This window comes from Caretta caretta, chromosome 3 (assembly GCF_965140235.1).
Source record: "Caretta caretta isolate rCarCar2 chromosome 3, rCarCar1.hap1, whole genome shotgun sequence".
Classification (NCBI taxonomy): Eukaryota; Metazoa; Chordata; order Testudines; family Cheloniidae; genus Caretta; species Caretta caretta.
Window position 1 is genome coordinate 31,346,375 of NC_134208.1, and position 576,716 is coordinate 31,923,090.

At 43.6% G+C, this 576,716-nt stretch overlaps 6 protein-coding genes and 3 long non-coding RNA genes across 25 annotated transcripts; 2 read left to right on the forward strand and 7 right to left on the reverse strand.

Moving 5' to 3' along the window:
• Positions 1-39,429: 39,429 nt before the first annotated feature.
• Positions 39,430-48,328, reverse strand: RRM2 (ribonucleotide reductase regulatory subunit M2). The gene is made up of 10 exons (XM_048845491.2): positions 48,160-48,328; positions 47,992-48,069; positions 46,577-46,732; positions 45,678-45,794; positions 44,763-44,896; positions 42,628-42,722; positions 41,755-41,888; positions 41,225-41,329; positions 40,609-40,722; positions 39,430-40,125 (listed from the first exon to the last, which is right to left on the reverse strand). Exons 1-10 carry the CDS (start codon positions 48,250-48,252, stop codon positions 39,973-39,975), a joined length of 1,179 nt encoding a protein of 392 aa, XP_048701448.1. The 5' UTR covers positions 48,253-48,328; the 3' UTR covers positions 39,430-39,972.
• An 11,934-nt stretch (positions 48,329-60,262) lies between these two features.
• Positions 60,263-97,108, reverse strand: LOC142071389 (uncharacterized). The gene is made up of 3 exons (XR_012667421.1): positions 97,039-97,108; positions 95,382-95,506; positions 60,263-61,545 (listed from the first exon to the last, which is right to left on the reverse strand). It is a non-coding gene; the product is annotated as an uncharacterized LOC142071389 (long non-coding RNA).
• A 7,245-nt stretch (positions 97,109-104,353) lies between these two features.
• On the forward strand, positions 104,354-147,727 carry CYS1 (cystin 1). 9 transcript variants are annotated; one of them, XM_048845498.2, is made up of 6 exons: positions 104,355-105,247; positions 122,607-122,662; positions 137,566-137,644; positions 138,050-138,138; positions 139,065-139,125; positions 142,399-142,532. In XM_048845498.2, exons 1-5 carry the CDS (start codon positions 104,852-104,854, stop codon positions 139,120-139,122), a joined length of 678 nt encoding a protein of 225 aa, XP_048701455.2. In that variant the 5' UTR covers positions 104,355-104,851; the 3' UTR covers positions 139,123-139,125; positions 142,399-142,532. The 9 variants fall into 9 exon arrangements, with proteins under 9 accessions (XP_048701462.2, XP_048701455.2, XP_048701463.2 ...); XM_075126421.1 differs by lacking the exon at positions 137,566-137,644 and having other exon boundaries at positions 104,358-105,247; positions 122,607-122,658; XM_075126420.1 differs by lacking the exon at positions 142,399-142,532 and having other exon boundaries at positions 104,358-105,247; positions 139,065-139,665.
• Positions 147,728-155,067: 7,340 nt separating this feature from the next.
• On the reverse strand, positions 155,068-174,094 carry KLF11 (KLF transcription factor 11). 5 transcript variants are annotated; one of them, XR_012667557.1, is made up of 5 exons: positions 169,064-169,206; positions 165,852-166,112; positions 162,906-163,533; positions 162,537-162,759; positions 159,913-160,052 (listed from the first exon to the last, which is right to left on the reverse strand). XR_012667557.1 is itself a non-coding variant. In XM_075126417.1 (4 exons), the coding sequence occupies exons 2-4, from the start codon at positions 165,993-165,995 to the stop codon at positions 159,757-159,759; spliced, it is 1,437 nt and encodes a 478-aa protein (XP_074982518.1). In that variant the 5' UTR covers positions 165,996-166,112; positions 173,816-174,094; the 3' UTR covers positions 155,068-159,756. The 5 variants fall into 5 exon arrangements, 4 of the variants coding, with proteins under 4 accessions (XP_074982518.1, XP_048701442.1, XP_074982519.1 ...); XM_075126417.1 differs by lacking the exon at positions 169,064-169,206 and adding an exon at positions 173,816-174,094 and having other exon boundaries at positions 155,068-160,052; positions 162,537-163,533; XM_048845485.2 differs by having other exon boundaries at positions 155,068-160,052; positions 162,537-163,533; positions 169,064-169,203.
• Positions 169,287-184,986, forward strand: LOC142068385 (uncharacterized). The gene is made up of 3 exons (XR_012667560.1): positions 169,287-169,441; positions 169,929-170,140; positions 183,860-184,986. It is a non-coding gene; the product is annotated as an uncharacterized LOC142068385 (long non-coding RNA).
• LOC125634571 (uncharacterized) lies at positions 179,829-207,916 on the reverse strand. 3 transcript variants are annotated; one of them, XR_012667558.1, is made up of 6 exons: positions 207,673-207,916; positions 196,475-197,542; positions 191,576-191,667; positions 188,834-188,979; positions 183,773-183,877; positions 179,829-181,282 (listed from the first exon to the last, which is right to left on the reverse strand). It is a non-coding gene; the product is annotated as an uncharacterized LOC125634571 (long non-coding RNA). The 3 variants fall into 3 exon arrangements; XR_012667559.1 differs by lacking the exon at positions 207,673-207,916 and adding an exon at positions 197,787-198,014 and having other exon boundaries at positions 188,837-188,979; XR_007355962.2 differs by lacking the exon at positions 207,673-207,916 and adding an exon at positions 197,787-198,014.
• A 5,698-nt stretch (positions 207,917-213,614) lies between these two features.
• Positions 213,615-295,825, reverse strand: GRHL1 (grainyhead like transcription factor 1). Of its 3 annotated transcripts, none has more exons than XM_075126423.1 (16): positions 295,721-295,825; positions 276,111-276,297; positions 272,105-272,175; positions 268,203-268,587; positions 267,309-267,385; positions 266,288-266,444; positions 265,656-265,767; positions 264,576-264,670; positions 241,291-241,449; positions 228,042-228,129; positions 224,892-225,031; positions 224,385-224,422; positions 223,681-223,769; positions 221,676-221,761; positions 218,723-218,787; positions 213,615-215,925 (listed from the first exon to the last, which is right to left on the reverse strand). In XM_075126423.1, the coding sequence occupies exons 1-16, from the start codon at positions 295,726-295,728 to the stop codon at positions 215,811-215,813; spliced, it is 1,872 nt and encodes a 623-aa protein (XP_074982524.1). In that variant the 5' UTR covers positions 295,729-295,825; the 3' UTR covers positions 213,615-215,810. The 3 variants fall into 3 exon arrangements, with proteins under 3 accessions (XP_074982524.1, XP_048701436.1, XP_048701434.1); XM_048845479.2 differs by lacking the exon at positions 295,721-295,825 and adding an exon at positions 282,622-282,751 and having other exon boundaries at positions 228,078-228,129; XM_048845477.2 differs by lacking the exon at positions 295,721-295,825 and adding an exon at positions 282,622-282,751.
• Positions 295,120-355,175, reverse strand: TAF1B (TATA-box binding protein associated factor, RNA polymerase I subunit B). Its single transcript, XM_048845482.2, has 15 exons — positions 354,896-355,175; positions 352,703-352,801; positions 349,462-349,549; positions 347,321-347,418; positions 346,894-346,989; positions 345,248-345,386; positions 340,133-340,295; positions 335,290-335,389; positions 311,462-311,609; positions 308,114-308,291; positions 307,670-307,716; positions 304,227-304,317; positions 303,668-303,738; positions 302,682-302,907; positions 295,120-295,835 (listed from the first exon to the last, which is right to left on the reverse strand). Exons 1-15 carry the CDS (start codon positions 354,911-354,913, stop codon positions 295,670-295,672), a joined length of 1,728 nt encoding a protein of 575 aa, XP_048701439.2. The 5' UTR covers positions 354,914-355,175; the 3' UTR covers positions 295,120-295,669.
• Positions 355,176-377,589: 22,414 nt separating this feature from the next.
• Positions 377,590-382,706, reverse strand: LOC125635013 (uncharacterized). The gene is made up of 3 exons (XM_048846323.2): positions 382,124-382,706; positions 381,326-381,535; positions 377,590-377,735 (listed from the first exon to the last, which is right to left on the reverse strand). The coding sequence occupies exons 1-3, from the start codon at positions 382,704-382,706 to the stop codon at positions 377,590-377,592; spliced, it is 939 nt and encodes a 312-aa protein (XP_048702280.2).
• Positions 382,707-576,716: the final 194,010 nt, after the last annotated feature.

Consider the following 576,716-nt stretch of genomic DNA (forward strand, 5'->3'; position numbering starts at 1 on the left):
GCTTATTTTTACGAGGAAAGAGAGAAGGGAATTTTAGTCTTTTGGAGAAGCAGGAGTTTGGATGGAGAAAAAGTTATATTAATGTAGGAGACAATCAAATACGTACACACCGAAACACTGGTAAATGGCAGCTGGACTCTTCAACTTGAAATACCCTCAAAGATGACAGAAAGGGATCTCACAATTGTTACTTGTGCTGTGCAACCCTCAGAAGGAGGTTCTGGGTTCATATAGACATCCCAGCTTTCATTTGTTCATTCAGACACAGATATTTTTAGTTGAGTGAAGGGTCTGGAAATCGCCCTAGGTTAGGGTCTCTCAAGATTTCTTGTGGCTGGGAGACAACATCCAAGTTTGAACATTCTCACAGTGATTCCACTTCTGGTTCTACCAAAGTTTGGTAGAGAGTGTGTCAAATACAATAATGTAGAGAGAAAGGGGATATGCTTGTAGAAAGAAAGAGGAAAAAAGATAAAGCCATAGGGAGGAGGAGGACTTGAAAAATGCTGAAAGCAGAGCTGTGAAGAGTGAGACAAAAAGTTGGGTTTTTAAGGCTTGTCAACATGCAGAGTTGCATGAGTTTTGCTTAAGGTGGGATTTTAAAGTGAAGGAATTAAACTGGCACAAAAGGCTGTGTTGGACCAGGCTTGTTCTGGTTTAGCTTAAATCAGTTAGGCAGAAGCATAAAGGCAAATGGAAATAAAAGTGTCCCCACAAGGTACCAGTTTAACTAAACAAGTACAAATTTGCATATAGATAAGGCCTCAGGATATGTCTGGAGAGACTACACCAGCATAGCCATGCCAGCATAGTCCCAGGTTTGGGCATAGACTATGCCAACAGAAGGGTTTTTTCCAGAGGGGTAGGAACACCATCTCCCTGAATGACATTAACTACATCAATGGAGACACTCTTCTGTTGACATAGCTGTGTCTACACTGGGGGTTATGCTGGCATAGCTAGTTCGGTCAGGAGTGTGTTTTTTTTCACACCCTGACCAATGTATTTGTGCTGATATAACTTAGTGTAGACCTAGCCTTAGAAAGAGAGAAAGAGAATTGGTGCCAATGGAAACAGAGACAAAAAAAAGGTAGCACAGAAACTTTGTGAACAGACAGAAAGATATCTGACAGATCCAGAATATGAAGAGCCAAGACAGAGCATCTATAAGACACACCATCTTTGGAAGAACTGTGCTACCAAGGCAGGAGGGAAACATTGCTATTTATTTTTAATAGCACATGATCAACTAACTTCTTTACTTAGAAAATCTTTTCCCCCTTGTCAATTTCTCATTAGTTCCCTTTTCAAAACATCTGATGAAAAATGTTACATTTCAAAAAATGCTTCATGAAAACATCTAGGAGTTTTCAAAATGATCTAAAGATTTTTACATAACCTCAGAGTTGTTTTGGATGCTTCTGGGAACCCAGTTTTCTAGAAATGGTGTGGATTGTGTCCTCGTTGTAGCATAAATGAGGGTTTTGAAAGGAAATTTACATTGCATAAGGCACGCAAGCGGGCTCCTGGGCTGCAGATGAACTTTATGAGGCAGAGGAAATAACATTGTTGGGTATTTTCTTTTGGTTTTTTAAAAGTCACAAGAGTATCAACTTTCAGGAGAACATTCAGATGTTTCAAACTAATCTGTGCTATATTAGGAAAGTTAAACAATTTTTGCGTAGGTGGCTCTGACAGAAGTTGGCACAAGTTTAATTTTCTAAGTAAATAAAGTATTTAGTGGAATAAGCAATAAAAGCATTTTTTAAAAAGTCAAACCGCTGGGATTTGTACATTTCAAACATCACAGAAATTGGGTCATTCTCTCTGTAGACAGAAACTTACTGTCTGTACTGCTATGTTAACTGTTGTTAGTTATGTGCCAAAAACACACTCAGTGCTGCATGAGACAATGTGTAGGCAGTCCCTTCCCCATAGAGCCTAAAATCTAATCGATGGGATGCACTGGAGGCTATCTGGGTTTCTTAGATGTTCAGTTTGGTTAATTTCTTATGGACTGAGCATAATCTGAGCTGCATGAAGGAGTCTTGGACAAGGAGGGGGATTCAAATCCTTAGACCTCCCAGGAAATTTTGCTGTAGCCCAGTCCAGAACTTGCCCTCTACCATGCGAATAGTGGAACTCCTGTGGAGTAGCATCACTGCATGATTTGTGGGACATCACGTTTGGGGCATCCAACATCTGCTCCATGCTCCTGTGCCTGGTGCAGCTGCCTGTGTAGAGGAACTGCCAGAATCTAGCTCCAGCTGTGTGCCATTATGTAAAATGACTTAATGTAATATTGAGACTGAATCATGCAGATCATTAAGTTCAGTTACAATATCCATTCATCCCTGATGAAAATGTCCTATAGAATTTAATAGAAGGTTATGACCACACTCTAGGGTTTTTACCTTCCTTTAGAATTGAAGAAAGAACTATGCACTTTCTATAGATAACCTACAGAAAGGACAAAACTCTGTTAAATTCTATAGTTTTATTTAAATTTCCAAGGAACTCCATTGTTTTCATCTCTATTAAATCCTCTAGGACTTCTTCATAAAAAAATGGAAAGCTTGGAATTTACATACACTGGCAGGAGGGGGCTATATATGAGTATCATGCCATAGTAGTATAGAACCATTAAAGAGATGGATCATTTCATAATATAGCCTTAGTAATCTGTATTATTCCATAGACAGTTTTAAAAGAGAGAGTCAGACATCAGAGTCATTCTGTGGGCCTAATCCTGCAAAATGGCTGATTGCTGTGCTACAAGTGAAATTCAATTAGGAGAGCTTGCAAGATCAGACCCTATTCTTGTTAGTATTCAATATGGATCAAGTATGTGGTTACTACACATTGACTGAGCAACTGAAAACAATTGCTGTATCCGAGTTTTAGTGACTTGGATGTTTAACATACTGAAAGGACATGAGCCACATTATAAATAAATAGGATACAAGTTCTTAAGCAAAACTTTGCCATAGGAAAATTTTCAACCATGACCAGCATAACATTTTGTTTGCCTGCCTCTAATAATAAAAATCAGCTCTACTATCAAGTGTTTTAATAATATATTTTCACACAGGGATATAAACTGTATGCCAACTTCAGTGCCAATGGTTACGACTGACTAAAGAATTCCTGACATGAAAAGTTTTCAGTGAATGAGTGATGACTGGCTAAGACCTGATCCTGCCCCAGTCAAGTCAATGACAAAACTCCCACTGACCTATGGCTATGCCCTAAGTGTGTATGTGTACCTCTGCCTTGTACTTTATGGAACGTTAGACCTGCTCAAGTGACTGTCACTGGCTAGTGGCGGGACTAGAGTGAATAATGCCTTAAGCAAAGGAGAATCTATACTATCTACATGCATATTTTGGCTTATATATGTCACCGCAACTTGTGTGCTGAAGCTTCAGAGTATAGGGTTAGCCTTTGGCCTTATTTACACTGAACGTTTTGGGCAAATTTCCTCAAGATTCACTGCCACCGACACAGCTCCCCCAGTGGTAGCCACAGTGGGAGCGCTAACGCGGGAAAGGCTTTGACCTGATCTGTTTGGACCATGATGTTGTCTAGACCTGATCTGAGCAGTGTTACAGGACACAATGGAAAAATGCCAACGTCCTAGCAGCACTAGCTCTCCAGAAAGGGCTTTTACTGGTGGAGCTGCATCAGTGGAGCACTTCTCAAAAGAAACCTAGCACTGACTCAGCTCAGAGCACTGAATGCCAAGGTTTCCAATAAACTGCAGCGTTCTAATGCTGTAGAATTTCAGAATAAGACTCGGAAACAACACAGTACTGAACTAGTAAGTGATTTATTGTATACCCTTGTCTATGCACTCTCTGGGTCAAAGGGAAGATGGATACAAACTCTCACCTGATATCTGAGGGAAAAGGACTTTAAACTGAAGAATTATAGTGACAAGATTTCCAGGGTTTCTGTGTTTTCTGGGCTATGTGACGCCATTGTGTCCACTGTTCCAGCAGTTCATTTGCGTGCAGGAGCTGAGAAATTAAGATGTAAGTCATTGGAAAAATTTGCCTTGTTGTGTCAAAAGCATTTAGCACTCAGAGGAATTATGTACTCATCTCATTTTTGACAGTCAGAGCTAAATGACAGCAGTTATGTCCAATGAGACCAGAGCCTGGAGAAAATGTAAGGCACAAAGGAGTAATCAACCAAAGATTATCAATATGAGCTACTTGGGCAATACTGACAATGGACAGCAAATGGAAATTATCTTAGCCCTGGTCTACACTAGGACTTTAGGTCGAATTTAGCAGCGTTAAATCGATGTAAACCTGCACCCGTCCACACAATGAAGCCCTTTATTTCGACTTAAAGGGCTCTTAAAATCGATTTCCTTACTCCACCCCTGACAAGTGGATTAGCGCTTAAATCGACGTTGCCGGCTCGAATTTGGGGTACTGTGGACACAATTCGATGGTATTGGCCTCCGGGAGCTATCCCAGAGTGCTCCATTATGACCGCTCTGGACAGCACTCTCAACTCAGATGCACTGGCCAGGTAGACAGGAAAAGAACCGCGAACTTTTGAATCTCATTTCCTGTTTGGCCAGCGTGGCAAGCTGCAGGTGACCATGCAGAGCTCATCAGCACAGGTGACCATGATGGAGTCCCAGAATCGCAAAAGAGCTCCAGCATGGACCAAACAGGAGATACGGGATCTGATCGCTGTTTGGGGAGAGGAATCCGTGCTATCAGAACTCCGTTCCAGTTTTCGAAATGCCAAAACCTTTGTGAAAATCTCCCAGGGCATGAAGGACAGAGGCCATAACAGGGACCCGAAGCAGTGCCGCGTGAAACTGAAGGAGCTGAGGCAAGCCTACCAGAAAACCAGAGAGGCGAACAGCCGCTCTGGGTCAGAGCCCCAAACATACCGCTTCTATGATAAGCTGTATGCCATTTTAGGGGGTTCAGCCACCACTACCCCCGCCGTGTTGTTTGACTCCTTCAATGGAGATAGAGGCAATACGGAAGCAGGTTTTGGGGACGAAGAAGATGATGAGGAGGAGGAGGTTGTAGATAGCTCACAGCAAGCAAGCGGAGAAACCGGTTTTCCCGACAGCCAGGAACTGTTTCTCACCCTAGACCTGGAGCCAGTACCCCCCAAACCCACCCAAGGCTGCCTCCTGGACCCAGCAGGCGGAGAAGGGACCTCTGGTGAGTGTACCTTTTAAAATACTATACATGGTTTAAAAGCAAGCATGTGAAAGGATTACTTTGCCCTGGCATTTGCGGTTCTCCTAGATGTAGTCCTAAAGCCTTTGCAAAAGGTTTCTGGGGAGGGCAGCCTTATTGCGTCCTTCATGGTAGGACACTTTACCACTCCAGGCCAGTAACACGTACTCGGGAATCATTGTAGAACAAAGCATTGCAGTGTATGTTTGCTGGCATTCAAACAACATCCGTTCTTTATCTCTCTGTGTTATCCTCAGGAGAGTGAGATATAATTCATGGTCACCTGGTTGAAATAGGGTGCTTTTCTTAAGGGGACATTCAGAGGTGCCTGTTCCTGCTGGGCTGTTTGCCAGTAGCTGAACAGAAATGTTCCCCGCTGCTAGTCACGGGGAGACGGGAGGGATGAGGGGCTAGCCATGCGGTGAGGGGAGGCAAAATGCGACCTTGTAACAAAAGCACATGTGCTATGTATGTAATGTTAACAGCAAGGTTTACCCTGAAAGAGTGTAGCCACTGTTTTATAAAATGTGTCTTTTTAAATACCGCTGTCCCTTTTTTTTTCTCCACCAGCTGCACGTGTTTCAATGATCACAGGATCTTCTCCTTCCCAGAGGCTAGTGAAGCTTAGAAAGGAAAAAAACGCACTCGCGATGAAATGTTCTCCGAGCTCATGCTGTCCTCCCACACTGACAGAGCACAGACGAATGCGTGGAGGCAAATAATGTCAGAGTGCAGGAAAGCACAAAATGACTGGGAGGAGAGGTGGCGGGCTGAAGAGAGTAAGTGGCGGGCTGAAGAGAGTAAGTGGCGGGCTGAAGACAGGGCTGAAGCTCAAATGTGGCGGCAGCGTGATGAGAGGAGGCAGGATTCAATGCTGAGGCTGCTGCAGGACCAAACCAGTATGCTCCAGTTTATGGTTGAGCTGCAGCAAAGGCAGCTCGAGCACAGACTGCCACTGCTGCCCCTCTGTAACCAACCGCCCTCCTCCCCAAGTTCCATAGCCTCCACACCCAGGCGCCCAAGAACGCGGTGGGGGGGCCTCCGGCCAACCAGCCACTCCACCACAGAGGATTGCCCAAAAAAAAGAAGGCTGTCATTCAATAAATTTTAAAGTTGTAAACTTTTAAAGTGCTGTGCTTAAAGTGCTGTGTGGCATTTTCCTTCCCTCCTCCACCACCCCTCATGGGCTACCTTGGTAGTCATCCCCCTATTTGTGTGATGAATGAATAAAGAATGCATGACTGTGAAGCAACAATGACTTTATTGCCTCTGCAAGCGGTGATTGAAGGGAGGAGGGGCGGGTGGTTAGCTTACAGGGAAGTAGAGTGAACCAAGGGGCGGGGGGTTTCATCAAGGAGAAACAAACAGAACTTTCACACCGTAGCCCGGCCAGTCATGAAACTGGTTTTCAAAGCTTCTCTGATGCGTACCGCGCCCTCCTGTGCTCTTCTAACCGCCCTGGTGTCTGGCTGCGCGTAACCAGCAGCCAGGCGATTTGCCTCAACCTCCCACCCCGCCATAAACGTCTCCCCCTTACTCTCACAGATATTGTGGAGCACACAGCAAGCAGTAATAACAGTGGGAATATTGGTTTCGCTGAGGTCTAAGCGAGTCAGTAAACTGCGCCAGCGCGCCTTTAAACGTCCAAATGCACATTCTACCACCATTCTGCACTTGCTCAGCCTGTAGTTGAACAGCTCCTGACTACTGTCCAGGCTGCCTGTGTACGGCTTCATGAGCCATGGCATTAAGGGGTAGGCTGGGTCCCCAAGGATAACTATAGGCATTTCAACATCCCCAACAGTTATTTTCTGGTCTGGGAATAAAGTCCCTTCCTGCAGCTTTTGAAACAGACCAGAGTTCCTGAAGATGGGAGCATCATGCACCTTTCCCGGCCATCCCACGTTGATGTTGGTGAAACGTCCCTTGTGATCCACCAGAGCTTGCAGCACTATCGAAAAGTACCCCTTGCGGTTTATGTACTCGGCGGCTTGGTGCTCCGGTGCCAAGATAGGGATATGGGTTCCGTCTATAGCCCCACCACAGTTAGGGAATCCCATTGCAGCAAAGCCATCCACTATGACCTGCACATTTCCCAGGGTCACTACCCTTGATATCAGCAGATCTTTGATTGCGTGGGCTACTTGCATCACAGCAGCCCCCACAGTAGATTTGCCCACTCCAAATTGATTCCCAACTGACCGGTAGCTGTCTGGCGTTGCAAGCTTCCACAGGGCTATCGCCACTCGCTTCTCAACTGTGAGGGCTGCTCTCATCTTGGTATTCATGCGCCTCAGGGCAGGGGAAAGCAAGTCACAAAGTTCCATGAAAGTGCCCTTACGCATGCGAAAGTTTCGCAGCCACTGGGAATCGTCCCAGACCTGCAACACTGTGCGGTCCCACCAGTCTGTGCTTGTTTCCCGAGCCCAGAATCGGCGTTCCACAGCATGAACCTGCCCCATTAGCACCATGATGCATGCATTGGCAGGGCCCATGCTTTCAGAGAAATCTAGGTCCATGTCCTGATCACTCACGTGACCGCGCTGACGTCGCCTCCTCGCCCGGTATCGCTTTGCCAGGTTCTGGTGCTGCATATACTGCTGGATAATGCGTGTGGTGTTTAATGTGCTCCTAATTGCCAAAGTGAGCTGAGCGGCCTCCATGCTTGCCTTGGTATGGCGTCCGCACAGAAAAAAGGCGCGGAACGATTGTCTGCCGTTGCTCTGACGGAGGGAGGGGCGACTGATGACACGGCTTACAGGGTTGGCTTCAGGGAGCTAAAATCAACAAAGGGGGTGCCTGTACATCAAGGAGTATTTCAGGCAGGACTTCACGGAGGGTTCCAATAAGAAATGGTGCACCTAAGTTATCGTTCTTATTGGAACAAGGAGGTTAGCCTGGCCTCTGATTGATACATGGCTAGATTTACCTCGCTGCACCTTCTCTGTGAGTGACTGCAGTGTGATCTAGAGGAATGAGTCCCCTAGACAGGGGAGGAGGCAAATGAGTACAAAACAAATCTGGTCTATTTCTTGTTCTGAGCCACTCCATCTATCTTTTACATCTTTGGCTGGCAGCAGACGGTGCAGAAGGACTGCATGCCATCCACATCTCATGGCTGCTCGGCAGAAGATGGTACAGTACGACTGCTAGCCATCTTCATCTCTTGCCTGCCTGGCAGAAGATGGTACAATACGACTGCTAGCAATCCTCATCTCTTGCCTGCCTGGCAGAAGATGGTACAGTACGACTGCTAGCAGTCCGTATCACCTGCCCGCTCACCATAAGACGGTTCAATAGGACTGACTGCAGGACTAAAGAGTATGACCTGGTCAAGTCACTCCAAATTTAGTCCCTGCGCCCATGTCTGCCCAGGCGCTCCCAGCCGACGTGGCCAGGAGCACCTCGGACACGACGAGGACGACTACCAATCGTATTGCACCGTCTGCTGCCAGAAGGCAATGGGTTGCTGCTACTGTGCAGCAAAGCCGTACCGCGTCTGCCAGCACCCAGGAGACATAGGGTGACGGTTACCTGAGCGGGCTCCATGCTTGCCGTGGTATGGCGTCTGCACAGGTAACTCAGGAAAAAAGGCGCGAAATGATTGTCTACCCTTGCTTTCACGGAGGGAGGGAGGGAACGGGGGCCTGACGATATGTACCCAGAACCACCCGCGACAATGTTTTGGCCCCATCAGGCATTGGGATCTCAACCCAGAATTCCAATGGGCAGCGGAGACTGCGGGAACTGTGGGATAGCTACCCACAGTGCAACGCTCCGGAAGTCGACTCTAGCCTCGGTACTGTGGAAGCGCTCCGCCGAGTTAATGCACTTAATGCACTTAGAGCATTTTCTGTGGGGACACACACACTCGAATATATAAAACCGATTTCTAAAAAACCGACTTCTATAAATTCAACCTTATTCCGTAGTGTAGACATACCCTTATGGAAACATTAAAGTGGTGCTGTTCGTGTGTCTGCAAGAGGAATAATCAGACTAAGGCACTAACAAGCAAGTGCTACTAACACTTTATAACAACACACCTTCCAGTTGAGAATCAGAGAGCTTTTCAAATGCTCATTACTTCTCACAGCTTCCCAACAAGGAAGGCAAAGGTTGTCATCTCCATTTTGCTAGAAGGAGAAATTGAGGCAGATCACACAGCTGGTCAGTGGCTGAGCAGCAAATTGGATGTAGAAGTCCCAATCCAGTGAGAGGTCCCTTGTGCTTCTCACACTTCTGACAGAGCTGGTCACATACAAACCATCTAAAGTACCTCTCTGACTAATAAAGTTATTCATTGAATAAATTGTTCTGTGAAAAATTGTATCATATATTCAACCAGATCTACCTCCGAATCTCAAATATCAACAAAACTCTAAGGCCCATTTCATCTCCACCAACTCCAACATAATAAAATTATTAGTTTATTCTTTTAGTAGGGCAGCATAGTGAACTTGAGGCTCATCAAATATGAGGCAACATTTAAAGCATCTTTCCCCCCCTAGGTGGAATAGAACAGTCAGAGAAGGCAAAGTACTTCTGGATTCTGCAAATACCTATCAATATCCACTAAAGCAATCTGCAGAGAATTCCTGACCTCAACTGAACAGCTACAGAAATGATGCATGATCCTGAGTTTTGCAATTTGAACAATTCTATAGTCAACACTGAGCCCAAACAAAAAAATACATCACTAGCAAGTGCATCCAGAATTGGATTTGAACTCAGAGGCAAGAGATTAGGCTTTATTGATCATCTGCTCATCTTGAATTCAGTGACTCACTGGGGAGTCTAGAAATCTGAAATTATGAGGTAGATATAAAATTCTCCTCTTCTATTACAGTATTTCCAGACAGTGTCCCCTGAAAAGCCAAGTCAACTTAACATTTTAAATTGTGGTGTCTGGCTAGCTGGTTTCTTTAGAAACTTTAGATGAATGACTGATAAATATACAATTAAATTTAAAATGTCACTTTCCACTGTTACCACTGTGGGTTATATCTGTACCGCATTAAAAGGTACCTAAATGTCAAGACAGATTATCTTCCTGTGTTTGTTCATTTTACTGTTCCAATTTATTCACAGAGTGGCAGTAAGGAATTTGCAAAATTACAAATGCAATTGTTTAGAGCAGGAAAAAATAAACAGCATAGCTTAGTGAAAGTTGCAATCAATTTGTTCAGCACAGCATCCTGGAAAAAAATAGCACCTTTGTATCAACCGCAAATTGCTTTACAAATTAATGTATAATTAAAACTTTCATTTTTGAGCCTCCTGCTGGTAGTTCCCATTCTGCCGAAGACTCACGTCATCCTAATACTTATCATTTATATAGCGCTTTAATTTTCATTTGGCTTCACAACAGTAATTAAGGCTCTCTATCCTGGGGATGCAATTAGTATGCATTATATATGAGGAAACTGAGGCAGAGGTTAAGTGACTTTCCCAAGGCTGTGGAGAAATCAGATCAGTGCACAGGAGTTCCTAGCTCTCCACCGTATGCTTGGAGCCACTAGATTGCATCTAGACATATTACATTTTTGACTTACATGAGGTCCTAATATCAGAAATACAAGCTGTTTTCGATGCTGGTCTAACAGTCTGAAGAATGTTACTGTTTAACACACACAGTGTTAAAACATTAAGAGACAATTTCTTTCAAAATAAGGAGAGCTTCTTGCATGTACAATTGTATGTCTACATTTCTTTGTGCAGTTACTGTGATTTCACAAACAAATCTGCTTTGCAAATAAACCATATTCCATAAGATTTCAAAACCCCTCTCTCTATATTAGGACATTACTTTTTCAAAGCTTCTGGATGGAGTTGTCATGTCAATAGGCCTCTCCCACCTGGAAAGATGATATGTACAAGCAAAGCCTAGAGAAAGGCTTTGAGTGGTGACGTCCCCGAGAGAAAAAGCAAACCATTAAAAGTGTTGCAACAAGACCCAAGTTCATGAGGTCACAGCTCTAAAAGCATCTCTTCAGCTCATTTGTTCTTCCCTCACCTTGTTTGTGTGTGCAGATATAGGTAAAAATTATGTCTCTTATTGCTTTGTAAATGTTCAGACTATGGCCCCAATTCTATCATATTTACATTGCAAAGGATTTATTATTGGATGTTGTGTTTGGCGAGGCCAAATCACTGCACCAGTAAATGGCTGAACCAAGTGTCCAAAAAGTGTAAAGAGAATCTGTTAGAGCTAGGTGGTCAGTAGGACGGGATGTTTTGGCTCATGCTAATAAATAACTGCTGTGTCACTGAAAGAACAGTTTTTGGTGCATAACCCGGATCCCCATTAGACACGTGTTTATCACTACAGACCATGGCCTGGGAGTCAGTAAAATCCAGGGCTCCACCACCATCATGCTGTATGACCTAAGGCAAATTCACTTAATCTCTGAACCTTAATTTACAAATTTAAGATACGGGTAAATTAACAGTGACTACCTCTCACAGGGTGGGGCTAGAATTAGTGTCTGACTGGTTAGCGTCATTACTTATGTAACCCTTCTGCCCGTCCGAGTTGGCAGCAACAAGGGCCGGGTTCAGTATCTAAGGGTTCCATTCCAATAACACAATGCAAAACCGGCTCGAGCCCCCACCCAGTGACCTGAGACAAATATATACCACCCCCGCTGAGCGCCACTAAGAGGCAATACTTCCCCTCTCACAAGCACAGAGTCTGAGTGTAGCAAAAGCCTTTTAATAACAGACAGAAACAATGTGGCATTATGTTGGGGAAACACCACCAACAGGATTCATAACACAACCCACGAGCAAAAACCCACCCCAAGCAAATTGGGCCGTGTCCTTTCCCTTTGGTTCTTGAGTCCAGCAACCCAAAAGTCACCCAAAGTCCCAAAAGTCCAACAACCCAAAAGTATCTGTCCCCGGTCAGTGCAGCCCCAGAGTTCAAAAGTTTATCTGCAGAGTTTACCTCCCAACCTTGGTGGAAATGGGGGGGAGGAGGGGTTAAGGGGCACCTTACGTGGTCTGAAGCCGACTGCCCCACCTCTCCATGGGGTTCCGCTCTGCTCTGCTCCACCAGCCGTCCCACGAACTGCTCCGCTCTGCCAGCCATTCCATGAGCCACTCCAGCCCTCCTGTGAACTGCTTCGCAATATATCTTCAGGCCCCCCCACTACTTAACACAACACTCAGTGATTTCAGCTCTTAGTAATTTCAGCTTGTGGTGGGGGAGCTTCAGTGCTGGTGCACCATTGCCCCAAAGTGAATTCAGCTCAGCAGCCTGTAACTAGACTCCTAGTAGAATCAAAACTAGCTCTGATATTCCACAGTGGAGAGAGGAGAAGGTGCAATTAGCACGCAGGACCCTCACCAGGGGCCCATACCACCAAGCATTAATACCTATCCCCAACCTCTCACTCACTCTCTCAATTCACTAGGTTTTGGAACCCATGACTCTTGCCTAGCGAGTGCTGTTTAGTTGATGGTGAGTCCCTCCATCATAACAAAAGGCCAAGTACAGTTCCACTGTCCTTGTTTCATATAATCAGGATAATAACAGTTTATTCTTCCTGCCCCAATAACAGAGAAACTGGGACTCCTACAGCAGCCAAAGTGACCATCTAGGCAGGGTGGGTGTGCCTATGGAAATAAGATCAGCCCCTGAAGTTCTTTTCCACAACCCACCACGACTCACCACCAGATGTCAGGGTAGAGCTCATCTTGATTCTGCTTACACTTATATCTACTGCAGTAGCACCACGGGAGGTGGGTACAATTGGCCAGGGAAGGCGCTGCCAGGGGTGAAAGTAACTGAGGCCACTTACCAGTACGGGGCGGGGCGGCTCCGGGTCCGGCCCCCAGAAGGGGCGGGGCCTCAGGTGGAAGGGGTGGAGCTGGCGGGGGTAGCATCCCCCAGCCAGTCCTTCCAGTCCGGCTGACCCGCGCTGCACCCCATATGGGCAGCAGTGTCCGGAGCCCCGGGCCCTTTTAAATCGCTGGCCCCAGGGTAGCTGCTCCTTTTACCCACGTCTGTCCGTCGGCAGCCAGGGGGGCCCAAAAGGGGCAGGAACGTTAAAGTACTGCAGGGTCCTTTGCCGCCGCAGCACTTTAACGTTGCTGCGCCTTCCCCCCGCCGACGGGGGCCCCACCGACAGGGGGGCGCAGCAACATTAAAGCGCCGCCGCGGCAAAGGACCATCCTTAAAGTGCTGCTACGGCAGCACTTTAATGCCCCAGCCCCTTTTGCCTCCCCTGTCGGCGGCCGTGCCGGTACGGACCCTGCTAGCAGAGCCGCCGACACGGGACGCAAAAGGGGCAGGGACATTAAAGCGCTGCTGCAATGTGGGCTGGGTATGGGCTGGTGCGGGTTCTTACCGGTACACAGTACCAGCCCCTACCAGCTCCCTTTAAACCCTGGGCGCTGCCTCCCACAGCACAGCCGTGGCTGCCAGACCACCGGTTGTGGGGTTTGGCAGCGAAGTTTTTGCTTTTATTATGCCCCATTCAGGCTCCAGGGCAGCTGAGGAGGCACATACCATCTCCTCAGCTGCCCCAGAACTGCATGGGGCTTATCAAAAGCATCTTCTACAGATGCTTTCCCCCGGCTGATGGGTGGGCTGGGTATGGGGAGGGGAGGCACAGCGTGGCAGTGGCAAGCCCCAGGCTCCTCCAGGCAGGGGAGCGTTTGGGGCTTTGGCCAGCCTGGCTGGGCTCCTCCGGACAGTTTGGTGTGGTGGCCACTGAAGTTCAATGGGGAAGAAGGTGGAGAGGGTGTGTGTGTCAAGAAGGCTCTGGATAATTGTCTAGTTCTTGGTCCACAAAGCTTTTTGGGTGGATTTTGCTGTTGGTTAGCTCGGAGGACTCTGAGACTCTGCATTTGATATCAACATGAATTGTTCTCCAAGTGACTTACCATTTACAGCAAGGTTATTAAAGCAAACCACGTTGCTCTAATTAGAAATGGAGACCGAAAAGTTACTATCAGAACTTGTAGAATACACATTGTATTTCAGTTTAACTGCCTCTCTTGTCTGTGTCCTGAAGGCCTTGTCTCCACTGGAAACATTTGTAAGAATTTTTCTGCTTCAGTGCACATCCTGTCTACACTATAAGTTTCTACTGTCAGTAGGGGAAGTTTCATGAGAGAAAAAACATTTCCAAAATTTCCCAGTATAGATGGACGCACAGAGGTACTTCCCATCTACTACCATGTGCAGCTGCTACCTCAGGCCTTTACTGACAGGCACTCTAGGCCATTAGTACTGGACCCAATTCTTTGTCACTATCCTTCTCCAAAAGTGGGGTTAGAACATGATCAGCTGAGTGGAAAGTGACAGGCATAGGTAAGGTAAAGTGCTCAAAAAGTTTGGAAACCACACACCTGTAGGTTTCCTCAAATCTTTATCTTATAGCATCAGGTAGGCTTATGCTCAGGCTTTAATTCAAAGCTGTGGTTTACACAAAGAAACTATAACTCTGCAGTTATATGCAATCTTTCATTCAATTCCACCTCCCTCGCTATACACAGCAGTATTGGTCAGATTCTGAATAAATGAGTAAAAGCGTTAAGTTAGACCTGGATGATTATGTCTAGACGCTTGTGAAATCCTGGGAGCAGCAATATCTGTGCAATGATTTCAGGCACTGGTAAATCACCCAAGTATGCTCATTATATTTTAATTAGGTATTGACGTACAATTTACAAGGCTTAATGTAATGTTATAGTTTAACCGTCAGATTTGACATTTCAGAATCACATTATAGTAACTTTTTTTCCCTTAAGTCTGTCAAGTGTGTTCTTGAAATTAAGTGCAAAAGTCCTTTAGCTGGGCTTTAATCATGAGTAGTGGGGTTACGTGTGCATTTTTTTTTTAAAGGAATCTATTCAACAGTGGCAGATGTGGGTGTAGCTGTCTTGCCCCTAGCAGTTTAAATCAGAGTCTTGGCTCTCCTTTAAAAAAAGTTTCCAAGCCCTTAAAGTTTCAAGGAGAACCTTCTGAATGTGCTTCAGCTAGAACTGCCATGTCACAGAACTTTCCAACACACACACACAAAATGGAGTCATTTACATCTGAACCAGGTGTTCTGTACTAGCTGAAGCACAAAAGGTTTGATGCATCCACAAGAAGGATCAGCCTAGCCAAACTAACCAGGAAGAATGATGGGGTAACATAGTAATGACATTTTACATTTCTGTGGCACTTCATTCAAAGATCTCAAGGCATTTAAGAAAAACTAAGTCTACTCCTGGAGTGGAAGCAAAGAGAGAGCATTTTACAGACTGTCACTGCAACCAGAACTGAACACAAAATGGCAGCTGCCTCCAGCTAAGCTATGTACTATACAAAATGGCAGCTATCTTAAGTTGCGTCCTAGAAACATAAAGGTGCAGTGTATGAAAACAAAGCCTTAGTGTAATGAAGCCACTTACAGCATCTATTTAACAGTGCACAGCAAAACATATACACCACAATTTTAGGGCAGGGAGTGAGGAAGAATGACATGTCCATTAGAAACTCCAGTGGAACATAAGTAGAATTGTGATGGATCTGCTCCCTCCCCCTTGTACATCCCTTTCCCCTTCCACTGGCTGGGGAAGGGGAAAGGCCCTGAACCAGGAAGTGGCGGGCTCTGTTTGGGGAGTGGGAGACACGTGGCAGCAGGGAGCGATGGACCGAACTATGTGTCGAACAGGCTGTGACTGCTGGACATCACAACTGGGTACCGTCTGTGTGAGACTTATGGGGGAACAGGGGCAGCTAAGCAGGGACCCAGTGCAAAAGGGCTTAATGAGAGACACTAACTGAGCCTGGCTTGGAAACCCCAAAATGCTTATTTGCTTGATTAGAGACTGGACAAGAGGGGATGTCCCAGGCCTGAAGAGCCCTGACTCTCAAGTGGTTGGCTCCATGGACCCAAACAGGAACAGCTGTTGCTCACTTTGAACTGTCACTGTTTAAGCCGCTGTACCTAGGGTATTTGCAACCCTCCCCTTTTCTGCCAGCTATAGTCAAAACCCACTCCCTAGCCAGGTCTCTGAGTGTATACTGGGACCCACGCATGGCTAGCGCCTACAAGGGCCTAGCTGCTGAAGCACCTGCAGTGCCTACTTCCAAGATGCGGTACACCAGGCATGCTCTTTAAGCATTTGGACTACAGAGTAACCCCGATCATTACAGACTGTAATAACCTAATAGAATGGGCCTGTGAGACAGAGATTATTACCCCTACCTTTACAAGAAGGGTTATGGGTTTCTTTATGATTACAAGTGGTCAGGAGTTTGGCTTTATATTTCATGTAAAAGATGTCACTTCCACCAGCGCATTGCCTCCTTTAGCAAGGAGTGAGACCTGGTTCAGGATGGACTCAAAGGGAGGACTGTTGCGTACCAGAGAGCCAGCACTCTAACTGACACCTTTATCCTGCAAGGTGCTCAGCAAAAGGTGGACCCCTGCACCTGCAGGGGCCCCACTAACATCAATAAAGTTGTGTGTATGTGGAAGACTTTGCAGGATGGGGCTTGAGAGAGCACTTTTTCCTTCAGGTGTTCAGCAGCTTCTTTCAATGGGCAGATTTAAAAGAAAAAATTCTCTACAAAAGGCACTGCTACTAAAACGAAAGCCTTATTGCTACAAACTGTTTTTTAAAATTCTGAGTACATTTGCATATTTATACAAATATTTTCTGCCAGACATGACTTCATCTTACCCATTGTGTCTGAAAACAATTTTTAGTGCTACACTTTAGAATCTCTCTGTGTTCAAAGGTATATTTTGCAAACATTTTTCACAAGGTAATGGTTAAATTTTCTCAGCTTGGCTTTGACCTCATCTACAGAAAGACGACTGGGATAAACTGAATCAAATTAGTCCTGGAATGCAATTTTAAAAAGCATTGGGTGTGGACTGTGAGTGATGGACTACCACTATGCAGTATAGGATATTAAATCATACTTTACTTAGGATTTGGAGCATCCAGAATTTTAGATTCAGAATTCAAGCCTCTGTATTTCAAAGCTTGCCTATCCTTATACTGAATAAAACATGATTTGTGTTTGCTTACATTCTGCATTTTACACTGACTGGAGCTGTATTCCAAGGCAAGTCTCTTTATAAAATGTAGAGAGCGAGCATAGAACATTTGACTTATAGGCTTATTTTACTTTCAACTACACTAGTTAATTGTCCTGTTAAAGCAACTGGGATAGCTGGGAGTTTTTTGTTGTTGTTTGGTTTTATTAATCCGGGTATTACTTTGAATTATTTTATTGCAACACTAAAATTTGTGAACAGTCTCTGATTAGTTTTCTTTAGTTGCTTTATTAGTGTATTACAGAACCATTATCAAATGAATTTATCTAAGAGTTCAATGCTTGGCCAAAAATTTTCACAGTCACCAGACAGATTAATATAACCTTGGCTCACAAAAGCACTTTTATAAGCTCCAAAAGGAAGGCAGTTCATTCACCATACACTGAAATGCTGCCACTGCTAGGGTGGAATGTGTCTGCTGTTTAATATATCACTCAGTACTGCGCAGCTCTAAGCCAAGAAGTGAGCACAAATACTATATCCAATGAAACAGTAGAGGAGTTTTAGAAATACAAAACGGAGTTGCCGAAGCTGGAATTTGGCCAGAATGCTGGAACTAATACACTACTCTTGCTTTAATATAATCCCAAATTTTATGTCTTATCTGAAAGATGGCACTCCCCAAAACAGAGTGCTCCTAAACAGGTTCTGCATGGGTGCAGAGGTCTGCCAGTGTGGATCTGATTGTAGGATTAATGCCTTGGAGACCTTTAAACTCTTCTGGGTGGGGACATAGACATCTCACAGTAGACAAACAGATTTCAGATTTTATACAATAATATATAGTTTTGTTGCATATAGAGCTGAATATAACCAGTTACTACACTGTCAGCCGTGAATGTGCTCTCAAACACGGCACCTCCAAACAAACACTAATAAACAGGGAAATAACAAAACAGTTCCTGATCACAATCAAAGAATGACAAACACCAGAATTAAACTACGAGCAGAAGGATTAGAGTAAACCTCCTATAACAAAACTAGAAGTGTTTCCTCCAAAGTCCTTAGTGGTCTTTATCCCCCACAATAATCAAACAGATAATTTTTCATGTGCTCCCTGTTAGACAGTATGTAGGGATTTGACACAAAACACTAGGTTGTTTTCTTAGTCTTATTTCTTGCAGGTCTGTACAATTATTTTTGATAACAACCAGAACATCAGCCAATTTAAGATGGAGTAAGAATCCTAAATGCTTATCTATAGCTCTTACCTCTCTATATGGAGAAACTTTGAACTTTTTGTGACAGATGAAAACAGGATGAGAAAAAAATCTGTCTTCCTCTGATCTGTCTTCCAATATTCCCTTTACCTATGTGTGAATGTAGATCCTTCAGGTGCTTCAGTTAGTGGTAGCTTGACCTGAATACTTCTCTTACTGCACATACATGGAGTAATACATGTAATACATGGAGTAGACTGGGCCAGTAGGTTATTTTTCCCCACAGCAGGGCATTCTGGGATAGCTGAAGTAACTATAAAAGAACACAGTCTTCTCACAAATGGGAATTTGCTCAGAGAGGGGTTAAGACACCAGTCAGAGTAGTATGCTAATTCTGTAAGAGAAAAGGAATTGGTTTTTTTGCTTTATTATGAATGTGTTAATTGTGTTAAGTTTTTTTCCCCCTAACTACACTCAGAGTGAAACTTGCCTGCTCCTTCTATCAGCATTCCATTCTTAGTTGATTTTCCACTGCTTAAAATAATCAGGATAAATCTCTTTAGCCTGGAAAAAGTTGTTGCAAAAATAATTTGATAATAAGTTTGCTAAGGAAACAGTGCTAAGCTTTCAATTTCAAAGCCACAATATTGCCTTCAATTCTATACTCACTTCCCTCAACTCACATCTCCCAGTTAAATTACTCAGGATAATCAATTTCTTTCTCAGAACATGCCTATCATGTTAAGTGGCAGAAGTCCTCCTACATCTCTCAGCACAAGTCTATGTAGTTACACAACACTGAATTTGCTAATGAATGGCCCCTAATCGTCTTGGATTTAAATCCTATGTGGAAAATACCATAAAGGTAATCCCCAAAGGACCGAAGGCAGTACATTTTCTGAGCAGAGCAGTCGATACAATTAGAAGAGACAGTCTTGACCACATAATTAGCCCTTTCTACTGAATTTAAAGTCACAAATGCATGCGATGAAGTGAGCTGTAGCTCACGAAAGCTTATGCTCAAATAAGTTTGTTAGTCTGTAAGGTACCACAAGTACTCCTTTTCTTTTTGCGAATACAGACTAACACGGCTGCTACTCTGAAACCTGTCATATTTTTTTAAGTTTCTTGCCTCCAACGATCTCAGAAATACACTAACGGCTGATTTTTTTCATTCTTTCACACAGACATGAGAGAGGAATCAGATGTAAACACCAAAATGGGAGACTGATACAATAATGATACACTACATTGTTGTAGGAGAGCACAAAGGAACCCATTTCAGTATATAATGTTGGGTCACACTTCATAAACTACAAACGAATCCTTAATAAAGGGTTAATAAATGAGTGAGTGATGAATTCTTAAGATCAACAATAACCATTATATGTCTGACATAAGCCTTGTCGACAATAGGGAAATTTGGCACCATGGTGCTTCTAACACACCTGTAACACTACATCCATTGTCTAGCACTAAAATGATGGGGAATAGCTCACCCCAGAGGTACAGATAGATTTCCTTCATTGTGGAATTAAGAGACCCATCCCAGGTCTCAAAACAACTCAATTCCACAGTCCGTAAGCATGGTCCAGACCTGAAAGCAGCACACCATTCATTGAACATAATCCTCAACTATCATGTGGAGTGGACTTCTCTGTGGACTGCAAGGCCACAACTGCTGCTACAGAAACTCCATCATCTAGCTGCCTGCAAGGACTGTAAAATATTTTCAACTGCCTCACATCAAATGCCTCATAGCTACTCTTTAAAAGCAATAGCAGAAACCTCTCTTGCTATCCCCAGCTCAAATTTTGAAAAAAGGCGTATCAAATAGTGTCGGCTCCTGGAAACGTAGAGGAGTTTGAGCTCTTCTTCCACTATTCCCATTGGGTCCCAATAAGCCTTTTGAAATTTCCCAGAAGCTATTGCTTCAGGAAGCAGTGCCAAGAACTGTAGGATAGTTACCCAGAAAGCAGCGTAACTGCAAAAGAAGAACGTGGTGTGCACAGGAGGGAAAACCACATGTACAACAACATGGTTAGCACAGACACATTGCAACATTGGTACTTACATCAGAACTAGCCTACAGGTGCAGTTATCGGCAGTTCAGTTCTCTAATGCAGGCACAGCCATAGGAGCCACCAGCAAGACTGAACACTATAGCAACATTTGTTTGTGAAGGCAGCCACACCCCCACAAAGTATGACAAGCTTAATAATACTTCTCTGGGTGTCACTGTTGTAGGTAATACAAGTGATAGAAGGGTAATTCAATTTTATAATTAAACTTCCTCTTGGAGATATCAAGGTACTTCTGATGAGACCAGCAATTGCTTTTCTGACTCATCTTAACTCTAACTACAATTCACACATACACACAACCTATTTCCTAGTCCTTATGAGCCAAGTTATAAATAATTAAAGAAACAATGTATTTTAAAGTGCTTGGCATTTCAAAGCTACTTTGACAAATACAAAATAGAAACTCTTGATTAAACATGAGCCCTTGATTACTGGCCTTTCAGGGAATATGTTTGGTAACAAAAGCCCGTATAGTCAAGAAAAATGTGATATTTTTGTCTGCACGTTTCTTTGTTTAATTTTTATTTTGTCACCTTGATAAAGGCAGCTTAAGGGAACTGAGCTTGCTCCTGATGAAGTTAATGGAAGATTTGTCATTGACTTCTATTAGAGTAAGATCACACATCCCAATCACTTTTTTTTAAAAAAGCCACATACACTAGTGATAACATGGATGGACAATAATATAGATCCCACCGTTTTAGCTTGCTGTGGAGCTTTCATGACAAGATGCTGTACTGTAATGCTGCAGGAGCACATACCTCATTGACTCAGCTAAGTCACAAGGAAATCTGGTCAATCCATGAGATTCTCAGTGCTTCAGAGATGACGAAAAGAACTAGATGATGGAAGCATTTTTCACTATGTCATTGTATTCATTTCAACTATCAATAGCTGTAGGGAGGGATTTTCAAAGCACTCGCTATTGACCTAATGCTGGCCCCATTAAATTCAATAGGAGATTCAATAGGGGAGTGAAGTAAGGCCAAAACTGAGCCCTTTTGACAATCTCACCTTACATAACTAGGTGTCTGATCTTGCCTTCATTGCAGGCAACAGGAGTTGGGCCATTGACTTCAATAGGAGCAAGAGCAGACCATTGCTGTTTCACAGCAGACCAGTTGTCCAGCTTGTCTCTATATGCTGCAGAAATATCCTCCATAGTGAACCTAGATCTTGAGTAATATACAATGGTGAGAAATACTCCTGTCTCCACTTGGGGAGCTGCTTATAAGCTGAAGCAAGAGGCTCTATAGTCCTTGTAAATTTTTCCTTGGTGATGTAATTACAGATTCTGTTCTTCATATCAATGACTTATTTTATTTTAAAACTTTATTAAAAAAGAATTAAGAGCCTGATTTAAAAGATACTAAGAACACATAGCTACCATTGACTTTGAGAAGAAATGTGAACATTCAGCACTTCTGAAGTCAAGCTCAAACCCTTAAAGCAAAGGGTGAAAAGAAATGACCAGTCTGAATTTCATAACTATTTGCACACACATTTTCCACAATTACATGCAAATGTGTCCTGGGTCCATTTCATTCGTTAAGAAAACACTACAACAGCAACAAGCCCAACTACTGCATTAGTACTATTGCAAGTTGAATGGCTTTGGATTGGTCCAGTAGTACTTTTATTAGGGTTCCACCTGTCAAACACATGTTTTTAGGCCTTGTCAACACCAAAAAGTGTTCCAGGGGTTTTTAACATGAAGGGCTCCTGACCAAGGAGAAAAAGAATCAGTTTAAATTCTAGTTTAAACCAGACTAAACTGATTCCAAGCTGTTACAGCCAGATTTACTTCCAGTAGGTCTGAATCATGTGTGTCTGAACTGATTTTGCAAAACAGTTTTGCCTGCTTTACACTATCACCTAAAACTGTTTTAACACCAGGGGACCCAATGTTACAGACCGTGTTCAACATGGATTATAACACTGCTAGAACAATTTTCAGAAGAAAAATATCAGGGAAATAGGAGCAGAACTCTGCTTGCAACAAACGTGTTTAAAATATGCATATAACTAATGTAGCTCTGATCCCACCATGTACAGGGTCAAAGACTGAAGAATAGTATCATAAAGACAAGAAGGGCCTAGGAATAAATCAACACACCAGGTTGAGAGCTAAAAGAGGAGGAATATTATTTTCAGCTTCATCTGCCCTCTAGTGGGCACTGCTGCTGACACTTCTTGAACGTTAAAGCCAGCTGTCATCTGATTCAAGCTAGATCTTCAAAGCTACTCTTCATCTCAGCTAAAAGTTCTGTTGTAAACAAATTCAAGTTCCTCTTGAGATAGGACAGCTTTAGAGTTTACATTACAGCCTTTCTTGCTTCAAATGGCCTACCAGTCACTCTAGGAAACCTGTTTATATCTGTAAAAATCAAAGGCACCTTTCAGATAAAGGTAGTGCACCATGCCTGTGATAAATGTGTGAGATTTTATATATATAAGCATGTGTGCTCATGAAGTGGGTCTGGCCAATGGGACCAACTTAATTCCAAATTCACTTTTTAAGTGAATGGATCTAGTATAATTTCACTGAAGCCACTGTATTACTCTTGGATTTACACTAGTGTACCTGAGAGCAGAATAAGCCCCTCCAAACCTGCACCCTTTCTACAAGCCCCTATAATATAGAATGAAGAACCATTCTTCCCCAAAGCTCTCTTCAGTCAGGGTGCCCTAAATTCTGTCACTAAGCCTTTCTTCTGAAAATCTGCAAAGTGCAAAAGAGTGAAAGATGGGGAGACGTGATCTTGAGCTACAGGGCAAATCTGAGATCAACAGCAGAGATTATGACCTCTCTTTGCTGCAAAGTAGAAACGTGGCTTTTCCAGATGCATCTATAGGTACACAAGCTACATATGCTCTGACCCTCACCTCCATCTACAGAAGGAATGTAGCATGGCCCAAACAGGCATACCACACTACGGTACAGGCAGGGATTCTGCTGTGTCAGCATTTGTTAAAATATACAGCATCTTAGGTAGAAAAAATATCTCAACCTTTAGTTGGAATCAGTGGTGATGTTGAGAACTCTACCTCTGATGTGGAGAAATTAAGCAGCTCTGATAGACACATGTATCTCTCTCTCTCCTGTACCTGCTAATAAGGTCACAAAGCAAATGCTCACAACACAAAATATGCAGTTGTTCATGAACACTTGTTTCCCAGGAACTCATAGTCAATGGGCATTGTTCAAAAGATAAAATTCTGCTTCCACATCTTGTATAGAACCATAAGAAACCGTTCTCCAAACCCCCGGTCAATCAGCAACTAAACGTGGAAAGCACTGTAATAAACTACTGCTGAATATCATCTGTGAAGGAAATTCACATTTCAGAATGAGACAATTGCATGATACTCTTTCATAAATAATCATACTGTTACTCCTTTTGACCTGAGTATCCAGTGAAAAAATTGGAGTATAATAGGTTGTTCCAGCTGGGAGTAGAAATTAATGATGAAGTCTGGTATTTTCTTTGATGCAATCTTGATTATTTACATGGAATGTATAAAGTCCTCCCTCTCTAAATCCAGAAGGGACCAAAAGCAGGGGATAACTTCTTTGCTTATAGCCTCCAGGCTCTTCAGCCAGCACCAGACCTAGAAGCTCCCTATACTTCTTCCAAGACCACACCAAGCTTACAGGCTGCTGCATGGCTTTCTTGCTTGCTCTCTCTCTCTCTCTCTCTCTCTCTCTCTCTCTCTCTCTCTCTCTCTCTCGCACACACACACACACACATACACAAAACACCCAGTGGAACTGTCTGCTTATATGGTGCTAGTTTCTGGACAGACTCTATTAGGCCTGGTTTTAGGTATGGCCCTTTAGCTGTCTCTTGCAACTATCTTAAGTGAAGGGTGCATTCACACATCACATCAATTTCAGCAAGACTTAACTTAACCCATAATAGGGTTTCCTTAAAAGCCAAACCACAGAACAAATCCCAGCTTGTCAAAGGGTATATCTACACTACGAAATTAGGTCGAATTTATAGAAGTCGGTTTTGTAGAAAGCGTTTTTATACAGTCAATTGTGTGTGTCCCCACACAAATGCTCTAAGTGCATGTAGTCGGCGGATTGTGTCCAGAGTACTGAGGCAACCATCGACTTCCGGAGCGTTGCACTATGGGTAGCTATCCCACAGTTTCCGCAGTCTCTGCCTCCAATTTGAATTCTGGGTAGAAATCCCAGTGCCTGATGGGGCTAAAACATTGTCGCGGGTGGTTCTGGGTACATATCATCAGGCCCCCCCCTTCCCTCCTTCCCTCCGTGAAAGCAAGGGCAGACAATCGTTTTGCGCCTTTTTTCTTGAGTTACCTGTGCAGACGCCGTACCATGGCAAGCATGGAGCCTGCTCAGCTAACCGTCACTGTATGTCTCCTGGGTGCTGGCAGACGCGGTACTGCATTGCTACACAGCAACAGTTTATTGCCTTTTGGCAGCAGACAGAGCAGTATGACTGGTAGCCGTCGTCGATGTAGTCCAGGGTGCTCTTTTAAATGACCTCAATGAGGTCAGGGGCGCCTGGGCAAACATGGGAGTGATTCAGCCAAGTCATTTCCCTTTTAAGTTTCGTTTCATGGCGATTCAGTCCTACCGTCAGAAGACGATAGCCAGCAGTCATACTGCACCGTCTTCTGCTGAGCACCCAGGAGATGACGATGGCTACCAGTCGTACTGCACAGTCTGCTGCCGGCAAGATGTATAAAGATAGATGAAGTGGATCAAAACAAGAAATAGACCAGATTTGTTTTGTATTCATATTCTCCTCCCTCCCTCCATGAAATCAACGACTTGCTAAACCCAGTTTTGAATTCTATCCTTGAGGTTTTGAGTTCTATCCTTGAGGGGGCCATTCTGTTTCTCGCAAAGCCACCCCCTTTGTTGTTTTAATTTCCTGTAAGCCAACCCTGTAAGCCATGTCATCAGTCGCCCCTCCCTCCGTCAGAACAACGGCAGACAATCATTCTGCGCCTTTTTTCTGTGCAGATGCCATACCACGGAAAGCACGGAGCCCACTCAGATCACTTTGGCGATTAGGAGCACATTAAACACCACACGCATTATCCAGCAATAAATGCAGCAACAGAACCTGGCAAAGCGAAACCAGGAGAGTAGGAGACATCAGCGCGGTGACGAGAGTGAGTAGGACATGGACACAGATTTCTCTCAAAGCATGGGCCTTTGCAATGTGGGCATCATGGTGCTAATGGGGCAGGTTCATGCGGTGGAACGCCGATTCTGGGCTCGGGAAACAAGCACAGACTGGTGGGACCACATAGTGTTGCAGGTCTGGGACAATTCCCAGTGACTGCGAAACTTTCGCATGCTTAAGAGCACTTTCATGGAACTTTGTGACTTGCTTTCCCCTGCCCTGAGGCGCAAGAATACCAAGATGAGAGCAGCCCTCACAGTTGAGAAGCGAGTGGCAATAGCCCTGTGGAAGCTTGCAAAGCCAGACAGCTACTGGTCAGTCGGGAATCAATTTGTAGTGGGCAAATCTACTGTAGGGGCTGCTGTGATACAAGTAGCCCACGCAATCAAAGATCTGCTGATATCAAGGGTAGTGACCCTGGGAAATGTACAGGTCATAGGGGATGGCTTTGCTGCAATGGGATTCCCTAACTGTGGTGGGGCCATAGATGGAGGCCATATCCCTATCTTGGCACCGGAGCACCAAGCCGGTGAGTACATAAACCACAAGGGGTACTTTTCAATAGTGCTACAAACACTGGTGTATCACAAGGGACGTTTCACCGACATCAACGTGGGATGGCCAGGAAAGGTACATGATGCTCGCATCTTCAGGAACTCTTGTCTGTTTCAAAAGCTGCAGGAAGGGACTTTATTCCCAGACCAGAAAATAACCTTTGGGGATGTTGAAATGCCTATAGTTATCCTTGGGGACCCAGCCTACCCCTGAATGCCATGGCTCATGAAGCCATACACAGGCAGCCTGGACAGTAGTCAAGAGCTGTTCAACTACAGGCTGAGCAAGTGCAGAATGGTGGTAGAATGTGCATTTGGATGTTTAAAAGCGCGCTGGCGCAATTTACTGACTCGGTTAGACCTCAGCGAAACCAATATTCCCACTGTTATTACTGCTTGCTGTGCGCTCCACAATATCTGTGAGAGTAAGGGGGAGACGTTTATGGAGGGGTGGGAGGTTGAGGCAAATCGCTTGGCCGCTGGTTACGCGCAGCCAGACACCAGGGCGGTTAGAAGAGCACAGGAGGGTGCGGTGCGCATCAGAGAAGTTTTGAAAACCAGTTTCCTGACTGGCCGGGCTACGGTGTCAAAGTTCTGTTTGTTTCTCCTTCATGAAACCCCGCACCCCTTCGTTCACTCTACTTCCCTGTAAGATAACCACCCTCTCCTCCTCCCTTCGATCAGCACTTGCACAGGCAATAAAGTCACTGTTGCTTCACATTCCTGCATTCTTTATTATTTCATCACACAAATAGGGGGATAACTACCAAGGTAGCCCAGGAGGGGTGGTGGAGGAGAGAAGCACCAGGAGGGGTGGTGGAGGAGGGAAGGACAAGGCCACACAGTACTTTAAAAGTTTAAAACTTTAAAACTTACTGAATGCCAGCCTTCTGTTGCTTGGGCAATCCTCTGGGGTGGAGTGGTTGGGTGGCCAGAGGCCCCCCATCGCATTCTTGGGCGTCTGGGTGAGGAAGCTATGGAACTTGGGGAGGAGGGCGGTTGGTTACACAGAGGCTGTAGCGGCAGTCTGTGCTCCAACTGCCTTTCCTGCAGTTCAACCATATGCTGGAGCATATTAGTTTGATCCTCCAGCAGCCTCAGAATTGAATCCTGCCTCCTCTCATCACGCTGCCACCACATTTCTCTTCAGCGCACCACTCACTCTCTTCAGCCCGCCACCTCTCCTCCCGGTCATTTTGTGCTTTCCTGCACTCTGATATTGTCTGCCTCCACGCATTCCTCTGTGCTCTGTCAGTGTGGGAGGACAGCATGAGCTCAGACAACATTTCATCACGAGTGCGTTTTTTTTCACCTTCTAATCTTCGCTAGCCTCTGGGAAGGAGAAGATCCTGTGATCCTTGAAACATATGCAGCTGGTGGAGAAAAAAAAAGGGACAGTGGTATTTAAAGAGACACATTTTATAGAACAATGGGTACACTCTTTCACGGTAAACCTTGCTGTTAACATTACATACATAGCACATGTGCTTTCGTTACAAGGTCGCATTTTGCCTCCCCTCACCGCATGGCTAGCCCCTCATCCCTCCCGTCTCCCCGTGACTAGCAGCGGGGAACATTTCTGTTCAGCTACAGGCAAACAGCCCAGCAGGAACAGGCACCTCTGAATGTCCCCTTAAGAAAAGCACCCTATTTCAATCAGGTGACCATGAATGATATCACTCTCCTGAGGATAATACAGAGAGATAAAGAACGGATGTTGTTTGAACGCCAGCAAACATATACTGCAATGCTTTGTTCTACAATGATTCCCAAGTACGTGCTACTGGCCTGGAGTGGTAAAGTGTCCTACCATGGTGGATGGAATAAGGCTGCCCGCCCCAGAAACCTTTTGCAAAGGCTTTGGGAGTACATCCAGGAGAGCTGCAAATGCCAGGGCAAATTAATCATTAAACTTGCTTCCTTTTAAACCATGTATACTATTTTAAAAGATACACTCACCAGAGGTCCCTTTTCTGCCTGGTGGGTCCGGGAGGCAGCCTTGGGTGGGTTCGGAGGGCACTGGCTCCAGGTCCAGGGTGAGAAACAGTTCCTGGCTGTCGGGAAAACCGGTTTCTCTGCTTGCTTGCTCTGAGCTATCTACAACCACATCATCATCATTTTACTTGTCCCCAAAACTTGCTTCCATGTTGCCTCCATCTCCATTGAAGGAGTCAAACAACACGGCTGGGGTAATGGTGGCTGAACCCCCTAAAATGGCATGCAGGTCATCATAGAAGCGGCATGTTTGGGGCTCTGACCCGGAGCGGCCGTTTGCCTCTCTGGTTTTCTGGTAGGCTTGCTTCAGCTCCTTAAGTTTCACACGGCACTGCTTCGGGTCCCTGTTATGGCCTCTGTCCTTCATGCCCTGGGAGATTTTGGCATTTCGAAAACTGGAACAGAGTTCTGATAGCAAGGATTCCTCTCCCCATACAGCAATCAGATCCCGTACCTCCCGTTCAGTCCATGCTGGAGCTCTTTTGCAATTCTGGGACTCCATCATGGTCATCTCTGCTGATGAGCTCTGCATGGTCACCTGCAGCTTGCCACACTGGCCAAACAGGAAATGAAATTCAAAAGTTTGTGGGCCTTTTCCTGTCTACCTGGCCAGTTCATCTGAGTTGAAAGTGCTGTCCAGAGCGGTCACAATGGAGCACTCTGGGATAGCTCCCAGAGGCCAATACCGTCTAATTGCATCCACATTACTCCAAATTCGACCCAGCAAGGGGTGGAGTAAGGAAATCAATTTTAAGAGCCCTTTAGGTCGAAAAAAGGGCTTCGTTGTGTGGACGGGTGCAGGGTTAAATCGATTTAACGCTGCTAAATTTGACCTAAAGTCCTAGTGTAGACCAGGGCCTAATGTAGACCAAGGGAAAGACAGACAGGGTAACATACTGAACACTGAGGCAGAATGTCTGAATAGATAGAAAGAACATTTTCAGGAACTTCTTACCATCCCATCAGAGCTGCAGCTCCAGGAGGATGCGAAGAGTCCAGTGACCACCGCTCTGTGTGATGTAAAGAATGTGACTATCAAGCAGCCTATGAGCTCAAGAATGACCATGCTGCCAGTATTTGCAGTATAGCTATGAGCTGATCAAGCCCGGCAGGGATTCCATCTTGGAGTGGCTGACTCAAAAGTATGGATTTGTTAGGAATTACTGGACAACTGGCCCTGTGGAATGATTTTGGAAAGGGAAAGGCAAATGCTGTGGGATGTTACAATCACCGCGGCATCACTTTGCTTTCTATTCCAAGCAAGACATTCATACTGATTCTTCTTGAGCATGAAAAGCCCACCATAAGGAATCTGTACCATCTACAGCTAGCCCAACTGATCAACCACAGAGCAGATTTTTCCCATTAGACAAGTTATTGAAAATGCTTGAGAGTTTTGGCACAGGAAGGATGAGGTGCTTATAGCCTTTATTGGTTTAAAAGTTCCCTTTGGCTCTGCCTGCAAGCTGCTGATGTGTGTCTGACAAGCTCCTCAACCTTCTCATAGAAATGCACAGCCAAAGCGGAAGCTGCTTAGATACTATGATGTCCAGCTGGTTTGAGTATAACAGTGGCATCTGTAAAGTGTGCATGGCTGCCCCATGTCTATTCAACACCATTATTGACTTTGAAGCTATCATTATTGAAGCTATCATTAGCCTACTGGTGTACTTTATGACTTTGACATCACAGACCTGGAATATGCCGATGACATCGCAACATTCACTTCCTCACAAACTAATCTTATGAATGCCCTGAAAATATTTATGGAAGAGGCAAGTAAGCTTGGTCTGCAAGTCAATCGGAAGATGAACAGACTGATGGACCTCTATGCCTAACCATCATAATCAATGGACAAGAAGTTGAATTCATCAACTCATTTGAGTACTTTGTCTCTGTTGTCACCAATGAGTGAGGTTGCCTTACAGACATGAAACAGCAAGGCTACATTTGTTATGCACACTTTTTAGAAGCCTCTGTGGTGTCAACACCACATGTCAACTCAGACTAAGATACCTACCTATCAAGCAGCACTGGTGTCTACCCTTTTGTATGGCAGTGAAACTTGGGCCACCAGAGACTTCAGCTGGACACTTTCAACATGAAACAGCAACAAATATTGAAGGTATATGGTGGCTTCCTCATATTATGAATGAGGATGTCAGGTGTCTGGCCAACCAGCCTTCAATGGCTTTCTTAGTGACTCAGTGTCAGCTCAGTTGGCTTGGCCATCTGTTCCATATGCCACAGTTTATACTAGCCCACCAGCTTTATCTGTTTGATCCAGCAACACATGGAGGGATGTTGCATGGATGGAGAAGACCTAACAGATGGCCTCAAACATGCTGGAGGGATTGTGTGGTTTCCATCCGCACCTGCCCCAGCCTGAAAATAGAGCAGGTCACAACACTAGCAGGTGGAAACAGGTGATCCATGAGCAGAAGAATTAATGACTGAATAATAACAAATTTTAACCAGCTCATAACAGTGCTTAGCTCATGCCATGCACTTCACTGCAGAGAAAGGAATGTGACCCACCAGGTGTGTGCCTGTCCCATGCAACCTTGGTATTCCCTTCACAATGGCACAGGTAATTTGTAGTATGGTTCAGTCTGGATGGCAGTTTGTAGTATGGTTTAGCAGGTATATCACTGTCACAGGGTGGCTTGCCCTTTAAGGCTTAGCCCTGAGGCTAGCCAACCCTGACTAGTGAATGAGCCACACCTGAGAGAGATCAGGTGGTTTCACTATAAAGGTGGTTGACTCAAAGCAGGGGAGACAGACCCCTTAGGAAGGAGGAGATGAGCCTGGTTTAAAACTGGTGTAAAGACTGTTTTGGACTCTGAACGATAAAAGTTTTGTCATTCGCTTCCCAGTGTAGACAAAGCCTAAGAGACTGACCTGCAGAGGTCACAGCAAAGAGGCAGGTGGCAGCAGAAAGTGACTGACAGTCGGCCGGTGGGAGTGGCGAGCAGTCATCTGGCAGGAGTGGAACGAGTAGCTGGCAGGGTGGCCAATGGCTGGTGGGGTGGGCAGCCAGAACAAGCGCTCAGATGGCAGAGGAAGCAAGGTGCCTTCTTCCCTGGGTGGGAGGTGAACTCACACAGATGCACTTCTGAACCCTGCGTCCTCACTGACCAAGGACAACCACTGTGAGTGGGGTATCCTGAGGGAGCAGCGAGGAGCACAGAAAAGGAACTTTTGGTTGTAGAACTCACGAACATGAAGCAAAAGATTCTGCCCCTCGCACTCTGGGGTGGGTGTCCTGCTTACAGTTTTATTATTATGAATCCTACTTACTGCATTTTCCCAAATTAATGTCAGGTGACTTCCCTCTTTTCATTAAAAGTTTCTTTTCTACACTCAGACTCTGTGCCTGCAAGTGGGGAAGTATATTACACACCAGGGATGGTGTGTAATTTTCCCAGGTTACTGGGTGGAGGCTCAAGCCAGTTCTGTTATATTGTTGAAAAGGAACCCCTAGATATTGAACCCGGTCCTGGTTGCTGCTGGCTCCACCTGGCAGAAGGGTTACATATGTATTTATTTTCAACCCACTCAGTCTATTATTTTGCACATAATCCTTGAATAGTGTATCTTCCATCAAAAAATATGACCAAAGGTGGAAAGATTTAAAAACTTATCAGAAAGTTAGCCTACTTAGAATGCAAAAAATAGCTTTTAAATTTGATGAGGGATAACCCTTTTATGCAATCTATATCAAAGTGTAATTCTGTTAGGCAGATTCTTGGCTGTTTGCCAGTCTGAGCTCGTATGTGGAAATAAAACTGTTCTAAGCATTGTAGATTACCATTTCTAAAAATCAACCCATGCTTTCACAAGTTACATGACTACTTACAGTGCTATAAAGAATGAATGTGATAGCTATAACATCAACGGAACTGGAGATACAATTTCCAAAAGCAGTAATTGAAAAACAGGAAAGTAATTAAGCCTTGGATAAATCTGCAGAGTATTTTGCTTAAAGCAACTAGCAAATCCAATAGACAATATTTCTGCTCCCTTCAGAAGTGAATTACATCTAGCAGAGGGTGCATTTCAATAGCATAATAGGAACTCATGACTGGAAAAGACATATAGAACAAGGACACTTAGCACTGCTAACATTTGTCCATTGTGAAATGTTCATTTTTAATAAGCTTTTTACTTAAAACACTGCTTACAAAAGCTCATCTGATGATCTACTCCACAGGATCACTATTAATCACCATTTCTTGCTGTTCCTTCTGAATATCATCTTTGCAAACACATACAAATTAGATTTTTTACCCACCTCAGTTTTTTCCCAAAAGATCTTTCTTGCTACACATAGGTCCATTGTACAATCCAACACTGTACCATCTGCAGAACTGGGTTATTATTGGAGCTGGCTGGAAAACATTTCAAAGTTTGTTTTTGGCTAGAATCGGGATAAAAGCCAAAAGTTTAAAATTTTTCAGGAACCAGATATTCTGAAAAATTTGTATACAGAAACATCACATGACCTTATCAAAAAGTCATGTTTTGATAATGTCAAACCTAATATAAAATATTAATTACATATGTTGACTATGTATAATATTAAATATCTTATAATAGACCAAATGAATGAGTTTAAACAATAAACTCCATCTCATTTTCAAATAGTTTTTTAAATGTTTTCATCAAAATAGACATGTTCCCACAAAACATTTCAATTTCAAGAAGATGGTATTTTCCAGCAGAACACGGTGCCATTGAAAATTTGTCGTCCAGCTCTAGTTATAATCTAGTTGACTCCAAACAGTTAAATTCCGCAAACAATATGGGCAGTGGATGGCTGATGGTCATAGCAGGGCTGTAAGTAGATCATAGTCTAAATTCATGCTTAAAGTGTGGCTCTTCCCCCATATCCCTGGGGCTGGGGCACAAAGGCTTGAGTCTACTACTGCCTTTGAGTTAACGGATTGGGGTAAAATTTTCAAAAGTGCCTAAGGGCCATATTGTTAAATATGTATGGGCACCGAAAGATGCAAACTGTAGGGTTTTGAAAATAATGGGAGTTAGGCACCTGAGTGCTTTTGAAAATCTAGCCCCAAGTGACTTTAATGCCTAAGTCCCATTGAAAGTTTAAGGCACAGTTTAAAGTTTCCAGCTTGGTCCTTTAGCTCAAATTGTAGCAGATCATGCTTTTACAGCCAGCGGTCCCAGGGTTCAATCCCTACAGAGGACACATTTACAGTAAGAGAACTGTTCTGGCAGTGAATATGGGACATTTAATGGACTGTGTTTCTTACTCAGCCTATCAGCCTTTCCCAGTGCCAGCTCTGTCCCTCCAGGACTAGCCATACCAGGGGCCAGTGCTGCTTATGTAACTAGGATTTGGCAAATGGTTTCAGTCACCTGATATTTCCTTTTGCTCACACTTCCATGCCCCCTCCTCTGGATAGCTGAATTCATATGCTAGCTACAACTACTTTAGACTGCTTCCCCAAGGTGAAGGATCCACAAATATGAGCATGCTCCAACAAGGAATTCAGGCACCTAACTGGGAAGTATATACAAATAAATCTGGCTTTGGCCAAGTGAGATCATCCAAGTGTACCAGCAATTTATGAGACTGACACTGCCAACCAATGCATGGGGGCATAGGAAGCAGACAGCTCAGTATCACCAGGCAAAAGACCATTTCTAGGAGGTTTGGCAAGCCCAACCTCACCCACCTTTCTGCAAAGAACTAACCAGGTTCCCAGCACTAGACTTATCTCTGTTCTCTGCTATGTGCCCACAACTCCAAAAGGGTGAATGCTTTACACACAAGTTACTGCGAGAATTTGTCTCCAGGTGCTCAGTCCCAGTCTGCTGATAACAAACACCAGTATGTCTTCTACAATAAAAAACAGAGCATGAGCCTTCCCCCTTAGGCATGCAGTGATTTCATATCATTAGTGAAGCAGCTTTGTATTAAGCTGACAGCAATACCTTATTTCACCAAAGACCTCCAAAGTATAAGCATCCCTAAATCAGTAATTCCCAAAGGGAGTCTCTCCCTCTGTTGAAATCTGCTAAAAACCATTTAATGAACAAAGCACTCTTGCTTATGGCATAAGTTACATACTGTAGTATAACCAGAGAAAAAGCAGGATGAAAGATTATTATAAAGAGAATTACAAGACTATTTAACCCAAGGCATTTTTTAGAAGAAATATTTTCTCTTTTAATATTTGAAGAAGCTTCATAAAGGAATGGATAACAATTGCACACACAAAATCAGCATCGCTGGGTAGTGCATTTACTCATCTTTGATGCATCTCAGAGGATTTCCATTAGCAGAAAGTGGATCAAAACATTCCCTGCTATGGTTGTTTAGCATATTATAGTACGTTTATCCGTGATCATATTTTTCTCCCCCATTGAGTACAGAATACTCCCATTAAAATCAGATACTAGTCCATCAGATTTAAAGGCACACTATGAAAGTCAATCACCTTATCATCAGGAGCTATCAAAACCACAACTCCATCAGTCTGCCAATACATTAGAACTAGAATTTCACATATAGTTCCAAATTGCAACCCAGTTTAATATCAACAATGATCAGATTAAAAGAGGGAGTGGGCAAAGGAGAGGGAGAATCGATGCTCTGCCTAAAAACCTCATTTCAGTGTTGCCACATGTTTCTGCTAAAGAGTGAAATAGTTAATATCGACAAGTTTTCCTCATCAGGATTCTGGATATTACCCCCACTGAGATGAATGAAGGCAGTTAATACCTCTTAGAGTTATTGTTTCTGTCCCGCTCCAGACTTGGGAAAAGAATCCATGTCCATTTAATCTTCAGGTGGAGACATTCTGGAACGGGAATGGGAATGGCATCAGTGAGATTATAGGCCTCTTTCTCATCAATACTGGGAATCTGTTTTCTACAGTATGACACACCAATGTGACATATGTAAATTACTATAAAAAGATCAGTTTCCTCTAAGCAGAGTCAGGACATACTGGATATTCACCAACTCTAAAATCACTTCTAACCGAAGCATTTTCCGCTCTAACCCACTAGGGGGAAAGAAAGAAAAAAAAGCAAGATAATTAAATTAATTAAAATGTAAAAAGCCATTGCTGATAGTGAAAAGCAGTTTTTGAATGTGAACCTCATTCATTCAGCTCTTTCAGACAGGCAAAAGATTCAGAACATTTATTGGTGAAAGGAAGTGGTTACCATTAGGGAGTGCATCAGTTTCCTAATATGCCCATAGATTTTCAGGGCTTGTGTGCCCTGCAGAAGTATGAAACAGCAGCTGCTGTTCTTTGACCTCTACAGTGCACAAATTGCCACAATCGCTCCAGGAAATTTGAGGAATCTGGGGATTTCCCCCCGCCATCATTAAATGTTAATGTTACAATTGTTTCCCGAGGACAAAGCTGATGGATATCTGGAGTTACTCGTCCATATCCCCTAAAGTTCAGTGTCTCACTTGAGAAAGATGTGCTCATTAAAAAATTTAGAAATTTTCTTGCATGCACCCTTAAAGCATAATTTATAAATTAAAAATAGGAAATATTACCAAAAAAAGAATGCTTTCTATTATACAAGAAAGTGGGCTTAAAAGTCATTGCTCTTCAATTTTGTGCTACTAGTAAGTTATTAATTTTTGAACTAAGATCAAAGAAATGGAGGATTTGCATATTTTCACTTAAGGATCAATTCTTCAGGATAAATGAATGACTACTTCAAATGTTAGCACCCTGACTAGTGGTTCATATTTTTGAATCTATAAGTATTTCTCCTCCACCATGCTCATCACCTGTCTACTGAAGTGATTACTCTGCCAGAACCCCTACCAGATAGATGTTTCAATTCTCACACCCAAAAAAGAAACTACAGCTTTCATCGCACTCCTTCACATCTCTGCTGTTTCTTTAAACACACTTCCAAACACATACTATGCAGATGCATCAAGAAAAGTGTTAGTCAAGCTAAATTTTTCTAGATATCGTCTGTTTTTTTTTTAAAAAAAGGCATTCAGTTGTCAGACTCATAGACTTCAAGGCCACAGTGGACCATTGTGATTCTAGACATTTATTACGAAGTAATCTCCTTACAGTGGATCGGTGTTTTAAGAAAGCAGGGGGAAGAACAGAACTTGGGCATGGCTCTCTTTGAGCTAAGCAGCAGAAGGAAAATATGTCAGCACTTGTGGAAAGTTAGAAGAATGTAAGGGCTCATCCTCCAGAGGGTAAACATTTAGTATGTACCACCCCAAGATGTACTGATTTGCATTACAGCAAGAAAAAAAAAAAACTGAATCCAATGCTGCCCCAGTAGCAGCAAAACTAACCATATGGATTCTTGCTCACGTTTAGGCAGACAAGAGAAGTGATCAAATTTCTATCTAATCTCTGTAGGCATACCTATACCATCTAAGCACTGGATTAGTAATGAAGAGTAACATTGATCCTTTTCCCGTCAATCATTTTAGATCCATTAAGTGACATTGTTCTTTTTGGTGGTCTTGATGGAAAAAAGAAAAATAGTACTAACCCATTCTGTAGCCATCATTACAGCCATTGAAATGGAGGACTCCTATTTTGGTTCCCTACAGAGATTTGGATTTATCCTATCCTTGGCGGTAGGGAATCCCAAAGCTGAGAGACTTCCACTCAGAATACATTGTTCTCAGGCTTCAATGTTTTCAGCTTGGGGATTTCAAGACACAAATGTCCTAATAAATTCCCACTGCCACAATAACATGGTGGAGGGTTCTCTGAAATCGCAGACCTACCAGAAGGCAAGAAAAGAGAGCTTTGCTTGTCTTTATTCTCATGCAGTCTCCAATTATGGAGCTGGCAACGTAGCATTTCTAGGGGAAGCCTTATTAGAACTAGGTTTGGCATTTAGACCACAACATGGTCACGGTTAGATTCCCATTAGTTCCTGTAGGAGCCTTATCCTGAACAAGCCTACACCAAAGTATTATTGGCTACTGAGTTTAAGTCCACCCTGAATTCCAAAGGAAACTTGCGGTCAGTATTCAGCAAGGACATCTGCACTTTCTGCCTAAAAGAACCACAGCTACACAAATGAGCACAGGGTGGAATAACTACTGCAAGTAATAACTCAAGATGCTGCAACTGATTACTCACCCAACATCTCCTTATTCCTATCTCCAACCATTCTCAGACGACTCCAACTACTGACCTGTTATCAATATTGCTGTGGCAGAGGCTCAGGCTGAAGCCACCTATTAAGAGCCTTGCTGCCTTGGGGTTTTGAATCCCAAACCCTGCTCTATTTATTTATGATTTTTCTCACCAGGATAGCCTCAAAGTGCCCATCTTGCTGGTTTCAGGGTCCCAAAGGGAGAACAGTCACACACTCACTTCAATGTAATCAACAGTGAAGGAGCAAAGATCATTGTGATCATTCACTCAGTTAATTTGCAAGTCTGCAGACCCAATAGGGCACCGAGCTAGATACCCCCGCCAGTTGTTCTTGGGCTCTAAAGTTTCAACATGGGAAGTTCTCTTCCAAGAAAAATGTACTACACAGATTCTTTAGCTGCAAACAGAGGTGCTATCAGCAAGATTTCCTATTAAAAAGCAGGATACGAGAAGCTTCTTTCAAAACAATCCTCCTTAACGAAGTGCTCACATCTCACTTTCCCATGTAGACTTTAGGTGTACAATAGGGGAAACAAAGTTGCTGTTAACTGACCAACCCACCAGTAAACTTCACTTTGCCCACTTCCTCAGTATCATACTGAGAAACTACTCATTTGAAACCCCAGATATGTAGGTAGATTAGGAAACGTCTAGGAAGATGTGATTAGGTTTCTCTTTATGGTTTTGACTCCTCTGTGCTAACCCCAGGTGCTTTTGTTTTGCTTGTAACCTTTAAACTGGACCTCAGGAAAACTATTCTTGATTTTTATCCTTGAAGTTACTCTTAAAATCTAGCGATAGTGAGTTTTGTTTTTATTTAACATTTACCTTTAAGAACAGGATTGGATTTCTGTGTCTTAAGAGGTTTGTGCACATGTTTAATTAGCTGGTTGCAACAGCAGATTTCCTTTTTTCCCCCCCTTTCTCAGCTCTTCCCTGGAGCAGGGGGGTTTGAAAGGGCTTGAGGGTACCCCACAGGAAGGAATTCTCAAGTGCACCTTCCTGGGCTCTCAAAGGGGTTCTGTATTTGGGTGGTGACAGCCTCTACCAATTCAAGGTCAGAGAAAAGTTGTAACCTTGGAAATACAAGCCTAGAGCAGCAAGTATTAATTTTTAGAGTCTTTGAGGGCCCCCACCTTCTGCACGCAAAGTGCCAGAGTGGGGAATCAGCCTTAATGGGCACTCATCTCCACGTAAGAGTCATTTTAAATGACTTACATCAGAGCACTACACCATGCTCTAAGCCAGAGAATAGCTGGAACAGTTTTCTTTAAAGTAATGACTGTTGTAGGCAAGTCCCATTTCATCTGGACAGTTGACCAAACTCTGCCATTGAGTAAATAACTATAAGGACAAAAGCCATATTCCCTCTAGAAACCATGTTTATTTAAGTGCATGTGTCCAATTTCAGCTTTGGCTACTCAGTGAGCTCCAATTTGAATAAGTGGTAACAAATAGATGATTAAACTACTTTGAGATGAATTTAAAGCATCACTGCATCCATTAGGTACCAGATGCCAAAGCTAAGACATAAACAGTGGGTTTGGCATTCTAGCCCCTGCATGGCCACTTATGACCATGCTCCTTTTGTTTTGCAGGCTACCTTGAACAAAGATGTTTTTATGGATTAATGCCATATCGCAAGGAAGCAGTTCACAGCTTTGCCCTTCAGATCAGTGTATCTAGTGAAGTGTTGCCTGTGACTGAACTCTAGAATTTGGTTTTTTGCCTGTTTAGTAACTCACTTATGAAATAGTATTTCCTAAAAGAAAGAAAGCTTCAATTTCAAGCAGAGTCCAGCAGCATAAGTTTTTTCCCCTCTAGTACCTAGAACACTAGACTTTTAATAAGCTTCTCAACTTCCATATAGTTTGTATTTGTACACTGCCAGAAGTTTAACAGATCTGTCAGGATAACCAGCAGGTCTGATTCAAAGCTTTATCATTTTAAGTTACATACAAGTAAATAAGCATAAAAACAAAAAAGGTTATCATGCAATGCGATGTCTAAAAATTTAGTATAAACTCAAGCTTCAATATTAATGTTGCCAAAAACACTACATCAGAGTTCTTTATTTTAATATTAAAGTGCCAGGTTTATGTACAAACTATTACAAATAGTAAAAAGTAAACTTAAAACCTGCTAAGAAGCAGTGAGGTCATGTAGCTTCCCCTACAGTATCTGAGAGCCAAATCTCTCAAATCTAATTTAAGACTGTCATTTCTCAAGCACTTCCAGCACTGAGATAGAAATTCCAGAAACTAGTGATATCTGTGTATAACCTCCCTGTTGCAAGGGATGGCATTTGAGATCACTTCAAGAATTGAGGATTTTTCAGGAAATGATTTTATAACACAAGTTACTCCATCTAAGCATTCTATGAATTAACACCATTGGCAATATCTAATTAAAGAATTTTACTGCTGTAGCTATACTAGCCTCCTCAAAGCAGTACCATACCCCCCACACTGTTCAAGAGTGGGATTTCAGTATAATATCCAGTCACAATGTGAATTCATATTGAAAGCAATGTTTCATTCAAAACAGCACACCCATCGTATCTTAAGTGGTCTCAGTTCATTTAAAAGTCTGCATCCAGAGTGAAAGAGTTATCTGTGGGTTTTGACATTACTCCCATCTTCTGGTATTCTCCTACTCGCTTCTCAAAGAAGTTAGTCTTGCCTTCCAGTGAGATATTCTCCATGAAGTCAAATGGATTCTCCGCTTTGAATATCTGAAAAACAAGACTTCTAATCACAAATGGGTTTTCACATCTGGGAGTAGAATGAAAACAAAGAATCAACTGGGAAGTGAGGACTAGGAGTGGGAAAGGCAGTTTAAGTTTACTTAATGCAAAGTAATTCAGTTTATTATCTGGCATGTGAAACCCCTCCCACTCACAGAAGTACAGCATCCAAGGCATGGATGCCTTTTCATCTGCTGCTCTCCTAAAGAAAGGCAGAAGCACAGTGGTTCTTGCAATTGTCCTCTTTCCATCACGGTTTATTTGTCAATATGTATCACATAGGTCTCCATCCAGGACAGTGAGCATTAAGATCAGTGGAAACAACCAACTGGCTCGAAGGATCTTGGCTTTTAGTCAGGAGCTGAAGACTGTCACAATAAATGGTGGAAGCCATTTTACATATTCAAGATTCATAGGAAATATCAAATGAATGCAACCTTTCCAATGAAAGGCACTGCTTATAAATCTTACCTTGCTAAATCCCAGCTCCAACATAAGTCGGTCTGCTACAAATTCAATGTACTGTTTCATTAAAGTGCAATTCATGCCAATCAGCTTTACAGGTAGCGCCTCTGTCAAGAATTCCTGCAGATATGAAGAGGGGAGGTTAGTACAGAAGGCCTCAGCATACAAACATTTTGTTATCTAGAACAGTGGTTCTCAAACTGTGGTCCACAGACCACTATTCAGGTGGTCCAAAGATAGTTTTCTCATGTGCGACCACACAGGCACACACCTTAGAGGGAACTAAGGACCACCCACCTAATTAGTGGTGCTGTGCAGAGAGGGCACATCCATCACATTAGAAAGGTAAGACTACTGATATTAAAATCACAGTTGTGTGATTTTATTTGTAGAACAACAATTTTTTAAATATAGTGCTTTTATCCAAAGTGCATTACAATAATTAGCTAACAGTACAAACATTTGGAAAGATTAGGTGGTCCACCCTCAGCAATTTTCAAGTGGTCTGTGGGAAAAAAGTTTGAGAACCACTGATCTAGAGCAGTTTCATGGCCTGATAGTTTTCTGTCTTTTAAGCTAAAATGTGAGCATTTACTACCCAAAACAAGGAAGACCTGCTCACCTGCTCTATCCTGACAGCATTGGTAATGACTTCTCTTACTCTTTCCTCAGATGGTTTGTGAATCAAGTGCTTGAACATTAGGCAGGCAAAGTCGCAGTGCAAACCCTGAAAAGGTGAATGCGTAGATATTATTTCAGGAACATTGATTAGAAGTGCCACCTCTTCAAATTTGCCTCTGATTTTAAAAGCCCATGAATCAGACACCATCTTAGTACTCAAACCCCAGGATGATTTTCCCCTAGAGAAAATGGGTCACTTTGTAGTTTCCGCCTTGGCTTTTGAATGGAGAGGCAAAGTGCACAATTAAGTAGGCAGCCTTCTTACTAGACTTTCCCTCCAATCACCACTGTAGTGGAAACAGTTTATACACTCACTGCCTCAATTCAAGTCTTATTTAGCACCAGACAATGTTTATCCATTTAATTTAGCACCAGACAATTCATAAGAATTATAAATAATTGTTTTGAAACATAAGGTCATTTGTACCTTGTGGTGCACTGTAATAAGAGATTGTTACAAGGTTCTCTCACCTCATCTCTGCTGATGAGTTCGTTAGAAAAAGTGAGTCCAGGCATTAACCCTCTCTTCTTCAACCAAAAGATGGATGCAAAGGAGCCAGAGAAGAAGATTCCTTCCACTGCTGCAAAAGCTACTACACGTTCTCCTGTCAGGAAACGTTAGTGTAAGTTTTGCACTGAAGTAAATGTTTACCTAGCCTTAAAATTCAAAGCATACTGAGAGTTTTCCATTCATGAGATTCTCTCTGGAACTGAAACAATGGCTTTTTCTTCACTACAAAAAACAAGTGTTAAATAACCCATGTGCAAGGCTGTAAGAAAATAGTAAGCCAGGATTTCCTCAACACTTCTTTTCTGATGTAGCCATGGCCTGAAATGTTATCATGTTACACTAAAATTCTGATCAATTTTAGTCTGTTTTGACATCCTGCAAGTCAGAACCCAGAGTGGTCTGAGAACATATGAGCAAAGATTTAATACTCAAGGGATAATGGGAATTTCAATTGCCTCCCACCTGCCAAGTGAGGCAATCAAGAATCCATAAAGCAGATGAAATATTTATCCTTCAACAGAAGCATAGTTCCTTAGGAGGAATAACTATACATGCTTCCAAGCAGCTACAGAAAAACATACTGCCAACTAGAGACACTGGTCATAAGGGACCAGTTGGAACTAAAAATGCAATCACAGCAAAGGGGAGCCTCTGAGAATAATTTGCTTTATCTGAGACTACAACCTTCTTCCAGAAGGAAGGCAAATAATCACTTGCCCTTTGGCCACACTATCCTTTGGAATGTGGAGAAGCATGGCTATCGAAAGCTTCACTCTTGCTAGGAAAGGAAACATTTAGCATCCAGTAAATGCACAGTTCAGAAATGCACTCACCAAATGTTGCATGTTTGTCCCCAATCCACTGCATGGCCCAGTCAGCCTTCTTTTTAACACAGGGCAGCGTTTCAATGGCATTGAAAAGGAATTCTCTGGAAAGCATATAGTACATTAGAAGGGGAAGAAGTCAACACACCAGTGCAGTAGGTATTTGCAACTAGCTGTCATAACAGATTTGTCATTGATTAACCTGAATTACCTGCAACTAACCAGCACATTTTGAAACCAGTATTTAAGAACTTGTCTACATTAAGGATTGTCACCTGTGTAGCCACACTGGTGCTAATCCCAGCATAGACATACTGTATATGTGCTATTTATCCCTTATATCAGCCCACCACCACTGTTCCAGAATTCCAGTGCATCAATCCCTGTTGTAGTCTGAAGTGTACTCATGGCCTTTCAAACATTTTGGTGCACAAACTGCAGGTTTCAAAGTCTTCTTGTGATAAGCTTTCTAAAAAACTGTAGAACTAATCCATAAACCTTATTTTCACATACTTAATTCTGAAATCTTTCAGGCTCACTTTGATATGTTTACATCAACCCAAGGTAAGGTTTAGTTTGTTTTTAAAGTTGACAGTTTTAGCACTAGTGTTTTAATAACTCAAAGACAAAGTTTTAAAGCATCCAGCTGTGTGTATCTGTAGCTGTGAGAAATGAGCATGGTTTACTACATTAGAAAAGACTGGTTGAGAAATAGTTATGACTTGCTGACAATGGTAGTACATAATTTCAGTTTAACCACACAGCAGGCATAGACAACCATTACATGGGAAGATGCACCAAGTTTTAAACCTGAGATTTCAGTGTACAAGTCAAAAAGATACAAGCTATAATGGTTCCCATAGAAACTGTTCTAGGTCACTTAACTTATCAAGTAGCCAATGCAAGTGCCTCTCATATTAGAGTGTAGTCCAGTTTTAAGTATCTATATAGATTGACTATGCCACCTGTTACATACTTTGTTTCATCCCCTCATTTATCACTTATTGAAGTTAAATCTGTTTTGCTTTTAATCTCAAAGTCCAGCCTCTGGTACAGTTTGTTGCACCTTACTGTTCTGTAATATATAGGGCCCTACCAAATTCATGGTCCATTCTGGTCAATTTCATGCTTTTAAAATTGGTCAATTTCAGTTGTTCATATCTGAAATTTCAGTGCTGGGTCTGAACCAAAATGGGATCATGGGGTGGGTATGCAAAGTTGTTGTAGTGGGGGTCCCAAGATTGCCACCCTCACTTCTGTGCTGCCTTCTGAAGGCAGCACCCTCTTAGCTTCCTGTAGAGTTAGAGGATGTTCCCAGAGATGGAGGTGGGTAGGATCTTCCCCATGCTGCTGGGAGCACCCCAGTCGGGTGCTCCTATCTGCTAGTCCATGCCAAGGACAGATTAAGGGAGGAGCCCCCAGCCAATTTGGGGCCCCCCAGGACAAATGGGTGCCCCAGCCCCAGAGGAAGAACCCCCCAATCCCCAGCTGAAGCAGTAGGGGGCAAAAGCCCCAATCCTGGGCTGCAGAAGCCCACATGGGAGGAGGAACCCCTAGGCTGGGCACTGGAGTCATAGGGGGGGCACACAGACACCAAGAATGCCCCAGCTGAAGCTGCCAGGAGCAAAAGCCTCCAGCCTGGCAGAAGCTGCTGTGGGAGGAAGCGCCAAGCTCAGCACCAGGACCTGGAGTTGTGGCAGGAGCTGGCCCAGGGTCGGGAGAGAAGACAAAGCCTGGAGTTGAGCTTCTGGGCTGCTGCAAGCGCAGAAGTGAAGGTGCACCAACCTCATTTCTGCACTGCCTCTGGGGGTGGGTCTGATCTCCTCACCAAGAGCAGCCATGCAGGGGATGGACAAATCCTGTCCCACCCCAGCATGGTGGGACTAGCAGCTAGAAGCCCCAGGCTCCCAGCAGGAGGGGAGATCAGATTTCACAGGGGAGGGCCGATTTCATGATCTGACACTTTCTCACAGCCATGAAATTGGTAGGGCCCTATGCCTGCAGAGTTCTCCACGGTATGTTCACCAGTCTAAATTAAATTCTCAATCTTAAAACAATACAGAAGGGACTTAAAACAGAAGTATCACTACTAGATTCCACCAGGACTTTACAGCAACTTGAACATTTCATTATGTGATACTAACCTTTGTTTTGGATCTTTAATGTAAGTATCTATGAGCAGACTGTACATTTCTGAATGTATGTTTTCCATAGCAATCTGGAAGCCATAGAAACAGCGAGCTTCTGTTACCTGTACTTCTTGGCTGAATCGCTCCACCTAGAGGAGAAACCAAACATGACTGTTGCAGAAAGCATTACCCACTTAACATGTTGCAGTTATTTGCTAAACCCCCACAAGTATCTCCAGTTTTGCTCTACACCCTCTATGGTCTGACAAATGTTTTCATGTTCAAAAGCTAAGCCTAGTGTAGTGCATTAGAATAACAGGCTCCTCCTTAGTGCCAGGAATCTTAGGTTCTGGCTTGATCTCATCTTAACTCCTTAAGTATTTGGCCATAAGGTAACATTGCACAGTTTTCCCATCTCTGCTTTATCCAGGGCAGGAAAGTGGAGCATTGATAGAAGTATAGTAATATTTTGCACTCCTGCAGCTAATGAACAAGGATTTTACATCACAGTATAAATGTTATTTCAGTCTCAACTGCCCTATAAGATAAGCAAATACTGCCACCAGTTTAGATGAAGCAAACAAGATTGTGGAAGTGATTCATTCCTCTCCTCCCCCCCAAAAAAAGTGCAGTCACAGAGCCAGGTTACCAGACTCCCAAATCATGTATTCTTACAAAGCCATCCTCTTTCCTCCCAAGAAGGAAAGCTTAGTTTCTGAAAAAGTACACAAGAGTCCTGTTTTACAGAGCAATCCCTGATTTACTGAGTGCAACTTCCCCACCCTCTCCCTCACCAAAAAATGGATTATAGATTTAATAGGTTTTACAGCAGAAGTAGCTCAACAGGTGCTCTCTCATTAATAGGAGTTTTATTTGGACAACTTTGTTAACAGAATGATTTCCATTTTAGGATTGCTCTTGTGTACTTACCAAATTCTCATTTACAATGCCATCACTTGCTGCAAAGAAGGCTAGGACATGTGAAATGAAATATTTCTCCTCAGGCTTCAGGGACTCCCAGTGTTGAATATCTTTGGAAAGGTCAACCTGAAAAACAAAAGCAGACATTTACAATTTTATCATTGTACTAAAGAATGTACTTCTAGATAGATATTTAGAGCAACGTTATACTGTGTATTAAACATCCCATTTTCTCAATGGTCTGTGAACTAAAATACCACTGCAATAAATGAAGTTTAATAGGTTCCTAGAACCACGGAAAGCTGTGCTTGTTTTATGTCACTTTTTTCAAAGCTATTTAATCATACATTTGATATAAATTAATCTTTTGAAGGCAACAGTACACTTAATACACAAGCAGTCACTGCTGGCTCTTACCAAACTTAGGTCATGTCAACACTAGAAAGTTAGATTTGTTTAACTATATTGGTCAGGAGTGCAAAAAACCCACACCCCTGACCAGCATAGGCCAACCTAAGTCCCCATGACAGCACTAAGTCAAGGAAGAATTCTTCCATGGACCTAAATCCACACCTTAGGGAGATGGTTTATGTACACCAACAAGAGAACCCCTCCAATCAGCACAGGTAGTTCTACACAAAAGCACTACATGGGTACAGTTTTAAGGGAAGACGTACCCTTTGACTGTAAGCTCTTTGGGTCATGGACAATCTTTATTGTGTTTGTACAGCACCTAGTACAATAGGGTCCTGATTCATGACTGAGGCTTCTTGACTTTATTGCAATGCAAATAAAGTAACACTACGGGGAAAACATGCTCCCTTATGAGCTGGACTGAACTGCTAATGTCAGGTGGGTTTGTCCACTGAAGCAACCAGAGCAGGGATTGACTAATGGGAGCCCCTCACCTCTTCAGCTGTCCAGAAGGAAGCCTCTGCTTTCTTGTACATCTGCCAGATATCATGGTACTGGATGGGGAACATGACAAACCGGTGGGGATTTTCCCGTAGGAGGGGCTCATCTTCCAGATTGCTAGGAGCTTGTGTCACTGCTTTGGGTTTCAACTAAAGGAGGCACAACAGGAAAACTTGAGTTCAACATTCCCAGTATTGGAGACCTCCCACCCCAAGGATGGGATGAGGGTGGGAAGGAGAGGAGGAGGAAGAAGAGGCAGGAAGCAGCTGAGGAGGGGCAGAAAAAAAAAAAGATGGGGAATTCCAAGGAGGGAGAGCCCAAAGAGGGAGAGTTCATAGAATATCAGGGTTGGAAGGGACCTCAGAAGGTCATCTAGTCCAACCCCCTGCTCGAAGCAGGAGGGATCCCCAATTAAATCATCCCAGCCAGGGCTTTGTCAAGCCTCACCTTAAAAAGGTCTAAGGAAAAAGATTCCACCACCTCCCTAGGTAACCCATTCTAGTGTTTCACCACCCTCCTAGTGAAAAAGTTTTTCTTAATATCCAACCTAAATCTCCCCCACCGCAACTTGAGACCATTACTCCTTGTTCAGTCATCTGCTACCACTGAGAACAGTCTAGAGCCATCGTCTTTGGAACCCCCTTTCAGGTAGTTGAGAGCAGCTATCAAATCCCCCCTCATTCTTCTCTTCTGCAGGCTAAACAATCCCAGCTCCCTCAGCCTCTCCTCATAACTCATGTGTTCCAGTCCCCTAATCATTTTTGTTGCCCTCCACTGGACTCTTTCCAATTTTTCCACATCCTTCTTGTAGTCTGGGGCCCAAAACTGGACACAGTACTCCAGATGAGGCCTCACCAATGCGGAATAGACGGGAACTATCACATCCCTCGATCTGCTGGCAATGCCCCTACTTATACATCCCAAAATGCCATTGGCCTTCTTGGCAACAAGGGCACACTGTTGACTCATATCCAGCTTCTCCTCCACTGTTACCCCTAGGTCCTTTTCTGGAAAACTGCTGCCAAGCCATTCAGTCCCTAGTCTGAGGCGGGCATGGGATACTTCTGACCTAAGGGCGGCGGGGGGGAGGGAGAGCCCAAAGTGGGGCGACTTGGGGTTCCCCCGACTGAGGGCGGGTAGGGAAAGAGGGCGGGGGGGGGGAGGCAGAGCCCAAAGAGGACGGGGGAGGTGGAGGAAGAAAGGGTGGGTGAAGCCGCCCGCGCGCTGGCGGACAGGAGCATTTGGCGCCAAAACAAAAAGCTGCGGGAGGCTCCCCCTGCAGCCCGGCTGGCCGCCCACTCTCCTTCCCGCCATCCCCAGCCCGGCTGGCCGCCCACTCTCCTTCCCGCCATCCCCAGCCCGGCTGGCCGCCCACTCTCCTTCCCGCCATCCCCAGCCCCGGACTCACCGGCTTCGCGTCCGCCTCCTGGAAGATCTTCCGAGCGGCCCTGGTGGCCAGGACCCGCGTGGCGCTGAGCGCGGGGGGCTGTAGAGACACAGACAGCGGCTGGTGAGAGGATCCGGCAGGGGCCGGGCGCCGCGCCCGGAGCTGGGGCGGGGTGACGGGGACACTCACCGTGTTCTCCTTGTCGGTCAGGACCAGGTTCTTCATGGGCGACAGGCGGGGCTGCTCGTTGCGGACGGAGAACGGGGCCCGGGCGGGGATCATGGCGGCGATGGCGGGCAGAGACAGGCGGCGACTCCGGCTCTCACAGGCAAAGGCGACGGTGGGGCTGCGGCGCTCCCGGGGACACTTTATATTCCCTTCGAATTTGGCGCCAGAACGCCAGGCTGCCCAATCACAGCGCCAGGCACTGCGCCAATCCCGAACGGGGCCGTCCCCGCTGCGCTCCCATTGGCCAGGGACCTGGCCGCGCCGCGCTCCCCGTAGTCCCACACGCGGGAGCCGCCAAAAATTCCCACCGCTCCGCCCTTCTATTGGCCAGCGCCTCGCCACCCCGCCCCTCAGTTTTACACAAATTGGCATCAGCCTAAATTCCCTGCCCTCCGCCTGGACGCTTCCATTGGCCAGAGCCTCAGCTGGACACGCCCCTGGATTCCCCCCCAAGATCCCCCCCCCCCCCGTCCCCGCGCGCCTGGGTTCCCTTTTCTTCGTACCCTTTGTTGCGTTGCCCCGCGCCCACCGGGAGCGGGACAGTCTGTTCTTACCCCACTCTCACTTACAGCGCGGGCGGGTGACCGCATGGGGTGTTTGCAGACTCCGGAAAAAGGAAAAATGGATAAGGGGTGGCAGAGGGGCTGGCTGCCTTAGAGTGCTGTCTCCCCAGAGCTGCTGATCCCCATAGAGCAGTGGTTTTTAACCTTTTTTCATTTGCAGACCCCTAAAAAAATTGGAATAGCGGTACAGCCCCCTTTAGAAATCTTAGGCATAGTCTGGGGGCACCCAGAGGTCCGTGACCCACAAGTTGAAAATCAGGGCCTGGTCACAGACCGCCCCCCCTACCACCACCAGGCAGTAGAAGAGCCCAAGAACCACAGAAGAAGCAATTCTACTCCCTTGGTGGAGGGTCCCAAAATCCCAAGTGTCAGCAATTTAGGAACCAGTGAAGATTAAACCTTTCTGCTGTGCTCCCATTGGCTCAAATGCCTCAGGAGGGCATTTTACTCTCTCTTCTTTTACTCCCCCTGAGTTACTGATGTTTTACATCCTGAAACATAATGGTCTTCTGTAAAAATGTAGCCCATCTAATATAATGTTGGATGTTCACATTTTCTATATAAATATATTTCTTGAATCCTCCTAAATTGAATGCCTCAAATATATCTTGTGGCAGTGAGTTCCACCAATTAGTTATGCACTGTGTAAAGTATTTCCTTTTATACATGCTATGTATCTTACCTTCCCATTGAATGTCCTCGTGTTCAGATATAATTCAAAAGGTAAAGTAGGAGAGGCCTATTGACCGTCTCTGTGCAATTTATTATTTTGTATCGCTCTATCACATCTTCTCTCATCTACACCTTCTCTTCTGGTGTAGACAAGGTCAAAAGCCCAGATCCTGCAAAGATTTAAACGTGCATAACTTCATCCATGGGAAGAATTAATATGTGTTATATATGTGCATAAATCTTTGCAGGATCAGGGGCATATGAGAAAAATGTGTACATCTACTGTGAGTTTCATCTCAGATTTTGGTATCACATGGCCAAAATTTGTGTTTAGGATGGAGCTTGGTAGAGTATCACCATTTATTTTCACACACACACACATACACACTTGCTACTTTTGAGGGAGCATTGACTTTCCTGGAAAACAAATTATATATGCCACTTGATTTCATACATTTCTTCTTTTGTCAAATGGTGAGGCACGAGAAAAGTAGAAAACTAACTGAAAGAAATAAAGATTTGAAGGAGGTGATTGAAGAAGGTATTTTCAGGTCAGAGAGAGTGGAAGACTCTTCTAAAGTTAAGTGGGGTAGTTTGAGGAAGAAAAAAGGAGAGCCACAAGTGGGAGGAGAAAACAAAAGAAACAGTCAGTAGAGGAGTAGGTAGAAGATAAATTGTAGGAGGGGAGGAAGACCCAATTGCAGAGCCTTGCAGGAAGGTTGAAGAAAAGGAGTTTGAAATTGACAGTCAATAATTAAGATTAATGATACTGTTTTATTATTAAAAAGAAAAGGAGTACTTGTGGCACCTTAGAGACTAACCAATTTATTTGAGCATGAGCTTTCGTGAGCTACAGCTCACTTCATCTGATGAAGTGAGCTGTAGCTCACGAAAGCTCATGCTCAAATAAATTGGTTAGTCTCTAAGGTGCCACAAGTACTCCTTTTCTTTTTGCGAATACAGACTAACACGGCTGTTCCTCTGAAACCTGTTTTATTATTAAATGAGCTGATAGCCCCTGAGTGTTATGTGATATTTAGTACAGTGTCAACTCATGCAGTAATAACAAGGGAGGAGGTGATTACATATACCTTGTTGGACAAGTTTGAACAGGATGAGCTCTCAGAGCAGTAACTCTCACTTGCTTCCTCATGGGAATAGACTAGATAACAAGACACCTGCTGCAGCTGCTATGTTGCTTGGCATTGGGAAGTGTATTTTTTCAGACAGGTTGTTTTTCTCCCTCTAGAGGAAATTAAAGCAAGTTTTTCAGTCAGTTACACAACTGTGTAAAACAGCCTAGCCCAAAGCTTCTAAACCTCTAGCTGCTGCTGACCTTTTTCCCCTCTTTTCATGACACAATACATGATCACACTCAGCTGTATAAAAAAATGAACAGAAGTGTATGCAGCATTGTTTTGCATTAAATGCAGGTTGCTCTTATTATTTAAACGGCAGCATCACTTTCTTCTCCTTACCCCTCCCCCAACTAGAATGTACTTAGCTCACTATGACTTGCAGAAAATTTAAATAAATAAGTATAGACAGGATGTGGCTTGTCGTGGTTTCCAGATGTCAGTCCTGCAAGAGTTCCGAATTAATGTAAATGCAGCTTGATTCCAAGAAGAGTTAGAATATATGTATATACTTTGGGATTTAGAGTTATTACAAAAACTTATGTTTTTCTCTATTACAATAAAATCATTTAGGTGTGTTTTTGTCACTAAGGTAAAGAATCTCGGGCCGCTATATTACAGTACGCAAAACAGTATATGCAGTATTATGATGATTATTGTTTTACAGAAAGTCATAAAATCTATAGCACTCAAACATCCTCCTGTCAGTGTCAATGGAGTTACAGTAGCGATGAATCTGGCTTATATAATTCAGCAAAGCTCTTAAGCACAGGGTCAACTTTAATTAAACTTTAAATGTAATGAGATTGTGTTTAAAGTGTCTGTGGACCCAGTTCTGGGAGACACAGAGTGTTCTGAAATGCTATTAATGTCACTGGCACCTAAGCACGGGCTTAAGTGCTTGCCTGAACGGGGGCCACAGGTCTAAGGGCCCAATCCTGTGGTGTGCTGTGTGACTACTGTGAGGTGTTCAGGATCTTAAACACCCAATGAAGTTGATGGGAGCTTAGAGCGCTCAGTACCTCGCAGGATTGAGCCCACGACCACTGACCTCTGAACACAATTTCTTTGCTAATATGGGACGTAACACTGCTTTAAAGAGAATGATTCTCAGACTAAGGTCTGTGGGCCAAAGAACACTTTGGTAAATGAGACAAATGTTTTAAGAAACAAGCAAAGGGGACTGCCCATACAGGTGGATCCAGGGCCGTCCTTACCCATACGCCCTGCGCAGCTGCGTGCTGCTCCAGCCCCTGCTCCTCCTCTTCCCCATGGCCTCCGCCCCAGCCCCGCCTCTTCGCACCCCTGCTCCACCCCCACTCCACCCCTTCCCCAAAGCTCCTGCCCTGCTCCGCTCCCACCCCACTCCTTCCTATCCCTGGTCCACTTCTTCCCCATGGCCTCCGCCTCTTCCCACCCCTGCTCCATCCCAGCCTCGCCCCCACTCCACCCCTTCCCCAAAGCCCCTGCCCTGCTTCGCCCCCACCCCGCCCCTTCCCGCCCCTGCTTCACCCCAGCCCTGCCCCCACTCCCCTGAGGAGTGTAGAAAGGCTGGACCTGCACTCACCAGCGGCTGGAAGTGCAGGGGCCCAGCCCCAGCCGTGCCACCGGTGAGTGCTGGGAGGTGGTTCCCCCCGGTCCCCTAAGCCAGCCCCGCCCCACCCCCATGGAGGCCTGGGGCCCCACACCCCCCTCCGCGGGGGGGGACACGCTGTGTTGGGCCCCAGAATAGCTAGGGACGGCCCTGGGTGGATCAATGGAGAGGGGGTCTCTCCCTTACATAGTGGTCTGCTGACTGAGAAAGTTGGGGCTGATGACTTGCTTGTCACAACTCTAACAAAGATTAATGGTGTCACTAGACAGTAAGCAGGGCATCTTGGTACTTAAACATGTCCCACTAGATTTGGGGAGAAACAGAAGAGTCCTCCCTTTCCACCCCTCTCCAACTGCATGATTTGAGTTTTAACTGACGTCAGATATTTCTGTGTTTTTAGCTCTTCCCTGTCCCCAACCCCAGTGATTCCAGAAATCTCCAAACAAGTAACATTATCACACTAGGAACTAGCATAACATATACAGCCCCTCCCCATAATACTATCTACTGCCCGCTCCGTAATGCACAGAAGCTCCAATCCACCCCACCATCTTCTAGGAAGGAGCCTGCAGTAGACCTAGCACCACTGACAATAGCTCAGGAATCATCAGTCTCTGCTGCAACCAAAGTGGTCTGCACTCCTCCCAAACATCCAGGGGCTCAAGCCCAGGGGTTTTAATGAGTCCTGGAAGCCAGCCCTGGCAGCTGTGAGGGTAATAAATGGTTTAAGTGTAGTGATAGTAGTTCAGCAATCAGTTTGCTATACTTTAAAGTCAATGGCGCGTGATCAGGCCTTACATTGTCTCACTACCTCTGCAAGAAAAAAGGTCTTAGAAAATGCTCTACATAGGGAGTTTTATCAGTATAGTTAAACTGCTCTAGTTACACTGTTAGAACTCCCCATGTGGACACACTTTCTGCAAGAAGAGTTTCTTTTTTCAGTTTAGCTTATGAGAAAAAAAAAAAACTTCTTGTAGAATAAGAGTATCTACCCAGGGAGTTATACCAATATAACTAGAGCAGTTTAACTATTTCAGCACATTTTCCCATGTAGACAAGCCCTTACTTAAGAAAGAAATGGCTGAAATTCTCCATTACTTCTGTAGGTCTCTAAGGCCAGGTCTACACTACACACTTCTATATAACTACGTCGCCCTGGGGGTGTGAAAAATCCACGCCCCTGCATGACGTAGTTATACCGACCTTAACCCCCCCTATAGACAGTGCTATGTCCCCGGGAGAGCTTCTCCCACCAACATAGATATCGCCTCTCACAGAGACGGAGTTATTAAGCCGACGGGAGAGCACTCTCCTGTCGGCATAGAGCATTTTTACCAGAAGCACCAACAGCTGCTGCTGCGCTGATGCAAGTTTTTAGGCTACATCTACACTGGAAACTTCAAAGTGCTGCCATGGGAGTGCTCCTGTGGCAGTGCTTTGAAGTGTGAGTGTGGTCACGTGCGAGTGCTGGGAGAGAGCTCTCCCAGCGCTCCTGGTAATCCACCTCCACGAGGGGAATAGCTCCGAGCGCTGGGCGCACAGCTCCCAGTGCTCGGAGCCTGCCCACACTAGCACTTTAAAGCTCTCAAAGTTGCTGCACTCAGGGGGGGTGATTTTTCACACTCCTGAGCCAGCAAGTTAGAGTGCTATAAAATGTCAGTGTAGACAAGCCCCTAGTGTAGACCTACCCTAAGACAAAGGTGACTCAGTAATCCTGGACTTTGTGAGCTTCAAAGTCTCTCTTCCTGCTGCAAGATGCCTTATCTTTACTAGGGAAAAAAGGCATGTTCTTAACTTATGACCTGGCAAATGAACCTTTACTTACAATCCATCTATTGTGTTTTAGTTAATAACAGGTGTCAGTTTTGTTCTGAATCTACCTATGTTGAGGTATTGGACAATGGCTGTCATTCAGAGGGCAAGCAGTTTGAGAAAGCAGATCTTGCTGGGTGGGAGACACAGATGAGAGCAAATCTGACAGATTTGGTTTTTTCTCTGTTTTACTGCAAATTCACTGCGGAATGTATGGGGTCATTGGTTGCATATGTATATTTACAGTTAACAAGTCAAATAGTTAAATTAGGTGTGGCTGCTGTTTTTCAGTCTGATCCTCAGATGATTTATCACTAGCTGATGACTGGCATTTGTTTCAGTTTCTTTTTTGCTTGATTCAGGAAAGGAGATTTGCATACATACCCCCAGCTAGCATAAACCGATAAGTGCCTCAACATAATTAAACATTTTATTAAAGCTAATGTTGAAAAAATGATATAATACATCGGTTGGGAAATGAGTGTCTGTACATCTGTGTATAGTACTAAGATTATCCACAAATATAAAGTTTGTTTTTAAAAGTCATATGATACATAGAGTACATAATCAGCCATAACTCAAATTTAGGTGAATATATTTAACAATACAGTTTAGATATTAGAATCCGAATACTCGGATACATCACTCATGAAAAGTTGTACAGAGATTTGGTTGTGGAAAGCAAAATACATCAATGAGTGGAGATTGTCCCTCAGTAATTGAGAATTAAGTAAGTTGTTCATTTAAAAAATACAATCCATGAGGAAAGTATTTCAGTTACTTTCCTGACTGTTCTTCTCATCAGAACTCCAGCTCATCCCTCCTGGTATTGCCGATGTCCGGTGATGTGTTCTATGTAGATGTCCCTCGACCACCTGAGGGTGTCAGACACCATGAGTTGCCGCATCAGCCGAGTGTAGCATTGACCGATTCTGCATTCTCTCAGCACTTGTTCGTTACTGGGGTCCCATGCACCTAAGGCTCCAACGATCAGTGCGTGTGTCTGGACCTGGTAACACTTAGCTCTCAAGGTTTCGGCCAGAGGGGCATATTTCTCCACCTTTCGAGCTCGGGCATCATGGAAGGCTGGGGTCCTGTTCTCGAATGGCACTGTGATGTCCACCATGATGATCTTCTTCCAGTCCTCGTTGGTGATGATGATGTCCGGTTGCAGTTGGCTGTCGGTTCTGGGGATGGTGGCATTTATGGCAACCTTCTCTACAGGTGGCGGGATGGCTCTGGCCAGGCGATGGCTTTGTGTCAAAGCTGCCAAGCTCTTGAATGGGGCTTGCAGCTATACAGGACGTGGGGTAGCGTCTCATTGGCAAAGCTGCACTTCCTGCATCACTTGTCCCAATTCCTGTGGCTCCATTCAGTGGGATGCAGTTGAGCCGGGCCCTGTGGATGAACCTCCAGTTGGCAAATCAGGTGAAGCTGGCCCCGGGGAGGAAGTGGTTGCTGGCGTCCCACTTGCATGTCACCTCGAACACCTTGCCCTGGTCCGGCTTCCGTCTCAGGTTTTCCATGTATTGGCAGCGGATGGCATCCTTCAGGGTCATTTCCAGCATTGTTCTAGCTCTCGGAGTGATAATAGTGTGATCTGTATTCTTCACCTGTGGCACCAGGACTCCCAGCTCCTGGCGTTTACTACACAAATGTCATTCATGTACTGAAGTTGATGTATATGTTATTCACCATAGGCCATGTGATGTTATTGACATGAACTGTGACCGTATAGATCATTGTTGCAACCAGGGTCCTATGGCTGCACCAGGTCTTGTACAGAAGAGGTCAAGTGGGGTGTCTATGGAAAGGTTGTAGTTTTCTGGTTATGAGTATGCTGTCTGTATGTGTGTTTCATTTTTGTATTTGAAGTTATGAATATTGGCTATGTACTTGTATCTCAATGTGTTTGATTCTAAGTAGCTTCAGTGAAGTATTTGGTCAGCTTCTTGAGAAAGGACTATTCTCAGTAAGTGCCCAGTCAGGAAACACTTAACTGACAATGGACTTTGGGAGACACCAATCCACATCTGAGCCTTCCTGGGTACATTCAAACTAACATGTAAACAATGGCGTTAGCCTGAAAAAGCTGATTCATTCATAGACATGTGACTTGCCCAGGTGGCTACAAACTCCATCTTGTTGCTGTGACTTTGCACAGAAGAACAAAAGGGTTTCCGCCCACAAGAGAGAGAATATAAAAGGCCCTGGAAGCCCCTCCATTTTGTTTTCAGCTGGCTTAAGAGATAGCCTCTCCACCCCCAAGAGATGCCTGAAAGAAACTGGAACAAAGGACAGTAACTACGGGAGTGTGAGTGATTGCTGGACCCAGACTAGGAAGGAGTCCAGTCTATGAAAGAAGCTTATTGGAACATTTCTGGGGATGAGATTTCATCTGTATTCAGTTTCCTACTGTATTAGGCTTAGACTTGCAAGTTTTGTTTAATTTTGCTTGGTAACTTACTTCGTTCTGTCTGTTATTACTTGGAATCACTTAAATCCTACTTTTTATACTTAATAAAATCACTTTTGCTTATTAATTGAACCAGAGTAAGTAATTAACACCTGGGGGAGCAAACAGCTGTGCATATCTCTCTATCAGCGTTATAGGGGGCAAACAATTATGAGTTTATCCTGTATAAGCTTTATACAGAGTAAAACGGATTTATTTGGGGTTTGGACCCCATTGGGAACTGGGTATCTGGGTGCTGGAGACAGGAGTACCTGCTAAGTGGTTTTCAGTTAAAGCCTGCAGCTTTGGGGGACATGGTTCAGACCTGGGTTTGTGATTATGTTGGATCATATTAAAGAAGTTCTGTATTAAAATCACAAATGAGTTTGATTCCCCATAGTTTAAATTCCACGGTATTACTAATTAAGAGGTCTCTTGGTTTTTGGTACTGTTTCTCTCCCTCTATGTGTGAAACTTGCAAGCTGCTAATTGTGTTAGTACATTCTAAGACAGAGTCTGTTCTCAAAGCAATTCTTTGTAACAACAACTACTCACAGAGTGAGACTCAAAGCAATGCTCTGTAACAACAGAAACAGCATCCAGAGACTCCCCGCCCTTTTGTTGTATTCATCTCGCTTTCTTAACAATTGTGATTAAAATAGAGATAGAGGATGTATGTGGATGGATGCTTGGAGTGGATAATAACTGAATTATCAGGAGGTGCCAGCCTAAGAATCCAGTGTCCATCGGCTGAAGAAGGTGTTAAGTGGAAATAACCAGAGGACCCCCGGAGGGCAGACTGGAATCCATCCAACAGCCTCAAGAATGGGAGAACCAAAGAACAAGATAACATCTGGCAGCACGGAGCTGTCAGGAATGTGCTATCTGCTGATTGATTCAGCAACAGCATGATGAAGCAATTCCCATAGACTGGCATAGGAAGAAATTCCTATAAAAATGGACTCTGGAAAGTGAGAACTTTGGGGTCTGATTCTGCAAACCAACTTCCAGGAGCATCAGATGTGCATCTGACAAGGCCCTGCTCCCTCCTCATGTCCAGGCCACCTGGCCAGTGGCTTGGCATGAGCAACTCTAAGGCTGGTAACTATGATAACAACCTTGCAGAACCTGTGTGTGTGTGTGAATGAATGTGTGAATAAATATGAAATTGAATGGAATGTTATAGCTATAACTAATTGATTATTTCTGTATTCACAATAAATGTGGCATTTTGCCTTTTCCCCTTTAATAAGATCCTGCTGGTTTTTATTTTATTGGTATAACATTTGCAGCAGGCTAGTGTGTCTGGCTCAACAAGACAGGGTTCTGAAGTCCCAAGCTGGCATGGAAAATGGGCCCAGAGGTAGTCTCCGCACATCAGGTGGCAGTCCCAAGGGGGTTTCTGTGACCCCACCCATCACAGGCCAAATCCTGCAAATCTCACTTAGAACTGGACCCTAAAGGTGCTGAGCATCCTCAATTCCTATCAACTTCTGTTGAGGTTGAGAGTGCCTCACACCACATGGGAATCGTTCCACACCTTCAGGCCTTATGCAGGCAAAACTTTCATTGATTTTAATGAGAATTTTGCATGTGTAGGAGCTCCAGGATTTGGCTCCCCCTTTTCATTAGTAATTGTTGAGAGATGGAGATCTGTCTGACTTTCACTGCAATGTTTCTTACCTAAGACAGAACTCCATACAAAATAAATTACAAGGCCTCTGTAGTGACTGTTTCGGCAGGAGTGCAGTCATGTTGTTTAAATTAGCAATGATTTGTTTTAATAAACCTCAGCTGAGAAATCTAAGCCAGAAGAAAACATTCTATATTAATTAGATTTGAGGCTGATACTGTGTTTAGAAGTGTGGCCCATTAATACATTAAATCAAATCCTTTCTCATTAGCAATTCTATAACCTGATTACCTGAAGACGAAGTGTGAGACTCTCAGTAGTTAATGAACAGCTACTGAAATAATCTTTTGTCAGCAAACAGACCCTTACAAACACTGCGGGGGGTGGAGTGGGTTTCTTTTGTTTTGTTTTTTTGTTGTGTTGTTTTGGTTTGTTTAAACATGGCTTCCACCTATTTAGCTTCCTTAACGGCCAGCTAAAATTGTTAGTGCAGAGCCTTTTCTGATGGCATAGTGTCAAGTTTTTATCCCTGTTACTCACTGTGAATGTAGTTTCACTCTGCTGCAGTCCGTGGAGCTGCTCAGATAAATTGGGAATTTGGACAATGGGTAGTTCAGGACTGATCCCATACTGAAGACAATGCGAATTTTACTGGTGTGGGATCAGGCCCTTTATGGTAGCAAACTAAAGTTCTTAAATAAAAGTTAAATAGTCATGTGATTTAAAATACAGACTGTTAACAGAGTGATAAGTGAATTATGGCCTGAAGACACTTTAAAACCTGATGATTTTTCTCTCCATAACATAATTTGTTTTGGTTGACTGTTATTTAGTGAGTGCACAATAAGAATTGGTAAGAATCAAACAGAGCCCTTTGGGTCAAATCCAAAGGCGCCCGTTACCCTGCATCCTCTGGTGGCCAGTGAGACTGGTGGAGCTGGAATGTCTCGTAGTTGATTCAGGCAGTTAAAAGGCAGAGCTCATTGTTCTCTCCTCCCTCCCTTCTTTTGGAGGCAGTGAATAAATCAGAAGCTACATGGTATTTGCAAACTGACCAGTTAAGCTTAATGTAAGGACTCTAGGCATCCTGTTGGAAGTGTAGCTCACAGCCTGATTGTGCCTTGGGGTACCAGCTTCTCCTCCACTGGGTTGACAGCAGTCTTTCCCAGTTGGTGTGGATGTATGGGCCTCATCCCCACTCCCACTTCCTCCTTCTGTCACCATAATGGTTTGCTGGCCTCATGTGCTATTGGGCCATTTTTGCCTGAAAAATGTCACTAGCCGTCTCTTGACTTACTAGCTCCATGCTTCCTCCAACTCTAGCATTCCTTATACAACGCTCCCAGTATTCTGCTCCCCCCACCCCCAGCATCTCCTTTTTGATGGCTTCATCTCCTTTCAACAGCCCCCAAACCATTTCAACTTCAAGTTCCCCATAAGATGAGTCCCAGCTCTCTCCCTCCTTTTTGTCCCATGGATAGGGCCCTATTAAATTCACGGACTGGGAAATCTGGCTGTTGTAGTGCTGCCCTTACTTCTGTGCTGCTGCTGGCAGCGGTGCTGCCTTCAGAGTAGGTGCCCGGCCAGCAGCTGCTGCTCTCCAGCTCATCCAAGAGCTGGTTCAGATGTGACTTAACCTTGGAGAGGGGTAGCTCAGTGGTTTGAGCATTGGCCTGCTAAACCCAGGGTTCAGAGTAGCAGCCGTGTTAGTCTGTATTCGCAAAAAGAAAAGGAGGACTTGTGGCACCTGAGAGACTAACCAATTTATTTGAGCATGAGCTTTCGTGAGCTACAGCTCACTTCATCGGATGCATACTGTGGAAACTGCAGAAGACATTATATACACAGAGACCATGAAACAATACCCCCTCCCACCCCACTGTCCTGCTGGTAATAGCTTATCTAAAGTGATCACTCTCCTTACAATGTGTATGATAATCAAGGTGGGCCATTTCCAGCACAAATCCAGGTTTTCTCACCACCACCCCCAAAACACACACACACAAACTCACTCTCCTGCAGCAGTCCTGCACAATGGTCCCCTCTGACCTAAATATCTATGACTCATTCTCACCACTGTCCAACCACTCACTTAGCAGTTGCCCACAGGCCCAAGAGTTCCCACAGAGGGTGTTCAGTTTCTGCCAGCTGTGGCCATTCCTGCCCCATGACAGCCCTAGAAAATAAAAAGCACCAAAAAAAATTGCAAAATAATGTTTTAATTACATTTTGGTTTAAAAAAAAAGGAAACTATTTTTAGTGTCACACAGATTTACATGAAAAAATCAAAGAATAAAAGGCAATCAGCAGACACACAATGTACTTGCTTCATAGGAGATCATCACTGCTGTGGTTTGCTCTTCCAATTTAGAATAACACTTGTCTTTCGAGTCCAGACTGAGGTAGCTAATATTCTTCCAGGTCCAGGCTCCTTTATGCACAGGCATATCCATTAGTCAGAGCTGTCTATCCTGGGTGAAAACGATCCATAAAGCTTTGTGTCATTGGCATATTCCTGATGTAGCTATCTGTGTTGACGCACACTGTCAATACTAATGTTGTTTATGTCTGTACTAACATCTTAGAATAACGCAACTGAAAGAATAATAAAAGCCAATTCTCGTCAGTGCAGTTCACTTTCACTTCTATTTCTAGTCAGTGTCATGGTATTCTTCTGCCCTGGCAGAGTCCTGTTTGCATCTGCAGGGGAAGGTTAGATGAGACCTAAACTGAATTTATTGACAAAAATATAAAAGCAGTTATATTTATATTAGGGTCTGCGAAATCTCTCTCACTACAAAGTCTACATTCTGGGTGTAAAGCTAGTTGCAGAGCATGGATGACCCAAAGCTGAAAAGTTACAATACATCCTGTTCAGGAAACTAGTCCAGTCATGCCCTGCATGCAGCATCCTTGGCTTTTGCAACATTATTTGAACCAATATCACAGGCATGAAAATCAAAATTCTGGCTGAAGGTAACTTAGATGCTATGATAAGCTTCACATGCACATTGTGAGTATGCTTCAGGCATCTATTTTCCCGGGGCTTAATAGTGAAAGTCATATTCATTCTTTGTGTATATGTTCAATTGTCCTCTAGAGCAGAGGTTCTCAAACTGTGGTCCGTGGACCACCAGTGGTCCACGAGCTCCACTCAGGTGGTCCATGGATAGTTCCCTCTAAGGTGCACTCCTGGGCGGCCGCACACAATAAAATGACGGGCCACCCACCTAATTAGTGGAGCCATGCAGTGGAGTTGCTGTGATAGTCTGAGTGGTCGTAGGGTGAAATAGTGGTCATGGTGAAGTTTTTAGGTGGCCTTTAATTTGCTGTAATACTTGAATGCAGTGTATCACCTACATGGTCTTCTGCAACGGTTGCTCTCACCTCAGTTGTCCATTCCTCCTTTCTAACAGATCTGATTTTTCCTCTGTAATGATTCCAACTATCTATTTCTGCCCCTGCAGTGTTGTCACATGAATCTGAAAGAAAACAATAGCTTGGTTCAATTGGCACTTTCTCTTTGTATCCTTCCTCTCTCCTATTGGCCACATCAACCCTAGTACAAGGCATTTGCTCTTTGCATGCCATAAGCAACTTGCTTGACAAGAAAGTCTTCCAGGGTTCAACATTTCCTGAGGCTATGATCAAAAATTATCAGAACTCCCCTCTCTTCAATCATCTGCTCTCAGCTGGGCTCAGTAGAATCCAGTGCAGAACAAGGCTAATGAGCAGAAGCTTTGAGTTCAAAACAGCACAGTGCAAGGGAGAAGGGGGAGACGGAAGCCAGAGAATCTTTGCTGTTTAGGTTTTATAATCCTAGCATCCTTATTAGCATACCTCAGTTTGATCCCTCACAGTGTAATTGAACGCATGTTTACCCAGTCACGTAGATACCATAACACGAACACACACAAATCTAGCACTCCCTCACTCCCCTCCTTCCTGTCAAGGGTTGGAATCAGAAGTCTCATTATCCAAACAACTCGACAGCATATGAGTAAGCAGATGAAAGGAACTGGTCATAATGATCATATATTGTGCACTCTCTTAGGAGACCAGGCAAGCTGAGCAGAAACACTGATCAAATATCTCCAGTGCACCTTATTTACAACTGGCAATTTCCTGGGGTAGCTCTACACAGGTATTCTGGGGTTCTGTGTGTGAAATTATAAATGTCGTTGCATGTTTGTGTCTGTTACTTCCAGGTCAAATTGCTCATTATTCCAAGGAAAAAGCTGGCTTTTCTAAATGTACATTCAAGCTCAGATCATTATTTTTAAAGCCCACAGCCCTGGTTGGAAGAGGGTGCAGAGGTCCAGCCATCAGCAGCAGTGGCAAGAAGCAGATTGTCAGGATGTCTTCTGTGGTACTGGGGGAAAATGTGCTTAACTCCTTCCCCTATTTTTCATCTCGTAACATCCTTACAACACCAGCTAGTAGGAGAGGGGGAGGGCCAGGCAGGGTCTTGTCCTGGTGTTTCTAGTATGCATAATGCCAATCCGTGCTATCACTCCTTGCACCTTGTGCACAAGGAGTGCAAAAACAGGATTCTGGCCTTTTCCTGAGCAAGTGCACCAGGTGGGGGATGGAGAAGGAAAGGGCTCCTACATAGGGGCAGTTAGAACCAAGCCTTCCATTTAGCTTTTAGATTCCTGCTTCAGTGCTTTCTAGCTTGCTCACCAACACCAGTAATTAGAATGTTGCCGGCCAAGATCAGCCCTCGTAGTCGCATTGTCTTTGGGTTCTTCCCTCAGTTGCAGTGGTGTGCAATGCAGATGCATGGGTGTAACCAATGGCAGCATTTGGCCCTGCAGTTGGAAATTGGGGGTCAATGGGAAGACTCCCATTGACTTCTGTGGGCTTTGGACTAGGCCCTTGAGTAATTCCACTGATGATGCACACATTGGAATAGAATCCAGCTCTTCCTCTCTGAGCCCTGGAGAATCAGCGAGAGGAGTGAAGAGCAGTGAAATCTTATTTCTATCAATAAAGTCAGCAGCTATAACTCGACCACATCCAGGAAGTGTCATATCTACAATCACTTCTCTGATAGCAACCTCTCTTTTAAAACAGTTTTGCCACGTACAGTCACCAGAGGGGGCTCTCTGGCTTTAGATCCTGATCAGGCACCATGCATGCCGGGGTTTGGCTGACTTTTACACAGTGCAAATTATTGAGTAGGGGTTTGTAGGGTTTTTAGTAAGGGCCATGCCCAGTCGTGCAGAGCTCTTGCACTGAGCACAAAGAGGAGACAAGGCTGATGCTGACAAACTTGTTGTCGTTCTTTAGGAGGAGAAAAAGCAGTATTGCTATTTTGCTCAGATTCACCAGGGCAGTAATTCAGGAATCCCATTACCTTTCAGCATCAGAAGAGGCAGGTTAAAATTAAAATGGTCCCAGCTAGTTCAGGCAGCTGGGGTGCAGCACTGGCAAAAGACTAGTGAATAAAACCCACCCTCTCCTGATCTTATTTCAATAATTTGCACTGATTTCAAAGCACTTTACAAAGCAGGTCAAATACCATTATTTCCATGGGGGAAACTGAGACAGAGATCAATAACCTTCCCAAGGCCACAGACTAAGTCAGAGTTAGGAATAGAAACCAGGTCTCCTAAGTCCCACACCATGTCCCTACAGTCCTGCCTGGATGGGCAAAAGGGTTCTGAGTTTCTGTTGTGTTAGCTGAATCAAGTTAGCGTAACATGAATGAAAGATTTAAGGCATTGGCTAAACTGCATTTGAAGCCATATTAACTGCTGACATTTACCCTTTATAGACATTAGCTTTGTTCCATTCCTCCGGAACATCTCCAGGTTTCCAAGATTTGTTTAAAATAGCATTCATGCTTCAGAGCTTCTCAGCGAATTCTTTTAACACTCCTGGGTGCAAGTTATCCACTTCTGCTGATTTTAAAAGATTGGTTTTAATACAGCTAGTTGCTATTTAACATCCTCCCTAGTTACTGATGGAATGGGAGCTATTTCATTGTCAGATCTGAATACATTATTCTATGTCTTTCCAAATACAGAACAAAGAAATGCTTATTGAATACTTTTGCCTTTTCTGCATCATGGCTGACCATTTTACCATCCTCTCTTAGTACTGGCCCAGTACCATTGCTAGGATTTGTTTGTTCATTCCTGATATATGTAAAGAATTTTTTCTTATTGTCCTTAACCGTACTAGACATAGATGTTTTTTTCACTGATACCTTTAGCTTCCCTATCAGTCATTGGTATTTCCCAGCTGCTCTTTGTACTCATAGCTGTAAGCTTCCCTGTTTTCTCATTTGTTAGAGAGACAAGGTGGGTGAGGTAATATTTTTTATTGGACCAACTTCTGTTGGTGAGAGAGACAAGCTCTCAAGCCACACAGAGCTCTTCTTCAGGTCTGGGAAAGGTACTGAGGCCTGGCTTACACTAGAAAATTGTCAATTTAACTACGTTACTCCGGGGCGTGTAAAATCCACAACCCTGAGTGGCGTAGTTAAGCCAACCTAACCCCCAGTGTAGACAGTGCTAGGTTGACAAAAGAATTCTTCTGTTAACCTACCTACTGACTCTCAGGGAAGTGGATTACCTACAGCGCCAGGGGGACCCCTTCCATGGGCATAAGTAGTGTCTACACAGAAGTGCTTCAGCCACGGTGCAGCTGTAGCATTTCAAGTGTAGCCCACAGAGTGTCACAGCTAATACAAGGTGGATCTGATTGTTTAGCATAGGTAGTTAACACATAGTGTAAGGGACCATTCAAGGTGAAAGTGACCACCACTGCAGTCATAGGACCTCTGTAGTCACTGGACAAAAACACCTTTGCAGTCATATGGGAGGTTAGTGGGTAACAGATTGTTGTAACAAGCCATAAATGCAGGGTTTTTATTAAGTCGTGAGTTTTAGTGTCTAGCAGAGTTATGAATTTAAGCTCCCAGGCTTGTCTTTTGGAGGTGTTGTGCAGGTTTCAAGGATGGAGACTGAGTGGTCAGATATGGAACAATCTTTGCTCTGTGAAAAGAGCTCACCCATAGGTGTGGTATTTTTGTCTTTTATCGTTTTTCTGTGTGAGTTCATTCAAGAGCATAGTGATTGTCTGGTTTCACACACATAGTTGTTATCGGGGCATTCAGTGCACTGGATGAGGTACACCACACATTGTGATAGGCATGTGTAAGTAACCCTTCTGCCAGGTGGAGTCAGCAGCAACAAGGGGCAGGTTCAATATCTAGGGGCTCCTCTTAACAATACAAAACAGAACCAGCTCGACCCCCAACTCAGTAATCTGGGAAAACTAAACACCAGCCCTGGGCATGGCTAAGAGGCAATACTTCCCCTCTCCCAAGCATTGAGTCTATGAGTAACAAAAGAGAAGGCTTAATAAAAGGGAAAGGGAACCAAGCATTAGTTTGGGAAAACATTCCAAACACATTCAAAATCATGCAACCATAAGCAAAACCCTAACCCCACTGTATGTTAGGCAGTGTCCTTTGCCTCAGTTTCCCACCTTGGAGTGGGAAAGTCCAACAAATGAATGTCCCTCTAGCCCATCACTCCCTCTGCTGCACCCCACTCACAGTTGGCGGTCCTTGGGTAGTGAAGTTCAGAGATGTGTTTGCAGGGGTTCACCACCCACCCCAGAAAAGGGGGAGGGAGCATCAAGCAATGTCTCTGTGCTCACTGGGCACCTCTGCAACTGGATGTTTGCTGCTGCCACTTTGCTGCTGCTGCTGCTTTTCTGTGCCACCGCCGGCTGCATGCTGCCGCCACTGAATGCTCACTGCCACTTCTGCAATGCCGGGTTCTAAGTTTCCACCCCTTCACCCTGGTCTTTAGTGATTACAGCTCTTAGTGAGTTTGCTGGGTAGCAAAGAATCTCACTATCAGAACAACCTCTGCATTGTCTTTCCTTTCACCACAACACCAAGTCAAAGGCATAATCCCCAAACCTGTTTATCAGCGATGGCTTTCAGTTGAATCTAATTACTCTGCCTATACACACTAGAAAGGAAAAGGTCAAATAACATCTAGAACTCTTTTAGTAGCATCCCCACCACCAGCTACAAACATCACATACTCACTGGGATTTGGCATCCCTTCCCCCTGCTTAGCAAGTGAGGTTCAATTTAGGGTGACCTCAATCAGGGCAGATTAAGTATAGTTCTGCTGCCCTTTAACTCGTACAATAAGGATAACAACATGTCATTACCCCTGCACTCAATTTAATAATATTATTAAGATAATGTTGAAATAAAAAACGGTACAGAGTTCAAGCATAGATGTTTCTGGTTGTCAGGGAATAAGGTACAGATTATCAAGGGGTGCGAAATTCGGTTTAGGAGCTGGTGGAGTAAGGATTACATAATAATCTGCAATCTCCCCGACTGGGGGTAAAAGTTTAACCAGTCAGAGTACAGACATTGAGATATGGGGTAAGTTATCCATATAACAGCTATGTTCAGGTACGGAGTATAGTGAGCGGATACGATGGTGGGGATGGGTCTACCCTCATTTGGTGGGATTTAATGTTCAGTGGGTTTATGGTTCCAGTTCATACAGTCCAATGGGGAAAGCCTCTCAGTCCCTTTCCCACAGTGGATGCACAATGTCGTACCGGCTCACTCCTCCTGGTACTGTCGGTGGCCAGTGATGTGCTTGATGTAGATGTCCCAGGACCATCGGATGGTGTCTGAGACCATGAGGCGCTGCATGAGCCGTGCGTAGCGTCTACCGATCCCGCAGCACACGCTCGTTGCAGGGGTCCCAAGCGCCCAGGGCACCGACCATCAGCTACAGTGATTTGTAACCCAACACCAGCCTAAAGTGATCATTTTGGAAAAGCAGCTTCATCATGCTGCATATCTAGGCAGAGTGGGTGTGTCTGTGTAAACAGGTCTGTTTCTGAAGTCTTTTCCCCCAGCTCATCACTAGATGTCAGGAGAGAGCTCATTCAGACCCTGCTTACATCTAGAACCCAGGGACCTTGAAAGGGGTATTGTGGGGGCATTGATCATTGTATCAGTGGAGATATGGCTGCAGGTTTTGCATCTGTTGTTCTGGCAGGGTCTGGTGCCGCATTCATTTGATATGTCCTGGTAGAGTACTTCTTGGGCATTGGGGGAGCGCAGTGAGAGACACTCCGGTAGAACAAAGTAGCTCAGTGTGCAATTGTGTGCAATATGAACATGCTGTAAAAGAAACAGCAATACTCTAACTGGTAGCTCTAGTAAGGCATTACATGCAAGGAGTGCAATGAACTCTAGAACCTAATGGTATGTTTGGTAATACTGCCACCTGGTGGAGAAGAAACAGTTGAATTAAAGTGGATAGAAGCCTGTACTTGCATCATAAATAGTGTAAAAATAAAGTGCTGTGTTTTCACAGTAGCTCCCTTCACTCCCCTTTTCAGTAGTGTACACTGGTGTAGCCATGTCCCTGCACCCTGCCTGGCCAAGGGTAAGAACAACAGATCCAGTTTAAAGTTTCTAATTCTGACAAGCTGTCTCGGGCCATGCAAGATAATAATGATTGTTTTTGGTTAATCCCCATTATCTAGAGAGTCTTATGAGATGCCACACAATTACAAAGTTCGCAGGCAACATCAGTCACCAGATCAGAATTCTTTCCCCTTCCAAAAGAAAATGCACCCTCCCACACTGATTTGTATTTATCCTTGATCCTCCACACCTCTGTAAACTCTCAGCTAGACTGTTAGAACAGGCTTTACCTGAGCACCTAGCAGAAGCCACCCTGAAGTTCTGACTGACCCAGAATGCAGCCACCTACATAAAAACATAAGAACTTAAGATCGGCCATACTGGGTCAGACCAAAGGTCCATCTAGCCCAGTAGCCTGTCTTCCGACAGTGGCCAATGCCTGGTGCCCCAGAGGGAATGAACAGAACAGGTAATCATCAAGTGATCCATCCCTCTTCATATTCTATTCCCAGCTTCTGGAAAATAAAGGCTAGGGACACCATCCCTGCCCATTCTGGCTAATAGCCACTGATGGACCTATCCTCCATGAATTTAATCTAGTTCTTTTTTGAACCCTGTTATAGCCTTGGCCTTCGCAACATCCTCTGGCAAGGAGTTCCACAGGTTGGTAGGGCAAAGTGAACACATCATACCTGTTCTCTGCTCACTGCACTGACTGGCTGGATAAGATTTGTGTTACCTGATACCTTACATGAATCCCTAAAAGGTCCAGATCCAGACAACATTAAGAACCCCCAGATCTGACCCACCCTACGATCTATACTCATTAATTATTCTAGAATGAAAGCCAGCTCCTTAGCTGATATAAGTCTGTATTACACTATAAATGGTAACTCACCGAATTATACCAGCTGAGGATCTGGCCCTTGATTTCCCATAAATGAATCCTATAGAGAGAAGTGGGAAAGCACTCTCAAGAGTGGGCTGGCACCTTCCCAGGCCATGCTCCGGGGGAATTTGACTGAGCACAAACCAAGCCACATTTAGAAATGACTGCAAGACAAACACTTCTTTTCCCAGGCCTTCCCAACTGCTTAAATCCTGGTTTCCTATCTGACAGGTAAAGTTGCAGGCAGCAAGGGATTGTGCTATTTGTTCTCTCCTATCGAGATCTTGAATGCCTCAAGTTAGGCCTGGTAATACACTTGTACCACGATGATGGCCCCCAAAGGGTAGCAGTAATTAAATAGTAATGTTGGCTGTATAGGCTAGTAGTTGCTTTCCTGCTGTTACAATCTATCACATTTTTATATATTACGTCTTCTTCTGTCTCTGTACTTACTCTGTGAGGCCCTGATTCAGCAGGACATATAAGCACGTTTAAATCCCATTGACTTCAATTGACTTCATTGGGATTTAAGCACATGCTTAAAATTAAGAATGTGCTTAAGTGCTTTGCTGAATAGGGTTGGATTTGAGAATATGCTTAAATGCTGTGCTGAATTGGAACTTAAAAAGTCACTATGTGTGTACATTAGTCAAATTTGCTATATTTGTGTAGGGTTTCAATCTTGCCAAAGAGGATTTAGGCCAGGTTATAGAGGGGAAGGCTACATAATTTCTGTTTATAAACCAGTGTTCCCAAACACAGAGCCATGTGATGATTCCCAGTCAGTAAAAAAGGATTCTTGTATGAGTTGCAAGTTGTAAATCTCTTCATATTCTATACAGTGGGGCCCTAAGCCATGACTGGGGCTCCTAAGAGCTACAGTAACAATAAAATAATAATATTAGAAGAAACTCCGGTAGGTAGAAAGGAACAGAAAACAAAAACAGACATGAAGTATTTCAGCCTCAGTGAGCTTCATCCGCAATCATTAACCAGTGCTCTCCAAGTCCATTTCATGTGTTCTCACTAGAGTCTGGAAGTTCAACCCAGTGTCACCAGGGTCACCTCCCAGTGGCAACATCACCACTGCCATTAAGTATCTGTAATTTAACCAGAGACTGAAGAAATTTTCCAGCTTTCAACGGACACAAAAATCACATCTTCCTGATGGGGCTTGGAATGCGGTTCTGTTTGTGAATTTTGTTTCCTGCTGGATTTGGGTCAAGTACTTCTGCAGCCTGATCCTGAGAGACAGCAGATGTATCATAGATGGCTTGGTAGAATTCAACTGTTATTTTTTCACAATTTTGATGGATAATATCAATGTTTATTTTTAAGCATATTTCTCTATTTTTATTTATTTAAATGTTCACAGTTGTGGGATGTTAGTCAATAGATGGGTGAGACAATAATTATTTGATTACAATAGACCTAGAGATTCAAAAAGTTAGAGCTTTATAACCATTAAACAAATTTTCAACATCACATGTCAAAGTATAGAGTGTAAATATCTTTAAATCAAACTCTAATAAGTTCTCAAGCAACAGTTTGCTTACTTTGCCTACCTGTACATTTCGATTGTTATCAATGGAAAAAAAAATTCTTTGGGCTGTGTGTGTGGGATGAAATTGACTTTTACCAACATTTACCATAAAAATCTAATCCTTAGAAACCTAATTGTAGACAAGACAGACAACACACTGTTTACTCACAACTCCCACTGAAGTCAATAAAATTTGAGGGCACTCCACTATCTTTCAGGAAGTCCTTGCAGAATTGATTTCTTAGATTGTGTTTTGGGGACCTTATTTCTCATCTTCAAAAGTCCCATCAAGCGTTTAGTGCCAGCAAACCCTTGCTTTGAGTGCTCCTAACACATCCTCATATTTTTATATAACTTTTTGTGATCCTTGGTAACTTTTGCAGAATGGGTTTTGGTTATCACAGTTCTTTAACTTAGAAACAACTAAAAATGGCTATTTTTGAAAATGGGGAGGAGGGGAAGGGTTTAAAATGTTAGTGTATTGGGCAGCCTAAAAGATTGCACAAAAGTGGGAATTATTTTAATTGTCAATGGTTGAAGGGGCAGGTGAGTTTTCATTTGCCAGGCTGGTAACAGTCTAAATTAGGAGAGGTTTCAGAGTAACAGCCGTGTTAGTCTGTATTCGCAAAAAGAAAAGGAGTACTTGTGGCACCTTAGAGACTAACCAATATATTTGAGCATGAGCTTTCGTGAGCTACAGCTCACTTCATCGGATGCATACCGTGGAAACTGCAGCAGACTTTATATACACACAGAGAATATGAAACAATACCTCCTCCCACCCCACTGTCCTGCTGGTAATAGCTTATCTAAAGTGATCATCAAGTTGGGCCATTTCCAGCACAAATCCAGGTTTTCTCGCCCTCCACCCCCACACACAAATTCACTCTCCTGCTGGTGATAGCCCATCCAAAGTGACAACTCTCCACACAATGTGCATGACAATCACATTGTCTACTACCCAAGATTCATAAACCTGGAAATCCTGGGCGCCCCATCATCTCAGGCATTGGCACCCTGACAGCAGGATTGTCTGGCTATGTAGACTCCCTCCTCAGGCCCTATGCTACCAGCACTCCCAGCTACCTTCGAGACACCACTGACTTCCTGAGGAAACTTCAATCCATCGGTGATCTTCCTGATGACACCATCCTGGCCACTGTGGATATACAAGCCCTCTACACCAACATTCCACACAAAGATGGACTACAAGCCATCAAGAACACTATCCCCGATAATGTCACGGCTAACCTGGTGGCTGAACTTTGTGACTTTGTCCTTACCCATAACTATTTTACATTTGGGGACAATGTATACCTTCAGATCAGCGGCACTGCTATGGGTACCCGCATGGCCCCACAGTATGCCAACATTTTTATGGCTGACTTAGAACAACACTTCCTCAGCTCTCGTCCCCTAAAGCCCCTACTCTACTTGCGCTATATTGATGACATCTTCATCATCTGGACCCATGGAAAAGAAGCGCTTGAGGAATTCCACCATGATTTCAACAATTTCCATCCCACCATCAACCTCAGCCTGGTCCAGTCCACACAAGAGATCCACTTCCTGGACACTACAGTAATAAACAATGGTCACATAAACACCACCCTATACCGGAAACCTACTGACCGCTGTTCCTACCTGCATGCCTCCAGCTTTCACCCTGACCACACCACACGATCCATCGTCTACAGCCAAGCTCTGCGATACAACCGCATTTGCTCCAACCCCTCAGACAGAGACAAACACCTACAAGATCTCTGTCAAGCTTTCTTACAACTACAATACCCACCTGCGGAAGTAAAGAAACAGATTGATAGAGCCAGAAGAGTTCCCAGAAGTTACCTACTACTGGACAGGCCTAACAAAGAAAATAACAGAACACCACTAGCCGTCACCTTCAGCCCCCAACTAAAACCCCTCCAACGCATTATTAAGGATCTACAACCTATCCTAAAGGATGACCCAACACTCTCACAAGTCTTGGGAGACAGGCCAGTCCTTGCCTACAGACAGCCCCCCAACCTGAAGCAAATACTCACCAACAACCACATACCACACAACAGAACCACTAACCCAGGAACTTATCCTTGCAACAAAGCCCGTTGCCAACTGTGCCCACATATCTATTCAGGGGACACCATCACAGGGCCTAATAACATCAGCCACACTATCAGAGGCTCGTTCACCTGCACATCCACCAATGTGATATATGCCATCAAGTGCCAGCAATGCCCCTCTGCCATGTACATTGGTCAAACTGGACAGTCTCTACGTAAAAGAATAAATGGACACAAATCAGATGTCAAGAATTATAACATTCATAAACCAGTCGGAGAACACTTCAATCTCTCTGGTCACGCAATCACAGACATGAAGGTCGCTATCTTAAAACAAAAAAACTTCAAATCCAGACTCCAGCGAGAAACTGCTGAATTGGAATTCATTTGCAAATTGGATACTATTAATTTAGGCTTAAATAGAGACTGGGAGTGGCTAAGTCATTATGCAAGGTAGCCTATTTCCCCTTGTTTTTTCCTCCCCCCCCCCCCCCGGATGTTCTGGTTTAACTTGGATTTAAACTTTGAGAGTGGTCAGTTTGGATGAGCTATTGCCAGCAGGAAAGTGAGTTTGTGTGTCTATGGGGGGGGGGGGGGTAAGAAGGCCTGGATTTGTGCTGGGGGTGGCCCACCTTGATTATCATGCGCATTGTGGGGAGAGTGGTCACTTTGGATGAGCTATTGCCAGCGGGATAGTGAGTTTGTGTGTGTGGTTTTTGGGAGGGGGGTGGGGGGATGAGAGAACCTGGATTTGTGCAGGAAATGGCCCACTTGATTGTCATGCACATTGTGTAAAGAGTTGTCACTTTGGATGGGCTAGCACCAGCAGGAGAGTGAATTTGTGTGGGGGGGTGGAGGGCGAGAAAACCTGGATTTGTGCTGGAAATGGCCCAACTTGATGATCACTTTAGATAAGCTATTACCAGCAGGACAGTGGGGTGGGAGGAGGTATTGTTTCATATTCTCTGTGTGTATATAAAGTCTGCTGCAGTTTCCACGGTATGCATCCGATGAAGTGAGCTGTAGCTCACGAAAGCTCATGCTCAAATAAATTGGTTAGTCTCTAAGGTGCCACAAGTACTCCTTTTCTTTTTAAATTAGGAGAGGGACAGTTGTGTTGTAAGTGTTAGAATGCTCTGGATGTGCTAAGCTTGCACAAAACCTTTGACTCTACCAGTGGCTACTCATTTTCTGCAATAATGACTTAAGGGAGGAGCATATGTTGCTGATGACTATCCACTTGTTGCCTCATTCTTTGGCCTGAACAATTAGCCAATATGCAGGCCCTTACAGGGTTGCTAGGAGGAGAAACTGATGATACAAATCAGGTACATTCTTTGGTGCAATCTTGTTTATAAACAAAGAATGTACTAAAAGTACTGCTTCCCTGAACACATTAGAAACAAACAGCAGCAGTTTCCTTGCTCAGGAATCCCCAAGTCTGCCTCCCCTGCAAGTTCTGTACTCAAAAAGTTCTCTTTGCGTAATATCAGGGTCACTCATTCTGCCTCTACCACCCCCATGCTGCCAACCCAAACTGTTAGCCCTTGTGTTTGCAGTCAAAGCCCTCGGCCCACATGGCTTAACTCTGATCAGACCTCACCATGCAGCCCATCACCCTGGGTGGCGGCCTCTGTTGTTTCCACCTATCTCACTATGTAAATGGTGTTTATCTGGTCCTTCCACTGAGCCTGAAAGAGAGGAGTTGGCACACCCAAAGGATTTAACCAGGTCTGTGATGGTCTTTGGATCAAAGACCCACTTGATGGCAGTCATTAGCACCTTTCACCATAACATAGTGAAATTCCCTGATCAACATCTCCTACGGTATTTAAACCCACAGGGTGAAATCCTGGCTATACTGATGTTAATGGCAAGATTCCCACTGACTTCAAGAGAGCCAAGACTACTTCTATAGTCTTTTGGCCTAGAGACCTGGAGTACTAATAGCTGAATCATAGTGATGGGCTATAAGCATCTGAGAAGGGAGGAGTTTATTTGCAATGGAAGTACTGATACAGCCTTAGGGGCTAATTCTCCCCTTGATGGGCATTAGGAGTAGTTATGTACACTGCAGAGATCCCTGGTGTTTGGGAGGAGAAGATAACTTCAATCTCATGTTCCTCTTTCTGAAAGATTTAGCCCATGTTTAGATTACACAGTTAAGTCAACGTATGTTAGGTCAACTTACAGCCACCGCAGTAATTACTCTGGTTTTTCATGTCCACACAACTCTCCTGCTGGTGGTGCAAGTCCTCACCAGGAGCGCTTGTACCCGGGGAACTAGAACAGGTGGAGTCTGGGGGCCATGGCCCTCCTACTTCTTACTGGCCATAAGGCAGGGTGAGCGACGGGGGTGAAAGGGATGGAGAGGAGCGAGCGGGGGGGAGTCATGGCGGAAGAGGCAACGCGGGGGTGGGGGAAAGGGGTGGTGTGAGGGTGGGGCCTCGGAATGGGAGGCGCAAAGGAGGGGACTGGAGGAGAAGGGGCGGTGCTACAGCAGAGCCTGGAGGGGAATAATCGCTCCTGGCTTGCACTGACTTAAGAGGAGTAGTGTGGGGGCTGAGAGCCCAGGCTCTCGGCTCAGCTACTACCTGGGCTCTCGGCTCCCTGCTCCCTGCAGAGCTCCCTCTGCAGCCTGGCAACCACCCAGGCTCTCAGTTCCCCACTACCCATGGGAGGGACTCGGAGCTCCATGCGAAGCAGCGAGTTGAGACCGGGCGGCAGCCGGGAACTCTGCAGGGAGTCCACAGCCTGAGATCTCAGTGCCAGGCTACGAAGTTCCAGCTGTCAGACAGCTCACAGCTGGAACAAACAACCTCCCCCACCCCCGCTCAATTTCAAAACAGGGACCCTACCAGCAATGGCATTGACATTCTTGTCAATTTCATGACTCCGTCTGTCAGCCACCCTGACAGCCAACAGGTGACACAAGTAACGCAGTGTCTATACAGATACAGCGTCGCCAGAACTATGTCAACCAGAGCCTTACGCCTCTTGTCGAGAGGGATTTACTAGGTCGGCGTCGTAGGCAAGTTACAGCGGCGGGTGGAACACTGTAGTGCGTATGCTTACATGATTAGCTTGACATAAGCTGCCTTACATCAACTTAACTTTGTAGCGTAGAGATGCTCTTAGGGTATGTCTGCACTACGGAATAAGGTCGAATTTATAGAAGTCGGTTTTTTAGAAATCGGTTTAATATATTCCAGTGTGTGTGTCCCCACAGAAAATGCTCTAAGTGCATTAAGTGCATTAACTCGGCGGAGCGCTTCCACAGTACCGAGGCTAGAGTCGACTTCCGGAGCGTTGCACTGTGGGTAGCTATCCCACAGTTCCCGCAGTCTCCGCTGCCCATTGGAATTCTGGGTTGAGATCCCAATGCCTGATGGGGCTAAAACATTGTCGCGGGTGGTTCTGGGTACATATCGTCAGGCCCCCGTTCCCTCCCTCCCTCCGTGAAAGCAAGGGCAGACAATCATTTCGCGCCTTTTTTCCTGAGTTACCTGTGCAGACGCCATACCACTGCAAGCATGGAGCCCGCTCAGGTAACCGTCACCCTATGTCTCCTGGGTGCTGGCAGATGCGGTACGGCATTGCTACACAGTAGCAGCAACCCCTTGCCTTGTGGCAGCAGACAGTACAGTACGACTGGTAGCCGTCATCGTCATGTCCGAGGTGCTCCTGGCCACGTCGGCTGGGAGCGCCTGGGCAGACATGGGTGCAGGGACTAAATTTGGAGTGACTTGACCCGGTCATTCTCTTTAGTCCTGCAGTCAGTCCTATTGAACCGTCTTATGGTGAGCGGGCAGGCGATACGGACTGCTAGCAGTCGTACTGTACCATCTTCTGCCGAGCAGCCATGAGATGTGGATGGCATGCAGTCCTTCTGCACCGTCTGCTGCCAGCCAAAGATGTAAAAGATAGATGGAGTGGATCAAAACAAGAAATAGACCAGATTTGTTTTGTACTCATTTGCTTCCCCCCCTCCCCTGTCTAGGGGACTCATTCTTCTAGATCACACTGCAGTCACTCACAGAGAAGGTGCAGCAAGGTAAATCTAGCCATGTATCAATCAGAGGCCAGGCTAACCTTCTTGTTCCAATAAGGACAATAACTTAGGTGCACCATTTCTTATTGGAACCCTCCGTGAAGTCCTGCCTGAAATACTCCTAAATGTAAAGCCACCCCCTTTGTTGATTTTAGCTCCCTGAAGCCAACCCTGTAAGCGCCCCTCCCGGCGTCAGAGCAACGGCAAACAATTGGGCATCTGAGAGTGCTGTCCAGAGCAGTCACAATGGAGCACTCTGATGGGGCTAAAACATTGTCGCGGGTGGTTCTGGGTATGTATCGTCAGGCCCCCGTTCCCTCCCTCCCTCCGTGAAAGCAAGGGCAGACAATCATTTCGCGCCTTTTTTCCTGAGTTACCTGTGCAGACGCCATACCACGGCAAGCATGGAGCCCGCTCAGGTAACCGTCACCCTATGTCTCCTGGGTACTGGCAGACGCGGTACGGCTTTGCTGCACAGTAGCAGCAACCCATTGCCTTGTGGCAGCAGACGGTGCAATACGACTGGTAGTCGTCCTCGTCGTGTCCAAGGTGCTCCTGGCCACGTCGGCTGGGAGCGCCTGGGCAGACATGGGCGCAGGGACTAAATTTGGAGTGACTTCACCAGGTCATTCTCTTTAGTCCTGCAGTCAGTCCTATTGAACTGTCTTATGGTGAGCGGGCAGGCGATACGGACTGCTAGCAGTCGTACTGTACCATCTTCTGCCAGGCAGGCAAGAGATGAGGATTGCTAGCAGTCGTATTGTACCATCTTCTGCCAGGCAGGCAAGAGATGAAGATGGCTAGCAGTCGTACTGTACCATCTTCTGCCGAGCAGCCATGAGATGTGGATGGCATGCAGTCCTTCTGCACCGTCTGCTGCCAGCCAAAGATGTAAAAGATAGATGGAGTGGCTCAGAACAAGAAATAGACCAGATTTGTTTTGTACTCATTTGCCTCCTCCCCTGTCTAGGGGACTCATTCCTCTAGATCACACTGCAGTCACTCACAGAGAAGGTGCAGCGAGGTAAATCTAGCCATGTATCAATCAGAGGCCAGGCTAACCTCCTTGTTCCAATAAGAACGATAACTTAGGTGCACCATTTCTTATTGGAACCCTCCGTGCAGTCCTGCCTGAAATACTCCTTGATGTACAGGCACCCCCTTTGTTGATTTTAGCTCCCTGAAGCCAACCCTGTAAGCCGTGTTGTCAGTCGCCCCTCCCTCCATCAGAGCAACGGCAGACAATCGTTCCGCGCCTTTTTTCTGTGCGGACGCCATACCAAGGCAAGCATGGAGGCCGCTCAGCTCACTTTGGCAATTAGGAGCACATTAAACACCACACGCATTATCCAGCAGTATATGCAGCACCAGAACCTGGCAAAGCGATACCGGGCGAGGAGGCGACGTCAGCGCGGTCATGTGAGTGATCAGGACATGGACATAGATTTCTCTGAAAGCATGGGCCCTGCCAATGCATGCATCATGGTGCTAATGGGGCAGGTTCATGCTGTGGAACGCCGATTCTGGGCTCGGGAAACAAGCACAGACTGGTGGGACCGCATAGTGTTGCAGGTCTGGGACGATTCCCAGTGGCTGCGAAACTTTCGCATGCGTAAGGGCACTTTCATGGAACTTTGTGACTTGCTTTCCCCTGCACTGAGGCGCATGAATACCAAGATGAGAGCAGCCCTCACAGTTGAGAAGCGAGTGGCGATAGCCCTGTGGAAGCTTGCAACGCCAGACAGCTACCGGTCAGTTGGGAATCAATTTGGAGTGGGCAAATCTACTTTGGGGGCTGCTGTGATGCAAGTAGCCCACGCAATCAAAGATCTGCTGATATCAAGGGTAGTGACCCTGGGAAATGTGCAGGTCATAGTGGATGGCTTTGCTGCAATGGGATTCCCTAACTGTGGTGGGGCCATAGACGGAACCCATATCCCTATCTTGGCACCTGAGCACCAAGCCGCCGAGTACATAAACCGCAAGGGGTACTTTTCGATAGTGCTGCAAGCTCTGGTGGATCACAAGGGACGTTTCACCAACATCAACGTGGGATGGCCGGGAAAGGTGCATGATGCTCGCATCTTCAGGAACTCTGGTCTGTTTCAAAAGCTGCAGGAAGGGACTTTATTCCCAGACCAGAAAATAACTGTTGGGGATGTTGAAATGCCTATATGTATCCTTGGGGACCCAGCCTACCCCTTAATGCCATGGCTCATGAAGCCGTACACAGGCAGCCTGGACAGTAGTCAGGAGCTGTTCAACTACAGGCTGAATGGTGCAGAATGGTGGTAGAATGTACATTTGGATGTTTGCTGGCGCAGTTTACTGACTCGCTTAGACCTCAGCGAAACCAATATTCCCACTGTTATTACTGCTTGCTGTGTGCTCCACAATATCTGTGAGAGTAAGGGGGAGACGTTTATGGCGGGGTGGGAGGTTGAGGCAAATCGCCTGGCTGCTGGTTACGCGCAGCCAGACACCAGGGCGGTTAGAAGAGCACAGGAGGGCGCGGTACGCATCAGAGAAGCTTTGAAAACCAGTTTCATGACTGGCCAGGCTACGGTTTGAAAGTTCTGTTTGTTTCTCCTTGATGAAACCCCCCGCCCCTTGGTTCACTCTACTTCCCTGTAAGCTAACCACCCGCCCCTCCTCCCTTCAATCACCGCTTGCAGAGGCAATAAAGTCATTGTTGCTTCACAGTCATGCATTCTTTATTCATTCATCACACAAATAGGGGGATGACTACCAAGGTAGCCCAGGAGGGGTGGTGGAGGAGGGAAGGAAAATGCCACACAGCACTTTAAGCACAGCACTTTAAAAGTTTACAACTTTAAAATTTATTGAATGACAGCCTTCTTTTTTTTGGGCAATCCTCTGTGGTGGAGTGGCTGGTTGGCCGGAGGCCCCCCCACCGCGTTCTTGGGCGTCTGGGTGTGGAGGCTATGGAACTTGGGGAGGAGGGCGGTTGGTTACAGAGGGGCAGCAGTGGCAGTCTGTGCTCCAGCTGCCTTTGCTGCAGCTCAACCATACACTGGAGCATACTGGTTTGGTCCTGCAGCAGCCTCAGCATTGAATCCTGCCTCCTCTCATCACGCTGCCGCCACATTTGAGCTTCAGCCCTGTCTTCAGCCCGCCACTTACTCTCTTCAGCCCACCACTTACTCTCTTCAGCCCGCCACCTCTCCTCCCGGTCATTTTGTGCTTTCCTGCACTCTGACATTATTTGCCTCCACGCATTCGTCTGTGCTCTCTCAGTGTGGGAGGACAGCATGAGCTCGGAGAACATTTCATCGCGAGTGCATTTTTTTTTCTTTCTAAGCTTCACTAGCCTCTGGGAAGGAGAAGATCCTGTGATCATTGAAACACATGCAGCTGGTGGAGAAAAAAAAAGGGACAGTGGTATTTAAAAAGACACATTTTATAAAACAGTGGCTACACTCTTTCAGGGTAAACCTTGCTGTTAACATTACATACATAGCACATGTGCTTTTGTTACAAGGTCGCATTTTGCCTCCTCCCACCGCGTGACTACCCCCTCAACCTTCCCCCCTCCCTGTGGCTAACAGCGGGGAACATTTCTGTTTAGCCACAGGCAAACAGCCCAGCAGGAATGGGCTCCTCTGAGTGTCCCCTGAAGAAAAGCACTCTATTTCAACCAGGTGACCATGAATTATATCTCACTCTCCTGAGGATAACACAGAGAGATAAAGAACGGATGTTGTTTGAATGCCAGCAAACATACACTGCAATGCTTTGTTCTACAATGATTCCCGAGTACGTGTTACTGGCCTCAAGTGGTAAAGTGTCCTACCATGAAGGACGCAATAAGGCTGCCCTCCCCAGAAACCTTTTGCAAAGGCTTTAGGACTACATCTAGGAGAACCGCAAATGCCAGGGCAAAGTAATCCTTTCACATGCTTGCTTTTAAACCATGTATAGTATTTTAAAAGGTACACTCACCAGAGGTCCCTTCTCCGCCTGCTGGGTCCAGGAGGCAGCCTTGGGTGGGTTCGGGGGGTACTGGCTCCAGGTCCAGGGTGAGAAACAGTTCCTGGCTGTCGGGAAAACCGGTTTCTCCGCTTGCTTGCTGTGAGCTATCTACAACCTCCTCCTCATCATCATCTTCTTCGTCCCCAAAACCTGCTTCCGTATTGCCTCCATTTCCATTGAAGGAGTCAAACAACACGGCTGGGGTAGTGGTGGCTGAACCCCCTAAAATGGCATGCAGCTCATCATAGAAGCGGCATGTTTGGGGCTCTGACCCAGAGCGGCTGTTCGCCTCTCTGGTTTTCTGGTAGGCTTGCCTCAGCTCCTTCAGTTTCACGCGGCACTGCTTCGGGTCCCTGTTATGGCCTCTGTCCTTCATGCCCTGGGAGATTTTCACAAAGGTTTTGGCATTTCGAAAACTGGAACGGAGTTCTGATAGCACGGATTCCTCTCCCCAAACAGCGATCAGATCCCGTACCTCCTGTTCGGTCCATGCTGGAGCTCTTTTGCGATTCTGGGACTCCATCATGGTCACCTGTGCTGATGAGCTCTGCATGGTCACCTGCAGCTTGCCACGCTGGCCAAACAGGAAATGAGATTCAAAAGTTCGCGGTTCTTTTCCTGTCTACCTGGCCAGTGCATCTGAGTTGAGAGTGCTGTCCAGAGCGGTCATAATGGAGCACTCTGGGATAGCTCCCGGAGGCCAATACCATCGAATTGTGTCCACAGTACCCCAAATTCGAGCCGGCAACGTCGATTTAAGCGCTAATCCACTTGTCAGGGGTGGAGTAAGGAAATCGATTTTAAGAGCCCTTTAAGTCGAAATAAAGGGCTTCATTGTGTGGACGGGTGCAGGTTTACATCGATTTAACGCTGCTAAATTCGACCTAAAGTCCTAGTGTAGACCAGGGCTTAGTGATTGGGAAAATGAAGAAGTGTCTTAAGGCTGAACAATATTTCCTGTTATCACCACCAACCACCATGCTGGGAGGAGAACATGCCTTTTAGTAACTTGTTTGTGCTGCTATCATATGGCAGTGCTAATAAAAAAGATTTAAACCCAATAAATCCTTTATTGCACTAACAACATTTTCAAAACATTAGAGAGAATCAGTTTGTCTAGTCTGTGTATTTCCAGCTGTCTTCACTGTGTCCCTAAAAGCCAAGATGAATGAATTTCCGCTCTGGTTTTTAGCCTGTAGCAGCGGTTCAATAATGATTTACATCTGCATTACAGAATTCCACAAATGGGCTTCAGACATTTGCTAAGGAGCATGGGATCAACAGGAGTCTATTACTGAGTTTTTAACATCACTGTCAGTAACTGATCAGGCATAACGTGTTTCCTGATCCTTTCACAATACAGCAATATAATTTGGTTCCTTATAGTAAAGTTCTTCACTTTCACTGTGTCATTGTCCATTGGCTCAGTAAAAGATGCTGAATGTTCAACAATCAAAAATGCACTGGGCCAAATTCCTCATTGTGAATAAATTCCAAGGAAGTCAATGAACATTAGGGTTATATTAGGCCCATAGCCTGTAAGTGACCCAAACAGCTTAGTTTTTCAAGCCAATCAACTGGTGTCCAGCTGACCACTCCAATGGATTGTGCAGATTATTTTATCTACCAGAAAAACAGTTTATTTAACTCAGACAACTGGCTGCAGCAAGGGGCAGCAGCTACTCAGAAGTATGGTGTTCTCTGTTGATTCCTTCATTCCATTTTCATTTTTGTCTGGAAACACACAGGATTTGTATTCCCCTATTTACTAAGAGTACAAAATAACAGCTCATATGTAGGTTCTGAAGAGATAGAACAAAAATAAAGCCACTCTAACAGTCCAGACATTGACATGTAAGATTATGATGACATGAAGAATAACAACATACACGTGATATCTGATACAGAATTCAGCTGCCCGCCTTCTCCGTGGCTTAGGCTGCCATGAGCACATCAGGCTCATGATCAAATCCCTCCACTAACTCCCAGTCAGTTTCCAATGCCAAACTGAGGCTTTGGTCCTCATTTTCTGAGCATTTAATGAATCAAGCCCCAGCTATATTAGTGAACAAATTTCAATATATGAACAATTATTGACAGCTGTAATCCGCAAGGCAAACTACAAAGTATCTGCTTTGTTGAAGTGAGACCATGTATCCAAGAGCTTCAAGGAGTCGTATAGCAAAACCAGAGAGGACAAGACTTGACATTCCTGGTTTTTCTACGGTAAAAAAAAGAGAGTCCTTTCTCCCTCTTTTTTTAAAAAAGTGACACTTCCTTTTATATCATAAAGCATACAAAAAGATAAAAGCCCATTCTTCAATAAATCCTTTGTGAGTCACTTTAAAACAGGTAATATAACTTATTAGGAAGATGTAACATTTTATATGATTACTCATCAGTGCACTTAGCAGTTCTTCGCATGCTTTTACAACATAATGTTTTAGAGAGTGGACTGCTTATAACTCAAAAGTGAACTTTTCCCGCTGGATCAAGAGCAATATACATTTCTGAAACATTTCTCTTGAATGAAGCTGGGAAAAATCTCACTTCCAATAAAACCAGACTCAATAAATCTGTAGACTACACAAACCCTTTTACCCTATTACAGTTACTCCACGTGCACTGCTCCTCCCAGGACAAATGGTTCAAGTGCAAAGCAAAGCATTATAGAATTCCATACCAAGAAAGTAAATATCTCATAAGAGCCTACTGATTTACATTTGCATGTAGTTTAAGCACCAGGTATAACAACGACACTCTCCATCCAAGAATCTCAAAGGGCTTTACAGAAAATTCGTTCGTAACATTTTGAGTTTGGAAAAAAAAGCTAGTTTTTGGTGAAACATTTTTACTATAATTACTACTACAGATAGAAAAATTGGTGTTTGTTTCAATGTCAAGATTCCACAATATATGTGGCATCTTCTCTCTTTACACATAGCTCTTATACTGTATAGCTGCTAATCCCTATGTCTATATTATGACCTTTCACAGCAGAATATGGAACACAGGTGCAGGAGCTGAAATGCCAGCTGTGTGCTAATACCTCCAGGTACCATAGAAGTGTAAATGACAGCTCCAAGTGATTTGTTTTTATTCTATATAGCAAGACATTGAGCCACCACTGCACTTTTCACAAACACAGTTTCTCACTTGCCCAGCAGCAGATAGCATGAATTTAAGGCTTGCTGGCAAGAAATTTACTTTCCATGTGCATCTTGTCTGATGAGCTGATTGGATTCTCATTTTAAACTTAAACAACTTTTTGAGGGAAGTCTTGCTGGAACAGATGCAGAACAAAAACAAAACAAAAATCTATTTCCTTCTTTCAGCGGTAATGCTGCTGTTGCTATGGCAACATTCTGAGTTGCTGCAAAGAGACCTTGGGCTCTCTCCTGCTTTGGGCGTGTGCAAATCATTGGCTTGAATCCATTTATTAGTATGTGAATTTCACAGGATCAGGTTTCACTGGCAAGGGTTAAAAGGCTAATTCATTAGTAATATAACAAAAACTAAGCAGAATTAGAGCCCATCAGAGCAATGAGTTTCATGGTGTTGCCAACTCCAAGCATTCAGAACTCATGAATGAGGCCCCAAAATCATGAGATTGGCTTCAACAGCATGAGATTTTTTTAAATATATATATATATATATGTTGGTTATTTTTTATTTGGCTTCTGGTATTTCAGCCCTTAGGATGCACTGTTTCAAACCCGTCTCCATAACCATGGGGGCTAGACACTTTTATTTTTAAATGAAAGCTGAGATTCTCACAGAATCACATGACTCAAGGAGCTGGGGCTTTTAAAAAAACACCAAGTATCATGAGGCTTGTGATAACATTGCAAGAGATGGTAGCGGTGGATCTACCAGCAGGAGTCCATTGTATTGGCAGGTCCTTACTCTTCAGGGTAGAGACTGTGGGTATGTCTACGCTTTGAGATGAAGGGATAATTTCCAGTTCAAGGAAACATACCCGCACTAACAATCATTGAGCTAGCACTCTAAAAATAGAGTGTAGCCATGGCTACACAAGGGGCAGGCCACCCAGTTATATGTCTAGTGTCTCCAATGGGGATGTGATCCGGGCAGCTAGCCTCTCCTGCTGCCACAGCTATACGCTATTTTTAGTGCATGAGCGCAGGTATGTCTCCTCAAGATGGGAATTACACCTTGTTACACGGTAGCTCACCCTACCCTGATTACTGAATGAGTCCCACTGCAGAGGAATCAGGTGTTTCCAGTATAAAAGCAGCAGAAAGCTGCAGGATGGGGGAGTCTAGGAAACTGTGGCTATGCCTGCAGAGAGTAAGATGGGGTTGGGGCTTGGAGGGCCAGTAGGCCTGAGAACTGAATCAATTGGATCCTAGATAGAGAAGGTTTAATTTCCTTTGGATTGTGTGGAGTTTGTTTAAGAAGCCCTGATGACGGGGAAAAGAGAGGCAGAGCACTGCAGGGGCACCTCTAGCCATGAGGGGGTGCTCTAGAGACAGAAGGTGACAGTTGTCTCTGTTACACACTCCCAGCTTGAAATGTAGCTATACCCTGTTTCTTTCAACATGTTTGTATAGCAGGTCCCGCATCCTGACTGAGGACTCTGGACACTACCTCAGTACTTCTGTTAATAATAAATGAAGCATGGAATAAGAGAGCTACCCAGTGAGATTGCTTTGCTATTTACATGTAAGAAACTGATGTCTATGTACAAGAGATATTTTGGTCCTTTATGTGGAGTAAATGTAGCTTCCCTGTAGCTGTTAAAAATGTATTAGTCTTTTACTTACAAAAATTTAAATTCCTATTGTATGTAAAGGTGACATTAGCAGCATGCATACCTAATAAAAGCACACTGAGCAAAAATTATTACATTATTCTTTCACCTAAAATAAGGAATTAAAATGACCTATTAAAAAGTCATTAATAATGACAAGTAACCGTTTTTTTAAGACATTATTTATTACGCATTGTGTGAAGAAGGCCAGATGCCCGTTTTAATTCAGATCTGTGGACAAGGGTATGCATTTAGAGCTATACACAACCCTCAGACTTCAAGTGGCATGCTCTTTGATGTCTTCTGGAGACTGATTATTGTTATCTACCCAAATCACTTTGCAGTTTGGTTCTGTCTTCCAGTGTGTTTATTTCTCTTCTAACTCCAGCCACAACAGCAAAATTGATCACCCTTTATTTACGTGAAAGAAACACCTCACAAAAGAAGACTAGTTAGCAGAGTTTGTTGTATATTGTTGTATATTGTTTGTTGTTGTATACCAGTGGCAGTATATTGTAGCCACATCCAATGGAGCCGTTCTTGAAGACTTACACCTGCTCAAGTGAAACTTTTTAGGAAGGGGGGGGCATCCATCTCTTGTTTCAATTGTGTGTATCTCTCCATTGCAATGGAGGTAGCTCCATGGACCTGCTTGGTCACAGTATATGTTCTATGTACTTTGGCCTCCACTTGAGAAGAGTGCTGTGTACACGCTATAGTAAGTACTAAGTAACAACAATTGCTATTACTGAAATCTGGGGGGGCAGCAGACAGTTTAAAGATATTGTTAAACACAGAATTCATACAGCCACTTGTTTCTTGTGAGACATCTGACTGGGACTTTGTCTATCTAGAGCCAGATCTTCAGCAGGTGTAAAATGGTGTAGCTTCATTGACTTCAATGGAGCTATGCCCGTTTACACCAGCTGTGGTTCTGTCCCCTGGATATTTATATCACATTCAGCACCCAGCTATCCATGTGAGAAAAGGAACTCAGATCAAAACCTTTTTACTCAGCTACACACCCATTAGACTGTTAGCAGCATAATTTTGATTTACAGCAAAGTATGAACATTCTTTAATGCACATTCTTCAAATATTGAACATTCTGAACAGTATGAACATTCTTCAGCATATGAACATTCCTCAAAGTCAGTGCATGGAACTGGTATCACAAAACCCATAAATATCCCTGCTCCAAAGAACTTACAAACAAAACAGATAAGAGATGGGGAAAAGAAATAGAGGTAAAGTAATTTGTCCAAGGTCACACACCAGGTCAGTGGCAGAGTAAGGAATAGAATCCAGGTCCAACTCCCACTCCACTGGCTTATCCATTAGATCATATTTCTTCTCAAATACCAATGACTATTCAGAAAAGTTTTCTTTTAATGTATCTAACTAGCCTATTCAGTTTAAAGCTGCCTGGGCATTAAATTGATTTATATTTATTACTTCATGTGTACAGGAGTACAAAATTACAACAACTTTTTACCTCAGTTATTATAATTAGGTATCATAAACAAGATCATAAAGATTTAACAACAATTATACTATTATCTTTACTAGTCTTCAGCTCCGCATCCTAATCTGCAAAATTCTAATCACTCATCTAACCTGAGAGAACTAGATTTCTGTCCCAGTTTTAGCACTTCTTAATTAAATCACTGACTTTTTGTCTCTTGCTAGATCCTCTGGAACTAAGGAGCTGCTGCACTTTTTGCACACATTTCCATCCTGTCCCTCTTTCTTAGTTTTACTCCATAACCATGGAATAAACACACTTGGTTGTTGAGGATCAACATACTGTGAAACCGTTCCTTGTTCTATCGTAGGTTATATTGTAGACACATGCACATCTCCCATTAGCATTAAAGTGTTACATGTGTGCATTGAGACGTTACCTCAATATCTATGAACCAAACCCTGTAAAAGGAGACAGTAATACTAGGACAATAATAATATTAGGCATTTCTATAGGGTTTTTCATCTAAAGATCTCAAAGTGCTTTACAGACAATCACTAATGAAGGCCTCACATGACCCTAGGATGATCAGATAGAAAGTGTGAAAAATTGGGACAGGGAATGGGGGGTAATAGGCACCTATATAAGACAAAGACCCAAATATCGGGACTGTCCCTATAAAATCAGGCTATCTGGTCACCCTACATCACCTCTATGAAGTGGTAAGACAAGAAGCTAAGTTCCCTTTATTCCTACTGGCCCACCTACCAGGAGCCATCCAGTAATACTACACATTGCTACGCCCAACATGAGGAGAGACAGTCTCTCCCACACTGCCTTTGTGGCTATGGGAGTAAGACAAAGCCATTTCTGTGAAGTGTAGGCTTGTTTGATAAGAACAAGCTACAGGATTTCAGTTACTGTAAGCTCTTGGGGACAGACCCTGTGCTTACAAAGTACCTAGTAGCTTGTGGATGGGACCAGAAGTTTAATAATCTAAGCATCATGAATGAGCAAAAATGAATTTTGGGCCAAAACCAAATGTTTTCAGATAAAATGATACATTTGTTACAAAGAAGTGGAAATACTGCCTCTCACCCTGTATATTCAGTCTATGGAATTCACAGCCACAGGAGGTCATATCAAATACTGTGTATGGAATTTAGAAAGGACATGATCGTTTTAGGCCCATTATTCACAATTGCAGTCAAGTGTGCAGGCAGTCTGATTACTGTATTGCATGGTTCAAACTACATGTTGATCACCTGGAAAGGGTGGAAAGGAATTCTTCCACACAACGGAGCTATGATCATTTACAGCAACTGAGGATCTGCCCCAGGTCACACTGCAAGACAGCGTCTCCTATATTACACCTAGTCAATTGTGCAATCATGTACATAGGGTGACATCAATGGCGCCATCACAATTTACACCACCTGACGATCTACCCCTAAACGCTGTCTCTCGCCACCTGTAAAATAGAGAGAACAACTCACCTCCTGGGGTGTTGTGTGGATTAATTAGCTAATGATTGAACAATGTTATTAATGAGTAAAGTGCCTTTAATGTTTGTAGTTTATTTTTGTAATTGATCAGAATGTCAAGTACCAAGCTACAGAATGCTGTTGTCTCAGTTTGATAATATGTAAGCTGTAAATGGCACATCCCAGAGCTCATCAGATGAACCAATGAGAAGGTTATGCCAATCTAATACTTGCACACTGTGTTCCTACAGATGAGTGTGCGTATACAACTCTTAGGAAAGGTTGCTGCGAAGTAACCATTTGACACACACACACTGATCAGCTGGTATCTTGCTGGCTTTTATCTGACTGTCTTTGTTTCAGGTGAGTGCTGTTTGACAAATAAATGAACTACTATAATTCAAGAGATCAGTGGTCTGAATACAGGATTGGGAGCCAAGAACTACTACTTGTGTTTGAGGACAAATGATTAGCTGCCTTCTGAAGCGGAAGTGTTTGTACAAGGATTGATCAACATGGTCAATGTTTCTACTATGTCATTTTAAATTACTTCTGTGATTCTCTCAGGGCCTGAACCAAAGACCACTGAAGTCAAGGGAAAGACTTCCCTTCACTTCAGAGGGTTTTAGACCAGGCCTTCTATCTCCACTTGGTCATGGTAAATAAGTCAAAATGTCAGACCCGACCTAGGATCTCCTGAATGGCTTCCTGATATAAAGACCTCTCCACCATTTTAAAGCCTCGTCAAAATAAATTTTAATCTAAGCTGTTTTATAGTGGATAGAAGGGAGAGGATGTTGGTTCTAAAGAATCTTTAATGGATTGTGTTTGAAAGGGCCAAATTCTTCCCAAATTCCAACCTATACTTTCTTCAAGTTACACCAGGAATAAATTTTAGTTTGTCAGAGGGCCAGCTGCCACCTGAGCACTGACTCATGGCCTGGGGTGGCTCTGTGGCACCTTGCCCCAGTTTCCCTCCTTTAACGCCTCAATGACTCACCGAAAGTCTTCTCTCCATGCAGTAACAACCCTTCTTAGGATCTGGTTTTATTAGCAAGGAGTTAAAAATAAACACAAAATAGCTTCCCCCTGAGCCTTAAATTGGGCAGAGACCCTTCTCCCTGAGGTACTGTCCCCAAACTCCCTAATGTCTTCCCTGCAGGAGCCTTTCTCACTCTCCACCACAGCTTCCTCTTAAAGGGTCCAGTCCACTCTGTGACATAGCCCAATGTTATTATAGGTGAAGCATTAACCTCACCTGAGATGTTAAGGCACATTAGATAAAAAACATAAGAACGGCCCTACTGGGTCAGACCAAGGGTCCACCTAGCCCAGTATCCTGTCTTCCGACAGTGGCCAGTGCCCGGTGCCCCAGAGGGAATGAACAGAACAGGTAATCATCAAGTGATCCATCCGCTGTCTCTCATTCTCAGTTTCTGGCAAACAGAAATCTTCAGAACAAAAATTTGCTTTCCGTTGACTAGTGACTGACAGTTTGTTCAAGTGCCAGCCTCTAGAAAGACTTAATATTCATGTCCCACTTTCCTGGAATTTGTTCCCAAATGTTAGGAGGGTTTATTCTGCAGACAACTCTTTAATTCAAAAGGTTGCAAGGGACTGATCCTTGGAGGCCCTGTCCACATTATGGTTGAAACCATGCTAGCATCAGCTAAAGAATTACCAGGGTCCATGGTGAGAAGAGAAATGGGCATGGATGAGGATTTTTGCAGAGCTGGAGTTGAGGCAGTGTTGTCCATGGACAATGTTGCAGGGTTGGTAAGAGGCAGATTTATACACATGGGACTTTGGGAGGAGAAAAGGCTTCAAAGTCAAGGATGACACCACAGTTCTGGAGAGTGAGGATCCCTGGAAGATGAGGGTCAAGGAGAGAGAGAGAAGAGAAGGAGCTGTATCTGAGCATGAAGATAAAGTAAAAGGAAATCTGGCACATTTCTTTTGCCACTACATTTTCAGGAGTGGGGGCATCTTTTCTCCCTCTGATTCAGTCCCGGTAGTAGTGCCTTACACCTTCTTTCCAGGGCTTTGCAACTGCATCTTTATTTGAAGGTAGCTGGATACTCCAACATTAAAGTCCATTCTTTGTATGCATCTCCTCCCCCAGATTTCAGGCACTATGTGCCACTGATCCCAAGACAGTTCGTTCTGTGCAGTTGACCCCCCTGGCAGCTGGAATTCTATCTGTATGAAGGCACCACATTCTTCCACACTCAGGTTGCTATTTTCAGCATGGCCAGCTCTGACCTGCCCAATCAGTCTAGATCTCCTGCCAGACGTGAAACATCTTAATGATTATTCTTTGGGCTGGGACTCTTGCATCTGTCCTTATTAATTTATGACAACAGCAGAACATGGAGCCCAGTGATTGCATGCCCAGCTAGTTCTGTGCTAGAGATGTAGCTGTTGTGTGGATGGCTGCCCATTTGAAATTTGGCCAATGTTATAATGCATGCTAGGAGTGCTGGAAGGCTGGACTTCAACCTCCCCTGTAAATAAACATTACTTACAGTATGACGTTTTGTGATTCCTTCGTACATTCCTTTCAGGTTCCAGGATTTACAACCTGATTTGGAAAGTGGGTTCTGCAAATTTTTTCTGTAATATTGTATTATTAACTAGCAATGGAGCTGAACCAGAATACAGGATTAAACTCCTTTGGACTTGTAGGAAATTCAGGCTCATCGCTATTATTCATATAAGAAAAACAACTTACAATTGTTACTCCTCCATCCTGCCCACACGCTGATTGCAACCATGCTGTCAATAAGTGAGATGAATCCCCATTGATGCTAGCTGGGCTTCCCGGAATGGAGTGGGTAGGGTTTTTAGCTTGCATAACTAGACAGAGGCTCAGTCTGAGGTGTTCGGATCCAGATCTGAACTTCCCCAAGGCTTGAGGAGGTTTGGGTAGGCTGCCCTGGAGCTGGCTTCAGCCAAGAAGTTTAGAGCTGCAACTGAAGTTCCCTGGAGCTTGGGCCTGGTTTAGGTCTAGCGTGTAGATGATGGGCCTGAGAAAAGTCACATCCTGTCTGACACACGGGGCAGGGACACTTTATTATTATTAAAAATACAGTGGTGCCTTACAGCCCAACCAAGATTGGGGACCCATTGTGCTAGACACCATACACATACAGAGTGAAAGACAGTCCCTGCCTTGAAGAGCTTACAATCTGAATAGGCAGAAGGGAAACAGAGACACAGAATTGCCCAAAGCCAAATAGCTGGTCAGTGACAGACCTGGGAATAAAATGTAGGTCTTCTGACTCCCAGTCCAGTGCCCTATCCACTGGAGCACCCAGCTTCCCCTGTCTTCTCTGTTATGTTTCCATACAGTGCCTGACCTTTGATCAGGGGTGCTAGAATAGGTGGGGCCAGGGGGCCATGGCCCTCCCACTTTTTACCAGCCATAAGGGTGATTGATGGAGGGGTGGAGGCAGAGAGGAGTGAGGAGGGGTGGGGTCTTGGGGGGAAGAGGCAGTGCAGGGGTGGGGCAGAGAGGGGAAGGGGAGGCGCTAGGGCGGGGCCTTGGGAGAAGGTGGTGGGAATGGGCCTGTGGGGGGCCCCCCCCCATTTTTAGAGAGCTTCTGCCGCTCCTGCCTTTGATTGGCGTTGCTAAGTGTCACTGCGATTAAAAATACAAATAATAGTAATAATACAGATGTGAACATTCCCAGACTTGGAGGAGGCTCAAATTCTGTGCGCCAGTTCAGGCTCATCTCTGTCTATGCTTTCGTAGCACACTCATGCCCACAGTATCCGCGTGCCACAGTGAGTGGACAGGGAAAACGTGCTGTTCCCCTATTGGCCAAAACCAGGCTTAAAAATGTGCACAATTTCTTCTGTAAGGCAGAAAGGACCTTCCAGTCTGTAGAACCAAGACGTTGTAAAGCAAATACATTCCTTTCCCTTAAATCTTTGTCTAATAAAACTATTTGACCAACTATTTGTTTTTTTCACATCTGAAGACCAGCCTGGACAACAACAGCTTGCCTGTTAGCATTTAGAGAAAATCACTCCTAGAGTTGTGTGCTACTAATCCAAAGGGCCAAACAGATTACTTCAATCAAATAGCTCGAGTCCATTACTGAGCTGAATAATGCATTGTAGTTTGCCTGCAAGAAGATGCCAGTGATCCATTTGACAAGCCTCCTGGGAGAGATCTTACCCAAATGTTGTTAGTTAAACACATTGGGTTTTAAAGTGAATAATTACCCAATTGCTATGGTGACAATCGTTTGCTTATTTAGCCACAGCGATTTGGCAGCAACTGCAAGGACGTGAAATGATTTTTATTTAAACTCACACACAGTGGGTAATACTTCTTAAAGAGATACATGTAAAAGACATCTTGTGTGGCAAATGGTGAAATCCAATGAACATGTGAAATAGAGTAATTGATGGATTGCTGACATAATGATATTTTTATTAATACCTGACAATTAAGAGAAACAATGACTATTGCAGAAACATCTACCAGTGTATGCAGTTAGTCTAGGTAACAGCATGTTCCTATCATTCTTACCCTTGTCCCTTCTCCATTTTTTTATTACACCTGCCTATTTTGTCTTGTCTTAAAAGAGGCCCACATCAGATTCCCCCTCAAGGACATCTTTGGGGCAAGGACCCAAAGAGTTTGTACTGAGCCCAGCACAATGGGGTTAGAATTCTGAGCGGAGCCTTTGAACACTATGGGAATACAAATAGATAAGTGATCATTAAAACTGAAATATTTGGAATAATTCTGGGGGGGAAATCCCCTCTGTGTTCAGCACCCGAACGGTAGAAAAGCAAATATGTGCCCTTCAATATTAGGTTCAGCTGTGTTTCCAGTGGGCCAATACCTGTGGTGCTTGCTGTCTCTGTTGTTATTCAGGCAAACTCCCAGTTAGTCATATCTACACTGGCCAAAATGAGACCCCACAATTCACTAATGCTGCTGCTCCAAAAGTGGAAACTGTCACGTAGACAGGGCTTGGGCATTTTTACCACCATGTCATCTAAGCCTGCGCTGAATAGCATTAGATAATGTGGAGGTAGAAACACACAACAACCCATTGAGTTGTCTGCAATACAATACAGCTTCCACCATTTCTGCCACTGGTAGAGGTATAGCAGGGTCAATTCCAGTTTCTGTTTTTGTCAGTGCAGATGCATCCATTGACTTCAAAGGGGGATGCTTGAGTCAGGTCTGAGTATATATTAAAACCTAAGTAAGGACCTCAGAATCTGACCCATATTTAGGACATCAGCAGAGGAACAACCCATCTACCCCCAACTTTTGGATCCAGTATTATGACGAGAGCTGCATTACACGAGTGAGGTATTTTAACCCTGCCACTGTCAGCACGGAAATGAATGCGGTGCAGGTCTCCATGCTCTGAAATCTCAAACTGTTCAGGAACAATTGGTGGATTGCTAAATACATGCTGAAAGGCCCATTTTCCATTATAGTTTGTACACTGTGTAGCTCAGACTTTACAACAAAGTATTTCCTCGACACTTCTCTGTTCTTAGTCTGTACAGCGAGAGTTAATTCAGCCGGAAAAATGTGAAGCATTTCCCCTCAAGGGAAAGCAGGTGATTGCATGCTAAAAAGATTAATTAGATGCAACAGCTTCCCACTGCACCTGTTACTACAGATATGTAGTTCATTTCCCCCACGCCCACCTCTTCCTTTGCAGTTACCAACATGTAGTTCCTCCTTTGCCCCAGTTTGAGCTATTATTGGCTTATTGGACTGCCCCCAGCCACCCAGCTCCTTCACATCCATTCCACCCAGGCATTTGCCTCCATCACAGAAGCTTCCTTTGCTTGTGCTTGAGGCCAGCTTAGCTCAGTTTAGAACAAGACCATACCTCTAAGCCTGCCATGGTCTGACTATGGACCAAAGACACAGGACTTGTTTATACCAGAGAAGTGCACTGGTTTATTTACATTGATTAAAAAGCCTATTGGTAAGGTACTATCACAAGTTAAACGTATCTAAGCAAGGGGTAAGTGCCTCCATATAAGGGGTTTTAACGAGATCCATTTCCCTAATATATACAAGGCCTGATACTGCTTCTATAGAAGTGGCAGGACACCCATTTACTTTAATTGGAGCAGGCCCAAAATAAGGGACAAAAGAAAACCTAAGATCCCAGGAAGCTTAAAGCTATTGTTAATTGTTAACATATTTACATTTCCCTCTAACCTCAGCTTCAGGAGTCCATGGTAATGAGATAAATAATTTATAAGAATCAATTTATAAGAACACCAGGTTTGTGATGAAGGTAAATGTATGTATGAAACAAGAGGCATCTCTCATAATGAAGAGACAATTGAGAAATGGGCTCAGCTTGCTTATGCTGTGACCTATAACAATCATTCATGTGACCACTTGACCTTTGGTCTCCTGCTAAACACAGCATCACAGAATCAACGGGGTCTGTCTAAATCAAGCTGGCAGAATGTGTGAGCTCATTTGTTTAAGCAAGGTGGACTTGAGGTGATCAACAGGGATGTGGCATGCAAGTCTGAACTAACAAATGTGTACATAACTTCAGTCCAGTTCAAGAGATGGGAAATGAATTAGTACAGCTATTGCATGCAAAATTAGTGCTTCTGAAATTACCCTTAAAAACCAAACTCTGTCTAGCTACTTACACATTATCTAGCTAGCTAACCTCCTCAGCAAAATATCGGCATTCTTCCCAATCATTAATGGATGTTAAAATCACAACACTCCTGTGAGGTAGGGAAGTATTATCCCCATTTTACAGATTAGGAACCACAACACAGGGTAGATTAAGTGATTTACTCAGGGTTGCACAATGAATCTATCATAGAGCTAGGAACTGAACCCAAGTCTCTAGAGTCATAGCTCAGGGCCCGATCCACTAGACCATGCTATGTAGCTGCCAGTAAAAGAGATGAGATGGGAAGAGATGAGAAAGTTGTATTCAAATCCAGTTAGGTTTAGAGATTTAGGTTTATTCAAATCCAGATTTTACAGTGCTAAAATCTGTCTAAAGTGTTCGATCCTAAATACCTGAGATCTCAGGAGATAATCTAATCCGATGACATTCTGGCCATCTTGAATAGTAAAAGTTTCATGAGATCAGTTGTTCTTGAGAGCTTTCAACCACTTCCAGCCTGGACCTGGGAAACAAACACCTTCCTCTCGGACTCCAAACTAGAGTGGGGGCTTGAATGGGGGGGATTTGGGTTCAAAGCTGCAGCTTTAGCCCATCTCTAAGTCCTGTTGATGTAAAATATGCTTGTATACAAGTCAGGCACCTAGAGTGCTGTACAGTTTGTCTGCATTTCTCCCACTGTTTCTGAATTGTGCAGCACTGACAGCTGTATGCTGGCAAGAGAGTCCAGCTTCTCAGCAAATGTGCAGTCTAAAGACCTCGCACATAGAAGTGGCAATGAAAAGCCTTTATCTTACATTAGGAAAGGCCCATCATGTACCGTGCACCGCATCAGGGCTTTGTGCAGGGCCTTATTCACCATTTGGATATAATTTGTCAGACTTAAAAGGGAGACTCCATGGAAAGCGTAGTCCAACAGGACTAGATCAACTGCACAGTCTGTTAGCATACAGTCTGATCATATGAGACATACCATATTCCACCTACTTGAAAGCTGCCCGCCCAGTGTACTGCAAAGCTTGCAAGGAGCCAGATGCTATTGCTGGCGGAAATACTTTCACAACTCGAGTCTTTGCATCTTTCACAGCTCTCCCTCCCCTAGGAAGAAGGGAGAAAGAGATTGTGTTGAAGTGCATGAAATGTAAAACTCCACCTGGTTTGATTTTAGATCCCATCTTTTTAAACAAAACAAATCTCCTATTTTAAAGAGCTGAGCTAGGGAAAAAATAAATGTTTAAAATAACATTGTGGTGCAGTAATATCCAACACATGCTGAATGATACTGTAAAGACGATGGCTCAGCTGAATATCTGAAACTTCTCTGTACTAATTTATAAAGCAGTTTCTGTTGGAGTATTAAACCCCAGCACTAGGTCAAATTCTAGCTCAAGTAATTACATGCTTAATCCCAGCTGTAGTTTTCCTTCACTTCCTGTCCTAAACCCTTTTGTAGGATTGCTTTTCAGTAAGAAAGACCTGATCTTGCAAACTGCCAAGTGCCCTCAATTCCCATTAATGTCAATAAAAGATGGGAATGCTCAGCACCTTGCAGGATCAGACTCTAAAATGGCAGCACAAAAATATCCAAAGAAGTGCCTTAAATGGAATAATGATACTAATTCAAGAGTTCCTGGCTCCCAGTCTTGTGTAAGGTCTAATGGGGTGAGCACATCTCTCTCTCTCTCCCCTCAACAGTTGTTTTTCTTGATTTAGCTTGTAGCAGTGAAGCCAACTCCTTTCCCTTTTTGTAGCAGAATGATACTTGCTTTGCACTCAGGAACAGCTTTTTCTATGCCTTGTATGTTATAACACATCAGGTTGGGACAATGTTCAGAATCACAGGAAGTGAGAGATCTCTGCATTCAGAGCAACATTCTAAAGTGCTTTGGAAATTACTGGCTTAATTGAAAGGCAAAGTTGAATCTGATTTTCAGAAAGACTATGCACTCACAACTTCAGCTGAAATCAACCAGATCTGAAAACCAGGCCCAAATGCCAAACCTCCTCCTTTTCTCATACAATCACTCTCTTATTTGAATGATGGTGAAGTTAGGGGCTGCCTTATGTACATACAAGTTAATACTAGAAAGGCAGATTAATAAATAAACCTTGCGCACTGAAGGATGACTGTAGTCGAGGCAGCTTGCAATAGGAAAGCTGAAGATTTTTCCCGCTTACTCTGTGAGGTCCAAATCTTTTATTAAAGAAAAGGGTGAGTGTTCGAGCTAAAAATGCCCCTTTTAAAAAATGACAATGTAAACTTTTTAACCTCTTATGCCATTCAGCTGGCTATTTTCTATACTCATCTTTTAGTCTATGACAGCTAAACATTCTGGGTCAAATGACTCAGAAACTTGAAGAGAGGGGCATTTCAAGAAGAGAGTCTTAGTGAGCAACAAGAAGAGATTTCTTCTGAATCCTCTAACATCAAGGACATTTCCATTGTTTCCCAATGTTGTTGATAAGAAAACCCCTTAACATTCCAGAGTTCCTGTACTTTGATGGGCACCCAGCACTCATAAACCAAGCGTGCACAGTCTTTACTGGCATTCTGTTCAAAATACTGTAAGTAGCACAGAAGGAGAAGAATTTTACACTCACAAGATGGCATTTCAGACTGAACTAGTTACCTGAGCACTGTCATGAGATAAGCCTCTTCCATGGACTGTCTGACTTAAAACATTCACCCTAGAAATCTTCTGGTGGAAACAAGTTCCTGAAAAAAACCCAGAATGGTGAATATTAACTTCCTTCCTAGCCTCTGACCTTGGCTATGCAGAAGAGATCACACTTTACTGACAGACCCATTATCCTACGAAACAAGCAACCCTTGTGACATTGTTCTGTGTTCGTTCAGCACCTAGCAAAATGGGGTCCGGGTCCAGGACTGGGGCCCCTAGGCGCTATGGTAATACGAATGATAATAGCACAGCCCTGAGTGACATCTCATTTTGGTGCCACAAACAGGTTGTGCTTTTTCCATCTCCATGCTGCCGAAAGGCCAGCAGAACTCAAAAGGTGCACCTGAGTCATGCAGTCTGGGGCTCCTCAGATGATGCCTGCCTCTGAAAGCCCATACCTGTCTTGCATGCTCCCACCTGGCTTCCTTTTCTCCCCACACACACACAGGGAGAAGCTGCAGGGTCTGAGTGAAGTGCAGTGCTGCTGCAGACATAGCTGACCCTCATCCCTGCTTTCTGCCTGGCCAGAGCCAGATCTGTGCACAGAGGAGTCCCTCCAGGCATAGAGCCAAAGGGCATGATCTGTCAGAGTTAGAACTCCCAAATATGGCTCACAGGAAAGAGATGTGAGGCCAGATTCTGCTCCCCATAAAAGCCTATGGGAATTTGACCACTGACTTCAATGGGGAGCAGGATCAAGCCCAACAGATATCAATTTTATAATCATCTTTTACTGCAACGGCACTTTATGCTTGGAATAGGGGATCTGATGCAGTCTGGACATCATTGGCCTAAGCAATTGCCTTTTCTCTCTGCACTCCCCACACCTGTCTATAGGGAAACACTGGAAGCAGGGAGCTGAGGAGAGAGGAGGAGCAGCCAATCTGAGGGGAGCTGGTTATTATTTTAAAATACAAGCCCCCAGTCAGTGTTTTCCAATATGGACGACTCCTGTAACAGAGAGGGTAGATGAGAGTTCTGCTGGCAGTCACAGTTCTCTGCTGTTCTGATGGGTGAAGTCTGGGGTACATCCACCCTGTTTGACCCTCAAACCCTCTTACCAAAAAATCCTGGCAATAAGATGGCACGGTAGCCATCTGTCCATCCACTCGTGTATTCCCCTTCATCATCTTGTTCTTCATTCCTGTAAGTCCAAAAGAGCCTATTTGGCAAGTGCCACTTTGACCATATAGTGACATTAGTGGTTTTGAGGACTCAGAGAAAAATAAAACAGTCACTCCCAGGCTGATAGAAACTAGCGAGGTGCTTTGGGCAAAAGGGAGTTAAGCGCACACAGGTATGGATATTGGGGTATAAGTGATTGTACTAGAAGAAACAAACATCAGATTTCAAGTGTTGCCTATAAGGTCAATCAATATATTAGCAATGGAACATAGGGAGAGATTTACAAAGGTGACTTAGATCAGTGGCTCTCAACCTTTCCAGACTCCTGTACCCCTTTCAGGAGTCTGATTTGTCTTGTATACCCCAAGTTTCACCTCACTTCAAAACTACCTGCTTACAACATCAGACATAAAAATACAGAAGTGTCACAGCACACTATTACTGAAAATTGCTTCATTCTCATTTTTACCATATAACTATAAAATAAATCAACAGGAATATAAATATTGTACTTACATTTCAGTGTATAGTATATAGAGCAGTATAAACAAGTCATTGTCTGTATGAAATTTTAGTTTGTACTGACTTCGCTAGTGCTTTTTATGTAGCCTGTTGTAAAACTCGGCAAATATCTAGATGAGTTGATGTACCCCCAGAAGACCTCTGTGTATTCCTAGGGGTACACATACCCCTGTATGAGAACCATTGACTTAGATGGTCAATTCTCATTGACTTTCACTGGCAGCTGGGTGCCCACCTGCCCTTTGTGCCTTTGAAAATCTACCCCTTAATTTTCAAGTCTTGGTGGAAAGAAAAAGAAAGGGTCTTTATGGAAAGGAAATGTCACACTATTCAGCAGTTGCATGCAGCACTGCATCGAATCATTACTGTAGAATACTGAAATACTTTTTTGGCTGGAGTATTGTCATTTGCAACATAATAAGCAGCAAATGGCTTTAAACTGCGATATATTTTAATCCCTTTTTACACGTAGTTTACCTGCATAGGCATCCCATCCAAATGAATCTGAAAGCCCTGCCCTAGAGTAAAGAGTAGCCTGTTTCCATAAGGATAGCTAGGACATGATCCGGGAGTTTTCAGTCTTTCAGAAAGCTGAGAAGATCTACGAATTAATAACTGCTGTGAATTAGAAGATGCCTCACATGAGTTTTACGAATGGTCGGAGCCTGAACACAACGCCATTGCCAGCCTCTGAAGAGGGAGTTTAGCAGTGATCCCCCTTTTTGTGTGCCTGTGTGTACATTCCAGCTGGAGAGAAAGAGAGAGAGTCAACAAACAGCAGCCCCAGCTTGGCGCAGCACTCACCCTGGCTGAAAAGATGGAGCAAAAGGAGGAATTTGCTCACTTCTTCTCGTTAAAAGATTGAAAGACAGGTTTTGTCCCTGATCTCTGGGATGCCCTTCCACTCAGGGAGGAATGCACCCCGTTAGCACCACACAAAAAGAATTTCAAGCTGCAGCCCTCAGGAGCCGGAGCAACAATTACATTTGGAAAGGGACAGAAATGCTTCTTTACAGCATGTCAATAAAATGGAGCAAGAGAACACAGCTGAGCACAACATCCCAGCGCGTACACAGGGCAGGGGATCCTTGCAGTGTGTTTACACAAGGTAAAAGAACCAAGCAATGTCATTTACGGTATGTGTGGGCCCTGTCCTCTGGGGGCAGGGCATCCAAAACTCCCATGAGGCCAAATACTGAGGTGCTTCCTCTGTTTTTAATGACTATTTACGCGGGTATAGGTGTCTTCCCTGAGAAAGGACTAAGTGAAAGTGGAGAGATGGATCCACAGCTAGCGTAAGTTGTCATAGTTCCACTGAAGTCAGTGAAGCTATGACAACGTCCATCAGACATCAGCTAGGGATCTGGCCCTGAGTAAGGACCTCAGAATTTGGCCCACTGACATTAGTGGGAGGCCAGGTTGTTCAGTACCTCCGAGGATCAGAACCCTTGTGACTACAAACAAACGCACATGGTATAAAGCTATGAATTCACAATAACAGAGGAACAGGCCAATTGTATTATTTATTCATTCATTCATTCACATTTGTGCTCGACCGTAATGAAAAAGCGCCCATCCATTGTGCTGGGTGCCCTTGAAAATCTTTTTAAAATACACCAGTAAACAAACAGCCTAGATCAAACCAAGCGACAACATAAATTAATCATCCTCCCTGCCGCAACAATGCTCAGCAGAGTCCCACACTACTGTTATCTAGCCCACCTAATTGCTAGCTCCCCGTAGGCAAGGAGGGAAGGGAACCTGAATTTGGCTCCTGTAAAGCTGTTCTATGGAAAATCATGAATGTCCACAGAGAGTTCATACACACCTGCTTATACTATTATAAAAGAAGGCTGTATTTACTATTTTCTGATGAAGTGCAGTAGCAGATCTGCTCTGCTCAGTGACTTCAGATCATCTGTAGACCTTTTTCATCAACAGGAAGTTATATTCTTGAAGGACAGTTTAACTAGGAGTCCAATTCTTTAAAGCACAGCACAGATCTATTTATGTTACCTAGGATACTAAAAATTCTAAGCTTGACCTCGATCTGCCTGACTTGTAAGAGCTGGTGTGTAGTGGCAACAACAACCTCAGCCCACAAAGAGACTGACTGCCTTCTGGCCAACTGTGATAACAGAATCCAGCAAGAACTACATCCAGGCCTCCTTGCCAAAAGGAAGGTCTCCACAAACCAGGGGATTTCAAGGAAAGGCAAAATGATGAGAATGCTCGGAATCAATCTTTGTACCATTTTATACTGTGTTTTGTTTTGAAATTATGTATTCCTGTCTCCCCAGCTGGTGACAACACCACCATCTTTCCCAGCACTCAGATCCTTTCCCTGTTGCTGTCTCCCTTTTCCCAACAACTACCTCTGCTTTATCTAGGTCTTCATACACTCTAAAAGTACCAGGACTTAAAGGGACACACCACGGAACAGCTGCTGACTGACCGCTCGTTCTTACTACCCTTAAGGGGCAATCACCCTGTTACAAAGGGGAAGTAGCAGCCTCACAGAGGCTGTTCTCCCTCCTACCCCTACTCTGCTCCTTGCAATATAGTAGACCATGTTGGGAAATAAGGGACCCTCCTTACACCCTCTTACTTCCCTACCTGGGGAGAGTGAAAATTTTGCCCTTGAAAGATATTTTAATTTGAATGATATCTAGTGATTTGTCAATCAAACAAACATTCCATTCCCAGCAACAAAGAATGAAATGAGAACTTGAGGAAATCCGTGACTAGCGGGACCACAGATACATATTTCAGTTTTTCCTGGCCCTCATTCTCAAATGGGTGTGTGTCAAATGGGCCTTTATGCAAATATATTTTCAGTCTCCTTTTGTGCAAGAATACCACCACTCAGCTCCATATCAAGGATTAGCTGCATTTCACAACAGTTCATCTTCATAGTACAGAACTTGGGAAACTCCAGTGTGTTTACCAGGCTGTGGAGGACATGGGGTGGTAGTAAGCCCTCAGGTGGCAAGTTCTGGATATGCCTTTTGGTGCAAATTACTTGGGAACACGTATCCAACTGTGTTCTCCTTTGAACTGTGGCATTCCAGAGGCACTGCTCTTTATGTTGTTTGGTCACAATGTAGAAAGTGTACACATACCTTTGTTCCTCTGAGGAACCTTCTACATTGTTTCTGAACAAATATACTATAGCCCTGCAGTGGAAAACAAAGGGTCTGTTGGTTTCTGAGCGCTAGTAGTACACCTCAGAAGACACAAGGAAGAAATGTTTATTCAGATCTGATCTGGTTTGCTCACACATGCCATTTTGCATACACCTTGGGACCCATTGCCAGTGAAATCACTTTTTTCCCCCATAGACCTTGGCTATGGGCTACATTCTTCAGTCCTTACTTTGAGCGACTGCCAGGAGCAAAAATCCCCAACAGATGGAGACGGGACACTAGATGGGGAAGACTCTGAGTTACTCTAGAGAATTCTTTCCCAGGTATCTGCCTGATTGGTCCTGCCCACATGCTCGGGGTCGAACCGATCGCCATATTTGGGGTCGGGAAGGAATTTTTCACCCAGTCAGATTGGCAGGCTTTTTGCCTTCCTCTGCAGCATGGGGCATGGGTCACTTGCAGGTTTAAACTATGTAAATGGTGAATTCTCTGTAACTTGAAGTCATTAAACCATGATTTGAGGACTTCAGTAACTCAGCCAGAGGTTAGGGGTCTATTTCAGAAGTGGGGTGAGGTTCTGTGCAATGTGCAGGTCAGATTCACTAGATGATAATGATGATCCTTCTTACCTTAAAGTCTATGAGTCTATGAGCAACACTCTCATGTGAGTCAATGGGTGTTTGGACAGAGAGAGAGAGCTATAGGATTTGGCCACATAAATAGAGGTCCACTTTCTACCCTTATAATTTATACATTGACACAAGTTAGATCTTTCATTCTACTTCTATACTCTAAATAGAGATTTTATCAATAGCGACTTTCTATATCATTATGTTTGATCTCATATAAGATCAGACTAAGGAGAGAGAAGGTAGGAAGGGCTGCCTAGCCTAAAGAAACTGACCCAACCCAGGCCTCTTGTGTCAGAACAGACTAAGCAGAGTGAGTTCTGGATTTTGTTGTTTTTCAAAGATTCTGTAACTCTCTCATGTGTTTTATTAAGGCTATGTCTACACTAGCACGTTTGTTGGTAAACCTTTTTTCGATCAGGAGTGTGTGAAAAAAATACACCCTGACCGACATAAGTTTCACCAAGAGAAGCGCAGGTGTGGACAGTGCCATGTCGGTGGGAGACGCTCTCCTGCTGACATTGTGACCACCACTCACTGGGGGTGGTTTAATTATGCCGACATTAGAGCTCTCTTCCGCCAGCATAGAGCATCTGCGTGGGAGAACTTACAGTGGGGCAGCTGCAGCGGTACAGCTGTGCCGCTGTAAGGTCTGCAGTGTACACATAGCCTAAGAGTAAAGTGTCTGTGGTTAAGAAATTCCTTTGCTAGGCCTGTGTTCCCTTGCTTTCCTGCCATGTTGGCCCTGAAGGGTTTAACGAGAAATCAGAGTTCCCAGAGCCAGGTGATCAATGGAAGGGAACATATCTAAATAATTGGGGACTCAGGAGAGCTGGGTCATTGGCCTGGAGGACAGAGGTAGCTGAACTGTGGGATCCCACTGCTCTAAAAGGGTGTCAAACATGGGGTGTGCTCCTGGGAGTATGCCTGACAGACCCATAACTGGGAACCATACCAGTCACTACTCAGACTCAGAGGGGCTTAGAAGCACCTAGGGCAGGATTTGGGTCTGTTTATTATGGACTGGTGTCTATCCAAAAGTGAGGAGGGGGCCAGGTTGTAAAAGGAATAGACATTGTTTTGTGTAGTGTAAGCCCATTTTTTATACCAGTTCAGAGGAGCTGCTACTGAAAACCATTTTTCGTAATGGTCAATTTGCTAGGGCAGATCAGGCTTAAGAAGAATTTGTATGAGTAGCCTGTACACTATCCATCTGGAGATCTATAACAGCCATATGAAGCCAAAGTATGAGGTTTTGGCTAGATCTTATGCATCTGGGGTGTGAAACACAGCACATATTTAAAAGGAGATAATATGAAACAATTTATTGTCCCCTTGAGAAATGTGAACCAAGAATCAATGCATATTTTGATTTGTAATTTATACCACACTCTTTTTATGAGTTACTGTGTGATCTTATTTTCTCAGTCTGTTTGGCTTTTTAGTAATTATCTGATTCACATTTTAGAAAGGGCAATTTCGAAAGAGCTCCTTTCTTACAGTCTAAAATCCATAATTATTCTGCAATTAATCTGACCAGTGTCCTGGTTATGTTCAAGAGTCCAAATATGTTGTATAGACAGCTTGATTTTTGTCCTGCCCTTAAAGTAACTGAAATTGAAAGCATCAGAGAATATGAAAACATTGTGCTGGGGGAAGAGTGAAGAGGAAAGGGCCATATTTCTCTGGACTAAGTTTAAGTTCGAATCTAAAGTTTTTGCTTTGAGTTCCTCTCTCCTTTCACTTTATAGTCCAGGCTCTCTCTCTCTCTCTCTCTCTCTCTCTCTCTCTCTCACACACACACACACACAAATAAAAAAAAATCCATGTTTATTTGTCATGGTTTCCACAGACTAAGCTCAACAGCAGATTGAAGTTGTGAGCACTGCTTTGTGGTATTTCCTTTTTTGAGATTTTTTTTCCAGGATGTTTTTGAACTGGCTCCATGTTCACACACACACACACATTCACAGCGAGGTTACACCCAGTTGGTTCCTTCTTGAGGGTAAATTCTTGGGATTCGCAGCTTCCAAACAGCCGATTTCCTTTCCTCGCAGCTGGGAGGGCAGGTTCCCAGGCTGCTGCTCCTGTGCTCACTGACTGCCACTGCTGGACCGTCCCCAGGAGGAGTTAGTCGCTTCACTTCTAAGGTCCCTCAAAGCAAACAAGGGGGAGGCGGGGAGGGGAAAGAGGGGATCCGGGATCAGCCTCTCCTGCCCCAGCAGCAGCCAGGATGCTCCGAGGCAGCGGCAGCTGCTGGCTTCTGGAATCCCGGCCAGGCGAGTCACCCCGTTAGGAGGCCCCGCCAGCACCCCCGGCCCGGAGGGCAGCGGCGGCAGCATGGGCAGCGGCAGCAGCAGGAGGAAGCGGAGCTGCAGCCCCGCCGCGGATCGTCCTGGCAGGCGGGGCAGAAGCAGCAGCGCCCCCAGCGGGCAGGGCGAGGAGGCCAGGGGCAGCCAGGCGCCCGCCCCCACGGAGCTGCCCAGCACCAGCCTGCGGCGGCCGCAGCTGGGCGAACCGGCGGAGGACTCGGACTGGGAGCTGCTGGAGGAGGTGCTGGCTGAGTGCGAGGAGCCGGGCGCGCTGCCCCCCACGGCCCGGGGCCCGGCTGCCCCCATCCCGGGCCCGCCCCGCCGGGGTCCCGCCGGGGACTCCGGGGCCGACCACGACCGGCACCCAGGGGCGGCGGCAGCAGGGAGCGGCCGGGGCAGCGGGGCCGCCGGAGGGGACCAGCCGGTAAGTGACACCCCCATCCCGACAGGGAGGCGGGAGCGGAGCGGAGCCCAGGCAGCAAGATGGAGGCGAGGCAGGGCCCGGCCCGGGGCCCAAGTAACCCGTCCCCCCCGCTCAGCGCCTTGCTCCCCGGCCAGCCCGTCCCCCCCCGGGGGCCCATCGCCCTGGGATCCAGCCAGCCCGTCCCCCCGGGGCCCATCGCCCTGGGATCCAGCCAGCCCGTCCCCCCTGGGGCCCATCGCCCTGGGATCCAGCCAGCCCGTACCCCCTTTCAGGTAGTTGAAAGCAGCTATCACATCCCCCCTCATTCTTCTCTTCTGCAGACTAAGTAATTCCAGTTCCCTCAGCCTCTCCTCATAAGTCATGTGCTCCAGTCCCCTAATCATTTTTGTTGCCCTCCGCTGGACTTTTTCCAATTTTTCCACATCCTTCTTGTAGTGTGGGGCCCAAAACTGGACACAGTACTCCAGATGAGGCCTCACCAATGTCGAATAGAGGGGAATGATCACATCCCTCGATCTGCTGGCAATGCTCCTACTTATACAGCCCAAAATGCTGTTAGCCTTCTTGGCAACAAGGGCATACTGTTGACTCATATCCAGCTTCTTGTCCACTGTAACCCCTAGGTCCTTTTCTGCAGAACTGCTGCCTAGCCACTGTGTCCCTAGTCTGTAGCAGTGCCTGGGATTCTTCCATCCTAAGTGCAGGACTCTGCACTTGTCCTTGTTGAACCTCATCAGATTTCTTTTGGCCCAATCCTCCAATTTGTCTAAGTCCCTCTGTATCCTATCCCTATCCTCCAGCGTATCTACCACTCCCCCAGTTTTGCGTCATCTGCAAACTTGCTGAGGGTGCAATCCACGCCATCCTCCAGATCATTAATGAAGATATTGAACAAAACTGGCCCCAGGACCGACCCTTGGGGCACTCTGCTTGATACCGGCTGCCAACTAGACATGGAGCCATTGATCACTACCCGCTGAGCCCAACAATCTAGCCAGCTTTCTATCCACCTTACAGTCCATTCATCCAGCCCATACTTCTTTAACTTGCTGGCAAGAATACTGTGGGAGACCGTATCAAAAGCTTTGCTAAAGTCAAGGAATAACATGTCCACTACTTTCCCCTCATCTACAGAGCCAGTTATCTCATAGTAGAAGGCAATTAGGTTAGTCAGGTATGATTTGCCCTTGGTGAATCCATGCTGACTGTTCCCAATCACTTTCTTCTCCTCTAAGTGCTTGAGAATTGGTTCCTTGAGAACCTGCTTCATGATTTTTCCAGGGACTGAGGTGAGGCTGACTGGCCTGTAGTTCCTCAGATCTTCCTTCTTCCCTTTTTTAAAGATGGGCACTACATTAGCCTTTTTCCAGTCATCTGGGACCTCCCCCGATCACCATGAGTTTTCAAAGATAATGGCCGCTGGCTCTGCAATCACATCAGCCACCTCCTTTAGCACCCTCGGATGCAGCGCATCCGGCCCCATGGACTTGTGCACGTCCAGCTTTTCTAAATAGTCATGAACCACTTTTTTCTCCACAGAGGGCTGGTCACCTCCTCCCCATACTGTGCTGCCCAGTGCAGTGAAGGTTCCAGACAGCTCATCCCACCCCTGGTGTCCCCTCTGGCCCACACCCTAGGGCCCAATGCCCTTGGGATCCAGTGAGCCCCATCCCTCCAGGATCCCATCTAGCCCATTGCCCTGAGGATCTACCTAGCCCCATCCGTCACTTGGACTCCCATTCTAACCCAATGCCCAGGGATCCAGCCAGCCTGATCCCCTTAGGACTTCCCCTATAACCTATCACCCAGCTAACCCATTTCCCTTGCAGGTCCCTTTCTATTTAATCCCTTCTGGGAGTCCCAGCTAGCCTGCCTCCTTGGGAGGGGTGTCCCAGCCCGCCCAGTTCTTTGAGTTCAATACAGAACTGGTTCCTATAACGTTTACAGATCAGCATCCCAACCTATAGAGCTCTCCCTTTTCTGTGGAGACAGTTGCATAGCTTAATTCGTCCTTTCTTTTAATTTTATCCTTTTACTCCTAGCTGTAGCCCCTTCAGCTAAAGTTGTGGGGTAAGCCCTTGGATAGTTCTCTTTCCTTTGCCGGTTCTCGACCTAGGCCCTGTGTACGTTAGAAAAGTCTATCACTGTAATATCAATCTACGTAGCCAGTGGTTGCCAAGCTATAGCATAGTCAGTTCTTTTTATCTTTCCTGACAAATCATTCCCTGCAGCCCTTTTATCATTTCTGTTGCTCTTCCCCGAATTCCTTATCTCTTTTAGGGGAAATATAATCATGAAAGGGTCATGCCAGTCTCAGTTTTCTGTGCTCCATTAAAGGTTTTTTCCTCCTTCGATTAATTCCTTGTAAAAGTATCCCAGTGTCATTAAATAAAGCATCTGGCACAGCTCAAATTTTTTCCTTTGTTTAGTCATGTAAGCAATAGTTTGAAACCTGACCATATATATAGATACAGGACCTTTTAATGTTTGCCAGTTCACTGCAGTAACAATGGTGCCATCTGAAAAAAAAACAACCAACACCTCAGTTTTATTCTATACAGCAACTAATGACTTTTCCTGTGACTAGAACTGTAATTAGCAGGGCTTTCTTCCTATCCAACGAAGACAACATTAACTTCAACTTCTGTTTCACCTTAGTAGGATACCAAGGGCACCAACAACAGTGATCTGTCTGTTAGATGCTGCTGCAGGAGGGACTACAAAAATTGTGGGAATACACTGATAGATTAAAAAATAGTAACAAATATTTAGAATTCAGAGGACTTTCCCCATCAGATGCCTAACAACTTTTAGGTTAGGTTAAATGGAAGCTTAAAGCCCTGACAGTCTCACTTTAAGATTATATTCGTATTTCCATTGTAAAACTCTGTTTTTGCAAGGGATAATGATAACTTTGATATAATTTCTTAACAGAGTAATTATTTTGTCAACGATCAGCATGGGCACATATAAAAAAACAAACCTCAAAGCGAAGTCGTATTTAGACATCATGAAAAAATAGAGGTTTAATATCTTTTCTTTGCTCTTATAACTCAAACACACTCACTTGATCCTAGAACTTTTACTCACCTAAGTAATTCTCACTCTTGAGCAATCCCACTGACTTCACTAGTTAATCTTTACTTATGTAAGGGCTAGAGGATACGACTCCACATTTTTGTTCCAACGTGCACTCAAATATTGATTGTGGTGTTTTTAAAAATAAGACAGCTCAGTTGAAATTTGGCTGCTATGTGTAGGGTTATTTTTAAGTAACTAAATTTTTAATATTCTGTATATTCTTATTGATAACATAAATTGGCAAACTACAGTAAGTCATGACAGGTGACGAACAGGGTTACTTTTTTAATAAAGATAAACCAGAGAAAGTTAATCCATAAGAGTAGATATTAAGAAAATGCTGAACTGACAAATCAATAAAGGTCCAAGAATTGAAGAATTAAGGTTGTAGCAGACATGTCTGAATTCATCTAACTAGGTCTAAGTGGATACAGCACATACTGATATGTGATACCATGCACTATTTTTAGCCTTTTACAAGATGCTGCTGAAACTCCTTGCAGGATTTATCTATCAAACCCAGTAGCTTTCTGCCCTCTCCAACCCACTTTTGCCAGTACACCTCTCCTTCACAGATATGTTCAAGTAAGGTGTATTCTAAAGGTATTAGCCTTTTTCATATCTTTTCTAGAATTTCTGATATCCAGCCCTAGTGGCTATTCATATCAATTGGATATTTCACTTAAATATTAGTGAAGAATGTTGACATCTACACTATCATCATTAGGCTTCAGGGTTAGCACCACACTGAGATAAATCAGGGTCAGTTCACATCTCTCAAAGCAATAGTTTCAGGCTAACTCTCTACAGACTCACAATAGGCAAGATTCTGATCCTCTGACTTATGATGAGACCTGCATGATGACAACACCTTGGAGAGTAAGGTGGTACTCAGGGTAGGAGAGGAGGGCACAGTCTAGCCCTAAGACAGATCTGCATTGGTTCAAACAGAACCAATTAAATCACAGCATACATTCTGCAGGAAGTGAGGAGCCACAAGAAACACCCCAGTCGGCTGGAGGCACCCATGAACAGAGGCTTGTGCACCATTGGCTTAGACTAGTCGGGAGGCTAGGATACAATATGATCAGCTACCAGGACTTCAAAGATGTCAGCTTGTATCTACACAGGTGGAAAGAAGGGTTTTCAATTATGTTAACCTAACTCAATTGAGCTAACACAATTGACAAAAGCACTCTCATCCCCTCCCAAGTCATTTGAAGAGAAACAAAATTACAGGGGCTTTGCAAAGAGAATTAACTCACAGGTTAGGTCAGGGTTTTTTTCCTTTGGAACCTGGAGCACGAAGCATTTTCATCTGAAATTTCAAAGCAGTTCTCATACATGGACTGGTATTATTCTGATTATACAGATGGAGAAACTGAGGCTAGCAGCAGAGTTAGGAATAGAACCCAAATCTCCTGAGTCTTATTCTTTTGGGACCCCTGGATCGCTCTGACAGCAGTCACCTTTCCTTTTGAAACTTCCATTTAATTTCAGCCACCCACTCACCCATCTAGAGCCTCAGCAATCACTCTTGTTTTTCTGTCTCACTTTTCTTTGCTCAGCTCAAAAAGAATATTTGTGGTTTTACAAAAGATGCCATAGTACAGTACATGGTGGCCGCTCTCTATGGAAACCAGGAAGGACTGTGTTGCCGTGGCCTCATTCATCACGCTCCTGGCTTCCTAACATGGAAAAATGTGCAAGCAATCTGGTTTTTTAAATAGCTTTCAGCAGAGTTGTAGGAGCACCTACTTAGTAGAGACATAAAGTGATTACATTATAGCACTGTATATGGGGTGGTATAGTTAATAGTAGTATACAATACTTAGTAGTCATAGTCCAATGGATTGTAATGTACTTTTAAAAATCTGATTTAGTCAGAAAGGTAGTGTATACTTTTTACATCCAGATAAGTGCCCTTTCTGTAAATTTGTGTGAAACAGTGTCACCTTGTGGCTGGTTAGCTGAATCTTATTTATGCTCCGTATTTCATATGGATAGTCCAAAGAGACATTTTTCATTGCACATGTACACACACACACTTTTTATAGATACTTTTACATTGGCACTAAATAGTGTTCTTTTTCTTGTTGAAATACTTTTTAAAGTGGAAATAAACAATGTCTTTTATTCAGGTTTCAGAGTAACAGCCGTGTTAGTCTGTCTTTGCAAAAAGAAAAGGAGTACTTGTGGCACCTTAGAGACTAACCAATTTATTTGAGCATGAGCTTTCGTGAGCTACAGCTCACTTCATCGGATGCATACCGTGGAAACTGCAGTAGACATTATATACACACAGAGACCATGAAACAATACCCCCTCCCACCCCACTGTCCTGCTGGTAATAGCTGCTGGTAATAGCTTATCTAAAGTGATCATCAAGTTGGGCCATTTCCAGCACAAATCCAGGTTTTCTCACCCTCCGCCCCCCCCCCCCCCCAAACTCACTCTCCTGCTGGTAATAGCCCATCCAAAGTGACCACTCTCTTCACAATGTGTATGATAATCAAGGTGGGTCATTTCCAGCACAAATCCAGGTTCTCTCACTCCCTCACCCCCATACACACACAAACTCACTCTCCTGCTGGTAATAGCTTATCCAAAGTGACCACTCTCCCTCCAATGTGCATGATAATCAAGGTGGGCCATTTCCAGCATAAATCCAGGTTTTCTCACCCTCCCACCCCCATACACACACAAACCCCCTCTCTCTCTGGTCACGCAATCACCGACATGAAGGTCACTATCTTACAACAAAAAAACTTCAAATCCAGACTCCAGCGAGAAACTGCTGAATTGGAATTCATTTGCAAATTGGATACTATTAATTTAGGCTTAAATAGAGACTGGGAGTGGCTAAGTCATTATGCAAGGTAGCCTATTTCCCCTTGCTTTTTCCTACCCCCCCCCCCCCCCGACATTCTGCTTAAACTTGGATTTAAACTTGGAGAGTGGTCAATTTGGATGAGCTATTGCCAGCAGGAGAGTGAGTTTGTGTGTGTGTGTGTGTGTGTGTGTGTGTGTGTGTGTGTGTGTGTGTGTGTTCGTTCCCGGGGGTGGGGTGGGGTGAGAGAGCCTGGATCTGTGCTGGAAATGACCCACCTTGATTACCATGCACATTGTAGGGAGAGTGGTCACTTTGGATGAGCTATTACCAGCAGGAGAGTGAGTTTGTGTGTGTATGGGGGTGGGGGGGTGAGAAAACCTGGATTTGTGCTGGAAATGGCCCACCTTGATTATCATGCACATTGTAGGGAGAGTGGTCACTTTGGATAAGCTATTACCAGCAGGAGATTGAGTTTGTGTGTGTGGTTTTTGGAGGGGGGTGAGGGGGTGAGAGAGAGAACCTGGATTTGTGCAGGAAATGGCCCACCTTGATTATCATACACATTGTGAAGAGAGTGGTCACTTTGGATGGGCTATTACCAGCAGGAGAGTGAGTTTGGGGGGGGGGGGGGGCGGAGGGTGAGAAAACCTGGATTTGTGCTGGAAATGGCCCAACTTGATGATCACTTTAGATAAGCTATTACCAGCAGGACAGTGGGGTGGGAGGGGGTATTGTTTCATGGTCTCTGTGTGTATATAATGTCTACTGCAGTTTCCACGGTATGCATCCGATGAAGTGAGCTGTAGCTCACGAAAGCTCATGCTCAAATAAATTGGTTAGTCTCTAAGGTGCCACAAGTACTCCTTTTCTTTTTGTCTTTTATTCAACACTATTAAATATTATTTTCAACATTTAAAAATGATTGTTAATGGTCAAAAGTGCCCTCACGTCAAGTCCATTGTTGACCAAAAGACTAGAAAACATACTGAAGGGAGCAATCCTGCGATGGCAGGGAAATGGACTAGATGACCTAATAAATAGATCTTTTCCAGCTCTAACATCTGTGAATCTATCAACTCCTAGCTACAGCTGGGGGAATGATTGGATGGAAAATCCAAACAAATTGAGATTTTGTCAAACTGCGCAACTCCCTTCATTAATTTCCAGAGTTGGATCTTGATGATCCCAAGCTGAACATTTCACTTTTTTTGTGTGTGGATCACAAGCCACTAATTTTAACACAAGTTTGCAGTTTGGCCAGTGGACGAACAAACCGGTAGTCGTGTTGTAATCTTAACTAAAAAGAATGACAAAGAGTTTATGTAATCACAGCACAGCTGTGCTGCACTCAAACTGACAACTGAACAGAATGGCCACCAGGACGCAGAGGAGTGTTTTCTACCAACATCACTTTCTGATCTTTACAGAGAGTTTGGTTCACTTTGCTGCTTCTGTACTGTAAATGATTGCTGATCTAAAGCAAAAAAATGGAGCGTGGGGAGGAGGATGTTTACCAGAAAAAATTCTAGATCTCAAACATTTTAGAAGAAGGATTCTCTGGGAGCTCCCCATAGTCTTCTTCATTTCCTGAGCGACACTCCTGTCAGCATCTGTCATAACACTCCTGGGTTGGCCACAGGATGCTGCTGCAGATTGGTGAGACATGCCCCTCTCCAGGCCTTGAGTGCCTTACTTATTGCCTAGGATTCCATTCCACAATGTCACATCTGGTTACATACTAGGCCAAATTCGCCCCTGCAGTAAGTATGCTGACTTTAGTGGAGTTTCACTGCAGGGATGGATCTGATCTGCTGAGTTCTAATGATTTGTATCCCCGCCAAACTCAGCACCATGTGCCAAAACCTTCTTCCCAACCTGGAAATAGGATGGAAAGAAAACAAGGAGGAGGCTCTGCAGTCTGGCTGAGAACTAGAAAGAGGCTGAAAGCTGCATCATAAGATGCTGACATGATTTAATTTTTCACTTCGTTGTAATAGAAGAGGTGCCAAACAACCCAGTGATTATTCATTTAGCTCCAGGACAGGGACCCACTGATATTCAAGCCTTGTGCATCACATTAACCCACATAAAACATTAATGTAAGTTACCTGCTGCATGTGCACCATACAAATTACAACTAACATGAGCACACCAGGGTGGAGTTAGATTTCATTCTAAGTCTCTTCCATGCCATACTCAATGAGACATCTCATGCCATATGACCTGAACTGCTGCTAAGATCGTATCCTTCTCCTGGTCACTCTGACCATGTCATCTTGCCCGTCTGGGATGAATTGAGAGCAGACAGAAGTGTGGGCAGAGACCTGAAGGTGTAGACTATACCTTCCTCTCTTTTCAGTTTCCCAGAGCTTTTCTTGAGGCAGTAGATTACAGAGTAGTAGATACCTACATATACTAATACGCATTTCTCTTCGGAAACAAGTGTTGCTGCTGAAAGAGGTCCTTACAGAAGGTAGCATAGGTGCTTGAACTAGCGGTGCTGGGGGTGCTGTAGTACCCTCTGGCTTGAAGTGGTTTCCATCATATAAAGGGTTTACAGTTTGGTTCAGTGGCTCTCAGCACCCCCATTATACAAATTGTTCCAGCACCCCTGGAAGGCAGCAGCTAATTTTGCTTTGTGAAGCAGGTTTTACTAACCAGAGACAGTCCTGATGACTAATTAATTCTCTCTTCCGCCCACATAACATGTACAGCTCACAGTGTGGAGGAGTTAGCCACAGGGGGAAAAATCTGTTGTATAAGTTAAACACACCCTTAAAACATCCAGCATCCTCCTGCCTAGAAAAGTGTTGGAAACTGGGAATGTTGGCTACATTCTCCCAGAGCTAAGAGCAGAGTCAAATGCCCCTAGAAGTGTATATTCCCATTCAGTGCTCATGATTAAGGCTATCCCTACACTGCAAACCTTACAGTGGCACAGCTGTTCCACTACGGCAGGGCCGCTGTAAGGTACTTGGTGTAACTGCTCTTTGCTGGCAAAAAAGAGCTCTCCTGCCGACAAAATAAAACCACCCCCCAACAAGGTGGGTGGTAGCTTTGTCAGCGGGAGAGCATCCCCCGCGGACAAAGTGCTGTCCAGACTGGCACTTTTCATCAGTAAAAGAAGTTATTTTTTTCACACCCAAGTGACAAAAGTTTTACCAATGAAAGTGCAGTGTAGACATGGCCTAATACTGTTGTTGGAATAAAGTGCTCATTGCAGCTTTACCACTGGGGGCGAGATTCATACCTGCTTGTGCAAGGAGCTGCACCCTCTCTGTCCACCAAGGGAGGGATTCAGCCTGAGGGAGAGCAGCCTGTGTTTTCAGTACTGCCTTCTCACAGGCATTACTGCAGGGGATGCCAGCTTTGTGCTATTGTGGGGCAAGTCACAGGGCCCTTCTGCTCCCCATCCCTGAACAGTGCCATCTATTCTTTGGGTGCTATTCTGGTCCTCTGTAGTGGAAGGGATGATGTGATGTGAGACTGTCTTCCTTCCGCGGCCCTGCACCAGGAGTTCAGCGGGGATGGCTATGGCCCTTTGTGTCTAATGAGAACCTCCTGCATGCTAAGATGGTATGTTCCACAGCAGCAGAGATAGGAAGGGTTACTCTGGTTCTCCACTCTGAGATACAGCTTCCTGTCAGACCATGGGTGCCGACTCCGTGGGTGCTCCGGGCTCAAACACGCACTGAAAAAAAAAAGAAGGTTCTCAGCACCCGCAGGGCCAGATTAATCTTTTGTGGGCCCCGGTGCCTGGACTGTGGCCCCATCCCCAGCTCCGCCCATGCTCTGCCCTGAGCCCTGCTTCCGTTTGCCCTCTTCCTTCCCCCCCCCAGCCCAGAGGCCTTGTCTGTGCTCTGCCTGAGGCCACACCCCTGCTCGGCCTCTTCCACCCAAGGCACCGCCCACCGCTCAAACCAGCGGGGGGGAGGGGGAGGCAGAGAGGAGAACCCACCGGCAAAACCAAAAGTCAGCACCTGGGTGTCAGACTGCTCCTTACACCATTCCCACCAATACGTCGTCCCTTTGGAGAGTCAGGGGGGAGCAGGTTTCTCTTTTCTTCAATAAATTGTGTAGATGGTGCCAAAGTACCAGAGCAAATTTTCAATTTCTCCACACAACCCTGCAGATGGGCCTCTCGCTGACTCATGCGACTGCTTCGTATTAGTCTAGGAAGTCTTCTCAGTCATAGAATCATAGAATATGAGTGTTGGAAGGAGGCCATCTAGGCCATCAGGAGGCCATCTAGTCCAACCCCCTGCTCAAAGCAGGACTAATCCCCAACTAAATCATCCCAGCCAGGGCTTTGTCAAACCTGACCTTAAAAACTTCTAAGGAAGGAGATTCTACCACCTCCCAAGGTAACACATTTCAGTGTTTCACCACCCTCCTAGTGAAAAAGTTTTTCCTAATATCCAACCTAAACCTAAACCTCCCCCACTGCAACTTGAGACCATTACTCCTTGTGCTGTCATCTTCTACCACTGAGAATAGTCTAGAACCATCCTCTTTGGAACCCCCTCTCAGGTAGTTGAAAGCAGCTATCAAATCCCCCCTCATTCTTCTCTTCTGCAGACTAAACAATCCCAGTTCTCTCAGCCTCTCCTCATAAGTCATATGTTCCAGACCCTTGGGGCACTCCACTTGATACCAGCTGCCATCTAGACATGGAGCCATTGATCACTATCCGTTCAGCCCGATAATCTAGCCAACTTTCTACCCACCTTATAGTGCATTCATCCAGCCCATACTTCTTTAACTTGCTGACAAGAATACTGTGGGAGACCGTGTCAAAAGCTTTGCTAAAGTCAAGAAACAATACATCCACTGCTTTCCCTTCATCCACAGAACCAGTAATCTCATCATAGAAGGCGATTAGATTAGTCAGGCATGACCTTCCCTTGGTGAATCCATGCTGACTGTTCCTGATCACTTTCCTCTCGTGTAAGTGCTTCAGGATTGATTCCTTGAGGACCTGCTCCATGATTTTTCCAGGGACTGAGGTGAGGCTGACTGGCCTGTAGTTCCCAGGATCCTCCTTCTTCCCTTTTTTAAAGATGGGCACTACATTAGCCTTTTTCCAGTTGTCCGGGACTTCCCCCGATCGCCATGAGTTTTCAAAGATAATGGCCAATGGTTCTGCAATCACATCCACCAACTCCTTTAGCACTCTCGGATGCAACGCATCCGGCCCCATGGGACTTGTGCACGTCCAGCTTTTCCAAATAGTCCCTAACCACTTCTTTTTCCACAGAGGGCTGGCCACCTACTCCCCATGCTGTGTTGCCCAGCGCAGCAGTCTGGGAGCTGACCTTGTTAGTGAAGACAGAGGCAAAAAAAGCATTGAGTACATTAGCTTTTTCCACATCCTCTGTCACTAGGTTGCCTCCCTCATTCAGTAAGGGGCCCACACTTTCCTTGGCTTTCTTCTTGTTGCCAACATACCTGAAGAAACCCTTCTTGTTACTTTTAACATCTCTTGCTAGCTGCAGCTCCAGGTGCGATTTGGCCCTCCTGATTTCATTCCTACATGCCCGAGCAACATTTTTATACTCTTCCCTGGTCATTTGTCCAATCTTCCACTTCTTGTAAGCTTCTTTTTTATGTGTAAGATCTGCAAGGATTTCACTGTTAAGCCAAGCTGGTCGCCTGCCATATTTACTATTCTTTCGACACATCGGGATGGTTTGTCCCTGTAACCTCAATAGGGATTCTTTGAAATACAGCCAGCTCTCCTGGACTCCTTTCCCCCTCATGTTATTGCCCCAGGGGATCCTACCCAACAGTTCCCTGAGGGAGTCGAAGTGTGCTTTCCTGAAGTCCAGGGTACGTATTCTGCTGCTTACCTTTCTTCCCTGTGTCAGGATCCTGAACTCGACCAACTCATGGTCACTGCCTCCCAGATTCCCATCCACTTTTGCTTCCCCTACTAATTCTTCCCGGTTTGTGAGCAGCAGGTCAAGAAAAGCTCTCCCCCTAGTTGGCTCCTCCAGCACTTGCACCAGGAAATTGTCCCCTACATTTTCCAAAAACTTCCTGGATTGTCTGTGCACCGCTGTAGTGCTCTCTCAGTAGATATCAGGATGATTAAAGTCGCCCATGAGAACCAGGGCGTGTGATCTAGTAGCTTCTGCGAGTTGCCAGAAGAAAGCCTCATCCACCTCATCCCCCTGGTCCGGTGGTCTATAGCAGACTCCTTCCACTACATCACTCTTGTTGCTCACACTTCTAAACTTAATCCAGAGACACTCAGGTTTTTCTGCAGTTTCATACTGGAGCTCTGAGCAGTCATACTGCTCCCTTACATACAGTGCTACTCCCCCACCTTTTCTGCCCTGCCTGTCCTTCCTGAACAGTTTATAACCATCCATGACAGAACTGCAGTCATGTGAGTTATCCCACCACGTCTCTGTTATTCTAATCACGTCATAATTCCTTGCCTTCACCAGGACCTCCAGTTCTCCCTGCTTGTTTCCAAGGCTTTGTGCATTTGTATATAGGCACTTGAGATAACCTGCTGATCGCCCCTCATTCTCAGTATGAGGTAGGAGCCCTCCCCTCATAGACGTTCCTGCCTGTGCTTCCTCCCGGTATCCTGCTTGCCCACTTACCTCAGGGCTTTGGTCTCCTTCCCCCGGTGAACCTAGTTTAAACCCCTCCTCACTAGGTTACCCAGCCTGCTCGCAAAGGTGCTCTTCCCTCTCTTCGTTAGGTGGAGCCCGTCTCTGCCCAGCACTCCTCCTTCATGGAACACTATCCCATGGTCAAAGAATCCAAAGCCTTCTCTCCGACACCACCTGCGTAGCCATTCGTTGACTTCCACAATTCGACGGTCCCTACCCCGGCCTTTTCCTTCCATGGGGAGGATGGACGAGAACACCACTTGCACCTCAAACTCCTTTATCCTTCTTCCCAGAGCCACGTAGTCCGCAGTGATCCGCTCAAGGTCATTCTTGGCAGTATCATTGGTGCCCACGTGGAGAAGCAGGAAGGGGTAGCGATCCGAGGGCTTGATGAGTCTTGGCAGTCTCTCTGTCACATCACGAATCTTAGCCCCTGGCAAGCAGCAGACTTCTCTGTTTTCCCGGTCAGGGCGGCAGATAGATGACTGAGTCCCCCTGAGGAGAGAGTCCCCGACCACCACCACCTGCCTCCTTCTCTTGGGAGTGGTGGTTGTGGAACCCCCAACCTCAGGACATCGCATCTCATGCCTTCCAACCAGCCGAGTCTCCTTCTGCTTTCTCCCCCCAGACGTATCATCTGGTCCGCTCTCCGCAATAGTACCTGTGGAGAGAACATGAAAACGTTTACTTACCTGTGTCTGCGTTGCTGGTACCCGGACATTCCCCCTTCTTCTTCTGGAGGTCACATGGTGCCAAGCTTCTTCACTGGCCTCTTGGCTCTGCTGTGCAACCTGCTCTAAATCTTTAGAGCTTTGTGCCCGTAGAAGCATATCCTGACTTTTGTCCAGGAAATTCTCAGATTCTCGTATGCAACGCAAGGTCGATATCTGTTGCTCCAGACCTTCAATCTTCTCTTCCAATATGGATACTAGCTTGCACTTTGTACAGACAAAGTCGCGTCTGTCCTGTGGAAGAAAGACAAACATGGCACATCCAGTGCAGGTCACAATAACTGAACACCCCCCCTCCATATCATCTTCCTACTATGAGCTTCCTCAGAGAAGCTGGCAAGATGTAAGCCTCACTGGGCTCACCCCAGGCGAACTCCCAGGCAAACTCCTGCTGTGTGCTGCTCTGCTGTTCCCCGCTGCTCAGCTGGTCCGCCGCCGCTCAGCTGGTTGCCAGAGCTCTGGCTATTTTTAAACAGCCAGGCTTCCCTGAAACAAACAAACAGACATCCCCAATACCCACCACCCGGAGGCTACCACCCAATCAGGCTCTCGCTCAGGCTTTCAAACTGCCCTCCCAGCAAACACACACTCGGATACTCAGCAAACACACACTCGGATACTCACCAATCCCAGGCAAACTCCAAACAGAGCATTGCAAAACAAACAAAAAAACAAAACAAAAAACTTTAACTTTCCGGTGGCCTGTGTGAAAGAAGCTGGGGCCGGATTTGTAAAGATCTTTAGACACCTAAAGATCTTTACAGGTCTGGCCCTTGGTTGCTAATGGACTAGTGCCACCATCGCCAAAGCCACCATCACCCAACTGCCTACCTTGTAAACAGCTATAACAGAGAGGCCAAGGATTTGCAAAGTCACAGGTACCACACATCCGTCCCAGCCTCGAGGCAGCCATTACTCACAACTTATCTGCACACACTTTTTTCACTGGTGTAACTAAATCAGTATAAAAAACAGCTGTAGTGAAGTCAGTGTAACCCTCTCGCATGGACTCAGCTATATCCACATGGAACTGCCTTCAGGCTAGCGGGTTGCACAGATCTAACTGATTGGGGTTGAGCTCAATTTAGTTAACTTGGTGGAAACCAGTATGTAGAGCAGCCCTTACTGGACTGGAATTAAACAGGTGGCTAAGGGTATGTATGATTATACTATCAGGGTAGCCGTGTTAGTCTGTATCCACAAAAATAACAGGGAGTCCGGTGGTACCTTAAAGACTAACAGATTTATTTGGGCATAAGCTTTCGTGGGTAAAAAAACCCACTTCTTCAGATGCATTGGAGTAAAAATTACAGAAGCAGGTATTATACTGACACATGAAGAGAAGGGAGTTACCTCACAAGTGGAGAACCAGTGTTGACATTCCTGGACATTCTATAACAAATTTAAAAATAGATTCCTGGACATTCTGTAACAGATTTAAAAGTAGCTATATTTGAACAAAAAAACTTTCAGAAACAGACTTCAAAGAGAAACTGCGGAACTAAAATTCATTTGCAAATTTAACACCATTAATTTGGGCTTGAATAGGGACTGGGAGTGGCTGGCTCACTACAAAAGCAGCTTTGCCTTTCCTGGAATTGACACCTCCTCATCTATTGTTGGGAGTGGACTACATCCCTCCTGATCGAATTGGCCCTGTCAACACTGGTTCTCCACTTGTGAGGTAACTCCCTTCTCTTCATGTGTCAATATAATAATACCTGCTTCTGTAATTTTCACTCCATGCACCTGAAGAAGTGGGTTTTTTTACCCACGAAAGCTCATGCCCAAATAAATCTGTTAGTCCTTAAGGTGCTACTGGACTCCCTGTTGTTTTTATGATTACACTGCAATCACGGCGTGTGAGTGTAGCTCAAATGGCCATAATGCTAGCTGGGCTAATCTAGCTAGCTTGGGCACCAGAACAGTTGTGCAGTGCCCGCTTCAGCGTGGGTTAGTCCTGTGAGTAAACTACCCACGCTTCTGGGCAGGTTTGTACAGCCCGTGCTTCCGTAGCTTCACTGTTCAGGTACCCAGGCTAGCTAGATTAAAGGTACAAGTGCTGCAGTGGCACAGTGTAGACACCTACTGCAGCGACAGAAAGGGTGGTTCCATTGCTGTAGGAGTGGAGGGGTGGGCTCCCCTCGATCTAGCGGCATCTACAGAGGGGGTGAGTTGCCCTGTGCAGCACAGGGCATGACATTTCTCACAGTCCTAGGTCAAGCTAACGTTTTAGCTGTAGACCAGGCCTAAAGGTAGCTCAGGTTTGTCTCCCTGAGCTGCAGTCCCACCCACTGTAGGCATACCCTCATGTAAGGTGCTGCACCCCATTGAGTAATCTCTCAAGCTATCTCGGCCTGAAAAAGCCAAGCAAAGCTGAATCACAGACTGTAAGCTGGGCAGGAGGCTTTAATGTTATGCTATATATTTTTTTTCCCCTTTGCAGTCTCATTTTTCCAAGGAAGGCCTTTTCTCTTTCTTTCTCTGGAGACAAAGCTACTTTTTCATTTTCCTGCAAAGAAAATAAAAGCCAAGGCCAAAGTCTGCTCACCTTATGCAGGTTTGTCCATTTCATGTCAGCTGGACCCTTCCCCTGAATCAGGGTAACTCCTGGGAAACAGGGTTGGCCGATTCAGGACCAATATTTAAAAAAAATAAATTAAAAATTCAAATTAGCCTGGCTGGGTGTGATTGTTATTGGAAGCCACCCTCCTGTGAGAGCAAAAAGACAGAAGGAATTGGGGTGAGGATCCCTCAAGGAGCAGCTGCTAGTTCTGGAAGCCCTGTGCATTGATTGAAGTGACAACAGGGCATGTGGGGAGGAATCACTAGAAACACAGGCAGCTCAGAGAGACAGGGCCTCTGCTTCAATGGTATTGATTCTCCCAGAATCCATTTAGATTCCTGGGGACCCCAGGATTTAGGCACTGGCCCTACAGCCTGTTCCATAGGGGAGCAAACCCTGGCCCCCCACAGAACAAGTGGGAACCTTGCAGAGATTTCCTTCCCTTTGTCCTTCCTTGTAGGTTTCCTGTGGAGGATGGGGCTCCAGTCTCTCTCTAATTAAAGAAAAGATGAACTGAGAATGGGAAACACTACCACCCCCATTTCGTTTCTTGTCTCACTGAAAACATGAACAGTCAGCGTAGCCTTCTTCCTGCAATCACTGTGCGATGAACACTCTGTAACAGCAAATCTGCATAGTCAGTAACACGGAAGGAAGTGCTTCCATTTAAAAAAAAAATAAATGGAAATGCACTGTGAGACTGCAGCATTGCAGAGGGTGTTCTGTACTACTCCTGCATTCCTTGGTTCCACCCTACTCTCCACTTGCTCTTTGCAGTAACATCCCCAAAGCGTATATTAACCAAAGCAGGAAAACAAGGAGAAAAAATATTTGTAAGTGGGATTTCCCCTCACTTGCATCCAGTGTCCTTTTAAATTGCTTTAATTTAAAAATTAAAGCTTTTCATGAAGATTTCTGTAAGCCAAGTTTCATGCTTTGACAGAAAATGAATGTTGGGCCTGGGCCAAGATTTCTAAGGGTCCCAGATAAAAGTCAGCTCTCACCAAGACAGTCGGTGCCAGCAAGGGGCACAGCGATACCAACTGTAACTACAAGTGCCAGTTGTAGGAGCAATTCCTGGTTTGTACGTGGTGGGAAGTGCTTCTCCTCAGGGATATGTTCAGACTAGTCAGATGAGAAGAATCAGGGCAGCTTTCTTTTAACTTCTCTTTAATACATCACCACTCTAGGCCTCAATTTACTCATCTTTGAACTAGGCATTATAATGTTCACCTGCCTCACAGGGAAATTAGGAGGCTTAATTAGTTAATGTTTAATGATTTCAGATCTGCAGATCAAAGACAGCCAGGCTCCTTAGATGCTGAAGGTGACCTAGCGAGGCTTTTATAACTAAAAAACAACAGGCCTGTTTCTTACATCTTGGGCACCTCGATTGCCTTCATTGAGGTTGCATAGAATGCTAAGGCAGAGCCAACGTGGCTCTGCACATGCAAAGGTAGCTATATATTTGCAAATGTTTTATTTCAAATATGACAGCACTGCTCCGTTTATTCTTTTCTAGGCCTCCTTAACAAGAAGTACACAGGACCCAGAGAACAACAACAACTCCGCGAGTGAGTAAGTAGCATTCAGTGTGACATTTGACAGAAAGGTACATCTTCCTTTCACATTACATCTTTAGCATCAGGGTGTGACAGTAGCAAATCATTTTATCACATATTGTGTGTCTCAGGGTAGAGAAGGCCCCTTCCTCTTCTGTACCCCACCACACGTCCCTTTGGAGCCCCCACACCCTCACTGCTGCTTCCCAAGTACCTCAGGTTAAAGCCCTAACTGAAGAAGGAAGGGGACAGTCTTGGTAAGTGATGAATTGTTGGCTAGTAAAGTTTGTGAAAATAAGCCTGAAAAAGGTAGAAATGATTTGTTTAAAGCAGCTCAGTGTAGGTTGCAAACTTAACACCATCAAATTAGGCCTGAATAAAGACTGGGAGTGGCTGGGTCACTACAAAAAGTAATTTTCCCTTTGTTGATACTCACCCCTTCTTGTCAACTGTTGAGAATGGGCCACATCCACCCTAATTTAATTGGCCTCGTTAGCATTGACCCCCCACTTGGTAAGGCAACTCCCTTTTTTTCATGTGCTGTGTATTTATACCTGCCTACTGTATTTTCCACTCCATGCATCTGATGAAGTGGGTTCTAGCCCACGAAAGCTTATGCTCAAATAAATTGGTTAGTCTCTAAGGTGCCACAAGTACTCCTTTTCTTTTTGCGGATACAGTCTAACACGGCTGCTACTCTGAAAGATCTCAGAGAATTTAAGGCCAGAAGGATACCAGATCATCTAGTCTGACCTCCTGTATGTCACAGGCCACCAACACCAGACAGCACCTGCACACTAGATCCAACAAATGAAATGAGGTCGAAGTATCACAGCCCACCAGAGACTAGACTGTTGTGTGCCACAGGCAGAGAATAGGATGGACTGAGGTGCACCAGTGCACAAGGCCCTGCAATGGGAACCTCTGCAGGGAGGGCATGAGATGGGAGTAGAGGTTGTAATGGATGCATGTGGAAGGGAGCAGAGATCAGCAGGAAGAGAAGACTATCCCTGCACACCTCCTAGGTACACATGAGGAGGGTTCCTGTGCTGTGAATATCTGGAGGTCTGCAGGAAAGGGGAGTGGAGTCAGAAGAAATTCCACACACACACTCCCCTGCACCCCACAGGACATGTTCCCTTAGGAGAGCCAAGTTTCAGCTGGAGCACAGCACTGAGTTTCAGTCCTGGACACTCTGGGGTGCAGAAGAAGGGAGATGGGTCATGTGGCCCTCGGAAGGTCCTCATCCTTAGGACAGCAATCCATTGGACCTTCCAGCGTCTGGACAGGGCCCTGGGGAGGAAGCGTGATCTAGGGAGTAGTGCACTAGACCAGGGCACAGGAGACGTGATCAATTCCTGGCTCACTCACAGGCTTCCCGGGTAATCAGAAAAACCTCCAGTCTGTAAATGGGCTGATAACCTTTCCTCTGTAAAGCGGTGATAAAGCTTTGAGAACAGAGGCTGCTAATAAGGAGTTTTGAGAGGGAGTATGGAAGGGGAGTGGAAAGGGTACGAGGTACACTTGCCATTCTTTAAAACCTTTAAACTAAACTATAATCAAAACTTCTTGATTTAAACAAAAAACCCTATCATTAACCTAGGTAGCTGTAGGAAAGAATGCAGGCAGAAGCCCAGCAGCAGAGTGGGGGCTATCCTGTTTATTGCACTCAGTGTAGCATGTATGATTACCTGCCCTGTGGGCGGGTGGTGTATGTGTGCATTTGGTGCAAGGAGCTCCTGGCCCTCAGAGACTGTGTACGGGTTTTGGAGGCCAGGGTGGTGGAACTGGTGGAGCTAAGGGAGGCAGAGAAGTATGCTGATGAGGCTTTCCGGGACACTGTAGATTTGTCCCACCTCTGGTCAGACAGCCCCTGAGCTGTTAAGGAGGATGAAAGGCCCAGAGAAGGAGAGCAGTCAACTGGAACAGAGGGAAACCTTCCCATAGTTGGGACCCTCCTTCCAGATGATGTTGGGGTATCCTCTCGCACTGAGGTTACCTCTCCGGGGGAGGGAACTCCAGTCATTAGGAAAAGGCAGGTGTTAGTAATGGGAGATTTGATCATTAGAAACATAGCTGGCTGGGTTTGTGATGACTGGGAGAACCATATGGTGACTTGCCTGCCTGGTTTGAAGGTTGCGGATCTCTCGAGGCATCTAGATAGACTTATGTGTAGTGCTGAAGAGGAGCCGGTGGTCATGGTACATGTAGGTACCAATGACATAGGGAAGGGTAGGAGAGACGTCCTGGAGGCCAAATTTAGGCTGCTAGGAAAGAGACTGAAATCCAGGACCTCTATGGTGGCATTCTCAGAAATGCTTCCAGTTCCAGGCGCAGGGCCAGGTAGGCAGGCAGAGCTTCAGAGACTCAATGCGTGGATGAGACGATGGTGTAGAGAGGAGGGGTTTAGATTTATTAGGAACTGGGGAAACTTTTGGGATAGGGGGAGCCTATACAGGAAGGATGGGCTCCACCTAAACCAAAGTGGATCCAGACTGCTGGCACTTAACGTTAAAAAGGTTGCAGAGCAATTTTTAAACTAAGAGATGGGGGAAAGCCGGTTGCTGTAAAGGCGCACGCGGATCGGACAGAGACTTCTCTTAGAGGAGAGTCTATTGATAGAGATTCGCTAGGTTTTAGTCAGGAGGTGAGGATGGAAGAGGATAAAGTATGGGCCAGATCAGACGAGAAACATTCACATAAAGAATCTTACACCTCAGAAAAGGGCAGACAAATAAACAGTGACAAGTTTTTAAAGTGCTTGTACACAAGTGCTAGAAGTCTAAATAATAAGATGGGTGAACTAGAGTGCCTTGTGTTAAAGGAGGATATTGACATAATAGGCATCACAGAAACCTGGTGCAGTGAGGACAATCAATGGGACACAATCATTCCGGGGTACAAAATATATCAGAAGGACAGAACAGGTCGTGCGGGGGCGGGGGCGGGGGGGGGGGGCGGGAGGAGAGTGGCACTATATGAGAAAGAAAATGTAGAATCAAATGAAATAAAAATCTTAAATGAATCCACATTCTCCATAGAATCTCTATGACTAGTAATTCCATGCTCTAATAAGAATATAACAGTAGGGATCTACTATCGACCACCTGACCAGGACAGTGGTCGTGACGATGAAATGCTAAGGGAGATTAGAGAGGCTATCAAAATAAAAAACTCAATAATAGTGGGGGATTTCAATTATCCCCATATTGACTGTGTACATGTCACCTCAGGACAAAATGCAGAGACAAAATTTCTCGATACTTTAAATGACTGCTTCTTGGAGCAGCTGGTACAGGAACCCACAAGGGGAGAGGCAACTCTCGATCTAGTCCTGAGTGGAGCGCAGGATCTGGTTCAAGAGGTAACTATAACAGGATTGCTTGGAAATAGTGACCATAATATAATAACATTTAATATTCCTGTGATGGGAAGAACATGTCAACAGCCCAACACTGTGGCATTTAATTTCAGAACGGGGAACTATGCAAAAATGAGGAGGTTAGTTAAACAAAAATTAAAAGGTACAGTGACTAGAGTGAAATCCCTGCAAGCTGCATGGACACTTTTCAAAGGCACCATAATAGAGGCTCAACTTAAATGTTTACCCCAATTAAAAAACACAGTAAAAGAACTAAAAAAGAGCTACCGTGGCTTAACAACCATGTAAAAGAAGCAGTGAGAGATAAAAAGGCATCTTTTAAAAAGTGGAAGTCAAATCCTAGTGAGGTAAATAGAAAAGAGCATAAACACTGCCAAATTAAATGTAAAAATGTAATAAGAAAAGCCAAAAAGGAGTTTTAAGAACAGCTAGCCAAAAACTCAAAAGGTAATAACAAAATGTTTTTTAAGTACATCGGAAGCAGGAAGCCTGCTAAACAACCAGTGGGGCCCTGGATGATCGAGATACAAAAGGAGCACTTAAAGTCATTGCAGAGAAACTAAATGAATTCTTTGCTTCAGTCTTCACGGCTGAGGATGTTAGGGAGATTCCCAAACCTGAGCCATCTGTTGTATGTGACAAATCTGAGGAATTGTCACAGATTGAAGTGTCACTAGGGGAGGTTTTGGAATTAATTGAGAAACTTAACAGTAACAAGTCACCGGGACCAGATGGCATTCACTCAAGAGTTCTGAAAGAACTCAAATGTGAAATTGCGGAACTATTAACTGTGGTTTGTAACCTGTCCTTTAAATCAGCTACTATACCCAATGACTGGAAGATAGCTAATGTAACACCAATATTTAAGAAGGGCTCTAGAGGTGATCCTGGCAATTACAGACAAGTAAGTCTAACGTCAGTACTGGGCAAATTAGTTGAAACAATAGTAAAGAATAAAATTGTCAGACACATAGGAGAACATAAATTGTTGCACAAAAGTCAACATGGTTTCTGTAAAGGGAGATCATGTCTTACTAATCTATTAGAGTTCTTTGAGGGGGTCAACAAACATGTGGACATAGTGTACTTAGATTTCCAGAAAGCCTTTGTCAAGGTCCCTCATCAAAGGCTCTTACGTAAATTAAGTTGTCATGGGATAAGAGAATCATAGAATCATAGAATATCAGGGTTGGAAGGGACCTCAGGAGGTCATCTAGTCCAACCCCCTGCTCAAAGCAGGACCGATCCCCAATTAAATCATCCCAGCCAGGGCTTTGTCAAGCCTGACCTTAAAAACCTCTAAGGAAGGAGATTCTACCACCTCCCTAGGTAACGCATTCCAGTGTTTCACCACCCTCCTAGTGAAAAAGTTTTTCCTAATATCCAACCTAAACCTCCCCCACTGCAACTTGAGACCATTATTCCTTGTTCTGTCATCTGCTACCACTGAGAACAGTCTAGAGCCATCCTCTTTGGAACCCCCTTTCAGGTAGTTGAAAGCAGCTGTCAAATCCCCCCTCATTCTTCTCTTCTGTAGACTAAACATCCCCAGTTCCCTCAGCCTCTCCTCCTAACTCATGCGTTCCAGTCCCCTAATAATTTTTGTTGCCCTCCGCTGGACTCTTTCCAATTTTTCCACATCCTGCTTGTAGTGTGGGGCCCAAAACTGGACACAGTACTCCAGATGAGACCTCACCAGTGTCGAATACAGGGGAACGATCATGTCCCTCGATCTGCTGGCAATGCCCCTACTTATACATCCCAAAATGCCATTGGCCTTCTTGGCAACAAGGGCACACTGCTGACTCATATCCAGCTTCTCGTCCATTGTAACCCCTAGGTCCTTTTCTGCAGAACTGCTGCCGAGCCATTCGGTTCCTAGTCTGTAGCGGTGCATTGGATTCTTCCTTCCTAAGTGCAGGACTCTGCACTTGTCCTTGTTGAACCTCATCAGATTTCTTTTGGCCCAATCCTCTAATTTGTCTAGGGCCCTCTGTATCCTATCCCTACCTTCCAGCATATCTACCTCTCCTCCCAGTTTAGTGTCATCTGCAAACTTGCTGAGGGTGCAATCCACACCTTCCTCCAGATCATTTATGAAGATATTGAACAAAACCGGCCCCAGGACCGACCCTTGGGGCACTCCACTTGATACCAGCTGCCAACTAGACATGGAGCCATTGATCACTACCCGTTGAGCCCGACAATCTAGCCAGCTTTCTATCCACCAAGAGGGAAGATTCTTTCATGGATTGAGAACTGGTTAAAAGACAGGGAACAAAGGGTAGGAATAAATGGTTAATTTTCAGAATGGAGAGGGGTAACTAGTGGTGTTCCCCAAAGGTCAGTCCTAGGACCAATCCTATTCAACTTATTCTTAAATGATCTGGAGAAAGGGGTAAAGAGTGATGTGGCAAAGTTTCCAGATGATACTAAACTGCTCAGGATAGTTAAGACCAAAGCAGACTGTGAAGAACTTCAAAAAGATCTCACAAAACTAAGTGATTGGGCAACAAAATGGCAAATGAAATTTAATGTGGATAAATGTAAAGTAATGCACATTGGAAAAAATAACCCCAACTATACATACAATATGATGGGAGCTAATTTAGATATAACTAATCAGGAAAGAGATCTTGGAGTCATCGTGGATAGTTCTCTGAAGACGTCCCTGCAGTGTGCAGCGGCAGTCAAAAAAGCAAACAGAATGTTAGGAATCATTAAAAAAGGGATAGCGAATAAGACAGAGAAGATCTTATTGCCCTTATATAAATTCATGGTACGCCCACATATTGAATACTGCGTACAGATGTGGTCCCCTCTTCTCAAAAAAGATATACTGGCATTGGAAAAGGTTCAGAAAAGGGCAAATAAAATGATTAGGGGGTTGGAATGGGTCCTGTAGGAGGAGAGATTAAAGAGGCTAGGACTTTTCAGCTTGGAAAAGAGGAGACTAAAGGGGGATATGATAGAGGTATATAAAATCATGAGTGGTGTGGAGAAAGTGAATAAGGAAAAGTTATTTACTTGTTCCCATAATATAAGAAGTAGGGGCCACCAAATTAAATGAATGGGTAGCAGGTTTAAAACAAATAAAAGGAAGTTCTTCTTCACTCAGTGCACAGTCAACCTCTGGAACTCCTTGCCTGAGGAGGTTGTGAAGGCTAGGACTATAACAGGGATTAAAAGAGAACTAAATAAATTCATGGAGGTTAAGTCCATTAATGGCTATTAGCCAGGATGGGTAAGGAATGGTGTTGCTAGCTTCTGTTTGTCAGAGGGTGGAGATGGATGGCAGGAGAGATATCACTAGATCATTACCTGTTAGATTCACTCCTTCTGGGGCACCTGGCATTGGCCACTGTTGGTAGACAGGGTACTGGGCTGGATGGACCTTTGGTCTGACCCAGTATGGCCTTATGTTCTTATGTTTGATAATGCTTCCAGACTTCCTGGATAAATTCCACAAATGACTGGTTGTGAGGAGCTCAGATACTGCGATGACAAGACCACACCAGTATCTGGCTAGAACAGACCACAGAGAACTGTGGACTAGATCCCCACAACACAGGTGCAGGAATGCTGGGTGCTGCCGTGCTACTCTGTTGTGCCCAGGGGAGATATGGCTACTTGCACCGGTGCAGTCACACAGGGGCAAACTGCAGTGGCCCAGCTCTCTTGGATTGATAAGGCTTGTGAGATAACTACCCTTTCAACTGCATTCAGGTGAGCCAAGCTGCCCTCCTCTTCTCGCTTCAGGGAGATTCCTTCCCTTTGGTTCACAGTCACACAGAGCAGACACAGGACACTGTGGTCCAATCAGCCTCTTCCGTGGATTCGTGAAGGCTGGTTGGATTAAAATGGTGCGTGTTTGTATAGCAATAAAGGAAAGAAAATCTGAAACAGTATGTCCACTAGCACGAGCAATGGCTCCCAGACTGTTCTCCTATGACTGCCTACAGGAGGAGCACTGGGAGCAGTAAGATAGACGTGTGAATGGGGCACTGATGAAAGATTTTAAATATCACTTTCTTACGCCAAACAGTGACTCTCTTGATTTTAAGCAGCTTTGTCTCTCCAGAAGGAGGTGTAGATCAGTCTGAGTGAAAATTCTGGTTATCAGGCTGTGACCTATTAACCATAGACATCACTGATGGATATGACATAAAAGCACATGTTGGTGGCATAATCCTTGCTCCCTGCCAGCTCACTCCTTTGCTTTTGAGCCAGTAGGGAATTGAAATTGATGAGAATCCCACTTTCTGAGCAAGCTTCTCGTCAGCTCCAGTCCCTTGACAGCTAAGAAGGATGGTGGGCAGTGGTTAGGCAGAGTGGTCATACAGGCAGGCACTCTCAGTAAAAAAATCCACCCTCTTCTGATATTTCCCAGCACCCTCACTGGCCTTTGCACCATGATTACAGTTATTCTGTTTTGTCTGGAAAGGGTTGCTGCAGAGCCTTTTGGTGAATTTGATCATGCCAAAGAGTGAGTCAAAAGATTCCCAAACTGACCATAGCAGCTATAGGCTCTGGCTAAACCGTACCCCATCTTGCGCCTCTATGAGAAACTTGCTTATCTCTGCCACTTTGAAATGCAAAGGAAACAATTGTGATTCTAATATAGAAAGTGGGTCACCGCTGGAAAATTCATACTCTCAAAAGAAAATGTGGAGAATATTTGGAAGGACATCTGGATTAAGGAGAAAGCAAGCTGGAGACAGCTACAGGTCTATGATGAAGAAGCAGAACCTTAATCTCATTTACACTAAGGCCACTTTGCTCTGCCAGTTTTAAGAGGTTTTAAAATGGGAGTAAATATGGACTTACTCCCACTTTACACTGTCTAAAGTGACCTTAGTGTAAATAACAATCAGGACTATAGTCTTTAGCATCAAGAACTCTATGGGAACATCTGTTAAACTAATCATTCTGTCAACAGAATTTCAGTTTTTGGAAAAGTCAAACCAACTAAGTAACGTTTCGTTCCTAGAGTTGTCTCATCTTTCACTGGATCAGATTCTGCTCTGTCACACTGGTATAAATGGACATTTGTGGAGTTACTCTGGTGTGCCTGAGAGCAGAATCAGTCCCAGGTGGACCAAATCAGGTCCATCACTGATAGAGCCAATCACTGAAGAAATAACAAAACCAATAAAACAAAGGAAAAGAATGAAAAGAAGAAACAAGAAAAGTGGAAAAGCTTTAAAAAAAAAAGAAGAAGAAGAAGATGCAGCCTCATTTGCTGTATTTCTTCCTGGAAAGCAGTTCCGCAAAGGCAGTAAATCTACTTTGAATCCTGTCCTGCATCAGTCTGTACCCCATAACCACAACTGTCGGAGATGAGATCCATCCAGATAGTGACACATCCACAAAATAATGAAGCGAGTTCTGAGAACTTTTAGCTCTGGAGGCTTGGTTTGACGTAGGATAATCACAGCTGCTTCTTAGCATTTTGGCGAAGATCCAATCTTAACAGGGCAGACAACACCATAAAGCAGTGGATGTTTCTTCTCCAGAGGTACAGCAATGAACTGGTGTACATCTCACTCAGGCAGGGTGGCACCAACATCCCTCGAATGGGTGATCTATATGACGTTGCGGTAATCACTCATGCCTTCCGACATGCCTGGACGCCTTGGTGAGGAACATCGCAGCGAGTGCTGTGCATGATGTCATCAGGAAGCGAATCGCCAGGACCTCTTCCAACCAAGATGTTGCCACCTACCTGAGCGGACCTCTGGAAAGCGACTTTGGAAGAGATGGGGGAGACTTTGCTTCACTTTGGACTCATGCCCGAAGTGCTACGCAACGCCTGGAGAAGCGTATTGGCTGCCACTGGACATGGTGTGAAGAACGTTAGGAACTGGGAGTCCTGGTGCCACAGGTGAAGAATACAGAGCACACAATCATCACTCTGAGAGCTAGAACTATGCTGGAGAGGATCTTGAAGGATGCCATCCACTGCCAGTATGTGGAAAACCTGAAACAGAAGCCGGACCAGGGCAAGGCCTTCAAAGTGACATGGAAGTGGGATGCCAGCAACCACTTCCTCCCCAGGGACAGGTTCGCCCGATTTGCTGACTGGAGATTCATCCACAGGGCCTGGCTCAACTACCTCCCGCTGAATGGAGCTGTCCGTCCCGGAAATTGGGACAAGCGATGCAGAAAGTATGGCTATGCTAATGAGACGTTACCTCATGTCTTGTGTAGTTGCAAGCCCCATTCCAGAGCCTGGCAGCTGCACTACAATTCCATCCAAGATCGCCTAGTCAGAGCCATCTCACCTCCCATGGGGTAGGTTGCCGTGAACTCCGCTATCCCTGGAACGGACAGCCAATTGCAACCGGATGTCATCATCACTAACGAGAAACAGAAGAAGATTGTCGTGGTGGATGTCCCCAGTTTGAAAGGTGAAGAAATACACCTCTCTGTCTGATGCCTTGAGAATTAGGGGTTATGAAGTTCAAACACATGCATCGATCATTGGAGCCCTAGGCACATGGGATCCCAGTAACGAGCGAGTGGTGCAGGAATGTGGAATCAGTCAGTGCTACGCTCAGCTGATGCAGCAACTCATGGTATCAGATGCCATCAGGAGGTCAAAGGACATCTATTTAGAACACATTACCGGACATTGGCAATACCAGGAGAGATGAGCCAGAGTGCCACCGAGAAGTGAAGTTGGGAAGGTAACCAAAATACTTTTCTGATGGATTGTATTTACTGAGGGACAATCTATCCTAAATTCTCAATTATTAAGGGACACTATACACTCATTGCTGTGTTTGCTTTCCAGAAGCTATTCTTAATATCTTTTTATGAGTGATGTACCCAAATATTTGGATGCTAATATTTTATCTGTATTGTTAAATTTATTAACCTTAATTTGGGATATTGCATAGTATATACAATATGTATTTTATGACTTTTAAACCAAAATCTTTGTACTTTTGGATAATTTAAGCATTATGCCCAGATGTATAGGCACTCTTTCCTTAACCTGTGTATTAGATCATTTTAAAGTTAGCTTTAATAAAAATTTTAAATCAGTTTAGTATTTCAGACACCCTCTGTCAGGGCACTGTGACCTAGCAGCAGGATGGACCAGATGACCCAATATGTCTTTTCCCTTTCTAATTACTGTGATCTTATGACCGCCCCTAAAGCTTGTATTTCTAGTACAGTGTTTAAGCAAGGCATTGATCTGGTCCTGAGTCAATAGTCACATTTGCTTTAAGAAGGAACGTTAACAATTTATTGTTTACTTTCCTATCCTCAGAAAAAGGATAAATCTGTCTTAAAAAATCCGACATTTCAATTCCAGATTTCCTGCTACGTCTTCTCTGCAGTGACCATCAACTACCCCACTGGACTGTGGCAAGGGTCATACAGCAGGCAGTAACCCTAGTAAAAAGGGGTCTCCTTAGTTCTGACAACACAAAGCAGAATCATGGACGTTAAGGAAAAGGCCTTGTGGAGCCTCTAGTCCATCCCTCTGCCAGGGCAGGATTTCCCATGTTGTACGTTGCCAAGTGTAAAAACAACGAGGAGTCCTTTCTCAAGCAAAGGAACTCCCACCATTGTTCCTTGTGGGAGATTAATTCACAGCCTAATGAGTCTTGATGACAGGAAATTTTCCTTGTATTTAGTTTAAATTGTCCCATCTCACATTGTATCCTATTTACTGTATCCTATGGCCTCTCCATAATTGTTTTCCCTCCTTGGCATTAACACCCTTAAAACAGATGTAGGCTCCTCTCCTGTTCCCCTTCCTCAGTTATATTAAATGTTTGCTTCTTTTCAGCTTCTCTTGCTTCGTCAGTCCACTCTGCCCTGTAAGCACTTTTGTTGCTGTTCTGTAAACTCCCTCCAAGCTGTTAATATTTTCCTAGTAATGAGGTGACTAGACATGAGCACAGTATTCCTGGTGGAGTTGCGCCATTTTGTGCTGCTCTGCTCCACTGCAAACTCCTATCTTGTGTGTTGTACACTATTGGCCCTTTTCCTTTCTGCATTATTGCCTTCCAGATTTCTCACTCCCACTGAATAGCTGTGTTTTGAATTATTTTCCCCCAGAAGTGTTGATTTGCTATTTTCTAATTCAGTGGAGCCCACAGCGGTGTGTAAATTATCCACAGTGCATACCATTGGCAGGGGTGCCAATTGGGGAGTGGGGGCACGGCCCCATGGGAGGAGTGGAAAAGGGGCAGTTTGTCCCAGGGTGCCTGTTTGAGAGGGCCCCCAAAGTAAATGTCATTGTGATCTGGCAGGGTTGTGATGGAGAGCTGCAGGGCCAAGTTTCATTGAGCGGCTCCTGCTGCGCCAAAGCTGAGTGGGGCTGCGATCCCATTCGCCAGATCACAATGCCTGGAGTCATGAGCTGTGCCCGGCTCCATGGGACAGGAACCAAACCGTTGCTGAGGGGCAAATGTGGTTGTGCTTACCAGGTGAAAAATTTCTGGGGCTTCCCCGTTCTAAGTCAGGAGGAATATTGGTTATCACTGCAACGGAATAGGCTGAGCTCAGACAGTTACAATTCCTGATCCTCAGCCACCTAGCCCCAGGGTAAATTAGAGCAGCTGGGGACCTACTTTAACTTCTGCACCACCAGTTACAGTGCGGGATCAGCATAGTAGAGCTCTGCTTCAGCAGACCCAGTCCCACCCATGCCCTGCCCCCCGAATTCCCCTGACACACCCCATCTCTTGCTTAACACTGGGACTGGCTGCTGCTAGAGCAGCCAGCTTTCTTACATCCAAGAGTTCTCCTATGCAAGGGGGATTCTCTACCAGCTATCTCTGGCTGTTTTAAGCATTACAAAGTGGCCTTAGGAGACCAGAAAACTCAGACATTTAGAGTCAAGTAATTTCTGAGGAACCATGTTCTGTTTCTCTAGGACAGTATAGGTTTCATCCCTGTTAAATTCTAGAGCATATTTCCATGAGGGTTACAGGAAGAAATGAAAGGCTATGGGGCTGTTTGCTTTTTTCCAGCCATTGTCCTAGCCCATTAGCGTTACGCGCCACCCTGTTCATTCATTCATTCATTCATTATTGTTTAAAAAGAAAAAATTGACAGCTGATGTATTTTGCAGTACGTTGGGTTTTTTATTTAGAGAGCGTCTCTCATCCTAAAGGTCACCATGAAGACTAAGGCCAGGTTACCCTACCACTTATGGCGGCAAAATGTATGTTGCTCAAGGGTGTGAAAAAACACACCCTGAGCAACATACATTTTGCTGGCATAAGTGGAAGCGTGCACAGCACTATGTCAACGAGAGAGCGTCTACCACCAACATAGCTACCGCCACTTGTTGGGAGTCGCTGGGCAAGCTCTCTCCCATTGGCATAGAGCAGCTACGTGAGAGACCTTCCAGCGGCTCAGCCTGCAGCGGTAGAGCTGTGTCACTGTAAGTTGTCTTGTGTCGACATAGCCTCAGCCGTCAGGAATAATTAGAAAAAATGGGTTATGTAAGCGCCAATGGAAACAATTAATGTTTTGTAGATTTCAAAATGGAGTCTTGGAAATTTTGCCACGGGCTGTTTCTTATCCATCATTCAACATTCCTGTAAAACTAGCAGAGGGCTGGTCACATGATGAGCTATAATCAATAACTCACATGTCAGTTGTGAGTTTAAGTCATGTTTCTACATTTCCTTTTCCTATTATGAAGTATTTGGGCCCTACACCCTGCTTTTAAGTGTTACTCCCATCTCTTATTTACTATATGAAGAGAAAAAAATCATTTCCTCTCTGTCAAAAGAAGGAAACTGAATGAAGGAATCAAGTGAAGACTCATTTGCTAGATACCTCTTGGTGCCCACTTGTGGTTGAAGAAATTGTGCAAAGTAAATTAGCTGCCTCTCGGGTAGGAAATTCACATGACATCTGCCATGCCAGTTGGCCGGTTTGAAAAAATAAAGCCATTGTTGACATCTGCAGCTCCTGACATTTACGCAGCCAGAGCAGGATATTTTTTTTCAACTAGACAGATGAGAATGTTTTATATTATAAGGATTGACATACAATCAGTGCAATGCTGTGGGCAAAATTCTTCCAAAACAATTACTGCAGGACTGTGATTGCCATCAGGTGTATGTCCCTTTCAGAGACACCAGGGATGAATTCTTGTACATACGAAGAATATTCACCTGCAGGTATTGTCAGAATTGGGAGCCCTGGAAAATTTTAGTTTAGTTTATTGAGAACAAAGTCTCGTGTGGATTAAACCATTTTACCCTTGTAGTGACATTCCTTTGCAGCACAGCACTAGCGGTAACGTAGGGTCACAGAAATAGTCACTTCAGACAGCATTGTACAAACGTTTATGAACTAACGTCCCCAGCTCTGCTGTGGGCTAGATACATATTATCCCTCATTGACAAATGGGGAAACTGAGGCACAGAAGCAAATGGACTTGCCTGATGCCACAGAGGGAGATAATGCGAGACCAAGGATTAGAATACAGGATTTCTTGATTAATCCAGTATTGTTGACCCGAAGAGTTCAAAATCATGCGATTTTTTTCAGTCTTTTTATTTTACCACATGTGCACCAGCCCCCTGACAGCGTCCCACAGTACCTCCATGCCCCCAGAGCCCTAGCAGGTTCCTGTTTCTGGCTGCAGGGAGGGGGCTCCCTGCGCTCTGGTAGAGGGCTGAGGCCACTACTCAGATAAAGAGGGCGTGGAGGAAGAAGTTGTTTCTGCTGTGCTGTACGTGCTCCTAGGCTCTGCCCCAGACAAACACCTCCCTCCCCCACTAGGGACATAGGCATTGTGCCCCTGAATCACTGGGCTAACGCAGCATGCAATATTTGGGGAGACAGTTACTTCTGTATTTAATGATGTGTGTGCTGTTAACACTATTAGCAAGATGGAGCTAAAGTTGGCCCCATGTCCCCCTATGCTTTCTGGGGGCAAGAGGACACAGGGAGTGCAAGATTGTGAGCACTTAAGCGAACACAAGCCTAGAGACCCAGGGTCTTTGCCCTCCAGCTCTCCACAGCTTCAAAAGAGTGTGTAGATCTGCAGCCTGGAGAGGCTCCAAGCAACCCAACAGGTTGCTGTCTGCTTGGCGGAGTGGTAAAACAGACCTACCTGGTAGAGTTAACTGTTTGTGGTAACATTTGCAAGGTCAAAACCTCTCCGCTGCTCTCCCACCCCTCCTAGCTCAGGCAGGAAAGGGCAGGATTGAATTCTAGGCCCTGGTCTACACTACGAGTTTAGGTCAAATTTAGCAGCGTTAGATCCATTTAACCCTGCACCCGTCCACACGACGAAGCCATTTACTTTGACTTAAAGAGCTCTTAAAATCAATTTCTGTACTCCTCCTCCGACGAGGGGATTAGCGCTGAAATCGACCTTGCCAGGTCGAATCTGGAGTACTGTGGTCGCAATTTGACGGTATTGACCTGCGAGAGCTATCCCAAAGTGCTCCATTGTGACCACTCTGGACAGTTCTCTCAACTCAGATGCACTGGCCAGGTAGACTGGAAAAGGCCTGCGAACTTTTGAATCTCATTTCCTGTTTGGCCAGTATGGTGAGCTCATCAGCAGAGGTGACCATGATGGAATCCCAGAATCGCAAAAGAGCTCCAGCATGGACCGAATGGGAGGTATGGGATCTGATTGCTGCATGGGGATACGAATCTGTGCTATCAGAATTCTGTTCCAAAAGACGAAATGCCCAAATATTTGAAAAAAATCTCCAAGGGCATGAAGGACAGAGGCTATAACAGGGACCCGCAGCAGTGCTGCGTGAAACGTAAGGAGCTCAGGCAAGCCTACCAAAAAACCAGAGAGGCAAACGGCCGCTCTGGGTCAGAGCCCCAGACATGCCAGTTCTATGATGAGCTGCATGCCATTCTAGGGGATGCAGCCACCACTACCCCACCCCTGTGCTTTGACTCCGTCAATGGATTATCACGCAACAGGGATGCGCATTTTGGGGATGAGGGAGATGAGGAGGAGGTTGAAGATAGCGCACAGCAAGTAAGCAGAGAAACCGTTTCCCCCGACAGCCAGGAACTGTTTATCACCCTGGAGCCAATACCCCCCGAACCCACCCAAGGCAGGCTCCCGGACCCACCAGGCGGAGAAGGGACCTCTGGTGAGTGTACCTTTGTAAATATAATACATGGTTTAAAAGCAAGTGTGTTTAATGATTAATTTGCGGCCAGTACCGCTACTGGAAAAGTCTGTTAATGTGTCTGGGGAGGGAGTGGAAATCCTCCAGGGACATCTCCATAAAGCTCTCCTGGATGTACTCCCAAAGCCTTTGCAAAAGGTTTCTGGGGAGGGCAGCCTTATTCCGTCCTCCATGGTAGGACACTTTACCACGCCAGGCCAGTAGCACGTAGTCTGGAATCATGGCATAACAAAGCATGGCAGCGTGTGGTCCCGGTGTTTGCTGGCATTCAAGTGACATCCATTCTTTATCTCTCTGTGTTAGCCTCAGGAGAGTGATATCATCCATGGTCACCTGGTTGAAATAGGGTAATTTTATTAAGGGGACATTCAGAGGTGGCCATTCCTGCTGGGCTGTTTGCCTGTGGCTGAACAGAAACCTTCCCCGCTGTTAGCCACGCGGTGGGTGGAGGGGTGAAGCCATCATCCCAGAGAATTGTGGGGGGGAGCGGTTAGTTGAGTTTGTGCTGCACGTTAACCCGAAAACTGCAGCCCCTCCTTTTAAATTGCCAACCCATTTCAAATGGCCAACCCAATGGGTGCTTGGTATGTGAAATGAGGGCGCTGCTGTTTGAAACCATTCCCACATGTTATGAAGGTTAAAGAAGCCAAAAGACTGTGGCTTACCAGGGCTGCCTGCAAGCCAAATTCTGTTGCCCGCCGGCCCTGCGTGTGTGATCTCTCACACCAAACCTGCAGACCCTCAATATAAGAGGCAAAATGTGACCTTGTACTGAATGCACATGTGCTATGTAGTGTTAGCAGCAAGGTTCACCATGAAAGATGTACCCATTGTTCTCTAAAATGCGTCTTTTTAACTACTACTCTCCCTTTTTTTTCCTCCTGCAGCTGCAAATGTTTCAACGCTTCCCCTATCATCTTCATCCCAGAGGCTAGCAAAGATTAGAAGGTGAAAAAAACGCACTCGCGATGCAATGTTCTCTGAGCTCATGCAGTCCTCCCACACTCAAAGAGCCCAGCAGAATGCGAGGGGGCAGACAACGTTAGAGTCCAGAAAAGCACAATATAAACACCAGGATAGGTGGCAGGTTGAAGATGATAGGTGGCATCAGCTTGCTGACATAAGGCAGGAGTCAATGCTGAGGCTCCTGGAGGATCAAACTGATATGCTCCGGCATATGGTTGAGGTGCAGGAAATGCAGCATGAGCACAGACCCCCACTATAGCCCCTGTGTAACCAACCGCCCTCCTTTCCAAGATCCATAGCCTCCTCACCCAGACACTCAAGAACGCGGTGCGGGGGCCTCCGGCACCCAACTACTCCACCCCAGAGGACTGCCCAAGCAACAGAAATCTGGCATTCAATAAGTTTTAAAGTACAGTGTGGCCTTGTCCTTCCTTCCTCCCCCATCCCTCCCGGGCGACCTTGGCAGTTATCGCCCTATTTGTGTGACGAATTAATAAAGAATGCATGAATTTGAAGCAACAATGACTTTATTGCCTCTGCAAGCGGTGATCGAAGGGGGAAAGGAAGGGTGGTTAGCTTACAGGGAAGTAGAGTGAACCAAGAGGTGGGGGTTTTCATCAATGAGAAACAAACAGAACTTTCACACCGTAGCCTGACCAGTCATGAAACTGGTTTTCAAAGCTTCTCTGATGTGCACCGCGCCCTCCTGTACTCTTCTAACTGCCCTGGTGTCTGGCTGCGCGTAATCAGCAGCCAGGCGATTTGCCTCAACCTCCCACTCCGCCATAAAGGTCTCCCCCTTACTCTCACAGATATTGTGGAGTGCACAGCAAGCAGTAATAACAGTGGGAATACTGGTTTTGCTGAGGTCTAAGCGAGTCAGTAAACTGCGCCAGCGTGCTTGTAAATGTCCAAATGCACATTCTACCACCATTCTGCACTTGCTCAGCCTATAGTTGAACAGCTCCTGACTACTGTCCAGGCTACCTGTATATGGCTTCATGAGCCATGGCATTAAGGGGTAGGCTTGGTCCCTGAGGATAACTATAGGCATTTCAACATCCCGAACGGTTATTTTCTGGTCTGGGAAGAAAGTCCCTTGCTGGAGCTATTGAAACAGACCAGAGTTCCTGAAGATGCGAGCGTCATGTACCTTTCCCGGCCATCCCACGTTGATGTTAGTGAAATGTCTCTTGTGATCCACCGGTGCTTGCAGCACCATTGAAAAGTACCCCTTTCGGTTTATGTACTTGCTGCCTTGGTGCTCCGGTGCCAAGATAGGGATATGGGTTCCGTCTATCAGCCCATCACAGTTAGGGAATCCTATTGCAGCAAAGCCATCCACTATGACCTGCACATTTCCCAGAGTCACTACCCCTGGTAGCAGCAGCTCAGTGATTGCATTGGCTACTTGCATCACAGCAGCCCTCACAGGAGATTTGCCCACTCCAAATTGATTCCCGACTGATCAGTAGCTCTCTGGCGTTGCAAGCTTCCACAGGGCTATTGCCACTTGCTTGTGAACTGTGGGCTGCTCTCATCTTGGTATTCTGGTGCTTCAGGGCAGGGGAAAGCAAGTCACAAAGTTCCATGAAAGTGCCCTTACACATGCGAAAGTTTTGCAGCCATTGGGAATCATCCCAGATCTGCAACACTATGCGGTCCCACCAGTCTGTGCTTGTTTCCCGTGCCCAGAATTGGCGTTCCACAGCATGAGCCTGCCCCATTACCACCATGATGTTCACATTGCCAGGGCCCATACTTTGAGAGAAGTCTGTGTCCATGTCCTCGTCACTCTCCTCACCGTGCTGCCGTTGCCTACTCACCTGCTTTTGCTGGTTCTGGTTCTGCATATACTGCTGGATAATGCGCGTGGTGTTTAGAATGGTCATAACTGTCGCAGTGATCTGAGTGGGCTCCATGCTTGCCGTGGTATGGTGTCTGCAGAAGAGCAGAGTGGCAGCGGAAGCGGAAGCGGCGGGTGGATGACGATGCTGACAGCAATATGGCGCCCGCATGGAAAAAGGCGTGAAACGATTGTTGGCCATTGCTTTCACGGAGGGAGGAGCAAGGGTTAGGCTGGCAGCAGATGGTGCAGTACGACTGCTAGCCGTCATCTTCTCTGGATGCTCGCGGTGCTGCTGGCTGGGAGAGCAGCCTGAGGCAGAATGCCCCCCCCCAAGGATTGAACTCACAACCCTGGATTTAGCAGGTCAATGCTTTAAACCACTGAGCTATCCCTCTGCCAATATTCCAGACAGGACTGAATCTCCATTAGACAAAATTTGAAGAAGAGAATGACCTGAGTCACTCCCCTTTATGTCCAGGCGTCCCTGACAGACCTCACCAAGGTCTGCTAGGAGCACCCATGTCTGCCAAGGCACTCTGACCGACCGACCTCACCGAGGGCGGCCAAGAGCACCCAGGAGATGACGAGGACGGCTACCAGTCATACTGCACCGTCTGCTGCCACAAGGCAATGAGCTGCTGCTGTGTAGCAATGCAGTCCTGTGTCTGCCAGCACCTAGGAGACGTACGGTGATGGTGAGCTGAGCAGGCTCCATGCTTGCCATGGCATGGCGTCTGCATGGGTAACCCAGGAAAAAAGGTGCGACACGATTGTCTGCCATTGCTTTTACGGGGGGTTGGGGGGGGGTGACAACATGTACCCAGACCCACCCGCGACAATGTTTTTTGCCCCATCAGGCATTGGGATCTCAACCCAGAATTCCAATGGGCGGCAGAGACTGCGGGAACTGTGGGATAGCTACCCACAGTGCAACGCTCTGGAAGTTGACGCTAGCCTTGGTACTGTGGATGCACTCCGCTGACTTAATTGTCTTAAGTGGGGACACACACAATCGACTGTATAAAATCGATTTCTAAAAAATCGACTTCTATAAATTCGACCTAATTTCATGCTGTAGACATAGCCTAGGATTGTCAGCATGCGTAACATGAACATTCCACTTCCGATTATACCAGCAAAATCATTCCAGTTTCTTCTCGGTGCTTGCTTCAGAAATCACTGTTACCCAAAGATCACTAATGAGCACCACATGTCTTTTGGGTCAGAAAACTATGAGGCCTGCTATTAAGGAATCCATGATTCAGTAAGATCGGTGGGTTTGTTTTGACTTTTGCACACACAAATAATGCTGTTTCTCATTCCCTGTTGGAGATAAGGGGCTTACTATGTCTCAGAGAGCTTGATTTTCTTTTACAGTAAAGATACTTGGTTGTCTCGTCCTCCAGGTTTCCAGTCAGAAGTAACAAGAAGCCTGAGATGCAATCTCCAATATCGTACGATTACGCTGAAGAAGAGCTCATGGCGAGTATTGAACAAGAGTACTGCCGCTGAGACCCAGTGCTGTATGATCATAGCTGACAGGGGCACATATGAGCAAGGGTTCTGTGAACAAAATAACCCCGCACACAGTGAGATTGTTCTGAAGAAATGAAAAAGACGAGAATGAAATGGGAGAGAATGTTACCACTCAGGAGGCTGTTAGTATTGTAGGACTTCAAAGAACTCCTCTTTGGCAAGTGCTGAGCAAGAGCACTGATTAACGAAGGAACCCTCGCTGAGCAGTGAACAAAAGCAATGCGGTGGAAAAAAATAAGATCTTATTACTTTCCTCTTGTAAATTAATATTTAAAAGCTAGTTTCTAAGTAATACTTGTGTATGAAGACTTAAATATAGTGTAAGGTTGAGATGTGCCATTTTGACAGTGTGATTTCAGTCAGAGAAGTGCAGCAAATCATTTGAATAAATACTTACTTGATAGGAGATATCCAAAATATACCTTTCCTGGCACTTAGTTATGGGTCAAATTCAGACCTATGGTAAGCAGCTTGTAACTCTTTACACCAGGTATGAATTTGCCCCCACATGTTTTTTTTAAATATTCCACAGCACAGAAAGAGGGAGGGAAGGGAGTCAATCATTCCAAACTTAGGCTGCAGGATCTAAGGGTTCCAATCCCAGTTCTCTATCAAACAACAGGTGTGGGATTTGTTCTGATTGTGCACATGGCTCTATTCCTTCTAGCTCCCCTTTTCCAGAGAGGCAGGGGACTGAAATTGTCAAGAGTCCTGCTTCCTTAAAAGGCAAGATTCTTGTCTAGTTTCTTACCTGCTGGCTTACAAAAATGGAAGCTACAGGGAAATCAGAAGGACAGAATGACGTGCACATACCGGTCCAATGCCACATGTACGCGCCTGTTGGGTCACCCACTTTGAGATGGGCTTTAACATCATTGAAAAGCAGTTGTTCACAAATCAGCACTCCAGCACTGGAGTTAGATATAAATTGACCACTTCGGGCTTACACAGGAATTTTCATTAGTGCTTAATTTAAAATTCACCACATTTATCACTAAGGACAGAAAAGTAAAACAAAAAATCCTATAAGCGTAAAGACTCAGAGGTTTTCAGTATGATTGACAGTGAAGCCTTATACTTTTTAATTAAGGTTTCTGTGCGTTTGGTTGGTTGGTTGGTTGGTTGGTTGGTTTGGAGCCTGATATACTTGGAGTAGCTGCTTATCAGAATTAGAAAAAATAACTTCTTTCTGTCCTCTGATGGAACATAACACGTCAGATGAAATCTCAAGGGCAAATCAATGAGGCACATGCTAATGGAAACAGTGGGATACACCTTAAGATGTCAAGGTTTGACTTTCCCTTTGTATTTTGGTGTAGATTTCACAAATGTCTATGTTCCAGATAATTCTCAATAAAAGGCAAAAGTATCAGTTTGAGAGAGACTGGGTGATCAATCTTCTGTCCCTCCAACTGTTATTTTTTCATGGAAATATCCAGTAGGATTTTTAATGTCTCACTGCATATGATTTTTTCTTCCTAATGAGGCATCTAGTTTTAGTTTTTCCTCCAGATTACATAATGAGGAACCTGTGGCTATCTCCAGGTTGTCATGTTCTCGTAGCCAATGTGACTGAGCACAGACGTCTCCATGCTGGTTCATAGTCCTCCCCTACTCAGTGCTTCTTCAGCACACTGATAGCCTTTTAATGAATCTTCCAGGAATATGAAGATAGTAGAGACAAAGTGCATCTGTAAGGGGACGTGCACAATTCTAGAAGGATGGAGAGGATCATGCAGATAGCACAAAAAACCCTACTGACCAGTTTGGATAAGAAGCAGTGTTCCAAAAGATGTCCTGCTTATGTACTCAGATGGTGGGTATCATTGTGGTGTGAACCTTGCATAGAGAAGGACAGAAATGTTCCTGTTGGAGGTCTGGTGTGGTACCCAATGAGATGGAAGTTATACTTAGGGCATGTCTACATGGGGATGTTAGTGCTAATATGCTAAATAAGCTAAAATGTGACTTTAAAGTGTACTAGGTACTCAATTAGCTACTCCACACTAGCTCGCCATGTGGGGACACTGACTGCGCACTAAGAGAGCCTAGCTTGGTATATCCAGAAATATCCTGCTGTCAGTCAAAAGATATATGTGCAGTGGTTGGGGGAGGTAGCTTAACGTATCAGGAGTAGAACCACACACAAAAATAGAAAATATGGTAATAATTGGTTCTTGAGTAGAAACAACACGTTCAATAATATTACCATGTCTGAAAATTATACAAAAGTAATAACATGAATTTATATGGCCAAGGTCAGTATTCTATTACATTGGCCAGAATTAAATTAAACGAAATTAATCTCCAATAACCTGCCATAATAGCAAGCAAACTTATATCAGTGTGAGAAGAATACATAGTGCATTTTTTGTAGAGAACATAAAAAATATCTGAAGATTTCTAAATCTAGTGGCTGTACCTACTCATGATGCTGCATGCATGGTGTGTCCCCTTTTTGTTCAGAAACTAGCCAACTTTTAGATTTCTACGCTATCCAGGTTTCTTCCTTTAGATTGAGCCTGTTCTTGGACACAGAGGGCCAGATTCTAAGGGGTGCCCAGTTTGTGTTAGGCACAGATGAGGGGAAGGAAGCCACAGAGGAACTGCTTGTGGCTCTCTGATTCTGGGGCCAGTTATGTGCTGGGGCCTGCCTACTTTAGGATGACAACCAAGATGCTTTAAAATATGGCAGCTGGCTGTGGCCTCCAGGGTTCATTTTACCAGCCATGAATAGATGGATGAAAGTACCCCTCTGGCCACACCCCAGTGTAACACTAGGGAGGCTGGAGAAGGGTGGCACACATGTCAGTTGAGGACCGCTCAGCTGGAATCCCAGGCTGGAGAAATCTACCAACTTTCCAGACACTTTGAGCTGCCAAACCTTCCTGTTATACTGTGTAGGCAGGGAGATCACAGCCTCCTTCAGTATCTGAGAGCTTCCCCTGCTCCAGGCTCTGCCTTCAGAGCAGTCCCTAGCCATTTTGGTGCCCTATGCAGCCCCCCCAGGCCTCTGTGGTGAGGGCGGGGGACTGCCCCCGGCCCCAGCCCGCTCCACTCCCCTGGCTCCCAGCCTTGGGGGGCAGGGGGGAACCACCCCCCTGCACTCACCAGCGGCGCGGCTGGGAGCCAGAGGAGCGGAGCAGGCTGGGTCCGGGTTGTTCCACTTACCACACGGTGAGTGCACGCCCGACCCCTGTAGCAGTCCTCTGGGGAGTGGGGGCAGGGCAGGGGCAGAGGCTTGGGGAAGGGGTGGAGTGGAGGCGGGGCTGGGGCGGAGCAGGGGCTGGAGCAGCACGCAGCTGCGCAGGGCACCAGGAAATGTGGTGCCCCAAATTTCCTGGTGCCCTCCGCAGCTGCGTGCTTTGCGTATGGGTAAGGACAGCCCTGTCTGCCTTGCTGAGGTCAGAGTTCAGTTTCTCTCTCTACAGCTGTATTCTATAACTGCTCCAGCTAAGAATGCTTTTCAGGTTGTCTTAAAGAAAAGACTGTGTTCTGGGAATTTTATAGAAAGAGAAAATATTAAAATAAAAAGCATGAAGAAATAGTCATCCCTGACTGATTATTAGGAAATGTACCTGGAGGTCGGCACTAGGCCTGAACATTGAAATCTAACCTGCCTGGCAAGATGATTTATTTTCTCCCCATTAGCATTTGGGGTGACATCATACTTTAGTCCTGTCTGTGATGGCCATTTCCCCTGTGTGACAGCCAGTTGTTCATAAGATGACAAAATTCATTCCTATTTTTAAAAAGCATCTCATCTAGCCTGTCCCTAAACATATGGGACTACACTGAGATACACCAGCTGGGTAGCTGGCCTGTCATTTCAGTCATTACCCTTCTACATGACATATACAGCCTAGTGTACTGGAGCAGGGCATGGTATTTAGTGCAAAAAACTTTCAGTCCTCTCCAAGTAAACAATAAAATATTTTCCACAATTTAGCATGGCATCTTCCCTTGTCTAGAAGCAGCACGTAAATACAAAATTATACAAATACAGTATGTTCTGAACTTTGCACAAACTAACTACCTTATGTTTAGTGCCGTGCTGGCTATTAACCATTCTACACACAGCCACTTCTTAAAAAACACCAAACCAAACCACCGTTGGTCAGAGGGTTAAGGAAAGGGTCACATTTTCCATGGTACCACTTAAATAGATTATCAGCTCCAGCCACTTAACTTAGCTTTCACTGAGTGTAGTGTTTAAAACAAAAACAAACAAAAAGTGAGCTTTCAGAGCATGCCATGCAAACTAAAGAAACTAGATCATAAGAGATTTTTATATAAATATTAACCAAAAGGCAAATATCTTGGCTTCTGACTGACCATCTGTCTCGTGAAAAGCAGTCTTGTGCAGAGGACAGCAGGCCAAAAAAACTGAAGACCTGGCTAGCAGCATGACAACTTAGCAGAAGGCAATTTGGCATTCACAAGATTTACTAGTTGGTCTATAAAAAGATTAACACTGAAAGACTCTGTAGTGGTAAGAAATTTAAGAGCCTGAAAAGAATTCTTAGAAGTTAGTTAACTAGGCCAAAATCTTCCAAAAACAGAACAAAAGCCACTTTTGTGCTTACGCCATTTGCATCTACTCAACTTCTGAGTTACATGCAAATTGGGGTTTTGCAAATGCAGAACTGCACCTTTGAAGATATAATACACAGAAGAATTTTTTCTTACCTGCGGATTGCTTTTCATGACATTACTACCATGATAGGCGCATGCCTTGCCACTGAACAAGGAAAAGAAATAAAAAGGGTGTAGTCACTGTTGTAGCATTCTAACCTTTCCTGGAGTATGTACATACCTGTACAGGAAGGAGCACAAAGACAGCAAGACCTTTAGAGAGGAAACCACTGGTTGCTTTGTCTCCTAAAAACAACTAGAAAAAGTGGTTACCTCTAGAGCAGTTTTAAGAAGGGAAATACCCTCTCATAGGCTGGCTATGGGCCAGCAGACCCTTTTACAGGGCTTTAAAAACTGGTCAGGGGACAAACTGAGCTAGAAATTGAAGACTCAAAATGGGAGGAGCTGTGACTTACTGTGTGGGCAGGTGATAGGAAAGATTAACATGGAAATTGCCAAAATCAAGCAATGAGGACTCACTTGCTTGTTATAAGCAGCAATATTTGCTCTGTATTTATCTATATGCTTGGTGTGGTAATAAACAGTCTTTGTTGGCAAACTAAAGTGTGTCTTCTGTACTCTGTTAACCAATACTCACAGCTCTAATAATACAGCCCACTGTACAACCTCGCAGCTTTCACTCCGGTAGGTTACTCAGATGAAGGCTTTTCACAGCCAGTCTCACTCTCTTCCCATCACCTGGATTATAATACCTGAGACGACTTCCTGACTCCTCAGGTGTGCCTGTCTCCGTCAGGGTGGAACTCTGTACTGGTGTTGCTATGTTACAGAAGACAACTAGAAAGTAGGAAAATTTTGTTTTCCACTGAAACCGCTGCCACCAGTGTAGATCCAGCTTGAGTAGTAGTGTCCTGCCCAGGGGTGGGCCCATAGGCGCTGACTGCATGGGTGCTCCAGCCCCACCAGCCACAGCTGTTCGGCAGCTCGCGGAGAGGCTTAGGAAAGGGCAGCGAATGGCGGGCAGGCAGGGGCCTTAGGGAGAGGGCAGAGTGGGAGCGGGCAGAGGCAGAGTGAGGGTGGGGCATTGGGAGAAGGGGGGAAGTGGGGGCAGGGCCTTGGGGCAGAATTGGGGTGAAGCACCCCTGGGAAAAAGTAAAAGTCGGCGCCTATGGTTGGGATCACACATGTATGCTGAAATGTAAAGAGGATGAACAATCCAGCCATGAAGGAAATGGAGTTGGGCTGGGAAAACAGCTCCCTCCTTCTAAAAAGATAGCAGCCCTCAAGCTGCTGAGCACAGTGGATCCTGACCTCTCCATTTGGCTGCTGCTGGGGTTGACTATGGTTCTTGGTACAAGTGGGGCAGCACACCAGCCAGCTAGTATTGACTTAAGCCACTCTCTTTCGGACCAGCAGGTGGCAACTACTTCAATGGAGTTCAACTGGACAGAGACATCCTGCAGAAGAGTCAACAAAACTGGATACAAGAGAAGATCCCACGGGGAGAATAAAATCTAGAGCTTTATCTTCCTTTTGAGGTCCCTCTCTCAAAGAGCAAGACAAGATCAGACTTCCTATTACCATTAGTACAAGCAAGATTCACTGAGAGCCCTTTGAGCACATCAAATGAGTGCTGAGGAACTTCCTCCTAAAGCTTCAGAGTAGCAGCCGCTTTAGTCTGTATTCGCAAAAAGAACAGGAGTTCTTGTGGCACCTTAGAGACTAACCAATTAATTTGAGCATAAGCTTTCGTGAGCTATAGCTCACTTCATCGGATGCATTCAGTGGGAAAAGGCTGCGGATCCAGGCAAAAGTTAGGAAGGGAGATGCCATGGCAGCGAAGGAAACTACATGGAGAAGAAAATTAAGATGAGTTTGGATCACTAGTTCATCTGGGATAGAGAATTGCAGGTAATGGCAATACTCGCTCCTTCTCTTTCCCCACCCAGGTGACTGTCATGAGTAGAGATGTTCAAGATTTTTTAAAATTTTCATTAAAAGATTTTGCTGCTTTTTTGACCCACTTGTAGAGATGATCAGATTTCTCCAAGTACTGACCTTTTTGTGAATTTTCTGTGTGTGTGTGTGCATGCCATTTTTGGACCATACTCTGGCCACAAGTAAGGCTCCCTTCCAGGAGGGAAAGCAAAGGCCAATGAACATTAATGGCCCCAAAGATCAAACCTCAGAAATAAATTGAGGCTCCAGAGAGCAATGGGTGTCTTAACTAGGGGCTCGGGTAAGATGCTGGTTTAGAGTGCAGTTATACTTTGAAGAGTTCATATGTAAAAAGTGACACTTTTACTCAGCAGATCTGCTTCTTGGGAGCCTTTTCATCTCTACTGACTACAGTAACAAAAGTAAGTTCTAACTGTTTTTTATTGCTGCTATTCATAGAATCAACAGACCAGTATAGTGGGAGCTAAATTCTATTCCTTCTTGTGCAGCATCTCTGGAATTGCTGAGTAAACTTCCATCAGCTGCACTCTTATGGAAATCTATTTATGGCACAGGTGTCCTTGAAGGCATAGGTCAAAGACAGTGGCCTAGCATGCTGACCTAACCTGTGTAACAGGTGATTATGTATGAGATAGAAAAAGCTCAATCAGGCTGAGTTTGCAGTTAAGAAAAAATTATCATTCTACTTGTAAATTGAGCACATTTGATAGAGAGAAATTACTGATACACAACAAACATGGAAGGCCTCATGTAAAGAAAAAAAAATGACCTCAGTTCATCTTAAAGAGTAAATTTGCACGTTCAGGAACATATTCCCTGATGGGCACTCCTCAAGTTGCAGCAGAGGGAGCCCGAGTTACTGAGGTCTGAAACCTGGACCGTTAGATAAGGGTCTAGATAAGAAAGTTGCAGATTTAATTAAATGTATGATTTTTAATTATTTAGTCAAACTAATGCAAACCTTTTTTGCTTTAAAAGTCACTTATTCCAGTTTAAACTAATTCATTAACCGACTTAAACTAAACTAAAATAGGCCTGGTTTAAATCAAAGTAAGTGGCTGAGAGGGGTTTGCACCAGTTTAATTAAATCAGGAGGAGGATGACGAGGAGTTCTGTCAGTATAGGAACACCACCTCCCCCGAATCATAGAATCATAGAATATAAGGGTTGGAAGGGACCCCAGAAGGTCATCTAGTCCAACCCCCTGCTCGAAGCAGGACCAAATCCCAGTTAAATCATCCCAGCCAGGGCTTTGTCAAGCCTGACCTTAAAAACCTCTAAGGAAGGAGATTCTACCACCTCCCTAGGTAACGCATTCCAGTGTTTCACCACCCTCTTAGTGAAAAAGTTTTTCCTAATATCCAATCTAAACCTCCCCCACTGCAACTTGAGACCATTACTCCTCGTTCTGTCATCTGCTACCACTGAGAACAGTCTAGAGCCATCCTCTTTGGAACCCCCTTTCAGGTAGTTGAAAGCAGCTATCAAATGCCCCCTCATTCTTCTCTTCTGCAGGCTAAACAATCCCAGCTCCCTCAGCCTCTCCTCATAACTCATGTGTTCCAGACCCCTAATCATTTTTGTTGCCCTTCGCTGGACTCTCTCCAATTTATCCACATCCTTCTTGAAGTGTGGGGCCCAAAACTGGACACAGTAGAATGATGTGCTATACCCAGAAAAGCATTCTGTTGGTGCAGCTGCATTTACACTCGGGGTTTGGTTGGTACAGCTATGGCGTCAGGGGTGTATGTTTTTTCCCCCCACACCCCAAGCAATGTAGCTATGCCGCTATAGGCTTTATTTTTTAAACTTAGTATTTATTGTTTTTATATTAAATATAAACACATAATGAACCAAAATATATAAATACATGAAAAGGGAAATAGCATATAACTAACAAAATTGAAGGTTCATTATGACGCATGGCCAGAACGGGTGAAACATCCTGCAGGATGAATGACTCAAATTCAACTCTTAAAGACATATGGGGAGATGATGTTTGTGTTTCTGTGTATTTACATATATACGGGTAGTGGTCAACAATGTAATCAACAGTCCCCTATGCTGTATTCTGTTAATTCAGAAATCAAAAGAACATCCTAGCATTTAAATGAAGTATAAACACGGGATACCGCTGTATTCATCTCTTTGAAGTGTATAGCAAATCACCTGTAAATGGTGGAAAAACAGGCAATTGCCTTTTGTTAATCTGTGTGAACAATTAATGATGATGCTTAGGAAATGAGAGCCCACTGTTTCCCAAGGAACTCCAACCTGGCAAAGAAGGCTTGAAATTGTATAAAAAGATCCTTGGGTCCCAATCCTTTCTATCTCAGATCTGCTTAAGCTTCATCAGGGGATGTTTGAGTCGCGAGACTGAGGTCCCAGTTAAGCTGGAGACACCCTGAATATGATGTTGGACATTGGACTATAACCTATGGACTAAATTCTAAAAAAACTCATTGTAACTACAAAGCTCACCATCTCTGCTATATATCTGAACCTCAAGAACTGAACTCGTCTGTATATATAGTGATCTTTTAAACCATACTCTCTCTCTTTTCTTTTTTAATAAAATTTAGTTTAGTTAATAAGAATTGGCTGTAAGCGTGTATTTGGGTAAGATCTGGAATATTCATTAACCTGGGAGGTAATAGGTCTGATCCTTTGAGATTGGTAGAAGCTTTTCATTTATATGATGAAAAAGATTTTCAGTATTCTTCATCATTCTTGACTTGGGTATCTGGGGGGAGGCCTGAGGCTGGGTTACTTTAAGGGAACTGTGTTGTTGGCTTCTGGGCAACAAGTGAAGTAATAAAGAAGCTGTTTTGTGCTGGCTTGGTAACTCTAAGTATTGAAAATATCCACCAGCTTTGGGGATTGTCTGCCCCATTCTTCGCAGTTCACCCTAATTGAGTGACCTCAGCTGGCTCCCCCCCAGGAACCCCGGTCACAGTATTTGTAAAACCTGGGAAAAAACAAAAACAAATAATCAAACTAGAAAACCCTGAACCGATAGAGGTCATGCAGGGGGTCAATTAAAGTGACCAAAATGATAAATGAGAACATAACCTGCGAGTATTGGGGACGAATATATACTAAGCTGCAAAAGTTTGCAATGTATGAGCAGACAGTCTCATTTTTTTTTCCCCCCAGTCATTTCTATTAGACAGTCATTTTTTCCATTAATGCAGCAGTAGAGAGCTCTCTAAGCCTATCTGTGTATGAGGGAGGGCTTGCAGATTTCTATTTTCTCAAAATAACTCACTATAGGTTTTAAGTGTAGACTAGGCTTTAGTTAAACTAGAGCAACTTTATGTGAACATTTAAGATCATGAAGTCTGATTCTACACCAACATTGTGAATTACACAAGCCTGTCCCCTTGTTAGTAGGAGCAGGCTTAGGGCAAGCTGTTACAAAGTCTGAGGAAAGAGTGGGCAGGTAGCTTCTTAAGGTCTGACCTGCCATTAAGAGACTCCTGAAAGAGGTGGCACAACATTTGCCCAAGGGGTGGAGGGGTTAAAGTGGCTAGGCAGGCCAATTAACTGCCCAGGCTACACCCGAGGAAGGAAACAGGGCACAGGCCTCAAACTGGAAATGGGTGAAGCTGGGCAGGAACAGGAGGGGGCCTGTATAAAGCCCAGGAGCTGTGAGCAGCAAGAGGCTGCAAGGAAGTAGTCTGCAGCCACTCCCTGCGGGGAGGGAGCTTGTGCTGGCAGAAAGAGGGGGAAGCCAGATAAGTAGGAAGAAGCCCAGGAAAACAGCAGCAAGGGGTAGGACCATGCAGACCTGGGCTGCTTTTATAGGGTTACTGGGCTGGAACCCAGTGTAGAGGGCAGGTCTGGGTTCCCCTACCAGCCACTGGGAAGTGGTGCAGGGCATTGGAGACGCCTGCCGGACAGTTGATCCAGAAGGATTTTGACTTCCCTGTAAGGGGAGGATCTCAGTGACTCAGCCAGAGGGCCAAACCACGAACAAGAAGCTGCAGGTCTGGGAAAGAGAGGGGTCACAGAGTGAAAGAGATGACGGGTAGAGACACCACCAAAGGTGGGCAGCACCTGGCAAGATCTAATCCCCTGAGGTGCCAGGGGGAAGCACCATGTGCAATGGGTGGATCCCGTGACAGAAAGACTGAGAAAGGCATCAGGAAAAGCAGAAGAGTTCACGCACACAAGATGCTGAATTAATTACAGAGATGGAGCCCTTAATGCAGGAACCTCCTCCTCTCCTCTTCCATCGAGAAGACAGAGTTCTTGGGAGGGAACCCTATTTTCATGGATCTTTTCTTCTTCATGGTCTTCCTCCTCCAATGGCTTGTGAGGAAAATCTGCTTTTTGTTGTGGGGAGGGGTTGCTGTCAGGTGGTGCACATACGTAAGAACAGCCATACTGGGTCAGACAAATGGTCCATCTAGCCCAGTATCCCATCTTCCAACAGTGGGAGGTGCTAAATGCTTCAGAGGGAATGATCCAGCCCCTGTTGTCCAGTCCCAGCTTCTGGCAGTCAAAGGCTAATTGCCATTGATGGACCTATTCTCCATTAACTTATCTAATTCTTTTTTAAACCCAGGTTATATTTTTGGCCTTCACAATAACCCCTGCTGACAAGTTCCACACGTTGACTGTATGTTGTGTGAGGAAGTACTTCCTTATGTTTGTTTCAAACCAACTGCCTATTAATTTCATTGGGTGACCCCGGGTTCTTGTTATGTGGGGGAAATAACACTTCCTTATTCACTTTCTCCACTTTATAGACTCATATTCCACCTCACCACCTCATACTTGTTCCTTTTCTAAGATGAAGTCTTTTTTAATCTCTTTTCATATAAAAGCTGTTCCATATGCCTAAATCATTTTTCTTGCCCTTCTCTGTACTTCTTTCAGGTTTTTTGGGGTTTTTTTTGTTTGTTTGTTTGTTTGGAGATGGGGCAAGCAAAACAACACACAGTATTCAAGGTGAAGGCGTATCATGGATTTATATAGGGGCATGATATTTGCTGTCTTATCTACCCACCCACCAGTACAGCTTTGCTCGTCTTCCCAAATTCAGGGCCTGCTGCCAGCTATAAGGGGCTAGGACGATGAGTACAGCCAGGTGTCACAGCAGAAGGCTGCAGTGAAGAGCTGAAGAACACTGCCTCTATTTTCTTGCTTTAAACTTATTTTGTTTGTTTCTACACTATTGTTCTCTAGTCCAAGAAAAACCCAGACTTTTTAAAGTGACTCAGCTAGAAATAAGTGTTGCTGCAATTTGGTTGGTGGGAAGGGCACAGTAAAGAAATAGCAGAAATATTCTTCCATGTTATTGGACAACTCTTGCCTGACGGACCACTAAAGACGATATGCCCAGATTCTGTTCAAGTAGCATCCACATCACAGAATAAGTGCATAGGGGAAGGAGAAACCAGTGACACTTCTGTACAGTCTTGGGATACTGGTTTCTTCCACTGCTAGAGAAAATGGCACTGAAGTCCTTCTATTGGTTTAAATAGAAGAGCAACCTGCATCTGAATCTTTTGGACCAAATTTGGATATTTGCACCTAACAGCAGTGACCTCATGTGGAATTACGGAGGTGCACATTTTTTGTATCATTACAGATTATCAGCATGACCCACACAAAGAGAATTTATTTATAAAAATCTAAGGGCTCCTGTCAAAAGGTTGCAGAGGGTCTTTCAAAACCCAGACACAATGACTGATTATGAACTGCACACCACTATACCAAGTGCACGAGAATGGTTAACAAATGGATGAAGCGCTGGAAAAATCTAGAATAGGAAAAAATAATCCTGCATTTCCAGAGAAATGCACTAGATGAACCAACACATCATCTGTCTAAATGTCTGCCAGATACCATTTTATTTTTACACATTCTTGAACAAACTAAATGCTTTAAATACTTGTAAATCCCAAATATGTGTGATTTAAAAATAAAGCCACATTACAGTTTTATTAAATAAGTTAAGAACAGTTACAAAAATGTGAAAATTTTAAAATTTATTTTGAAATATACTTATAGGCTCACAGTAAAAAGACTGAACAAAACTGGGCAGGCATTAAAGTGCACTAGGACAGTTTACCTGGTCATGCTTAATCCACTAATAAGACTTCATTTTTCTGTTTCTACTCCCTTATACTGTGCAAGACAAAAAGTTTCAAATTTTGGCTTAGTTATTCATGCACCTTTACAAAAGTACTTTGCTTCCTTTGGGCCCAATGGTATGAGCACCCTCAAAACACTTCACAGGATACGTTCAGCCCTAGCATTGGGTGAAAATTTTCAGCTAATAGAAATGTCACCAAAAAATGCCTTTTTCAGATCATCAAAAACTATTCCCGAATTTGGGTAAAATCTAACAGTTTCAGCCAAAACAACTTGAAATTTGTGTGTGGAAAAAGTCAAAACATTTAATTTCAACCATTTAGAAACATTTCTTTCTGACATTTTTCTTCAAAATGGCATTTCATTATCAAATTTGGCCAATTTAAAAAAAAACAAAAGAACATCACTACAAAAGAGGGTGAAAAATACCACAAAACTGCCAAATCAAAACAAAAACACTCATAATGAATATAAACACGAAAAGACTATTTTGACTCTATCTGAAATGTTTCAGTCAACTGGAAATGAAAGTTTTCCAAGTTTCTTGGTTTGATTAAAAATTTTTAAAAATTGGTTTTTTACAAATTTTTTTTTTTTAACTTTTCGGTTCAGCACCCAAACCAAAAAATCCATTATTTGCTCAGTTCTATTCGGCTCTTTGCAGGCTCAGGTTCTAAATAATCATGGGTCTAATGCTCACACACAGCTCCTGCTGACTTGTAAGTGCCCCTAACTTCTAAGTAAATAGGAGATAGAGGTATTGCAAATAGGACGTGGGGACCAATGACAACTATGCTTGCACATTTATGAGCAGAATTTTATCCCATACTCTCCTGTGCATCTTCTTCTCCCTCTGACAACCAAAAGAACAAGATCATCTACAAAATTACTTACAGGGCATTTCCAAAACTGTTTTGCTACTGGGAAATATCAAAATATTTTGCCAAATTAAAAACAATTAGTTTCCCAAAATAGGTTTTGAAGTGGATATGTCACATCTGGATCAAGAAAAAAACCCACCCAGTCGCACTACAGTCCATAGGCAGATTTTTTTGCTCTTCTCTTCCCTAGAGTATGAAGACCAGGGCTAATCTTTTTGTGCAATGGAATTAAGCTTGCATCCTAACAGTCAGTACTCAAACACCACAAGAGTAACAGTCCAAGTATCCACTTTACCAAAGAGGGGAATTACAATATAGCCCTTTGAAAAATACAAACCTTTGCATACATATAGCGATACACACAATTACTCCTGGGGGAATTCTGCAAAATTCTGCGTATTTTATTTGTCAAAATAACACAATATAATCATGCCAGTTTCAATTATTTTGGTAATTTATTTCAAAATAAATGTCAGCAACTATGTCTGTAACAATACAGACAACAAAAAAGATTCAGGAAATGTTTTTTTGACAAATAGATTCCTTACTAGGCACGTTACTACAGAACTCTGAGTAATAATTCATTTAAACTACAATACAGAAACGTATTTCCCACACCCCTCAGAAGCAGTGCAAAGGCCTGGGGGAATCAGGGGTGACTGAGGAGCTGAGGGAGGGGAAAGTAATTGCTGGGAAGGAGCCTAGGTGTGAACTTGGAGCATGTTGGGTGTGGATGGGAGAAGTACGAAACTGCATCTTTTTTGGGCAGGGAGGGATCGTTAGGGAGCCTCCACCATGCAGACGCTGACTGACCCCTAGCCCCTCTCAGTCAGGCAGGCACATCTGCCCCCATCCCCATGTGGCCCTGCACCCCCACTCAGCCACCCCACTACCCCATGTGGCCCTGCACCCCCACTCAGTCCTCGACCCAGTCTGTGCCCCACTAGCCCTTCTGAACCCCAGTCTGTGACCCTTTCCCCAGCAGCCCATGCTGTCCGTCCTCCCATATCACGTGCCTCCTGACCTGGCCCCACGGAGGGGAGGGAGCCTCCCCTTCCCTATCCGCAGCTGGGGCTGCTCCCACCTAGGAGCAGCTGCTCTCTGTTCTGGCAACACAACAGCCCCTGGTGGGCAAAAGGAGTAACTGCAGCACCTTCCCAGCAGAATGTATTTTCTGCTGAAAAAAAATTCTGCAAAGCACATAAAGTCTGTGCACGCGTAGTTGGGCAGAATTCCCCCAGGAGTATACATGATCTGCTGTGTCATAATAAATGTCAAATGAACAAGAATTGGACATTTTAAAGGATATGCACAAAAATTTAGCACACTGAGCACAATGTTTCAGTTTAGCATAATCTTAAAATTACCAATAACTGTAACCAGAGGCATAAAAACCTAAATTTAGGAGCATATTCTGCTGTTACACATGCGCTTCACTGACTGCAGATGAACTATAAACTGATTTCAGCATGTTTGCATCAGTCCATATGAGCGCAGAATCAGACCACATACTGCACAACAAAACAAAGTTTTTATACTAATGAAGCAGTGCAACATGCAGCACATTCCCAATTATTGATGTTTTATTCATCTGGAAATTTAGATATCTTCTCAAAAGTTGAATATTACTAACAGTTTCAATGTATTATTTGCTGGTAGTAGGAAAGTCCAATCATTTTACTTCAAATAACTGAAATACTGTTCCATATGGACACCAATGGATTTCAAAAAGTGTAATAGACCAAACTTTGTAAACCATTTTTTGCAAAAAGGAAGAGAATCCAGCTCATGCTGCGTTAGTTGTGTTGACTGTGTCAGGCTCATAAGAGCAAAGAGTAGTAAAAACATACTTTGTCAGTAAAGAGGCAGATGCAACTGAATGCACACAAAAGAAGCAGATGACCTGGAGTATGAAAATGCCATTTTTATATTGTTACTTTTCAGATTAGAACCACACTTTAAAGAGAAGGCTTTTCATGATAGAAAATTTAGACTCAAATTAAATAAATAAATAAGCTTAAGGCAAAGTCTGTATATGAAGTTGTTAATGTTAAAAGATGTTTGCAACAGAAGCAGCAAAGTTGCACAAGGAATCAACCTACAGAACAGAAATATCTGGATTAAGGAAGGTACCATGCTAGTCAAAAAGCTATTTTTAATCTGTTCTAGAACCAATGATTCTGGGTGCTAATGAAATGTCAGATGTTACACCAAGTCTGATCTCAGCACTACAGCAAACATCTTTGCTTGTTAATATGTGTGTGTTCTCTTCTTGACACAGAAGCTGAGTGATCTAGTTGTGCTACACACGTTTAATGTTGTTAATCATACTATGCTACTAAAGAAAGTTAGCACAGAGTAGTCCTGCAGTTGGCAATTCTGTAATTCATCTTAGTCATAATGTACTTTGATGGAAAAGAAAGTCCATTCAACAGGAAGAGTGTTTCATTTAATGGAGAAGAGTGGTTCTGCACGCAAAATAGCATGGAGCATAAGGCCGTAAGAAGAGGCTCATCAGTTTAACAAAGTGGCTGTGTTTTGAATTAGACTTTGGGTGTGCGCTTTTGATACACAAACTGAAGTCCTGAATAGTTCATTACTAGGTGTACAAGAGTCTATCCTAAACACTATAAAAAAAACGCTATAATTTTAAAAACAAAGGAAATACAAATCAGAGATCCAGTTTACTACACGTGACATCTGTTTTGGGTTTACAGTAGTAGCATCAACAGGACTTAAGTAAAAATCCCTTAATAGTGGCAAAATTCTTCAGAAGTAGCTGCCCTTGTGCATCCACTTGAACAGTCTTGGCTCTCCAAAGTTTGCTCAGTTAGAACAAAATCTAATCAGGAGTGCACTGTCTTTCAAGCTTCCACCTGAAGTCACAAGGACTTCCCACAGCAAATTTTATGAAACATGCTCAGTGCAATTTTTTCCTTCAAGGAACCAATTTCAATTAATTGTTGTGGATTTCAAGAAGCAAATTTTATTCCTGGAGATTTTTTGTTTTGTAAATGGCAACAGGCTTTTAAGCCCCACTCCTACAATCTCATTTGAATGAAGGCTCGACTGTGCAAACTGATTGCTGGATCAGGGTCTAAATGTGTAAAGTTCCAAAACATTCTGAGCTACAGTGTTATATGTTTATAAAATGTTTTAATTAAGTTTCTTGAGGCTTAGTGAAAAGCAGTTTCCAAACAAAGGGTCTGATTTTGCACACTTTTACTTATGCAAGTAGTTTCAATGACTGCAGGCCAAGCCCTAGCTGAACAAATATAAAATATATTTTGTATAGAAAATACTAGTATATAAAACATTAAAAATCACCTTGTTTCACTTTGTATCAAATATGAACAGCAACTGTTACTCAAGTGAGTTTTGCTTTTAATACTCTAGTACCCAAATTGTTTCCAAAGAGTTCTGCTTTCCTGAAGTGCCAGTAACTGGGGATGCCCAAATTTTGAGGAAAAGAGGGGGGGAAAAAAGAGACACAATCGAGTTCTCATATGATATCATCAGAACAGAGCCTAAGCTGAAGAAAATAATTACATACCTTTTTTCCACCCTATTAAAGAGGCAAATATGAACAGAAATTAAGAAAACATTGTCAATTCGGTTTTAACCATTGTAGCTCTTTCCTGACTTTTAAAAAGTTCTGAGAGCAGATTTTTTGTCCAACTAGCCCACTTAGGCAGAGGTTGGCATGGGTACGAGCATGTTCAATGTACCACCACTTTTAGGTTTCTCTGCTGTAGCAATTCTGTTCAGTTTGTCAACCTGTGTCTGCCAACTGGGTATTTTCTTTGTAGTCATATGACGACGGGCGTGTTTTGTCAAGTGATCACTGCGCATGAAACGACGGTCACACACAGGACAAGCAAACTTTTTCTCTCCAGTATGAGTTCTTCGGTGGCGAGAAAGTTCATCTGAGCGGGCAAACTTTTTGTCACAGCCTTCCCAGTTACAGCTGAAAGGTTTTTCTCCTGAATGGATATGAGGGAAAACAAAACAAGGTTATTTTTACGATAAAAAAGAAAATGGCTTTAAGAACTAATAATTTAGACTCCAGCCTTTCAGACTCTTAAGCACATATATAAATTTATGCACACAAGTCCCATAAGATTAAGCATGTGCTTAAGTGGCTGCTATATCAGGGTCTTAGACAATAGTACATTTATTGCTTTTGTTAATTTTCTGATTTAACATTTTAAAAAAATGTTGCCAAACAATTCAGAGTTTAGGGGAGAATATTTTTGCATAAAGCTACAGTATCTTTTGACTGTGAACTTTGAGAAATGAACCCCTCTAGTAGGCTGTACTAGAAGTCAGAGGCTGTACCAGAAGTCAGAGGCTGTACCATGTCATTAGAAAGTACTGTAATCTCAAATAAAGTCTTGGATTTGATCTCAATGTCATAATAAAATGCTCAATTCTTCAAAAGAACACAGCAACTCAACTGCTAATAACAATTAAGGACATAATTACTAAGATTTTGGATCATTTACTGAGCTATGTTTATCATTAGATTTGGGCAGTTCATCAATTCCACCAAAAAGAAGTTAAATTTTATTACTCATGTGGTGTGAAACAGAAGTAATATAAGGGATCATCCTGCATTCCTTTCACAAACTAAAACTTCCATTGGCTTCATGAGCATTTTGGATGCTCAAGGAACATAAGTGTGAGCTCAGAGCTTTAACATCACCTTTACTAGTTTCTGATTACTATATGTGTGTAATACACAGTTGTGCAATTTTAGAGCTATTCTAATAGCAAGTGATCTAATACCCACTTTTACCCAGCGATAAACATTGACTATCCAAAATATACTTACAGATAAATCTGAAAACATGTGCTCCATTCCACAAGGAAGCACTAGAAAGAATTCTTACGTATTAAGAGCTAAGTCCTTCCTCTATTGCACAAGATAATCTTCCTCTCTCTCAAAGCAGGAGTAACAGAGGGAAGGGTAGGTCAGCTATTGTTCCTCCTGGCCTTCTGCAAGCTCTGTTTGCTAGTTAAGAATCATAGTTAGGCCAGTGTGCTCCAGTTCCCCTGTATACATGCTGCAGTCTTCATGTTAGAAGGGATGCACACAGCTTCTTTTCAAACCAGAGGAAAGATGTTCTGTAAGGCACACTGCCCTTATCCCTGGGCCATCCTGCACCAGGATAACTCAGGAACCCACTATGCCAGCCATAAAGGCTCTTCCACTCGCCCACACACCCTAAAGGGCAACAAGGAAGGGGAATATTCTACCTCTGAGTCAGAGATCCCCAATCTGTGGGGCTCATTCCCCTAGGGGGCACCAAGAAACGTTTGGGGGAGCCACGGCTGGGGCCAGGGTCAGCCCTGATGGGGGGGAAGAGCACAACCCAGCTCCACTCTTGGGCCTGACCCCGGCTGCCAGCCCCATGCCTGGGGCTCCACTCCCAGCCCCAGCTCCACAGACAGAGGTAAGGGCGGGTACGCGAGGTAAAAAGTTTGGGGACCAATGCTCAATTTTCTTGTTTAGGGGAATATCGACTCCCTGAATTTAAAAAGATAAATTGTCAGATTAAGTGGAAATTAAAACAAGATTATGTGCTGAATGTCCATAGAGTTAGACCAAACTCAGGGGAAAACCAGGGAAGAAATACATCTTAAAATAATCTCCCCTGCCCCCTCCCTCCAAAATAAACAAATATAGCACTCTGGCACCCTTTTAATGAGAACCCAGCATGCATGACTTGCAACAGACCAGGATTTCAGAAGGGAGAGAGGAATTATTAAAACATACTTGGTAAAAATATATTTCTGCTCTGACTGCTCCCCAAAAAACAGTCCACAGGTATTTGTTATGTTCAATTTTCATTTCAGTTTAACAATTCTGTGCACACAGTGGTCACAAACTAAAGCTGATCAGTTTTATTTAACCAACAGTTCTATTACCCAGCACAGTGGAATTCACTACAGCTCAGGATCTGGTGCTCATTCTTTTAGTGAAGTCAGAATGCTAAAAAACTGGAAAAAAATACATAATTCCCTATTATCTTAAACAGGTGTAGAGAGTGGATTCTGTTACGTATAGCCTGATGAACCATAAAAAGACAGACACAAAAACTACCTGTAGGATGATGTGTCACAACACCCCCTCTCCAAGAAAAATGGTTTATGTAATTCCTTCAGATCATATTAAATATAACACAACTCAAGTTTAAAAAAAAAAAAACATTTTGGACCAAGTTTTGCTTTAATTTACACTCTGAAATTCTACTGATGTCAGTGGAGTTAATCTGGGATTAAATTACAGAAAAAAATTGTCCCTTTTTTGTCTGTCCTTGAAGAATGTCCTCTACTCTCCCACAATATATGGGAAGGTTTCTATGCCACCCACTTACCCCTCTCAGAATCAAAATGCAGAATAACATTCTTCCAACAATACAAGTGAATATTCTTGTAACAAAGGACTTGCCCGCCATACGCACCAGTGTGAGTACGAAGATGGGCTTTGAGGTGGGAACTTTTGAAGTAAGTTTTCCTACAGCCTGGGAAGTTGCAAACGTAATTTCTCCTCCTTGAGAAGTCCATTTGAGATGCACAGCTTTGACCAGAAGCAATAAAAACTGGTGCAGGAGCAAGAGGCAATAACTTGGTGTTTCCAACAGTCATTAGAGTTTGTTGGCACTGAGGTGTCTGTGCAACAGCAGTCTGTGGAAGAACCAACATAACAGTCCCCTGAGGCACAGAAGATCCCATGAGAACAGGCTGAGAAACTGGGGCTGTTTGGGGTAAAATAGGTTGGACAGTAGTTGCGACTGTCTGTGTAGGGGGTTTTATAAAGGCAGAAATCATACCTCTTTGCCTGTTAAAAGGGATCATTTGGCAGATGACTTGGGGGTTTGAAACAGGGGTAGGTAGCAGCTGGGTGGCTTTTTTCTGTAGGTAGTTGTCACAATTCTTTGGTAAACAAGTCCGCGGTGAAACAGGCCTTATTGGCTGTTGCCCTTTATTGGTAGTGTTACAACTGGAATTGTGCAAATAAGGCTGATGTACTGATGAAGTATCACTAATTAAACCATCAGCAGTATCCATGTCCTGTGAAACTCTGGAATGTCTTCGGTCTTGTGCTTCAGACCAGTCTGTGGAAGTGCTGCAATTGCCTGAAGTTACCTTTGTTTTAACTTGCACAGCAGGAATGTGTGGGTAAGCAGAACTATCGCCTGTATGACGTATAACACTGGTTGCCATGGCCCTGCAAGGCTGAGGGGCAGGTGGCTCAGATATTGCTGACTTCTGACTGGACTGCCTCTCCACGTTTATGACAGATGGTTTGGCTATGGCAGATGCACAGTTTGTAGCGGTGACTACGCAAACAGATGTATTTGCCATGACTGTCCTTGGTTTGGAATAAGTGACTTGTGAAGAAAGGAGCATTGTAGTCGATGGCTCAACAAAATCAGGGCTGTGGGGTGGGGTCATACACTAGAAAAATAAAACAAAAGTATACAAACATAAAAACAGTCATGTGTTTTCATAGTGGTTATCAACCTTACTTTAAAAATAAAGAACACACAATGAAGATCTAGAGCATAATGAAGAGTCTAAAGACCCATATTTTAGGAAGCTATGACTAAAACATTAACTTCTTATAGAGTGGCTCTTCTGGAAAGTTCAAAAGCCTGCTAGTATCAAGTAAACAGTGATGCAGCCACAATACTGCAGGCATCAGCTCTTTAGGCTCCAACACCCATTTTCACCCCTCAGATAATGGATGCATCTATTTAAATACTGTTCACTGTGCGCTGTTCTTAGAAAACAGGATAGCAATTCATAGTGACATTATACCTGTTTAATTGCAGGTTTGCAATGACCTAAATCTTTTATTAATTATTATTCTGTCAGTTGGAAGCTCATCTTGGAATAGATATGTTTGGAACTGCTCTCCCCTCTCTTCTTGAGCCACTTCTCCCTCTTCCCTCCACTGCTGCTGAGAATATATGCCTCTTCCCAACACTGCTGCAGAAGAGACCAGCCACTGTTAGGAGATGAGAATGTGACCTATGAGGTCTATCAGCCAGTCATCACCTCCTCTCAATCTTCCTCCTCCTTTTTCCTAGACTTTTATTATGCAAATGAACTATCAGGTAAAATGAATTTCTTAACATTCTGAAAGATTAAAACGAATTAGCTTTTTTTCCAAGTTCTTCTTGGATATCACCTACAACAATACCTACATAAAAAACACAAGAGAAGCTATACTGGGTCAGACCAAAGGTTCATCTAGCCCAGTATCCTGTCTTCTGACTGCGGCCAATGCCAGGTGCTTCAGAGAGAACGAACAGAACAGGTAATCATCAAGTGATCCATCCCCTGTTGCCCATTCCTAGCGATCTGAGAATCAACTGTCATCTGAAGTGGACCAGAACTTTGGAGAAATAATCAGGTGCATGTACAAACGCACAGGCTATGGAAGTATCATGATGAAGTGGCAAGTTTAATTTCAACTTGCTTTCATGCTTTATCATAGTGTTTAACAACATTTCTCCTGCATTCCAAGGATTCTTTTTTGTATTATCTTTGCAGGTAAATCCATACAGAGTCTACTCCTGGGGGAATTCTACAACATTGTGCAATGCAGAATTTTGCAGAAATTAATGCTCTGTGCACAGAATTTCCTTTCCCCACCACAGAAATGGGCTGTAATGCTGCTGCCTGCCACTAGGGGCCACTGGACCCGGCAGAGCCCACCTCAGGTACAGAAAACACTGCCAGGGGAAGGGACCAAGGAAGCTACAGGGTTGGGGGGGGGGGGGGGGGGGGGGGCGGCGCCAGGAGGGGGAGGAGAGAGAGAGTGTGAGAGAGGGAGAGAAGAAACTCCACACAAGCTGGGGACTGAGCATCAGGCTCTTTCTCCCTCTGGATCCCTGGGCTCTGATGGGTAGTGGGGTGGCTGTCTGGGCTGGGGGAAGCCCGCAGCTGAGGTCTGTGGGGGAAAGGGATGGGTTTCTGGGCAAGGGGAGGCCCCGCAGTTGGTCTCTGGGGGGTAGGGGATTTGGGTGTATTGGCTGTGGGGGGCCCAGAGCGGGGCTCCGAGTGGGAGGGGTTGTGGGTGTCTTCTGGCCCCCTGGCGGGGGGGGGGGGGGGGGAAGAGGGGGCAGAGAAACAGGAAATGGTTTTGTCACAGGGGTTTCTTTTAACTCTCTACTGCTGGGGGAATTGTGTGTGTTTCTCTGTCTGTATTGTTGCAGACATACTTGCTGACAGGTAATTTGAAATAAATTACAAAAGTACCTGCAACTGGTGTGATTATGTGGTGTTATTTTTGCCAAAATTGGAAGAATTCTGAAGAATTTTAAAATATTGTGTGCAGAATTTTTATATTTTTGGTGCAGAATTCCCCCAGTGTCCTCTTACTCAAAGTACTAAAGAGAAACCTACAATAAACTATCCAAATAAGCTTGCCCAGGACATCAGATAAAATGAACACTTGATCAACGTTTTTCTACTTGGCTTTAAACAGGAGCTCAAAACATTTTGTTTGTATCATCACATCTATTACTGAAGAGATGACGGAATTATCCAAACTGAGAAATGTATACTTTACATGAAAATAGTAATTACATATACAGACAAGTTAGGGGGTAAACATCACTTTTGACAATAATCAGCATTTAAAAAACAAAGATACGGCTCTCTCCCCAAAGACAACAAAATTATTCAGTATAATGGGGATATAATAATAATAATATAAATGTTATCTGTGGTCATGCATATTCATTTTGAATTTGTTTTTTTCTTACCAGTGTAGACAAAAAGTGATAATCCTTTGGTAATTCAGAGGCTGCTTCAGCATGCATTGTGAAGTCACCTGAATCTGAGATGGGCGTAAGTGGCCTTATCTTTAATAGGTCACCTTTCTGTGATCTTTGACCCCAGGAGCTCATACAAACAAGCGCCTCGACTGCTTCTATGTCATTCTGCTCTAAGGTGCTGCACGTAGACCTTTCACTGTCATGACGCTGTCTTTCACGTATAGATTCATATATGTCCACAATGTCAACCTAAAGGCAATCAGATCATTAGTTGTTAGGACAAGTCAGAAAAAAAAAGTTACCACCACCCACATATTGTTTGCTTATAATGAAGGTCACTTGAAACTCATTGTATGCCCAATGCAAGATTTTTTTTTAAAACCAACTCAGTTATTCAATATGCAAACCTTTCCCCTCCCCCTCCTACCAGAGTACATCTTATCTCCCCACTCCCACCCCAACTAGCCTTGCAGAAGAATGACTCACTAGAAAGGAATTGACCCACGTAGCTCAAATTTCCAGACTAACGTTCTTGGATTATTGTTGCTCTGAGTAAACATGTTCTGCACACGCACACACATACACAAAGTGACTCCATCCCCTGCTTTGTGTAGGGAGGGCCATTTTCTGACTTGTCATGAGGGTTTTATTTAGCATCAGTCTAATATTTACTGCTGTTTAGAAGAATGAGATAAGGACAGAGAGTCAAGGGCTCCCAAGTTCCAAGCACAGGTCTGCTGCTTACTCAAGCTACGTCTACACTACAGCATATGTAGGCATAATTTATGAAGCTCAGGGGTGTGAATGAATCACCCACCTGAGCGACATAAGCTACACCAACGTAAGCACCAGTGTGGAGTTTCTCCCACTGACATAGCTTCTGCTGCTCGCAGGAGGGCTGGAGTAGTTAAGCCAAGTGCAGAGTTCTTTCATGTTGGCTTAGAGCTATACCTGCCTGCGCCGTTCTAAACTCTCTAGTGTAGCCGTGCCCTCTCAGTGTATAAATTTGGCAAGTCATTTATCCCCCATATTATAGATGGAGGAAATTGAGGCAGAAAGATGCACACATAGGAGGGCACTATGATAACTGGATGTGCGTATGGTGCTCTATGGTAAAGCACTATGTAAGAGGTAGATATTATTATTAGGGCATTTGGGGATGGGAGAGGAACCCAAACATCAATTTGTTTACATAAGCAAATACTGCATTAGTGTACTTTTTGGGGGGTTAAAAATCCTGATCTTTCCTTCAGTGAAAACATATACAAGTTTTGCAAATGCTCACTGTGTGTGCTGTAATGACTCAAGTAGCCACATGTTGTTGCTCTAACACTTATAGTCACTTTTCCCCACATAAAATGAGTGATAACAAAAGGGTCCACTCCACCACTTCTTGCATACCCAAAACTCTAAACAAAATCAACTATAATTCTGAGTGTGTGAGGACAGCAGAATCAGGCCTTTCTTTAGATTATAAACTAATCTAGGGATTAGTTAGGGACAATGCTTAGATACTGCAATGATAGGTCCTGCTTGAAAAAAAAACTAAAGCAGATTAGATGGCATTGGGTGAAATTATGCCCCCACTGAAGGTCAATGAAACCGTGCCATTGACTTCACTAGATCCATAGTGCCATGCAGATACACATGTGTAATAAATACTATGTATTATGTACACAGTTGTGTGGCAGATACATTCAGCGCAATGGATCTAAAAAGCAGGCATTTATCAAATCCATAGAGTACTCATCCACCTGACAAATCATCCCAGATTTAAAGGAAGCCTCAAGGTTCAAAAAACAAAAAATTCCAATTTAAAGAGTCCTTAAACAGACTAACTGCTCTGAAAATTTTAGAAAAATTTCCCACAGCTCTTGAAAAATCATCTAATTACTTTATATAATTCTTTGATTACAACATGAACAGTAGAAACCACCAATCAGGACCAGGTCTCCACTGTGCTGGGCACTAGGCAAACTCATGAAGACACAGGAGCTGTCATTCTTTTCAAGTCTCCGCACTCCAGGCAAGAAATAGCTTTCCAAAGCCCTCCATCCACACCACAAAGAGGTTACGCTCCACGCGGGGGATTTCCTTTAGACGGGCTGCGTTCGTGAAATAAAGGCGGTAACTAAACTCACAGCCGGCGCCGAGAGGAGCCCGACAGCTTGTCCCGAACTCACCCCGCGCGCAGGCACTGTCTGCAGGGGAAGTCGGCGCCTGCAAACAGCGGGCGAGCTGGCAGCGGCCCCAGCTGCTGGGCGTCTGCCGGAGCAGCAGCAGCGCCACGGGCCGGGAGATTCCCCAGGGCCAGACCCTGAATGTTTGTTTTCAGAGGGGGCCGATCCTCACCGGTCTCGTTTGCCCGCTCAAGAGGCCAAGAGGGGGAGGCCGGGCTCACAGGCAAACCTGACGGAGCCCCGCAGCCGAGCCCAGCGGGCTGGAAGGAGGGAAAGCCCCACCCCCAGAGGGGAGGGGACGGCGGGGTTTCTCCCCACCCCGCGGGGCCCGCGGCCGCCGCCCACTCCGAATATAACTCCGGGGCAACGTGATGCAACAAAATACCCTGCGGACGGCGCGCGGGCTCCGGCTAGCGAGCGCCAAGCTGCAGCGGAGCCCGGGCTGGGCGGGTGCCCGGGGAGGAGGAGGCTGAGGGGGTGCAGCGCGGCGCGGCACCACCCGCAGCTGGGACAGCGACGGAGCTGTGCTGCCCGCCCCGCCCTGGGCAGCTGCAGCGCGCCCCCCCCCCCCCCCGGTGCACGTACCGCGCCGGGGGTCAGCCTCGCCCTCTGCCCCACGCCGACGGCAGCGGTGCGACCACGGGGGGCGGCCCCCGCCCGGCCAGGGCGCTGGGAGGGGAGGCCGGGCTCACAGGCAAACCACGCGGGCGTTCGCCCCCGTGTTCCTCCCGGGGCCAGCGGCGCGGGCCACAGACGCCCCCACCCCAGGGCATGCCCGGGGCCGGGGCAGGGCCACGGGGAGCGGGCTTAGCAGCGCCCCTGGCAGTAGGTGGCCGGCTTGCTGCCTCCGGCGCCCCACGAGGAGCCCCGCATCTCGGGCGAGCGCGACGCGCCCATCACCCTGGCATCTGGGCACGGGCGAGCCCTGGGGGAGAGCGAACCCGCAAGGGAGAGCGGCTGGGCAGCCGTTCCCCCAGTGCCCCCCTCCAGCCCAGGGCAGCGCCGGCCGCGGGTACTCACAGCGGGGGCTTCTCCCATCTCCGAGCCGGGCATGGCGAGGCTCCTGCAGGCAGCAGCGATGTGACAAAGGCAGCAGCCAGCGCCGCCTCCGCTTTCACCTCCCCCGCCCGCGGGGCCGGCCGCGCAGCAGCCCAGGCTGGGGTGGGGGTGGGGGTGGGGGGGGCATACTAGCTACTCCGTGCACTAGGCGTGAAGGGGGAGGAAGGAGCGGGCAGCCCCCGCACCAATCGCAGCCTGGCCTGGCCCGCGCCGGACCAATAGGCAGCCTCGGCCGGCGTGATCGGGGCGTGCAGCCCGCCTGATAGCAGGAAGGACTCAGCGTGGGCATGTTCGCGGCGGCGGCTCACTCTGAGCCACCCGCTGGAAACTAGGGGAAAGGTCAGCACGGGGAAAGGGGGGCGGGGCTGTTTGTGGCTGAGCGGCGGCCAGCCCGGGAATGCCTGCGCGCGCGCGCGGGGTGGCGGAGAGCTGCTGCGAGCTGCAAATCCCTCCGGTCCCCGCGAGGGAGCCCGGCTCCAGCCCCAGCCCGTGAACGTGAAAGGGGCTACGCCTCCCCCAGCCAGCACAGAACGCACCCCCCCCCCCACGTACACAACTCTTGTTTTTAGAAACAAGAGCTCTGTCTGTGTAAGCTCCAAAGCTTGTCGCTCACCAACAGAAGTTGGTCCAATAACAGATATTACCTCACCCACTTTGCGTCTCTAACATTCTTGGATCAGCTACAACAAGAGTGCATACAAACGGTAGTATTAACTCTTTCGCAGCTGAGCAAAGCATGTAAGAAAGGAGAGGGCGGGTCCTTTTCAGAACTGCCCTGTCTGCACCGGCGCCAGGGACAGCACTACTAATTTGTAACCCTTCTCAGTGGGGGCTGGATGGCAACCACCGTGTCTCGCAGCCCCTTGTTCCTGGAGGACAGCCAGGGCTCCCACTTTCCCCGGCACCCCAGAGGAAGTAGCAGTGCTGGCCTGGCAAGGGACCACCCCGTGGAGCTGGAAAGCTTTCTTCCCCCTGGACTGATGGCAGAGGGTCCAGCGTTTCTACTGTGGGGTTTGGGACACCTAGCTCCAAGGTCAGGTACGAGTTTGACTCAGCCACATCGATATCACTCCGGTATTGCCAACCCCAAATGTTCAAAAATCGGGAGTCAGGCTCCACAAAAATCATGACATTAGCTCAGAAATCATGAGATTAGTACAGCGAGGGGTTTTCTTGACCTTCAGATTTTTGAGCCCTTAGGATAGGTCTACTCTGCAATTACACAGCCGCAGCTGGCCCATGCCAGCTGAGTCTGGCTAAGGGGCTTGAGCTAAGGAGTTGTTTAATTGTGGTATAGATGCTCCCTCTTGGGCTGCAGCCCAGGCTCTGGGGCTCTCACACCTCACACGGTTCTTGAGCCCAAGGCCCCAGCCTGAGCCCAAACATATACACTGCAATTGTCCCCACAGCCCGAGCCACCCGAGCCCAAGTCAGCTGGATGTCTAATTGCTGTGTAGGTGTACACACGGGGTACATTTAGGTCACATTTTCAATCTTTTCTTCACCGCCAAAAGGGCTAGAAACTTCACTTTTTTTAACCTGATTTTTCTATCATAACCTTTCAGAAATCCGGCCTTTTTTCTCCAAATGGTTTAAATGCTTGTCCACACCTTGGCCTCCAGTCTTGATTACTGCAACCTCCTTCTCTCAAGCTTACTTGATATCAATATCTCTTCCTTCCAATCCAGCCAAAATACAAGTTAAAAAGATTTTCCTAACCAGTCTATGAGACACACTACTTTCCTCTTTGAATCTCTCCCCACTGCCTGCTACATCAAATGCTCCTCATTCTCATCTGGAGAATCTGTACAACTTTGCCCCAGCCTACACCTCAGATCTGATTACAGGTTATATGTTTCCCCTTGTTTCCTTCTCTCTACCAATGATTTCAGCTCTGTCATCCTTTCATTTCCTTCCCATCTCCATATCTTCTTCTCTGCCACTTCATATGTAAGGAACAACCTCCTAGTCCCTGTGCATCAGCCTCTACATTTGCATTCATATGCCTCATGTCTTGGTTACAGGGCTAATTGTACCTCTGACCCCTTCTCTGATCTTCCTGAGGTATCCCCTCAGGTGTCAGGGCAAGTAAGTCTTTACCTCTCCTGGGGAGGAATCCTGCAATTCTCCCACTCTCAGACTGGATCCTGAGCCACAGTACCTTGTGGATCAACCCTGATTACCAAGTCCTGCTGAGTTTGGCACCTGCAGTTTTTCCCCTCAGGAGCTTGTAACCAACAGTAAATAGTGACCAGCGTGCCTTCTCAGACCACTTATTGTTTAATCATAACAGTAAGAACAAAGCATAACATGGATGAAAAAGGGTTTTAAAATAACCAGAGGTCTATATACACATGTATGTTGCCTGGGGAAGTTCTATGGCCTGTGTTATACAGGAGGTCAGAAAGGGCGTCTCGCACTCCCCGGTCCCTACCCATACGCAAAGTACGCAGCTGCATAGGGTACCAGGAAACTTGGGGCTGTGTGCTGCTCCAGCCCCTGCTCCACCTCTTCCCCATGGCCCCCTCTCCTGCTCCACCCCAGCCCCGCCCCCACTCCAGGCCTTCCTCTGAGGACTGCAGCAGGGATTGGGCCCACCCTGCACTCACTGGTGGCGGTAAGTGGAGTGACCCACCCACAGCCTGCTCCACGCCGCTGGCTCCCAGTGGTGCTGCTGGTAAGTGCTGTGGGGCGGTTCCTCCTGTCCCCCAAGCCCCAAGGCTGGGAGCCGGGGGAACAGAGAAGAACGGGCTGGGGCCGGGTCACTCTACTTCTCACCGCCCCGTGAGTGCAGGGTCGGGCCTGCCCTGCACTCACCGGGTGGCAGGAAGTGGAGCAACCCAGCCCCAGCCCGCTCTGATAGTTGTCATACATTTTAATAGAGCAGCTCCACATCCTTCACACCTCAAAAAGACTTGTTTCTTCTGTGAAGCCCACCTTTGCTAACTCATGTCAGCCATCTCCACCAGTTAAAAAAATGATTGTCAGAGACCAAGATAAAACTAAATAATAATAATAATAATAAAATTATAATAATTTAAAAAAAATTGCCACCTTCCTCTGAGTTTCCCAATGCACTGAGTCTTACTTGTACCTCTTGAACTAAAAATGCCTTTGGTCAAGAACTGTCTTTTTATTTATATTTTGTACAGGGCCAAATACATCAACCATGCTTAAAAATAATAAGAACATCAGAACGACCCTACTGGGTCAGACCAAGGGTTCATCTAGCCCAGTATCATGTCTTCCAGCAGTGGTTAGTGCCAGGTGCCCTAGAGGGAATGAACAGAACAGGTAATCATCAAGTGATCTATTCGCTGTCGCTCATTCCCAGCTTCTGGCAAACAGAGGCTAGGGACACCATTCCTGCCTATCCTGGCTAATAGCCATTGATGGACCTATCCTCCATGAATTTATCTAGTTCTTTTTTGAACCCTGCTATGGTCTTGGCCTTCACAACATCCTCTGGCAAGGAGTTCCACAGGTTGACTGTGCATTATGTGAAGAAATACTTCCTTTTATTTGCTTTAAACCTGCTGCCTATTAATTTCATTTAGTGACCCCTCGTTGTATTATGAGAAGTAGTAAACCACACTTCCTTATCTACTTTCTCTATACAAGTCATGATTTTATAGACCTCAATCATATCTCCTCTTAGCCATCTTTTTTCCAAGCTGAAAAGTCCCAGTCTTATTAATCTCTCCTCATACGGAAGCCGTTCCGTACCCCTAATCATTTTTGTTGCCCTTTTCTGAACCTTTTCCAATTCCAATATATCATTTTTTGAGATGGGGCAACCACATCTGCACACAGTATTCAAGATATGGGTATACCATGGATTTATATAGAGGCAACATGATATTTTCTGTCCTATTATCTATCTCCTTCTTAATTATTCCCATCATTCTGTTCACTTTTTTGACTGCCGCTGCACATTGAGTGGATGTTTTCAGAGAACTATCCACAATGACTCCAAGATCTCTTTCTTGAGTGGTAATAGCTAATTTAGACCCCATCTTTTTATATGTATAGTTGGGATTATGCTTTCCAATGTGCATTACTTTGAATTTATCAACATTAAATTTCATCTGCCATTTTGTTGCCCAGTCAGCCAGTTTTGAGAGATCCCTTTGTAGCTCTTCGCTGTCTGCCTGGGTCTTAACTATCTTTAGTAATTTTGTATCATCTGCAAATTTTGCCACTCCTTTTTCCAGATCATTTATTAACATGTTGAATAGGACTGGTTCCAGAACAGACCCCTGGGGGACACCACTATTTACCTCTCCACTCTGAAAACTGACCATTTATACCTACCTTTTGTTTCCTATCTTTTAACCAGTTACCAATCCCATAATAGTATTATAATAATTATATAATAAAAATAATAATAACACTAATATTAATAAACAATAACATTAATACACACAAAAACTAAATTAAAAGACCATTATTAAGATTTCAAAGTCAAGCACTCGAAAGTTAGGACATGCCAAAATTAAAGCTGACTGTACAATCTTAATTTAGCTCTCTGTGAAATTTTCCAAAAAAAAAAAAAAGACAGTCTGAGGCAGATAGCTGGCATGGATAATTTCAGCCCAAATTGTTAAAGTTTGGCAAAGTTATAAGCAACTGAAAATAGAGTCTTATAATGGGCAGTGTTAGGCAATCTTAATAATAGTGTCTCTACCAGTCCCACCTATTATAAATACTCACCCGATGAGATTTTGCAGGTGAAGTAGATTGGCAAAGTGTATCAAATGTCCTAAGAAAGACAGCAGAGGGAAGAATTTTGAGGCCAACAGACCATTAGGAAACAATACACAGGTACAGAGCTGAATCTGTTTTTATGCCCTCTGGGCAATAAGCAACACAGTATCCACCAGCCAGTATCCACACAGTAACTCCGTTTTCACGACTGCCATTAACTGCTGACTCTTCTAATGCACAGCCCAAGGAGAAACAAGTGAGAAATATTGGGAAAGTAAACCAAAAAGGAGTCTTTTAAAAAAAAGAGAAAGAGAACAATCTGCTGCACTTTTGGATAAGTGTGGGTGGAACGCAATTAGAACTTATTTGGGGCTCTGATAACGCAATCACTAGTTTTAAAGCCATTGCGGGGGTGGGGGGAGGGAGTTAGCTATTAGGATATTTTACCTGGAATTTTGTACATTTTATAATGTTTTATCTTCAGTGGTTCATCACCACCATTTGGATGTGTTCACCCTGGTATAAGCACAGCTGTACGGTGTAATAGTACACCGTACAGCTGTGCTTATACCTGCAGATTCTGGGACTTCTGAAGCATCTATTCCATAATGCTCAGCATTGTTGCTGGAAGCAGGGTCTTTCGGGTAATTTTTAACTGCAAAGTATTGCATTTTGAGTGATGGAATTAGGAACCAGGATAGCTGGTCTGTGTCTTTCTACACTGTGGAGAAATTGTTGATTGCACTGGCTGTGCTAGAGATGATCTAAAGATGTTGGCTGAGATTTTCAAAGCTGCCTAAAGAATTGCTATTAAAACTGATGGGAATTTCATGTCCAAATCCTTTAGGTGGCTTTGTTATAACCAGCTGAGCCAACAAATGCTGAAAAACACCTGACCGGCTGTTTTGTGTGGATACTAGGAATGCATGTTGTGTTCTCAGCAATGCTTTGTTGCAACACCTCTTCACCTAGAACAAACATATCCAGAGATCTATAAGTGCAGTGGCAAAGACATATATAATAAATGTACCTTAAAGGAACTCCTTGAACTTGAAATCTAGTCATTTAAAAAAAATAGTTAAAAGTCATTTCAGGAACACTTGGTTCTGAGCCCTCCCCTGCCCCTGGCCAATTTTTGTGGGTTTAAATTTCAACATACCCATTTTTAAAAGAACATTTATGTATCCCCTGGTGTTGTCTGAAAAATCCACACAAACAAAAAGGGGGAAATAACTGAATAACTACATAGAGGATTGAGTGAAAAGTCCATAATGCAAAAAATAAACTGGAAAAATAAAGAAAATAATTTCTCTAATGACTTTCATTTATAGTGAAATAGATTCAAACAGCAGTAGAGAAACATTTCAGATAAAAGTCTGATTAAGTTGACAGCGTCATTTAAATATGTTTTTGTGGTTTAATCATTAAGTCTTTTATTCTATTTGGCCAATATCTTTACTTTTTACTCAATAGCTTTTACCTAAATACATTTTAGGCATTTTACATGGGAGGGATCATTCAAGTAACATCTTATCAAAGGTTTGACTCAAAGATACTAGTTGAGAATCAGCTAGTGGTGGCTTAAATGACATTAATGTGAGCCTTGGAGGGAGAGGGAAATGGGGAGTTGGCAGCAGTTGTTGAGCAGCATCATTTCTTCCAACATCTGTTATTGTAAGGGCTGGCGAAGGGAATTGGCAAAATGGTTAGATATGACTGGAACAAAGATAATTACATTGATTTTGAGCTGAATACAAGATGTGTTTCTCAAAGGTAAACCTAATAGTATCTGTATATTGAACAGAGCTTGAGGGAATCCCCAAATGTTCATGGAGACTTTTGACACTTGGGGTGAAATCCTGGCCCCACTGAAGTGTGGCTGGGGTTTCACTCTTAGATTTCAAATGAAAAAGTGTTAAGACCCACTGAGAGTGACACCAGCCCTGTGGGAGTAACCTGGGTGCAGTGGTCCACTGTCAGAAATTCCACTCCGGGAGGCAGGGGCAATGCCAGCCTCTTCATAGTGGGTGGCTGAGGTGAGCTAGACAGAAAATTGGGGGGTCTGCAGCCCCTTCAGCATGAGGCCCCACCCCCTCAATGGCCCTGGCCCCTGCTCCTCCTCAGGTAAGTTCCAGCCCCATCTCCTTCCCCCCCACCCCGAGGCTCCACCCCAGGCTTGGCTGGCTGCTCCTCAGCTCCTCCCCACCTTCTGATTGCTCATAGCCGGTACAGCCAACAGGGTGGGGGGACCCACCTGCGGGGCTGGCAGAGCCCTTGGGGAGCAGCGACCATGGGCGTAGGGCCCAGAAGCCCGGGCAGGAGCAGGTCAGTTCAGGCTGCTATGGGGAGCCCCTGGACAGGGAGGGGACGGAGGTGGGGCAGGGACTTTGGGGAAGGGGTTTGAATGGGGGCGGGGTGGGGGGAGGAGGCGGGACCGGGTTGGAGTCAGGGCGGGGCCGGGGGCAGACGGAGAGTTGAGCACCTGCCGGCGCCCGCAGAAGTTGGCGCCTATGGCTCTTGAACCCTCCGCCTGGGCTTACTCCTGTGCTGCTGCTGGCAGCAGGACTGCCACCTTCAGAGCTGGATACCCCGCCAGCAGCCACCACTTTCTCTGCTCTGCCTTCACAGCTGGGTGGCCGGAGCATGGTGGCTGCTACCAGGTGGCTACGGGCAGGCTAAGGTAATTTTTGGGGTGGCTATAGCCCCCGCAAGCCCCCTCCAGTGCCGTCCCTGAAGGTAGGAGACTGAGGTGGAGCTAAGTGGCTGCAATCCCCCCTCTACTGGAGGAATGTAGCTGGGTACATGACTACCTAACACAATTTGAAACCACATCTATAGTCAGTGCTGTGTGTAGCTGCAGAACATGCCAACTAACCTCATTGAAAAATAAAGCATCACTTTTTTCCTAGACTGGACAAGGCCTTAGAGGGGCGTGGAACCCACTACTCTGCGGATGATACTAAACTGGGAGGAGTGGTAGATACGCTGGAGGGCAGGGATAGGATACAGAGGGACCTAGACAAATTGGAGGATTGGGCCAAAAGAAATCTGATGAGGTTCAATAAGGATAAGTGCAGGGTCCTGCACTTAGGACGGAAGAACCCAATGCACAGCTACAGACTAGGGACCGAATGGCTAGGCAGCAGTTCTGCGGAAAAGGACCTAGGGGTGACAGTGGACGAGAAGCTGGATATGAGTCAGCAGTGTGCCCTTGTTGCCAAGAAGGCCAATGGCATTTTGGGATGTATAAGTAGGGGCATTGCCAGAAGATCGAGGGACGTGATCGTTCCCCTCTATTCGACATTGGTGAGGCCTCATCTGGAGTACTGTGTCCAGTTTTGGGCCCCACACTACAAGAAGGATGTGGATAAATTGGAGAGAGTCCAGCGAAGGGCAACAAAAATGATTAGGGGTCTGGAACACATGACTTATGAGGAGAGGCTGAGGGAACTGGGATTGTTTAGTCTGCGGAAGAGAAGAATGAGGGGGGATTTGATAGCTGCTTTCAACTACCTGAGAGGTGGTTCCAGAGAGGATGGTTCTAGACTATTCTCAGTGGTAGAAGAGGACAGGACAAGGAGTAATGGTCTCAAGTTGCAGTGGGGGAGGTTTAGGTTGGATATTAGGAAAAACTTTTTCACTAGGAGGGTGGTGAAACACTGGAATGCGTTACCTAGGGAGGTGGTAGAATCTCCTTCCTTAGAAGGTTTTAAGGTCAGGCTTGAAAAAGCCCTGTCTGGGATGATTTAATTGGGGATTGGTCCTGCTTTGAGCAGGGGGTTGGACTAGATGACCTCCTGAGGTCCCTTCCAACCCTGATTTTCTATGATTCTATGTAGCTGGAGTGGCTAAGGGACTGCTGATACTGTGTAGCCCCTCATCAGCCACTACCAGTGGGACAGCCTGTGAAGCCCCTGAATGTTGAGTGGCAAACAGGGGATAGTCTTATTCATACATGAACTGCCTTTTTCGCACAGATTTTTGGAAGAAAACAGCCATTCTTCAAGTTTTGTGTGAACCTAAGCCCTGGTCTACACTAGGACTTTAGGTCGAATTTAGCAGCGTTAAATCGATTTAAACCTGCACCCGTCCACACAATGAAGCCCTTTATTTCGACTTAAAGGGCTCTTAAAATCGATTTCCTTACTCCACCCCTGACAAGTGGATTAGCGCTTAAATCGACGTTGCCGGCTCGAATTTGGGGTACTGAGGACACAATTTGATGGTATTGGCCTCCGGGAGCTATCCCAGAGTGCTCCATTGTGACCGCTCTGGACAGCACTCTCAACTCAGATGCACTGGCCAGGTAGACAGGAAAAGAACCGCGAACTTTTGAATCTCATTTCCTGTTTGGCCAGCGTGGCAAGCTGCAGGTGACCATGCAGAGCTCATCAGCACAGGTGACCATGATGGAGTCCCAGAATCGCAAAAGAGCTCCAGCATGGACCTAACGGGAGGTACGGGATCTGATCGCTGTTTGGGGAGAGGAATCCGTGCTATCAGAACTCCGTTCCAGTTTTCGAAATGCCAAAACCTTTGTGAAAATCTCCCAGGGCATGAAGGACAGAGGCCATAACAGGGACCCGAAGCAGTGCCGCGTGAAACTGAAGGAGCTGAGGCAAGCCTACCAGAAAACCAGAGAGGCGAACAGCCGCTCTGGGTCAGAGCCCCAAACATGCCGCTTCTATGATGAGCTGCATGCCATTTTAGGGGGTTCAGCCACCACTACCCCAGCCGTGTTGTTTGACTCCTTCAATGGAGATGGAGGCAATACGGAAGTAGGTTTTGGGGACGAAGAAGATGATGAGGAGGAGGAGGTTGTAGATAGCTCACAGCAAGCAAGCGGAGAAACCAGTTTTCCCGACAGCCAGGAACTGTTTCTCACCCTAGACCTGGAGCCAGTACCCCCCGAACCCACCCAAGGCTGCCTCCTGGACCCAGCAGGCGGAGAAGGGACCTCTGGTGAGTGTACCTTTTAAAATGCTATACATGGTTTAAAAGCAAGCATGTGAAAGGATTACTTTGCCCTGGCATTTGCGGTTCTCCTAGATGTAGTCCTAAAGCCTTTGCAAAAGGTTTCTGGGGAGGGCAGCCTTATTTCGTCCTTCATGGTAGGACACTTTACCACTCCAGGCCAGTAACACGTACTCGGGAATCACTGTAGAACAAAGCATTGCAGTGTATGTTTGCTGGCATTCAACCAAAATCCGTTCACGCGGTGGGAGGAGGCAAAATGCGACCTTGTAACGAAAGCACATGTGCTATGTATGTAATGTTAACAGCAAGGTTTACCCTGAAAGAGTGTAGCGACTGTTTTATAAAATGTGTCTTTTTAAATACCGCTGTCCCTTTTTTTTCTCCACCAGCTGCATGTGTTTCAATGATCACAGGATCTTCTCCTTCCCAGAGGCTAGTGAAGCTTAGAAAGAAAAAAAAACGCACTCGCGATGAAATGTTCTCCGAGCTCATGCTGTCCTCCCACACTGACAGAGCACAGACGAATGCGTGGAGGCAAATAATGTCAGAGTGCAGGAAAGCACAAAATGACCAGGAGGAGAGGTGGAGGGCTGAAGAGAGTAAGTGGCGGGCTGAAGACAGGGCTGAAGCTCAAATGTGGCGGCAGCGTGATGAGAGGAGGCAGGATTCAATGTTGAGGCTGCTGCAGGACCAAACCAGTATGCTCCAGTGTATGGTTGAGCTGCAGCAAAGGCAGCTGGAGCACAGACTGCCACTGCTGCCCCTCTGTAACCAACCGCCCTCCTCCCCAAGTTCCATAGTCTCCACACCCAGACGCCCAAGAACGCGGTGGGGGGGCCTCCGGCCAACCAGCCACTCCACCACAGAGGATTGCCCAAAAAAAAAGAAGGCTGTCATTCAATAAATTTTAAAGTTGTAAACTTTTAAAGTGCTGTGCTTAAAGTGCTGTGTGGCATTTTCCTTCCCTCCTCCACCACCCCTCCTGGGATACCTTGGTAGTCATCTCCCTATTTGTGTGATGAATGAATAACGAATGCATGACTGTGAAGCAGCAATGACTTTATTGCCTCTGCAAGCAATGATTAAAGGGAGGAGGGGCGGGTGGTTAGCTTACAGGGAAGTAGAGTGAACCAAGGGGCGGGGGGGGGTTCATCAAGGAGAAACAAACAGAACTTTCACACCATAGCCTGGCCAGTCATGAAACTGGTTTTCAAAGCTTCTCTGATGCGTACCGCGCCCTCCTGTGCTCTTCTAACCGCCCTGGTGTCTGGCTGCGTGTAACCAGCAGCCAGGCGATTTGCCTCAACCTCCCACCCCGCCATAAACGTCTCCCCCTTACTCTCACAGATATTGTGGAGCACACAGCAAGCAGTAATAACAGTGGGAATATTGGTTTCGCTGAGGTCTAAGCGAGTCAGTAAACTGCGCCAGCGCGCCTTTAAACGTCCAAATGCACATTCTACCACCATTCTGCACTTGCTCAGCCTGTAGTTGAACAGCTCCTGACTACTGTCCAGGCTGCCTATGTACGGCTTCATGAGCCATGGCATTAAGGGGTAGGCTGGGTCCCCAAGGATACATATGGGCATTTCAACATCCCCAACAGTTATTTTCTGGTCTGGGAATAAAGTCCCTTCCTGCAGCTTTTGAAACAGACCAGAGTTCCTGAAGATGCGAGCATCATGGACCTTTCCCGGCCATCCCACGTTGATGTTGGTGAAACGTCCCTTGTGATCCACCAGAGCTTGCAGCACTATCGAAAAGTACCCCTTGCGGTTTATGTACTCGGCGGCTTGGTGCTCCGGTGCCAAGATAGGGATATGGGTTCCGTCTATAGCCCCACCACAGTTAGGGAATCCCATTGCAGCAAAGCCATCCACTATGACCTGCACATTTCCCAGGGTCACTACCCTTGATATCAGCAGATCTTTGATTGTGTGGGCTACTTGCATCACAGCAGCCCCCACAGTAGATTTGCCCACTCCAAATTGATTCCCAACTGACCGGTAGCTGTCTGGCGTTGCAAGCTTCCACAGGGCTATCGCCACTCACTTCTCAACTGTGAGGGCTGCTCTCATCTTGGTATTCATGCGCTTCAGGGCAGGGGAAAGCAAGTCACAAAGTTCCATGAAAGTGCCCCTACGCATGCGAAAGTTTCGCAGCCACTGGGAATCGTCCCAGACCTGCAACACTATGGGGTCCCACCAGTCTGTGCTTGTTTCCCGAGCCCAGAATCGGCATTCCACAGCATGAACCTGCCCCATTAGCACCATGATGCATGCATTGTCAGGGCCCATGCTTTCAGAGAAATCTGTGTCCATGTCCTGATCACTCACGGGACCGCGCTGACGTCGCCTCCTCGCCCGGTATCGCGTTGCCATGTTCTGGTGCTGCATATACTGCTGGATAATGCGTGTGGTGGTTAATGTGCTCCTAATTGCCAAAGTGAGCTGAGCGGGCTCCATGCTTGCCATGGTATGGCGTCTGCACAGGTAACTGAGGAAAAAAGGCACGAAATGATTGTCTGCCCTTGCTTTCATGGGGGGGGGGAGGGAGGGAACGGGGGCCTGACGATATGTACCCAGAACCACCCGCGACAATGTTTTAGCCCCATCAGGCATTGGGATCTCAACCCAGAATTCCAATGGGCAGCGGAGACTGCGGGAACTGTGGGATAGCTACCCACAGTGCAACACTCCGGAAGTTGACGCTTGCCTCGGTACTGTGGAAGCACTCCGCCGAGTTAATGCACTTAATGCACTTAGAGCATTTTCCGTGGGGACACACACACTCGAATATATAAAACCGATTTCTAAAAAACCGACTTCGATAAATTCGACCTAATTTCATAGTGTAGACATACCCTAAGCCCCATTGCTCAAATGTTCATGCATGGTCTGGGTACTGTGAGCCTCATTTTCAACCCTATAGTGCAGAAAAGGCAGATATGTTCAATAAATGTCTCCATTCTGTATTTGGGGGGAAAAAACAGATGGTGTAGTCTCATCATATGGGCATGAGAGCACTCTTTCCATTCCACTAGTACCTCTAGATGATGTTAAACAGAAGTTACAGAAGTTGTCATGGGATAAGAGGGAAGATCCTTTCATGGATTGAGAACTGGTTAAAAGACAGGGAATAAAGGGTAGGATTAAATGGTAAATTTTCAGAATGGAGAGGGCTAACGTGGTGTTCCCCAAGGATCAATCTTAGGACCTGCGCACCATAGAGGCTGCCACACCATAAAATGACAGGGAAAAAAAGAAGGACAAAAGAAGGGGCCTGGAGGGGAAGTCTGTAGTCACTTCCTGGGAGATGGGAGGTGTCTGGCAAGAAGACAAAGAAAGGAGTAATCTATGTTTACTCCCTGGGAAGAGAGAGTTTGGGTTGTTAAACCCAGAGAAGGGGGCCAGAGAATAGAGCAGGGGAATAGGAAGGAGTCCAGGGAAATAGCAGCAGGGTCTGTGAGCAAGCAGAACACAGTTCCTAGACAAAGTCCCTGGACTGGAACCCAGAGTAGTGGGTGCGCCCGGGTTCTCCTATCAGTTGCTTGGGATGTGGCATAGAACCTGGCCTTGGTGCAGAAGACTGTCTGGAACTGCATGTGGACAGCTGACCCAGTGGGACTTTGATACCCCAGAAAGAGAGGACTGTACAGTGACGTGGCTGGAGGTCTGAGGAGAAACGTGGTGTGAGCAACCACCAGTAGGGGGTATCAGACTTGAATGGAGCTACTCCCCACACATGGTCACAAGGAGACGCCACAGTGGTGACTGGACCCCATTACACATCCTTTTCAGAAAGCAAAGGTTGAGATCTCTTTGGAAACCTTCCAATAAACTTCACCCTTGCTAGAGGGAGGGAGTCATAGAAACTGCAAGTTTCAGAGTAGCAGCCATGTCAGTCTGTATCCGCAAAAAGAAAAGGAGTACTTGTGGCACCTTAGAGACTAACAAATTTAGATTCTAAGATGCCACAAGTACTCCTTTTCTTTTTATAGAAACTGCAAGAAAGTGAGTGGTGGAGCGAAGATGGCTTTTAGGACACGGCAGCATCAGAGTAGAAAGGGAAGCTGGTTGTCGAAAAGAGTGAGAGGTGCAGGCGTTAGGGCTGCAGAATGGGCTGGGCATGGTGAGAAGGCTAAGGAAGCAGCTCAGAGAATCCATGAGAAATATCAGAGAAGATCATGGGAGTAGTTGGGAAGGGATTGGGGGAGCATCCCAGCTCTCCAGGGAATATCCAGCGTCAGAGAAGTCTCTGAATTTAAAACCAGAGCACAAGCCACAGAGTTCTGGTCTAACTTGAAGGTAAGGCCCTGTGTGGGCACAGCTCTGAGGGTTAATAAAGATAGATCCCAAAGGACCACTTTGCCTTCCCCTGTTCCTTAAATGTTCCTCTGTTTATATATACTATTCTACCCAGCAACATCCCAGAGAGGGAAATGCCATAGAAGTGCTGAAAGAGAGAAATGGAGCAGCTGAAAATAAATAAGAGGGAAAAGGAATTCAAACAATGTACACTCCACCCTCATTGTCATGTCATCTTTCAGAGCCCAGCTGAAAGGGAGCCCTTATTTATTATTTGGGGACATCAAATAACATAGTGGATGTTTCTGAATCCCAAGTCTGGCCTCCAGACTACTAACCTCCCCACCTTTGTGAGACATATGTATGTCAGTTCCTTAGGAGGAGAGTAGGGGTGGACAGTGATGAATTAATCCTTTCTGATGCCCTAAGACAAGAATGCTGTCCTTTCATCCCACCCCTCCTAAAATTAGAAAGTAAAAAAATTGCCCCTCTTTTCCCTTCGCTATGGCCTCTGTCGGGCGGAAGCATTGAATTCAACAAACCAGCAAAATGGCAAAATGGCAAGAACAAATGAATTGGACACAGTGTCCAAGTGATCAGAATACAACCGATGTGTCATTGTGAAATATATGTCCAAGTCTCATAAAAATTCAAAGAGAAAAATGTTTTTAAAAGTCACCTGTATACCCCTGCTCCAGTTTATTTTGACCACTGGATTCTAGCAAAATAAACCTGTGCCACCATTTTTTTTCTTTTGTCCCCGCAGACATGTTTCTTCTAACACCTGGAAAAGAAAGAGTGATGTAATTCAAAACCTTTCTGAGAAGTAGGAATATCCAATGGCATCATTGCTCTTTACATGCGCCAATGAGTCTTTGATGGCTGCTGAGTCTGATCCGTGAGTGACAGTCCCGTCCTGCAGGTAGGGCACACCCACAAACTAGCAATGCTCCATGTGACACCCTGGCACCCCAATATTCACCACTGTCATGTAATTAGGATATGTTTTGTAGAAAGTATGTTGTGTGAGGTATCATAGAATCATAGAATATCAGGGTTGGAAGGGACTAAGGAGGTCATCTAGTCCAACCCCCTGCTCAAAGCAGGACCAATCCCCAATTTTTGTCCCAGATCCCTAAATGGCCCCCCTAAGGATTGAACTCACAATCCTGGGTTTAGCAGGCCAATACTCAAACCACTGAGCTATCCCTCCCCCCTTTCTAAAAGTCTTGATCTGCTAGACATTAATATCTCGTTGGACTGTGTGTTATCATCATATGTGAAGTGATGAAGTTTGGTTATGTATGTGTTACTGAAACATGTTGTGAGGTTGAAAACACCCACAAGCAGCCTTTCAGGTACAACAGTAAAAAGGCCAAACAATGTTAATTGCTTAATGAGGAAATGCACACAAGCACAAGGATTACCCCAGGAACTGTATACAATAGTATACTGGATACAATACTCAGAGATAGCACTACACAATGGGAATTGTTTGACCCAGGTCACAGAAAAAGAGCTTTCCAGCAAGTGGGAAGAAGATTTAAAAGGGGGACAATGACATCATGAGGATACCTCTCTTTCCCTGCAAAAACACACCTGGAAACACCTGAGGGGCAAGGACTGAACTGTGGGAAGTGATGGTCCCAGGGTAGAAGGATCTTTAGCCTGTGTATGAAAACCTGGGAAAGCCAAGGCAGCTTGTGCCTTAAGAGTCTGCCAGCCTGTTTATCACTCAAGGTGTGAATTGCTAATTTATATCTTACCTCTCTAGTGTGTTAAGCTCAGTTTGCGGTTTTTGTTTATTTACTAAGATAATCTGCTTTGATCTGTTTCCTATCACTTAAAATCTATCTTTTGTAATTAATAAACTTGTTTTTGTTTTCTCTAAAACCAGTTTGTGGAATTCATAACTGGGAGGCATAAAGCTGTGCATATCTTCCTCCACATTGAGAGAGAGGGCGGATTTCATGAGCTTACGCTGTATAGTTCTCTGTGCAGCGCAAGATGACACAATTTGGGGTTTACACTCCAGACAGGTGTGCACTTGGGTGCTGGGCAACTCTCTAGCTGAAGCCTTCCCATGTGGTGCTGATTTCAGTGTCTGTGTCTTTCTGCAGCTGGGTGTGTCCCTACCTGTGTGTATGCTACAGGAGGCTTGAGGGCCTGGCTCAGCAAGACAGTGTAAGGGAGCCCAGGCTGGTGGAACAGGCAGGCTCACTGGTACCTCAGTACGTCAGGTGGCACCCGTGGGGGGGGGGGGGGCGGGGAGGTAATCTGTCACACTCTGAATCCAAACAGCAGATTCTTTCCTCCTCTGACGCCGGACATAACAAAGCTTGATCTAGTCCACCATACAATGCCTCAGTCCATCTACAAGTCTGCTCCTCTGGTTGGAGGAGTATTCTGCACTCCTTTCCCAATCACCCACAGAGATTCCAAAGGATGCTAAATCATCTTTGCAAACATCCTGAAATCTGCACAGCAGTCTGCCTCTCTTTCTAGACCCTTCACGAGCTTCAGAGTACAGCACACTTTTTGGGATCCTGTAGTCCAGCATTCGATTGACATGTTCAAGCCACCTTTTCTTCCCATGAACGTTCCCATGAATGACATACCAGCACAATTTAACACTTCCACATTTGTCACCCTGTCTTGCCATATTATTCAAAGAATTTTATGCAAGCATCTGATATGAAAAGTATTTAGTCTTTTGGTATGTTTGGCATAAGTCATCCATGTTTCTGAGCCATATAGAAGAGTGGATAAAACACTTCTCATAAATATGGATTTTCACTTTAGTTGACAATTTGTTATTGTTCCAGGCTCTGTCTTGCAAAAGACCAAAGTTCCTGGTTGCTTTGCCAATTCTACTAGTAAGCTCAGCATCAAGAGCTATATCGCTGGTAACAGTAGAGCTAAGGTAGCAAAATTAGTCGACAACATCTAGATGAATACCATATAAGGTGATATCTGGAACTGGTTCTGAAGAGTCTTGGTGCATGATAATAGACTTCTTCAAGCATATTGCTAGCCCAAATATTTTGCATGAATCAGAGAACTTGGTAATAAGATGTTGTAGGGCATCAACACTAAGAGCCACAAGGGCTACATCATCTGCAAACAAGAGGTCCCTCATGATGATCTCCTTCACCTTCGTCTTAGCTCTGAACCTTCCAATGTTAAGCAAAACTCCAGCATGTCTAGTGCTAAAATAGACACCATTTCGAACATCACAGAACGCATATTTAAGCAGGAATGAGAAATAAATATTAAACAATGTAGAAGACAGTCCACAACCCTGCTTCACTCCATTCTTGATGTTAAATGAGTCAGACTCTTGGTTTTCATACATTACAGTTGCCTTCATGCTATCGTGTAAGCATTTCACAAGCCTCTTCAGAACAATGTAAAGCCCTGACTGACGAACCACGTCAAAGGCTTTTGTTAAATCTATAAAAGCCATCTACAGTGGAATACGCTTCTCTCTGCACTTTTCCTGCAATTGTCTTACAGAGAAGACCATGTCTATGGTGGACTTTCCCGAGCAGAAGCCACACTGACTCTTGGGATATATTCTCTCAGCTAAAGTTTGAAGTCTAGCTAAAGATTTTTCCCACTATGTGAAGAAGAGATATACCTCTGTGGTTATTACAATAATTTCTGTCTCCTTTGTTTTAATAGAGTAGGATGAAACAAGCATCCTTAAAATCTTGCAGAACAGTTTTTTCCTTCCAACAGAGTAGCAACACTTCATGCAGTCTTTGCACATTTGTAGATTTCAGCAGGTAAACAGTCAGTCCTAAAGCTTTGTTGTTGGGAATCTTTTTGATGCTTTGTTCAAGTTCCTCCAGTGTAGGTTTGGCGTCCAGCGAAGTCATAACTTCAAACCCAGGCAATTTGTCTAACACTCAGTCTACTACAGGCTCCCTTGAGTATATCATTCCATAGTGCTCAATCCACCTCTCCAGTTGCTTCCCTTTATCAGTTATAATATTGCCATCCAGATCTTTCAGTGGAGCTGTTTTGTTCTTTATCAGCCCAATGGCTGTTCTAATGCCCTCACACAACCGTCTACTGTCACCTGCATCAGCCGCCTGTTGCATGCTGTCATAGAGACACAACCAAAATTCTTGAGCACACCTCCTGGAAGCTATTTGAACAAACAAACAAACAAACTATAGACTTTGATTTCTTGATCAGAAAGCATGTGCATCTCATTGCTCAAAGAAGGATCAGAAAACTCTAAAAATATTGATTCATCAAGGTAAGAATCTATAGATGGGACCACTGTTAGAATAGGCCAGTTAGCCACAATTAACCCATAACCTCCAAATGTTCGAAGATGGTTGTCTCTAAAAAGCAACACCTGAATATAAAGTACTTCTGTCTTGTTTTACCTGTTTGCCTCGCTCATTACACTTTAATTGTCCTTAATGTTGACAATATAAACAGAAATCCATTCATTAGTGCAACCATCTGTTAAATTGTTTCTCTCAAGGCAGAATTTATTATTCAGTTTCTCAGCCCAAAATGAATTTCTCTTGAAAAGTTTCCCCCACACATAAAAATTAAACTTGTATGTAGATATATGTTGTAAGTGAATACTAGTGCGTATGAAAAGCACAGTAATGAGACTTCTGAAGGCTGAAGTTACTGTTGGCTGAACCAGAGAAGTAACAATGTAATCTTCCACCTGCTGTCCTAACAATAGGTCTCAACCTCATTCTGACCAGATGGTATTTCATTCTCCAAACAAATTCAGTTCTTGGCCTTTCAGGTTCCACTGCCAAAGCGGTTGTGATGCCAAAAGTCATCGGGTGGGTGTTTTTAAATGCGGACTTGTTTTCTAGGACTTGATCTGAAGCCACCAATTAATTTCACGTAGCCCACCTAACAGCCACAATTATGGCAACTAGCTTCTTGGGTTGTATTCAAACCAGTGATCTCGGAGTGAAAAACCCTGAAATCCAGTATCAATTCCTTGCGTCATCCAAGAAACTAACATTACATTTTCATATGGATGTGGACATCATACAAATATTATGTTGTTATTTTTCATTTGTTGCATATTATGTGTTTATATGGTCCCTAGCACAATGGGGTTATGATCTTTGGTTGGCATTCCAGGTGCTGCCACAATACAAATAAATAATAAATAAAATAATAATAATTAATAATGAGACAAGGTGGGTGAGGTAGTATCTTCTATTTGACCAACTTCTGTTGTTGAAAGACGAGTTTTCGAGCTACACAGAGTTCTTCTTCCGTTATCACCTTGTCTCTTTAATATCTTGGGACTGACATGGCTACAACCACACTGAATACAATAATAAAATAATAATAATAATAACAATCATACTAATAATAATGATCACTTGTCTGCTCCTGCTACTTTCCCCACAGTTACTCCTTCTCTTATCTCCTGATTTAGTGACAATGGAACATGGATGCCAATACAAACATCTTAAAGTTTAACAAGAATAAAAAAGAATATTTACTGTCCTGCTCAAATGCAGCTGTCTTCATCTTTTTCAGTTTCTCTGGATGGTACTGATATTACTTTTGTTTATCCTAGCTAAAACCTGAGCATATTTTACCCCATATGCTGTATTAAATCTTAAACAAACAACACTGACAGATTTCCTCTCTCTTTTTGGCTATCTCAGGACTTGCTCGGGCACGTTTCAGGCTACATACAAAGACGCTGATTCATCCCAATTTGTCCTTCACTGCTTACTACCAATTTTTGATGTACACTTTATGCAGTTCTCCTTTAGGTAGGGTCAGAATTGTGTCCTGTGTCGCTGCAGCTGAGGCCTGGTACAAGGGTTGTCCATTAAAACTTTACATCTGAAGGGATTCTGGTAACACAGAAGCTTTTATCTGAAACATAAGAAGATACCAGGATTACTGAAGACTGCTGAGGCAGTGAAGGTTGAGTTTTAAATGTTCCTGCTGCCCCACTACCCCTAAGTCTACCACTGTCTTTTATATCAACATTGAACCCAGTAGTTTGGACAACTTGTTGTCACTCATGGAGCCCAATACATGCTCAGGAAAATCTAAGAATATCCCTAGCTCACAGTGTACTGGAATTAGTGCTCTGCTCTGAACTCCTACCTGAAGAGAGACTAAAAGCGTAACGCTCTGCCCCTTCCATTCTGATGTGTGGCAAATGCTCTAGGATTGATATGATGCCACTTGCATGGTCTCTTGTAGGCTGGCTGACAGGAAATGCATTCCCAACTCCCATTTTACAGCTGCCTGGTGAGGACTTGGTTGCAGTTTGAGAAACAGGGCTAAAATGAGTTTGAGCTGGGTTGTTCAGTAAGGTAGCTGCTACAGTGTAGATGGGACTTCAGCACTAGAGTTCAAACCATATTAGTCAAAGCCATATTGAAAAATGGTTCTTGCTTGAAAGGCACTAGCACTATTTCAAACCCTAGGGTAAGATTGTGTCTACACAAAGACATTTTATCAAATTGAGTTGTATTGGTTCTACACTCCTAGCATTTGTTGCATATTATCTCACAGTAGATTGAAAGCTATTTTAGGGCACAGACTGTGTCCTCCTGTATGTTGGTACAGCACCTAGCGCAACGAGGTCCCAAACCTCTGGGTGTTAATAGAATACAATTAATAAGTAAAATACTAATAGAAGTATATGGAAACAATCATATGTCCATGGAAATGGCTGGTGGGGGTAGGCTCCATTGTTGGCCATGAGATACTGTCGACAGCCATCCCATCCCATCCCATCCCTTCCTTCAACAGGAGGGCGTCAGATTTATTTTAAGGAGCCCAGGATTAAATCAGTGACTCTCAACCGCTTTCATGAAGTAAATTTACGCTACAACAAAAACAAATTCCTTCCCTATCTACTTCTCTTCCCCAACTGAAATCAACACAAACAAAGGGAGTCTGTGAGAAATCATGGATCAGGTCACCTCCCCTTTTCACACAATCCAAGTTGCAGCCGTTACCCTCCCTCAATGTATGTTCTCCCTTTGAACAGAACTTCCATTCTCCACTGAGCCAGCACAACTTAAAGTAGGAATAGCTAATGAGACATTTAGGTGTGCGCCAGGGGAGAATGGATGTACGGGTCACAACCCAGGCTGATAGCACGTCATCAATAAAAGTGTTGTCATAGAGACAGAATGGCTCAGAGCATTGATATACCTTGCATGGTGGCTCAGAGCCCCCACCTAGATCAGCAGTGGTTGTAAAGAGTAATCCTCTGGTAACTGTTTGGTGGCAGCTGTGAAATGAATTTGGAGAGCTCAGTTCTCAGGGAATCAGCCACTTCCCAAAAGCCACCACCAAAGCCATTGTTACTAATTGGCAATTGTGTTATCAGAGAGAATGTGGATGGCGCTGTAGGCTAACCCACGCCAGCTCCTGCGGGGAGGGGCAGGGGCTCTCCAGCTCAATGTTGAGTCACCCTGATGGGGTAGGGTTGCTCCTGCCAGTTGTACACAGGCAAGGATTTAAATAGATGCTAAGGATATACCTTGCTGCTTCTGCAACAGGCTCCAGGTTACTTTCTCTGTGATTCAATTTTAGTGACTGTTGTGGGATGCCAATTCAAACACCACAGGGCCAAAATCATCCTTGGTGTAAAGGGTGCAACTCTGCCGAGGACAGTTGCTTATTGGAGGGCTGAATTTGGTCCCTCATCTTGTTTGGTCTGTTTGGCTGTCACTGAGCTCATGGCTCTCTAAAACGTGGGTGTGTTTGATCCCAGGCTCTTATCTGCTTTTTGTTTAGTTGTTGTTGGCCTGTTTCTTGATCAAGGTTCATATGTACTCAAATAGCTGGGCAATTCATCCTTCCCACATGAGTTATTGCAAGGAAACTTACCCAGGCCATTTGTTTTGACACCCTGTTTAGTTTGTTCCAAATGCCAAGTCCTGCTCTCTCACATTACACAGAATACCTGTGGATCACTGCATGGTGGGGTCAGCACCCAGACTCTGTGCACAGGTAAAAACACACAGCATTCTCCCCACTTCCCAGTTTTTCCCACAGCATTAAACAACCTCAGACAATGGTAGTAAGCGCACTCAGGGAGGCCCCCCTCCTTAGAAAGGGGCTCTTCTTGGCTGAACAAGGAGGTTGCTCAACCTGTTCCAAGAACCACAATGGAAAATTGCCCTTCTTGTTCTTTTGGGTCAGTTCTAGGACACCCAGACCTCTTTAAGCCTTGTGTCCCTCTTTCCATCTCTCGCATCCTGTTGGGTGATGCTTGGCTACCTACTACCTCACTGGTATTCTGATCCTGTTGTCTGCCCCTGCCACCTCACTAATGACTCCTTCCCCCTTCTCCTCCTGTCCATGTGTGACCCAGGTCCCAGTGAGGGCCAGCTGTGGTCACTCAATTAGGGTGAACTGCAAAGAATGGAGCCATCCCCAAAAAGCTGGTCGCTATTCCAAAACTTAGATTTACCAAGCCAGCATAAAACAGCTTCTTTATTACCTTACTGATTACTCAGAAGTCCAAACAACACAGTTCCCTTAAAGTGATCCAGCCTCAGGACTCCATCCAGGTACCTGTAGTAAGATGAGGCCCTGAAACATAAACCCTTGGTATCAGAGGCCTGGTATGAGACCTAAGGCCTGAGTTAAAGTAATGGTCAAGACTTTGCTAACATAAAGCAAAGTTAAGCTGAGAGCCAGAGGCAGGCCCTGCTCACAGAAGCTGGCAAGGAAAGGGCTGATGTTGCATAAATATATGCTGTTGCACAAACATATATCTAAAGTGTATTGGATATCACAGAGCCATACACAAATAAGAACATTCTTATACCGTCCACATAGATAACAAGGACAGGGGTAAAAGGCTAGTATGATGGATAGAGATGTTTTGTTCGAACCCACATGTACAATGTGAGAGGCGGCACCTTACTGCATAGAAGGGTGGTGCATTGTTACGTAAAGGGGTTGCACCTCAAGATGTCAGGAGTGTTATGTAACTTGTTTGTACCTGTGTATAAGAATACATCCCTAGGGCGGTGTCTCTGTCCAGCCTAGGGGGCAGTGGAAAGTCCTGCCACTGACTGAGCTGTATCCATTGTCAGGGAGCACATAGGGACTAGCAACAAACCGTAGATATATAATCCGGGGAGCTAGAGATTGTGTTTCTCTTCAACAATAAACCAGGCCGACGTGCCTTCGTACCTTACTGGAGTCTGGGGTCATTGGGGGTTCTCTAGGGGTCTGCTGTGCCAGCAATCTGCAAGGCCGGGGCAGCACAGAGAGGGGACACACGCACGCACACAGCCGACTTATATCAACATAGAGCAAGAGCAGAGCACCACACCCGTGGCATCTGACAACAGTGCCCATGTCAAATATGATGATTTCTGAAAATCTTATTTCATCATATAAAATAAAAGGTTCTACCAGTCTCAAAGGATCGGACACATTACCTCCCAGGTTATTGAATATTCCAGATCTTACCCAAATACATGCTATAGCCAATTCTTATTAACTAAACTAAATTTTATTAAAAAACAAAAGAGAAAGTATGGTTAAAAGATCAATGTACATACAGACATGAGTGCAAATTCTTAAGATTCAGATTCATAGCAGAGATGGTGACCTTTGTAGTAGCAAAGAGTTCTTTCAGAAATAGTCCACAGGTTATAGTCCAATGTTTATGTTTCAGGGCAATCCAATTAGAACTGGGATCTCAGTCCTTATGGCTTAGGCTTCACATGCATGAAACCTTAAGCAGATCTAAGATGAAAAGGATCAGGACTGAAGGATCTTTTATACAAGTTCAGGTCCTCTTTGACAAGCTGGAATTCCTCTGGGAACTAAAGGTAATTAGGATGACTTTGAAGGAGGTCCATCACCCATACTTAGCTATATGAATTAACATAAGGCAATTGGCTTGTTCCTCCACCATTCACAGATGCAAAAAGAAAAGGAGTACTTGTGGCACCTTAGAGACTAACCAATTTATTTGAGCATGAGCTTTCGTGAGCTACAACTGAAGTGAGCTGTAGCTCACGAAAGCTCATGCTCAAATAAATTGGTTAGTCTCTAAGGTGCCACAAGTACTCCTTTTCTTTTTGCAAAGACAGACTAACACAGCTGTTACTCTGAAACCATTCACAGATGATTTGCTATACATTTCAAAGAGAGATGAATACAAAGATAGCCCGTGTTTACAATTCATTTAAATGCTAGGATGTTATTTTGATCTCTGAATTATCAGAATACAGCATAGACAGGGACGGTTGATTATATCATTTACCATTACCCATATACACGTGTAAATATGCAAAAACACAAACATTATCTCCCCACAGGTATTTAAGGGTTGAATTTGAGCCATTTATTTTGCAGGATGTTTAACACTTTCTAGCCATGCGTCACACCGTGAATGCCCCAGCCTCTGTCCTGTGTCCCTTTTTCTCCCTACAAAATCCGAGTTGTCTTGCTTTCCCCTGCTCCACTTTCCCTAGCCTTCAAGCTTCCCATTATTCTCTCTCTTCTGCTCTCCTCGTTCTTTGGGGGTAGAGAAATTAACATCACTTTGCTCTTCCATTTCTCCCCCAGCCCTAGGAATGTTTCCCCCTCCATCTCAGCTTTCTTGTAGCAGAAATTTAAAGCTAAGAAGGAGCCACACCAAAAATAATCATCTTCCACTGCAGCTGAAAGGGACAATGGCAAGCATGAAGGGAGCTGAAAACCCCCAAGGAGGCACTATGCCAGGGAAGTCCCTTTGGAGAATGCCAGAGCAAAGAGCCTATGCTGAGGACAGCGGGGACAGGACAGAAAGTCTGAGAAAAACTCTGTCCTTGGAACCCCATGGTAAACGTCAACTCCAACATGTGTCCTCCTCCTTCATGGAGATCTCCCTTCCATTGAGATGAGAACACGACTGTAAGATCTACAACTGTAGGGAGAGCACACTGTTGACACTAAGATCTACCATGTGACTCTAAAGCAGAATTATGCTTAGTGTTTATTAAAAAGGCCTTGAGTCCATTTGAGCTTGTGTTTCTTAAGTCACCCTTGCAGTGCACAAGACAGTGGTGATTATAAGGTGATCTGGTCCCTTCCACACAGACAATACCACAAACTGTTCATTGACCGGGTGAATTTTGGCCCTTAACATTCTATGAGCATTAACTAATTTTCAGTTCCTTGTTTTAGTGACAACCAAACCTGCTTGCTAAGACTGATGTGTTACAGTTTAAAAATAATAAACTCTGTGAATATTTACCACTTCTGGTGCACGGCTGCATTAATTTTGGAGTCCCTTTGGATAGCATTGAGACTACTCCTGCCTGTACAACCTGCCCCCTGGGCACATTTACTTCATTGTTACATCTCCAATAAACAACTCTGTCAGATTTTTCTTAGGACTGCTTGTGGGGCAAAATCCAGATGTGCTCAAAAACATGCTGATTTATCCCAATTCAAACTTCACATCTACTACATCACAGTAGTGCAGTGCAAGCTTGCTGTGGCCATATTTCACCTCTCCCCCCACCCACTAACAGAGGTTTCACCTGGCTTGTTCAAAACACGGGGGTTGAGATTGTAATGCTGGGGAGGAAGGTGGGGGAAATCACACTGCCTCATTGAAGCTGTTGGGAATGATAGCCTGAATGGAAGGTGCCTAAAATGAGGGAATAATTAAGTGCCCCTTTGTTTAGGGAAAGCTAACACAATGGAAAACCACCACCTAATGACTAGAGCACAAGCAAGCCTGGGTAATGGCATTTCCCAGGCATCTGATAAAAAACATAGATGCAGGGGATTTGATTTGATTGCGGGGGTGTGTGACAGGGAGAGCGAGAGAGAGCAGAAACACCACAGAAGCACACACAGGAGGCAGCAAGGAAGCCTGACACACAGCCAGAGAAGCACTTGTAATGTGACTGCGAGAAAGCTACGAGAGAGAGCTTTTGGGAAGAGTGCTGACTGGAAAGAGACATGGAACTGTGAGCAAAGAAACTGTCTCTTGTTTGAGTCCTACTGTGTTCAGGTGAACAAGACTTTGATGCAATCCTGTTTATTTACATAGAATTTACATAAAAACATACCTTAACTCCATTATCATTTTTCTCCTCTTAAAAGATATAACCCACAAGACCCCAAATTTTTGCTAACTACATGGGTCAAAAGGGGTAACAATTTCTTTATACGAACCAAAAGATCCACTTTAGCTTGGTTCTCAGAAACCTTAGTGAAGAGATGGCAAAATTCTTCTTATTGCCTGAAAGCACTGGGCCTGGATCATTTGTAGAGGGGGTCAGTACATACCGTAAAACCATAAGTGGTGCTTTTGCACTACCTTCCTGTACAACGCTATTTTTAATATGCACTAACTCATGATAGACAGAGATTCTGACAGATTTCCCAGCTTCTGATTCCACACCAGCACCCTGGCAACTGTTGGTTACATGAAAACATGATACAAGGACAATATTACAAAAGGACACATTTTAAAAAAAAAACAAACAATACAGTTTAATACGATGGGTTACATCCACCTCACTTCATAGCTGTGCAGTTCATTTCCTCTCCCCGGGTACAGGACTTGACATAGGTAAGCACTGTGTCTCCCTTTGTTGCATGTAGTTCCCTCCACCCTAATGCCTCAGGGTGGAGGGAATTCTATCTTTTTGGGTGTTTGTGGGTCCTACCCGCACCCAATTTTAAAGTGAGAAATGTAATCATGGTTGAATTTACATCAAACCACTTAACATATAGCCAAATGAGATGGGCAGCAACCAAGCAGGATGGTCAGATTTTGATATTCTTACTCATAAGTTCCTTACTTTACTAGTGTCCTGTCAAGGTTCCTTCCCCACTCTGAACTCTAGGGTACAGGTGTGGGGACCTGCATGAAAACCTCCTAAGCTTATTTTTACCAGCTTAGGTTAAAACTTCCCCAAGGTACAAACTATTTTCCTTTTTCCCTTGGACTTTATTGCTCCCACCACCAAGCGTCTAACAGATATATAACCGGGAAAGAGTCCGCTTGGAAACGTCTTTCCCCCCAAAAATCCTCCCAAACCATACACCCCCTTTCCTGGGGAAGGTTTGATAAAAATCCTCACCTGTTTGCATAGGTGAACACAGACCCAAACCCTTGGATCTTAAGAACAATGAAAAAGCAATCAGGTTCTTAAAAGAAGAATTTTAATAGAAGAAAAAGTAAAAGAATCACCTCTGTAAAATCTGGTAAATACCTTACAGGGTAATTAGATTCAAAACATAGAGAATCCCTCTAGGCAAAACCTTAAGTTACAAAAAGACACAAAAACAGGAATATCCATTCCATTCAGCACAGCTATTTTATCAACCATTTAAACAAAACAGAATCTAACGCATATCTAGCTAGATTACTTACTAAGTTCTAAGACTCCATTCCTGTTCTGTTCCCGGCAAATGCATCACACAGACAGAGAGAGCCTTTGTTTCTCCCCCCCTTCAGCTTTTGAAAGTATCTTGTCTCCTCATTGGTCATTTTGGTCAGGTGCCAGCGAGGTTATCCTAGCTTCTTAACCCTTTACAGGTGAAAGGGTTTTTCCTCTGGCCAGGAGGGATTTTAAAGGTGTTCACCCTTCCCTTTATATTTATGACATGTCCCCTTATCAATGAGATCACTTGTGGAGTAAAGGGTTTCTGAATGTGAGTGACATTATCGGAAGCAGGCTCTCAGAGCTTTGGACTAGGCTACAGCTAGTACAAAGAGTCACTTTGAAGAATAAGAACTGTGACAGAGACAACTCTGCGTACCACATGGGAGTGCTCTGTGGAATATAGTTTGAGAATCCCTGCTGCAGGCCACACAATGTCTTTCTACTGATCTCAGTGAGAACAAGATGTAGGAACCACTGAGCGAAATCTATGGCTTTATGCAGTTGGTCGGCCCCCATAATAAGAATGGCCCCTTCTGGCCTTCACATCCATGAAGACTGCACAGAGCAAAAGCGGTATGTGGCCTCCGAGTCACAAGATGGGCTACTATTTGACAGCCCAAAACAGCTTGCAAAATAGTCCAGAAGAAATAATAAAACATAACGAGCTGGGTGGAGCTCCCCTGGGGATCACGGGCAGGACTCAACATGGTAGTGATACGCCTCACACCTAGTTTGCACTGTTGGATTTTCTATGCCCTTTGCTTTTTCCTCCACCTTGAAGTGGTTAACATTTTCTCCAGGATCCTCCCCTTCTCCTTGTAACCAGGGGGCATAGTAAAAGTTGTGGGGAAACATGTTCGGGAAACATGGCTTCCCCTTAGTGCAGCACTGTTAGCTCCATTACGTCACACACTTGCAAGGTGCTGGGCATCAGGATGGGATTGTTCATGACATCATCCATTCACTGACCACACAACCTGATGCCATCAAATGTGGATTTTTTGCATGGTGCCTCCAGCTCCAACATGAGGTGTATGTGGGGTTTCACATCATTTCTGAAAATAAAGCACAGAAATTAATCAAGGTGGGAAGAGGTGGGGCCGTGGCAGAAGGGGTGGATGGGGGCAGGACAGTGCCTGGGGCTGAGTGGAGGTTGAGTACCCCCGAGGAAAATTAGAAGCCGGCTTGGGGGGTCCACAAAAACTTTTAAATCAAAATGGGGGTCCTTGGGTTGCTAGGGTTTGAGAACCGCTGCTGTAATCCATTATTCTGAACAGCAACCAGTGCGATATTTATTACCTTGGCTCGACTTTGCATTTTGCTTGGTGACTTCAAGTTATGTCCCAAAACCAATGAGCAGCATATTCAAGAATGATCCTACTATTTTCATAACATAGTTACAGGAAATATGGAGTGAATTACTCTGCAGGCTGAAATAGGAAAACTATCCTGGGTGGCAGATCTGTTGGATAGCTCAGGCACTCCAAGCTAAGCTTTCCAGATGCAGAGACATGAGTTACAACAGATGTGACATGTGACTCCTGTAAATGCTACCAAAGCAAACGTTCAGAGTCTACAGCTTGAAAGTAGGGGAAAGGTCAAAGCAAAGAGCGGGGCGGCCATGCTGTCTCAATAGCTGCCAAGTAGAAATGAACCTGAGAACAGGGCAGGCTGTCTCTTCACAAAGGGGAGGTGGTTTTGAAGGATAACTGGCAGGCTTTGGAAGTGAAGACAGCAGCTCGGTGTTCTCAGGCTCAGCACTGCAAATACGTGCTGTACGTTTTATATGGGGTTGTCCTGAAAAACGGGTCAAGCGTACAGCCCAGCATGTGGATACTTAATGTAAACATAAAAGGGGATACATTCCGCCTCTGCTGGGGCGTGAGTAAATTTATCCCCTGCAGCACTGGGACTCCAGTGACATGAACAAAACAGGAATTTAATTTTTCCACCACCACCACTTAAAAAGGGGGTTTGGTTTCAAAAGGCCTGTTTGTTCTATCAGATTGCAGGAGTATTATTTCTGATGCAGTGTAAGCATTATACGCCTACCTGATGTCACCCAGGGATGTGTGCCAGAGCAGAGATTTCCTGCTGTTTAGAAACTGGAACTGCAGGCTTTTGTGGTTGATTCACTAGGCCAGGGGTGGCCAACCTGTGGCTCCGGAGCCATGTGCAGCTCTTCAGAAGTTAATATGCGGCTCCTTGTATAGGCACCGACTCCGGGGCTGGAGCTACAGGCGCCAACTTTCCAACGTGCTGGGGGGTGCTCACTGCTCCACCCCTGGCTCTGCCACAGGCCCTGCCCCCACTTCACCCCTTCCCATCCCCTCCTCTGAGCCTGTAGTGCCCTTGCTCCTCCCCCTTTCCCCCCAGAGCCTCCTGCACACCACAAAACAGCTGATTGGGAGATGCGGGGAGCGAGGGGGAGGCGCTGATCAGTGAGGCTGCCACTGGGCGGGAGGTGCTGGGAGCATGGGTGCAGGAGCTGGTCGGGGGATGCTGATGTATTACTGTGGCTCTTTGGCAACGTACATTGGTAAATTCTGGCTCCTTCTCAGGCTGAGGTTGGCCACCCCTGCACTAGGCAGTTTCTCTCCCCTACCAAAATGGTGAGTCTTGGCCTGGGCCCTTGTGCCCCACCACTGCATGCCTCCCATTCAGTGAACGATCTAATTCACAGCAGAGCACAAACCGATCCCAGGCTGAGGTTTGGAATAGCTCATACGCCACTGATAGGAACTGAATGGTGGGCACTGGCTGGTACCTCTTACAAATTGGGCTGGATCATCAACTGATTTCAGTGGAGCTATGCTGAGGAACAGCCCCATTGACTTCAGTATCACTGTGCCAATGTACACCAGCTTGGAATCTGCCCCATTTAATTCAGAGGAGCAATGCCAATTTCTGCCGGTTTGGGATCTGGCCAGTGGATTCAGCAGAGAGGCAGCACATACAATTGGATTGTGCATGGGACTAGGTACCTCAAGCCCCTGCCCTGGTCACCGACTCACCGCTGGCCTAGAACGAGTCACCTAAGCCAAAATTTTCAAGCACAGGGGCCTAAAGATAGTCCCCTAAATCCATATTGAAGCCTTGAGCACCCAAAGTCAACAGCAGCTGTGGGTGCTCAGCATGTCAAAATCAGGCAATTTAGGACCCCACATTGGAAAAGTTTAGCCTTCTTCCCACAGGGGAAATACATCTTACTTCCATCTCACATAGGGCTGTTGTGAAGGCTTGCTTAGTTGATGCTTTTACAGGGCTTTGAAGATCTAGAAGTGAACTGTCTTCTCAGTTACACCCCTTCAGTACCATGGAAGTGAACATAATTGCATTGGTGTGGCCAGACTGTACAGTGGTATGTAAATGATAAGAGATTCTCATGGCTACCCCCTAAAGGCTGGGAACCACCGTGCTAGAAGAGATAAGGGAAAGAAGGTCTATGTTATAATGACAGGTTTCAGAGTAGCAGCCGTGTTAGTTTGCACTCGATTAGAGACCTAAAAGTGACAATTCTTCAACAAAAAAACTTCAAAAACAGACTCCAACGAGAGACTGCTGAATTGGAATTAATTTGCAAACTGGATACAATTAACTTCGGCTTGAATAAAGACTGGGAGTGGATGGGTCATTACACAACATAAAACTATTTCCCCATGTTCATTTCCCCCCTCCCACTATTCCTCAGACGTTCTTGTCAACTGCTGGAAATGGCCCACCTTGATTATCACTACAAAAGGTTTTCTCCCCCCCCCCCCCCACTCTCCTGCTGGTATTGGCTCATCTTAAGTGATCACTCTCCTTACAGCATGTATGGTAACACCCATTGTTTCATGTTCTGTGTGTATATAAATCTCCTCACTGTATTTTCCACTGAATGCATCCGATGAAGTGAGCTGTAGCTCACGAAAGCTTATGCTCAAATAAATTGGTTAGTCTCTAAGGTGTCACAAGTACTCCTTTTCTTTATGTTATAATGCTGCCTTCTGTGATACGCCCACTCCCCAGACTAACGAGTAACTGGAGTGTGGGATTCTCAGGGAAGGTTGAGTTTGGTCTGGGATGTGGTTTATGTTAAATTAAGTTGGTTTGATTTTACAGGTGCTACAATAAAACCCCTTGGGAGCATGTTGAATCTTCCTGCAGCTTTTGGCAGTTATTTGTTTGTTGGGGAGGGGAGTGGAAATTGTGAGCATTTGGGATTTTTTTTGACAGCCTGGGGCACCTACCTTACAAAGTGCCTGGCATAGGAAGAGCCTCACTGGTGCCAGTGGGGCTCAGTACATACATAGGAGTCTATTTGTATGTGCACATTGCACGGTTGGGGTCTAGGCCAAGTACAAAAACTCAGCAATAGTTAAGAATATAGAATTTCTCTTAAAGCCCAATTTTCTGCCATTTTGGCTTTCTTGTGGGCTGTGTTCTTCATAGCAAAATGTGACTCTCTGTTCTCATTACAGAAAAAACCTCTCAAGCCCAGCAATATGTCCAAAATCCTCCTTACTATATGTTGCATGAGATGCTAATTACTTTGGTATGCAGCCAGGAGAAAAGTGCAATAGCTTGAAAGAGTTCCCAGGAGTAAAAGAAGCTGTTTTCCACCAGATGGCTTACCCTAGTCACATACCGTTACTTGAGCTGCTTCTCACTCCCTGGTTGTTTTCTTTTCCCTCATTGGTTTGGTTTGGTTTTAATCAAATCTGTACGTAAAACTAGTTGATAGATAAAAAACTCACTTTCGTTCCTGGCACTTTGTGTTTCTACCTAATACATAGAAATTTGGAAGGGGGGAAAAAGAAAGGAACAACAGAGATGAGCCTAAATTAAAACCCTGGATCCAAACTCTCTTGGACTTTGGAATCAGACTTTGTGGCTTGGACCCATTTCTAATTAATATCCTGGGTGGTAGGAGCTGGGAATTCTTCCAAGTTCTTGGGGAAATGGCTCTGCCCTGAAAGCAAGGGAGGAAATGTGTCATATTCTCCAACAGTGAATCCTCTGGCAGAGTAAAGCCATGTTGATGGGCTCAAAAGAGAGCCTTAGGCAGTCCTCTTAGGCTGCCTGGAAACTGGGACGTGTGTTTGGATGCATCTTTATGGCTCAGCCATGCCACCAGTTTAATATCTGTGCATTAAAACATAATATCAATAACTCTATAATTTCAGTGCTCTGATTTAAATCTACAAATTCAAGTAAATTCAGAGGTAAACCAAGACCACCGCCCTTCCTCCAAGTCTTTTCACGGTCTCTTTTTCTGCATCATGTTCAAGCTCACCAGTCTCATCTTCCTGGCACCACCCCTACCCCTGTTTCTTCCTTCATCCCATTTCCACCCACTCTTACTCCTTATGCTCAGACTCTCTCCTGACTGCTCTGTTTGTCTCTTTCTTTGACTCCCAGCCTTTCATCTTCTTTAGTACCCTGCACCATGTTTGGAACAACCTCCCAACCACCCCCACCCCCTATCAAATACTGCCTTAAAACCACATTTGGCCGAGCTGCGCTCTCTCTCTCTCTCTCGTGCATGTTGGGTCTTGGTTTTGGTTTTTCTGCACCCACGTAGCTGCACTGGTGCAAGGGTCTTGCATAGTGCTGATGAGCTGCACCGGTATAAAAAATGCCTTATGCCAGTGTAATGCATCTACTAAAAGTTTGCACCAAGTCAGCTGCATCCATGTAGCTGAAAAAGCCCCAATGTAGACAAGGGGTAACATTTCAAAAGCAGCCAACCTTAATTCTGCCATTGCCTAATTTTTGAGTGCTTGATGTCGCAACCTTAATAGGGCACTTGTAACATAATTGTTTGTGTATCGAGCTATGGCCACATAACATTCTGCAGTTGTAGTGTATTGTACTGTACTGTACTTCCTCTGCCCCCTAGAGCTTCCTATCTAGAGGCACAACTAGGTCCAATACAAATACAGAGATCGGTTGTGCTCATTGTAGGAGGAAGACGTCATGAAAGAGTTGAGCTAGCTCTGTTCAGATCGAGACTCAGGAATCTTGGGTTCCCTTCCAGGCTCTGGAGGGATGTGTGCTCTAATGGCTCAGACTCTTCTGCCTGCTTCCACCCAAGTTTGACTTCTTTGGCCCCATCCCTTCCAACCTGTCCCCATTCCCGTCCTGTCTCTTCCTAATCCCTGGTTCCTCATGCCAGCTACATTCTCCTTGCTTATTGATCCTAATCTCCACTCCTCAAGCTTTGCATCCCAGTCCCACTGTCCTGGCCCAGCCACTCCCAACTGCTCCCTCCCAGCTCCACATCTGATTGCTCTCTCCCCTTCCCAGGTTACTAAGGAGTGACCACATCCTGAGAAACAACGGTTTTACCCATCCCCTCGGAGTGGGGTGTAGTTTTCGGCGCAGTGGAAAGTTACCAAACATAGAATAAAGAAAGCAGCCAGTTGACCAGGAGGGGTTTAACTAAGGAAACACTGGAACAGAGGATTGTAGCTAGAGGGCGTGGTCTCCCTCCGTGGCGGTCGGAGGTGGGACCGCGAGCGTCCCATGGATATCTGCAGCTACCATGCCTGAAGCAGAAGGGTGAGACAGGAACCGGATCTATAAAAGGCTGGCCTTGTAGCTCAGTTGGAGTAGAGCTGCCATAGGAGCAGGGCATCTCTTCCCCCTGCCCCATTGCTGACAGAGGCCGCAATACTGCCAGAGAACTGGAGAGACTGCCAGAGCTGCCAGACACCAAGAAGCTGTTGGGGCTGCCATGCACCGTTTATCCCAGCCAGACCGATGCCAACACCAAAACCCAGATACTCCTGGACTGGGAGCATAGGAAGGAGCCCAGGGAAGCTGAATAGTGCTTTGCTGTGTTACTCACTGCAAGCTGGCCAGCGTGTTGCAGACAGATTTCCCTGCTGACCTAGTGGCGGACCACTCTGCCACTGTTAGGGCCCTTAGCTGGTCTGTGTCCCCCTACCCCCTCTTGCCACCCCACCACCAGGAGTGGCAGCCTCCCCATCTTTAGGCCAAGAGGCCTGCATTGCTCTGATGGCCGCCTGAGCTAGGATACCAGATGGTTTAGCTGGCTCTCTCGCCAGAGAGCTAATCCCCACCCCCCCGTAGACTGCTGTGTTGCTCTGCCTGACTGTAGGCTGGAGCCATTACATGAACCAATTGCTGCTCCAGGCAGACAACAGACTCCCTACTGTTCTGCCTGTCTACAGGCCAGAGCCCTTAACTGATTGCTGCCTGTCCTGATTAAGGGACTGGCGCCTATAGACTTCTTGCTACCCTGCCCGACTGTGGGCCAGAAGCATTAACAGTGTGCTGTCTTGCCAGGGCTCTCAGACCCAGTTGTTGCCTGGCCTGGACTGCAGGCTTGGACCTATTGATCACTAACAGTCAGCTAATTCCCCCCATGAAGAGAGTCACTCTAGGAGCATTGCAGTGAGAGGGTGTGGCCTCCCTCTCTGATGGACAGGGAGGGGACCGCGACTCTTTTACAAGGACCGTGAGCAGAGCTTGAGCTAGCGGTTGTATGTCTAACCGGGCTGGGAACCCCCCCCCCGGTTGCAGCATGGACACTCTGGGAGAGGGTGTGTTTAAGGAGCAGGGAGTCTGAAGGGTCCAACTAAGCAGCTGGATAGTGAGCTCAAGTGCTCAGGGTGGAGTGCGCAACAAAGTGTCTGCCCCCTGAGAGTCTACCGAGGAACCTCCAAGACTGAGGCAGTGGCTGGACTCCATTCAGGCTCTGACGACTTACAACATCCAGGGACCAAGGTTTGGGTCCCCCTCACAGCAGTCTGCAGGAGGCACCCAGCCATATCTCCGACATGGGTCAGTGGAAGAATCTGGCTCACAGCTGAACACAGGGTCACGATAAGGCACCTGCACTGTAACTCCCATGAGGCACTGCAGCTGTTCAGGTGAATGCAGATGAGCGTCAAACTGAGCCAAAATAAAGCATCGCAACAGCTCAGCAACGTCTCCACTCGAAACGTTCCACGGCACAAGAGTCACTGCTTGAACTTTTTGCCCTGATTGAGGATGAAAACAAATGTTGAAATTCCAGTTTTCAGCCATCTCTTGTAATAAACTGTTGCATTTGGCTTTGGTACATTGCCCTATTGTAAATGTATTTCAATAGTGCCAAGATTTCACCAGACCCAGAATACCCTTTGTGGCATGCACTCACATGCACCCTACACCTTTCACGCATATAATTAAACTGGTTCTCATTTGGCACCCTCTCTGCCTGCCTCTCAATAGGTTCTTTTATATGGGATACTGATGCTGCCTTGTACCGATCACGTCACTGGCATCCACTGATACAAGCAGTATGCATGCCAGGTTTGGGGCTCTCCCAAGATCAGAAGTCCATGAGAACAAGCCCTAACTTCTGCTTTTGGAAGCTGTTCCACCTACTCCGTGCTGTGACCTCACCTACCATGCCCCACTGACCATGCTCTCCCCTGACCCATTCCCTCACCATTAGGCCTTTATCTTCTTCCTCTGGGTCTTCTTGGGACTAGCTCCTGCAATATTTCCCCTCCCCTAGCACCAGGGAGCAGAGACCCTTGCAAAGGTTTCCGGGATTCATTGCGTAGAAGGCAGCAGGAGAGGCTAAAGAACGGGAATGGCACATTTCACTCGTGGGGCCGGGTGCTTGTGGGACTCTTGCAGCTTCCTCCCCCCCCACCAAAAATCTCCTTAGGGAAAGAGAAGCCTTACCTAGCAACCCCAAGAAGATGGCCACAGGGGAAATGGCCAGTGAAAAGCCTAGGACAAAGGGGAGATGTTGGAGATCTTAATGCATACCCTGAAGAAATGTAGGGCCAAGTGAGTGGTGGGGCCAGGTCCTAACAGTCCTGACCATTATTTGTATTGCAGGACTATGCTGGGCCTGAAGTACCAGGTCTCTTAGCTCCTCACAGTCTCTGTGCCAGTCTCTGAAACACTTGCTCCTGCCTGTTCTGAAAAGCTTTATCTATACAGCCAGTTCTCCAAGCAGTAGCATCTCATCCATCCGCCATCCCCCTCCTCCTTCTCATTTGCATTTGCAAATACAGGTTGCACATTTCTCCTAACAACCTATCTAAATATAGTGCGCATGGGCTGGGCTTAGCACAACTAGACACCTACGTCCAAGTCAGGGACTCCCAAAAGGCGCACTGCGCTGCAGATAAGAGGTTTGCCTGCTTGACCCTCTCTGACGTGCCTGTGGATTAGCAATCATGTGCAAGAGACACCCTGGTCAGCCAGCACCGAGACCTCTGCAGCTAAAGGCACAACCTGCTTGAGGTTAAGCTAAAGAACCGGGCTCTGCAGCTAGGGGCTCTAACTGACTCATCCCCTCTGTGCATCAGGCACGGTGGGTCCCACAGACTTAAGCATGATCCAATATGCCCTTTGGAACATGGCATCTATACAGAATCACTGGGTAAGGCAACTCCCATCTTTTCATAAGGGTGTATTTATACCTCCCTACTTTATGTTCCACTCCATGCATCTGATGAAGTGGGTTTTAGCCCACGAAAGCTTATGTCCAAATAAATTTGTTAGTCTCTAAAGTGCCACAGGAACTGCTCGTTGTTTTTATAGAATCATAGATGGTTAGGGTTGGAAGGGACCTCAGAAGGTCATCTAGTCCAATCCCCTGCTCAAAGTAGGACCCCAAACTAAATCATCCCATACAGCTCATCTGTGCCTTCCCTTGCATGAACGCTCCCATATCTTCTGGCAGTGCCTAGGACCAGCCTTTGAAAAAGCTGGCCAGAACTAAGTGACATTGCAAGAGAGGGCTGAGGGATAAACAACCCTTCGCCTCAGAAAGGAGCGGAGAAAACAAAAAAACAGCAACAGAGAACATTATTGTGTATGGCAACTGCAAGCCCCACTCCAGAGCCTGGCAGCTGCGCCACAATGCCATCCAGAACCACTTAGTGAAAGCCATTGCACCGCGCCTGGGGGAGGTCGCCGTGAACTGCGCCATCCCCGGTACTGACAGCCAGTTGCGACCTGACGTGGTAGTCACCGACGAGACCCAGAAAAAGATCATCCTTGTCGACATCACGGTCTCCTTCGAGAACAGGACCCCGGCCTTCCACGAAGCCCGAGCTCGTAAGCTGGAAAAATACGCCCTTCTGGCCGACACCCTGCGAGCGAAGGGCTATGAGGTGCAGATGGATGCCCTGATCGTCAGAGCCCTGGGCACTTGGGACCCCTGCAACGAGCGTGTGCTGCCGACCTGTGGGATCGGTCAATGCCACACAAGGCTCATGCGGTGCCTCGTGGTCTCGGACACCATCCCATGGTCCAGGGACATCTACATCAAACACATCACCGGCCACCGACAGTACCAGGAGGTGTGAGCCGGTACAACATCGTGCATCAATTATGGGAAAGGGACCGAGAGACTTTTTCCATTGGACCGTATGAACTGGAACCATACGCTCACTGAACATTAAATCCCACCAAATAAGGGTAGATCCATCCCCATCATTGTATCCACTCATTATACTCCACACCTGAACATAGCCATTATATGGACAACATACCCCCACATCTCAATGTCTGTACTTTGACCGGTTAAACTTTTACCCCCAATCGGAGAGATTGCAGGTTATGTATTCCTTACGCCACCAGTTCCTAAACCAAATTTTGCACCCCTTGATAATCTGTACCTTATTCCCTGATAACCAGAAACTTCTATGCTTAAACTCTGTACCGTTCTCCTTTTTACTTCAACATTATCTTAATAAAATTTATCCACAGCTGGGCGCTCTGCAGTGCCAAAGAGACACATTCCCTGCCCTAAAGAGTTTGGAGTCTGGGTTTAGACATAACCTGGTAAGTGACAACTGACAAAGGGAGAGCAGAGGGAAGGGAGAGCAAAGGCTGCAGTTAAGATCATGGGATTGCTTGTTTATTTATGTGCTTGTCTTGCTGGCAAAAGCAGGGTTGAGGGAGTGACCTTTGCAGTGAGCACTGAAGTTGATCCAGGGCAGGAAATCAAATGGGTAGGTTTGTGAGAGAAAGAAAGATGCAAGTGCGCGCATCAGCATAGAAGTCAAAGTCCCCAAGGATGAGGGGGGCGGGGAGGAGAGCCATCAGTGAAGGGGGGGGGGGAAGCTGGGTAGTGGCAGACAACAGTAATGCTAGGAGACAGGAGCAGTGACAGCAGGTAGCTCTAAGGAGGAATTAAATACACACAAGAAACTCTTCATACCTGGTTATTAGATCACTTGAGTTTTTCTTTTCATCAGATCAAAGAGTCTGATCTCTGCGGTCAAAGCAGCAGAATAAGGGGAACAAAGAGCCTGCATGAGGATTTAAAAAGAGGGAAGAAAACCACATTGCCGCTATGTCACACAGCCTCTCACCTCTCACCCCAACTTGTGGCCAAACACTGAATCATCAGCTTTCAACCCTAACAACAGGCAACCAGCCAATCCATTCATGCCATCCCTCCAACCCACAGGAGAACATGCACCTGCTGCATGATCAGGCAGGGTGGCAATCAACAGCCAACTGGGCCACCTGACCCTCCCCGCAAAGCACAACAGGTACAGCCGAATGCTGGGAAAGCAGAAACAGCTCAAGCCAGGAGCCAGCTCTGAATTTGAATAGCTCAGAAGTGTTTGGCTAAAACCACAATACATGAAACACATACAGCTCTTTAAATCACTACGAACAAGGAGCCATGCTAGAGGGCGTTTCATCCCTTGGAGCTCCCCTCGGAGAAAGCATGTTGACTCAGGCCCCTGTTCGCACATTGCCGCTAAGCAGCTGGCTGTTGACAAAGCTGAACAGCAGGAACACAGATGGAGCTGTCCCACAGGGGGGAAATAAACCAAGCACCTGATAAATCTGATGTTACCAGGGCTAAGGTAAAAGGCAATAGCTTTTCAGCATTTGTTCTCATTGCTGTTTTAATGATTTACTTTTGGTCTTGGGACACTGACCTTACCTTGGTCCTGGCAGGGGCTTTTGGAACAGCATGTCTAAATCAGTCCTCCTTCCCCGTGGCAGATATGTACATTTCCTGTTACTTGTACGGAATGTGAACAACAGTGGAAGTGGGGTCAAATAGTCTGAGAAAGGGGCTGGGGCTTTGTCACTTGCTTGCTGTCACGTCTATCACCTGCAAAATGGGGATAATGATCCAGTCCTTTGTAAAGAGCTTTGAGACAGTGGCGTAGCTAGGAGAGGAAATTTGGGTGGGCCCAGACTGTTGGGTGGACAGGCAGTGACAGACTCTGCTAGCTCAGCTACTCCCCCGTCGTCATGCCCTCTGCCTAGCCCTGGTGCCTGCAGACACAGGGCTTCACCTGCCAAGCTGGGCACACGCACTGGGCGGTGCAGAAAATGGCATAATAGAGCTGCCGGAGCATAGCTTTCTGAAGGGCGGGTGCATAGCTCCCTCCTGGATTTCTGCTGCCTGAGTGATGTTCTGAGCCACTGTGGCAACAGTACACCCCTGCTCACCTTTCGGGGGGCCTGGATGCTAAGCTGATGCTAAGCTGCTGTCCACCCTGGCCCACCCGTAGCTACGTCCCTGCTTTGAGAAGTTTGGAGTTAAGACATCACCACACCTGTTAGCACAAAGAATTATTACAGTGTCATTGAAGGAAAGTTAAGCCATGAAGAGCCTAGAGACCTGCCTGGCCCCAGAAGTGATCTACAGGACTATTTATTATTGTTTGCAAAGTCTATGCCTTTTTTTAAAAAAGAATAAAGAGTAAAATTAAAGGTGGCATCTTGCTGGGAAAATCCCAACAGTATCCTTGTCTGGCCTTTTGAGCCAGAGCCCAAGGTAGTACTCCTAGCTCTGTGGTGACAAATAGGTGAGCCACCCAATTCTTGGGCACTTAAACACCCCCCCCCCCGCTGCACCCCCAGAGGTGACCACAATCCAAGGGCTCAGGTAACTCTCTTGGGTGGCTGTGGCTGGAGATATGTATGGGCTTTGTCAGTGTCTCTCTTTGAGCGCTCCCTTTGTCTCCATCCATTCCACTTGCACCTTCTTTCCCGCCACCCCACCTACTTGGAACAACCTCCCCGGGAATGTACACGCAGTCCCACTACTCTCCTCACTCAGATGCCTGAACCCCTACCGTTTCCATGGAGCGTTCGAGCTGCAGGGACTGGGAACTCCCTGTACTTCCTGGGGTAGCACTCCGGTTTGCATGGAGTTCTCTTGCCTTTATACATCTGGGGCTAGAATTACTACTGGCACAAGTGGATGCAACCCTGCTGAAATGTCTGGAGTCAGATCCCCCAGCCAACTTGGCTCATTGTGCCAGACTGGCAGCTCTCGGGGCAGCTAACCGTTGGGCACACAGGGTTGCACCCTCCACCCCCAGCTGTGCTGACAGTGCTATGGAGTTAGTCTTAAACCATGCATGACACCTGCTATTCAAAGCCAGCACTGGCTTCCAGGTGCAAATCAAGATGCCTAAACCCCATATGATTTGGGTCCTGGATTCCTTTCAGATTGCCTTTCCCTTCCATCATGGCAGTGGAGAACTTCACTTCAAGCTCAGTGCAGGACCCTCTACTCTATAGTAGTAGGTTTTTTTTCTCCACGTTGGTCGCACAAAAGGCTAAGTTCATTGACCTACATGGCAGAGCACAGTTCATCTGTTGATTCAGGCTATTGCCCGAAAAGACTGATGATAGAGGTGGTGTATTAGAGTTCAGTACAGTTGACATTAGGCACTGGATTGTTTTCTTTGGTATATTTGTACGTGCACCCAGAGACTGTGTGATGGGCATATTTTACATATTGCAAAATAAATCAAGCTTAATCTACTGAGCGTGCCATCAATTCCCAAACTGTGTGCACAGGCAATCGGACAATGGAAATATAGCTTTGTACAAATAAGAAACCACAAAAAACACTGACAAATATTTAAATTACCCAAAATAAATTATAAAAGACCTGAAATACCTTTCACTGCACCATAAGTGATGCATCTAACGACAAGGCCAGGGAAAGAGCTGTCACTGTGACCTTTCTGAAAAGAGGCTGACAGCCTCTGGCGCAGATTTAGAATTCAGATTTCACATTAAAAAAAAAAAAAGATTGAAGTCAAAGCAGCAACCAACCCTCTGTTATAAAGCTCAAGCTCACCTCTCTGAGAGGTAACTTGGATCCTGCTGTAGGGTGGCTGGTTTAAAAGTACACGTTCTGAAACTCTAGGAGTTGATTTACCTTCAGCTCCATCATGCCTCTCCTTTGCAGATAAGAGGATTACCCCCCCAACCAAACTCCCCCCTCCTCCTCCCCCCCCGCCCCCCCAGAGAGAGAGAGAGAGAGAGAGAGAGAGAGAGTCAGTGAGTAAACTCTGGAGAATGCTATGACACACAAAGAGCACAGGCAAGAGCAGTGCCAGCTTTTCCATAACAATCTCACAAGAACTGGCTTGTTAACAGCTCCAACTGTGCTTTGGGCCCTGAGATCAAACCAATTTCATGAAGGCCAAAAAGCCATTAGGTTGTAAGTTTTGGACACCACCACCACAGACTGAATTTGATCTAGCCACCTTAGATGAAAGGCTCTGCATCCATTAGCAATCCACTGAACTGCTCAGTTCCCCCACCCATAGCAGTTGTCGTTTCAGTCTTTGCAACTGGGCAAATCACAGCCGGCAAGCCTGTCCTTCTGCCACCGGGGACTGCTTGCAATGGAACCAGTGCAAGTCGGCTCAAAGGTGCGTGCAGGGCTTCATGATTCTGCACCCCCCAACATGCTTGTACACACACACTAGGGTCTTACTATGCCCCAGAATGCAGTAGGTCAGGGCCAGGGATGCTGATCCACTGGCCCTTGAGGGGACAGGGATACAAGTGCTACAGACACCGCTGTGGCTGAGCCATTCTGCCAGCTATGCTGCTCCTCCCCAAGGGGAGCCTTGTGTGCCCAGGAGCCTCCTTTCCACTAGGAGAAAGTGCTGAGCTCCAGTTCTGCTAAGGCTGTACTTAACCTAGTAGCCATGGGGAAGAGGGGCCCTGGCTGTAAAAAAGTAAAATGTCTTCCAAACAAACCCGGTACCAGAGAAAAGTCAGCGGCCTCCCCAAGAGCTACAGAAGCACCAGCAGCATTCCAGCTTCTCTCAAAGCTGCTGTTTGTTTCTTTTAAAAATTAGTAATTTCACAAGGCCCACCCAATGCTACACAGAGAAACAGGAGCGTTCTTCACAAATAGCCTTCACTGCAGCAGCCCGGGGCGGAAACACACAGCAAGGTAATTCTGAGTCCACAGTTGCAGACAAGAGCCGGAGACACTGCAAGAGTCTAATAGGAGAGACTGGGGGAGTGGCAGCGGGTTATAGAGCCTTTTGCCTGTACGCTCACCTTGTCTGAAACCAGCACTGAGCAGGTTTGTATTGACCACAGCAGCTTGTGATAGGAACTTGGTGCTCACCAGGGACAGGTCAGGTGCTCATGTCACAAAAACCAAATGCCCCCCACCTACCGGCACCCTCATGAGTAGAATCAGCAGTCACTATCGGCCAGTGGTTCCCAAACTTTAACAGCCTGTGAACCCCTTTCACTAAAATGTCAAGTCTCACGAACCCTCTCCTAAAAATGAATATTTCCAGGGATTTTCTCCTTTACCTGAGTAGAAATTATAAAAGCAGTGATCTTGGAAATATTAAATTTGTTTTTACGACATTACACATTATTATTAATTATTTATTATAGTATTTTTATTACATTACGAAAACAGCAAACACTCTTCCCAGATCTCACTTTTGTAGCTTGTATCACTTTGAATAAGCCTGTTATAAGAAAAGGCTCCTATATTTCATCAAGGAGTATCAAATGTGAAACAGCATGAAGGTATTCAAGAAGCCAACTCAGAGTTCCTCCTACATAGCATTCAGGTCTGGAGCAGTCCAGGCAAACAACACGTTACAATAAAGCTTAAACTTGTTCACAATTTTAAAAACACTAGCTGCCTACTTAATTTTAAAAACAGCAAAAAATATCCACCTCCCTTTCCATTTCTTATAAGGAGTCTTGAAATTTCAATCTCCTCAGTGTGATAGATATGCTTGCTTTGATCTGCATAGCTCTTGGAAGTCCAGGGGCTCCGGGCTGCTGGCCCCATGTTGCCTGGGGTCCCTAGAGACAGCTCTGTCTACCATTAGGAAATCCCCCCCCCCCCCAAGAACCCCCTGTAACATTTCACAAACCCCGTTTGAGAACCACTGCTATAGGCTGAGACATGCAGCAGGTCAAGGTATGGGAGCTTGTGTCGCCATCCCCTCTACTGTACCTATTCTGTGGCTAAACAGAGATCTTCACGCTCCAGCCCATAGTCTGGCACTTCTCATCCCGGACAAGATAAGGAAGGATCCATTCATTCAGCTACTTAACTGTAGTTCTACACAGGCTTCTGTCAGCTCCCCTAGGAAAGCCAATGGTACCCAGTTGCAGCTAAAAGCAGGGAGAGGCTGATCCCTTGAGAAATGGCATGACTGGTAATGTCCAGTGTTCCATTCAGGGCTACTGGGCTGTAAAGTCTCCAGCTGGACAGAATTACGTTTGCAGAGGTACCAAACTGTAAACAATGGGCCAATTGCGCTTACCAAAGTGCAATCAGGCGCTGCAAATTGGTGCTTATGATGCAGCAGCTCTCCACTTTTTTTTCTTTTTTTTGCCTTCGAGGACAGGCTGAGAGTTTAGAAAACGCTTCCTATATGACAAGAGGCTATACGGAAAGAAACATCTTCTGATCTTTTATTTTAAACCTCTCAGTTAAATTAAAGAACTATATTAGTGACAGCAGAACTCCACAGTCATTAGAACAACAATGGGTGAAATCCTGACTCTACTGAAACCAATGGGAATTTTGTCATTCATTTCAATGGAGCCACCCAATAATCCTTTACCTTAATAACTGTCAAAATATGCATGCGTACGCACATGCACACACTCTCTCTCAAGTGATCTATTTGGCCTGAAACCGATAAATATTAAACACAGTTTTGGTGTTCGCTATGAGGAGATAAAAACAAAGCAAGGGGCGCCTCTGTTGGCTGATATCTGTAAGAGAAATTAGAAGGCAAGGTTGGGGTTTTTTTTGTTTTGTTTTAAAATTGCATGTTAGTCACAGCAGAAGGGAGGCTAAAATTTGTTAATTACATGAGAGTCTCGTAATTAGAAATGGACATATAAAATTTAATAGCTTTGGTTTAAAATATATCTTCAATTATACAATTAAAAAAAAGCAAAACAGTAGGCAAGACCAAAAACTCCAGTTTGATCAAACATACAACATTGCTATTATAATAAGACCCGTTTCCCAGAGTATTTTATAGTGGAAAACAATCCCTAATTTAAGTCACATACTTCGTTAAGGTAACAGTACAAGAAAATCATATCAAGTCTACATCTACAAATGATCTAAATCTACTTCCCTAGCCCTAGACTGATTCTGTAATAAAACTTCCACTTCCAATAAAAATGAATTTGTATGTCTACATGAGTGTATAAGAATTCCCTCGCCACAGTAACATTTCCCCCCGAATATATAAATGGAAGCCCAAATTGCAGTAAATTCAGAGAAACTTGAGTACAACAGAGTTCTGTTTTTTTCTTAAAACCAGGACATGCTTAGGAGAGATTACATGCTGGTGCAGTCTCATCAATATGCCCACAGCATTACAGACATGTTTCTTTTTTAGGTTTGAGTCCTACAAGCTGTCTGCAGTCTGCAAAAGCACTGAGCACTCAACGTTTGCTGAAAACTTGTACAGAGAGATTTTCACACAGCATGGAGAATATGGAGTGCTCAGTAGGTCAGCAAAACTCTGTCCCTGCACCAAATTGATCACTGAGGAATAATGGAGGGGTAGCAGGCCTGGTGCTGGAAGACGGGGGAATAGTCAGAGTAAAGGCTATGATACAATGCATAGCAGCAATTTTAAATATTTTTAATATTAAATATTTTAATATTTAACAGTGTTTTGGTCACAGGCAGCCACTGCTCAGTTTCTCTTCCCACAGCTGCAGGCTTGATGCTTCACGATGAACACGGAGCATGGTGAGCTTGCCAGCCTGCAGGGCCCACTCCCCAGACACCTACTTGGATTGTGAGCATTGTGCTACATGGCCATACTGGTGGCTTGGGCCTTAATCTCTCAATCCTTATCTATTCACCTGCAGGATCAAGTTCTCAGGATCACAGGGTCTGCCAGACTGGATCAGCGTACTGGCTCATCTAGTCCAATATCTTGTCTCTGACAGTAGCCAGCACTGGATTCAGAAGATGGTGTGAGAAATCCTGGAGCAGGCAGTTACGGAATAGCTGGCCGTAGGGAAAACTTCTTCATAAACCCAAGAGGTTGGCTTATTCCCTGGAAGCACAAGCACACAGCTCCTCTCAGGTTCAAGACTGAGAATACACAATCTTACTACAGGTACAGAATATGAGTAACACAGCCATTGTAGAACTTTATTTGGTAGTGTACAACACAAACCTAACCCACCACACCTCACGGTGTACAGAGTGGTCTGCTGTACGGTAAGCATCATTCCTTCTGCTTGGGAAAATCCTCTTTAAACAAGTCATCTCTGTGCGTTCTATGAATATAGAATGTGTGCTCAGGTTTGGCGCATACTAGGCTTTTAAATAGCTGGTTGCCTGTATATAGTATCCTTTTAGGGAGGGTTCATTGCATATATTCACTGTATATACATGAACACCATATTTTTTGTATATATTATATATGACTCCTATGTACACATTTACAAACCTTCAAAAATATATTGCACTTATATACAATACAGCTTCATGTCAAATGAGTTCACACAGCAACTTAGGTAAGTTCTTCATGAGCAAGGCAGTTTTACATTCCCGCAAAAATTAAACAAGTGATTTCAGCAACATGCCCTGTTCAGCAGTAAACATTATTGAGTCTAGTCTCCCATAAGCATCAATGAGAGTTGTGCAGCTGCATCTACAAGAGAGCAGTCCAATAAGACACTATCAGCTGATAGGCTCACATGAATATTTAATAGATAAATAGAAGTTAGAATATCACCACTATTTCAAGGCTTCTCTCCCCATCCCCATTTGCTAATGTTTTGTACATAAATATTATTTAATTCCTGATATCTTTGTTCACTCATTTCAAGTGCACTGAGTTATGAGCATTGTTTTGTCCTTTGGGAAGAACAAAAACATGACTGTATCAACTTTGCTAAACACACAGTGCTCCGATCCCTGGAAGAACTGAACTCATTGGGTTTCTTCTAGAGAAAGCGATTAGTGTTACCCGGAAGACTAAATTACAGAAAAATGTTCATCTGAGACCTTCATTTAAAATCCACAGAGGTTCGATGGCTTTGGTCTTAGATCTCAGTGAGAGTGAGCTTGTAAGATCCTCCAGTCTCTTCAATCTGTAGCTGGAAGGTGTCTTCATTCGAATAGTGCTTCACAATATTGTCGTCCATGTTGATCAGGATTCTAGAAAGTAAGGCTGGTAAGTATTATAGTTTAAAGTGAAGAAGTTACCAGAAATGCATTAAGTGTTTCTGATTTAAAGCTAAGAGAACACTTCTGGACTGCCCAGAAATAACTCGGGATCTCTGCTACCCCTCTTTGACCCTTCATCTCCTATCATGGTTTAACTCAGTGCTTCTCAACCAGAGGTATGTGTACCCCTGGGCGTATGCAGAGGTCTTCCAAGGGGTACATCAACTCATCTAGATATTTGCCCAGTTTTACAACAGGCTACAGAAAAAGCACTAGCGAAGTCAGTACAAACTAAAATTTCATACAGACAATGAAATATTTATACTGCTCGACATATTACACTGAAATGCAAGTACAATATTTATATTCTTATTGATTTATTTTCTAATTATATGGTAAAAATGAGAATGTGAGCAATTTTTCAGTAATAGTGTGCTGTGACACTTTTGTATTTTTATGTATGATTTTCTAAGCAAGTAGCTTTTAAGTGAGTTGTAACTTGGGGGTATGCAAGTCAAACCAGACTCCTGGATGGGATACAGTAGTCTGGAAAGGTTGAGAACCACTGGTTTAACTGATCTAATCTGCTTCAAAAGTTACTGTTGTGGCTTGAAGCCACACTTACAAACCACTGTCACAATTTGAAAGAGCTGCAAGACCAGCGTGTGGGAAATGGAGGGAGAATGATCTCAAAAATGATAAATAGAGCTGGGAGAGAGTCACACACACAAAATCGCCTGGTTGCGACACTCACCTGAATGCAAAACACATGGGAGAACCAGGTCCAAGACCATACTCTGTCTGATTCCACTTTGTATAAATAATTAAATATTCACTGGTGCAGGGACTTGGACAGGGGTCTCACATCCCAGGTGAATGCCCTAAGCACTGGACTAGAGAGTCAGTCTCTCGCTTTCTGTCCCAATGAATATTTATTTATTTATGCAAAAAGTAGAACAACTCCAACAGGAGAGATGGAGACAGACTCCATCCCAGAATAGCCTGGGGGATAAGGCACTCACCTGGGATGCAGGAGACGCAGGTACAAGTCTCTGCTCTGAATCAGGATGCTGGAGGCATCCCAGGCAAGTGCCAAAACCACTGGGCTTTGGTTATTCTCGGGTGCGGCCTCTATATTTTTGCAGAAAATATCAAAAGGTCTCAGGTTTGTCCCACAGCAGAACAAGAAATTTTTTGAGATCTTGAAGGTTTTCATTGGATGGGAAAACCTTTTCCAACACAGCACTCCTGACCCACAATCTTTATGATGCTAACTCAGTTTCAAGACACATGGATAGTTCACAAAGCTCTGAACTGGTTCAGCTGGACACCTAACAAATATAGGAACAAGGTGGGTGAGGCAGTATCTTTTATTGGATCAACTTCTGTGTGTGTGGCTCAAAAGCTTGTCTGCCTCACTGAGATCCTCCTCATGTCTGGGAAAGGTACTCAGAGGGTACACAGCAACTAGACACCCACAGCTGGCCCATGCCAGCCAACTCAGACTTATGGGGCTGTTTCACTTCTAGTAGACATCTGGGCTTGGGCTGGAGCACAGACTCTAGGACCCTGTGGGGTGGGAGGGTCCCAGAGCTCAGGCTCCTGCCCGAGCCCAAAAGTCTAGACAGCAGTAAAACAGCCCTAAGCCCACGAGGTCACGTCAGCTGGCACAAGCCAGCCATGGGTTTTTCTTTGCTGTGTAGACATACCCAGAGTTTCACAGCTAAATACCAGGAGGAACAGGCTGTTTAGCATAAGTAGTGAACACACATTTCAAGGGACCATTCAAGGTGAAGTGGCCATTTAAACACAGCTACAACACTGCACACAACCTAACAATTATGGATGTAACAACAAAACACAATGGGGATGGCAATTCAATTGCTGCAATCTGGACACGTCACACCACTTCCTCTTTTCCTGAAATGGTCTTTATGGATACAGATGCCTGCCTAAATTGAATTGCCTTTGGTTAGCACACTTTCAATTCACACCTTTCCCAGGCAGTCCTGCTTTAGTATTTTGACTCATATGAGGACAGCTCTTTACAGCACATTCCAAAGGCATGGAAAATTAAAGGATTGAATACTGTGTCTAGTTCTGGTGTCCACAGTTCAAAATAGATGATAAATAATTGGAGATGGTTCAGAGAAGAGCCATGTGAACGATTAAAGGGTTGGAAAACATGCCTTAACCTTACAGTGAAAGACTCAAGGAGCTCAATATATTTACCTAACGAAGAGAAAGATAAGGAGTGAGTTGATTATAGTCTGTAAATACCTACATGGGGAACAGAAATTTGATAATAGAGGGCTCTTCAATCTAGCTGACAGAGGTATAAACAAGATCCAATGGCTGGAAGCTGAAACTATACAAATTCAGACTAGAAATAAAGTGCAGGGTTTTTGTGTTTTGTTTTAAACAGTGAGGGAATTAAAGACTGTGGTGGATTCGCAATCAACAACAATGTTAAATCAAGACTGGTGTTTTCCTTAAAAAAAAAAAAAAAAGATTTGTTCTAGTTCAAACAGGAATTAATTCAGGGAAGTCTGGGGTCTGTGTTATGCATGAGGTCAGACTAGATAATCAAAATGGTCCCTACTAGCCTTGTAACCAATCTGTGCATTTTGGAACAGATTTAGCATCTGTGTTGTGTATGAAGGGAGCACGTGTACATGCAGGGGGTTTATAATGTGTATTTTATTTTTTTTAAAACAGCTGGACAACATCACAAGATATCACCCTTTCTTTGGAAAGCTGTGGTAGATGTTAATTGAGACATACTCACCCTTTTTTACATTTCTTGAAGATTTTTCCAATTTTATCAAAAGGAACATCATACTTGTCAGATATCTAGAACATAAAAAGAAAACAGAGTCCCTAAATGAGAGAGACTGTAGGCCACTTTGTTTGATTTACATCATTGTATCGTGCACCTGAGTAAAAGTGAAATACAAAAACCCTGCCTTGCAAGATTGACATTGACATTCCTAAAAAGTAGCCCAATCAATCAACAGGACATGCCAATTTTTAATCATTATGATTTCCAGTTTACCAGTGGATTAATTACTAGGACAGGAATGCAATCAATCAGTTTCAATGCTTAAATTTTCTTATTTTCACTTTGAAGTTTCTGGTCAAATTTTTCAAACATCCATATTTAAACAACTAAATAAAAGTGCTCTCATGACTGAGCCCTGAGCGAACCCTCCGATTTCAACAAACTACTGAATCATGTTTTAACCACAACTGCCTCTATCAGGTGGTAACTGGGTTCCACACCATGGTGGCTTTATGTATGGCAGAACAGGCCTTGAAGAAAACTGGCACTGGTCACCAGGGATCTTAGTTTTCCATGATAAAAAATAAAAATAAAATTCTCTGATAAAAACCCTAATTTTTCTGCAATTAAAACAAAATGCTAAACTTTAGTTTCCCTAGCCACTGGGGAGAGGGAAGGATATGCTGCCCCCACATCCCAGAAGCAATGAGGTGAGGAATGTGCATGCTCTGCTAAGGAAAGAAGACAGCTGCAAATATCCTACAATAATTGGCAAAATGAGGTCAGTATAAAAAACAGCAGTCACCTCATTAAGTATTTTATTACATAAACCACATAAACCCGTAAAACCCACAACAAAGTGGTTGTTATTGTTCTACAACCAATTTTCTTTGGCAAGTTGCTTTATCTACAGTTTTGTTTTTGTTCTAATCTCACACTGATAGCAAATACTCATCTTGCATTACGTAGTAACAGGTGGGGATTTCCTGATTTAGATCTGTTCTAGTACATACATTCTGCTTGCTCCTACATCAGGGTCTGAGTAGAATTGGGTCGATGCTACAATTGGGTCAATAAACTCTTCTTCCCCCTGTACCCCCAAAGATTAGGTGCAAATGCTTTGTAACACATCGTAAATGCAAGTCACAAAAGCCATGATGGAATCTCAGATTAGGGAATGGATTTTGGATCCCAGGACTAAGGCTAATGAGTGCTTTCACTTATACCACCTTAAACCCTTCAGCCGTCAAACCTTAACAAGACACTGGTTGGACAAAGACAAGCAAGCAAAATCAAATGACCAAGAGTTTCAATGTTTGTTGTAAATTCAACAGGTACTCCCCAAAGTAACCTCTACACTTTCCCTGTACCCCAGCAGGCAATTGGAGGAGTGGGTGATATTTTGCAATTTAAGGGCTTGTCGACACTGCACCACAGTGCAGACTATGGGGGTGTGAATTGCAGAGCGCACCAAAATTTCATGCACTAACTGCTCTGCATGGATGCTGCTGGTGTAAAGAAGGTACCTAGCTGGTGTGAACATAGTCCTGTTTGAAACCACAGACCTTTTTAGTTTGTACCAGCAGCCTCCACACAGAGCAGCTGGAGCACATTTTGGTGTGCTCTGCAATTCACGCCCTTGTAATCCACATTGTGGCGCAGCATAGACGTAGCTTAAAAATCACACTATTGTAGCCAGTAGCAAGAGCTACAGTTAAGGGTGCACAGCAGTTTCCATTCCAACCTCTCCGTTTTCACATGCTCACAACTTCCTGAAATATTCACTTTTTTAATTTACATTTTCCAGGCTTGGTCTCAGACTAAAGAAGAATTTTATTTGTGAGTGCATGTGGGCATGTCTGTATAAAGTTAAAACAAAATCCCTTCAGCCATTTTTTATTATGGATAATAAAAAAACAACAACCAGTTTTCCCATTGCAAAAATAGATATTTTGCTGTAACCCTTGTTCAAACACACCTTGAAATTTGGCATTAACATAGTCCCTTGGAATGAGGATACAATTCGCTAGGCTTGGAGGGAAAACAAAAAGTAATGAGAGACTGATAAAAATATAAGCCATTTGGACATGCTCCAGAAACTGTTCCAGCAACTAATTAAAATGTTACCCCCAAACTATGAAAAACAGTCACAAAGTAGGACCCTGCAGATTAGTTTTGATACCAATGGAAAAATCTGAAAAAGCTTCTTCTGCAGCTCGGTGGAGAGGATCTGGATGAAAAATGAACCTAGGAGTGTATATTTTCCAATATGACTAGTGATTTGGGTGCCTCAAGGTTTTTGGACATCCAGTCTGAGACATCTAAAAGGTACCTGATGTTCACAGAGTGCTGAGCAGCACCCATTCTTCAAAAATCAAGCCCCTTTAAGATGTCTCAAAGTTGGACACACAAAAATGGAGGCTCCTAAAATCACCAGTTACTTGAAAATTTAAGCCATGAGCTTCATCTGCTCTCTTATGCGCAGATTATTCAAACTCTGAATTCTTAAGTATGGAAAAATAGATCCCAGGCAAATATGTTTAATATTTCTAGAATCCAGCTATTCTTGACTGAGAGATCACTACTTCGAATGTATCTGGAACTACCACTAAACTCGCTAGAGCCCACTGCAGACTTAGCTGCTCCCCTGATGAGCTAAGCCCACCACAGCACCGGTGAAGGATGCCGGTAAGGAACGGTCTTTGCTTGCTCTATTTTTCAAAGTCAGCTTTAAATAGAAGCTGAGGAGTTAACTGCAGTGTTCTCCCCCTTACTCAAAGGTCACTTAGGCGGAGAACCAGCACCTACTTTTTAACTGGAAGCAACAGAAATATTTAGATGACTCAAACTGCAGCTATGATTCAAGCTCCGCCATACTTTAAGTATGTAGGGAACCAGATGTCATGCTCATGGTTTCACAGACAGGACGCAAGGTTTTATGAACTGCCCTGATACTTACAGCTTCCATTAGACCTTTCAGAGACGGTGTCTTTAGCATAAGTGCATCAAAGACTTCTTCCGACTCCTTTCGGACATACAGCAACACTGAATGCAAACCAGAGAGAGTGCTTTAATATATATTTGTTCCTTGAGGACAAGGCATAAGTGAGTGTTGTGAAAGCACAGAGTAACATACATTAAGATAATGCAGAGAAGATATACACACAAACTTAGTTAAATCAAAAATGTACCTTTTATATGCTTGTTGAAAGAGTGACAAGCAACAAGACATGCAGAAGTGTCCCAAGCTCAGGTGCTAAACACCTTTGCCTTTGAAACTATCCTGCATTTGTCTCCATTTGTTAATGAGATAAAAGGCTACACTGGAAATGCTTTTAGAGAAGGCAGAGTAGTTGAACAAGTGGAACACACATCCTTCAGAGTCTCTTGGCTATGGGATGGCTTGGCCCATGCTATCTGGCTGTCTGGAGAAACTGTTAAATAAAATAATGCAGCAGATACCAGTTCAGTTACTCATGCTGAACTTGCTATTCCTTCTCTTTAGTTTCTTGCAACGGTCTATACTTTCCCCCCCATTTTAATCTTGTCTCTCCCCCTCTTTGCTTCCCCATTTCACTTCCTTGCTATTGTTCAGCAATATTTATTAGCAATCATGTTGCTCCATTTAGTAGGATAGGGATCTGATTCCCCGCTCCAAAGACTGGACTGAAAGAATGAGAAGCCAGACAACCAGAGTGTCCTCCAGCTCATGGAGACGGAGCCATTACACAGAAAAACAGCCCCATTAAAAACTACATTAAGGCTGTGCAATAAGCAAATAAGAGCAGGGAAATGTGGACATGTAACAGCTTCAAAGTCCTTAATTCACCCTCTAATTACTAGGTATTGTGGCACATATTGTTTACTATGTTTGATAGCTCACTGCTCTGATGCACCTGTGATTTGGAAAAATATACTGTAACATCTAGGTCAAACGGGGTGAATTAAGCTTGGATGCTTGGAGATTTTTAATTTGGTGGAGGAGGGTTTAAAAATGAAGGCAGAAGGAGGGGGGCGCATTTAAAAGCGAACAGAGCAATAACCATCTATACAAGGGAAGCAGTGTGGCTTAGTGTACAGAGCACTGACAGACTCTGGACTTCTACTTCTGGTTCTTGCACTGGCCTGCTGGGTGACTTTGGGCAAGTCACTTCACCCCTGTGCCTCAGTTTCCCCATCTGTACAATGGAGATAATACTGGCCTCCTTTGTCAAGTGCTTTGAGGTCCACTGATGAAAAGTGCTATATAAAAGCTAGGTATTATTATAGAGCATAAATATGATGCTAAGGCAGCTACCCACAGAATAAGGTCCCCATTTTATGATTTACTAAAGCTCTCATTAATTCTCATTTTCCCTTAGCAAACATCTTCATTTGTTTATTGCAGCCAGAGGGGAAGGACAGCCATATGGTTAAGGTTGTAACTGGGACTCCAGAGACATTGGTTCAGTTCCTCATCTGCCACAGACAAGTCCTTTAACCTTCTGTGCTTCACTTTCTCCATCTACGAAACGGGGATGATAGCACTTCCCTACTCAACAGGGTGCTGAGAGGTTAAAAACCATGAAAAAAAAAAAAAAGCCCCGGAGAAAGTGGTACGATTCTAGCTGCAGGAAACAGACACAGGGAAGTTAAGTGTCTTGCCAAAGTTTACTCAGCAAGTCAATGTCTGAGCTGTGAATAGAACCAGAAGTCCTGATCACGAGACAAAAACTCCCACTGTTCTTAAAACCAAAAATTATGTATTTGCAAGTTTAGCTGGCTCCCCTGCTGAGGCACAAAAGGGAATATTTTCTTCCCAAAATAAGTGCTAGCAGGAAATGCACAGATGAGAATCAGATGGGCACATCAAAAGAGAGCAGACACTACCCTCCCTGACCCACCCAAAGAAAAGCATTCCTACCCCTTACCTGGCTTTCTTTCATGGCAATGCAACAAATGTGTCAAAAAAAAAAAAAAGTTACCTCGTTTTGGTTCCTCTGTTCTGGTCAACTTATTGGGAGGTGCAATAAAATCATCTTCAGTTATATAAGGCCCCCTCTTCATATTAGAGCTGCAATAGGGAAATTAAAAAAAAGCAACATCAGCAGGAGCAGCCTTCTTGCTTGGAAGCAGGGAAATGGCCACGTCATGGATCTTATGATGTACATAATTTGAGAACCTGGGTAACTATTACCCTAATTACAATGGGCATTACTTTCTACACAAGTCAATACACATTATTTACAACTGCCCAGGTGCTTTGATTCTGCTGCTGCTGTTCTCTCTCTCCAACAACAGAGTCCCCTTGTGCTGCTTAAGCACAACACCAAATCAGCTATTTACCTGGAGATTCTGGGCAAGGCCCTTTGGAATGTGAATATTTTTTGGCACACACTGGAAAGCCCAGAGCAGCAAACCTGAGGGTCAAGCTGGCTGCATAGTGATGGAGAGTGCCTGCTATGCAAGATTTTCCATTTTGGAGAAGACGGCATCACCGACAGCCTGGGGCCTGTGCTGCTTATAGGTCTGACTATGGTCTGGGGCTTACATAAGGGGAGGAGTAAAACACCGAATATTAGAGTACACGGCAAGCTCTTTGGGGCAGGGACCTCACCTTCCTAGTTGATTTTACAGCACCATGCAATTCAATAGTGTTATAGAATGGATGAAATAGCGAGTCTCTTACCCTTCACCCTCCAGTTCTTCTGGTGCAACCGGAAGGACCTTTAAAACAAAACAAGAAAAAATTTTGAGTATACAGAGAAAGGTGCTCTATATTCAACTATTGGATAGTAAATGACATGGGACCATTAACTGGAACCTACCACAGTGTGTGTAGCTAGCTAGCTAAAGATAGATAGATAGATAGATAAAAAGTGGACCTGAGAAGCCAACAATAGGAACATAGAGATCAGACCAGAGCTCCTAGACCAGTATCCTGTCAGTGGCCAGCATCAAACACTTTACAGGAAGGTGAAGAATTACCTGCCCACAAAGCAAGTTTTCTTCCTAACTCCCATTTGTTAGGCTTATGCCATGAAGCATAAAGGTTTATATGATCACACTTAATACTAACTTTTTGCTCCCAATTGTTATACATTTAAGAACCAGCCCAGTGGCTATGTACAGTATCATTACATAGGCAGACAATGCCCCTAATTTTATATTAAGGGCACACAATGGCATCACATACATGAGTCCCACGCTGAAGACTGGAATGGTGAAGGTCAGGGATAAAAAGAACTGGCTGAGTGTCAAGATCTTGGGATGGCTTGAAGACAGTGACGTCTGTCCGCTTGTGGGAAGGAAGCATTGGCACTTTGACATCAGGAACTGTAAAGAGATATCAAAGATCATAATATATGGATATTTGTAATATATGGATATTTAAGACAATGACATGGTTGTAGCCTTACTCGTTAAGAGCAATGTATTGCTGTTAAGCAGTGATGTGCTGGGGTGGGTGTGAAGGGGAGGGTCTTCGGATCCCATTGTTAATTTCTCAGCCTAGGTTTTTTTTTTTGGGGGGGGGGGGGTGGAGAGTAGGGGAAAGTGTGAGGTTTTCCCTTCTCTGATGGAGTCACCTATTCTGGGGACCACTAAATCACCCTGGCCAAAGATGCTTATTCCTTTTGGAATGGGTCACATGTCAGGTATTTTCAGTAAAATCTTCCCAAAGGATAGCTAAAAATCCTCACGGTTCCTCCCACACACCCCAATTTCAAATGACAGAGTTTAAACACTACTCCACTTTCAGTGCACTCCTATTTTTTCAGGAATCTACCACAAGCCTTTCCAGTGAGTGGCAGGAAGTGTTTGCCAAGTGGCATTGTTTCCCTCCTTGGCTGGGGTTAGGAGAAAGAGCTTTTGTCTAAACGGGTAAACAAATGAATTAATAGATTTCCCCCAGTAGCTCACTCCTTCTCTGTGAGCTCATGCACTCTGGTATATGGGCATGCCTTGTTTCAATATTGGTAGCATATCACTTCTTAAAAGCGCACAGAGCTGATCAATATTTGTTTCACTGAAGAACATTTATGAAGGATGGTCTTATGGGCACAGGACTGGGAGAGTCACATCTAGGTTCTAGTCCCGCCTCTGCCACAGACTTCCTGCGTAACTCACTGTACCTTTCTGCACAGTGCGGGGGATATTTCAACCTCACAGGGGCTTTGAAGCTTCAGTCACAGAGTATTGAAAAGCATTTTTGGAGATCCTCAAATGGAAAGCACTACAGAAGCATTGTTACTACTGTGGAGTAGAGTTCGGCAAGATGCCGACATTTTGCAGAGTGGAAAGTTGTGTGAAAAATTTTGATTCACCATTGTGAATTGAAACAAAACATTTCAGTCTAGTTCAATATTAATCTGTTCCCTTGTTAGCCACTATGTGCCTCCTGGCAATGTCGTTTGGGTGCTTCTAGGATGGACCACATGTACTACAGAGCACTGTGGTCACAAGACTCCAATGATGCAGCACATCAGTTCAACCAGCGGGAAGAAACCACAGTGCATCATGGGAGATGTAGTTCATATAGGAAGCCTAGCCTACAGAAAATGGAGTATGAGGTATCTAAACTACAGCTCCCATGAGGCACTCTAGCAGCTCTGATGAACAGAGATTAATGTCAAACTGACCCAAAATGAAATATTTTAATTTGGGTTGGCAAACTGAAGTGTTTTGATTTGGGTTAAGCCTGCCCAAAATGAAATATTTCATTCTGAATTTCCCATGGAAAAAAAGTTGAAAAAAATTTCAAAACAATTAGTCAAAAATTTAAATTCTGTGGGAAAACTGATTTTCTAAAACTTCAACCAAAATTTACCAACCAGCTCTATTATGGAGCAATCCATATAGATACAGCAATTGTGTCTCTGGAAGCCACTGTAATGCTTATAGCTCAAAAATAGCCAAACAATATGTATTCAACCTTAATGGGGAAATAAACAGTACATCTGGGCTCAGCCCAAGCATAGGAAGTTTAGCTCCATAAGCAGCATTTATGAAGATAGATACGAACTTCTACAAATGGGGGGTTTAGCATGCAATTACCCTTTCTCAGCCATTAGCTCTAGTACTGTACACAGTCGTCTCTGGATCCTGCTTGGGCTACTGTACTTGGGATAGGAGACACCCCTCCCACACACACATACACACTTGTTAAATGCTAGCAAAGCGTTGAGCCTTCTTTTTATGATATATTTAAAAACTCTGCCCTCCCTGTAACTGCCCTTGAACAACTGAGTTTCCCTGTGTGATTGTGTTCTTCTGCGGCCGCAAGGCCTGCATTTGCTGGGTCAGGAAACCCTGTTTAAACAAACTGTGAGGTTAATGCTTTATTGAACCAAATCAGACTGTTAAAAGCAGAGCTTCTGACAAGCACATCAAGTGGATGTAACATCTTCAAACAGCCCAGAGGAGAGACAAGGAATACACACTTTTCCTTGCTGCACAACGTGAAGGAGAAACAGGGATACAAACTTTACACCAAACAAACTCTGTTAATGTATAACTGATCATCAAAACATTGGCTCCGTAGGAGCCAACATAAAAGTATGATCTGCAGGAGAGAATTAAGAATGAAAAGTAAACAAATTTGGAAGGATATAGCTAGAAAACCTTTTGCTCATTCCAGCATCAAGCCCCTCGGGCTTACTTTTACATGCGTAGAAACAATGTCTAACTAGAGTATTAACTAAAAAGGGGCAGCTCAGCTCTAATGGGTCAAGTACAAGGCTGGGAATCAGGAGATCTGGGTTTGTATTGCAGACTCTGCCAGTGACTTGCTGCATAGCCTTGGGTAAATCCCTTAAGCCTGATTTGCAGAGGTTCTGGGTATCTCCAGCTCCTACTGACTTCAGTTGGAGTTGCAGGTGCTCCACCAGTTCTCAAAACTAAGCCCTTAACATTCAGTTTCCCATCTGTAGAAACAGGGATAATAATGTTTACCCAACTTTGTAAAGTGCCTTGCACAACACTTTTCATCTTTGATTGCAAGTGCCAAGTGTGATTTCATGCTGGTCCAAATAGCACTGCCTTCTCCCTCTACTCTCTGGCTCCTAAAAGCCATAAAGTGATTGGATGTACAGTGGAGCCCACTCAGTGGGCATATAATTTGTTTTTGAGCGAAGAAGAATTGAAGTTCCTAACTTATCCTGTGCATTGCAAAAATACAGTTCACAATCCCATATACAGTGGATTCAAGTGAAGCTATTTTATGGGAGGAAAAAAAGGCAAGCAATGACTCCTTTCTAGGAAAATTCCATTGTACTGAAAACAAAACTAGTCTGTAAGTGACATGAGGCCTACGATTTAAACACTTGGCGGAATAATTTCTACTTACAGGCATTCAATTGGGAGCTGGGGTCAGTGCACTTGCCTTTTCTTTTGCTTTGTTTTCGTTCTTCATCCCTGATCTTCCTTTCTGCTCCCTGTCAGATGACAGATTGGGGAAGAAGGGAGAAAGAAAAAAATAGTCTCTCAGTTGTTTGTTTGTAATACCCTCAGTTCAAGGACATTGATCTTTACAGAGTAGAACACGTGGCGGTCAGTCTCACACTAACCACTTCATCAGGTCAGCCAGAAAATACCTCTTTTGAAATCTGTCCAGTACTTATTCCGAAGCACTGTCATCAAATCAAAATTTAATGGAAGTATGACAATCACTTGAATTTGTTTTAAGTTTGGGACTGTGGTAAAATGGCAAGTTACCACACAGTTACTTCAGCTTTTCCATACACTTAAGAGAATAGCAGTGTCTAAGATATAAAACAGCGATCATTGAATTTTTCTCTGATCAAAAATATTCCTGATGCTATAATCAAGCTAAATTCAGAACCCCTAGAGTTTTACAAGGATGGAACAAGACATACTAGCATGTTGAAGAGTCTTGGTCAGCAGCAACTGTGCCATCTTTCACAGCACTAAAATAATACAAGCATCACTTTTCATCCCTCAGAACAGTGCTAGCTTCTATGGGATCAACAAACACCTAATACAGAATAGATGGAAGCAGAACCTACCTCACATTTACAGAATTCCCTGTCCCTCCAAAAAGAATGTGACCAAAAAAAACCTCAACAGCTAGTCAAGTTTTCTATGACGTATAAGCATGTAGATACCTCAGGAAGTAGGGATGGTCTAAGGCTCTGCCAGGACCCAATGAGATTTGAATTTGTTTCCAAACTCTGCCAGAAAATTCCTGTGTGATCTTGGGGTAAGTCACTTAGTCTGTCTCAGTTCTGTGAAACGGGGATAACAACTCTTCACTTTCTCCCAAATTTCATCTGTCTTGTCTATTTAAACTGTAAGCTCTGTGAGGCAGGAGTTTTTAAATGTATTTTGTACAGGACCTAGCACAACAAGGCCCCAGTCCCAGTGGGGACCTGTCACAGAGTGGGTAGGTGGTGCTGCTACTGGTTCTATTGCATTAATTCAAAGTGAAACAGTGATGGAGTCTCCTTAAATTAGCTAAAACCTAAGAGTAAGCCATATATAGGCCGGACTATTAACTTCGGATTCAGAACAATCATAACCAAATGATTGGCTAGCCAAAGTGGCAGCATCCCTATGCTCATCTGCATGTGCCAAACACCTAAGTCCATTGCCTGCCCAGAACATAGGATGCAGTGGAAAACTGTGAGGTGGGGAGGAAGATTTGGTGATTTGCTTTGTAAAAGGAAAACTCAGATTGGCTTGTAAACAACGCTTGGGGAAAGGACACGTCACACCAAACACAGCAGAAATGTAGTTTCTGCAGTTAAAGTAGTTGCATTTCTGAACCATTTGCCAATTTTCAATACAAAAGTAAAAATGGAGGTCCTTTCACACTGAATTCTCCCCCAACACAATGAAATTTGACAATCTGATCAGGAAAAACCTCTCAAATAAATAATAATAGGCAACTATAAGCTTCACACAGTGTTAAAGCAACTCCGATGACAGCCAGAAGTAGTCACCTAGAATCCTCCTGTTATTCTCACCCACAAAAAATTGTGTAAGAAAACATACAGGCTAAGCAAGAAGAAAATGTACAGGCTAAGCAAGAAGAGTCACTTCCAAATGACTGGATTTCAGGCCAGAATTCAAAGTGTTCAGTGATTCAAAGTCGATTCTCTTGCAGTACTAACAACCAATAGCATAACTTCATCTGCTGGGCTAAGCCACTGTAGCAGAACCAGCAAAGGGTTTTTGGGCTCAACAGCAAGGAATCACTTTAACAAAAAGAAACAAAAAGAAACAAAAAAATCACACTGCTAGACATCTGATAAATTAAGAAACAATTATACATCATAATGTAGGTTAATAACGGCGTTTGGACAACTCAACACATCTATAACGAGGCTGTTACATAAGGCAGTATTGTCTAGTGATTAGAACACAAACGTTCGAGTTCTAATCCTGGCATTGCCACCAGCTCTCTCTGACCTGGGCTAAGTCACCCAACTTCTTTATATCTCAGTATCCCCCGCCCAGCAAATGGAGATATTTACCTACCTCATAGGGGAGATATGGGATTCATTAATGGTTGCATGGCACTTTGAAGATATAAAGCTATACACAGGTACCAAGTATTCTAGTGTCATTCTAAGTAAACTCAAGGGGGTGGTGACATTAAGCCCCAGGATGGAGAACTGGTCAGTAGCCCAGGAAAGATGGTATTTGAGCTGTGGTTTACAAGACTTATCTGTTGTTTAGTGAAGCTTATGATCAACCTTTGTAACTGGTAGTGGGCTTTTTGATTAACAAGCAGTGAGTTCTGCCAAGCTAGAATAAATGTTATTTTATTAAAGCAAGGTCCCCAGATGCCTTAGTGAGTGAGGCCAGTACATGTTCCTTAATAAAGATGGGATGTGGAATCAGAAAGGCAGAATGACTTTTGGCGAGGGTGGCAAGAGCAAAGGTCAACCTCACCAGAGATGATGGGGGCGGGAGGGGAAAGAGGAGGAACTGGCAGAGCCGACACCACAAGGGGAAAGAGGAGGAGACACAAAATTAGAAATAGAGGAGGGGAGGCCAGCCAGCTCCAGAAATAAATCAGTTCAAAGAGGAAAAAGATGACCCAATATTAGACTTGCAGGACTTCAAGGCAGTGACCAACATCTTTGTTCTATAAGGCACCCAATGTTTTGGTGCTGTGAAAGCAAGCAGCATGGATATATTCTATCATGAGTAATTTTTCCTTATGTTAATGGCCTGTCTTTGTCCCCTAAAAAATGGGATGGAATTAAAAAAAATAAAAAATACCAAGGCTGCCACCATTAACACAACCCACTCTAACTTCAAGACTGAAGGGGCACAACAACAGCCTGCAACATTAACAGAGCAGAAGTGTTGGAATGCAACAGCAGTCGAGAGTCAGTGAGGGCCAGATGGGTCAGTTCAAATTTTGCCTCAGCCCTATATTTTCTTGTTCACACAGGGTTAAGTCAAGTACTTACTGTTATTCATATGTAATATTTCAGAATTGCAATTTCTCTGTTGTACATTTTTAAGACATGTACGTGTATATTTCCAATATGTATTTGAGGAAATCCTCTTTTGTTACACACCCACAACCATACAGCTGCATGGAACTTGGTTTTTAAAAAGCGATGCTGGTTCTGAGTCACAGGAGCACATGAACAGCCTCTCAAATTCCATATACAACCAAATTCCACTTATTAAGCTTTGGAACATAGGAATCTCCAGATTGGATCAGACCAGTCGTCCATCCAGTCCATATTCTATCTGTCACTGACAGCCAAGACCAGATGCTTCAGAAAAAGCCTCAGGAAAACCCTGTATGAAGCAAGAGTTAATCAACATGGAGAGCCTCTTCCCAATCCCATCAGTTAGAGGGTGGATTATGTCCTGGAGTTTAAGGGTTCAGTTCCCTATTAAAACTTCTGGTTTGTGGGGTAGCTTTTTGTTTGTTTGTTTTTAAATCCTTAAGATTATAATTTCACTCCTGGGCCAGTTTATATCCATTTGTTCTTGTGTCCACATTGATACTGAGCTTAAATAATTCCTCTCCCTCTCTGGTATTTATCCCTCTGATATATTTATAGAGAGCAATCATATCTTCCCTCAGCCTTCTTTTGGTTAGGCTAAACAAGCCAAGCTCCTTGAGTCTCCTTTCATAAAATAGGTTTTCCATTCCTCGGATCATCCTTGTAGCCCTTCTCTGTACCTGTTCCATGTTTAAGAAGGATAAATTCAAACTGGGAGACCAGAACCAGTTGAGACAATGATAGTCAAATTTCTTTTTGAGAATTGTTACCTCATGAAAAATTGGGTTTATTTGTTAAGCACCAACAATGTGCTTAACCCTGTACAAGCCAGACTCTGTTCTGAAGAGCTCATAATTTAACAAACAGGTAGAGGAAGCGTAACAGGATCCTCAACCCTAGAGCCACTAACAGCACCATTATAAGCAGAGCTGTGCGAGTAACTGATTATTCAGGAAAAAGTAAAGGAATACTTATGGCACCTTAGAGACTAACAAATTTATTTGAGCATAAGCTTTCGTGAGCTACAGCTGAATGCATCCATTGAAGTGAGCTGTAGCTCACGAAAGCTTATGCTCAAATAAATTTGTTAGTCTCTAAGGTGCCACAAGTACTCTTTCTTTTTGCGAATACAGACTAACACAGCTGCTACTCTGAAACCTGATTATTCAGGGTGGTGGCTGCTCTAGAAATAAAATAAAATAAAATAAAAAAAAAAAAGAGTTTAGTTCAGGTTGAACTGCATCTGAAATTGTTCAGAATTTTCAGTGAAATGAAAATTTCAGGTTTGTTCCTGAGCAGAGATTTGAACCTATGCCTACCATATTCCAGGTGCATACTCTAATCACTGGGCCGAAGCTTAAAAACAGAGGGCAGCAGCACCAACACCTCCTCTGGCCATTCTGTGAATGGCTGAAACTGTGTGTGTCAAATCTGCAAATAATTTGGAGTCAAGCAAAAGTGCATTTTTCAGCAAATAATCTATTTGCTCAAAGTGAATTATAAAATCTGCTGTCTCTTTATTATTAGCAATTCTTGTACACAGCCAGCAACTGCCTGGAGTTTTTTTTCTGGCAGTCTGAGTAGAATGATTTTTCTCAATTCAGTGATAATATAACAACCTGGCATGGTGTACATGGCATGTCCTTACTGTGTGAAGTCTCATTAAATATGAATTAAATAATGAGATAAGCGTCTAGCAAGTAAGTAACAAGACAAGAGCATACAGTAATAATGCATATGACATATGCATGTTGCAAGGCCAAAGGCCAGTGCTCCCAGTCCTTCTGAAGTTTATGGACAGCTCACTTCATCTGTACATTGTGCAGTGGGTCACTACTATTCTATAATGCCTGGACTTCCAAACAGATGTTTATTACAGTGGAATATACATATCCAATCTCCATGGAAAAGCTTCCCTCTAGCTGAAATCCCAGTTTGAACATTTGGCAAGGCAATGCAACTGCATGGGGGGGTTCATTTCACAGTGAAGTTTTGCTGCAGGTAAATTCCACTGTAAATATCCTCCTTGAATTGAAGTAAGCTAGGGCTAAAGGATATGTATCGGGACAGAAGGAAAGGGTTCTTCCTTATTCTGTAATATACAGACCTAGTAAGCACCTAACCCCCCCACCCCTGCAGACAGAATTGTAGGCCCTGATCCTGCAACTTGCTGCACACAGGCAGACCTGGGTGCCTATGCAGAGCCCTGGTGATGTCAATGGGGTTCACCCATGTGCAACAAAATACAGGCACATCTTTCATTGGCTGACTCATTAAGCAGATTAAGTGAGGGGATCTGGGAAGCAGGTCTTTAGAGAAGATTTCGCATTTCATGAACATCTCTTCTCGCTCTCTCACCTAGTGGGACTGCTAAACACTGAGGATGGCGTGGAGGTTAAAGAAATTCTAGGCATGGCCCAATATCTAAACAAATACTTTGCCTCAGTCTTTAATGAGGCTAATGAGGATCTTAGGTATAATGGTAGCATGACAAATGAGAATGAGGATATGGAGGTAGATATTACCATATCTGAGGTAGAAGCGAAACTCGAACAGCTTAATGGGACTAAATCAGGGGGCTCAGATAATCTTCATCCAAAAATATTAAAGGAATTGGCACATGAAATTGCAAACCCATTAGCAAGAATTTTTAATGAATCTGTAAACTCGGGGGTTGTACCGTATAACTGGAGAATTGCTAACATAGTTCCTAGTTTTAAGAAAGGAAAAAAAAAAAAAAAGTGATCTGGGTAACAACAGGCCTGTTAGTTTGACATCTGTAGTATGCAAGGTCTCGGAAAAAATATTGAAGGAGAAAGTAGTTAAGGACATTGAGGTCAATGGTAAATGGGACAAAATACAACATGGTTTTACAAAAGGTAGATCGTGCCAAACCAACCTGATCTTCTTTGAGAAAGTAACAGATTTTTTAGACAAAGGAAACGCAGTGGATCTAATTTACCTAGATTTCAGTAAGGCATTTGATACGGTGCCACATGGGGAATTATTAGTTAAATTGGAAAAGATGGGGATCAATATAAAAATTGAAAGGTGTATAAGGAATTGATTAACAGGGAGACTACAGCGGGTCCTACTGAAAGGTGAACTGTCAGGCTGGAGGGATGTTACCAGTGGAGTTCCTCAGGGATCAGTTTTGGGACCAATCTTATTTAATCTTTTTATTACTGACCTCGGCACAAAAAGTGGGAGTATGCTAATAAAGTCTGCGGATGATACAAAGCTGGGAGGTATTGCCAATTTAGAGAAGGACTGGGATATCATACAGGAGGATCTGGATGACCTTGTAAACTGGAGTAATAGTAATAGGATGAAATTTAAATTGTGAGAAGTGTAAGGTCATGCATTTAGGGATTAATAACAAGAATTTTAGTTATAAGCTGGGGACGCATCAATTAGAAGTAGCAGAGGAGAAGGACCTTGGAGTATTGGTTGACCACAGGATGACTATGAGCCGCCAATATGATATTGCCGTGAAAAAAGCTAATGCGGTCTTGGGATGCATCAGGCGAGGTATTTCCAGTAGAGATAAGAAGGTGTTAGTACCATTATACAAGGCACTGGTGAGACCTCACCTGGAATACTGTGTGCAGTTCTGGTCTCCCATGTTTAAGAAGGATGAATTCAAACTGGAACAGGTTCAGAGAAGGGCTACGAGGATGATCCGAGGAATGGAAAACCTGTCTTATGAAAGGAGACTCAAGGAGCTTGTCTTGTTTAGCCTAACCAAAAGAAGGCTGAGGGAAGATATGATTGCTCTCTATAAATATATCAGAGGGATAAATACCAGAGAGGGAGAGGAATTATTTAAGCTCAGTATCAATGTGGACACAAGAACAAATGGATATAAACTGGCCATCAGGAAGTTTAGACTTGAAATTAGACAAAGATTTCTAACCATCAGAGGAGTGAAGTTCTGGAACAGCCTTCCAAGGGAAGCAGCGGGGGCAAAAGACCTGTCTGTCTTCAAGATTAAACTTGATAAGTGTATGGAGGAAAAGGTATGATGGGATAACATGATTTTGGCAATTAATTGATCTTTAACTATTCACGGTAAATAGGCCCAATGGCCTGTGATAGAATGCTAGATGGGGTGGGATCTGAGTTAATACAGAGAATTCTTTCCTGGGTATCTGGCTGGTGAATCTTGCCTGCATGCTCAGGGTTCAGCTGATCGCCATATTTGGGGTCGGGAAGGAATTTTCCTCCAGGGCAGATTGGAAGAGGCTCTGGGGGTTTTTTGCCTTCCTTTGCAGCATGAGGCATGGGTCACTTGCTGGAGGAGTCTCTGCACCTTGAAGTCTTTAAACCATGATTTGAGGACTTCAATAGCTCAGACATAGGTAAGAGGTTTATTGCAGGAGTGGGTTGGTGAGATTCGGTGGCCTGCATTGTGCAGGAGGTCAGACTAGATGATCATAATGGTCCCTTCTGACCTTAATATCTATGAATCCCCTCCGATTCCCCTTCCACCCATGAACCCTCCCAATATTCCAACAGCACCCCTCACTGAATACAAAAATCATGGCCCAGTGTTTAGAACACCACCCTGTGAGACCCAGGTTCAACTTCCTGCTCCACCACAGGCTTTCTTGTATCACTAAGAGTTAGTGTAATGCCGACAGAACCCGGTCATTGGCAGGCAGGATCGAACCGGGGACTTCTGGAGCTTCGTGCATGAGCCTCTACTACATGAGCTAAAAGCCAGCTGCCTCTTAGCTAAGGCTGTAGAGCAGACTCATTTAACTCTCTCTAAGTGGTCTCAATGCCACTTGATGGGACAGAACACTACACCCAGGAGGTGTGGGGGTTACATTAGTTTCCCAGACCTGAAGAGTAACTCTGTGTAGGCTCAGAAACTTGTCTCACCAACAGAAGTTGGTCCAATAAAAGATATTACCTCACTCACATTGTCTCTCACATTAAAGATTGTGAGGCATTCAGTTACTATGGTAATGGTGATCACTTAAGTACCTAAGATAAATAGATGGAACACTTAAGTTTCAAGCCTTGGCCACTGTTGACAAATAGTTCTGAGGAGGAGAGAAGGTGACTAATGAGTCATCCTCTGCAGCCAGATGGAGGCACTGCTGCAGGTTGGGACACACAACTAATAGAGGTGACCGGTCAAGTCTATTTTTATACTATTTAAACAGAGCTTGAGCCAATATTTGAGTGATCTGTATTGACAGAGATGTGTTCCCTATGTAAGTTCACTTCAGAATCTGGGTGAGGGACTGTCTATGTGCAACAATCATGCTAAGAAATTACATCCTCAACTTGACAATATTTTTTGGGTGCAAAGAGATGCCCACAGATTAAATCTGAAATATATATTTTACAATGCAGGTCAAATGTATGAGGTATAGGGGAGGAGTCATGCAAAGAGAGAAGACAAAATCTAAAGTGAAAAATTATATAAACGGGGTAACTAACTAGATCTGCTGAAATTTATGATGCAGACTAAAACATTTTCCTCTGAAGCAATGAGCAGAGTGTGGATTTGCCAAATTAACAACTGGTTTATTAAAAGCGAGGGAGTTTGGAAGTCTGTTATTTTAGCTTGTAACTGACTGAGGAAAGGTAGTTCAGGGGTTAGGGCACTATAGAATCATAGAATATAAGGGTTGGAAGGGACCCCAGAAGGTCATCTAGTCCAACCCCCTGCTCGAAGCAGGACCAATTCCCAGTTAAATCATCCCAGCCAGGGCTTTGTCAAGCCTGACCTTAAAAACCTCTAAGGAAGGAGATTCTACCACCTCCCTAGGTAACGCATTCCAGTGTTTCACCACCCTCTTAGTGAAAAAGGTTTTCCTAATATCCAATCTAAACCTCCCCCACTGCAGCTTGAGACCATTACTCCTCGTTCTGTCATCTGCTACCACTGAGAACAGTCTAGAGCCATCCTCTTTGGAACCCCCTTTCAGGTAGTTGAAAGCACCTATCAAATCCCCCCTCATTCTTCTCTTCTGCAGGCTAAACAATCCCAGCTCCCTCAGCCTCTCCTCATAACTCATGTGTTCCAGACCCCTAATCATTTTTGTTGCCCTTCGCTGGACTCTCTCCAATTTATCCACATCCTTCTTGAAGTGTGGGGCCCAAAACTGGACACAGTACTCCAGATGAGGCCTCACCAATGTCGAATAGAGGGGAACGATCACGTCCCTCGATCTGCTCGCTATGCCCCTACTTATACATCCCAAAATGCCATTGGCCTTCTTGGCAACAAGGGCACACTGCTGACTCATATCCAGCTTCTCGTCCACTGTCACCCCTAGGTCCTTTTCCGCAGAACTGCTGCCTAGCCATTCGGTCCCTACTCTGTAGCTGTGCATTGGGTTCTTCCGTCCTAAGTGCAGGACCCTGCACTTATCCTTATTGAACCTCATCAGATTTCTTTTGGCCCAATCTTCCAATTTGTCTAGGTCCTTCTGTATCCTATCCCTCCCCTCCAGCGTATCTACCACTCCTCCCAGTTTAGTATCATCCGCAAATTTGCTGAGAGTGCAATCCACACCATCCTCCAGATCATTTATGAAGATATTGAACAAAACCGGCCCCAGGACCGACCCTTGGGGCACTCCACTTGATACCGGCTGCCAACTAGACATGGAGCCATTGATAACTACCCGTTGAGCCCGACAATCTAGGCAGCTTTCTACCCACCTTGTAGTGCATTCATCCAGCCCATACTTCCTTAACTTGCTGACAAGAATACTGTGGGAGACTGTGTCAAAAGCTTTGCTAAAGTCAAGAAACAATACATCCACTGCTTTCCCTTCATCCACAGAACCAGTAATCTCATCATAGAAGGCGATTAGATTAGTCAGACATGACCTTCCCTTGGTGAATCCATGCTGACTGTTCCTGATCACTTTCCGCTCATGCAAGTGCTTCAGGATTGATTCTTTGAGGACCTGCTCCATGATTTTTCCGGGGACTGAAGTGAGGCTGACTGGCCTGTAGTTCCCAGGATCCTCCTTCTTCCCTTTTTAAAGATTGGCACTACATTAGCCTTTTTCCAGTCATCCGGGACTTCCCCGGTTCGCCACGAGTTTTCAAAGATAATGGCCAATGGCTCTGCAATCACAGCCGCCAGTTCCTTCAGCACTCTCGGATGCAACTCATCCGGCCCCATGGACTTGTGCACGTCCAGCTTTTCTAAATAGTCCCTAACCACCTCTATCTCCACAGAGGGCTGTCCATCTCTTCCCCATTTTGTGATGCCCAGCGTAGCAGTCTGGGAGCTGACCTTGTTAGTGAAAACAGAGGCAAAAAAAGCATTGAGTACATTAGCTTTTTCCACATCCTCTGTCACTAGTTTGCCTCCCTCATTCAGTAAGGGGCCCACACATTCCTTGGCTTTCTTCTTGTTGCCAACATACCTGAAGAAACCCTTCTTGTTACTCTTGACATCTCTGGCTAGCTGCAGCTCCAGGTGCGATTTGGCCCTCCTGATAACATTCCTACATGCCCGAGCAATATTTTTATACTCTTCCCTGGTCATATGTCCAACCTTCCACTTCTTGTAAGCTTCTTTTTTATGTTTAAGATCCGCTAAGATTTCACCATTAAGCCAAGCTGGTCGCCTGCCATATTTACTATTCTTTCGACTCATCGGGATGGTTTGTCCCTGTAACCTCAACAGGGATTCCTTGAAATACAGCCAGCTCTCCTGGACTCCTTTCCCCTTCAAGTTAGTCCCCCAGGGGATCCTGGCCATCCGTTCCCTGAGGGAGTCGAAGTCTGCTTTCCTGAAGTCCAGGGTCCGTATCCTGCTGCTTACCTTTCTTCCCTGCGTCAGGATCCTGAACTCAACCAACTCATGGTCACTGCCTCCCAGATTCCCATCCACTTTTGCTTCCCCCACTAATTCTACCCGGTTTGTGAGCAGCAGGTCAAGAAAAGCGCCCCCCCTAGTTGACTCCTCTAGCACTTGCGCCAGGAAATTGTCCCCTACGCTTTCCAAAAACTTCCTGGATTGTCTATGCACCGCTGTATTGCTCTCCCAGCAGATATCAGGAAAATTAAAGTCACCCATGAGAATCAGGGCATGCGATCCAGTAGCTTCCGTGAGCTGCCGGAAGAAAGCCTCATCTACCTCATCCCCCTGGTCCGGTGGTCTATAGCAGACTCCCACCACTACATCACTCTTGTTGCACACACTTCTAAACTTAATCCAGAGACACTCAGGTTTTTCTGCAGTTTCGTACCGGAGCTCTGAGCAGTCATACTGCTCCCTTACATACAGTGCTACTCCCCCACCTTTTCTGCCCTGCCTGTCCTTCCTGAACAGTTTATAACCATCCATGACAGTACTCCAGTCATGTGAGTTATCCCACCAAGTCTCTGTTATTCCGATCACGTCATGGTTCTTTGACATCACCAGGACCTCCAGTTCTCCCTGCTTGTTTCCAAGGCTTTGTGCATTTGTATATAAGCACTTGAGATAACCTGCTGATTGCCCCTCATTCCCAGTGTGAGGCAGGAGCCCTCCCCTCACAGACATAGTCTGGGTTCAATTCTCTTCTCCACCACAGACTCTTAGTTTGTGTCACTTAGCCTCCCTAGGTATATCTATACTGCACACTAAGCCCAGGCTCTGACTCAGGTTTGAGCCAAACACTCCCTTCCATTTACACATAAAATAGTTTGGACTTGAGTCCACAAGCACTCAGGACCTGCTATGGGGGTTGGTCAGAGCCCAAGTCCTGCTGTCACTCTGGTCCAAGCCCTGTTCAGTTTGGAAACAGGCCAAACGACAGACCTGAGTCACAAAACCAGGTCCCGCAGTCCCCGGCTTAGTGTGCGGAGCAAAATGAGGATAACAGCACTTCATTTCCTCACAGGGGTGTTGTGGAGGGATAAATACATTAAATTGCGAAGACCTTTTATATACCACTTTTCATCAGAAGAGCTCAAAGAGACAAACCTATTTTTAAAAAATTATTGAGTAAATAGTGAGCAAAAGAAACCCTCAGGAAGAACTAAAGGTAAAATTTTCATAAGTGCCTAATTCCCATTTTCAAATAACTTATGTGTTTAGGAAAAAGTCTGTGGGATTTGGGAGTCAAGTCACTTCGGAGAAAATTTTCACAAGTGCCAAAGACACTATTCTGGCCCTGCTTACAGTATAGCCCCTGTGATGGGGCAGAATAAGGCTGGGTAAGTGTCCATCCATGCATTATAACTGGAGTGATAGTGACAGAAATATTAAGATTAAACATGCAGTGTTAGGCAATTTTTAATGGTAGCCTGCACTTTGGGGTTGAGAGTTCAGAATTTGGTTGGAAGAAACCCTGGGCTCATAGGTGTGCTTTTTGCGGTTCCTGGGAAAGTCTGCCCAGATTTGGATGAGTTGTAAGCCATGAAAAATTGTCATTTGTGAAAATGTGGTCAAGTTTTTAAAACTTCCACCTCCTACAATGCTGCACTCACAGCTTTAGGTGCTCTACACCTGTGGAGAAAAACCAAACCATAAGCGCCAAGCAGAGCGCTCATAACTGGCATTCAAAACTAGTGGAGACTTGAAAATTTTGGCCTCAGTTTCCCCAACTATAAAATGGTATTAGTGATACTTCCCTATCTCACCAGGGCAGTAGGAAAACCACACACATTACTGGTGAGGTTCTCAGATATTTTTATAATGAGCACACTAAGAAAGCACACAAAGAAATAGAAAATTCCATATTTAGCGATTTTGGTAAAAAATAGACTTGTTTGTTCCCTGCCTCAACAGAATTTCAAGTTTGAACTGAAAACCAAGTATATAGAGTTATTTGCCGTTGGCAACTGTGACATTCAGTATCATCTCCCAATGACCATTCCCAAAGTCAACACTGATTGTGCCTAAAAATGTTTTGCAACACTCCAGCATTCTGAAGGCAGCAAATTTGTCTGAGGTCACTTCAGCATCTCTGAACCAGTTTTTTCCCCCTTACAAACGTCAAACACATACGGAGTTTTCAGAGATTATCTAAAATAGCATGTGTTAGAATCATAAAGGAAAAGGTCATTTACACTAAACAGAGCTGGAGGGACAGCCTTCCCCAAGCCCTCATTTGCAAACTGGCCTGAACTTACCTTGTCACAGAAGACTTTAATCTGGCAGTAGGCCCTGTGGATGGGTTTGTTACTCCTGTTATTGTAGCTGTAGGTGTCAATTTGAATGTTCAAGGGCAGCCCTTTAACTCCTTTCTGAGAGGAGAAATCTGTGCTGAGGCAGTTTACAGAAATAAAAACCTGTAAAAGAAGAAAAAAGCTTCCATCAGCAGCAATACATACATTCTTAGTGTTTGCTTCAGCCAGCCATACTGAGTCACAGTGTAACGACTCCACTTGGGTTTACTGTAGGATTTGAATCCAAGACCTTCAGAACTAAAGCGGTGAGTTTCTACCACATAAGCTAAATGACTGCTCGCATGAATCAGTGGATCAGCTACTAATGGGATTACAAAGACCCATCCTCCTAGTGTGGATTACAGCAACAAATCCAGCAGACTCTAGTTAACTTCTGAAGATTTTTATGCCCCAAGAAATATTTTGCCTATTGTAACCCCTTTTTAGGGGAAGAAATCCTTTCAGGCCCCATTTTCACTGGCCAAAAGAACAGTGTTTAAAAACCTTACTTAAAACCGGGGTCAGACATGCTTGCAGCAAGCACAACTGAAATCAGTTTGAATAGTAGCAAAACCATATTAGCTCCATGATCAAATTCTACTCTTGAGACTGATCAGTTTTTAAATAGAGTTATTTAATACGGGTTCCAATCCAGCAAAGACCTAAGGACATACTTAACATACAAGCACTCCCATTGACTGCAGTGAGATTACTTATGGGTCTTAAAGGTAAGCACGAGCCTAAATCTTTATGGGATCAGGGTCTTGAACACTTCCTAGCAGTGTTCACAACATCCTGCTAGCGCTCAGAAAAAGGAAGTGGAATATGAATCCTTTTTCATTATTCAAACTAAATGAAAATGTTAATGGGAAAAGTAATTTTTTTAAAATAATTTCAGTTTCATAATGCAAGGGCATGGGTACAGTTGCAGATGTAGAGTGCTGTGAGTTAAACCCGCCCTCAGAGAGCATAGTAGGGAAAGCACTGCAGTGTGTTCACACTGGCAGCTGCAAGCACACTGGCATGGCCACATTTGCAGCAGCACTGGGAGCGGTGCATTATGGACAGCTAACCCACAGAGCACCTCTTCCCATTCTGTGGCTGGGGCTTGTGGGAAGAGTGTGGGGGGTGAGGGGCATTTTGGGTCCTGTCCCAATGCCCCGTGATGCATCGCTTCGCATTCCAGCAATCCCTGTGCTTCCGTCCACATTTGGTGCCATCTTTCAAAATTTTTTGTACTGTGCGCTCTGTCTTCCCTTTCAGTCTGCGGGAATGGAGCCCGAACTGCTGAGGAATATGCTGATGGGTCTCGCCAGCACGTTACAAATGGCAGTCGAGTTACTTCTTAAGCTACAAACTGACAGTGAGGAGTCCAGTGATGATGTCGACTTGCATAATGCACATGACACGAGATGGCTTGTAGCATTCATGGACATTCACCGCAGTGGATCGCCGCTTTTGGGCTCGGGAAACAAACACTGAGTAGTGGGATCACATCGTCATGCAAGTCTGGGATGATGAGCAGTGGCTGCAGAACTTTCAGATGAGAAAAGCTACTTTCATGGGACGGTGCGCTGAGCTCGCCCCCACCCTGCGGCGGAAGGACACGAGATTGAGAGCTGCCCTACTGGCGGAGAAGCTGGTGGCTATTGCAATCTAGAAGCTGGCAACTCCAGACAGCTACTGATCAGTCACAAACCAGTTTGGAGTGGGAAAGTCGACCGTTGGAATCGTGTTGATGCAAGTTTGCAGGGCCATTAATCGCATCCTGCTCAGAAGAACCATGACTCTGGGTAACATGCACAATATTGTGGCTGGCTTTGCACAAATGGGTTTTCCTAACTGCAGAGAGGCAATAGATGGCACGCACATTCTGGCACCGGACCACCTAGCCTCTGAGTACGTTAATTGGAAGGGGTATCTCTCTATGGTTCTCCAGGCGCTTGTGGATCACCGTGGGCGTTTCATTGACATTAACGCAGGCTGGTCTGGAAAGGTCCATGATACATGCATCTTTCGGAACACAGGCCTGTTCAGAAAGCTGCAAGCCAGGACTTTCTTCCCAGATCAGAAGATCACCATAGAAAAAGTCAAAATACCCATTGTGATCCTTGGAGACCCCACTTACCCTTTAATGCCGTGACTCACGAAACCCTACACAGGAAGCCTTGACAGCAGCAACGAGCGGTTCAACAGGCTGAGTCGGTGCAGAATGACTGTGGAGTGCGCTTTTGGCCATTTAAAGGGCCGCTGGTGCTGTCTGTATGGGAAGCTAGACCTGGCTGATGACAACATCCGCAAGGTTATATCTGCATGCTGTACCCTCCATAACATTTATTAAGGGAAGGGTGGAAAGATTCACTCAGGCATGGACCTCAGAGGTACCAAATCTGGAGGCTGGATTTGAACAGTCAGAGAGCAGGGCAATTAGAGGGTCCCAGCACGTGGCTGCAAGGATTAGAAATGCCTTGAAGGAGTAATCTGAGGCTGAAAGCCACCAGTAATGTTTGCTGCCCTGCATGGGAGTGAAGTGCAATGGTTCCAATGTTAGAAGAAATCTGTTTGCTACACTGACTTGCAGTGCCTGTTGTTTTCCTGGGCTAAGGTATCTTTTACTTAATGCAATAATAAAGAATGTTTTCAAAGCCAAAAAATCCATTTATTAAAAAGAAACAAACGCTTGGGAAACAGAAAGGGCAAGGGGGTGCGGTTGGGTGGGGAACAGTACAATCACAGATTTGCATATGTCCTGTTATCATACTCAGCCTTCCTGCAACGAGTGCTGCACTTCTGGCTGGCTAAATGCATGAGATGGGGGTTGAGTGCAGTGGGTAAGGGTCGTAGTTTGCAGGGCTGGGTGGTGAAGCTACAGGTGTTGGATGCAGCTGGTGGCGATAAGAACCTGGATGTTGGGGAAAGTGGATTGGAGGTGACATGGGGGCACAAGGGAAAGAGTTTTGGGACAAGGGCTGCAGTGGGGGAGGGGAGAAGCATGGAAGTGCTTCGCCTGTAGAGCGTCTGCTTGGCACTCCATAATGCTTAGCAGCCGCTCTGTGGTTTGGTGCCGGCAATCCACATTCTGCTGGCGGACCCTCCTTTCACTCTCCCGCCACTCCTGTGCTTTTTGATTTTCATTAAGGGACTGCTGCATTAGTCATGCAGCATGTCCTCTTTGCTTCTATGTGGCCGCTTCCTAATTCTTTGGAGTCTTTTGGACAGTGATAACACGGACGGCTGAGATCTCAAGGTTGCATCTGTAAAGCCAAAATGCAACACTTAACAGAGGCAGCATTGTTCACACCAGACAGAGCAATGATTCGGTGGTACTTAAAGACAGTCTACACAATAGCAGAAATTGCACGTCCCAAAGCAAGCGCACATAACCCACAGGGGTCCCAAAATGGTGAGTAAGCAGATGGGCAAGTGGGACTGACTGTTTCACGGCTGTGCTGTCCTCTGGGGTTCTGTGCCTTGGAGAGAGCCAACAGCTGCAAGGGGCCCCTATACTGAATACTGTCCCCACATTTTCCACAGGAGTTCATCCTGGAAGATATCTTGCTGCTGAGGGTGACCTGGGAAGCAAGGGAGGGTCTTCTACTACAATGCAGCTTCCGCCATGGCCCATATGCAGCTTGCCCGTGTGCAGCAATGGTCCCCCCGCCCCTCACGGACAGCGGTGTGGACATGTTAGCCTTACTGGGACAAGGAGCACAGTAGCTCTGCCAAGGAACCTGCACAAGCGGATTGCCCAGCTTCTGCATGAGACCTTTGAAGAGATCACTGAGGCAGATTACCACAATGTGAGAGAGAGCACATCAACGCCCTATTCCGCATCTAGGCATGCATGCAGCCCTAACCCTCCTCGCCCCAAGAGCCCGCACCGAACAACTTCCTTCCCAAAATAAAAGCCAATTTCCAGGCACCTCCTCTGGTGTTTGTTCTTTCCCAAGCACCGTCCGCTGCGACTGGCTACCTTCCTTCTGGCTTGAAAACAGCTCCTGGTTGCATGCATCTAGGGATACCAGGCTGTCTCCCTCCTCCGCAGCACCCTCACTCCTGCTTTCCTCCTCCTCCTCCTGCCTTGTTGAACTGGGCTCTGAAGTGTCCATGGTGGTCTTCGGAGTGGAGGTGGGGTCACCCCCAAGTATTGCGTCCAGCTCTTTGTAGAAACAGCAGGTCGCAGGGGCAGCATCAGAGCAGTGGTTTGCCTCACGGGCTTTGTGGTAAGCATTCTGCAGCTCCGTCACTTTAACCCTGCACTGCAGTGCGTCCCGGTCATGGCCCCTTTCCATCATGTCCCTTGATATCTGCCCGAAGGTATCGTAATTCCTACGGCTGCAGCGCAGGTGGGATTGGACAGCTTCCTCCCCCAAACACTGATGAGGTCCAGCACCTCGCCATTGCTCCATACTGGAGATCATCTGGAGCATGGAGGCATGGTCACCTGGAAAGATTCGCTGAGCGTTTCCACGCCTTGCTGACCAAACAGGAAGGGGATTTTCAAAATTCCCAGGGAATTTAAAGGGCGGCTCTGACGGTTGGTCACCTGAGGACAGGGCAGTAGAGTTCAAAGTGATGACCAGAGTGGCTAGAACAGGCATTGTGGGACACTTCTGGAGGCCAATGAGAGCGCATTAATAGACCAGGGCGTCCACACTGGCACAGCAGTGCTCCAGCCGGGGCGCATCAAGCGTTACGCTTCTCGTTGAGGAGCATTACCAGGAGCACTACAGCCGCGGAGTCCAGGCGCTATATGTGCCTTGCAAGTGTGGACGCATCATGAATTAGGGCGCCCAGGGCTACTTTAATGCTCCCTAACTTGCAAGTGTAGCCATGCCCCTAGATCTTAGTAGTAGCAGAGGAATGGAATTTTCTAGTTGTCCTATTTAGGGGCACACTGAATTAGTACTTCCCCAAAAGATGAACCCATTCAAATGCCAGGCTCTTATACAAGGGTAGTCCTCATTATCATGAGGGCTTAGAAGCAGCTGAAACCAATGACAACGAATTATCAGTAAGTTATGGATCAAGATCAGTCAAAGCATTAGAATGGATTCCTCTTTCCTTTCATTCAAGAATAAAAGATAGGAATCCCTTCCCATCCTCTAAAGAAAGCAAGGATTTCAGAGCCAGAGGCCACAGCAAGTACCTTAACCAAGACTTTGAAAAATATTGCTCCAACATCTAACTGCAAGTTTGTTTTGCTTATTATAATAAACTAAAATTCTAAATATCAGTAGTGAGTGAGGGACCCCTGCTGGTATTCAACTGGTATTACAATTTGCAAATTGAAAACAGCTTACCCAGTTTAAAAAATAAAGGTGTTTTTATGCAGCATTGTTGTCATAAGTTGCAACACGTTTTACAAGTATTATAAAAAGGGGGGTAATCTAGTAAGTATTACAGGTGAGAGACAAGTTATTCCTGTTTCCAAGGGATTTTTTATAAGAATACTGTCTGCAGCACTGAGAAGGTAGCTTAATTATTATGAAAGAAGGTGCATATCTGCACTAGATTTGAGGTTCCCTGATAAAATTGTTACTAAAGTTTGATTTTCAAAAATGCACATGCAATTAATATGAACAATGGCATGCACAATTAAGAAACACAGCCAACGTGACTGTCGAGTCAGGAGAGTTTCATGCAAATGGCCAGATATGAAGGTAGCTATTGGCACGCACCCTTACCATAGTATTGCATTATCACTCTAATCGAGCACACAAAACAGTGTAGTTTTAAGAGTCAGTCCCTTAATGTCTCTTTGGTTGCCCACAATCTCTGGGAAAAGATCTAGCGTTAAAAACATATGAACTGTTCACACATTTTTCAATAAATATCTATGAATCACTATGGCAGTAGTATGGCAGCTAGCCCCACTTTTGAGAATTTTATAAGAACGAACTACTGCTACCTGACATTTTAGGCTGTGCACTGAATGGATTTTGCATGGAACCAGCAGCTAAAGCCCTATGATCCTGTCAAATTGATTCTATACACTTTTGTGCAATATTCCAAAGCAACAGTGCTTCAGGTTTTTGATTTGAAGGAGGCAAATATGTAGCTAAATACCATTAGAGCTGGAAAAAGGTTTTAAGAGTTTTAAAAGTAAACCACTTATAGTAAATTCACCAGAATGGTTTGCCAGCTTCTAAGCCACCCACTCCTCCCTGATCCCCCACAAGATGGTGTGGGCATATCAACACAGCCAATATTGAGCTATTTATAAGATGCAGTGCAGATCTAGGTCCTGCTCATGTAGCCTGTACTCGGGTAGAAAGCTCTGACTTCGAACAGATGTTTTGTCTGAGTAAAGACTGAAGGATTGGAACACCTGAGAGCATTTTGCATTGTATAAGGGAGCGAGTGGAGGACTGAGGAGTTTCCTCTGGTTTTGGATTTGTATAATGGATAATGTTGTCTTATAAGCAGAAGTGTTATTTTTAATTAGTACCGACTCCTAATGGTTGCATGTATATAGCTTTGTCTGACCATAATGAATGTTTATTGGTGTACGTCCCTTGTGTCTGTATCACTTTAATGAAGTAGGAATATTTGAGAAAAAGCAAAGACTGTTTTCCTCCAGAACACATGTGCACATACAGCTATTACGACTGGTTTAATAGAGCCTTGGAACTTTCAAAAATATATCATTTAATATTACACCTCTAAGCTCCAAAGCACATGGGGGGAAATCTTTAGACTAGATAGGCATCGATTCCTTAGTGCCATTTTCCTTTGGTTGGGAGGTACTGGCATTCTCAAACTCTAGGTCTCTCTTTTCAGCTTTCTTTGCATTTGCTGGAGGTGGCGGTGGGGAGAGAGGTTTTTGTAAATTCTAATCGACTGACCATGCAGAGCATCCTCAGCACTGTAGTCTGAAGTTAGAAGTTTCTGTCTAGATGCTAGACATGTACAACATTGATGGACTTCAGTATACACATCCCCTATTTAATCCACTAGTTCCATGTGAATTTGCAATTATTCATTTACCAGGTAGCAAGGATTTTTGTTCCATTTGAAAATAGCCTTCATTTGATTAAGTCTGGCTTTAAAGGCTGAATCCATTTCTAGGATAAATATCATTATTCAATCTTCTACATTCTAGAAGAGGAAGAGAGAGAGAGAGAGAGAGAGAGACCTAAATCCTAGTCTTTTCTCTCTACCCCTTTTGGATACAACAGGAACCAGTCTAAACTGGCCATATGCAGAAACTCAGCTTAATTCAACATGATGTGTCCAATCCTAGTGTGGGAGTTTCACCCTTTCCATAGCAATATGCTAGTCGTCTGATGCCAAACAGATTGCTTTAAAATCCCACCTGAATGGAGTCTACAACGGTGTTCTTGGGAACAGTTTTTCTAGTTAAGTGTAAACTTGATTTCACAGATCTTGGGAGACAGACCAGTCCTTGCTTACAGACAGCCCCCCAACCTGAAGCAAATACTCTCCAGCAACCACACAACAAAAACACTAACCCAGGAACAGGAGTACTTGTGGCACCTTAGAGACTAACAAATTTATTAGAAGTTAAGTATCCTCACACCTTCTTGTCAGCTGTCTAAATGGGCTATCTTGATTATCACTACAAAAGTTTTTTTCTCCTGCTGATAATAGCTCATCTTAACTAATTAGCCTCTCACAGTTTGTATGGCAACTTCCAACTTATCTGTGTGTATATATATCTTCTTTCTGCATGTTCCATTCTATGCATCTGATGAAGTGGGCTGTAGCCCACGAAAGCTTATGCTCAAATAAATTTGTTAGTCTCTAAGGTGCCACATGTACTCCTGTTCTTTTTGCGGATAAAGACAAGCACGGCTGCTACTCTGAGACTTGATTTCTTTCAGTCACTTGATTCAAATCTGTCCTGAACAAAGTTCTTAAAAAAACAAAAGTGTGAGTGACTGACCCAGCTACATCCCCACCCCAACATTTTCAGAAGAGAGAAAAATGTAACCACAGAAGTCATTCAGCATCTTTAGCCTGTTCAGCAAGATTCCTCTTCAGCTGTCCAACCTATTTTTCTGAGGGCAGTTCCACATTCTTGGCTAGATTAAGATTTGCTTGTTACTTTTCAAAAACATTTTCATTTTCATCTTACCTCCCAGGATTCAGCTTTAAAAAGAGATGACATTTAAAAAGCACAGGATCGTCAGCCCCAAATGTTCAAAACCCATGGGTCAGGCCCCAGAAAGTAAATAGCTTGGCTTAAAAAGCATGAGATTGTTACTGAAAAAGAGAGACATTTTGGGTTATTTTTGCCTTCTCATTTTGAGATGTTAGGCGATACCCGCATCATATTTTTAAATTTGTTTCTGGACCTCTTGGTGGCAGAGACTTACTTTTATTCTTAAAGGAAAGCTGAAATTCCCCCCTAATCACACAGCTCCTGGAGCTGGGAATTTGAGGGGGGGAAATATTGTGAGTGTTGGCAATACTGCATATACAATTTAGTATCAGGGAAGATGCATGTATGTGTTAACTTTTATTTTACACTTCTATAGTCCTTTCCATCAGAGACTCTCAAAAAACATTACCAACAGTAATTAAGTTAGCTTCCCAATGCCCCTTTGAGGTCTGTAAGTATTATTCCTATTTTACAGAGCGGAAAAGTGAAGCAACAAGATAAAAGCAAATTCTCCAAGGTCACAGAGGAAGCCTATGGCAAAGCAGAGCAGAGAATCCAGATCTCAGGACTCTCAGTCTGTGCTTTAACCACAAGACCATCTCATATTTCAAGAAAAGGAGTACTTGTGGCACCTTAGAGACTAACCAATTTATTTGAGCATGAGCTTTCGTGAGCTACAGCTCACTTCATCAGATGTATACCGTGGAAACTGCAGCAGACTTTATATACACACAGAGAATATAAAACAATACCTCCTCCCACCCCACTGTCCTGCTGGTAATAGCTTATCTAAAGTGATCAACAGGTGGGCCATTTCCAGCACAAATCCAGGTTTTCTCACCCTCCACCCCCCCACACAAATTCACTCTCCTGCTGGTGCTAGCCCATCCAAAGTGACAACTCTTTACATAATCAAGTCAGGCTATTTCCTGCATAGATCCAGGTTTTCTCACATCCCCCCCACCCCCATACACACACAAACTCACTCTCCTGCTGGTAATAGCTCATCTAAACTGACCACTCTCCAAGTTTAAATCCAAGTTAAACCAGAACATCTGGGGGGGAGGAGTAGGAAAAAACAAGAGGAAACAGGCTACCTTGCATAATGACTTAGCCACTCCCAGTCTCTATTTAAGCCTAAATTAATAGTATCCAATTTGCAAATGAATTCCAATTCAGCAGTTTCTCGCTGGAGTCTGGATTTGAAGTTTTTTTGTTTTAAGATAGCGACCTTCATGTCTGTGATTGAGTGACCAGAGAGATTGAAGTGTTCTCCGACTGGTTTATGAATGTTATAATTCTTGACATCTGATTTGTGTCCATTTATTCTTTTACGTAGAGACTGTCCAGTTTGACCAATGTACATGGCAGAGGGGCATCATCTGATGAAGTGAGCTGTAGCTCACGAAAGCTCATGCTCAAATAAATTGGTTAGTCTCTAAGGTGCCACAAGTACTCCTTTTCTTTTTGCGAATACAGACTAACACGGCTGTTCCTCTGAAACCTCTCATATTTCAAGGAAACCTACTGTACCTACCTTAAAATCTACAAGAAACACATCATTAATTTTAACAAACGCAGGGATCTTTAAAAAAAATTGATAAATTAAGTCAGAATATCTGTGATGTGCCCTCAAGGAAGAGCAGCAGATGCAGCCAAGAACTTTTCCACACAGCAGTTTTTACTAACAAGACCTGCCTTTCAAACAAACCAGGAAAAATGAAAAAGTGTAATTAAAGCACAATCAAAGCACTGCAGAAGCTTCCCGGTCACTGAGCTGAAGAATAGCTTCTTAATGAAGTCCTGTGTGCCCAAATCCCTTCTCTTCAGTTTATCTTGGCACCACACAAATGATTCCCACAATTTAATTTAGTCAGAAGCCTAAATAGTGGAGCTTTCAAATGAAGGTAAATGATGTTCACTGTATACATAGTAATAAAAAACAGGAGTCACCGAAAAGCAAGCAAACAAAATGGTTTGGGAGATATTTATACTCCCGGATCAGGGCCCAATCCAGTGTGGCAATTCCTATGCTCCTAATATTCACTGTGGTTTTATTTTTTGAAATACTGCAGGCAAATCAAATCCTATTAATTTCCATTCATGCTACATTATTCTTGTACCCAGAAGAGTAAGATACGGTCCAACAATTCAAAGATACATTAGGTACTGTTTTTATAGTCAACATTCAGATAAAGCTCCAATTCTTTTCTAATATACCTGAAGGCAAAGTGCCTCTAGTTTTTGACAGAAAGTTCTGCAGCCTCATTTGCATCTCTTCAGCTACGTGCAAGTTTAAGCTTTCACAGATTCCAAGCCCAGAAAGGACCACTATGATCATCTAGTCTCACCTTCTGTATAACACAGCCCATAGAACTTCTCTATAATAATTCCTGTAGCGTATCTTTTAGAAAAAAAAAGAAATCATTGATAAAGAATCCACCACAATCCTTAATAAGTTGTTCCAATGGTTAATTACTCTTACTGTTAAAAACATATGCCTTCTTTCCAGTCTGAATGCATCTAGCTTCAGCTTCCGGCCACTGGATTGGGTTATACTTTTCTCCAGTCACATTCTGGAGACCAACCCAGACCTCTACCCTCACTCCCCACCCCCAAAACTCCTGCACAGCCCATCATCAAATATTTGTTCCTCATGTAGGTACTTATATAGACTATAATCAAATCACCACTCAACCTTCTCTTTAGGTTACTGTACCAAAGTCTTCATTAGCTCCACATGCAGAGGGCATGCTCACCAACTTATTCTGCACAGACTTATTTCCCAACAGAATATCCTCACATTTATCAGATGTGAATGGTCTTCACTGAAGACTGGCTCCTTGGCAAGTATGAGGTTTTCAGTTTAGCAGTTCTGACTCAAAGTTCAGAAATAAGTAGTGGAATAATTTCCTTAAGGTAACACTCGCTCCAATAAGTCAGCCAATTTTTTAAGTGTACTTTAGAGCCAACAGACATCTGGAGAATATTTAAGCCCAGTGTGTATTTAATTCATGGAGTCACATACACTGTGAACAGGAACTTGAAGTGTGCAAGGCACCACCAAATTTCCACTTTGGGCTCTATTCACAGATGCTTAAAATACTTGGGTAGGCCTCCCTCGAGCCTTGGCATGCAGAGGCTAAGCAGGTATTCCCCCCCCCCCCCCAAATCTACAATACAGGATACCCTCCTTAGCAACTGACAGTGGTTTATTGTGCTTTGAGTAGGGCTGCTCTTTGGCACTGCAGCAGGGAGCATTGAGCGAAGGGTGGGGCAGCATGTGCTATATGCTGGACCAGCCAGCACACAGGAGCGCACACAGGCAATCGGTCCACTCCCTGGGCTCAGCGGTGCAGTGCCATGCGATGTGGCCTGGCTGCCACTGGCTCACACCACATGTTCTGCTCACCCAAGATGCTTTTAGTTTTTGGTTTGACTCAGACTTCTTGCATCAATCCAGAGTATCTGGAATTCATGTGATCGAGTTTATGCTATTTCTAGCTCATTAGCTAGAGGCAGGTTAAACTGTAACAAGCACCTTCTTAAGGGTTTCATTTGGATACTTTATTCTTGAATTCCAGTCCTAAAATGTTAGGGAATATTCCTGTGTCCTCCTAAATAGGTATAACATTCCATCAGAGAACTGACTGTATATGCTATACCTAGCATCTTGGGATCCTTTGGGTGGATAGTCACTATAACTAGGCTTGGAATTTTAATTGGTAAATGTTGGTTTTGCCATACACATACAAACCACCCCAAAAATATTTCTATCAATAAATCAAAATGTACAGGGCAAAATAGCAAAAACGCTGTTGAGAACCTAGAGTCTAAATCCAGTGATTTAGACTTATGAATTGGGCTGGTTACAAATGGACTAGCAAATGAATAGTAAAAACATGTATGATTGATTGAAAAATATTTACTTTGTATATTTTGACATATGATTTAACAATTTGTGTTTTAACAGTTTATAAAATTTTTACTTTTGAATCTCACTGTCTACTGTCATTAAATAAGTTCGATCCCCATAATTTCCTGCAACTGAAAATTTAAAAAAGCTTAAAACAAACTGATATTATGTCAAAATTATATTTAAAAAATTTGAATTCTGCCAATCCTGTCTATAACAAGCCACCACTGCCTGTTTGGATTGATCTCCAGACCAAATACTGTTCACAGGAACAAATCTTAGCCTCACCAAATGTCTTCGAATAAGGAGAGGCCCATCAGGTCTTAGCTTGCCCTAACTTAGCTTACTTAGGAGGCCTTCACTTGCCTTCTCTGGAGACAGTGCACTAGTTTATATGGTCTCTTTGCTGGGCTGCAGAAAGACTGTCACACTAAAACTATCCCTGCATAAGCACAAATGTAACTAGGATGCCTACAGTACCTTTCTTGCCATGGTCTGGGGGGATGCAAACTCCAGGGCAAGCCCCCGCCTGGACCAAAATTTAAAAGCGTACAGCAAGAGGATGCAGAAAAGAAGATGTGGGAGCTCCTCACCACTTCTTTTAAGTGGGAGCCAATAAAGCCAGTACATTTGTCCAGACTCAATAAAAGGGTTTGAGGACTATTCAGGTAAGGGATAGTCAGGCGAATTTATTATTCTGCCTGCACTAGTTCACTCATAAGATTGCTATGTCTGTGATTGTGTAGCGAGAGCACTCATATACTTCAGAGATGGAAGACATAGATGTGCCTAGACTGACACCACCACAGCTTCATGATACTCTGTCAGCATCCGGACACAAAATGGTATTCTGGGCATGGAAAAGAGATTCTAACAGAGAGCTGCTGGTAGCTTTGCCTTCTGTTCATGGAGTCAACTCAGTCTTGCAAAAAGGGTTATATTACAACTTCTTTTGATGAACGGTTGACTAAGCAGCTTTAGGCCTGGATTCCACCCAAGTCATTCATTGCCCACCCAAAGAAAAGCTGCATTAAAGCAAAGAGATTTTTAATTTAATACGGATGGCCCTAAGCAAGTTGTTTTTCTAAGACCACCTTCAGTAAGTATTGTGAAAACAAAGGGAAAAAATCTCTAAGAGACAAACTGACAACTCTTGCTGGGAACATTTTCGCTTCTAAAAAAGACAGTGCTCATGAAGACCAAACAAGATGTAGCCAATTTTGATGCTGTCACAATATTTATTCCTTTACCTCCCACATGCTTCATGGTTTTTGCATCACAGGGAGGGGAAGCCAGGGGAGCAGACATGGAGATAAAAATTGGGCAACACATGCATGTGTGGGCTTCACACCCAATATATGGATTGTTTGGTAGATGTGCAGTTCTGTTGCATGTGTTATGGCATCACTCTGGGTATCCCAAGAACCAGTCTATCCAGAATCTACAGTGGCAGGACTGGTGAAAATGGAAACAGGAAGAAAATTCCACGAAGGACATTCAGCAAGGGCATGAGACAGAACAATACAGCAACATCCAAAGCTGAAATCTTGCCATGGAATGAGTGCGTTAGTTCAAGTTTGACAACTATGGATGGGGAGGAAAACCTTCAATTTTCCACAGCAAAAATAGATATTTCAAGACATTCAGTTAGCTCTTCCTCTAATGGAACATCCCAAGGCTGTCGGTACCTGTTACCACTGGGCAGCAAAAGGTGATAACTCCACGGAAAAAAAAAAAAAAAGCTTAGATCACCAAGTCCTGTGTTGTATTGCACAGGATCTGTTTTAATGCATCAGAACTTAAATCAAAAATTTGCGTCCAGCTTGCAAGTGGTTAAGAATGAGTGAAACTTGGGTTTGTGCTCCAGAATTCCAGGATAAATTATTTAAAAATCCGTTCCTCAGAAATGTGTACGTTTACTATGACTTCCTCTCCACACTTCATATGCTGCACTCACTTTTGCCCCATGTATTTGTGGTTTTACAGCCTTTGCTTTAACCTAACACCTTTCTTTTATTGGAAATGCAAATAGGCATTTGACTCACCATCCGCCCATTCACATTTCACAGTTTCATTCCCAAACTAACCAAACCTGTACCTTCGTAATGCAACCAAAGATGTCAACACCTTATTTTAATGAGGCATATGACTGATGGTTCATTAGAATGGCATCCATATATATACATGCAATATTCACACAGAAAGTTAAAATTGTTCCTACAGTGAACGCCAAACAAAAATTATGCTAGAATGTATTAAAATAGTATCTCAGACCCACCCAGACAAAAATAAGTCTTCGTCAAATCACAGTGAGTGATCCACCCTCTTCAGAAAAGTCAGTTCAGTGAAACAGACTCCTGCTTATTGCAATACATGGGCAGGTTCCACTGTACAGAGAACACCCATGCTAGGCAGCCTCCTGTTTCAAGAGACCAGCCCAAACTATCTACAAATGGTTTGGGAAAATTCTTCTCCACCTTTAGTAGAGCAATTAAACAGCTGATTGTCTGTCATTTAAGATGTCACTGAAGTCAGGTTTCCCTGCAACTTTTCTTAGGCAGGAAAGAGTGAAAAAAATACTAAAACTATGTCCAATTTCCGGGATCACTCACAATAAAGGTTCTCTGGCACCAAATGCCAGAAGTGCTGTACATATTACTACCTTCTGTACCCTAGCTTTAATGAACACAAGTGAGGGAATGTCTACACTTCAATTAAACACCCACGGTTGGGCTGGGTCAGCTGACTCTGGCTCATGGGGCTTGGACTATGAGACTGTGAAACTGAGATGCAGACATTTGGCTTGGGCTGGAGCCCAAGCTCTGGGACTCAGCCAGAGCCCAATCATCTGCACCTCAGTTTTACAGCCCCACGACCCCAAGTCAACTAATGCCAGCCATGGGTGTTCAACTGCAGTTCAGACATAACCTGGCCTAAGGGACATCTACCTTGGAACTGCAGGAAGCTATGCTGTTGATTTAGAAGGTGGGTCTCTTTAGCCAGCACAAAATTGCATTGGAGCACTGTACTGTTAAAGATGTCATTTGTACCAGATATAAAATCCCGCAGATAAAATCGCTTGTGTTCACTGAAGTATCCCATGGAATCTTTATAAGAGGAGTGTTAATATCTGTATCCTTGTCAAGTTCCAAACTGGGTAAGTCCATTCTGTCTAGCTACATCTCTCCCACAGTTTGAGCTGAGCAGGCTTCCTTGCCCCAAACTACTGGCTAGTACTATTAAACTGCTATTACCTTTCACTCAAGAAGTGGCCATATTTCCACACGTGGGAAACGATCCCTGGATATTGTCAGCCTTGTACAGTAGAACATATGGATAACAGAGGATTTAAAAAAAATCAGGGGAGCCAGTTCAGAGCCATTAGACTCCAGATTCCAAAGTATGATGGCTAATTCGGATTCCTGCATAGCCAGCCAGCCTTGAGGAAGCCTGACTGGCTGCATTAGCCAACTCTCACAGACTTGAAACCAGGCCATGCCCCCAAAATTTAAGGGTCAGGATGTTCTGCACATCTAATGTCACACCAGTAGAGGTGGTGGGACAGTGGCGCTTGTTGTGACTGGAAAAATGGAGAGTGCTGGGGCCAGGCCATAAGATTTTTATATAGAGACCATATTTTTGACAGTGAGGGCACCAGTGATGATATTCATGGTTATTAAAGCAGTACCTAGAGGCTTCACCTGAGAGGAGAGAGCCATAGAGTAAGAGATAGTTCCTAGCCCAAACAGCTTACAGTCTAAGTCAGGGCTGAGCAAACTTTTTGTCCCAAGGACCACATCTGGGAATAGAAATTGTATGGCAGGCCATGAATACTCACAAAGCTGGGGTTGCGGTGCGAGAGGGGGTGAGGACTCTGCCTGGGGTTGCGGGCTCTGGGGTGGAACTGGGGATGAGGAGTTTGGGGTGCAGAAGGGTGCTCCTGAGGGCAGGAGGAAGATCAGGGCTGGGGCAGGGTTTTGGGGTGTGGGAAGGAGTGCAGGCTCCAGCTGGGGGTACGGGCTGCGGGGTGTGCCTGGGGATAAGAGGTTTGCGGTGCAGAAAGGTGCTCTGGTCTGAGATCAAGGAGTTTGGAAGGAGAATCAGGGCTGGGGCAGGGGGTTGAGGCAAGGGGGAGGCTCAGGGATGCAGGCTTGTGGTGGCTCTTACCTCAAGCGGCTCCCAGAAGCAGCAGCATGCCCTTCTCCAGCTCCTACGCAGAAGCATGGCCAGCCAGTCTGCACGCTGCCCTGTCCACAAGCACTGCCCCCACAGGCCACAGTTCCTGGCCAATGGGAGCTGCGGGGTCAGTGCTTGGGGAAGAGGCAGTGTGCAGAGCGGAGCCCCATGGGTGCCCCTACATGTAGGAGCCAGAGGGGGCCATGCCGCTGCTTACAGGAGCCAGGTGGAGCAGCCCTCGACCCTGCTCCCTGGCTGAAGCACCAGAGGGGGGCCATACCACTACTTCTAAGAGCTGTGTGGAGACAGGGCCAACTCTAGGCACCAGCAAAACAAGCAGGTGCTTAGGGCGGCACATTTCTAGGGGCGGCATTCCAGCCCCCGCCACCCCAGCTAGCCTCTGCCTGCTCCCCTGAGCATGCCACCGCCGCTCTGCTTCTCCCTCCTCCCTCCCAGGCTTGCCAGGCGTGAAACAGTATTCCCACAGTATTCTTGCCAGCAAGTTAAAGAAGTATGGGCTGGATGAATGGACTATAAGGTGGATAGAAAGCTGGCTAGATTGTCGGGCTCAACGGGTAGTGATCAATGGCTCCATGTCTAGTTGGCAGCCCATATCAAGTGGAGTGCCCCAGGGGTCGGTCCTGGGGCCGGTTTTGTTCAATATCTTCATAAATGATCTGGAGGATGGTGTGGATTGCACCCTCAGCAAGTTTGCAGATGACACTAAAGTGGGAAGAGTGGTAGATACGCTGGAGGGTAGGGATAGAATACAGAGGGACCTAGACAAATTGGAGGATTGGGCCAAAAGAAATCTGATGAGGTTCAACAAGGACAAGTGCAGAGTCCTGCACTTAGGACGGAAGAATCCAATGCACCGCTACAGACTAGGGACCGAATGGCTCGGCAGCAGTTCTGCAGAAAAGGACCTAGGGGTTACAGTGGACGAGAAGCTGGATATGAGTCAACAGTGTGCCCTTGTTGCCAAGAAGGCCAATGGCATTTTGGGATGTATAAGTAGGGGCATTGCCAGAAGATCGAGGGACGTGATCGTTCCCCTCTATTCGACATTGGTGAGGCCTCATCTGGAGTACTGTATCCAGTTTTGGGCCCCACACTACAAGAAGGATGTCGAAAAATTGGAAAGAGTCCAGCAGAGGGCAACAAAAATGATTAGGGGACTGGAACACATACTTATGAGGAGAGGTTGAGGGAACTGGAGATGTTTAGTCTTCAGAAGAGAAGAATGAGGGGGGATTTGATAGCTGCTTTCAACTATCTGAAAGGGGGTTCCAAAGAGGATGGCTCTAGACTGTTCTCAGTGGTAGCAGATGACAGAACAAGGAGTAATGGTCTCAAGTTGCAGTGGGGGAGATTTAGGTTGGATATTAGGAAAAACTTTTTCACTAGGAGGGTGGTGAAACACTGGAATGCGTTACCTAGGGAGGTGGTGGAATTTCCTTCCCTAGAAGTTTTTAAGGTCAGGCTTGACAAAGCCCTGGCTCGGCTTTGGCACGCCCGGGGGAGGAGGTGGGGCCAGGGATTTGGGGAAGGGGCTAAGACGGGGTGGAGTTAGGGCGGAGGGGGCACGAAAAAAAAAGCGGGGGCGGCAAAAATCCTAGAGCCGGCCCTGTGTGGAGCAGCCCCCGACTCTTCTCCCCAGCTAGAGCGGGACAAGCCCCAGACCCCGCTCTCCAGCAAGAGCTTGAGGGCCAGATTAAAATGGCTGGCAAGCCAAACCTTGCCCATGGGCCATAGTTTGCCCACCCCTGGTCTAAGTAGACAAGGCAGAGGAAAGGTAGGAGCAAGGAAGTGCTATTGTCCTTATTTACAGATAGGGAATGCAGGCAAAGAAAGTAAGTGACTTGTTCAAGGGGACATGCAGTCTGGGGCAGAACAAGGGGCTGAACCCAGATCTGCCAAGTCCTAACCCAGCGGGTGAATCACGCTTCCCATTCTTCCCATGTGATCAATGGCATCAGCCATGTACACCTGATGCCCTCACCAGCACCCTGCCCATTCATCCATCCTCCCGGCTCCAAACTTCTGAGCAGCATCAAGCAGCTTCGCTGGTTAAGCCACCAGCCATAAAACAATCGTTTTTCCCCATGTCACATTCTTCCTCTCACACACCACCTTCCAAATTAAGTAATTCAGAAGTGAAGGTGGGGAAATATTTAGTCAAAGATCTCACATCTATCACTGGCTCATACAAGCTGGCAGGGCCACCTTCAGCATTTCCCAGCCTTCATTTCAGTATTCTCTCCCCCCTTCAGTTCCAATGCATTTTCCATGATATCTTTCAATCTTCCTTCATTCCGCCTCCCACCCACTCCAAAAATGAAACCCCTGTGGAAGGATTCTCCCCTGCCTCTCAGACCAGGCTTCCTCCTGCCCTTCTGGAGCACCCTCAGCTCTTCACCACCCCAGGGGAAGGCAGCACCAGGGTCTCACCCCTTATAGGGTTTAACAGTCCGCTGCTCAGCCCAGTGAATATCCTGACTCACCTACTCCACTATCATTGTGCAGCTTTCTCGAGGCTCTTTGTGCTGTCTCAGAGTAGCCTGCAGGGGGCATTGGGGAGCTGCTGCAGGGATAGTAGTAGAGTACAACAGAACCTGCTTCTCTACACCATTTGATTTTGGAGTTACAAGCTCCTCCCACACGTTTACATACATGAGTGCACAGACAGTGCAAAAACACGGTCAGCTACACTGTCACTGTCTTTGCTCAGAGCATCACTATATCCTGCATCAGGTCTCTGATGCATCACAGTACCAACACACATGCAAAGCTCTGGGGTTGCAGCTGCACAGTTACAGGGCATTCTCCCTGCAGAACACCGCAAAGAACCAGGCAGCACTCAATGCAATGCACACTATCCCTTAAACACCTGTTTCAAGCTACTTCAGTTTCATGAAATAAGCGTTTTCTGTTTCATACACTGAAATGCAGGAATCTGTAGGCTTTTCATGTTTAAAATACAAAGAATATTTTCATGCCATAACAGTGTCATTATATTTTACAAAATCCATGGTGCATACAAACTCCATTAGAAAATGTACATTTCCATGGCCGACTTCTCTTTTCTTTTGACAAAGCATCTCCGCAGCTGTGGATTGTTATTCCCAGAAGCCCCACGTCAAGGATGCGTGCTGGGAAGAAAGGCTATGTACCCACAATGCACTGTATCACAGTTGCTGGAGGCAGTGTCATGGGATATTTTACTTCACGCTTCTAAAAAACACATTTATAGGTGTCAGTCCAGTGCTCAGGTTGCCTATCCCATAAATTACATCATACACATGAACGAAGACCTGAGCTTGGCAAGACAACTGATATCAGGGGCGTGCACGAGGGGAGGTGGGGGAAGAGAGAAGCAGCAACACAAACTCCCCCCAGTAATCGTTGGGGGCACAGAACTCCTCTGGCCTTGGTCCTGCGGGGGAGGGAAGAGCAAGTGCCTGCCAGGGCTGGGGTGGGGGGCATAGAACATGCCCCCCCAAAAGGCATCAAAGTTAAAATTCTGCGCATGCCCCTGGCTGGTATGGATGCACAGCACCCACCACCATTTGCAACTTTCTCTAACACAGGCAAATCTCTAACATTCAGCAACAGCCCAAGCCATTCCCACAGAAGACTAGAAACCAGAATGAGTGGGGGAGGGGGAAAGAAAGCCACACAGTATCCCGGGATGAATCCTTTGGCTATGGGCCTACCATTTCAGATAACGGAGGGGGCTGAGTAAGCACCCACCAGATAATCAAGGCTCCACTGTACATCAGTTTGTTAAGCACTTTATCAGTGTACTATCACTGTCATCATTAAAAATAAAGCATTGTACTTATTGCTTTGAAGGACTTCCCTGTAGCATGGGAAGCTCAACTCTTGCCTCATTCCCCACCCTCTCCATACACTGCACCACACAAGCTTTTGTAAAAAAAGTGAGATAAATGAACCATGCAATAAAAATTGTTGAAATTGGCTCAGTCTTCTCCTGATAAGATCACAGTGTTGGGAAAGAGCTACAGCTCCCTCGATGAGTAAGCTGATCAAGATTCACTGTCAAATGCATTTGCTCAAGGGGAAAAAAAAAAAAAAAACCAACAAGGTTTAAATAGGAGATGTAGAAACCCAGTGTGCTTGTTACAAAGGCAACCCTTTGTGGGTCTGTCTCATGTAAAACCGTAGGGTATGTGGCAGCTGGAAGGGAGCCTCCCAGTCAGGGCAGACAGACTCCAGCCGAGTGCATTACAAATAGCTGCATGGCTGTTGCACTGGATCTGAGCTTGGGGTGGCTGGACACTGCTAGAGCCGTAATCTCCCCACTGCTATTTTTAGAGTGCTACCTTGAGCCCAGCAGCGCAAGTGGCTCCCCAGGCTGGGAGCCTCACCCCTAGGTGCACTGTAGAGACGTCTGTGCTTAGCACTCTAGCGAACACCACGCTCAGGCCCACAGGCTCCCTGCTTGCTTCACTCTCAAAATCTTCCATTAAAACGTCAGTTTTACTTGCTTTTGTAAGTTTCCAGCAGTCAGGACTCATGCTCAAAGGCCTGACAGCACCAATTTGGGGGTCTGTCTAACCTACAGCTCCAGATATTTTTGTGCATGGATTTAATGCCAAACTGACACCCCTGGAAGCTGCCAGTGTCTAGTTATCCACAGAACAAGCAGCACAAGCTTCCCCACACAACTCCTCCAACATGGCACCTCAACCGCACCGGGAGGAGTGGCAGTGGGGGAGGGGAGAGAGAAAAGGTACTTCACTCTCTCCACAATCAGTCCCTGGGCTGACTGCTAGTAAGGGTGCCAATTATCTCAGTGGTAATTTTGATGTGAACACCCATCCACTAGAAAAACGGGCCAAGACCACCTGCTTATTTCACACAGGACATCACAGACCAACGGGACAGAAATGACTTTCGTCTCGACTATCCTGCACTGGATTTGAACCAGTGATTTAGAGGAGAATTGTCCCCCTCTGCCACCCAATCCTCCAAAGGTATTTTCCAGACATTCAGGTCTCAATCCCCCTTTCATAAACCAAAGATGCACATCACTGTCCCAGAAAATACTGTCCCCTCTCCCTGGTCAGGCAGGTGCGCACATTTCACAGGATCTGTAATAAAGTTCACTTATGTATCCAAGATCAACACTGTGCCTTTAGTTCACATCCTTGTCTACTCTCCTGCTTGTGCATTTACCAGCCACAACTGTCTCAAGAACTAAACTAGCCTTTTCATAACAGTGAAACAGATGGTCTCAGTTTCCCAATCTGTAAATAGTTCTTACCTACTTCTGGTTGTTGAAGCTCAGTTAATTCGTGTTTGTAAAGGACTGAGTTCCTTGGATGTAAGTATTATTAAATCTTATCTGCAGCAGTGAGAAAACATGTAGCTCTTTACTCTTGGATCCTGTACAATCTACTGATGGCAGCTATTATTCTATCCAGTTTCCTGAACAGTCCAGCACTTCCATGCCTCAAAACGCATTCAAACCTTTCAGTATGTGTGCATGGGAAAGGCACCCTGCTGCCCAATTCCAGGGTAAAATGGAAAACCATCCCTTTTGGCATGAACAAAGCCAGGACACTAGATTCGAAGTTCAAGGAATTTTAAAGACTGGCATCTGATACCAGACTCACTAGTAATATTTAAGTGAAAACATGCTGCTACAAAACCATTCAGGTTGGAGGTATAAAAGCCACCAGAGCTGGGCAGTGAAGAGTAGATATTATTTACTTTACTTAGCAATAAATACTTAGAACAGCTACCTACTGCCCATCTCCTAAGTGCCTCTACCTCTCCACAATCCACTTTCATTAAGCGGTCAATACGGTTTCCTTCTCCAAGGTCTTCACACCTCCCTCTTGAACGGTTATCCAGTGCATCTCTGAGACTGACAGACTGTGCTGGGCACTGGCCTTGTCTTCTACATGTGCTGTAAAGCACTGACATTTAGAGCTCGACAGACAGACAACCCTGAAATACTTTTCAGTGAGGAGTTCTGCCATTCCCCCATTAGTACTATTTCCAGATGCAGCACTTCAGAGTCCTTCTGGATGACAGATGCTGTATACGTTCTCAGTCATCTTCACTTTGTCTGTTACTAGCTTCAAACATGATGTGTGAGATATGATCAGCTGCTCTCAAACAGGAGGGAAACTCTGTAAACTGGAGACTAAGCCTTATACCACCAGCACAGGGATGAGCCTTAGGAATTACACAATTAACCTGCAAGAGTCAGTAAATTACAGAAAACCCTCTAACACTTTGCAGCAGCAACTACATCAGCTCAACAGTGGTATAATCTGATCGAAACTGGACCCTTTTTGCTCTCTTTAGACAAGAGTTCTAGCACTTTGAAGATGCACAACTCCTCCACACATTTACTTGGGGTATGGCTTCAAACAGCAACAGCCGCAATTAACAAAAACACACCAGCTGTGAGAGTTGCTGACACAGTACATCTACCACCTAACACAGTGGCCCAAAACACTGAGTGAGGATCATATGGTGGCTCAATGAGTTCACCTAGAGGCCACTCAGATTAAAATTTATCCTTGCATGCTAGGATCTGAAGTCTCAGTGGAACATAATTCTATAAGGGCAGCTGCAATCTATTCTGTTTAATGCAATTTAGGTGCAGTGGTCTAGGATCCTGGCAAATTGCCAAACTGGCCCCTCTGTTGGAGCATCCCAAAAAGTTACTGGCAACTATCACGACACCATATATTGGTTCCCAAGTACACTAAACCATATCTCCAGCACCTCTGCAGCACTCTTTAGGAAGAAGTTTGGTGCTTCCATGCGTCAGTATTTGTCCAGCAAGATAGATTTCCCTGCTAAGAAACAAAGTCACTGCAAAGCTTTTAATATTTGCTCACGCAAGCCTTCTTAGCCAGCAAGATTTTGCCTATTTCTTAACACAAGACCGTAAACAAACTCATTACATGCTAATCATCAGGTCACACACACCCCTCTCTTTCCCCATATGCTGGAAGAGCAGGAAACATAAGATGGGTCACATACCTTTGCTTCATCATTAATGTCCCAATTGAAGGATATGGCATTGTATGCAAGCTCTTCAATGTTACTGATTGTGTTGAAGCTCTCCTTATAGTCGGCTGTCGGGAGGGAGAGGAGAGCATCTTAAACCATACTAAGCAGACAAACTGAATAGCAACTGCAGCTCTTCCACAGTACCCTAAGGGTTAAAGGCTCTGAAAGGCTTTCAGAGGCGGATTGTTAATAAAGGTTGAAAGCAGTTCATTATATACAAAAAAAAGAGAAGAATTAAAAACAAAAACTAAAGTGGGAAAGGCAACGACGCCAAGCATGGCATGTATCTGTGCCATACCCTATAGTTACATATGAGAAATGTCACACTGCATGACAAGAGTATAAGCTCTCAAAGCTCCTTCAATAATAAAGCTGACGCGCATGCAAATCTTTAAGTGCCAAGTGCTTAATCCCTGCCTTTATTCACAGAAGGAAAGGGCTAGGAGCACAACCCAGCTTTCAACCAAGGAAATCTGGAAGCCAGCCAGTCGCAGCCTTGTCTGTAGGCAAGTGGAAATTTGCAATGTTTTCTTTTTAACTGAACCGAGGACTCACTGCAAGAGCAGCAGCAGGAAGGAGACCAAGGAGCATATTTCAACAGGGAGTTTGTCCCCTGAAAAAAAAACACTTACTGTTTAGAAAGTTTGCAAAGCCCAGAGAGTGCAGTTTGACTATACTGGCCAAGATTTTTAAATGCAACAAGTGATTTGGGGGCGTCTCCATTTTTGGATGCTCCAACTTGAGACATCTGAAGAGGGCCAGTCTTTCAGATGGTGTGGGGAGCACTTGGTATTTTCTGAAAATCAGGCATTTTCAAGGCATCTAACATTAGCACACCCACCCACCCCCCAAAATTGAGGCTGCCAAAATACCTAGTCCCTTCTGAAAATACCTTGGCCAAAAACTTCCCTTTAGTTTTGCCACAAAGGTATGGACAGTGCTCAGCCTGGTCTGAAGGTTCCCTTTAAAAAGGGAGTACCACTAGAAGGTCAAACCCTGCCAAGGAAATCAGGCTTGGAGCTTGATACCAGTAATTAGAGTGTTTCTTACCAATGTCAATGCATCTTTGTTTGGCTGTATGCTGCCTCGAGTGCCAGTACTTCCAGTGCCTGATTTGATCTTCTCTTGTTTTGTCTTCGGCAAACACGACCAAGATGACGCTCTTCGTGAAGAGGAAGGGGGTAGGGAGAGAGAAAAACTTTAAAGGCCACAGAGAAAATTTGTTTTGGAAGCTTTTACTGGCTATCAGGTTTTCTGCATTTGGCATGCAAAGCTTAGGAAAAGCCAAGTTACGCCTGGCAAAGTAGAAAACCCTCTTTAGAATGGGAACAAACATGCTAATGTTCATCAGGGCCATAAAAGAACAAGGTGGTCAGAAGTTGCCCACCTAAAGAGAGTTGGATGCTCTCCTTCCAGGTGTCCATGTCACATAAACCCATTACCACTACTGACTTGCTTGCTTCGCAGGCTCAGAGACACCAGTGACCGAATAGGCCTGGAGACCAATTTAACCTCTTCTGCTCTTCATTGGCATGGCAGAAGGGGAAAGCTGGGCCTGCTGCTGTTGACTTCAGTCTAGACTTGTGTGACTACGGGACTTCAAGGCAGTCAGCCCAGCACCTCCAATAAACAATAAATACCCACAACACTTCTCCCAAGAAGCTGTAAGAGTTGCCACTCACTCTGACTTTGCTGATTGGGTGGTGGACTCCTTCACTGCTGCTGACTTCTTTAAGAGTGATCGGATAAAACTGACCCTTGTTTAGGTACGTCATTGTGCTGTCCCCTGGCTTCTGACGAAGTGACTTGGAAGCTTCTAAGGTGTATTCAAAGTTATTCCTAGGAGACAAAAAGGACATTGATAGCTTCCTGGCAAACTCTTTAGCAAAGTGTTTTACATTTAATTTGGAGAAATTCCAGACTTATTAGTTGAGACACTAAACCCTCAATAGGGAAGGGAGGGGGAAGCAAGACTAGCTCTTTGTTGATAATCAATTCTCTTCATGAGAAAACATTTAGAAAAGCTCTTTGCAGAGAAAATCAATATGTAGGATTGGAGGCTGCCTATTCAAGCTTACTGCAACATGTTCATTTATGTAACAGAAGAATTTCTACCAGTGACCAAAATGCTGTTAAGAGTCATTCAAAGGCTGCTAGGTCCCCTCCTCCTCCCACCAATGTTTCATTCCCAATTAAAAACAAACAAATCCACCCCACATCACCCATTCCCCATCGTAGGTCTCCATACACAAAATCCACACACAGCAAACCTCCAGTGCCTGCTGTAGGTTCTCAACGTGGAGAGAGCAGGCAAGCATCTCTAGGGATCTATCGAGGTGAGGCACTTGGGAGCCAGCTCCAGGAGGGTTCTGCAGTAATTCTTATTCTCTTAAATGACTAGCTGGATCACACCATACCAAGTTGGTTAGAAATCAATGTAAGACTCCTAGATGGCAGTACAGTGCCATTATCAACCCAACAAAGATAGTTTTCCTAAATATTGCAGACATGACTTTCCAGGTTGTTGAGCACTCAGCTTCAGCTAAAACCAATGGGAGCTGCAGGTGTGCTCAGCACCTCTGAGAATCATGCCTAAAGAAAGGCAACGCAAAAGAGAATTCATAAGCAAGCTGCACCGATTAGTCACAAACAAACTGGCTATAAGATCAAGCGGCTACAGGACAACAAAGCTTGAAGTATTACCCAGCAATGCTGTCAAAAACGTAGTCCTCTGAACTCATGCTGGCCATCCGCAGATTTAGTTCAGCAGGAAAGAAAACCTGAAAATACAGATAATTAATTCAGCAGCAACAGAATCAAGATTTAACAGCTGCCAGGTTACAACCCTGCTTCAGCTGGCTGAAATATCTGATAGCTAGGGATTGTGGCTAGCATATAGAGTAGGCTGTATATGGGCCCCAGTCAAATAATGCTTTATATGCCAATTAAGCACAAGATCTAGCAAGCGCACTCTGGGCCAGCTTTTAAAAATCAAGCCTTCCTGAAGCTTGCTAACTACTGGAAATTATGGACATCACTAATATGGACTTAGAGCTTAAAGGGAAGCATTGGTGAACCCTGTAGATTTCAATAGCTGCAAGAAAACAAATTAAGAACAAAAATCAGATTTTTCTATGAGCTCAGCTCCCATTCAGACACCTAAATAAACTTGCCAGATTTTCACAAGCGCCCAGCACCCAGTAGCTCCCATTGAGGACAATGGAAGCTGAGCACTTGGGAAAATCTGACCAGTTTATTTAGGTGCTTAAATGGGAGCTTCAGGCAGAGCTCTTGTAACCTTGGCCCACTATTTATTTACTGTTGCTGCTAACAGATTATTATTTCCACAAGCTATTTAGCCAAAGCTTCCGTCATTTGTAAGATTAGCCATTTGCTTTTGATAATGATTTTGTGTTTTATAGATTTAATTCACTAAATTATACTTATGGACCTTTCTGGGAAAGTCTTCTATTTCTAATCCACAGGACTGAGATTTCAGGTTTACATAACTATTAGAGGTGCAACATGATACCTATGCACTGATTGGGTTGCGCAAACACACACACACGCACAGAATATGGTGGGTGATCCCTGTACCTCTTGCACTCCTTCTTTGAACGTCTCTGAGAAGGTGGAGTCCGGCGTGCGCCTCTGCGAGTTCTGAGGCTGAGCACTGGAACTAAACTGATCAGGGTTGAGATTCCTGTCGAAAACCACCACCCGTTCTGGGGGCTCGGGGTGGTAGCCAGTGGGAGGGATGCCCACAGTGAAGCCATGCGGTTGCGTTTCTGTTTTAATTGAATGCGTGGGCATTGTTGCAATGGAAACAGTGACAGTGGTGTCGGGGGTCGTCAGGTGGCCTCTCTTGTCCATGGCCATTTGAGTAGCGTGAGGAAGAACAATATTGAAAGGCACATTTTTCAGAACCTGCACTCTGTTTTCTCCAGTAGAAATGAGCGATTGTTCTGTCGGGATGCTGTTCCTTTAAGAGGAAAAAAAAAAGGGTCAAAAAAACCAAACATTGAACAGCAGAACTAGAAACATTTATTGGGCTTTTGGCTAAGGTGAAACAGAATAGCAGCTCCCTGTACTGGTGATGATCAACTATATCTAGGGTTATGGGCTCTAGAATTTATAAAAATCTTTATCCATTTCTGACTCCTAGGACCCTAATTTTGAGCTAGAATAGTATACTTGACCTTAAAATATTAACAGCCCATAAACTGAGTCACCCAAAACACAATACACTAAGGGCCCCGCTGACAAGGTATCAAGCACTGAGGGACTCACTTGGTTAGCTAGTATATAAGTTAACATACTATACCACCACATTGATTTCTGTCTTCCTTAACAGACAGAATCAGCTTATCAGAGCTGGAGCAATATAAACTTGTCTTGGTCAGCTCTCTCTTCAGCTTAGCTGTCATAAACATACAGCTAAGGATAGCATAAAATCCCTCCTTTACCTGTAAGGGGTTAAGAAGCTCAAATAACCTGGTTGGTACCTGACCAAAAGGACCAATAAGGGAAGAAGATCCTTTCAAATCGGGGGGGGGGGGGGGTAGGGGGGTTTGTTTGTGCTCTCTTTGTTGTTCTCTCTCAGACAGACAGAGAGGGACCAGGACAGGAAAAAATATCTCCTAAAACCCTACCTGAAATAAGCATCCAAGATTACAAAAATTGTAAGTAATAGCAAGGAAATGCATTCTGACATGGTGGTAGTGGTAGGATGATAAGGTGTTTGGGGTTTTCCTTGGGATGTAGGTGGGGCCTTGGGCTGCCCCCGGTGGTAAGGTGTTGTTTGGGGTTGTCCCTTCTGATATCCACTCCAACTGCTACTAGCTTTTTTCTGGTTTGGTTCTGATCTCCCCCGCCTCGATTACAGTTCTGGGCTTCCCATCTGGGATGTACCTATCTATTTCCTCAGGAACACCCTCTAAGAACTGCTCCATTTGCATTAGGAAAGACAGATCTTCCAGAGATTTAACACTTGCTCCTGATATCTAGGCATCCCAATTTTTGACGATGTGGTAGGTGTGTTGGGAAAATGCCACGTCTGGTTTCCACCTGAGGGCTCCGACCTGCTGACAGGCATGCTCAGGTGTTAGCCCCATTCTAATTCTGGCCTTTAAAAAAAAAAAAGGGTTCATAGCTGTTCATGTGTTCCTTAAGCATTTCAGCTGCCACCTCTGCTAAGAATCCATTGAGCTGCGGCCTCAGTGCCACCATATACTGGTCTGTAGAGATGCTGTACCCAAGGCAGGCCCTTTCGAAATTTTCTAAGGCCTCTGTATCATCGTCTACCTTGTAGGTGGGGAATTTTTTGGAATGGGGAGCAGCACCTGCAGAAGGATTGTTAGGGTTATCTGGTATACCCAGCTTAGCCCTTTCCAGATTTAAGCGCTTCAGCTCTAACTCCGTATCCAAGCATTTCGCCTCTGCCTCTAAGCATTTCATCTCCATTTCCGTCTCCAAGTGTTTTGCTTGTTTCCTCTCCTCCGCTTCCAACTCCAAGCGCTTTAAGGCCATCCGTCTTTCATGTTCTTTGTCTCTCTTCAGCTTCCAATCTGGCTAACTCTAGTTTCTTTTGGACCTCACTTTCCGTCATCCTAGCCTTCCTGCGCTTAGCCTAGCCTAACCCGAGAGCGAGAAAGAAAAAAAAAAACCCAGCTTGTGAATTCCCTTGCTGTAACTTAACTCCTCTGCCACCAGGCAAAGAAAAAAAAAAAAAAAAAAAACTCCAGCAGCTTTCAGCTTTAAAAAAAAAGTATCCTTTAAAAAACAAAACAAAAACAAAAAACACACCTCCCTGGTTTTCAATCAGCCAAAAGAAAAAATGTTTTTAAAATCCTGAGGTCTGTAATTCTGGTTCAAAATGATCCCACCGCGCTGCCACCATGTCAGGGTTCCTTCCCCACTCTGAACTCTGGGTACAGATGTGGGGAACCACGTGAAAGACTCCCTTAGCTTATTTTTACCAGCTTAGGTTAAAAAATTCCCCAAGGCACAAATTCTTCCTTGTCCTTGGACGGTATTGCTGCTACCACCAAGTGAGTTAGACAAAGATTCAGGAAAAGGACCACTTGGAGTTCCTGTTGCCCCAAAATATCCCCCCCAAGCCCCTTCACCCCCTTTCCTAGGGAGGGTTGAGAATAATATATCAACCAAACAGGTAAACAAGGTGAGCACAGACCAGACCCTTGGGTTTTTAGGACATTAAAAACAAATTAGGTTCTTAAAAGCAGAACTGTATTATAAAGAAAAAAGTAAAAGAAGCATCTCTGTAAAATCAGGATGGAAGGTAATTTTATAGGGTAATAAGTTTTAAAACACAGAGGATTCCCCTCCAGGCAAAACTTTAAAAAGTTACAAAGAACAGGAATAAACCTCCCTCTTAGCATAGGGAAAATTCACAAGCTAAAACAAAAGATAAGCCAACGCATTTCCTTGCTATTACTTAGATTTTTGTAATTTTGGATGTTTATTTCAGGTAGAGTTTTAGGAGATGTTTTTTCCTGTCCTGATCCCTATCTGTCCGAGAGAGAGAGCAAAGAGAGCACAAACAAAACCTCCTCCCACAGATTTGAAAGGATCTTCTTCCCTTATTGGTCCTTTTGGTCAGGTGCCAACCAGGTTATTTGAGCTTCTTAACCCCTTACTGGTAAAGGAGGGATTTTTTGCTACCCTTAGCTGTATGTTTATGACATTAGTGTTATAGGAAGAGGGCAGCAAGGAGTGGGACTTAAAATATCATGAATATAAATTAACCTTATGACCCCATGGTTTGTTGGTACGTTCCGCCCCCACCCAGAATAAAAAGAAAAGCCTGCAAAGTTTATGCAAGTGAAACTAATGCATCAGAACCACAGATTAACAAACCACAAATACATTGCAAAGTTTATGGCACCCCACTCAAATTAATCCTGACTACATATTCCAAATGCATCCAGTCCCATAGTACCTAGTAACTGATGGAGTTTTTGTAAGGACCTGATCTTGAGGGTGGTTGGAAGATCAGGACCGGCCCACTAAGGCTCAGTCATGAGCCACCTTGTGTAAACACTGGGGAGTAAATGCTTATCAGCCACCTCCTTACTCCCCTGAAAGGGGTATTGTCACTAGTTCATGCATGGGGGAAAGAGAGCAGTTCCAGTGCATTACTATTCCCTCTCTTGCACAGGAGGTGGTAGGTGGATGGGCAGGCAGGGATGAGAAGTGGATGGAGCCTTGACTTTGAATCAAAATTCAATCCCTAGTTGCTCCTGGGGCACTTCAAGTACCAGCTGTCCCGGACTCCAAAGCCTGTGGTAACTCCACCATCTAACCCTTGGGTTGTAACAAGAGTTGATGTGCCTAGATGGTGCAGAAGAAAGGATTGCAATCTCCATTACAAATGGCAGGAGAGCTGGTGCAGGTATGGCAGCGAACTTCATTTAAGCAGCCTTAGCGATATATCAGGATGTCGGTTAAAGCAAATGTGCAACAATAGAATCCAGTACCTTTTGCTATGATCTTGGTCAGGGTGATCTACATCTGGTTTTGCTGTTGAAGTCCTTCTTTCTCTGGGAACCTGGAGGTATTATACATGTGAGAGTTGAACTGTTCTTATCCAAACAAGGTTAGCTCATTCTCTCCCCCGCCAGGTTTGGAAAGCTAAGTATCAGTCTGTTATGCATCAATTATTTAAAGTACAGTTAACACCTGTAAAGAACTTTACAATGCCAAAATTTATCACCACGACTGTTGCTTTGGGAAGTCAAGTCTATTCCATATGCTGCTAAAAGGATCCCAAACTAATACAATGGAGCAGTACTTTGGAATTTGGATTCCTGCATAGAAAAAACAAGACAAACTGCTTAAACCTTAGGACAAGGACAAGTTTCCAACCTGGCTGGAAAGATCATCATCTCTTATCAAGTGTCAGCAACTGGAATAATGGAATTGGAGGGAAAATAAAGAGTTGTCACTAGTAACTCTGATAAAGAAAACTAACAGGCTTCAATTTGTCTGGTGACTTTATTACTTAGGAAAGATCATCTCAACAGCTCTGGAGAGCGACATCCTTAGTCTACCCACAGGGGTGGTCTATTTCAGTTTCTCATTGCCCATTCACACCTTTGCCTCTGTGGACACTTTTGGTCGGATATTTTTTGGGCCTGGTCTTGGGACACTTTCCCTAGGAACTAGAATGAGACTACTAAGTTTAATAATGACAATACTTGGTCTTTATAGAGTCTTTTATATTCACAAAGCAATATGCAAACATAAGCTAATTCTCACTGTGCCCCTGTAAGGAAGATGATATCCTCATTCTATACATGGGGAAGCAGAAAGAGAGGCTGATGGCCTGCTCTTCAGTGGATCTGAGCTCCCACAACTCGAACTAAAATCAGTGAGTGTTTAACACCTTTGAAAATCAGGCCCTGAACAATTTGTCCAAGGACACAGAACAAATCAACAGCAGAACTTGGATGAGTTCTTAACACCCAGTCCCATATCCTGTCCAGTCACACTTTATATTAATTATATAAATATTTATATTTATAAATTATGAAGGATTAAACATGATTAATAGATAGCTATAAGCATATCAGCAGAAGGTGACTATAAACCATGGTTATAAGAAACATTGACTTTTAGGACTCTAAAAATGTATTAAAATATCTAAACTTGTGTATTAACCCTTTATGTTAAGGGTATATTTATAAAGGGTGATTCTCGATCAACTAGACTATGATGCCTCTGATGTAAGTCACTGACCAACTCTCAGTAATGGCTTTTGTCATCTACTGACTGGAGCTAGATATGAACCAGTAACCTGGACAAAGAAAAATTCTCCAGATTCCATTATTACCCATCATCTGAGCTATCTAGTTCTCCACTTTTCGACATTTTACTATTTAAAGAGGACTGCTACTTACAGTCCTAACCGGCAAAACCCCAACCAGTATTTTATAAAGCTGTGGGGGAGATATGATGTACATTAGGGATTAAACCGAGATCTTCTAAAGTCAGGATACTGGTGATCAGGATATTTGCATTCAGACTCAGACTTTAAGGTCAGAAGGGACCATCATGATCACCTAGTCTGACCTCCTGCACATTGCAGGCCACAGAACCTCACCCATACACTCTGGTAATAGAGCCAAACCTCTGGCTGAGTTACTGAAGTCCTCAAATCATGACTTAAAGACTTCAAGTTATAGAGAATCCACCATTCACACTAGTTTAAGCCTACAAGTGACCAGTGTCCCACGCTACAGAGGAAAGTGAAATATAAAAATATATCCTCCAAATATAAAAAGGGGCTATTGTCTCAGCACACTGTACCACCTAGTCCTTCAAAATGTAGATCAAAGAGAGTTCATTCAATTTAATAAAAATTGCCAGAGACCACATGCCATGGAGTAGTGTAAGGACACTCACTCTATACTATGGTAACACCCTGTTAAAGAGAGAGATCAGATTATTATATTCTTGTATAATCTCCAAACAAAAGCTCACTGTTGTAATTATTATTATTGTTTTGTCTCCGATAGTTACATGGCAAGGATCTGTAAGCTTGTTAAAAACTTCCTAAATATATTGTTAAAAAAAATACAAATGCAGGTCTCTGATTTATTATTTGGCCATTAAATTTTATTTATCCTGAGGTTCCAGGCTACTCTGATAAAACACAAAAGCTACAAGACACTGATAGTTCTTGTTCATTTAAATGGTATGTGCTAATACATTAGAAGGAATTAACTCCAGACCTTCCAGCACTGAAACATGCTGCATAAGCATGATCAGATACTGCACCTTCACCTGACAAATGCAAGCTATTTAAATTATATTGGAAACGCCTAATTTTTTGTAATAGTAATTACAGGCTGATGACAGAAAACCTTAGTAGAAACAGTATTTTTCTAAATAGCTTCCAATTAAAACCTTTAAAATCCAGTGGCTTTAAGTAGTGTAGAGAATGTAAGAGCATCAGAAAATCTTGACCTACATTCTTCTGGAGTGACTAGGGATTTTGGGAACTTCCATTTTTGGGTGCCTAATTTAAGACATCTTAAAGGGGCCCAATTTTCAGAGGGCATGCGCTCAGCAGTTTCTGAAAATGAATCCCTTTCAAGGTGTCTCAGGTTGGGCACCCAAAAATCACTATTAACTTTTGAAATTGTTGCTGTAAATTTCCAAGTAACACTGTTAGAGTTAGGCTAGTCTTGGCTCAGGAGAAAAAAAATTAATTTTTTTTCTACAAAAACCTTTACAGGTGGCAGCCCCACCAGGCTTTAATTTTCTATTCCAGACCTTGGAAGCTCTCACCTGCTCCTTTAACTTAATCTCAGAAAATGACGGATGAATTCTTCCAAAATTTTATACTTTTTTGGCATGTAAGCTTGCCCTCTCCAAACCTTTCCTACAGTTTATAGATGGCGTGAGTAGGGAAGGAAACCCTGAATAAAATACCAATGCATGGCAAATTCTTTGTGCTTCATTAAAAGCTCTTCACTACAGCCTCCACCAAATTTCTCTTCACAGTTTTTCACATTTAAAAATGGATTTAGCAGATTAAAATCCTCTGACAAAAAGGCTTTTTTAGTGGCATAACAAGCAAGCACAGAGGGGTATGGCTTTTTAAGGCAGAAAAAAAGCTTTCCTACAAGTGTCACAGTTATAACTATCTTTACACCAATTATTTTGTTACACGCATTAAGGACTAAACTGAGCTTTGCAACACAGATTATAAAATACTTATATATACACACCATTCAGTTTTATGTAACTATACTGCTTGAAAAATTGGTTAAACTCTTAATAATAGGCATGTACTTTGTATATAACAAGTGTAGTAGTTCTAAAGGCTGGAAAATATGTTTGTCCATAATTAACAATGTTCTCAGTGCTCTTCCAGACACCAAATGGAGACAGTCCCTGCTCTGATCCTGCAAACAGATCGGTGAAAGTAAATGGGATTCAGGAACCTGGCTGTCTTCGGCTCCTTAGAAAATCCCAGCCTAAATCTTATTTGTCTTATTATTTATTAATATTGTGGTAGCGTCCATGAGGCCCAGTTGAGGTCCAGGATATCACTGTGCTAGGCACTACACAAACAAAGACAGTCCCTTGCCCCGCATTTTTATATTCATATACACACTCTCCAGCATTTCAGCCAGTAACGGTTAAAACCTGTGCCCTGAAAATCCTGAGTCAGTAGGCCACACAAGTACCCTGACCTATTACAAAAAAGATTCCAGAACAACCGATTTCTACTTAGCTTAAAAGAAATCTATTGTCGGAAAATCAAAGTTGTGTTTAATTTTTAATTTTATTTTATTTTTTGGGGGGGAAAAAAAAAAAAAAAAGAGAACCACCAACTTAGAGTCCTCATTACACTATTAATAGCTACTATGCCAAAAGCTACATTACTGTTTCATTCCCTAGCAAATTACTGTTTCATATGCAGGCAAAACAAGTGGAACCTTTGGTTGTTAGGTGTTACTGGTGCCAACTTACTTTGTAATAGTCATATAGTAATCCCAGGGCAGCTGCACTGTCTTCGTCGCCATTGATGCTCATCATGGCTTTGGTGGCTGCTGTAAGGGGATTTTCAAGGAAGGACTTCCAGGCTTCATCTTCACTGGTGTATGGACGCCTCTGGGAGTAGAGAGAGTCATTCTGAAGAACCAACACGGGCCTTTTGCTTTGGTCATAAAAATATGAATCTTTGTTATAATGCATCCAAAAAGTATATAATAAGCATGTTTCACAAACTTTGTAACATTTAAGAATTAGCGGGCAGGTTTTTACTATGTTAATATTATGACTTAATGTGACACAGTGGTTAGTCAACAGAAAGACCAGGGATACAATTCTGATCTCATGTATGTCAGTGGAAATCAGGAGTGACCTCATTGAATTCAATGGTATTACATCAGTGAGATCACAAAACTGCTGAAGATGATAGCTGGCCAGCTAACAAATATTTGGAATCCAACATAGAACAATAAAAATGTTATGAATTTATTAGCCTAAGACACACAGTACTATTAGCATGTTATTAAACAAAAAGATATTGTACAGCAGTAACTTGCTACTAATTCATTCAAGCTCTCTCTATGCACTATAGAGAGTCAATGGTTTCATGCTTTGTCATGCAAGACTAGAGAGAGTTCACATTAACAAATACCACTGTCATGTTATAAAACAGAGTTAACTCTACTTTCCTATGTCTGACAATTCCCTCAGAAGACAACTTATTTAATTATTGGGGTATATTTGAAAGTTTTTGAAAGCTGCTGATATTCCATGTATAGTATACATGGAATGTAGCCAAAGGAGACCATAAATCAACAAGGCAGTGCAATTTTCTGGCAATAGAAGCCAAGCGGTTTATTGTATGTTTACCTTTGAGATAATCTGTAATAATGTCTTGAGAGACAATCCCAGTGGGCTATCAGGAAAGAAAATCTACCTACACACAACTCCCCCCCCACACACACACACAAAAAGTGTGGGTATTACCACTGTGAAAATAATCAGATTTGTTCAAAACATTTTGTTCTTATTGTGAAGGAGAAAACCCCAAGCACTCACACAGGTGGAAGCAGGGAGAGATGCTGTTTGCTGCAAAACAGTTTTACCAACCTAAACAAGTTAATATTTTAAATTCAGCTTTTTTTAAAATATATGCCTCATCCACATTGGCCAGACAAACAAACAATGTTGAAACCATGTTAGCTTGAACTGGTTTTAAACCAGTTCAAACAGTTCCCCCATGCTTATTCCCACCTCCAGTGTGCACAGAGGCCTAGTTGATGTTTACTACACGTTCTTTGTTTTTCAAAAGTCGAAAGTCTCTTAAAAAAAAACAACAAACAAACAACAACCAACCAACCAAACAAAAAAAAAAAAAAACCCAGAAACACCCACCACTCCACACCATACAACCACCATCCATTAAGAAATAGGAACATCTTTTTTGTTGAACTTACTCCCAGGACTATTCAAAGATTGTAACATATTAGAATATTGAAGGAATGAAACACTATCGTCAACTTAATAAATATCCTGCATTTATAACTCCTTTCACCTAGGAAAATTATTAAGTGCTTTGCAAACTATGGATTTGAATCTGTGAACCCTTACTCACCCAAGCGGGCTCAGCGACGTCATGGGGACTACTTGCATGATTTAAGAACAACTCATGTGAGTAAGGGTTTGCAGGTTCTGGATAAAGGGGGATTTATACATACACACAGAGTGGCTGTGTGTCAGTCTGTAAAATGAGCCACCTTTGGTGTAGAGTGTAGCAAATTGGCACACAGCAAATTGTGCAACAATGGGATGAGTTTAAATTTTCTCCAAAGACACAGGGCAAACACCTACTCTTCTGGAAATGAAACAGAATTTTTAGATGTTCACACAGAGCGGACAGGCCCTCGAATTAAGGTCATATAAAAGACTGAGCCACCTGTAGTAGCCTGCATGGAACTCATTTTATCTACCTTCTTAAAGTTGAAGGACTGAGTTAACCTCGCTTGGCATTTAAACTTGCTATTGAGACCATAAAACCATTCCCTTTCAGCAATGTGAAAAGATCCATATGGAAGAAAAATTAATCTAAACGCAAAACCATTCAGAACTGAACAAGCACTAAACTGAAATCCAGTAAACTCAGAAACTACAATATTTTTTGTAAGACTCGTCTCTCGTTGCAACACCCAAATAAAATGCACAATTGCCCTAAAGGTAACCTACCTCCTCTAAAAGGAGTGTAGAAAGAATTATCTTTAGAATTATCAACAAAGTGTAGGGTTTGGCAGTAACTCAATCTCTTAACAGGATTACAGGTTCTTTTAAGAAAATGAGAACATATTTATAAAAGACAGTCAAACATGTGTTTTTCTGACGATTGACCTGTGATGAGTTTTAGACTTCCATATGTATATTTGGCAGTGATCTGTGCATAAAAGTACTGGACGCTATTAGCAAGTTTTAGAAATAAGTCTTCTAGTGTGCATTTAAATACTTGAAAAAAGTTGATTGATTTTCTGCTTGACCAAATTACAAAAAAGTAGGAAAATGTGACAGGAATGTGTGTTCTCTGCATTGTAGCGATATTGTGCCAATGCTGACCTCATGTCACACTTATTCCTGGCAATATTTTCCTACTATTTTTTTTTCTGGGGGTGGGGGGAGGCAATTTGTTCATGTAGTAGAACCTGTTATTTCTGACAAACCCAATAATTCTCTCTCAAAAGAAAAAAAATCCCATTGTCACAATCCATTTACTAGCACACTCAATAATAGAGTGCTTTTTATTGTTATTTGTCTTACACAGAGCGTGTGGTTGGTGCTGTAGCAAACACACAGATAAAGACAGTCTCTGTCCCAATGACTTTACAGTCCAGAAGACAGAGAGAGATTTAGACATGGGGCTGTTAGGCCTCATCTCCATTAGGGAAACGCTCAACAAAATTCCCCATGAGGTCTCCCATTTTTTAAGACTTACCAGTACTTTTACAAAGTAGCATTAGCCCACTTACTAGAATAATGACAACTTATAAAAGACCCAGCCTACAACTGTCCAAGTAAACAAAGCATATTTTGTGATGCATTCAGACTTACAGCTGCCAGTTTATAAAGTTAAAAAAAAAAGTAGTCATTTGTAAGAAGTCTTCAGGTCAAAATTGAGAATTAGTAAGGCTCTCTCTGTACTTATCTGGCACCCATCACCCTATTTGGCCACCTTGAACAATTTTGAATAATTATTCATATTATTATAGCATCAAATAGCCCTCGTCATGGACCACGACCCCATGATGCTATATTTTGTATACACAAACAACAAGTATGCAATACATATATATACACACACACACATCTAGATTGGTAACCTTTATCATTATCTATGTAATTGCAAATCAGTTTGAATTCAACTACTAGAATCCAACACTTTAAGCACAAACATGTTCTAATAGAAACATCTACACTTTGCAGTACTATAATGTATTGTTTATAAAATATACTATAAAAAACCCAGACATCTGAACACTAGTTTTTGCTAAATACCCTCCTATGAAGTGAAATCTTATTCCTGTTTAGTACTTAAATTGTCAAAATCTAGAGCTAGTAGTAACTGAATGACTGATGGATCTCAAACCACTAACAAGGACCTCAGAATATTGCACAAATAAACTTTGTACATATTTGATGATTGGCTGATTAGCATTACCGGAATGTGTAACAAACCGCCATACAGAGATTAAGAATCAAATTAATTTTGGAACATCTGCACATGCACATTTCTCTTTCAGAAAGCAGGAGCATTCCACATGTAATAAGAAAAGGAGGACTTGTAGCACCTTAGAGACTAACCAATTTATTTGAGCATAAGCTTTTCTGAGCTACAGCTCGCTTCATTGGATGCTACTCTGAAACCTGTCATTATGTAAGGCACTGCATTTAGCCGTATGGAGTGGAAATCCATCAACTGCATGAAAATACAGACTAACACGGCTGCTACTCTGACACATGTAATAAGAAGTACTGTTTCAAATATCAAGCATACATTCCAAATTTGAGGGGAGAGATTTAAAGCACACATTCTTATTTTTAAAATTTTATAATATGTTCATAACTTTTACAAACTTGAGATTTTAAAATAGATCTTGGTGGGGAAAAAAGCATTTTAAAAGTCATTTTTAGATATTGCCCTGTATTCCATGTTCTTGAATAGAAAACAGCCTACATTATCCATGCTGGAAATGCTACAAGAAATCACAGAACTGGAAGGGATCTCGAGAGGTCATCTAGTCCAGTCCCTGAACTTGTGGCAGGACTAAGTATTATCTAGATCATCCCTGACAGGTATTTGTCTAACCTGTTCCTAAAAATCTTCAATGATGGAGATTCTACAACTTCCCTAGGCAATTTATTCCAATGCTTAACCACCCTGACAGGAAGTTTTTCCTAATGTCCAACTTAAACCTCCCTTGCTGCAATTTAAGACCATTGCTTCTTGTCCTATCTTCAGAAGTTAAGAAAAATAATTTTTCTTCCTCATTCTTGTAACAATCTTTTACATACTTGAAAACTGTTATGTCCCCTCTCAGTCTCCTCTTTTTCAGACTAAACAAACCAATTAATTATTTGTATTTAATGTGTGTATTACACATACAATAAGGACCAGTCCAAGTGTCTGCCTATACAAGGCTACCATTGCTCCACCACAGCACCTACTTGCACAGAGCAAATAGTGACTACAACTTTATAACATATAGGCACAAAGACAAGGTCTGCTCTCAAAGAGTTCACAATATAATATTTTGGACTTCTGAAAATGGTAAAGATTGTTAGATTTTCCAACTGACACTGCTAAGAACACCAGATTACCTGGGGAAGTCCATTTTTCCAGTAGCGTGGGTTTCATAAAAATCCATCAGATCTTGGTCCTACAGCATATAAGAAGCTTGTATTTTAAAAGACAGTTTTTACAAATCTGTTGCATCAAGGTCTAACACTGCCAAAGGCCAAACCCAGGAAATCTCTTTAAATTAGAGCAACAATGTTCAAGTCATTAAAAAAACCTAGGTGTGCCTCAGATAATGATGTCCCAGTTAACGCTGCTCTCACTTCCCAGCCCTTGTTCTTAAATCTTCAAGAGGAGAAAAAAGCAGCACACCGCGCAATTCGGTAAGATCCTGCATTAGAAAAGCTCTTCGAAACAAGTGCTGTGGGCGGGGTGAATGTCTACAGCCCCCTGTGCACTTCTGAAGGCTGAGAGGCTCCTCCTGACAGACACGGACTGATTATTCGCCGCACTCAGCATTTAAAGAAGAGTGGAGGAGGAGGAGGAGGAAGAAGATGGTGACCAACGCCTCAGTACAGGTGTCGAGTTTCAAAGCCGGACTGTCTTCTCTATAGTTTGATTATAACAGAAAGTGAGCGAGAGAAGAGAGAGCGATTCCAGAACAAAGAACTAAACTAAACTTCAGACACAGGAGGATCCTGAAAGAAAAGGAGTACTTGTGGCACCTTAGAGACTAACCAATTTATTTGAGCATGAGCTTTCCTGAGCTACAGCTCACTTCATCGGACACATTCAGTGGACCCTGATCCTCACAGCTTCCCCCAGCAGCAAGCGGGCCATTGGAGATCCCATTGCTGCACGCAGGGTTGATGGGTCCCAAAGATGCAGGCTAAAGCTCGGAGGCCACTACAGAAACCTATGGGCTAAGTCAGAAGTTTTCCTCCCAGGCGGAAGACGTGAAATTTCCCTCTGCCAGAAATAAATGCCTGACTTTGTGGTTGTTATCCGATCCGCGCCCGGGAGCGCTTTATTTAAACGGGGCAGAACGGGTTCGGAAAATCGACAGAGGGGATCTCGGCGGATTTAACGCAAGAGCTTGTACCATGCAGCGCGGAGCGCCTGACCATCTGCCGGCCCTATGCGGGACAGAGATAAACCCGCACGCCCAGAGGCCCCGCGCTGCACTGGGAAGGGGGGGTCCGTAGAAGGAGAAAGGAGGTCAGGCGCTAGGTCCTGGCTGAAGTTTCTGTACCTCACCCCCGGCAGCCGCAGGTGCTCCAGAATCTGCCAACGTACAAACACACACAGCCCCGCTCGTGGGGGACACCCCGGAGATCTGCTCAGCGCCCCCCTCACCGCCTGTGTCCGGCCGGGCCGCTTGAAAGGAGCAAGACTATTTCACCAAGGCCGAATAGGGTCAGGTAGGTGCCCGGCTACGGGGCACCCGCCCCAAACCCACCAACAGGGAGAGGCCGACGCTAACCCCCAGTCACTCGGGCGGCTGCTGCCACTCCCTCCTAGAGATCCTGCAATGCTACACGGCCAGCCACCTTCATCCGCTACTCCCGAGCTCTCCTCCCCCGGCGCCCGTCCCTCAGGAGCCCACAAGACAGGGCGAGGATCACCAGGTCACCCCCTTTCCCAGCCCGCAGAAAGAGACGGGCAGCAGCGCCGGTCGGACCTGCCCAGACTCCCTCCCGCTCGCTCACTTACTTGTCGTAGTCTTGTGTCATGTCTGGCAGCCAACGGGTGGCAGAACTGGCCCGGCGGGTTGGGACGGTGGCTGGCGGCAGCCCGGGCACTGGGGAGGGGGCTAGAGCCAGAGCAGCGCGCAACCTGCCGCACAAACGGGTTTTGTCAGCTTTTCTGGCTAGCTCAGGTGGCTCTGGGATCCGCAGGTGGATCGCACCTGTGGCCCGCTTCCCATTGGCTCGCAGAGTTCCCTTGGGGGCGGAGCCTCAGTCGCCCAACTCCCCAGGGAGACGCCTAATCAGGTACAGAAGGGCGGGGTTTGGTAACGTTGCGGGTTCTAAATAGAATCTCGGCCGCCAGAGGCTGAGACCGCGCTTGCTGGGCAGGTACCTGTTGAGCTCCAGACGCCTTCTGAACTGCAGCCCCCTGCCACTGCAGCACCCATAGGACCCTAAATCGTGGCCCGCTTCACCACACAGCCCCTAAGAGATCCTCCCTCCCCCTTTGCCCAGACCCTAGCTGGAGAGAAGTGAATGATGCGGGATGTGTTACAACACAACACAGGTGAAAAAGACACCAAAGTATGACAGAAATTGGGAAGCAGAAGAGTCAGCTAGGCCCTGAGCCTGCTAGACAAACACTGGCTGCTGCAGCATGGGCCTAGGCCTTGTTCCAGTCCCAGGTGGGAAGTGGTTATATTAAACTGTAAACTGAGTTATGATTCCTTATTGTCCACCTTTCCCCTGAACATGGGATCACTCTTGTTATAGAGGTGAATTCTCCTGTGGGCAAGTCACTTTTCCCCTGCAAAATACAATCATCTCTTAACTAGAGGCTTGCTTTAGTCCACTTTACTATCTGCATGTTACAAAGCATAGGAAGTGTTCGGGCACATCCCTCTATCTTACTTGAACAATTTCATGAGCTTGTTTCCACAATGTTTTCTGAAATTTTCCCACCACAGCACTAGAATGAAGCCCCTAACACAAAGACAGTCCCTGCCTGGACAAGGTTCCCAGGCACTACTGCAATTTCTAATAAAAACATTTCTCTCATTGCACATTGGTTCCCATTCTTCCCCCTCACTCCACATTAGCCTCAGTCTTTTATTTTTCTGCATTACTTCCATGCTTAAAAAAAGTTAGTCTAGAGAAGATTTAAAGAGACAAGAAATGTGTGTGAACCCTGTACATATTGACGAATTATATTGTAACCAAATGCAATTACACACCCCCATCATAGAAGACTGCTAACAGAACTTTTTTGGCACAAAAGAAGGGAAAGTTTAAGACAGAACTAGAACTGCAGCAGTGATAGCTTCAAAGCCTTCTTGGGTTCCACCATTGCTGCAAACAACCAAATATCTTTATACCCAAAAAGATGCATACAAACATCACCTCTGAGGCTATGTCTACACTGCACACTTTACAGCAGCACACCTGACAAAATAATACCACCCCCCAAATCCCTACACTACTTTAAAGGATGTACTCCAACATAAAACCCATAGAAGGACAATTCCACCAACCAAAGGAAATATGAAACTGAAGGGAACAAATCCTCACTAAGGGCCTGCATATGGAATTTTACCTTCCTCTGCTTCCACTGGCTCTTTTGAAACTAGCATTCTAGCAACCAACATTTTCATGAGCAGCAAACGTCTAATATCATCTGGATAAGTACTGTAATCTAATTTAGACTCCGTCCTATCAAAGTGAATGATAAACTGCTTTAGACGGTCCTTTGTGCCACAAAATGAAAGTCAGTTTTATTTTTAAAAAATACATACAAAATATTCCCCTTTTGCAGCCCAGAATAAACAGAGAATAATTCCTTATGCTCTCTGTATAGCGGATGATAAACTAGAATCCAACTATATAATACAATGCTGGGTATTTCTCTGAAAATCTGGGTTGGTTCGTTTCTAGTATAAATCACAAAAGCAACTAAGTGAGAAGCATAGGGAGAGATTTCCAACTTTCTTAGGTGTTGTATATTTTTGCACTGCTCACTTTTGTTCTGTCTTGAAGTTGCTAGGGATGCACAGATGCAAATTTCATTTGAGTCTATTCTCTGCGGTGCTTATGCATAACCATTATTATTATTTATTATTAACAACAACAACAAAATACCACCACACTTGGCAGACTTTATGTGGGCTCAATTCAGGCATGGTGTCAGAGCCACACCCCTGAAGTCAGGCGTCACCCTATTTACATCAGGTCTGAACTGCTAAAATCCCATTGAAGTGTCATATATGTTCTGCATTTCTTTCCAAATAGAATGTTTATCAGGGTTTGTTTGTTTGTTTTCTAAACTTTAAATAGAAGTTCCTGCCTTTTTAAAGGAACTGTTCTTCTTGCCCGATTGATTCATTGATGACAGTCCACTTTGGCTACATCTACACTTGGAGCCTGGGTCTAATTCCCAACTCAAATAGGCACTGGCACTATTGAGCTAGTGCACTAAAAATAATCGTATAGCTGCGGGAGCATGGCAGCAGTGGCATGGGCACTTGCATCCCAAGTACGTATCAATGAGGTCCAGGCAGGTTATACGCGCAGTGGCTAGCCCTTGCTGCCACTGCTTTTGCTACCGCAGCTACACTAATATTTTTAAGCACGCTTGTTCTGTCAGAGCTAGCACAAGTATGTCTACTGGAGCTGGGAATCACACCACTAGCTCCAAGTGTAGACATAACCTGAGTGATATTGCAATAATTTCAATGCTGAGGAGACACAATGGTACAAATCTGGATTGACACCCCATTGACTGACCTGCCAGTCACACGCTAGACTTTGTAATACCATTGTAAATACCTCTCCGATGTCACTTGCAGGACTGCTTAAGTCACTGAATGCAAGAGGCCCAAGCGGATATTTGCAATGGGGTTACATCGTGGAGACATGGTCCTGACTCTCTACCATCTTGCACCTTGTAGTCATTCACACTTGTGCAAAGTGGTATAGAGTTGTACCAGTCTGACTGGGTAGCATTTTGAAAGGAGACTCCCTGCCATGTGTTGATTGGCTGTTTGCTCCATCGCCCTCCCTCACAGTCCCTGCACCTCAGCCTCATTCCACTCTTGCCCCTTATACCTTCTTTACTTCCTCCCCTCTCTGTTTTCCCCTGTCCTGTCCTTTTCACCCCCCCTTGCTTCACTTTTCCCTCTCTTTTCTCTTCTGTTTAGAAAATCCCCTCCTAACTGAACCCCATCCAAAAGGAAAAACAAAAAAAGAAAAACTGGAATTTACTTGCTATTTACTGCCATCACACTGATCATTCTGCTTGTGCATCACACTGATCACCCGGTGTCTGTCTTGTCTATTTAGATTATAAGATCTTCTGGATAGGGAATGTCTACTACTGTATTTGTACAGTGCCTACCAAAATGTGGCAGTACCCTAATGAACAAAAAATAATAAAATGTTATACTAACTTTGAAAAGGTGTCAATGCCTCCACAAGGTACAAGGCAGTGGAGAATCCAGCCCAAAGTGCTTTATATAAAATCTGTATGACAACAAAGTCCCTGCCCATAGAACAGATTCCGTGTTAGGGGTTAGCAATGTAGGTGGCTACAAAAAGTGCTTAATTTTCCCCACACTGCTTTACAGAAAACAGAAAGGATTTCAGCACTCTGTACAGTCTGTCTTGTTAACTCTTTAGCAAAAGCTTCCTTCCCCTTCCTGCAACAGACTCACAGGGTTTTCTGTGGCTGGAGCATGGATTTGGAAAAGGGAGGAGACCCTGAGTTTGGATCCCAATTCCCTTCACAGCCAACCCCAAGGCAGAGGATTAGAAAGGAGGGAGAAGTGCCCAAGAGCTGAGGTTTCTGCAAACACAGGGAAATAAGAGAGTGCAAAGAGAAAAAGGAGAAGAGTAAAAGTGAATAAGATAAGGAGACTCAGGGAATGTGGAGAGGGCAGTTGGGATGGGAGGGAGAGAGCACCTGGGGTAAGAAAGAGAGAGGAGAAAACAACAAAGAGGGAAGAGATGGACAAATGTGGATAAAAAAAGAAAAAGGGGAAATATATAAAGTATGAAGAAAGAATGGGAAAATAGTATATAAGTTTTATTTTCACTTCATTTATATCCCTCTATGCTAAATTGTGTTTTATAGGAATCCTTTAAGGAGTTGATGTTATTTTAAATACATATTCACACACCCACAGCTGAAATAGTTGCCATTTTTTTCCAGACTGAGTCAGAGGCTAGGAGGTCAGGCTCCACCAGTCTAAATTAGACATGATACCGAAAAGGGGTATAATACAAAGTCATCCAATATTCACTTAGCTCACATTTTATATATTATTTTTTGTTCATTCAACTTAAGGTCTAGAGCAGGGGTGGGCAAACTTTTTGGCGCGAGGGCTACATCGGAGCTGTGAAATTGTATGGAGGGCTGGGTAAGGAAGGCTGTGCCTCCCCAAACAGCCTGGCTCCCACTCCCTATCCGCCCCCCCCATCAGAATTCCCAACCCATCCAACCCCCGCCCCTTGTCCCCTGACCACCTCCTCCCGGGACCCCCCACCCTAACCATCCCCTGGAACCCCCCCCATCCAACCCCCCCTGCTCCCTGTCCCCTGACTGTCCCGACCCCTATCCACACCCCTGCCCCCTGGGACTCCCACGCCTATCCAACTGACCCCTGCTCCCCGTCCCGACTGCCTTGACCCCCAGAACCTCCGCCCCATCCAACCCCCCCGCTCCCTGTCTGCCCCCCAGGACCCCCTGCCCCTTATCCAATCCCCTCCCCGCTCCCTGTCTGCCCCCCAGGACCCCCTGCTCCTTATCCAATCCCCTCTCCCTTGCTCCCTGCCCCTTATCCAATCCCCTCTCCCTTGCTCCCTGCCCCTTACCATGCTGCTCAGAGCGGCAGGACTGGCAGCCGTGCCACCTGGCCGGAACCAACTGCACTCCCCACATGGTGGTGAGGGAAGGGGGATAGAGGGGGAGGGGCCAGGGGCTAGCCTCCCCGGCCGGGAGCTCAAGGGCCAGGCAGGATGGTCCCATGGGCTGTAGTTTGCCCACCTCTGGTCTAGAGTTCCATATACAGGAAAGAATTTGGCACACTAACCACTAGGCAGTCCTATTAGCAGTTCCTTTAAACACTCTTCCCATCCACGCATAAAAGTGCTCCCACCTTTGCATTGGTGTTTCAACTGCACTTAGGATGAGACTTGCTTTGTGCAAATCTAACTACCACGTGGTCCTCCATTGGGTCAGTATGGATGGAGATTGTATTATTGGGACTGCTCCATCAGCTGTCTTTTCACAGCACCCTAGTCACTATTTAGTGTTCCTGCCTAATCATCACACACTGTTGAGTTGGCCAAAGGCCACTTACCTGTACCCACAGACAGCGCTGCACACTTCAGATCTCAGTTGCAAGTCATTTTCACAGTGAACAGTTTCTAAAACAATCTTATATTGGGATGGCTCATCTTATTAGGCTGATGCTCAGGCACTGGTGTCAATCTGGGGAGAGGAGATCCAGAGCCAATTGAACAAAATAATGCTCAGTGCTCTGGAGTGTGACGATTTAGCCAAGCAACAGGCAGAAATGGGCATCAACAGGAGCATCAAGCCATGCTGTAAGAAGACAAAAAGGGTCTGGATTTCATGACCTCAAGGTCCCCTCCAGTTCTAAATTTCTATGATTCTGTGAAAAGGAGCGGAAATCCAGCTCATGACTATAATCATCAATCAGGACTGGAGTGGGAAACTTATCCACTGTTTGAGAAGCTGGATTAAATCCCAGGATCCATCTCTCCATTCAGACAGATAACCTACTATAGTGGTTCTCAGCCAGAGGTCCGGGGTCCCCTAGAGCTGTGGTTCTCAAAGCCGGTCCGCCGCTTGTTCAGGGAAAGCCCCTGGCGGGCCAGGCCGGTTTGTTTACTTGCCGTGTCCGCAGGTTCGGCCGATCGCGGCTCCCACTGGCCACGGTTCGCCACTCCAGGACAATGGAGGCTGCAGAAAGTGCCGCGGGCCGAGCTGGCCACCCTTCCCGCACCCCCCCATTGGTCTGGAGCAGCGAACCGCGGCGAGTGGGAGCCACAATCAGCTGAACCTGCGGACGCGGCAGGTAAACAAGCCGGCCCAGCCCACCAGGGGCTTTTCCTGAACAAGCGGCAGACCAGCTTTGAGAACCACTGCCCTAGAGGGCCACAAACAGGTTTCAGAGGGTCCAACAAGCATTAGACTTACTGGGGCCCTCAGCAAAAAGCTGATGCCCACTACATGGGGCTGCAGCCCAGGGCCCTGACCCCGCCACACAGGGCTGAAGCCAAAGGCTGAGCAATGTAGCGCCATGGGGCCCCACGCAATTGCCGTGTTTACTACCCTCTAACACCGACCCAGACTTATATGCAGAAGAACAGTTATTGTGGCACAGGTAGGCCGTGGAGTTTTTATAGCACACTGGGGGGGAAGGGAAGAGGCTCAGGAAAAAAAAGAAAAAGGTTGAGAACCCCTGTCCGACTAGATGCCATGGAAACACCTTGTGGTCTGATCAGTAAGGATAGGCAGCCTGGGTGGATGACAAGCCAGAACAGGTGATGCCCCTCACACTGTTGCATTCGCAGGATTTCCAGACAGATCCAAAATTCTGAGAGCTGCAAACGGCACAGACCCACAATCCTGCCCATGGTAGCTGAGCTGGTTTAACAGGAGAAAGAACCAGGGGATGAGCGGTTATATAGCTTTTTGATATCTCATATACCGTTGGGAGCTGATTTTTCATATTTTGGGGAAGGGGAAGAGTTTTCTTGGTTCTTATGAATGTTGCCATTACCAACTGTCATGAGGACAGAAGCATTAACCTCACCTCTCCTCTACTCTACTAGCCTCACTCTACCTCTTATTTCTTTCTACCTCTCATTAGTGCAGTGGGAAGAGCTGGTTCCTGCACACCTGTTTCAATTTTCAGAGTCTTGCATCTCCTTCAGCTCTTCTTTCTGGCTGCATGGCCAGTGTTCTGGGTCAGGGCAGAAGTGCTAAATTCAACATACACAGTGGCTGGCTGAGCTATGTCATATGTCCAGACTCAGAAAGCTGGACAAATGAGGGGAGGAAAATCAGAAAATAACATAGCAGCTGAAACAGGAGAAAATAGGAGTTTTCTATTGGAAGAAATTCCCCATGGGGTACTATGGCCAAAGCATAAGTTACATTTTATCTGTTGGCCCACATACCAGCCTACTCACCTAGATAGTACATATGACTCTTACCTACCTGAAAACACATTTCATTCTGTCTTGAAATGAAAGATGCATAAAAAGCAGTCCTAAATAAATTCCTTCTGTCTCACTAATGTTTTTAAAGCAGCACAAGACGTAATCATCAAGCTGATGGGTGGCTCACTCAAGTCAAGAGCGGTAGGAAAAAAGACAACAGACTAAGTGAGATATCTAATGATTCCAGGCCTTAATGTTCCCCAGTTACTCCAGTTAGTCTGTGGATCTCCAAAAGTACTGCCCTTCACCAAATCACCACTACTGCTGGAGATGCCTCACAAGTACCTTTTGGGAGCCTCAGCAGAAACCTTATTTGCCAAGCAAGGAAACAACAGAGTTTATTCAGACTTCCATTTTGAGAATGGGATTTAGGGGACTCTTCCAGGGGATTAAGGGAGTTTGACTTATTTTCAAATTATGCCAGAAGGCTTTCCAAAATCTCCCACAAGTCACTGCTTTAGAAAGCTGTGCTGGGGACTGGGCTACAAACAATGCTACTACAACTGTGAACACCACAGGTGGGTAGACAACAAACCCGAACCAGCCTGGCTTGCCTTCACACTGTACCACTGACACATACACTGGTGCTAACCCACCAGTTAAATGTCCTAGTGTAGACCACATTAGAGGCAGAAGAGAATGGAGTCAATTTTTATGACTATATTTGGAGAATGGTAAAAGCTTTTTTAAAGTTCAGTTAATAAATTGTTTTCAATGGGTTTGTGTAATTAAATGACTATTAGTTTAACATTGTCAAGTGTTTGAATGGAGATAGGCAATTAAGTGGAGGTACAATTCAAATTTTCTCAAATTCCTTTGAGAGTCATAAGGTTTCATTCAAAAAATAAAAGATGTCTTATTATATAATGTTTCCAAGTAAATCTTGATAGAGGCTCAGAAAGGGTAACACTTTGTGTATTCATTTGCCCTTTCTTTCTTTGCTAAGTCAACAGAAGGGCAAGCTGAGTTCTGTGAATTCTTCTTAGTCTTGAGGTTATATTTGCTTTCCTGGAGCTGGAAACATGCATTAATATACAACAATACACAAAGCCAGGGCATACATATGTACCACAGGGGAAGAGGAAATAAGTTTTAAAGAACTCACAATCTCATGCAGATCAATAATTAATAACTTTACAGTGTGAAAGACTTAAAGCTGCTAAATATTTTAATGCATTTTAATCTATGCACTGTAAAATGATAATTCATCTTTTAATGATAAAAGTCAAAAGCAGATATCAATTATTTTCATTTGTATAATTTCCCCTTTTCAAATACCTAAAGTAAAGAGCAAACAAAAAATGTTGACTTTCCTTGAATGTTGTTAGCAAATGATTATAAAAAGAAGATGTAACAAAACCAGAAAGAATAAGGAGTTAAAGCTGCTGGGCTGAAGTGGACACCCTAGCCTCGGGCTATCCAGCCCCAGTTGTCTGCTTAAGAAATGTGGCTCCACCTCAGTGCAGTGTTGACTGGACTCAAAGTAGTTGTGTCCCAAGAGAGCACAACTACACTTGAGTGAAGATAAGTCACCCTGTGGTTCAACAGCTTGTTGCTAACTATCATTACACAAACTAAATGTTGACTGATTAAACTGGATGGGACTGACATCAAGCACATTGGAAGCACACCCTTTACTTTTAAATCCGACTCTTACCCTATGTGTCCAGGAGGCACAAACTGCTTGGTGATGAATTGCAAGCTTTATTTCTGTTTATTAAAGCACAACTTTAATTTATTCCAACATCTAAGGGCGCATTGTTACATTCGCAGATTGAGTATGCACACACTATTTTTACCACTACAGTAGCTTTAAAAGAAAGCTGTGTCTGTAATTACGCATATGTAGTCTTTCAAATGAAGTTAAATACAGCCTTTCGTATTACTTTAAATACTATGTGTCTTTTAGCTAGTGAACCTGAAACAAATGATAAATACTGTAGTAACAGGAATAAGGCATTTTGACTAATAAAAGGATAAGTAGTTTACAATTAAGACAGTGTATAAAAGGAGAAGGTATTTCAAACTTTTTTAAAAAGTGACAAGGAAACTTACATTCTTGTTAAAAAATAATGTAACTGCTGATAAAAATAGCAACTGGGGCTGCCTATCTCATAACCACATCAGAAATTTCTTCCAAAAGGCCTAAAAACTCTAGGAAGGGTCAACATAGATAACAAATCTTAAAATCTAAACAAAAATTGTGGCACTAAAAACACAATGCATGAAATTTATCTCTGAGTCAATTTACATATAAAATTATCAGAATTGGGTCTCTCTCTTCATGCCTGTCTGACGTGCCCAGTACAATTTCTATTTAGATCTTAGATATGCCTAAGGCACCTAAGCACTGTACAAGCGCTATGAATCATTGAGTATGAATGTGACACAAGTCACATCTCAGTCTCCTCCCTCCCACTCAACGCACACTTATTTTTGTTGTTGTTGGCACTATATAATCTCCCTAGTATCAGAGCATGTCACAATCTCAAGCCTACTACTCTGACTCCCTGTTTGTGATAAGACCACCCTAAGTTTCAGATTTTTGTTTCAAGGTAGCAAGATATCACTTTCACTGACCTTCTGCTCAGTTTTGAATGAATCTTCCCCCTTGGTGTGCAAAACTTTCCAGGTGCTTTCTGTGACCTAGCTCTGACTTCTTAACCACCTCTGGGCTCCTTCCCGGTGATCTTCACAGTTTGAGTGTTGCTTTTTCCACTTGGTTCCAGAAGGTTAGGGCAGTACATCTCCATTCCTACAACCTACAAGATCCATTCTCAGTCTTCAGATTTCAACTTTATAATTTTATTTAAACTATGACTGAGGGGACCTGACTATCAGAGAGAGGACCCACTGTACTGGCCACCTTCTGGGATTACCTCACCACTGCAGCCTGGGCTCCTTGCTCATGAGAGAAGTTGGAAGCTCTTTAAGATTATGTCTATACAGTAACTGGATACCTGTGGCTGGCTCAGGCTGCAGGACTGTTTCATTGCTGTGTAGACCTTCTGGGCTCAGGTTGGCTCCCAAGCTCTAGGATCCGGTGGGGTGGGAGGATCCCAGAGCTTGGGGCTCCAGAATACACAGCAATGAAAACAACACTGTAGCCCAAGCCCCACAAGCCCAAGTTGGCTGATATAGGCCAGCTGCAGGCCTATATCAGCCTATATCAGGCCTATATCTTTGTTGTGTAGACTAGTAGTTCTCAAACTTCTGTACTGGTGACCCCTTTCAAATAGCAAGCCTATAAGTGCGACCCGCCTTATAAATTAAAAACACTTTTTAATATATTTAACACCATTATAAATGCTGGACGCAAAGCAGGGTTTGGGGTGGAGACTGACAGCTAGCGACCCCCCATGTAATAACCTCACAACCCCCAGAAGGGTCCTGACCCCCAGTTTGAGAACTCCTGGTGTAGACAAACTCTAAGAGTCTTCGCACACCCCCAGATGGGACATGCTGTCCATGGTAATCATTTTAGATGTTTGCTGACTTTAGTATAATTGAATTTCGTAACATTTGTGCTCCCTATTAGGGGTTGGAGGCACTGGCTTTTATTAATATTAGCTGAGACACCAAAGAATGGTGTTAGGCAACCGTTTATCTGCCACAAAGATTCCAGCCTACATGGTATCTATTCCTTACTCCTGTTCAAACGTATGTAAGCCCATTAGAAAGCACAATTGAGAAAACATGGGCTATGATAAGGGCCCTACCAAATTCATGGCCATGAAAAATACATCACGGACCACAAAAACTGATCTCCCACCGTGAAATCCTGGTCTTTTGTGTGCTTTTACCCTATACTATACAGATTTCACAGAGGAGACCAGCGTTTCTCAAATTGGGGGTCCTGACCCGAAAGGAAGTTGCAGGGGGGGGTCACAAGGTTATTTTAGGGGGGTTGTGGTATTACCACTAGCGATGTAAAAGTTTAACCGGTTAACCGATAAAATTGATGCTTATCAGTTTCTGTGAGCAATTAAACTCTGCCTGGGGTCCCGTCTGCCGGCCCTGCACACCCTCAGGGTCCTGGCTACTCGCCCGGCATCCTGGCGTGCCTGGGGATCTGCTGCTGCCCTGCACAGAGCCCTGGGTGTGGGGCCAGCAGCAGAAACCGGCCTAAAACATGCGGGTGCTGCAGCACCTCCTGCACCCTGTTTAAATGTTTAACCATGTAACAGATAGAATTTTAATCAGTTACACGATTATTGTTTTTACACGTTATTTACATCCCTAATTACCACCCTTATTTCTGCTCTGCCTTCAGAGCTGGGTGGCCAGAGAGCAGCAGCGGGTGGTCACGCCCCCGGCTCTGAAGGTGGCACCCTGCCAGCAGCAGCGCAGAAGTAAGGGTGGCAATACAATACCATGCCATCCTTACTTCTGCGCTGCTGCCTTCAGAGCTGGGCAGCTAAAGAGTGGCGGCTGCTGACTGAGGGCCTAGCTCTGCAGGCAGCAGCGCAGAAGGGTGGCAATACCATACCATACCATACCATCCTTACTTCTGTGCTGCTGCTGGCGGCGGCTCTGCCTTCAGAGCTGGGCTCCCAGCCAGCAGCTGCCGCTCTCCAGCTGCCCAGCTCTGAAGGCAGCACCACTGCCAGCAGCAGCACAGAAGTAAGGGTAGCAGTACTGCAACCCCCCACACCCTACCATAACCTTGCGATCCTCCCACAACTCCTGTTTGTGTCAGGACCCTTACAACACCATGAAATTTATTATTTTAAAAATCCTATGACTGTGACATTGACCAAAATGGACAGCGAATTTGGTAGGGCCCTAGCTATGATGGTGTTGGCATCCAGCTTTCTCTCCACCTTGTCTGTTCTGGCTGATTTAGTTGAGCAACTTACTCAGTGCATGAAGAATAAAGCTAGGACTTGGACAGGTATTAGATGGATGAGGCTCAACACATCTTCAGGTGACAAGTGGAATAATTTAATTATCATGATCACTGTCAGTAAGCCTTGCAGAAGAAAGATCGAGAGAAACCCAGCACGTGGTGTACCAGGAAAGGGAGGGAGGAGTTCCAGGTGTTAAAGGGGAAGCACAGAAGAAACCATGAGGCTGGAGTGGGAGAAGGATATAAAATAATGGCTACGTAAGAAGCTTGGGCATAGCAAAGGGTGAGGAGGAGAGTAGGAAGAGAAGAAATGTAAAGAGGCCAGGAGAGAATATTGCAAGGCTCCTTCCAATCAATCTGATGTTTCAAAATAGTGAGTTGCAACCCAAATGTCAGATCACCCCAATAAAACCCTCTGTTAAACACCTCTTTTCCCACAGTTGTTTTTTAGCAGTTTTTTTATTTCAAATGTAAACAAATAGTTCTTTTTAGAAATAGGTAACATTTGCTCTCATACAAGTTAAAAAACCCCAACAAGATACAGACTATTTTGAAATGCAAACCCTTCAGTAAAATGAACAATTAATATAATCTAGATGATTTGCTGCACTTTGCAATCAAGATACACACAAGTATGTATGTATGCCAAAAAACTACTACTTTAATAAACTTCCCATTGCCTTTAATACAAGTGGATATAAACTTTGGTAAGCAGTTGCTTCAGTAACTTTTCCCTCATGTGGTTTCCCATTGTTCTTTGTAATGTAGATGCATTGAAACCACGAATTGGCAGTGAGACAGGCAGTGGCAGATCCACCCATACAGCATCACGCTGAGAACAGTGGAGCTTCATGCAGGTGTTAGGTCTGTATGCATGGATGCTATTGCAGGACTGGGGCCATAGTTCTTAACTTTTTCATTTACCATCTGTGATCTTTAGGACTTTCCATTTTCTTGGACATGAATGTTTTGTTTTGTGTTACTTTCTGTGGAGTTTTGTTTTAAACAGTTTGTGTTCTATTAAACATACCTCTTCATGGATGAGAGAGGCTGGTACCCTTAGGAGGAAGGAGAACAGGTTTAACACAAACTGGTAGCTCTGTGGAAAGTTTGATTCTTTATAGTGTGTCAGTTGCCCACATATCCTACAAAAAAAAAAAAAAAACACACAAAAAAAAGGGTAAGTATGTTCTAAATCACAAATTTATCTTGTTGACATTCAGACATACTCAAGTTTTCCTCTAATTTGAGTATTTTTTATTATATCATAAGTACCGTTATTGATCTATGGCTCCAATCTATGGACCCACTCAGATTCTCTATGGAATATTTATTTGCAAGACTGGGGCCACATACAGATTAGGCTAGGTCGTTATTCTAGAGACAGGTAAGAAGGGTGTGCTGTACATGTTTCCCAAAACCAGGTACACATTGGTCTTCACTAAAACCCTGTATTTTCCATGATTCCACCACTGCAGATTGAGACAATTTGGCTGTCAAATTTAAGATGTTACTTAAGAAAATTATTCCTCTCCTATTCCCCGCTTATGAGGAGCAAAACCTTTTAAATGTTAACAGAATGTATCAGGTGGAGTCATGTTTTCCAGAGTCTGCAGACAGCCTGGAACAATAGCTCCAACGGGTGTGACTTGTTCTTATTCATCATAACTGATGTAATTCTGAGCCTACTGATGACAATTTAAATGTCAAGCATTATTAACTATTCCGCTACTATTCATTTTTAGCAGAAACATTCAGTTAGTGCACTTATTCCATTGGCCATAGCTGGCGTGGTTACAATAGAGGGTACTGGGCCAAGCTTTCTGCTGTCAAATGTTGCTGGAGTGGAGAACTGTGTGTTTCAGTCTCAAAAAAAAAAAAAAAAAAAAAAGTTAAGCAATCTCTGTCCACACTGATTGGACCTTTATTGTACATTGCAGTTTACCTTTAAATAAAATTTTCCTTAAACACTTCTTCCTGGAATCAATATTTTATAATAGCTTATTACTATATGTATGGTTACTTAAAACAAATCTCCACTGACATTTTTAGCGCTTCTTTTTGTTTTTAGGCAGTATTAGCATCATGTGTTTGAAATAGCAAGATTTTAAAATCAATATTACTTGGCATTTGAATTCTGGGGGCTTGGTACTTTATTACAATTAATTTTATAGTGGTGCACAATTTTATTGTAAAAATATTTGTAAGGGAGCAACATACAAAGGACTAGAAAAGGTTGACAGTGACGATTTAAAAAAAAATCCAAATCTGCATTTAGGAACTTGTAAGAGATCAAAACATCAGGTTTATGCACATCAATGAAGCTGAAAGAAAGATACTCAGGCATTTTTTATGTGGAATGGCCCATGAGGTAACACTTCTTTTCAAAGTGTTCTGCTCTCTCAAAATATATTTTGTCAACCAAAACTAATGATTGATACAAACAGGTTAAAGTGGCATTGCAGGGCACCTATTTGATTTTAATGGGAGTGAGGGTTTTCATACAGACATCAGATACATAGAATTTGCATTTTCTTCCTCAAAGGCATTTTCTCCTTACTATCTACTCCAAGAATAGCTAAAAGGATCTAAGACTTCAGGACCTCGTGCTTTAAAATTCCCAGACAAAAATTACATTAAAATGAAGTGTACATATAAACAAAATTAGAGTAAAATTCATTGAACGGATGTTTAATTAGCTTAAAAACTAAGTGTTAGAAACACAAGAAACTCACAGTTAGGTAAGCTTAAAAAGTCTAAACATTTTAACATATGGAAATTTAAAGCAACCTTAACTGTGCTCTGTAGTGAGGCCATGAAATAGCCATATGCATAAAGCATTTCAGTGGTTCCAGAAAAACTGATTTTTAAAGAAACATTTATGGGGTTTGTTTTTAGCTCTATGGCATCTCTAATGCACAAAATCTCATAGCTGAGGGAATGAATGCTCTTTTCACATTTTCAAAAAATTAAAGAAATGGCCATATTTGTAACTACATTAACTACTTGCACTATAGATGATACAATGGGAAATCTAAAGGATAAGAATTTAAACTCAATTCTTGATTTCTGATGGCTATGACTATTTGCATTTCACATTATGTTCTAATGTACTACATATGTAAATACATGCTTAAATACAAAATTTGCACGGAGAGAGATTGTTCATGCAAACATACATTAAAAAAAATACTTAACCAATCTGTATCAGATTTATGCATATGAATAAAGAGGATTCTTCCCTCACCCTCTGTTAAAAAGTTTCTTGTTCATACAAGAGAATGAACCTAAAGAACAAAAGCTCTTGTAATATGATACTATGTTTACATTATTCCAACCCACTTCTGTCTTGGTGAATGTATAAAAGGCAAAGTGAAAAGGAAAAAAGGTAAATGAATAATAAGCAAGTACACTGAAAAGGCAACAAAGTGTGCACACACTTTAGAATCAGTCATTTTCAAAAACAGAATATTAAATAAACTAAACCTAAAATAATATAGCTGATGTTGTAGTGTTTGTTTTCTTAAATGTGATATTTTATAGTAAATAAAATCTTAAGGCTTGGGTATATAATATATTGGCATGAAATGCAATGAGATTGAATTCAGATTTCCCAATATTCCTTCCCACAAAAGACAGCAGAAACCCATTATTGTAGTGTGAATCCAAGATGATCTTCAATCTCTCAGTATCTTTTCCTCACCCCCACCTAATCCATTGGCTGAACAGGAGCTGGGTTTGCTTTTCATGGCATGACCCAGTGGCAGAACAGTAAACTGGCCTTAGGCCAGGCCACCTTGTTTATTAAAAATAAAAAAAAAAAATCAGGATTTTGGAGGCTAGATAAAAACACCATTTGAGATGTAAATACTTCTTCCTGCCCCACAAGAGATAAATGCTATTGAACTCTTACATTATCCTGAGTGGGTCATGTTAATTTTATATCGTTCTAGTTTTTTAATCAAAATATTTTGTGATACTAAGTCAAATGCCTTACAGAAGTCTAAGTAAAGTGTGGGCCCCTTACTGAATGAGGGAGGCAACCTAGTGACAGAGGATGTGGAAAAAGCTAATGTACTCAATGCTTTTTTTGCCTCTGTCTTCACTAACAAGGTCAGCTCCCAGACTGCTACGTTGGGCATCACAGCATGGGGGGTAGATGGCCAGCCCTCTGTGGAGAAAGAGGTGGTTAGGGACTATTTAGAAAAGCTGGACGTGCACAAGTCCATGGGGCCGGACGAGTTGCATCCGAGAATGCTAAAGGAATTGGCGGCTGTGATGGCAGAGCCATTGGCCATTATCTTTGAAAACTCATGGCAAATGGGGGAAGTCCCAGATGACTGGAAAAAGGCTAATGTAGTGTCCATCTTTAAAAAAGGGAAGAAGGAGGATCCTGGGAACTACAGGCCAGTCAGCCTCACCACAGTCCCCGGAAAAATCATGGAGCAGGTCCTCAAAGAATCAATCCTAAAGCACTTACATGAGAGGAAAGTGATCAGGAACAGTCAGCATGGATTCACCAAGGGAAGGTCATGCCTGACTAATCTAATCGCCTTCTATGATGAGATTACTGGTTCTGTGGATGAAGGGAAAGCAGTGGATGTACTGTTTCTTGACTTTAGCAAAGCTTTTGACATGGTCTCTCACAATATTCTTGTCAGCAAGTTAAAGAAGTATGGGCTGGATGAATGCACTATAAGGTGGGTAGAAAGTTGGCTAGATTGTCGGGCTCAACAGGTAGTGATCAATGGCTCCATGTCTAGTTGGCAGCCGGTGTCAAGTGGAGTGCCCCAGGGGTCGGTCTTGGGGCCGGTTTTGTTCAATATCTTCATAAATGATCTGGAGGATGGTGTGGATTGCACTCTCAGCAAATTTGCGGATGATACTAAACTAGGAGGAGTGGTACATACGCTGGAGGGCAGGGATAGGATACAGAGGGACCTAGACAAATTAGAGGATTGGGCCAAAAGAAATCTGATGAGGTTCAATAAGGGTAAGTGCAGGGTCCTGCACTTAGGACGGAAGAATCCAATGCACCGCTACAGACTAGGGACCGAATAGCTAGGCAGCAGTTCTGTGGAAAAGGACCTAGGGGTGACAGTGGACGAGAAGCTGGATATGAGTCAGCAGTGTGCCCTTGTTGCCAAGAAGGCCAATGGCATTTTGGGATGTATAAGTAGGGGCATTGCCAGCAGATCGAGGGACGTGATCGTTCCCCTCTATTCGACATTGGTGAGGCCTCATCTGGAGTACTGTGTCCAGTTTTGGGCCCCACACTTCAAGAAGGATGTGGATAAATTGGAGAGAGTCCAGCGAAGGGCAACAAAAATGATTAGGGGTCTGAACACATGACTTATGAGGAGAGGCTGAGGGAACTGGGATTGTTTAGTCTGCAGAAGAGAAGAATGAGGGGGGATTTGATAGCTGCTTTCAACTACCTGAGAGGTGGTTCCAGAGAGGATGGTTCTAGACTATTCTCAGTGGTAGAAGAGGACAGGACAAGGAGTAATGGTCTCAAGTTGCAGTGGGGGAGGTTTAGTTGGATATTAGGAAAAATTTTTTTACGAGGAGGGTGGTGAAACACTGGAATGTGTTACCTAGGGAGGTGGTAGAATCTCCTTCCTTAGAAGTTTTTAAGGTCAGGCTTGACAAAGCCCTGGCTGGGATGATTTAATTGGGGATTGGTCCTGCTTTGAGCAGGGGGTTGGACTAGATGACCTCCTGAGGTCCCTTCCAACCCTGATATTCTATGATTCTATATTACATCAACATTATTATCTTTATCAATCAAACTGTAATCCCATAAAAAAAAATCACATTAGTTTAACACCATCTATTGCTTACAACAGTATGACTTTTCCGACCCACGACCAATATATATATGTATTAGGGCTGTCAAGCGATTAAAAAAATTAATCACGATTATTCGCGTTGTTAAACAGTAATGGAATACTGTTTATTTAAATATTTTTGGATATTTTCTACATTTTCAAATATATTGATTTCAATTACAATACAGAATACAAAGTGTAGAGTGCTCACTTTATATTTATTTTTATTACAAATATTTGCACTGTAAAAAACAAAAATAATATTTTTCAATTCACCTCATTAAAGTACTGTAGTGCAATATCTTTATCATGAAAGTTGAACTTACAAATGTAGAATTACGTACAAAAAATAATTGCACTGGAAAATAAAACACTGTAAAACTTTAGAGCCTACAAGTCCACTCAGTCCTACTTCAGCCAATCGCTCAGACAAACCAACGTGGTTACAATTTGCAGGAGATAATGCTGCCCGCTTCACGTTTATGTCACCTGAAAGTGAAAACAGGCGTTTGCATGGCACTGTTGTAGCCAGCATAGCAAGATATTTCGGTGTCAGATGCACTAATGCAGGGATAGGCAACCTATGGCATGAGTGCGAAAGGCAGCACGTGAGCTGATTTTCAGTGGCACTCACACTGCTTGGGTCCCTGCCACTGGTCCGGGGGGCTCTGCATTTCAATTTAATTTTAAATGAAGCTTCTTAAACATTTTAAAAACCTTATTTACTTTACATACAACAATAGTTTAATTATATATTATAGACTTATAGTAAGAGACCTTCTAAAAACATTAAAATGTATTACTGGCACGCGAAACCTTAAATTAGAGTGAATAAATGAAGACTCGGCACACCACTTCTGAAAGGTTGCCGACCCCTGCGCTAAAGATTCATGTCCCTTCAACTTCAACCACCATTCCAGAGGACACGTGTCCATGCTGACGATGGGTTCTGCTCGATAACTATCCAAAGCAGAGCAGATCAACGCATATTCATTTTCATCATCTGAGTCAGATGCCACCAGCAGAAGGCTGATTTTCTTTTTTGGTGGTTGAGATTCTGTAGTTTCTGCATCTGAGTGTTGTTCTTTTAAGACTTCTGAAAGCATGCTCCACACCTCATCCCTCTCAGATTTTGGAAGGCACTTCTGATTCTTAAACCTTGGGTCGAGAGCTGTAGCTGTTTTTTGAAATCTCACATTGGTCTCTTCTTTGAGTTTTGTCAAATCTGCTGTGAAAGTGTTCTTAAAACCAACATGCTGGGTCATCATCCAGGACTGCTATAACATGAAATATATGGCAAAATGCGGGTAAAACAGAGCCGAAGACATACAGTTCTCACCCAATGAGTTCAGTCACAAATTTAATTAACACATTATTTTTTAACAAGCATCATCAGCATGGAAGCATATCCTCTGGAATGGTGGCCAAATCATGAAGGGGCATACAAATGTTTAGCATATCTGGCAGATAAATACCTTGCAACGCCAGCTACAAAAGTGCCATGCGAATGCCTGTTCTCACTTTCAGGTAACATTGTAAATAAGAAGCAAGCAGCAGCATCTCCTGTAAATGTAAACAAACTTGTTTGTCTAAGCAATTGGCTGAACAAGAAGTAAGGACTGAGCGGACTTGCAGGCTCTAAAGCTTTACATTGTTTTCTTTTTGAGAGCAGTTATGTAACAAAACAAAACAAAAATCTACATTTGTAAGTTGAACTTTCATGATAAAAAGACTGCACTACAGCACTTGTATGAGGAGAATTGAAAAATACGATTTCTTTTGTTTATAATTTTTACAGTGCAAATATTTGTAATAAAAATAATATAAAGTGAGCAGTGTACACTTTGCATTTTGTGTTGTAATAGAAATCAATATATTTGAAAATTGAGAAAAACATCCAAAATATTTAATACATTTAAATTGGTATTCTATTGTTTAACAGTGCAATTAATCACGATTAATTTTTTAAATCACGATTAATTTTTTTGAGATTATTTAACAGTTTAGCATAGGTAAGTCACTAGCCAATGCACAGTCTCAGTCCATAGTTCTCACACTAAATATCTTGTTTAATAAAAATAAAATACCTTACAAAAATTTAATGTTGAGAAACTTTTTCATGAATATTCAACACATTTCCAACAAGAGTCAGATACTCACTTCTCATTACATAGTTTAACTGTACACAACCAATACTTGGTGTTCATGGTTGTAAGTGAATTGCCTTTTTCTTGTAAAACTCCCTCTAGGATATGCCCATGAAAGCAATTCCCATCTGTGTTTTCTTCAGCCCAATTTAACTGGAAACTTGAAGGGCTTTGCTTTTCAGCAACTTGCCTTGAACCAGACAGTGCGCCAAACTGTCTTTGTAAGTTCACTACCATTTCTGTACAAAGAGAAACAAAAACCTAAGCCGCAGTGTATCATTACATTTTCCCACAAACAGAGTTTACCTTTCTACACAGAACATTAAAATCCTGTTTTAAAAAGTTAATTTGAATTTGTGCTTTTTTCTACCTCTGCATGATATATAGAAAAAGTGTGAAATGTTTATTTTTCTTCTTCTCTTTTTTACATTTGAAATTCAAGTCAGTCTATTTTAAAAACCTCTATTGTGACTGGAACTATTATTAAAGTTATGACCCCATGTAAGTAAAGAGACAAAGTTATAGAGGACCTGAGAGGAGAAGTAATTTTAAATCAGATTGTTTAGAGATCTTTTTAAAAAACGCATTTAACTCCATTTTCTGATAAACATTTTGAAGAAAGGATGTTTTAAGAATTCAAACACCATTACCCCGCCAGTTATGCTATCAGAGCCCACAATACACATGCTCAGACTCCCAAGAGGTACTCCAGCAAAACAAGTGAAGACCGAAAAGACTTTCCCAATATCTTTACAGTAAAAATCCAGTGAAAAGAAAGCTTAAAAAATACAGGCTGCCTTTATACATAATAAAATATCATAAAAAGGGCAAAAGTTCAATTATGCAAAAATCCATTTCAAGTCTCTTGTAATATAAACAATGTATTCTGGTACTCTCATTCTAAATCCCTTTGATAAACAAAAACTTGAACAGGGAAAAAGACAAGAAAATATTCGTATTGTATTGCTCACATTGTTGGCTAAAGAAAATTATACTCACGTCTTTTCTTAAGAACCACAGATTTTTCCTTGGCTGAGTAGAATAGTGGTTTTTCACATTTCCACAGACACCTATCAGTGAAAGAAATACAACCTGGTGAAAAAATAAAAACCAGCACAACCATATCTAAACAAGAAAAGGCAGTCATTTCTCAGGATTGTTATTACAAGTATCCAATATTTTAGGAATAACCTCAAATTGGTAAGTGCCCAGCACCATTATTCACCACCGTGCATAAGAGAAGTCTCTCTTCAAACTGGTGGAGCAGGGCATGGAAGAAGTGCTCTTCATCAATTTTTCACCATTTATTGTAATCAGTTTTGATAGCTTTAATAATTCAGTCACTGGTCACAGAGAGTTTCCATTTAATTAATATGTCAGGCCAAAGTTCTAAGTGTGATGGGAGAAAGAGCACAAGGATTTATTAATTTGCTTTACTCCTCCAAGCTCGTGCGACAGAAATAAGGGTGAAATCCTGGCCCCACTGAAGTCAGTGAGATCACGATTTCACCCAAGATGTTCAACCTCAAAAAAAGTGAGGTACTGAACAATAGCATACCGGGCTCTTTCTTCATCTAATTTCTTCTGTTCCACGTCCACAGACTTCTTTATAATCTTGTACCACTTTTTGAAATCAAACCACAGGCAGCCTGAAGTTAAATCCAAAATTTAGTTTTAGGAAAAGTGATAGAACAAAATAAAATACAGAATGTTAGAAAGGTAGCAGCAGTTAGACCTTTAGCTTTCTTTTTAAATGGGTGTATTGCATATCTTAGACTCTAGATACCTTAAAAATAAATTATATAAAACAGCAGGCAGTGAAGAAACCTATAGGATACCATCAGGGATGTGGAGGAGCCAAATAAGTGGGAGTGAATTGTGTTTCTTTAACTCAGCTCATATAAACACTTTATACTTCTTTGGTTTTCACTCTTTGGCCCTTACCTTGCTGCTAAGAATAGCAGGAGTTAATAAGGCATTTAATAAGGCATTTTTTCCCCCTAAGCTCCAAGATTCATCCTCAAAGAGGTGATTTGATTTAGATTTAGTCCTCCCTCTCTATAGAATAAACCTTTCACCTTTGCAACATGAATTGGCCTCCATACATATAGAATGTGAACTGTTCAAAGGAATGATGAAGGTTGACTGGTCAAAAATTTTAGCTACTTTTAAAGTATTCTTTTTAATTCTTTTTTAAAGTATTCATGGGATTCTGAAAAGTTTAAATCAGCTCCCAAAACAAAGAAAAATAGCCTTCCCTTCTAGGCATCCTGCAAACAAAATGTCAACCATATTCCTCCAGCCCCTCCAAAATTCCAATGTCATATCATTGTTCCATATTTATGATTAAGAAGTGGAAGGTTGGACATATGACCAGGGAAGAGTATAAAAATATTGCTAGGGCATGTAGGAATGTTATCAGGAGGGCCAAATCGCACCTGGAGCTGCAGCTAGCCAGAGATGTCAAGAGTAACAAGAAGGGTTTCTTCAGGTATGTTGGCAACAAGAAGAAAGCCAAGGAATGTGTGGGCCCCTTACTGAATGAGGGAGGCAAACTAGTGACAGAGGATGTGGAAAAAGCTAATGTACTCAATGCTTTTTTTGCCTCTGTTTTCACTAACAAGGTCAGCTCCCAGACTGCTACGCTGGGCATCACAAAATGGGGAAGAGATGGCCAGCCCTCTGTGGAGATAGAGGTGGTTAGGGACTTTTTAGAAAAGCTGGACGTGCACAAGTCCATGGGGCCGGATGAGTTGCATCCGAGAGTGCTGAAGGAACTGGCGGCTGTGATTGCAGAGCCATTGGCCATTATCTTTGAAAACTCGTGGCGAACCGGGGAAGTCCCGGATGACTGGAAAAAGGCTAATGTAGTGCCAATCTTTAAAAAGGGAAGAAGGAGGATCCTGGGAACTACAGGCCAGTCAGCCTCACTTCAGTCCCTGGAAAAATCATGGAGCAGGTCCTCAAAGAATCAATCCTGAAGCACTTACATGAGAGGAAAGTGATCAGGAACAGCCAGCATGGATTCACCAAGGGAAGGTCATGCCTGACTAATCTAATCGCCTTCTATGATGAGATTACTGGTTCTGTGGATGAAGGGAAAGCAGTGGATGTATTGTTTCTTGACTTTAGCAAAGCTTTTGACACGGTCTCCCACAGTATTCTTGTCAGCAAGTTAAGGAAGTATGGGCTGGATGAATGCACTACAAGGTGGGTAGAAAGCTGGCTAGATTGTCGGGCTCAACGGGTAGTGATCAATGGCTCCATGTCTAGTTGGCAGCCGGTATCAAGTGGTGTGCCCCAAGGGTCGGTCCTGGGGCCGGTTTTGTTCAATATCTTCATAAATGATCTGGAGGATGGTGTGGATTGCACTCTCAGCAAATTTGCGGATGATACTAAACTGGGAGGAGTGGTAGATACGCTGGAGGGGAGGGATAGGATACAGAAGGACCTAGACAAATTGGAGGATTGGGCCAAAAGAAATCTGATGAGGTTCAATAAGGATAAGTGCAGGGTCCTGCACTTAGGACGGAAGAACCCAATGCACAGCTACAGACTAGGGACCGAATGTCTAGGCAGCAGTTCTGCGGAAAAGGACCTAGGGGTGACAGTGGACGAGAAGCTGGATATGAGTCAGCAGTGTGCCCTTGTTGCCAAGAAGGCCAATGGCATTTTGGGATGTATAAGTAGGGGCATAGCGAGCAGATCGAGGGACGTGATCGTTCCCCTCTATTCGACATTGGTGAGGCCTCATCTGGAGTACTGTGTCCAGTTTTGGGCCCCACACTTCAAGAAGGATGTGGATAAATTGGAGAGAGTCCAGCGAAGGGCAACAAAAATGATTAGGGGTCTGGAACATATGAGTTATGAGGAGAGGCTGAGGGAGCTGGGATTGTTTAGCCTGCAGAAGAGAAGAATGAGGGGGGATTTGATAGCTGTTTTCAACTACCTGAAAGGGGGTTCCAAAGAGGATGGCTCTAGACTGTTCTCAATGGTATCAGATGACAGAACGAGGAGTAATGGTCTCAAGTTACAGTGGGGGAGGTTTAGATTGGATATTAGGAAAAACTTTTTCACTAAGAGGGTAGTGAAACACTGGAATGCGTTACCTAGGGAGGTGGTAGAATCTCCTTCCTTAGAGGTTTTTAAGGTCAGGCTTGACAAAGCCCTGGCTGGGATGATTTAACTGGGAATTGGTCCTGCTTTGAGCAGGGGGTTGGACTAGATGACCTTCTGGGGTCCCTTCCAACCCTTATATTCTATGATTCTATGATTAACTAGAGTAATGAAACATAGCACAAAACCCCCTGTTCTGTGATTTGAGAATAAGTACCTCTCAATTTATGCCTGAACTGTACCACATATGCATTTAAGCAACATACCTAGCACCTGCTATCCCATGACAAGAGGCGTAAGTATGATGTTAGTAAACAAGTATTGTACAAGAGTTATAAGAATTCCAAACAGAACCAAGGTGTGGAGTATATTTCAAATAAAACATGCTTAAATAACTAATTTTTGAACATACAAGGTATTGTTTACTCCAAAAAGCAGTGATGTGTATATTCCATGAAGAACAAAATATACATGATATAGCCAAAACTTTTGAGCTGTATTCAAAGAATGCAAGAGCAGAAATAACAGAAGCTATTAAAACTTTAAATATTTTTCAGAAAAAAGTGTATGTTTTGTCTTAAGTGGAAATGTTTTACATTTCTATCTAGTCTAGCCCCACATCACAAATTAACGTTTAAAATTTAGTTAACAGTTAATACTGAAAATGTACATGCTAATGTAGATCCAACAACTCTGCAAATGGGCTTCTAGATTTTTAAATTTACCACAAAGAAGTAATTGATGCACCATAAAAAACTGATGAAAGCCAAAAAAGGAAAAACCAAACACATTCTTAGGGTCAATAAGTCCATGCCCTACCTAGTTTAATTACAAAATTTAATTTTAAAAATTATATTAGATTCTTTCCACTGACATATTAAGTACCTTCTTTGTTCTTTTGATTTCTTTTTCCAGCCAAGTTTGCAAGTAACCTGAAAAAATATATATTTATCAGATGGATTGTTTTTTGGAATCATACTTTCCACTTCTGAAACTTTCAAAAAAAAAATATTTAAAACAAAACCGCTGACACCAAAAATTCCACCCATTTTAGCCTTAATCCTATCTTTAAAACAATCAGATTTGGTTATCAATACAGTCAGCTGAGATGTGAACTACTGCTTACTTTTAAACTAAAATTATTAGTTAGCTAAAGGTACAATAGCGTTAAATAATAATCATGAGTTATAGCAAGAAATTGACATTGGCTATTATTGAATCTGCTTTCCATTCTTTGGGCCTGAGTTAGCGGTTTAAAAAAAGTTTTAGTGAAATATGAGAAAATTTGGGCCCTTCTGATGTGAAAGTTTGCTCATAAAACATACTTACCATTCATACTGATCATCTAATAAAAATAGTAATTTGAGCACCACTATAATGATGGCTGCAGCAAGAACATCATATTTTACTTTCCTTGCTGATTTATTCACAGGATCAAGTGTCAGAAAGTCTGTTTCTCCAGCATTGATCTTTTTTACCACTCTGCAAGTCCAGTTGTGCAATTCATCTCATTAAGAAAAAAGTAAAGTAAAATATTGTTAAATGAGCTGTACAGACATGTTAAATATGCCAGTTTCTAACACCTTATAAATACACAGATTTTTTTAAAATACAACTTTTTACCAATATTAACTAAATTAACCTTCAGAACACTCCTATGAGGTAGGCCAGTATGATTTAAAATATATACTATGAAATAGGGAAGAAAAATTACACTTTGAATAAAATACTCATTGGATCCTTTGGATGGAATAATGATGTTGCTAGGCCACCCTGGTCATACCCTAAGTATGGCAGATCTTAAATACATGTTGTACAACCTTTAACTTGTTTGCAGAATCAGGGTCTAACTTTACTTCAAGTAGTCCTGTAGATTTAAATAGAACTACTCCCAGTAATAAAATTAAACGTGTGTAAGTGATTGCAGAAACAAGGCCTGAAGTGACACAGTTTAAAGTTTATAATGCTAATCTTAACTACTCTCTGTTTAAACCACAAAAGGAAAGAAAGTCAAAGACATCAATATTATTCCAACACCAGTTGTACTGCATCTGAACAGTCCAATATTACTGTATACTTATTTTCACTGGTGCAAAATCCCCACATTTCTTACCTTTCCAGTTTAGCAAGAAACTCAGGAACTGATTACATCATCAGATTCCAAAAAGATTAGCAATATCTTGCTATATTCTGACTGAGTACAACATTAGTTCAGCTATACTTTCTATTTCCACAGCAGCTATTGCTTGTAAGGAGTTAAATTAGTACAAGACCTGATCTTAATTTTCCAGTTGTCACCTTCATACACAACACTAAACACACAGAGACTATGCATCAAACCACTAAAATCCCTGAAAATAAAAATGTTACCAACAATAGCATCACTTACACAAGAAAGTTTCAATATGTTTAAATAGTGAATAATAAAAGAAAAAAATGACTTCTCATAATTCAACACTGTCCCAAGGGGATATTATCAATTCACTGTAGCCTAAATCACATAATATATTCCCACCCAGCTTCCCCTCCCCCCCAAGTTTTTTATTAAGGCAAAGTTACAATAAAACATTAATGTACTACAGCATACATTACTTATTCAGGATCAGATTAATATTTAAAGAACCTGGATAAAGCTTCTGGATTCCAGGTTGGAAAGCCCTCCCTTCTCTGAGAAGGCTAGAAATGGGTAACCAAATTTTTAAATACCTATCCTCTTTTTGGTGATTCTCGTGGTACAAAAGCTTTTCCATTACAAGGACAGTCCATATTTTACTATACCACAATTCCAAAGGAGGAAGGGTCACCACTTTCCAGTAACATGCAACCGAAGTCTAGCTGCTAACAATAAAAATATATTTTGTCATTTTGTTTAAAATGTAGATTTCCCGGAGCAATAAGTAAGCAGGTCAGGAGATCTTTAAGAAGTTGGTATTCTGTCATAGGATTAATTTCTTCAATAATTTTCTCCCAGAACAGTCTAATTCCTGGACACAATAACATGTGCAGTATTTTCCCCTTTCCCTGCAAACCCTCCAACAGAGCACTTCCCTAGGAGCAAAAACAGGATGGATCTTAATTGGAGTCAAAGGCCACCTACACAGTAATTTATAAAAATTTTCTTTATGAGCTATCACAAAATAATGTGATGTTACATATAATGTAAATGCTACACAGGCACAGAATGATTAAAAGATGGAATATCCAGTCTGGAATTCTAGCTCTAAATGTGAGCTTTCTTCTTTTTACACATTCAAATGTGACCGTAAATAAGAACTGCAAGGTCACACAGTGAGAAGAATTATGAGCTACACAAATTGAAGATGTATATCCCCTTTCCCATACAGAGACACAGTCATCCAAATCAATTTCTTTGTCCAAATCCCTCTCCCACCCTGTTATTCCTTTTTCAGATAGTCACTAATTCTTTTTATGTTAAGTTTTATTGTAGATTCCATTTGTTGCTCCTTTGTATACTAGTATTAAGAATTGTTGTATTCTCATAAAATATCTGATACGTATGAAAAATAAATTACCATTTCTAAACTATTCAGTGAAAACAGCCATCTTGACTAACTGGGCCACTTGTGATACCTGCAGCATAGAAGCCCAATATATACATATATGCTATATATATTGGGCTTCTATGCTGCAGGTATCACAAGTGGCCCAGTTAGTCAAGATGGCTGTATACTAGTTTCTATAGTCATGTTAGATAATCTTGAATGTTTACTATTTAAACAAAAAGCATGGAATGTTTACACAGCACTAATTCTGATGTTAACTCAGAAATCAAGCAAGTCAGAAACTGATTTACAGTCCCTGACACTGTGACCCCAGAGAACTAGAATCACAAGGTACTTTTCATTTCAGTTTGTAAATACTGAGAAATCTCCAACTGAGCTTCAGATAGTTGTACAGAGAAAAATGGGATTATTTCTTTTAATTTCTTTGACCAGATTTTATATATTTTAATATAACTTAAATTGAAAACTTACTGAAATTAGTTACAGTTGCACAGAAAATAAGTCTCAAAAGTCACTTTTAAAAATGAATACTAGCGATTCAAATGTATGTCAAAACATGTTTACATTGAGATAAAGCAACAGAAGCAATTGCAATATGAACTCCCTAAAAAACAGAGTTTAAAGTGGAAATCATGAAGCGTCCCCTAACTACAGTGGCACTCAAGAACAACCTTATCAAAATTTATATATACAATGAACATCAGCTCTCATGAAATTAAAAATGAGTACCACACATAGGGCTTGATCCTGCAAAGTGCTCTCCTCCAATCCAGCAAAGGACTTAAACACATGCTTAACTTTAAGAATATGAACAGTCCTAAGGACGATTGGCAGGACTATTTACATGCTTAAAGTAAGCATATTGTTAAGCACTTTGCTGGGTCAGGGTGCTCAGAACCTTGCAGGATCAAGCCCATAATAATTATTTTAAATATTCAGCCAACTTATTAAATTATTTCTGTCGTAATTATCTTTGGAGTTTCATAACTAAATGTTAAGAAACTTAGAAGGAAGAGGGGAAGCACTGTCATATCACTATGATAAGGCTGGTATGTGAATAGTTCATCAGTTCCTTTGCTAGAGAGCCTTAGCAGTTTTAGAGAATACAAAGGCCAAGGTTTAATTAGACGGTAAATTTAAGAGGCGTATTTACCAGGTAAGTTGGCTTCCATCAGATATTTAATGCACAAGATGTTTGGATGAAGAAAGCAGCTATCAGTTATAGCTGGAAAACGAGGCAAATCTAAAAACGCTGCAAGTTCAGACATCTTGTTATGCACATCTTCATACACAGGCCAAGACTGAAAGACAAAATAGGTTTAAAAAGTTTCTTCTGTTTTGTTTTTAGATTTTACCCAGCATCTTTAGCTATCTGTTTTTAATTCAAATTCTACATTATTGTTATACAGAAACATTCATGCCCTTCCTTTAGCACCTCTACAAGCATTGGTATGTATTATGCAGGATACTCTTTGGAGCTGGAACCTTGTTCATAACATGTGTTTGTGAGGCAGCAAGGTTCCCCAAAAAAATAAATAGATCAAAAAAATACCCTAAAGCACTGCAAATTTAGCATGAACTCTCAAAGCTAGATGGATAACAATCTGTAGCTCTGTACCATAACTTCAGACAAAAATCCCTTTCAAATTTCCATACTAATTCATAGAAATAATCTTGCAACTGTCTCCTTTCGAATCTATTAACCACATGAAGAAAGATTTCCAAGCTTCCACTTTAACATTAATTCTAGATAAAAACATTACTTACGATCAGACTCTTACTTGGTCACAATGAGCTCAACAGGATTACCTGAGGAATAAAGAACATAAAGGGCAGCAGAATGTGACCTTATTTCTCAAGAGAAACAAGGTGGGTGAGATATCTTTTATTGGACCAATTTTTGTTGGTGAGAGAGAAGTTTCTGAGCTTATATAGAGCTCTTCTTCAGGTCTGGAAAACTTACTCCAAGTGTCACAGCTAAATGCAAGGTGGAACAGATTGTTTAGTATAAGTAGTTCACATATATTTCAAGGGACCATTCAAGGTAAAGTGGCCCATTACCATCCCTCCAGTCACAGGAACAAAAGGAAGGAGATGTGAAGGGTTGTTAGTGAATTACAGATTTTTGTAATAAGCCATAAATCCAGTGTGTCTATTCAGTGCATGATTTTTATTGTCTAGCAAAGTTATGAATTTAAGCTCCCAGGCTCATCTTTTGAAAGTGTTGTGCAGGTTTCCTTGGGGGATGAGGACTGATAGGTCAGATACTGAACGATCACTTTGCGAAAAGCGTTCACCCACAGATGGGGTATTTTTTGTCTTATCATTTTGCTGTGTGAGTTCATTCATGAGTGTGGCGATTAGGAGTCTAACTACACATAGTTGCTATTGGAGCATTTAGTGCACTGGATAAGATATGCCAATCACAACATGTGGTGTATGTCTTGAAAGGTGTGTCATGAGGGGTGTTTATCATTGTAATAGTGGAGATGTGTTTGCAAGTTTTGCATCTGTTGTTCTGGCAGGGTCCAGCGCCGTTTTGAGTGGACATGTTCTGGTCTGTGGGGACCTTGCTTCTAATGATGAGTATGGAGAGGTTGGGTGTGGGGGGTGTTTGAAGGCCAAAGAGGCGGTTCAGGAAAGATTTCTTTCAGGATGGGGGTCTTCATCGATCACGGATTGAACTTGTTTGATGATACCCTATATGGGTTCCAGTGTGGGGTGACAGGTGACAACTGGAGGTGGGCGATTGGAGAGAGTTTTATTTCTGTGTTGAAGCAGTTCTCTCTGGTATTTGGGTGGCCCATTCCATGATGTGATCTACTTCCCTGATGGAGCATCCTTGTTTGGTGAAGGCAGTTTTGATTGTGTTACGGTGTATATCCTGGACTTCCTCCTCGGAGCATATTCTGTGGATCTGAGTGTCTTGCTGTAGAAAACAGATTTCTTGGTGTGTTTGGGATAGTTAAGAAAATAAGAATGGCCATACAAGGTCAGACCAAAGGTCCATCAAGACCAGTATCCTGCCCTCTGACAGTGGCCAATGGTAGGTGCCCCAAAATGAATGAACAGACAGGTTATCATCAAGTGATCCATGCCCTCTCACCCAATCCCAGCTTCTGGCAAACAGAGGCTAGGGACACCACTCCTGCCCATATAAAGGTAGGTACGGTGATCAATGGGTTTCTTGCATATATTTGTCTCTAGGGTTCCATTGTTGAAGATGCTTATGGTGTCCAGGAAGTTAATGCTGGTGTGGGAGTGTTTCAGAGAGAGTTTAATGGACAGGTGGTAGTTGATAAAGTTGTGGTGAAAATCTAGGAAGGAGCTGAAGTCATCTGTCCAGTGGATGAAAATATCTTTGATGCATCTCAGGTGCACCATTGGCTTCATGGTGCATTTGTCCAGCAATTCTTCCAGGTAGCTCATAAAGAGGTTGGCATTTTGGAGAGCCATTTTAATACCCAGGACTGTTCCCATGGTTTGGGCAAAATGGGTTCTGTTGAATGTAAAATTGTTATGGGCGAGAATGAAATGGATGAATCTGGCGATATGTTTGGGGTGAATATCTGAGGGTTGTCCATTGTCTTGTAAATATTAGTGGCAGGCAGCTACGCCATCCATCATTGGAGGGATGTTCGTGTACAGGGAGGTGACCTCCATGGTAGTGAAGATGGTGTTCCGAGGGAGGTTGTTAATATTATGAAGTTTGTGGAGGAAGTTAGTTGTATCCTGGAAGAAGCTGACCCTTTGAGTGATGAGTGATTTGAGAATGGTTTCTATGAGTCCCAATAGTACTTCAGTAGAAGTGTTGTGGCCAGATATTGGACTATAAGGTGGACAGAAAGCTGGCTAGCTCGTTAGGCTCAAAAGGTAGTGATCAATGGCTCCATGTCTAGCTGGCAGCCAGTATCAAGTGGAGTGCTCCAAGGGTTGGTCCTGGGACCGGTTTTGTTCAATATCTTCATAAATGATCTGGAGGATGGTGTGGATTGCACCCTCAGCAAGTTTGCAGATGACACTAAACTGGGAGGAGAGGTAGATACGCTGGAAGGTAGGGATAGGATACAGTGGGCCCTAGACAAATTAGAGGATTGGGCCAAAAGAAATCTGATGAGGTTCAACAAGGACAAGTGCAGAGTCCTGCACTTAGGACGGAAGAATCCCATGCACCGCTACAGACTAGGGACCGAATGGCTAGGCAGCAGTTCTGCGGAAAAGGACCTAGGGGTGACAGTGGACGAGAAGCTGGATATGAGTCAACAGTGTGCCCTTGTTGCCAAGAAGGCCAATGGCATTTTGGGACGTATATGTAGGGGCATTGCCAGCAGATCGAGGGATGTGATCATTCCCCTCTATTCAACATTGGTGAGGCCTCATCTGGAGTACTGTGTCCAGTTTTGGGCCCCACACTACAAGAAGGATGTGGAAAAATTGGAAAGAGTCCAGCGGAGGGCAACAAAAAAGATTAGGGGGCTGGAGCACATGATTTAAGAGGAGAGGCTGAGGGAACTGGGATTACTTAGTCTGCAGAAGAGAAGAATGAGGGAGGATTTGATAGCTGCTTTCAACTACCTGAAAGGGGGTTCCAAAGAGGATGGATCTAGACTGTTCTCAGTGGTACTAGATGACAAAACAAGAAGTAATGGTCTCAAGTTGCAGTGGGGGAGGTTTAGGTTGGATATTAGGAAAAACTTTTTCACTAGGAGGGTGGTGAAGCACTGGAATGGGTTAATCATAGAATCTCCTTCCTTAGATGTTTTTAAGGTCAAGCTTGACAAAGCCCTGGCTGGGATGATTTAGTTGGGGATTGGTCCTGCTTTGAGCAGGGGGTTGGACTAGATGACCTCCTGAAGTCCCTTCCAACCCCGATATTCTAGGATTCTATGATATTATGGGTTCCCTTGTTTGTGTATCTTGGGAAGCATATACGCGTTCGTGGAGGATGAGTATGTAGAGTCTCTTGGAGTTGTTTGGGGAAGGATTTGATGAGATTCTTAAATTCCTAGGTAAATTGTTGTGTGGGGTCTTCTTTGAATTCTTTATAGTAGGTGGACTGAATAGTGACACTGGATTTATGGCTTATTACAACAATCTATAACCCACTAAAAACCCCTCCCCTCCCTGCAGCTGCTTCTCCTCCCGCTTTCTTTCCTCTGCTACTTTATGTTTCTGGCCCCAATTCAGCAAAGTTGTAAACCATGTGCTTATGTCTATTCATATTTAGCAAAATGTTTAAGTACATACATCACTATAGTGTCAATTTTAAGCACACGCTTAATCCAGTGCAGGCTTTACTGCTCTGCTGAATAAGAATGAACTGCTGAACTGGGGCCTCTATTTTTGAAATCTTAATAACCCAAGCTAAAAAAAAGTTCAATAATTATGCTATCAAGAACAACCGAAATTCAATAATCTCTTTTTGTTACATTACGTGATGTTTAACTCTTTTAATATAGGCAATTCAACTGTCATTCACACTTAACAGTTTTGAATGATTGCGAACAGTATGTCCATTTTTAAAAGGTGCCCCAAGCCTGCAATGAATTAAGAATGTGCTTAACTTTAAGCATGTGAATAGTTCTACTGAAGTCACTTAAAGTTACAGGAGTAACTTTTATTAAAGTGTTTTTTAGTTCCTTATTCTTCTAAACAAACAGTGATGAAAAGTAGTCTCCTCACCTGTTAGGCTTATCTTGAGATAAAAGAAATACATGCGTTACCAGAATACTACAAAATCAAGGTATACAGTCCCCTCCAATCAGTCTAAGAAGCAATTCATCAGCTTTACAACAGAATAATCATGGAAGAAAAAATTTAAACAGTCAGGATTTCAAGTTTGAAATTATACACATTCTTTTATGCATAAATTTCAAAATCAGTGGAATATCAATTTCCTAGTGCCCTGAAAGAGCACACTGGAAAATCAACAGATAATGCAAATAGATACAGTGCAAAAATAATATACTTAATTAGATATAGTGGAGATGGAACTTTCCCATGAGAATAAGAAACACAAATACTGATCTGCCTAAATATCAATCAGGCACCGTGTTAAAGATTAAAAGTGAGGTACATAAGGAACTCATAGCAGCTTAAATGCATCATTTCTCAGTCACTAAAGAACACCACCACTGTTATTTAAGCATTCACGGTACTTCACAAAAAGTTAAAGAGCTTTTGTTCTGTTTTTTCAAACCAAATTCAAGGTTTAATTTTATGATAATATAGTAAAGATCAGCTTTTTAAGTGATGTAAAATACTACTCCCTACGTAATGGTATTTCGTTTGTGGTGTTGTTTTTCATTGCAAATAGTTCAAAAGGATACAAACAACCTAAAATACTCCTGTTTGACCTCTTTTTAAGGATGTTTTTGAGTATAAATAGACAGGAGTGCTCTCCCTTGGGTATGTGTTCACAATGGATTTAATAGAATTGGGACGCATAATACACTTGGAGGAGCACACTAATTCATGACAAGGCCTCCCCAAACAAACCCTTCTCTTGATTCCTCCTTCCTCCTGTGGTTTAAACCCCAACAGCCTGTTTACATTTTTTCCTATTACAAAGGGATAGATAATTACAATGCTAGATTGAGTGACTTATGCATTACCAAAAGCACATAGATTCTGTTTTCTTCATGTCTGTAAATAGCAGGTAGAAGTTGAAATTAAACAACACACAAGATCATTTTCTACCAGGAACCTAGTTAGTTGGGGGTGACAATGGCTGTAGAGAGCTCTATTATTCAGAAAGCACTGAAACATCTTAATAACAAACATTTTACAGTTTAACGTCAAAAGAGCTATTAGCTTTTGCGGTGAAGTTCCCATGTGAAAATTTTCACTCCTACTTCTGCAGTCAACCACACAAAGAATGTATTCATGTTACAGCAGTAAAGGAGGAGGGTTTTTATTTCATTCAGTTTATAAAATATGTTCCCATATCTGGGTGCATATATTCACCGTACACAAAATTTATAGCAAACGTCAAACTGCCCTGCCTCAAAACTCATCATCTTCCACCCATCTACTTATGTGTCCCTCCCCAGAAAAAGCCTGATAGAACAAGTCATCCAGAAAGTCAACCAAGTCAGGCTTTGATTAACCAATAATTGAAGCAAGTTTTGGAGTCACGGCCCTCTCAACTGAGAATGCCCTGCCTCCAGCACCTCATGATTAAATTCAGGGAAGGAGTGGTTTGAGATGTTAGATCATATGCCTCAGATTACCAAAGAATAATTTTTTTTTGTTACCCAATATCAAAGTTTATCTTCACATTGCATATTTTCATCTGTGTTTGTGCTAAATATTTACAAGGGCTCCCCTATCCATCTCTTTCTGGAATTATTGTGCTTTTGTTTACTGTTCCCAGTCCTTGGGAGTCCCCCAAACAGTTTGTAACTCTCAGCTACAACTTCATGATGGCATTTTATAATTCCAAAGATCAAGGACAGAAGAACCATTATAATACGTATGACCATCAGATGATAGTCTTCTCATACTTTTGGCAAACTGGAGTTTCTTGAAGACGGATGTGGGAGATTCAGTTGTCTTGATGTGGATGCAACTGCTATTGGGGAGCAATTTCTTTGCAGCTCTTTTGGTCTTTGAAAGGTCCTTTATCTCTTGTCTCCACATACTATAAAACAAGATACTTTGAATCTAGAAGGTAGAAAGGGAATTTGATACTACATGAGAATATCTACTATACTTTTATCCCTCACTGTTTAATGTAACTCACAAGGCAGACTATTCTGTAGGAATATTAGCACCTGGAATATGGTATCCAGTGTGCTACATGTTGGATTGTTTCAATTAGCTAATTCTTTTATCATTCAGAGCTCTCTGGGAGAATTTTTTTCCTGTAATAGAAGAGGACAAACTAGTTTCCAAAAAGTAGATGATCCAATTTGTTAATATGAATAATCAGGGCATAGAAACAGATAATTGTTTTGGGTGAGCCCAGATTGCATCCTCTCATGCTTGTTATGACAGTATCAGAATGTTGCTAATCAACATGTGAAAAACTCAGAACCTATTGGCTAACTTTTCAGGTGCATTTTCTGGCCGCTTCTTTTAGACTGAGGGTTCACAAACTTTTTATTACTATGGATCACATCTCAATAGAGAAAGCCAATGGACCACTTCTCTCTCTCACACACACGATTGTACGGACCATTTCTCCTCTCATTTGTGATTACATAACATCCCTGTAGCAATTGTTTTGCATGTATTTGTCTTCAACTTTAATATGATAAGGATCTATCCTTCTTGAATTTGCTATGCAGTCTCCTTTGCTGTTGATTTAATTTCCTCTTTTTCTGTTTTATTCATCTCTCCCTGTACATTTTTGAACTGCTTATTCCTTTTCCTTTTGACCATGCTTTGCTTCCACTTGGACCCTTCGTTCCTGGACATGCAGTCTAGATATCAGGATTTCGTCTTCTCATGCTCCTCTGGGTACATTGACTAGTTGCTTTGTTCTCTGCTCCTCTGAACATTCCCCCTACTGATAGTGGTCAGCAGCTGTAGTCGCTGAAAGGGTCTCCTTTTTCCATCTCCTCTTTACAAGTGGACCTGGTAGAGGCCAATCCAGATGTCTCTTTGCAATGAAGAGATTCAATACCTGTGGAACTATCTGAAAAGATTCTGACCTATCTGAAGCAGCCTATGACCAGCCATCTCTCCCCAGACTACAGTTTGGAAAAATGTGCTAGGCTGACAAGGACCAATGACTAGGATATTGATTATTCCAACATGAAGGCTTAGAAGAAGATTAAGCTATGATTTTGGGGTCGGGGGGATTTAAAAAAAATTATAACTACACTGAAAAGTTGGTGCAACATATATTTTTTATAAAGGCAAATATAAACACAAAACACAGTAAGCTATTTATTGTAAAAGAGCTAGTAAATCAAGTTTGTAAACTAGAATAACCTGCATGCATCTAATAATCTGAAATGCAGTGAAGTCAGGAGCCGTAGATGCTGGGTGATGCAGAAGTGCTAATTTAGCCACTAGCTGATTTCATAACAGAGCTGACACTACTTCCAATAACTATGCCACATGTGAAATTTACAACCAAAATGATATTTGAAACTGAATGGGAATGAGATGGTGACTCAGTACTTTGTATTATATAGATGTCCTTGGAGAGATGTCATCTTAAAAATTCCTACATTAAAATGGAATTTCCTTACTTGCTTTGTGTTGCTCTCAGATCAGTCACTCTGTCCCCCTTCTCTACCCATTTGTCAGCCTCTCCATCATCTGAATCTTTTTCCATGCAGCCTCCACTGTGGTTCTATCTCCTTGAGATCATCCACAAGACCCTTACTTTCCTCATTTAATGACAGGTTTCAGAGGAACAGCCGTGTTAGTCTGTATTCGCAAAAAGAAAAGGAGTACTTGTGGCACCTTAGAGACTAACCAATATATTTGAGCATGAGCTTTCGTGAACTACAGCTCACTTCATCAGATGTTTACCGTGGAAACTGCAGCAGACTTTATATACACACAGAGAATATGAAACAATACCTCCTCCCACCCCACTGTCCTGCTGGTAATAGCTTATCTAAAGTGATCAACAGGTGGGCCATTTCCAGCACAAATCCAGGTTTTCTCACCCTCCACCCCCCCACACAAATTCACTCTCCTGCTGGTGCTAGCCCATCCAAAGTGACAACTCTTTACATAATCAAGTCGGGCTATTTCCTGCATAGATCAAGGTTTTCTCACATCCCCCCCACCCCCATACACACACAAACTCACTCTCCTGCTGGTAATAGCTCATCTAAACTGACCACTCTTCAGGTTTAAATCCAAGTTAAACCAGAACATCTGGGGGGGGGGGTAGGAAAAAACAAGAGGAAACAGGCTACCTTGCATAATGACTTAGCCACTCCCAGTCTCTATTTAAGCCTAAATTAATAGTATCCAATTTGCAAATGAATTCCAATTCAGCAGTTTCTCGCTGGAGTCTGGATTTGAAGTTTTTTTGTTTTAAGATAGCGACCTTCATGTCTGTGATTGCGTGACCAGAGAGATTGAAGTGTTCTCCGACTGGTTTATGAATGTTATAATTCTTGACATCTGATTTGTGTCCATTTATTCTTTTACGTAGAGACTGTCCAGTTTGACCAATGTACATGGCAGAGGGGCATTGCTGGCACATGATGGCATATATCACATTGGTGGATGTGCAGGTGAACGAGCCTCTGATAGTGTGGCTGATGTTATTGGGCCCTGTGATGGTGTCCCCTGAATAGATATGTGGGCACAATTGGCAACGGGCTTTGTTGCAAGGATAAGTTCCTGGGTTAGTGGTTCTGTTGTGTGGTATGTGGTTGTTGGTGAGTATTTGCTTCAGGTTGCGGGGCTGTCTGTAGGCAAGGACTGGCCTGTCTCCCAAGACTTGTGAGAGTGTTGGGTCATCCTTTAGGATAGGTTGTAGATCCTTAATAATGCGTTGGAGGGGTTTTAGTTGGGGGCTGAAGGTGACCGCTAGTGGCGTTCTGTTATTTTCTTTGTTAGGCCTGTCCTGTAGTAGGTAACTTCTGGGAACTCTTCTGGCTCTATCAATCTGTTTCTTTACTTCTGCAGGTGGGTATTGTAGTTGTAAGAAAGCTTGACAGAGATCTTGTAGGTGTTTGTCTCGGTCTGAGGGGTTGGAGCAAATGCGGTTGTATCGCAGAGCTTGGCTGTAGACGATGGATCGTGTGGTGAGGTCAGGGTGAAAGCTGGAGGCATGTAGGTAGGAATAGCGGTCAGTAGGTTTCCGGTATAGGGTGGTGTTTATGTGGCCATTGTTAATTAGCACTGTAGTGTCCAGGAAGTGGATCTGTTGTGTGGACTGGACCAGGCTGAGGTTGGTGGTGGGATGGAAATTGTTGAAATCATGGTGGAATTCCTCAAGGGCTTCTTTTCCATGGGTCCAGATGATGAAGATGTCATCAATATAGCGCAAGTAGAGTAGGGGCTTTAGGGGACGAGAGCTGAGGAAGCGTTGCTCTAAATCAGCCATGAAAATGTTGGCATACTGTGGGGCCATGCGGGTACCCATAGCAGTGCCGCTGATCTGAAGGTATACATTGTCCCCAAATGTGAAATAGTTATGGGTAAGGACAAAGTCACAAAGTTCAGTCACCAGGTTAGCCGTGACATTATCGGGGATAGTGTTCTTGACGGCTTGTAGTCCATCTTTGTGTGGAATGTTGGTGTAGAGGGCTTCTACATCCATAGTAGCCAGGATGGTGTTATCAGGAAGATCACCGATGGATTGAAGTTTCCTCAGGAAGTCAGTGGTGTCTCCAAGGTAGCTGGGAGTGCTGGTAGCGTAGGGCCTGAGGAGGGAGTCTACATAGCCAGACAATCCTGCTGTCAGGGTGCCAATGCCTGAGATGATGGGGCGCCCAGGATTTCCAGGTTTATGGATCTTGGGTAGTAGATAGAATATCCCAGGTCGGGGTTCCAGGGGTGTGTCTGTGCGGATTTGATCTTGTGCTTTTTCAGGAAGTTTCTTGAGCAAATGCTGTAGTTGCTTTTGGTAACTCTCAGTGGGATCATAGGGTAATGGCTTGTAGAAACTCGTGTTGGAGAGCTGCCGAGCAGCCTCTTGTTCATATTCCGACCTATTCATGATGACAACAGCACCTCCTTTGTCAGCCTTTTTGATTATGATGTCAGAGTTGTTTCTGAGGCTGTGGATGGCATTGCGTTCCGCATGGCTGAGGTTATGGGGCAAGTGATGCTGCTTTTCCAAAATTTCAGCCCGTGCACGTCGGCGGAAGCACTCTATGTAGAAGTCCAGTCTGCTGTTTCGACCTTCAGGAGGAGTCCATCTAGAATCCCTCTTTCTGTAGTGTTGGCAGGGAGACCTCTGTGGATTAGTATGTTGTTCAGAGGTATTTTGGAAATATTCCTTGAGACGGAGACGTCGAAAATAGGATTCTAGGTCACCACAGAACTGTATCATGTTCGTGGGGGTGGAGGGGCAGAAGGAGAGGCCCCAAGATAGAACAGCTGCTTCTGCTGGGCTGAGAGTATAGTTGGATAGGTTAACAATATTGCTAGGTGGGGTGAGGGAACCATTGCTGTGGCCCCTTGTAGCATGTAGTAGTTTAGAAAGTTTAGTGTCTTTTTTCTTTTGTAGAGAAGCAAAGTGTGCGTTGTAAATGGCTTGTCTAGTTTTAGTAAAATCCAGCCACGAGGCCAGAAGTTACCTACTACAGGACAGGCCTAACAAAGAAAATAACAGAACGCCACTAGCGGTCACCTTCAGCCCCCAACTAAAACCCCTCCAACGCATTATTAAGGATCTACAACCTATCCTAAAGGATGACCCAACACTCTCACAAGTCTTGGGAGACAGGCCAGTCCTTGCCTACAGACAGCCCCGCAACCTGAAGCAAATACTCACCAACAACCACATACCACACAACAGAACCACTAACCCAGGAACTTATCCTTGCAACAAAGCCCGTTGCCAATTGTGCCCACATATCTATTCAGGGGACACCATCACAGGGCCTAATAACATCAGCCACACTATCAGAGGCTCGTTCACCTGCACATCCACCAATGTGATATATGCCATCATGTGCCAGCAATGCCCCTCTGCCATGTACATTGGTCAAACTGGACAGTCTCTACGTAAAAGAATAAATGGACACAAATCAGATGTCAAGAATTATAACATTCATAAACCAGTCGGAGAACACTTCAATCTCTCTGGTCACGCAATCACAGACATGAAGGTCGCTATCTTAAAACAAAAAAACTTCAAATCCAGACTCCAGCAAGAAACTGCTGAATTGGAATTCATTTGCAAATTGGATACTATTAATTTAGGCTTAAATAGAGACTGGGAGTGGCTAAGTCATTATGCAAGGTAGCCTGTTTCCTCTTGTTTTTTCCTACCCCCCCCCCCCAGATGTTCTGGTTTAACTTGGATTTAAACCTGAAGAGTGGTCAGTTTAGATGAGCTATTACCAGCAGGAGAGTGAGTTTGTGTGTGTATGGGGGTGGGGGGGATGTGAGAAAACCTTGATCTATGCAGGAAATAGCCCGACTTGATTATGTAAAGAGTTGTCACTTTGGATGGGCTAGCACCAGCAGGAGAGTGAATTTGTGTGGGGGGGTGGAGGGTGAGAAAACCTGGATTTGTGCTGGAAATGGCCCACCTGTTGATCACTTTAGATAAGCTATTACCAGCAGGACAGTGGGGTGGGAGGAGGTATTGTTTCATATTCTCTGTGTGTATATAAAGTCTGCTGCAGTTTCCACGGTAAACATCTGATGAAGTGAGCTGTAGCTCACGAAAGCTCATGCTCAAATAAATTGGTTAGTCTCTAAGGTGCCACAAGTACTCCTTTTCTTTTTCCTCATTTAAGTACATCTTAAAAACCCACTTCTGCCAATGCTATCTACAGTGATTTTTGTTGATTTGTATACGACATTTTTTTTCCTGTTCCCCTAAACTCTATTCACCTGACAGACTATGAGCTCATTGGGATTATTCCCCAAGGTTGACAAAACACATGTTCAGATCAACCAGATGAAACGTCTCTTTAAAGATATGTAGCGAACTCAGGTACCCATATGGAAAAAGAATTCACCAAAATGCATTGACCAGAAGAACTTTTACAATATTTCCAGGTATTGATGGCTCTAAAATTGTTCTGGAATGTCATCAAAGCAATTACCATATAATGTATTCCTAACACCTTAGATTATTAGAAGTGAAAGATTTTAAAAATCAAGTTTACTTTCCACCAAAAATTTTTTTTTTTTGGCACCACATTCAACTTGGGCAGTGAAAATAGCACAGTTACTTCTGTTTTGTAGTTCGTTTCTAATATGTTGTACTTACATTTTCCACAGCAAAAGACTTTACTAAAAAAGTACTGGATCCGTAAGGAATGTTTAAGAAATATAGAGCAGTGATGTAAAGGATGGACTAGATGATTGCATACATCTCTTCCAATCCTAATATCTATGAATCATATGTTGCTGCTGATGTAATAATGGAGGGGCATGCCTGAGACTACTAAAGGTGAACAAATGGCAGGAAAGAATAAAGGGTGAAATTCTTACTGCTCCATTTAGATAACTGTTCAATATTCCAAAGAAGAGAAAAAAATTGTGAAAAAAAGAAAAGAAATACAGAGATCAATCTCACATTTAAAATAAGTTTTACAAGATTCCACAGGAATGAAGCACTAGGATAATAGTAAGCATTAGACTTGTCCACCTTGTAGAGCCTGGCATGTGTGTTGTTGAGATGGTTTCCTAAACTCTCTAGAATATTAAAAATGCAGCCAAGATCATCCTTATCAAACCATATGAAAAGCAACACTGGCACTGTGTCCATCTCCTATAATAACTGCACCTTTTAAACTCTCAGATAAAGCTACCAGTTTTGCTTCAGAAGCCAAAACTTACTCCAGAGGGCTGTGTTGGGCATCAAAGGAATGTTCTTTATTCAGGAAAAGCTTCATTTAAAAAGGTTCAACATACAGAGAATGATCAATGATCAAGCACTTCTGTGAGCAAATCCGTGGTATGCTAAGGAGAATGACTGCCTAATGGTGAAATCATATCACATATCTATTTGAAGAATGCAGGACTGGTTGCTATCTTGTCCACAAGCGAAAACAACAACAACAGGAATTAGAGGATGAATACTGAATACAGAAGAAGCTTGCTTTGCTAGATAGCCAAATAAATTCCATTTCTTTATTCTATCTGGAAGACTTTTCAACACAGTGCTTCTTGGGGATGCATAACACTACTTTGGTTATTGGGTAATTTTGAATACGAAAGTTCTGGTTGAATGAGTTCTAATATATTATTAAACTGGCAAAGACACATGATTGAGTGTTGCTTTGTACATGCTCACAAGACAAATCTGAGTGATAATGAACACTTAAGCTTAATAAGTTTTAAAAGCCTACCTAGTGTTGTGTTGAATTGTCTAACAAGTATTAAAATTTAAAGCTTGCAAACAAGTTTTATTGAATTTCACAAATATTTTATTAGGTTTGTTTTCCTTCTTTATTAAGCAATGCTTTAAGACAGGTAGAGACAAGCTAGAGTTTCTGTTACACAACGGCAGGCTCCCATGATAAACCTGATTACAATAACCCTGTCAGAAGTGAACTTCCTCCTCAGCGCTTTTAAAAAAGCCTCACCCTTGCTTATTATCATTCTGAAGTAGTTTCAGAAGAGAAAAGGGAAATTGGCAGCTGTTAATTGCATATCTGCAATACATTAGGAAAAAAAAAGGAAACAAAAAATCCCACCAAATAGAAGGGTTAAAATGGACTCCAAAAACAGTAGCAGGACTGAGGAGGGAACTGGTGTTTATGGTTTTGAATGATAAAAATGAAGGCAGCAGAGTTGATTTGCACAACTTATATGCTTCTATTTGTATTTCTTACTAAGCTCTAAAAACTCAACAGAGCCTTAACTGGCTTCTGTGTCAATTCTAACATCTTTGGGAAGGGGAATAGAGATAAGAATTTTATGAAATGACACTCAGAGGATACATCCAAATCTCAGTAGCCAGAAAAATAAGACACAGCCTACTTGCTATCATTCTTAGAAACTACCACCAAGTAACCATCTCTGTTCTGTGCTTACTTTTTATGGTGTAAACCAATTTATTTGGTTCTAAAAATTGTACTTCCAAAAACAATTTTAAGTCTCTTATCCACTGCCCCATCAAGTTTGCTTCTTGTAAACCATAGGTGCTTTAAAAGATGTAATAAGTGCTTTAACCATGATGTAATTCTAATTGTGGCACCTCCACAATACGCATGTCACACTACCCTTCAAAGAAAAACAATGCATTCTTCAATAAAACATTATTTTACCATAATATTACCTTAAACAGTGTAAAAAGAAAAGGAGTAAGTGAGCTGTAGCTCACGAAAGCTTATGCTCAAATAAATTTGTTAGTCTCTATGGTGCCACAAGTACTCCTTTTCTTTTTGCAGATACAGACTAACACGGCTGCTACTCTGAAACCTTAAAAAGTGTGTCTAACACTTTAAATTTGGGCAAACTTGCCAAGCAAAGAAGAGGTTTCCTGCTCCATCAAGTTTATGAACGAAGACCCCGATCCTGATTTCAGTGGAGCTCTCCTTGGATGCAAGAATCTGCCTGCACTGTGTGGATCCAACTGTGCAATAGGGTCTAAAGACTCACAAAGGGACTGATACATGGAAGTAGAGAATGATGTACAGTTGTCACTGGAGTGGGGAAAGTTTTGTGGACATGAACAAACATTTCAACTTAATTCCCAACAGATTGGTTTTAAACAGTTGGTTAACAGATTTATCTACAGTCAAGAAGCTGCCTACAATAAAAATGCAAATGTACAATCCAACAAACTTGGGAGACTGGAATATTTTAAGCGCTGGAAGTTTCCTATAAGGGATACTGAAAACTTTAATTATTTGAAATTGTCTGATTTCAATAGAGTGCCTGTAGCAGGGTGGTCACCCCACTCCTGCCCTGAAGGGGTTAAAACAGCCCTGGGAGAGGGCTTCCCTGGGGAGCCCATAGTAAAAGCAGCCCTGCAGAGGGCTACAGCTGGGAATAGCAAGGCTGACTGGGGGAAGCAGCCACAGATGGGGCCACGCCCCAATCAGGCCACAGCTGGCCCTTATAAGAGGGCTGTGGGCCAGGAGTCTCACTCTAGCCCTGGATTGGGAAGGGCTAGCTGCCTGAGAACGAGGTATCTTAAGCGGAGCAGTGCTGGGGAAGGGCAAAGGGAGCTGAGGAGCCCCAGCCTAGTAAACCCCCAGGCTGCAGGCCTTGGTAAAGGCCCAGAAAGATACTGGGGTTGCAGCGGTGTAGCCTGGGAATAGGCAGAGGCAGCGGGTCCTAACCACTTGCCAATGATGAGTGGCCATTACACTGCAGTCTGCCCCAGTGAGCGGGGGTTAGATGATGATTGGTAGTAGCCACTGAGGTAAGGTGGGTTTAGAGGGTTGGGGGTTCCCCTTGAAAGGGAGACCCAGAGTGTGGGGGTACTAATGGGGCAGAATTCCAGAACCGGGGTCCGGGAGGGCCAGAGGGCCAGCGGGAGACGAGACACCAGCCTGCAGAGGGCGCGCCAAAAGCTGGAAAGAGCTAATTCCTAAGACAACCAGCAGGAGGTGCAGCTTGAGTCTCATGAGTCTCGCTTCGCTCCAGTGCCCTTGTCTAATTTCAATAGATTTCCCTTAAATCGTATGTCTTTAAATGAATTTGAAAAATTAAATAAGAAAAAAGGGGGGAGATTTTCAAAAAGTCAAAGAGATTTAGAAGCACAAGTCCCAATGGAAGGAGGAGGTCATCCTCCATTCCAATCCTGCCTCAGCCACTGATTCATTGTGTAGCCTTGGGCAAGTCACTGTCTGTCGCAGTTTGCCCACCATACAATGTTCATAATACTTTCTTTTCACAGGAAAGATGTAAAGATAAATTCACTAATGACTGAGGCATGCTGATATTATAGTGATGCGTGCCAAAGAGGAGACCACGAGGAACCGAAGCATTCTGTAGTCAGTGCAGGGGTTGGATGGCACGCAGTAAATAAGGGAATGGAGCCACACATTGGAATTATGAAAATAAAAATAAATATTGAACAGCTGCTTCATTTTCCCAAGCACCATCCATCCTATGCACTAAAAATGGGTCCTGGATTAAAAACCACATATGATCATGTAATTAAAAACCGCAGCCTAATGCATACAAACAAGGGGACCAAATTAAGCTTATAAGGAAACCTCAATTCTGGCATTTCCTAATTTTTAAGTGCTTACCTTTGCAAACAAAATAACTTCTAAATGTAGGGTTTTTTTGTATGTAAATTATATAAGTTTAACTTATCCATGAATCAAAGCCCTTACCCATTTTCTGTAAGAGCTGAACAAGACAATGCTCAAAAATCTGATTCAAACGGTCTGGAAATACGCAGATAATCTGTTTAATGTGAAAGTAGAATTGGAACAGAGAGAAATAAAATGAATAATTCATAAAAGGCTGTTTGTCATGTCTTCTATTCCAGGATGGCACCATATGCTCTTTAATCTAAGATTATTAAGCTTCTGCTTTTATTGCATTTTTTCCCCATCAGACTTGTTGTGAATTTTCCTTCCCTTCACTGGTGCTGGGCTGCCAACATTATTCACCAATGTGAAAGACTTGGTAATCAAGATGAAAAGGTGAGCCATGCTGAAGAGATGAACATTCACTAGCAAGCTGTCCTAACAACTCCTCCAAAACAAAAACTGAGAAATATTTAAGCAAAGATTTCATATACATCTATTTAATGGGGCCACTTTTAGCCTACAGTAAAGAAACCTAGGCTTCCCCCCATACACTTTTAAAAAATGTATATCTGAAGAGATGAAACGTTGTCATAACATCCACTTGAAACCCTAGAAGGATGACATTAAGCTATATCTAATTTATACAACTCGCATACTACTTGGAGGGGGGTGGGGGGAAGGCGATTAATGTAACCATTTTGTGGATGTGAGTTTTACATTTAAGTGTTCTCGCTGGTCAGTTTTTTTTAACACTGACAGCAAACAAATTCTGAGTCACCTTTAGTAAAACGGGGCTGCAAACAGCTGTGCTAAAATATTATAGAGGAGCAGCAGCACCTTCCATAGGTAAGGCCGAGCAGAGCTCTTTGTTTAAGATTGATATATTATCATGTGTTCTCGTACAATGCTGTCTTTCAAAGGAAAGCACAAGTCTTAGCTAGAGGCTTGAGAGAGAGAACAATGCTTAAATACACTTTAAATCTGAATTATACAAATTAAATATATAAATGAATAATTCAAGGGTCTCTGAATACTCCTCCCCAGCCTTTCACAGCATAAAATGCCCAAATGAGGTACTATATTTTCAGAGGAGTCCACAGTTCTACTTTCTCAAGCAAAAATACTCAGCATAAAAGGAATAGACTAAAGAGCATGATTATACTAATGTATTGTTTACTACAGTACATTTTTAACTGGACAAATCAAACATTAGTGATACAAAGCCAGCCACTGATTTTACAATGACACTGTCATGACTAGGATCATTCAGTAAACGACCTGCTGACAAATACAACTGGTTAAAAGCCAGAGCAGCAGCAGGCAAGCTGAGCTGGTCAGGAAATTTCCACTATATTTTCCAAACAGCAAATGCCCGTTTCACAAAATTAAAGTTTTCCATAGGAAAACTACAATGTTGCTGAAAAATTGATTTTTTCTGTCAGAAAAATTGAAATGATGGTTCCCAGGTTGCGCACTTGGACAGGTTTTTGCCAAATTTTACTTTCACCCAGAAGCTGAAAATTTTACTTTGGTTCTCCTAAAACAGAAGTTTTCTGGAAATCTTTTCCCACTAAATCTTTGGTGGGAATGAATTTCCATTTTCTGGCCAACTTTACAGATATGATAACAGGGCATGCCAACAGAATAAAACTGAGTAACTAAAAACCAAGGAACATGTAAGCAAACACCATTCAATAGTTTGTGCCTGTTCATCTATCAATATATGGACTTCGGGAATGCACTGCAGCACAAGGCATATAACTAGCAGAAAAAAAAACACACCTCTTTCAATGTTAGAACAATTAGTAGTTTGTTAATGAATCTTCATAAAATGATTTGTTAAAAAATAAACCAAATGAAAACCTTCTACTGTAATACTAATTGCCAAAAAATATTCTATATAGAAAATATAACACTGTTTGTATCTGAGTTTGTTTAAACCCTCTTTCCCCAATCTACTTCAATTCTCCTTTCTTCCTACTCTTCCCTCTAACCCTGAAGCTGTGTCAGCAAGAGCAATCCAACTAGATGTTCAAGACAACTTCAAATCTACTGTTGGGCAGGATCAGAATTTGAAAGGGAAGCTGCTGCCATCCTGCTCCACCCTTCTTAGGTTACTTGCGGAGCTTGGTAGGCCAAGCAGTTTAATGTGAATACAGTGGAGCAAGGAGTTCTGCAAGGGAACTGTGTGATGGGCTTTCAAAATCATTTTCTGCTTACTGGGGCCCAGTAATTGAGCATTTCCACCTGCAAAGGAAAGAAGAATGAAAAGAACAAAAGAAGAGAAGAAGAAGGAAAATAATTTAATTTTAATCTGCCCCTTAATTGTGAGTTGGAAGACATGATGGGTTACAGGTGCCGTATTTTTTAAGTTACCGTTTTACCCGCAAAAGCCACTACGTATTCAGACCTGATTGTGTGTATATACAGTTACATCTGTTCATACTATTTACAAATGCACTTTTTTTTCCCTACGTTTTCTTTTGATTACTTACGCAGAATCACCCCAGCTCAAAAAATTTTCATTCTATTCTTTCTTGTGCAGCAGGCTTGTGTACTAAATTTGATCAATTACACATGTGGAAAGCAATTCAAAGCAAGGGAGTTTATAGGTATCCCTTAATGCCTGTAGAACCTTTATTAGTGAAGATGATGCAAGAACAGTAAAGAACTCAGCTTGCCTCGCAGATCTCAAAAGAAGTCTGCACAGCTGTCAGTCTAAAAAAAATTTTTAAACTTGCAAACTCAATACTTTAGAAATAGAATAACTGAGATGAACAGGTCACCATGACCACAACATTTTTCGCAGTGCTACTTCTCAGAGCAGAACCACACTTTAAAGGACTTGTTTTTACTACTACTTCTGACCTGACAAATCAGGAAATGGAGGAAACTAAATATCATGAATACTTAAATATTTTTACAGAAATTGGATATAACAATGATCTGGTTGTTGATGAAGCTTTATGGTCTCAACAAGTGCATCTCTACCAGTCACCATCTTGGCCCACATTAGGGTTTGAACTGGGGACTTCCATAGCTAAAACGCTTGAGTCTCTACAGCATGAGCTTACTGACTCACACCCCGTCTGAGAACAGAAGGGAATGGACGGTCATGGACACACATGCTCTCTGACCAGTAGATTACAAATTTACTCAGAAAAATGGGAAATTCAGATCTTCAACCCAGGCTATTTTATGCAGTAAAGTAATAGCAAATGACACATACACGTACTAGTAAAATACTCATTGGGTTTACAAGTCAAAATTAAAAATAGGGGAACTTCTTACATATTAAAAACTCCAAAGAGATGAGGAAATGGTTTAGCATGTTCGTGTGTTCATTTTAGGGACATATTTCAAAACCCAGACTACATTTGTGTCACTTAGCTAAATCATTTCAGTCAAGCTGAAGGTAAGAATTTCAACAGAGTGGCCTGATGCAAGATATGGAACACCAGAAATAAAAAGGAATTTTACTCTTCTTTAGTAGGCGGGACAAGGTAGGTAAGTACAGTTCTGAAACGGAGTGATTCATTTCATCAGCCCCTCCTAGAAAAGTACTATAATTAGGAAGAATAAATCCACACCTATAACTAAAGAAATACTGTCTAGTTTATAAATTTGCACAGTTTGCCCAAACAGTGAATGTTAAGCAGCTCCTAACTTTTCTTCTATTAAAGTTGAGGAAATAATACATTTATATAGAATCTTTGATTTCAAAAGATCCCAAATAAACTACATGTACAGAAATAACTTAGTTACTGAAATGCACTTATTTTTTAGGTGAAACAGGTTGGCTGTTTAACATCATGCAGGTGCAAGCATACTGCAAAGACACAGCCAAGTTACTATGGCCTCACTGGTGCTGCACTCACCCAAGTGCATCAATAGGATTTCTGGGGTCACAATCCATGGTTCTGTGTGCTGCACTAAGCTGAGCTGCTCTAGGATTCTTTCCCCCAGTGAATTGTAGGACAATTTGTCTGTCCTTCTGGAACAGGCAGAATTTTGGGAAGGCACTGGAGGATCAACACTCCTCACTGCAAGGTACATTGGTTACCAGCCCGAGGGAAAGTGGCACCTAAGTTCTAGCCTATACCCCCAGACAAGCCAACCAGCCTGGGTTTAAAGTTACACCAAACTTGGGTGAGATGGCTTTATATGTGGACAGCGGGGGGGGGGGGGGGGCAGGGGGGGGGAGAGAGGGCACAGCTAGGTGCAACAGCCAAGTAAGAGCCCAAAATAACTCCGCAGAGAGACATACCCTAAAAGACACAAACTCTAACAAATCAGTGCCAACTGACACCTTGCTAGGGCATTGATTCAGTATCAACTCAGAGGGGAAAAAGTGACACCTTATGAGTCACCAAGAGGAAAGGCAGTGTTCGAGTGGACTGAAGGAAGTAGGAGCTAGGAAATTTAGTCCTCTAATCCACAGAATAGGATTAGCAAACTGCCTCATAGTGCTGTCCCTGTGCCTCAAACCTGACTTGAAGGGATCATCTCAGAGCTTTATTTAATAACAGACTTTAAGGGGCTGAGGCCTGGTCTACACTACAGTTAGAAGAAAAGGAGCAATCAGTTCCACGTATACAAAATGGGAAACGATTGCTTAGGAAGGTATACTGTGGAAAGGGATCTGGAGGTCATAGTGGATCACAAGTTAAACATGAGTCAACTGTGTAACACTGTTGTTAAAAAAAAAAGCAAACATCATTCTGGGATGTATTAGCTGGAGGGTTGTAAGCAAGACAAGAAGTAATTCTTCTGCTCTACTCCACACTGATTAGGCCTCAACTGGAGTATGGTGTCCAGTTCTGGGCACTACATTTCAGGAAAGATGTGGACAAATTGGAGAAGTTCCAAGTCCAGAAGAGCAACAAAAATGATTAAAGGTCTAGAAAACATGACCTATGAGGGAAGATTGAAAAAATTGGGTTTGTTTAGTCTGCAGAAGACTGAGAGGGGACACGATAAGAGTTTTCAAATATTGTACAAAAAAGGTTGTTACAAGGATTAGGGAGAAGAATTGTTCTCCTGAACCTCTGAGGATATGACAAGAAGCAATGGGCTTAAATTACATCAAGGGCGGTTTAGATTGGACATTAGGAAAAAATTCCTAACTGTTAGGGTAATTAAGCACTAGAATAAATTGCCGAGGAAGATTAAAATCTCGAATGACGGAGATTCCACAAAGAGCAGGTTAGACAAACACGTCAGGCATAGTCTAGATCAGGGTTCTCAAACAAAGTTGTTGCCATCTGTACGTTAATCCGTTCGCTACGACACGGTGTGCACATTTAATTGTAAGCACAGACCACAATCGCAGTTTTGCTTTTGCTCTTATTACAATGGATCGTTGGCTCATTCGTGCAACAGAAACAAAAACAACTCAAGCGAAAAACAAAGAAGCCGAAACTGATTCAAGTGAAGCACCGCCACCGCATATATCAGCATATGTACTTGTATACAGGGTGGGTGGGGAGCATAAACTACTACAGACACAAAGAAGGAGGGCATGATCAAATAAGTGTGAGCACCACTGGTCTAGATAAACATTTAGTTTTACCTTGAGTGCAGGGGATTGGCCTAGAAGACCTCTTGACCTCTACCAGTCCTACGAGTCCATGGACTAGAAGTGTGTGATCAGAGGGTTTTTTCCTGAGAGAACCTGCTTCAATACAGAGTATTTGGGTGGTCTGTTCAACGATGCAGTCTACTTCTCTGAAGTGTTCTTGTTTGGTGACAGTGGTTTTAAGTGTGTTAAGATGTGCATCCCAGACTTTTTCCTCAGAGCATAATCTCTGCTCTGACTGCCTGGCTGGCTGTACATAACATTTCTTGAATCAGGCAGAATAGGGACTTGAACCTGGGTCTTCCATGTTCCAGGCAGTGCCTTAGCCAACAGGTTATTGGACATTCTGGGGTATTCTGGTTTCTCTCCCTCCCTCTCTCTTTTTTGGGGGAAAGTCAAAAGATCTGTTTTCTTTCTAGGTGGAATGAAAAATTCTGAATCCTCAAAATTTTTCATGAAACAAAATTCTTGTTTCCAGTCAGCTCTTGTAATGCCTTCCTTAGTAAGGCATCAGTGGTCAGGTACAGGATGTTGTCAAGTTCTCCTTCCCGGGGGAATGGGAGGAGGAAGAGAAACCACACACACAGAAGCCACCAATTTCAGGCAGAAGAGGATCTGACTGTGCAGTGTACTCAAAGAAAGAATCCCATAGCTAGAAGGGGTATGAGGCAGTAAGTGCTGTAGATGTTCTACAAAGTGGGCCAAAGGGAAAGACAGCTAAGTACAAGCAGCAGGGAGACTATTTTCATGTGGACAGAACATATTAACGTGAACTCTTTAGTTTAACAATGTAAATTTTGCTAAATACTAAAAAAAGAAACAAATTCCAATAAATACAGCAAGAACACATCATACTATAAAAAACTGATAGCACTTGCTTCCAAAGAGAGGGAGATTTCAACTGAGTATTCAAAGGAGTATTTTTGTTTTCTCAAAAAGAAAAGGAGTACTTGTGGCACCTTAGAGACTAACCAATTTATTTGAGCTGAAGTGAGCTGTAGCTCACGAAAGCTTATGCTCAAATAAATTGGTTAGTCTCTAAGGTGCCACAAGTACTCCTTTTCTTTTTGTGAATACAGACTAACACAGCTACTACTCTGAAACCTGCCTATGTTTTCTGTATTTCCCAAGAGATAAGCAAACATAATACAAACACACACCTGAGGGTAATTAATCATTGGGACAATTTACCAAGGGTCGTGGTTGACTCTCCATCACTGACAGTTTTTAAATCAAGATCAGACATTTTTCTAAAAAGATATATTCTAGGAATTATTTTTGGGGAAGTTATATGGCCTGTGTTATAGGAGGTCAGACTAGATGATCACAGTGGTCCTTCCTGGCCCTAGAATCTATGAGAAAAACCTGTTTAGTACTTATCAAGTTATCAACCTAATTATTCTAATTTAAATATGAAAGTAATCAGAATAATTTGCTCACTGGCTCCTGCATTACTACCAGGAAGCAAAATAATATAACAAAGGTAGATTCACTCAAATTGTCAGTACCATAACCCAGAAGTACAATATACCATAAGATATGTAGCTTATTAAATAAAAACAAAAGGATAAAAGTCACCTCTACATGAAAGATCTTGAGATCAACTCCATACAATTTCATCTCCTCTGGAAAATACTGAAAAGCATTCAAGTAAGGAATGTGACCATCTATAACAAACCTAAATAAAAAAAAAGTTTAAGCCAAATCAACATTTAGTTTAAAGCATCATGTACTTTTTAAAAAATGGCACTTAAAAAAATCAAGATTGAAATCTTAATTTCAAAGTTAAAATAGCATCACATTTGAAAAGCCCAAATAGCTCCAGCTAACACCGTGTCCTCCAAAATGCTGCTTTAGTACTAAAAAATTGCCTGTTCTTTAACATGAGAGCTAGAATATTAAAATTCAAGCTCAAACGTGACTCACAGATAAAGTTAGGGCACCGAGTTTACTCTAGATATGTTTATATCCAGCTTTCCCTGCACGTTCTCTATATAGCCAATTCTTGCGAACAGAATATTTTAACTGAAATATTTTCAATATTGGGCAATGCTATTAAGGAGATAGTAAGTACACTTTTATGATAACACTGTTATAAGGCTATAGCGTTTTGCTCCCCAAATCCATACTTACTTAACTAAACATGAAAGAGTTGAATCTTTCCACAGTAAGTATGCAGGGTTCCTACAATCAGGGTCATAGAACTGTTAGCTTATATGTAACCAAATCAGAAAACCATACAACTATATATTTTATCAATATATAAAAAACATTTATTTTAGATAAATGTCGAAACACTTCGGATTTTTATTTTTCAAAAAATATGGCGGGGAAGAGGGAGAGAAAAGGAGGGGAAGAGAGAGTGCCCATCTGAATAGTGTCATCTGCTGGCTATTCAATAGCTCACATGAAATAAGTTGTGGTCTCAGTCTAGCTCTTAGTAGGCAGCTGTTTGAATCACAAAGAACACCATAACATTTACCAATATCTGGCATGCAACTGGACATTATCAGCGAACAAGCCAAGTTTTGAATTGAGAGGGAGACTGAATTATCCTCACTCTAAGAGGTTGCCCCTCCAGGTCGGAATTGAAGTACATTAGTGGAAACTTTACACTACCCATGATGAGGCTAAAGCATGCTTCGGCCTAGAAGATCATCAAACCAACATGTTTCATGAACACTAAATTCACTACACTTTTTTAAAACCTCAGGATTTTTAAAATAGGATTCCTGGTAGGAAGTCATACTCTGGTTGGTATGAATGTTGCAAAATGTGTTTATTACAAAGAGAAAAACAACAAAATTAAATTTCCTGCAGGACGTTTAAGACATAGTAAGATACAGCATAGGTTTTGGCTGTGGAGTTAGGGGAGGTCTTTTGGTTTATTTTTAAAATATATCAGTACCAAGTACATAAGTCACACTTGGGCTATTTCTACTCTAGAGACCTTACAGTGACAGCTGTACCGATGCAGCTGTGCCGCTGCAAGACCTCCCATGTAGCTGCTCTGTGCTGACAGGAGAGAGCTCTCCCATCGACATAATTAAACCTCCTCCAAAGAGCAGCGGTAGCTATGTCAGCAGGAGAGCATCTCCTGCCAACATAGCACTGTCCACACCAGCGCTTCTGTCAGTGTAACTTATATTGCTCAGGCAGCCTTTTTTTATTTCACACCCCAAAACAACTTAAGTTTTACCGACAAAAGTGCTAGCCCTAGTCTCTCCAGAGGGGAGTTCAAGCTGTACCAGATATACCTAGATATCTGGGCAGTTACCTTAATTCAATAAGCAAGAACAAAAACAGCAAAGAGAAGTGGTTTAAAAAAAAAAAATGAAAGAAGTCATTGTTGTAACAGAAAATGCAATGTTGATTTTAGAAAAGGGCACCAGGAACTTGGATGGCCCAATATTGAGATGACATATTCCTAAAAAGTCAGTGCCTATCTGCAAAATTTCACTGAACAAACATGCAGTACTCTTCTTTGTTTAGGCCTTGGCAGAAAGGGTCAAGGAATTAAAAGAAACCCCACATACTAGATGGCAGAGACACTTTTATAAGTGAAAACAAAGTTAGAGAAATTACTTAACAGGCATTCCTTAAGAAGATTAAAGCCATAGAAAAGAAGCTACTTGTTGTATATTACTTGCTACTTATCAACATTCCATTTAAGAAGAACTACGGTAAGTGAATATCGATCACTCCCTATGACTGCACTCCATAACCAATTCTTTAAGATCTAGAATTTAAATTCAAAGTATAGTTAGAACTACAGTATGTTATAATTTTATGATGAATTATTCTAGAAATACTAGATTCAAAGTGATTTTAAAAGGAAGATATATTAAATAAAGAATGTATCCCTCTAAATTAAAATTAATGCAACATTTGTAACAGTTTAAACTTGATTTTAGAAAGTTTTCTTGCCTAGTACTTTATATTCTGAAATTCTGTGCACTCTTCCATCAATTTGATATCACTGATTCACAAATAAGGAATTAAATATATAACAAATGTCCTGTCCACATTGGAATCGGAATGATGCGTATGGACAGTAAAATCTCCCCTCCCACCGGAGAAATGTGTTAGATTACTGCACTACAGGACCAGTCTATATTTGCCTGAGGCAAGATGCATTTTGATACAGTTTAAAACACAGTACTCACTAAACATGGTTCTACCAGATCAAATTTTGTTACAACTGTTTTTAAAGAATTCTCATAGCCCTAGTATAAAGGGCCCATTAAAAGGTGGACACATCAACTGAGGCTAAGATTTAGTCATGGGTATTTTTGGTAAAAGTCATGGACAGGTCACGGGCAATAAAAAAAAATTCATGGCCTGTGACCTTTCCATGACTTACCAAAAATACCCATGACTAAATCTCTACTTCTGGGGCCCCTGTTCCAGCCGCCCTGGGACCACTGCTGCTCGAGCGGTCCCCAGGGCACCCCCAGAACCGCTGCTTGGGCACTCCCCGAGCCAGCCACACCAGCTGCTGTTCCGGTGGTCCCCGGAGCCAGCTGCATGGGGCCACCTGAGCAGTGGCCGGTGCAACTGGCTCTTGGGCAGCCCCCCTGGACCACTGCTCAGGCGCTCCTGGGGTCTCCCCCAGGACCACTTCTTGGGCGCTCCTGGGGTCTCCCCCAGGACTTCTGCTTGGGCTGTCCACGGGACCAGCCGCTGCTTGGGCAGCCCCTGAAGCCAGCTGGCCCCGGGCCTCCCGAGCAGTAGCCAGAGCAACTGGCCCCAGGGACCACCAGAGCAGCTGGCCCCAGGTCGCTCCAGCAGCAGCCGATGCAGCTGGCTGTGGGGTGCCTGAGCAGCTGGCCCTGAAGTCAGCCACACCAGGCACTGTGGAAGTCATGGAGGTCACAGAAAGTCACAGAATCCGTGACTTCCATGACCTCCGTGAAAGAATCGCAGCCTTATTTATCACTCACTGCAGTTAACCTAAGTGTCATGTTCTCCATTCTAAATATAGAGAATATCACAAATACTGCAATGAAAGTAAACATTGTGTGGGAAAACATCCAATTTTCATATGACACCTACTCCAAGAGCTCATGTTCGAGAATACTTTTTAAAGCAGTTCTAACGCTTTTTGGCTCATCCACACTCATTTTATGAAGTGTTGTTTAGAATTTAGAATAAACTATGTTTAAACAAGTGTACAAACTGTGTTTAAACTTTCCTATTGCAAAAACAAATGGGGCTTATAGTCTCTGTCCTTTTAAATATGGTAATCCAAGTGTGGATAAACCCTAGATCTTGTGTATAATTTGAAAAAAAATAACATGCCAAGGCCACAAAACAGAAGTGCCACAAACTGGTTACAAATTTGATCTTGCCAACTTAGCTAGATTTAGCCTGGTTTGAACTGCATTACTGTATTATTCTACAGCCACGTGAAGTCTCCCATGTTGAAACTGTAGTCTTACTTGTTGAGAGGAATACAAAAAATAAACAGCACAATGAATGTTAGTTTAATGACACTAAAAAAATATATTGCTATTTGAAACATATGTAGGAACATTTTAAAATGTTATTTTTAACCACAGTGTCCCTTTAATTACAAGGTTAATTACAAGGTTATGTATTGAATGTGCCAAATAGCAATAAGAATATTTTTGGTCCTGTATTTTAAATCCCTTAGAAAATGGCTGGTTGCCTGATGTGGTGCCCAAGCATGTATCACAGGGGAGGAGCAGTAGTCAGCTGACTACCACTTTGGGGGAAAACCAAAAAGAAAAAAGGTGGGTCATTTAGCACAACTAGTATTCTATTGTTTTAAATATTCATGAACTACCTACCTATAAAGAACTAGAATGGCAAGCCTGACTATTAGCACAATTTCTGGGTATATTTTTTTTTCTCAATTTGGTCTGTCATTGAGTCTATACCTATATTTTATTGCATACAAAAATGTGTTAAAAAGACAACTATTTAGGTGAAGCAAATGAAAGCTAGAAAATGCCAGATTTATGGTTTGCATTGCTGCTGATGTTCTGGCAGTAGCACAAGCCTGGATCTTTAGAACATTCATTCAGTTATAAGGCAGGCTATCAACATTCTCCTAAGGAATACAAATGAGAGAAGTGAAACTGCAATATTTATCTATTTACAACTCAACTAAATTGGAAAATAATTTCATCGGACAAAGAAAAGGCACTTCTCTAACACTAATATTTTCTCCCTGACAAATTTCAAACACTTGCTGCAAACAACAGAGCTATTAGAGACTCTCAAAAAATGGTTGCAAGAATCTTCTATCCTGGAACATGTGAGGCAACCTAAATATAGGGTCACTACCAGCCCTACCTATAATTCAACTAGTTAACAAGCAAGCAACCCAAATTAAAAAAAAAACAACACTGATTACTTACAACGGCAGCAAATATTTCACAGAGACTATTCATACCTTAAGAGATCTGATAATGTCACTGGTTCTCTCAGCCAGAGTAATGCAATATAGCAGAATGAAAGCGTCATTGGCATAGACATCCTCAAGTTCCCTTTTTTCCTCTTAAGTACATACGAGCCACCATCTACCGATCCGGAGCAGACAGATGTGGTTTCTCTTGCTGATGATAAAAAAAACATTACATATAAAATAACTCTGTAGATAAAATATGCTACACTGAACATGCAAATGTGCAAAGAACAAGAGAAACTGATCATCCAACAAGCTGCGTTTAGCCATTAGTGGCGGTTTCAAATCAAAGCTTTGGTGTTAGTGTTCTAAATGGCTTAAACTCTCAAAGTACCTCTTACTGCAACACAAGACGACAAGCTGGCTCTCTGAGAACCAGTGCCAATGTAGCTCCACAGACTCGCTAATAAGAAAACAGGGTAAGTAACAAATACTTGAGGAGCTGGGAATGGGTGATGGGATGGATCACTTGACGATTACCTGTTCTGTTCATTCCCTCTGAAGCACCTGGCATTGGCCATTGTCGGAAGACAGGATACTGGGCTAGATAAACCTTTGGTCTGACCCTGTATGGCTGTTCTCTAGGGGCAATTCCCACTGGCACACCAGAAAGTGTGTGCGTCGCCTCAGTCTATACAAAAATGTTAAACCTTGAAAGCACCATTCTAGTGAGACCATGTTTAAACTTGGCTCTCTAGAAAGGTGCTAATACTTAACTCTTACACAGCACATTACCAACATTAACTAATTCCTCAACATCCCATGAGGTAGATATAAGTATTATCCTAATTTTATACATGGGATATCAAGGAAGAAAGGATAAGTGATTTGCCAAAGCTGAATATGTCAGAGTTGGGGATTAGAACTCAGCAGTTTTTGGCTCTCAGAAGTGTCCTCATAACAGAGAATTACATTTTTACCTCAGGCATTAAAGATGCCGCAAAGACATTTAAAATAGACAGGTTTCAGAGTAGCAGCCATGTTAGGCTGTATTCGCAAAAAGAAAAGGAGTACTTGTGGCACCTTAGAAATCTGTTAGTCTCTAAGGTGCCACAAGTACTCCTTTTCTTTTTATTTAAAATAGAGTTAACAAGGAAGTGACTCCCCAGTGCATGCCTAGTAAAAATTGGCAAAGATAACACAAAAGCTACCCTAGAACATCTATTGTGTACATGCGAGCCACAGAACAAAAGCATGAACATCAGATAATCCTTTCAGTCATCAGTTTCACCTTTTATATGTATAAGCTGTGCCTAAAGGAGGCCTTGTGATTGAAACTTCACTGCTAACTTTATATATGGCTTGATTTAAAATAATCCTCTTGTTCTATTTGTAGCTCTCTTGGTGACATAGCAGCTTTCTTTCCTTTCATTTGTTCCAGGTTATAAATGACACATTGGTCAGTCAGCACTAAACCTGACACAACATACAATTAAACATCGTAACAACAACTTAAGAATTTAATAGGCTTCTTAAACAACGACTAGACTACACCAAATGGAATGTTAGCCTATCAGCTTGTTGAATAATGAGCTATTATCCCCAGATAAACATACGATAAAATGTTTATTAATTAGAAAAGCATTTAAAAATGGTACCCAAATCCCCCTCAGCAAGCCATCAATAATTCAATGAAACAGCACAGAAAAAATGTAATTATACACAATTTATGAGTAGCCCAATGCATAGAAAAAAATGCAATACTGCTCATTTGGACCAACTTTCATTATACAAATGACAGGTATTCTGTCCATATGATCTCTTAGACACAGCTATCAAAAATGCACAGGTAATTTTATATTGCTGAATTCAACAGTATTGCCTTTAAAAATACTTTTACGAAAACAGGTGCGATCACTTAAAGAAATCTGGACTCCATTTTTGTAATCCACAGTGTGAAACAATAAGCTAGGAATATTCCTGAGGGCATTCTGCACCAAAAAAATAAAAATTCTGCAAAATTCTGCAAATTTTGTTTGTTAAATAAATGTGGAGGCTCCAGCATGGCACTGGGGAAGAGAGGCCATTGGTTGCACAGAGGTGGGAGATCACTGTGCAGCTTCTCTCCGGGACACAGACTCAGTTGTGAGGCTGCACCCAACCTTGACACAGCACAAGGACCGGGCCTGCCCCAGAAACATCCCAGGGCCCTGCCCTCTGTGCCAGGGGAACCATATGTGGGCAGGCAGTCTCAGCAAGTCAGGATCCAAGTGTGAAGGGGCTTAGCGTGGTGGAATCTAGGTGTGGGTTGAGAGCGTTCTGTGGGGGGCAATCTGGGTGCAGGCGGCTCAGTGTAGGATCCAGGTGTGGGGGGGATCTGGATGCACAGGGACTTGTTGGGGGGGTCTGGGTGCAATGGTAATGGGACTCTGCAGAGTTGTCCAGGTGAAGGTGGTTGGGGCATAGCAGGAGTGGTCTGGGTGTGGGGGTCCCAGATGCAGGGGGAGTGGGGTTCAGTGGGGTGGGGATCCAGGTGCCTTGTTGGGATGGTCCAGGTGCAGGGAGAGTGAGGCTCATCAGGGAGGCAGGGGGGTCCTGAGTCGGTGGACGTGAGGCTTGGCAGGAGGGTCTGGGTATGAGGGGGTCTGGATGCACGAGGGTTGGGTGGATGGGGGAGAAGCTCCCTGTACAGAGATCTCTCCCTCTGCAGATGAGGAGCAATGTGTGCAGGAAGCAGGTGGGGATGGGGGGGGGAAGGTTTGCAGAGCTTCCTGCAGCTGAGGGAGAAATCTGGGGATGAGTCTGATCCAGCCCCTGATGCCGTGCAGGGGAAGAGGAAGTCCCACCCTCTCCAGCCCAGCCAGGAATAGCAGCTGAGCCTGGCACGGGGTAGGAGCCATCAGCCGAGTCTTCCCCAGTCCTGACCTCTACCCCACAGTGATTTACCTCTCTGCCCTGGGTATCCAAAACACACTGCTGGGGAGGGTCGCATGACCACTCTTGTGGCTTCCCTTTGCTTCCCCATCATCATCATCAAGCAAAGAAATCTGCAGGGGACATAAATTCTGTGCATGCGCAGTGGCATAGAATTCCCCCAGGAATATAGAAAGGATCTGGTAATTACCATATATACTTGTTCATTAGCCAGTTCGTTTATAAGCCAACCCCCCAAGATGGATAGGTAAAAACAGTAAAAACTGTATGACCCTTTCATAAGAGGACCCTATATTTCAGGGGCTGGCAAACTTCGGCTCCCGGCCCGTCAGGGTAAGCCACTGGCGGGTCAGGACATTTTGTTTACCTGGAGCGTTCACAGGCAAGGAGCCCCTCAGCTCACAGTGGCTGCAGTTTGCCGTCCCCGACGGCAAACTGCAGCCACTGGGAGCTGAGGGGCTCCACGCCTGCAAACTCTCCAGGTAAACAAAACAACAATGTATTAGATATTCAATTCAATAATTTCATAGAGTTTAAAATCATCAAATTTTGGTGTAGACCCGTTTATAAGCTGACCGCCCCCCTTTGATGTGTCACTTTTTTACCAAAAATATTCAGCTTACGAATGAGTATATACGGCACTTCCCTTCTTCAAAATTATATCCGTTACTCTACAACTGCTATAAAAGGTAAATGTTACTGCAGAAAGGAACCGTCCTAAATGGAAGAAGGAACTAAGGAAGGAAGAAGCTTTACAGACAATGTGAATTGTAACACAACCTGTTGGAACATTTATAACAGGAAAGGTTTTGTAAAAAAACTTTGCCCTACATATTATTTGTATAGTGCCAGTGTCCTATGTGAATATAGACAACAACAAAAATCCCTGCTCTGAAGACCCTGCAACTTAAGTAGAAAATGTAAAGACATAGGATGGAAAATGGGATAAAACACGTATTGTTAATGAATGGGAAAGCTAAGCATGTGTTTACTGTTTCCAATATTTTTGTTTGGATTTTTTCTTTTATAAATTTGTTATTCTTGCTGTTTTTCACTGAAGGGAAAACTAGAGTTTATAGGTTTCAGAAGATCTGCATTGTATGAAAAGACCAGATAGAAGAGCAAAGGAAAGAATGAAGGAGATTCCAGGCATATGACGCTGCATAAAAGGAGACAAAAATGCGAACAGGAGCAAGACAACCGTGGCAGCGTCATCTGACATACAGCAAAACTGAGGTGGCACTGGGGAAGCAAAAGGAGATGCAAGCAAACAGATTCGTGAAAATAGGTTATGGACAAGATTGAAGTTGACATAAAAGTTCAAATCTACTTAGATGCTTTTATGTCCAACATCAGATACTGTAGTATTCCTGGCTTCTATCCAGACAGTGTCCCTGCCCCTCCAATTTTGTATTGAATTTTAGTTGGAAGGGCTCGTACCCTGGCTACTAAGAGTCTAGTAAAATTTCCAAGTCTGTGAGTGGATAGGAGAGATCGATGGGAAGTTAAAAAATGAATTATGGTAGAGAGGAGTTATGGGGGGAGAAGAACATACAGACAGAAGATATAGAAGAGAAACCAGAGAGCATAATGTAGGGAAAAAATGGGAAAGATTAAAAAAACACTGAAGACAACACATTCTTAACCTTTTTCTTTCCTGTACGGAAACTACAGCCAGAAATTGAAAGAAGATATAACAGAATTAAGGCGCACAATAAACTATATTTTTGAAAACTTAATAGAGATATGAGTGACAAGATTGTCACTAACTACACAAATGTTTATTCCTTAAAATTGCAGTGTGTTTGAAGGCATGGTCTTGAGGGGCATGCTGGCTCATTATTTTTCTACCCTGAGTAGCAGTCATCAGGTAAAGTTTAACCCTGTCCATAACCACCACCATCACCCCCCTAAACAAAACCAAACAACTTCACTTCCCCCCCACTCACACCCCCCAAGAAACCATACTGAAAAAATAGAACTTTTTTCAGCAACCCTCATGTTTCATGTGCCTGTCTAGCCTTTAACTCCTTGTAGAGGGACCACGACTATTTATATGACTAGTACAGTGCAGAGTACACTGTTGATAAATAAGAGGGAAATCCTCCATCTACATTTTCTACCTCTACATAAGCAACAAATCCTTCTGATTAGTACTAAATGTACAGTCATTTTTAAAACACATCCTAACAATATAGAACACTGATTTCAAATTATATCTGCTCCTACCTGAGGCTTTGCCAATGGAAGAAACATATCCAAAGCTGCTTTCTGTTTGTAAATCTCCATCACTTTCAGAGAAAGATGACAAGCCACGAATACTTATTCTCTCTGGTTCACTATCCACATCTGTACTGACATCAGATATCTGTTTTTTTAAATAAGTTACAGTTTTTATCCCATGTTAGTTCTAACGCAATAGTTTGACCTGTAAAAGCTCAATAATATCTGTTAGCAAACATGCGATTGACAGTTTAGGTGTACGCTAAAGCAAGTCATACCCAGAATGTTCTTGCTTTTAATCATGTAAATTCACACCACTAGAAACCACCCTTTCAAAAAGTTCTTCCTCATTTTAGCAGTGTGTTTGTCAGAACAAAATAATTCCAATGATTACGTAGCCATCCCAACCTGCCATACTACCCAGGAGGTATCCAATGCACAGAATCATAAATATTCATGAAATATGCAATTTGAGAAGGGGGAAGACTGTTCAGTTTGGAGCTGACTGGAAAATTCGGGGACTAAATAATTTTTTGACTAGCTATATAACCTGTGAGAGATCAGATAACTCCACAGGAGTGGCTCTTCCAAACAGAGGTTCAAAGATAGGTCCAAAAAGAACCACTCTCCACACAAAATACTTGCACCACCACCAGGATTCACATCTGCAAATGGTCTCTCCTATGGATCACAAGCCAAGATAGCCCTTTAGGGTATGTCTACACCACAATGTAAGCCCAGGGATCGAACTCAGGCTCAAGCCTACGCCCCTTCCATCAACACACAAATCGTGCTAACCCAGGGCTTGGACCCATGGTCTCAGGCCCCTACAGGGGTGGAGGGTCTGAGCCTGACTCAAGCCCAGACCCAGGGTTCAAGCCCTATTGCTCTTCAGTGTATACGTAGCACCACTGGACTCGTGCTCAGTGAGTCTGCCAAAATCACCCCACAGGATAACTTTTGTTGTCCTCTAGATAGTCAAGTGTGGTGGACAGTCAAGTTTGCCCAGACTGTACCACGAACAAAGGGTTAGAGCAGCCACTTTGACAGGGCACTAGAAAGTCTGGGATATGGGTAGTTGGACTCAGACCTGCATATTGCAGTATAGACACTAGAGTCCCAGGTGGGGACCCAGGATTCAACAATTCCTAACCTGGGGTTACAAATGAGTGTAGATGCTCAAGCTGTATGTTAACAAACCCAGGGTCTGCTAACTCCCACAAGGGTGCCAGAGCCTGTGCTCCACCCTGAGTCGGAATATCTACACCTCAATTAAGCACCCGTAGCCCAAGCCCAAGTCAGCTGACACGGGCCAGCCTCAGGTGTTGTATTGAAGCGTAGACATTCATAACATACTTGTTTCTATGCCATCATTTGTGGATTATGTAAGTGTCAACACAGCTCTAGAAATATAGTGCATTGTAATTTGTGCTCCATCTGCTGGCTGGCTACACAATAGCAAAGTAAGACATTAAATATGAACAGAGTTTTCCATCAGCACAACAGCAGATATTTTCTTAAAATGGCAAAATATATTTAGGAGACAGTCCTCATTAAAATGAGCAAGTTGTATGCATGGCTTGAACAACAAAAACAACATTTTAAAAGATCAACGCAAAATCATTTGCTTAACAGCTATGAAATTCACTTACAGATAATGTTTTGCTAGTATAACTAACTGGTGTGGTGCAATATGCCTGCTTGCTCTTCTGAAGGTAACGTCTCCAGAAATTGCATAGAATTGCATCCTGATAAGCATAAAAATGAATCATTAGTCTATATCTTATAAAATCATAGGTCTGAAAAAACAAATTGTGACTTTACAATTCAAGAACCTTGAAAAATGTTCTGTGCCTGCTTTCATGAAAACCCTGTTTACAAAATCATAAGTTACTTTTACTGTTCCTTGTAAATATTATTTTCATAGGTTCTCTTCCTTGGCTCCTCATCTATTGGCCCATTTCCTGATGGTTTTTAAGAGGGAATTATTCTGTCTACCTTAAAATAATTATATTCTTGAAGTACAAATCATAAAGACTATATGTTCTAATATAAAGCCTTATGCAAAGGCCAACATACCTTCATCTGTGGACACACTCCTAAAGTTTGCAGAGCTTCAGCTTGCTTCTTGAGTATGTACTGAAAACCTTCACAAACATACCATTCCCAGCCTTTATCTAAAGAGCAACAAATAAAAATTGTTTGGGCTGTTCTGGTTTTACATACCTGCACTTTAATATATTAATCTCTTGGTGCAGGGACTAGGGACTTGTTTTAAATAAGAAAATCCCAAATGCTGGAGCAAAGGGCCAAAAATATACTAAGTGATTAATGTACCTCTATAAAATCAGTGAAGTTTAGAATCTTAAACTAAGAAAAACCAAAAACAGCCAAACTACAACAGTTTCCCCACACATTTCTCAAGAACCAAAACAGTTGTAGCAAAGCGAGAGTTATCAATATGGTGTTTGTAATATATATGTTATGACTGTTAGGTGACCTAAATTTTAAAATAAAAACACAAGATACCAGTCATGAAGGAAAGAATACATGTGCTTATTCCTCTCCCTTTCCCAGCACAAAAAACTGGAACCCACTGCAGTAGTGAATGGGGGAGAAAAAAGTATTCGTTCTTTATAATGTTCTGTATGATTGTCTCCTATGTTATCCCCCTTTGTAAGTTCTACACAGTTTTCTGTGGGGGAGGGATAGCTCAGTGGTTTGAGCATTGGCTTGCTAAACCCAGGGTTGTGAGTTCAATCCTTGAGGGGGCCATTTAGGGATCTGGGGCAAAAATTGGGGATTGGTCCTGCTTTAAGCAGGGGGTTGGACTAGATGACCTCCTGAGGTCCCTTCCAACCCTGATGTTCTATGATTCTCCCTTCATTATCTCCTGAATTCAAGTCTTACGTATTTTAATTGTGCCTTTACTTTTGTGTACACTCATTCCTCCTACGCTGGGTTTTATTCTTCTGAATTTTCTCTGTGTTTATCCTCTCTCTCATTTCCTCTATGCCGTTCACCATTTTTCCCCCCTTCTACTTTGTGCTATGTAAATGTCCTTCTTTCCTCTATATGCCAAGTGTCTGCCTCAGTTTCCTCTTTCCCTCTTCATGATCTACTTCATCTACAAATGCTTCTCCCTTCCAACAGCTTCCCTTCTCCCCACACTTAGGGCTCATCTAAACATAATTTTTATCCTGCTTTAACTATGCCAGTGTTTTACCAGGAGCGTGCCATTAACTATCGTGGTTTCAATATGCTTATAATGGTATGGCTAACTCCTGTAAATGTAGGGGAATAAACTGTATCAGCATAAGGCACCTTTATAATGGTATATAACTGCATCCACATTAGGGGCTATAACTTTTTTTATTTACCATATCCCTAAGAGAACTACTTAAAATCAGTACAAAAAGTGTGTGTCAATCAGGTCATAGGAGCCAGAAAAGGCTGAAGGGAGCAGAGCCACAAGGGTTGTTCCCTTTCCTAATCTTAAACACTTCATTCTGAACACAGCGTTCTACCACCGCTTTCACTATGGGACAGCAGATAGTATAGCAGCACTAAGATTCTTTTTAAAATCAGATAATTTTGTAGGTGTTTCAATGTCAGTGGCCAAGACAACAGAACAAATGGCTGCCACAACCTTCACAGTATGCTTATCTAGTTTCAGCAACAGCATTACAATAGGCATAACAGTATATAATCATAGGACTGGTAGGGCCCTTGAGAGCATGATTTAAAGACACACAATTACTATTTCTACATCTGTTGAAAGCACTTTTCAGCATGAGACTAGAGACTTAACACACAGAAGTTGCACCAGTGTAACTAAGTCAGTTTAACTGGTATAACTTTGTGCATGGAAACTTTTACACTGGCTTAAAGCTGGCTTATATTAGTGCATCACTGTTAAATTACAGACTCAAGAAAATATAATGTAAACCAAATTTTAACCCATATAAGAATGTATAAACACAAAATTGGACCTGTTTAATATCACACCTTTAATTAAACAAGTGCAGCTTGTGTCTAGAGCAGGCCCAGCAAAGAACAAAAGGGTCATTTTCAGCTCAATTCAGTTTGTATGGTCCTGTAGAAAAATCCATTTGCTCACACTAACCAAGTTGGTAAGTAGTACCAGAAAATTAGCACACAACTAGAAAGATATATTACACAAAATGTAGAAGTAATATATAGACAAAAAGTAAACATACCAATTTTTTTTCTCTTTCTAAATCCTCTGGAGATGGACTGGATCTTTGCGTTAGGAACAACATCAGAAGTTAAAACCTCTTTAGTCCTCTGCAGGATAATTGATAAAAGTGTAATGTTAGCAAGAAAAGAGCTAACTTGCATGGGCTGCCTCTACTGTACAACTTAATTGGAGAATTCCTTCTAATCATTACCCACAACTGACAAAAGACAAAAAATTGTGAATCTTAAATTTAAGAATGATAAGCAAACAGAAACATCTGGATGATGCAGTGAAAAAATTAAACAGGCTTCACCGTTAGAAAATATTGGAAATCGAAGTGTCAAAGTTATTGTAAGATAAATACTTAAATTTGACTGTACATTGAAAAAAATTTAGAGACAAAAGATCCAGGCACTAAATCAAGATACTGAAGTAACGACAACTTACGCTTGAAATTTTTTTTAAAGAAGTGTTTATATACTGAAATTATCTACATACAACTAGACATCACACATGTAATCAGATATGTAGTAAACATTTAATTAAGCTTCAACAAAACACTGACATTTTCCATTACCTTTTTTAGATTACCAAAATGTATATGCATTAAAGTTAAAAGTAGACATTTTTAACCAAAGTTTAGGATTGTGAATAAAATATAAATAAAAGTTTATGTTTGACAAACCATAGTAGTATCACTGAACAAAGACACTTATGTTTGGATTTAAACTTTGCTATCACATGAGAACGAGAGCAAAACTGACTAGTCTGTTTTCATTCTCCAAAATAAGTGAAATGCAAAAAGAAAACAAGCATAAATGAAGAAAAGATATAATTCTTTAAATTCATTCAGTTAAAAAACCCTAAAGAATATTTATCAGCACAGTTAAGGAAAGAAGGATTTTTTAAAATTTAAATACAGTGCAACCTCAACTGTCTGAAGGGCAACTGAAACATCTCAATAACTGTCAATGCACTTCTGCAGACCCAGCATGCCTAGTTATTCAAGAGGCTACCTTACCTAATGTTGACCTGTTCAGCAGGCAGGTAGCCAGGAAAGGACATTCTCTGATGCAAGGTTTGAGGGGCCAGAGGGAATAAAAAACATTTTTTGAGGAGATTTTCAAAGGCACAAATGGCAGTAAGGCACTTAACACAAATGACTTTCAGGAGTTAGAGTAACAGCCGTGTTAGTCTGTATTCGCAAAAAGAAAAGGAGTACTTGTGGCACCTTAGAGACTAACCAATTTATTTGAGCATAGGCTTTCATGAGCTACAGCTCACTTCATCGGATGCATACTGTGGAAACTGCAGAAGACATTATATACACAGAGACCCAGTATGCATCCGATGAAGTGAGCTGTAGCTCACGAAAGCTCATGCTCAAATAAATTGGTTAGTCTCTAAGGTGCCACAAGTCCTCCTTTTCTTTTTTCAGGAGTTAGGCATCTAACAGCTATTTGTGCCTTTTAAAATCTGTTCGTGTCTTTAGAGGAATAACTACACAGCTCGTGCTAGAAACCATTACTCTGTTTAAGTAAGCTGTTTCACATAGAGAGGTCTGAGTAATGCAAGTTGCGCTGCACCTTCTGTAACCACCTACTCAACAGTGTGGCTCTATGGAGGAACATTTGAGAAGATTCACTGTCACAGAACCATTTTTATGAAAGCCAGAGTGAGTGACATGCACGGACCCCCTCAAGACTTCCACTGACTTGGGTTAAAAACATAAAGAGACCCACTCCTGCGGTTCCTGACTAGCTCAAGTAGGAATTGTTGGAGGAGTTCAAGAGAAGGGATGCTCAGCATGGCTCCATGGAAGCATCCTTATGTCCCAGATAGGATCTTCAAGAGGTAAAATCAACTTTCTTCTTCCTGGACAGTCTTCTTAGAACCTCACATTGAAGATTAAATAGCACAGAACCTAGTACTCCAACAAGGAGATGGGCCTGCTAGCTAAATAGGAATTGGAATAACTATTCCAAACAGTATCTGCTCAAGGCTAAGTCAACAGACTAGTAAAGGTATGAAGTCAAAGTGCTCAATTACACAGCTCAAGGGTCCGCCTATGCAGAGCTGAATGCAGGATTGGTTCTAGAACCACAGAAATGTAGGGCTGGAAGAGACTTTGAGAGGTCACTTAGTCCAGCCCCCTGCACTGAGGCAGGACCAAGTATACCTAGACCATCCCTGACGTGTTTGTCTAAACTGTTCTTAAAAACCTCCAGTGATTGGGATTCCACAACCTCCCTTGGAATCCTATTCCAGCTCTTTAACTATATCTTTATAGTTAAAAAGTTTTTCCTTATTTTATCTAATCTAAATCTCCCTTGCTGCAGATTAAACTTATCCAGTGGACACGGAGAACAATTGATCATGGTCCTCTTTATAAACAGCCCTTAACATATTTGAGGACTTAGGTCCTACACCCCAAATCCCAGCCTTCTTTTCTCAAGACTAAACATGCCCAATTTTTTTTAAACGCTTCCTCATAGATCAGGTTTTCTAAACCTTTTATCATTTTTGTTGCTCTCCTCTAGACTCTCCACTTCACACTTTTCCTGAAGTATTGGGTCTAGAACTGAATACAGTACTCCAGATGAGGCCTCACCAGTGCCAAGTAGAGAGGGACAATTACATCTTGTGTCTCACATGACACTCCTGTTAATATACCCCAGAATGATATTAGCCTAGTTTCACAACTACATTACACTGTTGACTCATATTTAATTTGTGATCCACTATAACCCTCAAATCTTTTCAGCAGTAGGACTGCCTAGCCAGTTATAACGTTGCTGTTTTTTCTAGAAATACTGAAAAGCAGTTTAGCCTAACACAATGAACAGGGTAAGACCCAAACAGCAGCAATTATATGGATCAAATATTTGAAGGCATAAAATAAGTCATTCTGAAAAACATAAAGAATAATTTACTTAGCACTAATACAGTACTTTTCTTCCATACATATGAAGTGCTTTAGAAACAAGGGTAAATGTCATCTCCTTTTTATGGTCAACTGACATGGAGAGAGGTTAAATGAAGGCAATATCAAGATTACATACATTGGACTTTGAACTCAATTCCTAGCCTTGTTGCCCATCCCCATACCTCATTATTTGAAGATACAGTATTTTTATACAGCGTAAGTGAGATATGATGCACACAGAATACCCACAAAACTGCTTGTACCTTTTAGCAGCAGGATGAAAATTTACCACTTTAAAATGTAAAAGAAAAAAATATTTAAAATACGTACTTACCTCTATGACGTTGTGGCAAGACTTGCAATAAAATCTGCCTTCATCAGTAAGACCCCAGTTTACAACAGAACACTGTACACAAGGTTCACTGTAATCTCTCTAAGTGGAACAAAAGCAAAGGTTGTTTTAGTATTAAATTCATTTGATCTCATTTATTGTGAGTATTTCTTACCAGGCAAACTATTGGGATTGAAATATTTACAGAACAAAATGTGGTTAACAAAACATTTTAGTAGATGGCAGAGTGATCATACCACTTACAGGACCAACAGTTACATAAGATTTAGGACCACTCAATCCCTTCTTCAGTTCATCCATTATAAAGTCTGAAAGGACCACTATAATAATCTAGTCTGATATCCTGTATGACGCAGGCCATGGGCCTCCCCGAATTAATTTTTGTTTGAACTAGTGCACATCTTTTAGAAAAACTTCCAGCCTCGATTTAAAAGTTTCCAATGATGAAGAATCCACCAAAACCTTTGGAAAATTGTTCCAATGGTTAGTTACCCTCACGGATAAAAAAAATTGTACCTCATTTCCAGCCTGCATTTGTCTAGCTTCAAATTCCAGAAATCTTTTTCTATAGCTTTGTCTGCTAGACTGAGGAGCCCATTAACAAATTTTTGCTCCCCCCATAGGCACTTATAAACTGTGATCAAGTCACCCCTTAACCTTCTCTTTGTTAAACTAATTAGATTTGAGATTTTTGGGTCTATCATTGTAATGGATGTTTTCCAATTCTTTACCTGACCTGTGTTAACTTTTGAACATGGCAACACTGATACAGGGGAAAACCCATGTATCCTATGTCTAGAATACATGACACCACAGGGCATTAATGAAAACATTAGGAAGGGAAGAGAATAGTAGAGGACAGTCATAAAAGGAAACAAAGGGAAACTTTGGTAAGCTTTTTGAACACTGGAAAAAGTTAGAGAACACAAGGAATGGAAGAAAGCCTGCAAGAATAAAAGGCGACCAGAGACCCAAGAAAAGAGGAGGTCTCATTAAAGAAGGAATGAGGAGATGGGAGAGAATCAATCCTAAAATTCTGTTTGAAAAATGTTAGTTTACTCAGAGTCATCTGCATGACTTGGAGGGTTTAATGAGAGATTAAAACAGGTTGCGTAGTCCAGCTACTAGAAAAAAAACAAGCTAACCCATGATTTACCAGTCAGTGCAGGATCATGGATCCCCTCACCCCAAAAGTCACTTGCACTGATTTGCCCACAGTGAATCCTAAATCTATGTCAGTGTCCTTTCATCATGCAAAATGCAAAGTTGTTATTTCAATGAACCCTGTGAAGCATGACATTTTCTTAAATCAGAGCTCTTCCGCCAATCCTTAGAAACAGCCGTCTTATGTTTCCAAAACTCTAGCAAACCTGGGACTGAAACTAGTTAATGATCAGTAGATTCCCAGTATTTCTGAATTTCGGTCATGCTCAGGATTATTTTGCACTGGATCTTTCTAATAAGAAGATACAAGCCTGCTACATACAAATAAACTCTGCTACCTCCTGAAAAACCACCATCTCCCCCAAAACAAGCCCCCCAGTCTCTAAGCCCCCCAGCACCAACCCCTCAGACCAACAGGTCCTGAAAAAGACCACAGACCATGCCCATTTTGTACTCTTCCCACAATCTCCCCTTCCTCACCCCCCCACCCATGATCTCAAAAACAGCTCACACCAAACCACGCTATTACCTACAAGCCCCACCCCATCCTCACCACCACCCCACAACTTATGTCCTCCAAAGTGCATTACCCCAAAACAACCACCCCATTACCTACACCCTCACCTCAACCCCAACCCAACCTACTCCAGCCTCACCTCCCAACCCATACCTTCAAAAACTCCTCACCCTAAAACTACCCCCACTACCTGTACCCCACCACCTCAACCCCACCCAATCTACCCCCACGCCGCCCACAACCACCTCCTTGCCTACCCCAGCCCCACCTCAATCCTCACTCCCCACACACACAACCCACGTGCTCGCACTCCTCCCACCACAACCACCCCATTACCTACCCCCACCTCACTCCTCACCCAACCTACCTCCATCCTCACCCCCGCCCACGAGCCCCTCCTGCACCACCCCATGACCTCCCCGCTCCCTGTCCTGCCCCCTCCGCCTCCCCGAGGGGAGTAAACCCGGCACGGGGCGGCTCCGGACACCTCTCACCGTGTCCTCTTCCTCCATGCCTGGGACGCCTCACCCCCCGCGCGGCCTCGGGCCCCGAGCCATGGCAACGGCCTGCGGAGCGCTGGGGAAGCCCAACCGGCCGGGAACCGGGGCCGCGCGCTTGGGTTCCGGCAGCAATGGAGGGGGGCCGCCTGACGCGCGGCACGTGCTGCGGCTGGGGCTGGCGCCCTGGGGCCGCTTCTGGGTTGGCCCCTCAGCTCCGCCGGGACTGCCCGCGTGCGCTGGCTGGCTAGCCCGGTCCCGACCACCTCCCTCCTCCCGCACGGTCCCCGCGATTCCCCGCCGCCGCGCGGAGGTGGAGCCAATTTCCATTCCCTCTGCACAGCCTGGGTGGGAAGGGAGTCTGCCCTGCAGAACCGAGTATCAGCCACACCGCTAAAGGGGCCCGAGGAAGAAGTTACAGTCAATATTTTAGCCCTCATTTAGCCAATTAATGACCGAGCCCGAGACTTGTAGTGCAAAAAGCAGGTGCCCCTTGCTGCATGAGCTACAGGAGGATCACCTTGCAGCTGTCAACCTTTTACAGGACGCACGGAGTGGAACTCAGATCCATTCTTTCCTAACGTGGGTTGCACTTCATTTTTTTGATAGTAAACCATTATTTCTATAAAGAAAAGGAGTACTTGTAGCACCTTAGAGACTAACCAATTTATTTGAGCATGAGCTTTCGTGAGTTACAGCTCATTTCATCAGATGTATACCGTGGAAACTGCAGCAGACTTTATATATACACAGAATATGAAACAATACCTCCTCCCACCCCACTATCCTGCTGGTAATAGCTTATCTAAAGTGATCATCAGGTGGGCCATTTCCAGCACAAATCCAGGTTTTCTCACCCTCCACCCCCCCCACACAAATTCACTCTCCTGCTGGTGCTAGCCCATCCAAAGTGACAACTCTTTACATAATCAAGTCGGGCTATTTCCTGCACAAATCCAGGTTTTCTCACATCCCCCCCACCCCCATACACACACAAACTCACTCTCCTGCTGGTAGTAGCTCATCTAAACTGACCACTCTCCAAGTTTAAATCCAAGTTAAACCAGAACATCTGGGGGGGGGGGGGTAGGAAAAAACAAGAGGTAACAGGCTACCTTGCATAATGACTTAGCCACTCCCAGTCTCTATTTAAGCCTAAATTAATAGTATCCAATTTGCAAATGAATTCCAATTCAGCAGTTTCTCGCTGGAGTCTGGATTTGAAGTTTTTTTGTTTTAAGATAGCGACCTTCATGTCTGTGATTGCGTGACCAGAGAGATTGAAGTGTTCTCCGACTGGTTTATGAATGTTATAATTCTTGACATCTGATTTGTGTCCATTTATTCTTTTACGTAGAGACTGTCCAGTTTGACCAATGTACATGGCAGAGGGGCATTGCTGGCACACGATGGCATATATCACATTGGTGGATGTGCAGGTGAACGAGCCTCTGATAGTGTGGCTGATGTTATTAGGCCCTGTGATGGTGTCCCCTGAATAGATATGTGGGCACAATTGGCAACGGGCTTTGTTGCAAGGATAAGTTCCTGGGTTAGTGGTTCTGTTGTGTGGTATGTGGTTGTTGGTGAGTATTTGCTTCAGGTTGCGGGGCTGTCTGTAGGCAAGGACTGGCCTGTCTCCCAAGACTTGTGAGAGTGTTGGGTCATCCTTTAGGATAGGTTGTAGATCCTTAATAATGCGTTGGAGGGGTTTTAGTTGGGGGCTGAAGGTGACCGCTAGTGGCGTTCTGTTATTTTCTTTGTTAGGCCTGTCCTGTAGTAGGTAACTTCTGGGAACTCTTCTGGCTCTATCAATCTGTTTCTTTACTTCTGCAGGTGGGTATTGTAGTTGTAAGAAAGCTTGACAGAGATCTTGTAGGTGTTTGTCTCTGTCTGAGGGGTTGGAGCAAATGCGGTTGTATCGCAGAGCTTGGCTGTAGACGATGGATCGTGTGGTGTGGTCAGGGTGAAAGCTGGAGGCATGCAGGTAGGAATAGCGGTCAGTAGGTTTCCGGTATAGGGTGGTGTTTATGTGGCCATTGTTTATTAGCACTGTAGTGTCCAGGAAGTGGATCTGTTGTGTGGACTGGACCAGGCTGAGGTTGGTGGTGGGATGGAAATTGTTGAAATCATGGTGGAATTCCTCAAGGGCTTCTTTTCCATGGGTCCAGATGATGAAGATGTCATCAATATAGCGCAAGTAGAGTAGGGGCTTTAGGGGACGAGAGCTGAGGAAGCGTTGTTCTAAATCAGCCATAAAAATGTTGGCATACTGTGGGGCCATGCGGGTACCCATAGCAATGCCGCTGATCTGAAGGTATACATTGTCCCCAAATGTGGGGGGGTGGAGGGTGAGAAAACCTGGATTTGTGCTGGAAATGGCCCACCTGATGATCACTTTAGATAAGCTATTACCAGCAGGATAGTGGGGTGGGAGGAGGTATTGTTTCATATTCTCTGTGTATATATAAAGTCTGCTGCAGTTTCCACGGTATACATCTGATGAAGTGAGCTGTAGCTCACGAAAGCTCATGCTCAAATAAATTGGTTAGTCTCTAAGGTGCTACAAGTACTCCTTTTCTTTTTGTGAATACAGACTAACACGGCTGTTACTCTGAAACCTGTCATTATTTCTATGATATTTCAAACAAGACAATCTTTTAAATGTAAAGAGTTAAGACTGTACCAAATTGGAGACATGGTCTGAAGTAAATAGGATGAAATTTAGTAAGGACAAATGCAAAGTACTCCACTTAGGAAGGAACAATAAGTTGCACACATACAAAATGGGAAATGACTATCTAGGAAGGAGTACTGCGGAAAGAGATCTAGGGGTCATAGTGGACCACAAGCTAAATATGGCTTTGTCTACACCATGCGGCTTTTAGCGACATGGCTGTGCTACTGTTTGTCAGCGGCAGAGACTTCTCCCGCGGACAAAAAACTTCCACCCCCAATGAGCAGCGGTGACTTTGTCAGCGGGAGAGCACTCTTGCCAACAAAGCGCTGTTCGCACTGTCGCTTTTCCTCGACAAAACATTTGCCTTTTGGTGTGTGTCTATGTGTGTGTGTTTTTAGCACCTCTGAACAACAAAAGTTTTGTCATTCACTTGCCAGTGTACTCAGTCAACAGTATGGGTCAACAGTGTAACGCTGTTGTAAAAAAAGCAAACATCATTCTGGGATGTATCAAGGAGTGTTGTAAGCAAGACACAAGAAGTCATTCTTCTGCTCTACTCCACTCTGATTAGGCCTCAACTGGAGTATTGTGTCCAGTTCTGGGTGCCACATTTCAGGAAAGACATGGACAAATTGGAGAAAGTCCAGAGAAGAGCAACAAAAATGATTAACGGTCTAGAAAACATGACCTATAAGGGAAGACTGAAAAAAATGGGTTTGTTTAGCCTGGAAAAGAGAAGACTGAGAAGGGACATGATAACAGTTTTCAAGTACATAAAAGGTTGTTACAAGGAGGAGGGAGAAAAATTGTTCTTCTTAACCTCTGAGGATAGAACAAGAAGCAATGGGCTTAAATTGCAGCAAGGGAGGTTTAGGTTGGACAGTAGGAAAAACTTCCTGTCAGGTTGGTTAAGCACGGGAATAAATTGCCTCAAGACCTTGAGGAATCTCTAGCGCTGGAGATTTTTAAAAGCAGACAAATACATATCAGGGATCGTCTAGATAATACTTAGTCCAGCCATGAGTGCAGGGGACTGGACTAGATGACCTCTCGAGGTCCCTTTCAGTCCTATGATTCTATGAAATACATCAGAAGAAGATGCAAGAAATCACATAATGGACAAATATGATATAACATACCTACCTGAAGGAGAAATTTCTTCCTAATCTTTGTCAGTGGTTAGTTTATACCCTGAACCATTACAGTTTGTAGTCCTTCTTCTATGCAACGTAACTGGGAATGTTGTTCCTATCCATGTAAATGTCTAATGTTTTTAAAAATCCTACTAAGATCTTGGCCTCAGAGACATATTGTGGCAATAAGTCCCATGGGTTAATTATGCATTGTGTAAAAAAGATTTTCCTTTTAAGAGTTTTAAATCTGTTGCTTTTTAATTGTCAAGGGCTCAGTTTTATGTCATGTCCATAAACAGGGCACTGTTCTGAAACATTCTATTAATGTTTGTTTGTTTAATATCTGAGCAATACCATGCTAGACAATGAACTGTTCTACCATAATCACATGTCTTTGCAGGACCATGTGGCGCAAGGCCAAAGGATTGGTGTCTACAGCCACTTGAGAAATGCCTCTGTCATTCTGTTCAACAGTCCATGCCATGGAGTTCCTTTTACAATTATCATAGAACCATATTAGATATGGAAAAGTCTTACTACTCTTACTAATTATTTCACAGCACCCAAAAATGTACTAGGTGCAAGAGAGAAACCAGTAATAGTGGCATAAAGATCTTCTCTCTCATCAGATCACAGAAGGTAGCAGCAGCAACCCAAGCAGGTCCCAGAGTAGGGAGGTCAGAAGTGATGGGGAGTGGGAGGAATTCCTAAGTACTAAAGGGAGAAAGAAAGGGAGATGTTTGGAGAGTGGGGGGGAGGAGTTCCTGGAGACCATGAGTGCAGGGAAATGAACCCAAAATCTGAGCTTTATGGGATGCTCCTGGGGCATAAGAAGTCCTGGAGCTCCCAGAAGCTGACGGTGAAGGGAAGGAGGGAGAGATTTGGGCAAGAGATGTGGTTCTTGAGGGATGTAAATTGCTATTTCATTTGTCCTGGGAAGAAATCCCAGGGCCTCCTCCCTTTTAATTTTGTTCTTCCTGATCCCTGGTTTGGTTTGGTTTTTGTGGTTGCACCTCTGTACAGAGAGTCCAGAAGAAGAAGGGAAGAAGTTACAGTAATAGGATTATGTAGATACTTAGCAAGGCTAACACACAACATGATGATCAATGGAGGTTTGGTTGGGAAGGTCGGGGGTGTCAGGAGATCACAATCCTGACCTGACCTTGAGTTAAAATCCTGTATCTGCCAGTGCTTTGCTGTCTCAGTTTTCTTATTTCTACTTGGGGACAGTAATACAAATGCAATTGGTCTGTGGAGTTAATTAGCACAAAATATCCCTGAGGCCAAATACTTGGCAGAATTAAAATAAATGGGACATTTATACAATGGGGAAAACATCCAGAGTTACAACAGTTAGGATTTAAAAAAACAAAGTTTGGAAGAGCTACAAACCCTTATGCTTTAGGGCATAAACCAGCCTCTAACTACTGGGGGTTATAAAGAAACTCTCTTTATGGACAGGTTATCCAATACATTTCTTCTGCAGAGTTACTTGCGCCTGTCTCTAAAGCTCTGGTACTGGCCACTGTCAAAGACAGGCCACTGTTTCAATCCCCCATGGCAATTAGAGAAATTCCTACAGCGTAAGGGTCTTGCCAGGATTAATTTAGTTAATCTCTATACAATGCTTTGAACATGTATAGTGATATATAAATGCAAAGTATATTTTTTTCAGTTGAGGCAGTTGAACATGGAGATGGTAAAAGCCTGATGTTGTGGCTCACGATGGGTGTTCCATGCATAGAAATGTAGAGCTGGAAGGGTCCTCAACAGGTCATCCCCCTGCTTTGAGGCTGGATTAAGTGCACCTACACTATCCCTGACAGGTGTTGGTCTAACCTAGATTTAAAAACCTCCAATGACACAGATTCCACAGCCTCTCTTGGAAGCCTATTCCTATTATCCTTATAGTTTGAAAGTTTTTCCTAATATCTAATTGTGACATTGCACTCCATATGTTTTATGAAAATATGCTTATGAGTGTGAATATGATATAACTGGAATATGCTTTATGCAAAAGGTCTCTTGTAAGGTATCATAACAAAGGTTATGACCTACTGAATATATTCCTCCTATTTGTATGTATGTATCATTCTTGTGATTAATACCTGAGGGAGCAAACAGCTGCGTATATCTCTCTATCAGTTTTATAGATGGCGGACAATTTATAAGTTTACCCTGTATAAGCTTTATACAGAGTAAAACGGATTTATTTGGGGGTTTGGATCCCATTGGGAACTGGGTGTCTGGGTGCTGGAGATAGGTGACTTGCTGAGCAGTTTTTGGTTAAAGTCTACTGCTTTGGGGCATGGACCAGACCTGGATCTGTGTTGCAGCAGGCTAGCATGTCTGGCTTAACAAGACAGGGGTCTGGAGTCCAGAGCTGACAGGGAAAACAGGTTCAGAGGTAATTCCAGCACGTCAGGTGACAGTCCCAAGGGGGTCTCTGTGACCGAACCCGTCACACTAATCTAAATCTCCCTTGCTGCAGATTAAGCTGATTACTTCTTGTTCTACCAACATGTAGAACAATTGATCGCCATCCTCTTTATAACAGCCCTTAATGTATTTGAAGATTGCTATCAAGTCTCCCCTCAGTCTTCTTTTCTTAAGACTAAACATCCCCAGGTTTTTTAATCTTTCCTCACAGGTCAGGTTTTCTAAATCTTTTACCATTTATCATTTTTGGACTTTCTCCAATTTGTCCACATCTTTCTTAAAGTGTAGCATCCAAATCTGGACACAATACTCCAAATGAGGCCTCACCAGTGCTGAGTAGAGCAGGAGAATTACTTCCCATGTCTTCCACACAACACTCCTATTGATACATCCCAGAATTATGTTAGCCTGAGAATATAGTGAGGATCTATGGGAAGAGAGGGTAAATAGGCCCCAAGGTTGTTATATCCATCACTATAGCCAATGCACAATTGTTCGCTACAGTACATTTTCTAGTATGATGGCCAATCTAGTTTCTTATCCCAAGAGATAAGGTTCCCACCACATCCCTTGATAGACTGTTCCAGTTCAACACCTTGCTGTCAAAGTTTTTCCTCATCATTAGCCTAAATTTCCCTTTTATTAGTTGCTTTCCAATTACTCCTAGTTACATCCATGTGTAATACCCCAGTAATTCCCTGCTCTCCAGGGACTGACCTGCTTTGTAAAGTTTACTTTGAGATGTACTGATGAAAAGTTTTATATAAGAACTAGGCATTATGTTGTTGTTATTATTTATCCAGGTCACCAGTTCATGTAATTTATGCACAAAGCTGCACCGCCCCAACAAGAGCAGTGGGAGACATGCCTCATGGAGGTACAATGCTTCCTTGAGCTCCTAGGCATACACTGGGAGTGCACTTTTGCCATCCTTTAGAATGATGCATTGTGTTCCCCTCTCTGTGCCTCACAAATTCAGCTGGCTGAGTTGGAGGAGGATAGACTCATAGCCCTGCATTCTCCCCAGCCTCTTCAGGGTGATTTACACAGCTGGGGTGCTAAGGAGGGGACTCAAGCAGAGAAAGGAGGCTCCATGTTCCCTTCCTCTTGTGTATGTGTCAGTCATAATCTGGCTCTTGTTGTTTACACTCTAATGATATCCGTAGATTATTATAACCCACTTAGTTGTCACTTAATCAAGCTATACATATATAGCTCTTTTGACCATTCCTCATGAATCAGTCCCTCCAGTTCCTTATCGCCAGTGTTGCTCTTCTCGGAGCTTCCTACACTTTGTCAAGATCTTCCTGGCAATGTGGTGTCCGGGTATGTACACAGTATTCCAGTTAGGTTGTACCAAATTTGTATAGGAGGGCACCATTATTTCCTTTATACAATGTGCTGTGGGACTTCATTCATATATGTGAAGAGCTTTGAGATGAAAAGAGCTATATAAGTATAAAGTATTAATATTACATTGCTTTTAAAATTCACTTTTAATTAAAAAACATTAGGGCCAGATGTTTGAAAATGGTCTCCAATACTGTGTTTATCAATGATAATGTTTGGATGTCTAAATGCTAGGGTCTTTGTTGGTGATTAATTGACCCCACAAAACAGGAAACCTGGTTTAAGTCCCTTTAAAACCATGGCCCATAAAGTGAGAACATGGGAAAAAATGAAAACATTTATGCAGAAACAGGTGAAAGTCACTTGACAGCTGTGATTTCACTGATTTTGGGGGATGGGCCAGGAGCTAGAGGGGAACAATGTATGTTCAAGAAAAAAAAGCTATTACTTGTACCAGCTATCAGGATGTCATCTTTTTCTCAGTGTGTGTGGGATGAACACTTGTAATTCCCACTAATGGGAATTGTAACACCCATAAATTCCTTGCATATTAAAAAGATGATTATCAACCCTGTAGAAGTGTAACAAATACTTTAATGAAATAGATCCCACTTGTTATTTTAATTTCCGTATTTTTAGTATGTGTAAATCCTAGTCTGGGACAGTGAGGCTATATCATTTGCCTGAAAGAGGTGATATTTTTCCAGTGAATTTGTAAGATGAAATACCATCTCAGAAAAATCAGATGGAAATAATGTACAGAAATATGATTAAATGTGAAGACTTCCTAAAATAGAAGCTCGGAGCTTGATCCTGCAAATACTTACACACATGCTTTACTTTGCACACTGTAAATAGTCAATGGGACTGCTCAGTGTACATACAGATAATTAAACATATGTGCTTGATTTTAAGTACCTGCTTAACTCAGGCTCTTGAGTTCTAATTAGAGCTGTCAGATAACTTCCACAAAACATTTTTATATCAGAATTTTCCAAACACATCAAAATAGAAATGTTTCATGGAGACAGCTCAATTTCAGCAAAGTTCTGACAGAACCCAGGCAGGGTTTGCCTTTTTTTCTGGTTGAGCATGTGTGACTTTGGAAGCCATATAAGCTACACCAGGAACAGGAACTTTTATTCCAAAATAAGAGTGTCTACACAGTAAACCCATATGCTAGTAAATGTCTCATATAGACAAGACTTTACTCTGTGACCTATAACAAGTCATTTAACTTTCCAGTGGTTCACTTCCTCTGTCAGCAAAATAGGGATATTAATCCTTACCAAACTTCGGAAAGTGATCTGTGATCTACAGATGAAAAGTTATACATGCCCAATTATTATATTATATAATTATTATAAAGGATGTGTCATAAATATAAAGGGAAGGGTAACCACCTTTCTGTATACAGTGCTATAAAATCCCTCCTGGCCAGAGGCAAAACCGTTTCACCTGTAAAGGGTTAAGAAGCTAAGGTAACCTAGCTGGCACCTGACCCAAAATGACCAATGAGAGGACAAGATACTTTCAAATCTGGAGAGGGGAGGGGAACAAAGGGTCTGTCTGTTTGTGTGATGCTTTTGCCGGGGACAGACCAGGAATGCAGCCTCACAACCCCTGTTAGTTAGTAAGTAATCTAGCTAGAAATGCGTTAGATTTCCTTTTGTTTAATGGCTAGTAAAATAAGCTGTGCTGAATGGAATGTATATTCCTGTTTTTGTGTCTTTTTGTAACTTAAGGTTTTGCCTAGAGGGATTCTCTATGTTTTGAATCTGATTACCCTGTAAGATATTTACCATCCTGATTTTACAGAGGTGATTCTTTTACTTTTTCTTCAATTAAAATTCTTCTTTTAAGAACCTGATTGATTTTTTCATTGTTCTTAAGATCCAAGGGTTTGGGTCTGTGTTCACCTGTACAAATTGGTGAGGATTTTTATCAAGCCTTCCCTAGGAAAGGGGGTGTAGGACTTGGGGTGGATATTTTGGGGGAAGATGTCTGCAAGTGGGCTCTTTCCCTGGTATTTGTGTAAGATGCTTGGTGGTGGCAGCATACGGTTCAAGGACAAGGCAAAGTTTGTATCTTTGGGGAAGCTTTTAACCTAAGCTGGTAAGAATAAGCTTAGGGGGTCTTTCATGCAGGTCCCCACATCTGTACCCTAGAGTTCAGAGTGGGGAAGGAACCGTGACAGGATGCAACTCTTATTATTACTCATTATTTATTAAGCTCATCCACTAATTAGTGCAGCCTGATAGTTGAATTACAAAATTTCAGGCATACTGGGGAAATCAAGTCCTGTAACTTGTCTTTAAATCATTTCAAAATACAGTATGTATAAAACCAGTTATTCAACATGTAAGATTATGTATAACCTTTGTCCCTAATTACAAGTTACCCAAGCATACTGAAATACTGATAGGGGTATGATAATTTCAGAGGTAGGAGACAGACTGTCTTCATGCTTCAGTTCACTTTTCTAATTAAGATCATTATGCAGAGTAGTCAGATTGATGCATGACTCAGATAAATACTATGCCCTGTTGTTTCCATCAGTTTGAATTTTTAATGAACAGGGTTCCATTGCTAGCATCACAATTATGGTTCTTAACTCCAGATATCATGCAGCTGAACAAACAAATATACATGTTTTGAAATTAAGCAAATTTACTTCAGCCTTGCCTTAAGGTACAGATAATGTCATGACACTGTTTTCAGGATGGGAAAAGCTTTCCAGAATTTTTTAACAGAGCTTCTCCCTCAAGTCTAAACTCTTCATGAATATAATTCCATGTCAGGACCTCCTGTGAAGAGTTTGAGCAGATGTTTGACCTCAGTGATTCTACAAAGTATAAAGAGACTGGCCAACCTTTAGAGCTGCCACTGCTTGGTCTCTCAAAACAATGAATTGCTATTATCACTGTTGCTTGTTTTGTTTATGGTAGCGCACATAGATGCTTTTCAGAGATTCAGCAATGGACAGTCCCCATCCAGAACAGCTGACATTCTAAGGGCATAAAGACAAGTAGGCAGAGGTTAAGATCAGGGGAACAAGAAACAGGTATTTTTATCCAGGTCTGCTAGCTTCACTGTAAGCAGCATTGTAGAAGCATAGTGGTCTGGTGGATGAACTCACGGAGCGTGTATCATGCAGATAGGGCTACATGGAAGAAACAACAGAGAGGCATTTGTGCAAGAAATGCCTGCTGCTGCGCTGGGCATCACAACATGGGGAATAGATGGCCAGCCCTCTGTGGAGAAAGAGGTGGTTAGGGACTATTTAGAAAAGCTGGACGGGCACAAGTCCATGGGGCCGGACGAGTTGCATCCGAGAGTGCTAAAGGAACTGGCAGCTGTGATTGCAGAGCCATTGGCCATTATCTTTGAAAACTCGTGGCGAACGGGGGAAGTCCCAGATGACTGGAAAAAGGCTAATGTAGTGCCAATCTTTAAAAAAGGGAAGGAGGATCCTGGGAACTACAGGCCAGTCAGCCTCACTTCAGTCCCCGGAAAAATCATGGAGCAGGTCCTCAAAGAATCAATCCTGAAGCACTTACATGAGAGGAAAGTGATCAGGAACAGCCAGCATGGATTCACCAAGGGAAGGTCATGCCTGACTAATCTAATCGCCTTCTATGATGAGATTACTGGTTCTGTGGATGAAGGGAAAGCAGTGGATGTATTGTTTCTTGACTTTAGCAAAGCTTTTGACACGGTCTCCCACAGTATTCTTGTCAGCAAGTTAAAGAAGTATGGGCTGGATGAATGCACTATAAGGTGGATAGAAAGTTGGTTAGATTGTCGGGCTCAATGGGTAGTGATCAATGGCTCCATGTCTAGTTGGCAGCCGGTGTCAAGTGGAGTGCCCCAGGGGTCGGTCCTGGGGCCGGTTTTGTTCAATATCTTCATAAATGATCTGGAGGATGGTGTGGATTGCCCTCTCAGCAAATTTGCGGATGATACTAAACTGGGAGGAGTGGTAGATACGCTGGAGGGCAGGGATAGGATACAGAGGGACCTAGACAAATTGGAGGATTGGGCCAAAAGAAATCTGATGAGGTTCAATAAAGATAAGTGCAGGGTCCTGCACTTAGGACGGAAGAATCCAATGCACAGCTACAGACTAGGGACCGAATGGCTAGGCAGCAGTTCTGCGGAAAAGGACCTAGGGGTGACAGTGGACGAGAAGCTGGATATGAGTCAGCTGTGTGCCCTTGTTGCCAAGAAGGCCAATGGCATTTTGGGATGTATAAGTAGGGGCATAGCGAGCAGATCGAGGGACGTGATTGTCCCTCTCTATTCGACATTGGTGAGGCCTCATCTGGAGTACTGTGTCCAGTTTTGGGCCCCACACTACAAGAAGGATGTGGATAAATTGGAAAGAGTCCAGCGAAGGGCAACAAAAATGATTAGGGGTCTGGAACACATGACTTATGAGGAGAGGCTGAGGGAATTGGGATTGTTTAGTCTGCGGAAGAGAAGAATGAGGGGGGATTTGATAGCTGCTTTCAACTACCTGAGAGGTGGTTCCAGAGAGGATGGTTCTAGACTATTCTCAGTGGTGGAAGAGGACAGGACAAGGAGTAATGGTCTCAAGTTGCAGTGGGGGAGGTTTAGGTTGGATATTAGGAAAAACTTTTTCACTAGGAGGGTGGTGAAACATTGGAATGCGTTGCCTAGGGAGGTGGTGGAATCTCCTTCCTTAGAAGTTTTTAAGGTCAGGCTTGACAAAGCCCTGGCTGGGATGATTTAATTGGGGATGGGTCCTGCTTTTGAGCAGGGGGTTGGACTAGATGACCTCCTGAGGTCTCTTCCAACCCTGATATTCTATGATTCTATGAAGAAGCTGACAGGTGAGTGGACAAAGGTGGGAACATTATTGAACTTGCTCCCACCCCTTATATTTCACCAATGTGTCAGGAGTAAGGACCTGCAACTAGATTGCTTGTCTGCTAGCTTACCCTGCAGGCAGACTAATGTGCTCAGCTGGGCCCCAACTGAGGTGCCTGATTGGCCAAACCATTTGATTGGCTGATGGGATTAGCAGACCAGCAGCAGCAGGGTACTGCTTGTTTGACGTATTTACCCCTGGCTCCAATAGCTCCTGCTTCATCCTTGTTCAGGCTTTGCCCCTGCCTTGCTGTGCTCCAGGTAACCTGGCTCTGACCCTCAGCACTGATTTTTGACTTCCTATTTTGGCTCTGCCCTCTGAATCCAGGTCTGACCCTTGGCTCCAATTTCTGGCTACCAGCTCCTGCTATAACCACTAGGAACAGTCATGCATGTCCTGGTCACTGACCCAAGGGAGGAGAGGATAAGTAGGGTCGGGGGCAGAGTTGACTAGAGCTTTGAAGGTAGTGACAAAAATCTTGAATTTGATGCAATTATAGCCAGGAATGGATTATGGCAATCCAGGATTTTAGGCACCCCCGGTGTTGCTTTGTGTTCTCCCCCCACACACCCTTCAGGAATTGTGTGATATTTGGTGTTTCTCTTAAGGTCCCAGTATATGACGATCCTAGATTTTTATTAAACAATAAGTAGGTGTGTCAAGGTTCCTTCCCCACTCTGCACTCTAGGGTACAGATGTGGGGACCTGCATGAAAAACCCCCTAAGCTTGTTTTACCAGCTTAGGTTAAAACTTCCCCAAGGCACAAACTATTTTACCTTTTGTCCCTTGACTTTATTGCTGCCACCACCAAGCGTTTAACAAATATAACAGGGAAAGAGCCTGCTTGGAAATGTCTTTCCCCCCCAAAATCCCCCCAAGCCCTACACCCCCTTTCCTGGGGAAGGCTTGATTAAAAATCCTCACCAATTTGCATAGGTGAACACAGACCCAAACCCTTGGATCTTAAGAACAATGAAAAATCAATCAGGTTCTTAAAAGAAGAATTTTAATTGAAGAAAAAGTAAAAGAATAACCTCTGTAAAATCAGGATGGTAAATACCTTACAGGGTAATCAGATTCAAAACATAGAGAATCCCTCTAGACAAAACCTTAAGTTACAAAAAGACACAAAAACAGGAATATACCTTCCATTCAGCACAACTTATTTTATCAGCCATTTAAACAAAACAGAATCTAATGCAAATCCAACTAGATTGCTTATTAACCCTTTACGGGAGTTCTGACCTGCATTCCTGCTCTTGTCCTGGCAAAAGACAACACAGGCAGAGAGAACCCTTTGTCCCCCCATCCCCCTCTCCAGCTTTGAAAGTATCTTGTCTCCTCATTGGTCATTTTGCTCAGGTGCCAGCGAGGTTGTCTTAGCTTCTTAACCCTTTACCGGTGAAAGGGTTTTTCCTCTGGCCAGCAGGGATTTAAAGGTGTTTACCCTTCCCTTTATTTTTATGACAAGGTGTCTGGCTCGTCTGGTATAGAAAAGTTTGAAAACATGAACTCTAATGGCTCAAAGGCAAGTAACAAGCTTCACATTTATTTTTTTAAAAACTCATTTTTTTGCTTAAACTTTTGATGTTTTTGGCAGGGAAGAGAAGACTGATTTCTGAATGCTTGGGCTTGGCAATACTGCATACTACAACATGGAGGTCCTAATGTCCTGGCAGGCCCTTTGCTTGGAGTGGTGGTGATGCCAGAAGGCTACCCCTTACAAAGAGGAAGGGGCAGCTGCTTGGGGACTCATCCCAAGAATGGCAGCAGGGCCCCTTCTGTAGAGAGCAGCGAGCCTTCTTCTCAGCATTAGGCCAGCAACTGAGATGTGTTTTTGTGAGGGTGGGCTGGGAGTACTGCACTCGTCTCTTCCTGGCACACACTCTATTCTCTGCTGGGGTGGCATTGGTGAGGCCTCACTCCACTTCTGTACATAGTCAACACCCCGTTGAATTGGAAAACAGTCTTGGCTTTGTATTCTCTTTTCATATTTGGATGAGCAGTAACACTAAGCATAGCTTCATAACTATAGTTCTAGTTGTGTCAGACTCCGTTTGGCCTTTGGCTTTAGTGTAAGAAAACTGAGTCAAACAAGCTCTACTAAAGAGGAGGATTTTCATTTCAAACACCGCATTATGTTAGTGCACTGTCTTGAAGTCTCCTACAGCTCTGGTTGTCAAACTTTTTGAGCTGAGCCCCCCCCCCCCCCTTTGAGTTACAATTTTTGGTTTCCCCCCCAACCCAGACAAAATTACATATGCAAAAGTATGCTTGATAGCCTACTCATAAACCTAACAGAGACCTTAACAGAACTTTAAGTTACTTACACCTGTAAATTTCAAATACACAGATACTTAACGTGAAGGGTATGCCTCTTTGTCTGTGGACAGTGTATCAATTTGTGGGGAGATTTTTTGAAAGCAGCACTCTGAGGTTGTCCTCCATTTCTAGTCTCGAACAGTATTCTGGCTTTTGTACAGCCAGTGCAGAGAATCCGATCTCTCACAAATAAGATGAACCAAAAGATAAAAGAGCTTTGATCGCATACTTTGACAAAGCTGGATATTCTGAGCCAACTTTTAACCAACATTTCCCCAAAGACTGTTTTTAATTGAATTTCCAGGATCCTATCACCCTGAAGTTCAATCAGCTTCTCCTGAATCCTGTTTGAGAGATGGGACTATTTGAGATGAGGTCACTTCCTCAGCTACAAAAGGTTGGATAATCCAGTCATTTAGTGACGCATTTCCTTCAGAAAAATATTGATCCAGACTGGCTCTGAGAGAAGTCAAGTGTTTCTTGATTGAGTGTTGTTGAACCAATAGTTCAGATTCTGTTTCTTTGAAGGTGTCAGTTAACTACAGGCATGGAACACTTAAACTAGTTTTGATCTTTGTTTTCCAGAGATCTATCTTTCTCTTGAATGCTAATATCTTGTTGTGCAGGTCAAAAATAGTACTTTCTACTCCTTGCAATGAGACATTTAGAGAATTCAGTTTGTCAAAAAGATCAGCAAGGTAAGCCAAAAGCACAAGCCAGCGGGGAGCACACAGTGTGTCTGCGTTTGTTGAAATTCAAAACCACTAGAAAAAGACAAACTTCATTTCTCAGTTCATAAACATGTTGCAATACTTTCCCCCTGGATAGCCACCTGACTTCCGTGTGAAACAACAGAGCATTGTGCTCTACTCCCATTTCTGCACAAGGCATTACAAAGAGACACGCCTTTGTGGGCTGCACCTTGATAAAGTTCATGATTTTAATAACCGTAGCTTTCATTCAAAAAAATCTTTTTTTTTCTACCAAATCCTCATGTTTTGTTTCTAAATGTCTTCTTAGTTTTGTTGGCTTCAGGCTATCATTTGCTAAAGTTACTGGACACACTACACATTGCTGTTAATGGAGAAATTAGACCTTAATGGAAGTGAAACCCAAAATCCAAATATGCTTCATCATATTTTCTTGTTGTTTGCAGATTTTTTTCTCTATCACCTTTAGCCATTTCAACTTCTGGCTTACATTTTGGAACACTACCATCTTTTCTACCATTCCATTTTTCACCACACAATGATAAGAGAAAAATCAAACTCCCCAGCGGAATAAGTGCTGCGCAACTGCTTGCTGTAAGGACACTAAATTGAAAGATGGGAAAGGTAGTAGTTTGGAAATGATTGACTGGGGGGAGGGGCCCTCTGCTAGCCCCACGATGGCAAGTGACCCCCACAGCCCACTAGACTGTTCCTCCATGCCTACCTGGAAAAAAGCGTGCCCCACACATTGAAAACCTGACCTACACTATGCCCTGGTCTACACTAGGACTTTAGGTCGAATTTAGCAGCATTAAATCAATGTAAACCTGCACCCGTCCACACGATGAAGCCCTTTATTTCGACTTAAAGGGCTCTTAAAATCGATTTCCTTACTCCACCCCTGACAAGTGGATTAGCGCTTAAATCGGCCTTCCCGGCTCGAATTTGGGATACTGTGGACACAATTCAACGGTATTGGCCTCCGGGAGCTATCCCAGAGTGCTCCATTGTGACCGCTCTGGACAGCACTCTCAACTCAGATGCACTGGCCAGGTAGACAGGAAAAGAACCGCGAACTTTTGAATCTCATTTCCTGTTTGGCCAGCGTGGCAAGCTGCAGGTGACCATGCAGAGCTCATCAGCACAGGTGACCATGATGGAGTCCCAGAATCGCAAAAGAGCTCCAGCATGGACCGAACGGGAGGTACGGGATCTGATCGCTGTATGGGGAGAGGAATCCGTGCTATCAGAACTCCGTTCCAGTTTTCGAAATTCCAAAACCTTTGTCAAAATCTCCCAGGGCATGAAGGACAGAGGCCATAACAGGGACCTGAAGCAGTGCCGCGTGAAACTGAAGGAGCTGAGGAAAGCCTACCAGAAAACCAGAGAGGCGAACGGCCGCTCCGGGTCAGAGCCCCAAACATGCCGCTTCTATGATGAGCTGCATGCCATTTTAGGGGGTTCAGCCACCACTACCCCAGCCATGTTGTTTGACTCTTTCAATGGAGAGGGAGGCAATATGGAAGCAGGTTTTAGGGACGAAGAAGATGATCATGATGAGGAGGTTGTAGATAGCTCACAGCAAGCAAGCGGAGAAACCGGTTTTCCCGACAGCCAGGAACTGTTTCTCACCCTGGACCTGGAGCCAGTACCCCCAGAACCCACCCAAGTCTGCCTCGTGGACCCAGCAGGCAGAGAAGGGACCTCTGGTGAGCGTAACCTTTTAAAATACTATACATGGTTTAAAAGCAAGCATGTGAAAGGATTACTTTGCCCTGGCATTCACGGCTCTCCTGGATGTACTCCCAAAGCCTTTGCAAAAGGTTTCTGGGGAGGGCAGCCTTATTGCGTCCTTCATGGTAGGACACTTTACCACTCCAGGCCAGTAACACGTACTCGGGAATCATTGTACAACAAAGCATTGCAGTGTATGTTTGCTGGAGTTCAAACAACATCCGTTCTTTATCTCTCTGTGTTATCCTCAGGAGAGTGAGATATAATTCATGGTCACCTGGTTGAAATAGAGTGCTTTTCTTCAGGGGACACTCAGAGGAGCCCATTCCTGCTGGGCTGTTTGCCTGTGGCTAAACAGAAATGTTCCCCGCTGTTAGCCACAGGGAGGGGGGAGGGTTGAGGGGGTAGCCACGCGGTGGGGGGAGGCAAAATGCGACCTTGTAACGAAAGCACATGTGCTATGTATGTAATGTTAACAGCAAGGTTTACCCTGAAAGAGTGTAGCCACTGTTTTATAAAATGTGTCTTTTTAAATACCGCTGTCCCTTTTCTTTTCTCCACCAGCTGCATGTGTTTCAATGATCACAGGATCTTCTCCTTCCCAGAGGCTAGTGAAGCTTAGAAAGAAAAAAAAACGCACTCGCGATGAAATGTTCTCCGAGCTCATGCTGTCCTCCCACACTGACAGAGCACAGACGAATGCGTGGAAGCAAATAATGTCAGAGTGCAGGAAAGCACAAAATGACCAGGAGGAGAGGTGTCGGGCTGAAGAGAGTAAGTGGCGGGCTGAAGACAGGGATGAAGCTCAAATGTGGCGGCAACGTGATGAGAGGAGGCAGGATTCAATGCTGAGGCTGCTGGAGGACCAAACCAGTATGCTCCAGTGTATGGTTGAGCTGCAGCAAAGGCAGCTGGAGCACAGACTGCCACTACAGCCCCTGTGTAACCAACCGCCCTCCTCCCCAAGTTTCATAGCCTCCACACCCAGACGCCCAAGAACGCGGTGGGGGGGGGCCACCGGCCAACCAGCCACTCCACCACAGAGGATTGCCCAAAAAAAAGAAGGCTGGCATTCAATAAATTTTAAAGTGCTGTGTGGCATTTTCCTTCCCTCCTCCACTACCCCTCCTGGGCTACCTTGGTAGTCATCCCCCTATTTGTGTGATGAATGAATAAAGAATGCATGAATGTGAAGCAACAATGACTTTATTGCCTCTGCAAGCGGTGATTGAAGGGAGGAGGGGCGGGTGGTTAGCTTACAGGGAAGTAGAGTGAACCAAGGGGCGGGGGGTTTCATCAAGGAGAAACAAACAGAACTTTCACACCGTAGCCTGGCCAGTCATGAAACTGGTTTTCAAAGCTTCTCTGATGCGTACCGTGCCCTCCTGTGCTCTTCTAACCGCCCTGGTGTCTGGCTGCGCGTAACCAGCAGCCAGGCGATTTGCCTCAACCTCCCACCCCGCCATAAACGTCTCCCCCTTACTCTCACAGATATTGTGGAGCACACAGCAAGCAGTAATAACAGTGGGAATATTGGTTTCGCTGAGGTCTAAGTGAGTTAGTAAACTGCGCCAGCGCGCCTTCAAACGTCCAAATGCACATTCTACCACCATTCTGCACCATTCAGCCTGTAGTTGAACAGCTCCTGACTACTGTCCAGGCTGCCTGTGTACGGCTTCATGAGCCATGGCATTAAGGGGTAGGCTGGGTCCCCAAGGATAACTATAGGCATTTCAACATCCCCAACAGTTATTTTCTGGTCTGGGAATAAAGTCCCTTCCTGCAGCTTTTGAAACAGACCAGAGTTCCTGAAGATGAGAGCGTCATGTACCTTTCCCGGCCATCCCACGTTGATGTTGGTGAAACGTCCCTTGTGATCCACCAGAGCTTGCAGCACTATTGAAAAGTACCCCTTGCGGTTTATGTACTTGGCGGCTTGGTGCTCCGGTGCCAAGATAGGGATATGGGTTCTGTCTATGGCCCCACCACAGTTAGGGAATCCCATTGCAGCAAAGCCATCCACTATGACCTGCACATTTCCCAGGGTCACTACCCTTGATATCAGCAGATCTTTGATTGCGTGGGCTACTTGCATCACAGCAGCCCCAACAGTAGATTTGCCCACTCCAAATTGATTCCCAACTGACCGGTAGCTGTCTGGCATTGCAAGCTTCCACAGGGCTATCGCCACTCGCTTCTCAACTGTGAGGGCTGCTCTCATCTTGGTATTCATGTGCCTCAGGGCAGGGGAAAGCAAGTTACAAAGTTCCATGAAAGTGCCCTTACGCATGCGAAAGTTTCGCAGCCACTGGGAATCGTCCCAGACCTGCAACACTATGGGGTCCCACCAGTCTGTGCTTGTTTCCCGAGCCCAGAATCGGCGTTCCACAGCATGAACCTGCCCCATTAACACCATGATGCATGCATTGGCAGGGCCCATGCTTTCAGAGAAATCTGTGTCCATGTCCTGATCACTCATGTGACCGCACTGACGTCGCCTCCTCGTCCGGTATTGCTTTGCCAGGTTCTGGTGCTGCATATACTGCTGGATAATGCGTGTGGTGTTTAATGTGCTCCTAATTGCCAAAGTGAGCTGAGCGGCCTCCATGCTTGCCTTGGTATGGCATCCGCACAGAAAAAAGGCGCGGAACGATTGTCTGCCGTTGCTCTGACGGAGGGAGGGGCAACTGACGACACGGCTTACAGGGTTGGCTTCAGGGAGCTAAAATCAACAAAGGGGGTGCCTGTACATCAAGGAGTATTTCAGGCAGGACTTCACGGAGGGTTCCAATAAGAAATGGTGCACCTAAGTTATTGTTCTTATTGGAACAAGGAGGTTAGCCTGGCCTCTGATTGATACATGGCTAGATTTACCTCGCTGCACCTTCTCTGTGAGTGACTGCAGTGTGACCTAGAGGAATGAGTCCCTAGACAGGGGAGGGAGAGAAGCAAATGAGTACAAAACAAATCTGGTCTATTTCTTGTTTTGATCCACTCCATCTATCTTTTACATCTTTGGCTGGCAGCAGACGGTGCAGAAGGACTGCATGCCATCCACATCTCATGGCTGCTCGGCAGAAGATGGTACAGTACGACTGCTAGCAGTCCGTATCGCCTGCCCGCTCACCATAAGACGGTTCAATAGGACTGACTGCAGGCAGGACTAAAGAGAATGACCTGGTCAAGTCACTCCAAATTTATTCCCTGCGCCCATGTCTGCCCAGGCGCTCCCAGCCGACATGGCCAGGAGCACCTCGGACATGACAATGACGGCTACCAGTCGTACTGTACCGTCTGCTGCCACAAGGCAAGGGGTTGCTGCTACTGTGTAGCAATGCCGTACCGCATCTGCCAGCACCCAGGAGACATAGGGTGACGGTTACCTGAGCGGGCTCCATGCTTGCAGTGGTATGGCGTCTGCACAGGTAACTCAGGAAAAAAGGCGCAAAATGATTGTCTGCCCTTGCTTTCACGGAGGGAGGGAGGGAACGGGGGCCTGACGATATGTACCCAGAACCACCCGTGACAATGTTTTAGCCCCATCAGGCATTGGGATCTCAACCCAGAATTCCAATGGGCAGCGGAGACTGCGGGAACTGTGGGATAGCTACCCACAGTGCAACGCTCCGGAAGTCGACTCTAGCCTCGGTACTGTGGAAGCGCTCCGCCGAGTTAATGCACTTAATGCACTTAGAGCATTTTCTGAGGGGACACACACACTCGAATACATAAAACCGATTTCTAAAAAAACGACTTCTATAAATTCAACCTTATTCCGTAGTGTAGACATACCAGTGGACAAGGAGTACAGTGCCCTTTTAAAAAAGGGATAGGGAGCCATCTTGTGGAGCAGGGAGTTACTAGATAGTATAACGTATCAGTGGAACACTTAAGCTTTGGTGTGAATTCCTGTCCTAGCTATTCTGTATACAGTTTAACTTGTACATAAGCACATACTTGGATCCATCTCTCACAGCTCTTCCCCTGATTAAAACTAGTCAACAAGGAAATGTATCTGTGATGGTGAGCAGGAGCCTGACAAAGGACCAATGCAGAAAGTAGTGGATCGAGGGAGGGCATGGTAATGACTATATCCTGAAATGTCATTGCAAGTCAGGGTTTTGTGAGACTAGAAACCGTTGCCACTGCATAAATAAATGAAAGTCTTAAATTCAGTGGTGGATTTAATATATAAAATTCATCGTATGTAGACTTCAGTTACATATTGTAACAGCATTTGGTAAGGTCAAGTATGGAAATTCCTAGGGGCTAAATGCTAGGATGCTCTGCAACTGCAGTGAATCCTGAAGCTGTTCCTTGGTGTGAAGGGTCGGTACAGAATTTGTGGAGCTCACACAGCAGGTCTGCATTCTTTGCGTGTTACAGCTCTTCTGCCCTTACCCCAGCACCCTGTGTACCCCAGCACACAGGGATAGCTGCAATGAGATCAGTGCATCCATGACTGTAGGGATCCATCAGTCATTCTGCCCTTTACAAGGAAAGTGAACTAATCACAGGGGCTGATATAATCTTTAGGATACCACAACAGTTCCATAAAGATTCTTCTCCCATCATTCCCCCTGGAGCTCCCCAGCCATTTGAGCTCTGTGATGCTTCCAGGTTTTGGACCTTGGTGTATAGCTAGCTACTGGATATTAAGACTTGCCACTCCATGTGTCAGAATCAAGGTTGGTCAAGAAGTGTTTACTGACCAAGACTACACAATGATGCCGTCTTGCTTGTGGAGAAGTTAGAGAATTTCAGGCCTGCCCTCCCAGGGCTCCAAGATACCACCTGCACTATGGGATTGAATGTCTCATAGCAAACATCAAGGTCCAGAACCTCGGAGCTGGGCCACCAGAATCCCCACTGTAGGTGGGAGTTGAGTATTGTATTGTGGGGAATGTTGACAGGTTCATCTACGTAGGCTGCAAGCAGAGTTCTAATGATCACAGCAAACTGAACATTCTTCAACAAATGTCTCTTGCTTCCTGCATGAAATCAATGTCTCACTTATGCATGCACAAACATGTTTGCGCTGAGAAAAAGTTCAGGATCTATCAAACCTGTGTACTGTCTGCATTGCTAGATGGGTCAGAAACCTCTTAAAGCAGATGTGGAGGGACTAGAGGCATTTCATATGCACTGTAAGTGCCAAATCTTGAGCATAAAGTCATTTGACTTTGTATGAGATGTCACAATCTCACCGAGATCTGGCCGTTCTTCAGTCATTCATTATACTCAAAAGCGGCATTGCAGGCTCTTTGCCATGTTGCCAGAATGGCCAAAAACACTCCTGCACACTATGCTCTTAAACGCTGCATCAATGCAGAAAATGGGTGCACAGCCTGACCCTACCTGGTGCTGCCCCCGGCGCCGCTCCTGAGACTTTTGGATTTGTAGGAGTGAGCCAGATCTAGGAACTTCACTACACGATGTCTAGTATGACTCCATCAACCATGGCTATTCTGACTGCCACAATAGTCCTTAATAGACTGTGTGTTTGATGTATAGCCTCATTGCAAATAGAGTATTTCAGTTTCTTCAGTACCTTTAAAGCAGAATCTACTTTACCTTCAGCACACAAGGTTGTCCTGTTATGTCTTAAAATGAACTTTGCATATAATACTCGTTAAAAAGCCTTTTTTTAAGGGGTGACCCTTTGCCATCAACAGGTACATGGCAAAGCAATGTATAAGTCTGACACAAGCACCCATGTGCAGGCATTATATACACCAATGTTGAGATAAATGGGCCCAGTGTAATTCGGCAGGAAATCAGCCTGCTTACTCACACAAGCCTGTTCTCTATAGCATGATTATTTACACTCAGCTTCCAGTGAGCTAAACTTCAGCTCCAGGAGCTTCCTTAACTAACTATATGTCAGCAGAGTTCTCTATTAAATTTCATTTCAGAAGGCGCACTTGCTGAAGAAAGATCCCACATTCTAAATCGCTGCTAACAAAACAATAATAACTTATATGTCGAGAACTATATATAGTGAAACCTGAATACTAGCTCACACTTATTGAGATTTGGCTTAAGAGCCTACCTCAAAGCATTTCCAACATATTGAGTACAGTGGGTTTTTTGTTTTTGTTTTTTAAAACTCTTAGAAGGCTACCTCATTAAGCAACCACTCTTTGGGTATGTCTACACTACGGAATAAGGTTGAATTTATAGAAGTCGGTTTTTTAGAAATCGGTTTTATATATTCGAGTGTGTGTGTCCCCTCAGAAAATGCTCTAAGTGCATTAAGTGCATTAACTCGGCGGAGCGCTTCCACAGTACCGAGGCTAGAGTCGACTTCCGGAGCGTTGCACTGTGGGTAGCTATCCCACAGTTCCCGCAGTCTCCGCTGCCCATTGGAATTCTGGGTTGAGATCCCAATGCCTGATGGGGCTAAAACATTGTCACGGGTGGTTCTGGGTACATATCGTCAGGCCCCCGTTCCCTCCCTCCCTCCGTGAAAGCAAGGGCAGACAATCATTTTGCGCCTTTTTTCCTGAGTTACCTGTGCAGACGCCATACCACTGCAAGCATGGAGCCCGCTCAGGTAACCGTCACCCTATGTCTCCTGGGTGCTGGCAGATGCGGTACGGCATTGCTACACAGTAGCAGCAACCCCTTGCCTTGTGGCAGCAGACGGTACAGTACGACTGGTAGCCGTCATTGTCATGTCCGAGGTGCTCCTGGCCATGTCGGCTGGGAGCGCCTGGGCAGACATGGGCGCAGGGAATAAATTTGGAGTGACTTGACCAGGTCATTCTCTTTAGTCCTGCCTGCAGTCAGTCCTATTGAACCGTCTTATGGTGAGCGGGCAGGCGATACGGACTGCTAGCAGTCGTACTGTACCATCTTCTGCCGAGCAGCCATGAGATGTGGATGGCATGCAGTCCTTCTGCACCGTCTGCTGCCAGCCAAAGATGTAAAAGATAGATGGAGTGGATCAAAACAAGAAATAGACCAGATTTGTTTTGTACTCATTTGCTTCTCTCCCTCCCCTGTCTAGGGACTCATTCCTCTAGGTCACACTGCAGTCACTCACAGAGAAGGTGCAGCGAGGTAAATCTAGCCATGTATCAATCAGAGGCCAGGCTAACCTCCTTGTTCCAATAAGAACAATAACTTAGGTGCACCATTTCTTATTGGAACCCTCCGTGAAGTCCTGCCTGAAATACTCCTTGATGTACAGGCACCCCCTTTGTTGATTTTAGCTCCCTGAAGCCAACCCTGTAAGCCGTGTCGTCAGTTGCCCCTCCCTCCGTCAGAGCAACGGCAGACAATCGTTCCGCGCCTTTTTTCTGTGCGGATGCCATACCAAGGCAAGCATGGAGGCCGCTCAGCTCACTTTGGCAATTAGGAGCACATTAAACACCACACGCATTATCCAGCAGTATATGCAGCACCAGAACCTGGCAAAGCAATACCGGACGAGGAGGCGACGTCAGTGCGGTCACATGAGTGATCAGGACATGGACACAGATTTCTCTGAAAGCATGGGCCCTGCCAATGCATGCATCATGGTGTTAATGGGGCAGGTTCATGCTGTGGAACGCCGATTCTGGGCTCGGGAAACAAGCACAGACTGGTGGGACCCCATAGTGTTGCAGGTCTGGGACGATTCCCAGTGGCTGCGAAACTTTCGCATGCGTAAGGGCACTTTCATGGAACTTTGTAACTTGCTTTCCCCTGCCCTGAGGTGCATGAATACCAAGATGAGAGCAGCCCTCACAGTTGAGAAGTGAGTGGCGATAGCCCTGTGGAAGCTTGCGACGCCAGACAGCTACCGGTCAGTTGGGAATCAATTTGGAGTGGGCAAATCTACTGTTGGGGCTGCTGTGATGCAAGTAGCCCACGCAATCAAAGATCTGCTGATATCAAGGGTAGTGACCCTGGGAAATGTGCAGGTCATAGTGGATGGCTTTGCTGCAATGGGATTCCCTAACTGTGGTGGGGCTATAGACGGAACCCATATCCCTATCTTGGCACCGGAGCACCAAGCCGCCGAGTACATAAACCGCAAGGGGTACTTTTCAATAGTGCTGCAAGCTCTGGTGGATCACAAGGGACGTTTCACCAACATTAACGTGGGATGGCCGGGAAAGGTGCATGATGCTCGCATCTTCAGGAACTCTGGTCTGTTTCAAAAGCTGCAGGAAGGGACTTTATTCCCAGACCAGAAAATAACTGTTGGGGATGTTGAAATGCCTATATGTATCCTTGGGGACCCAGCCTACCCCTTAATGCCATGGCTCATGAAGCCGTACACAGGCAGCCTGGACAGTAGTCAGGAGCTGTTTAACTACAGGCTGAATGGTGCAGAATGGTGGTAGAATGTGCATTTGGACGTTTGAAGGCGCGCTGGCGCAGTTTACTAACTCACTTAGACCTCAGCGAAACCAATATTCCCACTGTTATTACTGCTTGCTGTGTGCTCCACAATATCTGTGAGAGTAAGGGGGAGACGTTTATGGCGGGGTGGGAGGTTGAGGCAAATCGCCTGGCTGCTGGTTACGCGCAGCCAGACACCAGGGCGGTTAGAAGAGCACAGGAGGGCACGGTACGCATCAGAGAAGCTTTGAAAACCAGTTTCATGACTGGCCAGGCTACGGTGTGAAAGTTCTGTTTGTTTCTCCTTGATGAAACCCCCCGCCCCTTGGTTCACTCTACTTCCCTGTAAGCTAACCACCCGCCCCTCCTCCCTTCAATCACCGCTTGCAGAGGCAATAAAGTCATTGTTGCTTCACATTCATGCATTCTTTATTCATTCATCACACAAATAGGGGGATGACTACCAAGGTAGCCCAGGAGGGGTAGTGGAGGAGGGAAGGAAAATGCCACACAGCACTTTAAAATTTATTGAATGCCAGCCTTCTTTTTTTTGGGCAATCCTCTGTGGCGGAGTGGCTGGTTGGCCGGTGGCCCCCCCCACCGCGTTCTTGGGCGTCTGGGTGTGGAGGCTATGAAACTTGGGGAGGAGGGCGGTTGGTTACACAGGGGCTGTAGTGGCAGTCTGTGCTCCAGCTGCCTTTGCTGCAGCTCAACCATACACTGGAGCATACTGGTTTGGTCCTCCAGCAGCCTCAGCATTGAATCCTGCCTCCTCTCATCACGTTGCCACCACATTTGAGCTTCATCCCTGTCTTCAGCCCGCCACTTACTCTCTTCAGCCCGACACCTCTCCTCCTGGTCATTTTGTGCTTTCCTGCACTCTGACATTATTTGCTTCCACGCATTCGTCTGTGCTCTGTCAGTGTGGGAGGACAGCATGAGCTCGGAGAACATTTCATCGCGAGTGCGTTTTTTTTTCTTTCTAAGCTTCACTAGCCTCTGGGAAGGAGAAGATCCTGTGATCATTGAAACACATGCAGCTGGTGGAGAAAAGAAAAGGGACAGCGGTATTTAAAAAGACACATTTTATAAAACAGTGGCTACACTCTTTCAGGGTAAACCTTGCTGTTAACATTACATACATAGCACATGTGCTTTCGTTACAAGGTCGCATTTTGCCTCCTCCCACCGCGTGACTACCCCCTCAACCTTCCTCCCTCCCTGTGGCTAACAGCGGGGAACATTTCTGTTTAGCCACAGGCAAACAGCCCAGCAGGAATGGGCTCCTCTGAGTGTCCCCTGAAGAAAAGCACTCTATTTCAACCAGGTGACCATGAATTATATCTCACTCTCCTGAGGATAACACAGAGAGATAAAGAACGGATGTTGTTTGAATGCCAGCAAACATACACTGCAATGCTTTGTTCTACAATGATTCCCGAGTACGTGTTACTGGCCTGGAGTGGTAAAGTGTCCTACCATGAAGGACGCAATAAGGCTGCCCTCCCCAGAAACCTTTTGCAAAGGCTTTAGGACTACATCTAGGAGAACCGCAAATGCCAGGGCAAAGTAATCCTTTCACATGCTTGCTTTTAAACCATGTATAGTATTTTAAAAGGTACACTCACCAGAGGTCCCTTCTCCGCCTGCTGGGTCCAGGAGGCAGACTTGGGTGGGTTCTGGGGGTACTGGCTCCAGGTCTAGGGTGAGAAACAGTTCCTGGCTGTCGGGAAAACCGGTTTCTCCGCTTGCTTGCTGTGAGCTATCTACAACCTCCTCCTCATCATCACCTTCTTCGTCCCCAAAACCTGCTTCCGTATTGCCTCCATCTCCATTGAAGGAGTCAAACAACACGGCTGGGGTAGTGGTGGCTGAACCCCCTAAAATGGCATGCAGCTCATCATAGAAGCGGCATGTTTGGGGCTCTGACCCAGAGCGGCTGTTCGCCTCTCTGGTTTTCTGGTAGGCTTGCCTCAGCTCCTTCAGTTTCACGCGGCACTGCTTCGGGTCCCTGTTATGGCCTCTGTCCTTCATGCCCTGGGAGATTTTGACAAAGATTTTGGCATTTCGAAAACTGGAACGGAGTTCTGATAGCACGGATTCCTCTCCCCATACAGTGATCAGATCCCGTACCTCCCGTTCGGTCCATGCTGGAGCTCTTTTGCGATTCTGGGACTCCATCATGGTCACCTGTGCTGATGAGCTCTGCATGGTCACCTGCAGCTTGCCACGCTGGCCAAACAGGAAATGAGATTCAAAAGTTCGTGGTTCTTTTCCTGTCTACCTGGCCAGTGCATCTGAGTTGAGAGTGCTGTCCAGAGCGGTCACAATGGAGCACTCTGGGATAGCTCCCGGAGGCCAATACCATCAAATTGTGTCCTCAGTACCCCAAATTCGAGCCGGCAACGTCGATTTAAGCGCTAATCCACTTGTCAGGGGTGGAGTAAGGAAATCGATTTTAAGAGCCCTTTAAGTCGAAATAAAGGGCTTCATTGTGTGGACGGGTGCAGGTTTACATCGATTTAACGCTGCTAAATTCGACCTAAGGTCCTAGTGTAGACCAGGGCTTTGTCAGTGCCTTGAATGGTCACGTCAGACAGGTTTCATTGTATACAAGAATTGCTTACCACCTCTGAAATTTAGTACCTGTAAGATGGAATGTGGCAACAGTTGAATAGCCTATAGCAGGAGTGGCAAAACTTACTGACCCTCCGAGCCTCATACAATAATCTTCAGAAGTTCGAGAGCCGCAAGACATGCACAACCTGCCCCATGGGGCAGCGCCTGCCAGGGTGTGTGGCTTCTGCCCTGATGCCCACCCACAGGGCTAAAGTCCTTATACTCCTCTCCCTGCAGGGCAGAAGCCCCAAGCTCCCCCTGCCCAGTTTTGTAGGCAGAGAATGGGGGGAAGGGAGTGGGGGGCTCCAGGAGCTGCACTGTAACTTTAAAAGAGCTGCATGCAGCTCACAAGCCACAAGTGTGGCCACGCCTGGAATATAGGAACACTACACAGCAGCTTCTGCCAAGGAAATGAAGGATATACTGTGTCCAGTTGAAATAAAAAGGAGAATTTAGATAAGTAAAATGTACTTAGAAATCAGAATTTAGCAAGGACAGCGGGGACAACTGCTTTAACTAGGTAAGAAAACGATATCCAAATGATGGGACTTCAAAGAGAACAGCACCTTCATACTGTACTGGGGAATCTATTCAGCTCTGATTCTGAGAGGCTATCACCTACACATAGACATTGCACGATGAGCAGGATCTGAACATTAGTTTAAAAAGGCAGATAAATGAGAGTCAAATCCACCAAAAAAAGGGTAGAAAAACATATAATTTCATTTGACACAATAAAAGGGAGGTTTAGAAGATAAGAATCCAATTCCAAAGGAGAAGACTGCAAGGATTACTTTATGAGGGTGCCTTACACCTCAGAATTGTTTCTCCAGCTGTCCTTTGCCCCTATTCCTCACTATGGAATTGTTTCTCCAGCTGTCCTATGCCCCTCTTGGAAGAGATGAGCCCAAAGGTAATTTTAAAAGGTTACCTTGTAAAGAAGCCAGAAAATCAGTCAGCACAGCTGTGAAATAATTTCAAATGGTACATTTAGGTCAGATTTGGAATGTAGTTTGCATTGCAAAGTCAGCCAGTGCAATGAATCCTGCAGCACTGAGTCCAGCTCAGAAAATGAAGCAGCAGTCAAGGAAGGAACAAAACAGCCAGAGTGCAGCTTGCAAGGTGCCACTAGGCAGCAGGTCCATCTTAACCTCATTTCAATTGGTTCAATAGCTAATATCATTATCCTGAGTATCTGGGGACTAGGAATGGGTTTGAAACAAAACCCTGTATCAGAACACCTCCAGGCTTTGGATTCAGATCTGATCTTCATGATTCAGCCCTATCACCAGTGAGACCGCAATAGAATCAGCTTTCACAGGACAGTGACACCCCCCTCCCCTCCCACCCTCCCCCGCAACACAAACACACACACACACTTAAACTATGACTATTCTACAGACCTTATAGAAGTGCAGCTGTACTCCTGTGTAGCTGCTCTAAGCTGGCAGAAGAGAGCTCTCCCGCTGGCATAATTAAACCACCCCCAACGAGCGGCAGTAGCTATGTTGGCAGAAGAGCATCCACACTCGCACTTTTGTCAGTGAAACGTGTGTCGATCAGGGGGGTGTATTTTTTTTCACACCCCTGACTGACAAAAGCTTTACTGACAAAAGTGCTTGTGTAGACATAGCCTAAGGTTTACAAAGTATATGAGCAAACTTTATTCTAAACCAGGAGCATCCTTGGAAAGATAAAAGCAATGAAAAGAAGACAGACTGACTTCCTAGCTGCTAGCTCTGTGATGATAAGTAAATCCAAAATTAGGACATCTTTCTTGCTGCCTTTCAGAAAAGAAAGCAAAGTAACAGACACGCTTTTTCTTGAATTATGCTGTCCACCCACTTCACAATTATTATAGCTTCCCAATTTTCTCATCAGTACTCTTTAGACTCCAAAGTCCTACCAAGAGAAGGAGTTCATATTATTCCTGTTTTAATAACAGGATTCAGAAATGTGAAGACAAATAATTTAGTTTTTAGAAGCCGTGAAGCCCATGGACATTTTTAGAAGGGAGCAATAAAAGGGTTTTTTTAAATTAAAATACAGTGAAATAGAGAACATAGAAATACTTTTATTTAATCACATTTCACTGCTGGTTCATGTCAGAGAAATAATAGAAAGTTCAAGGCTTATGAACTTTCTACTTTTATTTTCATCCTAACCACCTATTTTTCAGGGCCTTCCTGCTGAAAAAATCAAGCATTTTTTATTGCATTATTGACTCCAGACCATCACCAAACCAGACTGTGCCTTACAGGCACAATCACTCCCTGAGCCTATCTATGCATTGGGGTGATGACCAGGTTGAACCAACCTTCAGGATAATGCAGCATAATCATGTTGTCCTGAGGCAGGATTAGGTATACCTTTCCCACCCCTGAATTTAGTCTCACATCACCCATGAAACAAGTATCATTGTCCTCATTTGCAGATGGATCCATTGCATTGCCACACTTGCAGAACAAGAGGCCAGGAGTTGTCTCTTAGCTCAATATAAAATCATGCTGCTGGTGTGTCGCATGTAATAGCTTATTATTGCTCCAGGTATCTCATTTCCCCCAGTTTCTTGCTTCATCTTTTACAATTCTGTGCTATGAAAAACATATCTGTAACAAATGTTACATTTCCCATCTCATGTGCCAGTGGTTGCACAGTATAATTCTGAACAGTTGGAGATGATCACCTTTTGTGAATGTAGATGATGCTGGAAGATGCCATAATTCCTCTTCCCCAGTAGTGATCCTACTTGGATCTCTTTCTCACATGAGCTGCTTCAGAGAAAAGATGTTTGAACCAAATATAGTATATAAATTTGTGGCACATGGTGTACTCTGATGAGCATTCAATTGTAGCCTCAAGGAAAGGGCCAGTATGTGCTTATAAAAAGACATTCTAAGTTCTTGAGCATCTGAGGGTCTAAGACTACTCTGCTTGAACTCAGTGGGTGAAATCATGGCTCCATTGAAGTCAATGGGATGTCTTCTATTGACTCCAGTGCGGCAAGGGTTTCACCCAGAAAATCTTATCATTGATGACTGTGCCCTAAATGTTTCCTACAATGAAAGTCACATGTGGTGAAAGGACACACACAGATATATACACACAACCAAATTATGGCCACTATGGATGTAGAAGCCCTCTACACCAACATTCCACACAAAGATGGACTATAAGCCATCAGGAACAGTATTCCCGATAATGTCACGGCAAACCTGGTGGCTGAACTTTGTGACTTTGTCCTCACCCATAACTATTTCACATTTGGGGACAATGTATACCTTCAAATCAGCGGCACTGCTACGGGTACCCGCATGGCCCCACAGTATGCCAACATTTTTATGGCTGACTTAGAACAACACTTCCTCAGCTCTCGTCCCCTAATGCCCCTACTCTACTTGCGCTATACTGATGACATCTTCATCATCTGGACCCATAGAAAAGAAGCCCTTGAGGAATTCCACCATGATTTCAACAATTTCCATCCCAACATCAACCTCAGCCTGGACCAGTCCACACAAGAGATCCACTTCCTGGACACTACGGTGCTAATAAGCGATGGTCACATAAACACCACCCTATACCGGAAACCGACTGACCGCTATTCCTACCTACATGCCTCTAGCTTTCACCCAGACCACACGATCCATCGTCTACAGCCAAGCTCTACGATACAACCGCATTTGCTCCAACCCGTCAGACAGAGACAAACACCTACAGGATCTCCATCAAGCATTCTTACAACTACAATACCCATCTGCTGAAATGAAGAAACAAATTGACAGAGCCAGAAGAGTACCCAGAAGTCACCTACTACAGGACAGGCCTAACAAAGAAAATAACAGAACACCACTAGCCATCACCTTCTGCCCCCAACTAAAACCTCTCCAACGCATCATCAGGGATCTACAACCTATCCTGAAGGACGACCCATCACTCTCACAAATTTTGGGAGACAGGCCAGTTCTTGCCTACAGACAGCGCCCCAACCTGAAACAAATACTCACCAGCAACCACACACCACACAACAGAGCCACTAACCCAGGAACCTATACTTGCAACAAAGCCCATTGCCAACTGTGTCCACATATCTATTCAGGGGCCCCCATCATAGGGCCTAATCACATCAGCCACACTATCAGAGGTTAGTTCACCTGCACATCTACCAATGTGATAATGCCATCATGTGCCAGCAATGCCCCTCTGCCATGTACATTGGTCAAACTGGACAGTCTCTACGTAAAAGAATAAATGGACACAAATCAGATGTCAAGAATTCTAACATTCATAAACCAGTCGGAGAACACTTCAATCTCTCTGGTCACTCAATTACAGACCTAAAAGTCGCAATATTACAACAAAAAGACTTCAAAAACAGACTCCAACGAGAGACTGCTGAATTGGAATTAATTTGCAAACTGGATACAATTAACTTAGGCTTGAATAGAGACTGGGAGTGGATGGGTCATTACACAAAGTAAAACTATTTCCCTATGTTTATTCCCCCCCACCACCCTCCACTGTTCCTCAGACGTTCTTGTTAACTAACTTGTTAACCCACCTTGATTATCACTACAAAAGGTTTTCTTCCCCCTCCCCCCCCCCCTCCCCCCAGCTCTCCTGCTGGTAATAGCTCATCTTAAGTGATCATTCTCCTTACAGTGTGTATGATAACACCCATTTTTTTATGTTCTGTGTGTATATAAATCTCCTCACTGTATTTTCCACTGAATGCATCCGATGAAGTGAGCTGTAGCTCACGAAAGCTTATGCTCAAATAAATTGGTTAGTCTCTAAGGTGCCACAAGTACTCCTTTTCTTATTATCTACATGTCATTCCTTAGTCCCATGCCAGTATGGCATTGTATGCTCATTCAAAAAGTACCATTTATGCAGGGGAAAGCATAATATTCATTGATTCCATTGACTTTTTTTTTAAATCCCAGTTAACTGTAGTAATCTTTGCCAATCACTAGAGAGAAAAATAAAGAGGGTCTGAAAGTCAGGTAAAAAAATCTCTTCCATGTACATAGGACAAGGGCAAACAAACACAAGCAAAGGCATAAACAGTATATGCCCTATCACCAGAGTAGTTCATGCCATTTAAGCAGTTTAGAACAGTAAACAAAGAGAAGATCATGCACAGAAGCAGCATTAGGTAACCACAAATGAGTACAGCTGTTTTTTCAATCCATTCACACACCCCTGAACAAGTTTGTGTTCTCAGCACTGTTTACTTGTAGGGGTAATGTCTTAAATATTCCATCCTCTTTTCTTCCCCAGATTGTCTGTTCCCAGGTTCTGAAAATTCACTGTTTTCCCAGCCTAGTCATATGCTTCTCCCCACTCATCTATATATTTTACTGTCATGTGCTAACTCTCTTACAACAGGCTGGTTGATGTGTATCACTCAGCAGCTTTGAGACTGTTGTGTGGTTTCTCTGTTATGAATTTCACAAATAAATTGCTAGTTCTCACTTCCCAGTAGTATAAATATGCTGAAGCAGCTGCCTAAATTGTGCCCACAAAACTGTGTCCTCATTACATGCATGTATCCCACATTTCAACATGCTGAAGGGAAATTGCCTGCAGATGCCTGTCTTGAATGAGCATATGGATTATGATGTTATAAATGCCGGGGTCTACACACTAGTGCTTCAAGTGGTCTGAAAAAAATGGTGGTTGTGGTGGTGACGATGGGTCTATCATCACACCCACATCTGCCAGTTCCCTGGGCCCTGCCCAATAACTGATTTTGCTCCCCAACCCTCAGATCAGTCTGATCCCACCCCCCCGTCCCACCAGTTCATCATGACTCCCCCACCCAACCTCATCTCTGCTCCTCCTGCAGCTCCAGGGGTTCTTCACCCCACTCCCTGGCTTGGGGCATTGCTGCAGAGGGGTCCCAACTCCCCCTTCCCAGATCAGGTACTGCAGTGAAGGAGGAGGAGGGACCAGAACAGCTCCAAGCAGCAGGGCTCTTTCTACTCCCTCTTTCCCATTTTCCCCCATCCCCTTTCTGTGAGAATGGTGTTGGTTCCCGAGGGGACACGGGAAAGCTCTGCCTGCTTCCTGCAGCAGCTCTGAATGGGCATGTGGGGAAAGCAGCCAATCAGAGGTTTTTTTCCCCCAGGCCATACTAAAAACCTACACCCCTTGATGACATGGCTAGTTCTTTAGAACTCTTATTTCCAGGGTCTGTGACCTGTTACAGTCCTGCACACATTAAGCACCGCTGAGCACACAAACCATGCGAGTGCATGCAAATATTATAGGCGCTGTCTAGGCAGCCATTTTTTAAAATGTGGCAACAAACACTGTTGTTTGTGCAATACTCTGTAAGTAGCTATATAACAGCAATTGAAGAAAAAACACCATCCAGCATAATTACCCCTACAAATGAAAATGTACCTTCTTCTGTGTAATAATGGTTCCTCCAATCTGGGTAGAGTAATACTGGAATATGAGACCAGTGAAGAGGATCAGTCTGCTGGCTACCCAACAAGATTTTTTTCTTTGAATATTCGTCCTTGCACTCTCATCTCATCTATCTCCAGGACACAACAATCAAGAGCTTAATGTTAATTAAAAAGCTTAATGTTGCTACAAAAAATCAGGTCTATATGATCCTGCTTTTATCCATGGTAGGAGTCCCGCTTCCATTGATTTTAATGGGAGTTGCTTGGGGGAGTTGTCCTTAGGGGTAAATTCTCCAGTCAGATGCACATGGCAGAGCTTGACGGAGTGTATTGCACAACACGCATTGGCATGAATGGAGTGTCCCATGTTAATGTAGTGTCCCATGTTATTATATTTACAACCAAATATGCTAGGTGATTTCCCAACAAATGATATGATGCAATCCTTGCCTCATAAAGTGCATAGTGTAAGACGATAAACAATTTACGAATAGTTCGAGATAGGTAAATAGTAAACTGATTTTATTATTTTAAATGTGTAGCAGCATTCCGCACTGGCCCTCTATTACCCGTTATTAATTGGGAATTTTTTGTAAGTATCACAGTAGAAGCAGGACTTAAGGAGGGACTGATATCCTTACTTAACAGTATTTCCTTTGACTTTTATTGTCAGACAAATGTCCTTGTAGAACGTATTTTTATGAAGATTGGCAAATGCAGAACATTTTTTCTAAGTGTTTAATCTGGGGATAAAAGACATGAAATAGCAATTGTGCTACTTGCTTGTAACTGATTATTCATGAGTGATTGAAAGATCTTGTCAGTGTCTTCATAGAACCCCTGTGAGCCTTTTCTGCAATTCTGAGATGCACAGAGGCCATCGCTAAGGAACGAGGAACTAGCAATCATTCCCATGTACACAGTGTGCCAGAAATGGGGGTCCAGTGTATCCATGGTCCCAAGTGTGTTCTAGGAGGAAATGTATGTTAATATCTCCATCATTTCAAATTTATATGTATCAAACTGACTCCTTCTCTTCTCCTCAGTTTCCCTCTTCTCCTCCCTCCTGCTCCTTCTCCTTCTCCTCTTATCTTTAGTCTCTTCCTCTGCCTTTCTTCTCCTTTCTATGATGGCCTCCTGCTATCAAAGAGACAAAACCATTGAAGGAAATAGAGTTTCCAGTCTCCCAGGCATTCCAATCTAAGAAATTTTTTTTAAGGCAGCTGACCATACATTGAGTGGCTTCCTATTTAGCCCCCTGCTTTTCTTCTTTTCTAGGGTTTTGCTCCCTGGACCTTGGTGGTGGTGTGTGTGTGTGTTTGTTTGTTTATATAATACAGGATTTCACCATGACACCAATTTAACCATAACTTCCTTTATTAAATCCAATGGGCTGAATAATATTTATACAGATGCTCCAAATGTGCCTTAAATGCCTAAGCAATCATCCCACCCTTACAGTTACATGTAGTTATAAGAAAAGGAGTACTTGTGGCACCTTAGAGACTAACCAATTTATTTGAGCATAAGCTTTCGTGAGCTACAGCTCACTTCATCGGATGCATACTGTGGAAAGTACAGAAGACGTTTTTATACACACAAACCATGAAAAAATTATCACTACAAAAGGTTTTCTCTCCCCCCACCCCACTCTCCTGCTGGTAATAGCTTATGTAAAGTGATCACTCTCCTTACAATGTGTATGATAATCAAGGTGGGCCATTTCCAGCACAAATCCAGGTTTTCTCCCCTCCTCACCCTCAACACCCCTCCCCCCAAAAAAACCAAAAAAGAAAAAAACACTCTCCTTTTAGTAATAGCTTATCTAAAGTGATTACTCTCCTTACAATGTGTATGATAATCAAGGTGGGCCATTTATAAGCATTGATCAGGTACTTACAAAAGGACTAGCTCCAAGATGCTCAAACCCATGTTGGCTGGCTCCAGCTGGACAGGCAGGTTCTAGCAACAAACAGTCTTAAGAGTTTACCCTTTTATACCTTATCCATCAGAACGTACATGACTGTAGTCACTGCCTCTTGGATTCCTTTCTTTGCTAAAACTGGTTAGAACCATCCCTGATAATTGGGGCTTTTTGTTCAAAGATAACCCTCCTATCTTATCAGCCACATTCCGAGCCCAGTGTTTCCAATTAAGGATACCATCTTTTAAGGCCCTTCCACATCTGCTAAGCACCTGCACTTTCCACAAACTGCAAAGCGTATATATATGTTAGCCAAGGTAATTTAACCCTTTATGTACCTATCTAATCCTATAGACCTGCTCTTGGAGACCATGTTGGAAAGAATACTTGAGAACACTAGCTATATATTTAGAACTGCTGCCTGCAGGCCTAAGGGAAAGTTGCAGCAGTGGTTTGGGGTGCACTGCCTCCTTGCATTAGCTTGGCAGTGACACGTTGGCACTCTTCAAGGTGGGCAGCAGTGAGTGCCTAGCTTGAGACTGCAGACGCTCTGGTGTGCAGCTGGGGCCTCATTGCCAAGCAAACAAAAACACCCTTGATGTTAAAAGAGCTTTGGAAAAGGAAACAGAGAAAACATTTTCAGATCTAGCTCCTTTTCCATTTTAAAGCATGTTCAGTAATGGCTAAAGGAAAATCTTTTTTCCCTTTCAATACAGAATTTATTTCTCCACCAGCACCCATTCCCCTTTCCCCAGTAGCTCACATCTCCTGCCACACTCAAGCCTTCTCCAGTGGCACCCTTTTCTTTCTTCCTTTACCCCCTGCTATACCCTGCTTTTGTTGCCTCTCCTCTCTTCCACAGAGCATAAAATACTACGCACACAAACAAGAGTGGAGAGTACTGCTCCATGCCACCACTCCTTTACTCTATGCCTCCCAGTCTCTTGCCCCTCTCCATTCCTCTCCCCGGCCTCTATATCCCCTCCTGAACCTCTACTCTCCATAGCCCCCACTGGTCTTCTGTTCCTCCATATGGTCCCTGGCCTCCGCTGATTTATCCACAAGTTGGTCAGTTTTGTTTTTGTCTGAAGATTATTGGCTTTGCAAAACTATCACTTCAAAAGGTTCTTCTTTGTTACCATACGCTATCGTAAAAACTTTAATATACAGAAACCATGAACGTATGAAACCAGTCAGAGTTGTTCAAAGTCTCTCAGGAACAGGCCTTATATGACCACTGCAAGGCTTTGGGAACTTTTTGTACTGCTTACACAGATTTGGTTTAGTTACAGTAATATAGTGAGGTACTTATATGGTACCCAAAGTTCCTTCCAGCAAAAGGTAAATGCACAGTTTGAAATATTAATACGGCTCACTTAGAAACAAATAGATGCCTGTGTGTGCATACACGCACATGCACACACACACACTCACAATGTGAAATGGAACTTTAAAAGGATAGTCTTATCATGCCCTAAGCATCCTGCTCTGCCCCACAGCTTCAGTCATGGTATGGAGCTCTGAGGATAGTGTTTGTTAGCCAGCTGCTGCTTCAGAGCCAGACATGATCCTGTAACTTGTGGTTTCTAGGTCCTATTAAATAGCAGCTATTTGGGTTTTTTGGTTTTGTGATGGTGGGTGACTTTTTTAAAAAGTTTTTTAGAAGTTGAAAGACTTTTTCCTTTGAGAAAACAGAATGTGACTAATTACACATCAGCCAGAGGATCAAGAGGAGTAAGGAAGTATGTGCATGGGTGCATTAATATATACATTAACTTTGGCCTTGTCTACATTGTACACTAGAAAAATAAGTTGTATAATTCATCACTAGTGCAGCTCAACTGGTGATAGTGGTGGAAGCTGCAGCATACAAAGGGCTCAGGCATTTGCATCATGACACGGAATGACCCTGTTTTGACAAAATGCTAAAAGTGATGCCTGAGTCCTGTCTACACTACATCTTCCACAGCTAGTACCCCGGCAGAGCTGCGTCACCTATTGTAGACCAGTCTGTACACTGCCTGAAACTCTCCAGCCTCTTCAGTATCCTGACCAGAGTTTGCAAGATTAATCTGTCAACAGGCATCACTGTGTGTCTAACTATGCAAGGTTCCAGCACTTCAGCTGAAGATGACTGTAGGCCAGTCAGCAGAACCACCAGTTCTTTCCAGCAGTGGCAGAGTTTCAATCTCTTTGTTCAGGGCTTTCTTTTATTGATTCAGAAACAAAGGATTTCAAACAAAAACAAGTCACTCACAACAGTGGGTCCCAGTTGCCAGAGATCTTTCTAGCTTCTTAGCAAGCTGGGAGGGGAAAGGACTCACTCTTCCCCCTAGACTGCAGCCACTTCTGCACTGAGATTGAGAAAATGTCTCTTTGGGGGATGGTGATGCTCTCTGGGGCACCTAGTGTTACTCCTCTACCTCAGCAAGAGAGCTTTGCTGGAGCTTAAATGTGAATCAGCTCCCTACCACAGCAGTCTGTCCACCTCACCAGCAAACCCCTTGAGACTCTGCCAGTCTTAACCTTCCCTTGCAGGTAACATTCAGCGAATCCAAGTTCCCCAGAGACATCTATCCGCAGTGTCCAGTCCCTGTCACTGGACACTCATAGAGATTACCAAGAGACAGAATACTGACCAGTCCATTGGTTCAGCTGAGGATGCACACCTTACTTTAGTACAACAGCACTGAGATAAACTTATTCTTGTTTTCTTATCAATTCATTAATAAAGAACATAGATTTAAGTGATACTAAGAAGAGAAAAGAGATGGGTAACGTGAAAAACAAAATAAAACAGGCTTTCCAGTACCTAATACTTTAGCAAGCTGCAATCATTGCCTCAGCTGCTTTTTCACTTACATCAAGCTAATAGCATCCTCAGACAGAAGGATCCACAGCTCAGAGTCAGAGGCTTCTGAGTCCTTTCTCCCCTAAGTGATGAAAAACAAAGGAGTCCCCTTTTATAGTCCAGAAAAGTTTTGAAATGTATTCTTTGAAAAGTGAACCCAGAAAAGGTTCCTCTCCCCTGCTGCTGCTTTTTTGGAGTGCAGGCCAAGCGCCTTCTTCGTTCTCTGGTCAGTTTGCTTTCTTGATTGGCTTGATCACTTAGTTTACCTTAGAAGCAATTGTACTTTCATTTCCTTGCTTGTAATCAAAGCCAGTGCTAGCCCACTGGGGGCTCTGAGCAGGAATATATTCCCTCCCCCCAATGCTAAACCAGGCAAGTTCTTAAAATAAGCAAATAGGGGGCCCCCTGGAGCTGCTCAGAGCCCTAAGCAATTGTTTAGTCTGCTTATGCCTCACACTGGCTCTGCTTGTAATCAAGACATGCTGTTTTCTCACTCATCTATTAGGCTGATGACAGGTAAATCCACATTTCTTTGTCTAGGGCAGGCTTGTTTATCAACATTTTAAGAACATATTTCCAGCTCGCCTTCCTAACTTTTTATACTACCTGTACATACATCACTTGTAAGGCTAAGATTTTGGCACAGGTATTTTTATTAAAAGACACAGACAGAACGCAGGCAGTATACAATAAATCGCAGTAGCCCCAGCCCTGCTGCCCAGGGCGGAAGCACAGAGCCCCAGCCCCACCGCCCGGGTCTGAATGATTGGAAATTACAGGAAGTCACAGAGGACTCATAAAATCAAGGAATCCGTGACAGATTTGTAGCTTTAATTGCACAATATTCATGATCAATGTGTCACCTATTATCATGTGATACCTTACAACAATGGTTTTCAAACTTTTTTTCTGGCGACCCAGTTGAAGAAAATTGTTGATGCCTGCAACTCAACAGAGCTGGAGATGAGGGGTTTTGGGTGTGGAAGGGGCTTAGGGCTTGGGAAGAGGGTTAGGGCACGGGAGGGGGGTCAGAGCTCTGGGCTGGGGGGTGCAGGCTCTGGGGTGGAGCCAAGGATGAGGGGTTTGGGGTGCAGGAGGGGGCTCTGGGCTTGGGGGGGGACTCTGGTCTGGGGCAGAGGGTTGGGGCGTGGGAGGGGGTCAGGGCTCTGGGGTAGGGGTGCAGGCTCTGGGTAATGAGAGGTTTGGGGTGCAGGAGGGGGCTCCAGCTTTGGGAGGGGCTCAGAGATGGGTCAGGGGGTTGGGGCACAGAGTTGGGGTACGGGCTTACGTTGGGCAGCTCCCTGTCAGCAGTGGTGCTAAGGCAGGCTTCCTGACTGTCCTGGCACCGCGGACCATGCTGCTCCCTGGAAGCGGTCAGCAGCAGGTCCGGCTCCTAGCAGAGGTGTGCAAGTGGCTCCGTGCGGCTTTCGCCCGCAGGCGCCGATCTCCTCCAGATCCCATTGGCTGGCTCCTGCCAATGGGAGTGCGGAGCCAGTGCTCAAGGCAGAGGCAGCGCGGAGCCCTGCGGCCCGCCACCCGCCTAGGAGCCGGACCCGCTGCTGACTGCTTCTGGGGTGCAGCGCGGTGTCGGAACAGGTAGGGACTAGCCTGCCTTAGCTAGACTTTTAACAGCCCGGTCGGCGGTGCTGATCAGAGTCGCCGCGATCCAGTGGCTTACATTGCGCGGCGCAGTACTGGGTCGCGACCCACAGTTTGAAAACCACTGCCTTACAAGACACTATTTGGCTAAATAGTCTGACAATGTGTGTTGGGTGCATCTTTTGCCAGTTGGTATAAAGGGGCTTGTAGGGTCCCAGAGGCTAGTTTAAAAAATAAAATAAAAGTAAGTGCAGTTGCTGGTACTTGAAGCTATGTGCAACTGAGAGGAGAGAATGCCGAGCCAGCCTATTTGCAGGTGTAGGTGACTTCTGGTCAGGAAAGAAGGATAGGTAGATGGCAAGAAAAGGCCTTGGGCTGAGGGAATTGTGGGAAGGCACTGGAAAATTTGCAGCACTCGGCTGTAATGTTGCAGCACTAGCCTGCATCTAGTCTATAGATAGCTTGTGGCTCTCAAAGGAAGCTCAAAGTCTATTCCCCCAGTCAACACAAGATGGGTTTTTGTGCGTGGATGTTAATGGGAACACTCAAGTTATATCTCACGTTAACTTGCTAGTGAAGACAAGAACCTAAAATCTTGATCTGCATGCCCCATCTCTATCTCCCAAGTGAAAGGCAGAGATCTGGTTAACCCCTTGTGCTCTGGGGCTTGTGGAGTGACTTTCTACATTGTCACAGTGGCTCAACAAAACAGTCTTGCATTCCTTTGTTGGGTGCTAGAACCGGCCACCCTGTTACAGTCCCAGACTCGGATCCCTTCATGATAGTATGATGCATCAGGACTGAAATCCCTTATGATATTCCCCAATATACTAAAAATTGCATCTCATCTAAAGAAGAAAGCACAACATCAGTTATTTCCGCACATACACTTTTGCCTTCTTTTACACCCACAAGGTACTAATGTACTCTGCAACTTTTTTATATAACACACCAATTTTTTGAGACTTTGTTAAATGCAAATTAGTAAATAGAGCTCACACTTTCAGTAAATTTATGCATCTGGATGTTGTCTAATAAACTAGTAGGCATCCATGTATTATTTATATATTTACAAACTTCTATGTATTGCCTTGAATACATAATTTAAAAAGATTGTGTTCACATTGTTCAAAACACACTGATGGTCTGCTGATAAATCATGTGTAGTAGCAACAGCTGCTTAAATGTTATTTTTATTAATTGAGCCTTTAAGCAAAAAGCTACAGGTAATAAGTCACTCATTACCTGTCCAAATGATTAAAATTAGGCTGGATTCATCCCTGGTGCAATGTCATTGATTTCGTAGTGTTTATAACAAAGATTAATTTGGCCCACTGTTTTTAATTAAAATAATTCCTCATTAAACTGATGTATACATTTAAAAAACCCACTTGGGGATATATATAGCTTTAGGCCCCATTACTGCAAAAGGGGGCTGGGTGGGCTTAAGGGTCCCTCACACACATCCTTTTGCAGGGTCATGGACTCAAAACGATATGCCTCTGAGGGCTAGTTTATTTCTGTTTTCTGATATGGTAACGGATCAGGAGCTCATTGGAGCTTCAGGGAAATGTCCCAATCATTCATCAATATAATGTGACTATAAGTGGAGATCTCTACTGTAGCTTTACTCTTGTCTTTTTGCTAAATCCCAAGATTACTTTCACAACAGTGGCCCATTACACATATAATTGATTTGCAGTGCAGAGTTTGATACAGGATAAATTATCATAGATGCAAAAGACTATATTTGTGTATCTCTGCTTCAGTGCGCAGCTGTAAGCAGCCACTTCTCTAAATGTATTTTATTTTCCGCAAAGTTTCCATAAATCTGGGGTTTCTACTGCTTCTAATTTTATAATTTTTCTTTTAGATTTTTGAAGTATAGTAATAAAACCTCTGTGGTGATACAGGTCATTTGGCATTCCCTGAAGGGCATGTTCCGATGGTGTCTTTAGGAAGAGGCTCTGCCAAACCAGCCAATTGTTTGGGATATGGAGAATTAATTTCCAGCCAGAGCTCAGAGGCAGCTCAGGTAGGCACTACCTGCTGGGGATGAATTCAACACGATAAAAGAAAGGTGTTATGCTCAGATTTGATCTACACTACAGACTTTTACTTCCTGAACACAGTTGTTAACAATCACATTAGTTGACCCAGGGCTGAATGTGACTTAACAGTCAGTGGAGGGTAGGACAAACAACGTTTAGCATCATGTCTTGTCAGTTAGCCATGCTCAAACACTTGAGGTGGTTTAGCTGACAGTGTTGAACATGGTCTGTCATGATCTACATGGACCACTAAACTATGGTCAGCCCCTGTTGACAGCCATGTTCAGTCACAATGACATTTCTAGGGCCTAGATGGGAGAGTTGTGCTAATCAGAAGCCAGGACAGGGAGATCTAGGGAATCATACAAAGCTGCCATGCATAGTTTGTACATTTGTTTTGGGGTGGTTGTTTTTTTAGTTTACTGCCTGTAAAACTTCATGGAAAGAGTCTAGCTAGGGACTTTTGTTAAATTGGTGTCAATTTGGATAAATGCAGAACCCTGCAATAAAACCGTGCCTGGAGAGGGTGTTCTTGTGTTTAAAGCTGAGCCTTTGGTCAACTTTTCTCCCTCTGTCATTTTGCCTTTTGCCCTGTGACAGTTGGCATCACCCTAAATAACCTGCATGATCGATGGAAAGGGCTCAGTGCTCAGGCTTTCTGTCACAGTAATGTCATTCTCCAGGCTTCCTGTTGGATTGAAATTGTTTATTTATTGATTCGTTATTGCACACATTCCCAGTTATTTTTCATATTTGTCTGCATTTGAAATGTGCTGTGTGGCAAATGTCAGTCTCCAGCTCTGCCTTCTTTGCCAAACAGCAATAATATGAAGTCATCGTAGAGTTTAATATTTGTTTTCTGGCAGCTTTGTAAACTCTGCTATTCCAGTAGCTGCAGGGAGCTGTGCTTGATCTATTACAGGCACTTCTCAGCTTTAAAATTATGGATGTAAAGACACTTTTGGTTCAGGTGAAGTAAATTGCAAATCATGCCTGTTACTGCAGGCGAAAGATATAAATTGTCACAAACTTCTTGATTTTAAAAAAATGGAATTTGTTTTCTTTTACTGAAGGAATTTAATTTCCTGAATATTAGCTGTCTGGGATGAGTCTTGCTTGAGCTTCTTATTGCTTGGAGAGCACTGTGGGGTTTCTCTGTTTTTTTTTAAGCTTATATCTAAGATCTGGGTCACAACAGGGTTTCCTTAGTGAGATTTATCACAGCAGGTTGAATTGTGCAACACAAAGGTGAAGATTCTTTTATAACGATAGAAAATGGTCACATAGAATTTGGATTTATCAAGTTTGCTTTGTGGATTTTTATTTAGAACTGCTGGGAATAAAAAAATCTTCTTCTATTACACATACAGCTGTCTAGATAAGATTTCTGTGATGAATACAATTTTGGACACATATTATGCAAAGAAATAAAGAATTATTTTTATTCCATTGCTGCACCGATTATGTTGATTTAATGTGATATGCAGGATTAGCTTTACATACAATTCAGTGAATTGTACTGTGTTTCATTCTTTGACTATGATTCCTAGTTTCCTGTTAGAAATAACATTTCACCACATATATATGTATGTCAGGATTTAACAGCATAGTGGGTCCTATGTTATATTGTCTGCATCTAATATATTTATTGTCTGCGTATGGTGTCTTGAGACAATGGGATGTGGAAGGTGATTTTATTTGGAGTTTTCAGTGCTCCTGCTCTTGGATGCATTCCGTGCAATTAGCTATTTGTATTCATTATGCTTTAGTGATTTTGTTAAGGCAGCTAGAGGCCTTCAGATTGCCACCCCAGTCAGGAACAGGTTAAAGAACTTCTTTCGACACAACCAGCCTCAACCCAGCACACTTGTAAGGCTTGTCAAGCCTGAAGATTGGAAGGTCCTTAAAAAGGGAGAATCCTAGCTCAGTGCAGAGGGGCACACCTGAAACAGCACAACTGTAACTCAGAGCTCCCTGGAAACAGAGGCTGCAGATTGGGGAAACAGCTTGAGCACCTTAGCTGCCCTGGTCCTCTCAGAAAGGAGACTTTTCCTTTTTTTTCCTCTTTGGATTCCCTAAGGCCTAGGACTCCGCTTTTTGTGGGCTGCAGAAGCATAAAAATTCTTTTGTTTGGACTACCATAATTCACCCTGCAAAGGGGCAGACACCCTGAAGAGCACAGCTGGAGGGCTGTGCCCTGGACTGGACTCTGAGGCAGGAACAGTGCCTAGCTTCTCCCCAAAGGGGTGCTTGAGAGGGATAGCCTACTACAATTGTGTACTGTATTTGTGATGGGTTCCCCCTGGGAGGTCACTCGGAACTGGGGTACCACTGAGCCCCCCTGACCCACCAGCCTGGGCTCTCTCTTACACTGTACTGCTGTGACAAGCTGCCAAGCCCTCCAGGCTTCAGCCTGCACTTTCACCAGCATACATACAGGTAGGGACACACCCAGCTGCATTACGTCCAGACAGGCTTTTTGACCAGTCCCTGACTGGAAAGGCTTCAGCTAGGGCATCTCCCAGTTCCTAAGGCACGCAACCCCTCTGGAGTATAAACTCAAAATTATACTGTTTTGTGCTGCACAGGGAACTGTACAGCATAAGCTCATAAAATTCGCCCCCTCCCTCAATGTGGAGAGGACTATGCGACAGCTTTCTGCCCCGAGTTATGACTCCCACACACTGGTTTTAGATAAAGCAAAAACAGTTTATTAACTACAAAAGATAGATAGCTTTTAAGTGATTATAAGGGATAGCAAACAGATCAAAGCAGATTACCTAGCAAATAAACAAAAAATGCAAACTAAGCTTAATATACTACATGGACTAGATATGAATAGCAGAGCCTCACCCAGCCTAAGTGATGATACAAGCAGGATGCAGATTCTTAAGGGGAAAGCTGCACTTGCTTACAGCTTGGAATCTCCAGGTGTTCTATTCACAGGCTAAAAATCCCTTTAGCCTGGGTCCAGCACTTCCCCCAGTTCAGTCTTTGTTCCACAGGTGTTTCCAGGAATCTTCTTGGGTGTGGGAGTCAGTAAAAGAATCAAGATGATGTCATCCCCCTGCCTTAGATAGCTTTGCATATGGTGGGAACTCTTTGTTTCAAAGTTTGTTTCCCATTCCAGTCAGTGGAAAAATACTGACATCCCAAAATGGAGTCCAGTACCAGCTGACATGGTCACATGCCCTATATTGTCACAGCAACCATTATTCGGAGGCAGTCTGTAGCATCCTCAGGAATGCCCCCCAGGTGGGAGATAAGCTTCTCCTAAGGCAGAGTTGGGCAAACTATGACCCTCAGGCCACATCCAGCCCATGGGACCATCCTGCCCGGCCCTTGAGCTCCTGGCTGGGGAGGCTAGCCCCCGGCCCCTCCCATGCTGTCCCCTCTCCCCCACAGTCACACCGCTGCATGGGCAGCACAGCTGGCTCCATCCAGGCAGGGGGGCTGTGAGCTCCTGCCGCTCTGAGCGGCATGGTTAGGGGGCAGTGGTTGGGGGGTTGGATAAGGGGCAGGGGGTTCCGGGGGCAGCCAGAGGACAGGGAGCAGGGGGCGGTTGGATGGGGCAGAGGTTCAGGGGTGGTGGTCAGGGGATGGGGAACAGGCGTGTGTGGATAGGGGTCGGGGGACAGGGAGCAGGGGGGTTTGGATAGGGGGTGGGGTCCTGAGGGGCCTGTCAGGGGACGGGGTGTGGATAGGGGTTGAGGGGCAGTCAGGGGACAGGGAGCAGGGGAGGTTTGATAGGGGGTGGGGTCCCCAGGGGGGTTGGATGGGTCGTGGGTTCTGAGGGGGGTAGTCAGGGGGCGAGAAGTGGGAGGGGGCCAGGCTGTTTGGGGGGCATAGCCTTCCCTACTCAGCCCTCCATACAGTTCCGCACCCCGATGTGGCCCTCTGGTCAAAAAGTTTGCCCACCCCTGTCCTAAGGCTTATTGTTTTCTCTAATGGCTCATTACATCTATACATCTATACAAATTGGAGAAAGTCCAGAGAAGAGCAACAAAAATTATTAAAGGTCTAGAAAACATGACCTATGAGGGCAGATTGAAAAAATTGGGTTTGTTTAGTCTGGAGAAGAGAAGACTGAGAGGGGACATAACAGTTTTCAAGTACATAAAAGATTGTTAAAGGAGGAGGGAGAAAAATGATTCTTTTTAACCTCTGAGGATAGGACAAGAAGCAATGGGCTTAAATTGCAGCAAGGAAGGTTTAGGTTGGACATTAGGAAAAACTTCCTAACTGTCAGAGTGGTTAAGCACTGGAATAAATTGACTAGGGAGGTTGTGGAATTTCCATAAGTGGGGATTTTTAAGAGCAGGTTGGACAAACACCTGTCAGGGATGGTCTAGATCAGTGGTTCTCAAAGCCGGTCCGCCTCTTGTTCAGGGAAAGCCTCTGGCAGGCCGGGCCGGTTTGTTTACGTGCCGCGTCTGCAGGTTCAGCCAATCGCGGCTCCCACGGGCCATGGTTTGCCGGTCCAGGCCAATGGGGGCTGCAGAAAGTGGCGCAGGCCGAGGGATGTGCTGGTCACCCTTCCCGCAGCCCCATTGGCCTGGAGCGGCAAACCGCGGCCAGTGGGAGCCGCGATCGGCCGAACCTGTGGACATAGCACATAAACAAACCGACCCAGCCCTCCAGGGGCTTTCCCTGAACAAGCGGTGGACCGGCTTTGAGAACCACTGGTCTAGATAATACTTAGTCCTGCCTTGAGGGCAGGGGACTGGACTAGATGACCTCTTGAGGTCCCTTCCAGTTCTATGATTAACTTGAATGGGCCCTTCCTAGCCAGCCATCCAGCTTTTGCCTAGTGGGCATTGCCCAGGAATAGCTACATGTGAAATCAATACATAACTTCAGATACAAAAATGATACATCTATACAAATAGGATAATCATATTCAACAAATCATAACCTTTCCAATGACATCTCACATGTCTTAACCTTCATAAAATACATAACTATGTCATAATCTTATCATAATAAGAATATGGGGTGCAATGTCTCAGTGTTACTGTCCTCTTTCGCCCTATTATTCCAAGTAACTCTTGTCTCATCCTTGCTAGTTCAGTTGGATGGCCGGAGGGCCTAATTCTGTGCTGACCGTTCTCAACTCCCATTCACTTCAGTACTTTGTAAAAGGTACTCAGCACCTTGTTTGATCAGGACATAAGTGTCTAAAGAATCCACTAGTGTCTGTTTCATTCTGTCTCTGTGGGATAGATTCTCAGTAGTGTACAGAAAGTTGGCCAGTGATATCAGTAATATCAATAGGAGTTGTACTGCTAAATCTCTACTAGTACTACATCTAAAAATGCTATATTCAAATAGTTATGAACCGTGCAAAGTTATGAATGCAAATGCCTGTGCAACTTTAAATTGTCCATATTGTGCATATGTTTTATGATTAGTCTTTAATTACATGATCTCATAATATTTGTTCTGCAGGGTCCTGCCTCATTGAATGCACAGAGTATATGGTGCTCAGTACCCTAGTGTCTTAGCCTCACAAATGTTATTTATCTTCTCTGTGCAATAGAGTACTATTATTACCATTTTATAGACAAGGAATTGAGGCATCAGGTCACTAAGAGCAAAATCTCCATTCATTTGGAATACCTCAGTAATTATACCCCAACTTGGGACATCTAGCATCTGATTTTTTAGACTTCCAACTTTTAGAGCAAAGGAGGTGGCAGTCCTGCTCAACCATCTCGCTCACTATGCTCCCCTGATTTTTTTCCCTGAACACTATCCATCCTGTGCACTGAGTGAAGTAGAGGTCCTGAGGAAATAATCGTATGAGATCATAAAATTAAAAATTGTTGCTTCTGCAACCTTAAATCTATTTTTTCATAAATTTGTAGTACCTAATTTGCAACCTAAATATTTTAACATAGTTTTTTAAGGTAGTTTCTAGTTTGGTTATTTGTTAAGAAAAAAGGCAAAATCAAATTCAGTAGTTTGCAGCAGCAATATTTCTCCCTCCACCATCACACATCGTCACTAAATCTTGAACAGTAAATCTTCAGCACAGTACCACTTGAGATGAAGAACTACTTTTGTTACTGGGCAGCAGAGGCAGGCTGTATTATCTATGGATGAGCCACTAGAGAAGGATGCATAACACACTGAATTGGTGCGTTACATATGTAGGAGTAGCTACATTTTGCACACAGCATAACCAAGGATAAACATGAGACCAACTGCTTTTGAGAGAGAGTGTGGTTAAGTCTTCAGTGTTCTGTATTAGAAATCTGGGCTGTACGTTCAGCTTCTGTAACCTGTGAGGCCTTGATTGATGATAAGGGCAGAGGTGAAAGTAAGCCAGTACACCCCGGTACAGCGTACCGGCAAGAGCAAGAGCAGCGGCTGGAGCCCCTGGCCCTTTAAATTGCTGCCAGAGCCCCGCTGCCGGAGCCCTGGAGTAGCAGCGGCGGGGCTGGGGCAGCGATTTAAAGGGCCCAGGGCAGTAGCGGCGGCCGAGCCCTGGGCCCTTTAAATCGTCCCCGGAGCCCCGCCGCCGCTGCTTCTCCAGGGCTCCGGCAGGCTCCGGGGACGATTTAAAGGGCCCGGGGCGGTAGTGGTGGCCGGAGCCCTGGGGAAGCAGTGGCGGCGAGGCTCCGGGGACGATTTAAAGGGCCCAGAGCTCCGTCCGCTGCTACCACCCAGGGCCCTTTAAACCGCTGCCAGAGCCCCCGGCTGCTGCTGTTACCACGGGGAGGGGGAAGGAGACACTTTCTGGTATAGGGTGGGCCGGGGCTGGCTCTGACCTCCCACAGCCCCGTCCCTTCCGCTCGAGGCCCCGCCCCTTCCGGGGGCCAGAGCTCGCCCCAGCCCCGTACCGGTAAGTCCCTAGACTTACTTTCACCCCTGGATAAGGGTTAGTAAGGGCACAGAATTATTAACATCAGCTAGTAGAACTGTGTCTGGAATGCATGGTTTCCTGGTTCCCAGGGCAGTACATTTTACACTATCCTATTTTGATGAGTGGGGCAAAACAGGAGGGGAATCCATTTTGTCTCTCCCATATAGAGCTTCCATGCTGGGTGTGAACTGCTAATGGAATGGTGAGGGATTTTGGCATGTGAAATACAGAAAGGCAATGGTGATTCTCAGTAGTTTATAACTTGGCCAGATATAAAGAGATTTTCTCAAGGCCAACAAAAGGTACCTTCCTGGTTCCAGGACTACCCTTGTGACAAACTTCAAAATCCTGCTGCAAACCATTGAGGTGTTAGAGCTCTTCAGAAAATGTTGCCAAAAATCTTTTATCATGTAAAATATTAGGCAACCTTAATAAAGGGGTTGCGGCTGCTCTCTTTATAATTATCGCCTTTTTGCAAAATGTAATGCAGTAGTTCTGGCTGCTACGAAAAATAAAGGGCTAATCAGACTTCCAAAGACATCGGGATTTTAGTTGTTCTGAGAATAAAGCACTCTGAATAACTTCTTTGATCTTTTACAACACTGGTAAATCATTTATTACTATTCAACTGGACCTTTTAACAAAATCCTTAATAAGCCCCATTAAAAATATTTACCAGAAAATGCTGAAGTTGAGCCATTATAGCTACTTTTTATTTTAACTCTGAGCCTGTATATCCAGTAGGGTTAGATATCACATTGCAAAGTGGAAGTTTACAAAAAAATTACTTAAAAAAGACAATTAATTTACTATAGAAAAGTAAATGCTCATTTAAAGTTGATTGGATAAAATATAAAATAAGATAATTATAGTTATAAATCCATTGGAACAAGAGGACTTGAATAGCACAGGTTGCATAGTGAGCATTTTCCTCCAGCATTTAACCACCCCAACTGATATTTCTTGGCCTGATCAGAGATCAGCGTGTTGAGTTTATTACCTAATCATACAATGTACATGCTATAGCTCTCATAAAAAAAAAATCCCACAATTAAAATCTGAACTCTTTTCAAAGCTTTATTCCCAAGGAGTTTCTCAGCGCCAGAAGGATTTTGACCAGTATGACTTTATTTCCCAGGGAGCTATCTTATGCGTCTAACACTTTCTTAGGCCAGATCTACACTACGGGGATAAGGCAGCCTAACTTATGCAACTCCAGCAACATAGTTTAGGTTGACTTACTGGGGTGTCTACACCACAGTGGGTCGATGGGAGAAACTCTCCCATTCAATGACCTTACACTTCTCATTCCAGTGAAGTACCGGAGTCGATGCGAGAGCGATCTGCAGTGGACTTAGCAGATCTTCATTAGACCCACTAAATCGACCCCCAGTGCATTGATTGCCGCAGCATCGATCCCCGGTAAGTGTAGACATACCCTTAAAGAGACAAGGTGGGGGAGGTAATATCTTTTAATGGACCAATAGAAGTTTAGTGGACAGAAGTTGGTCCACTAAAAGATGTTACCTCACCCACCTTGTCTCTCTAATATCCTGGGACCAATACAACTAAAGCTACACTGCATGTAACAATTTCTTTGTCATCTTCTCAGTCTAGTAATTGTGGACTGATGCTGATTTATAATCCAGTCTTTTACTTTCTATTTCCGTCTTTCTATTTTTATCTGTTTGGTCCTATCAGTTAGGACAGCTGCTAATAAACTGTCTCTCTTTACTGCAATACCAGTACTATCTGTTACTATATCAATCTCGGGACTAATTATCAAGAATTCTTTTAAACCCACAATTACTCTTTTAGTCAAAAAGAACAGGAGTACTTGTGGCACCTTAGAGACTAACAAATTTATTTGAGCATAAGCTTTCGTGAGCTACAGCTCACTTCATCGGAGGCATGCATTCGATGAAGTGAGCTATAGCTCACGAAAGCTTATGCTAAAATAAATTTGTTAGTCTCTAAGGTGCCACAAGTACTCCTGTTCTTTTTGCGGATACAGACTAACATGGCTACTACTCTGAAACCTGTCTTTTAGTCAAGTGATTTAATATACTGACTAGCTCATCTTTATTCCCTGGGCTTCCAATCAGAATTTCTCTGCTAATTTACCATGATTGCACTGCTGCTGACCGTGTTTGCTGTACATAGCAAAACCCTATGACTTTAGACAACAGATATGCCCCAAATGTTAGATAGTGGAAAGAAAATTCAGAGCAAAAATTTCAGTATCATTCAGTTAGAACATGTAAAGTCCTAGCCCCAGAGTGTCATCTCAGCTACAGTGGCATGAAACTAGAGTAACATCTTATACTTTATTGAAATTACTCTGCATTTACACCAGCATACTGAAATGAGAATTTGGCCTCTAGACGTGAGCTAAATTCATCCTTCAAACTCCACCAACTTCTCTTAAGCCACACTAGAAATTAATTTTACTCTGTTAAAATTGCTTTTATATCATTACATATACAGTAAGTTCTTTCTGAAAGCAAGATCTGCCCACCTTAGCAAGTCACTCTGGGGCTGATTGTACATGGTACAGGAATGTAGGGAGTAAAAGGCAGGCCTGTGAGGAGGAAGAGGCAAGAGTGGCATGAAGTCACCATTGCATCCCTCCCTTTCTGGGCTGTCTCAGGGGCCTGTTGAGTCTCCAGTATAAGGTAGAGCAGGGGTTCTCAACCTTTTTCTTTCTGAGGCCCCCCCAACATGCTATAAAAACTCCACAGCCCACCTGTGCCACAAGGTTTTCTGCACATAAAAGCCATGGCCGGTGTTAGGGGGTAGCAAGCAGGACAACTGCCTGGGGCCCCATGCCACAGTGGCCCCTGCCAAGCTACTTTGCTCAGGCTTTGGCTTCAGCCCAGGTGGCAGGAGGCACTGGGAGGGAGGGGCAGAAGTTGATCAGCGGGGCTGGCAGCCCTGGACATGATTCCACCCCCTTTCCCGAGAACGCTCTGTTCCTGCTCCTCCCCCTCCCTCCTAGCGCCCTGCAAGCCGCTGAACAGCTGTTCCCTGGCACGCAGGAGGTGCTGGGAGGGGGAGGAGTTGATCAGTGGGGCCCATGGACACCCTGGATACCCTCGCGGACCCCAGTTTGAGAAACGCTGGCAAAGACTTGGGAGTGCAGAATAGCTAAAGACCACAGCACTGTGGCCACACTACCTCCTTCTCATCCCTGGTGGGCCACTTACATTGAGGGCTCTGGAATAGGAGCCCCTTCCTTCAAGGGGTATTCCCTAGGCAACATTTCTGCTCTCATTTCCTGTCAGAGCACTATGCTTAATGGAGAATCACCCCCTATATAGCCCACTGTGAAATAACGAAACCCATACCATGTGTATGTGTTGTATATTTACACACACTTTTCGCAGACAGATGGCTAGATTCTGTTAATTACTGCAGACACAGTTAAATGATATGTTTTACGTAAACTCTCTAACTAAATAAGGGAAAGACAACCACACAATCAAATACTTGGGCAGCGTTACTGAAATACATTTTGTTTCCTAGCAACAATGCAGGGCTTGAGTTAGAGATACAGTCCTGTTGTGTGTGGTGTAAAAAGATAAAACCAAGAGGAAAGAAAACTGCTTTGATTGTTGCTGGAATTTATGAATTCTGTACACACATCGGAGGGCAAAATTTGACCTATTTTACTTTTTTATTAATAGTTCTAATTCCAGTAGATCCCATACGCCTCAATTCAGAATTGTTTGGGAGTTCGGTCTTAAAATGTTTATTCTCTGCACTGTACTGGTTTTTAAAATGCATGAAAATCATTTTGCCTTTGCAACGGGCTGCTGTCAAGCATCTGCAATTGCTGAAAGAAAATGTTGCATAAACATAAATGCAAATGTGCATGACAAACATCTCTTTTCACAAACTAACATGTTACCCACGTAGAGAGGAAAAAGACCAGTCAAGATCATTACCATCCCTGGATAGCTAAAGAAATAAAACAAGAAATTAGCAATTATCTGCTCTGGTTAATCAGAGGCTAAATACCCTTTTGTGGTATCTAAGTAAGGCCTTGTCTACTGCGTAGCTACACATACTGGTACAGTGAAAAGCAGGCTGCGTCCACACTGCAGTGTGTGTTCACATATGACTGAAAGGCTCTGGTGGGGGGAAGCAGCGGGACACTACACTACTAAAAATAGCAGTGTTGATGTGGGAGGCACTGCGTAGGCATGGAGAGAGCCATGTAGGAGATGTACCGTAAGGTTCTGGCATGTCTTTACTCACCTAAGCAGGGCCTCACCGTCTACACTGCTATTTATACCCAAGCAAGGGGGGCGTGCAGTGTACATACTCTGCACACCACCATTAAGTGCGGAAATAGACTAAAAGAGAAATTCTAGACTCCCTGGGTTATCGAATTCCAAGGGTTCAATAATTGTTATTCTACAGAATTCATTGTGAGCACCTGGGTATCATTATCAATTTAAAAGAAACACGAACAAGTACCCTTATAACTTTATAACTCTTACTGATGATGCTTGTCAGTGGGAGTTTTGACTGAGTGACTAGAGTGGAAGCTTTGGGCACCAAGAACCATATGCTCCATTCTACAGCACAGTATGGAGGAGTCTCCTGGAAAGTGGATTGGCAGGCTGCAGGGAGGGGATGAGCAGTGTGTGCCAGCATTCCTTCACAAAAGTGCCTGCACGCCCTTCTAGGCTCATTGATTGAGCTCACCGCTGTGGTGCTAGACAGAGTCAGGGAACACTTACTCTGTGCACTATGTTCCCCTCTTAGAGCGCCATCGTTTACAAAGCAGTATGATCACAAGTTATTGCTGTGGTGAGCAACTTTCCCTCTGCAGCTTTGATACTCCACAGGAGGATTCTGAGCACAGGCTACTTTCCAGGGCCTGCCATGCTACCAGTGACTGAGCGTGAAGAGGTGCAAAGGAGGCTGAAATCCACAGGGCTTTGTCCTGCTCATCTCCTCGATCCTCAGGCTTCACGTGATCTTCATCCCATGCCCCCTTCCAGATCTACATACATTACCCCAGGCTCTGCATCTCAGGAAGGACAATACAGCAAAATAGAGGGGACCCAGGAGCCTCACATCTCTTATTAATTGCAATACTGTAGTGCCTAGTAGGTCCTTTCTTTTCACCCCTTTTTGCACACAGTGCGGGATATCAGCCTAACTGAATAAATAACCAACACCACATTTAAGATTAAATTTCAACCATCAGTAATAGAGTGCAGTCGCTGTTGCTGAGTTAATACTGCTTGTATTCTTGAGTTTGAACTCACTATAGTATCTTATTTCATTTCAAATCTCACAAATCTCATTTTTTTTAAATGGCTTTTTTTCTTATTCTGTGCAGCAACTTAATCAGGATGATAGGCAGTCTGCAAAGGTGTCCTATCTAAGAGGATTTGACTGTCTCAAATTGTCAGTTTTACATTTCTCCTTGTTGTTACAACTACGATGTATTCTTCTTTTTATAACTGGGCACATTTCCATTTTTTATCATTCCTCTACGAATACTCCTTGAATGTGATCTCACAAGAATGAAATTCAAAATTTAAATGACACTTCTTTACATGAAACTTCCCTTACCCAATAACTGTATTCCCTTAGCACCCTCATAATGGAATGAAATGGACCTCTTCAGTATTTTGTAAACCCCTGAGTTACACACACAGCACTCGCATGACTTGTGGAGAGCTATTCTCCAGCTCAAGTCGATTCTCTGCATGTCTTAGGAGGTACTTGGAAGCTTGGGGGACTGGACTCCAAAAGCTCAGGTCTATCCTCTTTCCACAGTGACTCACTTGTAAAATCAATTTCTACATTTGAATATCCAGCTTCCACAATGGACTAGACTTCTGGTTTGTTGTGAGATTGCATGGATTGCAAGTAAGGGAAAGAGATCCCATTAAGGGGAGTGATGCTCAACTTTTACCTCAACCTCACTTTGCAAAAGAGTAAGTTAAGATAAAAGTAACACTTCAAGGGAAGAAGTCTATGTATTTGCATTTGCATTTCTTCATTTTGATTGTGGATGCTCCACTGTACCATGAAGTCATTGCCATCAGTCTATCAACAGGGGTCACTGACTACATAAGCATACAGTACTCTGGATGTTCAACTGACTTCTAGAATTACATCACCAAAAAGCTGTTTGCATAGTACTAAAAAGTTACTCATGCTGTGAATCAGCACAATAACATTTACCTGGTAGCATTCTTGTGGGAAGGCCCCCACCTACAGCAATAGTTTTCTGTATTTATGTGAGATCACAGTAAACAACTGGGCTACACAGTACATAGATAAAAGTATTTCAAATGCAATGATTGAGGAACCATCCCTTTGAAAATAATTGTAACTTTAGTGGTCTTGAGTGTGGAGTCTCATGTTCCTTTCATGGCTTCCAACAAAAACAAATAGCACTAAATAGACTAGGATACACCTTCATTTGGGGCTTTCCTACAAACTGTATCCCATATACATGCAAAGTAGAAGGTTAAATAAAATAATAGTTGAGGAAGATTAGTGTGCAGGCAAGTGTAAGTCATATCACTTTAATTATACCAGTATAACTACAGCAGTACCATCACCCTAGTGTTGATACAATTATATCGATATGGCTTATTCTTGTATGGAAAGGGGAATAAGCTATAAAAATGCTTATACCGGTGTAACACTGTCTGGAGTGGCTCACGACCATGAGTGCCTAGCTGAGGATAATGTCAAAAACAGGGCAGACACCCCAAAATGGTGGTGTATTCTACAGCTGGATTTCACCAATCCAGTAACAAAGGTGAACTCCTGGATCACTATAGCAGCCTTACCATGGAGTCACAGACAGTCCGCTTAGACTCTCCAGTCTATCTTGCCACCGAAACAAACTGGATTTAATGATAAATTGTCATTTGCACTGAAAATCAAACCACATTCAGGTTGCTTCCAGTCCCAAGAGACCAGTAACTTACCCCCAGATCAACTGGTGCCCTAGATATGACACCAAAGACAATGCCTGTAGCCAATCCTGTAATAAACTATCTATCTAAAGGTTTATTAACTAGGAAAAAGAAATAAGAGTTATTTACAGGTTAAAGCAAGCAAACATATAGACACCAATGAGTTACCATCTAAATCCTAAGGGTGACTGAGTTGTAGTGAAGGAGTTCTTGTGGCACCTTAGAGACTAACCAATTTATTTGAGCATGAGCTTTCGTGAGCTACAGCTCACTTCATCAGATGCAAGCTCACGAAAGCTCATGCTCAAATAAATTGGTTAGTCTCTAAGGTGCCACAAGAACTCCTTTTCTTTTTGCGAATACAGACTAACACGGCTGTTCCTCTGAAACCTGAGTTGTAGTGATCTGTCAATTCAAAGTGTCTTTCAGGGCAGACCCAGGAGGCTGCCCCTGGGGATCTCTGGCCGTTCAGAGTTTGAACAGCCAAAAGATGCAGTTTCTTCTTGTCTCGGATTTTTATTCCCTTGCCCAGGAGTTCAAGATGATGGGATGAGTTCACTTGTAGGTCTCCTCTTCATGGGTGGTGGATGAGCAAACAACTTAAATATTACCATATAACAGAGGGCAGAGATTAATGGGAGATTAATGCATGCAGCAACATACAAGCATTTCATAGAGTCTAAACACAAAATACATTCGTAAAAGACCAATTTCTATTTTGAGCAAAACTAACATACAGGTGCCCTGGTCTGGTCTCCAGCTATGAGTTTGTCAGTTCTTAGCTAATGCCTGCAGCCTGGGCAGGAGCTGGTATCTGGCCTGCCAGCATCACAACTGGTATAACTGGGCCACAATAGGGGTTGTACCAATATTTCAGTAAAATAAAATCACACCTCTAGCCAAAATAGTGATACCAGTACAAAGGAGTTGTACCAGTAGGGCTTGCTTACATGAGACTGCACTCTCAACTATTGGGGTGTGACCTGGAGAGTGCAACACACTGGTGCACTCTAACTCCCCGATGTGGACCCTGCTGGGGCCCACTAAATGTTCCTTAGTGGGCACTGATGTAGTCAAACAATCATAGGCAAGGGAGTCAAGATACATAGTCAAGTGAGTTTTGAGAACAGATGGAGAGGCGATGAAGTAGAAAGATAAAGGAAGATTACAGAGAATCGATCAGGAGAAGGTTCTAGCACCAGCAGTGGTCAGATTGTCTAAAAGGGTAGAAGAAACTGGGTGCAAGAACGGAGATTGAGACAAAAGACCAGATACTGCACTCATTTACACAGAGGGTTGTCTACACAGGGATGCTCTGGAAAATTAATCCAAATTAATTTGTACATTGGATTAGCTAAACCTCATTAAATCCCTGAGTGGGTGCTGATATCCAGAATTAAAGTGGCCTTAATTTGGTTTATCTTAATTCCCTTTGGAAGTGAATTAAACTAAACTGAACTGTGACTACTTTAATTCTGAATGAGGGTGTTCACGCAGGGGTTTAATGCAGTTTAACTAACCCATTTCAAATTCACACCTTTTAGTTAATCCGGATGGATTTTCCTGGATGTCTCAGTGTAGACAAGGCTAGAGATAAATTACTGAACCAGAGACACCACCGTGTATTGTGTGAAATACTGACAGTATAACCCATGGTTTTACAATCCAGATCCATTTGAGCCATTTATAACAAAGCTGGGCAAAAATATTGGTAAATGTAAAAATATTTATGTCTGCAATATAGAAAAACCTTGCATTGGCAGGGAGATGGACTACATAACATAAGACTCTTCCACTATCTCTAACTTCTGTGAGTCTATGTTACATTAAAACATAAAAGAATTAACTTTTATTTTAATTCATCGTATTATATGCCCATGGAGGTCTTCTATATTCCTATGGGTCATTTATCCTGAGCTCTTACACTGTGTTTATATTTTCAGAGTGCTGCTCAAATCTTAACTAATTAATACTCAAAGAATCCCTGTGGGACAGGTAATGATTATCCCAGTTCTACAGGGTGGAAAATAGTCACAGAAAGGTTAAGTAACTTGCTTGAGGCCACACAGACACAGCCAAATCAGCAACCAAGCTGCATTTAAAGTTCAGGAATCCCCCACTCTCAGTCGTTTGTCCATTCTTTCAGAATATATTATTGTGTTGTCAAACACCACCTATCTGGAGTTTATGGTCCCTAAGAGCCTCCTGCATGAGCAGAATGAAGTCATCCTCTTTCTGAGGGTGGAATAGGAAAGAGGCAGGATATGGAGGAGACACCCCCACCCTCCACCCCAAAAAACCTCAGAGGGCCTGATTCTAATTTACACTCTGCTTTGGCAGTGTAAAAGGATCTTAAAATGGGTGTAAATGTAGTTAACACCAAGCGGTGAATAAATGTAAATGAGCATCAGACCCTATATATGTTGTTTTGTTTTCTATCCCATTTTCTAAAGTCCCCACAATTGCCATCCTGTCCTGCTTCACTTTGTGTTGGTAACAGCTGTTAACTGACGTGGTACATCAAGGGAATTGCTCACTTGCACAGTGTGGCAAATGTGACAAATAGAATTCTCTTAAAATATGAAAGATATTAAGCTTATGTTTTCAATGGCTGCTTAAAATGGTAAATGTGCATCATTAAATATATATTTAGAAAAGATGAAGTTGCTTTGAATATTTCTTGTCAAATGTTTGACAGAAGTTTTTACTATATTGATTCTCTTTAGATTTAAATAATAAAAAAAATGAACAGTTTGTTCTATAACTTCTTTAACAAATCTTTCCAAAAGTCAGCATTTAGAGCCTTCTTTGATATGTGCATATTTATGAAATGTGTACACGTTGCCTAAGAACATTAAAAAGTAATTGTTTTATAAAGTGTTTTCATTTGCGTGTTTAATGCAAGTATGGGAATCAGTCAGATATTAATTTAATACAGACATACCCTAGTTGATACTCATTATGTCATATTGTGGCCCATGCAACAGTGCTAGAAAAAAGTAATCTTGGTGGAACAAGAGTTGAGGGAAGGTAGGTCAAATTGACTCATGAATTTAAGCAAGAAGTAGTTAGGTCAAATGTCTGAGGGAGCCAGTATTTTTTTACTATTATATAAAATATATTTTAATATTTATATCAACATTAACATATTCAATACCAATAAAAATCCATAAATATTCATACAATTAATTTCTGTTAAAATTGCCCATTCCATGTCCCATTAGTCATTGTGGGCCCAATCCTGTAGTTCTGATGCAGTTAAAACTCCCAGTGAAGTCAGTATTGCAGGACCTGCGCCTGCACCCATTGAAGGCAATGGGAGTTATGCCATTTGTTTCAGTGGGAGTAGGACTGGGCCCTTTGTGAACTTTCCTTTACTTCTCCTGTAGGAGTTTGACTCAGTAGTTTAGGAAGAGCTGGTTACAGTCCTAAGGGGCTAAATCCTGTCTCCAGCACCAAGCTCAAGTAGCTAGTCTCCCACGGAGGCTGTAGAACACGAATGGAATCATGCCAAGGATGCCACTACAGCTCAGAAACTAAAGTAGCCCTCACCCTCTCCCCATTTGGTTGGGGACAATGGTCAGTGGCTCCAAGTTGAAGCACGTAGAAATCCCTCCCCAAAATCCCGCTGAGTTGGGAAATGCAGGGAGCCCTTGCCAGGCTGGGTGCAGTGGCCTAGAAGTTGGGAATCCAGTTTTTCAAACCTGGTCTCTCTCTGCACAGTGGAACCCCATTTCTGTAGCCTCTGAAGAAGATACAAGATTTGGCCCCAACAGGGCTAAACACTAGAAGAGATTTGCCAGTCCATGTACATTTTCTTTTTATGAAAAAAATCAAGCCCAGCCTATCTTTGCAATATATATCTCCCTCAGGCAAGTAGAGTTTCAGTGGGACTACATTTCAGTGGGACTACGTTTGACCTGTCACAGGGAACATCTTGAATTTTAGCCTAGGTAGGAACACAGGAAACTAGGACATGCCAGCCAAATTTTATAATCCGTGAGCACAACCAAACAGACTGTATGAAAATGCTTATGGGAAAATTATACTTAATGTGGGCATTTAAAGGTTGCATTCCAACCTTAAAATATCTCTCTATTCCCATGGCATATACTTCTGATTTTAAAGTAATTCCAAGCGTGGATGTGCAAGAAATCCTAATTATTCCTTGTAAATGTAACTCATATTAATACTGTATGGGTCTTTGTTCCCTTCTAGTGGCTGGTCCTCATAAGAAGTTATGAGTCTACCGCTTCTAGTTCAGAGTCCGTCCTTTTGCTCAGTCAGTATGGGTGGTGGTTGTAGATTGAGAGGTCCTAGGTTCAATCCTGCTGATGACCCATCCAGGTGGTTGTTATGTTATATATAATTTTCTTCTGTCAGTGGCGAACTGGATGCTCAAGTGATTAGTAAGAACCAAAAAGACATACCTACAGCAACATTTTGAAAAATTAGTCAAAAAATTGAGATATTCTAAATGTGTCTCTTTTCAGGATTTGCAATACTGCCACAAAAAGTCTGCTTCTGTTGAATTTCTTTGCATCTGCTGCTGCTGGATTTGGAAAAGATTATTCCGGTTCCAGTTTACTGGAAATAGATAAATGTGCTACCACAGAGCCCAGGAGTGATAACAAGAGGAAGGAGCGGTACTGATGAGAATTTGGAGTCTTAAGTTAGTGTCCAGGAGGGGGTGCTACAGGAGTAGGGGAACTGCATAGGCAGCCCAGTGTAGTGTCATGTAAATCAGAAACAAAAATAATACCAGTTGAATTAGATGCCCCCAAAAGCACCACCAGGGATGGGGATGGATCACTTGATAAATTGCCCAGGTCATAAGAACATAAAAATGGCCATGCTGGGTCAAACCAATGGCCTGTCTAGCCCAGTATCCTATCTTCCAACAGTAGCCAGTGCCAGAGGCTTCAGAGGGAGTGAACAGAATAGGGCAAATACTGTTAGATATTATTGATAGGAACCAATTGTGAAAGGCCTGGAAAAAGCCTCACTTAAGGGCATAAATAACCCCAAACCCAAGTGCTTTGCAGGACAGGATTACTGCAGAAAAGGATCTGGGTAGTTATAGTGGATCGCAAACAAAATATGAGTCAATACTGTAATACTTTTGGAAAAATAGCAAACATCATTCTGGAATTTATTTGCAGGAGTGTTGTAACCAAGACACAAGAAGTAATTCTTCCTCTCTACTCAGCACTAATAAGGCCTCAGCTGGAGTATTGTGTCCAGTTCTAAGCACCATACTTTGGGAAAGATGTGGACAATTTGGAGAAAGTCCAGAGAACAGCAACACAAATTATTAGAGGTCTAGAAAACATGAACAATGGGGAAAGATTGAAAAAAATTGGGTTTGTTTAATCAGGAGAAGAGAAGACTGAGAGGGGAACATGATAACAGTTTTCAAGTACATAAAAGGTTGTTATAAAGAAGTTGATAAATTGTTCTACTTAACCATTGAGGACAGGACAAGATGCAATGGGTTTAAATTGCAGCAAGGGAGACTTAGGTTGGATATTAGAAAAAACTTCTAATTATAAGGGTAGTTAAGCACTGGAACAAATTATCTAGGGAGGATGGCGAATCTCCGTCACTGGAAGTTTCTGAGAACGGATTAGACAAACACCTGTCAGTGATGGTCTAGATAATATTTAGTCCTGGCTCAGTGCAGGTGACTAGACTAGATGACCTATCAAGGTCCCTTCCAGTCCTATATTTCTATGATCATATCAAAGGATTGCTTTTAATTGCCTTTTGGTGGCTGGTTTCACCCTGATGTACATTTTTTTTAAGGAGGGAGCCCATGAAAATGATGTTCCGTGCATAGCTAATCCTGCCCCAACATCTAATTTAAAAAGACAGCCACCAGTACAATGTTTCTGACAAGCAACACAGTAAAACATCACATTCGGAAAAGGGATTACTGGACAACAAGGGACTAACTGCATATTTTTTAACATTAGTACATTCTTACCAGCCCTTAAAAATCAGAGCACAAAAGAATTCATTATCTTATCATCTTTAACTAAAGCAATTATCGGCAACCTCTGTAATAACTAGCATCAGCATTTTTGCAAAATATATTCCACCAACCAGAGGAAGTGACCAAGACCAACAATGGGAACCATCCATACTCAACAATCAGCCAAGAGATTCAGTTTAGGATTTTGGTGATGATATATAATGCCCTTATATATCCTTGACAGTGGTCCTTGACAGTTCTGTCTGCCTCAATCTTACTCCAAATCTGAGGTTGGCTGGGTTATCCTTGTTTTCTGTCCCGTGGCTTTATCTGGGCCTTTTTGGTTCAGAGATCCTATATATGTAGCTACCTCTCTGACTGTATCTGCTAGAGTACCCCAGTAACTGTCTTGAGAGGCAAGGTGTAAGGTCTCCTGGTTTGGGGCAATTCATCTTCAACTATTTAATCCTCACTTCCCCCACAAGCTCTCTTGCTTCTGGTGCTTTTTTCTTTGTCCGAGCAGATAAGCTACTTCTCTTTGTGACACTGAGCCCAACTTCATTTTCATTTAAGCATTCTGAAAAAGTTTTGTACAGCTGCCAGAACCGTGGGGATGGGATGGCCTAGTTATGTGAACAAACAAATAAATGTTGAGGAAAATGTTAGCACCAGGATTACAAGACCCATTGAATTAAATTACCCCAGTATATTCTTCCAGCTTTTAGTGAGGGTTTGAATAAACTGAGTGTGCATATAACATGATGAAAATGAATGGGGATGTTTATTTGGACATACGCTACTATAAATCTCATGAATATTCATCTCTGTTCCATAAATCCAAAGTGCTAAATCATGTGTTTCACACTCGGACTTCACTGGAAGATTTCTTTAAGTAAGCACTAAAGTTCAGATCATCCCCTATGGGAGGTGTCCCTAGTGGACCCAAAAACTGAGCAAATGCAGGGCAAAAGCAGCTGTTGCATGAGGAATGGTGGGAATGGTGCAGAAGCAGAATTATCCCTTTAAACCTCATGGAAGTACCTATGTGCCCTTATGGAAGTGTCTTATATAATTTATCTCTTTAGGAGTGTATAGAAATTAATCTAAAAATGAGGGAATTTCATAGAGAATTCTAACATTTCTATACGCTTTTTTTAACAAATGAGCATGTAGAATTATATCAAGGATATTATTTTGTATGGTTTCAGAGGAACAGCCGTGTTAGTCTGTATTCGCAAAAAGAAAAGGAGTACTTGTGGCACCTTAGAGACTAACCAATTTATTTGAGCATGAGCTTTCGTGAGCCACAGCTCACTTCATCAGATGTGTACCGTGGAAACTGCAGCAGACTTTATATACACACAGAGAATATGAAACAATACCTCCTCCCACCCCACTGTCCTGCTGGTAATAGCTTATCTAAAGTGATCAACAGGTGGGCCATTTCCAGCACAAATCCAGGTTTTCTCACCCTCCACCCCCCCACACAAATTCACTCTCCTGCTGGTGCTAGCCCATCCAAAGTGACAACTCTTTACATAATCAAGTCGGGCTATTTCCTGCATAGATCCAGGTTTTCTCACTTCCCCCCCACCCCCATACACACACAAACTCACTCTCCTGCTGGTAATAGCTCATCTAAACTGACCACTCTCCAAGTTTAAATCCAAGTTAAACCAGAATATCTGGGGGGGGGGGGGTAGGAAAAAACAAGAGGAAACAGGCTACCTTGCATAATGACTTAGCCACTCCCAGTCTCTATTTAAGCCTAAATTAATAGTATCCAATTTGCAAATGAATTCCAATTCAGCAGTTTCTCGCTGGAGTCTGGATTTGAAGTTTTTTTGTTTTAAGATAGCGACCTTCATGTCTGTGATTGCGTGACCAGAGAGATTGAAGTGTTCTCCGACTGGTTTATGAATGTTAGAATTCTTGACATCTGATTTGTGTCCATTTATTCTTTTACGTAGAGACTGTCCAGTTTGACCAATGTACATGGCAGAGGGGCATTGCTGGCACATGATGGCATATATCACATTGGTGGATGTGCAGGTGAATGAGCCTCTGATAGTGTGGCTGATGTTATTAGGCCCTGTGATGGTGTCCCCTGAATAGATATGTGGGCACAATTGGCAACGGGCTTTGTTGCAAGGATAAGTTCCTGGGTTAGTGGTTGTGTTGTGTGGGGGGGTGGAGGGTGAGAAAACCTGGATTTGTGCTGGAAATGGCCCACCTGTTGATCACTTTAGATAAGCTATTACCAGCAGGACAGTGGGGTGGGAGGAGGTATTGTTTCATATTCTCTGTGTGTATATAAAGTCTGCTGCAGTTTCCACGGTACACATCTGATGAAGTGAGCTGTGGCTCACGAAAGCTCATGCTCAAATAAATTGGTTAGTCTCTAAGGTGCCACAAGTACTCCTTTTCTTTTTGCGATTATTTTGTATTAAATTCTATAAAATGGATCAAAAAACCTACAGTAAAGCTATTATTTTCTATTGAATTCTTTAAGGAAAGGTGTGTCGCTTTGCCATTTCAGGGCCAGAAGGGGCTAATAGGGCTGGTATTATTGATATTACAAGAGCACATACTCTCTAGAATCATAGAATCATAGAATATCAGGGTTGGAAGGGACCCCAGAAGGTCATCTAGTCCAACCCCCTGCTCGAAGCAGGACCAATTCCCAGTTAAATCATCTCAGCCAGGGCTTTGTCAAGCCTGACCTTAAAAACCTCTAAGGAAGGAGATTCTACCACCTCCCTAGGTAACGCATTCCAGTGTTTCACCACCCTCCTAGTGAAAAAGTTTTTCCTAATATCCAATCTAAACCTCCCCCACTGCAACTTGAGACCATTACTCCTCGTTCTGTCATCTGCTACCATTGAGAACAGTCTAGAGCCATCCTCTTTGGAACCCCCTTTCAGGTAGTTGAAATCAGCTATCAAATCCCCCCTCATTCTTCTCTTCCGCAGACTAAACAATCCCAGCTCCCTCAGCCTCTCCTCATAAGTCATGTGTTCTAGACCCCTAATCATTTTTGTTGCCCTTCGCTGGACTCTCTCCAATTTATCCACATCCTTCTTGTAGTGTGGGGCCCAAAACTGGACACAGTACTCCAGATGAGGCCTCACCAATGTCGAATAGAGGGGAACGATCACGTCCCTCGATCTGCTCGCTATGCCCCTACTTATACATCCCAAAATGCCATTGGCCTTCTTGGCAACAAGGGCACACTGTTGACTCATATCCAGCTTCTCATCCACTGTCACCCCTAGGTCCTTTTCCGCAGAACTGCTGCCTAGCCATTCGGCCCCTAGTCTGTAGCTGTGCATTGGATTCTTCCGTCCTAAGTGCAGGACCCTGCACTTATCCTTATTGAACCTCATCAGATTTCTTTTGGCCCAATCCTCCAATTTGTCTAGGTCCTTCTGTATCCTATCCCTCCCCTCCAGCGTATCTACCACTCCTCCCAGTTTAGTATCATCCGCAAATTTGCTGAGAGTGCAATCTACACCATCCTCCAGATCATTTATGAAGATATTGAACAAAACCAGCCCCAAGACCGACCCCTGGGGCACTCCTCTTGACACCGGCTGCCAACTAGACATGGAGCCATTGATCACTACCCGTTGAGCCCGACAATCTAGCCAGCTTTCTACCCACCTTATAGTGCATTCATCCAGCCCATACTTCCTTAACTTGCTGACAAGAATACTGTGGGAGACAGTGTCAAAAGCTTTGCTAAAGTCAAGAAACAATACATCCACTGCTTTCCCTTCATCCACAGAACCAGTAATCTTATCATAAAAGGCGATTAGATTAGTCAGGCATGACCTTCCCTTGGTGAATCCATGCTGGCTGTTCCTGATCACTTTCCTCCCATGCAAGTGCTTCAGGATTGATTCTTTGAGGACCTGCTCCATGATTTTTCCAGGGACTGAGGTGAGGCTGACTGGCCTGTAGTTCCCAGGATCCTCCTTCTTCCCTTTTTTAAAGATTGGCAGTACATTAGCCTTTTTCCAGTCATCCGGGACTTCCCCCGTTCGCCACGGGTTTTCAAAGATAATGGCCAATGGCTCTGCAAACACAGCCGCCAATTCCTTCAGCACTCTCGGATGCAACTCGTCCGGCCCCATAGACTTGTGCACGTCCAGCTTTTCTAAATAGTCCCTAACCACCTCTATCTCCACAGAGGGCTGGCCATCTCTTCCCCATTTTGTGATGCCCAGCGCAGCAGTCTGGGAGCTGACCTTGTTAGTGAAGACAGAGGCAAAAAAAGCATTGAGTACATTAGCTTTTTCCACATCCTCTGTCACTAGGTTGCCTCCCTCATTCAGTAAGGGGCCCACACTTTCCTTGGCCTTCTTCTTGTTGCCAACATACCTGAAGAAACCCTTCTTGTTACTCTTGACATCTCTTGCTAGCTGCAGCTCCAGGTGCGATTTGGCCCTCCTGATATCATTCCTACATGCCCGAGCAATATTTTTATACCCTTCCTTTAGTGATTTTGATTACATTACCCAATAGTCAAATAATTTTGATCAGATTCTCTCTCTGCCGGCAGCAGTCCCTTATAGACCATTTCTGTGGGAAAAGGGCCCATTTTCCCTCAGAACAGCTGTAAAGGCTTCTGGGGACAGAAGCCTAGTGGTGGCAGTAGTCACTCTGCCTGATCCCCTTGGATAATTTAATTACCAAGCTTCCATCCAATGTGACAGCACAGAGTTGCACATACAGTTACATTTATATAACTGGGTTTTATCATTAAACAAAAACTTCCTTCTTGACATCTCACATAAGTATCCAAAGTACCCTCCATTAAAACTTCAGACAAACAAAAGAGTGTGGAAAGGCAGGTTGCACTTTGAAACTTTTTTTTTCCCCCTTCTTTCTCTCCACTCCCCCAGGACCAAGTCCCAGCCCCAGTCTCTAAAGGTCGTCTGTTAACTCTGCTTTTGGCTATAAACTCTTTTGTGCCACGTCATCTTTAACTACCCCTAACTAATTTACAACCCTTCAGCAGCCCTTGCTGAAGCAGCACCAAACTTGAAAGATTACTGGCAGCTTTTCATAATGCTGCCCTTACTTTAAACCTCTCAAAAGCAGCCTGAAGTGCCTCCTTTCCCTGGAAGGCATTCAGTCCCCATGGGCAGGGACCTTCTTCAACTACCCATATACCAAGGAGGGTGGGCTCCTCAGCCACCCCACATCCCTCTGGGTCCCCCCACACTTCCTCCATTTCCTTTTTAATCTCATCCCAGGTTGACCCCAGCACCTGGTATGGGCCCTGGTTCTTCCTTATTCATTTATCCAAAAAATCCTTTACCCTGGCTTGCCAGAACCCGCAACTACCATCACGAGAGTTCGCGATACCCCCTCCAAGCAGCTGCTCGGACTGTTGGGGAAGGGGACTTACAGGCTGCCACTCACCTATCCAATGTGATGCATTCAAGTCAGTCACCGGCACCAAGATGTTAGGGGGCTTATTCCTTCACCCACTTCCTTCCCTGGTCCTTCTCGCATGAACAGAGAGCAACAATACCCGAAGTCCAAAGATGAAAACAATTAGATGTTTATTGGGGTGAACTTCCAGCAAGCATGATTCCAGTTTCCTTCCTTAGTATCCTCCTTCCCAGCTCTGACACCACAGAGCCTTACAGCTGTGTCCCTGTTCCCATTCCTGCCCTTAGCAAAACATGATTCCAATTTCCTTACTCCATTTCCCTGTTCCCATCTCCCTCTTTAGCAAAACATGATTCCAATTTCCTTACCCCCATTCCCTGTTCCCATCTCCCCCGCACACACACCCCAGTCTCCTCTGATTTAATTCCTGGCAGTCCTGCAGAATAATATCATGCAGGTAAACTGAGGCACACATGATATTTTTTAAAATACAGCTGTTTCCCTCATTCTTTACATCATCACTCAAATCTTCTGTCTTTCTCACATTAGGAGTAAGTCAAGCAATAAATTGTACATTCTAGGCAGCAATTATTATATATCAACGAATTTGTGGGTCTGGGATTTAAAAATATCTCAGCCTCATTATAAAAGTAGCCAAAAATGATTGTAATTTCCATACTACCCTATATAGTGCAACTTACCTACCGCTGAGGTTCTGGAATTCTAATAATGGTCCTGTTCCTCTGTACCTTGGACACTCAGATCCTGATCATTACAATGTAGAGGATACAAATATTGAATGATTTATTGCATAAACTTTGCAGTTCCTTCCGTTTCTGGACTGAGTGTACCTGCCAATGAGCAAGGGAGAGCAAAGTAGCTCAGAAGAGAACTGCGGAACTTCTGCTCTCCTGTCTTTTGATACTCTTCAAAAAACACTTCAAACTAATGTAGATATCTGATTGGGTCTTGACAGTTTTGCCTAAGTAAATATTTTTTGTGAAACCACAAAAGTAAAGCAAAAAACCAAACTTTTCCAAAACTAAAAACCATAACTTAAAATATTGCATAACGATATAACTTGGGTATAATTAATGTGAAAGTGCTTGAAATGTAACTCGATTTAAACTGAGAGTTGCAGGTCATATCATTTCACATTGAAAAGGTAAGCATTACCCCAAGATTTACAACATGGTCTCATATTTCACATCAATGCTATCAGGGATTAATGATCTCCATATACAGACAAATGTCTATTTTTTGGCGGGGGAGGGGGAAGGATTTGTATTGTAGATTTTCTAAAACTTTATAAATTTGAAAGAATAAATTCAGTGTAAGAACTAATCAATTTAACATTTTAATTATTTGCAATTAATAGTCTATACCAGTTCTCTGGGTTTCTAGCTCACATTGGTAAAGTGATAACATGATCACATCATGAATGATTATTTATCTATATAGCACACAAGTAATCAGACTGATCACATGACTAATGAGTGAAAGCACCAAAAAAGTGGAGGAATATGAAAAATATAATAACATAATGCTAAAAAGTATAGTTCACTTGATAAATGCTGTCCAGACCATGACCGTAAGACCATATCATGAAATGGCTGCATCTAAACTGTGCTTTTTCCCCTCCAGAAATTAAGACTGAAGCAATGTCTGAATCTGAGAAGTGTTAATTTGTTTCCATGTCAAGACTCAAATATTCAGCATGGGAGACAGAGTTTTTGTAGTAAGCACTGCACTGTACCAGTAACAGATAATTGAGACTCCTGTGGCCCTTGTTTTAGTTTCTGTAGAGGGAGATAGGATTATTAGTTAAAACAGCTGCATAACATAACTGATTATATGCCAAGTCCATTTCAGGCCCTTGACTCAAGGAACAATTTATTGTACAGAACACAGAACTAACAAATAACAAAAAAACAAAGCCATTCTCCTGACCAGCACAGGCTGCAGCCCACAGGGGCTTTCCTCTTGCCTCACACAGCCTGCAGAAAGAGGGGGGAATATCCTTTCCTTACATCCCCCGCTGAGTCATATGACAGGCAGGTTGCCCATCACCCTTTCCTGGCTGTTTTACCCTGTCACAGGGTACAAGGAGCCATTTCTCACATAGACACACACACACTTGTATCCCACACACACTTGTTGGTTCTTACACTCCTAATGCACAAAAGCTGGTGGACTCTATTGTCTGCAGTGACACTAGTCCACAGTCCACGGGATAGGGAGTGGTGGGGTGAGGGCAAGAACTTGCTTCTTCTCTCCTCTGTGCTGGCCAGTGGACTAGGGAGGGGCATTGCACAATGTACTCTACTGCAGGGTGCCACAGATTATCAGTAGGGCCCTACCAAATTCAGGATCCAGGCGTGTAAATTTCACGGTCATAGGATTTTAAAAATCATAAATTTCATGATTTCAGATATTTAAATCTGAATTTCAGGGTGTTGTACTTGTAGGGCTCCTGACCCAAAAAGGAGGTGGGGGGGTCCCAAGGTCATTGTAGGGGGGTTGCAGTACTGCTATCCTTACTGCTGCTTGTGGCGGTGCTGCCTTGAGAGCTGGGCAGCTGGAGAGCGGCGGCTGCTGGCCGGGAGCCCAGCTCTGAAGGCAGAGCCACCGCCAGCAGCAGCGCAGAAGTCAGGATGGCCTGGTACGGTATTGCCACCCTTCTGCGCTGCTGCCTGCAAGCTGGGCCCTCAGTCAGCAGCCGCCACGCTCCGGCCGCGCAGCTCTGAAGGCAGCAGCACAGAAATAAGGGTGGCATGCTAAGTTCCCTCTAAGCCACGCAGCAGCCTATTAAGCACCGCGCAAGTGCTCAGAGCTGCAGCAGGGAGAGATTCCTCTCCCCCAGCCACAGACCCAACCCAGCCCAGCCACACACCTGCCGTGGCCAGGGCAGACGCGCCCCTCCCCCAGCCCTAACTGAGCCCTGGCATGGACCTGCTGTGGCTGGGGGAGACGTGCTCCTCCCCTGGCCCCAACCCAGGGTAGGCCAGACCTACAGCGGCCATGGGAGAGGTGCTCCTTCCCCCGGCCCCAACCCAGCCCTGGCATGGGCCTGCCACGGCTGGGGGAGACGTGCCCTTCCCCCGGTCCCAAGCCAGCCCCGGCCTGGACTTGCCGCAGCAGTGTGAGAGGCGCCTGTGTGAGAGACGCCGCAGCTGTGTGAGAGGCCGCGGCCGCAGCCCCAAAGCTGCCGTGGTGGGGAGAGGTGCCCCTCCGCCCCCCCCAGCCCAGGTGCTGCTTCAGGGAGAGAGCTGGGGGAGTCCTCTCCCTGTTGCAGCTCTGGGGCAGCCTGCACCTCAAACTTCTCGTCTTGGGCCCCACCCCAGAGCCCTCATCCCCACCTCCCACACCCCAACCCTCTGTCCCAGCCCTGAGCTCCTCATCCCCAGCCACATCCCAGAGCCTGCACCCCAAGCCGGAGCCCTCAACCCCTGCCCCCGCACCCCAACCCTCTGTCCCAGCCCTGAGCCCCCCACACACTCCAAACCCCTTGACCCCATCCCCGCCACATGAATTTTGTTATGTGCACCAACCATGTGTGACACATCACCTCCACACTGGTGCACAACAAAATTCATTCCACACACGGGTGGGAAAAATTAGAGGGAACACTGGTGGCATGGTATGGTATTGTCACCCTTACTTCTGTGCTGTGGCGAGCGGGGCGCTGCCTTCAGAGCTGGCACCTGGCCACCAGTTGCTGCTCTTCCGTCACCCAGCTCTGAAGGCAGCACAGAAGTAAGGGTGGCAATACTATGACCCCCCTAAAATAACCTTGTGACCCCCTGCAACTCCCTTTTGGGTCAGAACCCCCAATTTGGGAAATGCTGGTCTCCCCCAGCACAACCCTCGGCCTGCGCCGCTTCCCGCAGCCCCCATTGGCCTGGCACGGCAAACCGCGGCCAGTGGGAGCTGCGATCGGCCGAATCTGCGGACGCTGCAGGTAAACAAACCGGCCCAGCCCGCCAGCGGATTTCCCTGACGGTCCACATGCCAAAGGTTGCCGATCCCTGCTGTATAGTATAGGGTAAAAGCACGCAAAAGACCAGATTTCACTGTCTGTGATGTGTTTTTCATGGCCATGAATTTGGTAGGGCCCTAAGTATCAGACACCATAGAATCATAGAATCATAGAATATAAGGGTTGGAAGGGACCCCAGAAGGTCATCTAGTCCAACCCCCTGCTCAAAGCAGGACCAATTCCCAGTTAAATCATCCCAGCCAGGGCTTTGTCAAGCCTGACCTTAAAAACCTCTAAGGAAGGAGATTCTACCACCTCCCTAGGTAACGCATTCCAGTGTTTCACCACCCTCATAGTGAAAAAGTTTTTCCTAATATCCAATCTAAACCTCCCCCACTGTAACTTGAGACCATTACTCCTCGTTCTGTCATCTGATACCATTGAGAACAGTCTAGAGCCATCCTCTTTGGAACCCCCTTTCAGGTAGTTGAAAACAGCTATCAAATCCCCCCTCATTCTTCTCTTCTGCAGGCTAAACAATCCCAGCTCCCTCAGCCTCTCCTCATAACTCATATGTTCCAGACCCCTAATCATTTTTGTTGCCCTTCGCTGGACTCTCTCCAAATTATCCACATCCTTCTTGAAGTGTGGGGCCCAAAACTGGACACAGTACTCCAGATGAGGCCTCACCAATGTCGAATAGAGGGGAACGATCACGTCCCTCGATCTGCTCGCTATGCCCCTACTTATACATCCCAAAATGCCATTGGCCTTCTTGGCAACAAGGGCACACTGCTGACTCATATCCAGCTTCTCGTCCACTGTCACCCCTAGGTCCTTTTCCGCAGAACTGCTGCCTAGCCATTCGGTCCCTAGTCTGTAGCTGTGCATTGGGTTCTTCCGTCCTAAGTGCAGGACCCTGCACTTATCCTTATTGAACCTCATCAGATTTCTTTTGGCCCAATCCTCCAATTTGTCTAGGTCCTTCTGTATCCTATCCCTCCCCTCCAGTGTATCTACCACTCCTCCCAGTTTAGTATCATCCGCAAATTTGCTGAGAGTGCAATCCACACCATCCTCCAGATCATTTATGAAGATATTGAACAAAACCGGCCCCAGGACCGACCCTTGGGGCACTCCACTTGATACCGGCTGCCAACTAGACATGGAGCCATTGATCACTACCCGTTGAGCCCGACAATCTAGCCAGCTTTCTACCCACCTTGTAGTGCATTCATCCAGCCCATACTTCCTCAACTTGCTGACAAGAATACTGTGGGAGACTGTGTCAAAAGCTTTGCTAAAGTCAAGAAACAATACATCCATTGCTTTCCCTTCATCCACAGAACCAGTAATCTCATCATAGAAGGCGATTAGATTAGTCAGGCATGACCTTCCCTTGGTGAATCCATGCTGGCTGTTCCTGATCACTTTCCTCTCATGCAAGTGCTTCAGGATTGATTCTTTGAGGACCTGCTCCATGATTTTTCCAGGGACTGAAGTGAGGCTGACTGGCCTGTAGTTCCCAGGATCCTCCTTCTTCCCTTTTTTAAAGATTGGCACTACATTAGCCTTTTTCCAGTCATCCGGGACTTCCCCGGTTCGCCACGAGTTTTCAAAGATAATGGCCAATGGCTCTGCAATCACAGCCGCCAGTTCCTTCAGCACTCTCGGATGCAACTCGTCCGGCCCCATGGACTTGTGCACGTCCAGCTTTTCTAAAAAGTCCCTAACCACCTCTATCTCCACAGAGGGCTGGCCATCTCTTCCCCATTTTGTGATGCCCAGCGTAGCAGTCTGGGAGCTGACCTTGTTAGTGAAAACAGAGGCAAAAAAAGCATTGAGTACATTAGCTTTTTCCACTAGTCACTTTTTTTCCACTAGTCACTAGTCACTAGTCACTTTTTCCACTAGTCACTAGTTTGCCTCCCTCATTCAGTAAGGGGCCCACACATTCCTTGGCTTTCTTCTTGTTGCCAACATACCTGAAGAAACCCTTCTTGTTACTCTTGACATCTCTGGCTAGCTGCAGCTCCAGGTGCGATTTGGCCCTCCTGATAACATTCCTACATGCCCTAGCAATATTTTTATACTCTTCCCTGGTCATATGTCCAACCTTCCACTTCTTGTAAGCTTCTTTTTTATGTTTAAGATCCGCTAAGATTTCACCATTAAGCCAAGCTGGTCGCCTGCCGTATTTACTATTCTTTCGACTCATCGGGATGGTTTGTCCCTGTAACCTCAACAGGGATTCCTTGAAATACAGCCAGCTCTCCTGGACTCCTTTCCCCTTCAAGTTAGTCCCCCAGGGGATCCTGGCCATCCGTTCCCTGAGGGAGTCGAAGTCTGCTTTCCTGAAGTCCAGGGTCCGTATCGTGCTGCTTACCTTTCTTCCCTGTGTCAGGATCCTGAACTCAACCAACTCATGGTCACTGCCCCCCAGATTCCCATCCACTTTTGCTTCCCCCACTAATTCTACCCGGTTTGTGAGCAGCAGGTCAAGAAAAGCGCCCCCCCTAGTTGGCTCCTCGAGCACTTGCGCCAGGAAATTGTCCCCTACGCTTTCCAAAAACTTCCTGGATTGTCTATGCACCGCTGTATTGCTCTCCCAGCAGATATCAGGAAAATTAAAGTCACCCATGAGAATCAGGGCATGCGATCCAGTAGCTTCCGTGAGCTGCCGGAAGAAAGCCTCATCTACCTCATCCCCCTGGTCCGGTGGTCTATAGCAGACTCCCACCACTACATCACTCTTGTTGCACACACTTCTAAACTTAATCCAGAGACACTCAGGTTTTTCTGCAGTTTCGTACCGGAGCTCTGAGCAGTCATACTGCTCCCTTACATACAGTGCTACTCCCCCACCTTTTCTGCCCTGCCTGTCCTTCCTGAACAGTTTATAACCATCCATGACAGTACTCCAGTCATGTGAGTTATCCCACCAAGTCTCTGTTATTCCAATCACGTCATAGTTCCTTGACATCACCAGACCTCCAGTTCTCCCTGCTTGTTTCCAAGGCTTTGTACCACTGCTGTGTATGTTCCATAGGTTTGTGCATATCAGACATAAGGCTCCATTTTAGATCTTAAAGTTCAGTGGAACTGTATGTAGTGCTAAGAGACACCCAGGGCTGTATCAGACAACAGTTCAAGAGGCACATTCTATTCGCTAGTCAAATCCCTGTTTCGGCGCGTATAGGAGACAAAGTGGGCCTATGTTTTAAAAGATGGCTTCAGTTTGTGTGTGCATGAGTAGACACATCTGTGTATACAATATTTATGCACTAAAACCTGTATACATTCTGTCATGCGCAATGGGTATTGCATAGGAATAGTCTATCACCTGCATGCCTGTGTTAATACACAGAAAGTACAACTCAAGTGTGTGTGTGTTGCAATCAAACTTGCTCATGAGTATACAAGTAGAAGTCATTTGAGGCCTCACTGAAAACCAGGCCAAATATTGGACCAAATTCGGTTGAGGTAATTTTGGATACAAGGTTCTGTGTTGAGGCATGCCATAAAGGTTATTAGCGCATCAGTAGAGTTTATAGTTATATCCACATGGCCTGAAAGCAGCCAGTACAGCATATATTGTGTATAAAGGATGTTGCCTGAGATAAAAAAGATAAAAGTACACTAACAAATCCAGAACTTAAAGATGAAAACAGAAAGAAACAAGATGAAAATATTCATTCTTACCCTATACTGCTCCCTCAAACACTTTTCAAAATATTTTATTTTCTGCTTCTTGTTGTTGTGAATTGGGTTGGTTTGGGATCTTTTTTTTCAAATTAAGTATCATGAATATTGGGTCCTCACTTTGCTCTTGGTTTTTTCCTAGAAGACTATGGCATGATCCTTGGCGTACTTGAATGGTGATATTGCATAAGGTTATAAGCTGAGCTACAATTCTCCCTCTTCCTAACTGCTGTCAAGAGCTTAGCATCCCATTCTCCTTCAGCTGGGAGGATGGAGAGCAGCAGTTCATGCTCTTTCACTAGTCAGATCAGTCCAAGATGTTGTTGTGGTCTTCCAGCAAAACAGGAAAGTGAGATGTTATATGGATCTCAAATATAAAAAAGAAAAGAAGACTTTGTCCCCCTCCCATAAATAAGAAGGGTAAGACATTTGTGGGAGACTGTCTTTTAGTTCACCATTGGGTGTGGTGTTGTGCAAGGGGAAAACCTTTTCAGTGACATGAGTGGTAGAGGAAAGCTCTTCTGAGTGACTAAGGGTAAAGCACTACAGAGAGGATGGTGCACATTTATTTTTTGTAAACTCTTTTTTATCAGCAAGATGTCCACTCTTCAGTTACTGTGACTGATCTTACCTTATCTGTGCTATTTTTCATTCTGTGTATAGCCATCCACCTTCAACAGTCTGTCACCCCCAGTGCCTCATTACTGCTGTCTGACTGAGATAGTGGGACAAAAATGTAGGCTGAATTTATTATCTGAATACAGAAAACTTTAGATCGGTAGGAGAATTCATAGTAAGTATTTGTTGACCTTTAGGTCCTACTAGCCTTTCATCAGCCTTGCTGAGATGGCAAGAGTATTTGATTATTCATAGTGGATTTCTGTGTGTCTCTCCATTTTAGACATTGTAGAGATGTGTCAAAGGAGTCACTTGCACAAAGATATGCAACAACTTGAAAGTCTGTAAAATATCTTAAGAAAGGCAAATCATTTTCAAGGCACAGCTATTTCCCTCACCAACTCAAACTAAATAACTCTATGCTATGAATAAGATGAGCAGGATCTGGATCTCTATTGAAATATAATTGAAAATGTACAAAGCACTTTATAGATCCCACAGAAATGCAGTGTTCCTTCTCCAAAGAATCCTTAATCTAACTCATGTACCTTGAACAATCGTTTAAGCCCAAGAAGCTACAGTCTGCGGTATCATCTCTGAATAAATATATGTGGGAAAGTTTGGTGAAAGAAGAGGTTTTAAGGCAGGATTTGAAGGAGGAGACTTTGGGCCTGATTCTCAGATCTGGCCAAGCTATGTGTGGCATGGGACCTGAAGAGGTCAGGACCAGGAAGAAGGAAAGGTTGGGGTTTTTTGCCAATTTTGTAAAAAAAACTGAAGCCAGCTGGGAGACAGTTCCGTACTTTGCATAATTTAAAGCACCCTCAGGCTGCTCTAACTTATTCCTACCTGCCTATGGCACCATTCCATCAGCTGAGATTAGAAGTTTCGGCCATGCTTCCTTTCTCCCTGACCACACTTCTTGTGGCTTATGCAAGGAGAATTTCTATTTGGCAAAATCTGCCAGGTTTCTGGACTCTCCATACCAGCAGATCAGATCCACTGAGATAGTCCACTGGCCAAACCCCAATACAGAGGAGGTATATAAGATGGCATCTATCATTCCTTCTCACCCCACCACCATCCCTTTACCCAGAAATCCTAGGCACCAGGTTTGTGGCAGGTACGTGTAGTGTTGCTTTTTATACAACAAACTTAATATGAGTGAACAACATGGACTTGGTGGAGTCCAAATAACTGTGTTTACTAACTACATAAAACATGCAAGACATAGCTACATATACACACTGGTACTCTGGCACGGTTCTGGTGGCTTCTGAAACAGAGAATGCAGTGCGTTCCACTAGAGGGCTTTTAGCCTATTTAAAGGGAAGCTGTAATTTACAATTTCTGTAAGCTATGGTGAGGGCTGAGGATTGTGTTCCTTGTGGCACTCTGAATACGCAGCCTGGTTAATAAGAGGAGAGGGTGGCAGAATAGGAGACAAAGTAGATGGAAGATTAAATCATTTTTACTTGTTTTTATTTTTCCACTGCTGCAGCTGGTGCTGCATTTATGTTCTTATTTTCACTTTGAACAGCGGAGGCCAGGAAGCCCAATTCTCATGTGACTTAACTCAGTCTTTTTTTTAAAAAAGTATGTTTCTTTGTTATTCCCAAGGTAAGAACATTTGACAGTAGGTGTTTGTCTATTTTCAGCCAGGACTGGGGTTTCTATGGTGAAACCTGCCAACATGAGTTTCCTTTGCAAAGCAAAGCATATCCTTTACTGGCAAAAACCTCTTACTGTATTTGCGGTGAGGAAGTGTCATTGTCCCAGATCCGGTATGTTTGGGAAGGGTTTTGTATCCTTAAAGAAATATTTTTAACCAGAAAGGGAGTATTTATACTGTCCAATGAGAATATTTCACCTTTTTTTTTCCAATCACCTTCACTGCTTCTGAGGATTTGATAGATGTTATTCAAGATATTGGGTCAAGTTTATCCCTGGTACAAATTGACTGATTTTCCTGGAGTTACACCAAGGATGGATACATGGTATATTTAATACAGAAGGAATGTTATAGGTACAGTATTTTCTGAAAGTTTTCAGTATCCTTTTATTATACATACAGCATCATAGGACTGGACCAGGAAACTAGTGTCTATTCTGATTGTAGGAACTCTATTACTGGTGATAATGCACACAAATAGAAAAACACAAGCTGTCGTAGACTCATAGACTTCAAGGTCAGAAGGCACCATCGTGATCATCTAGTCAGATGCTAGGTTTGCAGGGCTGGCAATAAGAACAACCATCTTGCTTTAAACTGAATACATTTGATCAGGAATCAATAAGAGACAATAAACACGGAACATGACACACTTACATGTAGTGTATTACTTCACTTAAAAGCCTGATTCTGATCTCACACTGTGGATTAGGAATACATGATTAAAATCAATATAGTTGCACCAGTGTAAAATTGGTGTGGGAGTTCAGAGTCAAACCCAAAATGCAGCAGGTGTTTGTTGATTAGTAACTAAAAAGGTTACAAGGGTTTTTTCCACTGGGCTTGGTTATTTAATCATCTGGCAGTTTGCTGATGCCAAGTTCTATAAGGCTCTGATTCAGCAAGGAATTTAAACACAGGCCTAACTTTAAGCACAGGAATGGTCTCATTGAGGTTAATATGGCTGACATGCTTAAAATTAGGCACATGCTTAAGTACTCTGCTGAACTGTGGCCTAGTACATTATAATAGCTGTTTATCACTTCCTTGGCTTGGTTACCCTGATGCCTCCCTCCAGGACTGAAGTGACTATGGTTGATGTATTTTACGTAGTTAACAGTAGATAATAGCTACTTTTCCCCCCTTCACTGAACAGCTTTGACACTGCCATGAAGGAATGAGAATTTTGTGACTCATCCACTAATTATTAATTTGTTTATACATTTGTGCTTTCATTTTCAAAGTGAGCTGAGTGCCATTGAAGGCAAGGTATTCAGCATCTTTGAAAACCAGACCACTGATACATAAGCACAAACATGACAACATGCCAAAGAAATGAGAGACTGAAATAATCTACACAGGGGAAGAGGCAAGGACTGCCTGTTTCCTGCAAGTGAAGTTACAATACATTCTGTACATACGTGTATAGGATGCATCTGTACCTGGTGCAAAACACATTCTCGCCAAACTTTGGGAAAGTTCAGATTTGAATCTGAACTTCCAAGCTCATGCCTGTCTTTATAATAGACTAAGCCCATAATGCCAGATCCAAACCACCACCTCAGATTCTGATTCACACTTTGAGGCATGCTGCTATTTCCCATATATACAGTATTACGTAAGGATATGGGCTAGTATCATGGTTTCATTGGCATGAGTTTGGCATAACCACATCACTCACAGATGGCCAAAGCATGAGCTATTCAGGTCATTCCAAATGACTGCCAATGAAACTTTTATGCAGCTATCCTCTGTCATGTATTTTATTGTTGCCACATTTCTGAGAGAAGTTACTTTAGCGTTTTTTTATTTCTTAGAGTATTTCTGAAATCTTTTCATTAGTTTCACATACAAGTTTGTATCCCTGGCCTGTGAGAAATGGGCTAGTGGAATAAAAGGCATGGGACTGAAAGTTACTAACTCCTGAGTTCTAAATCCTCCTCCACCACTGACTTTCTGTCTGGCCTAAGGTAAGTTGCTTAACATTTCCTCATCCATGAAATGAGAATAATTATACTTAGCCCACAGAAGTGTTGAACAGATTAATTAGCTAAAGTTTATACAGCGCTTTGAAGATGTAAAGCACTGTAAGTGCTGATTATTATTAATGTATATTAGTTCCCAGTTTCTCTGCAGCGCTAGTGACTAAGGCTGATCTCCTTCAAAACTCATTTGGTGGAACTTTCAGCACTGATCAAGCTTCTTAAGTACACAGAAGATTCTACTTGTTCTGTGACTTCACTGCTGCTTCATTTCAACATTTTCTCTATTGTCCCTTTCCCAAGATGCAACCACATTTATCTTTTTGGCATTTATTACAAGTTCAAGTCAACTACACCTCAGATGAGGAGCTCACCCCCACACAGACCCTGGAAGGGTGAATAAAAGCAAGAGAGGCCAATTAGCCATAGGCTGCACCTGGAGGGTAGCTAGGATTCAATGAGATTTAATTGGGGATGAAGCTCACCTGGGCAGAAACAGGCAGGGCTTCCATAAAGTCAGGGAGCTGGCAACACAGAAGAAGGCTGCAGCGAGGAAGCCTGCAATCTCACTCCCTTATACAAGAGGGGAGAGTAGGAGCCTGTAATAGGAGAGGAGTACTTGTGGCACCTTAGAGACTAACCAATTTATTTGAGCATAAGCTTTCATGAGCTACAGCTCACTTCATTGGATGCATAAAAGTGGAAAATGCAGTGAGGATGCTTTTATACACACAGACCATGAACAAATGGGTGTTTATCACTTCAAAAGGTTTTCTCCCCACACCCCACTCTCCTGCTGATAATAGCTTATCTAAAGTGATCACTCTCCTTACAATGTGTATGATAATCAAGGTGGGCCTGATAATAAATGGACACAAATCAGATGTCAAGAATTATAACATTCATAAACCAGTTGGAGAACACTTCAATCTCTCTGGTCACACGATTACATATATGAAAGTTGCGATATTACAACAGAAAAACTTCAAAACCAGAGTCCAGCGAGAGACTGCTAAATTGGAATTCATTTGGAAATTGGATACAATTAACTTAGGCTTGAATAGAGACTGGGAGTGGCTAAGTCATTATGCAAGGTAACCTATTTCCCCTTGTTTTTTCCTACCCCCTCCCCCCCCCCCCCCAATTCCTCAGACGTTCTTGTTAAACCGTGGATTTGTGCTGGAAATGGCCCACCTTGATTATCATACACATTGTAAGGAGAGTGATCACTTTAGATAAGCTATTACCAGCAGGAGAGTGGGGTGGGGGGAGAGAAAACCTTTTGAAGTGATAAATACCCATTTTTTCATGGTCTGTGTATATAAAAACATCCTCACTGCATTTTCCACTTTTATGCATCCGATGAAGTGAGCTGTAGCTCATGAAAGCTTATGCTCAAATAAATTGGTTAGTCTCTAAGGTGCCACAATTACTCCTTTTCTTTTTGCAAATACAGACTAACACGGCTGCTACTCTGAAACCTGTAATAGGAGAGTAAGCAGCAGTAGTCCAGGGAAGGAGCAGTGAGGGCTGAGAGAATAGACCTGAACTGCTGGTTCAGAGGCCCCTGGGTTGGAACCCAATGTAGAAGGTGGGCCTGGGTTGCCATGGTGGGAGAGGCACCCTCAGCACAGTGGATATGGAGGCTGCCTGAGAGAGGCTCTGGTGAGACCCCAGAAGGGGAGGATGATTGTGACTTGGCTGGAGGGCTAAGCCATGAAGCAGAGACACGGCAGCTCCTGCCAGCAAGAGAGGGGCTGCAGAGCCAGTGACTGAGGCAATGGGCTAAGTGACTGCTGTACAGCGTGTGGATAGTGGCGAGCTAATTCCCCAGATGAGCCACCAGGAGGCATCACTGAGTGATGAGTAGCACATGCCTGTTACAACACCACTTTTCCAAAGTAGCAAAGAGTATCCTCATTAATTCAAAGGTGTCTCCCAGTTGTACAATGTGATCTGCATAATCTAAGGCAGTGTTTCCCAGTGGGAAGCCGCGATTGGCCGAACCTGTGGACACGGCAGGTAAACAAACTGGCCTGGCCCGCCAGGGGCTTTCCCTGAACAAGCGGCATCCTAAGTTTGGGAAACACTGATCTAAGGAGATTAACTCTTGATGGATTAACAACATTATGGAATGAGAAAAACCTTATTTGATACCAAAGTGAAAATGTATCAAACTAGTGTACTAACCATATTACTCTGCCTTCTGGAAGCACCTGCATTATATGACACAGACATCAGAAGGCTGGAGGTAGTAGAGATTAGACTTCTTTGAAAGACTTCCAGTCTAAAGTAGAATGATTTTAAGACAAATGAAGATGTTAAAAGGAAGCTATTATTTCACACCATGTACAGTACACAATGGTGTGCCATTATTTAATATTGTGGGTTTTGGAGAGAAAAGCAAAAGAGGAACATCCCAAAGAAAACTGAGTGTATTTTCAAACATGATTACTCTCCATCCAAATAATTACTGCTTGTAAATGCTCTTCTGAAGGCCCTGACACTTAGCTGTGGAGTTATCAGACATCTAGATACAAACAAATGTCAATATATATTTTAGTAAGTCTGTTAGTTTCTATCTCATTCAATATTATTTGCAAAAAAAAAATTCATAAGTGTAAATAATCAAAGTACAAATTAACCCCAGGCCATCATTAACTGGCTGATTTCCTCTGGGTATTGCAGCGGAGAGGGGACTTGAGGTTGTATGCCACTTATCTTAAATTGTGAGCTCTCTGGGCTGGGACCTGTCTGTGTATGGAGTTGCTCAGTGTCTGGCACAATGGGCTGCCAATCCTATTGCAGTATCAATATTAAATCAGAATCACAAGGCCCTCTCCACCTCCATGCTGTCACACAAGGACCAAAGGCAATGTGGCCCATGTTCTTCCACTGCACTGTTTAGCTCTTCTACCCACCCTTTATTCAGATCCCCCCAAGAGAATCACTTATTCTGTGTGATCAGCAAGTGACTCAAGCAACTAATATAAATTGTATTTTTTTAAAACTTGTTATTCCTTCCCCAGAGTATTCCAGGGTGCCCTGTCTACTGCAATTGTTTTTCCTCCAGGGATTGTGTGGGTTGTTTTTTTTTTTGTGTGTCTCCTTTAGCAGCAAGCCTATTGTCAGCACATAAAACTAACTAAGATTCTGATGTTTATTTGGTTGCATGGTGGCTGATTTATGCCCTGTCTCCCTCCCCTTCCCCTCCCTCCACCCCGCTCTCTTCCCCTTGCCAACTGATTGCTTCAGAATGGGAAGCCTCCCTAGAGAAACTATTTTTTATCACTTCTCCAATGTGTCATATTTTGATCCCCTACATTAGCACCAGTCTTATTTTGATGACAAGCCAGGGTGATGGGACCATTTGATCAGACAAAATGATTAGTCAGGTGCTCAGAATACATAGGAAGGAGAAATGTGCAATTGGCACTTTCTTTTTCCGGAATTTTCTGAAATAATGGGATACAATTAGCAATCAGAATGCATGTAAGTAGCGTGACCTGTTGGTGAAATAGTATATTATGAATAGAATTTGGATTGTGAGAGACGACTTAATCCTGCTGAGGACCCTTCATTTCCATCTACTACACTAAAGACATCAACAGGAGTTGAGGGTTGCTTTGAATCTCATAGGGGGTGCTCATCACCTGGCAGGATCAGTGCCTATACAAGTAATATAGATGCCTCTTTATTTATTAAAACTGAAACAGGGTAGCTAGCTACTCACTAATTAAAGAAAAATAAGAGCATGGAAGTTCACACACCATTAAAGAGGGGTAAAATTTTCTACTTGGCTGAGGATGGTATTCTGTGCATTTTCAATAAGCTTTCTGCTAGATTCAGCTTGTTTCTTCCTCCTGTCTTGCTGTACCAGGTAGTGCACAAGCTTAAGTGGACTGTAACATTCAGCCCATAAAGAGGAAGCAACTCCTGCTCCGACAAGTAAGCTATTATTCACACTAAAACAAGTTAACAAATCTGAAATATTCCAATTTGCTGGCATATTATAAGCCACAAATACGACACAGGAAGATGTTTGTGATCTACAACCTATGAGCCATATCGGGGTGGGGGGGGGCAGAGGAGTAAAAGAATGCATTGTTCTTTAAGATGCAGTTTACTAAAACCTACATTTACTCTTACTGTCACTCTTCAATTAATTTTCATTTTAACTCCCTGGGGGAAAAATGTGTTTTTCCTGAATGTAATTTTACTTATCACAGCCACAAAATTATTCATAAAGTAAAAATATAAATAATTCTAGTATCCCTTTCTTCCTCAATTGTGGATCTCAACCTCTAAGGGAGTCACTTTCATTAGATTCACTTTTTCTGATCATCTCAAGTGGAGGTGGTAAAATGAAATAAATAAATCACCATCAAGATCACAGACATAATAGACGTTAGAGAGAAAAAGACCGAGTACATCATCCAGTCTGGCTCCTTTCCAGTGTAGGATTGTTCCCAAGAGTGTATTTTCTAGTGCTGTCTAGCCCCGTTTTAAATATCCCACGTGCTGGAACTTCTACTCTTTTTCTTGGGAGATTATTATATAATTATAATATAATTATATATTATATATATAATTATATATTATATAATTATTATATAAAAGACGACTCATGTCCCCACTACAGAATTAATCAAGCCCACTGTCCAAAAGTATCTGATTAAAATATTAATATATGATCCTGATGAAAATATTTTTCTTTACTGGAGTCACACAGCTGAATTTAATATCTTGCTTAAAGATATGATTGGTGGGGATGCCCTTCTAAAATATTTTGCTGTTAATTCTCCAGTTTTGGTCAAACCTTAAACAAATTAGTAATGAGTGATCTAAATTCATCCTTAGTCTAACTCCACAGTCTTCAGTACAATTATCCCCAAAGATGTTTTGGCCCAATGAGCTTCCAGCATGTTAAGAGGCTTTTAATAAAGAACATAGCCCCAACTCACTCCTGTGATAGGCCCTGTGCTATGGCAATGGTGTCTGAGGAGGGACGTTCTCTGCTCTAGTATAAAATGTTTCCTACAAGTGGAAACATTTGTTCTTGAAGCCTATTGCTCCTCCCTTTTCTCCAAGCTAAGTAACACTGAGGGGAAAGCACAAGTAGGAGAGCAAGGAATGAAGAACAGGTTTTGGAGGGGAAAGTGAGCAAAGCTCAGAGGGAGCTCTCTGCAGATCTTCACTTTTATCCTATTGGCTCACTAACCATGGGGAGAGAAGAGAAGGCAAACTCTGAGAAGGGTCCCACAGCCCAAGTTGGATGCTTTATGTTGAATCTGATTCATGTTCCAGCAACCCTTCCCCCATGGAACTGAGAACTGGAATAAACAAGCACTAACAATGTAAGATATCATTAGTCACCCTTTAACGTAGGGCTGCAAAAAATGACAACCCTAAATTTTAGTCAGCCGTGCAACACTTGCATTTTTTAATTAACTTTTAATCTTCACTGTTGTATTGCAATCTGCTAAAGAGCTTGTGTTACCTCAGGGTTAGCTCTGAGGGATAATCATAAAACATAGGGCCAACACCTGAAGTCCTTGTTTAGGCAAATCACTTATTGAAGCCAGTGGGAATTTGAACTTAGGAGTTGTCTACACAACAAAGTTATAGCACAAAAATCTGTTTGGACACTTTTATTTCAGTTAAAGAATGGCTTTTTACAGTTTAGCTTAAACCTGTTCCTAATCAACATAAACTAAATGAAAATAAGATGAAATAGGAGTGTCTACACAGCCTTTTGCACTGGTTTAACTAAATCCACTTAAATTCACATTGAATTTAATCAGGTGAAACTTCCCTGTGTAGACCCGCTCTCAGTCAAGATCTCAGTGAATATTAAAACTGTATAATCACTAGAAGTTAAACTGAAAGGGCCCTTTTGACTGACAAACAATTATACAAAAGAATAGAAGCGTGGGAATTCCCAGTTAAGGGAGAAGCCACGATATCAAATCTCCAGCTCTGTTTAAAATTCATCTGAAACATATCTTGTTCTCTTGCCTGTACCTGATTTTTCTCTTGCTCTGCTATACATTTACATAGTTCAATACATCATTCTACCTCTGAATACTGTGTAGGGATACAGAGCCCTCATGTTGCATTCTGTACAAGAGCCAATTTCCCATTGAAATCCAGCCCATCATTTGTATTAAGAAAATATCAAGGGTCCAATCCTGAGAGTTGCTGAGCATTTCTAAGGGACTGAGAAACCTTACTTCAAGGAGAATGATTGACACCTCCCATGTCACCAAATCAGTGCTTCCCTGATGTGTCTATGCATTGAAGAACCCATGTCACTACTAAAATCTTAATTTCAGCATTCAGTAATAATGCTCCATTCTGCCTATCAATGAGAGTTGGGCCCATGTATCTGAAGACAGAATTTGGGCTTATGATGTCTCAGTATTTCCTTTGTAGAAGATGATTAGCATTGACCACTCAAGTCATGTGATATGCGAGAAGGACTCTTTATAAGTTTTACACTTTAAAAAGCAGCCTTTGCTGAGCACATGTGGCTGTGACAGCTCATTTTGATGTCTCGGAGATCTGGGTTTAGAAGCAACTTCAGTCATCCAGGGTAGCAGAGAACAATCTTATTCCTCTGTGTGGGTTAAGGATGCTGGATCTACATACTGCAGATGGAGTGACAGATCCTACGTTAGCAATATATTTGCAAGTCTTCCATTCTGTCCTTCCAATATCTCACCTAATCTAGTGGAAACCTACTTTTTTTTCCTTCCAAAATGCCTCTGTTTATAGCTTCTCACTAAAGAACAGGTCTGGGCCTAGCTCTTTAATCCATGGGACTCAAAGTACAGTCCATAGCATTTAAATTATGGGAATTTTTAATGTAAATTTCTGTTACTAGCAAAAATCACAGGGAAGACCTGTGCAGTGCTGCTATGGTGACCTTAATTTTGTTTCCTTCTGGCATTCCCTTAGCTTATTTGCAGCCCCTGAAGTCTGTATGAACTGAGACAGAATCCCATTTAACTCTCTGATGGAACTATAATTGTTCAATTTCACAGAAATGTGTTGATTCAAAATACAGCAGTGTGCAATCTAATTTTTAGAGTGCTATTTACATTTTTATAGCACATTCCTACAAGTGATGTACATGGAGTCATTTAAAGTGAATAATATATTATTAAGTCTTAGGCGAAAGTCAAAATTTTGTCTAGCTAGTAGATACTACCTATTAGTTTGAAGCTTAATTATATTCTGAGTCAATTCTGATTTACATTTAAATTACAAATTAGATTTTTCTAGCATTAATCGACAATGCTACTTAAAAAATACATATTCTATGTCCATGAATAATAATTCAAAACACATCCTGATAGTGCATGTTTAATATTAATATCTCGAGAAAGTTTTCTCCATTAGAATATCTAATGTCTTATACATTAAGACATACATTTTAATCCATCATGCACTTAACTAAGCACAAAAATAATCCAATGGAAGTGAATGGAACTACTTGTATGCTTAAAGTTAGACATGTAAGTAACTTGTTGAATCAGGACCTGAATGATCTTCTCTTCCTGCAGCCTCTAATTGTTCCTTGAAGAACTCCCAATCAACTATTGATGTGACTAAACCCTACATAACTTGTGAGATTTAACAGGATAAGAAGATAAAGTGACCTAACTGTCATGGTTCATAGAAAGCTCCTTGTCATGACAGTTAGGTCACTTTATCTTCTTATCCTGTTAAATCTCACAAGTTATGTAGGGTTGAGTCACATCAATAGTTGGTTGGGAGTTCTTCAAGGAACAACTAGAGGCTGCAGGAAGAGAAGATCATTCAGGTCCTGATTCAACAAGTTACTTACATGTCTAACTTTAGGCATGCAAGCAGTTCCATTCACTTCCGTTGGATTATTTATGTGCTTAGTTAGGCACAGGCTTAGTAACATTCTGAATCAGGGTTTCAATTGGTGGCACTAATTCTCAGAATCAATTAGTAATTCACATCCCCATGTGTCCTGCAGGAATAAGGTTACCCTAATTTCCACTTTACTGAGTAATTGCTTTCATAAATCAGTAAAACTAATTTTTAAAAGTTGCCTTTATCTCCACCCCAGCATGGTGTAGTGAGCATTATGCGCTTGGAGACATCTTCCTTTGGATGAGAAGAAGAACGAAGTACTTGCCACCGATGGCTCTTGCCACCTAATGATCTCATGGTACTTCCAACAAGAGTAGATATGTTTTTAAGTCAACTGTCATGCTCATACCAAATGCCAGTTCTGGCACTTACAGTCTGCCTACCTAGAATTCTTACTACAGTTTCAGTTGCATATGACATTCTTCGCCTTCTGCTCACTTGGGTGAGATGCAGAGCATCTGAAGTCTATGCAAGTTGAGGGTGGTCACTAGAGCCATGCAACACAACCTGAACACAACGGGACCTGGCTGCAAGCGTTGGGTTTGAGTTGAGTGAGGTCTGAAAACAACCCAGCTGGCTTTGGCTCAGGTCAGGTAGATGCCGATCACCTCCTCCTATCTAAGGGGTTGGCACAGTGGCAGCTGCATGCCCCGCTCCTGCTGGCCACTGCCATCTCACTGCACTGTGTGTGCTGTGGGGTGAGTGTATCAACACATCACAGCACCTTTCACTCTGCCATGCAGCAAGGCAGCGGGGTGTAGCAACAGAGAGGCACGTAGGCCAGCCCCACAGGCAGGAGGCAGACAGAGATGGATTGTGGGGATGGGGCCTGGGCAGCAGGAAGCCCCCACCATGCCAAGCCCTGAGGACAAGGCAGTGGCCACAGCACTTGACACAGGTTCAGGGGGAAGTGTCGGGTTCAAGTCAGGTCTGAAAACAACTTGAGTCGATGCTCTTGGGCTGAGTTATAGTTGGAGGTAAACAGAGGGGAATATGACATTTACTATAAGACTTTATCCACTTCTTATTTGGGGTGGATAGAGTTTAGGTTAGGTTAGTTTTACCTACTTTTTTTTTTTTTTACACTACAGCGCTGTTCAGGTGAGGTTGGGTCAGCTGTGTGGCCAGTCAGGTTCAATATGGGCTTTACAATTAGGCCCACACAGACCTGTACTGATCAGCAATTGTGGGATCAAATTTCATTTTACAATGACTTCAGTCTTGAAACTCAAAAGCAAAGCTGAGATTGTGGAATCCCTATCACTGGTGGTTTTTAAGAATGTTTAGACCAACATCTGTCAGGAATGGTCTAGGTATTTCCTGGTCCTTAATGCAGGGGGCTGGTCTAGATGAGCTCTTGATGTCCCTTCCAACCCTATGTTTCTATGATTCCATGATATGCTAAAAAGAAGAGATACTTTAAATCAATCTGTCTGGATGGCTCATCAAAAGTTCACATGATCTACCACTTAGACCTCCTCTAAGAGAAAGAGAGAAATGGGGCTGTGTTTGTGAAACTAAAAGGCAAAATAAAGGGGAGAGATGCAGTCCCTCTCAATCACTCATAAACATTAGTGGATTGTTGATTCATGAGAATGAGTAAGCTAACAGAGTCTGGCATGGGTATTCAGAAGCTTTAAGTTAACTTTTATTTTTCTCTCGAACAAAAGCTTTCTAATAGCATAAACAATATCTTTTATTTCACATTTTTTTGCAGTGTGGGGTCTCTTTTTTGGGCAGGGGTTTGCTTTATAAATGTTTTAACTAATTCTCTTTGATAGCATCATATTTAAGGTTATAGCCTTTCATTTCACAGAGACACAAGTGTTTGTAAAAAGAATCCTCCGTTATGAACAGAGTTGTCTGTTTTTTTCAAGTGGGCAGACCCCAGGAAATAGCAAAATTCTTTTTTTTTTCACTCCAGTACAAACTAGGGAAAATAATAATTGTTAGCATTTGTATAGCACTTGACAGAGATTAACTTCTTACTCCTTGCAATAACCCGATGAAGTAGTTAACTAAGAAACTGAACTGAAGGAGCAAACTGATCTACCCAAATTTATGGAGGTTTCTGGCAGAGCCAGGATTAGAATTTTGGACAGCCTGACTCCCAACCCTAACCTCCATCCACCCTACAATGCTGCTTCCGTAGAGAGTCAGCCTGTCATATAGGCCAATTCTGAGCTGACACAGTGTCAAACTGCCTGCATCAGAGGTCTCTGATAACCAGGGATCCTAGAAATCCATTTGACATGGAAAAACATGGAATTTATGTTTTTATAGAGAATCTTTAATTTTTATATTTTGTGAAAAAATAAAAACATAAATTAACTCCTTTTTACTGAAATTACCAGTGTCACTTATTCAATGCATACAACCTCCCACATTGTGGATGATTTTTAAAATGCACTTTAAATTTACATAGCTAGCTATACTCCAATACACTGCGTCCAGCGTATAGAGGTTACTCAATGGTGTATAGGGGTTCGTGTTTTAATGCATCTCAAATTTCACTTCAGCCTCCAGACAAGAGTAATTAAAGTTCTGAAAAGAGGCCGAAAACTTTAAAAATCACCGCTAAAGACCATATCACTGAGTTTGGCAAGGACAAATTTCACATTGATGGTGATGTGCTATTCTGTACCAAAGGCAGCAAGGCTGTAGATTACGTTCAAAGGCAGACAATTGCAAAAACAAAGGCAGAACACATGGAAAGTGCTAAACATAAACTGAAAAGAAACAAAAAACAAGAAGCTGAAACAGCAGGGCCATCAATGACAGCAAGGAAACAAAGCACTGTGACTGGATCATTCTATTCATTTTATTTTATTATAATGATGGCAATGGTAGGCGTTGAACTTGCTTAAAAATTGTAGACATATAAACAAAACATTGTGTTCAACTGATACCTATATATATTGTGGCTAGGAAACTAAAGTTCAGCATTTCATTTTAATTGTGGAAAAATACTGATGTTTATGTTTTTTTTATCAGAGAATTTTGTGGGGGGGTTTTATCACAGAAAACTAGAATCCCTGCTGATAACCACATGTGCTATTCAATGAAAAATATCTAGTACAGTATTGGAACAGAGTGATTCAGACTACAAAAGACAAAAGCAATCATTTTTAGAAGAAAACATCTCACCTGAGTTACATCCTTTGGAAAGCTTCCACGATAAAGCTTTTCGTTGTTGTTGTTGTTTACTGATTGCTGTCATTAGTCTGCCTAGTGAACTTAATCCTACGGTGTCCATGGGCCTGGGGACTGCTCATTGGAAAGAGCCAGCACACAAGTTCAATGTGTTTTGTGGGAGTAATATTCCTTTTAATGAAAATAGCATCAGTCAATTTAATTATATAATTCAATAATCAGTGTATCAGACCTCAGCGTGTACAGTGCACTTTGCTGCATGGTTACCAGAGTGCATAAAATCAATTAAAAGAGACAAGGTGATTGAGGTAATTTCTTTTATTGGACCAAGATATTACCTTTGTCCCCGGTCTCTCTAATATTTTGGGACTGACACAGCTATAACTACACTGCACACCATCATTTATGTCAGATATCCACCTTTTTCTTTCTAATAAGCAATCTAGGGAAAAATCATCATTTTTTTTAACTCTCCCAGTTGGTGGAGGCGTTTTGACTTTCAAAAGACCTGATTGTCATTCATATATGCACAGTAACCTGTTTGCAGATGAGGTTCTTTTTGTAGAATCATTTGTTAAGGTCTCTCTTTATTCCCTCTTTTTTTACTAATTTATTCAAATTAAAAACTGTATGAAAGTGAAGATGCATTTTTGAAAGGACTTTACATAAAGCAATATCATGTTGCTCGCAGACTAGCAGTCAATCTGCACTGGACTCATTATGCACGCCTATAATACAGATGTGGATTCCTCTGACTCTTCTTGCTGCCTTTTTAAAACGTAATGAACTAGCTAGGGTGTATGTGCACCACTGTCCTCTATTGGATGGAATCAGGACTGCTCAGTTTTCTGTCTTTAGGCCCTGTAATGCTAACAATTAATGGAAATTTTCCGTTAGCTCCAGTCATGGGGGGGGGCTGTGAATTTGGAGAAGCCCCAGTTCAATTCCTGCTGCCAGTGTGAAGTTCTTCATGGTCCTGGTTTGCAGCATAACAATAATGGGAAGTCTTGGCGGCCACTAGTTAATTGTAACATAGTTGATCAATATAGATGTTTATTGCTTCTGGCCTGGAAATGTTGGGGTGGGGAGTTTCTCTTCTTTTCTCCCCCCTGCAGGATAAATCTAATGGGCAACACTTTAATAAATTCTCTTTCAGGTCTGTACTTGCTCTCCCTTTGATTATGCAGCCTATGGTTTATGCAGAGTTAGTGGAAGGGAGCTCAGAATCTGGCCCTCCACCCCTTCTCGGGGACTGTATGTCAGGCAGTTGGAGACTTATGGAATGTCTACATTGCAATCAGAGGTGTGACTGCAGCTCCGGAAGGTATCCCTTTGCTAGCTTAATGTAGTTAGTACAGCTAGAAATAGCAGTGAACATACAGTGGCACAGGCTTCAGCTCTTGCCCTGCTAGGTATACCAGGTGCTGCAGTTCATTTCTGTACAGTAGCAAATTAACCCTGTCTGCTGCTCTGGCCTGACACAGAGCATTCTAACCCACTGCACCTAAGGGCAGGGAGCAAACCTGTACTCCACAAATCAAAATGAAAATGGAAACGTTTGACGATGACGCTGGAAGTGAGGAACTCCTGAGTTCTAATCCTGGCTTTGCCAAGTTACTTGCTGTGTGTGTGGCCATGGGCAAGTCACCTTCTGCCTCAGTTTCCCTGGTTTGTAAACTGGGAATGATAGTACTTGCTGCTTGTGTTGTAAGGATCAATTAGATGGTGCCTTCTTGGATCTGTATACAGACAGTCATCAACACACGGATCTCCCTGCTTCTGTGTGAAAGTTGGTCTCAGCTACCTCCACAGCACCATTCCCCATCACCAGACCAAGCAGAGCACTTGCTCCATGGGATGAGATCTGAGCTGAGGCAGGAGGCACAGATAGAGTAGGCTGATTTGAAGTGTGGGTGTATGGAGAGAGTCCATTGTTTTCCTTCCTCCACATCCCTATTTTTCAAGTAAAGGGATAGGTCCAGCCTCAGGTAGATGGTTACAGCAGACTCTTTAATACCTTGAGATATTCAGCCAAACCAGGTACCTCCAAATTATTAATTACATTATTTTATACATCATGTATACTTTAAAAATTGCTGCTGGAGTCTTGCTTCTTTAGATGAGGCCCTGGGATGGTGAAATGCTAAGTTAAATACCTGTTTAAATGCTTTGCTGGATGAGGGTCTTTTTTTTGGGGGGGGGGGGGGAAGCAGTAAGTGGATTGACATTAAAACTCTAGCAGAGTCCATCTTAACCCATGACAACCTATCTGACTCTGTTTTTCAAAGTGTGTGAGTCAAGGGCGGAGAATCTGCCTTTGACATGAATTTCCTGACTTTCATCGAGTTATGGTATAAATCTGATTTCAGTTCTGGTGTTTAGCACAGAACAGGATTAAACTACCTTTATAATCACCAAAATACACCACATTTAACATTATCTCATTTGTTATCTATTCCCTAGCTCACTTAAAGTATAGCTCGTATCCAATGATCCTTCAATCTCCGTCTTATATTTTGTATAAGAAGCGCTTTAGTGCGCAGACTGAAAAGTCACCAAAGCAACTAACCACTTTTGCATGGAGCTAAACTGGCTTTCTCTGCCACCTACTCACCATACCTCCCATAACTGCTGCTGTTCATCACCATAGAAACCACCCTCTTTCTGTGGCCTAATCAAGTCTGACCTGATATTTGCTTTATCAGTCTGAACAGTTTATCCTCGGCACCCATGCCACCATCCAAGCATAGAAACATCTGTGTGATACATCTTATGCCAAGACCAACTTACTTTTCTTGTGTGTGTGTGGTGCCGGGGGGAGGTCAGGGATGACTACAGTTCCACTCATTGGAGCAACAAGATGAACCTCTTACTGCCACTTGAACAAAAGAATACTTAAATGTATGCAGAGGCTGAAATATATGATTCACATTCAGTCTTAACAGCTTAATCCCCTAGGTGGAAACAATTAATAGAGATGAGAACTCTCAATGATATTTCTTTTTTCTTATTCTTCTGTAATTTCCTTCAAAGAAAGTTAGTTCCTTGTCCAAGGTAATGTTACCTTTTAAAAATATTTTCTTTTCTTTCCCTTCTAAAGGCCTTTAGGAATCTCGGAATTATCACATTTAGAATTTCCCATCAGTCTCTCTGCCTGAGAGGTGCAAGTTCTTTTAGTCTGCTGGAAATCCAGAACACTATATCACTCTGATGTTAAAGACGGGCCTGAACCAAAACAATAGCTGCTAGTAACCCCCTCCTTGAACTTTTTTGGAACTAAAGCCAGCTATGAACTGCCAGGCCAGATTAGGGACATATTTACATTAGGGTCATATTATGTCCAAGTGGTGTGTAAAGGGGCATTAAATATAAATGGGCGTGTCTCAGACCCATCTAGTTCTAAACTGGAACACCAGACCCTTCAAAACATGAACAGGAGCAGTCCTCTTATTTTGGCTTTTCCATTTGAGCACGTTACAGAGGTTTTGCCCTTTTAAGTGGCACTTATCTAATGTATATTGTATCTAATATTGGCACTTATCTAATGTATCTAATGTATATCTAATCAATTGTATATTTAGCATGTATGAGTCTGGTGACACTCTGAAAATGTAACCCCAGGTGACCCATCTTTTTATTTCACTTACAGTAATTATTTATAGGATGTAAAATAATTTTCTGCAGAGGAGGGATGCTTTTACGGTTACAGCTGGGCCTGAGGAATTGTGGCTTTTCTTCCTGGTTCTGCTGCCCACTTCTAGTGTGATCTCAGGGTGACAGGTCACTTCACATTTCTGCATCGCAGCCTTTGGGTCCGTTGGGATGCTCAGCACATGGTGACACTTGCAGAGGTGTTGCAAGAGGTAATGCTTAGGGCTTGCGCCAAGATAACCTCAGCAACATGTTTTTTCATTTAAATATTATATTTCTGTACCACGCTCTACATGGGACCACAGCTAGCGCAAAACATGGCAGCCTACATACTAATTGCTGATTCATGCAGCAAGTACATTGCATTTGTGCCCCAGAATCTGTACTGGCACCAGCTGATTTCAAGGAGAAGGTTTAGGTAGTGATTTGATCTTTAAGGCCATAAATGGTTTGGGACCTGGCTTCTTGTGATACTGCAGCAGCTGACTCTGAAATCATCCGAGCCACTGGAGTTAACATCCTCTTCCTCATATAAATGGCATGAGGCCAGTGACAGGGCAGTCAGAGATTTCTGAAGCCAGAAAGAAACATTAGATCATGTAGTCTGATCTCATATATAACATAGGCCATAGCTACCTGTTTACTGAGCACAATAACTTGTGTTTGACTAAAGCATATCTTACAAAAAGGCATCCAGTCTTGAGCTGAAGACTTCAAGATAGGGAGAATCCATAATTTCCCTTGGTAGTTTGTTCTCATGGATAACTACCCTCACTGTTAAATATGAGTGCCTTATTTGTCTTTTGAATTTGTCAGGCTTTAACTTCCAGCCAATGGTTCTTGCTGGGCCTTTCACCACTAAGGAAAAAAGAGGGCTCCTAAAAGACCACCTTGCCCCAGGCAAATAGTGAGGATCTTCTTTGTTCCATGTTCTTTTGACGTGGTTTGAATTGACTTGGTGTTTAACTGCATCTAGGCAATTACTCGAGACAGAACAAAAATGTAAATCAATAGGAATAATATGAACCAAACAAGAGGTTTTAGGAACGCTGTTCCATGGTCTGTGGAGCTGTGTTCCATCCCATATAAAATACACCCTTTCCCACGTGAATAGTCACACATGAATTCATATCCACTTTCTGCAAGCATTAGGTCACTTGCTCTAAACATTCATGCAAAATGGGAGGTAGCCTGGCCAAAGTTAAGTCCCTTTTTAATTCCAGCAAATACACAGAGAAATGTTTTGCAGTATTCCTCCAGTATCATTTTAATCAGATGCTTCTCTGATGCTTTATTCTGCTTATATCACTCAGCTTTCCACAGTGACAGGAAAAGCAAGCCAGCAATCTGAACAGTGATCACACCCAGAAGAAACATGACTTTGCTGTGAGAAATGTGAGAAATTGCAGGCATTTGTTAGGGGTAACCCAAACAGAGAGGGCCCATATTTTGTAGCCCTTGTTCAGGCAAATCTCCCATTGATTTCTAACTGATTTAGGCCAGCGCAGTCAACAGCAGCATTATGTGGTGCCGTAAGAGTCAGCTCAGCTAGCCTCCCCTCTCAGATATGTTCAGTTCTGTACCAATCTCTTTAGTCATTCCTGCCAGAAAATGCAGCAGTAACTTGCAGGCACAGTCCCAAGCTTTCCAAATGACTGCAGTAAAAACTTCCTTAAAACTGCTGCAGAAAATTGAACACAAGTGACAATCAATACCCGCAAGGCCCTTTGCAGAATAAACTTGATGTTAAACTGTAGCAATTGCAGAATTAAATTGGGTCAGTACCACAATGGGCATATGCTGCAAAAACACCTTGTAAAAGAGTAGCATCAAATGTCACTTGAATTGTTATCCCAAGTTGTGGTTAATGAAGAAAAGCAATTCTGAACCTCTTGATAAAGACACTTATTTGGTGTTCTTGCTTGTTAACATTTTTATAAATCCTTGGCCTCCTTGAACTCTATGGTTGTCACTGTGCTACAAACCATGGCCACTTGGAACTTCATGGTAATAGTGAAGATAGCACTGTGGTCTTCCTGCTCCAAAGCATAAGGCCCTATTCCATTTACATAAAGCAGAATCCCCATTAGCTTTTGAAAGTATAAGAAGGCCTATGAACGAAATCTGATCAATACTAATTTTAGTCAGTTGAGGGCGTAACACTCACACACACAAACCAATACATTAAAATATTAACTACCAATCCAAATGGGCAAAATTTTCAAGACATATCTATTTTGTTCTAACTCTTATTATCAATGAATAACCACTCCCAGACTGCTATATTCTATAGTAGCCTAAACTTTTAAAGTTAAAACAAGTTTTACTCTTTGGATGGGCATTAATTTTCTATTGCAGTTGTGCTCAAAGTGAGTAGGAGTTGACAAGACCTAACGGCCAGCATCTTTCTTTTCACAGTAAGAGGAAAGTCCCAGTGAGAGTATGCTCCTAAAATCTGTGGATGAACCAAGATGAAAAGAGTTACAAACACTTTGCAGGACAGGATTAGAAGTCAAAATGATCTTGACAAATTGGAGAATGGTCTAAAATCACCAAGGTGAAATTCCATAAAGACAAGCGCAAAGTACTTCTCTTAGGAAGGAAAAATCAAATGCACAACTACAAATTGGGGACTAACTGGCTAGGCAGCTGTACTGCTGAAAAGGATCTGGGGGTTACAGTGGATCACAAATTGAATGAGTCAACAATGTGATGCAGTTGCGAAAAAGGCTAATATCATTTGGGTGGGTATTAACATGAGTGTTGTACATAAGACAGTGGAGGTAATTGTCCCACTCTACTCAGCACCGGTGAGGCCTCAGCTGGAGTACTGTGTCCAATTCTGAGTGCCACACTTTAGGAAAGATGTGGACAAAATGGAGTCCAGAAGACAGCAATGAAACTGATAAAAGGTTTAGAAAACCTGAACTGTGAGGCAAGGTTAAAAAACAGGGTACGTTTAGTCTTGAGAAAAGACTGAGGAACCTGATAAGTCTTCAAATATGTTAAGGGCTGTTATAAAGAGGACAGGGATCAGTTGTTCTCCATATCACCTGAAAGCAGGACAAGAACTCGACTTAATCTGCAGCAAAGGGATTTAGATTAGACATTAGGAAAAACTTTCTAATTATACGGGTATTAAGCTCTGGAATAGGCTTCCAAGGAAGTTGTGGAATCCCACGACTGGAGGTTTTTAAAAACAAACCTGTCAGCTATGGTCTGAGTTTATTTGGCCCTGCCTTGGTACAGGGGGGCTGGACTTGATGACTTCTTGAGGTCCCTTCCAGCCCTGCATTTCTATGATTCTACTGAATTACAAAATGTTTCTTGCTCAGCTGGAAAAATATGGTGGAAAAGCTTAAAGAGTGGAATGGAAATCACGAGATCATCAGTTCTTTGGGGGCAGGGATCATCTCTGCTTTATGTGTTGTGCAACGATTAGCAGAGTGAAGCCCTGGCCTTGAGGCACTACTGCAATACAAATAATAACAGAAATAACTCAAATGACCACATGCCACTCTGTTTACCTAAATACTTCCTATCCATCGTATTCTGCCCGCTTCTGTTGTTAGAACATAGTTTCTTTCAAAATATAATCCCTTCAAGGAAGGCTTCCATTTTCTTTAGCAGGTTCAGCCTGTTGTAAAGCGCAGGGTATATCTATAGTATTATTTTAAATAATCAGCAGTCTATCTGACCAGTGCTGCTGTGCAGAGCCCTATTTCATCATCACCTGTTGGTTGATGGAGTAGATAAGACTATTGGTATCTGTTCTATATTGGCCATAAAAGGCCAGGTTGTGAACCCCTTATGCCAACTGGTGAGTGGTTGCTCTCACAAGTAGAGCCATTAAAGTCAATGGGACTGATCATTTGAGTAATTGCTCACCAAGAGGAGTAAGGGGTTCACAATCTGGCCCAAAGTGAATTGGGACAAAGATGACATATAGCTCCTGTTAAATTTTTGTTCTTGAACACTTTCAAGGAGAGGTCCTTCCAGAATATGTCCCAAAATGTCAAATACCTGGCTATCTTGCTGACCTGTGACTTGATAAATATGATAGCAGACAAGCTTTGTTCCCTTGTTGCTAAACTACAGAAGAGCATTTTGATATGGACTAAGATGTAACTACCGCCTGTGGCAGGGTGCAGGAAATGAAAATGGCAATTACCCACTATTTAATTATACTTTATATTAGTTATGCTCCTTTTTGCCATGTGCAAACATACCTCACCCCAAATGAGAATCTGCTACAAACCTCTGTGGGTGGGAAAGCAGCCAAGAGTTAGATCAACTCCAGCTACAAGTGCAGACATCTCCAGGTGAACTCTACCAAACAAACCTTGAGCTATGTTACCTGATAGACGGTACTGCTATGGTGCCTCCTCTGATTCTCAGCTGGTCGCCAGTGAGGTCCTCAGCATGGGTCGAGCTGAACAGGGTAATGGTGAAACAGACAGAAGTTTGCAAGGGTAAATGCAGGCAGAAAACGAAGTCAGTTGCCAGACCCAGGTGCTGTGCTTTGTTACCCCAGCAAATAAGTGATTTTACCTTGGGAAAAAGTCAGTGGTGCTTCACTTAGCATGCTGCCTGTTCAGACAGCCCCAGAAGAAACTTGCACTGTCAGCACTGAAATTGAGTTTTTTAAGTGTTCCTCATTGGAAAAGAACTTGCATCAAATATGGCAGCAGCCTTGGAAAGGTGGCAAGTGACTCAAAGAACAACACTCTCCCCCCAAAATTCAGAACAAAAATGAGAACAGTAACTAGATTCCTTTTTTTAATGCATGAATAACAAGGAAATAGCATGGTGCAGTCAAGAGGAGATAGGAGGAGGAGGCAAGAGACCTGGGCCTGGATTCTCTGGCTGGCCAAACTGGACTCAGGAGGGTAACAGTTTGAAGGATTACTTTGTTTGTTTGTTCATTCATTTATATTAAAAGTTTGAAAAGAAAAACCTAGCTTAGATCTTAGGATACATATTCCGAGGACCAGATTTTGCTACCCTTACCTTGCTCAGTAGAACTTTACCACTCGAACAGTCTCATTCAACTCAGTGAGCCTACTTGTTATATGCAAAAAGAAAAGGAGTACTTGTGGCACCTTAGAGACTAACCAATTTATTTAGCTCACTTCATCGGATGCATCGGTGCTGTAGCTCACGAAAGCTTATGCTCAAATAAATTGGTTAGTCTCTAAGGTGCCACAAGTACTCCTGTTCTTTTTGCGAAAACCTTTGCTGTGAGCAAGAGCATTACCCTGATCTCACCACCAAAGTATAGAATTTCCTGATAGAAGCCAAATTCACTGATTTGATCAGCTGCTCTCCTGGAAGGACCAGAAAAAGAGAAACAGGAAGAGCTCACTAAATCCCTGAGATCAAAGGTTCTCAAACTGATCTATGCCTGGAGTCATCCATATGGAGATCCCACAGGGCCTGGTTGTGAACCCCTTCTTTTTGATGGTGAGCAGTCATTTGCACAAGTAGTCACACAGAAGTCAATGGGACTGCTTATGCAACCAACTGACTTTCAATGAGATTTAGGAGCCTAAATACCCAAGACAGTTTTGAAAATGGGACTTAGGCACTTTTGAAAATTCTACCCAATATGATTAACTTTTTTCCCCAAAAAAGACAAACACTTACTATTCTATGCTGCATTGCTTCTTATACCACCTTAATCACTGTAGTGTCTGGGCACCTGCCAGTAGTACATTAAGCAACATCACTAACATCTGTCAAGTGTGGTGCATTTTCTATCTCATCTTCTCAGGGGGAAGTTGGGTGTAGTCTTTTGGTAGGTTTTTAAAATACAAATTATCAAGTTGCTATGTGTTTATGGTAGAGAAGGCAAAGCAAAAAAAAAAAAGTACTTCTTGCAGTGGGAGCCGAAGGTGGTGGGGTTTGTGAGTGTACTTCATTTTTATGGGAGTTTGTTCTGCAGGCTGGGGCCAGTCCTGAGAAAATTCTGTCTTACCGCAAGTGGGAGGAAGCTGGACTACACAACGCTCCCTATATTAAGATATTGTCCACAGTATGAAAACATGCAAAATTCCTGGCCCAAAGGTTTATAAGGCAGATTTCTACAAGATTTAACTGAAACCTAACCCTGCTCACTTACAGGGAGCATTCCAGAGTTCAGGGCAACCCTTCTAAGCTGGTATGTAGCAGCCAGCACAGTATCATAAAAGACAACAAGGACTGAATCCAATGTAACAAGCAAGAACAAACCAACTCAAGCTAAGACTACATGGCCCTATACTGATTAGTTAAATACTGAATAAATAGTACCTGAATATTTACTCAAGTATAACCAAATATCCATAGCCCTATTGCTGTATACCTATAACAATTACGTGTGGATTTATCTATGTATAATAAAGTCAGTACATATACTTATGCAATAGTGTTATGTTTGTTCTTATCTGCGCCACCCTGAAAACCTTTATACCTACCTGTGTATTTTCTTTGAACATACATCTGTATATTGCCTGTAACCACCCCTATGAAACAGCAAATAAACAAGTTTTTTTAAAAAAATTCATGACTTTTATAATTTGATCAGTTTCCTTCATGGCTGGAACCACTGTGAACCAAGACAGGAGTTTGAAAACCAAAAACTGAAACCGATTAGAAAATGGGAGTAATAATTCTTGTAAAGCTCTTCAAGAGCTACGAGGGGAGGGATAGTTCAGTGTGGGGGATGGATAACTCAGTGGTTTGAGCATTAGCCTGCTAAACCAGGGTTGTGAGTTCAATCCTTGAGGGGGCCATTTAGGGATCTAGGGCAAAAATTGGGGATTGGTCCCCCTTTGAGTAGGGGGTTGGATTAGATGACCTCCTGAGGTCCCTTCCCACCCTGCTATTCTATGAAAGGATTATAGAAGCAAATGTTCGGTATTGTAAGTAAAAGCAGCCAGTCTAGTGGGATCATTACCCAAGCTGAGAGAGGTGCTGATAGATTTATTTATTAAGTTATTTATTTATAAGTTATTATCTGTAACACTGGTAAGAAATAGTTTCAGATGTAAGATCTGTAGTTAGATCATGTCCCTTTACAATCTTAGGCAGCTCACATTCACCCTGGTCAGTGATCTGGAGAGATTTACAGCGAGGTAAGAATTGTGTGGAGCTTTGTTATCTTCCAGCTGTGTGGGGGTTGGTGACAGTTTTTAGTGGTTCTGAGTTGCAGGGGTTTGCACCCAGTGAGTTGCATGTCAGGTGAACCCCAGCCTCAAAGCTCAACTGCTATGCAGTGGCAGCCTGCAAAAGTTCTTCATGACCCATCTTGTGGTCAGGCGACTCAGAGCTGACAACTTGCCTGCTCTTTGCGGACATCACCTATACAGGCTCAGATCAGGCTGCTTGCAGAAGGTGTTTCCTCACTGTGTTTTGGCTGCAGGCCAATGCAAACACTGAACAACATTCAATGGGTCTGAGTGTCACTTAGTATTTGCATTGGCCTGCAGCCAAGATGGTGCTGAGTAAGGGTGGGCTGAGAGGGGGCAGGGAAGCTGTGCAAAGCAGAGAGACAGGACTGGGGGAAATCCTGACGCTGCCTCTGTAACCATGGTTCTGCATTGCTAGAGGGCACATGGAGGCTCAGGCAGGGCAACAGGAAGGGCATGGCAAGAGGACCTGCTTCTCTGTGGAACCTCACACGAGGGCCCCATAAGGAACTGCAGAGGCTAGTTGAGCTACTGAACTGAAACAGCCTTCACAGAACTATTTTGCAGAGGATCTGCGGCTACATCAAAACAACCTTCTCCATTTAAACAAACGTCCTACCCTGCTGGGCTTATTACATAGCAATGTTCTAATCTATGCAAAACAGTGACACACACCCTTCACCTGCATCAGTATCTGGCGCATCCATCACCAGCACTGGACTTTGCACCAGGACAGTTAAGCTCATAGTGTACACAGGTTGTTTCCATGGGCAATAAGGAAATTGTATTACAATGTCCTTTTTCTCCCCGTATATTTGACTGCAGCAACACGTAACTGAGTTTAGAAAAGATTAAGTGTATTTCATGTTAAAGTTCCACCTGGTTTGCAGTGAATATGAGTAGGAGGCTCCAATCATGTCATACTCAGGACTCAGTTACCTCTGTGACTCTGCTGTTCTTAACTCAGTGGATCTTGTGTCTGAAAGCACAGAAACTAAAACATTCCTCTTTCCACACACAGCTGGCCAGATTAGGCCACATCCTATCAGGGACAGCCCCAGACACAGTCATCCATGCAGGCTCAGTTACTGAAACCTACTGTACTTGGTAATGAATTCAAAGACACTTAAAAATCCCGCCTACTAGTGCAAAATGTAGCTTCCCCCACCAAAATGCAGCTCCCCACCTCCAAACATAGGATCTGCAACAGGGCATTTTTGCCTGCTGGCCTTCAGTTATGGATCTCCCTTCCACAAGAGATGAAGATGGCCACAAACCTGAATGCCATCAAGACAGTGCAAGATCCACTTCTTTCCAAAGCCAGCCCATTAAATTATTGGCCACTGCATTTAATAGAAAAAATAAAATCCATTCCTCTGCCTGTCTTTGGAATGGGGGAGAGAACTAAAAAGAATAAGAAATTAAAGAATGAGATTAGAGGGATGGGAAGAGAGAAATGAAGTCCTAGGCCATCCCACCTGATTCAGAAGTGGGAGTGGGGAAACTCAGGTATAGGTGTAGATCAGTAAAGTTCCATTGATGGGTTTTGGATCAATTAGATTAAAGAGGAATTTGAATTCATTTTTTAAAAGACACTGTCAATGTGCAGTACTCATTTTTAAATCAGAGAGAGGTATTCTCCCTCCTATTGTGGCTCCTGAATGCCACTGTGGTGGCAGAAAGGGAGAGTAAAAGCCTCTTAGCTAGCCGGAGGAGAATTCCCCCAGTTCAGGAACTGCATAAGATGACCATAAACTGCCTTACACAGCCCTCTGGGAAGCCCCAGCTTAGAGGTCAAGTCAGGGAATCATCATAGCATACACAGTGCTTCTACGGCCAGTGGAAGAAGTGTTTTCCCCAGGAATTGAAATGAAGGGGGGGTGTTCGAATTTACAGGGCCGGGGATCAGGGCCAATGAGGGATGAGATCGTGAGAGTGAAGGTTGCTCTATGGCACCATAGTAAAAACTGAAAAATGTTTCATGACCATTTAATTAGATTTAACTCATGTTTTAAAATCATCACAAAAATTAAAGTTGGCTACTCAGGCCTTCTATGAAGCACAACATCTTCATCCTTCTTGGTTTCTTGTTATAATTTCGCACAACTCTGTTAATGAACTTCTTGAATGCAATGCGTTCATCTTTGGTGGCTTCTCATGTGTCCGGTACTTCCATTCCTTCAGTTGATACGCTCATTAGTTCATTCACATGATCCGGGAGAAGGCAACTTCTTTCAGAACACAAAATTCTATTCAATGAGGCAAAAGAACGCTCAACTGTAGCTGTTGTGACTGGGAGTAGCAAGAGATGAATTCCTACTTTTTTCATCCCAGGAAACATAGCACAAAGATTGGGTCGAGCCACTAGCGAAGATAAAAAAGAAGTTGAAGTCAAATCTTCATTCATTCGTCGTATGATATTCCACTCTGTGTTCAAATTCTCTGTTCTGTCCTGAGCACATGGCAGCCCCATTGCTGGTAGTGCCTCACTCCACTCAACTGTTGGTGTTTTATAGGACAGGCATCTGTAAAAGCTACGTAGAGGCCGAGCAGAATCTAGAAGTTGCTGTTGTAGATTTTTAAGAATCAAGTCTGTGTCCTTTTTCAGTTGCCTTAACAAACACTTCTTGTCCTCTTCACTTAAGGATTCAATATAAATGCCTTCATTAATCAACTCCTGGACTGAAGTCTTTGCTTCTTCCAGTACTGTTTCAATGGACAGCTCTCTGATTGATCCAAATGTAGCTTCTATTGCTGGACAAAGATCTACTACTGTTGTAGCAGATGCCTGGATGGCATTGTTTAATGTGGTTTCAACAGTAGACTTACAAGGGAGAGAATGGCAATAGTCTTCTCTGAACGTAGTAGCAAAAGTAATCCACCAGCCTCACTACTTAGATCCATCCCATCTTGGTAGATACTTTCCAAAGCCAGTAATAATGGCTGGAGTAATTTTAAGACAACAGCCAAGGATCGCTCATGAGAAAGCCAGAAGGTTTTCCCAGGTTGACTAATTTGAACTTCAGTCCCAGTGTATCTTCTATATTTTCCAAGATATTCAGTCTTTTTGGACTCTTGCTGAAAAAAGAATATAATGAAGACATTAAATGTATAGCTTTTTTAATGTCTTTTGAAGAGTCTGCAGCTCGTACTAGCACTAGTTGGAGTAGATGGCCTCTGCAGTGTGTATAGGAGAGATTAGGGTTACACTTTTTTCTGAGCAAAGCTTGTACTCCACCATGTCTTCTAGAGAAGTTTGCAGCTCCATCAAATACACAACAGCCATCTGTTTGGGGTCCAACTGACAAGCATTTAACTCTTCTAAGATGTGGGTTGTCACAGATGCAGCCGATGTGTCTTCTATAACTTGAACATCTAGAAATGCATCTACTGGCCTACCACTGACATCAAGATAATGTACACAATGACTTAATACTCTATGCCCATTTGCATCGGTGCATTCATCAGCCATGTATGCAAATTTGTTTTGTGGTGAGAGAGTTCTTCACTTTTTCAACTGTTCAGTCTTTCACTGTTGCACTGCATGTTTCTAGCCAGTCAGTTGAGTTTCTTGCAGAAAGATAGTGAGCATTTGCTGGTCTTGTTCAGAACCAGCGTTCAACTTCAGGATGAACAAGTGACAATGCACTTAACATTGGCCTCCAGTTTGTAGTGTGTGGTATCTCTTGCTTAAATAGAAAGTAGGATGCCACAGCCATGTTTGTTTGTATGAACCGTGTTGTGTCTCCAGCATTCTTAACAGCCTCATTAACACTCACTGGTGCTGTCCCTGGTCATTGGAGACTCAGAGTTCAGAGCTGCTTTCACATGAGTTCACCTCCCAGGTGGGGGGCAAGAAGGCACCTTGCTCGTTCCTCTAGCTGCTCACTGTTCGCTCTGGCCACCGTTGTTCGTTGTGCCACCGTTCACTCCATCGCTCTGTTGCCAATGGCCCTGCACTGGCACCTTCTGCTGCCACCAGCCACTGTGACCTCTGCGAGTTGGTCTCTTGAGGGTCCACCCAGCTCTCAGTGATTTCAGCTGAGCTCTCAGTGTGGGAACCTTGCTGCTAGTGCAGACTGGGCCGTCTCTTCCACAGAAACACTGTCCCACAGCAGGTCTAAGCACTTAGACCTGATTTCAGCTTTAGTGATCACTTAACAAAACAAAAGACTATCCATGGAGCCTATTCAGCTCTGTCTTTGAACAGTGGAGAGGAGCAGGTCAAATAGTACTTGTGACTCAGGCAGACCATCAAGCAAAACACCTGTCCCCACCCTCTCTCTTGATGCCCTCAATCAGCACAGGCTAAGTACAGTTCTACTACCCTTTACTCCTGCAATAAGAATAACAACATTTCATTATACTCCCTCCCCCCGCCCCACATTCAAGTGATTTGTAACCCAACCCCAGCCAAAATTTATCACTTGGGCAACACAGCTCTGTTTGCTGGATACCTAGGTAGATTAGGTGTGAATGTAAATACAATCTGGTCCTGAAACCTTTCCCCCCAGACCCTACCCCATCACTAGTTGTCAGGGAGAGTTCATTTAGACTTTGCTTACAAATCATAATTTGAAATTATTAGGTTGGCCAACATCACCAAAATGAATGCATTGACATTGTCATAAAAAACAACAGCTGTATAAGGAAACTAGTCTATGTTTACACTTTTCAAATCTATTATACTTTTTCAGATACACGTATTTTATCATACACTGTATATGTTTTTAAAGTGTGTATTAACATTTCAATTTCAATTCAAATTTCCAAACAATCACTAAACAGGCAACCAGATCCTCGACACTGCTTGCACAGCCTTGGAGCTGCAAATGGAGGGAATTCAAGTGATCAGTAATATCACACAGAAAAGCTACCTGTGACATAGAGGGGACATCATTCATAAATTCCAGGAACTTGCAAGCCTTGTTGGTCTTGTGGTTTGAAAGAAATTCTATTATTTCTTTCTGAAGCACACTAAACCTCTCTAACTCGTGACCCCTACTTAATCCGCAAACATCATTGTGCTGCAACAGGTCACTATATTTGGCTGACATGTCTTATAAAAGAGCTTTAAAAAGACAATGTTGCAAGCTAGAAGTTGAGCGTATGTAGTTCACAAATCACTATACCCACTGGTTTTTTCCTGTCCCCAGAAAACTTATCGCACAGGACAGTCTGGTGAATGATGCAGTGAAGTGTATTTAATGAAGGGTACATCACTGCCAAACGTGAAGCAGAACCCTTCTCTTTCCCTTTCATGGAGGGACCACCATCTGGAACAAACAAATTTACTTTCTGCAGCTCTAAACCATTTTTTCAAAAAAGCCTTTTATCTTTTCAAAACTGATTTCTCCTGTGGTGTAGGTTTCTAATGCTATTAAGCACAAAAAGTCTTTGCTGAAAAACTGACCATCATAAAATCTGACAGACAGCAATAGCTAGGCAGTGTCTCTTAAACTGTTTGATTTTTCCTCTGCAAGAGACATGTATTTGGCATTTTTTAAATCGGAAAGCTGTGCTGACAAACAATCCTCGTAAATTACCTCCAATCTTCACACTGCCACGGAATCAGACAGGGGAACTTGTTTCACAGAGTTCACAAGGTCCTCTTTGTTTTTATCTCTGGCAAAAAGCTCCTCCAGCATTCCCAGCGTGCACTCCTTCACAAGCTCGGCACCCAGGAAAGAGAAGCCGCTGTCGCTTTTTCCTATACAGTCACTGACGTGGTGAGAATGACATTTGAAGTGTGATATGAAGACTTCAGATTTTCAATTTTGTCATGTCCTGCAACACTGCCAGGAGGATAGGCCGTAGTGAAGTGACTATGCTTTGATTTAAAGTGGCATCTGATGTTGACAGCCTTACAGACAGACACAGTAGTTTGTCATATTAAACGCAAAGGTTTTGTGTTTAAATGTGACGGCATAATAAAAAAGAAAATCGACTGTGGAGTTTAGGGTAAAAGCTCAGCTTTCACTGTTGACTTTGTGGCACTTACTCCCACTCACATTGTTTTTCGGTTCCATTTCCATCACTAATGAAAAAATGGGTGGTGTCTTAGCTCAGTCATAGCCATAACCAGTGCTATTGCGAGAACTTAAGATCCAGTAAGCAGTGCTTGAGTTGTGCCAGGGCTTGCCGGGGCTGAGCCCGGCACTTCTAGGCTTGTCAGTCCATAGCCCCGGCACCTCTGGGCTCCCAGCCAGCAGCCACCGCTCTCTGGCCACCCAGCTTTGAAGGCAGTGCCGTCACCAGCAGCCGTGCAAAAATAAGGGTAGCAATACCATACCATGCCACCCTTACTTCTGCTCTGCTGCTGGAGGCAGCGTTGCCTTCAGAGCTGGGCACCCACCTAGAAGTTTGTCCAATGTACATGGCAGAGGGGCATTGCTGGCACATGATGGTGATATATGTGATATATACCATCATGTGCCAGCAATGACCCTCTGCCACGTAAATTGGACAAACCAGACAGTCTCTACGCAAACGAATAAATGGACACAAATCAGACAACAAGAACTGTAACATTCAAAAACCAGTAGGAGAGTACTTCAATCTCCTGGACTCTCAATAACTTTAAAGTGGCCATTCTTCAACACAAGAACTTCAAAAACAAACTTCAATGAGAAACTGCAAACTGGAATTAATTTGCAAACTTGACACCATTAAATTAGGCCTGACTAAAGACTGGGAGAAGCTGGGTCACTACAAAAAATAATTTCCCTTCTGTTGATACTCACCCCTTCTTGTCAACTGTTGAGAATTGGCCACATTTACCGTGATTGAATTGGCCTCATTAGTACTACAAAAAGTAACTTTCCCTCTGTTGATATTCACCCCTTCTTGTCAAGTGTTGGAAATGGGCCACATCCATCCTAATTGAATTGGCCTCGTTAGCACTGACCCACCCACTCAGTAAGGCAACTCCCATCTTTTCATGTGCTGTGTGTTTATACCTGCCTACCATATTTTCCACTCCATGCATCTGATGAAGTGGGTTATAGCCCACAAAAGCTTATGCCCAAATAAATGTGTTAGTCTCTAAGGTGCCACAAGGATACCTTGTTGTTTTTAGTTTGTGTAGGTTGCAGAAGAGGGGAAGTGTAAGAAAACAGATGTGTGGAGCTGAGGAAAATTACTACTAGGCTGGCCAAAAGCAAAAAGTGAGAACAAAGGACACTTAAAATTCGTTGTGCACATTTAATTGTTCGTTTGGGTTCTGCATTACTCAATAGCCTGAAATATTACCAGGGAGAAGCAGCAAGTCTACTACCATTTTATTATGTCCCATGGCCTGTGATAGATTCTGCAGTAACATGATCAACTACTAGAAGAAAATTGAAAAACTAAGTTTCCTAAAGAACAGGAGACTCAAATTCAGTTTTAAGCATAAATAAATAGAATAGGACCTATAGCAAGAGAGAGAGAACAAAATAGTCCCAAATCATTATGGGTGGCAGGTATCATAGACTGGGGGAGGCTGTGCCTCCCCAAACAGCCTCACATGGTCCTGCCCAGGCTCCACCCCCATGCCCCCTCCTGCAGTTCCTGTTCTTCCGTGGCCCAGGCTGGCTGTGGGCGCTGCAACCATACAGCCCAGCGCTCTGGGGCTGGAGCCAGGGGCTGAGGTGTAGGTGCTCTGGGCTCCTGCGGCAGAGGGGGGGGGCAGAACAGGAGGGACGGGACCTCACGCTGAAGGGGAGGGGCCAATGGCTAGCCTCCCACAATGGCCGGTTCACTGGCCACCCATACAAATCATCCTAGTGTAATTCTACTGAAGCTGGCTTCCTGAAGCTGGTGTGTGTCCTGATCTTGTCCACCTTTGATTATAAGCATCTCTGTCTCACTACACATTTATAAAATGTTGTGATGGGGTATGCAAACCCAATACCAGTAAGGAAAGGGCTAAGCAGCAGCTCTGGGCCCAGGAAGCCCCACCCCACCATACCTGCAAAGCATGCATGGCTTGGAGGAGGAGCTCAAAAAGAGAGCAGGCCTGCTTAGTAGGGTAGCAGACAGCAGAGCTGCTCTGAGCTCCTGGGAAGGAGCTCCTGCTGCTGGAGACCTGACTATAGTGACGTGGCCAAACCCAGAGTGAAGAGACTTGAGATTCTCAAAAGGTCATAGAATCATAGAATATCAGGATTGGAAGGGACCTCAGGAGGTCATCTAGTCCAACCCCTTGCTCAAAGCAGGACCGATCCCCAACTAAATATTCCCAGCCAGGGCTTTGTCAAGCCTGACCTTAAAAACTTCTAGGGAAGGAGATTCCACCACCTCCCTAGGTAATGCATTCCAGTGTTTCACCACCCTCATACTGAAAAAGTTTTTCCTAATATCCAACCTAAATCTCCCCCACTGCAACTTGAGACCATTACTCCTTGTTCTGTCATCTGCTACCACTGAGAACAGTCTAGATCCATCCTCCTTGGAACCCACTTTCAGGTAGTTGAAAGCACCTATCAAATCCCCCCTCATTCTTTTCTTCTGAAGGCTAAACATCCCCAGTTCTCTCAGCCTCTCCTCATAAGTCATGTGTTCCAGTCCCCTAATCATTTTTGTTGCCCTCCACTGGACTCTTTCCAATTTTTCCACATCCTTCTTGTAGTGTGGGGCCCAAAACTGGACACAGTACTCCAGATGAGGCCTCACCAATGTCGAATAGAGGGGAACGATCACATCCCTCGATCTGCTGGCAATGTCCCTACTTATACATCCCAAAATGTTCTTGGCAACAAGGGCACATTGTTGACTCATATCCAACTTCTTGTCCACTGTAACCCCTAGGTCCTTTTCTGCAGAACTGCTGCCTAGCCATTCGGTCCCTAATCTGTAGCGGTGCATTGGATTCTTCCATCCTAAGTGCAGGACTCTGCACTTGTCCTTGTTGAACCTCATCAGATTTCTTTTGGCCCAATCCTCCCATTTGTCTAGGGCCCTCTGTATCCTATCCCTATCCTCCAGCGTATCTACCACTCCTCCCAGTTTAGTGTCATCTGAAAACTTGCTGAGGGTGCAATCCACACCATCCTCCAGATCATTTATGAAGATATTGAACAAAACCGGCCCCAGGACCGACCCCTGGGGCACTCCACTTGATACCAGCTGCCAACTAGACATGGAGCCATTGATCACTACCCGTTGAGCCCAACAATCTAGCCAGCTTTCTATCCACCTTATAGTCCATTCATCCAGCCCATACTTCTTTAACTTGCTGGCAAGAATACTGTGGGAGACCATGTCAAAATCTTTGCTAAAGTCAAGGAACAACATGTCTACTGCTTTCCCTTCACCCACAGAGCCAGTTATCTCGTCATAGAAGGCTATTAGATTAGTCAGAAACTTTATCTTGGATTTCTAGTTATTTAATGCCTTTACCCCCAGGGAAAGAGGGGAACTGAAAGGAATTAATCCAGAGAGGCAGCAATATAGCACTTTACTAGTGTAGGACTTAGCTGCTTACAGTGGGCCCTACAATAGAAAATAGTGGAGACAGTGAGCCTGGGATCCCCTACCAATCCCTCGGGGGTGCCAAAGGCAGAAGATGTCGTGAAAAGGGAAGTCTAGGGGATAAAAAGTCCTGACGGATGAAGGGTCAAGACCTCAACCAAGGGAAGACATGGAGACCCTTGCCTAATCTGGAAGGCTACCCCATTGCTGGACTCCTTGTACTCCAAAAGGAGCAGACATAAAACACATGACCTGGCCTGAGGACTAAGTCACGGAAGGGACAGACCACTGCCAGACAAGAGTGGCTGACAACAAGGGCACCAGGAAAGAACAGCACCTGTCATGTCTTGCCTGACCGCTGGATGCCCCTTAACAAATGCCATGTAAATTTATGGTACTACAGTATTGTAAGTCGCCATCCTCACCAGTCAAGGGCAGTAGTACATGGACATACCAGAACATCACAATCCCATAGGTGCCTCAACTGGGAAGAGGGATGAGAGATATATAGTGTTCCCACACTCCTGCAACATTTTATTATCTCTTTGATGGCCCCATTCAGTGTGGCTGTAGAACTTATGAAATTTCACTCATGGTCCCTACCAGATTTGTTATTTTTCTCTGGCCAATCCCTTTAGTTTTAATTATTTAAGGAGGAATCACAGAATCATAAAACTGGAAGGGACCTCAAGAGGTCATCTAGTCCAGTCCCCTGCACTCGTGGCAGGACTAATTATCTAGACCATTCCTGACAGGTGTTTGTCTAACTTGCTCTTAAAAATTCCCACTGATGGAGATTCCACAACCTCCCTAGGCAATTTATTCCAGTGTTTAACCATCCTGACAGCTAGGAATTTTTTCCTAATGTCCAACCTAAACCTCTCTTGCTGCAATTTAAGCCCATTGCTTCTTGTGCTATCCTCAGAGGTTAAGAAAAACAAATTTTCTTCCTTCTTGTAACAACCTTTTACATACTTGAAAACTGTTATCATGTCCCCTCTCAGTCTTCTCCTTTCCAGACTAAACAAACCCACTTTTTTCAATCTTCCCTCATAGGTCATGTTTTTAAGACCTTTAATAATTTTTGTTGCTCTTCTCTGGACTCTCTCCAATTTGTCCACATCCTTCCTGAAATGTGGCACCCAGAACTGGACACAATACTCCAGTTAAGGCCTAATCAGAGCGGAGTAGAGCAGAAGAATTACTTCTCATGTCTCACTTACAATACTCCTGCTAATATATTCCAGAATGATATTCACTTTTTTTGCAACAGTGTTACCCTGTTGACCAATATTTAGCTTGTGGTCCACTATGACACCCCCCACACGCACACCCCAGAACCCTTTCTGCAATAGTCCTTCCTAGGCAGTCATTTCCCAATTTGTATGTGTGCAACTGATTGCTCCTTCCTAAGTGGAGTACTTTGCATTTATTCTTATTGAATTTCATCCTGTTTACTTCAGACCATTTCTCCAATTTGTCCAGATCATTTTGAATGTTAATCCTATCCTCCAAAGCACTTGCAACCCTTCCCAGCTTGGTATCGGCCACAGACTTTATAAGTGTACGCTCATTGATGAAGATATTGAACAGAACCGGACCCAGAATTGATCCCTGCAAGACCCCACTCCTTATGCCCTTCCAGCATGACTGTGAACCACTGATAATTACTCTCTGGGAACAGTTTTCCAACCAGTTTTGCATCCACTTTAGAGCTGCATTTCCATAGTTTGTTTATTAGAAGGTCATGTGAGACAGTATCAAAAGCTTTACGAAAGTCAAGATATACCATGTTTACCACTTCCCCCCTATCCACAAGACTCGTTACCCTGTCAAAGAAAACGAACAGGTTGGTTTGACATGATTTGTTCTTGGCAAATCCATGCTGACTGTTACATATCATCTTATTATCTTCTAGATGTTTGCAAATTGATTGCTTAATTATTTGGTCCATTATCTTTCTGAGTACAGAAGTTAAGCTGACTGGTCTGTAATTTCCTGGGTTGTCCTTATTTCTCTGTTTATAGATTGGCATTATATTTGCCTTTTCCAGTCTTCTGGAATCTCTCCTGTCTTCCATGACTTCTCAAAGATAATTGCTAATGGCTAAGATATTTCCTTGGTCAGCTCCTTGAGCATTCTAGGATGCATTTTATCAGGCCCTGCTGACTTGAAGACATCTAATTTGTCCAAGTAATTTTTAACTTGTTCTTTCCCTATTTTAGCCTCTTCTGTTCCTACCTCATTTTCACAGGCATTCACTACGTTAGACGTCCAATCACCACTAACCTTCTTGGTGAAAACTGAAATAAATAAGTCATTAAGCACCTCTACCATTTCCACATTTTCTGTTATTATTTTTCCCCCTCATTGAGTAATGGGCCTACCCTGTCCTTAGTCTTCCTCTTGCTTCTAATGTATTTGTAGAATGTTTTCTTGTTACCCTTTATGTCTCTGGCTAGTTTAATCTTGTTTTGTGCCTTGGCCTTTCTAATTTTGTCCCTACGTACTTGTGTTATTTGTTTATGTTTATCCTTTGTGATTTGACCCAGTTTCCACTTTTTGTAGTACTCTTCTCTGATTTGTAGATCATTGAAGATCTCCTGGTTAAGCTAGGGTGGTCTTTTGCCATACTTCCTATCTTTCCTACACAGTGGGATAGTTTCTTCTTGTGCTGTTAACCATGTCTCTTTGAAAAACTGCCAACTGTCTTCTATTGTTTTTTCCCTCAGACTTGCTTCCCATGGGATCTTACCTACCAACTCCCTGAGTTTGCTAAAGTCTGCATTCTTGAAATCCATTGTCTTTATTTTGCTGTTCTCCCTCCTACCATACCTTAGAATCATGAACTCTATCATTTCATGATCACTTTCACCCAAGCTGCCTTCTGTATTCAAATTCTCAACCAGTTCCACCTTATTTGTCAAAATCAAATCTAGAACAGCCTCTCCCCTAGTAGCCGTCTCCACCTTCTGAAATAAAAAATTGTCTCCAATACATTCCAAGAACTTGTTGGATAATCTGTGCCCTGCTATGTTATTTTCCCAGCAGATGTCTGGGTAGTTGAAGTCCCCCATCACCACCAAGTCCTGTGCTTTGGACGATTTTCTTAGCTGTTTAAAAAAAGCCTCATCCACCTCTTCTTCCTCGTTAGGTGGTCTGTAGTCGACCCCCTACCATGACATCACCCTTGTTTTTTACCCCTTTTATCCTTACCCAGAGACTTTCTCCTATTTCCAAACATGTTAAATATATAAACCAACACCTCCTCCCTTTTTTCCCTGCCTGTGCTTCCTGAGCAAGCTGTACCCTTCTATACCAATATTCCAGTCACATATATTATCCCATCAGGTCTCTGTGATGCCAACTACGTCATAGTTGTGTTTATCTACTAACAAGCTTACAAGAAGTGGAAGATTGGACAAATGACCAGGGAGGAGTATAAAAATATTGCTCGGGCATGCAGGAGTGAAATCAGGAAGGGCAAATCACACCTGGAATTGCAGTTAGCCAGAGATGTTAAGAGTAACAAGAAGGGTTTCTTCAGGTATGTTAGCAACAAGAAGAAAGACAAGGGAAGTGTGGCCCTCTTACTGAATGAGGGAGGCAACCTAGTGACAGAGGATGTGGAAAAAGCTAATGTATTCAATGCTTTTTTTGCCTCTGTCTTCACAAACAAGGTCAGCTCCCAGACTACTGCACTAGGCAGCACAGCATGGGGAGGAGGTGACCAGCCCTCTGTGGAGAAAGAAGTGATTCAAGACTATTTAGAAAAGCTGGACGAGCACAAGTCCATGGGGCCGGATGCGCTGCATCCGAGAGTGCTAAAGGAGTTGGCGGACGTATTGCAGAGCCATTGGCCATTATCTTTGAAAACTCATGGTGATTGGGGGAAGTCCCGGATGACTGGGAAAAGGCTAATGTAGTGCTCATCTTTAAAAAAGGGAAGAAGGAGGATCCTGGGAACTACAGGCCAGTCAGCCTCACCTCAGTCCCTGGAAAAATCATAGAGCAGGTCCTCAAGGAATCAATTCTGAAGCACTTACACGAGAGGAAAGTGATCAGGAACTGTCAGCATGGATTCACCAAGGGCAAGTCATGCCTGACTAATCTAATTGCCTTCTATGACGAGATAACTGGCTCTGTGGATGAAGGGAAAGCAGTGGACATGCTGTTCCTTGACTTTAGCAAAGCTTTTGACATGGTCTCCCACAGTATTCTTGCCAGCAAGTTAAAGAAGTATGGGCTGGATGAAGGGACTATAAGGTGGATAGAAAGTTGGCTAGATTGTCGGGCTCAACGAGCAGTGATCAATGGCTCCATGTCTAGTTGGCAGCCGGTATCAAGTGGAGTGCCCCAAGGGTCGGTCCTCAGGCCAGTTTTGTTCAATATCTTCATAAATGATCTGGAGGATGGTGTGGATTGCACCCTCAGCAAGTTTACAGATGACACTAAACTGGGAGGAGAGGTAGATACGTAGGGGGTAGCTAGAGGGTAGGGATAGGATACAGAGGGCCCTAGACAAATTAGAGGATTGGGCCAAAAGAAATCTGATGAGGTTCAACAAGGACAAGTGCATAGGACTGAAGAATCCCACGCACCGCTACAGACTAGGGGCCGAATGGCTAGGCAGCAGTTCTGCAGAAAAGGACCTAGGGGTTACAGTGGACGAGAAGTTGGATATGAGTCAACAGTGTGCCCTTGTTGCCAAGAAGGCCAATGACATTTTGGGATGTATAAGTAGGGGCATTGCCAGAAGATCGAGGGACGTGATCGTTCCCCTCTATTCGACATTGGTGAGGCCTCATCTGGAGTACTGTGTCCAGTTTTGGGCCCCACACTACAAGAAGGATGTGGAAAAATTGGAAAGAGTCCAGCGGAGGGCAACAAAAATGATTAGGGGACTGGGGATGACTTATGAGGAGAGGCTGAGGGAACTGGGGATGTTTAGTCTGCGGAAGAGAAGAGTGAGGGGGAATTTGATAGGTGCTTTCAACTACCTGAAAGGGGGTTCCAAAGAGGATGGATCTAGACTGTTCTCAGTGGTAGCAGATGACAGAACAAGGAGTAATGGTCTCAAGTTGCAGTGGGGGAGGTTTAGGTTGGATATTAGGAAAAACTTTTTCACTAGGAGAGTGGTGAAACACTGGAATGCGTTACCTAGGGAGGTGGTGGAATCTCCTTCCCTAGAAGTTTTTAAGGACAGGCTTGACAAAGCCCTGGCTGGGATGATTTAGTTGGGGATTGGTCCTCCTTTGAGCAGGGGGTTGGACTAGATGACCTCCTGTGGTCCCTTCCAACCCTGATATTCTATGATTCTATGATTTTGAGTTCTTCCTGCTTATTCCCTATACTTCTTGCATTAGTATACAGACATCTAAGATACTGATTTGATTCCCTCCCCCAGTTCTGTCTCTCCTTTATCCCTGGAAAGGAACCTACAGAACACATTCCTGTGAAGGGATGAGAATTCCCCTCCCATCCATGTCTCCCTGAATTATGCCCCTCAGCAGATGTAATCACTGTCCTGCTAAATGAGGCAAGGTAGACAAGTCATTGTTGATAACTCATGAGTCCTTCTCCCAGATCAGCTGGAGTCAGTCATATCAACACCAAGCATTCAAAATTCATGACTGAAGTCCTGGATAATCATGAGTTTAGCTTAAAAACCATGAGGTTAACTTAAAAATCACAAAGTTATGGTTCTTTTTCTTTCCTTCTTGTTTCTGAGCTGTTAAGGTTCACTCAGAATCATGTTTTCAATATTTTTCCCCACAAACATGAGGGCTAGAGACTTGCTTTTTAAGAAAGAAAGAAAGAAAGAAAGAAAGAAAGAAAGAAAGAAAGAAAGAAAGAAAGAAAGACTCTCACAAATCCACATGAAACTGAAGCTTTAAGAAAAACATCAAATATCACAAGGCTAATGATAATATTGCTAGACTTGGCAACACTGTGGAGTGTTTGTTTTAGTAAGGCACTCCCTTACCTCAGATAGAGATGATTCAGAGCCCAGCTACTATGCCTTCAGGTCAGCTAACTTCTTACATTTTATATGTTGATTTTTATATGATTCAAGGCTGAAGACTTGAGATCACTGTTTATAATTGACACAATGGGTAATGCAGTTTTCTCTGTTAACATTGAGACATTCATTTTTGTTTCACCTAGCTGTAAATTTGCATGCACGCTGCATGATTTATGAAATCCACTGGACAGAAGACCTAAACTCCAACACCACAGAATTAGCTCAGAAGAGAAAAGCCAGGATACACAGATAAACACACTTAAAACAGCCTTCACTAAACAAGGACAAGAGAAGTAGATCACATCACAGAAAGGGCCACCCAAATATCCTGGGAAAACCTTCTTTGATACAGGAGGAAAAAACAAACCACTAACCACACAGCTATACTGAAGTCATATGGGGAATCATCAAACAATTACAGTCCATATTTGATATGTTCCCCATCAATGTGAAATAAATCTTTCCCAAACCCTTTCTTCTGATCTTCAAACAGCCCCCCAACCTCTCCAAGCTCATCCTCAGAAGCAAGCTCCCCACAGACGAGGACACACCAACTCAAAGCGGCACCACACCTTGCCAGAACAACAGATGCAAAACCTACGGACATCTCTCCACTGTTACGATGATCAATAGCCCCCACAATCACATCTTTCCAGATTCATGGATCCTACATGTGCCTATGACAGCATATGGTATACCTCATCCAGGACATGAAATTTCCCAGCTACAATTATGTGGGTGAAATCAGACAATCACCATGCTCTCAAATAAACTCACCCAAAAAATGATAAAAGACAAAAATACCCTGTCAGCCATGAATGAACACTTTTCTCAAAAGAAACTTGCACAACATCTTCAATAGCCTGGGAACTTAAACTCATAACTTTGCTAAACATTAAAAACCAGAGACTCAACAGAGACACTGGTTTTATGGCTCATTAGAGCAATTTGCCTGCTAACCCTTAATTGCCCACTTCATTTTAAGTGGTCTTCTATAGCATGCATTAACCCCTTCTGCTTAATAAACTGTTCTAATGTGGAGTTAGCTCAGACACTCTGGCTTCCTTCCCCAGACTTGAAGAAGAGCTCTGTGAAGCTCAAAACCTTGTACCTTCCATCAACAGAAGATGGTCCAATAAACCATGTTACCTCGCCTAATTTGTCACTCTCAAATCCAGGATTGGACACAAGAGGTTTAGCCTGTGAACTCTTGATTTTGTTAACTTTAACCAGTATTTTTGGACTACATTGGATTTAGTGCATCTAAGAAATTGTTTTTCTCTGAATGCTGCTCTCTGTATGCATTCCACATATAGGTACACGTACACTCCATGTGCCTCAGATCAGAGAATTTTAGCAAGTAGTGTCTTTTGGGCCATGCTGGTGCAGTTGTTTTCCTCATGCTCTGAACTGAGGGCATAAGGGGCAGTGCAGACCACAGCCTCTCCAGTTCCTTCTTACCACTGCATAGCCTGAGTCTGAATCCTCTGTGTCCATAGCTACCTTTGTTTTCCTCAACCTGTAAGTAGATATATTGTAAATAGTTTTTAGTATTTTTAGTAGGTTAGTATTGGTAGTCTTAATACTTAGGGAAAAAACTGAGCTAACTATACTATCTTGGAGTCCAGACCCCTCATGGACAAGGTCTGTGCCCAGAGTCCCAGGGTTCATGAATTGCATCTCCTGTCCCCACTCCTTCTCAGTGAGCGATGAGCTCCAGTGCTGCCTTTTTTGCCTTGGTGAGGCTCACATCTCCACTAAATGCAGAATCTGTCACTCCTTCCCTCCCCAAACCCAGGAGGGCATGAGCTCCAAATAAGAAAACACCTCATGGAGCAGATCATAAGATCCCACTTGGATCCAGGCCAGGGAGCCCATCCCCCCTTGTACACCAGACTGAGCTGACGGACAGCACCCCTCCAAGCGGGAGCTCAACTGCTGAGCCCAGAGAATCCCTTCCCACGGCTTCTCAGGAAACTAAGGGGCACTCTCAGAAGCACAAGGACACATCCTCTTCAAAATCTGCTCCCAGAGGAAACTGGGAATCCAGGCCGGGTGAGTCCTTGCACATGGATACTAAGGAATTAGGCCAGTTTAAATCTCTTCACCATGAGAGTATGGCATGAAAGAGTATGCATCTGTCAGGAGCAGCTTTGGCTCCAACGCACAAACCAAAGGGGATCACTGCACCCACTGGCACAGTTGAAGTGCTCCAGACTAGACTCTGTGCTGGTTCTGACCCATCCCTGGAAAGAACTGACATCCACCATAGTCAGGGAAGTACCGGATCCACCAGTCCCAGCCACCTGTACACCTTGCACTGTGGGACAGCCCGAGACCTACATTTCCATGGAGGATATTTTCACCCTTCCCTATCCTCAATCTCCTCTCCTTTCGGGACCCACCTTATTCAGGGACATCCACACACCACAGGAAGGAGCTACCTTGAGGTTGTGGGGTCATTCCTCTATAATACTCAGCCCCCTGAAAGGAAGGAGAACCTTGCATCGTTCAATTCACTTTAGTGTCCCCCAGCTGATTCAGAAACAACATTAGCCTCTGGAGTACGTTAATGTCATGCTTCCCTTGTCTGGAAGTATATTGGGCACAGCGCAGTGCATTTAAGGGTAGGGGATATGTAAGTGGGAAAAAAGGAGAGGATCCCCCTATAAGACCCTTCCTATGAGGGGAAAAATAATAATGTTATCTGCATTATCCAGAATTTATAATCCATTATTTGCAGTTGCCTGAAAATCTAGGCCATGCTGTGTAAGGTTAAGGACAATTTCATACAATTTAGGTCAGTTAGTAACCTACATTGAATACACAGAAGGACTCTTCTAAACATCTACTGAGCTGTGAGGAAGCTGAACCCACCTTCAAAACAATGGGGCCCCACTGACAGCTGGTTCTCTCTGCTGATAGGAGGGCTTTCTTGATTCCTCCGCCCCCCAGTTTTCCAAATAAAACCTAGTTGCTCCCAAAGCCCAGGGGGATGAAGCATTGGGGAACAAGGGAGGGGAAGAGAAAGGCATAAAGAAACTCATAGTGCCAAATATAAGGAAGAGCAGAGACCGAAGAAGATTCAGGGGGCCTAGTTACTGGGTTCATTCCAACAATGGAAAGAAAATAGAGAGAGCGTGAGTGATAAAATGCCTGCTCTATGTTGATGATCTGGTCCTACTATCACCTCTTTGTTAGGGTTGCCAGGCATCCAGTTTTTGACTGGGATGCCTGGTCAAAAAGGGACCCCGGCAGCTCTGGTCAGCACCACTAACAGGGCCATTAAAAGTCCGGTCAGTGGCGCAGCAGGGTTAAGGCAGGCTTCCTGCCTGCCCCGGCTCTGCGTGGCTCCTGAAAGCAGCTGGCATGTCCCTGCGGCCCTTAGGCACAGGGGCGGCCACGGGGATTGTGCATGCTGCCCCCGCCCCGAGCGCCGGCTCCGCAGCTCCCATTGGCCAGGAACCGCAGTCAACAGGAGCTGTGGGGGCCGAGCCTGCAGGCAGGAGCAGTATGCAGCGCAGAGTCCCCTGGCTGCTGCTCCACCTAGGTGCTGCAGGGACATACCGGCTGCTTCCAGGAGCCACCTGAGGTAAGCACCACCCAGAGCCTGCACCCCAACCCTCTGCCCCAGGCCTAAGCCCCCTCCCAGAGCCTGCACTCCCTCCCGCACCCCAACCCTCTGCCCCATCCCAAAGCCCCATCCTCTATCCCAAAACTCTCATCCCTGGCCCCACCCCAGAGCCTGCACCCCCAGCTGGAGCCCTCCCCCCTCCCCCTGCACACCAGCCCTGCGAAAATGAGCAAGTGAGCGAGGGTGGGAGAGATGAGCAATGGAGGGAGGGGGGATGGAGTGAGCAGGCGTAGGGCTTCAGGGCAGGGGTGGGGCCTCGGTGAAGGGGAAGGACAGGGGGCGGGGCAAGTGTGTTCAGTTTTCTGCAATCAGAAACTTGGCAACCCTACTCTGTGTGCACATACAAACATGGACACCCGCTCTTACCCCTTGTACTTACTCTACTGGGGGTGCCCCAGAAGCCCGGGCATTGCCTCAGCAATATCTCCCACACTCCTAAGCTCTGAAATAGAGAACAAGGTCATTGGTTAATAGCTATACAGCAAAGCTACCCGCCCTCCCACGTCCCTTCTACCCAAGTAAAGCCACTTACCTCTGTCTCCTCCACAGGGCTCATTCCCCACCTGCCTCCCACATCCTCCCTGAGCACTGATCCAGGTTGGAGGGGCTTGCAGGGATGTTTCCTCTCTGGTCCCATGCTCAGTCCGTGCCTAGTAAAGCGCATAGAAGGATGCACAAGTGAGAGTGAGAGAGAGAGAGAAAACATTTGTTCAGCTCCCACCTCTGAAAAACAACCCCACGACATAACAGGGGAGGGGGAACCATAAGCTAAAAACAGAGAGAAGAAGTTAATAAAATCCTTATCTCCTCAAGTGGTGACACCCACCGGTGACTGTGCGCAATGTAGCAAACTACTGGCCTATGGCAGAGGGAGCAGCTGACTGCCATGCCAACGCAATATAAGTGTGAGGGTGTAGCAGGTTGTAGCCTCAGCCCCTGCTTGTGTGGATCCTCGTATTGGACAGAACCTCCCAAATCAGACAACAGAAGAAAGTGAAAAGGAGAGAATGTGAATAGGTGCAAATGTACACCATGTACCAAAGTCACTGTGTACCTGAGGCCTGATTTAGTTCCCCATGAGAGTGGGACCGGGTCTTTAGTCACAGGAGCTGTAGTGAGCATTGTGGGACAATTGTAATGCTTCACAAATCCTACAGTGCTTGCAGTGAGTGCTGGATGTGAATGCCGTGGACTTCGTGTAGATGCAGTACGCTATGAGCACCCAAAACAGGATGGCTGACATGAATGCTCTGAACTGTTGCAGCTTGATTTGCGGCATTGTGCAATAACACAGTTCTCTAGTATAGACACTGCCCTTGTGGACTGTTGTGATCTGAACAGGTCATTACATAATCCTGGGAATTTAGCTGCAGCATCAGTTACTGGGAACTGAAAACCACCATACAGAACTGGCTTGTTTAACCAATGATAGTATTTTCTGTTTCTAATTATAACCTAATTAACTGCAAGAACAAATGATACTTAAGCACAGTCTATAGCGCCCAGGATTAATAGGGAATTTGCTGACATAACATCTATGCATTATTTGCTGCACCATGCTGAACTTCTGCTGAAAAGGGAATCCATTGATTAATTATATTTGCAAAAGCAACAGTAAAGGGGTCAGTGCAGTAACTTAGTGCAGACTGTCTTCTCCTATGAATGTGTCCCCAGAGGGTTGATGTGCACATATGGTAAGTCCTATTGCACACTGTAGCAATATCTTTAAAGGACTGTCAGTTACTTTTAGATAACTTATTATTTGAACTCTCTGTGTTGCGTAATACCTTTTCAGAAACTTCCAGTAAAATCTTTCCCCCACATTATCCATCTCCATTATCCATCTCTTTTGGCAAAGATTCAAATCTTTTATTTTACTGCTTTGCTGTTGCACCATTTAACAGCTACTTGTTCACTTCCCTGTCCATTCATTAGGACTGACCCATGATCATCGATGTCAATGTGAATACCCACAGGTCTGGGAACCCAGCCATGTCTTAAGAAATTGTCACGCACTATACTCCATTGCTTTTTGTTCTTTGCATACAAAGACCAGGGGTCAGATTCTGACTTCAGTTTTATACATATAAATCTGGAGTAACTACAAGGTCATTGGGTTTATACTGGTGCAACTGAAAGCAGAATTAGATCTATCAGGATCAAACTCCATGGTGACTCTCCCCTTTAAAAGGGAGCAGGGTCCAGTGCACCTGTGACTGATCAGCTGCCTCCCAATTGGTTTTAAAAGAAGGCAGCTGGGCCATATAAAAAGAATCAGGATGAGTACAGACAAGAGATTTTTCACAGTACAGAGTAGAAGAGAAAGGAAAGGGGTATGTGAGAGCTGCTTGGGAGAGAAAGCGCTGCAGGCCATCTCTGTGAATAAAGAGGAATTGGGGAGAGAACAGTAGATGGGCTAGCTTGTTGATTTCCCTAAGCTGGAGAGCCAGTGCTGTAAGACTGAAAAGGGCTGAATGGCTGGACTGTGTTTGGGTAGAAGAATGGTCACTCCAAGGTGAACGGCTGGGAGAGTGAGACCCTGAAACAAGGGCAGAAAAGAATTGGGAACTTAAATCTGGTGACCTGATGAGTGGGTGACCTGGCTTTGATAGCCATTCCCCTTGCCAAGGGCATGTTTTATTGTGGAAAGTGGGGAAATGGTTTTACCATGTGGGTTCTGCAGACTAGTGTATGTGATTAAATATATATTCAGAGAAGCAAAGGTATTACCATGAAGTGCAAAATAAACTTTGCTGCAGTCTCTTGTCTCTAGCATTTTCCTAAATGCATGTGAGGTATGGACACTAAGGGAAAAGGCCATGAAGAGGCTTTCTGCCATCACATTGAAATGCTACAGGTGACTGCTGCGCATTAGCTATACCTCACATATAACTAATGAGGAGGTAATTGCTCAAACCCAAGTGGTACCCATTATCATCAAGAGACTACAAAGAAAACTTGTGTTTGTGGGACATGTGCAGCAGATGAGTGGAGAAAGACGAAGCACGTTTGGCTGAAACTGGTGCCAGGGTAGAGGGTGCCCGCATTCAGCAGGGTTCGATGATGTGGCTGACTGAATGGGATGTAGTGTGGCGTACTGCTCAAGGATGTGTGAAAGCCACGAAACATGGAGGAAGATTGCTGATCAAAGACTCTTGCGTGATGGTTACTATTCATTGCAATGTGATTCTATAATGTTTTGCATGATGCCACAAATAAATTAGGTCTGAAGATGGGACTTTGTATTGGGCAGCAAGAGAGACTGTGTTCTTTTTATGGCTGGCCTAAAGGGAAATTGAGGCAGACATACTTATCACGCTGTTGCCTGCTGTTGGAGGGAGGCATGCCAGGCAGGGGTTGCCTTATTGCACACATCCTTGTAGTCCAGGCATATAATGTGATGCCATGAATGGCAGGCATCTGATAGTGCCAGGGGAACAATTGTTGAAATTTACATGTGGAGGGGACCCTCTGCACACAAATCTGGGGATAGGGGTGCAGAAGGAGCTGTTAGGTCCTTTGAGTTTTAGGAATCAGATTCTCTGTTACACTAATGCAGTTCCATTAAAGTCAGAGGGGGTGCACTGATATGACTGAGAAAAGAACGTAGCCCACAGTCTCAAAATATGAATAGACCTGAGTGGCAGCTAAGCTAGAGCGATCTGTTCAAGTCTGCCTATTAATAGTTAGGTTATTAAAGTCAATAGGGATTGTGCCACTCGATCCAAATGTAAAGAATCTAGCAAGCTTGGAGCAACAGCTTGTATTAGGATGGGAGGCTGCACGGGGTGCCCAGGGAGGATTTCTGGCTGAGTCACCCAACATTTCTCCTGGGGTTAGGAAGCAGATCTGACACTCCTAAAAGATAGAACATGCACCAAGCTGGCCAAATGGCGCCCCAGGCAAGGAGCGTCTTTGGTGCCATTCTCCCCTCACCCCGTGAGGGCATGGCTGACAACATTCTAGGAGAGTTGAGGAAAATGTAGCTCTCAGAAAGTCTAGAAGGTTCCATGAGATTCTACGAAGTCCAGAACGTTGTAGGAGGTTAGTGAAAAATGAATCCACATATGGAATACCTGAAACATGTTACTTCAAACATTCTATTTTCCCTTTTATCGCTAATAACACAACCAGTCCCTTGAGCCCAGCGCCCCCAAGCCTGGCACTCCAGGCAGTTGCCTGGGTTGCTGGCCCTAAGCATGTGTCCTCCTTCTGCATGCTAGCTTATCTCTGGCTAGTGCAGGTGGATAGATGGCCCTGCTTCCCTCCCTCCTGTCCTCCTTTAGCATCCCTAGTGCCACCACCAGTGCTAGCCTGGGGCAATCCTTATACACAGGGAGCACCAAGACTGTAACTGCACCCAGCCCTTCTTCCCTCCCTTTGTGCTCCCTCCCTCATGAGGCTGGGCATGACCTAGTTAGGGTTGCCAACCCTCCAGAATTGTCCTGGAGTCTCCAGGAATTACAGATTAATCTTTAATTGAAGATTGTCATGTGATGAAACCTCTAGGAATACAGTCAACCAAAATTGGCAACCCTAAGCCTAGTCCTTACTCCAGACAAAACAACAAGACCTGCAAGAGAAACTCTATGCTGCTTAATTGTTGCAGACATGACTCTGTACGTGCCAAATCCCAGGCAGATCTGTAGAGGGATAGTGGTATGCATGTGATGATGGACAATGGGGCATGCTAACACCCTTGGAAATGTTACCATTCTGGGTTGATATGAGTATGATTTCCCCAAATTACATTCCAGCATACTCTCAGGGCGCTGAAAGCCACTTCTCTTCACCCCAGGCCCACCTGCCCTAGTTCAAACCATCATTCTGGATCACTGTTTTTCCTGGCTGAAAGATTGGATTTGGATTTTAAAAACAAATATGTGACCTGGCAGCAGGAAATGTTCTTCAGCTCATGGTGCCGTGGTGCACAGCTGCTGCTATACACAGGGCTGCACCTGTGGCCAGGTGCATCTGAGCTTTCTCTTTATTCCAAGTTGTTCATTAAGGTGGGTACATCGTTCTTCATGTACAGAGGTTTTATTTTGTTTCCTCAAGCTCTTGCCAATCCCTGAAGACTGCCACTTAATAGATACCTCTGACCCCAAAGATTTATAGGCCTCCTACATTAAGGGCCCCAGTTTTATGGCCCATACTTGCTGGGATACTATTATGTTAAATAATATGAGAAGCCAAGGTGCCCTAAACTTTAAAGCTCCAGGCCATGCCCCCATCAGCTTTGTTTGTTTGGTTTTTGTTTGTTTGTTTGTTTTTTTTGTCAATCATAGAATATCAGGGTTGGAAGGGACCTCAGGAGGTCATCTAGTCCAACCCCCTGCTCAAAGCAATATAAATCTGCTTCTCACCCCACTGGCTGGAGGACTAGATTACCCTTAAATTTGACTGGGGAGTGCTATCAAGTCTTGAAGCCCACAGACTAAGCATAGTATGTAACACAGTTAACTTCTAATAGCCTGGAAACCAGGAGCAGCACCTGATCCCAGGTCTCCCTTGTAGCTGTGCAGAGTGGTTACTGATAGGACACCAAGCAAATCCAGCTGCCAGGTATTTCTGTTCCAGCATTAAATTCAGTGTACTGAACTAGAATGTTGGTCTAGTATTCAGCATGCTTTATTGAAGGAGGACTATTGAAAAATATATTGGGAAATAATTCAGTGTGATACAGTCCAAGTCTGCAGTCCTTGCTCCCATGGATTGGACCCTCAGGGAATGTGATGCTGATATCGTGAAAATGCTGAACCAGTGAGTGATGGAGATATTTGAATGTTTTCAACTGAAACTATTAGCTCTTTAGACTGGGATTTTCAAAAGCACTTAGGGTATTTGGATGCTCAATTCTTGGAATTGGGCACCCAAGACCCTTTTTCAGCTTTTAAAATTTCAGCCTTAATTATCACTGAAGTCCCTGGGTGTAGCTCGGAAGCGTGTCTCTTTCACCAACAGAAGGTGGCCCACTAAAAGATATTGCCTTATCCACCTTGCTCTTCTAACGGTGGGGTGCCTGATATTATTAGCATCTGTGAATTTCCTTTTAGTGAAGTTCCAATGGTGATCCTTTACTCTAATTCTAAACACATCATTTCTCATCAGATTTATTTTTGTGTGATACTGAATTGCTGTAGTCACAGATGCCTCTTTCAAATGAAATAAAATGCTAGAATGTATGCCATGTGCAGCTAGCAGGGCTCTTCGGCTGAGTTTGGAAAGTACCTGGCACATATTGGGCCCTATCTAATCTAAATAGCATAGGCATGGCTGCACAGTGCAGTGAAAAAAATGAGTTTATGGAAACAAATTTGATATATTAAAAAAGAAAAGATTTTATATATAGCCCCTAAAGAAATAATGAAATCATCTTAGGAAGAATTCAATAGCAGATCAAACTTTACAATCTGTATATATCTGATTGACTGGCTGACTTGCTCATTTTATCCTCATAGGGTCCCATACTGGCTGTAGATTGGGGGCCAGACTGATGTTAATGAAACCAGCAGCTAACCTGCCAAATATTCATTTGAAGCCTATTTTTAAAATTCAGTGAGAGAAAGAAAGGAAATGGCCAAATTAAAAATGGAAACAATCCACCTGAAAACGAGGGAGACAAAACCTAGAACTGCCTGGTTTAACTGGGCAATGTTAAGAATGTGGGACTCAAACCAGCAATCTCTTAATTCATGAACAGGATTTACTGGCATAAAGAGTCCTTTTGAAATCAATGGGGATGCCTGATCTAGTGGAAATTAGAAGTAAAATTCTATCCATCCTCCATGCGTTTACATAGTGGGTTTTTTTTTTCTTTCATCCATATGTTGCAGTGCAGGTAATGTGGAATTGATGTCATAGGATTGCAATGCAATGTTACAGAAAGTGCCTATCCTTTCAGAACTCAAAGCTGGGAAGAATGACGGCATTGTCTGGGTTGTTCCAGTCACTTCCCCTCCACTTCAATCAAACAAATCCAATACTAGCTGAGACTAGCCAGCTCCCTCTCAATGAATTTAGACTTCCATTTAAAATCTAGTTTATTCTTCCAGGTGAGTTTCTTATTTAAATAGGTGAAAACCTGGAAAGTACCCTCTTGCCTAACAATCTTTGTGTCCAATGAAATCTTGCTTCCTTTTTAAAAAACATAAGCTGGTGACTGTTGTACAGGCAACACCCTGACAGCTGAAAGGTAAACTCTGATTCACAGCCCTTCCCACCTCCATGCCCTGAAAGAACAGAGCTCTCTCTGAGAATAAAACTCAGCACAAATCACCACCATGCTGAAAAAAAACTGCAGATCCTAATTATTCACTCTTTCCTCTGTAGATTTTAAACATACAAAATATTGTTAGAAAGTGCATTTTACCTGCAAGTCACCAACTCCTGAAAATAATGGTTTTGAAATTGGAAGTGCCCCTATAAACCCCATTGGCAATGATACTGATATGCAAAATCAACACAAACGCAAAACAAGGTTACATCCAGCCATGCCATCTTAGGCTGTGATTTTTTTTCCCCAGCTCAGGACTGGACTGCAGCCATGTTTGGATGAGAACTCCAAGGAAAACTCAGGTGCTCCAGGAAGTGGCATGGATAATTCATTAGGCAGCCAGCTTGCCTATGAGTCAGAACTGGACCAATGCCACAGCCTAGTACTAGGAGGTACCATGTCACTGAAGGTGCTGGTTTGTGGGCACAAAATGAACTTGCTAACCAAGGCACCATTTACTCAGTAGCAAACTGGACCCAAATTTTAAAACAGGATCCCTAGATTCTGCAGTATGTATGGAACTCCATTCAAACTTAAGAAATGGAGGTTTTTAATGAATGAAGTAAGAAACTGAATAATACAGGCAGGACAGTCGCCCCTGACTTATTTATTTTGATATTAAATTCCTTGTATTTTATGCTGCCCCCCACATTCTCAGTTGTTGATATGCCACAGATTTTAGCACTGACTGCATCATGACAGCACTTCTTCTGAGAAAAGCTAGAGGTTTTGCAGCTGGACAGGGGGCAATTGGAGCTTTTGGCACCTGGGAGGGATGGAAGGGAGTTTGGGGTTAAGGGGTAGACAAATTAGATGGATGTCTCTGCTGCACAAATGTCATCTTTTAGGTTTAAAAAACTATCATCCCACTGAGATGAATGGGGTAGTTCACATTATTATTTGCCTTGGAGTAGCACCTGAAAGCCCTAAGTGAGATCAGGGCCCATTGTGCTAGACATTGTACAAACATAGTGGGGAAAAGTCCCTACCCAAAGAGTTTACAGTCTAAATAAATAAGACAGAGAAATGATGACAGAGGTATTCTATGCATGGGTGGAGGTAGCTTCTCCAATCAAGGGTACACTGTATTAAACTGCTGAGGGGGCATGGACGACCAGCAGTAGCAATCTCCAGCCCAGTGTGGGGAGGCTGGAGAGCAAGCCCTCCCGCTACAGCTCCATCTCCTGTGCTGCACGCCCAGCCCTGTGGGGCCAGAGCCCCAGCCCAGGATAAGTGTGGACAGGCCTCACTCTCCAACCCCTTCCCTCCTCTGGGACCTCCCCTGTGCACCAGGGTGGGAGACGTGTATGTTTGCCTGTTTTCTGCACCCTTGATTTCATTATTTCTGTGGGTGCAATTGAACCCAGGCTAAAGCCACCTCTGGTTTTATCATCCCTGTTTTATAGCTGGGGAACTCAGTTTGCTTGTCTTAGAGCTATTCTTGCAAGCTGTCTGCAGCCTCAGACCACATTGCTTTAGTTAACCACAAAAAATGTGAACCGAATGTATCTTCACAGCCATGAGGGCTGGAAACATACTATCTTAAAATAAAAGTTACATTTTGGAGCCCAATTCTGTGGCAAATTTCATGGCTGCAGAATTACAGAATACTTGGGCCCTCGGCCTAACCTCTGTGGACATTAGAATCCCATGAGAATAGGAGGGTGAGGTAATATCTTTTATTAGACCAACTGCAGTTGGTAAGAGAGACAAGCTTTCAAGCTTACACAGAGCTAGTCTTCCGGTCCGGGCTCTGTGTATGCTCAGAAGTGTGTCTCCCTCACCAATCAAAGTTGGTCCGATAAAAGATATTACCTTACCCACCTTTTCTGTCTAATATCATGGGACCAACATGGCTACACCACTGCATATTGGAATCTCATGCCATTTTTCATAAACCTTCCCCATAGTTTTTATCTCAATCTGCTAACTCATGTGAAAACTACAAACTGCCTTGTCTTCGTTAGGATTTTACCTTGCAAATGTTAACTTGTTAAAACCATACTTTTTTTGTAGCAAAGACAAGGCCTATAATGAGGCCTGGCAGGGTCAGAGGCCCAAGGTACAGATGGATGTGGAAATTTAACTCTGAATTTTCAGACTTTCAGTTTGCAAAACAAACCAACCTTTGGCCCTTAGGATTTCCTGGCATTCATTTTGTGTTGCACCACAATATTGTTGTGATGGAGTTTATGCCGCATCCTGGCAAATAAAGAGTTAACCAGGAGTTTAACTGAGATCCCAATTAGCCTATTCTGTGGCACCTGGCGGAGAGACAGCTCATTAAGGAGTCAGCCCTATTGGGGAGTGGGTGGTTCTGATAAAGGAAGGACTGTAGGGCCAAGGGGGGAGAGCTATGGGTAGAGCTGCAGTAGGGAGCTTATACCCTGGGAGTAGGGAGTACAAGGGAGAGGGGTTTCTGGTGGCTTCCTGAGTTGTTGAGACAGCTGGAGAAAGCTCCTTAGCAACAGCCTGGGAAAAGCTGCATGGAGAGATGAACGTAGGACTGGAGCGCACAGCTCTACAACATATGCCTGCACCTAGGCAAAGGTAGGGAGCAGCCCAACAAACCAGCAAGGGACCATAAGAAACAGACACTAATTGCTTATTCCAAAAAGTCTAGACTGGAGTCTAGAGGAGTGGGTGAGCCTGGTTTCCCAATATCCTCTCTCATTAGGGGCAGGATAAGCCTTTGGGAAAGGACTCTTGAGCCCACGTCTGGTCTGAAGGCCTGCTATGTGGTCACCAAGGCTTTAGAGTTTTGTTTGGACTCTCATCTTACCCCAGAAGGGACTGTACTGAAAGGTGACCTGGCTGGAGGACTAGGATGTAAAAGATGCAGAGTGCAGCAGAGCTGGAGTAGGGGGTGCTAGAGGCAAAGGACCCCCTCCAGCACCATTAACTGGGGCTGGGTGTGCTATGGCAGTAGGGTCAACTGCTTAAAGGTGTAATAAATATCTTAGCAGAGGCAACTGGATACATTTTTACAGCCTTAACAGCATTCTGGTCTGGGAATGTATTGGGCATTGGGATCCTCCAGGATGAAAGGCACTATCTAAACAGAAAGATATTTACTGATGTGATGATGAGAAACCTGAGAGAAGGGAAATGTTGAGCTGACCTTTCACACTAGTTTGATCAGCTATTCCACAGGGGGCTGTCTGCAAAGGCTGACATTTTATTTCATTGTTGTTTTTAGCGGCTACTGCCTGAATTTAATTTTCTGCAGCCAGCTAATGTGAGTCAAAATATAATTTCTCTTCTACAGAATTAATGCTTGCTAAAGTAGCAGCAAATATTTGACTGTGTAGCAGTTGCTGTTTTGATGTGCTATTATGGCATAAACCATTATCCTAGCCTTACAGCAACAAACCATTTATGTTTCAATATCACAAAGCCACTATATTCATGAAGGAATCCAAGGGAATTTGTGTGCCTGGTTATCATGATCGTTATTCTGTGATACCCCTCAGCTGGTAATCTTCTGGAGGCAGACATGCTCCCCTTCTCTTCTGAAGGACTTTCACATCTCCCACTCCATGGAAATGGTGTTATTTATGCAGTGAGTCGCTAAGGGCCATGAAGAGAGTGACAATTTAGGAATAGTGCTAGGGAGCTGCATCAGTCTTGGAATACAGAGTCCTCCTTTTTTGCCTGTAATAAAGCCTTTTACTTAAATAGCGCTTTCATGCTGGGTCTCAATTTTCAGGGCACTTTAGCAGAAATAATACATAAAAGGCAAGTGCTATCTCGAATGACTGTAGATGTTGCCAAGCCTGCCTTTATTTAAGGAGAGATGTAGCACCTTTCATCTCAAAAGACCCCCTAGTCCCTCTACAAACTTTGTCCCACCGCTTCACCCACCAATCAAGCACAGCCACGGGGGGGGGTTGATAGCCACTGTGTAGCAGTCCACACTAAACAACAGTGTAGGTCAGGAAGTGAAGAATGCTGTACACAGGAGGAACTGCAGTTAAAAATATCTTCTGGATTCCATGTTCTGCTGCTTACCTCTTTAAGCCTGTCACTGCCTGGCTAATTAAACAGTGCCAGGGTAGTGACGTTCTACTTTGTCCCTGATGTGTATTGTTAATTTCATCTTTTTATCACATGAATAGTCATAAAGACAATAAAAGGAAGAAACTACAGAAGGGCACATAGGTGCTGGAACTAGGGGTGCTGGGGGGTGCTGCAGCACTCCCTGGATTGAACTGGTTTCCATTATATACAAGCTTTACAGTCTGGGTCAATGGCTGTCAGCACCCCCACAATAAAAATTGTTTCAGCACCCCTGGAAGGGCAACTCTCACTCTGGTCCTGTGCTAACTCAGCAGCTCATAAAGCTAGAGGAGAAAATCCTCAGGCATGTTTCCATGGACTCTGTGCTGTCACCAAACACATACTAAGAGTCGAGTGTCTCTGCACTGGTGTGTCTCTCTATGTCCTGCAGCTGATACTGAAAGGAGTTTTGTGCATGAGAACACTTGCAAAAAATTACCTGCTTCTAAGGGAAACAGTGAGTCAGGTTTCTTCCCTTCCCCCATCCTCCGTAGCTGATGTAGCCAAGCTGACCTCTGGACTGAAAGAATGAATGTTCTCGAAAGGCGTGGCAAAGTCTTACAGCTGGGCTTGCAATATTGGAATGTCTTGTATCAGAGAGAGTCCTGTAGACAAAGAGCATTAGACACAATGAATCATTTCCTCTGTTTTCATCCCTGTCTGCTCAGCTAGTCAGGAAGAAATGGAGATCTGTCTGTGGGTGCACGGGGAATCCCAACCACAATGCCAGATACAAGCATGGCGCCCTCCCCGCACTTCAAAGGGTTCAGACAGTGTTGTGTGGCACATGTCACCCCTAGTCCAGACTGGCCTCTTAAGAACATGCCTTTGGTATGAGGGAATTATTTGCTAAGATGATGCCTCAGTAATGTAAATCAGTGCTAGCGTTTGCCATCTATTAGTTTCCTTCATGAGAGCCTCCTAGTGCACTTTACACATGCAGTGAACAGATTAGTGTTGTTAATGATGTACAACTGTGAACACAATACTTGACAGAAGAGAATATCCCTGCATAAAGGGCTTACAATCTAAACCTTCTAGTATGGCTTTTAGCAGCACTGTTTCATTTGGAGGTACAGAGGGGCACTGACCCAGGGTCAGTGGTTGGAGGCATTCTCTCTGCACTGCACACAGATGGACAGAATCCCACTGAGGAGTGGCTGCTACTGGGAAGGGCATTGTGCTTTCTTTTCAGTGCCAGTCCCCATCCACCCCACCCCCTTCACATGTCTGGCACTATTAGTGATACTAACCTTCCCCCTCATGTTCACACAAGTACCTGCCTTCTAGGCTACCCCCGCACACTTGCACAAAGAGCAGAAGACCCTCCCTGAACCCCTTCCATCCACCCATCTTGCCCCATCATAGAGAACCGTCATCTTGCCCTTAATTAGATGGCTGACATAATGAGAAGTGACAAGATGGGTGAGGTAATCTCTCTTATTGGATTAACTTCTGTTGGTGCAAGAGTCAAGTTTCATAGGGCTCTTCTTCAGGTCTGGGAAAGATTGCCAAAGTGAGTTAAATATAAGTTGGGACAGATCGTTAAGCATAAGGGGTTCACACATGCTCTAGTCTAGGAGACGACTTACAAGGAAGTGGACAATTCAGCAAAGCAGCCCATAGGGAGAGAAGGAGACAGAACCACAGGAAACAAAGGGAGCCGACTCATGGGAGAGCACTAGGGGATAGTTTGGGGCTGAGTTTTGAGGAAGGCTGGGCTGGAGGAGAGGGAGGGTGCCCAGAACACAGGGGGAAAGTTCTGGGCCTAGGCTTTTCCGTTTTATTTAGAAAGAGGTGAAGTGAAACCTGCCTGGAAATAAACAAACCTGAAAAGTAGCTATTCACTTCTCACGCCCAGTTAGTGTTTATAGAAAATCTGTGCAGACCGTTGAAGTGTGAGCTGCACGGCAGCTCTTATTTATGCAGATTGGGGGATCTCTCTCTTACACAGGGCGCTCAGTCAGGGCACGCAATTTCCACTGACTGCAGCTGAGCCCTATGTGCAGTCTGTGATAGAGATCTGAAGTGTGGATAAGAGAAAGGACTCTAGTCCCAGGTAGGCAGACATCCTAAGTATGCTCACCTGCTTCATCTTTGCCAGCCATACTTAACATGCTGTAAAAACGTGTCAGATTTGTGGGATATTTGGGGATGGAGGGGACAGTCTTAAGCGTTAACCCACTGAATTAGGTTCTTACATCCCTACTTTTCCAAACAGTTCCCAGGGGTTTTGTCACATGGTCTTTTGCTGAAATGGTGCTTGTTCACCGCTTTGGCAATGTAGGGGAGAAGGCCTAATCTGTAAGGGTAGATGGCACAGTAAGGGCCCATTCTCAGCTGCATGACACACATCTGAGCACAGCAATCATCAGCTGGTGTTGAACACACAGCCTTCAGCATCAAAAGCCCAAGTCCTTATCCCTTAAGCTAAAGGACTAGCTCTGGAGTAGCAAGCTGTTCATCTGTCAGCCACTAGAGGGGGACATGATCACATGTACTAAGCCACTGTGTTACGTGAGCACATGCATCATTTCCATTTTCGTTAACCGTGGAGGTTTTATGTGTGCTTTGAGACGTGACTAGGTTTCCAATCACCCAGCCGTGTGAAGTGCTGAGTGTTGTCCTCTCCCACTGAAGCACCTCATCAAGTTGCTCAGCACCACATAGGATGGGATCCTAAGTGAGGGCTCTCTTTCCAAATACAAACCTCGAGTGAAGAGCGGCACTAGCTGCAGGTTCTCCAGATAAAAGACAGTTGCCTTTGGAGCTGTTTTGCTAAATTTTGGTACAACCATGTGTAAGCAGTTAATGTCTTCCCCTCCCAGGGAAAAGAGGGGGAAGTCATTCTGGTTTCCATGGAAACCAGGTAATAACAGGAAAATGAAGTTTAAAGAGAGATTATTTTTCAATCCGATCAAAAGTTGTGGAGGATGAATCTGCCTTCTCTTCACCAAGCATTTCTATGGACAAAACCCCGGTGGGAGGAGGGGACAGGGGTCATGAGAAAGCAAAAAGGATTTTTGTTTTATGGGATTGGATTGCTCAGGGGACTGGCATAGGAGATAGTGCCCCTGACCTCCAGGTCACAGATGAAAATCCAGCCTGGAAGGGTAGCTGACTAAAGTCACTACTATCTGATGGCTATTTAATAGACTATTCAGAATGAATTGCTCATGTTGGTCTAGTTCCTTGGGCACTGTCTGCCATAAAAAACAGTTGCACCAGTTGGCACTGATGTTGACAGTCCATCGAGACATCAAGAATTAAGGCGCCGATCCAAGCCTATTGAAATGAGTAGGCATCTTGGTTTCAATGGGTATTGGATTCAGCCTTAAATGGCCACACATACAAATAACTCTAGCTGATCCCTTCCTAGCAAGCTAGGTGCTAGAGGTACGCCGGCAGGGCATGGTGGAGAAGATTGCTGCCGCTGTGATGCCCCTCTGTGGATAAGCAGAAAACGTCATTCTCCAGGGTTGTTGATCTAGCACCTTTCATTGAGCATGAACTGCACCTTTAAGGAGTGGATGAATGTTTTGTTTAGCTCTGTTTGTTTCTTGAGCTTTCTAAAGTAACTAGTGACTGGTTTTGGAATCCTTTCAAAGCCTGTGTCTGTTATGTACTCCCACTGTTGTATGTGCCTGAAGAGAAAAACAGTAAATCCAGAGCGCCCACATGGCTAGAGCTGTGGGAAAGGGTGTGCTCAAGCTACTCCAGGATCAGCACTGGTCCAGGAGAGCTAAGGCAGCTGGGCTGTGAGACCCCTTCATGGGAATGGGACAAGAGACCGAGCCCATGCCCAGGAAATGTGCCAGAGAGCGAGGCGAGAGAGAGTGCTGCAGCCTGCTCAGACCAAGGGACGTCTGAGAGCACATGGGGCTAGCGTGTTAGGACTCAAACACAGCAGCCTAGCAAGTGCCCAGCTGGGGGAGCTCTGCCAGAGCTGTGTGACAACCGTTGGCCTTAATGAGGTCTGGGCTTGCTTTTGAACCCAAGACCTCCCTCATGGCAGCCATTAGCACTTTCAGCATAACACAGGGAGGCAGGTAGGTGGGTGTGGATAGGGGTGTGCATGCAGACGTGGACACATGCATTTTTTTAGGAAAAAATAATCTTGTGAAAAATTATGTCCTCCTGAAACTGCCTTATAGGTGCCTAGGTAAAAATATATTTACTATTATACTGACCAGCTCACTATCTCAGCACACTAAATAAATAATGTAATTCAGTTTAGCAAATATTTCTATTATATTTTAAAGGCATTTTTAATAAAGTAGAAATATTTGCCCACTTAAAATGTTATGGTTCTTCTCTCTCCACACACCCGCCCCACCACCCCCCACACACATACCGTTTTTTAACAATATAATTTCCTTGGCGTTTTTCAATTTATATGCCAAATTGCATTGTCTTTGATAAATACCTTTTTAGGTTGGAAATATCTGCTCTCTTTGACCTAACAGGCCTCTATGGTGCCTTTTTCATGCCTTTCCTTTGAAAGGGCTTGATACATCCCTTTTATAGAATCCAAGGCATGAAGGGACCGCCCGATCATCTAGTCTGGCTCTCTGTATATCACAGACCACCAGCATCCACACACACAACCCAACAACTGAAATTGGATCAAAGTATTACAGCCCACAGAAGACTAGACTATTATGTGCCATAGGCAAATACTAGGAGGGACTGAGGTGAACCAGTGCCTGATATGCCCCCCAACCCCACAGTGGCAGGCCAATGATTAAGTGAGAGATGTCCCAATAATCCTGGCAAGTGACTCTCAGATGCTGCAGAGGTCTTGTCTGAAGTGTTATTTGATCACTACATGGGCCCCAGTCCTGGAAGCTGCTCCATAGGGGCAGCACGCTGCACCTCACAGAGCCCCAGTGACTTACAAGGGGCTGACTGGCCTGGAGAAGCTTGCAAGATAGGAGCTTTAAATACTATGGTGATAGTGTATCAAACCCTGAACTAGATGCTAAAGAACAGTAGTTTTCAACCTGTGGTCACAGAGCTCTGGGGGTCCACAGACTGTAGAAGATTTCCAAAGGGGTCTGCACCTCGATTTAAAATTTTTAGGGGTCCACAGATGACAAAAGATTGAAACCCACTGTTATAGAAAGATCCCTGGAATCTGTCTTTTGCATATGTACTTTGCAAATATTTCCACGGCTTAATAAAGATGTCTAAAAATAAGAAGATTGCTGACCCTTAAGACAGTAATGGAGCCAATGGGGCACTCAGGAAATCTGCTTTGCTTAAGCTATTATTAAATCAATGGAGAAGGAGGCCTCCTTCAAAGCTATAGTACCATGTCTTGCCTGTTGATATTTTGTTTTCTTCAGTCTATTAAAATAACTTGCCCTTGTCTTCTCGATTGAATTCCAGGGGAGCTGTCGGAAGAGGGTTCTCCGGCCTCCTGTGGTCTTGCTTTGAAAGGCTCCCATATTACAGAGGCCAGGTGAGAGATGCTGACTTCAGCTCTCATTAGAGCCCATCAGTGACAACCGTGCTGTCTGTGCAGCAGGCTCCTGCATGGCAGCGTAACATGCTGCTTCTAAGTTGTTTGTTTGCCCTAAAGGGCCTGATCCAAAATCCTGCTGAAACCAGAGGAAAGAGTCCCATGGTCCAGTAAGCCCTGGATCAGTTCCAGCTCTTGCTTACTTTGTTTGTTTGTTTTTTTATGGTGGAGCTGCTTTGTCTCATGCAGGCTGAAGTGACATCTCAAACCAGGCACTTTCTTTTACATTCGCTTTAGACAAAAACAGCCAGACTGCTTGGCAAGTGTGTGTGTCGGGGGGTGGGCATAGGTGCTGAAATGAGGGGTGCTGAAGCACCCCCTGGCTTGAAGTGGTTTCCATTATATACAGGATTTACAGTTTTATTTCAATGGCTCTCCACACCTCCACTATAAACATAGTTCCAGCACCTCTGGGGGTGGGGGTAGAAATTGAGCAAATAGAATCATAGAATATCAGGGTTGGAAGGGACCTCAGGAGGTCATCTAGTCCAACCCCCAAATATAAATATATAAATACTCAATTATATAAACAAGGTTCGTGCCTAGAGTGACTCTTCTGCCTAATTAATAAGCCTCTGAAAACTGGCTTCATAGCAGCTTTCTTTAACACAAGCAGCACAAAGTACTAATAAATATGATTGCATATGCACACGCTCATCCTGAGGATTTCACCAGCACCTGGATTAGCCTGGCCCAGAGGTGAGCAGCCACACTGCAAACAAAGCCCTGCATGCATTACAGTGTCTTAACTAGTGCTGCAGTCTCCTGTGTGTGTCAGTAGGATTTCTGGGGACATATACCATGGTTCTTTGTGCTATAGTAATGTAAGCCACTCTGGGTCTTCTCCCTTCCCCAGCCCCCCGTGGGAGACCTTGTATCTCCTTCTGGCCATGTAAGGGGTGGGGGGGGGAGAGAGAAGGGGGGCAAGGGGATGTGGGAAGACATTAGAGGACTACCGGTCCTTCAGTAATTTAGCCTGCTGCAACCTCACAATCAGATGGGTGAGTTACCTGCCTGAGTGAAAGTGGTACCCAAGCCCTAGCCTATACCCTTGTCAGGCCAGTAAGTCTGGATTTAAAGCACCACCAAACTCGGGTAAGAGAGTATTATGTGTGAATGGGAGGGAGGTTTGGGGCAACACCCAAGTAAGAGTTTGAGTCACTTCTACAGGGAAGACGAATCACTTCCACAGGGAAGTCATATCCTCTGCATAATACTGCCTCACTCAGCAGTGTCAGAGCTGGTATGAGATCTTTCTCTCTCTCTCTCTCTAAGCAGGCACGCCCTTCAAAATTAGTTTCCCTTATTCATAGACAACTAAGCACCATGCTCAAGGGCTCAGGGAGATTAAATCGTTGCCCTAGTTATGATGCTGTTAAATAACAGTAAGAACTCCACAGAATACTGCTGATACAGCCTGACCTTATTTTGCTTCTTCAATGTCATAATATGGCCTAGTTCACATGCAGCCATCTGTGGCATGTACGGGAATTATACACTGACTTTTCCCTATGAGTCTCTCTGGGATTGTGAAGCAGTGAGAGCCCCTGGCTGGATTCTTATCTCACTAACATTGGTTTTACATCAGTGTTACTCCAGGGGTCCTGGTTCTCCTCTCATAGTAGTAACTCCATTGAAGTCAATGGGGTTATCCCAGTATAAAATCACCGTGGGAGGTGAGTAATGCCCATTATGGGTCAAATTCAGTTGAGAGCAGCCTGTAGTGAACTGGTACAACTTCTATGGAAGAGTCTGGGCCAAATTACACAGTGCCCTAAATGAGGGTGGACCCTCAGCAAGTGCACATCGGTGAAGCTCTGTTAAAATCAATCACTAACTGAGGGTCTGGCTCTAGGTAGCCCTATAATTGGGGTTTGATGCTCCTGGTGTAGTCACTTGCACCCGTGCAGGAACAATGTGAATACTACCATTCTGATTTGGTAGTGGGTTTTACACCCACTTTGCACAGGAGAAAGTGGCTACAGAACGTTCAAGGCAATGGAGAACCAGGCCCTGGGTGTCAGATGGTCAGACATGCCACTTACCCATGGGGTAGGGAATAGAGGGGGGAGAGCAGGACAAGCAACTCTCAGGAGGTTCTAAGATAAATCAGGTTCTCCTAATCAATTTTCGTTTGTAATCCTGGACTAAATGAGACATGAATCTGGCCCAGTGGGTAAAATATGTGGAGGATAAATATAATCTGCTTTAATTTTACTACACCATTTTCTATTTCTACACCATTTTACTACCTTTTTAGTATTTTCTTTTACTCTTAATCCTCTTTTCTGGCTTTTTGGCATGCAAATTACAGTTTAGGCTCCTTTTGACTCAGCTGCCAAATTGAATGACTCTATGTGAGATGCACATCAGTAAATGAGTGTGAGTCTAAACTAGAACAACTTACAGCAGAAGCTTTTGAACTGTGATCTCTGGATCATTGCCAGTTCTGCAGAACTTGCTGGTGGTCTGCTGAGACCTGGCTGGTCACATGGTATTAGCTCATTCTCTCTGTTTCCTCCAGCTAAATTGCATTAAAATACACTTTCCTAATATGTCTTTTCTATGGAGATAACTGAAGTACTGTCATTGCCACAAGGTTGTAAAGCGGGTGGTCCATGAAATGCTTCCTGTATTTTAAATATGGTCCACACTTCTCACCAGATTGAGAACCTCAAGTTGCACTCTGAGGGGACCAGAAGGAAGAATTAGTATTACAAATCTAAACTCCGGTAGTCTTTCCTCTGAATTTGGCCCATTGGTTAGCTTGGATTTTAGCCAGATACATTTCTCAGGCTAAAAGTGAAGTACCGAGTGATTGTCTTGCTCCTTCCCATAGCCAGCAACTGCTATCAGTATCATTCTCCAGCTCCCTATTGCCCATATGAGCGCATGCACACTATTACGTTCCAAAAATACTTTGCTCCACAGATCTCTGCTAAGGTCACTTTGACCCCCTTCTCATGGTTCTGCTGTGCTTCAAGTATTTCGCAAGTACATTTACCAGGCCAGATTCAGAGATGCTACATAAGTGGGTGCCAGTAGGTGCAATAGGACCAAATTTGGCTCTCAGATGCTTGTGTGGCGTTACATCAGATTTACACTAGTGGAACTGAGAGGAGACTCAGGCCCAGAGAGTGGGTGTGTCTACACTGCAGCTGGGAGCGTACTTCCCAGCACAGGTAGACAGACACACTAGCTCTGCTTGAGCTAGTGCCCGAGTACGTGTCCGGGGGTCTGGGTGGATTTTTACTCAGCCAGCTAGCCCAGGCTGCAACAGCCACACGGCTAGTTTTAGCACACTAGCCTGAGCAGAGCTAGCATACGTTTGTCTGCCCGCCCTGGGAAGCACACACCCAGCTGCAGAGGAGACCAATGGTAAGTAGTAATAATTTACATGTTGAGGAGTTTGAAGGTGTATGTAAAGTAGGCAATGTCCTGCTTTCATCTACATCTTCTTAAACCCTCCTGATATTGCTTTTCCCACTATGCTCCTCCCTTCTGGCTCCTTGGCATGTGAGTTACACAAACTTAAACTTGGAAGGCCCGATTCAGAGGTGATATTGAAGAAGAGGCAAGTTACATGTTCTCTGCAAAATAAGATTCTAATACTTGCCTGTCAGTAAGCGGGTGTGAATTTAATGGCATCCTTGCATTCCTTAGCAGCTCTGGCTATCCATCTTCCCAACGAGCACCAACACTTTCCAGGATGCTGCTTGCATCCCCTTTTCCTGGCAGTGAGGGGATACAGACACCCCTGCAACCTCCCCCGCAGCAGATACTCTGCCACCAGCAGTCCTGCTCCCTGACTGATGCCAAAAAGCTGGTGAAAACCAGGGCTGAATTTGGTGTTTGTGGAGAAGTATAGATTTCAAAATGCATGCATTTTAGAGTCCCAGCTCTCCCCATGTGCCCAGTGGTGGTCATAGACGTTGCAGTCAGCTGAAATGTTTCTGTGGCCTGACCCAATTCCCAGTGAAGTCACATTCAATGATCCGACTCCTATTGGCTCACATTCATTTCAGTGGAAGTTGGCTCAGGCTTCTGCTGATGGTCCACTGGACTGAAGTCCTGGGGGAGGACAGCAGCATAGTGTTGCGTCCTTTGAGGGTATACCAATTTCAGAGTTTGGCAACCTTAAATTGAGGATGTGGGGCAAGAAACATCTGGTAAACTGACAACTCACCCCGCACTGAAAATGCCCTTCATCCCTGGCTTTCCTTGCTACCATCTTTAAACCAAAGAGCTGTTAGCTTGGGCATCTCAGCCAAACTCATCTTCTACAGTCTCACATGAGGAAAGATCCAAACCAGGCCTCTATAGGATAAACTGATATCCTCGATTCCATCTCATAGTGCAGAACTCCAGTCTTGAGATGACAAAGGTGCAGATTCACAAACAAAAACACTTCTGCTACCTGTCCAGTGAATGGGCATATTCAGTATAAATGAGTGGTTTTTAATTTTAGAAATGAATTAGATCTGTTGAGTTTATCCTTGTATATTAAGCCAAGCTTTGCAAAAACGTTTTCATGTATCTCTGGGCATTTTCCAGTATAGTTCTGTACATATTTATTCCACTGTTGGAGTGCCAAACATTCCAGTAGGTTGTTGAGAGCTACACTGGATGCATTGCACCTTTATACCAGTCAAACTGTGTCCACACTCAAGGTTGTACCTATAATGGTAAAATAATCACACTCCTAACCAAATAGTTATACTGATAAAACTTTCAAGTATAGAGCTGATCAAGGACCCAGGTCCCTATGGCAAGACTTGCAGGAGAGGCTCCAGCCTCCTGGTTATCCTGGCCACTGTGAGTCACTCTCAGTGTCTGGGAATCTAGAAGCTCCAGTGAATCATGTACGTCCCCTAGTCTGTGAACCGTGTTGGTGAAGGGTGACATCAAGCATTGTTTGCCTGTCCCTCCTGAAAATTGCCCTGCTACCCAGCATCACTTCTGTATTGTCCATGAAGAACTTCAGCCAGCTTTCTCTCTTCCATCTCGCTACCCGCATCAGTGGGAATGCAGAGAAGCTAGACAATTGTCAGATGAAAAGGAGATGTAGAGCTCAGTGTCATCTGTCCCCAAGGATAAAACCTTGAGAAAAATAACTTGTGAACCAAATGACGGGGCCATTTGGACCATGGGGGTGGGGGTATTCCTATCTGATTCACCTCCAGTTCACAAAAGGATTATTTTCTTGATTTTTTTTAATTTATTTTTTGTTAATGTGTAAATTCCTCTGCAGAGGAATTTTGGAAAGTCCAGATGAGCACTTAGCTTATGGTCAGCCTAATTACATAATAAAACCTGCTACAGTGCAGCCAGAATAGCCACTTATGGAGCCAGCTGTTGCTGAAAAAATGTTGTTTACAGCTTGGTGTCTGCACTGTCTGAACACGACCCATAGAGGGGAAGGAACTGGGAGAGAGACAGAAACACATCTTACAGAATTTATTCTCTGATTTACTGTTTAACTAAGAGCATGTAATGGGCTTTTGTTCTCTGCAAAATAAGATTCTAATACTTGCATTCTGAGACTCCCTGCAGCCACTTCCCTGGGGACTGAAGTGGATCAAATGCTGAAGTGCCCAGTGTCCCCAGCAAAATGACACACTGTATGAATGAGTCATACAGAGTAACCCATCACTCTTCTTCCATGCATTTCAGCCACTAAGGCAAAGGAAAAAATATATGGGAATGATTTACCTTACCATTTTGTATTAGGAAGAGAAAACAGATATTTAAATATGCATATATTAAATGCACTATTTAATTGCATCTATGTGTATGATAGTAACTACCCAGACAGCTGTTAGAAAAGTAATAGCAAAACACATAATTTCTAGTAAGTTCTTGGAATGTATTGGGGACAACTTTTTTTGTTTCAGAAAGTGGCGTAAGTAATGAGGAGGACAGACATTTTAGACTTGATTCTGACCAACAGGGAATTGGTGGTTCATCTGAAGGTGGAAGGAAACTTGAGTGAAAGTGATCGTGAAATAATGATTTCATGATCCTAAAGAAAGGAGGGAATGAGAGCAGCAGAATAAGGACAACGGACTTGAAAGAAAAAAGACTTTAAGAAACTCAGACAACTTGTAGGTAAGATTCCCTGGGAGGAAAATCTAAGGGACAAGGGAGTTCAGGAGACCTGGCAGTTTCTCAAGGAGACAATATTAAAGGCACAACAGCAACTTATCCCAATGTGAAGCGAAGACAGGAAATCTAGTAAGCAGTATCTATGGTTTCATCAGGAGCTCTTTAATAGTCCGAAAATCAAAAAGGAATCCAACAAAAACTGGAAAAATGGACATATTGCTAACGAGGAGTACAAAAGAATAGCACAAGCATGTAGGGACAAAATCAGAAAGGCTAAGGCACAAAATGAGTTACACCTAACAAGAGACATAAAAGGCAATAAAAACGGTTCTTTAGATATAGTAGGAGCAAGAGGAAAAATGAAGGCAAGTGTAGGTCCCATACTTAGTGTGGAAGGAGAGCTAACCACAGATGACATCAAGAGGCTGAGGTGTTCAGTGCCTATTTTGCTTCAGTGTTCACTGGAGATTAATGGTGACCAGATACTCAACACAATCAATATCAACAACAAGGAGAAAAGAACACAAGCCCAAATAGGGAAAGAACAGGTTAAAGAATGTTTAGATAAGCTCGATGCATTCAGGTCAGAGGGCCTGATGAAATTCATCCGAGGGTACTTAAGGAACTAGCTGAAGGAATCTTGGAACCATTTGCAATTATCTTCAAGAACTCATGGAGAATGGGTGAGGTCCCAGAGGACTGGGGAAGGGAAAACATTGTACCTATGTTTAAAATGAAGAACAGAGGACCTGGGAAATTATAGACCATTCAGCCCAACTTTGATACCTAGAAAAATACTGGAAAAAATTATTGAACAATCCATTTGTAAGCACATAGAGGTTAATGGAGGATAATAGGGTTATAAAGAATAGCTAGCATGGATTTATCAAGGACAAATCATGCCAAACCAACATCATTTCCTTTTATTGAAAGAGTTTCAGGTCTAGTGGGTGGGAGAACAGGGAAGGAGTAGACATGCTATTTCTTGGGGTTTTTTTCCTTTGTTTTTTGGTTTTTTTTAGTAAGGGTTTTGATGCAGTCCCCCATAACATTCTCATAAGTAAACTAGGGAAAAGTGGTCTAGATGAATTTATTATAAGGTGGATGCACAACTGGTTGAAAGACTGCGCTCAAAGAGTAATTATCAATGGTCTGCTGTCAAACTAGAAGGGCATATCTAGTGTGGTGCTACAGGTGGTCAGTCCTGGTCCAGTACTAGTCGATATTTTATTAATGGTTTGGATAATGGAGTGGAGAGCGTGCTTATAAAATTTGCCAGTGACATCAAATGGGGGCAGGGGAAGGGTTCCAAGCACTTTGAGGGATAGGATTAGAATTCAAAACTATCTTGACAAATTGGGGAATTGGTCTAAAATCAACAAGATGAAATTCAATACAGTCTTGTGCAAAGTACTTCACTTAGGAAGGAAAAATCAAATGTACAACTATAAAATGGGGCAATAAGTGGTGAAGTGCTGGCACTACCAAGAAGGATCTGGGGGTTATAGTGGATCACAAATTGAATGAGTCAACAACATGATGCAGCTGTGAAAAAGGCTAAAATCATTCTGGGGTGTATTAACAGGGGTGTTGTATGTAAGACACGGGAAGTAATTGTCCAGCACTTTTCAGCACAGGTGAGGCCTCAGCTGGAGTGTCGGGTCCAAGTCTGGGCTCCACACTTTTGAAAAGATGTGGACAAATTGGAGAGAGTCCAGAGGAGAGCAACAAAAATAATAAAAGGTTTAGAAAATCTGAGCTGAGAGGAAAGATTTTTAAAAAATCTGGTCATGTTTAGTCTTGAGAAAAGAATGAGAAGTTACCTGACAACAGTCTTCAAATGTGTTAAGGGCTGTTGTAAAAAGGATGGTGATCAATTGTTCTCCATGTCCAGTGCAGGTAGGACAGTAAAGGACTTAATCTGCAGCAAGGGTGATTTAGGTTAGATAGTAGGAAAACATTCTAACTATAAGGGTAGTTAAGATCTGGAACAGGGATTCCAAGGGAGGTAGTGGAATCCCCTTCACTGGAGGTTTTTAAGAACAGGTTGGACAAACACCTGTAGGGATGGCCTAGGTTTACCTGGTCCTGCCTCAGTGCATGGGGCTGGACTTGACTTCTGAAGGGCCCTTCCAGGCCTACACTTCTATGAATTATTTTGTTTATTAGGTGACTAGATAAGAGCGGTTAATCCATGTTTTCAGTGGGTTTGGATAGAGGATGTGTTCTTTGAGATACAGGGCCTGATTCTGATCTCACTGATCCTGGCTCTTACACCTCTGTGAATCGATGGACTTCAATGGAGTTACACCCTGATTTACACAGGTGTAACTGGCAACAAAATAAGGTCCTTGATGTCCATTTCAGCAAATGACCTTGACTATGAAATTGCTAGTGTCCTTTAAGAGTGATGAAGTTTCCTGACTGATTTTTACTACTATTGCAATTTCATTCCCTGCAAAATGGTGAGATAAGACAGTAGTTAAAGAAGTCATGTCCTATTTACCTCGGTTAATTCAAAAGACAAGTTAATATCCTATTTTTATTAGTATAACTAATAATTCTCAGCACTCAGATGCCATAGTGCTTTATAACCTCAAAGTGTCTTACAATGACAATCTAACTATCCTCACAGCACCTTTGTGAGGTAGATAAGCATTATCTCTATGGAACAATAAAGAGGGTATAAAGGCAAAAGTTTTTGTAATTAGGACTCTGTTATTGAGATAAGATCATACAAAATTTCTCTATACAAAGAGAAATCGATAACAAATGGGCAAAACAAAGAGACTAAGGGTCAAATTTTCAAAAGCCCCTCAGTTACTTAGTCAATGGAAAAGTTAATGGAACTTAGGCACCTAAGTCACTGAGGGGCTATTGAAAATTTGACCCTCATTCTAATTAAAGTGAAAAGCTAGTGAGTTTAAACCAAGCCTACAGATAAATTTTGTTTTGAGCAATATGCATCTTTCAATACCTTCAATATTTCTACAGGAATCAGCAGTCACTTAGTCCAGAGTAACTTTCCCTTTAGTCAATTCTGCATCATGTCCTGCCTGCAGTGAAGAGGAAAAGCAGGAGGCCTCTTTGTTTATCTGAGTCTGCCACCCAATAACACCTAACTTAGCCACATAGCTGCACTGACTTCCAGTCCAGACCATGCAATGAAGCCTATCTGTGGTACTTACCATACTGCCTTAGGCCTAGGGTATAGCCCCTGTGATGGAGTGAACACCCATCACAGGTGAGAAAGGGTTAAAGGCCAATCAGGCACATTCAGTCCACCTGGGTGATAATTAATCACTTCTCTGGGAATAAAGAAGGATCACGTGATAAGTCACCTGGCTTTATAAACAGGCTGAGAGTTCAATCTAGGGAAAAAGATATGGGGAGTGAGCTGACAGGAAGGTTGGTTCCTGTGAAGGGCTGAAGTAGCCAACTGCTGGGGGTCTCCAGAAGGCTTAGGTTGGGCAGGTCACTGGGGAAAGGCAGTGGAATTCCAGAAAAGGGGTGAGCATGGAGCCCAGAGGTTAGACTGATTCTTTGAGATTACATCTGGACCCAGAAAGGGTTTGGACTAGCTGCTTCTCAGATGGAGGGCTGAATGGGATGCAAAGACGAACACCCTGCAGGGGCACCAGGGATGAAAACCCCTGCACCCTTGTCCCCTGACACAAAGGGCTGCACTGGTGGTGAGTGTGCGTTGTACAGCCCCAAATCAGCTGCAGTGTAGCTGGGAGCCCTGGGCCCTTTTAAATCGCTGGCCCCCAGGCAGCTGCCCCTTTTGCCCTGCCCCCCGTTAGCAGCTGCATACGGGCCAGTACCAGCTTCTTACCACTTTCACCCCTGCTTACAGCTAACCTGGGATCAGCACCAGTGCAACTATGCTGATTGGCCACTCAGTAGCTGCCCTAACTCAGCAATAGCTGTATATAGGGCCTAAGGAGCTTTGCAGTTGCAGCCACAGTGTGATTGTGGCATAAGCAGACACATCTCCACCAGCATAGCAGACCCTGGGACATGGGGGTTAGCAACACAGATTAGATATCCAGGGTCCTGTTATGCTTGTTCAGCCCTTGCTGAAGCCTGTACTGCTGCTTCTACGCTGATTTGTAGCTGTGTTAGCCCCAGTCTGTCTAGCCAAGCTGCAATCCCACCTCAGATTGCAGGGTTGGCATCCACTGAGTGTCCAGAAACTGGTGAAAACAGGCCGTTTGCTATCAGAGCAAAGCGACACTTAGAAATATACCGGGCCTGATTCTCCATTGCCCTGTACCTTGTGTGGCAATTTACAGCAGCACCAAGTGGGAGGGGGTAAAACACTCATTCTGATTTTGTAACATTTCACACCCACTGTACACTGGCTTAACTGACTATCCAAGGGGGAGAGTAACGAATGGAGAATCAGGTTCAATATTTCTCTGCTGTTCGTATTGTGTGCAAAGTGAGTTCCTCTTCTGGCTATATACTTCCCGTCAATATGGCAGCTTCCAGATACTGTGCATGTTGTGTTACTGGAATGTCATTATATTTTAGAAGATACCAATACAGCTGGTTTATTTAAAATCCATAAAATTATTCTATTTAAAGAAAAGAGAACTTATGCGTGTGTGGTTTTTTTAAAGTGTCACTTCAACACAGTGATTCCAACTCTCATGATTTTTCCCTAGTTATGTTTCAGTTATGTGAGTTTGGCCAGGGCTGGAGCCAGTCTTAGCAATGACAGGAAAAGCTCCACCGCAATCCTGTACTGTTGTAAACAATAGCATTTGTGATGGGATAAGACTATATCCCACCTAAGACTGGGCAGGAAGGGGTTAAAATATCTTCCTGGAATGAAGGGAGAGAGTCTGCCAGATTTTAGAGATTGCACAAATTAAAGCTCTTTCAGGTGTGGCCAATCAAGATCCCAGCAGATGCTCTTTGGAGTAATCTGTGGGACAAGCTATGGAGGGAGAAGGGTCTAGTCACTGGCTCTTTGGCAGAAGGCAGTTAAGTTACACTCACAGTGGTTCTCCACCCGTGTCCTGTGGGCCACTTGCAACCCAATTAGCTGCAGCCTATGTGACATCCTCAGGGCATAGAGGTAGTATTAGTTGCGGCTCACCATGATAAATAGGTTGGGAACCACTGCAAGAGAAGGGATTGGTTACATTAACCCTTTCCTGAAAGTAAAATAGTTCCTTTTACACCCTGTGAGCTATAGTGCTTTCTAACTCCACAGAGCCAACCAAGCACTCTGTGCTGCCCAGCCTCACCTCAACCTCTCTGTCTTAGCAAGATGGCTACTGCTAGCAGCAGAAGAGCTCATTCTAGTTAACAGTTTTATTCAGTGTGGCCCCACCAACCCTGCTCGGTCATGCTAAAACCCTTGCATGCTTTCCCCACAATGTAGTAACACTGTCTTCAACCATCTCAATCACAATACTTCTCCAATAGATCCTAGCACAGTGCATTCTGGGAGATTTCAAAAGGCCACCAATGCACTGTGGGACAGCAGAGGGAGGAGCAGTTGAACTATGCAATTAGTATTCGTCCAAACTGGCACTATAATAGTCCCAGCTGAAATGATTGGGACTGATATATAGTCCTGATGAGTATAAGCCTTGAATACTCCAAGCAATATTTAGCATCCTCAGAAATTGCTTGGAGCATTTCTGTGAGAGGAGTATTGCAAGCAGTGTACCGGGAACAAATGGCACTTTCTCTGAGGAAGACAAGGCTCAAGTCACCTTTCCCTCTCCCTCCCTCTGCACTGCCCCACAGCAGCCTTTTCCCCCTATGTAGCATTTCTGTTTCTGTGTATATTAAGTCCAGGGGGCAAATATTTTACAAACTGTACTACCCTGACTGTAAAAAAGAAAAGGAGTACTTGTGGCACCTTAGAGACTAACAAATTTATTTGAGCATAAGCTTTCGTGAGCTACAGCTGTGTGAAGGTGCAAATATACACTTGGCTCGTTACCTTGATTAATGCAGAAACATGAGACTTTTATGAGAACAGGAAAAGGGCCACGCTGACCATAATATTGAATTTCAAAAATGGCCCTCTCCAGATTAAAAGAGTGAAGAATTAAGGTGGCTATATCCATGCAGCTCTTGTCCACAAGGATCTCAGGAGAATTATAACAATGTTAATCCTTAATTCATGTGTTTTAATAATTACAATCTAATTCTTACTCAGCATAAAAGGCCAACAGAATATCATATTAATTGTGGCTTAAAAGCTATAGTACAAAACTGAATGGCATTGCAGTTCCCCCTCAGTTGCAGCCTCTCTTGGTAGAAAATAAGAGCTACTCCATGCCCTAATAGTTTGAATTCACTATATCTACAGCACCTATCCAGGCTCCAGATAGCTAGATGCTGAAGAGCCTGTTTGTTGCAGAGAAGCCAACTCGCTAAGTGTCTGTTACTTCTCTATCAAGTTTTTACAAAACAAACGGACTGTCAGAAAACAAATAGAAAACTAGTAGGAATATTTAAGACATTTTCAAGGCAAGTATCTGAGTTATTTTTGAGGGCTCTAAGAGTTAATTATATGCACCCAGTGCTATAGAGAGAAGTATGCTAAGAGGAGGAGACAAGAGAAAGCTAGCAACCAGAGTCAGAAAGATTGTAATTACACACACAGCTATTAGACTTGACTGCAGTTATGTGATTCCCCTCCCAGCTCGCCCTGATGGCATAATTGGTGTTTACTGGAGATATATCATCACTTACACAGACATGGTAATGGTGTGTTTGTTATTTATACAATACATACAGCATAATTTTGGGATCTGCACAAATGTTACGTAAACTGAGTTTTTTAATCTCCCATTTTAAAATGAACATTAGCATGAAGTCACAGCCTAAGACCTGCACTTAGTTCTGAACAATACAGTAAGATAAAGGAGTAGTTATAGTTCTGTATCCAGTCAAACGAACCAGGAAGTCCAACACGCGGTCATCAAAGTTTCAGAACTTAAAAATGATCAGAAATAGACCTGATCTGCAAAGTTTGAATCCAGATTTTCCCAATGTTCAGATCCAAGGCTCTGGTTCAGGCTCTTTTCTCCATAATTATAGTAATTTGTTTATACTGTAAAGAGGAAAACAGGAAACAGACATTTCAGCCCAACTGGCCTTTCCTCTGGAAGAGTTGCCATGGCCTGAGAGATTTTTGGTTGCAGGCACGAATACTAGGTACTTTTTTCTGCTCTTCAGTAATAACATCCATATAGTATTAAATCTGAGCCCAAAGTAATAATTTGAGAGAAGGCAGATTCAGGGTTGTTCTTATAATAGTGTTGGTGCTACTTAAATAGTGCATCAAACTCAGATTGCCTGCAAAGGGTATTTATTCCTTAGTATATTTAATGTGCTGTGGGTTCATTCGAGCTGAACAAACAGCGGAATGATTTCCGCAAATTCAGAATTAAGTTTTGATTTGGTGTGTTCATGACGCTTTCCTGTTGGCTTCCTGTGAATATTTGAGTGCTTGAGCTTTATCAGTGTGCAAACTTATGAAATGCAAAGGTTACACGTAAATATCGATTTCCAAGAGTGTATTTGGCTGTAAAATTTCCACACTTTTAAGTTATATAAGACACAGTTCAGGGAACAGATACTAGTGGACATGAATTACTTGAGTAGCTAACCAGCACAGCGTGAATTACAAATATTTACACCTAACAGTTGAGCCACAGGATGAAGTGATAAGAGTTTGAATATTCAAGCTGAGTGCAATTGTCTTGGAAAGACACAGAGAGGGAATTTCTAGTTCCCTCTCATGCAAGTAAATTCTTATTCTTGTCCTTGTTCTAGGCTATTTCTACACTATAGACCTTACAACGGCACAGCTATACCGCTGCAGCTGTGTTGCTGTAAGTTCTCCTGTGTAGCCGCTCTATGTCGGCACCGACATGGTGCTGTCTGCCCCAACGCTTTTGTCAGTGAAACTTATGTGGGGGGGGGATTAAACCCCCACTAGCAAAAGTTTTGCAGCAAAAGTGCTAGTGTAGACAAAGTCCTAATCCAACACACTGTATTTAGTAGACTACATGCTTCATATGAAGCTGATGGAATCGTTTGGGGTGGGGGATAATCTGTGAGTAAAGGTTTTGAGTGCTGTGATCTGAGAGTAAAGGTGCTGAGTGCAGTTTGCTTTTAAGGGCCATATTATAACAGGAATATTCAGTCTTACATGGTATTAGTGAAGCTTTTGGATTTGCAATCATTTTCACTAATTTTAGTAGAAATCCTTATACATGGTTCATCATTTTATGCTCTTGTTTAAAATGTTTTTGGCAGTAAAAATACCATGGGCCAGATCCTCAGCTGATGTAAATCTACATAGGTCTATTGTCTTAGTTGACCAGCCATGCACTGGAGATAGATGAAGTGAACAATGTGGGACCAGTGGAATCACAATTTTCATTCATTCACTCAAAATCTGCTTGGCAGATACATGTGAATCATGAATATATTTGAGGAAAATCAGAATTGGTTCACAAACTATTTACTAGCCAAAGAGGGGCTAAATTTGTGCAGAATGCATCTTGTAATGAATAGTTCAACCACCTCTAATTTCATAAATATAGATCATGTGAACAATTATCCTTTCTGTGCTTCAGAAACATCAAGCAGAAGTTTTCTTTTTCTCCCACTCTATCCAGATTACACAGTAGGAGCTACCTATAATAACAGACGTCTTCAGTTTCCAGTGTGAACTCCTTCATGTACTCAAAACCCTGTATTGATGCTATAGCTTCACAATATTGCGATTACATGTTTCTAAGAACAACTTTCTAAAACATGCAATTTGAAGTGATCGTTTTAACAATTACACTGTATTCAATTAGGGGAGCTGAACTCATGAGTCATAGCCAATAATCAAGGGCTTTTCTGACAAATGTATATACTGTCCTGTTCAAAGAAAACAAACTTAAGAGGAAGAGAAATACAGAGTCAAATCCTGATGTCTTTTCTCAGTGACTTCAGTGTTAGTTCTTCTGAATAAACACTGAATGAGGAGCGTAGACCCTGGTTCAGCAAACCCCTTATGCCCGTGCTTAAAGTTAAGAGTGTAATTAAAGCTAGGTCTATGCTGCAAATGCTACAGTGTCATAGCTGCAGCTACCCCACTGTAGTGCCATAGTGTAGATGCTTCCTACACTGACAGAAGGGGTTTTTCCATTGATGCAGGTAATCCACCTCTCCAAGAAGCAGTAGCTAAATCAACAGAATATTTTTTCCATCAACCTAGCTGTGTCTATGCCAGGATTAGGTCAACCTAACCACAGCACTCGGGGCACAAAATTTTTTACAGTCTTGAGTGATGTAAGTAGGTCGATCTAATTTTTAAGTGTACACCAGGCCTAAATTCCACTGAAATTTCATTGGTATTTCTTTGTTGAATTAGAGCCTTAAGAATTTAGCCCAAAATGAGTATCAGCTTCACCTGGCCCGGTAGCATGAGCAGGGGTGGAAAATAATGCTTATATCTTCAATTCCACAGATATTGTTAATAGAGGTGAGCAACCAAATTGGATAAGGCAATTGTGACATTCCCCAGGGTACAATCTGAACTGTTGGACAGCTATGTCCCCTCAACTCTCCAATTGGGGTGCCTTTCACACTGCTTTGCTGTGAGAACAACCACTCCTGGTCTGTTTACACAAGCCTCCAGCATGCAAAATCACTCCCCAGCTGAATTATAGCTCTGCTTCCAGTCAGCCTCTCCTGAATTATATCACAGAGTGACACTGGAAAATTCCCAATGCCAGACCTGTCCCCCAGAAATGTGTTTGGTACTGCCCAACCCTTTCCTTCTGTGCAGTACATACTTACTCATAGAAAGTTCATCATTTCACCAATAGAAAATGCTATGCACAAAACCCAAACACACAAGTTTAGATAAAACAAGTTTATTAGCTACAGAAAGATTTAAAGTGGTTAGAAGTAATGAGGCAAAAGTCAAAATTGGTTACAAAAAATTAAAGGTAAAACACAAACTAATATCTAACTTAACAAGCTAAGTGAATTCAAAGCAAAGATTCCTCTCACCATATGCTTATGTAACCCACACACCTCCTGGGTGTGGTGTTCTGTCACTGAGACCATTTAGAGAGACAGATAAAGTGAGTCTGCTCTACAGCCTTAGCTAACAGCCGGTTGACTTTTAGCTCATGCAGTAGAGGCTCATGCAGTAAACTCCAAAGGCCACAGGTTCAATCCTGCCCACTGATGACTAGGGTCTGTTGATGTTACACTTACAGCAATCTTACTGACTGAAAGCTTTTCAGCTAAGACCCCTTCCACAGTTCAATGATGCTCCTTTTATCTTTCAAATGTCACTGATGCCATGCATAGAGTTGAGGGGACAGAGGTGATTTGTGTCCACTGTTCCTCATTTTTATATCTTTCTCTCCTCTCTGAGAATCATCTCCAGCTGGGGTTCAGTGACAGCAAGTCTGTCTGCCAACATGTACATTTCTCACTCACACCCTTCTTCCTGCCAAAGAATGGCCACTCAACCCGATAATAGTCCACTTGATTATGTTGACACCTGGCTGAGGTGCTGGCGAAACTTTTGTCTCTGCAGAACTGGTTTGGGCTGCTTTTCTAAACTTGGAGCATGTCTCAGCAATGTTGTGCAGTAAAATCTTAACTTTTCATACAATGTTGCTACACACATTTTACCAGAACAATAATGTTCAGTAAATCATGACGTTTTTTCAGATGATACCTCACAAGGCATACTTTGTACAAATTTATCATAGTCTTGTAAAAGTGATTAATATAAGGGTACAACCTGTCATTGCAATAAACTGAGCAGAACCTGCACCAATCAAACAGATCCAAACTTTCTTTAAGGTTTAGAAAAGTTTGGTCAACTAACACACATGTATGCATACATACATCTATGCTACACACACATTTTCTTAATATTCTTCTGCCCTTTCTGATTTCAGAGGTAAATGTACATGGAAATAATGAACTAGCAGAAAGACCACTTGAATGGTGGTTCTTCCATTACCTGCTTGCAATACCTATTTAGGGCCTGCTCCTCCACCATTGAAGTCAATGGGAGTTTTGCCATTGCCAGCCAAGAGGCTAGATCGGGACTGAGCTAGTGCTGAAAGATATAGCAGTCCAATATGGTACTGCTGTCCCCTTTGGCAGCAGTGGTATTGCCAAAACCAAGCGTGCAAAACCCACTTTAAAAAAATAAAGCCAGAGTAATCCAGGAGATTTATTTCTGACCTGAAACGCACACTTACCTCGTGTCCAGTGCACACATCCCATTCTATGCATGTGCACTGGGACTTTGATGCTAATCGCGATGTGTCTTGGAAAGAATAGAAAACCAGCAGGAAAATCCCATGGGAGTGCAACTAGTCAGTGCATGTAAAAAGATTTAATTCAGATTGACTTGTGTTAGCAGACTCCTCTCTCCTACAAACAACTCATCTCAGATTTTTTTTTTTTTTTTAATTTTGGCTGGGAATGTGACTTAGCCCACTTTCAAGTTTATTTGTAAGAACTTGTAAGGCATTCCTGAGGAAAGTATTCCAATGCCTGAACCTGTCTGGAAAATCCCATGTCTTCTGTCTGCTTTAGAGGAAATCATACACTGAACTTGTGAAACACTTTCACATGCTCTGAAAACTGAGCCTGGGTTAGAATTGCTTTTTTCACAGTAGGATTAACAACTTCTTTTAGAACAACTGACACAGCAGGATCTTCACATGAATTCTCCATCTCACAGCCATCTCTGCAACTCCTTCTCATAAAGCAATTCATTGTTATTTTACAGTGGGTTTGATCTGCAAAACAACTTCCCCACTGAATGGATGGTGGCCTTCCTCAAAGCCAGGATCTAAAGCTTTCCGGAGCGATTACTATAGCCTTGTTGACAGTGCCATCACATTAGAAAGCTTCCAAATTAATTTTGGGGGGAATAACCTAGGTTAACCTTCATTGGCACTTTATAGAAAATGTTCTGATCATTTCCATGTTGTACTTTAATTTCAGTCTTATAAAATAATGTGAATCTGAATGAATCCTCTGTGTGTCTGAACAATTGGATGTGAACTCACAATATAGGTCGGATCTTAAGTTGGTGTAAATTGGTGTAGCGCCATTGATTTTAGTAGAGCAATGTTGATTTACATCAGCTGAGGAGCTGGCCCTGGACTATTAGATATACTGTATGTAACTTGAAAGGTAACTTTTCCCTGTGGGCCCTGCATTTGACCTGTGCGCCCTGCATTTGATCTGTGCCTTCATGAGAATCCAAATCTGTGTGTGTGTGTGTGTGTGTGTGAGAGAGAGAGAGAGAGAGAGAGAGAGAGAGAGAGAGATCTTATGTGTGGGAATTTAGTACTTGCTGAAGATTTCTAGGTTGACTGCCTTGGCGTTAAAGAGCCAGATTCTCAGCTGGTGTAATTCAGTATGCCTCTATTGAAATCAGTGGCACTATACTGATTTACGCCAGCTTAGGAGCTGGCTATGTCCTCTTGTTTAGCCACAAAACATTTCCAGCACAAGCAGTTCAGGCCGCCTCCAACCTGCTCAAGCAATATGCTTAGTCCTGACCTGTAGGCACCACCCCAGTGAGGGAGAGATGAGTTTAATTTCCAGTGCACATTTAATATTTGGCTTCTCTGGTGAGAATTGTGTCCATTGTGTTAGCAGTTTCTGCAATGTAAACACTGGGAATTGTCCAGTGGGAATTGGACTGGGGTCACATAGTCCATGTCAAGGCTGATTCCTCACTCTGGCACTTCGAGTGTAGAAGTTGGGGGCCCACAAGGATTCTAAAAATTAATACTGGCCAGTCCAAGCTTGTATTAAACTCTCAAGGTTACAGCTTTTCTCTGACCTTGGATGGGTAGATGCTGCCACCACCCAAGTGCAAAAAAACACTTTTGAGAACCCAGGAAGGTGCACTTGGGAATTCTTTCCTGTGAGGTATCCTCAAGCCCTTTCACCCCACCTCCAGGGAAAAGCGGAGAAAGAAAACAAAGGAAATCAGCTGTTGCCACCAGCTAATCAAATAATATATGCACAAACCTCTTAGGGACACAAAAGTCTAATCCTGAGAGAGAGAGAGAGAGAAAGACAGACAGACAGACACCTGGAACTTGGGCTTTTTCTAGGTTTAAAAAAAAAACAATTACAAGGATTAAGCATCAAGATAGCTTCTTGAGGTCCAGTTTAAGGGTTACAAGCAAAACAAAAGCACCTGGGTTAGCACAGAGGAGTCCACAAGCCATAAAGAAATAAAAGGGATAAACCTAATCGCATCTTCCTAGACATTCCCTGATCTACTTACATATCTGGGGTTTCAAATGAGTAGTTTCTAGGTGTGATCTGATGATTTTCATACCTGGCCCAAAGCTTTTTACAGCATCAGTGCTCTGTTCCCACTCTCCGGAGAACCACAACAGACAGACAAAGGGGAAGTTTTTTCCCAATTTTAAAAAGTTCTAGGCTTCCCATTGGCTCTTTTGATCCCTTCCTTTTACCTATGGACTTTTTAACCCTTTACAGGTAAAGCAAGTAGAGAACAGCTACTAACAGGGGTTTTACAGCTAACTGGCTGGCTGGGTGTCCATAAAAGGGTGCTATTCCCCTCCCCCTTTATTTATCACAGTCTACCACAAAACCATCTGAGAATAGTGCCTTTTAGGCCCTACTACATGCACTGAATTAAAAACTAGCAATCTAGAAATAAAAGACTGTTTTATTTCCAATGCCCTAGTTGATCCATTCTCCCCAAATCCATAATATTTCTCAAGTAGGAGTAGAGAGGTTATTTTACGTATAGAATAATTTTATTTATAGAAACACACACTTTCTAATACAAAGTATATCTAGATTAGTATAGTTCTTTCATGAACAACAGTTTCTTTATTCAGATATTACCCTTTCTTTTATTACTATTAACTAATAAAATATTTTGAACCATACATTTAACTGTTTGGGCCACCAGACTAACTTTTCCTAAATGAGAAAAGCCTCTTGTAAGGATCTCCTAATAGCATAAGTAAAATAAGCCAAATAATTGTTAAAACCAATATCAAGACAACAAGGCTCGAGGTAATGGAGTACACAAAAAGGTCACAGGGATTGCTCAGCATTCAGGTTTTATTTAGTAGGGCAGACAGATCCTGTTTTCAATGTTAATCTCTTAGCAGAATCAAAGCTACCTCCTTTTCCAGTTCACACACTGAAGTCATTACACAGTTATCCCCAGTTGCCAAATACCTTATTAAAAATCAGATGTTATTAAAATTATCTGCAGTGGAGTTCAATGTACACAGATTTCTAGCCAATAAATAGCCAGAAATGTTTTTTCCCCCCACTTACTACTTTAGAAATACAAAATTTTCACTTGATTTTCAACAGCTTTGTTTGCACTCTAATGTGATGTAGTATCATCTAACCTATTCCCTTCTGTAAACAGTTGTTTGTGGTAGCTATCAATATGGTTTAACATTCTAATATGGGAGAAGCTGCTGTCTGAGTAATCTGAGCTCCTCTGGGTGAGGCTAGAATGGCAACTGTAGCAGATTAAGATGTGTGTGTCCATAATTCTCATTAGCATTATTATTGACTTCAGTGGGAGCAGGCCCAGGATAAGGTAGAAGTTAAGATAAATGCCCCTGAAGCTATGTAGACCTAGCAATCGTTACAATCTTAAAAAGATGCCTCATAATTTAAAGTGTTTACAATGAGGCAGGTCCTCTGCTGGTGTATTGCCATAGCTCCATCAATGCAGCTATGACAGTTGGCACCAGCAAAGGATCTTTCCACCGGATGGGGAAGACCTTGATTCAGAGGTGAGTCAGAGGAAGTTGAGCCTTTGCTGAGGGGGTATGGAAGCCTTCCTTGTATAAAGATCTTCCCGTGAACTTTAGGGCCAGCTGCTGAGCTGCCCCAAAGGAGGGCAGGGCACTGTTGAGGAGTGGGGGTGCAAAGGACCAGTTTGCACCTGTACGCCCTGGAGTCAGTTCTGCACTGGCTGCTATAGTTTATAGCTGCTTCATATGCTGCAAAAGGAAAGAGAGTGGTGAGAAATAAGTAGCTCCAAAACAAAGAGACAAACAAGAGCTGAGCAAAGACAAAAAGTAGTTTCAGGACTGTATTTGTCATTTCTCTTCTGAGCTGCCATTTTCCTGCTTTATGGAAATGCAGTAACAGCAAGGAAAAAGATTGCAAGTCTTGAATCAGAAAAGGCAAATAGACTCAAAGAATTGTCCTGTTTAGGCTTGGAAACATCCTCTTGACTGTTTTGGATCCCAAGAGCCATTCTGAGAAATAGCTGCCAGCTAGCACAGAAATGCAAATGTCTGGCACTCCGTAAGGTATGCCAACTGTGGCAGCAAAAAGAGAATGTGGCCAGTGACCCTAACCCAACAACACAGTAGGATGTCAGTGGCATGTTGTTGTTCTCCACCTCCGTTTTCTCCACCTCTGGAGCCCTAACAAGTTCTCTGCATCATTAAACTTCAGAGATAATTTTGAAGACAATGATAATGCCAGCTTGTGCTTCTCATGCACGCTGTCTGACTCAGTCAACTAAATGGGAAAATTGAGGGGCATCAGTTGTCTTGTAATTTTATAAATTGTACCAAGTTGTCAAGGGCCATGTAGCTATGATTCTGTGTATTACTCCTTAAAACTCTTGGGGCCAAGTTCAACCCTGGTGTAACTCCTTTGGCTTTAATGGTGTTACAGCAGGGATACATTTGGCTCAGGGAGTCTGCATGCCTGCCAGAGGGCAAGGGCTGTGAGAGGATTTGAGAAGGAGGATCTCAGAGTGAGAGCCATGCTCTGCTTTCTCTTACATGATGATCTTATATGTGTTTGTTATTTGCTTTGTTTTTCTTTCCCTTGATCCTGCAAACATCCTGCTCTTAGTTTATGGAAAACATGAGTGATCATATCCAATTTCTTCCTTCAGTCACCCAGATCTCCACTTCAAGTGAAAATCCTGGATGCTACTGTAATTTTTTTCCTCTGAGTATAATATTGCCATCCCTTTTATGAGGGAAATTGGCTATATTGGTCTAATGGAGCAGGGTGGATTTTAAAAGGATTATTTTTTCCTATCTAACCATCAGATAGAATTTAAGTTTTTATTTGTAACATGATGGGAATTAATAGTTCAGGATAATATGCCTGACATAACAGAAATCACTCTTATTGACATGAAAGAGAAAAGAGCTTCTTCAATAGGAATTCAGTTACTGGAAAAACTAAAAGACTAACATTTTAGAATCATAGAATATCAGGGTTGGAAGGGACCCCAGAAGGTCATCTAGTCGAACCCCCTGCTCGAAGCAGGACCAATTCCCAGTTAAATCATCCCAGCCAGGGCTTTGTCAAGCCTGACCTTAAAAACCTCTAAGGAAGGAGATTCTACCACCTCCCTAGGTAACGCATTCCAGTGTTTCACCACCCTCATAGTGAAAAAGTTTTTCCTAATATCCAATCTAAACCTCCCACACTGCAACTTGAGACCATTACTCCTCGTTCTGTCATCTGCTACCATTGAGAACAGTCTAGAGCCATCCTCTTTGGAACCCCCTTTCAGGTAGTTGAAAGCAGCTATCAAATCCCCCCTCATTCTTCTCTTCTGCAGACTAAACAATCCCAGCTCCCTCAGCCTCTCCTCATAAGTCATGTGTTCTAGACCCCTAATCATTTTTGTTGCTCTTCGCTGGACTCTCTCCAATTTATCCACATCCTTCTTGAAGTGTGGGGCCCAAAACTGGACACAGATGAGGCCTCACCAATGTCGAATAGAGGGGAACGATCACGTCCCTCGATCTGCTCGCTATGCCCCTACTTATACATCCCAAAATGCCATTGGCCTTCTTGGCAACAAGGGCACACTGCTGACTCATATCCAGCTTCTGAGCAATCTTGCAAGGACAATAAATATAATCGAAAATATCCGCTGAGCAGTTGTATAATTATGCTGAACTACAAGAGATTGATTAGCAAGGACTAAATGGGATCTGAAAGTATAGTATGGACTATGTCAAATTTGGATTAGGAATAGTTGGGTGTACACTGAGTTACTGAAAGAAAAAGCTGAATTCCTCTCTGGTGTAACTCCATTGATGGGATTCCATTGAACTCTGTGAAGCCATTGGAGTGTTGTGGGACACGCTTAACTGCAGCTGCTGTCACTATAGTCTCGCCACACCTTTCTGTTGTGTAATTCAACATAAGAACTCTCACCTCTTGTAAGAAGAAGCCCCCTTCTTCTTGCAAATGTTAAACCACATGCATCTTCCATCCACTATTTCTAATTTCCCTAGTGGTATGGTACCAGTTTGATATGAAGAGTTTTAAGGTCTGGCTAATAGGACTATTTTACCAGAAAGACTCTAGAGCTGAAAACAATCCATTGTACTGCTGTCACTTTTTCCATCAGAGGACATCAAAGCATGGATGTAATAAAACAGCCCATAAAGTAAATAGTGTAATTTTACAGATATGGAAAGTGAGGTATAGAGGTCCAGACCCTCAAAGGTATTTAGGCAACTAACTCCCATTGATTTCAGTGGGAATTAGATGCCTAAATACCTATGGGGATCTGGGCTCAAGAAATTAATGGACTTCTCCAAATTCATTTAGGGAGCACGCTAGGAATAGAACAGAGGTTTCCAGACTTCCATAACGCTGACTAAAACATTAGTTTGAGACAGCCATATAATTACTATGCATTAGATTACAGCGAGAGCAAAAACCTGGCAGCACTTTCTAAATACACAGGAAGACATAAGGATGACAACACTCTTTTCATTCCACTAGTATCTCTGGAGGATGTTAAACATAAGCTATTGAAGTCAAACACTTTTAAATCAGCAGGTCCTAATCACTTGCATCCAAGAGTTTTAAAAGAACTGGCTGAGGACCTCACTGGACCATTAATGTTGATTTTCAAAAAGTCTTGAAGCACTGGGGAGGTTCCAGAAGATTGGAACAAAGCTAACATTGTTGTGCCAACTTTTAAAAAGGGTAAATAAGATGACCTGGGTAATTATAAGCTTGTCAGTCTGACATCAATCCTGGGCTGGTGATATGGCACTCAATTAATAAAGAATTAAAGGAGGGTAATGTAATTAATGCAAGTCAACATGATCTTATGGAACATAGATCCTGTCCAAATTTTTTTTTACTCTATTACAAGTTTGGTTGAAAAAGATAATGTTGATGTATATACTTACAAGGCATTTGACTTGATACTACATGACATTTTGATTTAAAAAACTAGACCAATATAAAATTTACACATCAAATGGATTAAAATCTGATTAACTGATAGGTCTCAAAATGTAACTGTAAATGGTGAAAAATCATCAAGTAGTTTCCAGTGGGGTCCTGAATGGATCGGTTGTTGGCTCTATGCTATTTAACATCTTTATCAATGACCTGGAAGAACACACAAAATCATCATTGATAAAGTGTGCAGATGACACAAAAATTAGGGGAATGGTAAATAATTAAGAGGATAGATCACTGATTCAGAGCAAAGTGAATCGCTTGGTAAACTGGGCACAAGCAAACAATGTGTTTTTAATACAGCTAAATGTAAATATATACATCCAGGAACAAAGAATGTAAGCCATACTTATTGGGTGGGGGACTGTCTCTTGGCAAGCAGTGATTCTGAAAAAGATTTGGGGGCCATTGTGGATAATCAGTTGAACATGAGCTCCCAGTGTGATGCTGTGGCAAAAAGAACTAATGTGATCCTGGGATGCATAAACAGGAGAATCTCAAGTAGGAGCAGAGAAGTTATTTTACCTCTCTATTTGCATTAGTGCAGCTGGAGGCGCGGATCAGCATTCACGACACACTCCCCATCAGTGCCCAGGCCAGGGAAACTAATGATCCAACCGGCGGACCAAATTTGGTAATGAATCCTGGTCATGTGCCACCTGAGGCACATTGTGCATATGCCCACAAATCAAGAAGGCTGTTGATAAATTGGAGAGGATTCAGAGAAAAGCCATGAGAATTACTAAAGGATTAGAAAACAAGCCTTACAGTGATAGACTCAAAGAGCTCAATCTATTGAGGTTAACAAAGAGAAGCTTAAGAGGATGACTTAATTACAGTATAAAAGTATCCACCTGGGGAACAAATATTTAATAATGGGCTCTTTAATCTGACAGAGAAAGATATAACACAATCCAATGGCTGGAAGGTGAAGCTAGATAAATGGAAACTGGAAATAAGGCATAAACCCTTAACTGTGAGAGTGATTAACCATTGGAACAATTTACCAAGGGCTATGGTGGATTCTCCACCGGTAGCAATTTTTAAATCAAGATGGGATGTTTTTCTAAAAGATCTGCTCTGGGAATTATTTTGGGGAAAGTTCTATGGCCTGTGCTACACAGGAGGTCAGACTAGATGATCATAATGGTCCCTTCTGGCCTTGGAATCTATGAATATGAACCTTCCTCTCAAAGGTTGTACATTTGCCCTTTTTCCAATATAAAATGTTGATTAAGTACCAAAACTGAATTGCCAGTTTAGACGATGCCACAATCTGAAGCCCATGAGGAAAAGGCATTTCTTAAAATAAATTTCCAGTGCAGTTTATTGAGAAATACCAATGACTTTTTTACTGAAAATCATGGGGAGTGGGCAGTCAAACTTTCAGTGAAGTTTTTTCATTTTTTTAAAACCCTAAAACTAGAGGAGTCATTTTTAGTAACACCTTTTGATCTTTGATTTCTTTATCAAAAATGAAAAAAAGTAATTTAATTTTTGGTAATTTTTTTTTAAATCAAAATTTTCTGCAAAAAATACTAGTATAAATAAATTGCTACAACTTTTGTGTGAATACAAGTCCTTAGAAATTTCAAGGTGCCATACAGAGAAATGCACATAGCTTGACTTCACTCTTTTTTATTCAGCTGTGGAAAGGGGATAACACCTACCTGACATGGGTGTTGCAAAACCTACTTTATATTTGCTAAGTTCTTTGAGATACTTGAATAAGAGCAAATTTTGCTGCAGTTGTTACTGGGTTTGGATTTTACTTGTCAGGAGTAACAGAGAAGAGACCCCTCTCATTCACTGGGGCTTTTGGTACCTCTTTGTGTCCATTGGTTCCCCTCCTTTCTATTTTTATTGGCTTAAATATGTAAGTGTTTAAATAAGCTACAGTTTGAGTCTGCTTTGAAATAAATTGAAAAAGTGTGGAGAGTTGTGCAATAACAAAGTTTCTATGGTATTTGCTTGTTGGCAAAAAGTAATTAAAACATAAAAACCCCACGGAACAAGTCAGTACACTTGCAGCATTAACTTATGCACCCAACTTTTGGCTCATGTTGGTGTGCGTTTTGTATTGGATTTGTGTCACATGAGACAGGGATGGTTGTCTTCCTCTCTTATCTACCTGGGCTTACTTAGATGCTCACGGGGGAACCTACGAGAGAGATGACAGATGATACCACAGTAAAGTTTTCTGAGTAATATACATTGGAATTGTGCATACACACTTGCATGAATCATCAGTTGGTCGTATTATACTGGTACAAATGCTTACTTGTAAACTATCCGTGAGTCAAAAAGATTTATTTTCTTTCCACCGTGGTGCATCAATAGTATGTTTTTGTCTTGGATTGAAGCTTGTGATCCCTTTAATGCAAAACTCTACTATGTGGTACAAGAGTTCTGTTGAAGCCATTTTTATGCCACTGTGATATATCATGCTGAACCATTGCACCACAAAAGTTAAAAGAAAAAATATATGAGCATTGTAATGGTACAAAAACAGCATCCACCTGATAGCTCGTGTATAATGTCCTTCCACTGTGGATCTGTAGTAAGTGCTTGATAAATTTCATTTGCTTTAGGCTTGTGCCAATCCCCTAGAGTAAATAAATATAATTATTCCCATATTATGAAGGGAAAAACTGAGGTACAGAGAGGTTTAATGAATGCCAAGGTCATATAAAAGCAGCAGAGCTGGAAATAGATGCTACTCTGATGCTCTGTTGGACAAAACCCTTCTCTATTAGGGTACAGTCTTGGTAGGGCAGCTGTTATTATTCCAATGGATATTTGAGGCCTACTAGATTTGGGGGGCACATTTCATGTTTGAGATGTTTAGGTATTTGCATTTCAATGCAGCAATTCAGAGGCAGCCTTTGAATGTTTTCAGTGGTGCATTGACATCATTAGCCCAGGAAAAGTGTTTGTATAAACAGAAGTCTAAAAATGTTTACAAATATTTTACCATTAAAACAGGCTCAGATTTTAAAACCAACAACAAAGTGACAATATTGCCTTTGGGGGTTACGGGAGTGTGTCCTCTTGGTCACTTGATCAGTAGCCCAGCTGCTCTGAGAATACTTTCTGATGCTGCAGAACAGCTGTGTTCTTCTATTACTGAGACAGTGTAACAGGCAATTGTAGCTGTTTTGGTATAAGATTAAAAAGGTTAATTTCAAAATGATTCATACTTTTTTTTATTTCAAAGTATCTATGTCTAAATTGTATTTACAATTTGGTTCAGACTAGATAATCTAATGGTCCCTTCTGGCCTTGAACTCTATGGAAAAAATGTGTGTACGAGGAATTGCATACACAGAACAGAGTGCATATGCGTTTCACTTACCCTAGTGCACCCATTCAAAGATTACAAGGCCAGAAGGGAGCTTTGTAATCGTGTAGTCTGATCTCCTGTATAACATAGGCTGCAGAACTTCCCAAAAATATTTCCTTTTGAATATACCTTTCCATTTATCCCTTAGTCTTGATTTTTCATTGCTAAACCAAATAAAAACATCATTTTTGATCTCTAATTCCAAGTCATTAGAGTTTAGAAAGCAGAGAATATAAACTATTTGTATTACAGTAGTGCCTAGAGATCCCATCTGAGCTAAGAGCCCATTGTGCTAGGCACTATGTAAACACATAATAGACACAGGAGGACAGTGAACAAGATCATTGGTCAGATGCAGTATAGCAATTCCTGTGTTCTAACAGTGGTCAGTATCAAATGCTTCAGAGGAAAGTGCAAATTAGTGGTTGGCTTAATAAAATAGCATGCATCACTGAACTAGATTAGATAATTCACTTTGAGCAAAAGAACAGCCTTAAGAGCATCTATGCTCAGTCTGCCTTGAACCTGTTCAGCACGCTGAACACTCGTTCTATTGTCCTGCGAGTTCTTCGTAAAGATCCTAGGAATTCTTGTTGCACAAGCATTTTGCAGTTATTTAAAAATACAACCTGTTTTGAATGATGAATGCAAAATTTGGACATTTCGTGATTCACCAATGAAGTTCCTGGAATGATATGTGAAAATTAGAATTATCAGAGTAAAACCAGGGCATAATGGTCATCTTAGCGTGTGCTTTTATTAGTAAAGGCAAAGGAAAAGCGTGTCATGCTGTCTGAAGTGGCTCACAACTGTGAGTGCTTACCTCAGGGCAGACTGTCAGAAAACAGGGCAGACACCCCAAACTGGTGGTGTGTTCTCACCATACCAGTACCAAATGTGAACTCCTGGATCATGATACCAGTCTTAATACCATGGAGTCACAGAGAGTCCCCTTAGATGCTCCAATCTATCTTGACACCGAGACAAACTGGACTTAGTGATAGATGATCCTTCGCACCAAAGATCATATCACACTTCCAATCCCAAGTGACCAGTCATTTAGCCCCAGATCAATTGGTTACTCTAGATCTTACACCAGAGACAACACTGGCAGCCAATTCTATAGTAAACTAAATAAAGATTTATTAGCTAAGAAAAAGAAATGTTATTGAGAAGTTAAAGCAGGTAAAGTATATGCACAGGTCCATCATATAGTCTGAAATTCCAAATGGTGGCAGTGATGTAATAAATTGCCAGTTTCCCAAGAATCTTTTCAAGGTACACAGATTGTCTTTGGGGATTTCCACTTTGGACTCTTACAGGGAAGTGTACCAGATACAAACAATCCAGGGATGAAGGCTCTTTCCTTGAATCCATACTTATAGCTTCTTCTCACAGAAAACAAGCTGACGGGGGTCACTACCCAGGTAGGCTTTTCCTTTGACGCAGAGTAAGGTATGCACTTAGTCTTTGATCTCTGATCATCACACGCAATGACCACTTGCTTTGAAATTAGCACTTTTCTGTTACAGTTCTTCATTTGAATTTCACAATTTATTTACTTTCGTGGGTAAAAACCTCAACTTCTTCAGATGCATGGAATTTATTAACTACAGAAAAATTTTAAGTGATAATACATACCTCAGGATTGGTTACAAGAGAAAATAAGAGTAATATGCAAGCTAATACCTAACTTAACAAGTGAAGTGAATTTAAAGCAAAGGTTTGGTCTCACCATATGCTGTTGTAAATTTCACAGGCTGGGTCTCCCTCCAGCTTGGGTCTACTTTCCCTTAGTTCAGTTCTTTGAGGATCGTTGATGTCATGAGCAGAGAGATGGAAGAAAGAGAGGTGGAATGGAGGCCGCTGTCTCTCTCATACCACCCTCCCTTCATTGAGGATTACCCCCAACTCGGGTGCAGGCAACAAGTAGTCTCTAGTGGACGGAAGGGTTGGAACCATCTTTGTGATGAAATATAAATTTCTTGTTTACACCTTCCCATTGCTGAAGAATGGTTGCTTAAGTAAGTGATGGCCCTCTTGACTTTCATACCTGTCTGGGGGTGCCAGTGACTTTGACACTGAAAAACTAGTTTGTGGGCATTACCCAGAATTATAGCATATTTCATAACATTAATACAGTAGAATCTCAGCTTCACATAAAGCCACACATATTTCAACAGGATACTTTTTTTACAAAGTATGTCTTGTGAGGTATCATTTGAAAAGTCAATCTGAATACTGACTTTTCAAATGATACCTCACAAAGCATACTTTGTACAAAATGCATCACAGTCTTGTAAAATCCCATTTACTGTGCAGGATAGTTTAGCTCTCCTGACAAACTAATAACTCCACCCCTTCCATTGTAAACCAAAATCCAAACAAAGAGCTTTTGTCCAGTTTCACTCTCTCAACCAAGGCCTCTCCCAGCAACTGGGTGACCTTCACCTCTTGATTGCAGAGATCCACCCCTCTTTATACAGGTATGTCAGAACACCACCTCATGGTGGCAGCACTGATGCGTTTAAACAATGAAATGTGTCCATTCCAGCCTCAAACATTCCAGTCACACTTCACTTTTCCCTCCTCCACTACATCTTGGGCTACTTCTTGTAACTGCTGTCTGCCTCTTAGGGTATATCTTCACTGCAAGGTTAGCCCAGGCTTTTACCAGGGTTTATATGTGCTTTGAACCTCGTTTGCTTGCCTGGCTGTGGGTATTAGTTGTTTTAATGTAAAATGGGCACCTACCTACGGGTGGACCCAGAACTTGGGTGCTGATAGTTCTCCAAAGCCTTTTTCCTGCTTTTCTGCCAACTCCCTTTTTCTGCACCAGAAGTCACCTACCAGTTTAAATACACCAGGTCAGCATCTAAATCCCACATTCTACATCTGCTCCATTTCTGCACCGCTCACTCGAACCACATTTGAACAGAGATACCATCTGGGAGATCCTCTTTCCAGCATGCTCCTAGCTGGCCAGGTGTTCATACCAGTGTTCTGGTGGACCTCTAGTGTAAGGTCAGTGAAGTCCATGATTTGGGGAAAAGTACTCAAAATCAGAATCCCTAGGAGAACATCTGGCAGAGGAGGGGGTTTAGCAGATAATTGGTAAATGGTAATTCAATGCAGGAGAGAAATAAAAAATGTGAAGATCACGTAGCACAAGGCAAAAGACGCCAGTGAAAAGTCTGGAAACTCCGTCAAGTTGCCCCTGCTGTGAGGAGCCTGATAGGGTGCTCAAACACTCCCCAACACAGAACCTGCTGTTGTGCTGGACGGGCTTTTGAGGCTGAATGGATTATTTTTGGAATGGGGCCAAAGGGACCAACAGGGTCAGAGGTAATCCCATCAGCAGAGAGACCAGAGGAGCTGGAACAGATGCCATGGACAGAGGAATTGGAGGACATCCCTGGTCTGGAATACATGGACCTGATCAGGGAAGGGCCTCAGGAATGAACTAGGGAGGAAGCAGCATCAGAGCAACAGCTGCAGCTGGATAAGAAGCAATTGCCATTTTTGTGGCTATTAGGGAGAAAATTACAACCTAAGGGGAAGGTTTTGCTGGTTTGAGCACTAATTATTGTTATGGAGGATATTAGATGCTGTGGGGTGGCTTTTGCTTCAGTGGAGGGCAGAATCCATGTCATTTCCCAAGCCCCCTTTCTCTCCTCCCCTGACACATACAATCCGAGATGGATTCCAGTCATGGGGGGGGAATGTAACCTTGCAACTACTGACTTATTCTAGCACACGCTGTTGTGTTCAAAGCTGAGATAAGAAGCTAAGCAATGCCCGCAGATTATTTTGGTTTTTATTTGGGGGGAGGGCTGTTCTGTTTTTTGCATGCTGCCACTAGCATTAAAGCACTGTCTAGATTATAAATCCCACCCTGTGGCCTGGAGCCACATTAACTGCAGAGCACTTTGAAAAGTCTCGTGGTACTTGGTATTGCTGGTTCACTGCCCAGCACAGGGGAGGTAGGTGTTCTGTAGACACCTCAGTTGTAAGCAAGCTTCTGCATCCTAGTTCAGCATTCTGTTTATGTTCACCCATATTTTTGTACACTCCTTGAGAACTTTTGTACACTGCTTGAGAACTTTTCATACCAGAGGAACAAAAAATGGTCCATGAGATTCCTGGGCAGGACGAACATCCCACATCTCCCCTCTTGTCCAATAGCTTACTAACCTCTCCAGTAATTGACTTGCTGATCAGTCGAAATATCACAGATAGGTAGACTTTGACCACAGGCCTAGATAAGTTGTTCCCTCTTCCAGCCTAGATTCTCGAACAAAGTAACATCTTTCAGTGCCACCACTGCCTGAAGTAACATGAAGACCATCACTGTCTTGGTGGGATGGTGACTGGGCTTGCAGCTGCTTCTGAACAGGCAAACAGACAGATGGAATAAAGAAAAGGAGTACTTGTGGCACCTTAGGAGACTAACAAATTTATTTGACCATAAGCTTTTGTGAGCCACTGCTCACTTCATCGGATGCATGAGCTGTAGCTCATGAAAGCTTATGCTCAAATAAATTTGTTAGTCTCTAAGGTGCCACAAGTACTCCTTTTCTTTTTGCGGATACAGAATAACACGGCTGCTACTCTGAAACCTATCAAGATGGAATAAAGGCCCTCCAAAGAGATAATAGTTGCAACCTGTGACCTTGCTGTGACACACAATGTTAAAGGAGAGAAACTTTTATTTCTTTCCCTCGATAAAAAAATATGCCCTTTCATTGCCTTTGCAGGGCCTTCTACTTCTGTTGGGCCAAGGCACTCACCCAGACCTCTTGGGGTGGGGACCCTGGACCAGCAGAGGAAAAAGAAAAGGCTGGGGACAACCTGCTGAGGGATATGCAGAAGGACTCAAACAACAGCTAGACTCAAATACAGAGAGAAATGCTGCAGCAGGACAGGGAGAGGGAGACTAGGGGAGTGAGGGAAGAATGGTGGTAGACTACATTGAGCATGGCAGGGTGATGAGGGAGAGGAACCAAGAACCGCACAAGGCTGCTTGTGTTTGGTTTTTAATCAAGTATTTGGTTGCACAGTCCATTGGTGTGTGAGTGTCTGGAATGTAAAGAAGAGGCAGGAAATTTAAACCAAATCTTTTAAACTGCATGACAATGTGATCCCACCATGCTGTGCTTGTGATCCTGCTCCAGAACTGCCAGTCAGCATAGGGGGATTCCACAGCTATTAAAACCTGCATCAGCAGTCTCCACTCCCTTCCCCACCCCCCACCCATATCTGCATGCAGCCTGCACGAGCTCCTCATCAAAGCCTTCTCAGGAAGAAAAGCAACTGTCAAGATGCCCCCCACCATCTCCAATGCTCTCCATCTGCCTCTGGTTGTGGAAATGAGCACTGCATTAATACCAACAGCTACAACAGGTATCTACAGGCCAGTTAGCCCGGCATCAATCTCTGGCAAAATAATAAAGATTATTCAGAATTCAATTGAGGAAGAATTAAAGGCTAGGAATGTAATTAAAGTTAGACAACATAGTTTTATGGAAAATAAGTCTTGTCAAACAAAACCTGATTTCATTCTTTGAGATTACAAATTTGGTTGATAAAGGTGGCTGTAATATACTTATACTCTTGTAAGCCATTTGACCACAGATGTTGATGTCCCACTTCACCATGGTCCCTTAATATGTGTTAACTACTTATGCTAAGCAATCTGGTCCACCTTGTATTTAGCTGTGACACCCAGAGTACCTTTTCCAGACCTGAAGAAGAGCTCTGTGTAGCTCAAAAGCTTTTTTCTCTCATGAACAGAAGTTGGTCCAATAAACAGAATGGTAAATAATGAGGAGGACAGGGCAGCCGTACAAAGCAAACTGGATAGCTTGATAAACTAGGTCCAATCAACCAAACACATTTTAATACAGTCAAATACAACTATGCATCTAGGAACAAGGAATGCAGCCACACCTACAGAAGAGGGAACTGTATCTCAGAAAACAGTGACTGAAAAGAATTCAGGGATCATTGTGGACAAGGAACTCAACATGAGATTCTGGCACAATGTTGTAGCGAAAAGGGCTAAAATATAATCCCTATAATTTACGAACAGGGAAGTAGTGAATAGGGAGGGGACTTTACCTCTGTGTGCAGCATTGGTAAGTCCAGCAGTAGAATACTGTGTACACATCTGGTGTGCAACAGCACACTTAAAAAAAGACATTGAAAAACTTGAAAGGCTGTAGAAAAATGCCACCAAAAAAAAGCATTCAAGAGCTGCAGAAAATGCCCTAGAGTGAAAGATATGGAGAACTCAATCTGTTCAGTTTATCAAAAAGAAGACTGAGAGGTGACTTGATTAGCACTTAGTATTTTTTCCCCATCAAGGTACCTATACACTAAAGGGCTCTTCAGTCTATCAAGGAAAGGCATAACAAGATCTAAGCTTGGAAGCTAAGTGTACCCTGTTCACTCTAACTCAAATTAGAAAAAAGGCACATTTTTAACAGTAAGGATGATTGATCAGTGGAACAAATTACCAAGGGCCATGATGGATTCTGCCACTCTTGGTGTCTTCAAATTGAGACTGGATGCCTTTTAGGGAGATATGCTTTAGCCAAGCAAGTTTTCAGTGTTGCCAACTCTGATATTTTTTTTTCCCCCATGAGTGACATTTTTCTCTAGGGCTGGAGCTTCATCTCGTGATGAAGCTCCAGCCCTAGTGAATTTGAGCCAATCAGAGGCTCAACCCCAGGCATCCAGTCTCGATGTTAAGACTTCAAGAGTTGCAAATGATTGCTCCCCCACACCTCAGCAGCCCAAAACCATTTGCACAGGAGGAAGTTAAAAAGCCCAGCAGCTCGGGGTGGCTCTGCTCCCCATTCTGGCCCTGTGCTCAAAGGGGGAAGGACAGTTCCTCTGTTCCTCCCCTTCCCCACAGCACCTAGCCTGGGAAGGGATGCGGGGGGAGGGGTGTAGGTGAAGACTCCTGCAATTGCCTCCCCCAGCCTGGGAGAAGGAGAAGGGACCACATTACAGCTTCCCCCCAGGCATGGGAGAGGGGGCTGAAGGATCCCAGGAAGAGCAGGGGTGAGACTGGACATGCTCAGAGGGGGTTTAACTGATGGATGTGGGTGTTGAAACTGATGCGGGGGAAGAATTAATTGCTGGGCAGGGGACAGGCAGATGTGGGTGGGACTAAGACTCCTGCAGCAGAGACCATAATCACCTTTCCTGGTAAATTTGGGAAAGTAAACAACTCTAATTCTCTTCTCCCCCCCCCCCCCCAACCACACACAATGGGCAGGGGGAGATTTAAAAAAAAACCCACAATATAATTTTTTTTTTTTAAAAATCTCAGATTTCTTGATCAATCTCATGATTTTTCAGGGTCTGATATGATTTTTTTTCCTCTTGAGACTGGATAAGACATAAACCAGTATTGCCAAACAAGTTATTGGGCTCAGTGCAGATGGAATTTAATGGCCTGTGATATATAGGTGATCATACTCTATCTAAAGGACCGTTCTGTCCTTAAACTCTATGAAGCTATGAACAGCCTGCAGTTCCAGTCAATCCCTCTGGGAATTACAGTCTGCAGAATGCTTTAATCCTGAGCCCAAGACAGTAAGAGGATCTGAGCCTGCCCTTAAAGGGACATCATTCCCTGTTCCCCTCCCAGGGTGAATGTAAGTGAGGGTCAGCATGGGGCAGAAAGGTGGTGGCACCATTGGTCCATATTGCTAAGGGAAGCAGAGAGGCCATAGGAGTAGCACAGTAGAGTTAGCCCTCTATTCACCTGTTGCAGTTCCTTCTAAATGTTTTTAAATTCACAGGAATTTTATGTGGCTCTGGAATTATTCTTGGGATTGGTGGGCCATGTCCCCTCTTATCTTCAACCAGATTCTGCAACCTGCATTCACCGATGAAGTCCTGCTCATTAATATTTATTAATCTCCTCCTACCCAAAAGCAGTTGAACCATTTTGGCTCAAACATTTGAGAAAGAAAGAGTCACCTAGAGGAGAAATGTTCTGAAAGTTGTAAATAACTGAGAACAGAAGATTTTGAATGGAAATGCTTAGGCCACCTTTAACTACATGGTGGTTGTTGCTAGTGCACCCGCTAGGGTAATGTAAAAGAAATTGTACTACTTTGACAAAGGGAAGCGGGTTTTATCTCTCGGTGATTTTGAATCTCACATTCTGCGTGTACGTTTCAAACATATTTTTGGCTAATGGCCTATCTAAGAGGAAAGTGTAGATCACCAGTGACAGATGCAGCCTTTTATGTCCCATCCACTTTTTGAAATGAAGTTATAATGGTGGCTTGTGTGATAAAACGGCTTGTTGATGTCATGCTCTCTCTAATAGTGGAACCTAGCTGAATTGCACAAGAGCAAGAGATGCTAATCATGGTATATATTTAGAACATAGAATGATTCCTGCTACATTGCCGTAGAATGCCCTTTTTAATTAAAACAAATTGTTTTGCACGATGTTAATTTGTAAAAGCTGGAGCTAAATCCACGGAAACTGGGAAGTGGAGAATGAAATCTTCTTTCCGAGGCATAATTTGCCCCATTGCATTGCCATCAGGGTCGGAGATCAGTGCTTGGTGTTATTTACTAGGTGTGTAAGTTTCTATTTACACTAGAGCAAATTCATGGTAACCTTAATTGCAAGCAACTTAAAGGTCAAAATTTTCAGCTCAAATATAACCAGGCCTCTGTATGAGGCCAAGTAACTGTAGGCTCCATTTTGCCCTGTGTGTCACTTTGTATTGTGCCTGCAAGTTAGGTCACTTAGCGGTTGTCTACATGGTGAGGTAATGTGGTCTAAGTTGGGGGGGTGAGCAATTTCCAAAGCGCACTAACGTGTAGCACATTAAATTAATTGGGTTGTGTAGACCCTGCTGGTGAGCACTAAAGGTTCCCTAGTGTGCTATAACATACTGCTGTTTCAAACAGTAATACGTTAAAACACACTAGCAGGATCTACATGGACCAACTGATGCGCAACATACTGGTGTGCTTTAGAAATCACATCCCTGTAAAGTGTAATGGAACTGCTCTCACAGAGCAGCAAGGCCTCTGCTTTATCCTCATTCTCCTTAGCTTCTCTGCTGCTTCGGATACTGTTGATCCTTTCTTCATTAATCTCTTCAGTTCCCTTGCTTTCAAGCCACTGTCCTCTCTTGATTCTCCTCTTACCTCTCCAGTCATTCCTTCAGTGTCTCTTGTGGCAGTTCTTCTTCCTCACTTCTCATCCTTATTACTGAGATCCAGTTGTTGACATCAGTGGGAGTATGATTGAATGAAAGATGAGTAAGGGCCTGAGGACTTTGTCCCTAGATGCATATTCTGGAAACTGTATCTAAAATCTAAGATGTAAATTGCCTAAAGATAATAATTTCTTTATTAATATAAATACCTAACTTCATCAAAGCATGTTATTAGTTAGCCTGAGGGACGTTGGAAAGCTTTCTCTACATTTCAAAGTTTTTGTTGTTTTAACTATGCAAGCATAGTTAAACAAGCAGCAAGAACCCTTCTAGTGTGAAAAAGGTTGTTATACAAATGTGGATTATGCCAATTTAATGAAGCAAAATAAACTATACCTTTGTAAAACTGACACATGGCCAGAAAGGGTTGAGCAGCTTGGATGCTAAATGACCCAGATTCAACCTTTAGAGACATGTTAGAAAAGTATGTAAATGGTAATTAGGGCCATTCCATGTTAGATAGGCTAGAACTTTGAAACGCAAACCTGTATTGTTAGAAAATTAGAGGTGATACTAAATGTGTTTACTTATATCTTGTTAGATGTTAGAGAGGAACTGTCTGTTTACATTACGATTACTCTAGCTATTGATTCAGAGATCAAAAGGGAATATTAACATTTAGATGAAACATGGGTGTGATAATGTCATTGTCTATATTTCACTTTCAGGCTTGTGGTAACCTGACTATAGACTGCTTAATGGATAATTATCTTATGCTGATGAATGCAACTAGTTACTTGGGCATGCATAGAGAATAGGTTTCAGAGTAACAGCCCTGTTAGTCTGTATTCGCAAAAAAAAAAAAAGGAGTACTTGTGGCACCTTAGAGACTAACCAATTTATTTGAGCATAGGCTTTCGTGAGCTACAGCTCACTTCATCGGATGCATAAAGTGGAAAATACAGTGAGGTTGTTTATCACTACAAAAGGTTTTCTCTCCCCCCACCCCACTCTCCTGCTGGTAATAGCCTATCTAAAGTGATCACTCTCCTTACAATGTGTATGATAATCAAGGTGGACCATTTCCAGCACAAATCCAGGGTTTGACAAGACCGTCTGAGGAACCGTGGGGGGGGGGGCGAGGGGGAAGGAATAAACAAGGGGAAATAGGCTTGAATAGAGACTGGGAGTGGTTGAGTCATTATAAAAAGTAACCTAAGTTAATTGTATCCAATTTGCAAATTAATTCCAATTCACCAGTCTCTCGTTGGAGTCTGTTTCTGAAGTTTCTGTTGTAATATCGCAACTTTCATGTCTGTAATCACGTGACCAGAGAGATTGAAGTGTTCTCCGACTGGTTTATGAATGTTATAATTCTTGACATCTGATTTGCGTCCATTTATTCTTTTACATAGAGTCTGTCCAGTTTGACCAATGTACAGGGGCATTGCTGGCACATATCACATTGGTAGATGTGCAGGTGAACGAGCCTCTGATAGTGTGGCTGATGTTATTAGGCCCTGTGATGGTGTCCCCTGAATAGATATGTGGGCACAGTTGGCAACGGGCTTTGTTGCAAGGATAGGTTCCTGGGTTAGTGGTTCTGTTGTGTAGTATGTGGTTGCTGGTGAGTATTTGCTTCAGGTTGGGGGGCTGTCTGTAAGCAAGGACTGGCCTGTCTCCCAAGATTTGTGAGAGTGTTGGGTCGTCCTTCAGGATAGGTTGTAGATCCTTGATAATGCATAGAAGGGGTTTTAGTTGAGGGCTGAAGGTGACAGCTAGTGGCGTTCTGTTATTTTCTTTGTTAGGCCTGTTCTGTAGTAAGTGACTTCTGGGTACTCTTCTGGCTCTGTCAATCTGTTTCTTCACTTCTGCAGGTGGGTATTGTAGCTGTAAGAATGCTTGATAGAGATCTTGTAGGTGTTTGTCTCTGTCTGAGGGGTTGGAGCAAATGCGGTTGTATCGTAGAGCTTGGCTGTAGACAATGGATCGTGTGGTGTGGTCAGGGTGAAAGCTGTAGGCATGTAGGTAGGAATAGCGGTCACTAGGTTTCTGGTATAGGGTGGTGTTTATGCGACCATCGTTTATTAGCACCGTAGTGTCCAGGAAGTGGATCTCTTGTGTGGATTGGTCCAGGCTGAGGTTGATGGTGGGATGGAAATTGTTGAAATCATGATGGAATTCCTCAAGGGCTTCTTTTCCATGGGTCCAGATGATGAAGATGTCATCAATATAGCGCAAGTAGAGTAGGGGCATTAGGGGACGAGAGCTGAGGAAGCGTTGTTCTAAGTCAGCCATAAAAATGTTGGCATACTGTGGGGCCATGCGGGTACTCATAGCAGTGCCGCTGATTTGAAGGTATACATTGTCCCCAAATGTGAAATAGTTATGGGTGAGGACAAAGTCACGAAGTTCAGCCACCAGGTTAGCCGTGACATTATCGGGGATAGTGTTCTTGACGGCTTGTAGTCCATCTTTGTGTGGAATGTTGGTGTAGAGGGCTTCTACATCCACAGTGGCCAGGATGGTGTTATCAGGAAGATCACCGATGGATTGTAGTTTCCTCAGGAAGTCAGTGGTGTCTCGAAGGTAGCTGGGAGTGCTGGTAGCGTAGGGCCTGAGGAGGGAGTCTACATAGCCAGACAATCCTGCTGTCAGGGTGCCAATGCCTGAGATGACGGGGCACCCAGGATTTCCAGGTTTATGGATCTTGGGTAGTAGATAGATTGTCCCAGGTCGGAGTTCCAAGGGGTATGTCTGTGCGGATTTGATCTTGTGCTTTTTCAGGGAGTTTCTTGAGCAAACGCTGTAGTTTCTTTTGGTAACCCTCAGTGGGATCAGAGGGTAATGGCTTATAGAAAGTGGTGTTGAAGAGCTGCCGAGCAGCCTCTTGTTCATATTCCGACCTATTCACGACGACAACAGCACCTCCTTTGTCAGCCTTTTCGATTATGATGTCAGGGTTGTTTCTGAGGCTGTGGATGGCATTGTGTTCTGCACAGCTGAGGTTGTGGGGCAAGTGATGCTGCTTTTCCACAATTTCAGCCCGTGCACGTCGGCGGAAGCACCTGAAGCAAATACTCACCAGCAACCACATACCACACAACAGAACCACTAACCCAGGAACCTATCCTTGCAACAAAGCCCGTTGCCAACTGTGCCCACATATCTATTCAGGGGACACCATCACAGAGCCTAATAACATCAGCCACACTATCAGAGGCTCGTTCACCTGCACATCTACCAATGTGATATATGCCATCATGTGCCAGCAATGCACCTTTGCCATGTACACTGGTCAAACTGGACAGTCGCTACGTAAAAGAACAAATGGACACAAATCAGATGTCAAGAATTATAACATTCATAAACCAGTCGGAGAACACTTCAGTCTCTCTGGTTACGCGATTACAGACATGAAAGTTGCGATATTACAACAGAAAAACTTCAGAAACAGACTCCAACGAGAGACTGGTGAACTGGAATTATTTTGCAAATTGGATACAATTAACTTAGGCTTGAATAGAGACTGGGAGTGGTTGAGTCTTTATAAAAAGTAACCTATTTCCCCTTGTTTATTCCTTCCCCTCCCCCCCTCCCCCCCCCCCCCCCCCCCCGGTTCCTCAGACGTTCTAGTTAAACCTTGGATTTGTGCTGGAAATGGCCCACCTTGATTATCATACACATTGTAAGGAGAAAAGGAGGACTTGTGGCACCTTAGAGACTAACCAATTTATTTGAGCATGATCAATAAGGAGAGTGATCACTTTAGATAAGCTATTAGCAGCAGGAGAGAGGGGTGGGGGGAGAGAAAACCTTTTGTAGTGATAAACACCCATTTTTTCATGGTCTGTGTGTAAAAAAACATCCTCGCTGCCTTTTCCACTTTATGCATCCGATGAACTGAGCTGTAGCTCACGAAAGCTTATGCTCAAATAAATTGGTTAGTCTCTAAGGTGCCACTAGTACTCCTTTTCTTTTTGCGAATACAGACTAACACGGCTGCTACTCTGAAACCCATCCAAAAGAATGGTTACATAGAGCTGAGATGCCACCAGTTTTGTGCTGATTACAAAATATATTTCCTTCTCCTAAATGCAGCCATGTTTTGGGTATTTATCCACAAAATGTGATGTTCACAGATAAGTGTGAAATATGCCAGAGAGCTTCCAAAAGTCAGCATGGCACTCCCGACATATCTCTCAGTTTTCATGCATAAATTGTATATATGCTTGCAAATCTGATTGTCATGTGAAATAGATTCATATCACAATAACTGTGCTGAGCAATAACCATGCTAGCACTATAAATTAGCCAACAAACTGGTGCGTTTATAATCCAAAAAAATGAGTGAGCTGACAGCGCCTGGAAGCTGAGATGTCCTGCTTGCTGCCCTGTGGTGACAAAGCACTCCTGCCCTATTGGAAATCCTGATAATCAGGAATTGATCTTGCAAGTTGATTTTTATGACCTAATTTCTCCTCCCCTTTCCTTCCCCTACCTCATACCCTTAATTGATTTTTAAGTAGTCTTTTTGAGCCCTGAAGTGCAATGTTATGAGTCCAGCTGATTGAGCTTTACTTTGCTTGCGCTGCATCTTCAGCAGCATAATGTTTCCTCTTTAATTGGACTGAAAGAGTTCAAAGCACTACAATCACACACTGATGGGCTGCTGGCTGGAAAGATGCTATGTCAGTTTGAGCCAGTGAACGTTACTGCACTGGTGTTAAATACCCAGGCAGAAAGAAATAACTCAAACTTCAATCCAATTAGAAGGCTGTGGGTTTTTATTTCATCTTATTTTAAATGTAATGTTTATACCAGCTCATTTCGTAACTGGCTACCACACAGAAGGCTTGTGATCAAGAGCACTTTAGGTGGCTGGTGTGGTGTCCCTTTCAGACAGAAAGGGACAAGACTCGGGTATAGGGGAAACAAAGGTTTTATTCATGGTGCTTGACCTTGTAGCTCCCTGACTCTCTAGCTCACAGATTGGAGAACAACAGATTATGCTGCACCGCATTTTCACTCAGGGTCTGCCTAAATCCTGGCCCAGTTTGAGCATCATTCAATGGGTTGCTGACTACACTACCATTGGAAAATTCTGTTAATTCAGTATTTAGAGTAGCACCAATCAGGATTGAAGCCCCATTGTGCTAGGTGCTGTCCAAATACAAACAGGTCCCAGTCTTGATTTGTTAGTTATTTTTATAATAGTTATATTGCACTATGATAAAAGTTGTTCTGGAGTATTGTTGGAAAGTGGACTGTCCATTTAAAGGCAGGCCTGGGCCAAACTCAACCCATTATAACACTGGCCCTTTAAGGCAGTAACTGGTAGTTGTCATCTCTAGAAGGTCATGTGACTGCAGATCTATAAAAGAGTTGATTGTGGCTCAGGGTAGGGAAAAACTCATGGGGTACATCTACACTGCAATAAAAGATCTGCAGCATGGCCATGGCTGTCCCAGGTCAGCGGACTTAGGCTTGCAAGGCTCTGGCTGCAGGGCTAAAAATTGCAGAGCAGACCTTCAGACTCATGCTGGAGCACAGGCTCAGAAACCCCCATGAGGGAGGAGGGTCTTTGGGCTCTGGCTGGTGCTCACGCCCAAAGGTCTACACTGCAATTTTTAGCTCTGCAGCCCAAGCCCTGCAAGCCTGGGTCAATCAACTTAGGCTCTGAGACTCGGTGCCTCTGTTTTTTTATTGGCATGTGAATGTACCCATGGAGAGCTGAATAAGCTGCAGAAATGACTCTACAGAGTGCCAAAGAAAGATCGGGGAGGTCCAGAGCTGATGTGTGTCTGAGTATTGCCAAGCCCTAGCATTCAAAAAAAACAAAACAAAACAACACAAAACAACAACACCCCCCCCCACACACACACACACACTTCTTGGGTTCTTTTTATTTACCTCTGGTTTTTGAGCAGTTAGGGAGTACTTGAGTCACATTTGCAAATTTCTCAGCAATTATGAGGGCGCACCTATACCCTGTTACAGGACATTACAATGATTTTGGCAGGCATGGAAGAGAAGAGATGGGACACCAGGGATATAATACCCTTTTGGTTCTTCTTGCCAGCCAAGTAACCGCAGTTTCATGAGGATGTGTTACATAGATTTCAAGGGAACACTATACACACCTTTTTTTCAGATTGTTAATACAGTTGAACAAGTCCTTCTCTCCATACCTCTAAGGGCTATGGGACTGTGATGGTGAGGTCCTTTTCAGCTTCTCCACACATCACTTACTCAGGAGCTGGTAGTTACTGACCATAACTCTATAGGGAGGGATGGCCACAGACCCCTTTCAGTCTTGGAGGGAGGCCATGCCCCCTTGTTACCACATATCTATCAAGGCAATCCTTACTGGGGAATTCGCAATCTCAGGGGCTCTGGCCCTCTGGGCAGGGCAGAGCAGTACGCAGTCCTCTTGGCTGAACGTGGGTAGGCAGCCACAGGGGACAGAGGGATCCAGGCCCACCCTACTCCAACAGGTCCCAGCCCAGGGCCCTGACAGTGGCAAATGGTTCTGCCACTGGGTCAGCAGGGATCCCACTGAAACATGCTGACCAGAATTCTGGCAACACAACCCAACTAATGTCTGGTGTCCCTGGACAACTTCCTACTATCCCTTCAGAGTATACCTCTGTCTCATGGGGTTCCACCATCTCCTTGGAGCACACAGCCAGCAGTAGCTCCAGCAACTTCTCCACGTCCTTGCTGATCAGAGACCCGGCAACTCTTCTGAGTCCTCAGTGCTGCAGAGCTCAGTCTCAGGCACAACAGCAGGCAAGGTGTCTGTCTCCTTCCCCACCTCTCACCCAACTGAGCTGCAGGGCCTGCCTTTTAAACTTCCTGTCCCACCCTTCTGCTTCCGGTGGAGTGGACATGGCTTACCTGGCTCTGCGCATTGGAGGAGGGAAGTTGTTCTTCCCCATCAGTCTTTGCGGGAGGCCATGCCCCCTCACTATACTCATAAATGTTGGGATGGTTGAAGAGGCACAAAATAGGATAATGGGGGGAAACTATACTAATATAAACATTGTGTAAGCTTTTTACCCAATGAATCATCAATTAAATGCAAATAAACTTGCACTATAAACATAACCCCTCACTTTCCCCAATAGAAAGCAATGTCCCTGAAATTGTATAGGTTGCATCTGAGCCCCAGTAGAATTTTTCTGGAGGGGGGAAAAAATTCTCTGTCTTTGACTTTTGGGTAACTCCTGTGTGACATTGTGTGTGATGGAGGGGCTTGAAGACCGAAATGGAGTCTATGAAATTCAATAGATGAAGCTGGCAGATATATGAAATTTTAGAGATTAGATGGTGATGAGAAACCTAGCAATAGACAGTAGTTCCCAAAAGCCCCCTGGGACGTTGATCACTGAAGTTAATCAAATGAGAGAGACAGATATTTGACCATAACTCACCCTTTGCAAATAATACTGTGCATATGCATATAAAACACAACTATTTTGCTTGAATGTGAGAAGAGAAAATTGAATTAAAAATCTGCTAAAAAGGCAATAAATCTGCTTCAAGTGGCTTATGTACTCTTCTCAATACTAGAGAAGACACCTACATATTTTAAAATCAGGAGTAGGCGTCTGTAGCCACATTTCAGAGTAGCAGCCATGTTAGTCTGTATTCGCAAAAAGAAAAGGAGTACTTGTGGCACCTTAGAGACTAACCAATTTATTTGAGCATAAGCTTTCGTGAGCTACAGCTCACTTCAGCGGATGCATTCAGTGGAAAATACAGTGGAGAGATTTATATACACAGAGAACATGAAACAATGGAATATTGCAATATTGGTCAATGTTATGTCAATATTATGTCACACCCACACTCAGGTTCATTCAGTTCAGGAGACTCAGGACAAGTCTACACTTAAAACCCTGCATCGGCGCAGCATCACTGGAGCACTTTAATGAAGAAGCTCGAAGCCACCGGGAGAGAGCTATCCCATCAATGTAGTTAATCCACCTCCTTGAGAGGCAGTAGCTATGTCAGCGGGAGAAGTTCTCCTTCCAGCATAGCACGGTCTGCACAGGAGACTAGATCGGTATAACTGTGTCCCGGGGGGGGGTGTGAATTTTTTTTACACCCCGAGCACAATGTAATTATACCAATATAGGTCGGTAGTGTAGACCAGGCCTCAAACAAGGCTGGTTAAGCCAGGGCTGCATTTCCAAACTATTTGCCCATTCATAAGAGCTACACTAATCAGGAAGGGCCAGATTCTGCCCTTATTTACACCATTGTGATTACACTGAACTTGGGTCTGTGCTACTAAATCTGAATACACCATCCAAAGGTTCCTTCCCCGAATGATTGATGTATTCAACATATGAAATTGGAGGCAGGTGTACAGCGCTACCTTTCAAGGCCAACTTGATACATGTAACTGGGTCAGTACCACAAGAGTCTGGAGAAATTCAGGGCTGGGAACACTTTCACCACAGGAGGGAAAAGAAAAAAAAAGCATGAAAGATAAGTTTGGAGCAAACTCTGACTTGGTATACGACAAGTGGTTTCCCAGGGCCATGGGCCAAGCCTTCTTGTACACTGGCAGTTTCAAAGCCAGCAATGAAATGAAATTTTTTTTTTAATATTTGATTGAAAATACTGTAGAAATAATTGTGCCAAAATTCAACTCCTGCTTCCTTTCATCCTACAGTTTCGCCCACGGATAGGTTTGATTTCCTGAGCTTTTGATCCCTATTTTCTGAACTGTCAGTTCTAAAAACACTAAACCACCAGTTGTACAGAATGAAAAAGGACTTGTGCTAATGACCCTTTCATTCTGTGTCAGCATTTGCAGGACTTCCCTGCAATTCATCTGCCTTGATTGATACAGCATGAGCCGGGAGGTTCTCTCTTCAGTCAGTGTCAGTGAACCATGCTGACCAGGCCCGCAGATAATGCAGCAGTGATTAGAGTGAGCATGTCACGCCTCTGCAAAGATAAAATAGTACAAAATCTTTCAAAACTTGGCTCTATTACAAGAAGGGGAAACCAAAAGTCTCTGTGCAGGGTGTGGTGGGTGTTGGTGGGTGTTGGCTTTATTAACCCTGTGGCAACTGAGTTCTCTGAGTAACTCCTGGAAACTATTTCACCTACAACCACACAGTGTGTGAATATTCAAGAAGCCTTGGAGCTTGCAGCTCCTGAGTTCATGCTGCTTAAATCAGTGATTCATTCTATTAAAGCATTACATGGAGTATAAGCCTTGTGGGCTAGATTGTGCCTGACCCCTGCATGGGTGGGCAGGCAGGGAAGTTGTAAGGAGCTTTCCCTCTTCCTTCTGCCCCCATGCTCAGTGGCTAACTGCAGTTGCAATCCTTGCTCCCATGAACACAGGGACAGCTCCTTGGGTGTGCCCTCAGGTGAGGAAAGGCAGGTAGGAGCAGAACACAAACCCGTTACTTCTCCTCTCTGAACCAGCCAGCAAAGCCATCCCTCTCTTTGATGGGGCTTAACCCACATTGTCTGGAAAGCAAGAGGAAGAATCTCAGCCAGAGGGGACACATCTAGGCCTTATAAGGAGTTGAGGAGAGAAGACCCAGGAGAAAGGAGGAAGGGCTAGGCATAGGTAGACAGAGGAAGGTCACAGGGACAGAATTGATCCCTGTGGCAGTCCCTGGAAAGGGGACAAGATCCAAAGAGAGACTGCAGAGAAAGCAAGACTCTTCTACAGAGACAAACCCATAAATGGCAGAGTAGGTTCCTGGGGTGGGAGCCCTTAGTTAGGGCCTACAACAGATGGAAGAAACCCACAGGGAGCACAGTAGGCTCCTCTGGGCAGGAGTCCTGAGATAGGGTTAGTAAGTGGAAACAATAGATTTCAGTAGCCCAAGGGGGAAAAATCATTATTTGGATGTGTTTGGATTTTCACGTGGCCCTTTTGGTTAGCCCCAGAAGGGGTTTGAGCTTCATGTAACTTGACTTGAGGGCTGAGGTATGGAAGACCTGGTGAGAGGCATACTGCCTGCAGGAGCCAAGGATACCAGAAACATTACACCAGATGCAAGGGGGAGTGGCCAAGGGTGATTATGCTACTTCACTCCCTCTAAGCACCTGGAAGTTCCAGCAGGAATGGTATCACCTGAGACACGATCTTTCCCAGGACTGTGCTCAGGGCTCTGTATCGTCGCGTGATTTGGACATACTGTGCCAGCTCCCCAGCAGCTGTGACCCAGCGTGGACTTCAATGGAGCTACACTGATTTGCACCCACTGAGGGATCTGGCTGGCTCTTTGCCTGCACAGCACGCAGACTGCTGTTGCTTTTCCATCAAGATACAGGAATGAAACTTCTGCAAGTGGATGATATCATAGACTTTCAGTGTAGTGTTAGACTGAGGATAAACACTTCAGATACCATGTAGTATGTCTGGATAGTTACTGTGACCGAAGCGGTGTCTACACTTAAAATGTTACAACTGCAGCTGTGCCACTGTAGTGCTTCAGTGCAGCCATTACAGCAATGGGAGGGGTCATGGGCGGCTCAGCCTCTGCTGGCCAGCCTGAGCCGCTCTGGGCCACCTTCCCATCCCCTGGGCCAGCTCAAGCCACTCCCTAGCTTCCCCAGCCCTTGGCCACTGGTCAAGCCCTGAGCTCCAGGCCACGGCTGCAGCTAAGCCCCCGCCGGCTTCAGGGCCGAGGGATGGAACGTGGGCAGGGCCACAGCCTGAGAGAGGTTCTCCTGGCACTGTAGGTAATCCACCTCCTCAACCAGAAGGTAGCTCAAAAGACAACCTAGTGATGAGGTCATCTTAACTATGGCCCGGTCTACGCTGGGAATTTACATTGGCAAAACTGTCTTTCAGGGGTGTGAATAATCCCCACTTCTGAGAGCTGCAGCTATGTTGAGCTAACCCCCCAATATAGACAGCACTAGGTTGACAGAAAAATTCTTCCATTGACCTAACTACCACCTCTCAGGGAGGTGGATTAACTACACTGATGGGAGAACCCCTCCTGTTGGTGTAGGCGCTGTCTATGCTGAAGTGCTACACCAGTGCAGGAGCTGTGCTGCTGTAGCAGTTTAAGTGTAGACATGCCCTCAGTTTCTAATGAGAGAATGGTACTTCCATGGAAGATAATCCCCGAAGGTATGATTGTTATGTACATATTACATTAGGCGTAAAATCCCCTTTGGGATGCTGGGTTTATAATGAGTTAACCATTTTACAAAATTTAACCCTACAGGTCATATGGATGCCAAGCTGGAAGAATCCAAATTTAAAGTGGCCACAGCCTGGAGCCAAGAATATTCCCCGACAAGCAAATGTATGGGAGCTATTGTGGGAGCAGGTGCAGCCAGCACTTTTTAACATGTCCTTTCACTCTATTACATGGGTGGTATGCCCCAAGGAATGGTGGGTGGACCAAACTCATCCTAATTGTAGTATGTACATAAAAGGATTGAAACAATTCAATTGGTGGGTGGGGACACACCTGGAATTGTTGTCAGGTGTGTATATCCAGAGGAGAAATATGGATGTGTCCCTCTCCTATGACTATGGAGGAGCAAAATCAATGGCCTATTGCAAAGGGGGGGGGGGCATTTAGGGGTAATGTATATGGGGTACGGTGTATTCTGTTGAAAATGTATGCAATCCTGCAATATAACACTAGGAGGAAAAATCCTTCCAGTGTATGACCAAATTATTAACTTCTATACACTGCCAGCTGGACTATGGTGCACCAATGGATCAGTGGACTTAATCATTGTAAACAATCGAACCAGCACCTACTACCCCATGCCATACCAAGTAGTTAAATTGGTTTGAACAATACCAAATTTCACTGTAAATATTCAATGGACACACAATATGAACAAAAGTACACAAAAATTACAAAAGCAACTTGCTGCAAGCACCAACAGTTGGCCACACTTACAATACACACTACAGGATGGTGCTGACAAAATTTTAACCTTATCAAAGGAGGAGAAGCAGTGTTTTTGGTGGTGGCCAGGATGTTGGGCCATACTGCAGTGGTCAGGCCTCTCGATGTTGCTGTAAATCATCATAGCAGTTGGTGTATTGTTAACTATATTTGTGTTATGTTGCATATAAACAATCAAGGGGGACACAACACCCTAAAAAACAGCCACTAATTATAACCTATAAGTAATGTAGTAAGCCCTCCACCGCAGTGTACTAAACAACCCGGACCCAACCTTCTCGGGCCCACTATAGTGAAAAGTCTGGAACACTAATTAGAATAGGTGTAGTATGCTCATACGAGAGAAGGTGCAGGGCACGGTACTACACAAGGGGCAGTGGAACAAATAAAGCATCGACACCTTCCACCTTAATGCCTGGCCCTATCAAAAAGTGTGTCGCCATATGTCCTTGCTTTTCCAGGGATACCTGGGCAGAAGGATCCCAAAAGAAAAAAAAGGGTAGAGTGTCAGGATATAAATATTCAGGCCTGTCTGTAAAGGCTTATACAGGCTTAGGTGTATTCTTACCACTTAGCTAGTTATAGAGGTATAAAAGAAAGAATCAAAATCACTGTCTGCCGGTGTAAGGGCCTTCTCTTACTGAGACAGTCTGAGGCCCTGTTCTTAGGCTAAGGCCTTTGGCTAAGCAACAGAGGCAGCCATAAGCTGGGAAGCGACCGGTCACATCCCCACATTCCAAACTAGTCAATATGGGGCTGTTAAAAAGGTGGTCCAATCTATCACCTTCAGAGAAAGGAAAGAGCCTAGAAAATGTAAAAGGAAATTTAGTTTAATAGTTTTCCGTCTGGTAAAAACTCACTTATCAATAGACACAGCTAAAAATTTATGTCTTTATAAATGTAGTTGTAAAATCCTCACTTCTGTATTGTTTTGTCATTATAGTTCCCACTTTGCTATTGTTTATTTGCATGGACTCTGTCTGGTTCTGTAATTGTTTCTGTCTGCTGTATAATTAATTTTGCTGGGTGTAAACTAATTAAGGTGGTGGGATATAAGTGGTTAGCTAATACATTAAAATTGGTTAGGTAAATTTTAGTAAAATAATTGGTTAAGATATAGCTAAAAATATTACTATATAAATTAGGGACAAACAGAAAGTAAGTTGAAATTCAAAAATAAGGAAAAAGGAACTTGAATTTAAGCTTGCTAAAAGTTCACCCCAATAAACATCAAATTGTTTACACCTTCGGACTTCGGGTATTCTTGCTCTCTGTTCATGCAAAAAGAACCAGGAAAATGGAAGAGTAAAGAAATAAGCTCTCTAACAATAGTAATGAGTCTATAGGCCCTGGGCCCTCAATCAGAGCAGGAGCATAATTAGTTAACGGCTCTGGCTTGCAGGCAGAGCAATAGGCAGTCTGTATGTCTGCCCAGGGCCACAATCAGAGCAGGGCAGCCATCATTTAAGAGCTCTGGCCTGTAGTCAGGCAGAGCAATACGGCAGTCTGGTGGGTGGGAGGGTTAGCTCTCTGGTGTGAGAGCTAGCAAAACAGTCTGGCATCCTAGCTCGGGTGGGCACCAGATCAATGCAGGCCTCCTGGCCAAAACGTGGGGAGTCTGCCATCCCCACCAGGGGTGGAGTGGCAGGGGGGAGGGGGACACAGGCCCATCCAATCCGCTGCATCCCAGCCCAAGACGCTAACAGTGACAGAGTGGTCCGCTACTGGGTCAGTGGGGAAATCTGGCCACAACACACTGGCCAACTTGTAGTGAGTAACACAGCCAAACCTTATTCAGCTTCCCTGGACTCCTTCCTATCCTCCCATTCAAGGGGTACCTGGGTTCCAGGGTTGTCATTCACCTCCCTGGGATAGATGGCTAGTGGCAGCTCCTTGGCATCCCCAGTATCTGGAAGCTCCAGCAGTCTCTCTGGATCTCTGGCAGTATAGTGGCCTTTGTCATGTCTGGGCTCCAGCAACAGGGGGTGGGAGGTAGAAGGACAGGACATCCTGCTTATCTGGCAGCTCTACCCCAACTGAGCTGGAGGGCCAGCCTTTTACAGTTCCAGTTCCTGTCCTGCCCCTCTGCTTCTGACAGGGCGGCCACTGGTATCCCAGTTTTGCCCACCAGGGAGCGGTCATTGTCCTTTCCCTATCCGTCAGGGAGGGAGACCATGCCCGCTCACTACACTACCCTTACAATTAGAAAGTTTTTCCTAATATCTAACCTAAACCTCCCTTGCTGCAGATTAAGCCCCTTTTTGTCCTACCTTCAGTGGACATGGAGAACAATTGATCACCATCTACTTTTTAACAGCCCTTAACATATTTGAAGGCCGTTATGAGGTGTGTGTAACCAGCCTTCTTTTTTCAAGATTAAACATGCTCAATTTTTCAACCTTTCCTCATAGGTCAAATTTTCTAAACCTTTTATCAATGTTGTTGCTCTCCTCTGGACTCTCCAGTTTGACAACATCTTTCCTAAAGTGTGGTTGTGACGTTGCACCGCATAAGGCTCTATGGAAATATGCTTATGAATGTATATATGACATAACTGGAATATGTTTTATGCTACATATGCCATGTAACATATCTCTGTAAAGGTTCTGATCTACTGAATATATTCATCCTATTTGTATGCATGTATCATTTTTGTATTTGAAGTTATGAATATTGGCTGTGTACTTGTTTGATTTTAAGTAGCCTTAGTAAGGCATTTGATCAGCTTCTTTAGAAAGGGATGTGCAAGTTAAGTGCCCAATCAAGAAACACTTAAGCTGACAATAGACCTTGATAGATGCCAATCCATGTCTGAGCTCTCCTGGCTATGTGGCTTGGCCTGTAAAGTTCTGAGCCATGCATGACATGTGACTTGCCCACGTGACTCCAAAACTCCATTTTGTAGCTGTAATTCTGCACAGGTGGAGGGAGGCGTTTAGACCCACAAGGAGAAACTATATAAAGCCTTGGGAGACCCCTCTATTTTGTCTTCAGCTGGCTCAAGAGAGAGCCTCTTTGTCCAAAGGATACTGGAAAGAAACGGGGACAAACAACAGTAACTACAGGGGATGTGAGTGATTGCTGGACACAGACTAGAAGGAGGCTAATCTGTAAAAGAGGCTTATTGGAACATCTTGGAGGATGAGATTTCATCTGTTTTCAGCTTCTTACTGTATTAGGCATAGGCTTGTGTATTTTATTTTATTTTGCTTGGTAATTCACTTTGTTCTGTCTGTTATCACTTGGAACCACTTAAATCTTACCTTTTGTATTTTATTAAATCACTTTTTACTTATTAATTAACCCAGAGTATGTATTAATATGGGGGGGGAGTCAAACAGCTGTGCATATCTCTCTATCCATGTTATAGAGGGTGAATAATGTATGAGTTTACCCTGTATAAGCTTTATAAAGGGTAAAATTGATTTATTTGGGGTTTGGACCCCATTGGGAGCTGGGCATCTGAGTGTTATAGACAGGAACACTTCTTAAGCCGTTTTCAGTTAAGCCTGCAGCTGTTGTGGGACATGATTCAGACCTGGGTCTGGGTTTGCAGCAGGCTAGTAGGTCTGGCTCGAACCAGGCAGGGCACCGAACCCCCAAGCTGGCAGGGAAAATGGACTCAGAGGTAGTCTCAACACATCAGTTGGCAGTTCCCAAGGAGGTTTCTGTGATCCAATCCATCACAGTGGTAACCAAAACTTGACCCAGTGCTCCCGCTGAGGCCTCACATGTGTGAAGAGCAGGACAATTACCCCCCATGTCCTATGTACAATACTCGTGCTAATAAATCCCAGAATTGTATTAGCGATTTTTGCAACTGCACCACATTGTTGACTCATATTCAATTTGTAATCCTCTATAACCCCCGGATCCTTTCCACAGAACTACTGCCTAGCCATTTGCTCCCAGTTTTGTATTTGTGTGTTGGCTTTTCCTTCCTCAGTGAAGTACTTTATACTTTTTACTGAATTTCATCTTGTTGATTTCAGAACAATTCTCTAGTTTGTCAAAGTAATTTTGAATTCTAAGCCTCTTCTCCAAAGTACTTGCAATCCCTCTCATCTTGGTGTCATTGGCAACATTTTGTAAGTATTCTCTCCATTTCATTATCCAAGTCATTAAAGAAAATATTGAATAGTACCAGACCCAGGACTGAGCCCTGTGGGCCCCCACTAGATATCCCTCCCAGTCTGAGAACAAACCACTGATAACTTCTCTTTGAGTATGGTCTTTCAACCAGTTGTGCGCCGACCTTATAATTTCATCTAGACCACGTTTCCCTAGCTTGCTTATGAGAATATCATGTGGGACTATGTGAAAAGCCTTTCTAAAATCAAGATATATCATCTCTACTGCTCCCCACCCCCACTAAGCCAGTAACCCTGTGAAAGAGTCTTTATCTTCTCTAGTGGCTAGACCACATATAAATGTTTAAAAGTCTGATATTGCCTCTCTGCTATTGTACCTATTGGGTTCCGGGAAGTGAGCAGGCAGAAGCTCAAGCTTTTAGATACAGAGATCCCAGGTTCAGTCCCTGCAAACACCCCAAAGAGAGGGGTGTCCTTACACTTAGCCATGCTGTCTGTGACCAGACTCTGCTCCTAGCAGTGGGAAAAGAATCCAGCATTCCCAACATACTACTACTAATTCAAAAATAGTTGTGCTTCCCTCTAGGTTATGCTCCTCAGTCTACCATCCCTTCCACTATCAGTTACTCCTATAGCTGAAGCGAGAGGTTTATTCTGTAGACCTCAAGATTGTGGGTTCAAATTATGCACGAGGGGAATATATGCTAGTGTGAGGATCCTGGAATAATTGTTGACAGGATATTCTATTGCAAAACACAATATTCAGAAGTGAAGTTTAATGTAGTTTTAATATTTTAGAATTGTATATTGTTTGTATCTGTATAAAAGGGACAGAATGGGGTGTGGCAGATGCAGTGTGTTTGAGATAGGCCTGGCCTACACTAAAAAGTTAGGTTAACCCAACTATGCCACTCAGGTGTGGAAAAATCCACACCCCTGAGCAGCATAGTTAAGCCAACTGAACCCCCAACTGAGCGATAGGTCGACAGAAGAATTCTTCCGTCACCCCAGCTACCAGCTCTCAGGGAGGAAGATTTCCTACACCCATGGGAGAGTCCCTGCCGTCTGTGTAGGTAGTGTCTACACTGAAGTGCAACAGTGGAGCAGCAGCAGCTGTGCCACTGTAGTGTTTCGAGTGTAGACAAGCCCTGAATGAAGTATGTGGAAGATTGTGCCTGTGTCCAGTGAGTGGAAGATCCTCCCTGTATAAGCTATAAAAATATCAAGCGTGGTTTAATAAACTTGTCTTTCAAGGAAAACAAACTTCACTCTTGAAGGTGTAACTTCAGTGCTTATTAGTGGACTGGATGCCTTAGGACATTGCTAATGAGCTTCAGAGCTTTTGCCACTAGGTCAGCACTATGAATCTAGCCCAGTTCAATAGGGATTCAAAGTTGTTCCCTCTCAGGGATATTTGGTGGCTCCTGTATGAGATGCGAGTTTAGGTCTCAGTTCCAGCTCACCCATCACATGAGCCCCACTGTGACTTTGCATTAATGGGTAAGACTCATCAGACAGCCCAAGAGCTTCATAGGCCATGGAGACTGAACTCCCCCTGTGACTCCAGACCAGAGGAAATTCCTCTCTAGATCAAAGTTGAGGCAAGCTGGCAGGGCATTGTGTGTGGGAAGCCCGCGGCCCTGTAGATAAACCAAAGCTTCATTCAGGGGTGCCTCTCACCAGCACAAAATCCACACTGCTTTTTTTTTTTTTTTTTAAGTTCATATTCAAATTAGTTGCAAAAACGCAAAATAACTCATTGAGTAACTTGCACAAAATGTCACACGTGGTGCTGTGCAAAACTTTGCAGCTATGAGCTTCTTTACTCACTGAAGCCCCAATCCTGTAATGTCATACCCAGAGCCAGAGCCCTACACGCATGTAATGCCCTATTGAAGTCAGGCAAATATACACCTGCGGCTGGCCGACTTGGTTCATGGGGCTTGAGGTGCAGGGCTCTTTCTTTGCTGTATAGACTTCCAGACTCAGCCTGGATCCCGGGTCTAGAACACTACAAGGTAGAAGAGTCCCAGAGCTTGGACTGCATTCTGAGTCCAGAAGTCTACACAGCAGTAAAATAACCCTGCAGCCCAATCACTAGCATGGGCCAGCAGCAGGTTGTTGGGTAGATATACACTCAGTGGGGCTCCATGCTGGTACACAAGTCTCTGTGCACACATCACATTGCAGAATCAAAGCCAGTTGAAAAACCTCCCATTGAGGTCTCTGCAGAACTTGGCCCTTAGGGCCTAATGCAATCAGCTCCATTAGTGCCCTGATTCTGCAATCCCATGCCTTATTCACAACGTCCATTATTTTACAATGAATCTTCTAGGGCCTAATCCAAAGCCTATTGAAGTTAAATGAAATGACTCCATTGACTTAATTTGGTTTTGGATTAGGCCCCTTAGCATTAATGAAAAGTGATACAGGAGTAACACATTTTGCAATGAGTTATTTTCTCTCCATTTGTGTGCGTGTGTGTGATATCTAAACACTACTAAGAAAATTGCATCTGAACATCAAAACATCACACACACACCTGCGGGTTTGGGGAATTTATCCTGAAAGCATCAAAAATAGGTAAAAAAATCTGTATAAAAATTACCTTTTCCATAGTACTGTTATCTCCAACAACACAGATGTTTTAACGGCTCTGTGGGTGAAAATCCAGTATTGGTAAAAAACAGAATTTGATTCAACTGGAAAGTTCTTTAATTTAACGCATACATTGATTTGTTTGGGTTAATCAGTGATGAGAAAAATAGACTTTCTTTAATTATTTCAAAATGTATTTGAGTTGAATAAAAATATTGGCTGCAAATTTACTTTGATTCAGCATAATTTTGAGTTCATTTGGTTTGGCAGTGATCATGAACTGTCGACCAGCTTTCCAGTGTTGGTATCTTCACAGGACATCTTCCTAAATCCTGCTTTTGGGCACATAAAATGGGTACAGGTTTTCAGTATTATTAGTTCCCAAAAGCAGGATTTGGGTGCCAAAGATGGGCATCCAATCTTAAAATTAGGCCCCTGTACATCTTATTCAAATCCATTTTGGGTGGCTAACCTGATGGTCTAGCATATTGGAAAAACTATACTTGATAAGAAAAACATTAACCTTAACTACTGTCCATCCTTCCCCACTTTTTCCCTCAACCCACTTCCAAGAAGGAGTTGAGACCTGGAAGAAAACACAACAGAATAAGTGGCTTGCTCTATGGAAAAATGTCAGAGAGTGCTTCACCTTGAGCTTCACCACAGGAAATCCCAAATTATCAGGGGCTCCTTTAGCAGAAAAGAAGCAAAATATTTTTCTTTCTGTTCAGTGCCATGTTGTGCTAAACATGTGGTGAGTTTGCTAAGGTTAGCATGGTATGTGAATTAATTAACTTTTGTAAAACAATATAAATGCTGAGAATTATTTATGTATCAGTTAAGATGATTTCCTGAAGACTAAGTACTGGCCAGTGGGGATCTCAAATCAAATGGTCATATTGGGCACCAAAATGGAAACCATTTTCTTCACAGGCTTTGTTGTTTTTGTTTTTGTTTTTTTAAGATTGTGAACTCTTCAGACCAGTGACTGTTCCTTCCTAGATGTCTGTACAGCACCAGGCACAGTGTGCAAGTTGTCAGAAAATAGTGTGCACACTTGCCAATAAAAGGTAGTCTCCTTAATTTTACTACCTCAAAGGTGGCATTTAAACACAAATTGATGTGCTTAAATTAAGAGGTATCCTGTCTTATGCCTATTACACCTGTATTTCTGCTGCGGCTTGACAACAATAACTGTAAAAAAATAAAGGAGGTGGAAGTCTGAGAAAAGAATCAGGAAGTCATTCTGGGCTGGGCTCTTGCTTTGGGCCATTTTAAAGTTTTTAATTTTAACCTTCTGAACATTCTGCAAAAAAACAATCTTTTGTCGGGCTCTTGAGGAGGGAGCTGGCTGAGGGTGGGACTAGTTATATTCATGGGCAATCCTCTTGTATTTTGTGTTTTAACCTATGGAATGGGCACCCAGTACTTAGGTTTGTGCCTATAGCTGTATTTTGTCAATTTGATGAAAGAATAATTCATAGGCATGGTTAGATCTAACGTTAGCACTCAGGGATGAGGCAAAATCCCACTCCAAGGGGAAAGACAAGTACTGACAGTTGTAACTAAAGTACTGTGAATCCTGTTCAAGGATGGCACTTACTTCTGTGGAGCAACACATAAAACGTGAAAAGTTTCTCTAAGTGACTTGCCCTTTACAATTATTGTCTTTGTATCACGTTATCTATTCTTCACCATTAAGCTTACTGAATTCATACACAAATCATCCTCCATCTCCCACTTTGTCCTGTGGATTAAAAAGAGAAAAAGCTACACATGCGGCATCATATCTGTTCTCAAAACTCTTGTTTTTCTTTCTTGTCTTTATAGAACAGAGAGAAATTAATAAGTCATGTCCAGGCAAGGAGCTTGCTATTCAATTTGTTTGAACAGCTAAGTAATAGATATTACTCTGATCTGTGCACAAGAGAAGCTGTAGTTGCCCACATATTTTTACTGTGCTACGATTCATGCCTTTGGAAAACTACAGTAAGTGTCACATATAGCAGATCTCTCAGTGCAGCGGGGAGAGGTGGCCACAGGGAGCGTGATTAAAGTGGGGTGGGGGGGACTGGGAACCAAGACTCCAGGATTCTGATCCCAGCTCTGCTGATCACCTGCTGTGAAACTATAAGAAAATCACTTAGAGACAGATTTACAGCGATATATAGTGAGGACCATGCCCTCAGTGTAGCTAGTTGAGGTTAATCTTATACTCTCCCCTCCCCTCTACCCTCCCGGATTTACTTTGACTAACTGTATCAAGGTAATTAGAGAAACAAGGTGGATGAGGTAATATCTTTTATTGGACAGACTTCTGTTGGTGAAAGAGACACGCTTTCTCTCCCCTACCGGAGTTGGTCCAATAAAAGATATTACCTCATCCACCTTGTCTCATTAATATCCAGGGACCGACACAGCTACAGCAACACTGCATCTATCAAGGTAAAACCTACGGTACCTTGTTTCAATAATTTCAGTGTAAAATCCTAGTGATCTCGAGTTAGCTATGATCTCAATGTAAAAACACTTGGTTTTTTGCAGTGAAGACAAACCCTGAAAGTTAAGTCCTTAAACTCTCTGTGCCTCATTTTCCTGAACTGTAAATAGGTATAACTACCTACTTTACAGGGGTGTTGCAGGACTTAATATTTATAAAGTGCTTTGAGATCCTTGAACGAAAGGTGCTATGGATGTGCTAAATATTATTTTTTTAAATACCAGCACCGGCAAGGAGATCTTGTGCTTTGCCATACCCACTTCCTTGCCCTTTTAAATGTTTTCTCTGCTAGATCTTTCAAATAGGACTTTGCGCAATTAGTATATTCTTTGGATGGGGCATAAAATCTAGCGGTTCTGAGCTAGAAGCTTATGTTAAGAAGTGAATATAAATAGCACTGGCTGGTTTTCTAAACAAACAAGAAAAACTGCAAAAAGATTCCAGTCCCATGAATTTCAATCCAAGAAAATGACCGCATATGTCTGAGCAAGAACTTTAATTTGCATGATAAAGCCCCCCAAACTGGTAATTGTTCCTGCCTTATGAGACTAAAGGAAGTAGCATGCCATCTGCCATTCATTTAATGCAGCCTGTACCCTGAATAGAGGAAAAACAGGCTGGGCCTAAACCTGCAGTGCCTTCAGTGCTTTGTGAAAGCTCTTTGAAAGGTCCTGAGCTTCCTCAGCTCTCACCGAAGTCAGTGTGGGCTGAATGCGCTCAGCACCTTGCAGGGGTGAATGTCCTGCAAGATCATGCTCTATATTTGCTGTCTACCACAATCGGCCCCTTCATTCCATAAATGATTTTGCCAGTGTGACTCTTAAATATATTGCTCTGCTGCAGTTAGTAGTTTGGAGTAAATCATGGCATGGTAATAGGATGGCCATGCAGCTCCATATTGTCACTTGACACAGCAGCTGTTGCAGGAATAAAAGAAAGAATGAATGAATCACTAAACCAATCTAATCTACAGGAAAGCAAGCTTCCGGTCTCAAACCAGTGTGGTCTTTTGATACTGAAAGGCTCTGTTTTTAGAGGAACCGGCTACACAGTACTAAGACATGTACTAACGCTGACAGGCAGAAAATTCTACTGAGTGATTTACTGGCTGTCAGCCAAAATGAGAACGTCACCGGCGGATGTCATGATAACTAGGGCAGTGCAGCTGTATGTAAGCAGGCACACATCTGACACACTCTGCCTCATGAAATATTGTCTGTGCTATAACAGTGAGTTTAAAATTAACCTGACAAAAGGTGTCAGCTCCAGCTAGCTTTAGCACATGTTCTCCTAATGCACCCTATTTTACTATAGATAAGCTAGAGCCAAAATAATCTGCAATTGAAAGACTCAAACAATGAGAGCCAAAGTCTGCTCTCCATTCACTGGCGAAAGGCTACATTAACTCCAGTGAAGTCTGTGGAAGTACTCCAGATTTTCACCAGTGTAAATGAACAGACTTTGACCTTCCTTCATCAACTCTTGTATTTGTTTCCAGCAAAAGCTCAGAACTGTTTGTCAGTATCTGTGGTTCCTCATCACAGTCCTCATTGAAGTCAATGGCAATTTTGCTCAAATAAGGACTTTTTCATTCCTTTGGAGTGGCCTCTGGTGAGGGGGAAATCCTACAGATTTAGGGACTGATAAAGACATCAACTTGGCACTTACACCTATAGCTACTTGAATGTAACTGCAGATCAGTTGGTTAGAACTGCAAAGCTATTATTATTATAGAAGTAGTGTCTAGAGGCACTAACCAAGACAGGGATTTTGTTGTGTTAGGTGCAGTATAAGAATATAGTTTACGATCTAAATAGTCTTGCACCAAGTTGTGACCACAACTGTGGAGGCCATTTCTGAACATCCGATTAGGGTTTAGGTGCAGAATTGCCTGTATCTTGCAGTATCTGAACTTTTCCTAAGCTATGTCTATGCTACAGGCAGCTGCAGCTATGCCCCACTGTAGCATAGCCATTTCCTACAGCAATGGAAAGGGCTTTTCCGTCAATGGAGGTAATCACTGTTTACCTGCTGCGTCCGCAGGTTTGGCCGATTGCAGCTTCCACTGGCCACGGTTTGCTATCCCAGGCCAACAGGGGTTGCGGGAAGTAGCGCCAGCATATCCCTCAGCCCACACTGCAGCCCCCAGTGGCCTGGACCGGTGAACCGCAGCCAGTGGGAGCTGCGATCGGCTGAACCTGCGGACACGGCAGGTAAACAAACCAGCCCGGCCTGCCAGGGGGCTTACCCTGGTGGGCCACAGGCCAAAGATTGCCAATCCCTGACATAGCCAATGTTATTTGGGGAGATGGTGTTTCTATACAGTACTGACAGCCTACGCTGACTGCAGGAGTTTTTACTAAACTGGGAGGAGTGGTAGATATGCTGGAGGGGAGGGATAGGATAGAGAAAGACCTAGACAAATTGGAGGATTGGGCCAAAAGAAATCTGATGAGGTTCAATAAGGATAAGTGCAGGGTCCTGCACTTAGGACGGAAGAACCCAATGCACAGCTACAGACTAGGGACCGAATGGCTAGGCAGCAGTTCTGCGGAAAAGGACCTAGGGGTGACAGTGGACGAGAAGCTGGATATGAGTCAGCAGTGTGCCCTTGTTGCCAAGAAGGCCAATGGCATTTTGGGATGTATAAGTAGGGGCATAGCAAGCAGATCGAGGGACGTGATCGTTCCCCTCTATTCGACATTGGTGAGGCCTCATCTGGAGTACTGTGTCCAGTTTTGGACCCCACACTTCAAGAAGGATGTGGATAAATTGGAGAGAGTCCAGCGAAGGGCAACAAAAATGATTAGGGGACTGGAACACATGAGTTATGAGGAGAGGCTGAGGGAGCTGGGATTGTTTAGCCTGCAGAAGAGAAGAATGAGGGGGGATTTGATAGCTGCTTTCAACTACCTGAAAGGGGGTTCCAAAGAGGATGGCTCTAGACTGTTCTCAATGGTAGCAGATGACAGAACGAGGAGTAATGGTCTCAAGTTGCAGTGGGGGAGGTTTAGATTGGATATTAGGAAAAACTTTTTCACTAAGAGGGTGGTGAAACACTGGAATGCGTTACCTAGGGAGGTGGTAGAATCTCCTTCCTTAGAGGTTTTTAAGGTCAGGCTTGACAAAGCCCTGGCTGGGATGATTTAACTGGGAATTGGTCCTGCTTTGAGCAGGGGGTTGGACTAGATGACCTTCTGGGGTCCCTTCCAACCCTGATATTCTATGATTCTATGATTCTATGTCTGTGCTACAGGGCTATGCTGGAATAGTTTGGCAGATCTAGTCTCCACAGTGCAGATGTAGTCAATGCTTCGTGTTGTGGAATCTGTAGTTGTGTGGGCTAAAATGATAGCAAAATAGCACCTTATTGGGATGTTAATGTGAAATTATACGTTAGCGCTATCAAACAACCAAGAGGCAAGCACACAGCTTCCTTCACTTGCGTCCAAATTCTGACTACTAAATTGGAGTAATTCTACTAAATCCATATTTACATTGGTATAACTAAGATCAGAATGTGGCCTGCCTTTGACATTCTTTTCCCTGGAGTTTTGGAAGAGGGAAAGCTTTCCTCCAATAGACAGGGATGGAAAAATGATGAATAAAAGGTAAGTGGGGCAGCTGAAGTCTGAATGTATGATTCATACCAACTTGTTCAGACACAGTCCTAGGTAATATACATTATAGCAGTTTAATTTATATAATAGATGGGAGCACATACTGAAGTATGCCCACCATTCCCACCCACATCCCTAAATGCATATGCCATGCCACCAGAGAAAGCAACAGATTAAAATGAAACAGAAAAGAATCAAGTCATAGCATTCTCTTTTTTTAAAAAAGCACTTAGCAAAAACAATAGTGCCGTTGCAAGCATTGTGCACCACAAGATATTAATGTTCAACTGTAGCAAAAGTCTGGGCAGAATAGCATCACAACGGCAAGTTAAGACAATTCCAGTTTAGGATTAATGCCATTAAATTGAGGAGAAATGTCACAGCATGCATAAGAAATGTGAAGACTTCAGACTGCAGTATCACTGCTCCTGATTGAATGTGAGAGTTTTATTATAAAGCTGAAGGTAGAATTTTAAAATCCTTGTCAGTAACTTCTACATTTAAATCACAGGTTTAGAAGGCAGCAAATGTTTCTTGTTGTTCTCTAGTTTTCTGATTAAATCTTGCATATGCGAACTCAGCGTGATTTATGAAAATAGGGGGGAAGGCAAGTGCTTATCCTGCAGACCAATCCTACAGCCCTACCCCATTTCAATTCAAAGAGATGCAGTCTTTGAAAATCACAATTTCCCTTGGCTGCCTCTTGCACCCTGAAATGTGTATGTCTACAAGAATTTGTACCCATGCAAGGATAGGTCAAATCAACATGCTGCTTAAAAGCAGTGTCTGGCAGCCCCACAGCTGGCAGCCCAGTTGAACTCCCAACATTGCTAACACCCAGGGATCTGAACTGCTCTTAGCAGTGATGGAAATTTTTTGAAGAGTCTCTACTATATGCAGGGCTCCTATGGCACCCCATTGATTTGAGTTTCCTAACCTCTCCACCCACAAAACAAACTATTCCTGTAACTTGTAGAGTATCTAGTCTCTTCACCTAGTGTTACTCTGCAATGGAAGGGAAGGTCTAGATTATAAGTGCTTACGTCATGGTGCTTACCTCCCATACAAATAAGTTCAGTTGCAGATGATTTCTTTGAGAATCTGAGTGCGGCTCTCTGTGCCCCTCACATACCTAAATGCTTAAATACTACAGCTATCACCTGTAGGGGTAAGAGGTTAGCTTGGGCTCCATATCCATTCCGCCTATGGCTTCCCCGAGGGCTGCCTGTTTTAACCCTAGTTTTCAAATGTGAACACCTGGCTACTAGAAACTGACCTGGGCTGAGGCTGGATGGCTGCAATCTACAAAATTAATAGTATATGCTTTTCAGTCATACATTTTATGCACTTTTCAGGGCCACGACTTTTTTCTAGCGAGTAGGAGAGTTTAATAACTTTTTGGGGAGCAAAGTCTGTTATCACTGAGATCTGGAACAACAGCTGCCCATGAGATCCCATATGACCAGTTGCAATGCTTGTGAATCACCACTGCTGGGGATATAGTAGCTGAAGGCACTGCAGTGTGTAGGAAACCCATACGTTGCATTGCATCATTACATGAGTATGATTCAGATAACCTGTACCATCTCTGTATGCTGAACATATATGGGCATGAGAGGATTAAAAGCATTAAGGAAGCACTTAGAGACTTTTGTTCTATTTAAATGTAAAAAGTCCCCTGAGGGAAAGGGGGGAATGAAAATAATTTTAGGGAGAAAGGTGTGAGAAATATTCCTTTGAATCAATGTGCAGGTAGCTCCTAAAATAGCATCTTAAGAAAAGATCTAAGTTAAGCAACTTCAGCTACATGAATAACGTATCTGAAGTCGACGTACTTAGATTGACTTACCGTGTTGTCTTCACCACAGTGAGTCGACTGCTGCCGCTCCCCCATCAACTCCGCCTGCCCCTCTCATGGTGGTGGAGTACAGGAGTCGATGGGAGAGTGCTTGGGGGTCGATTTATCGTGTTTAGACTAGATGTGATAAATCGAGCCCCGCTGGATCGATCACTGCCTGCCAATCTGGTGGGTAGTATAGACATACCCTGAGACTTCTGGTCTGGGAGGAACCCATACCAGGACAGAAGCAAAAACCAAGCTTTGATACTATCCAGAAAAACTCAAGCACGCAACAGCTACTGCTGCACCACAACTGAGTTAAACATAGTAATTTAGTAGATTTTAGGGCTGGGTCATCCAACCGTAGGTACAGTGTCTGAGTCAGACAAAGAGGAATGGTATTGTGTGTACCTCATTATGAGGTTACATTTTCTAAGCAGAACACTGAACTTTAGTGTACAAAACTGGCTAAGTGACAGCAATGTTTGTTCACAGAATTTACACCCCTCGCTTAAAAACAAAACTAACTCTCATAGTTAAAAACAAAACTAACTCTCAGGGATGGGCCTGAACTGGAATCTCAAATATGAGCCCTTTGAAATTCTGAGGTGCAATAGATAGATTTCAATGCCCATTTCTGACCTCAGATCCGTGGTTTTAGTTTACATGTTGGATCTGACCACCGGGAAGAGGCTACTTTCCCCAGATCCGATCTGAATGCAGCCCACCATAGTTGAAATCTCAGGAGAATAGGTGTTCTCAGAAAATTTTGGCACCGAATGGTGGAACTTTCTCACAGGAACATCTGATCTCATGTCTCCAGATGTTTTGGGCCCCCTTGTATTCCTGGTCAACCCTTGAACCTGAACTGCTGAACCTTAGTATAAATACTAGTAGGAGATGGACACTGATTCCCTGATCTACTTCTGCTTCTAATGTACTTGGTTAGATCCCGTTTTTTTTTTTTTAATATCATATTTCTAACCATCTTGATTCTTTTTTTTTCCCCCCTTTAAGGCTTGGTTGTGCCAAAACAAAAAAAGCAGATTTTTTTTTAAAAGTAAGATAAAAATTGGGGGAAAGCATGTACATTTAAATGGCAGATGGACAATTATCCCTTTTATGTTAATTGAATTGTTTTTTAAAATGGGTGGCAGAAGAGGTGCATCAACTCATTTTAAATATAACTGCTGCTGTCACCATCACATTGGTTTGCAGAGCTAGTGCTATGGGCACATGCCTGTTAGCACAGCCCTACCACTATTTTCTCTAGTGGGAAGGTCATTGCAGATATAGCACAGTACATTGCATTCTGCCAACCATGTTGGAAATGCTGCAGAACACTCTGGCTGGCACAGAACTTGCTGACACTTGTGTTTGGAAAGAGGAAGGCTTTTTGCCAGTCATACTCAAACATGGAAGAGGCTCAGTATGATTCAGAGTTTGTAGCAGTCCACAACAAAGGACCAGGAAAAGATGACTTTGAGGCTAAAGAACAAGCCTGGGAGTTAGGAAATCTGTGTTCTATTCCTGGTTCTAGATCATCCATCATGTATAATCTTGGGCAACCCTGTGCTTTGGTTTCATCATGTATAAAATAGAGTTGATAAAACTAACCTGCATCATAGGTGGGGTTTGCTAAATTCATTAATGCTTTTAAAGTCTTATTGTCTAGTGTACTGAGCACAGGGCTGGGAAAAGAGACAAAAATAACCTTTTGAAAATGCTTTAAATTTTTGGAGAGAAATCTTTTCCTATTGGAGTTAATAGGAGTTTTGCTATTGACTTCATGAAGCCAGGATTTCACCCTACTCTCTGCTCTTCTCTGTAGGTTCCAATACCCACTCTTCACTGTTGATATTCATACCTTCCAGTAGCGCATTAAAAACATTGTGATGGGTTCCCCCACAGGGTGCCACCTGGAACTGGAGTACCACTGAGCCCTCTGACCTACCAGCCTGGGTTCCCTCTCACACTAAGCTGCTGTGACAAGCTGCAAAGCCTGCCAGCCTGCACTTTCACCAGCATTCACACAGGTAGGGACACACCCAACTGCAGTTATATGCAGGCTCTCTAACCACCAGCTTCCCAGCCTAGGACCCCAGAGCAGTACTGTCCTGTCCTGCTCAAATCTGGCCAATATATGGGTTTAATACCCAGTCTGTCTCTACCTCAATATGAAGAGAATAATGCATACTTGTGGTAACCAATCAGAGATTTTCCCCAAGAACTCCAGTCAAAGCTCACTGGTTTGGATTAAAACGTTAAATAAGTTTATTAACCACAAAAGATAGATTTTAAGTGATTATAAGTGATGGCAAACAGATCAAAGCAGATTACCTAGCAAATAAACAAAAAACGCAAACTAAGCTTAATATACTAAATAGATTGGATATGAATTAGCAGATTCTCACCCTGAGAAATGATACAAGCAGGCTGCAGATTCTTAAGGGGCAAGCTGCACTTGCTTTACAGCTTGGAATCCCCAGCTCTTTCATACTCAGGCTAGAAATCCCTTTAGCCTGGGTCCAGCACTTCCCCCAGTTCAGTCTTTGTTCCTCAGGTGTTCCTATTGTGTGGGGAGTGAAAAACATAAGAATAGGCATTCTAGGACAGACCAAAGGTCCATCTAGCCCAGTATCCTCTCTTCCGACAGTGGCCAATGCCAGGTTCCCCAGAGGGAATGAACAGAACAGGTAATCATCAAGGGATCCATTTCCTGTCGCTCATTCCTAGCTTCTGGCAAACAGAAGCTAGGAATACCATCCCTGCCAATTCTGGCTAGTAGCCATTGATGGACCTATCCTCCATGAATGTATCTAGTTCTTTTTTGAACCCTGTTATAGTCTTGGCCTTCACAACATCCTCTGGCAAAGACTTCTACAGGTTGACTGTGCGTTGTGTGAAGAAATACTTCCTTTTGTTTGTTTTAAACCTGCTGGCTATTAATTACATTTGGTGACCCCTAGTTCTTGTGTTATGAGAAGGAGCAAATAACACTTCCTTATTTACTTTCTCCACACCAGTCATGATTTTATAGACCTCAACCGTATCCCCCAATAGTTGTCTCTTTTCCAAGCTAAAAAGTCCCAGTCTTATTATTCTCTCCTCATACGGAAGCTGTTCCATACCCCTAATCATTTTTGTTGCCCTTTTCTGACCCTCTTCCAGTTCTAATATATTTTTTTGAGATTGGGTGACCACATCTTCAAGCAGTATTCAAGATGTGGGTGTACCATGGATTTATATAAAGGCAATACGATATTTTCTGTCTTATTATCTATCCCCTTCTTAATGATGCCCAACATTCTGTTTGCTTTTTTGACTGCCACTGCACATTGAGTGGATGTTTTCAGAGAACTATCCACAATGACGCCAAGATCTTTCTTGAGTGGTAACAGCTCATTTAGATCCCATCATTTTATTGGCATTATGTTTTCCAATGTGCATTAATTTGCATTTATCAAGATTAAATTTCATCTGCCATTTTGTTGTCCAGTCACCTAATTTTGAGAGATCCTTTAGCAGCTCTTTGCAGTCTGCCTGAGACTTAAGAAGGACCACAGATGTTACTCCCTGCCTTATATAACTTTAGCATATGGTGGGACCTCTTTGTTTCAAAACTTGGTTCCCAGACCAGTTTGTGGGAAAATACTGACATCCCAAGATGGAGTCCAGAATCATGTGGCCTGGTCACATCCTTGTAGAGTCATAGCAGCCATTACTTACATACTGTCTGTAGCATTCTCAGGAAGGTTCACCAGGTGGGGGATAATCTTCTCCTAAGGACTATTGTTTTTCCTAATGGCCCATTACCCACACAATATCTAGACTGAAAGCATCTTGTCTAGTGGGAACTACCCAGGTATAACTACTTTTGAAGTACAGATACATAGTCAGTATTTATAACTTCAGATACAAAAATAATACATTTAGCAAATCATAAGCTTTTCAATGACACCTTACACAACCTGTCTTGCATAAAATGCATTATAATTGTGCCATAATCATATCATATCACTGCGAAGACTATGGGGTGTAGGGTCACAAACATGGCTAACACTGTCACATGTTTTTTCTCTCCCCAGCGGGATCAATGCAGTTTCTTGTTTTGGTAGAGATGGGGAATGAGGGGGAACGTAAAGAGCAGAAATTTGTATCTCTTTACATTTGTTCTGTGTTTGTACAGCACTAAGCACAATGGGGAGCCTTGTCCATGATTAGGTCACCAAGCACAATGGTAATAGTACTTATAATTCTCCACTTTCTACCTGGTTACTGCCAACAAAATTCTTGACATGAACCCTATTACAGAATAGCACTGTCACCTTCCTGTGAAATTGCCAATGTAACATTAATCTACAGTTGGTGAATAAATGTAGAAAGTGATATCTTTTTAGTTCTAATTTTTCATATGTCAAAGCAATACTTTTCACATTTACAAATTCTCTTTGCTTTCTTGTTTTTATCTTCTCCTTCACTTGGAGGCCAAAGGTTAACCTACACTGCCCACTCACGTGAGATCTATTTCATGAGATCTTCTCCAATAGCTCTCATTTTTAATCACTAAGTAAGATAGTAACATTTCCAGGGCAATGTACATGTAAACTTACATTTTTTGTACAGTGGGAATAGTTTTACCAAAATGTAAATTTGTAGCACTTCTCATATGGAAATCTCAAAGAGTTTCACAGACATTAAGGTGGAATTTTCAAAATCACTCAGCATCGGCTCAACTCCCATTACAGCACTCAGGGGCAGATTCTCAGCTGATGTGAACAGTCATGGGCCCATTGAAGTCAAAGGGTCAATGACAATTTACACCAACTGAGAATCTGCCTCTGAGTGTTTTTGAAAATCCTATCCTAAGGCTCACATTGCCCCAGGAAGGTAGGTAGTTATGTTGTATTGGAATCGCTTCACCCACCAATGATGCACAGCTATATCTGGGTTGTAATACAACTGTTTAATAGTGCACAGCAACACTACAGCTTTAGGATAGGCTGGGTGAAATTCTAGCACCTCTGAAGACAAAGGAAAAAGTACTAGTGACTTCAATAGGGCTAGTATTTCACCCCACATTCTGCTGAAAATACAGGGGTTAGTTTGGAAGGCAGAATCTTATTACTGCATTGGAATTTGGCCAGGACATTGGAGTTAACACCACAACTCTTGCAAACAATGCCACAGGATCTTTAATGACCACAAAAGGCCAAAGCCTGGGTTTTTCATCATGCCTCCATTGTTGACAAGCTATAAATGCCAGGTCACTTAGCGGTTTCACCAGTCTTGCAACCAGGGGTGTAACAAAGAAAAGTGTAATGACTCGGGCTGAGAGAGATGTTTTGGTTTGGTGTAAAAAATTTAATTTTTTCTCCAAATAATATATATTTGTTTACACCTACGTTATCATAAGTGAATAGTACATGAAACTAGGGAATGCTTGTTAAAACACTTTACTCGCTGAAACAATTATTAAGTTACTTGTTAACTAAAACCATAAATCCTCTTTATCTTTTTAAAATAAACATTTCCTTGTTCACATGATAGATGGTAATCACAGAAAGCCAAATAGGGCAGGGTCTAAGAACCCTTAGATTATTGCCTTTTAAATATAAATATATTTATATTTAATAATTTTATTGGGTTTCCATTTTCTATGTGAGGTGAGGAGGCATACCCCGAAGTCACACCCTGCCCAGGTGAAAAGCAGGGGGTCAATTATCTTCCTTTGACCCAGACTTCACAGAGTCCAGGGATCTGAGAGTGACAAAGGGGCAGAAGTGGATGAACTGGACGAAGTGAGACACAAGTGGACATTGTTCCTCACTGGCTCTGTGCAGATTCTCAAAAAGAAATTTAATACAAGCTGTATTAGCCTCCCATGCCACCCTCCTGAATTGGGAATCCCAGGGAACTCTAGTAGGACAGTTGCACTGGACCCATACTGCCAGGAACTGGAAGTGGTGCTAAGGACACAAAATCAGTGTGGAGGCATGAGGCCTCCATGTGGATGACTCTGGCCTCTATTATTTATCCAGGATGCATACAGGTCCTGGGTGATCCAGGGGATTTGAGGGTTGGCCTCGTGACTTGCTCTATGCATTGACAAAATGATACAATTCAGGAAAAACCTCTCTAAGGAAAATCTTGCAAGACTTCTTTCTCTTTGGTCTGTCCTGTGGATTCTCCTCTGGATATTCATCCCCTGTTATTAATAGTTGATGAGTTTCAGGCTGAGGGAAGTAAAGGATTGACAGCTTGATATGTTACCGCTTAACACTACAAACTACTCTGCACATCTCTGCCAGTGATGCGTCTCAGTTCTACAATGCAAACCATTTCACTGGTCACTGTAGCCTCTTTACTGCAGAGGACCAACTGTACAAGAGGTTGGGAAGATTGCTGTATCTGTCCATGTCCTGAATTGAAAATGAGGGTGAACATTAAGAGAGAGTTGGGTCCAACAAAAGTGTGCACACAAAGGTGGCTGCCTAACACCACATAAAGAATTGGAGGGCTCTTTTGCTGAGTCTCTCTCTCAGGAGCTAAAATCCTGCACTGGGATTCAGGGTAATAATTGCTGGGTCATGCTGGCAGGTGGGTTCATTTAGCTCAATGACAATATTTCAAAGGAACAAGAGTGTCTTTTTTGGCCAAAAGACAATGGGAACTTTGAAGCTAACCATGACGTAAGCAGTGTCAGGATGAGCTCCGCCCTGACATCTGGTGGTGAGGTGTGGCAAGTTGTGGAAAAGAACTTCAGGAGCTGATCTCATTTGCATAGGCACACCCACCCCGCCTAGAATGAGGCCATAGCTGCCCAAATGGTCACTTTGGCTGCTGTGGGATCCCCAGTGTCTCTGTTATTGGGGCAGGAAGAATAAATTGTTATTACCCTGATTATGGGAACTGTGCTTGGAACTGTACTTGGCCTTTTGTTATGATGGAGGGACTCACCATCAACTAAGTAGCACTCGCTAGGCAAGGGTCATGGGTTCCAAAACTGTGTGAATTGAGAGAGGCTGGGGACAAGTATTAATATGTGGTGGCATGGGCCCCTTGGTGAGGGCTTTACATGCTAATTGCACTTCCTCCTCTCTCCACTGTGGAATATCAGAGCTAATTTTGATTTCATTAGAAGTCTAGTTACAGGCTGCTGAGCTCACTTTGGGCTAATGGTGCACCAGCACTGAGGCTCCCCTACTACAAGCTGAATTTACTAAAGAGCTGAACTGACTAAGAGCTGAAATCACTGAGCGTTGTGTTAAGTAGTGGGGGAGCCTAAAGATATATTGTGGAGTGCCTTGTGGACAGGCTGGTGGAGCAGTTCATAGGACGGTGGGAGCTGCTAGTGGGACGTGGAGCAGTTCGTGGGACGGCAGGAGCTGCTTGTGGGCTGCAGAGTGGAGCTGAGCAAAGCAGTTCGTGGGGCGGCCGGCGGTGCGGAGCTGTGAGGCGGTCAGCTTCAGATCATGTAAGGTGCCTCTTACCCCCACCCCCATCTTCACCCAGGTTGGGAGGTAAAGCTCTGCAGATAAACTTTCGAACTCTGGGGCTGCCCTGACCAGGGACAGAGACTTTTGGGTCATTGGACTTTTGGGACTTTGGGTGATTTGGGGTTGCTGGACTCAAGAACCAAAGGGAAAGGGCATGCCCCAATTTGCTTGGGGTGGGTTTTTTTGCTCATGGGTTGTGTTATGAATCCTGTTGGTGGTGTTTCCCCAACATAATGCCACATTGTTTCTCTCTGTTATTAAAAGGCTTTTTGCTACACTCAGATTATGTGCTTGCGAGAGGGGAAGTATTGCCTCTTGGAGGTGCCCAGCAGGGGTGGTATATATTTGTCCCAGGTCACTGGGTGGGGGCTCGAGCCGGTTTGCATTGTGTTATTGGAATGGATCCCCTAGATATTGAACCCGGCCCTTGTTGCTGCCAACTCCGACGGGCAGAAGGGTTACAATAAGAACAGACAAGTTTGGGAATGGGAAGGAAGCTTAGGTTGAGGTTTATGCTGTGCTATTCTTTCTGAATTACCAAAACAGTCAAATCCCAGAAAGGGGAAGAGTTTGGCCACTAACTCAGGCTGTGTGCTCTATTGAACTTGGGTTATCATCTAAGCTGATTCACTGTGTTGGCCCTTCTCTGGCCAAAGACTAGCAAAATGTTCTATTTGTCTTTTACTACATGGGAACAGCCAAACTACTATTAAATCCTAATTTCATACCATTCAAGAAAGCAAACAATTTATAAAACAAGAATTAGAATGAACTTGCGGGCCAAATTCATATTTGATGACTTCAAGGGAGTTATACCAAGATGGATTTTGAACCACTGTCTGTATGGTGATTAGAGCTGGGGAAATGCTCTGCAAGAAAATCTTGATTTGAATATGTTCATGTTTGTTTTACATCAGCATTCCATTGCTGTGGTCTGATCCTGCAATGAGGTCCATTAATACAGAGCGCTACTGTAGTCAATGGGAATCCACAAGGCTGAGAGGGACGGATGATCGATGCTAAGAAATTACATAGCAAAATCAGCACAGAGAGCTTACCTAACATGAGATCATTAAAATGCTTGAATATTTATCAAAAGCAAGTTTTGAATAATATATTTGATAGAAAAAATCACAACTTAAGCTTGCTTTAAAGCTTAAATATAGCAACATAAATACTATTGTTTGTGTTTCCTTATTGGGTGACTCGCAGAGCTATCATAGCATGAATTGTGAATGTTACAGTCAGATGTGCAAAGTGAAATTCACACCATGTATTTAGTTAAATACATTACATTAGTGACATACAGTACAGTTGTAATGTTACGTAAACTATACTAGTTACAGAGCTAATCTTTACATAGAATCTTAGAATCATAGAATATCAGGGTTGGAAGGGACCCCAGAAGGTCATCTAGTCCAACCCCCTGCTCGAAGCAGGACCAATTCCCAGTTAAATCATCCCAGCCAGGGCTTTGTCAAGCCTGACCTTAAAAACCTCTAAGGAAGGAGATTCTACCACCTCCCTAGGTAACGCATTCCAGTGTTTCACCACCCTCTTAGTGAAAAAGTTTTTCCTAATATCCAATCTAAACCTCCCCCACTGCAACTTGAGACCATTACTCCTCGTTCTGTCATCTGCTACCATTTGAGAACAGTCTAGAGCCATCCTCTTTGGAACCCCCTTTCAGGTAGTTGAAACAGCTATCAAATCCCCCCTCATTCTTCTCTTCTGCAGGCTAAACAATCCCAGCTCCCTCAGCCTCTCCTCATAACTCATGTGTTCCAGACCCCTAATCATTTTTGTTGCCCTTCGCTGGACTCTCTCCAATTTATCCACATCCTTCTTGAAGTGTGGGGCCCAAAACTGGACACAGTACTCCAGATAAGGCCTCACCAATGTCGAATAGAGGGGAACGATCACGTCCCTCGATCTGCTGGCAATGCCCCTACTTATACATCCCAAAATGCCATTGGCCTTCTTGGCAACAAGGGCACACTGCTGACTCATATCCAGCTTCTCGTCCACTGTCACCCCTAGGTCCTTTTCCGCAGAACTGCTGCCTAGCCATTCAGTCCCTAGACTGTAGCTGTGCATTGGGTTCTTCCGTCCTAAGTGCAGGACCCTGCACTTATCCTTATTGAACCTCATCAGATTTCTTTTGGCCCAATCCTCCAATTTGTCTAGGTCCTTCTGTATCCTATCCCTCCCCTCCAGTGTATCTACCACTCCTCCCAGTTTAGTATCATCAGCAAATTTGCTGAGAGTGCAATCCACACCATCCTCCAGATCATTTATCATTTACAGTTTGAATGATCTGCAGATGAAGATTTATTCAATAAAGAAATTTGCAAATTAGAATATTGAATAAGTTGGGAAATTTTGCCATCTATTCACAGACAATTTGCAAACAGAAAAACAGTAATATTGAATAAGTTAATTTCTGCTGATTGTCTGCTCAGTTCTTATATTGGTGATGTGGCGTTTTTTGGTGGGTTCCCCCCGCCCTTCCCCCCCCCCCCCCGTGTCTTTGTTCCCTCAGGATTAATCCACCTTCATTCCACATATGCACCTATTTTCCCTTGTGTGTTCCAATCTCTCCATTTCCTTTCCCTCCACCATTCTTTCTATTGTTCCATTTCCCCCCTCCAGCCTTGCTCCACCAAATTTTTCTACCCAATGCCTCATTTCTCTCTCCATGTTTTCCCTCAAACAGAAATCCTCCTTAACTTTCAATGTATTATTTTCACAACAGCTTGTAAAACACGTAAGCTAAATAGCAGAGCTGGGTAGGAATCAGATTTTTTTTTCCAGTGGAAATTCAGCAATTTCCACATATTTTCTATGTCAAAATGGAACAAAAACAATATAATCTGGAACAAAAGTAATTTCTGGTAAATAGAAACACTTTGTTTCAATAAAATGTAAACTTTTTATTCCAACTTCAACTTTTACATTATACAGTTTAAACGATTGAAATGAAAATATTTCAAAATGGCAAATCAAAATGCTCTTTTCCATTTTTTTAGACAAAACTTTGGCAAAATCACAAAATCACACTTCCACAAAATATTTAGCTTTTTACCAATCTGCATTTACCTATTTGAAAAAAAAAAATTCCCTCACAAAACTTCCAACCAGCTCTACTAAATAGTATGACAAACTCAAGAAAAGACTTCAGGCTGATTAATATTTGTACAGCACTTTGCTAAAACAGATGTATAGTAAGTGCTAAGTATTGCTAGCTTTGGGCCCTAAAATGCATAATAATGGAGATGCTGGTCAGTTTCAGTTTAAAGTGATTGTGGCAGGAACAGACACCCTTGCCCTCTGAGTATGGATAATTTTGTCTGGAAATCAAAGACAGACAGCTTTGGGCCTTGTAAGTACATGGATTTCTGACCTTGTTGTTATTCTGTTGTACGAGTGCCATTTCTTAATGACATAGTTTTTAAAATAAAAGTTTAGATATTTGGTATTTTGTCTGATTGCCTAATGTGGCATTTTACAGAGGTATGTGGGAATTCTTGTTATGTCTCTCCCAAGACCTAACACAACCAACAACAAAAATCACCAATGTACAGCAATACCACCATGGACTGAGAGGCTGTCAAACCTCATAATGTAAAAAATAGATGGGGGTCCCTCCGACCACACACCGATAGTTGTCACCTACTTCCCACACTGGAATCCATGCAGAGTTATCATCAATCAATTCTAGCCCATACTCCAGGGGGACCACATCATGAATTCCCCTCTTCTGGCCTTCAAACAGCCCCCATTTCCCTGAACCTCACCACACTTATCATCAGAAGCAAGCTCCCCACAGACCATGACACACCAATTCAAAGCAGCACCAGACCCTGCCATAGCAACAGATGCAAAATCTGCAGACATCTCTCCACCGCTATGATGATTAACATCCCCTACAACACACCTTTCAAGATCCATGGATCCTACACATGCCTATCACAACCTGTGGTGTACCTCATCCAGTGCACCAAATGCCCCAGCAACAGCTTGCGGGGAAACGATATAATTACTATGCTCTTGAATGAACTCACACAGAAAAATGAAAAAAGACAAAAATACCATAACACCCATGGGCAATCACTCTTCACAGAATGATCATTCCATATCTGACCTCTCAGTGCTTAACCTCAAAGGAAACCTGCACAACACTTTCAAAAATAAGACTGGGAGCTTAAATTCATAACTTTGCTAGATTCTAAAAATCATGGACATGGTTTTTGTCTCCCTACAACAATCTATAACCCAATAACCCTCCTTTGTCCTACAACTGCAGAGGTATTAATTGCCCACTTCATGTTGAATGGTCTCTTGCAACATTGCTAAGCATACAGTTTTAACACATCTGTTCCACCTTGTAATTTAGCTGTGATGCTCTGAGTACCTTTCCCAGACCTGAAGAAGAGCTCTGTGTAGCTCAAAAGTTTGTCACTTTCACCAACAGAATTGGTCCAATAAAAATATTACCCCACTCACCTTGCCTCTCATATAATGTAAATAAAGTTAGGTTTGATCACTATTTGGATGAGAAACCTCAGGGGGAGTCTGTAGTATGTGCATAGTCTCTGTGCACCGGCTGTTATTTTCTGTAAATTCTTTTCCTGAGGTTCTTCTTGTACTTTTGCACTATCTTTAGTTGGTTTGTTTGTTTATATAAATACAGTATTTCAAAATCACCAAACAGACGTAATGAGGCATAAAACTAATTTTGACTGAATTTTTCAAAAAGTTCCATTAATCTTGCGTCCCTCAATTTTTGGGTGCTAAAATGGATACAAGCAAGGGCTAGATTTCAAAGGTGCTGAGCATCCACATACCCTGTTGCCTTTAACTGGAGTTCTTGGTGCTCAGCATTTCTGGAAAAAAGGTTGGGAACCCAAAAACTGAAACACTCCAAATCAGTTGACACTTATGAAGAAAACTGGTCTTTTTGAAATAAAACCCTGGACAACATGACATGCTGTTTAGCTAATCATACAGTCCATTATAAATCTAATGGAACGCTGAGCATGAAGATCTGCTTCCCTATTGGTTACTGCATTAGAGCCTGATCCTGCAAAGTGCTAAAAGCTCCTTACAAGGTGATAAGCACCCCCAACTGCCAATAATATCAATGCATTTTATAGGATATGTGCAGCATCTCAACGAATTAGATCTCTGGTCTTCAAATGATAGGAAATTATCAGGACTATAAAACAGGGCAAATACATCCATATCCTAGTGCAGTTCCACTTTGAACTGATCAAAACAAAAAGGGGTTGTTTTTTTGTTTTCAGAGCTTTGGAGCAGAGCCCGGAGCTGGAGTGCGGAGCAGCTCCAGAGCAGTGGAGCTGCAGGTTTTTGCCTGGAGCAGGAGTGGAGCCGGCACACAGCTCCAAAGCCCTGGTTTGTTTGTTTGTTTTTCTTGTTTATAACTTCAGTGTATGTTATACCAATATGTGACCTCCTGGCTGGGTGTTTTCTAGCAATTTGTCTGAGCTAAATCACCAACTCTCCCAGCTGAAAACACCCAGCCCATAAGGCATTATTGCAGAAGGCCAACTGTTAGCTATTATAAGTTGGCCTTAGTATCAGAACTTTCAAAGCCTGGTGCCTAAAGTTAGGATTCTGTGATGTGTAAAGCCTGGAAAGGGTTAAGCCTAGTGATCCTTGCCTATCAAATGGCTGGGCCTGGTATGGGGTAGGTAGATGAAGCTGAGGTCAGGATGTCATATGAGAAGGGTGTGTTCTCTCTTCTGTGGTGGGTTCAGACAAAAGCCTCTGGGGATTGTGACCAGCATTTTTCAATTGAATTGTTTATTTCCTTTGCTATAAACAATAAACTGTGCCCTAGGAAAGGGCCTTAAAAAAAGCTTTGGGTGTGGAGTTTGTTTCACTTCCCTTCTCTGGCTGGTAAAACAATCCAACGGCCTGCACACTTGAACAAGTAGGTTGATATCCAAAGGTGTTAAATACTCACAGATCTGTTACTTTAATGGTGCTTGCAGGAGCTTAGTGCTTCTAAAAATCAGGCCACTTTTAGTTAGGGTTTGTCTACTCTTAATTTTCTGATGTAGACCAGGCCTTAGGTGCCTAAATATGGATCTAGGAGTCTAAGCACCAAGGTTTGAAAATTTTGGCCTAAATTGTTAATCTAGCATTTGTGTTTAAAAAAAAAAATCTTGAATTGAAGGATTTCCAAATTTTAATGTCCCAGAACTTCAGATAGATAGATGAAAACAGGTTTGTGAAATGTAAAGTGAATTTGGCCAGTACTTTGGTCCCAACTCTTAACTTTGGTATTTCAAGAGTTTTAAGCACTTTCATTAATATTGTGGTTTATAAAATGGTTGTTTGTTTGGACTTAAGTATTTCACCTGTAGTGTGTTCACTCCAAACAGTCCAGCATTGTGATAGTGTATGAGAATTAGATAAGGAAATGAACTATAAACATAAGTAAGACTAATTAATCTATTGTTGATGCTGAATTCAGTGCAAATATTAAACTGTATAAGTGGAATCTGATATAGATGTTTAAAATTCAATTTTAATAAAAGTGTATGTGTTACTTGTAAAGCAGGTAAATGTGAGTTGGGGGATTGGGATGCATCCACAAAAGGACTTAGGCACCTGGTCCACTCCTGGGCAGCTGCTGCCTAACCCTGGAGTTACCCAACAGCCCTTGGCCCCTAAATTTCTGAAAAAAATCCCCTAGGTGCCTAAGATTGTACGACTGAGCACGTGCACTGCTACCTCAATCTAGGCTCCCAGGCACCTACCTCATGCCTAAATCCTGGCAGGGTCCTCAAACTTGTCACTTCGCTGCCTATCTTCCTTTTGTGGCTTGATCTGGTAGGTATGCAATGCTGCATGCCTAGCCCCACACAAAATGGCTGTGGAGTAAGTGGCCCCCTTATGACTTTTAGCCCAGTGGCTAGAGCACTCACACAGGAGGTAGGAGGCCAGACTTCAATTCCTTCCTCTGGCTGATGTGAAAAAAAACACTGGACTAAAGGATAATCTGATATGGGTCTCCCTCCCTTTCTTCTCTTGAAGCTGTTCTACTGTGTATAAATAATTAATTATTTATCACATGAAAGCGACTCTGTAGTTCAGTGGTTAGGGCACTCACTGGAGAAGGGGGAAATCCAAGTTCAAATCCCTTTTCCACATCAGGCAGAGGGGGAAATTGAGCTTGGATCTTCCACATCCAAAGTGAGCATCTTAACCATTGAGGCCAGTTTGACACTAAAAGTTAGGGTGACCTAGCTATATCACTCAGGAGTGTAAAAAATCCACACCACTGAGCAGCATAGTTAAGCCAAGCCAACCCAACCCTGGGTGTACATAGTGCAAGGTCAACGGAATAAATCTTCTGTCAACCTTGCACTGTCTACACTGGGATTAGGTCAGTTTAGCTACATCACTCAGGGGTATGGATTTTTCACATCCCAAGTGATAGCTGGGTCGACTTAACATTTTATTTTAGACCAGGCTCGAGTCATCAACTCTCCCCATACACTATAAAGGGAACCTGGGCACCTAATTCTGTACTGTGGCTTCCTGTGGATGGCTAGGTGCTGTTAGAAAACTATGTAATGAAGTGTGTGTACGTATGCTATATATATATGTGTGTGAGAGTGTGTGTGTGTGTATATATATATGTATACACACACACAAAATGAGTAGAGAAATGTATATTAAATATAGTATTAGAAGAAAATATAAAGGAATTTTTGCTTTTATATGCATCTCTGCTCATACAGCACTTCCAAACTTAGCTGAAACAGGGTTGTGTAAACCATGTAACCTAGTTTGTGTGTCTTTTTTGTAGAAATCTTGGTCTCTGCTTCATCCTGCTATTTGCATAATATCATGAGGGAATTTTTAACTTCAAGTGCCCCCAGCCTCTCCTAACAAGTAAAAACTGAAGGCCAAAAAATCAGACCAGTAAAATACAAACAACTGGATGAAGCCAGTGGGATTGACAGCAAAGGATAGATGCCAGAAGTAGACAGATAAAAGTAAGTTTTAGCATGATAAGCAAAAACATATTAGTTTATGTTAATTATTGTGATTTATGCATGAGAATGTTTTAAAATAGGGGTTAAAATAGAGAGGTACACAATGGGGTAACTTAGTAAACTGAGTCTGAGTCTGCGCAAAGTTATGGAGCAAGGGATAAAAGATAGAGGATTAACAACAATAGTGGAGAAGACACAGGGGAAGAACATAGCAGAGACCAGAGATTTGAAAAGAGTTGTCCTGTGTCCAAGAGAGGTAACTTGATTATTTATCTTTCTTGCCAGGTCTGGTTTTGCATGTATATGTAATTCATAGGTGTTAACAGCATTATCTTAAAATTTAGAAAATAAAGGCTATAGAAACTGTTTAAGCATAAATTGAAGTGGAACTCATTTTTCACCCAATAGTACCTAAAAGTTGGATCTAAATCCATTTGTGGATCTAGCACATTTTTCTTAAATATATAATCTGATAGATTTAAAAAAACAACAACAAACTCTGTTTGAGAGATAGGGGCTTCTTCTTATGTAATTTACAGAGTGCTCACCCGCTCTTGCACTATATCATAGAAATTAGCAAGAGCAGGGGCTATACCAGATTGATTTTATTCATACAGTCCTATTGTCTTCTGGTGGTACTTAGGGGATAATGTGCTATTCAGCATGCGTAAGGGTATCACAATTGTACAACCTCAATATGCTGATGTATTTAATAGTTTTGAAGAAACTGTGTAATGTTTAAAAACCTTCATCTAAAAAACTGCTAACATTCTAACAGCATCTATACAGGAAAGACATGCATAGGATGTGCCAGCTTCTGCAGAATGCTGTATCCATACGATTGTGAAAAGGGCTGGGTGGAAGTGGTATTGTGGAGGTGACTGCACAAGCCCTACCAACGGCACTACATTGAGAGAAATAAGCCAATAATCAAATGGAGACTGCACCATATTAACATTGTCATTCTAAGTTACAATGACTGGTGATAGTAGCTACACAAAGAAATGATGGCTAAATCATCACTGCCATTACACAGCAGGCAGGAAGCATTACTCAACTCTTCACACAACTCTCCACCCTAAATAACAACCTCTTTATTATATATAAAGTAATTTATATTCCTTTAAAAGCAAATTGGCACATCAGGGTTAGGTGGCTAAACTTTTATTGTTGGATTCCCGGATGAATGGTTTAGACTGAACTTGATATAGGTAACAAGTGAAAATAAATTAGGGGGTTTCACTCTGTTCTTATTAGCATAGTCTGGCTTGTCTACCTGGAGAGCTGAGACAAATTAATGAAAGGTGTGAATTTAAGTGCATTATTTAAAGGGCATTAAACCTCCCTGGGGATATGCTAGTTTAGAAGGAAATTGGCCTTATTCAAGTGAACTAGCTTGCTTTAGCCTATGTTAGCATAACTATGCTGGTGTAGACCAGGGTGGCCACTCACATGTTCTCGGAATACCAAACATTCCAGTACTTCCGATAATGGAGTGGGCCTCGCCTGCTGGCATGACCCCACCCCCTGCCAGCCTGACCTTGCATGCATGGTGAGTATGAGGTCACACCACCCGGGGGCGCCATCGATAAGAGCATGCCAATCCACCCCCATTGGTGTGACCTCAAATGCACAGTGCGTTCCAGGCCACACTGGTGGGGGCAGGATGGTGCACTCTTAAAAAATGGCATCCTACCCCCGGTCTGATACTGGGCAAAACCATGTCCGGTTTTGTCCCAGTACCAGACAGGGGCAAACCACCCCAAAAGAGGATTGTCCAGTTCAAAACCAGATAAGTGGCCTCCCTAATGTAGAGTCAGCCTGTGCCTCTCTGAATGTTAGCTATATGGACAAAGCACTCTTCTGTTGGCATAGCTGCATCTACACTGCAGGTTTTGTTGACATTGCTACATCATTAGTGAGGTTTTTTTCACAAAAAATTTTTGACCAAAAAATTTAGGGTCAACTGGGAATGAATTTTTTTCAAGTTTTTCATTTGAATTCAGTTGTGTGTGGGTGTGTTTTAACTGGCCAAATTTGAAAACAAAATCCCATTTCAAAACAAAGTCAACATGAAATATTTTGACTTAAAAAAAACTTTTCAGCAAAAAGTTTGTCAAATTCAACGTGAATTTATAAATTGTTTGAGCCCTGAAAAGTGCATTTTTCAATTAAATTTCTATTTGCTGAAAATTTTCACCCAGCTCTAGCAGACAAGCACTAAGGGACTGATTCTGACTTCACTTCTCCAAGTCATGCTAGTGTAAAGCTCTGTGTGGGGGGAGGAGGGGGGCAGAATCTGGTCCTCTGTCACAATTAGCTGCATCTCCTACAGAGGCACCCAGAACTGCAATTGTAATGTGATGTGCAGGTCAGGAATATGATACAATAGCAGTCCCTGGTTTAAGTAGATTTTAACTCCTTAGTTACACTAAAATCACTCAATTTTTTTTTAAATCCACAGATTATACCCACATGCCATTTGAAAAGAGTTGCTATCTTTCTTTACTACAATAAGTCTATGTCCATTCTCTATTTCCATTGCCTATTCAGTACTGCCTTTGCATTTGACTTTGTTGTTAAACCAAGGCTGCTTTTGCATGCCTCTGGTGTCTGTTCAGACAAAACCTAAAGATTCTACGGCAACTTTCAAAAGAAGCTGATACCAAGTACCAATATAACCTAACATTTCCTTTCACAACAATCCAGGGCCATTTGTGTAGTAACTGCCATTCTGTCATACCAGATGGCCTATCCCACCTGTGGGGATAAGTAATCATTGGAGCATGAGATGTTCAAAGACTCTAGAAATTCATTACTTTCTGACTTTCGTGACTAATTCCATTTTCAGATTGTCACCTATGGTAGTTATCTGTGTTCTCTGAAGCAGTTTGGTAAAAGAGCCAGCAGTGCACTTAGGGGCCTGAGCAAAGACTCAGGCTCACAGAGTTTGGGCTGTGGGCCAGTAGTGCTGGAATGAGGGGCCAGAGGGCCATGCCCCCCCCCCACTTTTTACTGTCCATAAGGGCTAGTGACAGGGGGGAAGGGGCAGACAAGAGTGGGGGGGCAGGATCTTGGGGGGGAAGGGGAGGCACGTGAGCAGGGCCTTGGGGGGAAGGAGTCGTGCACGGGTGGGGCCTCAGGAAGGGGTGGAATGGGGGTAGGGCCTTGAGAGAAGGTGTGGCGTGAGGGCGGGGTTTTGGTGAGAAGGGGAGGGGCCATGGTTCAGGTGCCTGTGGTCTCTCCCTCCCCACGCCCCCTTTCAGGGTTCTTCTGCCATTCCTGGTGCAGGGCTAAAAATTGTAGTGCAGCCATTGGTGTTGGGCTGGAGCTTGGGCCCAAATGTCTACACAGCAATTTTTAGCCCCACACAAGCCCTGTGAGCCTGAGTCAGCTGACCTGGGCCAACTATGGCCATGCTGCAGATCTCTTTGTGCACTTGAGACGTACTCTTAGCAACCTGAAGTGGCTCTGGGACAAATGAGTTATGATTCCTTCTTTACGCTGGAACCTGCCTGGGACTCCTCCAGCACTCATCTCACTTGCCAGGTGGGAGGCCTGCTGAAGGAATTGCCTTGTGGGGAGGGATTTGAAAGAGGGCAAGATCACTTGATGCACAGGAAGAAGCAAACTGGTCCAGATGTAGGGGTAACATGACAAAAGGCAAGGAGCTATGCATGGAAGGAGACAAACAGCGCCTCAAAGAAAGAAGAGTCAATAGAATACACAGAGCATAAGAAGAGGAAGAGATGTTGGCAGATACAGTTCCTGTGATTCAAGCCCACTCACTGGCTCTGTAGTGGCTTCAGACTTGAGCTGCCACCAAAATATAGTTTCTTAGAAGCCACAAACCATTATTAAGATATCACCAAGGACACAGTTCAACAACTATCTGTCATACAAACTACCACCCTAATGGTTTTCATTAAGGCAGGGCAGTGTACTGCTGAATTCCAACCTAGCACATCAGGCAGGGCAGGAATACCAACTTTCCTGCAGCCTGGGGCGTGAAAGTGAAGGGCGATATCCCTTCTGCCTTGCTAATGTGGTGCAAAACCTGTAACAATGGGAAAAATAGGGCATGCCCGACATATCTAAGCAAATAGCTGGATCTGGCTCCAAAGCTGCATGCAGTCTTGCACCCTGTCCAGTGAAAAGTTATCTGGTCTACAGAGAACTCCTTCTTTTGCCCTTCTCATCACTGACCAGCCTCAGAAACGATGAAGCTTCATATGGAATTGGGCTCATTCACTGTCCAGAAACAAAGACAGAAGGAAAATCTCCAGGCTGTTCCATGGCAAGGACAGAGAAAATATGTTAGCTTCATTGTTGTGGTGATTTTAGTAGGCACTCAGATGAGGCACGCTGCATAAATGCTTTGATAGACAAGTTTCAGTTTCAGCCATAAAGTGGAGAGAGATTGCTTTATATCTTAAATTAATTTCTATTAACAGGCCAGATACAAAACAGTGCCTGGCTTCTATTTCATTTTGTCTTTTCTTCAGCAGGGAAGGGTGGTTTTCTATCATCATATTTCTTAGCTTTACTTTATCTGTCTTTATATATGGGAAGATGGGACCAACTTCCTCCATCCGGATGAGAAAAAGTGATTAGAAGCTCCCTTTGCAACATACCGGTGTGGTTTGTGTGGTTCCTAAACTGCCATTATGGCCAAGCAGAGATCCATCTAAACAGGAGCTGTCTCTATAGC

What these genes read in the sequence shown, in the direction of transcription:
- RRM2 (XM_048845491.2), bottom strand. Translation starts at nt 48,252, where the DNA reads ATGATCCCCGCCCGGGCCCCGTTCTCCGTCCGCAACGAGCAGCCCCGC. An exon ending in GCATTGTAAATGAGAATTTG is followed by an intron (nt 44,897 to 45,677) that starts GTAAGTACACAA and finishes TTTCTCCTCTAG; the next exon opens with GTGGAGCGATTCAGCCAAGA. An exon ending in ATTAAAGATCCAAAACAAAG is followed by an intron (nt 42,723 to 44,762) that starts GTTAGTATCACA and finishes TATGCTTTCCAG; the next exon opens with AGAATTCCTTTTCAATGCCA.
- TAF1B (XM_048845482.2), bottom strand. An exon ending in TAGAAAGAGAAAAAAAATTG is followed by an intron (nt 347,419 to 349,461) that starts GTATGTTTACTT and finishes GTTGCTCTTTAG; the next exon opens with ATAAAGGCTGGGAATGGTAT. An exon ending in TTAGATGATCAGTATGAATG is followed by an intron (nt 307,717 to 308,113) that starts GTAAGTATGTTT and finishes ATATTTTTTCAG; the next exon opens with GTTACTTGCAAACTTGGCTG.
- LOC125635013 (XM_048846323.2), bottom strand. Translation starts at nt 382,706, where the DNA reads ATGCAGAGCTCATCAGCACAGGTGACCATGATGGAGTCCCAGAATCGC. An exon ending in AGGCGGAGAAGGGACCTCTG is followed by an intron (nt 381,536 to 382,123) that starts GTGAGTGTACCT and finishes TTTCTCCACCAG; the next exon opens with CTGCATGTGTTTCAATGATC. An exon ending in GAGGTGTCGGGCTGAAGAGA is followed by an intron (nt 377,736 to 381,325) that starts GTAAGTGGCGGG and finishes TGTGTGCTGAAG; the next exon opens with GTAAAGTAGATTCTGCTTTA.
- GRHL1 (XM_048845477.2), bottom strand. Translation starts at nt 282,641, where the DNA reads ATGACACAAGACTACGACAA. An exon ending in ATGACACAAGACTACGACAA is followed by an intron (nt 276,298 to 282,621) that starts GTAAGTGAGCGA and finishes TTATGACCAAAG; the next exon opens with CAAAAGGCCCGTGTTGGTTC. An exon ending in TACTATATGACTATTACAAA is followed by an intron (nt 272,176 to 276,110) that starts GTAAGTTGGCAC and finishes TAATACCTCCAG; the next exon opens with GTTCCCAGAGAAAGAAGGAC.
- CYS1 (XM_048845497.2), top strand. Translation starts at nt 104,852, where the DNA reads ATGGGCAGCGGCAGCAGCAGGAGGAAGCGGAGCTGCAGCCCCGCCGCG. An exon ending in CCGCCGGAGGGGACCAGCCG is followed by an intron (nt 105,248 to 122,606) that starts GTAAGTGACACC and finishes ATTCTTTTCTAG; the next exon opens with GCCTCCTTAACAAGAAGTAC. An exon ending in AACAACAACTCCGCGAGTGA is followed by an intron (nt 122,663 to 138,049) that starts GTAAGTAGCATT and finishes TTCCCCCGACAG; the next exon opens with CCAGGAACTGTTTATCACCC.
- KLF11 (XM_048845485.2), bottom strand. Translation starts at nt 169,096, where the DNA reads ATGCCCGGCTCGGAGATGGGAGAAGCCCCCGCT. An exon ending in AGATGGGAGAAGCCCCCGCT is followed by an intron (nt 166,113 to 169,063) that starts GTGAGTACCCGC and finishes GATTGCCTTTAG; the next exon opens with GTTGACATTGTGGACATATA. An exon ending in ATCACTTTTTGTCTACACTG is followed by an intron (nt 163,534 to 165,851) that starts GTAAGAAAAAAA and finishes TTATTTTTCTAG; the next exon opens with TGTATGACCCCACCCCACAG.